A 576,716-nucleotide genomic window follows, 5' to 3' on the forward strand; every position below is an offset into this window, starting at 1 on the left:
CCAGGGTTTTACTTGAGTTTGATGTGTCCAAGACTCCACTCCAGCCACTTTAACCATGGTTGAGGTAAATAAAATGACTGGGTAGGGTCCTTTCCAGGATGTGTCTAGGGATGGGGAATTAGAGGGAAGGGACTTGACTAATACCGTGTCACCAGAGTGGAATAATTCCTTTCCCTCCTCTCAGGGGCAGGTTATCTGTAATATTTTAAGAACTTATTGATATTTGGCTAAGGAGGTGATGTCCGCAACTAAGTTGGCCGTCTCTCGGTCAAGCACAAGGTCATTGGTTAGGAAGGGCCGTCCATACAGCATCTCGTATGGACTAAGTCTCGCTTTTTGGGGAGAGTTTCAGATTCTTAGTAAGGCTATAGGCAACAGAGCAGACCATGCAAGGTGGGTTTCTTGGGTTAGCTTTTTTAGATGTTGTCTGAATGTTTCATTCATTTTCTCAACTTTTCTTGAGGATTGTGGTCTCCAAGCGCAGTGTAAGTGATATTGTATGCCTAATACCTGGGATACTCCCTGGGTTACTGTAGCCTTGAAAGCAGGGCCATTGTCACTCTGTAAGCCTCGGGGAAGTACGAATGTGGGAATTATTTCATGAATTAGTGCCTTCATTACCTCTTGGGCCTTTTTTGCTCTTCAAGGGAAGGCCCCGCCCAACCAGTGAAAGTATCTACCCAAACTAGTAGATAGTGAGATCCCTGAGATTGGGGCATGTGGATAAAATCTAGTTGCCAGTCTTCTCCTGGGTAATGGCCTGTTCTTTGTTCTCCTGAAGGAGCTTGGTGATAAATAAGGCAGGGGATTATTTCTTTGGCATACTTCACAGGCCCTGTCTATCTGCTCGACAGTTTTGAAAAGGCCTGGTCCGGTAAATAATAATTTGGCCATTTGATGGGTGCTATCAATGCCTAAGTGAAAGGTTTGGTGAAGGGTTTTAAATAATTTCCATTGGTTAGCTGCAAGCAAAAGTATTTTTTCTTCTTCGGTGGCTAGCCATCCTAAGGGAGGAAACTATGTCCTCATGAGGTTCCCCATTCTATTTCTCTTGCTGAGTACTGGGGCTTGGTTTCCTGGAGGGGATTTCCCCGTACTAGGGTCCTTCTATAAGCATTTCTAGTGGAGGGCCCCGCCTTGTGGCTCTTTTGGCTTCAATATCTGCTTGGCAGTTTCCTTCTATTTCCCTTTGGTTTCCTTTCTGATGACCCCAGCAGTGTAAGACTGCCACCTCTTTAGGTTTCTGTACAGCCAATGAAATCTCCTAATGGCTTCTGATGTTTGATAGGTGCTCCCTTGGAAGTTAAGGATTCCCTTTCTCTCCATATTGCTGCATGGGCATGGAGGATTAGGTGAGCATACTTAGAGTCTGTATATATACTTACCCTTTTTTCTTCTCCTAATTCTAGTGTATGATGGCCCTTGCTTTTGTTAAGATCTCTCTTCCTAACAAAAGAGTGGGGCTTTCAGTCATAATTAGAAAGGCATGTGAAAAGAGTAAAATTCCCCATTTGCAACTTAGTGGCTGGGAGAAGTATCTAGTGACTACCTGTCTTAGGACCCCTCTGATATTGACAGATCTGGAGGACAGTTGTGTGGGACAGGAGAGTAAGACTGAGAAGTCCGCACCAGTGTCCAGAAGACAGTTAACTCCCTGGCCCTCAATGGTTAAGCACATCTGGGGCTCTGTGAAGGTGATGGCCTGTGCTGGCGCTTGCCCTGGGCACCCTTAGTCCTGCTACTGGATCATCTGGTTAGTGGCTTCTGACTCAGAGAACCTTCATCTCCTGGGGTAGTGGGCCTTCCAGTGATTCCCTTGATATAAGGGGCATGGACGAGGGGGTGGCTTATTTCTATTCAGACAGTCTTTTTTAAAGAGTCCTTATAGACCGCACTGGAAACAAGCCCTATTGGGCATTCGATTTGCCCAGGCTTTTCCTTTTCCAGAGCCTCCAAAGTCCACTTGCCTGAGGGCCATGAGTAAAGTGGTGGCCTTTTATAAATCCAGTTTTGTTCCATTCCACCTGATCCTCCTGATCTCTATTATTTAAAAAACTGAAGTTGCCAAGTTCAATAGGGTTTCTAAGTTTTGCTCCAGGCCTAAGGCAGACCTTTGAAGTTTTTTTCTAATGTCTACAGCTGACTGAGTGATAAACTTGTCCTTTAAGATTAGTTGGCCTTCAATAGAGTTAGATGACAGGGAGGTATGCTTCCTCAGTGCCTCCCTTAGTCTCTCCAGAAAGGCAGTAGGATTTTCTTCCTTTCCCTGTATTATAGTAGACATCACTGAATAATTAATAGGCTTCTTCCTAGTTTTCTTTAGTCCTTCTAGTATGCAAGTTAGCAAATGTCTGCGGCACCAATCTCCATGTTCTGATTCTGTGTTCCAATGAGGGTCTACATTGGGAACTGCCTGCTGGCCTGTGGGGAATTGTTCTTTTCCCTCTGTTGTCATCCTATCACTGACCTGACTGAGATACCAGAGATCGCCAAACTCTTGGGCTGCAGTTATGGTGGCACTCCTCTAATTTGGGGTTAGTGTCTGATCTAGCAGTAACATTATATCTCTCCATGTCAGATCAAAGGATTGTCCTAGCCCTTGTAAAACATCACTATAGCCATCAGGGTTATCTGAGAATTTACCTAGGTCTATTTTAATTTGCTTTAAGTCTGACAGAGAAAAAGGTACATGCACTCTGATTGGGCCCAATTCTCCTCCTCCCACCACTTGGAGGGGGCATAATTGGGGAATATGGCACTCTTGGGTTCATTGTTTACCCCTTTGTCTATCTCTTTTTGACTGTTTGGATTGAAGGGGGGTCCTTATTAATTGGGGAAGGAGCCGGGGGAATACTAGTGCAGGGAGGTAGACTCTGAGGGCTTCCTGTAGGGCATAAATTACACTTTTTACATCATTGCGAGTTGTCTCTTAATGAAAAGAAAGTTTGCACATACAGCACTTCACTCCATTTGCCCTCCTTTCTACAAAAGAGGTCTAGCTGTAAGATGGTGTTATAATTTATACTTCCCTCAGGGGGCCAGGTTTCTGCCCCTTGAAGAGGATATTGTGGCCAGGCAGTACTGCAGAAGAATATAAGTCGCTTCTTTCTTAGCGTCTGAGGGTCAAATTGGTCCCAATTCTTCAGAATACATCTTAGGGGCGTTTTTTTTGCCTTGGGAGGAACATTTCCCATCGCTTTGGAGAAGTTCCATGTGCGTCACCAGATGTTACTGGCGGGTATTTGTTCTTAGAGCTCTCAACATGGTAGTGAGCTGCTCCCAAGATGAGGCGGGCCACTCCCAAGATTGTGGCAAGCCTTTGTTCTCTGACCTGGGGTTATTGGCCTCACAGATTCCAAGGAATGGAACCTTGGGCCATGCGGTGAGTGTTATAGCTCCATTAGAAGCTGTGGGTCACGGACGAGACCCGTGGAACCCAGCAACTAGTGTTCAGCTCAATTAGGACAGATCCAGGCACTTAGCCATGCAGGAACAATGACTAGCCTTTAGCCCAATGGGGAGCAGCAATTTGCACCTTGCTGGATCGGGAACACAGCGGACTCCCTGCCGGATCTGGAGGGGTGGAAGTCAGAGGCAGGTCTGCGACAACGGCAAACAGCAGTGGTGGACGACCAGCGAAAGTTCAGCTCAGGCAGTAATAAACACGGACCAGAAGAGTGTGCAGCTGCAGGATTTAATAGAGTGAAACGGAGCTCCCATACAATGGGAGGGAACCCAAAGTGGGTTGTCCATTTTTATTATTTCTATTTGTTTTAAAATAGTTTGTTTAGCTGAATTTGGTCAGGTTTATAGCATATATATTTTCAAAAAAATTATGTTTTCCCTTTTTTGTCCTTGCTACAAAATGTCCTCAATCTTTATAGTTCCAATGCAAAAATTTGTAAAAGATCATTTTATGCCAGACATACTTGAGGGTTAGTTATTCACACTGAGTCATGTACATATCAGATTAAAGTGTTCAGTGGTCGATGACTAATGGGCCAATATTAAATTGTGCATATGAGAAGTTCTCAAAATACTTCACACAATTGAAAAGGTAACAAGCCGGGCAAATGGAATAGAAAATAATACTTTAGATATCAGATGAGTTTTACAGAACAAGGTTTAATTTTCCTGCCATGCCAAAAAATATGGCTTATATACTTCTAAAATAAAAGTTCATATGCCTGTAGGGAATATAATATTTATTGAGATGAATCTTGACTGATTTTATCATGATTGCTAGAGTAAAAAAATGAATAAAAGAGTTGCTTTTAAATATAAAGAACTTTAAGATATTAATAGCCAATTGAATCTTACATGCAAATTTAAAAATGGATTTGTTCTTATAGAATCTCTTTAAATTTTAATCTCTGCCATCTATCTGGAAAGCTATCAGGTTTTTCATAGATTTTAGATATAAGAACTCTTGATTTTGCAAGCCTGTATAGTTGTAAGCTTTGGGAGTGGATCAAAATTCAGGTCTAAATTAATTTAATAAAAGATGATTAAAATAAATGTATACAAACAATTATTTAAAAAATATAAACGTGTTGTCAGAATAACATATAATAATAATGTAATTATAATTATTAACTTTATTTAACTTTTATTAATGTCTATTATTCCATTTTGTTCAATATAGCTGTAATTGTTTTACTAACTAAAGAAAAACAAATAAAAGAACATTTGAAGGAGACAGGCAAATGTATAAAACACTAAAATCTATATATCATTATTAGTGAGTTGATAGTCATTTCAACTTAAAAATAATGGTGGATACCACATCTACACATTTATTCTTGGATATAATTAGAAGTGTGAACAAATATTTACACGTTAAGAATGTCTGTACAGCATTATTTACAAAAGTCCTTAAAATGAAATACTAGAAACCATAAAAGTCAGATATATTGTGGTATATTTAAAAATGGAATGCAATGTATCCCAAAATCAGAGTTTGCAAATATTTAATGGCACAGAAAATTTTGATAATAAACTGTTAAAAGAAGAAATAATATAATAAAACTATATACATAGTGTAAGTCTTATTTGTTCATTGAAATGTAATCATGTAAACAGAGTATATACTGCATATAGAGACACTGAATGTTCAACAGTAGTTATCCCTGGATGATGGCATGCCAGATCCTTTCAAATGTGTTTATACGTTCTTTTATTTTACACATTTGCTTCAAAAAGTATGTATCACTATAATAATAGAAATACTATTTTTAAAAAAGATTAGAAATTATGCCTATGTATTAAAATTATAAATTGGTTTCTTTTATTGGTATTTAGGCATATCTTAAATAAATTTTATGTTTTCTTCTCAACTCTTCTTAAAATTAAACAAATTTTCTATGCAGCAACTTTTTTTTAGAGAAAAACCTTATGTTTATTAATATATATTCTCAATTAAAATATATTGCTCTCCAATATTTTGGATAATTGAGGCATCATTAGGAAGTTTATTCTTTTGTTAATTTAAAGTTGTTTTTCAAGTGTCTACTAAGTGCTGTAAGTTTTTAGTTGCTGCGGATACAGCAAAAGCTTAGTAGACATAAATCCCTACCTATCTTTATTGAGCTTACATTCAACTGACAAAACAAAAATGTATACTTCTGGTCTACTTTTGTGTAGGTTTACCAATCTGAACTCATAAGTAAATTAAACCTTTTCACTTGCGATAATTTTGTTATGATAAATATCTATGATACTACTTCATGGAATCCAGTAGAGTGTATTAAAATTTAGTAATGGCCACACATCTAGAGGATTACAGCACTGGTTTGAACCTAGATTGTCACTGAACAGGGTTTACTGTTGTATAAGTGCTGGATTGAACTTTTCTCCTCTCTGCTTCAATTTTCTCATCCATGAAAAAGAGTGAAGTAGTCACTCACTACTATCACATTCAATTCATGGAACATTTCTTTCTTCTTAACCATAGAAATGAGCTCTCTTTGCAATATTTATGTTACTGCCTTACTGTATGACCATACGTCTAATTATAAAGACCATTATAATAGTCTCCCTGTGATGTCTGGGCTGATAAACTTTTTTCTCTTCATGGCCTCTGGAAACAGTCATATTTTGTTGAGTGTAATTACATAAGAATGTTTTACATGTACACGACTACTGTGCATTCCTTACTACAGGAAGGAATTTACTATTAAAATCTGGGAAGGGCTTAAATGTTAAGGAATTCTGCTTTTGCTTGTGTTGAGGAAGGGATAGTGTGTGAGACGCCATGGGTTAGATTAAGGATATATTCATAGAGACTATATTGCAAAATTCATTATGATGTCTATTTAGCTTTTACTTTCATATTTGTTATACATCTTATGTATATAAACTTTATAATTCACATAATATATAAGAACATTTATTGATAGAGTCAAATTACTAGTAAATTTAAACCTGTGGCATTAATTACTACGTATACCCCAACTGCTTCTATATCTCCAATAAATACATCTTTTTTCTCTCTCCCAAGAAGCAGCATTTATGTCTAAGTATACTTTGGAATTTTAATCAGGCCCATCAGTTACCTCAGATATAACATGTTAAGAATTAAAACTTACTTTTTTCCTCTCTTATTTTCTGCATGGATGAACAGCACCCAATTCACCAGGTACCACAAGCTAGAAGTCTGAAAATCATTGCATACTATTCCCTCCCTCAATTATTTTCATGTGATTGCTTAAATAATAGCTGAAATTCTTTATTCCTCTCTGCTACCTCAGTTTATCTGTTTTGTGCTCTCCTTCTTTGGACTTTCATCATCCTGTGACTGGTGTTTTTGCCTCAGTTTCACCCTTTTCAAAATTACTCAATGACTCTCCATTATCTACAAAATCAAATTTAAATTCCTTGGAATAAAAAATCCAATACGTTCAAGATCAAGGACCTCCTTCTTACGTGTTTCAGATCTTGTGTCTACAAGTTTGCTGTTTATATTTCAGGAATACTGACTAGTTTTAGCCTTCAGACATGCCACCTGTACCCAGGTCTTTCGATATTTGCTCTTATAATTATTTCTGCTACAGATGTCTTTTTTTCCCTTGCGTTCTTAGCAAAACATCATTCATTTATAAAAAATAAGCTCATACATTGCTTCAAAAACAATTTCTACTCCACTAAGTTGACAGTGTTGCCAGAATTTATACAACTTGTTTATACTCACCCTAAATGTGGATTTTCACTAAATGTTATAAATGGTGGCTCATCTATGTGTTATTTCAACACTAGACTTGGAAGCCATGTGTTTATATCCTCCAGGTATCAGCAGAGTGTGTATGCTAGTCCCTGGCAAAGATGTCAATATATATTTCTTAAAATGGATATTCAAGTCAAACAGGTGTTAGATTCTATAAGAACTGATTACATATATTAGAATGATCTTGTTATACCCAACTCAATTAGAGTTGAGAGAGTAGGTAGCACACTCAGGACACAAAGCTCTTTTTGCGCAGGCATTATATCACAAACCAGCTGCCAAAATGACCTGCCATAACCTTAAGACCAGTTTTACCTAGTAACTGCTGGAACAAACAGCTCTTAGTCTGAGATTTGTTTTACCTACCACTAACACTCACCAGTCAGAGCATGCCAGCTCCCCAAAACTTTGTTCATGCCAATGAGTTTTTTAAGGTAATATGTAACATTATTTTTTTCTGATAAAATCCCCAACCTTCTCTTCATTCTTCAGACATACCCAAAACTACCCAGGTCTATGGATATGCCTTGAATTGTCATTCTGTCTTTACATACACTCCAAAATAAAACATTTTGCATAGAGATTCATTTCTATATATTTTTTTGGCCACAACCAAATGATGAGGTGCCTTTTAAAAGTGGTTTAAGCAAGGTGTTAAGCTTTCTAAATAGTTCCTTGGACAACCTCTGCCAGAACTCCAATGAAACTTACTAAAGAAATCCCTTCTGGCATTGTTATCACTTTCTGGTAAATTGCATATCAGCTTCCCAACCATTATGAAGATTATGATGGCAAACTCAATATGAAAAACTTTTAAAGCCATTTGTATTTACACACATATGCACACATGCAAATATAGATTTACTTATATTGCATATTAGATTTATATATTTTTCATATTAAAATTTGGTTGTAACTCTTGCATATAAAAACAAAAGCCTTAAGAAAATAAGTAGATACAATATTTTGATGGGCTTGTATCTTCCATTTTTTTAATGAAAGTTTCTGACTTGAAGAACATTTGCCAGTGGTAGTGCTGAAAAAACTGCCAGAGCTGACTTTCATTATGGATCCCTTAATCTTGATTCAAGGTCAGGGCTTTCAGCAGTGCAGCTGGGTCAGCTCAGAAGCTTGTGATCAACCAGTTCTCTTGGAAATTGCTGCTTTTCTTGAGATAGAGTTGATGTCCATTCAGGATATAACTATTTTGATTTTTGTTCTTTCATCAGGAAATCTTAATTGCAAGGAAGTGGGAAAATACTTTGGAAATAAAAATTGATAATTTTAAATATTTAAGGTGATGAATATCCTAATTTCCCTGATTTGATCTTTGCACATTGTATTAATGTATTACATTATCACATGTATCCCCCAAACAGGTACACATATTAGGAATCAATAAAAATCAATAATTCTAAATTTTAATGATTATAGACAGTACAGTACAAAGTTGCAAGGTTAATGTAAAAATGTTACTTATGTTGATTAGTGTAATGAAGATGAAATGGACAGAGGAAAGGGTAAGGATGTGTTGAATGAACAATCATACATTAATCATAAAGTTTTATAATTAAACTGAGTTCCTAGTCAACAAATGTTCTAGTTTTGATAGATACATTTAGACCAATAAGTTTTCCCTGTGACTATTTATATTTTTATTTTTTTTTATCTCATGTCAAAACGGCTTTTCACCAGGATCTCTTTGAGTGCAATACTTTTAGTCTTATACTTAAAAGAGGGGACAGATTTTACTTCCGTGTTAATGAAATATGTACATAGTAATCATGTATTACAATTGCTGAAAATTAGACTGACATCCTTCATAAGCAAGTCATTTTAAATTACATAACCCAAATGTAAGTGTAGAATATTTACTTTCAAATTATTGAATTGCTTGTATTTTCTCCTCTTAAAGGATTTGATATACTGAAGCATTTAGGCAATTGTAGAGCACCAAATTAGTTAATGTTCCAGTATTATACAAAAAGGATTTGTTGATTAAATTGAATTCTTGTTAAATGAATAAAAATTACTTTGACAAATTCTGAATTACTTCTTGTATCTCTTGAAAGATTTGGTAGTTTGAAAAGTGCTTATAGTTGAAAATTAAAATAATAGGATTGGGTGCCATTTTTGTCTTCCATTTGATTACAGTAAATGTATTCTCTCTGAGTATAGCTAACAGGTATATTATCTTTCCCTATGTATATGTCATCATCTTTATCATTAACAACAGATATAAATGCAATCCTCTGGAGGGCATTGGGCATAAGAGAATATGTCATATGGTTTATAATTTATATAGAGTTATATTCCTTTTAATATTGAGTATAATAGTGACACCTACTGTGCATAAATTTAGTCATTTAGTAAGCATTTGATAAATATATAGTGCAACATATCCAAAGTCTGATTTCATAAGTGTTCTGTGACAAGATGACAAAACAATATTAGTCTTCCTATTAAAATGCTATGAAGAATGAATCTATCCATCCCAAGCAGTTTACAAGATTAGTGTGATTTTAATGGATTAGTATTAAAGTTAATAACAAATAAAATTAGTAACAAATAAATATAACTGTATTAAATTATTCTAACATGAAGCTATTTCTCTTAGAAGTGATCTGTCAATTCCTCTGATGTTTTTCTTTACTAAATCTTCATTCACCTTGCATCATAATTTCTTACTTTCATAGAATTTGATTCATGGAGGGTCACATTAGTAATAGCTTATCCACTATCCATTTAGTTTTTCTTTAATTGTTTTAACATCGTTAACTTTAAGCAATAATCAAGCACTTCCCACTCTGAGCAACAAAATAAAAAAAAAATAGCCACTTAGAATGCACATTTCTCAGATAATTGGTTAAATTTGTGAAACGAGAGGCCCTTAGACTGAGACAGCTCCAACACCCTGGGTTCCTGCATAAAAATGAAACTTAAGCTCAACCAATCACAGGCTAGGCATTACTTATATTGTTTTAAACTTCTTAGTGGGATGGTTCAAATAGCCCAATTGCTCAAACTTCAAGCAAATTATTTTCCTGCTTAGCTTCCACTTCACCCTATGAGAGCCTTCCCCTTGTGCCCTTTTACCTGAGACCCTGCTCTCTTGCAGTCTAGAGTGGCCTGATTCATGAATCACTATCAGCTCAGTTACATTCTTTAAAATTTTAATTTGCCAAAGTTTATCTCTTAACATTATTTATAAAAATACTTTGATGAATATCTTACCTCTGTGTTTTATAAAGAAAACACATAAATACTTGTTGATGCCTGAATTTATATTATATACTGAAAAGTAATTATTCATTTAATAGGTATACATGTAGGATCTACACAACATATTGTAGGGTGTTGAGATTAGTTTTACTTTTCTTCTTAACAATGCATTTCAGTGGAGAAAATAAAGTTTTTATTCTAGCTTCCTCCTTTAGGAATTTAATTTTCACCAGTGCTGCTATAAACTCTAGAAATAGTACTTTTAGTCAACTTTCCCCTTGCTTAGTCTTCTCTGTTCATCCTTGTAATCCATTTCCTCAGGTCTAAGTGCAAATTTTTATAATAATTAAGAAGATTGTCCTCTGTAATCTACCTCAAGTCTCTCATCTCTTTATATCAATATCAAGAACATGTAGAATGTGATTTTATTGTTAAATTATTATTGTGTTTTTCCTGACTTCCTTTTCCTTTTTTGCCTCCAAATGCTTTAGCCATTATAATTTGTGGTCTGAATGCCAATTTTACTACTGCCACTAACCTGCATTGCACAGAATGTTGATTTGTCAAAGTAGACTCAGGCACATCATAAATCCCTCACACCAAAATTCGCCGATGCTTGTTGTATTTATTTAACAAAGTACCACAAGCTGGGTGACTTAGGATAACAGTAATGTATCTCCTATAATTCTGGAGGGCTGAAGTCTGAAGTCATGTTTCTGTAGGGTCACATGCTAAGTAATATTCTAGGGAAAACATTTTTCCATACCTTTCTCTTAGTTTCTGGTGTAGCTGGCAGTCCTTGATGTTCTTTAGTTGGCAGACGAATAACATCAACTTCTGCCTCCATTGTCAAATGATATTCTCCCCCTACATCTTCATATCATCTTTTAAGAAGGACATCAGTCATACTGAATTAAGGGCCCATTCTAGTCCAGTATGACTTTTTTTAAAAAACTATTTATGTCTGTGAGACCCTTATTTTCAAATAAGTTTGCATTCTGTGGCACTGAGAGATAGGACTCCAACTTTTACTTTTGCTGGATGCGGTTCAACCTATAACACTTACCAAATGGTACAAGCGAAAATCAGACACAGACTCAGTATTCTTTTCTAGAGAGGTCTCCAAACTTATCAGATGCCTTTTTTTAATGACCTCTTTTCCCACAGCATAGCACGTTTAACTTTTGGATTCATAGGTGAACACTAACAATCCCTGTGGCACAGATGTGTAAGTTTAGACTTTCCTAAGTCTTATGCTTGGTGAATCATGCAAGGGTAGGGGGACTATGTGTTACTTTCCACTTTCTAGCCAGGTTCATTTCTCAATCAATAAATTCTGGGATTTTCAATAATCAATTTAATGAGATCAAACATAGCCTGCTAAGAGCAACCATAGGTGGAAACTTTTCTAGTTACTTCTCAGCTAGAAAACTACTCTGAGTATATTTATAGAAGGCTCTGGTTTATGTCCATAGCACCTCAGGTGTCTCCTAGGAAGGAGAAAATGAGTTACAGGCCCTGTGTGTAATCACCAGATTGCGAGAGGGCTCTAATGATCCCTATTTTTAGGTATTCACATTTTTGTGTAGTTTCCTGTCACATGTTAATTGGATTGGTGTTTGACCAACAGAATATAACAGAAGTCATTATATATGACTTCAGAGACGGGATCATAAAAGATACTGTGGATTGGAGCTTGTTTTTTCTCTAATAAGAGGAGGTGTATCTGATGCCATGAGAACACTCAAATAGTCCTATGAGCTCCAAGCCAGGACCTGAGGCCTCCTGTCAACAGCTAGCAAGGAACTGAGACCTTCTGCCAAGAACCATAAGTGAGCTAGAGTATAAGCAGATTTTCTAGTCCCGGTCAAACCTTCTGATGACTTTAGTCCCAGCTGATATCTTGACTGTACCTTGTGAGAGACACTGATCCCGAACCATCCAACTAAGCCACAATTCAATCCCTGACTCACAGAAACTTTGTGATAATAAATGTGCTAATTTTCTAAATTTGGGGATAGTTTTAATGAAGCAGTAGATAACTAATACACACAGTTAACTTTTTCAGTGTCTTGTAATACTTTTCTCTAATTTTACATATGTTGGGAATCTGCTTTTCTCCTCCCAGAGTATATTTTAAAATTTCTAGGAAGGCCAATAACTATCTTTGTATCCATGGTTCTTCAACTTTCTGTCTCCATAATCTGAGCACTGTGATGTCTAGCTACCTACGTCTGAATTTAGCCTGAGTTGCTCTCTGTTTTGTATATGAAAATGCAACAGATAAATTAACTCAAATTTTGCTAATGGAGTAGGGCAGCACAGAATAAATTCTTGATTGGGGGTAAATAAGAGTGAACTGTTTCGTTTAGAAGAAGGATGAACATCATGCCACTTTCTGATTTGTATTATTAAATACATCCCAGGTTTTAGTTGTTCTGAGATATTGTTATTTAACAATTTTATATTCAATATTCATGTCATTTCCATGTTTCTATAGTTTCACTGAAACTGATTTCTTAGCTTTATTCATGGATTTACACATGCAAATAACACTGAAATGATAATTCCTCAGGGGTTTGCTTTCATTTTAGGACTCCTCTTAATTTCTGTGTCCTAGCTTTGGAGTCATTAGGGATGCCAACTTCATTTATGATTAAAATAGTTTTTTTTTTTAATATATAGGAAGATTCTAAATTTTGCAAGATTTCTTAAATTCAGTGTTATTCTAGACAAAGAACTTCTTATTTTTACAGAGATGAAATGTACATTAATTACTTATTCTACAGCTCACATTTCAAGTTTAAAATTCTGCTACAGTTTAACCTGCTCTCATTGGGATTGTTCTTTCCATTATGCAGTTTTCATTATATTTTCCATTAGTGAAAGAAAGCAATGACCCAAGGAATCCATGTGTCTAAGACATATAATTTCAGAAAGCAACAACTACATCATTGATTTTTCCCTCCCAAATGATGTGCTGCAAAAGAGAGAAAGGATGTAGAGATTCAGAATAAAATAAGGACATGTTTCAGCAATATGAAACAATTTCCCCTCAGATTCTCACTGAATACAGATTTTTTTTTATTTTCAAAGACATTTACCCCCAAAAAATACAGTCACAGACTCCCCTTTTTCTCTCTGCTTCTCTCTCTCTCCACTTCCTGTTTGGCAGTAATTTTTTATACATATACTACTTTATTTAAAATGTTCTTAAGAGTCTTTTCATAATTAAATAAAATACAAGCTAGCACAATTTAAAAATAGGTGAAAAACAACTTTTATATAAGCTAGTATAAAGGCATGTTTTTCTTATTAATACTTTATCACTGATTTTATTGAAACGCACCACAAAGTTTCTATGTCTAGAGAAACTCTGGAAGGGTGACACTTACTCTTGAGGAATTCCAGGGAGGAAGAGTAAATGAAGAAAGTTGCCAATGGAAATTCTCTTGTATCTGAGAAAAGTAGAGTGATAAGAAAAAAAGGACAGGAGAATCTCATTGTCAGCTTTAATGTTGAAGAATTAAACTACAGAAAGGAGTGAATGATGAGGCAGGAGGGGAACCAACAGTGCGCTTGCCACTCAACTCCAAAACAGTCTAGTCACTGGACTAAGCAATACATTTCAGAGGCCAGGCGCGGTGGTCACGCCTGTAATCCCAGCACTTTGGGAGGTGGAGGCATATGGATCACCCGAGTTCAGGAGTTCGAGACCAGCCTGGCTAGCCTGGCCAACACAGTGAAACCCCGCCTGTACTAAAATTACAAAAGATTATCCAAGCATGGCAGTGGGTGCCTATAATTCCAGCTACTCAGGAGGCTGAGGCAGGAGAATAGCTTGAACCCAGGAGGCAGAGGTTGCAGTGAGCCAAGATTGTGCCACTATACTCCAGCCTGAGCAAAAAGAGCGAAACCATGTCTCCAGGAAAAAAAAAAAAAGAAAGAAAGAAAAAGAAAAGAAATACATTCTAGGAGGCTCTCTCAAGACAAAGATTTGACAAATTGAAAATCGAAGTCAAAGTAGGGCGCGGTGGTTCACGCCTGTAATCCCAGCACTTTGGGAGGCCGAGGCGAGAGCATCACGGGGTCAGGAGATCGAGACCATCCTGGCTAACCCAGTGAAACCCTGTTTCTACTAAAAATACAAAAAATTAGCCGGGCGTGGTGGCGGGAGCCTGAATTCCCAGCTGCTGGGGAGGCTGCGGCAGGAAAATCACTTGAACCTGGGAGGCGGAGGTTGCAGTGAGCAGAGATCATGCCACTGCCCTTCAGCCTGGGCGACACAGGGAGACTGTCTCAAAAAAAAAAAAAAAAGGAAAAAAGAAAAGAAAATCCAAGTCAATAATAACAATAATGAAGATGATGACAACAGCAAACACACAGTTCTCGTTCATTGAGTGCCTCATTTGATAAATGATACACTAATTAATAGTGGAAGAACAGCACTAAAGGTCAGTGAGGATAATAATGCTGTACAAAAAATATGGAACCCTATAGTGCAAATTCACATATTTCATAACAAATAAAAAGAGAGAGAGGAAAAAACATTATCAGAGAAGTAAATATCCCTATCCTTTCATATAGTTCCAGATATTTCTATCCTACTTCCACTTTGAAGGATTTCTGAACTGCATGCAGTAGTTTATAGAAATCATCAACTCTTACCTTTTGCCATCCTGTCCTGATCCCATATTAAATGCAAGTGCTTAGTAGACTTGGGTTTCTCTCTATAAAATTAAGAAAACGAAGAAATTTCACAATGGTCAAGGAAAGATATTGTCATTTAAAAGGAGAAAAATATTTATAATCCATTTAACAATAGTTATTGCTTGTGTATTATGTGCCAAGAAATGTGCTAGTAACTGGGGAATCAAGAATGAGATCAAAGATGCGTGCAACCCCTTCACTAAATTTACTGGGAGAACAAAAATGAGTGTGTTTTTTAAAAAATTCTGGATTCAGTTCTTAGTAAAACTCAATAACATATTGCAACAGTATCAGTAGATACAAATTGAAGAGGAACAATGCCAAAAGACAAGATTGTGGAAGGAAAAGATTATTGAAGTAAAACCTCTGATGGGACTTGTTTTCTCATCTTAAAATTTGTGTTGACTCCTCATCTCCCTCCAGCAGCTATTTTATACCACTCTACCATCATTTCCCCCCACCAACCCCTGATATTACTCTAAGTATTGGAGATACAGTAGTGAAATAAACACTCAAAATGTCCTGCCCTCCTGAAGTTTGTCATCTAGTGGACTTGGAGGTCCTCATCTTAGTTGATTTCCTACAGGCATCAGTTGGAGTTGATAATTATCCTTGAAGTAATCTCTATTTGTTTTAATGGTGTCCCTCTTCCTCTTTGATACTTCTTGTCACCATCCTTTCCTGGGTCATCGTTGGCCTTTGGGGTTTTTATTTTCTCTATTTGCACTTATTCCTAGGTGATATTCTTCAATTGCCTGACGATCAAATATATGTTTCTCATTCTAACTTCTCCACTGAAATAAAGACTTATATGCACAAGTTTCAACTTGTAATTATCATTTAGAAACCAATCATGCCAAGCAAAATGTGTAAATAAATCCTGCTTTCACCTAATATTTTCTATGCCGTCAAATAGTATCAATGTCTTTCCAGTAACTTGAGCTAGAATCTTAAATTCATTCTCGATCTCTCTCTTAAAATGCACATCCAGATAGTTCTCCCTGTAAAATATACACCAAATGAATCTATCAAGTTCTGCATATCACTGTTGCTGTCTCCCATGTCCAAGCCATTAATGTGTCTTGTATGACTCACAGTGACATTTCTGATTCACCAGTCTTCACTCTAATCAATTCGTTTTCCACATAGCAGCCAGCAAAGTCTTTAATATTCTATATTTTAATCTTCATAAAGTGGGATGGTAATTACTTCATCAACTCCTCTAGTTTCTTCAATTTATTGATTCTTTCTATTCCCCTAATATCCTCCAATTTTCATCTGTGTTCATCTCTTTCTTGTCAAAAGAGGAATCTATACGGTACACATGTTCTATTATCCAATCTCTTTCCTTAGAGTTATAATACAACATCTGCTTCTAAGTTATTTAAAATATTCGTTTACCAAATATTTTGTCTCTCAAGGACATAGAACACTATCTTTCCAGTATTTGACAAAATATTTTTTTACTACCCACCAAGTGGCCATTAAGCCAATTTAATATTTTAACACTGTGTTACATAACATTGTACCAATTTTTAGACTAATGCAACTGAGCTAGATTATGCTGTGACAATAGAACCCTACCATCTCAGTGACATAAAGCACATTCACACACACACACGCACACACACTCACACACACACACACACACACTCATGTACCCAAACACACACAACACTATTTCTTGCTCAGAGCAGGCCAATAGGAAAACTCATTATAGTCACTCTAAGACTGAGAGAAGCTTCTCCTTTCTTGATTCACCAATGTCATTACAGCAATGAGAAGGAAATGTCATGAATCAAACACTGTCCCCTAAAATTTTCTTCCAGAGTGGGGCATTTGATTTCTGCTTACATTTCCTTTGCAATAGCAAGTCACATAGATGTATGTACATATCTGCAGAGGGATTGGGGAAACGCACATCTACCATGTGGCAGAAAGAAGAAAATCAGAAAATACTTGGTGACTAGCACTGTTTTAAAACAATGAACATACACTATTTTATGGAGTTTGGAGTTTGTTCTAAGTTCTAAATGGAGCCACTTAGAGAATGTTAAGCAGGCGAGTGAAACTATCTGATATACATTTTTTAAAGGTTTATTTTCTTATACTGGTATGAAACATAAACTAGCATATCTTTATCTTATTCTAAAATACAGTATGAACACAGTTAACCACGTGTTCCATCTGACTACATATGCATGAGACAGCAACTGTGGGATCATCATCTGTGACATATTCCCTCTGTTTCAACAGGTGACACAGCCTCCTTTATCTGGGGCATCATCACTTGCCCTGGACATGGGAAAAGAGCACAACAAATGGTCTACTAGCTTGAGAAATACAACTACATTGCTTACCCAGTTTGTTCTACTATACCTGTTGCCTATTGATGGATAATAGTATTTGTAGAAGCCAATAAATATTGCTCTGAAATTGAGTTTAGAAACAACTGAGAAATAAGACAGAGGAATCTGATGGCAGACAATGGTTCAACAGGGGTAAAGTCACATTCCCTAATATGTGCTCTGAATTGAATGTCTTCCCCCAAAATTATAGTTCTCCTCATTGAAGCGGCAGTATTCCCTGATAAGCTTGCAATGTGGATTAAAAGAGAAATACAGAGAGTGATAAACATTCTCTCCTATGGGATGGCAAAAGCTGCAGTTGTCGCTGTTTTATGTTTTTGTTGTTAATATTCTTTTTTAGTGGGTGGAGTTCAACATTGGCTCTTTTCAAGCCCTTACAAAAGAAGTTGTGGTTAAGGATATTTTGTTGCACAAGAAAGAGACTGTAATAGTTTAGGGGTCAGAAAGCCTGGATTTAAATATTTCGTGGCACCAAATAATTGCTTAGTGACTACAAATGAGTATGAAGACACCACTGCTGTGTAGTGTGAACTAGCTAGTCTGCCAGCAGAGACTAATTGGTTGCTCTCTAATGTGTCAGCTTTGGTGTGCTGCTAAGGCCTACAATCCTGGATTTAAATTTTCAGTTATGTCACTGATTAATTAGGAAACTTAAGCAAGATATGGTTTTAACTTTCTTTGAAAACAATCAGCTGCCAATTTTGATTGAATATAATATATGGTACACTGTGCTTCATGTCCTCTGCAAATTATCTCATTTAAAGAACCCATGAGAAATATATTGTTACCATGTTTATTTTTGCAGATCAGGAAATTAAGACTTATTGAGGGTAATTTACTAGCCCCAAATCATAATGCTAGTACCTTCCAGAGCTGTGATTTAAACTAAAGCTGATCTGATACCAGTGCCAGTGCCACCATAGTAGAGCCTTGTTTTGTTGTTGCTGTTGTTAAAAAGTGGGACAAATAATTGTAGCAGGAGAAATCAAGGTTATAAAGGAAAAACATTTGAGAAAACTAAGGATAGATGGTAACTACATTGGCTGGAGTAATTGCTTGGCAGTTGAAAATAATGAGAAACTACTTTTAGGTTTGGATAATTCACAAAGAGCAGTTACGTGATCATGAAGCCCTTTCATGCAGTAGCTACGTTGTGTTGCTGGATGAGTCAATCCTACCAAAATAAGCTTTCAGGCTTAAGAGGAGAGATGCTTGACATAAGGTTAGGGCTCCCTCTACATGGGAACTTTGGGTCTGTTTCTAATACTTCCAGTCATCCTTGGAACAAAGCAGCTTTCTGGATCCTCCTATCATTACATGTGAGGCAGTGGATGAAACTGATGACTTGAAGCTTTAGGGAAAGATAACTTAGGTTAATTGAGAGCAAAACTTGCCACATTGGAATCCAAATAACTGCACTGCATTATGACAAAATTATGTGGTTTTCTTGAAGATTGTCCTATACATGAAATTGCCTTGATCCTAAAGAGAAACCCTAATGAAATAAACTCACTAACTCTTGCCTCCTTTAGTCCTCAACTTTCTATTATGAATCCTACACTTAGAATTTTTAAATGGTCTGCTCTAAGTGAAGAAGAGGAAGGTTGATTTTCTGTTAGAGCTATTTAAATGGATGATATATGATCCATAGTCAGGAATGAAATTAGAATATGGAATCCTAATTTAGAGGTAATTTTAATTAATGACTTAAAGGGACATTTTAAATAAATGACACACCTATCTGTCTTTCTAAATTAAGATGTGAAATACATAACTGGAATGCAAAGCTGCCTCCCCAGAATAGTCACTAAAATATTCAAAGCTGTCACTTTACATGGCACTTGTTATAAATTTAAATTCTGAGAGAACTTTCTTGTCTCCAATTTTGTGCCAATTATATTGAAGCAATACAAATGTCTCATGAAAAAAAAAAAAAAAAGTAACAGTTTATAGAGAGGGAGCCCCTCCCTTAAAAAAATTAGGTAAAACTGAACCATATTCTGATCTTAGCCATTTCTGCCTTTTAAAGAGCTGAATGAGGTTAGTGGCTGCATAATTCAGAGGCGTGGAGGAAATTAGAATATGTTTACTCCTTTTATCTTATAGGGTTTCGTTGTCAGAAGGAGATTAAATATCGGACATTTTATTAATAATAATGCTTTTGCCAGTGTGGGGTGCTAACAGTTGGCACCTGGTGTAGGTGGCCCATTGCTTAGTAGAATACATTAGTGAGCCTTTGTTTCTGCAAAGACAGAACCTCAGTAAGCTGTAGGAGATGAAGTCCTAAGTAAGTGTGAGAATTAAGAGTCTGTGCGTGTATAAGGATTGGTGAATAAAACAGGTACAGAAAAGAGGGGAAGTAGATGGTAGAGAGGAGAGTGCTGAACAACAGGGCAAAAGGCTACAACCCTTGCACAAAGTGAGCTAGCAAGAAATCTCTTTGGTGAAGTGGCCAAAATTTTAAGTTTTAAACATCTAATAAATAATATATTTACTTTGTGAAATATCAAACCTATAAAAATAGATGATTTTTTTTTTTTTTTTTTTGAGACAGATTCTAGCTCTGTTGCCCAGGCTGGAGTGCAGTGGTGCGATCTTGGCTCACTGCAAGCTTCGCCTCTCGTGTTCACATCGTTCTCCTGCCTCAGCTTCCCTAGTAGCTGGGACTACAGGCACAAAAATAAACAGAATTTTAAAATAATGCCCCCGTCCCTGTCACCCAGCTTTAGCAGTTACCTGTGGGTGACCATACTTGTTTTCTCTGTGCCCAGCTCCCTTTCCTTTCCACACTCCTCCTGGATCATTTTGAATTAAATCCCAATCATCCTATAATTACTTCCGAAATTTCCAGTTACTTCTAAAATATAATGGTTATTTTTAAAAAATCACCACAGTACCATTATTATGCCCTAAAAAGGAATGATAAATCCTCAACATAATTGCATATCTAACTGGTGGTCACATTCTCCATCTCATAATTTCACTTTTTAACCATTTAAAATCACTTATATATCCCCAATCTTAATTAATTTGTCTTCTTCCCTATTTCTCTTTCCCCCTACTATTTTTTGAAGACACGTAGTCCTTTTTCGTCAGAGTTTGCCACAGTCTCGATTTTGCTGATTGCATATCTGTGGTGGTGTCAAATATGTAATTTTTTTCTCTCTATTTTTTAGAAATTGAAGGTTAGATACAGAGGCTTCATGAGATGCAGATTTAATATTTTTTTGTGAAGAATATAAGTGGTATTGTGTTCTCCCGTCAGGACACAAGGCTTGTGCTACTCTCTCCCTTTTTCTCATGTTATCAACATATTTATTCCTCCATTCAATATTTATGAGAGGGTGCAATTCTATCATTATTTCTTAATTTATTAGCAGGAATATTCCTATAAGGAGTAACTTGAAAAACCTTTAAGAATTGCAGTGTTGGAGCTTCAGTTTTTCTTGCACATTTGGTGAATGTAATGGTATTTAGTGAAATTAGTGTCCATTGGTGAGTGACATTTTTGCATGGGAAAGCACAAAACTGTACAATGTGCTCTCCTTGAACAACAGGACCTAAATAGGAGAGATGGTGAAGTGATAATCACAATTGTTTCAACAGAAGAAGGAGCTAAAATATGAAACTATAATAATTTATTAATTGATTTGTTCATGTGTTAAGTGTTTAACGTAATAACCGGGTAGAGCTTTATTTCTACTTTGCTTGATAAATGTATCAATATTAAAGTTCTCATATGTTGCTTTCTTATAACAGCTATTATTTGCCTTTAGAGAAACACAATTGCACTTGGCCATTGTTATTCTCAGTTATGACTCCAAAGCAGAAAATGAAGAAATAATGCTTCTATTTGGTTGATGCAAATGGAAGACTATAATGAAACATTCTTATAATTGGGATTTTCCATGAGTACACTTATTTTCAACTCATTTTGTAAGATTTTCCTTTTGAAGACATTTATTCTTTTTTTAAAAAATGAGCTTTGTGCCTTTAAGGTCTACTGGTATAAAACTTTCATTATAATCCTGAGAGATCATGTCCCTATTGTAATTCACTTTATGGAGAAAATGAACTGATTATATGGAAAAATGGAGACTCTATAATCCCTTTACAGTTCAGCTTAACACTTTAATTGTAATGGGCGTTACGTGCCAGGGGAAAAATAAACTTCTTTAGTTTATTTTTTTCCTTTCACCACAAATTATTGTCTTCTTCAGTAAAGTTTAAGTTTCCATGGCTGTTAGAAAGGGATAATCAGTATCTATTTTCATATAAGTAGATAATTTCTTATCCAAAATTTTATCACTAGATACCACTATCTACACAGTGCAATTATTAGCTCAGTGTCTTCTTCTCATCATTGATCACAATATATTTTGCAATGTGCTTGCCGAATGGTTCAATACCATCAATGTATGCACTCAGTCAAACATTTAAATATCTACCATGTGACAAACCCTGTGCTAAGCTTGATTTCTTTCTTCAAGGGACTTATACAAGTGCAATCCATTGAGATAAATATCAACAGTTGTGTGTAGATATGTAAAAAATAAAAATAAATATGTAAGAAATAAATTTATCTATGACTTGGGGGATGAAGAAAGGAAGATGAACCAGATTAAGAAAGGAAGCAAGAAGAGGCAAGGCACTCCAAGCAGAGAGAGTAACATGTACACAGTCACCGAAACACAAGTCAGAGGACCTCAGACAGGCCTGATCATGGTCATTTGCCACATGGCATTGCTTCCTCTCTTCAGCAGTACATAGACTTGATCAATTGCACCAGAGAAAATAGGACCACATAGTATGGGCCATTCCATTCTCAAGAGACAATTTATAAAATTTCTAACAGGAGGAAAGATTGGAGGCAGTATATGTAATATGACACTTACACATTTTAGTATATCATGAGAAATATTCGATAGTTTTAAATGTTGGGTAGTTTTCATATCTCTGTGTGAGAAACTAGCATTAAATATTCTTGTATTCTAAATCATTTGGGGTGTAAAAGCGGGACAGAGGTCACCTTGTCAGAGAGTAACATAACGACAAGTTAATGATCATGGACCTTTGTCTGGACAAACCTCTTCCTATCTACCCTCAAAAAAAAGTAGGTGATCTCCTTTTTAGAAATATAAAAGGCCCACCAACAGGTGAGAAAGCAATATACATATCTAATATCTCATAATTACTTAATTACTTGAAGTTATTGTGAGTACAGAATGAAGGAATATTATAAACAAAAAACTTCTAGTCTGTCTCATGCTGTTCTGAACTTCTGATTTATACCTTAAAAAATAAAACAAACCAAAACCTAACGAATTAATCAGTAACCTGAAAAGTTAATGATGACTGCCTTATTTTTGTCCAGAAATTCCTCTAAAATACATTCATGGAATTGCATTAGTTCAGTATTGTTGAAGATGTAGGGTATAAAAAATTTGAGGGAAGAATTGAGGGATGCTGATGCTACACCCCAAGGGAGATGTCCAGAGGAAGTTTTTACTTTATAACTTCTATTACCTATCTGAAGAAAGAATATGGAGAAAGAGAGAGGGTTAATATGGGGCATGAGGGAGTTTAATCATGCAACTTGTAACGACTGGAGTTGGGCCTCCAACTAAGACCTTCTGCCTCCAGAATCTGCTCTCAGTCATTTTACGGTACTCTCAACATGTATAGAAGGTAGCCAGATGGAAAAGTTTGCTGCTGCAGTTAGGGAAACAGATATAATTTGTATTAAGTTGTAAAATACTTGGAAACATAGGCTGTTATATCATTGAATGATAGACTTTTATTTGCAACAAACTTACTTTCTTCTGTTTTTCTTTCTAAAATACACTTCAGCTCCTTGTTTCTTTTGCATTAAAGATACTGACACATACATTCTTGGGTATTTGTTTTTCCTTCCATAAGATTCTGTTTCTTGTATAGTTTGGGCCAAGTGTAGATTTCATTGAGCTTTTTCAAAGAGTAATGCTTCATGTTCTTTTTGTATATTATAGAATGTATTATCATTAAAGAACATCATAAGAATTCCTGAATAATTACATCTAGTACCTTATAAAAGGAGAGAGCTTACAGTACTTTAAAGTTAAGCCTACATATATTACACTTACATTTAGGAAAATGCCAATGGATTGTTTTCAGGTGATAATACTGTATTAGCCTGAATACTATAATGACATTTTTGAAGGAAAGGTTACTTAGTATCATATATTATATTCATTGACAGTATGGGTACCTACTATTAAAGATAACACTATAATAAACATAAATATATTACAAATTAATAAATGCTTGCTTAGTTGGCTTTGCTAATCTGTTGTGATGTACAGGTTTGACCTTTATGGCAGTGGACACAAAACTGAAAATTACCCCACAAGCAGTTAGGGATCCAGAAGATAATTATTAGTGTTAAACAGGTGACTGCATATGTGTGTGTTTTCCTTTTCATTCCAAAAATATTTCCAAACTGACATTTACCAGGTCTTGTTCTAAACATTGGGAATAGAGCAATGAACAATTGGGGAAGAAAGTCTTCGCAGAATGTAGTTAGCACTTGCCTGTAGGAAACAAACAGTAAAGCTTGGACTCACTATAGAAGTTATATTTCTCAAACAAAACAAAATAATTTAAATTTTACCATACACTGTGATAGACCCTGTGTCACAGTGTGACTCCAAATCACCCAATTTATAGGCCAGATAAGATGATGTCCCGTGGAATTTTCTAGTATGAGAGGATTTGTTAAATAAAGATGATTGTGATTGTGATTAACTGGATCAACTCAGTAATTTGAACTTGAGATGCAGAAACAACAGAATTATAAACAGAAAACAACTGAATTATAAGCAAATACTAAGAAACGTAATAGACCACAAACATATTAAATGTTCATAGGAGTATATGGATGGGTTAAAAAAAAATGGCTCTTATCTGAAAATGTTTATAGTTTCATGAGGTCATACAGACATAAAATCAAATAGTTTCAAGAGTTACATAGTAATTTTTAGAAATTTTAGGGGCTACATAACAAGTATATTTATTGTCAACATGAGGTGTTTTGATATAGGCATGCAATGAGAAATAAGCACATCATGAACAATGGGGAGTCCATCCCCTCAAGCGTTTACCCATAGAGTTACAAACAAGTCAATTATACCCTTTATTTTAAAATGTACAGTTATTATTGACAATAGTCACCACATTGTACTATCAAATACTAGGTCTTATTCACTCTCTGTGTTTTTTTTGTTTTTTTTTTTTGATACCTTAACCATCGCCATGTATGCCCCATCCCCCCACTGCTTTTCCCAACCTCTGGTAACCATTCTTCTACTCTCTACGTCCATTAGTTCATTTGTTTTCATTTTTAGATTCCACACATAAGAGAGAACATGCAATGCTTGTCTTTCTGGACCTGGCTTATTTCACTAAACATAATGAACTCTGGTTCCATCCATGTTGTTTGTTGAAAATGAATGGCTCTCATTCTTTTTTCATGGCTGAATAGTACTCCATTGGATATATGTACCACATTTTCTTTATCCATTCATCTGTTGATGGACACTTAGATTGCTTTCAAATGAGGCTATGTCAATAGAAGTATGCCATACTTTTGTATTAAGTAACCAGCAGTTGGCACTTTCAGATTACTTATAATATTGTTCACAAACAAATTAAACTGAACTTTAAGAACATGTGTATATGTAAATATATACATTGACATTTTTCTGTACCTAAAATGAATAGACTAAACCTAAGAATATTTACAGACTCTGAGAGAAACTACCAAATCCACTATTCCTGCAGAATGAGGTGGCCTGGCCTTAGGCGTATGTGTTCATGAACTTTGTCATACGATCCATAATTATGGAAAGAGCTGATTGGATCAGATGAGGATATTTGCCTCCTAAGCATCCAATTTATAGCCTAGGTAAGGTCACATGGAATGTCCTAGTAAGAGGATTTTTTCAATAAAGATGATTGTGATTAACTGGATCAACTCAGTAATTAGAACTTGAGATGCAAAGAGACTCACTAATAGGGGCAGAAACGTAATGAACAATGCCAATTTGCAGATGCCAAAAAGTAAAAATGCACATAAGTAAGCAGAAACTGTGAAGAGTGCCTTTTGAAAGACTTTTATAATACAGAGGAGGTGTGTGGTTTATAAGAATAATAAAAATAACACACATTGGTTGGAACGGAGTCACTATTATGCAGAGATTGCTAGTACACAGATTAACAAACAGTGGCTTCAAATAGACAAGGATAGAAACCAGTCCCCAGAACCATCTTGGTCCTGAGTGATCTTGTTTTTGAACTATATGCCAGTTTCCTCCAATCTCACTATACAGGCTTCTGTTCCTTGCATGATGTCAGGCAGGATAGCTTTTCCTGATTCCAGTGAGTCTAATTTTAGCATTTTATTTTAAGACAAACAAAAACAACAATAACAATTTTTTTGAATTGAAGGAACATGAATGTGTTTCTGTTCCTTGCAATTAAAACTATTGCAAAGGGAGTGATATTCTAGCTCAATATGGCAATGGATGAAAAAAGGATGAAACATAGAAAAAAATCTGCAGTAATTGCGTGGAAGAGGAAAACAGGGGCCTTGATAAAGTCACAATGAAAGGAGCTACTTTTATTGATGGGCAACTCTGTGGCAGGCTCTGTGCAAAAACCTTTTATGTATTATCAAATTGAGTTCTTATAGCAGACTTTCAATAATTAAAAATATGTATTTTATTGATAAGAAATTAGACTAAAATGGGTAAGCAACCACTTAAATGTTAAACAACTTCTATTTAGAAGGTTCATTTGACTCTCACATCATTCTTTACTTCTGAAAAAACTTTCTTTTCTGAAAGAAGAAAGTTTTTCTCCAGGCTAAATTTCACTGTTTTCTTGATGAGGAAGATAATGCAAAGGAATAGATGAAAGCTTTTCTTGCAGCTTCATTCAGTCTTTCTCATGTTTATGCTTCAGTTAGTTTAGTAACCTATTTATTGTTCTCATTCTATATTGTTAGTTGAGTCGTTATTAACTTAATATGTTTATTCTCTTTATAAAATTCCAGAAACCCTAGGCATGAGTTGTTGATCAAACTCAGTAGAAAAATAAAAACACCCAAATTACACAAATGACACACAATAATTGTAAAAGTAAATATATGTCATAAGAAACTGTCCACTTCTCCATTATCTCCATTGCTACCACCCTCCTCAAGGCAACTGCCACTCCTCATCTAGACTATCATCATCACCCCCTACCTGGTCTCCATGATTGTACTCTTCCAATCAATTTGAATAAAACAGTTGGAGCTGCCTTATGGAAATATAATTCAGATTTGTTTTATCCCGTCCAAGTTTGCTTAATGGCTTCCTATAGTTATACTAATGGCTTCCTTTCAGTTATACTAAAAGGATAAATGTTTTAGTTATACTAAATGCAGGCTAGATCCTGCATTAAAGTTCTTTAAGTTTAATGCTTATTAAGTTCTTTAATGCAGGCTGAATCCTGAAGGATCTAGCTGCTCCCAATCTTTTGAAGGAACTAGCTGCTTCCAACAGTTGTCACAGTTGTGATCCCTAGGGCCTGGACACTCTACCTTTCTGTCAGTTGCATGAATTCACTAAATTAAATCCCACCTTAGATCTTTCTCATGTGTTGCTCCCTCTGCCTGGAATGTTCAGTCTCACGTGTTTTCTTCATTCAAGTATCACCTTAAATGTCACTTCCTCAGAGAAACCTTTCTCAACCAACCTACCCCAAGCTGTTAATCATTCATTCTTTCTCATGTACTTCTGTTTGCTTTTCCTCAAAGTGTTTTTCACTAATTGAAAGTATTTTTATATGGTTACTTATTTGTTACCTGTTTCCACAATCCCTTTTTCTTGAGTGGAGATATCTTGACTATTTTGCCCACAACTATATCGCCTGTGCTCAGAGAATTGTTTCTATCACAGTAGAGAGGCAAGCATTAGGTACTTTTGTTGTAAATGGAATTGAAATATTATTTATGTGGGTGCATTGTGGAAGGTTTGACATTGTTAGAGATAAAGCTCATCAGGATTAGAATCTGCAGGAAACGATGGGCTTTATAAAAGAGTGGGCTTGGCCAGGCACGGTGGCTCATGCCTGTAATCCTAGCACTTTGAGAGGCTGAGGCAGGTGGATCACCTGAGGTCAGGAGTTCAAGACATGCCTGGTCAACATGGTGAAATCCAGTCTGTACTAATAATATACAAAAGAAAGAAAAAATTAGCCAGGTGTGGTAGTGGGCACCTGTAGTTCCAGCTACTTGGGAGACTGAGGCAGGAGAATTGCTTGAACCCGGGAGGCAGAGGTTGCAGTGAGCTGAGATCTCACCACTGCACTCTAGCCTGGGCAACAAGAGCGAAACTCCATCTCAAAAAAAAAAAAAAAAAAAAAAAAAGCAAGTGGGGAGTAGGCATTTTCCAAAATCAATGGCTAATTTGCTAAAATGTTTGAATCAGGGGAGTGACATTTTTCCAGCCTGCGTTTTAGAAAGATCAGTAGTTTTGGAAAAAAATAGTAACAACAGAAGTATGGTAATAGTAATAGTAGTAATTAAATAATAATAATTATTATTATAGTAGTAGTTGTAGTAAACAGATATTTGTAGTAAAGACAAGTTATAATAAAAGTAGCAATTCCTTAATGCAACCTTACTATGCACTAAGCTCTAGGACATACACTTTATGTGTATATTATGTATATATTACACATGTAATATACATATAGTATTTAGTAATCAGAATAGTAATTGTTTAATCTTCATAACCACCCTATGTAGTAAGTACTATTATAGTTCTTATTTAATATGTGAGAAATCCAGTAACTCGTTTGGCAAAGAGAATCCCAACTGGGGCCATAGGAGGGTAAAGGCTATGTGGTGATAAAATAGCTGAAATCTGCCAAGTACAGGATTTGTATTGCAGAGCAGGTGGAACTCAGGGGGAACTTCCACAATAATATTAATAGCTTTTATCCAATCACATCTACTTTAATCCAATCACATATCTAAGGCTTGGTATGTTTAAATAGCTTCAAATCAGTAAGCAAGAAAGTGGAATGAATACTTTGACACAGGTTTTTTCACCTCCAAGATTTATGCTTTTAAAATTTTATTTTGGTATGTGTATATGTTTTGGACTACATTGTGTTCTCTCAAAATGTATACAATGAAGCCTGACTCCCAGTACCTCAGACTATGATTGTATTCAGAGATAGGACTTTATAAGAGGTAGTTAAGTTAAAATAAGGTGATTAGGATGGGTCCCAATTCAATGTTATTGGAGATTGGAAAGAAGAGTAGAATAGGATCTACAGAGTGACGCTAGAAAGGTATGCGCACAGAGAAAGCACCTAACATGAGAAAATGGCCATCTGCAAGCCAAGGAGAGAGTCCTTGAGAGAAATCAAACCTACCAGCACCTCGATCTTTGACTTCTGGCCTCCAGAACTACCAGAAAATAAATTTCTGTCTTTAAACCACTCAGTCTGTGGTATTTTGTAATGACAGCCCTAGCAAATGAGTATAGCCTATGTTATTTTTTCTTATCAAACTTATAAAATCAGCTAATTTTTCAAATTTAATTTACTTAATATTTTCTATGGGACAAAATTAATGCTATTTTATTTTAATGAAACATTTCTTTTAGAACCCAAATCCTTTCTAAGTTGAATGGTATTTCTGTCTTTAGGTGTTTGAGGAATCGCCACCACTGTTCACAATGGCTGAACTAATTTGCACCCCCACCAACGGTATATAAGCATTCCCTTTTCTACACAGCCTCTGCAGAATCTGTTATTTTTTGACTTTTCAGTAATAACCATTCTGACTGGTGTTAACATAATATCTGCTTGTGGTTTTGATTTGCATTTCTCTAAAGTTCAGTGATGTTGAGCTTTTTTTCATATGATTGTTGGTTGCATCTATGTCTTCTTTTGAAAAGTGTCTGTTCATGTGGTTTCCCCACTTTTTTATGGAGTTGTTTGTTTGTTTCCTGTAAATTTTGATCCCATTACTGGGTATATACCAAAGGAATAGAAATCATTCTATTATAAAGACACGTGCATGTGCATGTTCATTGTAGCATTATTCCACCTAAATAGTGGAATCGCTATTTGGAATCAACTAAAATGCCCATCAATAATAGACGGGATTAAAAAAATGTGGTACATATACAGCATGGTATGCTATGCAGCCATGAAAATGAATGAGATATTGTTCTTTGCAGGGACATGGATGGAGCTGGGGCATTATCCTTAGCAAACTAACACAGGAATATAAAACCAAATACCATGTGTTCTCACTTATAAGTAGGAGCTAAATTGTGAGAACACATGGACACATAGTGGGGAACAACTCACAATGGGGCCTACTGGAGTGTGGAGGGTGAGAGGAGTGACAGGATCAGGAAAAATAACTAATGGGTACTAGGCTTAATACCTGAGTGATGAAATAATCTGTACAACAAATCCCCATAACACGATCTTACCTATGTATGAAACCTGCACTTGTATCCCTGAACTTAAAATAAAAGTTAAAAAAAGAACCCAAGTACTGTCAAAGGTATATACAAAATATCCTCCTACCCATGCTTCTCAGCCTGGATTTCTATAGATTTGTCATTAGATTACCTTTCTGTAACCTGTAGAATGTTCAACTGCGTATTCTAAGCATCTACAGTAGTGTGACACTCTTATAATAGCTGCTGAATAATAAAATCCACCAAATAAGGGCAAATTAGAATATTTTTCTAAATAAAATAAAATAAAATATTATCTCAGGCACAACTTAGACTTCTGCAAAAGAGTATAGATTAACATATTTTTTAAGAGAAAAGTACTCATAGGTATCGTTTATTTTGCTCCCTTGACTTTGTGGTTATTGGGTTGACTTGAAGTTTTGCTTTGTGAGGCTAAAAATCTCCACTTTATTCAGTGAGGCATAATTGCTTCTTGCAGTTAAGATTAATTACCTATTTAATATCTGGGAAGATGAACTCCTGCTGCTAAGTTTTATGATTTCTTCCTTCTCTGTAACATCATATGCTCCTCTGGGGCTATGGGTAATTAAGCCCTTAACTAACTGCCTTATTATAACTTATTTCAATGAATGCTTTGTTTTTCTTTCCCTTTAAATCAAGGTTTTCTTACTGGTATTTTTTTTCCTAGGAGTGTGTGTGTGTGTGTGTGTGTGTGTGTGTGTGGCCACACCTGCGCATTGGCATCGGAGGGATTGCTATCTTTCCCTTTTGGGCAAAACAAGTCTAGTCCATTATGGACTAGATAGCTGCTTTTTGTTCTCCAGTTGTGCTAGCCAGCTAAAGTAGAATTTCCTCTGACCTTAGAGGTATGTGGCCCACCCTAGGTCCATGATTGAATTTCAAATGCCACCCACCTGATATGCATCTCTCTGTGTCTTTCCATTTAGGAAACTCATAAATTTCTTCAGCCACCATCAAAGAGATAACATAGATTGAGCTCTTCTGTACCAGGCAATATGTTAGGGCTTGGGTATACAAAGATAAATGAGATATGGCTTCTGAGCTTAAGCAGTTCCTAGTAGTGAGCAAAACAGATGAACAAATAAAAAACTATTCCATACAGTCCCTAAATAACTTTAATGAGCTATAACTTTTCAGTTATGAATGTACACGCCTACCCTGCTCCATTTCCTTGTTATTTCCTTAATCTTATTTACTTAGTGTTATTATTCCCTTATTTACTTATTCTTCTTGCACTTTAAATGCAAAGGAAGATGTGAAGATTCTTATAAAGCATATTCCTCAGTCTCCCAGAAGGTTCCGAGGGAGGTTGAATCTCTGAAGTAATCAATTATTTTGATCAGGAGATTGCTTTTCTGAAGTAGCATCAGTTATAACATAATACAGACTCCTGGACTTTGAAAGAAACGTGGTATTACTCAGTCTTTCATTCTACTGATTAGTTTGAGCAGCAGTAATGGAAAGTCTTTGCCTGGAAAAAAAAAGAATGAATAAAGGGTGATTCTTTTTATCACAATCTGTTGAGTAATGACGTAGCTAAGGAAAACCTAAAATATTCTATGATTTGACTTGTATTTTCAAGTCAATTCCGCATTTCTAAAATTCCGCATTTCTAAAATAACTGATTTCTGCTGACCTTGACACATTTTGACTCTCAAGTTCTATTTATATTTTAAAGCATAATAAACTTTTATTTTCTTTTTCTCTACCACCTGCACTCCCCATATGAATAACTCGGTGTAGATTCTTTCATATTTTTCATTTTCATCAAAATCATATACATGAATATGCATAAATTGTATATATGAGTGTGTACAAATTGCATGTGTATACACTTTGAGACAAGGTATACACATACACATATACATATGTACATGTATACAATTTTCATGTGTGTGTATCTATGCATACATATGATTCATGCACACACACATATACATAATGAACATGGTATACACACACACACACACATATAATAGACATATTTTTTTATACATACCCATATATACGTACGGAATTGTAAACCCCTAAAATCTGAGACAGGTCTCAGTCAATTTATGAAGTTTATTTTGCCAAAGTTAAGGACCCATGCCAGTGACACAGCCTCAAGAGGTACTGACGACGTATGACGAAGGTGGTCAGAGCACGGCTTGGTTTTGTACATTTTAGGAAGACATGAGACATCAATCAACATATGTAAGATGAACATGGGTTCGGTCCGGAAAGGTGGGACAACTCAAAGCAAAGTCAGGACAACTCGAAGCAAGGAGGGGGCATCCAGGTAATAGGTAGATTAGAGACACATTTGCATTCTTTTGAGTTTCTGATTAGCCTTTCCATAGGAGGCAATCAGATATGCATTTATCTTAGTGAGCAGAGGGATTACCTTGAATGGAATGGGATGTAGGTTTGCCCTAAGCAGTTCCCTGCTAGACTTTTCCCTCTAGCTTAGTGATCCTGTGGCCCCAAGATTTATTTTCCTTTTACAGAATTTTTTGATCTTTAGTTTTCATATGAAATCATAGTACTTTTATCATATGGAAACTTTTCCAAGCCAACTTGTATTGCTCTAATTTATTCCTTTTAATAGCTTTTTATTTTCCATGTTATTGATATACAATAATTTATTTCACTATTCCTGTATCAATGGATGTCAAAATTGTTTTATTCCTTTTTTCATTTTTTTGTGTGTTTTTCATTGTGTTTTTGTTCCACATCAAATAACTCATAAACTCAACAACAACAAAAATAATCTCATTAAAGAATGAGCAAAGGACATGAATTGAAATTTTTTCAAAAGAAGACATAGAAATGGCCAAAAAGCATATGGTAAAATGCTTAACATCACTAATCATGTGAGAAATGCGAATCAAACCACAGTGTGAAATTGTCTTTACACCAGTCAAAATGGTAAATATTAAAAAGGCAAAAAATAACAAATGATGGCAAAAATGCAGAGAAAAATGGAATATGTATACGCTGTTGGTTGGAATATAAATTAATACAATCTCTATGGAAAATCTCTTATGGAGATTTCTCAAAGAATTAAAAATAAAACTACCATTTGACTCAGCAATTCCACTACTTGATATCTATCCAAGGGAAAAGAAAACATATCAAAAGGACACCTGCACTCCTGTGTTTTGTGCAGCATTATTCACAGTAGCAAAGACTTGGGATCATTTTGGCATCCCAAAATGATGGGATTACAGGCATGAGCCATCACATCTGAACCACTGGCAAAGGTTTTAAAGAGTAATAATAAATCCTATGGATGGATGACATGTTGGGAAGAAGCTAATTGTGGGGCAATGAACAAACCTGTTCAAAAATTATTTTGGGCCCTCACTCTAGTTACTGGTGAGATGATGCCTGCACCCAAACTCTGCTTCCCACAGGACTAGTAGCTACCTTCGACCACCAGCAAAATAAACTTCAGGGTTTCTAGGTTTTTGGCAATTGGCTTTCTCCAAACCAATGTCAATATCTGACAAGAAATATCTGTCTTATCTGGCACAAGCTAGAATATTTATTTCTCCACTGACAAATTTACAACAGTGAATAGGGTGCCTTTCTTGGAATATTTATGCACTGAGTGTGTATCCAATAAGCTGCTCTATCCCTGGCAGGAATTTCTAAGTATCCATCAATGGATGATTGGATTAAAAAAGTTCATCTCATATATATATATATATATATATACACACACACACACACACATATATACGCGCGCACACACACACACACACACATATATATATGATGAACACTATTCAGCCATAAACAAGAATGAAATAATGTATTTTGCAGCAGCACGGATGAAACTGGAGGTCATTATCTTAAGTATAACAACTCAGACACAGAAAGACAAATATCACTTGTTCTCATATATAAGTGGGAGCTAAAAAATGGGTACACATGGGTGTATATTGTGGAGTGACAGTCAATGGAAACTTGGAAGGCTGGTTGGGGTTGGAAGGGAGTGGATGATGAGAAATTACTTAAAGTGTACCATGTATTCATTTGCGTGATAAATACCCTAAAAGCCCTGATATCACCACTACACAATCTAACCATGTAACAAATTTAACTTGTACTCCATAAATTTATACAAATAATTCAAATTAACAATGACCAGCATAGTTTGAGTAAATATTGAGCAAGTTGAGAACTTTTATTTTCACTATCAAGCAAGGTGGGTCCTGTGATGTTTGCCACCAACCACACTCTAGACTTCAGGACACTTTCTGTAATATTACACAAAAACTTTTAGGAAAATTTTTACAACAGAGTTCAACAAGAAGAGGAGCCACAGATCCTCAGTCTTCATTATCACCCACAGAAATTCCTGCCAGGGATAGAGCAGCTTATTGGATACACACTCAGTGCATAAATATTCCAAGAAAGGCACCCTATTCACTGCATAGGTATTATTATTCTTTAAAACCTTTGCCAGTGGTTCAGATGTGATGACTCATGCCTGTAATCCCATCATTTTGGGATGCCAACCTGGGAGCATCACTTGAGCTCAGGAGTCTGAGACTGTCCTGGGCAACATAGCAGGACCTTGTCTCTTCTAATAAAAGTAAAATAAAAAAAAGAAAGAAAAAAATAGCCAGACATGTGGCATGTTGCTGTAGTCACAGCTACTCCAGTGGCTGAAGTGGGAGGATTGTTTAAGCCCAGGATATTGAGGCTGCTGTGAGCTATGATCAGGCCATTGCAGTTTGGCCTGGGCAACAGAGTGAGACCCTGTCTCAACAACAACAATGACAACAACAACAACAAAACCAACAAAACCAAAATAGCGTTTTGCCAGGCAGATGCAGTCAGATGAGTACAAAGATATTCTGTTATCTTTTGCTATATAACAAACTACCCCCAAACTCAGTGGCTTAAAATAATGACAATGTTTGCTAAGGAATGTGCAGTGTGGGTAGGACTCTACTGGAGATAGCTCATTATTCAACTTCAGTTGGGCTTGCTCAAAGGCTGTGGGCTGGACTCATCCAAAGGCTTACTAACTCATTTGTCTGGCAAGTTGACGGTGGTTGTTGGCCGAGATTTCACCCAGGGTAGTGGCTAGAACACATACATCTGAGTTTTTCAAGGGCTCTTTGGCTTCCTCATGATGATGGCTGAGTTCCAAGGGCAAACATTCCAGGAAAGAAATCTCAGAACTCCAGGAGAGTCATCTAGCATCACTTCTACCTCATTATAGTCATTAGAAGTCAGTGAATAAAGCTGGTTTATATTCATGAAGAATTGAACTCCCCCTATAATTGGGGTGAATTTCAACGAATCCATGAAATAAAACCAACACAATAGAAATAACTCATTGTTTCTTCAATTTTTATTTTTTTGAACCACTTATTTTCAGCATCTTGTTTTCTCATATATTAATTTTTTATTGCATCATTACAAATTACCACAAACTTTGCAGCTTAAAACAACACTCATCTCATAGATTCTCTAAATTTGAAGTTCAAGCATGGCTTCTGATTGTGTGTGTGTGTGTGTGTGTGTACATAAATTCTATATATATAGAAGCAATTCTATTGTTTCTATATATTATATATATAGTATAAATATTGTATATATTATATATAAGAATATATAATATGTAGTTATATATAAAAGTTTCTATATATATAGAATTGTTTCTATATATAGAATATATATATAGAGAGAGAGAATTATATATATATTTTTTCTTGTATTGTTGTCTGTCTCCTTCTGGTCAATTTGTAAAAGCTGGTTATATGCTAGAGATATTGCCCTCTGTCTTCTGTGTTTTTTGTTTAATTCTCTATTTTTGTACATTAATATTTTATAGAATTTTTTAATTCATAAAAATGTTTTAAATTTTTACTCAGTTTTAAAAATTGGGCTGGTGAAACATTTATCTACATCTGTTTCATCCAATAGCAATATAAATTTAAATTCATAAAATTATATAAATTTAATTAATGTATTCATGTTAATTAAAATTAAATAAAATTTAAAATTTAGTTCTTCAGTTTCAGTGACCACATTTAAGTGTCAGCCGACATAGGAGCTACAGTATTGGGCAGTAGAGATACAAAATATTTCTATTATCACATAAAGTTCTATTGGACAGTGCTGGTCTAAACTCTTTTAAAACACCATTTAGATGTTTTAACTTTTTCTATATATACTTTGTTATATATTCATTAATTTTATATTTTATCTTTATTGATTATTTCTTCCTGGTGTATTTGGTTTATTTTGTGTCATCTTTCTCACGTGTTTTGTAAGCTAAGATCTACCTTCCTTCCTTGCTCCCTCCTTCTTTGCTTTCTTCTTTCTTTCCTTCCTTCTTTTCTTTTTTTCATTCTGTTATTTATTATTAAAGACATTTAAGGATATACTTTTTGTTTCAGTTTTGCTAATTCTTAAAAGTTTTGACAGGGCATGGTAGCTAACGCCAGAATTCCAGCACGTTGGGAGGCCAAGGCAGGCAGATCATTTGAGGTCAGGAGTTCGAGACCAGCCTGGCCAGCATAGTGAAACCCTGTCTCTACTAAAAATACAAAAATTAGTTGGATGTGGTGGCACACACCTGTAATCATGCTGTGATTTGATCTGTTAAGCAGAAGGGGTTATGTGAGCAGACCCTGAAAAAGACAAACATTGACTAGTAAGACGTCTGTATCATTTGATAGTTCCACATACTCCCGAGCAAGGGGTTATATGTGATTGTTTTACCAGAGGTGTTAGCTGCTTCTCTAGGCCTGGAATCTTCAGGGACATTGAACCCTTAAGGTTTTTCACTTAGTCTATCTAGTGTTCCCATCACAAGGCTCGGGATCCAATTCCTTTCATAACTGGACTCCAAGTTCCTTTTATTATTTATTTATTTATTATTTTATTATTTTTTTGAGAAAGGATATCATTATGTTTTCCAGGCTAGTCTTGAACTCCTGGCTTCAGCCTCTCAAGTAGCTGGGATTGCAGATCACAGTGTGAGCCACTGTATCTGGTTGGACCTCAAATTTCATGTAAGAGATTTGCCAACATGAGTAATCAAACTTCCACATTTTATTGTTCTTTAGATAAAGTTCTATACCTGTTCCTCAATATGGTAAGCCTTCTTGTTACAGAAAATAATGATGTTTTCGAGTTTTGCTAAGGAAGCCTCTCACTCTCACATTTTTATTTGAATTATTGGAATTAATGTTTGATTACCTGAATCTCCCATTTTCTGTTTTCACAGTACCAGTGCTGTCCACGAAGAACTATCTAGTTTCTCAATTAATACACTTAAAATTATATTAAAACATTAAAAGTTAAATTAAAATAAATAAAAAATATAAATATAAATATAAAATATATATAAATATAAAATAAATAAATATAAATATAAAATTATATGAAAAAATTTAAAGTATAGAGCCATACTTGTCAAAGGCCAGAGATATTATACCAAAAATCCAATGCCATGCACCCCTTTCCAACTGTAGTTTAGCCTAATTCATTGTAGGTGAAAGCCTTAACAATTGCAATCTCACAGCCTGCCAGTGACTATCAATTTTCCACCTACCATCAGAGATGAGGCCCTCACTCCAGCTGGCCACCAGATGTGCAAGTCCAGAACCTCATTCTTAAATCTGCTTCTCTGGGGTCCCTCCTTAGGTCAGTTCCCTAGAAGTGAAGCCCTAGACAGGGATTCAGGAATAAGTGATTTATTGAGTGCATTATCTTCAAGAAAATCCTGTAAGGAAATGAGGGAAGCAGACTAGCAGAGAGAAAAAAGCTGAGCAAGAATGTAGGCTATCCTTGCTCTGATACATAGAGGAATGAGGGGTCTTTCTAAAGAGTAAATTACACCCCAGAGTTGTACCAACTCGAGGCTTAGGCACAGTATTTGGTATCTTTTTATGAATCAGCAAATATCGTCGGTAAATGGTATAACCATCCATGTGTTTATGGGCAAGTTGACTTCCTTCCACCGAGGCAGTTGTTTTGAGGTCACAGTTATAAGCTGCTAGCTGCAATACTCACAGCATGGTAATCTGGTAAAGGGGATATGAGTGGAGCACCAAGATTTTCTACCACATGTGTGGAGTGTAGTTAAGAAGCACAAGCGTCCATAATCTGTGACAGCTGAAAAATTAAGACATGAATTATGTCATAAAAGGTCATTAACAAAATTTTGAACATTTTCTTGTAAGACGTTTTATTACCTATTATGACAGTTTTTGACTTTATTATTTTCTTAAGGCCTACTACACGTTATGAACTTACACAGAGCTACAAAAGAAACATAAGCCATAATGCTACTCTGATCAGCTTTATGAGAGGTTGTCAACATTTCAAGACACCATGTAAATTCCGAGATAACTTTTATTATAGTATCTTGAATATATATAGCATACTATTGAATGCCAAGGAACACAAAAATCAACAAAATATTATTTTTTAAGAAAACATCTCAATTACTCAGAAGTAAACACTTAAAAACATTTTTGGATATTTTTAAATCAGTAAAACTGTATAAATATTTCTGTTTTTTAAAGATTCAATTTGAATTCTTTAGTTTAATCTATCATCACAGTAATTACAGAAAGGGAAAAGTGAGACTGGATTTTTTTGGTTATGATCCAGTTATAGATTTGGGAAGGAATGGCAATCTTTGCAGTTTTAGTCTAAACAAATAATGATCACATCACTAATATACAATGTCACTTTCCCTTATTATAGGAGTTAGTGTTGAGTTTTTTTCAGCTAAACTTACTCAGCAGTGGCTAGCCACAAATCTTGAGTGTTGGACAGTATTTTTTTTTTCCATTTAATTGTCTTTGGATGAGGGAGAGGCCAACCAGATTTCACTTAGGAATTTATTTTTGATCAAGAGCTAGACTCATAACAAACATTTTATATATATATATACACACACACACATACACACACACATATATATATAATATATATATTTATTTACTTACTACCAATTTTATTAGTCAGCAAATATATTACTGATTTTTCTTGGAGCACATCATGTGACAAAGCATATCATGTTCTGAAAAGCATTTTTGGGAGAAGCTGTTTTAAGGCAAATTCTATAAACACTTGTAAAAGATTGCTCTAACTTTATAGACAATAGCCTCAAATAACTTGGAGATATAGCTTTGATATACGACGTGTGTCAATCAGAATCTGATCAGGGGACCACACAGTAATCTGAACAGGAAAATTTTTAATTAAACTTTTAAACTATAGTGGGGATTAGAATAATGAGGGATAGGGTGGTGTGTATATATATATGTATATATATGTATAGCAATAAAATGGCCAATATTACACATGGTGAAGATTAGTAGTAGAAAACATGAACTGAAAGCTCTATTTATTCCCTAGCTAGTCATCATTTAGAGATCTATTTATTTTAAATCATACCAAGATTATATACACCCAAAATGAGTAGTAACGCACTTATGTAAAAGTGGGAAACCCTTCCTACAGCCAATTTTCATGGCACTTTCAAAAGAAGAGCCTAAGGAATAGCACAAAATAGCACAAAAACACATTCTCCATGCTCTTCAAATGCTTTTATCCTTTCTTTAAATCAATAGAGCTATTTATTATGCTGATATCCTTAAGAAATCATTTTCCAAAGTTTATTTCTCAACATAACATTTCACAAGTTGCAAGAGTTATTTTTGTTCAGTGAACTGTTTTCAAGGTCAAAAAGGTTCAGGAAATGCTGGCTTAAACAAAATTAAGTGCATTATATTAACCATAGAACCTCTAGGAAAGTTTAATATTATCATAAGCCCTATGAATCTCTAATTGAAAAAAAATAAAATAAGCTATTGGACCATGGAATCGATTTTTTCTTGGAGCACATCAGGTGACAAAGCACATCATGTTCTGAAAAGCATTTTTGAGAGGAGCTGTTTTAAGGCAATTTCTACAAATATTTGTAAAAGATTGGTCTAACTTTATAGACAATAGCCTCAAATAACTTGGAGATATAGCTTTGATATACGACGTGTGTCAAACAGAGTCTGATCAGGGGGACCACACAGTGATTTGAACAGGAACATTTTTAATTAAACTTTTAAACTATAGTGGGGATTAGAATAATGAGGGATAGGGTGGTAAAACATAAAGAGAACTCTGAAAGTCAAGGAAATAGCAGTTACAAGGATCAGCCACTACCCGTACACTGAGAAAGAGCATGTGTGGAAGAAGATCCCCTGCCTTCCATTCTACCAGGACGGAAAGCTATACCTTGTTAGAAAGGGCAAGGCCATTTACCACTGAATGGTAACCAAGTCACTAGATGAGGCATTAGTGGAACTTGCTGGAAATCTTTCCTCTGAAACTTGCTGGAAATTCATTCTCTAGGGTGCAGAAGAAAGCTGATCACAAAAAAGGTGTTTTATGGAAAAGTATTATAAAACAGCCTAAGAGGTTTCTGGGAGACGCTGCTGGCTGCTGAGTACTGCTGGGTGCCATGCACTGCAGGAAATGAACTGAAGAAGTTGTACAAGCACAGAAGGAGCCTGATATTGGAAAAGCTGTCTGTGCTGCAAAAGCTGCACACTGGAGAAACTGACAAGCCATCCACATCATTATTGCTAAGTGCTGGAGAGGCCAAATGTGCTACATTTACCTGCTAAGTAAGCGCAACTGAACCAGGAAGAGAAGCAGAGGCCTTTTCTCCAGCAATGCCTTTCTAGCACCAGCTATTGGCAAAGCTTACTGCCAGCTGACAAAAGAAAAACAAATTTAAAGTGTCAGATCCATTTTTGCAGAGTAGACAAGGAAGAATAGATTTCATGGGGAGAGGCATATTCATAATTGTCACATAACATTATCAATATTTAGAAGAAAATACATTTTTATGTTCTTTTGTTACTATTTTCTATTTACTGTCATTGTACTTCTATAGATACTAGGACTTGACCCTTCCTCACCCAGAGAATTTTTTTTTATGAATAAAAACATTTATTTTTAATAATTAGAAATAAATAAGAATATTTAAAGTGTTGCTTCTAGATCCAAGGTAAACCTGATATGAGTGATTTTGACTTCTAACTTCAGAATATCAATTTGGCTGCCATTAACAGTAAGCTATTAGGTTGATGCAAAAGTAATTGCAGTTTTTGATATGACTTTCAACAGCAAAACCCACGATTAATTTTGCACCAGCCTATTAGTAGCAGTCACATAAACAAATCAATGCTGATTTTTCTCATATGGTAAAATGCCTAAGGTAAGCAACTGGAAGTAATAGTTTGGTGGTTCATCCACATCAGAGCAGCCATATCGGTGATTTCCTTGGCCTTTTAATCAGAACATGGCTCCAGGAATCAATTCTATAAATGAGGTAGAAAGAAGAAATAATGTATTACAGCAGATAGGTCTGACTCTTTTAAAAGGAAAGTAAAAATATTTTGTAGAAGGCCACAGTGGACTCATCAGCCAGAACTATGTCATACAGACACTTGTAGCCAGGATCCTGGCTGGGAAAGCAATTTACAAGCTACATCAGTCTCTACAATGGAGGCTACAGGGAGAAGGGGTTTTGGGATTTTTGTTCAGTGAGTCAGTGAGTTGCATCTTCTTCACAATAACTTCTTGAGGGTTTAAATGTATTGTTGAAACAACTTAGCAGTAATTTACCGGACACAGAAGAAATGCAACAGAGGAGTTTGTTAAGTACACTAATAGCTTCTCTTCCCTTCTCTTCAAGATGCCCATGTCCTAGTCTTTGGAACCTGTGATTATGTTAGGTGGCATGGCAAAGGGGAATAAAAATTGGAGATGAAATTAATTGCTACTCTATCAACTTTAAAATAGAGAGACTATCTTGGATTTTTCTAGCAGGTCCAGTGTAATCACAAGAAAATTCATCAGTAGAAGAGAGAGGCAGAGGAGGAAACTGGACGATGATGACGGATTTATGAAAGGATGTTGTTGGAGATGCAGTGTCACTGGTATTGAAGACGAGAAAGAGGACCATAGCCAAGGAATGCAGTTAGACTTTAGAAACTAGAAAATGCGAGGAAATACACTGTCCCCTAGTGATATTAGAATGAAATACACCTCTGTTGACATCTTGATTTTAGTTCCACGAGAACTATGTTGGACTTCCTCCCTCTAGAACTGTAAGATAACAAGGTCTTGTCATTTTGAAATCATTAAGTATGTGACAATTTGTTACAACAGCAATACAATAACAAAGTATGGAGAAACACAAGGTAGATACAACAATGGGATGGACTGAATGTTTTTAATCTCTCATCTACATATTAGACACTTCTTTGTGATGTTTCCCAGAAAAAAAAATATTATATAGCAGATGTATTCAAAGTTCAGATATAGCCAACTGAAATTCAGGAACTATATTAAGTCCATTAATATTTTTTTATTTTTTATTGGAGAACCAAATTAAAGGTATGAGAATATCACTGAATAAATAAGACATAAAAGTCACATTTAATCCAAAGAAATATAAATATTTATTGTCTTTTTCTTGGTTTTTAAAAAACTCATTGTAACAATCTCCTACTAATTTTTAGCATGGAGATTGCTACATTCCAAGTATTTAAAGAAGAAAGAGGAATAATAATGATAATTTTTATAAGTTTTTTCCAGCTGTTTCAGCTTCTAAAAAACTGAAATTCAGTGGCAGATGTACTTACCATGCAACTGTATACATGATTTTATAAGCAAGTTCTTTTCCAGATGCTGAGTACCTTTAATGTTATAAATAAGAATAATATTTGCAGTCTCTGAGACCTTCTGAACTTTCATTATTAAAATTAATCAACTCACTCTTACTATAACTTCATATTGTGCTTGTTTTTTTCTTACATTGAGTAGGCCTGAAAGTAAATTTGTAAGAAAAATATTTTAAAATAAAAATAAATACAACTCTCCCATTCAGGAGCACTATACATCTTAAGAAAACCTTTTAAAAATAGAGCATTTATCACCATAGACTAGGTTTAACTAGGTTTTGTCATTTTTCCTTTCACAGAATATGTATCTTCTGCTTTCCCAAATTAGTTCATTCTTCATGTAGTATAGATCATTCTTAGACTTTAGATACATTCTAACATTAGTTAAGTTCCCCGCTCTACTTTTTATTTTCAGGTGCATTTTGGCAGGTCATATGCCTCTCCAAATATACGTTTTCTCATTTATAAAATTCGTATTACATCACATAACGTGTAGGATCTGGAGTTTTTGCACAGCAGGACCTTAATTGTAGTACTTATTAAGAATATTTGTGTTTACAGGCAAAACAAAAAAAAAATACAGCCAATTGGTGGTTTAATACATACACATTCTGTAATGAAATATTTATTTCTAACAGAATGCTTTCAATATACAAACAATTAACTTAGGGAATGTATATTTTAATTTATAAGGGTCTCTTTTTATTTAGATGAATGAAGAAATGGTGAAGGGTAAGTATAGACTTTATTGAATTTCCAGATTACCCAACTTAGTGGCTGAAATATATAGTACATACACTTCAGAGTACACAGTTGAAAACTGAATTCAAAGAAAAGTTTTCTTAGCTAACAAGGAAAGATAAAAAGGTAAGGCAAAGATGGAAACAAAGATGCAAATTTAGAATATGTGCTCTTTGGTTTACACACACACACACACACACACACACACACACACACTCTCTGTTACAGAAATGTGTAACCGAACTAAACTAAATCAAACAAAACCACTTTTCTGACTGCATGGTCATTGGCTTTGGACTTCTACATTCTTATCAAGGACACTGGACGATGGGATCAAGTTCAATTCCACATATATTTTTAATATATGGCTATGATTCTTTAAAAAACAGTATACTACTATTACTATTAATAATAATTATAATTATAATAGTGGTTCCCTATATTTTTGCATGATTGCAACATACCTAGCTATGTGGTTTAGATTTATTATTAACTCATTTAAATTTCAAAACAATACCACTTAGGTACATACCTTTTTTGTTTGTTCGTTTGTTTCGAGACAGAGTCTCACTCTGTTGCCCCCTACCCTGGAGTAGAGTGGTGCGATCTCGGCTCACTGCAATCTCAGCGTCCCAGACTCAAGTGATTCTCATGTCTCGGCTTCCTTAGTAGCTGGGACTACAGACATGTGCCACTGCACTGGCTAATTTTTCTATTTTTAGTAGCGTAGGGGTTTCTCCATGTTGGTCAGGCTGGTCTTGAACCCCTGACCTCAAATGATACGCCTGCCTCAGACTCTCAAAGTGCTGGGATGAGCCACTGTGCCTGGCCTGGTGTATACCATTATTATCATCCCCATTACACAGAGGAAGAAAGTGGCTTGATGAGGAAAATAATTTGCTTACCACAACATAGTTAGTATAGTGAGTAGGAGAAGAGTTAAGATATAATAATGTATGTTAGCGCATAATTCATATTTATTATTCAATTATATGAATGGTTGGATTAGGGGACAACGTGAGTGAAGTATTAAGTGCAAAGCGTTTACGCATTTTAGCTCTAATATCTTATATAACCCCTCATGTAATTAATGACATGTGAGCTGAAATTTATATGAACACAGTTTCTAAAAGTCTGGTAATATTTCTATTACAAAAGAAATGTCCTAATCAATTTTATAATTCTGTCACAGAGAACCAGCATAAACTGATTTCCACCACATATGTTTTATAATCATGGAACTATGCCAAGATAATTAAAAATGTTTATTTTCTTAGGTCACTCCTAAAGTCTCTCAAAGAAATATGGGTGGTAAAGGGTTTATGTCCAAGGATGCCCACTGCAGCATTATTTACAGTGGTGAAAACATTCCTGGTACATTTTTAAGAGAAAATGAGAAGTTTTAAAACAATTTATGCGGCACAATCCCAGTGAAGTACAAGAGATCACATCTGTGAATGTTAAAAAAGAAGTGCAAATATATTTACACCAAAACATGTTTTTAAATTATACTTTAAGTTCTAGGGTACATGTGCATAACGTGCAGACTCATTACATAGGTATACATGTACCATGCTGGACGGCTGCACTCTTCAACCCGTCATTTACATTAGGTATTTATCACCGTGCTATCCCTTCCCCCTCCCCCTACCCTACGACAGGCCCCGATGTGTGATGTTCCCCACCCTGTATTTATACCAAAATCTTAATATTGGTTCTTTTAGGTTTCGAGATAGCCTTCATTTTCCCTTGGAAAAAAATGTTATTTTGAAAGTTAATTTTCATGAGTACTTGATTTGTAAAGAAGGCTTTTCATGCATCAACTTTTTCCTTCTATTCTGATTTGCTTGCAGAATTTTCATCTATTTATGATGTTTATAAGATGAGCTTCCTAGAAGAGTTATGTATATGCCAAAATAGAGGTTTACTGCAAATTTTTTCATAGAGTGCGACATTCATGTGAGCCTTACAAATGGTGAAATGAGTTTGCAACAATCAAACTATATTCTTCTTAATATTGTTGTTAATAGTCCATATAACTAAAATTATAGTTTAAGTAAGTAGATGCTTCTCAGAGATATTTGACCATAAAATGTTCCCTCGAAAATTTTTCATGTCATCATTTTCCAGGGAATGTAAAATATGATGTTGCTGAGATCCTTAGTACATGTTTATTAAAGATATGTTGATATTTAAAATTTATTTTTATGTAAGTTTATGGCAATTAGGTGTCATTATTAAAATGTTAGTAATTACCATAGAATTTTTGCTTATCAATGAATGACATTTTAATGATAATTATTAGATGCTTGTATTCTCAAATTTCCTTTTGCTCTCAACTTTTGCTTTGTTTTCTGCAGACATACATATAAATATTTGTGTGATCCCACTTTGTCCTAGAAATAAAGTATTGGAAATATTTTATGGAACCCGCTGAGTAAAATAAATTGTTAAGTAAGTGATTTACTTCACAACATTTTATAATAATCTGTGAAATAAATGGTGTTGTGGGGTGTGTTTTACAACACACCTACTTCATGCATCCACATATGTTTATGAGTGGCTGGCTGATCTTACTCTTATGCTGAGGCTGGTATTGTAATTATTTAAAATGGGCTTTCATTGGAGTGAAAACAAGAATATAAAAGGGAAAAACTATTTCCTGACATGGAATCACCAAATTAAAGCCATAGACTTCTGCTCCATGCATGCCAAATTTTATATCCCGATGTGTTGGGTTAATACTGAGTGATTTTCCTTATGAGGTCAAATCTCTAAGGGAAACTTCCACAATTAAAGAAAAAAGGCTTTCCTGAGTAACACCCATTTAAAAAAGTAAAGTCTTCCATACCCTTCTGATTTGAAACTTTTTTATTTCCAGCATTTGAACTGAATATGTGTAATTCTAAATTGAACGCTATTTGTATTTAGTATCTTTTTAAAAAATCTGTATATACTTGCAGAAAATGATGTGTCATTTACATATAATGAATATTCATTTTTAGTATCTCGCTTCACTTTTACAGAGAAAAAAAAATCTAGTTTTACTATTAACCTAATGTGAACTCTTCTCTACAGAACACCTTTTTATTTGTTTTTACTTGCTTTGAGAAAAATATTCAAATTTGAAATAAAACAGGTGGATGATCTTTCCTTCTTTCAAGTCATAGCTTTTTAGGTTTTAATAGGTTCATTCAAAGCTTATTTCATTATAAAGGAGGAAGCACCTATGCTTGACTTTAGTATTTAATATTTAATTAGAGCCCTGACAACTAAAATATTGACCGTTACATGCAAGCTTTTAGATTTTTGTCTGGCCGAAAAGATAACCCCAAATGTTACAGATTTATGGCCTTTTAGACATTTACCAGGTTGTATCTATTAGCAAATGTATTTCATTCAATTCTGTTGACTGACTACATGAACTCTTGGTTTTCAAATTCTCTTTTTAATTAAACTTTTCATCTTATTGGTTATTTCATGAATTATTAAACTGAACAGAAGCTTTGACAAGTATTCGTTTTAGTCATATAAAATGATATTTTAACTATTATAATGTGTATTTTAACAGCTTTTTACTTATTAATTTTTCAAAAGTTAACCCATTATTGAGTTTTTTCCTAGCTCCTAGCACTCCACGTTTTGATAACACTATCTATCTTTATGAGTGGTGACTATAAAGTAAGACTCTTTATAAAACTGAATCTACCAGGACTGGAGAGCAAAAATTCTGTCAGAACTATTTGTCAATCACTCAGTTCTTAGTTATAATTATAGATTATTTTTAACTCACATCACAACTTGAACATCCCTCTCATTTAATATGTTCATTTGTGAATGATTTTGCTTACTACCAAAAATCAAAACAAAATTTCAAGTATAAAAGAAAGCTTTGTCAAGTAATACATTTCTAACTTTATTTTTTCTCTTACCCAACAAAGCGCCAAAAAAAAATTCAACTAAAATTCAAATTTAAATTACTGAGAATAGACCACTTGTTAACCCTAAGGAAGGTGGCAAAAACTTACACATTTTCCTTAGAAGCACATATGATCTTTGAGTTTTTGAAATTTACTCTGTCAGATGGGTGTGGGAAGGAATCCCTGTCCTTAATAGCATTATTTTCTTCTGTCATTTCCAGTAATAGCTTTATGATTCTTGGCTTCTATTCTGATTTTTTTTTTTTATTGCAATTCCTTGCTAGTTGATGCCCAGGTTGCTGAAGTCCTTTCTAACTTCGTCCTTAGATTTGCCACTACATCATTTTATTTTCCTCAAGCATATTCCTCATTAAAGTGGGCAGATATATTTCACTTCTACTTTTATTAAATTTTTATTAGGCTGCAAAGAAGAGATACACTTTGTAGTGGCTTGGGTAAAAAGATATTTGTATTTTATTCACTTATTGTAGCCCCTTATGAGGTAGCCCATTTGTTTAGGGAAAGTAGGCATAATACTATATTTTCCTTAAAAGCTGGCAAATTTCATGTGGACCCGCCAAAAGAAATAGAGTATAGTAGTTCAGAATTTATTTTTTTATTATTTTTATTTTTGAGATGGAGTCTTGCTCTGTCGCCCAGACTGGAGTGCAGGGTGCGATCTCGGCTCACTGCAACCTCCACCTCCCGTGTTCAAGCGATTCTCCTGCCTCCGCCTCCTGAGTAGCTGGGATTACAGGTACTTGCCACCACGCCAGGCTAATTTTTGTATTTTCAGTAGAGATGGGTTTTCATCATTTTGGTCAGGCTGGTCTCGAACTCCTGCCCTCGTGATCTGTCCATCTCAGCCTCCCAAAGTGCTAGGATTACAGGCATGAGCCACCACGCCCAGCCTATAGTTAAGAATTTTTAAGATGTATGAACTTGAATCAATACTAAGAACTGAAGGTGTGAAAGCACAAGCATGGAACATCCCTGGCTAAGCTTAGACTGAGGAATAAGTTAATTCTTTGTCAAAGAAGGAGATGGCCTTTACAGAGCTCTTGGTTAGCTTGGCCTCATCTCAGCAATGGGGCAACATAGGATGTCAGTTTCAATTCAGTCTCGAAGGAGCAGGTTATAGGAGAATCATTCAAAACTAAGAGTCTCCTTCTTGGGTCTAAGCTCAAACTAAATCCCTTTTCAGACTGCTGGCCTTTAGGTTATTTGATAGTTCTAGAGTAGAATGAAATCAAAAGGAAAATAGATTTTCTTCTAACAAAGCATGTGCAAGCTCAAATGATTAGCTGAAAACAAATTGCACTCTGTAATTCACAAAGATGAACATGTCTAAAATAAAGTCTCATGCTCTGAAGACAACTCTAAGGGTTTAAATTTCTAGTAATAGATATTGCACAATTGGCCAAGGTTTTAAGTGAACAATAGGTACTTTTACACATGACTTCTTCTTTTTTTTGGGGGGGGGGCTAAAACTCAATTAGTATTTTAAGGTCACACTTAATTTTTGTGACTGTATTCATTTTTAAATCTATATTTCATCAAAAATTCTCCTAAAGTTCCCATGTGTATTTTACGTTTATTTTGTGTAGTATGGGGCTTAATATAGTAGGATGAGGAGGGGGAAAAACAAAAAAAAAAAAAAACAAGAGAAAAGGAGAGTTAAAGGGGAGAGAATGTGAGTATAAAGGAAGAAAATTTGGGTATCTTAGGGATCATCTCCTAACCTAGAATTTATTATTTATGTCTCAAGTATTAGTTTTTTCATATTTAGATTTCATATTTTCGTATTTTAAATATTTCACCGTTATTTTCTCTTCTAATTTACTTCTGGTCCTTCCTTTTTTTTTCTCTCCCCCATCTAAATATAATAGTCCAGAACTGTCCAAAATTTAGTATCATAGTCTTAACTGAAAATCACTACTTCAGACTAATCTAAATTCATTTGTAATTAGCATTTAAGTGGGGGAAAGGGGGCTTTCTTTCTTTTTTGTAGAAATACTTTCCTTGAATTTGTGGTGCAATCTAAACGTAAAGAATCTACATGGAAAATTCTTGACTAGTGAGATAATAGAAACAGAGTTTCAAAAGGTTTGAGGAATTATTTATAAGCGGTTGAAGTCTTATATATAATTAAAGATTCAAATAAAATTTTCAGTAGTGAATAGGTGAATAGATTTAGAAACTATGGGCAATGGAAGATTGTGTGATTTTGCAAATTTATTTTAGTTCTTTAAAGCTCAGATTCCTTATCTTCAAAAATGGAAAAAGTAAGGCAAATTTGACGGATTTGGGGGATCAATCAAGACACTCACATATAAAGGAGGATTATTCTGTATGAATTATTTTGCGCAAATCTGGTTTCCTTTAAGATTTCCCCCCCAGGTAGTCTTATCCTTCTTTTGTCTTCTTCTCAGAACAGTGGAACAATGCCTAATCTCAATTTGCAAAGATAGTGTGTAGTGAATAAGTATGTTACCTGATTGGAAGGGGGCAACCAGTTGGAATAAACAATGAAGAAACATTTTATGGGCAAGCTTGGTTTGTAGAGTTCAAGGATCTTGGCTTGAACTCTGCTGAGGGGAATGGCTCTAAGTTTTGGAAGTACTTTATCAGGCATCAACCACTCTGGCTCTGGATTGCCAAAACATGGAGGTTAAAAGGGAAACCAAAGTTAAGATGTGTATATATAAGGAAAAAATCACTCAATTATAACTGGCAACTTGTGTCTCTATAATCTGAACTACTAGAAAAAAGCAGTCTTAAATGCCACTTTCTGAAGGAAGATTTGTTGTGTCACTGTGTCTTTAGATAAGGCATGTGGCTATTTTTCTATGGATGAGTGCCCTTATGTATAGCAGGTGCCTGGCCTAAATAAAAGAATAAGGCTTTATCATGCAGTAAGCATGCAAGTGTGGCTGAAGCAAAGATTCGAAATAAACACACCTTTATATTTCTATCTCTAAGGCCATAAGGAGGCAGAACAGCTATTTGCTGTATTTTATTTTTGTATTTCAATTATATGAGTAGAAAATGCTAGTTGTAGGCCTAAAAGAATGACAGTAGATTGGTTGCTACTAATTTGAAATTCTCTAGACTAAAACTATAGAGAGATCAATCTTGAACTGAGATGGTAGCATAATCAGTCATTTATTTAGTGAGTACTAATTGAGCAATAACTCTGTGCCATGCATTTTTCTAGGCACTTGGATAAATCAGTATGCATTGAAAAGAAGAAAGAAGAAGGAGGAGAAGGAGAAGGAAAAGGAGAAGAAGAAGGAGGCTTCCAGAATTGCAGAGTCAATGAAAAGAACCTTCGGCCTGACTGAGACACATGTCACTTTCACTTACATCTCCTTAGCAAAGCAAGTCATATGATTGTGTTTAAGTTTAATAGGTTAGGGATGTCTAATTCTCTGATCAGGACAATCACCCAATATTTTGATGTTCACATTTCTGGGTTCTCTCATACTTCAATATTGAACTCTGCCATTTCGGAAATACGATCAACATTTTATCATTTTTTCCCCATATATTTTATTGTAGTAGGGAAAACACACCCTATTTCCTTTTGTGTCACTTTTTGACCAAAAATAAATGCACCGTGCTCTGAAACTTGACTATAGATACTTTTAATTTCTGTCACTCTTACTTTTAGGCTTTCTTGTAGAGACTTGACACAAATAACTTTAGAATTTTGTTTTCTGCCATGCAATCTATTTGGGACTGACAATTTAATTTGGAAATTCAAGATTTACAGGAGAAACGTTGTATGATTAGAGTAAACACTCTGGCTTTTATCTCAAGCTAAAATTAACATTTAGAAAATCTATTATCTTCTTTGTAGAATATCTTCCATAGCTTCCTTTTGCACCATTTTTCCTGTTACTAGTTGAAACTAACAGAAGCTAATATTCAATTGTAGCAAAATACTCAACCTGAAACAATCAGAATATATTAGAGTAGCATAATAAATAAAAATTTAGAAAGTATCAACAGCTCTTTGAAGAGAGAAACTCACTTGCATTAGACTGCAGTATGTTTGGAAAACAGTAAAACACATTACGTTTTAACATAATTATTAGAAACAAGTAGGGAAAGTTAGACCCTTATTTCATCTCAATTTTGAAAATTTTTAAATTGCTTTGAAATACAGTTATCTTCACAAAAACTTCAGAATTTATCATGACAGAAAAGAAGTGGAAAATCTCAGAAAATTCATCCCTATATAAGTGACAGCATAGCACCATTTGAAAAGACTCACATGAAGGATTTATTCTGAAGAATATGTGTATCTCTTTTGTGTACTATGATAGTGTCATTCATCCAACACAAAGCTACCAATTTTCTACCATCTTTGTGAAGTAGATAAATGACTGTCTAAGATCAAACAGTTTGAAATTCAAGCCTCTATTTCTAACTCTGAAATGCTAGTATAGGAACTTGCCAGAATGTTTTTTTCTTTTTCTTTTCTTTTACGTATTTATTTATTTTTGAGACAGGGCCTCACTCTGTCGCCAAGACTGGAGTGCAATGGCATGTCATAGCTCACTGCCACCTCTAACTTATGGCCTCAAGTGATCCTTCCGCCTTAGCCTCCCAAAGTGTCTTCTTTACCTTTAAATATGCTTGCAGTGGTATTGCAGAGAGGAAATGTGCCAATATCCCCTCAAGAATATTTTTTGGAGACAGGAAATATGAAACACCACATAAATATCAACTAAATAGAAACAGTTTTGAGGTGTAAATCTAGCAAAAACACAGCATTTGAAGCTTATTTTAAAATGTCACCTGAAGCTTACTTTTAAGCAATGAAGTTTAAAAATATTTTGCTGTTTTCTCCCTGAATTTTCTATGTTTAAAAATCCTCTGTAAATTAAAAAAAAACTTCCACTGTACAAATTGAAGGGATCTTATGTAAATTATTTGCTACATGTATTTTATCATGTATGAAATTGTAAGGAAATGTTTCATCACAGGAAATCTGGATTTTTCTGAAAAATGAAGTTTGAAGCCTTTTAAGTAGAAGATTTTTTTTTATGACACATCTTAGATTTCAATAAAAAGAAATGATAATTTTCATTATCAGTTGCCAAAGGAACCATGAGCAAAGACTGCACAAATCAGGCTTAAATAAATCTGGCTTAAGTAAAGCCCTATAAGATCAGGGATGAATAAAAAACCATTTGTTTAAAATTATTTCTCTGTGTTCGGTATTGTGTTATATCATCCCTTTTGTTATACACGCTTGATGCATTTATCAGAAAAATTATCCACTAGTATTAAGAAAGAAACACTATGATTCATAACACCATTTCAAGGGGAGGCTTCCAATTTAAGGAGTATGAAAGAAAAGAAGACCCTATCTTTAAGAAACTCATTTTCAAATTAAGAAATCATAGATTTTTTACATTGGCCAGAAAAATAAAATTTCCTATTTCTTATTTAAATCTAGAGTAGGCGTCATTATGAGAATTAGTCATATAACTTCTTGAACATTTCCATTAATGCTCAGCTCTATATTTGATGAAGAAGCTTATCTCTCTGCTACACACTCAAATTCCTTGAAAGTGGATGTTTTATATTGAGCCAAAATATGTTTTAGTATTATGATTGCTCTTTTGAACCTAATTTTATCTTCAGGAATAGCATAAAACTAGTCTTTTTGCAATTTTTTAGAACAATAAAAAATTGTTGTTTTTCCATTGTCTACCCCAATAATAGTATAACCCACAACTGGCCAGATGGACTTGTTAGTCATCAATTCCTTCAATCACCATTATTATATTATATTAAGTTTTTTAAAAGAATTATTCTGGATGTCTTTTCATAATCCTTTTTTTAGATATGAGATCCAACATTAGATAAGTTTCTCGAATGCCTGCAGAGCACAGCATATTTATGTATATTTTCATTGTACTCTTATTTCATATTAAGTGACTGAATAAGCACCCAAATATTTTTCATTGAAATCACTGTATCAGTACCATGCTACCCATGCAGTTGATTTTGAAGCCTGATAATGTAATATTTCATGGTTGTACTAAACTTGTTGTTGTTGACTTCATTGAGGTGACTGCACACATTCTCAAACCTATCATTTGTTCTATATCCTGTTCATCTTGATTTTCTTCTTTTTTCTGGACATTTAATACTCTTTTATTCACAAGTTAATAAAATTAAGAGTCTGGACCGTAAAATGAGAACTACTGGTTTATATTAATAATGGTTTAAATAGATCATATTCAGTTTATTTTAAGTATATTATGGTGTTCAAAAGATAAAGGTGGCCCCTTTAACTGTCTCTACTTGTCTTGGACTGGGCTGCTAAAAGCTAACAGCTGTCACAAGGGTAAGTTCTAATATCGATAAGAGACATTAACCAGAGAGTTGATTGCTTCTCTGTTGAGTGAGAGCAGATTGTGTAGAGATGGGTAACACCAAAGACAAGTTGAGCTTAGACAGACTTGATAATCCTATCCAAAGTGATGGCCCACCATGCTGAGGTACTTCTCTGGTGATTCAGAGGGAAATCATGGGGAGGAGGCCAAACAGTTCCATTCCCACTCTGCCCAGAAAGCTGTTCTCCAGATTTAAAAGAGATGCTTTAGCTCTGATGAAGTGACACGCTTGGATGCAGAACAACAGACTCCAAGTTGTAAATGGCTGGCTTGGGGCCCTGTATGGCAAGGCTCTGGCTCCTTTTAAAGTTAAAGATTTTCTACGGAAGCATAAGAAAAGCCAAGTTTTTGTCAAACTGTTATTAAAATTAGAGGTGGTATAAGTCGAAACTAGTTCTTTTAGATCCTGTTTCAAATGGTGTCTTTTTATATGTATATGATGCTAAGCAGCATTTAATTGACATTGTGTATATTTATGAAACCTCTCTAAAAATCCATATTAGGAATTCAGAAAGTATTCTTATTAAAGAAATCTGGAGTGTTATAATGTCTTAAACCGATCAAGTAACACCACTCTCTAGTGTCAATTAAATTGCAGTGAGTAGTAATATGATTTCTCCAAGGGTATAAGTAATTAAGCAATACAGGTTTATAGAGAACCTAAACATTACCTCTGGGATTAGAAAATTGGCCTGGGGAAGTAGTTTAAGTCCTATAAATAATTTTAATACAGTTTTCTACATGAAAAACGTGGAAACCTAATTTTATCCTTCATCTTTCTTCTTTCTCAGGGATAGAGAGTATGTATATTCACCACCTCCAAAAGAAAATTGTCTAAGAAATGTGGCACAAGGAACTGGCTTTTGGAATAATTCTGAACTGAAAGAGAAGAGTGATACAGATCATCTGACCCAATTTTTAATTCAGATGAGTGAAAGTGAAGCTGAGAGAAGTATAGTGCCTTATCCAAGATCTCATAAAACAGATAATTACAAAGAGAGTGTCTAGAATTTCAGTCCAGTAATAGACACAATGAAGAATATGGAAGTTTCTTCAAAATATTTAACAATTCCACAAACGGCTTGCTGAAACTTCTGAAGTGATTGTGATAAAATATTGAAAGTTGAGACATTTAACTATTTAATAAAATACATTATAAGAGTCTCCTGAAATTTGGAGGTCATTATACACTCAAATTGCCTAGAGGTTGAAGATACCATGTGACAAAGTCCATGGTTCCACGAGGATTCAGTCCTAGGATTCAGTCAATTCCAAGCCACATGGTGTAGCCTTTCTTTTAAAAATGTAAACGATATGGTTCTTATTACTTGTTATTTTTACTTGTTAGTTATTTTTCCCAATGTGGTATAGAAGTAATGAAACTTGTCAAAAAAAAAAAAAAAAAAAAAAAGAAGTAATGAAACTTGTCAATCAATGAAGGATAAGCCAAACATCCAATAAAAGTCAGGTGTGGGAGGGTCAGAGTTAAAGTGACAGGAGCCAGGATGAAAGGAGTTGACACTCCTCAGAGGCTGATTCTTTTTTGAGCTTTCTAGTAATTTGCTAGACAAAATGCTCTGATGAGCATGTGCTTGGATGAACCTAGTCTCCCAGCTTCTTGATTAATCCCAAAATTTATCTTTTAAAATAATTGAAAAATGTGATTTCAATATTCAAAGCAAATAAAAAAGAAGGAAACACAAAATCTGTCATTTTTTTGTTACACCTCTATAGAGATGAGGATATGTGGCCAGATTCCCACTACCTAGTTATTCTTTTATTGGAAAATGAAGGAATAAATTCACCTAGAGAGTGCTACTAAAAATGTTTTCCTGGTACTTGAAACATTTCCACTATTACATTATCACAAAAGTAATTGTGGGTTTTTGGCATTATGTTCAGTGGCAAAAACCACAATTACTTTTTCATCAACCAAATAAAATAGCAAATTCTCTAGCTCCGCCCCAGACCTCTTCCATCAGACTTACTTCAGGTGGCAACCAGGAACCTGTGTTTTAACAGGCAGTCCATGAGATTCCTATGCTTGTTCATAATTGAGAAGCACTGGTACAGAGTACCTGACACTTTTCATCCTCTGTAGAACCATATTTAATTGGACAAGGAGATAAAACAGGTATAAAACCATGAGTTCTACTGTCGGAAATGGTAATTTTATGAAATGAAAAAATCAAAACGGTTCTTTTGGGTATATTTCTGATGCCAACACATGGAAATACGAGTTAATATAATTTGAGAAATATTTTTTAAAATGAAGCAGGTAAATTGCAGTATTAATTCATCTTTGAGGGAGTTTTATTTAAAGCGTTGTTTGTTTGGTAGAAGAATTTTTTTTTTTAAAGATTACAGAACATTTAGCGATAAGACAGTTTTTTATTACAATTTTTTCACATTTAAAAAACAGAAAAATATTTATTCATGTTAATAGAATAAATTATTTTGATTTCTAAGTATGATATTGCCTCTGCCTTCTGTTCTAGTTGTATCATTATACCTGGCAATTTAGTTTGATTGTGATTTTTTAATTTAAGCATGGACTTCATATATCCTTCTTTTTCTCTGTAATAGAGTTATAATGTAATTACATTTATGTGAAATAATTTGGAAATGCTTCAAATATACTACCATCTGCTGTGGTATTTTAATTTTGGAAAAAAAACTTGCATCAATATAGAATATTTTACTTTTGGGGTTTCAACATTAGCTACAAATATCTTTTTAAGTACTTGATTAGAATAAACCTTAATGCATATATGAAGTTAATATTCATTTGGTATACAGTGAGAACAAAATGCTGCTTCCATTTATTGGAAAAATTCTAATAAGAGTAACAATGTCCGCATGGCTATCTGAATGCCTCATTTTAAGGCCGAGGGAGGACGAATGCAAAGGTAGGCACAACTTCTGCTTGTTTTGCATAAGGAAAGTCAATTTTTCTATAGTATAAACTTCAGCAGTATAGCTATTGGATAAGAGAATTAACTCAGTGACTCTAAATTTATAAAATGATTATTTCTTTTGGAAGGGAGGTTAGGATCAAGATGAGGTGATAGTACCTTATCTCTCCTCATTATCACTACGCTAAGTTGCTGCCCAATCATGAAATGGCTATTTTAAATCATGTGTACAAGTGATTCATTTAAAAGAATGCTTACAATATAACCCCACAAAAGAGCGGGAGAAGCAGTAAAGGGAAGGGAAAGAAGCCAAGAAGTGGTGAGGTTTTAAAGAAAGTCTTAGCCTGGGCCTGGTCCTGTAGGGCGTCTCTGGAGTATAAATAATGACACAGAACTTGTCACGTCTGAAATCACAAGACTTGGAATTTCATACTTCTACACTAGTCAGTCATTGGCTAAGGGCGGAACAATCAGACCTCAAAGGGTGCTTGGTGAAACTCCCACCCAGCGCTTCCAGTTGTTTGCATGTTTGGGCAGGAAAATCTGTCTCAGTACGCCAAAGGAAACCTCCAAAGAGAGTTGCAAATGCAAGCTCTTAAAAGCAAAGACACAAAAGCTGGAGAAGGGGCCCACAGAAAGAGTTAAGGCGTTCAGGTAATCTGGGCAGGGCATCCACAGTCAGTTACAGTGGCTTTACACCTGAATTCTAAAATATTGTGGCTACTACTTAAATTAGTACAGTGCTAAATATAACAGGGCATGTGCACTTCTAATATATATTGAATCCAGTAAAATAGACTACTAATTTTCACACAGATTTTCTAAATACGAAAGTATTACACTGGAAAATATTTTAATTACATAGCTATAACATTTAGATATTGCTAACTTCTTAGCTTTTTATGCTTTAGCAATAAATTGGCCCATGCATTAATTTAAATTTGACACGTTATGAAAGGAAAATATTTGTATCACATTGGATAATCAAAACTCTATAGTCATACCAGGTATAGTGTCTCTGCCTGTCGTGTCAGCTACTGGGAAGGCTGAGGTGGAAGGATTGCTTGAGTCCAGAAGTTTGAGGCCAGCCAGGGCAACATAGCGAGATCTGGTTCTTAAATACAAGCAAACAAGAATCCCCCAAATGTCTACCGTTGGAAAGGTTGCGTATACAAGTATAAATTGTGGAACTGAAATAATATTCTAATAAATGCTATTTAAAATTTAAAACGTCTGTAACGGCCAAGGTTATGAACTTTCAGAATGGAATATAGCCAAAAGAGAAAAAGCTACTGTGACCCAGAGAGTTCTTTTGTAATCATCAAATAAATGTAGTGATTTAGAATATACTTTGTACTTGGCTTAAATGAAACACCACACACACACACACACACACACACACACATAGAGTAGCAAGTTAACCTGAAGGTATCAATTTAACCTTAAAATTTACTATATATGTATTATGAATATTTATTTCATATTACATTTATAATATTCAATATATATGAATTATATATAAATATAATTATATAAATTATATTATTACTTTGTGTGTGTGTGTGTGTGTGTATATATATATATATATATATATATATATATACACACTCCTTAATGGAAGATGTATCATCTAAGATACTTATCTGTTTATTTCACTTAATTGTCAGGGTCTCAAATAATGTTTCTATCAATGGATAATAGAATTCTATAAATGAATTATATTATTACTGTTATCAATTTCTAGATTGGATCTTAAGAAACTGAGGAGTCAGAGACTTTCCAGTATCATCCAAGTAATAGAATCAAACTAGAATAAAATCTAATAACATCCATATTTTTCAGTTATGGCATACTCTCATCAATGCTTGTTTGTTAATTCACCTTTATAAAGATAGACTTTTAGAAGGTAAACATTTGTTTCCTTTATTTTCAAACCTGCAACAAGAAGTTTAATTCTTAGATTTGTACAATCACTCAGGGAACTCTATTGGCAGGATTTTTTTAAATTAAAAAAAATTATACTTTAAATATATATGTTTTTAAAAAATTTAAATACCTCAAAAAAAGCATAACATAAAAATAAGGCTAGTGTCTCAACATAACTTGGTAATGTTTCCATAGCAGAATATATAATAAATCTGCCTTATTTTAAAAAATTGCTGCATAGTATTCAATTGTATGAATGTACCAAAATTTCCTTACTCTGTCAGTAGGGAGAGTAAAAGGAAACAAGGCAATTATAACAGACTTCTGTTTTTGAGTGGAACGGAATACTTCTTTGAGTGGACAAATGCTCCAAGGGACAATAACTAGAAATAACTAATTTATAAAGTTATCTGATAAATGTATCAGAGAGCTGCAGAAGCAATGAAACTGAAGTGGTTAATACTCCACAGAGGAGAGAACTACAAAGAGGGTAAGCTGATGATAGTAGCTGCTTTTTCCCTGATGTCATTTTCTATTTATGGATACGAACAAGAAACTGAGAATTAGTTTCTTCACAAAGAGAAATCATGCTGGACGGTTGGGGAAACTAGCAGAGATTTTGGCTGTCACATGGGGCTTTCTTCTGTCTCAAAACATTTGCTAGTTTGTGAGGTTGTATGAAAGCGAGGGGGAAAATCTGATACTGAAGTTTACAACAATTTTGTGGAGCTAAGGTGATAAACATAGCAGACAGGAACAATTATGAGGAGGTATCTAAAGCTTTCAGATGAAAGTAAGAAAAATAAGTCACAATAAGACTAAACTTTTCCAAAAGTGCAATCTAACTTTGAGCTAGCTCAGTCTGTGATTAAGGGGAAATTTTCTCAATTTATTTGTCCAGAAGAGAAAATAAAAAGCTTTTTTTTGGGAGAATTTAATATCATCTGGGACCTACAAATTTTGTTTTTAATACACAAAGTATCTGCTTAAGTCTTTTGCCAGCTTTTTAACAAGGTTATTTATTTTTTGCCTATTGCATTGCCTAAGTTCCTTATAGACTCTGAATACTACACTTTTGTTGGAGATTTCTCCCATTCTGCAGGTTGTCTGTTTACTCTGTCGATAGTTTTTTCTTCTGTGTGGAAGCACTTTAGTTTAATTAGGTCCCACTTGCCAGCTTTTGTTTTGTTGCAATTGCTTTAAGGGTTCATCAAAAGTTATTTCCCAAGGCCAATGTCCCAAATGTTTCCTAGGTTTTCTTTTAGGGTTCTTACAATTTGACGTTTTGTATTTAAATCTTTACTCCATCTTGAATTAATTTTTGTAGATGGTGAAAGGTAGGGGTCCAATGTAATTCTTCTGCATATAGCTAGCCAGCTATCCAAGCACCATTTACTGATTAGGGAGTACTTTCCTCATTACTTATTTTTGTCACCTTTGTCAAAGATCAGATGACTACAGATGTGTGGCTTTATTTCTGTGTTCTCTATTCGGTTCTGTTGGTCTATGTGTCTCTTTTTGTACCAGTACCATGCTATTTTGTTTACTGTAGTCTTATAGTACAGTTTGAAATCAGATAATATGATGCCTTCGGCTTTGTTCTTTTTGCTTGAGATTTGCTTTGGCAATTTGGGCACTTTTTTGATGCCATATAAATTTCGGAATAGCTTTTTTTCTGATTCTGTGGAAAATGACATTAGTAGTTTGATAGAAATCTATAAACTGTATTGAACTTGCAAATTCTTTTGTGCAGTATGACCATTTTAACACTATTGATTGTTCCAGTCCATGAGCATAGAATCTTTTTCCATTTGTTTGTGTAATCTGTGATTGACCACAGTGTTTTGTAGTTCTCCTTATGGAGATATTTTACTTTCTTTATTAGTTGTATTCCTGGGTATGTTTATTTGTTTGTTTGTTTATTTTTGTGGTTATTGTAGAAGGGACCGAGGTCTTGATTTGGCTGTCCACTTGAGCTTTATTGGTACATAGACATACTGCTGATTTTTGTACATTAATTTTGTATACTAAAATGTTACTGAAACTGTTGATTAGTTCCAGCAGCCATTTAGCAGAGTCTTCAGGGATTTCTAGTTGTAGAAGCATATTGTCAGTGAAGAGCGATAGTTTGACTTCTTTTTCTATTTGGATACCTTTTATTTCTTTTTTGCCTGATTGTTCTGGCTAAGACTTCCTGTACTATGTTGAACAGGAGTGGAGAAAGTGGGGTTTCCCTTTTATAATAATTTTTTAAAAATAGAGAAAAAATCATTTGTAACTCACAGACCATATGCAAAAACAGGCCATAGTCTTCAACCCCAGGGATAGAAAATTCAATTGTCATGTATTGATACTAGAAAATATTAACAAAGCAGAGGTGTGCAGTTTTCTCTTTAGGGTACAGATAGTAAATACCTCTGTATCATATAGTCTCTGTCACACAATTCTACTGTTGCAGTACAAAAATAGCTATAACTATTGAGTAAAAATAATGAGTAGAATAATTTCTTTTGCTGTGCAGATCTGGTCATTAGAGAAATGCAAGTCAAAACCACAATGAGATACATCTCACACCAGTTAGAATGAAGATCATTAAAAAGCCAGGAATATTTTTAGTGGAGAGGATGTGGAGAAAGAGGATGTGGAGAAATAGGAATGCTTTTACACTGTTGGCGGGAGTGTACATTAGTTCAACTATTGGGTAAGAGAGTGTGCTGATTTCTCAAGAATCTAGAACTAGAAATACTATTTGGTCCAGACATCCCATTACTGGGTATATACCCAAAGGATTATAAATCATTGTACTATAAAGACACATGCACATGTATGTTTATTGCAGCACTGTTCACAATAGCAAAGACTTGGAACCAACCCAAATGTCCATCAATGATAGACTGGATAAAGAAAATGTGGCACATATATACCATGGAATACTATGCAGCCATAAAAAAGATGACATGGATGAAAGGGACATGGATGAAACTGGAAATCATCATTTTCCATTTTGCAGGGACATGGATGAAACTGGAAATCATCATTTTCAGCAAACTAACACAAGAACAGAAAAACCAGACACTACATGTTCTCACTCATAAGTGGGAATTGAATAATGAGAACACATGGACTCAGGGAGAGGAACATCACACACCAGGGCCTGCCGGCGGGTGGGGGACTAGGGGAGGGATGGCATTAGGAGAAATACCTAATGTAGATGATGGGTTGATGGGGGCAGCAAGCCACCATGGCACATGTATACCTATGTAAGAAACCTGCACCTTCTGCACATTTTGCCCCAGAACTTAAAGTAAAATAAAAATAAATAATGAGTAGGAATTTGAGAAATTTATTTGCAAAAATGGACGGTGAGCCAGACCTAACCTGTGAGATGTAGTTTGTAGACCCATGACATAAAAAAGTGTGAAAGAATGGACAAGATGAATAAAAACATTATACATGAATCTCAAAAACATAGCATTGAACAAAATAAACCACAACAAAAAATAATATACAGAATGATCCTATTCATATAAAGGCAAAAAACAAAACTAATCAATTGTGTAGAAATGAAGATAACGGTTTCCTTTGAATGTGAGGGTGGAGGACATGACTGAAAGAAGGCTTAGGCTGACTCCTGAGGTGTTGATACTATTCTCTTTCTTGATATCCTTGCTAATTACTCGGGGATATTCACTTTGTAAAGCTTTTGAACTGTACTCTGAGTTTGTGTATGTTTCCTTATGTATGAAATACCTCAATAAAGTGCTTATTGAAGAAAATAACACCTGTCACTGTAAAAATTTTAGCATCAAGTATCTCTTACTGCGATGCTAATAGCTGCTATAAAATAAAGGTCTTCCTATTGAGAGACTACTGACACTGGCATATATTCAAGAGTGGCTTAGTGTTAAGGAATTTGATTTGGGAATTTGTGAACTCTATTTACACTCTTATGTAAAATTAATATGCCTGAGAATGTTGACCAAGACCTCGTAGTTGTCACTTTCCACAAATGTATATAAATATACATATACATATATATTTTCAAATTCACCTCTCTCTTTCTTTACAAAATATATGCACATCTCTCACTTATTTGAAATGATAACCCCAGTGTATCGGACCAGTGTGTAATATCTCCATGACACCAAACAATTGATGATTGCAAGTATGGATTTATGTTAAAAATAAATGGCTCTATTAACTGGATTACAATGCTGATTAATATCTGGTTGTTTCCAAGTTTTGTATGCAATACATTTGAACAAAAGACCTAATTGTCAGCTGATTAAATATACCTTCTTCAGTTGATCATTGTGAGTTCACTGATAAACAATTAAGAAGGAATTCAAATAATTGAGGGACATAACTGTAAAATTTTTCGGGAGTGGAATTATGATAAATTTATTTGCAGAATAAGCATTTCTCATCTACTTATTTATGGGAAGGTAGTTATCAATGGTAATTTTCAACATTTCTCATCATAAGTAAATAGATGAGAAATGTCATCAATGTCATCAACATTTCTCATCTATTTATGGAATAAATAAATTTATGGGATAAATCTATTTATTTATGGAAACATTTCTCATCTATTTATTTATGGGAAGGTCATCATCAATGCTAATATTCATCTAAAAATAGGACGGAAATCAGTGTTGCATCCAGTCTCAGTCTAGGAATAATTTAGAGTCAACCATGGATACATGAAACAACTGAGAAAAAAAAAAAAAAAAAAAAAAAAACCTTCTTTCATCACACTGATACAAAATTTTTAGTTATCCAACAAAATATGATCTATTTATAATGTTTCAGTCAGTAATATGTCAATATTATTTGTAATAATACTTTAATCCAGAAGAAAATTTGAGCATTTTGGGATCATAGAAAAATGCCAAATTTTAATTTATATTTTTGTGTCAGAGAAGTATGATTGTTAAAATAATTTTAGGTACCAAAACATATTTTAAAATAGCATTCTATCAGAGAAATGGATGGGAAATATGAGTTCAAGAGAAAATAACTAGCTAAGAGTTAGGATGTTAAAAAGAACTTTTTCATGCATTTAAAGAATGTATATTATAATAGGAATTAAATGCCTATGGTATTTAGGATCATTCCACTCATTTTCTATTTATTTCCTAGAAGGATTACAACCAATTTACTTAGAAAATTAAATATTTGTCAAATGCAGAAATCACTTCCTTTGGTAGTATTAAAATTTACAAAATATTTTAAGCTAAAAGTGTGTAGGGAATTATATAGTTTTACAAATTCCTTTAGGAAGTACTTAGCTAATACAAGTTGAAAACACTTCCTCTAATAAATTTGGTATTCTTCAACTAAATAGAATACATTCTTAACATTTCCTCAGGATTTATTTTTTATTTTAGTTAATTGAATTTCATGCAAAATGTGTAACTTGGAGGTTTGCAAATCCATCTTAAATTACTTTGAGTTTGCTTTTCAATGAAGATTTTGTTACGCGGGCAAAATATGTGCCTTTTTAGATAAAATTTGAACCTAATGTAATAATTATGTTAAGCTACTCAATAAAAGATTACTGTCTGTTCTCAAACACAGTTGATTTAGTTGTTTCACTCTTAGTGAGCATCCTGATTTTACTCAGACCAAACAGGCAGTCAAGTGGAATTTGTATCTCTATTGCCAATCTTGCTCAATTCTATTGATTTTATCTATTGGTAGAGATAAAATATACTTAATACATCCTGCTTTTGCTTCAGTTTCTGGACCAGATTTTTAATACGGAAGACAATGGAATCCTGTAGAGTTAAAAAGCTGGTTCAGGCAGTGTTTCAGGCACTTAGCATTGGTAAAGCAAATGCTCAAGAAAGAATATAAATTATTATTAACATTTCATTTTGAGAGTTAAGGGTTCATTTTTCTTTTTTAAAAGTATTATACTTTAAGTTCTAGGGTACATGTGCACAATGTGGAGGTTTGTTACATATGTATACATGTGCCATATTGGTGTGCTGCACCCATTAACTCGTCATTTACATTAGGTATTTCTCCTAATGCTATCCTTTTTCTCTCCCCACCCTATGACAGGCCCTGGTGTGTGATGTTCCCCTTCCTGTGTCCAAGTGTTCTCATTGTTCAATTCTCCCCTGTGAGTGAGAACATATGGTGTTTGGTTTTCTGTCCTTGCGACAGTTTGCTCAGAATGATGGTTTCCAGCTTCATCCATGTCCCTACAAAGGACATGAAGTCATCTTTTTTAATGGCTGCATGGTATTCCACGGTGGAAGACAGTGTGGCGATTCCTCAAGGATCTAGAACTAGAAATACCATTTAATCCAGCCATCCCATTACTGGGTATATACCCATAGGATTATAAATCATTCTGCTATAAAGACACATGCACACGTATGTTTATTGCGGCACTATTCACGATAGCAAAGACTTGGAACCAACATTGATAGACTGGATTAAGAGTTAATTTTTCTAAGACTAATTCTTCCAAGCTGGCCTCCCAGACGGGAGTTGAGCTCTCTTCTATTTGCTTCATGGAAACCAGCAGGGCCTGGTACTTAAGGTAATCAATTTTGGATTACTACAAGGCTTGGGAGCCAGCATCCCCTTCTCATTCATCACCCCAAGGGAGGCTGTTTCTTTTTCAACTCCTAGTTTATAAGACACACAATCCAAATTTAGGGGCTCTCTCCAGTATCTGTCTTTTCGATATGCTAGATCTCTAGGCTTAATGGGGAATCTGGACACCCGTTATTGCTTTTGCCTCTGAGCTTTCTCCTGTAAAGCTGTTCCAGCAGGCTTAGTGTGTCGACGCCCCTTGACTATATGCCTTTGTCCACTCAACACCTATGCACAATTTATATGGTATAAATGTGTGTGCATGTGCATGAAAGAGAAAAAAGCAGAGAAACAAAAATGATTAATATCCAAATTACAATGATGATGCCACCACATTATAATTCTTAATATCACAGCCTCACAAATGCATTGGTGAAAATGTCACTTACTGGATTATTAGGTTTCATAAGATACTGCTTGTAAAGTATGTACAAGAGTGTCCAGTGTTCATTCATTCATTTATGGATATATTGATATATTTATTCATCCACCTGTAATGTTGATGGAGTACCCATAATGAGTCAGATTATATTCCAAATACAGGGCATTAAGAAATTCTCAATAAATATGAGGTATTATTTCAATAGCAGAGTTTTAACTATATACACTACTATTATTAAAATTATTTTATTTTTAAGTTTATTATGTTGGTGCAAAAGTAATTGAAATTTTTAGTATTAAAAATAATGGCGGCCGGGCGCGGTGGCTCAAGCCTGTAATCCCAGCACTTTGGGAGGCCGAGGCGGGCGGATCACAAGGTCAGGAGATCGAGACCACAGTGAAACCCCGTCTCTACTAAAAATACAAAAAATTAGCCGGGCGCGGTGGCGGGCGCCTGTAGTCCCAGCTACTCAGGAGGCTGAGGCAGGAGAATGGCGGGAACCCGGGAGGCGGAGCTTGCAGTGAGCCGAGATCGCGCCACTGCACTCCAGCCTGGGCAACAGCGTGAGACTCCGTCTCAAAAAAAAAAAAAAAAAAAAAAAAGGCAAAATATTATGAATATATTATTTATAACCCATTTAAATCAATTTCTATGAATGGTGTGTGTGGGTATATATGTGTTTGTGTATGTGTGTGTATAAGTGTGTGTTCTGGTTAGTTTTAATCTTCATTTCACTGCCTGGACAGTTGTCTAATATTGAAGTGCCCTAGTTTGCAGCACACTACATGGGCCATTTATATTCATTTGAAATACATACTCAGAACCCCATACTCCAGAGGTCTTATACAAACATGTGAATTCATCCAGCTTATCTAGCATTGTACCTCATAAACAACAGAGGCTGTTTAATTATATGCCTAGCAAATATCACAAAGCATTTTTTTAATGAAATAAGCATTATTTAAATATGGGAATTATAAGGAACACTTGCCTCCATTTAAAGATGGAGTAGAATCTCAAAAGCTGAATAAAATATATCATTATAATAGTGTATTTGATTTATAATTCCTTCCTGACTAGATTTTTGTCACTTTGCACAAGCTAGATTTTTAGCTAAATATTTAGCTGAATCCTGTCACAGAAATATTACTGCATCTACCTTCTGCTGTTGGAACACTGAAAAGGACAGAGACTTAGAAAGTCACCACATGTATATAAAGGACATTTTTCTGTCTTTACATGTATTTGCAGTTGTGATAGCATTTAGCCTAAGGCTTCCTATTAAAATATACTACCTGACATTCGATAGCATCTTACCTGCTTCTTTTACAGGCTCATTTAGCAAATTAAATCTAAGAATTTCAAAGAACAAATTAGCTAATGGTAAATCTATCACGTTGATGCATAAATAAAAATAAAGTGTAGTTTTCACATAGTGCTATACACATTGAAATGTAGTTCCAAAACACTTGAAGAAATATAAAGTGTACTTTATATTTTATTATTATGGCTTTTATTACTATAGTCATGGTATGAGATTTTCTATTTGCTCTTTGTAGAAAGAATGGAAGCTTAATCAGCAATTCTATATTCTGATTTCATAATAGAAAAACTGAATCTTAACCCCAAATTGTTTTTCTTTAAAATGTAAATATAAAATATGATTTTCCTTTTTGTCTTATTTTCTGACATTAATGCAATACACAGTTGCTTTAGAAAACTTAGGATGTATAGAGAAATACAAAGAAATATCTTCAATTACTCTAAATTTTGCAACCCCAAATTTATTAATTTTGAGAGGTATTCTTCTGTTATAATAACATTAACTATTCTTTAGCCTTTTGCAATAGATATATTCTTCTCTTTTATACCGTCTAATCTCTGCAATTTAAAAATAAAGCAATGTTAATTCTACTTTCTGTACCTTTGAGGAAAGAGAAATTGTGTAAAGTATTCTTAACTTGGAGTTCAAGTGATTATATGTATGGTAGTATTGATTTACAAAGTTAAAGGGTAGAGTAGAAATGGATTTAATTTCAGGAGTTCAACAACAACAACAAAAATTAAATATGTGCCCAGGCACTGCCTTAGGTGCTGTGAGACAAGATGCTAATTATACCATGGTCATAATTTTCAAAGACCTGAAAGCCTAAATAAAATAGACAGCAAAGGCATAAATACTAATAAGTAATTCTGTGCAAACTCTGATACAATAAGATGCATACAATAAAATGCACACCTGAGACACAAATGAAAGGAGCAAATTTGAAAGGACATAGATCAGTTCATCAGGCAAATGGGGCTTAGGAAACACAGTAATAGAGAATTCCAGTGTGATTTTGTAGCATGTGTAGAAACACAGACACATAAAAGGGCAGACTGAGGAATTTAGGAATTTAACATGGCTGTTGTGTGGATGTGAAGTAGGGTGTGCCCAGACTTGAGGTATATTTTAGGTAAGGTGGGAAATGTGAACAAGTGAAGACAGCTGAATGAAGACAGTAACAAATGGTTGGAATTGGCAAATTATAAAGCATCCGATACCTCACAAAAGGGTGAACCAATAAACCTTTTTACAGAAATATGTGTGGAAGTGTGGAACAAGCAAGGTCTGTAAGGCAAGTAAAGTGTGAAATGCATGTAAGAGCGGCAAGAATCTCTTGTGGGGTTTAGAAAGTCCTTATGGTAGTTCTTACCTCAGGCATACAAGCATGAGCCAGCTCCCTTTTTCATAATTTTCTGGCTATGCTCTAACTGGGTCTGACAAGAGTGACTTTATCATAGTTTCAGCAACTTTCACATTCAGTACCATGGACTTCAACTTTCAGTGAGTTTTCCTAGCCTCAGCACTACTGCCTTTTTGGGCTTGCCACTTCTCTATTGTGGAGGGCTCTCTTGTGCATCGTAGAATGTTTAGCAGCCTCCTTGGTGTCTACTTATTAGATTCAAATTATACCCTTAGCTGCCTTCTCCATTTGTAGTGTTCAAAAGTATCTTCAGACACTGCCAAATGTTCCCTGGGAGGCAGAAATTGCTTCCCAATTGAGAACCATTACATTTAATAATCACCCAAGTTCCATGTAATGGAGTTATATGATGAGATTTAGACTATAGATGAAATTCTGGTGGCAGTATAATTAAGTGAAGGTGTGGAGAGGACAGAGAGAAACTGGAGGCAGATGATCTAGCTTAGAAACTATTATAATAGCTTTCTCTATTCCTATGAATAAGGATACTTTGACAAACAAAATAGTAATGTCACCAAAATAAATATTTAACCTTCTATAAAACGCCAACTCAAGGAGTATTTGTCTATTGCCTTCTATTCTGAGTACAAATATCTTGCCAATTACATAATATTATTAATTATATGCTATAGCGCTTAATAACCCGCTCTAGTTTAAGCATTTAATATTTTGTATAATGTCTGTGGCTTCTCTTTTTGTAGACGCAGCTATCCTGAATGTGTTGCTTCCTGTTCTCTGTAACTGTAAACACTAAGGTTTAGTTACATTGGAAACAGAATACTGATGTTCATAGAAGCGCATCTAAGCTGAGATTGTGGAAATCATAATGAAAGCATATATTATTGCCATCTTCGAGCATTTAGCTCTTTACACCTATTTTTAGCAGATACATGGGATCAGCTCTGTAAGAAGCACATTAGGCTCTGAAGACACGATAGTGAGCAGTAGTGACCTTCTTGACCTCATGAGCTTGAAGTTCAGTGGAAGAACCAAACATTAGTCAAAGAACCATATAGCACAAGTGAGACTGTACCTACAGAAAGTGCTGTGGAAGACAGAAAGTAGGGAAAACCTTTTAGAATAATTACAGTGATCATATGAAGTTCAGAGTTATAATCACATTTCAGTATTATTGCCTAGAGTGACACCTTTGGGGCTATGGCTGTGGCTCAAGAACATACTTTCATTTTGTGTGAACATGCATGTAGACTACATTTGAACTGATTTATTACTCTATAACAGTTGTATTTATTATTCTACATATTCTTATGAAAAACAAGTCTAATCTGCAGTTAACCCTTGAACAACACAGGTTTCAGCTGTGAAGGGCCACGTACATGTGGATATTTTTTCAGTAAAAGTTACACCAAGTATGCCCGCCTTTCCTGCCTCATCTCCCACCTCCTCCACTTATTCCTCCTCTGCCACCCTGGAGACAGCAAGACCATCCCCTCCTCTCCCTCCTTTTCCTCAGCCTAGTCAACATGAAGATGCCTAGGATGAAGACTTTTATGATGACCCACTTCCACTTAATGAATATAAATGTAGCTTATAAAAATAATTTTCTTAATAACATATATTTCTCTAGTTTACTTTATTAGGAAAATACAGTATATAACATATATAGCATACAAAAAATGTATAACCAGCTGCAAATGTTATTTGTAAGGCTTTGAGTCAATGGGAGGCTATTAGTAAGGATTTGGGGGAGTCAAAATTTATGTGTGGATTTTTGACTGTGTGGAGGTCAGCACACCTAACCTTCATGTTGTTCAAGAGTTAACTGTATATTTGACCTGCTAAAAGGAGTCATTTTGTGTAAATATAATCTGTAAGACATTGGCAATTAGTTAACTAAATAGCTAGAGACAGGGTTGGGTTTTAATGCTGCTATATGAGAAGAATTCTGCATCAAACAAGACTGAATTATTTCTGCAACTAATACCAAAATTCATGATGCAAAGTTCTGTATATAACTATTTATCCTCCAACATTTGGTAAGTAATCACTGATGTTTGCTGAAAAAATGAATAAAAAAACTTGCTTTACGTTAGGCACTGTGAAAGCCAAGGCACTACTTTTAAGAACCTAACAAATGAGAAAAAGAAAGAACCACATTCTTACTAAAATGTATAATACTGCAATGTGTAAGAGTGATTTACAGATCTTTCTAATATCTTGGGTCAGAAAAAGATGGCTTCCTATGGAAGAGAGCAGAAATATCCAAGAGGTTTTGGAAAGGAGTTAGCGTTTGAATGGATCTTTCAGCGTGAGAAAGTTCTTGAAAGGCAGAATTGTGGGAAGGAAAACTACCAGCATAGGAAAAATACAGGGAGATGATGTGGCTAAGAAAACAAGAAAGAAAACCAATGACCTTTAGTGATGTGCAAAAGTGATGGAATTGAAGGCTGTAGGAGAGCCAACCAGCAGTGGCAAGGCAAAAGGACTGCACTTGAGGAACCACCATTAGAAGAGGTCAAGCCAACTGTTTAAAAGGCCATTGAAGTAATTTTCCAAGTTTTTATCTGGAGACCCCTTTGCACTCTTGAAAGTATAAGAGTAAAAAAGGGTTTATTAACCCCAAAGAACTTTTATTTTTATAAGTTATATCTTTTAAGATTAGACATTGAAATAATTCAATTTAAAACTACTAGCAGTGAGTGGTAGCTCACACCTGTAATACCAGCACTTTGAGAGACTGAGGCGGGAAGATTGCTTGAGGCCAGGAGTTCGAGACCAGCCTGGCCAATGTGGCAAAACCCCATCTTTACTAAAAATATAAAATTACCAGGCATGGTGGCGCCTGCCAGCAAGTCGAGGGGCTGAGGCACGAGAATTGCTTGAACCTGGAGGTAGAGGTTGCAGGGAGTCGAGATGGAGCCGTGGCACTCTAGCCTGGGCCACTGAGCAAGACTGTCTCAAAAGAAAAAAAAGAAAAGAAAAGAAAGAAAGAAAGAAAGTGGAAGAAACTTATTAATTCATTTAAGAGTAACTACAATAAACCCTTGACTTTAACATAAATAACATGCTTTACAAAATGTGACCATATTTTTCCAAAACAAAAAACAGTGAGAATATTGGCATTATTTTGCATTTTTGCAAATCTAATGGCTGGCTTAATTGAAGACCCTCTAAATTCACATATATGTTTCTGCATTCAGTCTATTGCTCTATGTTGCTTCGACTAAAGTATATGAAGAAAATCTAGCCTTATATCCATGTATAGTTAGAAAAGGGAAAGGCCTTTCGATGGTCTATTTAGATGATTGTAGACATTCTTCTTTGATTCTAAACCAAAACTTGCAAGTGGTAGTTTCTTAAATGATAATGGCAATGTGGAATCTAAAACTATATCAATCAATGTTTTGCAGTATATTAAAATCCATTGTTCTCTGTTATGCTTTGAATGTATTTTTTACTTCTGCATTATTTTGTAGCACTTACATTAGTCTATGGGAAATACTGGTTCAATTTGTTATGCAGATCTTCCAAATTTTGATACATTTTTAAATACAATATTAAAATATCATATTTGGTAATATTACCACGAATATCCTCAGAAAAGCATGTGTTGGAAAGCTATCAAACATATGGTGGTGGATGCAATTTTTCTAAAATTACGATTTTTGCCTGAAAGCTTAAATTTTATCATTGGCAACAAATCCCATAATTTATTTTTCTGGAAGTGACAGACTCACTTTGTTAATTTGTGAGAAAATATCTGCCAAATATGCAAGCCTGCATAACCATAGTTTGTCAGTTGCTTTTTCAAGTACCAATGTTTTTACATGAAAAGCAAGCTGCTAGTTTAGCTCACCACTCAAACAATGGCAAAAATACTTTCCTTTGAGGCAACCATTGTACTTTCATTATAAGGAAGCAGAATCAGGCTGAATGTTAAAAAGATGCATACTCAAGGGTTAAAGTTAAATATAAATTTCTAATTTTTACTCCATCATAGAGGCCATTCTTAAGTGAACCTCATTTTTTTTTTTTTTTTTTTTTTTTAGCTGTGAGTGCATAGTAAATATTAGAATCCACCATAGTTTGGTGCTACTGCCTTGATTCATGCTCTTCTTATCAGTGTAATCTAAATATGTGAGTAAGATGAAGGCAAAAGAGGTCTTTTTTTGGGGGGGGGACGGAGTCTGGCTCTGTCGCCCCGGCTGGAGTGCAGTGGCCGGATCTCAGCTCACTGCAAGCTCCGCCTTGCGGGTTTACGCCATTCTCCTGCCTCAGCCTCCCGAGTAGCTGAGACTACAGGCGCCCGCCACCTCGCCCGGCTAGTTTTTTGCATTTTGTAGTAGAGACGGGGTTTCACTGTGTTAGCCAGGATGGTCTCCATCTCCTGACCTCGTGATCCGCCCGTCTCGGCCTCCCAAAGTGCTGGGATTACAGGCTTGAGCCACCGCGCCCAGCCGCAAAAGAGGTCTTATAAAAATAATCTTTACCTTCATAACCTCCTAAAAGTGTTTCAGAAACCCTCAAGTTTCCACAGACAATACTATGTGGTCCAGGCCTGTGGTAATTAAATAAAGCAGCTACTTACTTGATTTTGTAAATTTTGGTTTTATAATTGTCTGTGATAAAGCTCAACTTACATTTGTTTTGTTGACTTCAAGTTGGCTTTCCAAATCTGACTTACTTTTTTCTACATATAAATGGCTACAATACAATAAGTTATTACTTGTTTTTTATCTTTCTGACCCCGGATATTGATCTTATATGTTAGCAAATATCTCTAGAATATCCTCTCCACTTCCAGGGCATGACTTTTTAAATGGATTAACCTATCTAAAATAAAAAACATAATATTCAGCATTATAATTTGACAGCAAATGTCACAAAGTCATAAATGAACTCCAGACTTTACACTTTTTTTGCTTATGATATAATGAATCATCATTTCTTAAATAATAAGTAAAATATTGTTACAGAAGTTATTTTAACAAAGTGATACAATAATTAAGGGGGGAGGAGAAAATAAGGTAAGTTCATATTTTAAAAGGTTTTAAGATGGGAGATAACAGTGTGTAAACATAGACATACAGAGTAGAATAATAGATACTGGAGACCTGGAAGAATGGAAAAGTGGGAGGGGAGTGAATGATGAGAAATTACCTATTGAATACCATGCACACTATCTGGGTGATGGTTTCACTAAAAACTCCAACTTTACTACTGCCCAATATATTCACGCAAGAAAACTGAACTAGTACCACCTAAATCTATTTATAAAGAAGGCTTTAAGTCTCATTCTGAGGCAAAGATCAAGATACAGAAGACCTCACATCTGACTACTGTTTAATTGCAACAGTTTCCATTCTTTAATCTACTGGAGGGATATCATAATTTTTCTTATTATAAGTAAGAAATAAACTTACTTCTTATAGACAAATTCTATACTATTTAACGAAATATAGTGTTGTTAAAACAATTTAAAAGAGCTATTTTATCCATGTATAATTTCATCGCCTGGTGATATGGAGCTGTTTTTTTTTTTTTTTTTTTCATTTTGCTTGTTTGATTCTTCTTCATTAAATCAACTCAGATATCTTACTTCAAAATAATATTGTTTTTCTGTAGGACAGAAAAAGTGCAATCTTTTCCTAATCCATGGCAAAGCTCATTGCTATACACTCTTATAACAAAAGGCAGATAAACAAGACAAAAGTTTTACAGATTCATTTAACCAAAGTTTCATGTGACACAGAAGGCTTCAGGAAGGAAGACCCAAAGAGATGGGAAAAACTGTATATTTTTATGCTTGGGTTTGATGAAGAATTGAATAGTTGTATAGAAGTATGATTGGACAAAATTGGTATAATCTAATGGTATCATACTGGGTGTCTTCGTCCATTTTTTGTTGCTATATCAGAACACCACAGACTGGTTAATTTCTAAAGATGATAAATTTATTTCTTCCATTCTGGAGGCTGGGAAGTCCAAGAAAACAGCACTGACAGTCTGGTGAGGGCCTTTGTGCTGCATCACCCAATGGCAGAAAGAAGGGCAAGAGAGGACTCTTGAGAGAGAAAGTGGGGCAAACTCATCCTTTTTATTAGGCGTCCACTCCCACAAGAACTAACCTATTCCCACGATAACAGCGTTAATCCATTCATGGGGGCAGAGCCTTCATAAACTAATCACTGCTTAATGATCCCAACTCTCAACACTGCTGCATGGAATTAAGTTTCCAACACATTCATTTTGGGGGGGCAAATTCAAACCATAGCACAGTGGGTGGGGCAGTAAGGTCTGTCTGTTCAGATTCTTCTTGGCCTCTGGGTATAGGGCAGGCTCCTCTGGAATGAGAGTCTCATTACCTATTACAGGGAGAGATAAGTCAGACAATTATTTTAGTAACAGCTGTCCCACAGAAAGTCAGGGGAAGGTCAGAGTATCCATGCTTCTGCAGTTTTCTCAGTAGCCAAGATGCTTTGTTATGGGGTATCATATTCTGAGCCCCAATACTTCTCACCTAGTTATCAATGCAAAACAGTCCAATCAAGCACAGATAAATTAGAATGCAGTTGCCGACACTGGCAAAAAATGAGTAGTAAAATAGTAAATGTGTATTTCAGGAATAACTGCAAAAGATCATCTACTACTTGATCATTATATGTAAAAAGGTTTGTAATATGTAGCTTTCCTTAACTCACTAAATATAAAGAATAGAATGAAATTTAAAAAATGACAAAGCTTAATCCTTTCTGTTTGACTTCCCCAGAATAAAATATTTATTTTAGAAATGTTTTAATATAATTTCAGGTTCCATTATAATCTATTTTAAGATTATGAAGAATATTGTAACTCTCTATATTTTCAAGAATATTTTAATTTTGTGCAGTTTTTTATACACTATTTTACTTGTTGTGAATTTCAGTTAAAATTATTAAGCATTTAATAAACACCTATTTTGTGTCAGGCTCTTTGTTAAAAATATGGATTTATTGTTTAAAGAAATGTAAAATTAAGAGAAAAAACTGAGAATTACTAAATACACTTATACATTAGGATACAGTCTGTGTAGATTTATACACAGATTATTTGATATTTATAAGCTATCCATCTACAGAAATTCTAGATCAGATATTTAATTTCAGAATCTTAGCAGGAGATACAACAATTTTATGTATGTGTGTGTATATATATGTGTGTGTATGTGTATATACATATATATATATACATGCATTTTTTTTTTCTTTTTTGATGAAACTACATTTCACTTGTGATTTTCAGGAAGGAAAGCTAGATTATGAGCCAGAACTAATTTAGTCTTCACTTAAATTCCTTATTAGCTTTGTGATCTTCGATAACATTGCCCTGTATCCTAAAGTATAATTGTATGTAGTAATTCTCAGTTGTTTGTTTTTCCTCTTAATTTTACGTTTCTTTAGGCCGGGCGCGGTGGCTCAAGCCTGTAATCCCAGCACTTTGGGAGGCCGAGACGGGCGGATCACGAGGTCAGGAGATCGAGACCATCCTGGCTAACACGGTGAAACCCCGTCTCTACTAAAAAATATAAAAAACTAGCCGGGCGCGGTGGCGGGCGCCTGTAGTCCCAACTACTCGGGAGGCTGAGGCAGGAGAATGGCGTGAACCCGGGAGGCGGAGCTTGCAGTGAGCTGAGATCCGGCCACTGCACTCCAGCCTGGGCGGCAGAGCGAGACTCCGTCTTTTACGTTTCTTTAAACAATGAATCCATCTTTTTAACAAAAAGCCTGGCACAAAATAAGTGTTTATTAAATGCTTAATAATTTTAACTGAAATCACAGCAAACAGAATAGTGTATAAAATCTGCACAAAATTGCCCCTTGGATAAGGCTTGTTTTAACATGATGATATTCCTTCCTATCAGAGAGATCTATACAGAGAAGCTTTAGTTATACATATATTATTATATATATAAAATAAAATAAAATATGGCAAAATGCTAGGATGTAACAGCCTTATGGTAGTGGTATGTGTTTATTTATCATTCTATTCTCCAGGCTTTTCTCTGTTTTTGAAATACATCATTATATATTTTCTTGAATATAGATATGTGACTTTTCCCTAATTTATTCAATCCCAGATTTTTCTGTCCCTGAAATATCACATGGTAATAATGTTCTATGGTATGCAACTTGGTAAACACTTTAGCACCAAATGATTTAAAAATTTTAAAGAAAATTGTCAAGCACTATTTTATGTCCAATTTAGGTTAATGGTGATAACTTGTAGTATAACTAATTGCCATAGGTTGCTTTCTTTGCATATTATCAGCAGCCTAGGATTGAGCGCCTTAAAATAATGAAAGGAAGGTTATTGTTGTGCTCTATTACATCAATTACCAAAAGGGACTTTGAACTTCCCCCAAGAAATTGCTAGTCAGTAATAAAAATTTATTTTTCTAGCATTTGCCTTAAATTGAAGCTTGAAGACTTTAAATAAAAAGCAGACTTCAGTAATTTAATTTTAATGAATAGTTTGAATTTGTATCCAATGAGATATTTGTAATGATAGGGTATAATTGACTTGGATTTGGCACACAAAATGTCATGTTCTATGCCATGGCCAAAGGAAGTCAGATGGCTAAATACAACATTGACAGGATGGGAAAGTATACTTTTCCCACAAGAAGTTACTGCTGGACACATGGCAATTGGCAAGAATATTTAATCCTCTTACAGGGAGGAAGAATAAATAGTTAGAAACAAAAAATAGAAACCATGGTAATCTTCTCTCTGGTACAAAAATATTTACTTTTTCTTTGCATGCAAAATTTACTCACTCTTTCCTGAGGAACACACCCCAAAATCTCATCCAATCATGGTATTAGGCTTGATGTGCAGGATGTCATGATAATCTCTACCTGAAATTTGATGTGGCTTCTCTCACGTCAGAGACCAGTGAACTAAGACAAAGTTTTTTTTTTTCTACTTCCACAACATATGAGAAAATGGGAAGCAAGCATGTAATAACTATCTGCAATTCACATACTAGTATCTAGTATGTAAAGAGGAAGAATGGGATGTGAGGCACATAGCAGTCTCTGGTCATAATTGTTCTGAAGTCCTCTAAGTCGAATGTTGTGAAGGATGTTGTCTTTAATGTAGGGAAATATTCCTGAATTAGGCCTCAATTCTGTGAGTAGTTTCTTTATGGGGTTTGGGTTTCCTCTCTGGGAGGACTTTTCTTGCTCATAACTGGAAAGAACACTGGGGAATATACCATTCTTGAGAGTTGAATATAGTGTTCTTAGTCTGCTTCTTCTATCAATATTTGCAGTACTAAAGTTTTTTTCTACCTCTTAATCCATGCACGAACTGATACAAGTCTGAAATTCTTTTTTCCTTTACGTACCAATATTCAGACCTACAGTTTTTTGAAGAAATGTCTTTTTCTCTAGACTGAATATAATAATAAAAATCTATCTCAGCTGCCTCCACTGGGTAAGGAGCATCAGCTCCTCAAGAGACTACCCACAATCTGTAGCAAATTTCCTTCTCTACTATCAGCTGGGATTTCTTCTGCTGTTAGTGAAAGAAGTAATTATTTCCTGTTCCCCTGCTGGAGAATCTTCCTACTTCTTTAGTACAGATTTTCAAACTATAGGAGGCAAGACATTAATGCTTTTTTTTTTTTTTTTTTTTAACTCGACATACACTTGGGTAAATCAATGTTCTTTGTGTAAAGGACCTATCATTTAAGATAAAATTTTGCTTTTGCAACTATAAAATTAGTCTTAAACTATGGTAGAGGAAACGAGTTTGGTTCCAAGGTGGTTATAATAAACAGACACTTTAAGGAGATTAAAGCATGGTCGACATGACTGATGGTAGGGATTCACATTAGATAAGACTGTAAAAAAATACTCAAGAAAAAATAATATATTAGTAAAGTAGGGAAAAGGAAGAGGTTGAACATTTCAGTGAAGATAAAGTCCCATTTCAGTTAGAGTGAGAGAATGGGAGAGACTGGGACAATAGTTGGTGGTAGTTAGAGTGAGAATTGTGGAACGCACACCATTAAACATATCGTATTCTGTAGAAAGTGCAAAAGATTTGGGGCTATATCTTAAGTCTTTTTATTTAATTTTATCCGAAATATAAGCTATCTAAAAGATGATATTTTATGCACATTTTCTCCAGAAATCCTTGGCATGCATAATACCTGTTACATGTAAAAACTGAGAGATTAAAAAAAAAAAACCCTATAAATTTCACATAGAATTCCAGAAATAAAAATTTTTAAAAAGATTTAATGTTTTATGTCATCATAGGAAAAAGGAACTGCTAATAATGCCATTTTCAATACAAAGATTGTCTTCTAAAAGATGTTGTTTCAATTTGAATTAAAGTGACACATAAAAACCTACTGTTAACATTCCTTTCTAAATAAAGCACTTACTGCACCAAAATCAGCACTGGTAGAAACAAGGGGTGAATGATTGACTAAATTCTTAACCAGAGAGAATTACATGTATCAAGAAGTGTGATTTTCCTTGGAATTTGGACTTTAACCTAGTCAAACATTAATTTACATAGTTGAGCATTATTGCGGAAATATATTGTCCACAATTTATTGAGACCACAATTTATTGAGAAGGATTTTCTAAAAACATATCTCATATAATTAAATTCTTACTGTGGAACTTCTAAAGAATTGTAATTGTTTCTACACAACTCAGTGATCAAAAACAGCAATGAGATTGATGGTAAAATAAAATTGACACTCTCTTGGTGAGAAAATCTCTACGCAATGCTTAGTTCTTTTGCAGAATATCACTTGAATGAATGCATTGGAAAATTTGGAAATGTGTGGTCCTAAATGAGCCCTATAATCTGGAGTTTTATGTAGAACATTCCACCTACACTGAGATATTTATTCACTTTTTCAAAAGGTACTGTGATAGGGATTGGGAATACAAAGATAAAACAGCAATGTTCTTGCCTGACCTTTTGAAAACTGAAGCACTGCCTTCATAGCTAAAATTCTCAGGAGTTCTTATGCTCAAATAATTTTTTCTTGTCAGCTTCAAAGCTAGAAAGGCTACCTGACATGGGAGAAGTGGATTTTTATTAATCAAGTGCTTCAACTGTCTTCCTGAAGGTTAAATAAAATATAGAACTTATTGAAATGCATTCAGAAAGCTCACTTTATTGCCTAGTCTACTTTGAAGCCAGTAGATCTGATGTGAACATCTTTCAGAAAAATGTTAATGATTAAAAATTTTAATTGAAAATCTGAAAATACAGACATGTTGTATGGACTCTCTGGTGATTTAAGAGTTATTGATGGCATTTTCTGTTGAATATATGAGAGTATTCTATTGAGTATTGTTGAATATATGATTTTAAAATTACATTCTAAAAGAATATTTTTATAATTTTACTGAATCTAAGATGTCATAAATAATAAATACATCTTTATGTATAATTTAAAAAGATAGGACCAAATAATGACAGAGAGTCACTGGTTAAAAAAATCCTCATTTCCAATATCGTAAAATGGAAAAATTAGTATCGAAATCAATAAAATAGAACATACAAACGCACGTGTATTTTTCTTTCTTTTGAAAAGATAATTGTAGATGCAATTTAGTTATTAGAAATAACATAGACAGGTCTCATGTACCCTTGACCTAGTTTCCCACAATGGTTACTATCTTGTAAAACTGCAGTATGATATCCCATGTGAGAAACTGACATTGATACAATCTACTGATATTATTTAAATTTCTCCAGCTTTACATGCACTCACCAGTATGTATGCATGTAGGTATATTTATATACTATAAAAATGTTTAAGTGCCTATTTGTGCATCCATTACCACACACAAAATTTATAATAATTCATTACAACATGGCTATTTTGTGTTGCCCTGTTACCTGGCTTCCTTCCCACCCTTAAACCCCAGCCCCGAACCCTGGCAACCACTAATTCTTGCTTCATTTCTATAACTTCTTCACTTCAAGAATATTAAATAAATGGAGTTATATATAATCTTTTGGCATTGGCTTTTTGTTTTGTTTTGTTTTAACTAGGCATAATTCCCTGGAGATTCATCCAAGTTATAGCATGTTCCAATAACTGATCAATAGTCAATAGTTGGTTCCCTTTCATTGGTGAGTAGTATCCCATGGTATAATCACCTATTGAATGATATCTGGATTGTTTCCATTTCTGGGCTATGACAATCAAAGCTGCTCTGAAGACTCAAGTACAGATTAATATAACTTTTGGGTAACATAAGTTTTCATGTCTTTGGGATAAATGTCCAAGGTTACAATTTCTTGGTCTTATGGTAATTTGTTTACTTTTTATCTTCTGATTAGTTTTTATCTTACGTTTTGTTTAATCTCACTTTTAGTTTTATAACAAGCTTTTAATTGTTTTTCCAGAGTAGCTTTACCCTTTTGCAACCCACATTCTTGCCAGCATTTTGTGTTACTGCTCTTTTTAAGAAAAATTTTAGTCGTTCTATAGGCATGAGGTGATTCTTGTGTTAATTTGCATTTTCCAAATGACTAATGATGTTGAACATTTTCATGTGCTTACTTGCTATTTGTACATTCTGTTCAGTGAAATATTATGTCTTTTGTCATTTTCTAGTTGTATCATTTGCTTTTTTTACTGTTGGCCTTTGAGAGTTCGTTACATAGTCTAGATACTGGTTCTTTTTTGGGATATGTAGTTTGCAAATATTTTCTTCTGTATAGCTTGCCTTCTCATCCTCTTCACAAGATACTTTACAAAGCAAAACCTTTGTATTTTGATGAAGTCCAGCTTATCAGTTTGTCCTTTGATGGATTATTCTTTTGTTGTTAACTATAAGAGCTCTCTTTCTAGCACTAGATATCAAGGATTTCCTTCTTTTTTTCCCCAAAAACTTTGTGGTTTACATTTTACGTTTATGTCTGTGATCTAAATGGAGTTTGTTTGTTTGTTTGTTTGTTTGTTTGTTTATTTATGTCTAGATGTGGATGGCCAATTGCTCCAGTACCATTTATTGAAAATGGTTTCACTGAATGGCTTTCACAACTCTGCTGAAAATTGTCATTTGAGCATGAGTGTATATTTTTGAACTTCGAAATATCACTATTTTTTTGGTCAGGCCTCAGTGCCATTCCATACTCTTGACAAAAATCTAGCAACTTAATTTGTAAATTACTTAATCTATTTCTGTTTCACTTTCATTTTCTATAAAAATAAAGGCTTAGATTTTATACTTTCTACCGTTTTTAACATTTATACAAGTGAGACTAAAAATTTTGCAAATTTAAATAATGCATACACTCTTGTGACACAAGATTGCATTCCCTATATAAATAAGAAAAATCTCATAACTCTAGCCATGAGAGAAAGCCACACGAAGATTTCAAACTAAGCGTAACTGTAACGAAGGCATTTACTTCTTAGAAATGAGTAAGGTACTGATATCATTTTATACATCCTAAATAAATGTCCATTTTCCCAAGCAATAGCTGTTAATCAGAAGCAATGTGATACCAAAAAAAATAGTCACCCATGGCAAAGTCTCTAGGTTCTTTCAAAGAAAAATTTCAGGTTCAATTTTACATTCCTTTCCCAGAGCTGGCAAACTATAACTTGTGCAATAAATTTGGCCCAATACTTGTCTTATAAAACATGTTTTATTAAAATGTTATCTTGCATATTTGCTTACACATTACCTACAACTCCTTTCATGCTGCTCAGGCAAGAGACCACTAAGCTTGCAAAGCCGAAAACCTTTATTATCTGCATATTTATGTAAAAAGTTTGCCAGCTTTCTGTTTTATTGGAGGAGACATGTTTAGTTTCTGGGAGACATTAAAGTACACTCATTTAGAGAAGAAGGAGGCTACTAAATTTGAAAAGAATATTGATGTAAACTTGTACACATGTTTACTTCTGCAAAGGTGTGGTCCGAGTTTCATTTGAATGCCATTTAGTGAACATATTCAATGACTCATAAAACGACTTCCTCATGTAGTAGGGTAAAATGAGTTTGGGGCCATCAGACCATCTATCCAGCATTTAATATATATATACACACACACATACACACACGTATATATGATGCACATTTTGAAATGAGTTATAGAAGTAAGTTTTGGATAAAGCTCTTTATCCACTCTACCATTAACCTGTTTTTTTGTGTGTAATCAGAAAAAAATATTGTTATTTTAAGCTTTTTAAAAATCCATCCCATCAGGCATTTATCCTTGTGTTAAAAATAATACAATTATACTCTTTTTTTTTTTTTTTGAGACGGAGTCTTGCTCTGTCACCCAGGCTGGAGTGCAGTGGCCGGATCTCAGCTCACAGCAAGCTCCGCCTCCCAGGTTCACGCCATTCTCCTGCCTCAGCTTCCCGAGTTGCTGGGACTACAGGCGCCCGCCACCTCGCCCGGCTAGTTTTTTGTATTTTTTAGTAGAGACGGAATTTCACTGTGTTAGCCAGGATAGTCTCGATCTCCTGACCTCGTGATCTGCCCGCCTCGGCCTCCCAAAGTGCTGGGATCATAGGCTTGAGCCACTGCGCCCGGCCCACATAGTAGGTCTTATTCTTTCTTCTTTTCTTTTTTCTTTTCTTTTTTGGACTCATTAACCAACCCTGCCTACCCACCAGCCACCCACTACCCAACCCAGTCTCTGGTAACCACGCTTCCACTCTGTCCATGAGTTCAATTGTTTTGATTTTTACATCTCACACATAAGTGAGAACATGCTATGTGTGTATGTTAAGTGAGATAAACCAGGTACAGAAAGACAAACATAATCTATCTTTTAATTGGTATATATACATCATTTATATTTAAGGTAATTATAAGTATTATTGAATTATTAATATTGATATTAGGGCTTAAAATCTGCTATTTCATTATTCATTCTGTGTATCTGATTATTCTCATTCCTTTGTTTCTCTTGTCCTATCACTTGGTGGATTATTTGAATACTCTTTTTTTTCTTTTTTATTATTATTATTTTTAATTATACTTTATGTTCTAGGGTACCCCATCTTGATTTATTTATAGTGTGTTTGAGTATATCACTTTGTTTAGTTTTCTCAGCTCTGTTGGTAATATACACAAGTTACCACAGTTAATGCATGTTGACATTCTGCATAGCCTTGAAGTAAAGTACAGAAGACTTGCTTCCATTTTGGTCCCTTTACCCTCCCTCTTTTTAAGTAAGTGTAATTGTCTTCACCTCTTGAGCCCCACATCAGATGTTATAACTTTTCTTCAATCACCAAATATGATTAAGATCATGAGAAGCAAGTAGTCTATATTTTCATACTTTTAAACAATTCAAATATTCTTCATTTCTTTTTGAAGTTATATCATTTCATTTTTCTTTTGAGAACACACTTTACTGTTTTTTGAGGATAGATTTGCTAGCAAGAAATTGAGTATTTTTTCCATCTGAGAATATCTTTATTCTTCCACCTCCATAACACTTATGAAGGACATTTTCACCATTAAAAGTATGGCCCAATAAATATTTCTGATTCTCTTCCTTCCTTAAAGAATGATTTGTATCCTTCATCTCACCTCAACCCTGGATACCATTCTATTTTTCATTGTCTTAATTTTTTAAAATGTGATTGCTTATTAAAATATGTGGGAAAGGATGTAAGAATTTAAGTCAGGAGATTTGGAGGGCAGAGTAGATATTTTAAAGATAAGTATCTTTGACTTTTTTTTAATACTTTTATGTTTATTAAAGTCATCAGAATTACATACATATTCTTATCCATATTATATTTGTATTAACCATACAATGCTGTCAAAGCAAAGCTTGCCCCAGACAAGATTAAACAGGAAAGGAAGACTTTATTCAGGACTATTGAAACAGAAGAGAGACCAGAATGCAGTCTGAGCTCAACTCTGCGGAAACAAAAGGTGGGAGGGTGGCAGACGGTTTAACAGTGAGCTAGTAGAAAAGTACCAGGGGATGACACCAGGATGGAGGTTGGTCGATGGATTGTGTCAACCACACAGAGTTTATTTCTGGGCTTGAACATTTTTTTCTGTGATTAGTCCATCTGTGCTTGCTAATTGAGACCCAGGGAAGTTAGGCTTCTACTCTCTCATAGTGCATAGGGGCATCATCATTCTTGATGATTACATTTCAAAGGGATGGGCCCCAGGTCATTGAGAAAGACATTTCTGTGTTGTAAATCTGGCCAAAATCCTTTAAAAAAATATACATATAGGCCGGGTGCAGTGGCTCACGTTTGTAATCCCAGCATTTTGGTAGGCCGAGGCAGGTAGATTACCTGAAGTCAGTAGTTCGAAAGCAGCCTGGCCAACATGGTAAAACCTCTCCTCTACTAAAAACACAAAAATCAATCAGCTGGGTGTGGTGACACGTGCCTGTAATCCCAGTTACTTGGGAGGCTGAGGCAGGAGAATCACTTGAACCCAGGAGGCAGAGGTTGCAGTGAGCAGAGATCTCGCCACTGAACTCCAGCCTGGGTGACAGAGTGTCTCTGTCACACACACACATACATACACACACACACGCACGCAAACAAGATATGCACAACTCACAAAGTTAGGAGAAATAGTTTATAATGACATTTTTCTAAAGTAAATGATCTAAATCAAGGGAGATTAGGGTCATAGAGTCAAGAAAAAGCCTGTCTGAAGCTTAGTCAAACTGAAAGAAAAGTTAAGACCACCTTGGTAAATACACATATTCACACATACATACACAGATATCTTTATTATATATGTCTAATATATACAATATATCTATACATTCAGTTATATATACATACATATGTATTCATATATATGCATTTACATGCATACATATTCACTTAGGCATATATAAAGACATACAGATAAATCTCACACACACACACACACACACATATATATATTTACATGAGTATTTACTATAAAATTGTTTGCAGTGATCAAAATTGGAAGCAACACCAAAACTATCAGGGTGGATATTGCAAGTTAAATTTTGGTTCTCCAATATTATTTAATACTTTGCAGGCATTAAAATAACGGCTTAGATTTGTATGCAATGATCATGGAAAGATATACTAGATGTATTATTACATTAAAAAATGTGACGATGAAATAATGAGAAATTAGAAAAACAGAAGTTTAAAATAAAAACTAGGTCACAAATCATATGTAGAAAATTAGTATATTTTGTAGAAAAGATAGTTTGTTTGCATACCTGGGTTAAAACCAAACAATTACTTTTCATAGGCTTTTGTATGTCATATTTTCCTATACAGGGTTAGTCAGAGCCATTTTCCTTTCTGTTCTGCATGTTCCATGTGGCATTTAAAAATTAAGTATTACCCTAGAATACTATGCAGCAATAAAAAAAGAAAATATGAGATCATGTCCTTTGCAGGGACATGGATGGAGCTAGGGGCGTTTTCCTTAGGAAATTATTACAGAAACTGAAAACTAAATACCCTGTATTCTCACTTATAAGTAGGAGCTAAATGATGAGAACACATGGACACATAGAGAGGAGCAACACATACTGGGACCTTTGGGAGGGGTGGAGTGGGAAGAAGGAGAGGATCAAGAAAAATAACTAATTGGTCCTAGGCGTAATACCTGGGTGATGAAATGATCTCTACAACAAACCCCCATAACATAAGTCTACCTATATAACAAACATGAGCATGTATCCCTGAACTTAAAATAAAAGTTAAAAAACATTGTTTTTAAAATGGTATCTAAATATTGATATTTACACTAAAGTAAATTATGTGCTTAACTATTCATCGTATCTTATCCACAAAGTTAAGTTTGGAATAACCATGTATTTGACTACTTGTCCTGCATCTATCATATGAACATAAGACCTAGTAATTAGTTTCTTTGACTCTTGTTGATTGATCTTGGCAATTTATATTTAAACAAATTATATTTAGTATTGATAATTAACAGTGCATCTTCAAGTTAAAGCAATTTTCAGAATTGTTTTGATCATGGCTATTTTCAAATTACATTGATATTTTATAGTATTTTAAAGTCAGTATTTCCAAAACTAAGCACCAATTTTAACATAATCATAAGATAAACATAATTATATGAGAAAGAATGTATGTTTAAATATAAAGGAATGTATGAAACTAAAAGGTGATGTAGGACTCGTGATAGAAAACTGATTTATAAGAAATGTGAAAATGTTACCTTGCTCAGAAAGACCTTCTTTCAAGCCAAATATTGAAGAATCATTCAGTCAAATGCATATTCTTCCCTGACTTTAAATACAGCAATTCCCTTCCTAAAGCCTTGAGTAGAAAATAAAGTTTGTAAAGAACCATTCTTTAGTTATGGGAAAGCTAAAGCAATTGTTGAATTTGCTGAATTACTCAATTACTCCAAAAAAAAGTCCTGTAGGGATAGCCAAGGGTGACGGTAATAAATGAAATTGATCTAATCTTGCAATATGAAAAAAAAAATTCTTGGAGTGAAACACTTGTTTCACAGAGGAATCTTCAGGGAAATAACTGGCAAAACCATCCTTTTTTTTCATGGAAAGGAAATTATTAACATGCCATATAAGAGAAAGCATGGACATTTTAAATCCTAAAGCAAAGCTTGTCCATTGGAGCCTCACAATAATACCGGTTTCAAGGGAGTTGGCAAGCATCCCGAAAAATGAAAATGCCACAGCCCTCGGCTCAGTTATATATGTACATTCTTGGCCAGATCCTTTATTTTTTCTTATGTAGTAAGTTAAAATTTAATTTACTTCTGTCAGGTACAGCTGTCAAGACTTTGATCTTTACAGGCTGTCACTAATAAATGGCACTGTGACTTTCATTCATAAGGAAAGCTACTATGTGGAACCTTGCAGTACTGGGCCCAATAATGAAGTATATCTCTACAGTACTTTACAGCTTTCAAAGTTCGTTTATATATATTTGGTTATTTGAATACTTTAGCAACCTCAGCAACTATTACAACAACTGCAATACTTCTTTAATTTATTTTGCCACCTACTCCTCTCTTTCATGGCAGCAGCTGTCTATAGCTATAGAAAAATAGAAAACCATGCTATCCTTCCTTATCTCACTTTAAATTCATGACCATCTCAAGTGGATCCTTAGCACTGCCAGGCAATTTTGCTGTATTTTCCTAGTCAATATACTTTCCTACTTTTTAATGTAACTATTTCACATATTTTCTTCTCCCCACTCGCAGCCTGTGATGCTTCTCATTCACTGAGATGGGAGATGCAAGGAGAATAGAATTTCTAAAAATCCTGCCATTCTACTTGAGTCTGTACTCACATATTTTTTCTTCCCTTCAGTTACAATGAATGAGCCATTCCTGCCCTTAGGCCAACTCTTCCACTTGTCTATCCATTCTATCCCCTCTCACCTCCTCAAAAATATCACTTCTGATTTCTTTTTGTTTTCTCTTGTATCATCGATTTTCCCTTTCTACTGTCTCTTTCCCAGTAGCAAGTATATTATGTTAGCTCTCTTCTTAAAATATTTTTCCTTAACCTCATACTCACTTCATCTAACACCCCAATTCTTTTCACTTACTGAGAGTATTTCAATATTTTCTATTTCCTCTCCTCCTATTCTCATACAATCCATTTCAATATTTTTCTATCACCACATTCCACTGAAACCACTCTCATTGAGCTGACCAGTAATCTGTACGTTGTAAAATCCAAGCATCAATTCTCATTCTACACCTTGTCTGTCTGCTAAGCAGACCTTAACATGGCTAATATCACTACTTAGAACCTTTTTAATCACTTGAATATGGGATAACAATCACAATTGGTTATCTTACATTACTGATTGTTTTTTCTTGTAGATTACTCCTTTTCCTGACTTCTAAATACTGCAATTCTACAGGGTGATGTCCCTGCATTTATCTTCTATGTCTACAATTAACGTATTTTGACATTATACAAGCTGTATATTTAAATACTATATTAATACAGATTATCTTGAATTTACATCTTCAGCTGCATTCACTTTCCTGAACTCTAGATTGAAATATTTCAACTGCTTATTTAACAATGTTTACTTGAAATACTAATAGAAACCCCTAATGTTAATATACATAAAATAAACTTCTGCTCATTTCCTCAGAAAATGCTCATTCCTGCATATGTGGCAAGTTCATTTTTCCATTTTCTTAGGTCACTGTTGATGGCTGCATTTTAAATTTCTTTACATCCCATTTATCAACAAATCCTGCTGACTCTATCTCTGAAATTATCTAGAATGTGACAATGCCACCATCATTTCCTCCCACAATTATTGAATCACATTGAACTTTTATTTTTCTCTTTGTATACTCTTCTCTCTATCTACTTCCAATAAATCAAATCAAATCACTTCCATGCTCAAAACCACCTAGCGTGTCTCCATTTTACTCCATTGATCCAGGAATTGATCATCTAGGTTCTGGGTAATTCTCTGACCTTGGCTCCTCTGACTCTTCCACGCCCATTTGGTTTACTCCAGCCACATTACCCACAGCCTGTAGTCTCTTCTTGATGACAACAAAGATACTCCAATCTTAGATTTATTTTACCATGTGATTTTGACTCCTCGCGTTTTAAGGTTTTTACTCAGATGTCCTCTTCTCTCAGAAAGAGGGCTTTCCTGATGTTGCCATGAAATATGATGACTTTTCCACAAATGGCTTTAGTGACTCTCTAGCCCCATATTCTGCTTTTCTTTTCATCTTAACAATTATTATCCTTAATACAAATCTACAATGCAAGGATTTTTGTCTGTTTTAAATAGTGATTGGCACAAAGTAGTAGTCAATAAACGTTTGTTAAATAAATATTATGGATTTTTGGTACACTTGCTTGATTCTGTCTTCCTAACTATGCATAATCCTCAATAGGCTATATTTTCCATGAAAGAATGGGCTTTTCTCTGCTTTTTGTTTGCTTGTTTGTTTGTTTGTTTTTCAGGTTGTGTCCCAGTGGTTAGACCAGTGCTTGCCTCCTGGTAAGACTTGATCAATACATGTTAAATTAATGAACATGAAAAAAAAAAGTCAAGCAATTAAGCCCAGAAAGTTTAAGTTACATGAATTTACATTGCTACATAAACTAAAACTGACATAAATGCAGATCATTAATTATAATTACTTCAATTTACATTTTCCCATCATCTCTATCATGAACCTCTCAATGTTCATATATAACTTATTGTTCAGTGAAACTAGACCAAGAATTATTTCCTGATTATAACAGGAAACCTTGCACCTATTTTGCATGTTATTGCTCCTAGCTTGGATATGCTGCTCTTTCCGACTGCTTGTGAATATTCCATTTATCTTTCAAGACCCAATTCAAATGTCAACTTCTCTTTGAAACCTTTACAGAATTCTCCATCAGAATTAATTTTCTCTTCCGGGATTTCTTAGCTTATTTATCCACTCATTAAACAACTAGTTACTGATTTTTTCCAAGCAGTCTTCAGAATATTTACTGGGCTTGTCCTAAAGTAGGTTTCCTGGGGCAGTGGAATTGCATATTGCTATTATTGTTTTATATATGTACTACCATAATTTTTATATATGTAGTACCATAATTTTTCTGTGTACTACCATACTACCATAATTTGTCTATGAACACATTCCATGAATTATCCTATTTGTCATTGTTGTGGTTCTGAATACAATATTTCGTATGTAGCAGACTCAGAGTGTATTTGTAAAAATAAAATCTTTGTTAAAATGAAATTAGAATACCTATATTTCAGGGCTATTTCTAAAGGTACCTGCTAAAACTTCCAGGGTTTCTCTGCTATACACATTATTCTTGTTTAGAAAGAATACCCATTCATTCCACACTCAAATAAAATGGAGTACAATTTCAGTAAATTTTACCTTGTTTGTTCCCTAATTCTTATCCCTACTGCTTGTTCCTTTAGCTGATACTTCCACTGTGATTAATTTTTATGCAAATTCCGTGCCTATTAACCAGGAGAGACAAACAAAGCATGTTTTTGATACACAGATTTGGGAGCGTTTCATCTTTGACATATATTTTATTTACTCACTTTTCAAGGTACTCCTTTTATCTCTGCTAGAAGAACCCAATAGTTAAGCAATTTGGGATACATTTTAAAGATTTATTCCCTTTAGAGCTCCAAGAAGCAACTTAAACATGTTGTGTGATCCATAATTTATGAGTTCTAATACTCTTCAGAGACAGGTGTCAAGATTTTCACCCTTGCCTGGAGTGCAATTGGGAAATTTCCAATTGTGTAAACAATACTTTCTTATCTAATTTAGCCGATGAATGAATGTACGCTCATGTTCCCTGCTCTCTGCAAAATTTCTTTTTCCTAGACTGAAAACCAGTTCTCCATAATGACAGGAGTCTTGATCTTTTCCATGATTACTTAATCTTGCTGATAATCCTTGCACACATCTCTCATAGCTCATCCTTTTGTTTGATGTCAAAACAGGTATAAGATTTTCCTGCTATCATAAGTTCATAATGTAGTGAAAAATGGCAGCCATCAGTGCTAGCAGTTGTAGTCAAGATAATCTGAGATCTCTTAAAGTTTCTTTCACTTTTATAATATATTTTAAATATTACTCTTTTGGAAACTATCAGCAACACTACTTCCAGTTTTATGGCTTTTTAAGAAGATACAATTTTAAAAATACACTCAGGAATATAGTAGCTTCTTAACTGTAATTATTTAAAGAAGTTACAAGTAAGCATTCACCCTTAGAGTTCAATAATTTTAAAATACAGGTTTGTTTACTCTGAAAAATAAATAACCATAGTTATAAACATTTTTACCTCTTCAAGTATATTTTTTTGAATTAAATAAGCATCAGCAAATATAATTTCCATTTTAAATTTGTTAAGGTTTTGAAGTATTATAATATTTATATTTGAATTAGCAGATTCAATATGCCATTTGGCATATTTCTTTTGGTTAATAAAATAAACAAGAGTAACTGTGCTGTCTTTAGATAAGGAAACTTAAAAAAAGTTTCATATGAGTTATTCATTGTAAAACCACTCACTGTTCTACCCCCAGATACAATTCAGCTGAAGAAGTGACAGTGGAGGAAGAATTATTACCGTTTTTTGTCAGATGTAGTAAATGTAGAGATATAAATGGGGAAATTGTAGAAAACTTCGGATCAGCTTGATTCACTTTAAAATGTAGATACAAAATCAATACTAGGTAGAGCAACAGAAAGTACTGAGGAAATCTTAACAGGAAGCAGTAAACAGTCAAAGTGACAGTTCTGATGTACACAGGATTCATTTGGCACATCACAATGAAACTGAACCATGCATTTATGGATGTCTTGGTACTGAAGCCATGAATCAGACATAAAATAACTATGAGCCATATCTCAATACTTTGCTTGGCACCATTTTTTTTAACCATTAAATTCTTTTTCTGTTGTAATTTTTTTTGAGCCCTTCTTTCATTGACTAGGACAATTGTAATTTATTTTTTCTTTTTTTTTTTCAAAGTAGGATTGCCAATTGTAGCAAAGAAAAATATTTCATGGAACACACTTATATAAAACATTAAACATTATTTATCTGAAATTCAAATTTGACTGAGCATCCTGTATCTTATCTGACAAGCCTACTTTAAAGAGAAAATAAGAAAAATCTCATTATAATCCAGTTTCAACCTGAAAATATGAAAGGTCAGATTGGGATGCTGAGAAAAGGCCATTTTCTTTCTGGTTTATTTAGAGTTCTAATCCTCTCAGCTGGAGTTGGACATTGACAATGGTGACCAGACTGCTTTAGTTTTGTAGTCTTTTCAGAAGCTTAAAATTCCAGACTCATTAAGTGGGGCATGAGCTCCATTTTCTTTCACTCTTTTCCTCCAAACTCCATATTCACAAAATGAAAAGGAAAAATCAATGTGAAAAATAGGCTGAATAATATTCTCAACCTTTTTCAGACACCAAAATACCATGGTGTGAATTTTTCCAAACATCCTGTGGAGCTTGTGTTTTTGGCAGAAATGAAAGGAGGGTGTTATGGTAGAGAGAATTTTGACTTTGGTCTTGGGAGATTGCTTTATCTTTGCTTGCATCTTTAACTGAAGCAAATAATAATGTCATCTTTTAGAAATTCAGTTTCCTTCTCTTTAAATGAGGGGAAGGTCTTTACTAAGATAAGCCTTTTTCACATGTAAGAAAGTTTAAGTCATATTTCTCCCCATAATTAAAATTTTAATCAAACCATTATTTGTAGAGGTATTTAATTTCTGAAATTCTGTTCTGCATTTTCTTTGCTTCATCACGACACAGATCGCCTATGCCCCTTTCAACATCAATTCTCAGGATTAAGCGCATATCTTGCAATTAGGAGACATAAAATATATGCCCTAATACTGAAGAAAGACTGAGTATAGAATGATGATGTATAATTAATATCTGGCTTTATATTGATTAAGTTATGGCATATTTTTCCCAAAGTGGTCAGTATCATGACTCGAATGAAAGCTCCATGACTGGATTTTTTATGTTGTTCAATGCTTATCTCAGTATTTAGAAGAGGACCTGTCACATGGTAGGCACTCAATAAATACCTCCAGTAGAAATTAAGAAGTCTGTAGAACCTCTTTATAGCACCCAAAATGTGAGGTCTCTTTACTTTAAAACAAAATTCAGTATAAAATGTTGGCTATGGAAAGGAGAAAATATGGTTTTCCTAAATGTGATGAAACAGTTTTAGTCTTATGAAAAATACAAATCAATTCATCAGGAAAGTTAGTATACTATGTAAACAAAATAAAAATCTATTGTTCAATTTTTTTAACCTTTTCAAATTATGAAAGTAATACAACATATTTACAAATGTCTTTTTGAAACTGTACTTAAAAAATCTGTTTTTTATAAATTGTATTTTAATATTGACATAGTCAACAGTTGAAAGTTTAAAAAGAAAAGGCCCAACACTGATTTTCTAATCTTTTTTTTTTAAATCTGGGAACCATTTTTATGGTAATAATTTTAGAAATATTTATAACCTAATACATGTATTATACATACGTACACACACATTTTTATATCTAACATACAATTATACTAAATTTATTTAATCTCCTAAATTTAATTCATTTTGTTAGATATAATTATTGGGTAGCATGTGAGACCCTAGGAAGAGAGACATACCTGAGCAATACAATTTGTGATTTCAAGGACATTCTGGTATACTTTTTTTGAGACAGATTTTTTTCCCCCATAAGTATTTTCTGTAATATTAAGGTATAGACCATCTGAATTTCCCACAACATATCTAGTATGGTGAATTTCAAATTAAATTAAATAATTTATTAATGAAAGACTATTGTGAGACCAGAGAATGCTGTTGGCCAGAATGTATTGATTTGTAAAGTTAGTAATGATGGGCCAGGCGCAGTGGCTCATGCCTATAATCCCAACATTTTGGGAGGCCAAGGCAGGCAAATCAGCTGAGGTCAGGAGTTTGAGACTAGCCTGGCCAATGTGGTGAAATCCCTTCTCTACTAAAAATACAAAAATTAGCCGAGCGTGGTGGCGGGCACCTGTAGTCCTATCTACTCAGGAGGCTGAGACAGGATAATCACTTGAACTCAGGAGGCGGAGGTTGCAGTGAGCCACGTTCGTGCCACTGCACTCCACAGCCTGGACAACAGAGCAGGGCTCCGTCTCAAAAAAAAAAAAAAAAAAAAAAAAAAAAATTAGTAATGATGCTGATTTACTTCAGTAACTCTCCCATTTCAATGGCCTTCCACATTTCTATACCATAATCACAATATCCTCAATAATAAACAATAATTACTGAAGACTTTATCATATAGATTCCCTTCCAAACAGGTTTTCAGACATCTTATTTAATTCTCACAAGAACCTTATGAAGTAGAGACAGTTATCACTGTGCTTAAATTGGAACACTAAGCACACAGCAACTCACACAGTAGATATGTAATAGAGCTAGTATTCAGGAGCAGATAACAATGGGCAATGATGTATTTTTTTCCATAATTAACTTCAATTAAGCTATTATTTCAGAGCTCACACAAACAGCTTTATGAACATCAAGAACCAACTGTCTACCAACAACTCCTAATTGAACTGTCCAGGCCAGAAGTTGTAATTCTTAATTTATTCTGTAAATATTTATCTAGCACCTACTGTTTACTATTCAGTCTTCTGCACTACCAAAACAGACAAGGATTTTGGCCCCATGAAGCTTGTATTTAGGAGGATGAGATGTTGAAAAATAAGTGCACAAGATCATTTTAGAGAAAGTGTTGTATAATAAAGAATTTGGCTGGTCTCTGCCCCATCTCCTGGGAGGTAACTGCTAAATCCTTGGAATTTCCTGGGTAATAGGAAGGCCTGAGCTATTCCTGGTGGGTCCTAATAGTTTATGGGCCCCTAGATAACTTGCACCAGTGGAAAACTCAAGATGGGTCTGCCCATGCCAAAAAGACTAATGAGATTATTAAAGTGTTAGACTTTGAGCCGCATGGTCTCTACTGACCTCTGGGAAGTGAAGAAGGGCTAAAGATTGAATTATCTTATGTGGCCAAAGACACTATTAATGAATCCTCAACAAATATAATAAAACTGGACACCAAACCTGGGTGAGCTTCTTTAACTCACAGTATACACTGATGTGCAGAAAGGGTGACTCATCTTGAGGTCATGGGGAGAGGAAACCAGTAGTTTTGTTTTGGTTTCTCCTTTTAATTTGGGACTCTCTGAGATCTCCTTCAATGCATTTCTTCTTTAGGTTCGTTCTTAGTTGTATCCTTTTTGCTATAATAAAACTGTAATTGTAAATACCGCACTCTTCTGAGATTCTGTAATTGGTTCTAGTGGATTATCAAACGTGGAGTAGTAGTAGGAATCCCTGAATCAGTTGCCAGTTAGTCTGAAATTGCAGGTGGCCTGGGAAGCCCCAAACTTGAGACTGGTGTCTAAAGTGATGGCAGTCTTCTGGAGGCCTGTGCCTTTAACCTGTGAAGTGTAGCCTAACCCTGAGGAGTTAGCCTCAGAAGTCATTGCAGAAAAGTGTTTTTCATGGCAGTGACACAAAGTGATATGAAATGAGATGTCTGGGAGTTTGAATTTAGAAGGAGAATTTGAGAAAATGGCTCCTAGGGTGACATTTGAGCAGAAATTTGCAGGAACAGATGTGGGGAAAAGAGAGATCAGATTGTTACTGTGTCTGTATAGAAAGAAGTAGACATAAGAGACTGCATTTTGTTCTGTATTTGAGATGCTGTTAATCTGTGACCCTACCCCCAACCCTGCCCTTGCAAGAGACATGTGCTATGGTGATTCTAGGTTTAACGGATTTGGGGCTGTGCAGGGTGTGCTTTGTTAAGCAAGTGCCTGAAGGCAGTATGCTTATTAAAAGTCATCACCATTCTCTTAACCTCAAGTACTCAGGCACACATACACTGCAGAAGGTCACAGGGACCTCTGCCTAGGAAAGCTAGGTATTGTCCAAGGTTTCTCCCCATGTAATAGTCTGAAATATGGCCTTATGGGAAGAGAAAGACCTGATCGTCCCCCAGCCCGACACCCGTGAAGGGTCTGTAACTGAGGAGGATTAATATAAGAGGAAAGAAGGCCTCTTGGCAGTTGAGATAGAGAAAAGCATCTGTCTCCTGCCTGTCCCTGGGCAATGGAACATCTTGGTGTAAAACCGAGATTGTATGTTCTATTTATTGAGATGGAAGAAAACCGCCTTAGGGCTGAAGGTGGGGCGTACTAGCAGCAATGTTGCTCCTTATGCACTAAAAAGGTTTATGGAGATGTTTGCATATGCATATCAAGGCACAGCACTTTTCCTTAAACTTATTCATGTCACAGAGATCTTTATTCATATGTCTTACTGCTGACCTTCTCCCTACTATGATCCTATTATCCTGCCACTTCCCCTTTTCCAAGATGGTAAGGATAATGATCAATAAATACTGAGGAAACTCAGAGACCGGTGCAGGCGCGGGTCCTCTGTATGCTGAGCCCTGGTCCCCTGGGCCCACTTTTTCTTTCTCTATTCTTTGTCTCTGTGTCTCATTTCTTTTTTCAAGTCTCTTGTTCCACCTAAGGAGAAACACCCACAGGTGTGGAGGGGCAGGCCACCCTTTCAAACAGAAAGATACAGAAATGAGGAATCTGGAGGTAGAAAATTCCAGGGGAGATGAAGCAGCAAATTCAATGCCATAAAAATGTTTAAGGGAAAGATGGACGCTTATTGAAGCTGCAACAAAAGGAAACTGATAGGTGAGAGATATGAAGAGATGATAGATCATTAAAAATTACATTTAGCCTGGCGCGGTGGCTCACGCCTGTAATCCCAGCACTTTGGGAGGCCGAGGCGGGCGGATCACGAGGTCAGGAGATCGAGACCATCCTGGCTAACATGGTGAAACCCCGTCTCTACTAAAAATGCAAAAAATTAGCCGGGGTTGTTGGTGCACGCCTGTAGTCCTAGCTACTTGGAGGCTGAGGCAGGAGAATGGCGTGAACCTGGGAGGCGGAGCTTGCAGTGAGCCGAGAGCGCCACTGCACTCCAGCCTGGGTGAAAGCAAGACCCCATCTCAAAAAAAAAAAAAAAAAAAAATTAGCTTTAATAGGTGTGGCAGAAGTTGTTTATTATTCACCAAAATCCTTGTTTTTTTTTCTTTATGATCACATTACTAGTTATGTTTCCCAGCAGCTCTTGCAGTAAGGAGGGGCCATACGACTGAGGGAAAGCAAGCAGAAGTGATGTGTGTTCTACCTAGTTTAAGAGTCTCTTTCCTTCTAGCTGTCCTGACACAAATTACAATGAAGACTTAGGGAATATTAGAGTCACAAGATGGAAAAAATCTGCATTCCTGAATCACCACATGGAAGAAAAACATTTATTAATCAAGAAAAGAACAAATTATAATGAACAACAACAACAAAATAAACTTCCATTGTTTAAAGCCATGACAGCAGGGCACCATGGCTCATTCCTGTAACCCCAGCACTTTGGGAGAGTGAGGTGGATGGATCACTTGAGGTCAGTGTTTTGTTTCAATTTAATTTAATGTAACTTAATTTAGGAGAGCTAAGTAATTAAACATGAGGCCAAAGTACGTAAGAAAGTGGCAGTCTTTTATTACAAATATGCATACACTCTCGGACGAGGTTCTCTGGTCCTCAGGTGTGGGGGGCCAGGGAAGTCGCGCCGGCGCTCTCGGGTGATGTTCTCCGGTCCACGAATGTGGGGGGCCGAAGAAGTCACGCTGGCTCCTGCCAGTGGCAGACTTTTATGCATTGGTACTGGAAGGGGGAGGGCAGTGGGCCAGATAAGGGCGTGATAGGGGCGTCTCCGTAGGCGTGGCCGGGTAAGTTTCGATCTCTTCGGATTGACATCACCTGGCGCATGCTCGCTTGATCTGCATCTTCCCGGGGCGGGCTGCATTTTCCCGCGCGTGGGAATGTAGGTGAGGAAGAACCCGGAAGCAACATGGATTGTGCCTTCTTGTTCACCTTCCTCCATCTTGTCCTTTTTCCTTCACCCAAACAGTCCAACCTCTTATTGATTATAAGAATTTAGGGCACCGTGGTCTGTCTGGCTGCTTCCTGCTGTTAAGGGGCATAGTTAGGGTCTGAGGTTGGCAGTTGGGTGTAGGGATGCAGGAGTATTTGGTTGAAGGTGACTCGGGTGATCTCTTGGACCTTGGCTCGGAGAAATTTTATTAGAATGGGAGCAAGACATAACATAAGGCAGAGGATTAGTATGGGAATTAGGAATGGAAGCATCTGCTGTACTACAGGCAGTAGCCATACCGGTGGTCCGGGGGTTAAGGCGGCGTTAAATTGTTGAAGCTAGGGAAACCCCGATAATTAAGGGAAGAAAAACAGCCTGCTTTTGGATGTTATTGCTGGAGCTGAGCTGGGAAGCTAGTTCAGACAATTCTCCTTCGCTCTATAGGGTTAAGCTAGGCACTAAAGATACCGGAACGCAAAGGGACTGGGTGATGGAGGTATGGTTAAGAGTTTTAGATAGAGTTTGGTTACACCAAAAGTAGCCTCCAACAGGGGCTCTCTGGGTCCTGCTGGGAGCTTATGTGCAATTACACCATGAAGAGTTTGGCGTAGAGTAGCAAAAAGGAATCTCTGTCTCACTCTGTCTCTCTTCATCTCTGTCTCTGTTCATCTCTGTATCTCTTCATCTATCTCTCTCTGTCTCGCTTCATCTCTGTCTCTCCTCATCTCTGTTTCTCTCCATCTCTGTCTCACTCTGTCTCTCTTCATCTCTGTCTCTCCCCCTCTCTGTCTCTCTCCACCTCTGTCTCTCTCTCTGTCTCTCTCCATCTCTGTCTCTCCTCATCTCTGTCTTTGTCTCTCTCCACCTCTGTCTCTCTCTCTGTCTCTCTTCATCTCTGTCTTTCCCCATCTCTGTCTTTCCCCGTCTCTGTCTTTCTCCATCTCTATCTCTTCATCTCTGTCTCTGTCCGTCTCTGCCTCTCTCTGTCTCTGTCAGTATCTCTTTGTCTCCATCTCCATCTCCGTCTCCGTCTCTCCACCTCCCGCTCATTAAGGCCGCTCCCCTCACCAACTCCCCTACCTCCTGGCTTCTCCCTATCTCTGACTCAACAGGGACTGAGTGCCGCAGAGGCCCTTGGGGAGGTCTGGGCTTTCTACTGCCTTCTGGTTATAGCCTCTCCTTCCCTGTATCTGTCCTTCATCCTGGCCTAATGAGTCCACATTTTATTTAGGGAGAGGGCAGAGTGACAACCCTGGGTTGGGGGTGGGGGGGGGAACAATCTGCAGTGCCCTGCATGACTGAGTGTATCTGGTTGTCTGTAGACCAGGTTTAGAATCTCCATACAAAGTTAGGATTAGTAGGAGTAACTAGGGGAATTAGAGTGAACCATAATAACGATGACAAAGGTGTAGAGGGTAAGTTCAACATTGCCGAAATCACAAAGGGCACCCTGCCAAGCTAGGTCTTCTATGAGAGTAAAAAGTTGGGAAACCTACTGGTTGGGGGATGGGTCGGGAAGGAGGGTGTCTATGGGGTTTATGAGGGAAAAGTCAGTTAAGTTAAGATGAAGAATGGTGAGGAAGCGGGAAAATTTGAGGAGGGTGTTGATCCTTGAGTAGAACCTGGCCACCTGGAGAAAGGGAAGGGGAATAGATGTTTTGAGTTAGGTTAAGATGTTTCATCCCAAGAGGGGGGTGGGACAAGAGGGCATGATGAGGAAAGAGTGGGCAAAGCATGCATAGTCCAGGCAGTAACTTAGCATTGGGGTCTGGCGAGGGTTAGACGGTTTACCGTCTACCTTAACTACTGAGATAGTGGATGGCTGGCTAGGACCTCCATAGGCTGACAAAACAGAATAGGTAGCCTCCATATTGATGAGAAAAGAAATTGGCTTACCCGCTATCTGTAGAGTTACCCTAGGCTCGGCGAGGGTGATCAGGGTCTCCGAGTGTGGGCACCGTCAGTCGTTGTCCAGGTGTAGGAGCTGGAAGGAGCCTTCCGGCCTTTGAGGAGAGGCACCACGTTAAGGTGCAATGCCTGCCCTGCTGGCGGGGCAATCAGACTTCCAGTGTCCTTCCTGTTGGCAGGTTGGGCATGGCGTGGTAGGCAGGCAAGGATTTGGACACCTTTTTTCCCAATGCCCAGTTGTGCCACACTTAAAGCATGGATGGGACGGAGTGGCCGGCTTGGCCTGGGGACACTGGTTTGCCCAGTGTCCTGGGTCGCCGCATTTATAGCAGGAGCCCTTGAGAGACTTGCCCTGTGTCTTCCCTGCTGGCAGAGTGGGCAACACTGGTTGGAGGGCAGCCACTAGAGCTTGCGCTTGAAGCACAGCCCTTCTTTTCTCCTTGTCTAGCTCTGCAGCCTCAGCTGCTTCTTCTCTGGAGTTAAAAACTTTAAAGGCCAATTTTACTAAGTCCTGTATGGGGGTTTGAGGCCCATCTTCAACATTTTTTAGCTTTTTTCGAATATCTGAGGCTGACTGGGAGATAAAATAGGAGGCTAGGACAGCTGCTCCAGCTGGGGAGGTGGGGTCTAGCCGAGTAAATTGCGCTAGTGCCTCTATAAGGCGATTTAGGAAGGAAGCCGGGTTCTCATCTGGGTGCTGGATGATTTCCTTTAGTTTATCAAAATTGACCACTTTGTTAGAGGCTGCCTGCATACCAGCCAAGAGACATTGAACCATAATGTCTCTCCTATGGCGGCCGGGCTGCTGTGGTTGGTAGTCCCAATCTGGTTCTATGGATGGGATAGCCATCTCTCCTAACTGGACAGTGGCGTTAGTTAAATGCCATTGATCTGCATGTTGCCTGGCGGCTGCAAGAATACACTCTTTCCTCTGGGTTAAGGGAGGAGGACAAAATGACCTGTAAGTCATGCCAGGTTAGATCATATGCCTGACATAGGTATCGAAACTCCTTGGAATATTAGGTGGGGTTGGCTGAGAAGTCGCCAAGTCGTTCTTCAGTTTTGGAAAGGTCAGCCAAGGAAAAGGGGACGTGGACTCTAACCATGCCTTTGGCTCCGGCAACTTCTCGGGGGTGGGGGGGGCCAACAAACTAGCAGGGGAGGTTGGAACAGACTGACCAGTAAGGTAGGTTAAGACAGGCTGACTGGTAGAGGAGGTTAGGGCAGGCTGACTGGTAGAGGTCTGACAAATGGGGGCTGCTACCATGGTCTTGGAGCGAGTGTGGACGGAAATGGGAGAGGTAAGAGGAGTGGCTGAGGGAGGAGTGTCAGGCGGGGCGGTGAGAGCTCCATAGGGAGGGGTGAGAGGAGTGGCTGAAGGAGGAGCATCGAGAGGGGCAGTAGGAAGTCCATAGGGAGGGGAGTTGGAAAGTCGGGAGGGAGGTCGCCTGCCATCAGCCCCATCTGAAATGGAGGTGGAGTCCTCCTCAGTTGCTGAGGTGGGGGCCAAGGGCCGGGTTTAGGGGTTTAGGCTAACAAGACCTGGGCCATTTAACACCAGGCGCACAGGTCTGGATGAGAGCGCAAGTCCTAAAAGCCTTGAACATAGATAATTTCTGACTACTTTCTGTGCCTCTGGCAGAAATTAGAGAGATCTAATAGAATGTTATAGTCAAGTGTGCCGTCTGGTGGCCATTGAGATTGGTTGTCTAATTTATACTGCGGCCATGCCACAGTGGAGAGGTTTCGATTGTGAGGTTCCCATTGTTTAACCACCAGAAATGGAAACCAACCTCACGCAGTGGCAAAGCGTCCTTTGCCGCTGCTAGAGACCGGGGGCTCCTGGAGCCACTAACGGAGAATTGAGGAACTTCAAGACAGACGTCTCCGGGTTGAAGGCCTCACTGTGCCACAGGGTGGCTACGTCCTTGGGCGTACATACGACTCCAGGCCAAGGACACGGAAACGGACGGAGATGGTTAACAAAGGGGAGTACTCACTGAAGGAGAAATTCTCAGAGCGGCACCAGTGGGAGGCTGGAACACTTGTTTGGTGTTCGTGGCTGGTTGGGTTGGGAGCTGGTTCGCTGTGGAGGAGGTTCGTTAGACCCCTAGGGAATGTTGAGGAAGGGTCTCCTCCTGGGTCGGGTTTCGGCACCAACTGTTTCGTTTCAATTTAATTTAATGTAACATACTTTAGGAGAGCTAAGTAATTGAACATGAGGCCAAAATACGTAAGAAAGTGGCAGTCTTTTATTACAAATATGCATACACTCTCGGACGAGGTTCTCTGGTCCTCAGGTGTGGGGGGCCAGGGAAGTCGCGCTGGCTCCTGCCAGTGGCAGACTTTTATGCATTGGTACTGGAAGGGGGAGGGCAGTGGGCAGGATAAGGGCGTGATAGGGGCGTCTCCGTAGGCGTGGCCGGGTAAGTTTCGATCTCTTCGGATTGACATCACCTGGCGCATGCTGGGTTGATCTGCATCTTCCCGGGGCGGGCTGCATTTTCTCGCGCGTGGGAATGGAGGTGAGGAAGAACCCGGAAGCAACATGGATTGTGCCTTCTTGTTCACCTTCCTCCATCTTGTCCTTTTTCCTTCACCCAAACAGTCAGGAGTTTGAGACCAGCCTGGACAACATGGTGAAACCTCCTGTCTACTAAAAATACAAAAATTAGCCAGGTGTGGTGGCGCATACCTGTAATCCCAGCTACTGGGAAGGCTGAAGCAGGAAAGTCACTTGAATCTGGAAGGCAGAGGTCGCAGTGAGCTGAGATCACGCCACTACACTCCAAGCTTGGCCAACAGAGCAAAGCTCCATCTCTCTCTCTCTCTCTCTCTCACACACACACACACACACACACACACACAAAAGCCATTACACATTTGGGAGTCTACTCTCATACAGAATCAGATTACCTAGTGTAAATCAGTGTGATGGATTATTGCAAACCTTTTAGACACTGGAAAGCTTTTAGGTAAAAGGAGACTTAATATTAAGGGTGGAAAGCAGATTATTCTTAACAAGAATACTTAACAGAAATTTCTAAGTCATAAATATTACTAAGTGTTAGAAATTAAGCCAGTAAGAGAAGAATCAGACTCTAAGCGCAATGGGCAATGAGGCAGCAAAAAAGAAGACATAATCTAGGGCCAGGAGTTTTATCAAAGTTAGAATAAAGAAGGAGTAAGGGAGGAGACCACCCCTCATATTGTCTTATGCCCAATATCTGCCTCCAAAGAAAGAAGAAGTAAAAACTAAAAGTCAGAAATTAAATCCACAGGCAGACAGCTCAGTGCCACACCCTGGGCCTGGTAGTTAAAGATTGACCCCTGACCTAATTGGTTCTGTTATCTATAGATTACACACATTGTATAGAAATGCACTGTGAAAATCCCTATCTTGTTTTGTTCCTATCTAATTACCGGTGCATGCAGCCCCCAGTCACGTACTCCCTGCTTGCTCAATCAATCATGACCCTCTCACATGCACCCCCTTAGAGTTGTGAGCCCTTAAAAGGGCCAGGAATTGCTCACTCGGGCGCTCAGCTCTTGAGACAGAAGTCTTGCCGATGCCCCCAGCCGAATAAACCCCTTCCTTCTTTAACTCGGTGTCTGAGGAGTTTTGTCTGCCTCTCGTCCTGCTACAGAGCATGAGCACCAAGTAGGTCATTGGCAATTGTTACCAGGGATGGTCCAATGTCCTTAGCTTCTTACTTCTGGCTTTTAGCTGTAGAGTTCTTTTACATATTAGACATATCAGGTGTAGTTCAGGCATAGGTTTTGGGTAAACAATAATAATCATTATAATTTATTAAATATCACATAAAATTTATCACTGATTTTAAATATATAGTATCCAAAGACAATTTTAATGAAACAAAATACACCGTCTTGAAAGGACTATCTCACGTTAAGATATTGAGATTTGGGAAGGTTGAACTTAAGTAACTTGCTTAATGTTGTTCAGCTATTATACAGTAGATTTTAGAGTAGAGTCTAGTTTGACTGACTCCATCAACTTTGCTTTTTCTGCAAAGTAACTGCTTCTTAACACTGACAGTCATCACCAAGAATCCATTTAGGTGGATTTGATTGATAAGACAAATACATCTATATGGCTAACAGATCTTGTTGTTTTCATTACAGATATCTTAGCACCAGCAAAGCATAATCACAGTTTTCCTTTCTGCATGATTTCTCTTCTCCCTACCTCTCTTTAATTTAATTAAGAACTTCAGGACTGGGCACAATGGATCATACCTGTAATCTCAGCACTTTGTGAGGTTGAGGCAGGAGAGTCAGTAGGATTGCTTGAGCCCAGGAGTTTGGAACCAACCTCAGCAACATAGGGAAAACCCATCCTTACACACAAACACACACACACACACTCTCTCTCTCTCTCTCTCTCTGTCTCTGTATTAGTCAGGGTTTCCTAGAGGGACAGAATTAATTTTATATGTGTATATATAATATGTATATATTATATACATATATTTTATTATAATTGTAACATATATGTACTTATATATCATATATACATATGTATATGTACTTATATATGTACTTATATATATTGTTCATATATAAGTACATATATGTACTTATATATCATATATACACATATATCATCTATACACACATATACATATATACATATATATGCATATATACATATATAAATATACATACATACATATCATATACATACATATACATATATAATACTTTTATTGTATATGTAATATATATGTACTTATATATCTCATATATACATATATATATGTTTATTAAGTATTAACTTAGACGGTCTCACGTCCCACAATAGGCTGCCTGCAAGCCTGAGGAACAAGGAGAACCAGTCTGAGTCTCAAAAGTGAAGAACTTGGGAGTCTGATGTTTGAAGGCAGGAAGCATCCAGAAAGGGAGAAAGATGTAGGCTAGGAGGCTAAGCCAGTCTTGTCATTTCACGTTTTTCTGTCTGCTTTATGTTCACTGGCAGCTGATTTTATTGTGCCCACCAGATTAAATGTGGTCCTGCCTTCCCCAGCCCACTGATTGAAATGTTAATCTCCTTTGGCAATACCATCACAGACACACCCAGGAACAATAATACTTTGTATCCTTCAATCCAATCAAGTTGACAGTCAGTATTAACCATCACACACACACACACACACACACACCCTCTTACACACACACACATTAGCCAGGTGTGATGGCCTGCTTCTCTGGTCCTGACTACTCAGGAGGAGAGGGTGGGAGTATAACTTGGGCCCAGGAGGTCAAGACTGCTGTGAGCCATGATTGTGCCACTGCACTCCAGCCTGGGCTACAGAGATCCTGTCTAAAAACAAAACAGAACAAACAACAACAACAACAAAAACAAAAATCTTCACCAACGAAAAAAAGAAAGTAGAGTGTTATGTGACTCCAGGTTTTTATTGTATACATATTAAGAAAAGTTTTCTGAAAGCTCTCTTCCCACTTTGGTGTAAGAATGGATTCATAATCTCTGACAGTAGGCATAATGCTCTTATTGCTATAATAATGCAAGGCACAAAGTCCAAAGCTAAACTACATCAAATACACAGTGGGCCTATTATTTGCAAGACCACATAAAGAATAGGTTAATTTAAGAGGATGATATTTTATTATTTGGCACAGGGCCTACAAATACATAGTTTTTCACATACTTCAGTGGTATAAGTATTAAAAAAAAGGCACCACAAAGCAATGTAATGTTTCCACTTAGCATTTACTAGTAGTTTAGTTCCTTTTAAGAAATGATTTCCCATAATTTATAAAAGAAAACAAAAATTTTATTTAAGCATCTACTTTTTGTTACATAGTTTTGTAGGTTTCTTATTTTATAAAAAAGGAAATACAAACTCAGAGAAAGTAAACTACTTGCTTGAAGTTACAGAAATTCTGTAATTTGGCAGAAACCAAGATTTATATGCAGATTATTGCCAATATAAAAACCTATTGTCCTTTAAAAGTTTATATTCATAGCAAATTTTTCATGTGGGAACTTGGTTTTTAACATTTTAAAAAATGAAGGCAAACTATTAATTTTTTCTGGAATGATACTTGAGTAGTTTTCATTCACTCACCTAGTCATTCAGTAAATACTTATTGTGTGATAGATACAGACCAGATATGTAGCTACATACAAAGCCTAAAGCAGTGAACACAGACAACATTCTGGAACCTCATGGAGTTTACATTTTAGGTAGAGGAGACAAATAATAAATTAACAAAATTTATATTACATGAGGAAATACTTTAAAGTTCTAATATATAGTAACATTGAATCATTTTATAAAGTTCTATTAAAATTGACTTTTTTGGTGTTATTGAATGAATATAAAGTTATATGACTATGAATAAAGGATGCTGAATTAATTTCTGGTATATTTGTAAGCTTATTTCACCCTTCAGTGGCTTACTGTAGCTGTTATTAGATAATATACAATAACTGTTAAATGACAAAGAAAATAAATCCTGTAATAATGTTTTGAAAAATGAGATGTTTTCAAGATTCCAGTGAATTTGTTTTGATTACTGAAGGAATGCCCTTGATATGCAAAGAATCACAAATAGTAGCAGTTATTTTTCTTTTATCTTTTAGATACCCTTCTACATGTACAGTTCCACTGTTTGGTTAAAGTTCAATATTTTTTAAAAATCCAACTAATGGCACATAAAACTGGGACAATTTTTAACAAGAAGAAAAATGATACTGCACCAAATATCTAAATTGATTCACTAGGAGATGAAGGAAAGCTGCTTGAACATCTGTATAAAATGACCCCGAGAACATGGTTCTTGTTGGATTAAATAAAGATATTTCAGTTTGGAAATTATAGCTTATACATTCTATCGCCCCCATTTCTAACCTGTGCGTGTTTTATAAAGCCCAAACCAGATGCAAACAATTTAATGGCATTTAATGAAAACTGTGTGTGGAAACCCACAGTGGAATAATGCTCACTGGTCATTATTCAGGCTTTCCTGGAATTCCATTTATTTTACATTTGCTCCTAAATATAAAAAATATAGTAACCAATATGCCACAATATCACAGTTGCTCAACACATTGCAATTTCCTCCTTATTTTTTTACCTTGTAGACTAGTTTTATTTTATTTTTTCTTGTTTCTTTTTATTTAGGTGAAAGAAAATGGCTTTATACGATAGGAACATCATCCTTTGGTTCTGTTTTCTCCATTACACAAGACCTAACTGCACATGCAAAATTACTCTGCCCAGGGGATTGTTATTTGAAAGCTCTTTAAATCCGCTGTGAGAAAACAATCAAGAGGACATACAAATGTGATTTTAAAAAATCCCAAATTGCTACCTTTGAAGCTACATTTGCAAGATAAATGTTTCTACATTTCCCTTTATTCTGTTTTTTTTTTTCTTTTTATAAGGCAGTGGTATGTAATAAAAAATATTTTTGTTTCTTTATTAAAACGAAAGTTCAAAAGTATCTGGATTACATTTGATATTTTATGTCACAATGTGCTTATATCCATTTTGTTTTCTAAGAAAACCTTTCAGTGTTTACCTCAGAGAAAGGCAAAACAACACTAGCATAACCTATTTGTTAAGAATCACCACATTGGCCGGGCGCGGTGGCTCAAGCCTGTAATCCCAGCACTTTGGGAGGCCGAGACTGGCGGATCACGAGGTCAGCAGATCGAGACCATCCTGGCTAACACAGTGAAACCCAGTCTCTACTAAAAAATACAAAATAAACTACCCGGGCGTGGTGGCGGGGCCTGTAGTCCCAGCTACTCGGGAGGCTGAGACAGGAGAATGGCCTAAACCCGGGAGGCGGAGCTTGCAGTGAGCTGAGATGCGGTCGCTGCACTCCAGCCTGGGCGGCAGAGCAAGACTCAGTCTCAAAAAAAAAAAAAAAAAAAAAAAAAAAAAAAAGGAATAATCGAATAATCACATTATAGTTACAGAACTCTTTGGCTATATGGAATTTATTATGATTTGGGGAAAAATTGAAATAGATTTTTTTTCCTAATGTACTTTTATTTTCGTATTACATATGGTGATTTTATTTTTCATGGGGCAGGGTTCAGTTAGATCAGAAATATGAAATCGCATTCAGTCCTCTCCAGACAGAGCCAGGAAATGGCAATCATTTCCAACTTCAGTCCAAAGATGAAGAGGACGGAGGGGGTTTATCTTCACTGAGAACGGGAGGGGAAGATCGTATATTTTTAAAATGCTCAATAGTCAGGCAAATCAGATAAAATGGCTCATTAAAAACACATTTTCGGCCGGGCACGGTGGCTCAAGCCTGTAATCCCAGCACTTTGGGAGGCCGAGACGGGTGGATCACGAGGTCTGGAGATCGAGACCATCCTGGCTAACACGGTGAAACCCCGTCTCTACTAAGAAATACAAAAAACTAGCCGGGCGAGGTGGCGGGCGCCTGTAGTCCCAGCTACTTGGGAGGCTGAGGCCGGAGAATGGCGTGAACCCGGGAGGCGGAGCTTGCAGTGAGCTGAGATCCGGCCACTGCACTCCAGCCTGGGCAACAGAGTGAGACTCCGTCTCAAAACAAAACAAAACAAACAAAAAAAAAACCACATTTTCAGCTTTTCAGGAATTTGTTTTTTAATTACTCTTTAGTTTCAGTTCCTGCAGGTTTAGGATAACTCAACATTACTAAGGTCAGTGGTTCTCAAGCAAGGGAGAACCCTCACCCTTCTACCATGTGGATAAGCCTAGACTCATTTTTGATTTTCACTTCTGGAGGTGTGAGTGGCATTTAGTGAGTGGAAGACATGTGTGCTATGCTTCCAGCATACAGGACAGCTCCCACAACAAAAAATCATCTGGCACAAAATGTCAAAAGTGCTAAGGTTGAGAAACCCTGTAAAGGTATAGATAATCTTTTTATTGCCATCACAAACGCCAGTTGAAGAGTTCTATAGAATCTGTCTTCTGCTTAAATATCTAACAGTAGCAATATGCCATATGTGTAATATGGTACATCAATCACTGCAGAAAAATAATTATTCAGGAACAAAACCTGTACAATTAAGCACAGTTTTTCAAAAAGTTTTTAAAAAGACATTTTCATGATTCTCTTATGCATCTTAGCCTTGCGTTAGGTTACTAAGCAAATTCCTATTCTAATAATTTGTATTGGGCTAATTTACCAGAGAAACCCTGATAAAAACTTTTGACATTTCTGATTAGAAGATATAGATAATCCATTGGAATTCCCTCATTCATATTTGAATATAAGCCTTTTCATGTTTTCAGTGTAGTTGAAAAGAACTCACGTAAGAATAAATTCACCCAAAGCTTTTCATGGAGTTTATTTTCTCATAGACTGTCATTTATCCTTTAGAAATCTGGGTACAAAAGAATGATCTATGCGTTCACTCATTGTTGTCTGTTATATATATTGTCAATATGACACTTCTTAGAACACTTCAGTTAAATGGTCAACAAATATTGCAGAAAACTGAGGAATATACATAAAATATTGTGAGTCAGGTATTATAAGTAATATAAAAAACATAAGGTGTAACCCTGTTTTCAGAATCTTATACCATGATTTTATACTCAGCATCATTCAAAATATTTTGAAATTAAAAAAGATAAAGTTCTAATGATTCATCAACTCATTAATTCATCCAACATATGTTATCCCCAAAAATCCTCTATTACATACCCTTTGCTATACAGAGATGTCTATACGCATTCTACATACAAGGACACTGCAATTGAATATAAATATTTCATGCAAGCAGAGAATTATTCTTGATGGTTTGCTCAATGTCGTATTTTTTAAATTACTAGACGAGAGTCTGAATACTCAAGGTTTAATAAATATTTATTGAATTAACAAATAAATTAATGGATGTATGTGGCACGACAGGAGTTCATTAGGTACACTGCCAGTGCAAAGAAGAAAATAGCATACACAGACACATCAGACGGCTTTTCATGGATGAGGTAGCATTTGAACAGGCTCTAATTTAATGAAAAGATTATTGAAAAATAATGACACAATTGGAGAGGGATGAATGATCTCAGAGGAGAAGATGATGGATTTGGTTTTTGTACAAATTAAGCTTTAAAAGATAGGGCATTCATGGTGAAATATTAGGCGGACTATTACAAATGTGATTCTGCAGCTCAAGAAAAAGGCCAGGGCTGGTGATATCAAATGAGGAGGCAGCTACTTAGTGGTAAAAGAGAGGGAGAAAAGTTGGGTAAGAAAAGAGAGCAGGGAAGAGAGATTTAAAAACTGAATGTTTGAAGAAATGAGGGATACACATATGCATCCATCTGTCTCTTCTGTGGCATACTGCCATAAAAGCCAGGAAAGAAATGATTTATAAAAGGATTATTTGCTCACAGTGACAAATAATGAAAAGAAATTAAAGAAGACAAGGCTTCAGAAAGGCCAGTGGATTTTTCATTAGGATACCAATATTTTATATACATATTTCAGGTAATAGAAATAAGCAAGGACAGGAGTTAAGGGGTAGTTTCATGAAAGAGATGTGTAAATTTCACTCCTCTTTCCACCACCACTTTCCAGGTTCACAGCCTCATTATATTTTACTTGGGCTACAGCCATAGCCTCCTAAATGGTCCTTCCTTGGCGCCATGCCTTTTATGCACAGCTGCAATGTGAATCTTGTCAAAGCTCAAATTTGAACAAATTACTCCCTGGCTCAAAAGTCATTACTGACTCATTATTTATAGTCCATTTAGTCCCAATTTTTTATCCTGGCATTCAAAGCCCTTCATTAACAGCTTCCAATCTATCTTTCTTATCTGACTCTTTCGTTTCATCTCAGTTTGAAAATTATATAACAGGTAGTTCACTGTATTTACTCCATTATTTCTTGTCTCAGGGTCTCAAAGTTTTTCCTCATGTTTTCATTTCACTTGTCTTGTAATATCATCATTTCCATTTCTAAAGGTCAATATTCCAGACATCCTTGGCTCATAAAGATTCTCCCCATCTGAAGATGGCTTTCATTTCTCTTGTGAAGGATCTTTGAACCTTCCTCCTGGAACTTCTATGCTTCTTTCTTAATCATATTTATTTATTTCACTTGATATATAGTTTGTTCAGCATCCATTTCACATGCTTCTGTTCATGGTAGACTAGTTTAAATTAGGGACCACTCAGGTTATACAGATTTGACTCCATTCCCACGACCATTGTAAATTGTTTTCTGACACAAGTACGTAAGGCAGAAAAATGGAGCATCAACTCGTGAACTTCTTGAAATGATGAAGAATGATGTATTCCCTTTCTACTGGGGTCCCTAAAGTGACAGAATTAAAGCCTGAAGCTGCTGAGCACATGAAGAGGATCTGCTTGAGAATCAAATAAGTACAAAGAAAAAAGGAGTTGAAAAGACATGGGAGATGAAGAAAGGTCAAATTCTAATGAAAAATTCTTAACACACTGAATTCAAATATATTGTGTCACATGACGTCAGAAAATATTATTCATTTGTATTCTATATAAATGATGCCTCCAGGAATTTTGTGATGCGACAGCCTGACATTTTAGTAGTTTGAGCCAATAAACTCCCATTCTTGTATTACTTCAATTCCATTTGGTTCCTGCCACTGTCATTTACACATAAACAAACTAATACATTTATATATAGCTTTTAGAAATATTGTTCATAAAGAGAAATGTTTTGTTTTGTTTTGTTTTTTGAGATGGAGTCTTGCCTGTTGCCCAGGCTGGAGTGCAGTGGTGTGATCTTGGCTCACTGCAACTTCTGCCTCCCAGGTTTCAAGTGATTCTCCTGTCTCAGTCTCCTGAGTAGCTGTGATTACAGGTGTGTGCCCCCAGGCCCGGCTAGTTTTTTTTATTTTTGTTAGTGATGGGATTTCACCAGGTTGGAGAGGTGGTCTCAAACTCCTGACCTCAAGAGATCCGCCCCTCTCGGCCTCCTAAATTGCTGGGGTTACAGGCATGAGCCACTGCACCTGGCCCGAGAGATTATTTAATACAGTGATTGCTTATGCATTTTAAATTGAAATGGTTCCCAATAGTAAACAATTTTTTTTTTTTTTTTTATGTTTCAGCATACTCTGTTAAAATTGGTGAGTTCTTTTTTTTTTTTTTTTTTTTTTCTGGAGACGGAGTCTCTCTCTGTCGCCCAGGCTGGAATGCAGTGGCCGGATCTCAGCTCACTGCAAGCTCCACCTCCCGGGTTTACGCCATTCTCCTGCCTCAGCCTCCCGAGTAGCTGGGACTACAGGCGCCCGCCACCTCGCCCGGCTAGTTTTTTTTTGTATTTTTTAGTAGAGACGGGGTTTCACCGTGTTTGCCAGGATGGTCTCGATCTCCTGACCTCGTGATCCGCCCGTCTCGGCCTCCTGTGAACAGAGTGAAAATTGAGAAATATAAATCAGTGAGAAATAATTTATGTAGTAAGTATAAAGCTAACAGTTTAAGAAAAATACCAAAGATTTATTTGAGGAAAAGAAATTTGCTTTTGAAAAATTAAATTAAAAATCTAAATACAAATGTAATTTACATTATCCAATTTTCATTACTTCTATTTATAATAATTACCATAGTTCATTTTTATGCTTTTTTAAAATTACTGGATTTTTAATGGTATAACTGAAGAACTGTGGGCAATATGCAACACTTCTGATAGATTTGAATCAAAAAATATGTCTACCTATCTGTAAATCTGTGTATCTACCTCAGTAAGTATATCTTATATGAAATCTGGGCCCATGCTCAGTACTTAAGAAAGTAAAATGGTTTCGTAGACACACACACACACACACACACACACACACACACACACACACGTAAACTCCGGAGCTATAATAGAGCCATAATAGTGAGACATTCTGTCAGTGTTTTATAAGAAATCTAAGGAAAATAACTGTTATGATCTTTCTTTCCTCTTTGACTTGCTTGCCAATTTAAAAATTCTCCAACTCAGTCTATTTTTCCCCCATACATGTTTTAAACACATTAGTAAATGTCTCTATAACAAATTAAGTATGAGATCCTGAAGAGTGTTTTATTGGTTTTAAAATTTGGTGAAAAGAAGCAGAAGGATTTGGGGAACAACAAGCACAAGGCAAAATTATTTTGCTAGTTTTATGTAGTTGAAAAGAGTGATCAGGAGAGTAGGACGTGAAAATTAATGGGTTTGTAAAATGACTAAAGTGTTTAAGTTCAAATGGGTAGAAATGTATTCTTTCAAAGGTTTGGAATGCTAGAGAGAACTATGCTTAGGTGTGGAATCATTTTCGTGATGTTATTAGTGAAAAGTCAAGTCATTCTTTTTCTGGGCTCTTTCCAAGGCAATTATGCTTAGAGATGTGAGGATAGACCAAATGACTTCTTGAAATTCTTCCTTTGATTTATTACTATCAAAATGGGTATATATAGACATAAATACACATGTACTCAATTTGAAAAAGAGCAGTGCTCCAGATATGCGTGGGCGTAGCAGTTGTGTACTCCCTGCAGAAACCAATGGAAAATTCTCTGTAGAGAAATAAGTTTCTTAAGATTCAAAGAAGTTTCTCAAGATTACTTATACCCTTTGCATTGATATGCTACCTAAGACAGTTTAGTGAAAGTTTTATAATCAACCCTTAAAACTTTATCTAGCACTCTTTTCCTATTTAGAGAAGAAAAGCCAATATGTTAAATAATGAGATGCAAATTAGAAACAAACAAGGAATGAGCTTAGTTAACAAGAACAGGAAATAACCCAATATGTCTTTTTAACTACATTTATATGGTTACCAGCCAGACAGAGCAAAACATTTAAATTTCTCTTTCTGTGTAGTTCTGACTCCAGAATATACATTGTTTTTAGAAGCTCCAATATTTTCTTTAAAATGAAAAAATAAAAGACATCATAATATATAAGAAAAAAAAAATCAAGCCATGGGTTCATACTTGGAAAAATTTAGCCTCATTCTTGGATATTTATACTCAGTGGGTTTTAAAGCTCTTATTCACTTCACACCTTACTTATGCAGTAGGAAACAAGTTAGAGGAAAACCAACGTTATTTCTCTGAGCAATTTAAGCTTAGAAAACCCTGAATGTTGATAATGTAAAAAAAATGAGAACAGATGGTGTAATCTTTACGTAAATATAAATAACTTTTCTATGATTTTCAGCAGAGCTTAAGTTTAAGCTAAAAAATATTGCTGAATGATTTTATAAATCATAGCCTTTAAGAATGAAATTAATAGTAATAAAAAAGACTTTCCACAAAGACTGTCCACTAGAAAAAGGCCTGTTTTGTAACTATCTGTAACTTCATAAAACAAACTTTTATAATGAATTTTTGAATCCAAATTCTAAAAAGAGCTTTTCTTAAAATTTTTGATATAATAATTATCCGGGATTCAATGTGATATGTTTCAGAGTGCAGAAGAGAAAACTATATATTCCCGTATGGTGTAGTTTACTTTCCCCATTCCAAATCCAATAATCTAGTTTACAGTGCTCTTGGTTAGGTGATTATTTTCTCTTGCACTTAATGTATTTTCTTCATTAAGTTTGCTTGCAATGTATTCCAAAGCTTTTCAGTGAAGTCTCTCCATTCTCGTAACATTAACAGCACTCCCATTTTATGTCTACCCTGCCATATGCACTAAAGTCTGGAACTCACTACTCAAGTACAAACTATGTCCCAAGAAAGCAATTTCTAACACTTTGCACACTGTATTAGATACCTGCAAAAAGGCCTGCTATTTCTGAGAACTAAGCCACCAAAGTATCTATTCTCAAGGACACTTTAGAACCTCTAAATTTATATAAAACTAGTAGAGGTCTCTGGGTTTAATCTAGTTATTCTAATTCTAGTTTTCTTTTTGTGATTGATTTTTAAATTATGTGCCTTATATTTAGATAATGTGTAGCTTTTTTTCTCCAGTAACATTTATTGCCAAAAATCTTTTGGTCTGATATTAATACAAGAGCTAAAAAGAAATTATTTAGGCAGATAGTAAGGGCAACAGAGTCCTCAGCAACGTTTCCCTTTTAACAAAAAGCAGTCCCCAATTCATTTGTTTCCTAACAAAGAGCAGCCTGAAAAATTGAGCTGCAAACGTAGATAAGCGAGGTGGAAGCTTGCATGGGTGAATGCCAGTAGCTATGCCAACAGAAAAGGGCTACCTGGAAGCCAGGTATGTTCAACTTGGAGGCTCCATCTTCCCTCTTCTTTGCCGCCACTTGTACATTAAAGAGGCGGACAACATGGCGCAGGCCAGGTAGATAACTCATCTGCATAATAAAAGATTAAGGTGGGGCGGCCAGCTTCTTCTTAAGTTATGTAAATAGAACACCTGTTCCAACCAATCTTTCATTTCCTATGTAAATCAGACACCATCTCCTCACGCTCATCTACGAAACCATGCGCATTTCACCAGGGAACTGGTTACCCGTTTTCTCTGGGACCCCTCTCTCTTCAGGAGAAAATTTTCTCTTTCTTTCGCCCATCAAACCTCCACTCTTAACCTCATTTCTGGTGTGTCTGAGTCCTGGATTTCCTTGGCGTGAGACAACGAACCTCAGGTATTACCCTAGACGAACAGCGCCGCTTCATTATACTATAGTTACTCTTAACTTTTCTTTGATTTGTATGTAGCTATATATTTTTCCACACTTTGCTTTCAACCTTTATTTGTGCTCATATTTTGACATGTCTTTGTAAAATAACATAACCGGGGTAGGGTTTTATTTGTATGAGGTTGCTAATACAATTTGGATTGATTTCTACTATTTTATTATGGGGTTTCTTGTTCTACCTTTTTTATCCACCTCCCCAACCTCCTTTACTCCTTTCTGTTGCCTATTTTCCATCTTCTGCCTCAATAATGTAAGGATCTTTAAAGATATTAATTTCAGTGAGAATCCCCTTGATTTTAAGGTTGTTCAGTATCTTAATTGTATCTTGTATAATCCCAGAAATTAAATTTGTTTAGATTTTATCTACATTTCCGATTTTATTTACTCACCATTATTTTTGCATCTTAGACTTTTCTTTTGGATCTATTTCACTATTTTTTTGCTGTATAAACGAAAGAACTCCTTCAGGTTATATCATCTTAGTTTTTAGTTCGGCTAAAAATATTTTTAATGGACTCTTATTGTTAAATAACTGATACATGATTTTACCTTGTCATTTCTTTCCAATTATTTGTGTATATTCTGATTTTCATTGTGGAAGTTGAAAATATCAACTATCTGATTAATTTTTATTTAATTTTAATTTTTGTAAGCATTAAATTTGTATTTTTTAAATGTGGCTTCTTTTGAGATATTCTTTTTACCTTCATTCACCTGAAGATTCGTGATGTTATGTTTTAGTTTCAAATTTCTTCCTATTCATCATAATAAGGCCTTTATTGCTTCCCTAAATCTGATTATTTGTATTTTTGGTCAGTCCTGGAAATCTCCCCAGTAGATCTTTGAATCGTGTCTCTCATCCCTACTTTATTTTCTCTCTGAAACTCTTCATTCTATCTTTCTCATGTCTTAATATTTTGGCATTATGGGAAAAATCTTCAAATACGTTTTCTAGTTCACAAATTCCTTCTTCAGATGTGTTCAATATTTAGTACATAAAAAATTAAGTTACTTAGTTTTAACTGTCACTTTTTTTTTCATATCTTGAGGATCTATTTGGTCCTTTTTAAAAACTCCACAGGATTTTTTTTTTTTCCAAATCTTTTGTTTCTTTGTTATATTTTAATCCTTTCTTTTAATTTTAAACATATTAAATTCTTTATTTCATATTCTATCTTATATAATACTGAAAATTGCACTTTTTATGGATGGATTTCTGTTTGCTATTATTTCTACTGCTCCTGCTGGCTTGTTTCATTATTTATTTTATGACTTTAACTTTGAGCTCAATTTCTGTAGGAATTTACCTATGGTAAGACATTGAGCTCTGGGTTGACGGTGATTTTTTTCGGGGGAAGTTATATTTCCTTCTGCCAGGCATCTGGGACACTACCAATCTGGAACTACTTTAAATTCAATTCTGATTTGTAATTAGAAATTCTTAGGGGAAGATATTTTTCGCCTGTACCTATCCAGAACCAAGGCTGAGACAGTCAATCTTCATAGCATCTCCTTTTGGGTTAAGGTATTACATGAAGGCATCCATCCAAATTCTCTTTTTGCACAGGCTGTAGGCTTTGCTCTCCATCACACACTTATGTGGAGCTGTAGACAGGAATGGCAGATGTCCTGGGGAAAGCTGTTGGCTTTAGTTTTTGATGGCCCCTCTAGAGTCATGTTTCTTATAATTTTTTTTATCTAGGCGTTTTCTTCTCTTTATTGCTAGTTCGGTTATAAATTTAAAGAGAATTCATATATAATATGTGCAGCATTTTTAGTTTTTCAGTTTTGAATGGATTTCTCCAGTCATCATGTCTATTATATTTGCAGAAACAGAAGTGCTTAGACAAACTCTATGTATTTAATATGGACAGAAAAATATGCTTAGTTTTGTAATGAATACATGGGGACCATCCACCTCATAAGCCTAATTATATAGTATTCTGCTTTGAATAGAGCTTCCTCAAAATTCGTATTTACCTGAAACTTGTGAATGTGGCATTATTTGGAAATGAAGTCTTTGCAATGAGGTCCTATAGTTAACTTAAGAGGTCACATAGATTAAGGAGGACCCTATATTTAATATTTCTAGTATTTTTATACAAGTGGAAGAACCACAGAGACAGACACACACATCAAGCATGCAATGTGACAACAAAGACAGAGATTAGAGTCTTGCATCTACAAGCCAAGGAATCCCAAGGATTGCGTGCAACTACTAAAAGTTAAGATGAATATATGGAGTAGATTCTTCCTTGGCACTTCCAGAAGGATCTAACCTTAATTTCAGACTTATAGCTTCCAGAATCATGAGAGAATAAATTTTTGTTATTTTAATTTATTTTTTTAATAAATTTTTGTTAAAACTTTCTGGTAATTTGTTACAATAGCTCTAAGAAACAAACACGTATTTACCATAGGATTCCTGATTTTCTTCTAATGTATTCATCATGTTTCATTTGCATCTGTGGACTTGCATAATAGTCACTCTCTATATAGAAAGTATTTTTTCATGCCTAAATCTCTTAGGCATTATGGTAGAAACTTTACTTCTATGAAATGGTAAGGGAGTAGATTCATATAAAGTTCATAACATGTCTAAAGAGGAAACTGAACATCACTTAATCATTTTGATGTATTAATCACTAGTAGATAATACAAGTAGATTCTAAACAGCTAAAAATCAGAACACGTGTGATAACCTTTTTAGAAATAAAACAAACTAAAGTAGTCTATAATGTATTCATAATAGATAAATTTTCATGTGGAAACTGCTAGAATAATTTTCCAAAAATTTTAATGACTATATAACCTATGACATATACACACTGATATATGATGTTATATTGGCCTCTCGTTTGAAGAAGTATTGTGATACATTGTTGCTTGAGGTAAATATTGACTTTAGAACTTGGATATTCAATATTTACTGCATCCATCAATGTGTATCAAGAGTCCCTGGATCATTCAATATTTCCTTAGTGTTAAACGAAGTAGCAGGAGTAAAAACTGTTTATCTTTTTTTGTGCCTTTAGCAGAATTTATAGACAATGTATTTGGAATCAGAAGCAAACAAATGACTCCAATAACATGATTTATTTTTTCTTCTTTTTTTTCTTTTTTCTTTTTTTTGAGATGGAGTCTTGCTCTCTGGCATCTGGCACCCAGGCTGGAGTGCAGTGGTGGGATCTCCGCTCACTGCAACCTCTGCCTTCCGGGTTCAAGCTATTCTCCTGCCTCAGCCTCCCAAGTAGCTGGGACTACAAGCACATGTAGACACACCCAGATAATTTTTTGTATTTTAGTAGAGACGGAGTTTCACCGTGTTGCCCAGCCTGGTCGCGAACTCCTGAGCTCAGGCAATCTGCCCACCTCTCCCTCCCAAAGTACTGTGATTACAGGCATGAGCCACCGCTCCTGGCCCAACGTGATTTTTTAAAAGCTACCTATTGCTCAAGGGGTGTGTGTGTGTGTGTGTGTGTGTGTGTGTGTGTGTGTTTTCACATGCCTACACTAGTGACACAGAACAGATGGAACTATAATCTAGATTGTACTGAGTTATTACCAGGAGATTTAAGAAGGGATCATGTAGTTATGATGTTGAGATAAATTCCCAGGGACCATTTGTTTTCTTATATTGACTTCTTTTTCATCTTTAACACTGTCAAAATACCTCTTTTTGTTATTCCATAATTACAGTCATGTACTATATAAGAATGTTTCACTCAATGAAAGATGGCACATACAAAAGTGGTATCATATAAAATTATAATAGAGCTAATAGAGTTACTATCACCTAGTGATATCATAGCTGTTCTAACTTCATAGAACCATACATTATCTTTTCTGTGTTTAGATACACAAATACTTACAATTGTGTTACAGTTGCCCACGGTGTTCAGTGCAGTAATATGCTCTATGGGTTTGTAGGTTAGCAACAATAGGCAATATCATATAGCATAGGTATGTAGCAGACTATACCATATAAGTTTAAGTAAGTATACTCTGTGATGGTCATACAAATGAAGAAATCACTTAAGGATTTGCATAACTTATCCTTTTTGTTAAATGATGCATGACTGCATATCCATAATTGCATTCCACATTTTACCTTACACAGATAATGTATATTATACATACACACATCTATATCTACATGTGTATGTTTATATGGATATGTATATGGATGCATATATACACATATATACATATGAATATACACATATATACACACATATAAACATGTATATATATATACACATATGTGTGTGTGTATATATATATATTAAAACCAGAAAGACACTAAACCCTAAAACAGAAAACAAGATTCAAAATCTGGTATGAGCCAATCTTATTTAAGCTATGTATTTACATGCTGTTAGATTCATACATTGACTCTGAAGACTTTAATGCTATTTTTTAAAAGCATAAATATTCTGTTCTGTTGGAGACTGGAGCTCATTTTTCTTCCACTATATTATATCACTAAAATATTTAACTGCTTACCATGTGAATGATGTCAATATCATAACATAGCTATCAATCTGTAATTGCACCTGATAAAGGTCATATAATAAATGCATCCTTGACAATAACCTTAACTTCCTTGACATATTGTTTCTACTGTACCCATTTGATAAAACTCTCCTGAATTCACCCAAATATTCATCACATTTGCACCTGATCCCAAGCACCTGAAAGTTGTTAGAGAAAACACACACCTTAACTGACTGTTATAGCTCAAACGAGTACCGCAAACGTCAGGTGAGTATTCAAGAATTATTTAAAACTATATTTTCATAGTGTATTTGTGAGTGGATATAATTACTTTTCTTCTTGTATTTGAAACTATTTCTCTACCAAAAGAGAATAAATGCCTGAGAGGTCCAAGTTTAATTTCTCATTAGCTCAGGGATGGGGATTTTCACTCAGAAATTAAATTGCATAATAGAACATAAAGAGATGCAAATTTTTTACAAAAGTGAGTTCGTAGGCTATGACTTGTATTTACTAAAGTATTAAATGACTTCTGTTGAAACCACCATATAATTCTGTCATGTTTTTATTTTTACTTCATGACCACATTTCATTTTCATTTAGAAAACTGAATTTTTAAAAAGGGGGACAGTTTTATATTCTATAGTGGACACAAAATATGGTCATATTTTATCTAATGGATGAATTGTTGAAGACATTTTATAACTCAAAGCCTGCATGCTTCAATTCAAGATTCAATTTTCTCTTTGAATGCAAAGTGAGTGTGCACGTGTGTGTGTGCACGTATGTTCATTCTAGGAACAAATAAATTTAAAAGCATTAAGATTTTTTCCCCTTTAATGTTGATTTTTATTTGTACAGCATTATTTTTGATATTCTGCAATGTGCTCTCCTCTAGATTAACCACATGGTGTATAATGATGCCATTTGTCAGTCTTCAATAGCTTTGATCACCTTTAACTTCCTCTCTAATGATATTGCACAGTAAGCACATTTTTAGCACCACCCTCAAAAATTAATGAGTATTCATATGACCTTTTTTTTTTTTTTTTGAGATGGATTCTCGCTCTGTTACTCAGGCTGGAGTGAAGTGGCACTATTTTGACTCACTTCAACTTCCGCCTCCCGAGTTCAGGTGATCCTCCTGCCTCCCAAGTAGCTGGGATTACAGGCACACACCAACATACCCTCCTAATTTTTGCATTTTTAGTAGAGATGGGGTTTCACCATGTTGGCCAGGCAGGTCTCAAACTCCTGACCTCAGGTGACCCACCCACCTCGGCCTCCCAAAGTGCTGGGATTACAGGCATGACCCTCCACACCCGGCCCTCATGACATTGTTATAAGACAACATTTTAAGTTACATAATGATATAGAAGTAATAGCACGAGCATAAACAAATCCTTTACAGAAGTACTGATACATACAAACAACAGCAAGGAAGAGACTGTAATTTCTAGTCTCAGTTAAAGCGATTACACAGTGTGAAAATATAGTACATATAGTTTACAGTTCACCACTTCTTTGAGATTTGAAATGATTAAAATTCTATATTTTCAAAATGATGAATTTGCATAATTTCAGAATGTACACAAAAGAATGATTTATTATTATTATATATTTTTTGAGACAGAATCTTGCTGTATCACACAGGCTGGAGTGCAGTGATTCAATCATGGCTCACTGCAACCTCTGCCTCCTGGGTTCAAGCAATTCTCATCCCTCAGCCTCCCAAGTAGCTGTGACTACACATGCACACCACCACACCTGGTTAACTTTTTTTTTTTTTTTTTTTTTTTGTATTTTTTTAGTAGAGACAGGGTTTCACTGTATTGACTAGGTTGGTCTCAAAATCCTGGCCTCAAGTGATTGGCCCACTCAGCCTGGGTTACAGGCATGAGCCTCTGCACTTGGCCTAATGTTTTTATTGTGTAACAAAATTTGCATCACTCTTATAAAGTTAACTTTAGTTTTATTTTATTTGTTTTAAATTCTTTAAATTTATTATTTTTTCTTTTTTTCTTTCTTTTTTTTTTTTTGAGATGGAAGTTCACTCTGTCACCCTGGAGTGCAGTGGCACGATCTTGGCTCACTGCAAGCTCCACCTCCCAGGTTTAAGCAATTCTCCTGCCTCAGCCTCCCCAGTAACTGGGATTACAGGTGCATGCCACCACATCTGGTTTTTTTATATTTATTTTATTTTTGTTTTTATTTTTAGTAGAGACAGGGTTTCACCATGTTGGCCAGGCTGGTCTTGAACTCCTGACCTCAAGTGATCCGCCCGCCTTGGCCTCCCAAATTGCTAGGATTACACTTTATATTGTTTTTACTCATCAGTAATTATTCACCATTCTTTTTCTTACTGTACTTCAGAGTTTCACTGGCTTTCATAATTACCATCTCAACACTTAGCAATGTAGGTGGATGAGGTTGATCCGTATTTAATTCTAGGGGAAAAACATAATTCACTTAAATCAAGTAGTTTACATTCTACCCTTAAATAAAGACATTCTAGTGAAGAAATGAAAGGAGATCTTTCTGATAGTACCGGGAAAGAGAAGCTTGCACTTTATAAGATGTGATTTGCAGCTGCTGCCATTAATGCAATGCACAAAGAATTAATGCACAGACTGGAGGCAGAGTCAATGGAAAGCAACCAGATATAATTACAACATTGAGTAACCAATTCAAAGACTCCTGAAACTAGTTCTTCTCCTGGACTTTTAACATATGTAATATAACAAATCCTACTCTTACTTAAACATATTGCGTTAGCTGGGGTTCTTTAAAGAAACAGAACCAATAGGATATGTTCTACATGAGTGTGTGACGATAATTGGCTCACAGAATTATGGAAACTGAGAAGTCCCATGGTCTGCCATCTACAATTTGGAGAGCCAGGAATGCAGATGGTGTAACTCCTTTCTGAGACCAAAGGCCTGTGAACCAGGGGAGAACAAGGTGTAAAACCTAGTTCCAGCTTAGGCAGACAGACAGGAAGAAAATGTGTGAGTTTCTTCTGCCTCCATGGTTTATATGATGCCCACCCCAGGAAGGCAATCTACTTTACAGATGCCACTGGATTCATATGCTGTTCTCGTTCAATCCTAATCTCATCCAGAATCACCCTTTCAGCCATGCCCAGAAATAATGTGTAACCAGATATTTGGAAATCCCCTGTTTCAGTCTAGTTGACATGTAAAACTAACTCCCACTCCCATTGAATCATGTTTTCTGTTACTTGTAACTGGAGACACGATATTCCCATTACCAAATCTTAAAATCATTTTCCTGCTTCTATCTTCTCCATCATAACCTCTTTTATAATGCAATTGATGTCCCTTCTGTAAAACAGCATGTCCTTCATTTGTTCCTTGATTCACCTTCTCAGCTTTTCAAGTTCTTCAGTTAGTTCTTCACTCAGCTACATTTTTTTCCTCTCTAGAATTCCTGTTACTAAAATCTCCCAGCTTAAAGTGTCTCTCAGCTTAAAGTGTCTCGTAGCTGAAAGACTAATCACCTAAAACAAAACCTTTCTTTGTCCTCACATCATCCTCTCAAATACTATTACATTCTTCTGCTGGTGTCATAGCGAAAAATAGAGGCATCGTCTATACTGTTAGTAATTACTTGCTCCTTTTTTCAGAACACTAATCTGGTTCTCATCATTATCACCTTACATAGAACTCCACTTTCCAAATCACCACAAATTATCCTCCTTTCTTTTTTCATTCCCATTTCAGTATAATGTTTGTTCTTTCTCTTACCTTACAGGCTTCTCCTTAATTCTGTGTTTTGTTACTAGCTGTCTACATTTTAACACACTTCTGAGATTCCATTCTGGATCTCCTTCCCTTTACTTCTTTTACTATTTCAATTTCTCTTTCCTTTACTTACAATGGTGTTTTAATGCAATTTTATATAATCCTATGACTTCAAATGATGACTAAGTTAGTACTCTCAAAATGTATGTCTCGATTTAACACCTATCCTCTGATGTCTAAGCGTATAAGCCTTACTGCCTATTTGACATTAATTCTTCCAGTCCATATTTATTAAGCACTTATAAAATGCCAGACATAGTTTTGGTGTTTAGGATGCATCATTGAATAAAATAATAGACAGCAAACTTGTTAAAGGGCCTAGCAGTGTGTATTCTAGGTGTTGCAGAATATATGCTCCTGATTGCAACTCTTCTTTTAAGCATGAAAACAGCAAGAGATAAAATGTAAATAAATCGGAGTTTTTGTGTTCGAATGAAACTTTATTTATAAAAACAAGCAGTGGACCATATTTGCTCCATGAGCTATAGTCAACAGACCTTGGTCTATTACAACTCACTGAATTACTCATGGATATATTAACCATAAATTTTCATCACAGTTTGAATTAATTTCGAATGTGTATGATCCAATCCTACTGGCATCCTTTCAGTTTTCTGATTACACGAAGGTCTTTCCTGTCTAATGGAATTTGCATCCACTATTTCTACACCTGGAATATTCTTTCTCCAGTTCTTGGCATGTCTGACACCTTCTATATCCTTGCTAATGTGCTGCCAACTCTCGTCTCCAATGCCAATTTATGTGATATCCCTCTGTTTAATTCTTTGCTAACACTTATCACAACGTAATTATTTGTTCATTAGTTTATTAACTTTTCTCTTCCACTGGTATGAAAGATCCTTGAATAAAGGGTCTGAAAGAATCCCCAAGACCGCCAAGCATAATGTCTAAGAGTCAACAGATACGTAATAAAAGGGGAAATGAACGAATCCATCTCTATTAAATAACTGTAAAGGAAAATAATATTCTAATAGAAACAAAGCTTTTGTTTATTCATGTTCTCTCATCTTGCATTTCTTCCTAATAAAACCTAGTGTGCTCATTAGTTATCTAAATTATTCATTCTATAAGTATTAACATGTCGAGTAGAATTTCTCAATACAGCAGTACTGACATCTTGAACAGTATGCTTCTTTTTGGGGGGGGCTATCCTGTGAAGTATAGGATGCATGGCAGCATCCTTGGTCTTTACCTGCTACATATCAGCATCATTGTCTTCTTCCCTCACTGCCCAGTTGTGATAACCATTAAAATATGTGAAAGGGAAATTTAACCTAAACAAGGGATTGGAAATATGTTTCCCTTGAAGAAGTTATTATAAGCGGAGATTAGTTTTTTAAACAAATAGACTAATTAAGGGAATTGTGTATGGGTACCGGTATGGAAGAAAAGAACAGTCCAGACCGAGGAAGCAGCATGTGGAGGAACAGAGTGTGGTCCGTGTGAGGATATGAAAACAAAATGTCAGTCTATCTACAGTATAGAGGGCAATTCATCATATGAAACCTGGAGAGGCCGGCAGGTGCCAGATCATGTTTATGCAGGTGCACTCCATTAAAGATTTGTGACTTTATTCTACAAAAGACATAAAAAAGAGAAACATGATCAGATGTGGATTCCGAAAATTCACTCTGATTATCTTAATAAGATGGATCAGAGAGGGAAGAAGGAGGGCCTATAAAGTGAATTGAGAGGGCTGGATATAAGTTTCAGATGCCAGGTGATGGTGAAAACTGTGAAGAAGGAAAAAAGTGACTGGATGTGATACATTTTTATATGTGTGAATCAACTGCGCTTAGTGACTAAATGGATGCTAGGGGCTAAAAATAAAAGAATCATGATATAAGCAACAGAACGGATGGTGGTATTTTGTTATTTTTAAGGCTAGGTCCACATATTCAAAGTAATATAGGGAATATCTCAGAAAACGTACCCTGGGCTGCAGAGAAACTCTTAATATTGACAATTCCTGACATTTGAATTTTTGCTCTTTTGTTTTATTCCTGTATTATTCTATGTATTCAGTATCTATTACTGCCTTACAAATTATCACAAATTTAGCAACTTAAAACTATTCATATATATATATTTTCATAATTGGTCAGGAGTCTGGGCATGGCTTAGCATATCCTGTAATTCGGGACCATTCATGAAGCTACAATCCAAGTATCAACCAGGGCTGGGACTTACCTGAAGGCCCAACTTCAGGAGGATCTACTTCTAGCTCTTAGGAGTTGTTGACAGGATTCAGTTTCTGTGGGCTGGGCTGTTGAACTGAGGCCCCCAGTTCCTCACTGCACATTGGCTGGAGTTTTCCCTGAGTTCCTTAACTCATGGGCCTTTCCACATAACATCTTGCTTCCTCACTGCTAGCAAGAGAGATAATCTGCTAGCAAGACAGAAATCACAGAGTTACCTAATCATGGAAGTAACTTCTCAGTGTTGTGATTATCCCTTGGTTAGAACAAGTTACTCAGGAGAGGGGATTACACAATGCTATGAATGCCAGGAGGCTGAGATTTTTTGGTGTCATCATAGAATTCTACCTACCATATTCTAAATATTATGTCAAGCATGAAGTTTAAATAAAATAAACATAATGTGAATGCACTGGCATTTAGAGGTACAGTCTAAAATAAATGCTTTACTTAAAATCAGTTCTTCTTAAGAATAAATTTACACAGATATTGGAAGCTAATATGTAGCAGGACAAGAAAATATATGTTCTATGCAGAACATGCAAGTTGAATGGAAATAATAAAAAACTGGTAAAATGTTTCGTCTAATTACACAAGTATTTATAATGAGTGTGACTAGGCAGGAACTACAGAGGGGAGCACCAAGATAACTGCTAGGGACTATAAATGTAAAAGCATACATTGTTATAATTTTCTTAAAACATTTTCACATTACTTCTTTTAAGACACATCTGATTTTGACTACTCTTAAGGCGTGATGTCCTATATTCTTTTTAAAAGTGGAGACACTCAGCATCACATCTATTTGCCAAGTGTCTTACTTTACATAACTTCCTGCACATTGTTTGAAATTGATCTGGATAGATTTTAATCAGGTTCATGGAACTCTGTAAATTGTCAAGCATAAAATTTAATATTTTGTCTACTCATTTCAGGGGATGCTTAAAATGAATGTAACTCATTTGTGGCAGTAGCAACAAATGTTTTAAAATGGCTTTTTTCTAACTTTCTTTGTTTTTCTAGATAGGACTTTGCAGAGGATAAAACTTCCAGATCTTTTATCTACCTTAATGCGACATCTTATAATTGTGATATTTTCAGTTTATTGATGTTGTAAGCATATAGGATTTTTGTTTTACTATTTGCCTATCTTAATTCAAGCTGCTGTGTGAGTACTCTAAATATTATTTCTATCATTTCATGCACACAATTTTTAGCTTTGAAAGTAACTCAGTTCTATTTCATAATTCATTGTTGTAAGAATTTTTCATGTCAGTACTTCAGGAAAGGGCTATTATTTTTAAATATCAGTTTTCTGTGTTCTCTATTATTCCTAAATGTCAGGTCAGCATTGCCAATTTATGATTTAATTATTTGATCTGTGATGTCAGACACTTATTATAAATAATGAACTGTACTTCCTTTCATCTAGCACAAATGGTATTCATATGGAAATTGGCCAATTTGAAATTTAATGAGAAAGGAAGTAAGATAATTTATTAGATTTCTTTTAACTTTGCTCATGTTCAATAATGTGCAGTGCATACTATTAATATTGTCTGCTGTAAGTGAGGTCAAAGTTATACTGTCATCTGTCAGTAAGATTGAAGTCTCAGGTTAATAGGCTTGGTTTACTCCCTTCTTGAAATTTCTAAGTTCTGAGACTGCCTCTGTTCATTTACATTTCTGTGAATTGAAATATTTACAAATCAAGCCATCTTTTTAAAAACATTTTTGCTAGTGATGAACTGTGTATGTTGTAATAAAACAAGGGGATCTAGGAAAAAAAAAAAAAAACCCAAAACATTTCAGCATTTTTAGTCTGCTGTGTCAAATAATAGGAAAAAGACACCAACATTAAATTCATGCAGGTTCTTTGAAGGAAACTTATAAGACATCCAGAACTTCATTACAAAAGAGAGAGGGTGTACAGGAAATGACTTATAGGAGAGAAGTGGAAACTAGTAACCTGAGAAGAGGAAAATGGAAACATTCTGAAGCTGAGAAGGGTATGTTAGTTAATTTCTTACAGTAGGACCTGAGTTCAGCAGAACAGTGTCACTGTGGGGTGGTAGCAGGACCTCAGAAGGGAATGGATTCAGAGATGATGGAGCACATGGGATGTCTGGGGTGTATAACATAGGCTTCTTGTTATGGCAAGAATTCTCAACATTAAGGCAATGGAGATGCCCACCATCCAGGAACCACCTGAACTTAAATTATGAATTGATCAAACTAGGGGACCTAGTGTCACATGTATTAACAGGAGAAAGAGCTTCAGGACCTTCTCAGAAGATGAGTCAATGACAGAAGCTATCTATTTATTTATTTACCATCTGGTAAGAGACATCTGGGTTGAGAAGTGGGCAGAACCGTATTTAATTTGATTTAGAAAAACAGTCACTAGGAATTTTCTACCTGTTTAAAAATCTTTAACATTGCTTTGAATGGATACTGTTTGCATGTATTTGAGGGATACAAAAAAAGCATGAAAAGATGTTTGCCTAGAACATAATATTAACATATAAAACAAATAGTTCTTTGTAAAATATATTGTATCCTGAGAAACAACTTAATAGTATTGAAAATTAGTGCTGTTGCAGCACTATTCACAATAGCAAAGACATGGAATCAACCTAAATGCCCATCAATGATAGACTGGAGAAAGAAAATGAAGTACATATACACCATGGAATACTATGCAGACATAAAAGGAACAAGATGATCTCCTTTACAGGGATATAGATGGAGCTGAAAGCCATTATCCTCAGCAAACTAATGCAGGAATAGAAAACCAAATACTGCATGTTCTAACTTATAAGTAGGAGCTGAATGATAAGAACACATGGGCACAATGGGGGAACAACACAGACTGAGGACGGTCGGAAAGTGGGAGGTGGGAGAGCATCACGAAGAAAAGCTAATGGCTGCTGGGCTTAGTACTTGGGGGATGGAATGATCTGTGCAGCAAACCACCATGGCACATATTTACCTATGTAACAAACCTGCAAATACTGCACATGTACCTCTGAATTTACAATAAAAGTTGGAAGTAAAAAAAGGAATAAATTTACACTGAGATAGTCGAAGAAAACCTTAGAATTGACGAACAAAGAAAATCACCCAGAGAGTCAAGAAGATACTGCTTTAAATGATATTTAAAAGATGAGTTTAACAATGGACTTTGAGGACTTAGGAGAAAAGGTGGGAGGGGGGTGAGGGAAAAAAGACTACACATTGAGTACAGTGTGCACTGCTTGGGTGATGGATGCACCAAAATCTCAGAAATCACCACTAAAGAACTTATTCATATAACTAAACACCATCTCTTCTCCAAAAACCTATTTGAAATAAAATATAAATTAAAAAATAAAAAATCAATTAAAAATACAAACTAATAAAAGTACAGTATATCATCTAAAATAAAAGAGAATGCAATTCCCAATGGCCCTATAGTCAATATTACCTTTTCTTTTTGAATGCTAATAGATAAAATAACCTTAATCTTTTTGTGATTTTTTGACAACTATATTTGTATTAATTATTTACATAGTTTACGTCTTGGTTATTTTGTTTTACATTTGTTTACCCCTATTTCTCCCCAGCAGTAGACAGTCCTCAGCCAGGTATCTGCTAATATGTTTTGTGTTTTTACTTGAAAAATAAAAATCTTAAGAAGTAATAATAATAACAACAATAATAAAAGTTTCCAGTAATTTAAAAAAATAAAAATAAATAAAAAGGTGAGTCTAGTTTCCTTTAGCGAAGAGGAGTTGTAAAGACATCACTGAGGATTTGGTTTTAAACAATAAACAGTAAGAATCATTTTAACGAATTGTCATCTCAATTAATTCAAACTCAAAAAATATATTATTGATACCTTACCATAAGATTGTTTTAATTTCTGTAATATAGATTCAATTTTAATATATCAGAGCTAAAACAAATCTGAAGCAAAGGAAATCTATTAGATCATCTTATTATTATCAATATATTTTTCACTGCAATACAAAGTTTTTTTGCCTTGATTGTTTAAAAGAATCAAGTCCAATTTATGAGCAGTCTTAAAATAGATTCTCTTTCCTTCCTTTTCTTAAATTCTAAAAGACACTTGGATTAGTTAGTAAGTTTCCAGGAAGAGACTAAGATAAAATATAGAGCAAAGTTAGTACAATGGCCAGCTCAAGCCAAGTTAAAGCCCAGTTAACAGAACGTGTAGAAACTTCCTTCTTTCTTCCTTCCTTCCTTCCTTCCTTCCTTCCTTCCTTCCTTCCTTCCTTCCTTCCTTCCTTCCTTCCTTCCTTCCCTCCTTCCTTCCTTCCTTCCTTCCCTCCTTCCTTCCTTCCTTCCTTCCCTCCTTCCTTCCTTCCTTCCTTCCTTCCTTCCTTCCTTCCTTCCTTCCTTCCTTTTCCAGTTCAAATTCATTTCTCTGTTTTCAAAGTCCAAGTTACCATTACATGGCTTGGTACTCTATAAAGGAAAACTTGTTCAAATAAGGTAATATGTTAGCAGCAGTATTTCCAGGTGACTGCAATCAAGTAGCAATTCCAACACATCCTTGGGAAGCACATCCCTGGGTTTTACACTTTCTCAAGGCCCTGTTCCTCTGGAGTAGATATGCCCAATACATTTAAAATCTGTGTAAGTTCCGGATGACATAGGGGTAGATTTCTTTATCAGGTTCTGTTTTGTCTTTAACAGTCTCTAGGATGAGAACTGCACTAGCAAAATCATTTAACCGTCTACAAGCGGCATCAATAATTTTGGGCTCTGGAACCAGATAGTAGATAATAAATGTGTTCATTTTTTTATGCAATTCCCAGGCCTCTATATCTGGCTTGTTGCAGTATGTCACCCAGCGAGCATCAAACTTCTCATTTATTTCATGAAACCCATGGGAATAGCGGTGAACTGAAGTGGGCCAGGGACTAGATTATGGTGCAGGAGGCCTGGAGGCTCTACCCGTGTGGCTGATTCTACGGTACAGTAGGGGAGAGCTGAGGCCACAGAGAAGCTCGGTGTGCGCTCCTGCCACGTGGATATTTCTTAAATGCGTGTAATCTGTACCCATCACCCAAATAGTGAATAATTTTTCGACTCTCAGCTCCTCCTACCTCCTACCTTCTGTCGTCTCTGAATTCCACTCTGCATGTCCATGTGTACCTTTTTGTTTTGTTTTTTTTTGGGGGGGGGGGGTGGGAGGCGGAGTCTCGCTCTGTCGCCCAGACTGGAGTGCAGTGACATGATCTCGGCTCACTGCAAGCCTTGCCTCTCGGGTTCACGCCATTTTCCTGCCTCAGTCTCCCGAGTGGCTGGGACTACAGGCTCCCACCACCAAGCTCGGCTAATTTTTCGTATTTTTAGTAGAGACGGGGTTTCACTGTGTTAGCCAGGATAGTCTCCATCTCCTGACCTCGTGATCCGCCCACCTCGGCCTCCCAAAGTGCTGGGATTACAGGCGTGAGTCACTGTGCTCCGCCGTGTACTCATTTTTTAGTTCCTACTTTTTAAGTGAGAACATGTAGTACTTGATTTTCTGTTTCTGAATTATTTTCTTTTAAGATAACGGCCTTCAGTTCCATTAGTGTTGCCTCGAAAGACATGATGCCTTTAAAAACAAACTATAATATCCCTAAATGTGGCTTTGTATAATTATATTGAACTTTTCGGATTTTTAAATACTTTGGGATACGGGACAATAGTTCAATGGTCTTTCCTATGCATTTCACCTCATGACACTCAATTATTTTAAGGGAAATGAGTGTGCACACACACAGACACACATAATATTTTTCTATAGGATTTGATATATAGTGCTTGGAATTTAATAGACTACACATTTTTCTTGTAAAAAAAAATGTAGTGGATTTTTATTTATTTATTTATTTTTTGCCAGCAAATCCCAACTCTTCCTCTACGTGACCACTCCTCCCCTCTGCTTATAGCCATGTGTTTATCTGAAGCTGTCTTCCAGGGCACATGTGTTTTGATAAATGATGTTTTCCTCATATATTATCAAATGACTGGGCTAATTAAAATTACAAAATCTTGAAAAACTGACAATACAGATAGTTTCTATGTATTGCTTCTTTACAGTGTTTAGAAAATATGGCTGGCATATTCCTTCTAGTATAAACTCTGAGTTTACTAACTAGAACCAATACAGTTGTACCAGAGTCTCTCATAGTCAGTAATTCAAATCCTCTTTCAGTCTTCAACACTCTTACCCCAAAATCCCCAAGGGAAGTTAAAACTCAGGGGAAAAAAACAAAAATACAGGAAAAACAATGATTCAATGTCTCTTGCTCCAACAATGTCCAGGGAAACTGGTTATCAAATTCTGCTTGTTTCTTCCTGCAGAGAAAGAGGCACAAATGAAAAGCTCTTGTGAAAATGCAGGTAGCTTGTTGAGCTTAGCCACTCTCCCTCTGCTGTTTCTTGTGCTGATATCCTTGTAAATCGTGTAACTGCTTTACTACAGAATTGAACCATGTCAGAAGTGGACATAGACTCTTATTCAAATTCCTCTGAATTCTTAGCTACCTATCACCAGCCAAGCACCTTCAAATGTTCCTTTAAAATAAAATGTTTTTAAAAACAGATGTTCCTTGGACATAACAACAGTGTAAAGATTGTAGGGATCGAAATTGCTTTAACAATGGGAAAGAGCATGAGTTTGTCCTAGTCATTTGTAAACAATACCCATAGAACTTTGATTTTGTTACTTATAGGTAACAGGACACAGTGAGGGGCATAACATGATCCCTAAAGCCAGGGTTGAAAACTTGGAAACTGTCCAAAATCTTCCTCCAACACACCTGTGAAACAGAGAAAGGAAATATATTTTGCCAACTTTCCCCCTCCCCCACATTGGCCTCTATTGTGCTGAAATTTCCACGTCTATGGAGATTATGATAATTATTCATTTTGTATTACTTTACTGTTATTTCAGATAATTTGTAGCTCTGATTAGTCACAAATGCTTAATATTTTTTTATAAATATGTTTTCATTGTTAACTTAAAAATTACAAAATAAAAAGTATTAACAATCAAATGGTCTTAAAATGATGTTTTAATAACTGACCAAAAATGAATTCAAATTAATAGTTTAACAGATTAAAGAGCTTCTTAGTTAATGCTCTGCCCATGGGCAGAATTCCATGAAAATTAGAAATAGCAAATAAAAACATGAAGATATAAAGCTAATACATGAAAGTCATAGAGGGACATTCAAAATAAATTTGTGAATTTGCTGTAACTTTTATAGATAAACTAAATAGAAGATCATGTCAACTGTGAAATGAATAACTCATATTCGGATACATAGCCTGAAATTAAAAAAAGATTAAGGAAGTTGGTGGTAAATATTATTGTGCCTTGCCCAAGCATAATTTAACAAAGGGCTCTTTACATAATTAGGAGGATCCTAATGGTCCCAATATAATCGAGCAAGGAAAAATCTGCATTTTTTTCTATAAGAAGTCATCATACTTGCTTAAAATGTTACCTTCCGTTTATTGAGGAATTACTATATGACACGTGTTGTTATAAATGTGACATGTTTAATATATATATATTGCTAGTGGTAAACTATACTGTGAGCTGAGAAGAAATCCAGAAGTTTGAGGAGGTGATGGAGTATGGCACCGTTTGTTGTCAAATTTGATAAAAAGGGCCCTTTAAAATTCCCTGGTTTAGTTTTTTTGTGCAAATCTCTGTGGCAAATAATGCTTTTAGATACTTATTGATAATTCATCTTTCAGAGATTTGGGGCAAACATTGACTTTTTGGCAATACTTAAATAGCTTTGAAAGTTCTTCATTTGCTTTGGCATAAAGAAATACAGCCAAGAACAAAGACATTATTGCTCAGCTTAGTATTTCCAATTAAACTCCTTTTAAAGCCCATAGGAAAAGTAATAATTCTAAAAACAAAAATTATAGAGTTAGGACTTTTTTGAAAGAGAAATATATGCTGAGTGTCAAGAGACTAAAAATGTTAGAAAACCCAGGGAAATGAATTTAGTTAGTACCACAAATCAGATAGGGAAAAATTAAAAGCAAACAAACACACACAAGACAAAACAAAAAAAACCTTAGCTAGAGAAAAATGTGATAATTTATCCATCCTTTGATTCTATGATTTGCATTTTAAACCAGAACCATGAAAATGCTTTAAACATTCTTGCAGACTTGAACATGAGTTTGCTTTAAGCAAAATCACCCACGGATAGTACCTGGATTAGGAAAAGAACAATTCAGTTATTGATGGTTACCGCCAAGCATCACAGACACCATCACTGGTAACTACGAAGTGGTCGGGAAATCAGAGCATCTGAGAAAATGATAGTTTTGGTATTGTAGACCTCCAGCCTTTCAAAGGAGTATTGTAGAGCTAGTTTGTGAAGAAAGAAAGAGAAGAGAATCTGACAGGATTGCACATGTAATCTTTTCAATCCCCATGAATTAGGTATTTTTTTAAATTTTCTTCATCCAATTGAAGGCGTTGATTCTTAAAGTGTGTAAGTGATTTTCGCAACATTCTACACTTAGTCTGTAGCAGAGCCAGGAATCAGCCACCCTAGGCTTTTCTGATTTCCCAGACTATGTTTTTGTTACCCTGAAATACGAGTTTTGCCACAGCTTAGTGGGTGAAACTCAATTCCACACATGGCAAATAGTAAATGCCACCCACATTGGTGTTCATAGAGGAAAATATATATATATTTTTTATTTTATTTTTATTTTTTTAAGACAGAGTCTCACTCTGTTGCCCAGGCTGGAGTGTGGTGGCACAATCTCAGCTCCCTGCGGCCTCGACCTCCTGGATGCAAAGGATCATCCCACCTCTGCCTCCTTATTAGCTGGGACCTAAGGCACGTTCCATCGTGCCCTGCTTTTTTTTTTTTTTTTTTTTATGTTTTATAGAGATGGGGTTTCCCTATGTTTCCCAGGCTGGTAATATTTTAATTTTAGACGCTGTACTCTGAACATATGTCTGTTTTCTCCACCAATATAAACTTTATCTTTTTTTTTTTTAAGCAAAAACACTTTGCCTATTTGAAGAGGAAATGAGGGATTCACTTTAGGTAATAACTAGGGTGGGAAGCAGAAAAGAGGTCTCACATTAGCTTATCATATCAGGATTTATTATAAACAAAAAAAATTCTCTAGGTCTGCTGATCAGTAAACAATGCTGTCTTTTGACATAGGGAGGAATTATTTTTCTCTTTTTTTCCCCCTTTGGTGAAAACAAGTTTTGGAGTTAGTACATTTCAGGATTTTCTCTTCGTTCAGATGTGTCTCTCTAATATCTGTTTGAACATGCCTTTATGTAATAAAATATGTATTAAATACATATTATTTTCTTGACCTAATGTTAGGCATTGGAGGTAAAAAGTTTAATGAGACACAACTTTTTTCTTATAAAAAAAAATGATAGTTATAAGCTGGGCATGGTAGCTCATGCCTGTAATTCCAGCAATTTGGGAGGCTAAGGCAGACGGATCACTTGAGGCCAGGAGTTCAAGACCAGCCTGGTCAACATGGCAAGACCCCATCTTTACTAAAAATGCAAAAATTAGCCAGGCATGGTTGCAGGCACCTGTAATCTCAGATACTCAGGAGGCTGAGGCAGGAGAATTGCTTGAACCCAGGAGACAAAGGCTGCAGTGAGCCAAGATCCTGCCACTGCACTCCAGCCTGGGTGACAGAGTGACACTGTCTCAAAACAACAAAAAAGACAGTTGCATGTGGAGACAGACATACTCATAACTTTTGTTTAGGATGTGCTATTTAACTCCTCTGTTTCATACTGCAACTATTTATTGCTAATATAATTGATATTAGACATTGCTAGTAGATTTGGTTCCTGTCCTCATATTTACATTTTATGAAGAATAAAGACAAGTAAGTAGCAAATACGGTATGTATGATAAGATCTCAGACAGAGAAAATGAAAACCCTGAGAATATTTGAAGGAAATACGTAACTCATGCTGAGAGTCTTTTCCTACAGGAAGTTGTATCTACACTGAGAGCCAAGGTGTAGGTAGAAATTCCACTGAAAGTACTTGTAGAGTTCCAGGCATCAGGAACATTAAGAACACATGAAAAGCATGGTTTATTTGAGGACTAAAAAGAGACTATCCAGATTTAAAAAATTGAACCTTCATCTACCAATTTCAAAATCTTGACTAACTAAAAACTATGGGAAAAATGTTTTTTATATTAATGTTATAAATTTTATATTAATGTTATAATTTATATAATATAAAACATATTATATAATTGTTATAATTTATAATAATGTTATGTTTTATATTATGCTATTAATTTATATTATTTGTCTTTACTATGTAAATTTGAGCCACAATAGCAAATTTTAAAAGAAGTCAGAAGTTGAATTACTTTCTCTTCTTAACTTGTATGACAATAGTGGCTTCAGCAATGATGACCTATTCTTAGTAGTTTTTGCTCTGGTTTTATAGCAACAATTTACTTTCTAACTGCTTATCACCACAGAGCCCAAAATATAATGTATTCTTATTTAATTTTGCATCATATAATTAAATTTCTTTTTGAAGACAAATTAGTATATAATACCTGCCTTGTAAAAAGAATAATGCTCATGTTTACAATTTAGAAAGTGAAAAGTTGTTGAAAAGATTCTGCAATTTCTTGACATTATTGTTGGCTCACTGTCAAATTTCTTTCTTGCTATTGTATTCTCAAAATTTTCAAAGTTAATTTGTGTCACTATTTGCATTAGCCCACAGTCTGCTAAGGTTTTTCTTTTCCTGAAGTTCAAAGAGCTCGTGTGTCAATTTCATTCCTACTGTCATCAGGGAAGCAATATTAGATATCAGTGAATATGCTTTGCTGAACTTCTATCAATCGTAAACTGCAGAAAATAAACACAGTCACCCTTAAACTCATGCTGTCAATCACAAAATCAGAAAGCAGTATACAAATAACATGCTTGTAGCAATGTAGAATCCACATGTGGCTGACCTGAATGATTCATAAATATATATCTTTACCTTCAGAAAAGAAGGAGAATTGAAATGAACAAGAAGAGGACAAAGTGAATCCTAAACATTCAGGAAATCAGAGAAGGGAAAATAAGTTTTACATTAAGAGAGACAGAGTGAATAAAGTATAAGCAATTTGTTATAAATGGCTTTGCAATAAACTAGGTAAATTTTATATTAAACATGAAATATAAATACTGGGATTCAAAATATTTTATATTTACACATATGTATATAGTATTTATATGTATATTTTATGTATATATGTATATATGTGTATATGAAATATGAGTCTTCATTTCCAAAGGTAGAAATGAACACAATCTAAGAATCAAGACCATCTCTACAAATGCCTACTTTAAGAGTTGGATTTCAGTTTTGGCCTATTTATACATTAGAAATAAACCTTTATTTTAATATTAGTTGCCTATATGCTATATCTCTCTTGTTTTAAAATGAATAGTATGTGTTTTAATTATTTGGTGTGGTTATCTTTGATTCAGATACTAACTTATTGAATGACTATTAGAGATTCATGACAAATTCTTACACCAACACTTAAATGTGATCATTAGGAAGTCAGAGTTTAAAAAATAACTTCAAACACTTTAGATACTGTGCTGATTCATGTTGGGTTAGAGTATTCCTATAAATAGCCAACCCAATTTTAATTTAACTTTAGGTGCTCTGATTAAAATGAAAAACTTTCTTCCGTGGTTGAATTTGTTGTAGTAGTGTCACATGTGCATCTTGGGTGTTTATGTTGAATCTCTGTCAATTTACGATTTCTGGAGTGATGAAAACAGACCATCACTTTTGCAATAGTAAGGCATAGAGATTAATATTTTCTTTTTCCTTTATTAATATACTAAGTACATTATCCTTATGGAAAGAGATTATTTTTGCGAATGGTTTGGTATGTGTTATATGTGGATTCTGAAAGGGTGATCTGTTAATAAGATTAATATCCTGTAGGGCAATTCATGAATTTCTTCGGAAGACAAACTAACAATGGTATTGGTGGTTGGAGCCAGAAATAGTATATCAAAGTGGCTAGGAGGGCTGGCTGTGAAGTCTGTTTCTTCTGTTCAAATTCTTATCCTACCACTTAATAGGTATGTGACCTAGGGAAAGAAACTTAATGTCACCATTCCTTCCTACCTCAGCTTTAAAATGCCCATAAAATAATAAATCCTACCTCAGGGAGTTGCTCTGAAGAGTAAATGAATTAATACATGTAAAATATTTAAATGACACTCAGAATATATATTCAATACATACAATTTATTAATATTATTGAATATAATAATAGCTCATGGAAAGCTAATCCAAAATCAGAAGTCATTCTCTCATGGATGAGAAATCAGAGAAGTCAATAAATATAAAGAACGTTTCCAGATGGGTAGACACACAGAGCAATGAAAAGTTTATTTATTTTTATCAATTGTTTTTTCTGAGCATGGTTTTGCTATAGACAGCAGAAAGCTCATTATTTGAAAGGCCATTTACCTCTGCATTTCTAAATGTATTAGGAGATAAAATAGCTGAAATCATTTACTACAAAGCCTCATACATTAATTTTTTTCTGTTTCAAATAATTTTCTATGCAGATTGGAAATATTCAAAATTCAATAATTAATACTGTCTCCAAGACAATGTTGATGTTCAGTATTCAATTTTTTATCATATACTTGTTGAGGACCCTGTATAACTGTATGCAATACTGAGGGATAAGCCTGTGGCCCTCAAAAATGTGCTGAATGAAAATATAACAATGTGAAAAAAATGGTCTCATACGTTGCTCTGTTGAGCTACTAGAAAAGGATGTCTGTCAGAACAAAGGATGCTTAGAAAAGATAGGTAAAAAGATTTGTTTTTTAAGGTTGAAGAATGTTTAGTTTTTACTGTTAGGCATCTAAAATAAAATACTCAGCCTTTATATTAAAAGGAATTCTTCTAGAAAAACAATCTTAACAGTAGTATGAAATTTATATAAGATTGCACGTTGTATTTTAAAATTCCACCAGTTATATTTTCATTACTCAGTTTGAACAGTACCTGAATCTTTTTGGAGATTTAAAACTAAAAGTGATTTATTTTTTCTTCATTCCTGATAGTGCAGAAAAATTCTGGATTTTCTTTAACACTTCATCATCATCCATTCTGTTAGATTTGTTGTTCTGTTACATTTAATATTTTTATTAGAATAATTTTTAGATGTTGCTCATATTGGTAACTGAGATCACCAGATCATTACAAATATAATTTAAGGATTATACAAGCATACCTCATTTAATGTAGTTTACTCTATTGCAGTTCACAGATACCTTTTTTTTTTTTTTTAACAAGTTGAAGGTTTGTGGCAACCCTGCATTGAACAAGTCTATTGGTGCCATTTTCCAACAGTATGTGCTCACTTCGTGTCCCTGTGTCACATTTTTGCTAACTCCCATAGCATTTCAGACTTTTCTTCTTCTTATACCTGTAATGATTATGTGATCAGTGATCTTTGATTTTACTCTTGTAAGTGTTTTTCCAGAGTTGTGCCCACATAAGAAGGCAAACTTAATCGATAAATGTTGTGTGCTATCTGACTGCTCCACCAATTGGCTGTTCCTTAGTCTCTCTTCCTACTTATTCCCTAAGACACAATATTGAAGTTAGGCCAATTTATATCCCTCCAATGGCCTCTAAGTGTTCAGGTGAAAAGAAAAGCAATACTACTCTCACTCTAAATCAAATGCTACAAATGATTAAACTTACTGTGGAAGGCATGTTGAAAGTTGAGATATGCCAAACCTAGGCCTCTTAAGCCAACAATTAGCCAAGTTGTGGATGCAAAGGAAAAGTTATTGAAAAAAATTGAAAGAACTACACCAGTGAATACATGAAAAAGAAAGTGAGACAGCCTTATTACTAGTACAAAGAAAGTTTTAGTGGTCTCAGCAGATCAGAGTAGCCACAGCATTCCCTTAAGTAAGTCAAAGCTTAATCCAGAACTAGGTCATACCTTTCTTCAACTCTGTGAAGACTGAGATGTGCGAAACCTGCAGAAATAGAATTTGAAGCTAGAAAACTTAACATTTAAGAACTGAAGCCATCTTTATGACATAAGAGTGCAAGGAGAAGCAGCAAGTGCTGATATAGAAGCCACAGCAAGACATCTAGAAGATCTAGCTAAGATTATTAATGAAAGTGGCTATACTAAACAATAGATTTTCAATGTAGACAGAACAGCTTTCTGTTGAAAGAAGATGCTATCTAGAACTTTCATATTGACAGAGGAAATGCCAAAATCTACCTTCAAAGGACAGGCTTACCCTCTTGTTGGGGCTAATGGAGCTAGTGACTTTAAGTTGAAGCCAATGCTCATTTACCATCCGCAAAATCTTAGGGCCCTTAAGATTTATGCTGAATCTGCTCTGCCAGTGCTCTATAAATGGAATTGCAAAGCCTGGATGATAGCACATCTGCTTACAGCATGGTTTACTGAGTATTTTAAGCTCACTGTTGAAAACTACTGCTTTGAAAAAAAGATTCCTTTCAAAAAACTACTGCTCATTGACAATGCAATTAGTCACCCAAGAACTCTGATAAAGATGTACAAAGAGATTAATGTTTTCATGTCTACTAACACAACATCCATTCTGCAGCCCATGGATCAAGGAGGAAGTTCTACTTTCAAGCCTGAGTATTTAAGAAATACATTTCATAAGGCTGACTGTAGCTGCCACAGATAGTGATTCCTCTCATGAATCTGGGGAAAGTAAATTGAAACCTTCTGGAAGGGAGTCACCATTTTAGATACCATTAAAAACACTTGTGATTCATGGGAAAATGTAAAAATAGCAATATTAGCAGAAGTTTGAAAGAAGTTGAATACAACCCTCATGGATGACTTTGAGGGATTAATGTCTTCGGTAGAGGAAGCAACTGCAGATATATTAAAAATAGCAAGATAATTAGAAGTGGATCTTGATGATATGACAGAATTGCTGCAATCTTATGAAAAGATTTGAATGAATGAGGGGTTGCTTTTTATGGATGAGCCAAGAAAGTGGTTCCTTGAGGTGAAATCTATATCAGGTTAAGATGCTGTGAACATTGTTGGAATGACAACAAAGGATTTGGAATGTTACATAAATTCAGCCGACAAAACAACAGCAATATTTAAGAGGACTGACTCCAATTCTGAAGGCAGTTCTAGTGTGGCTAAAATGTTGCCAAACAGCATTGCATGCTACAAAGAAGTCTTTTGTGAAAGGAAGAGTTAATTGATGTGACAAGCTTCATTGTTGTCTTATGTTTAGAAATTGCAACAGCTACCCCAAACTTTAGCAACCACCACTTTGATCAGTCAGCAACATCAGCATGAAGACCCTCTTCTACCTGCAAAAAATTTATGACTCACTGAAGGTCCAGATGACCATTAGCATATTTTGACATACAGTATTTTTAATTAAAGGATGTATTCAATTGAAAGTAATTGTGAAAAGCACAATTACCTTTGAACTAAAGTAATACATTGCTTCTGTGGATATAATGCTATTGCACATGTAATAGATTACAGTGTAGTGTAAATACAACATTTATACGCACTGGGAAACAACAAAAAAAATGTGTCACTTGCTTTTTTGCAGTGGTGTGGAATAAAACCTACAATATCTTCAAGTTTTGCCAGTAAATACTTATGCATCTTGCTTATTTTGCTTTTAATGCATTATTTTTTAACAACTGTCTGTGTATTTAAAAATAAAGTCAAGATATTATATGCCTTCCTGTTATTTTTTCCAGATTTGTCTTTTCAACTCTAATGCATCTCTTGTGCTGTATCAGTCATAACTCTTTTGGACTCTATAATAGGTGATGTAATTACTTTTCATGCTTTTGAATCACATGAGCATGCTACTATGATTACATTTCCTCCTCTGCTCTAAGTTAAATTAAATTATAATACTAATACCAGAAGGGTCCCCAATAGCTCCTTCTCCACACCTTAATAAAGTAATCATTAATGTATAAGAAGCATTTTTTATTGCAAAGAGAATTTAAGAACACTGTTTTGCTAGAGCTGACAGATGACATCTACTATTCTTTAGTGCTTCCCCTTCTGTAATAGCAAAACTGTGAGAAATGTCTTATTAAGAATTGATGTGGGTAAAATTGTTTGGTGACTCCTCACAGCAGCATTTGACTTTTTCTTCTGCAGCTGGCTGCCTCTTGCTTTCTTTTTCAATGAAAATGAATGTAGAGTGAATGTAAACACATTTCTGCTCTACTCTCACTTTCATAGCTACATTGCTCTTGTCAAACAGTTGATTTACACCAGTGCGTACAGAAATTCTAAATTATGCTGAGGTGTATTTCATGCCTCAAATAGTTCCAATTGGGGCTATACCCGAAACTTAAACCAACAGAGCTTCATGGTTACCTTATATAGAAAGATGCTTATGCAGGAATCTAATAAATGTAGTTCAAAGTTGGTGGGCAACTATTTAAGCTATTAAGTCATCAGATCTTAGCATAAATAATATTATGATTAGGTACATTTAAAAATTCAACCAAGTGGAAGTTTGGCATGAAACATAGATCATAAGCATACACAGGAATTAATGTAAACATCTAACAATGGAAAATGATAGTCACATTTTACTACATGGAAAGAATTTCAATATGATTTACCCATGATTTGTTGCAATTACATAGAATTTAGCCTTCCATTTTGTTTTAAAATGGACTCTGGCAATAGGACCTTAAAATAAAATGTACATGATTTTATGGCCTTATATGTTGAAAGTAAAGTGTAATAGAAAAACATAAATTTTATAAGAATTAAAATATGTGTTATGTTGAGGTTTTTTTTGGAATATTTTCTGCTAAATGCACTCTTTAGAAGGTATAAAAATAAAAAAGTTATTGTGTTTGTAATTTTTTGAGTTACTGTGCTGTTAAGAGACCTTTTTAAAAGAAGTTTTTAGGAATTGCACCATAAAACAAAAATTACATTAAAATAGATAATATGGAACTAAAGGAAAAAAATAAAACAGAAGACTAGAAAATAAATGTCTACATTAAAGCTACGATAAATGTCAATGTTTTAAAATATTAAGCAAAATGGTACAATTAAAGATGCTGAAGAAAACATAATGAGTTAGAATATATTTTCTACTTTTTCTGTTTCTTTTGCCGAAGGAGTCTTGATAAAGTATTTTATTTTAATGTTTCAAACACTCAAAAATTTTTTCCTCTTACCAGTTATGCACAGTATCATATTTTCTTTTTCTTTTTGCTAAAAATTCTTTTTATACCTTAAGAATCAAAATGAAAACATGTGGAAGGAGAAGAGCAATGCTTCAGACCTCATTTAAGTACAACTCTTTGTGCTCATGAAATGTTTCTAGGGGAGGAGAGAAGGCTGTTAAGGAAGACAGATATCATATAGGAATGTCAATCACATTTAATAGGCAGTGGTGGAAGGTAATCTCCTTCTCCCCATCAGTCTCTAGCAGACTAGTAGACAGAACTCATTACTGTGCAAATGAACCTGCCAGATGCTTCAGCCATTTGCTTCGCTAGAGGTCACGAAGAGTTGACACCAGTTAAACCTGGTTAGATGTGTTGAGGAAAAAAACAAGGAGACAGAGCAGCTCCATAGGTTGAAATAAACAGCATCATATTGACAATAACCTTATGTGAGTTTAAAAAGTCCTTGTGGAATTTTGAAAAAAAAGGAAGTTTTTATCAAAGTGGTTCATGTGTTTAAAATTAGTTATTCCCATCATTTAACATACATGAAAATGTGCATTTCAGTTATCCAATGTGATGTGAACATAATTTCAGCTCACCATCCTTTAGCATAAATTTCACAAAGGTTAATCTCATTTTCAGCAGGTTGTATCTTACCTGGTCAATTGAATGACTCAGAAGACTCAGAAAGCACCATCTCATTATTTTTAGCTCCATTGACTATTAGTTACTTTCTTTGCAGAGCTCTGCAAAGCATCATCTTATCTTTTTAATTCTCAAAACTGCTCAATAAGATATGTATCATACTTTTTACACTTAAGGGAACTGGGGCTACAAGAAGTTGAAATTTGCATAAAGTCATCAGCTTGAAAGCAGAAAAGTTATGATATAGACTCAAGTGTGTCCTACTCCAAAGTCCAATCTACTATACTCCCATTATTGTTCTCTTATAATCCCTAACTTAATAATATTTTTCTTTAATAGTTTTCCATTTGTATTAGATTTACTTTTTATAACAATTACATGAGATAGATTTCTTTTTCTTTTTATCCTTATCAGAAAATCATTTAATTTACTTGCTCAGTGCTAGAAGGTTAATGAGAATTAGAGATCTGAATCTCTATTAATGTCTGATTTCTTATTCTGTAAACTGAGTCACTCCTGTAGCTGGCCTTTGAGAAATGTTCTAGATACAGCATCTGTAGCAGAAACAACACTTGAGATTGGATTAAATTAAAGTCTATGTAATAGTTTTGCAGGTTTTGTTATGCATTATAAAATATCTCTAATAACAAATGATTTAGAATAAAACTCATTTATTTAAGTGTTAAACACCATCGTGTCATGAGTAAAGCAAAGCTATGGAGAATAAAAGTATTCTGGAGAATAATCAGAAATTCGTTATTATTTCACTGATTTTCCCACTTTTCCTATGATCAAAGATTTTATGACAAAAATAGCTTGTTATGATTTTATGCATCAAAACTATATTGAAATATATTTTTAAAAATTATTTCATTTGCTTATTCATTTAAAATATGTAGTTTAGTTTTTAAAAATAATTAGCAAATGTTAAAAAAATTACTGTTATTACTAAGAAGGGATTTGTTCATATTGACTAGCTTGTGAAACTTGTTTTAGCCAAAAAATTATGGATTGTGCCTTAAAATATTATGTGTTGATCTGTTCCTTATTTCTATTCCTTTGTGTTCTTGGTCCACTCTTGTTTACACCTTTTCTTAGGTAGCAAGGCTATTAGTTTTATTTCTCAAATATAATTTGTGCTGGCTCTCAATTTAATCTAACTTTCATGCAGGTTTTTCTCCCAAATCTCAGACTCTTTGGTAAAATGCTAAGTTAAGTTCATAGTACTTGAGTGTTCCTGGCTTTATTCTCTCTTGTTAGCATGTTTACAGATCAGAGATACTGAAATAAAGCCAATAATGCCTTCAATTTCTTGCTCTAATGAAATACTGTATTTTGAAAATGATGCTTTTAATTATTTCATTTTAAAGAAAAATATTTATACAAGACAATGAATTTAAAACTTCTTAATTACATCCATTATAGAATCAATATCTATAATTGTCTGATAGTGACAAATATTTTGTGTTCAATGCTACCTTAATTGTACAATCCAGACAAATAACTGAGTGTTGAAACTATTGTTTTTAATAAAAGAGAAAAAATCATGAAGTTAACTCACAATCTCTAATATATTTTCCTTGTGGATTGGAAAGTCCACAAGGAATATCTAGCCATGATTCCAAAGTTAACCTTTCAAGAGATGAAAGAGCTGAAAGTAAACAAATAAATGTGAGAGGAACACCGGAATGATGTTATCTTCGGAAGACAAGGGAAGAAAGAGAATGAGGCAGAGACAGAGGGAAAGATCAGAGATATATTAATCATAACAAATATTCTAGCCCAGAAGGGAACACTGGAAATTAAGAACCAGTGATGGGTAAGCCTTTTAAGGTTGAGAGATGAGGTTCAGATAAGAAACTCAGCATTCTTGTGATTACCCTAACCTTTCTCATGAAAGGTTGAAATCAGATTGGAAATACAAGAACAAGCTTTCTTGTAATATATTGCTCCTTCCAGAGTCAGTCCAGCTGGAAATGCATAGAAGCATGAAAATGAAAAAGAAAACAAACAGAAATAAGCTAACCAAATTTTTGAACCATAGAAAAGGTTCATTTGGGTTTGGGTAGGCATAGGTCACTTCTTTTTCATCTGAATTGATTGTTCCCTTGTTTCTTGTAAGAACTCTTTGTTGTTTTTCGTAAATGAGCCTTCATGGAAATAATTCATCATGTCTTCACAAAGAGCTGAGATTATTATTTTTTCCTGAAGAAAGAGTTTAAAACATCACGACAAAAATGTTGAAGAAAAGGACATAGTTTCAGATTAGGGCATAATGGTTGAAATTGAAGGTAATTAATGAGAACATTCTCACAAATGGTGTGGATGGCAAAATGAATGAATTATGCTATATTATAATAGACTCAGGAAACCTTTGAAGGCCAGAAGTCTGACAGAATGATATAAAGGGATCAACACACAAATTGCAGTATTAGTGCTTTGATTCTATTTTTCTAAAGAGAAACAATATAATTACAGAGCCAATTATCTCAATCTGTAATAATGCACTGAATAAGTGTCTACATGTTCATATTAAAATTTATTTTAAGGTTCAGGGAACAAAACTGCAGGTTAGGGAAGCAAAACCTGCTGAGAAATTTAATTTGATAGAAAGAACAAGAGTTTAAGTTGTGCTAGCGGGAAGAACTTTATATATAGCAAGAATCTCAATTAAAAAAAGGCAAAAAATGAAAAACAAATTGTTTTCTTAAAATCCAAATCTTACACAGTAACACACACACACACACACACACACACACACACACACACTCACACACACACACGTTGTCCTTATAAAGTAAAAAACACTTCAATAATGGAAAAGATTCCCTGATTTATGTAGCTAAAAAATCTAGAGATAATTCTGGTGGCAGGCATGGCCCAATCAGGACTCCAGCTAAATTTTTCTGTGACTGTCTCAGCAATGCTGTCTTTCTTATCTGGTTTAGGTCTCAGGGTTTTTTTTACTTAGTGTACCAAATGACTGTCACTAGCAACCAGGTCTACAAGTGCTCTAATTCACATTAAAGACAGAGAACATGAACTCTGACCAAAATCAAATAAACCCCTGAGTTTGATTTTATTTATTGAGGCTACTCCTCATGCCACAACTAATCTTCACCAATATGACAGGATTATGTTGATTAGGTGATGCCACTGAAGTCCTGTCAATGGAACTTGGTGTGGGTTGAATACCATACAAATATATGATAAAATTGGAGGAAGTCTGGTTACCAAAAAGAAAAAGTGGATGCTGTTAGAAAAAGAAAGATAGCTAGTGATATGGTTTAGCTCTGTGTCCCCACTAAAATCTCACCTGGAATTGTAATCCCCACGAGTCAAGGATGGGAACAGGTGGTGGTAACTGAATCATGAAGGTGGTTTCTCCCAAACTGTTCTCCTGCTAATGAATGAGTCTCAGGAGATCTGATGGTTTCATAAGTGTCTGGCATTTTCCTTTCTGGCACTCATTTTCTCTACTGCCACACTGTGAAGAGGTGCCTTCAGGCATGATTGCAAATTTCCTGAGGCCTTCGCAGCCATGTGGACCTGTGAGTCAATTAATCCTCTTATTTTTTTCTCTCTCTCTTTCCCTCCCTCCCTCCCTCCCTCCCTCCCTCCCTCCCTCCCTCCCTCCCTCCCTCCTTCTTTCCTTCCTTCCTTCCTTCCTTCCTTCCTTCCTTCCTTCCTTCCTTCCTTCCTTCCTTCCTTCCTTCCTTCCTTCCTTCCTTCCTTCTTTCTTTTCTTTTTTTCCCTTTTGAGACAAATTTTTGCTCCTGTCACCAAGGCTGGAGTGCAATGGCGAGACCTTGGCTCACTGCAACCTCTGCCTCCCAAGGTCAAACGATTCTCCAGCCTCAGCCTTCTAAGTAGCTGGGATTATAGGTATGTGCCACCACACCTGGCTAATTTTTTTTTGTATTAGAGATGGTGTTTCACTATGTTGATCAGACTGGTCTTGAACTCCTGGCCTCAGGTGATCCACCAGAATTGGCCTCCCAAAATGCTGGGATTTAGAGGTGTGAGCCACTACGCACATCCTGCATAAACCTCTTTTCTTTATAAATTACCCGTTCTTGGGGGTTTCTTCATAGCAGTGTGAGAATGGGTTAGTATATCTGGTTAACATAAAAGCAATGACTACTCAATATAATAATAAATATCATGGGTAGGCCAGGCACGGTGGCTCACGCCTGTAATCCCAGCACTTTGGCAGGCCGAGGTGGGTGGATCACGAGGTCAGGAGTTCAAGACCAGCCTGGCCAATATTCTGAAACCCCGTCTGTACTAAAAATACAAAAAAATTAGCAGGGCGTGGTAGCGGGCGCCTGTAGTCCCAGTCATTCGGGAGGCTGGGGCAGAGAATTGCTTGAACCAGGGAGGCGGAGCTTGCAGTGAGCCGAGATCATGCCACTACACTCCAACCTGGGCGACAGAGCGAGACTCGTCTAAATAATAATAATAATAATAAATATCATGGGTATAGAGTAACTCCAGATATAAGAAAGACTATAAAATGGAACTCTACATAATAAAACTATTTTGTTTTTATATATAATTGTTATTTGCTGGATCATCATAAACTAAAACTTAATGCCTTACACAAGACATTAAGTTACTTTGTCCTCACTCTTACCTTTTTAGTCTGTATTGCCCAAATCAAGTTCCACGCAACTTCCTCAAGCAAAGGACATTCAAAAAGAATAATATGCAATGAATGAGATATTTTTATTTCAAAAATTAAAGTTTATGCCTGTATTTAAAATATTCAGATGAATCCTTTTTCTTGCATCTACTGAGTATAAAGGTTATTTGATGTTATTCTATACATGTTGAAAATACAATGTCTAAATTTTCCCAAATAATAATCAAATTTCATGTAGATTTGGACTTCTATTTCAATAAAGTTATATTTTTGGTAGTTTTATCTTCCATATGTCTATAGCTGTTTTTCTTGTTTATCTCTTTTTTGTTCATTCCTATATTTATTTACAGCCACATATCTTGTATTAAACGTTCACTTTTCTGTCATTGAGGTACAATGAACAAACTAAACAAAATTCCTAGCCTTAATGAGTTTGTAGACTACAGAATATAGTATCTCTGATGATGATAGTAATTATAGAAGAAAATTTTCAAAAAGAAAAGGAAATAAATAAGGAGAGCTGGTTTCAATGTTAAATATTGCCATCAGTAGAAAGTTTAATGGAAAGAAATAACAAATGATTATATTGAAGATATCAATATGGTGAAAGAATTCCAGGCACAGTGTAAGAGCAGGTTAATGTCCTGAGACAGAACATGTCTGTCATTTTTCAGGAACAACAGAAAAACAGTGTTTTGGGGGCAGAGTGGTATCAAGTTAGGGGAGAGTTACTGAGAAATTAGGTCAGAAAGAAAATAGACAGTTTCCCTCTCTCTCTGTTAAACTCTCTTTCTCTTTGTGAGTCATAAATATGAAAGTATTATCTACTTGAATCTTTCCAGGAATCATTGTCTTTAATAATTCTTTAAGTTTTCTCTTAGACTTCTATCTGTATTTTTTGTGTGTGTGTGTGGTGACTTTGTTGTCCTCTTTTTAGATCTTTGAAAGAATAATCTCATTTAGTTTCCATTTTCTTATTTAATGACAATGAGCATAAGGGTTATCTGTTCCTTTGAGGATGACTTTAGCTCTACCTCCAAGCTTTTGATGCACACTATATTCTTAACGTTATGTATTTATGGTAGGTTGCCATTTTAATTTTCTGTTTATTCCACAAGAATTTCATTTTATTGTAGGGCTTATAAATGTACTGTTCTTTAAATATTTTAGCTATTTTTATTATGTCTATTTTTTTTTTTTTAAATTGTAGTCAGGCAAAATGACCTGCATTATCTCTGAATTTTTGTTTTTTTTTTTTTTTTGTCAATATTGTCTTTATGGTCATTTTTGGGGAGTTTCAAGCATAGGTTTGAGAACAATGTATATCCCTTTTTGGACGTTTACAGTTTAATTTTTTTGTTGTAGATAGAATAATAGCCCCTAAATGATGTCCACGCCCTAATTTCCAGAACCTGTGAATATGTTACTTTACATGATAAAAGGGATTATTCAGAAATGATTAAGGTTAAGGGCCATGAAATGATCCCAGCTTTGTTCAGTGAGAGAAATGTGACAAATGAGAAGAGTTTGAGAGAGATCCTATTTTGTTAACCTTGAAGATTGAACAAAGGACTGATGAGCCTAGGTTTGTGAGTTTCCTCCAGCAGGTGAAAAAGGCAAGGAAAAAAGAATAATCCTTTAAAGTCTGCAGAAAGGAAGGGAGCCTCACTGACATCTTGATTTTAACTTGATGAGACGTGTCAAACTCCTGAGCAATAAAGCTGTTTAAAATAATAAATATATATTGATTCAGCCACTAGATTTGTGATAACTTATTGGAGTAGCAATAGAAAATGTATAGAATATCTCCTAATGTAAATGATGAGTTAATGGGTGCAGCACACCAACATGGCACGTGTATACATATGTAACAAACTTGCAGGTTGTGCACATGTACCCTAGAACATAAAGTATGATAATAATAAAAAAGAAAACTGATAGAATATCTTTTAAATCAAGCTTGTTGATTCAGTTATTCACCTCTTCTATATTATTATTTATTGTTTTCACCCCAATCTGTCAATTTCTAAAGCTGATTTGATGAATCGTTTATCACATTTTCCTTCTATTTCTAAAACTTTCCAATTTATGTGTATATATTTCAAAGATACATTGTTAGTTGAATAACACTTTGAGGATGATATATTTTTAATATATCCCATAAAAAATAAGTAAGAATATTATTCCAGCAGTTCTGGAACTATTAAGGAAGATATTTATTAAGGCCGAGATGTTTAGAATACAAATAAGATATTGATGTTGAAATATTTTAAATTGATAAAGCTTGATAATACAGTGAATAAGCGGGACAAGGAGTAAATATTTAAGGCTGAATTCCAGGTTTTTACTTTGAGTGACTAGGAAGATGCTGCTTCACTCAACTAAGATGTGGATGCTATAGCAGTTTTGATAATACAAAAAATATAATAATCCAATGCATGTTTCACTTTTGTAGCTAGAAAGCATCTGAACACTCAGATTGTTTGTAGATAAACCAAGTAAGGTGTAAGTCTCCTGTGGCTTGTCTTTGCAAGATTAAAGGGCCTGGACTAGTCTTGGAACTTCCAGTTAGGAGGGATCAGAGTCCTAGTGGTGACATCATAACCTCAGTGGTAATAGCAGTGGCAATGTTCTCACTGGTTGGTTCCTGTGATGTGCTTCTGGTATTATGTCCTGCTACCTAGTCAAAATAGATTCTGAACATTGCCCAAGTCTTTTCTTGAAGCTTCCTATTTATTCTATCACATATCTAAAATGCTTTGAAAAAAATATTTTTTTTCCAAATTAAGCCAGTCAGTTACTGTTCTTCCATATAGCATACCTATGTGATATAACCTTCTTTTTAAAACTTTAGCAATGCTTTGTTAAGAAAAATGAAAATAATTTACAAATAACATATACTTTAGAATAGCATACATAGAAATAGGACCAAAGACAGACATAGTAAGGTCTTCTAATTACACATACATGTTTCATGTTTTATTACAATTTCTCTTGTATCTGAGCTATTGTTCTGTCGTAAATTAATCATATTTGGAACTTCATTTTTAACAGAAGAAGTTATATTTCTAGGTTACATATCCAGATTGGTGTAAAACGATGGGCTGGGCGCAGTGGCTCATGCCTGTAATCCCAGCACTTCCGGAGGCCGAGGCGGGTGGATCACAAGGTCAGGAGATCGAGACTATCCTGCCTAACACAGTGAAACCCCATCTCTACTAAAAAAAAAAAGTACAAAAAATCAGCCGGGAGTGATGGTGGGCTCCTGTAGTCCCAGCTACTCAGGAGGCTGAGGCAGGAGAATGGCCTGAGCCCGGGAAGCGGAGCTTGCAGTGAGCCGAGATTGTGCCACTGCACTCCAGCCTGGGTGACCGAGCGAGACTCCGTCTCAAAAAGAAATAAAAATAAAAATAAAAAACAAAAATAAATAAAAATTAACAAAGATGATTAATTTTGACTAATTTGCATTCTAAATGCTCACATTTATAGTCATATTTTGAAATTAAAATAAATGCTTTATTATAAAATCATATAAATAAAATGAATGCAGGTATATTATAAAAAATAGAAAACTATTAAGAAAATATGACAAACACTTAGCATACCAGAAAAAATATAACTGTAAGTATGTTTCTGTATTTTCTATTTTTTCCTATGCATATTTTTTGGTTTAATTTTTGGTTGTACAAAATCTTGCTAACTCTTCATACCTGACAATTGTATAATAATCTTTCCATAACTGTTACTCTATAGCAATTATTTACCTTTTTGTCCTCAATTTTGTGTATAGTATTATAAATGATACTGTAATTTTAGATTTTTCATTTATGGCATTTATGGTAGATTACCAAAAGAGAAAATTGCATGTGAAAGTGTATAAGCCTTTGTAGCTTCTTGAAGTGTCTTAGTGGTGGGTTTTGTGATAGGACTGCAACATATGGCAGGAAGATAATAAATGAAAATAGTCACTTCTTTCTGCTCTTAAAAGTTGACTTGGGCCGGGCGCGGTGGCTCAAGCCTGTAATCCAAGCATTTTGGGAGGCCGAGACGTGTGGATCACGAGGTCGGGAGATCGAGACCATCCTGGCTACACGGTGAAACCCCGTCTCTACTAAAAAAAAAATACGAAAAACTAGCCGGGCGAGGTGGCGGGCGCCTGTAGTCCCAGCTACTCGGGAGGCTGAGGCAGGAGAACGGCGTAAACCCGGGAGGCGGAGCTTGCAGTGAGCTGAGATCCGGCCACTGCACTCCAGCCTGGGCGACAGAGCGAGACTCCGTCTCAAAAAAAAAAAAACAAAAAAGGTGACTTGGAGATTTTTTTGGGTGGAAACTCCAAGGTCACTTTAATATAGATCATAAGTAATTATCTCCTGCTCCCAAGGAGAGTCTTAAATAGTTTGATTATGGCTGAAGACTATCAGTTAGTATGTAATCAGCAAAACTTCTTCAGGAAACATTCTACAAACCAACATAGGCAAAGGGAGCAGGGATTGAGAATTACTTTTATATATAAGAAACAATGAAAAAGTTTGATTTCTCTGTATCCAAGTAACAACTAAATCTATTTGTACATTTGATAAATTCATATATTTAAAAGCAGAATATTGTCCCCATTATTAGCAGTATTGTATTAATTTAAATACAATATCTAAGCATAAATTAAGTATATTAAAAATTCATAAACAAGCTAAATTTAATTAAATTTTTCTCTTTATAGTTTACTTTTTTAACTTTTTATTTTAAATTTCTATGGATACATAATACTTATACATATTTATAGGTTACTTGTGGGTACATGTGGGTTACATTTCCATATAAGCATATAACATATAATGATCAAATTAGAATTACTGGAATATTCATCCCCTTAAATATTTATTTTTTGTGTTAGGAACATTCCAATTCCACTTTTCTAGTTCTTTTAAAATATACAAAAATTATTGTTAACTGTAGTCATCTTATTGTGTTATTGAACACTAGACTTTATTCCTTTTATCTAACTGTATTTTTGTACCCATTAACCAACCCTTCTTCAGCCTTCTTCCTACTACTCTTCCCATCCCCTGGTGACCATCATTCCACTCTCTATTTCGAAGGAATCGACCTTTTTAGCTGCCATATATAAATTAGAACATGCACTATTTGTCTTTCTGTGTCTGACTTATGTGGTAAAATACACAATGAAATATTATTGTCATTAGAAAAAGGAAATTCTGTCATTTGTAACATAATGGATGAAACTGGAGGACATTATGTTAAGTGAGATAATCCCTTTATTATTTGTGGTCAGTTCAAAGAGTCCTGATATAATTAATATCTGTGGGGTAACTAAGAATTGCCAAAAGAGATCCATTAAAATGTTACAAGTGTTGGCTAGTGATTAGCAGTGATTATCAATGAAAAACTTTAATAATTACTTGTATCAAGACTACAGAAAAGAAGACTGGAAAGCTTTAATGTCATCAAACAAGATGTGATGCATGACATTTAATAAATCATCTCTCTCTTTAAGCAAGAAAGTATATACATTAGAGCATAGCTTCATTAGCTTTGATAAAATAGTTTCCTAATTCTGAAAATTAGAAAAGCACTTTACACTTATTGGACAGAAATATTTAAAAGTTAGTTTGAAGATCTGGTCATCCGTAAGTTGCTTATAAGAACCTTCCTTTAGAACGAACACTAATGTTCTGTGAATATTCCAAACTTCTTGCCACTGCCAGTTCCTTTCAGCCAAAATCTGCCAGGAACACACTTTTGGTTTAACGAGTTGAGTTTATGCTGGTTTCAGGGAGGCAAAACGTTCACAAAGTTAAGAATAGTGTGACTCAGTAAGAGAGTGTTAGAAAGAACTTCTTATACAATTTGGACACTGGTTGAGTAATTTGAGCAAGAGGAAATTTGCTTTACATTGGATATTATTAGAAATCTGAGCAATTTTGTTACTGGATGTGTGGATAAATTTCATCTATAGAAAGGATAGATTAAAGATAAAGATGTAATGGGTAAATGTGTCAGAGAAATGTTTGCCATTTTGTGGATTGCTCAGTGACCTTGGATGAGGTAGATGTTTTGTTGAGATTGTTTATGTCTAACGGGAGTACAACATCACTTAGCTGCAAGTACCAGATAAATATGTAATAACACTGATGCTTACTTGTGAGTATCAAATTTATTTCCCAGTACAGGGCTGGTTTTTTCCCCTTTCTTTTTCACGATGTTTAGCAGCAAGTACCTTAAAAGAAAGAAGATGGTGTATATTTGTTTCTTTTAACAAAACCTTTTAAGGGGAATAGTGTGGTATTTGGTAGCATTGCATATTTTTGAGAAAAATTTATAGTTGATATACATGTGTCATTCCTAAAATATTAAGCAAAATATATTCTTAAAGCCAATTATAAGTTTTCTTCATTCAAAATTTATAACAAATAATTTTTGTTGTCTTTTATTAACTGTGTGGTTACTTTAAAATTGTATTCCAAGAATTCTTCAGTATCTTATATTATTTCATAAGGACCTAGATAATTTACCCTAAAGACTCATTATGAAATTGGGCCAAACTCCTTAAACTGATTTGTTGGTGTATTGCCCTGCATGCAGAGGATTTATAGCTGCATTAAACAAAGCATGAAGAAAGTAAAGATTCATTGGAATTAAATAAGAGCAAAAAAGTCAGTTCTTCAGCACATTCCTTGGGTGAATTATTATCAACTCTGTTCTGTTGTGAGCCATTATGAAAACCCTAAGAAATATTAAATGAATTTTAAAAGCAAGTCATCTTTGATTTCACAATATAGAGAAAAGCTGTGAAGGGTTTTGTTCCTTCAATACATGTTAGGAGAAGGCAGGATAAGAAATTTTGCTTTATAAGCAAAACGTGAAGCCAAGTAATTCAATTTAATACCCTGCAATATATTTTATGTGTGCTTTTACTTAAAAGCAATGTTTTAGAAATGTTGGTTCTATGAGGCAAGTGTGTCCGGTCATTTTTAATAGAGAAATAAGGTTTACATTGCTTTTTTTTTCTTTTTCAAATTTTGAAACTATAGTTACAATTTTAATTATATAAGAAAGATTTATTATTTGAATTACTAAGATGCAACATAAGTCTGCCCTAAATTAAATGGAATTACACCCAAATCTCCCTACTTTAACCTGACAGGGACAATATGTCTCTTCAAATCAGTTGATTTACATTATAAAAAGAAAACTAGAGGCCAACCTGGAGGATCACAAGGTCAAGAGATCGACACCATCCTGGCCAAATGGTGAAACCCCATCTCTACTACAAAAAAAAAAAAAAAAAAAAAAAAAAAATTTAGCTGTGCATGGTGGTGTGTGCCTGTAGTCCCAGCTACTCAGGAGGCTGAGGCAGGAGAATTGCTTGAACCCAGGTGGCGGAGGTTGCAGTGAGCCGAGATCACGCCACTGCACTCCAGCCTGGCGACAGAGCGAGACTCCGTCTCAAAAAAAAAAAACAAGAAAAAAGAAAAATGGAAACTGACATCTTCAGATTAGTAAGAATTTACTCTTACTAAAGTTTTACTTTGATGTTTCAATCTAAGATAAATTTAATTTTAGTCAAAATCATTGTTCTTACGTTGAATTAGTTCCATTTACAATAGCAATTAAATTTGTAACATTTTGGCCATTTTTCTTCAAAATTAGAAATTTAAAAAACACATGGAGTATTTCAACAACAAAAAAAATAATTTATTAGTAAGGAATGATTCGATGCCCACTTTAACAGATGCCAAATTTATCAGATTATATTCACTATTCAAATATTCATCATAAGAATGAAATTTAACTGTTTTCAAAACTGGCCAATCCCTTTTATGAGATAGATCCTTAACATTCTCCTGGTGTCCTGGTCTGTTTCACCATATCACTTTCTTCAGAGCAGCGCCAGATGGGCTGCACCTTCTTTGCGGCTTGCCCTGTCAGACTGACATACCAAGCTGGCCACTTAATTCTGCAGTTTCTTATTGGTTTAACTGTTCCATTCCGTTGGTTATTATCATTGCTGTCCTTTGAATGCTTGTGGTGGTGGAGCGACTCAAGTAAAACAAAAAAACAAAGCAAGGAATATTTTCCCAGGCTGAGTTCCCCACGAAGCTGACTCTGAGACTGAGATTAGAGTGCAAGAGGTTATCTAGGAAGTTTTACAGAGCAATACCTATGGAAGGGAAGTGACAGAAGCAAGACTGGTTCAAGGAAGAAGTTGAAGTTTGATGAGATCTCAGTGGAGGGTGAGGCTGGGATATTCATTCAGAGTTTTCCCCACTAAAGAAGCAGGCTGTCTGTGATACCTCCACATTGATCAGTCATTGCTTGCAGTCTGCCCTAGTATGGGAATGTGATCTTGTGTAAGGCAGCCCTGAGTTGAGGCAAGCTTCAAAGGTAACAACGCTTTTGGCACTTGGAGAATAAGTCCCTGATTTCTGAAGGGTGTTCTGAGTGGTGCATCATAGATTATATCTTGAATACCATGCATTCATCCTTTATAATTCATTCTGAAAACATTATTATTATTATTTTTTGCTTCTGACTAGAATTGTTTAACTAAAAGAAAAAAATATACTATTCTCCTTTTTAAAAACTAACTTGTTTGTACAGCTCCTTTTATGGTAATAAACAAACATCTATATTTTATTGACTTTCCTGTTATAGGGGTTTAGAGTGTGTATGTGTTTGTGTATGCATTTTTTGCATACTTTTGCATAAAAACTACACTAAAAATAGAATATAATTTCCTCAAAATATGTAAATAAACAAGGTATTTGTGTATTGAGGACATTCTGCTTTCCCACTATATCAAACTGTATACAATTTTTGTGCTCAGGATTATAGAAAACTATAGAATTTTAGAAAGCTAAAAAGTAGTATCTGTGAGCGATAAACAAAAACCCTGGTAATCATCATGAAACATAAGAAGCAGCACTGGAAAATATGAAAAACTTTGAGGAATACATTTTATAGTTAAATTTTTTTGAACTGCTAAACGTTTTAGGATTGTGTAATGAAAAACCATTTCTATTAATATATAATCCTCAAACTGTATATGGCATATTATATAATAATTAGATCTTTTAGTAATCTTACAAATAAATAAAACTCAGATTTTTAAATACTCCCTTAGAAAAAAAATTTAATATAAATAATGTCTATCATTTTTGTGACTGAAAATAGTTGTTCTCTTTTGTGAAATGAGGGCATTAGTAACAGTCTCATAGGGTTATTATGAGATTAAATTACATAATGCATGCAAAATGTAAAGCGCTTAATACCATGCCTAATGCATTGTTACTATTCATTAAGTGCTAATGCTTGTTTTTGTTGTAAATGTGAAATCACCAATTATAAAAATAGCTAAAATGCATCAAATCATTAATTTTTTTATGATATATTCCGGGAAAAACTTGTCAGGCTCACATCCTCCAAAATTAAAGTGTTAGTCCAAAAAGGCATTTAAAAATTCTTGTGTTTACTTATATTGGTGGATATGGAAAAATCTCATAAAATGCATATTTTAGCCATAATAATTCACTAATTACGTTTAGGTGTTGTATTTGCAATATTTTCTGATGTAACTAGATTTATGTTTTTCTTTCTTTTTCTGTCACTTTTTTTGCTAAGACCACTTGAAAAGACCAAGATATCTGTTTGCTTAATTAAGTTATAGCTCATATAAAAACATTTTAGAAGATAGAAATATTATTTTCTAATTATAAGTATCTAAATGAAGAAAATAATTGAACATATTCCTCTTTTGATCATTTCCTTTAGGCAAGAGAGGTATGAACAGAGTCTAAGTAAAATAAATTAATTGTATAATGAAAGATGTTTATTCAGATTAAGGTGAATATAGTTTCCATTATGCCTCCATTGCATCCTGAGATTCCATTGCATCTCAGGATCCGGAGATGCAAAATATCTCTATTTGCTCCCTAAAGTGCACTATTTTATGCAACCTCCCTTTCCTCATAGCCTCAGCCATGCTGTGCCTTTAGCTACCTTATAGAAATATTTTCCATAGGCAATGGTTCTCCTCATCTTTATATTTTTGTATCATATGGTGTGTTATTAGAGTATTTAATTTACATCAGGGTCACTCTGTAGATTAGATATCCAACATGAAATGTGAATAGTCATCAATGTCAGGAAACCAGCTGAGTCAGGTACATTGAAATTTACTTGCAATCAGAATGAAAAGGTCTGGGACAGGCAATAATGCAAATACATAAATAAAGACTCTCTCCTAATGAGACTAAAGTGTAGTTAGATGCTCAATGCATTTCCCTAAGTAAATAAAAAAGGTGCCATGTTATCCATCGGTTCATGAGAAATGACTCTGAGAAGGAAGTAGAGGAAAGTGCTTCTTACACTTTTGTAGAACATAAACAATTTGAGAAGATATTTGATATCTGTTTGTATCTCAGACAAGGAGAGAATTACTTTTTTAGGATTCATTTTATCTGAGTAAAAAATGAATGTTTAGGCAAAGAGGGAGCTTTGACTTTCAAAACATCATCGTGGGTTAGCAATGTAATTCTAATTGTTTGTGATATACACATACCTTCTATGAAAAATGAGATAATAAATATCTGTTAAGAATAGAACTTCTAACTTACTTGATGATGTGTAGGGTCGTTTATCTCAATGTGAATTACTTACTAATGAATTACTGCCTGTTTCATTACTTGCATTGTTTATCCTTTATGTTCCATTCACTAGTCCAATGTTCTGTCTAGTGTGAACTCACGTATAATTAGAGGATTTTGCCTTCCCTCTGAAAATCATCAAATATAATCATACAAAATATAAAATTAACTTGATTGGGAATTGTTTTATGTCAAATCTGTGAATTTGAAAATAGTTGGTAATTGGTCATGGCTACATGAGCTGTTCTTCCGGAAGTGTTTTGTTTGTTTGTTTGTTTCTCTAATTGATTCATCTAAAAAGTTTTACTATTTCTGTGAAACTTATCTATCAGCACTGGTTAGCACTGAATTGACAATGAAACAGATGGCATTTATATACTCCTGAGTTGGTCTGTACAGTGGGGGTGGGGAGGGAGAGTGAGTGATGGTATCAGTCAAATGGAGACAGAAAGAGAGAAGCTGGGGTGGGAGGATTCATGAAAGGAAAGAAAATAAGATATTCTGTTACAAGTTTTCCTCTTAGTCCCATTATTTGCATTTCTCCTAGCACCCAAGATAGCTGTCTTTTAATTATGTTTATATAATCTTATTCTCACCATCTTTCCCTGGCTTGGGAGGAAAATCTAGGGTAGGTGGGTGTGTGTGTATAGAAATAAATTCCACATGAATACACCAAAAGGACATTCTGCCAGAATGAGTCCGTGTATACCTGTCCCTATTCCTCCTGATGACTGAAAAGTATAAATTCGTGTCATATAAAATTTGGTGGTAGGAGGGGTTATAACTTAGCTAGTTGTGTTGTGAAAAGTTGCATTTCTTCTATTTTCCAATATTTCAGAGAACTGTGTGCATATTACTAACGCCATCTTCTCCCAGTGCTGTAGCAATACTTCAGATTTAGTCTTAGGTAATTTTATTGTATGTTATGAAATAATGTACAGGAAACCATTCATAGAAAATAAATAATTTCTAATGCCTAGAGAGTAAGAAAGATTGGCTGCTATAGGATGCATAAAGAAAACACTGTCCTTGGGGAACCAGAAAAATTTGACTTTAGTAAACTAAATTTACTCTCATTATTATCCCTTTGGTTGCTGCCTTTGTTTACATTTCTTTCAATGGTGATCTTAAAATCAAGCCTTAGTCTTTCAATAATGTGTAATTCCTGATTCCCCAAATCCCAATGACCCTATCTCAAAAAGTATACTTGAGTGAAAATTTAAATATTTAATTCATTCTGCAGTTTAAAATAGCTTCTTGCTTTTTAAAAAATACTTTAATGTGGGAAAGACTTCAGTAACATTCCAATTCTTTTGTTTCTATGCTGACATGTTGCTAAGGTACAGAAGATAGAAATCTGCTATGTGAAAATAATTGATCTTGAATGGGATCAAATTTTTGTTCATTCAAATATAAGGCTTAATTGTTAAAATTTTCATGGGACATAAACAAACATCTCAAAAATATTCTGCTTATGTTCACAAATTGATGTATTAATGAATTTTCTTCAACATGGTTTTATCACATAAGTCCCTTAGGGTTTATTATCTGAAGCTCCTAATCTGTTTGAAATTGCTTGGAGGGTGGGGATTATGCTGATTATTGGGTTCCTCAATACTGTTCTTCTTATGCTGGCATTTTTCCTCCAAAGCATAAAGCATTTTAGCTGAAAATGTTCCTAAAGATTATTTTCAGTACAAATACATGCCAAAGACTAAAAAAAAAAAAAAAAGACTGAATATATTTTAGGGTATAAGCAACAAAAAGAGGTCTGACTAATTTAGTGCAAACTATATACAAATTAATACTAGGATTTGTTCCATTAAGTAAACCTGTAACTCTACAAAAATATTTTGATGTTTTTGTTCAAAAAAGAAAAAATAAAAATAAATCAGAAAGAAAACCAACAGTCAGATTTATTTATTGTTTTGGTAATCTACACATTTTGAAAAGCCCTTGTAACTCAACACTTAATATTTAAATTTTTTTTACCAGTATTGAACATCTCTTTATATAAGAGAAAATGTATTCACATTTTCACTAAGATTTCTATTAAGGTTAATACATTCTTTTTCCATGTCAGCATCTCTTGTAGTGTAGCCAAATTTATGCTTAGAGAATTGCTTATTCTCTGCAATAGTTGGACTGAAAAGATGCAGAAAGAGGAAATGTTTAAGACACTGGAATTGATTAGTTGCTCAATACAATGCTGGAAAAGATTATGCAAATCAGAAAATTTAATAAGAGAAATAAAACTATAGGCAAAATGAATCTCCTGGGAACAACTGTAACATGAAAAGGTTTAATATTTCAGCAACTGCTATTGATTTTACTTTGTTGTCTCTCCCTCTTCCTACCAGCTGGTGAACTCCCTTAATGACATCTCTGTATGATCTCATAATTTGTATTCACATTTGGTTATAATAATATCAGATGTTAAAGACTTCTTAGGTGGGGAGGAAGACAGAGCATGGCCTCACTTACTTCCTCTGTCTGTTCTAGCCTGTTCCTGCTACCAATGCTTCTTCAGCCATTGGGTATAAGAGAATGGCAACTTACTTATTTTGCTTTTCTTCTATTTTTCATGGTAAATTTATAAAACATTTCATCCTTTCTTATACTCAGAAGCAGACAAGGTATATTATGCCAAGAAACAGACTTTTAAAAAGCTTGGCCTTGAAGAATTTAGTAACTTTGATCTCAACAGGGTGCTCACTGTCTCCACCATAACCTGCATTCTCTGGCAAGCTCTGAAGACCGGACCGTATGTCAATCAATACCTCATACAGGCTGTACCTTGTAAAATCATTATACTTGGGGAAATTTATAGTGAAGGGAAATGGTTTTTAATAAGTGTAAAACTAATATGACAGCTGAAAAAAGATAATACATTTGGAAGTAATTTAAAAGAGCATTAAGTCAGAAAACCTAGATTCAAAGGCATTCATTGATTAATCCAAACATATCATAATTTATTCATTCAACAAATGTTTTTCAAGCTCCTACTCTATTCAAGGAACTGTGATGGGAGCAAGGCAATTACAACACATAGCTCTTTCGTCAACAAATAATGAGTTCAGAAGTGTACAAAGTTATCTTAGTATCTCAGTATAAACTTAGTATAAAAAAGAGAACAGACTAGAAAAACCACTATATAAGGTGACTTTGTAAAATGATCATTTATCCTGCTACTGAATAATAATATCTTGGGGAATATGAATTTGTCATTATTTATTCTCTTTGGAAGATCTTTCTAAGAACATATACCAAAAACATCTATCTGTCTGTCTATCTATCTATCTATCTATCTATCTATCTATCTATCTACCTACCTGTCTATTCATCTATCTAAAAACAAAGTTAATACAAACAGAGACACTGATTAATATTCTATGAGTAATTTTTTTATTATATCTGTTTATGGAATATTTAAAGAAATGGAAACCCATCAGATTCGATACAATTAAAAATATTTTAATATAACTTGTAAACATATTTATGCTAAAATGATTTGTTTTAATATATCTAAATTTTAAAAATTATAATAATAGGCAAAAACATGAATCAACTGACAAGAATTGAACATTCTATATACATTCTAGATATTTCCATACATGTACAGCATAAGTAAAATGTACAATTTACAATTTGATAAACAGTAAGTTTTTAAACAATGTTAATGGCATTGATTATCATAACTTTTTTTTTTAAAAAAAGCATTCCTTACATAGCAACCAGAGGAGTAAAGGGGCACAATAGTTTCAAAAGAGCAATACTGTGACTTACTATTCAATATTTAAAAGAAACAATGGGACTCAGAAGGCAACGGGATACTACTTTAAAATCTAGAAAGAAAATAACTGCCAACATATAATTCTCTAAGAAATAAAAATAACTTTCAAAAATCAAGTCAGAGTAAAGACATTTTCAGCAAATAAACACATAAGGGTTAATGGGACAACAGAATTTTAATAAAAGATATCATTAACTGGAGTTCTTCAGGTGAAAATATCAAAATTTCAATGAGAAAGACAGAAATGCAAGAAAAAGTGAGGGAAAACAGAAATGACAAATATGTAGATAAATATAAATAAATATTGCCTCTAGAAGTTAGTAATAACATCTTGTGTTCATTAAAATAAGAGTGTAATCAAAATGCATCAAACAATAAAATTAAGGTGTGTATGATATATATATAACTGAAGAGTTCTCTTATTATAACATTATTGAGGTCAAAGATAAACAAAAATTTTTATTTCATTTTAATTAATCAAGTAGTCATTTTAATGTTTAGATAACTAATAATTCCATAAAGAGAAAACAGGATAAGAAAATATGTTTTATTAATTTTAAAAAGGCAAGAAAGCAGATAATAAGTAGTTTATTTTTTCATTCAACAGAAAGTAATTAATATCATATAGACCGAATAGAAAACAAATAAGAAAAATGTTGTTATAGTCCATATGGTTCAGTAATTATAAATCTAAGTTAACTATTCTAGAACTATAGGATTGTAAGACTGGATAAAATGTAAAACCCAAGTGCATGTTGCTTACCAGAGGTAAACTTTAAATCTAAAGATATGGAAAGGTTGAACTGAAATGATGGGAAAATATAAAAGCATCAATCTAATCAATGAAGGATGAGATAAGTATAACAATATCAGAAAGTAGACTCTAAGATAAGACATTTTAAGAGAAGTAGATGACTTTTCACAATGATAAAATGGTCCTCCAGGAAGATATAACAATTTTAAATCTATATGCATTCAATTTCATAGCTTTACCTGTAGGATAGAAAAACCCAGCACAACTAGGAGAAACAAATACATCCACAATCATAATAGAACAGTTTCCATAGTTGATGAAATAAGCAGAAAACACTTAGTCATGATTCAGAGGGTATGACATCACAATTAACAAACCTGACCTATTTGACATTATTTTCCATTCATATCTGTAGCCAACAATGACAGAATACAGAGTCTTTCCATGGAGCTTTTCATAGAGCACCACAGAATATTGAAAATGTAGCATTTGTTGACATTATGATTAAGCTTCGCCAAATTTCACATGGTTGCAATCACTCAGCATCTGTTCTCTGACCACAGTTAAATGAAGTTAATAATAACTAAAAGACAACTAGAAAAAATAAGTTGCACAATTGCAACTTATTGTGCAATTGATTCTATCATATGTAAGATACTGACTCTATCATATGTAATTAAAGGAAGTCAATTTTAAAAATTTCAAATAGACTTCAAATTAAATTTAAATTTGAAAATCTGCTGTATGTAGCATTTTCTAAAATATTTTAGAAATATTTTAAACATGCTTTAAAACATCAACATTTATGAATTAACTTGATTTAATTTGAAGGTGTTCAGTTTCTCATGTTCAGTCATGAAGGAAATATTGCACAGTGATTAAGGAAAGATCTGTAAGCCTGGTTGAGATCCTGTCATGGCCTCTTGCTGGCCATGCAATCTTAGGCAAGTTACTTAACCGCACTAAACTCAGCTAACTCATCTGTAATACGGAGATAATGATGGTACTTACTGCAGTAGTCTCGCCATGAAGGTAAAAAAGGTAATACTGATGAAGTAGTTTGTACAAAGCAGAAAAAAAAAAAAAATTCAGAAAATGTAGTGGCTTGCATCCCACACATAGTATTTTCCTGTCATTTAGTTGCTTCAATTCCACAGGGTGTATTTGACAAGATATTTCTGGAGATCAGGAGACATGCCTTGAGGCAAATATTTTTCACAAGTCTAACAATTCTTTAATCTCCCATCTAAGACGATTGCCTTCAGGAAAAGTTACATTTATAAATCCAGGATAAAATTTAAATACCACAATTTTGAACATAATCCACCTGGTAATAATAACTCATAAATTATTATTGTTTGCTTTTTTTTTTCTTTCTTGTGTCTGAAATAGACACCATGATAGCTACATGGGGCTCAGAGTCCTCTGTTTCCTGGTGAAAGGCTCAAAACTGAAAGTATTAGAGGTTCAAAACAAGCTAAAAATTTTTACATTTGTCTGTCATTACTGTGAAACTGAAGGATAGGTAATATATTAAAAGAAGTGTTATGAAATCATAGATGTGTCTACTATTTCCCTGCTTGAGAAACTCTAACTCTGACATCCGTTAACAATGATGTAGTTTAAGTGTAATACATTCACTATTCAGACAGTTATACTTTATCTGTTGACTAGTACAAAAAGAATAAAATTGGCAAACTTAAAATCTTCAGAATAATTAAAAATGCCCACATGTGAGAAATTTAACATTAAAGAATGTCTGTCTGTATTTTTGTATTAGTTTTCTATTGCTTAATAAGAATGACCTCAACTTCAGCAGCTTGACATGATATCCATTAGCTCATAGTTCTGTGAGAAAGAAGTCCAAACATAGCATGACTGGATACTCTGCTCAGGAATTTCCTGGCTAAAATCAAATTGTTAGATGAGCTGAGTTCAAGGCAAGAGGCTCTGGGGAAGAACCTGCTTCTAACATCGTTCAGAATTTTGGAATAATTGAGTTCCTTGTGGTTGTAGGACAGGCTTTTGTTTCCTCCAGAGCCATCCTGTAGCTCCCAATTAACACCCACATTCCTTGTCACATGACCCCACCAGCTTCAAAGCCAATAATGAATTGCTATTGTATAGACTCTCTCTCATGTTGAATCTTTGATTTCCTGATGTTGATCTTAGGTGATTAGGTCAGATCCACTAGATAATCTCCTATCCAATTTTCATTTGATTTGGGACCTCAGTTATATTTGCAGAATCTCTTCACAGCCATACCTATATGAGTGTTTGATTGAGCAACTGGGAGAAGGTGCACCACCTACTGGGAGTCTTGGGGGCCATGATAGAATTTTGCCTAAGTTTAAATAATATTCTTAATTAACTGCGTTTAGTTTTTCAAATTCATTATTTCCTTTAAAAAGCATCTAAAGTAGCAGAAATGGAGAGATGCTATTTTAGCCATCATCAATTAATTATAATATCCGTAACTTCAATTAATTGCCGAAATAGATTCCAGTAATTTTCTCCTGGTTTTATTCAACTTTTCTTCATTTAAATTGACCATTTTTTGGCCATTTGTGAAATATTCCATTATTTATTTTGCTTTACATGATCTAGCTTAAAGTATTACAAAACCATTTTAAAGGAAGGCCTACTATATGTAAACAAAATTTTACCCATATTGTTCAAAACATGGTCCTTAAATTGAGTTTCTTTTATTATTTTTATTTATCCCGAGTAAGATAATCAATTAAGCAAATGTGAGGGCATTGTATGATTACTGAATTCTTTTCACTTTTTTTCTCAGGTAGACAAATTAAGAGTAACTAAGCATTTATTAAATACAAAATTAAATCTATATATTAATTGCATATAACTCAGCGAGGAGTCAGTTACCTTTCTCTCAATGGCCGGGTGATAAATATTTTAGGCTTTGCAGGCCATGAGGTTTCTACCGCATTTTCTTCTTTGTTTTGTGTTTCTTTTCCTATGGCCCTCTAAAAATGTAAAACCATTCTTGTGTCAAGAGCCATACCAAATGAGGCCATAGACATAATTTGGCCTAAGAGAACAATAGTTTCCAATGTATCTAAAGAAGAAGAAGAAGAAAATAGAAACAAAGTGAAGAATCAACAGCTAATCTTACTGTCATTCTCATTATTATTATTTAAAATAGATTTAGTGTTTATTATGTGCCAGATTCTGGTTTACATGTATTATGCCAGGAAGAAGGACTAATTTTTATGCACAAATTGCAGATGAGAAAAGTTAAAGAAACTGAATTGTCTACGAACACAAAACTCTACTGAATAGGGTTGCCAGTATTTGACAATAAACTATACTTTTAATCCCTATTCTGTAACTGAAATTATAACCTACCTGGAGAGAAACATTATTCTTTAAACAACAAGATAAGTTATAACATAATTTCAAAAAATATGTGATTTGTGTGAACCCTGAAGATGAATTATTAAAATTCTTAAGACTTTTGGTTATTGAAGTTTTCATTTCTGAGGTAGTTGTATTGCTATGAAACAAAAAGAATGTCCTGCTTCAGCTGGGTTCTGTGGCTTACGCCTGTAATCCCAGCACTTTGGGAGGCAGAGGTGGGCAGATCACCTGAGGTCAGGAGTTGGAGACCAGCCTGGCCAACAAAGCAAAACCCTGTCTCTACTAAAAATACAAAAATTGGCTGGGCATGGTGGCACGCACCTGTAATCCCAGTTACTCAGGAGGCTGAGGTAGAAGAATTGCTTGAACCCGGGAGATAGAGGTTGCAGTGAGCTGAGATTGTGCTACAGCACTCAAACATGGGTGACAGAGCGAGACTCTGTCTCAAAAAAAAAATAAAAAAATAAAAAAATAAAAATTTCCTGTTTCAACAGTGAGAAAATATAGGATCCCATAAACTAAATATTTGTCTAATAACTGGGTATTTTCCTTCTATTCTGCTGCCCACCGTCTTTGAAAAATATTAATCAACTCTTTTTTGATGCTTTCAAAAATGACTCTTGCCTATAATTTACTTTCAAAGCAGTACAACTTATTCCTTTACTTACGGATATTGTGAAATAATAGTTTTCTCTTCCTTCAGGATCTTCCAAATAATGTTTCTTAATATACTTTACAAAAATATGTTCTAAATAATAATTTACTTAAAAGATTACTTATATTATTGCTAAAATTAGCATAAAATGATCATATTATTTAGACGTAAATTCTCTACAAGGAAAATTATTAACCATTTATCAAAACTATTGTGAAAATTCCTAGGACAAATTGTTCAGAGAGGCACGAGATGGATATTTGCTGGTGTTCTAAAATAGCATACAAACTCAGGCAATTTTTAAAAATTTCCCTTGAGTGCTTGAGTTTTAAAATTGCAAATCTTGAGTGGGGTTAGATCAGAACACAAATAAATGTGTACATTTTACAACTTATACAGCAATAAGTTATACAACTTTTATCAGATAGATAAATTCCATGAAAGACACACTATCAAAATGAACACAAAAATATGTAGAAAGTACAAAGGCCTAAATAAATTATAATTTTATTTGAAAATCCATCTCGCAAAGAAAAATTTAAGACCCAGCTGCCTTTATTGATGAATTCTCTCAAACATTTAATATTCCAGAATATTGTTCATAAAATAAAGAATATTAGAAGTGTTTCCCAACTCATTTCATGATACTAGTATTACTTGACATTTAAACTTTATAAAGTTCTTACACATTTTTAAAAAGCCTGCGTATCAATATCCTTCAGGTATGTACAAGCAAAAATTATCCAAATATATTATAAAGACGACCCACCTATAAATACAAATAGAACATTATATCCAAATAGAGTTTATGCCAGAAATGAAAAGTTGCTTTAAAATGTATTAAAACAGCTAATAAAATTTATTATAATAACATCACAAAGTAGGAAACAGAAGCCCAAAAAGGAATTTATAAAATACAATTCCATTATGGTGAAAACTTTTAGTAAAAGAGTAATAGAAGATAATTTTTTTCAGACTTTGAAAAGACATTATGAGAAACTTATCAGATAATGATATCCCCCTAAGAAAGCTCAGGAAAACAAGATTTGTCTCACTCTATTTACTATTTAATATTTTATCTGCAAGTCTACTAAGTATAATAAGGCAATAAAAATACACAAAAAGCAGATAAATCAGCAGACAAGATGATTATTCATATGGTTTGGCCGTATCTCCACCCAAATCTTACCTTGAATTGTAACTCCCACAATTCCCGCGTGTTATGGGAGGAACCCGGTGGGAGGTGATTGGGTTATGGGGGCAGGTTTTTCTTGCACTGTGCTCCTGACAGTGAATGAGTCTCCTGAGATCTAATGGTCTTAAAAATAGGAGTTTCCCTGCACAAGTTTCCACTCTTGTCTGCCGCTATATGAGACATGTCTTTCTACTTCCGCCATGATCGTGAGGCTTCCCCAGCCACTTGGAACTGTGAGTCCATTAAATCTCTTTCTTTACGTCTTTATCATGAAGAAAGCGTGTCTTTATCAGCAGCCCTGGGTATGTCTTTATCAGCAGTGTGAAAACTAATTCAATTATATATGTAGAGAATTCTAAAGAACGTCTCAAATAGCTACTAGGTATTGATAAGATGAGAGGATAAAAGATCAATATATAAAATGTAATTTTACATGTACACAACAATTTAAAAATGGAAGATAAATTCATATGGACTATTTACGATAACATTCAAAGCATAAAATACTTAGAGATAAATTTAGCACAAGATTATACAGAAAATCACAAAAGTTAAAGAAGTTAAAGAACCAAATGGATGGAATGATACATCATGTTTATGTATTAAAAGATTCAGTATTGCTCTAATGATTTATTTCAAATTAATCTATAGTTCCAATACATTTCTACTCAAAATCCAATAGGTTTTTTCTGTTTTGGGTTCTTTTTTTTTTTTTTCCTGTTTTTCTATCAGGTTTGGGAGAGGTTTAAGAATCTGTTTCATAGATATAGAAGAATATGCAGAGGCCTATAATAGTCAAAACAATTTTAAAAAAGAACATAGTTGAAGGACTTACATTACTTGATGTTGTGACTTACTATAAAGCTACAGGAATCAAGACAGTATGGTGTAGCATAAAAGACAGATGAATGGACCAATTGAACACAATACTGAGTCCAGAAATAGAATTGCATTGCCTCATTTACTTAAAAATGCCAACACATGTCCTGTAATTGTATATCAACGTTCATAACAGTTTTATTCATATTAGCCAAAGACTGGACACAATACAAATGTCCATCACCAGTGAATGAATAAACAACTTATGATGTAGACATATATTGGAATACTAATCAGCAATAAAAAGGAACAAACGACTGACTCATGCAACAGCCAACTGAATCTGAAAACTATTATGCTGAACAAAAGAAGCCAGATACAAAGAATACTTATTATGGCTCTATTTATATGAAATTCTAGGGAAGGCAAAATTAATATCTAACCACATAAAGCAGATCACTGGCTTCTCAAGGAGAGCAGTGCGTTCAGTTGACAGCAAGGGAGTCACAAGGGACCTTTTTGGTGTGACGCTAATGATCTTTATCTTGATTACGGTGGATATGTCGGTGAATACAAACTTTAAACCTGATCATACTGTACACTTAACATGTGTATATTTTATTGTATGTAAATTGTACCTCAGTAAAGTTCAAATAAAGCAAGTTTCAAAAATAACATATATATTTCCTATGAATTGTTTGCTTCTTTGCACTTCATTTATTTAAAACATTTTTGTTACTGTTTTTACATACTTTCCACGTTTTTGTGCCACTTTTTAATTATGATTATTTTTTAGTGTCAAGATTATCAGGATTTTATTTTTTGATATTAATAATTTGTCTTTATTCTCCACAACAGAGTTTCTAGCTAAGTCTGATGTGCTACATTTAAACCCCGCTTATTTGTGTTTGTATTTTTTGTCTGCTATACGCAGTTAGATTTCTATTAACATGAATATGACAAATTCTAGGGAGCCCAAAAATCAGGGTAGCATGATATCTACCCATGTAGAGTGAAAACTGCATTCAATTTTTTTTATTTTTTAATTTAGCTTACTTAAAGATGATTAAACTAATTGACATTATATCTTCTTCTCTACCAATCCTGAATCTCCAAATTAGGCAAAAATTTATTTTCTCATTTCCTCTCAGACTGTTGAATTTAACAAATACTGTCACAACCACCATTAACACCACTATCATAGCTAATACCACCATCATACTATGCCAGAGATTGTACACACCCTTATTTGTGCATTCTTTAGTACTTTCATACTAGTTTTACATTTAATGAGAATAGTTCAAATTAGTGAGAGTTTATCTCATCTTCTTTCATGCCAGAAGGTCCTTGTTATGGCTACTTCCTATGCAGTGATCATGAGATTAAGAAGAAATTCCTTAGAGTTAATCATCATAAAAATCGATGTTCTGGTTTAAATCCTTATGCCATCTTTGAACATGGTTGAATTCCCCTGCATAAAGCAACAGGGTTTTTGTCAGGGTCTAGGAAACCATTAGGCAAAAAACACTTGTTTGCATATAATTTTAACTTAAAATGAAAGTAAGTTAGGTTCTTTAAGAATGTCTTATGACATGCCTTTCTATAATTTCTCTTAAATTACTCTCCTCTATTGATTTTTAAGACACGTTGGGAAAATGTGGAAAAATTAGTTTTAGGCTTAAAGCAGTGATTTTAATCTATAAGCTCTCACAAAATCATTTGTGTGTGTTTGTGCCTCAGGCTGAAAAACTCATCGAAAAAGCCAAAGTTCTTGTTAGCCAGCAAGTAAAATATAATTTTTGTTTACAGTTATCAGAGTTCTCAATGCCACTGTAGGAGTGGGAGAGTATGTGTCCTAATGTATGTCAAGGGAGCCTAGAGTGACATAGTCACTTTATCATAGGAGACACTGTTTACCCTGTAAAGGTGGCAGCCACACACAGAACGAGAAAATGTTGCACTGCTAGCTCAGAAAAATGGATGACAGTGAGCACGCATCAAAGTTTAAAGATGCAGAAGGGTTCTGACATGTTCTGAAGAAATTCAGGTCTGTTCCTAAAAATGAGGGTACAGGTCTTTACATCTTCAGCCCTTCAAATGGCATAAAAAATTAAATTGAGCTGCTAAAAGCTAACTGATTCTTAATTGAATGTTACTGGGTTTCAAGCAGGGACCTTCTGTAAAATATATTGCATTCAATTTATAATTCAGTGTAAAAATGATAAGATAGTCACTATAGGAGAAACAGACTTGGATTGAAATGTAATTTTCAAATGCTTTATTCAAATTCTCATAGCCTCTGACAGTGGAAGATGCTGAGTTTTATAACAGATCTTGAAAAATCTTGAGTTTGGTCATTATGTATGCAATCCATGTTATTGACTGACTATATTACTACTGTAGTCCCAATCTCAGCTGTGAGTCCAGGAATAAATGAAAACACAAAGGTGGAATTGGCAGAAGGGCATAATGAAGAGAGGCATCAAACTGATAGTTTTCTCAGAAACGGTAAGAGGGTATGAATAGGGTGCAAAAGGGCATATGGACATCCAGAGAAAACCACCTCCTCCAAACGAAAAAGAAATCCATGGCACTTTATGGCACACACATACATGGGAATGAAATTATTAAGGGCAAAACTGTAGGCTGATGAGACTGAGGGAGAGACTGGAAGAGAAGGAATATTTGATATAGGAAGTAACCCTTGAGTACTGTCTGTCAAAGTATTTTCTTTGAAACATATTTCTTAAGAAACGTTCTTTGAACAAGGTTTACACTAGTTAAATTTTGTTCGGTAAACACATTGCATAATATATCCCTTATGTTGATTCAAATTTTCTTTAGAATATGTAACCATTCTAGGCCGGGCGCGGTGGCTCAAGCCTGTAATCCCAGCACTTTGGGAGGCCGAGACGGGCGGATCACGAGGTCAGGAGTTCGAGACCATCCTGGCTAACACGGTGAAACCCCGTCTCTACTAAAAAAATACAAAAAAAAAAACTAGCCGGGCGAGGTGGCGGGCGCCTGTAGTCCCGGCTACTCGGGAGGCTGAGGCAGGAGAATGGCGTAAAAACCCGGGAGGCAGAGCTTGCAGTGAGCTGAGATCCGGCCACTGCACTCCAGCCTGGGCGACACAGCGAGACTCCGTCTCAAAAAAAAAAAAAAAAAAAAAAAGAATATGTAACCATTCTAGAAGTTAGAGTGTAAAGAAATCTGTTTAACAATTCATTTCCTTAACATTACAGAAGGTATTTTGGGACACCATACTATAGAATATTATTTGAATAATGAAGTTGTTCTCCAAGAAAATCTTCATCCCTAGGGTTATAATATTTATGCTAATTATGAACCTTATTGCAGGAGAGTGCATAAATAAGTGCAGTAGTGTTAAAATGGCATGTTATACATCTGTGAAAATAAATTATTGCCGTATACATCAATATGAATATAACTTACAGGCAAAAGTAAGCTAGATATAGGTGCAAAGCTAGTAATTATATTATTTAAGGACATAAATAGATAATAGATATTAAAAAGTGAACTGATTATCCCAAAAGTCAGATAATAGTCACCTGTGGGGGCAAGAGAAAGCGAGATGTGCTTTATTGCAGGCACATGAGGCAGAGGACAGAAGGACTTCTAAAATAATGGCAATGCTCCATTTCTTAACCTGCATAGCAGTTACATAGGTGTTTGTAATTATTCTTTATTTTGTACATACACATTTATATACATCGTTAGTCTAAAAACATGCTCGTGAGTGTGCAAATGTATCCACATGTGCACACACACCCACACACACACACTACCACACGGCCGGAATATGGCATTCCTGAACCGTAAAAGGAGAATTTTCTGAGTATCTAATGGAGAAGAGTGAACTTCCTTAGAAATGTTTTGGTAGGTATGAAGAATAAAAATAGCTGCGGTTACTGAGAGATACAAACGACTGCAATTTAAAGGCTAAATTTGAACAATTGCAGAGGAAGAATTAACTAGCTAGGAGTTATATACAGAATAGTATGGGAGAGTATAAAATACAGATCAGAATGTGACAATAAAATCATAACATGAAATAGGGCCAGCTGAATGACAGAAAAATACTTAAACTGGAGTTAGGGCTGAGATGTGAGCTTAATACTAATTATATATTGAAGAAGAGTTTGGTTTACTACTGAAAACTCCCTATCAATGGATGAATATTATTCATCAGCATATAAGTTGATAAAATTAGTTATAACTTTTTGTAGCAAAAGATAGGAATCCAGTCCAAATTTATACAAAAGGGGGAATGTTTGACTTCTGTGATTAATATGTGGGAATAAAGTGGTGGCACTGACATTAGGGGTTCTTGAATGAGAAACTCAAACATAATGAAGTCTCTCTCTCTCTATTTTCTCTCTCTCTTTCTCTCTCTCTCTCAGTGCTCAGTGTTTTGTTCTTTATTCTTTTTCTCTCTTTGAATATCTGAATTTTTTTATTATTCGGGTAAGAGGGGCAGAGTCAAGAATTTATGATAATGTATATAACATATGTATGTGATATATTATAAATTGTTATCTTTGCCTCTCTTTCCTAACTGACACAAGACAGTTGTAGCTTAGGATGTCCTACAAGAACCTGTAAACTGACTTCTGCGTGCTTCATCTGCTCACATATTCTGCCTTCCACTTTACCACCTAGCAGTCTTTAACTACTTGGAGGAGTCTTATATCCACTGTTTCTATTGTATCTCTGTTTCTTGTTTAGAACACTCATCCCTCCTCCATTTATATTAATTGCTTATTTTGTGCCGTGCTGAAGATTTTACCTTGGTCAATGATAATTAAATTATTGAACTCATTTGCTCAAGCCCAAATACTTGGTGTTGTCCTTTTCTCCTCTCTTTATTTAACACTCTGGTCAATCAGCGAATTCTTTTAGTTCCATCTTCCAATTGTATCTCACCACCCTTCACCATGGTCCAAGCTATGATTTTATTTCACCGGAATTATTTATATTTCAATAGCCTCCTAATTTGACTCCTTTCTTCTGCCACCCTCAGCCTGTGATAAACCAAAGTGATAATTTAAAAATATAAGTCAGATCTTTTCACTCTTCTGCTCAAAACCCTCAAGATCTTTTCAGCTGTCTCCAAGTAAAGTCACAGCCTTTACAAGGCATTAAAAGCCCTGTGAGATAGTAAACCTTGCTCTTTCTCTGAATTCACTGTATGCTTTTCTTCCTGACAGGTCATCTTAGTCTGCCATCCTGACCTGATTGCTGTTATTGGATATTATGAACAAAAGCTTTGCACATGCTGTTCCCTCTGCTTGAGAAGCTTGCTCTTCTCCCAGACACATGTGGACTTTCGCGCTTCATTCAGGCTTTTGCTTAAAAGTCTTCCATGTCTTTGAAGTCTTCCTTGGCTTTTCTATCTACAATTATAAATTCACTCATTCTTTATATTCTTTCCAGCTTTCTTACCCCATTATGAATTATCTTTGGCTAATATGCTACATGCTTATTTTTATTTTCTGTCTCCTCAAAACAAACAAATAAACTAAAAGTTTCATGAGGGCAGGGACTTTTTTGTCTGTTTTGTGTGGTGCTATAGACTGAGCGCCCAGAGTAGTCCTGACTCCTTAATTATTTGGTGAATAATAAGTATTGGATCACTTTTGAATATAGGAAATGGATAAATTGATTTGGTCGCAGCCATCAAAGGAGCATAAGTAATATTGATCTAAATCTAAAATTGAATATATTTTATCTAATTATGAACACCCTTCATATTAAATCCTTAATGAAGCCTATTTTTATCCCTCTTTAAACTTTTTTCTATTTTTTGGTTATAACATATTCAATTGAAGTTAAATATGTAATTAAAATCCTGAACATGTAAAAAATTGAAATGTAGAAGAAAAGTTTCAGTTATTAAGCAATTTATATGTACTATATTTGAAGTGAAATTTCAAATTTGCTAGTGAAAAAATACTTATTTTTCTTAAAATTCTACATGGTTTTTCATTTTTTTCTATTTCATTTTTTAGAAACGATAATCATTAAATATGATATAATTTTCTTGAGCAATCTTGATACTCTCCCCATGTACACACTCCTTTGTGGCAATGATCTTGCAGCAATGTCAAGGAATGATGCTTGAGTTTATTTAAGTGAGATAGCTTTGTCTTTATTCTTTAGATATAATTCAGTTTTATATGAAGAAACCCATCAGGGGAAACCTCTAGGGTCCTTATATATTACTCTGTCTTCAGCTTTGTAAAATTTAGTATTAGAAATAAGGCTTATTTTTTCCCTTTTAATATATCACTTGGTATAACCCCCTAGGTATATCAAGATTGCTCTCAAACTATTTTGATTTGTTGTGATTACTACAGCTAAAATTAATCTCACAATTTAGATGTTCCTGGAGAGTCATTCAAATTCCCTTAAACTATTTGTGTGTGTGTGCGTGTGTGTGTGTGTGTGTGTGTGTGTGATCAAGTCCTATTTATTTTAGAAGCATGAACAGTAGAACTAGGAAGGAGTCATGAAAACAAGGCACCAGTCTTCTTGACAGGGCCAGATATGGCGCAGGCTGTCAGTGCTATCAAGGCTGAATCTGCCTTTTCCTATGAGTAGAGAGTGTGAGGACAACCTGCACACAGGTGGTTGGGGTAAGTTGGCTCTGGCTTAGCAAGAGCTGGCCTTAAAAGACTGAGTTAACTCAGCATGGGAATAAAATGATACCTACCACTTAACTCCAGAGTTATCTTTCCTAAAAAGCCACTTCCTAGATCAGGAAGTTCTTATTGCAATATAGTAGCCTAGATGAAAGCTGTCTTATCTCCTTATAAAAAATGTAGAGCATTATGGAGAAGAATCACTTTTCTAGAGTCCTCTATAATATGTCTACTCTGTTCTGGTTGACATAGTTTTTGTGTTTGTGCCTCAACTGCTCAATACAGCTGCCTCATAAAGTCTTATCTCCTGACTTTGCAGATTCTCTCTCCCTCTCTCTCCTTTATATATATATCTATATACATATATATATAATATCAAAATATATATATATAATATATTAAAATCCTAAATACATATATATGAGGTTATACACTTCCAGATAATCCACCCTCACTTTGGTCCCTGAAGTACTGGTATGTACAACAACCTGTAACAAGCCAACCACAAAAACCTAAAAGATAATTTTAAATACATGAAAGATAAAGACAGTGATTCTTCCTATTTATCCTAATTTTTGCCTTCATAAGAACTACATAGTCTAGCAATCAATATAAGTGAAGGAGGGATGGGTGTTCTGAATAGAAAGCAAAGGTACAATAGAAATAGTGCATATAATAAAACTCCAAGTAGTCGAAGACTGCTAGGTGATAAAGTGGAAGGCAGAACTTGTCAGCAGTTTGATAACTGCTTTGCTTTGCAATGGTTTTCATTGAGCTGTCTCTAGGGAAAAAGAATAGAAAAATTTTGAAGACTAGTATTAAGAAAATGGAAGAAACTAGTATTTAGAAATGGTGGAAAAAAGAAGGGAGATGAAAACAAATAGAAACAAACAACTAGAAAATAAGAAGACTGCCTGGTATACCATTTGTTTAGTTAAACCCAATTCAGCTTTAGTAGTCATGCTTTTATATAAAGCACAGAGAAAACATCTTAAATTTTTTAGTTATATTCTTACTCATGGGAACTATTAGGAAAGTTTTTAGACTATATTTTGAGCATTCCCATAGAGTAAGACAAATTATATAACTTAAAATTCTGAAGGCTGTTATCATCTTGACTTTACCTACTGACAGAAGCAGGCGGCTGTTTGAATATATATATATTTTTTCCTTCTCCAGACCTTTAATTACTCAAAATCACATTATTTTGTTGAAGCACTAAGTGATTAATAATTCCATACAGGTCTATTTTATTTGGGAGATTTTGATACCTTTAACACATAAAATAGTAGGTTCTATCTACACTACTTAAATTGCCAGATTCTGCAGTATTAGCCCATACAGATGAATTTGTGCCATAACTGAGTTAAAGGCAACTATCACCTTTTTACCATAACACATATAAATAGAAGTAGCCAGAATGTCTACAACTTGCATTCTGTTAAATGAAAGCAAAATTCTAGAAGAAAAGGTCATTTATAATTAGGTCACAATTTCCTGAACGATTATCAGAAACATTATAATTTTATTTAGCTGTTGTAAAAGGACATTAACCAGACCCATAGTTGATACACAAAATCAACTGTTTGAGATTATTGGCTTGGCGCGGTGGCTCACGCCTGAAATCCTAGCACTTTGGGAGTCCGAAGAGGGCAGATCACCTGAGGTCAAGAGTTCAAGACCAGCCTGACCAACATGGAGAAACCCTGTCTCTATGAAAAATATAAAAAATTAGCCGGGCATGGTGGCATGCCCCTGTAATCCCACCTACTCAGGAGGCTGAGGCATGAGAATCCCTTGAACCCAGGAGCCGGAGGTTGCAGTGAGCCGAGACCATGTTGTATGCCATTGCATTCTAGCCTGGGCAACAAGAGCAAAACTCCGTCTCAAAGGAAAAAAAAAGATTATTGTTTGTTTGTTTCTTTCATTGTGTTTGATAATTAAAGTTTAGAGTGTTCTGACATGAAGAGAAAATGTTAAGTAACATTGCAGCACATTATGTCCCAGTAGTCTATTTTCTTTACGTCACAGATTATGAGGGATGTGGGTAGTTTTCTCACTAAGAAGATTTGCAAGTTGTAAAAATGAATGTAAAAAACAATAAGCTTAGCCAAAGATACCACTAAATAAAATAGCTTCAAGTGTTTGAAAAACTTTAGCTTGTCTTCTTGATAGCAAAGGATAACCAGAACCTGTTTATGGCTGTCTGATTGTTCTTTTTTCACTATCTTCAGGAATCAAATTTAAGGAGTAATTTCTGCTTTGCTTGGAATGAAGTCTGGGCAGGGTATACTTGAAGTGAGAGATTTTTAGCAAGAACTCTGTGCCAGTTATTTGTTGAAACATTTAACATACTTACTTTTGAGAATTGCTAGCTTTGAGGAAATACATTCTTCCCTTCTGGAGATATGAAAAGCAGAATATGAAATACTTATTTTAAACTGACAATATTTGTCACTACCTCACTTGTATATTGTTTTTATCTCTCATTCTATTAACTTTTATTAGAACTCCTCTGCATGTACAGGCTAACATAAAATGTTAAGATTTTTCTATATGGTAGTTATGATGCAAACATGTAAGAAATAGATACAAATTACATTTTAAAAAGATATGAAAATGTATGTATATTTTTGAAGTGAGAAAAATAAAAACTATAATTGAAGAATATTCTTAAAATCATATAAAAATTAAAAACAGTTATAAGTAATTTGTTTATATATTAGTGTATCAATGTTTTCTCATAGATAAAGTGCTCTCGGATAGGATAAATGTTGATGAACAAAAGAGATATAGCTTTGTCCTCATGGAAACCACAGGTGTTTTAGCAAGGTGACAGTATAGCAGACCTTGTTGATTGATTGATTCATTCAAATAGATAAAACCCTTTAAGCAGACAGTATGTTTAAAAAGGTGAAAAGAACATAGCCCCAAGTCATTTACAGTGTGTTGAAAAAGACAGACCTGTAAATAGATATTACATTACAGCATACAATACAATGAATGTTATCATCAGAGTTTTATATGGTACCTTAAACAGTGCCATTAACTTTTCCTGTTGGGATCAGGCGTTTCCCCTCAAAGTATGTAATATTTGAGCAGAGATGTAAAAATACAAGTCAATCATTTTAAAACAGAGAAGGGAGGATATTTTGGGACAAGAGTTGCACTGGGAACGCGTGTTTAGGGAGTCTTGGGCTACATAGGCCAGATGACAGTCAGAGATCAGGAGTGAAGGGGACAACAGGAGAGAAGCTGCCTCAGGTCCTGATGTTGAAAGACTGTGAGTGCCCTGTTAAAAGGTTAAAATTCACCTCTATCTCAGTTTATGATGCAGATAACATTTGGAAAGAAATAAACCTGGATTTAGTTCAAAATTTTATAAATGTCTTAATAACTTCTTTGCAATGCCAGCACTGAGCAAATCTCACACGATGTACTAGTTGTCTTAGTCCATTCAGACTGCTGCAACAAAATACCATAGCCTGAGTAGCTGATAAACAACAGAAATGTAATTATCATAGTTCTGGAGGCTGGGAGGTTCAACATCAATGCACTGGCAAAGTCCCTGTCTGGTGAGAACCTGTTTCCTGCTTCATGGATAGCCATCATTTTGCCATGTCCTCACATGGCTGAAGTGGATAACAAGTTTCCTGGAGTCTGATACATAAAGGCACTAATTCTATTCATGAGATCTCTACCCCCATGACCTAATTACCTCCCAAAGGCCCCACCTCCCAATAGCATTACTTTAGGTGTTAGAATTCCAACATATAAATTTTGGGGGTTCACAAACTTTCAGACTATAACACTAGTAGTGTTTTATTATTGTGGTTGTTTTTAATAGAAACATGACATCTTTGATAATAAAGGGCTCAGTGTGCAGTTTTGAAATTTTGTGGGCTGAAAATGTGTGCTGAATGTGTGTTGTGTAACATGTTTTTATGTAAAGGCTGAAAAATGAAAGAGAGGTAGCAAGTCACTCTAATTATGTCCCAGTAAGAAGAAAGGAATAAAGGAACCATTTTGATTAGTGTATTCTATGCAAAGTTTGTTTTACACATAGTATTTGAAGTGTAATAGTTGTGAGAAGAGGGAGAAAAATGTGAATTGGGGTTTTTTATGAATTATTATTATTGTTCCTTTTTTAAATTAAGGCTTTATAACTGTTTAACATACTGTACTATGTCCAAGAAGAATTAAAGGCATTTTCTAAAAGCTGGCTACCTCACTTCTTTAGAAGAGAACAGAAAACCAAATATCACCTGTTCTCACTTAAAGGTGGGAGTTAAATGATGAGAATACATGGACACATAGCAGGGAACATCACACACTGGGGCGTTTCAGAGAGTAGAGGGTGGGAAGAGGGAGAGGATTAGGAAAAATAACTAATGGGTACTAGGCTTAATACCTGGATGTTGAAATAATTTGTACAACAAACACCCATGACACAAGTTTACCTATGTAACAAACCTGCACTTGGAACCCTGAACTTAAAATAAAAGTTAAAAAAAAAAAGAAAAAAAGAGAGAGAGCCGGGCGCGGTGGCTCAAGCCTGTAATCCCAGCACTTTGGGAGGCCGAGATGGGCGGATCACAAGGTCAGGAGATCGAGACCATCCTGGCTAATCCGGTGAAACCCCCTCTCTACTAAAAAATACAAAAAACTAGCCGGGCGAGGTGGCGGGCTCCTGTAGTCCCAGCTACTCGGAAGGCTGAGGCAGGAGAATGGCGTAAACCCGGGAGGCGGAGCTTGCAGTGAGCTGAGATCCGGCCACTGCACTCTAGCCTGGGCGACAGAGAGAGACTCCGTCTCAAAAAAAAAAAAAAAAAAAAAAAAGAGAGAGAGAGAGAAACTATCATAGAGGTCTAGGGCAAAATGGTTCCTTCCAGGCTTACGATAAGGATCTCACACATGGTGATTCCAATATAGAGGGGTGATGGTGGAGAGTATCAGACTCTGCTATGGAGCTTGAAAAAATAAAAAATAAAAATATCCTTATACAACTGCAACTCTTTACCATGTGGGTGTTCCATGTGCAAATTGGATGTGCTCCCCAGAGACAGAATAAGACAAAAATTATATGAGTGAAGCAATTATAATTAGCACAGACAATTCAGAGACCATTATCCTCATGAATATTCCCATTGTATTTTGCATCTTGTGTGAGGTATTTTCTCTTTCTTTCACTTCCTAGAGTGCTATAGGGGTCAAAAATTCCTGCCCAGTTTCAAAATTCCTCTAGTTTTACAGATTCTGGAATTGAAGGTTAAGTTTTTAAAAAATTGACTGATGCTTACGTATGTTTATTTCATTATTCTCTCAGAAGTGAGCCATAAGCTGTAGACAACTAAGGCCAGGGTCCCAAAAGAACAGAAAATGAGGACTGCCTCTAGTTTAGAATGAAAACATTTTTCCTGGCTTTAAATTAAAGCCCTAGCTAATAATATAGACAGCAAATTTGCCGAGAGGTGTGTGGTATCAGTTTTTTTGTGTGTTTTTGGCTTTTCACATGGCATATTTTTGGTGGTATAAAAAAGGGATCAATTGTTCCCCCATTATTATGTTACTTACTTATTTCTACTGGAGAAATGTGTCGCCATTCAAGAAATATTATTGCTTCTAACTCTGTCTTTTTATATACAGAATTTTTGCATATTTATTTGGGGAAAATTATTGGTTAAAGAATGAGCGCTCTCTATCTGCTTTCATCATCATTAATTTATTAATAATTTTTATAAAGCAAAAGAATAAAATGTTTGAAATAGCAAAAGACTAGCATTTGTTGGAGAGCAGAGATTTTATTGAAAAATTTGAGAGTAGTTTATTGATTTTATTCCTTTAATTTATTAATATTATTCTAAATAACCTTACATAGTAATTCAGATATTACTCACATGTCTCAGACCTTAACTAGTGAGGTACTTTCCTTGAATTGCTTCAAAACCTGTGCAGAACTAAAGTTTCTTCTCTTTTGTCTTAGGAGAGCAGAAAAACAAAAGGTTTTATCCACAGGCATTGTCTGTGAACATGATTCTGTCCATACTCCCCTAGTAAGGTGATTTGGCTTGCTCTTTCATAGCAGAGAAGATTGACAATACTAAACTTATTTATTTATGACATTTCCTTCTTTAATGGGGACACTAATTTTCAGATAGAAATGCCATAAACTAGTAAGTAGCAAGATAAAAATATATAATGGCTTGAAGCACTGCCTGCTATTGATCCTTCTCTCTTATGTAAGATAAAACTTATGTTTTGAGGGCTGGGTGCAATGGCTTACAGCTGTAATCCCAGCGCTTTGGGAGGCTGAATTGGGAGTATCGCCAGATGTCAGGAGTTGGAGACCAGTTCAAATAACATAGCAAGACTCCTCACCTCTACAAATAAATTTTAAAAAATTAGCTGGGTGTAGTGGCCTGCACCTGTAGTCATGCTACTGAGGATGCCGGGGCAAGAGTACTGCTTGAGCCCAGGAATTCAAGGCTCCAATGAGTTATGATTGCACTACTGTACCCCAGCCTGGTTGACAGAGTGAGACCCTGTCTTTTATTTATTTATTTAAACTTTTACGTACTAGGTACGTGTGTAGGATGTGCAGGTTTGTTACATAGGTAAACGTGTGCCATGGTTGTTCGCCACACAGATCAGTCCATCACCTAAGTATTAAGCCCAGCATCCATTAGCTATTCTTCCTGTTGTTCTCCCTCCTCCCATCTCCCACCCTCCAACAAGCCCCAGTGTGTGTTGTTCCCTACAGTGTGTCCATGTGTTCTCATTGTTTAGCTCCCACTTGTAAGCGAGAACATGTGGTGTTTGACTTTCTGTTCTTGCATTAGTTTGCTGAGGATAATGGCCTCCAGCTCCATCCATGTCTCTGCCACCCTGTCTCTAAAAAAAAAAAAAAAAAAAGATGTTGAGAAAGAAATGCTCCAAACACTGCTCTTCTAGTGACGGTTTATCAAGGCCGTAACTACTTTTCTGTACAAACAAATAATCCATGGCAAATAGTAAAAATTACTCCCAACCTGTGAGGCAGGAATGGAGTAGATTCACCTAGCAGAACGTTCCAATGAACTATTGAGCTTTAGTACTACCTGGCTTGTCGGGAGGCTTTACCATGTTGTGAAACAAGTTTCTTCACATCAGGTTCCATTGCTCTGTAGCTCCTTGGTACATTTTAGAGATAAAGCCATATGTAATGTCTCCTCAGTGTAGCAAGTTAGGAAAACTTGGTTTGTTTGAGTAATGTATTATGAAATATATACTAACATGTGTTATATTTATTATTGATAAGTAGAAGATCGACTGAATACTTATTAATATTTTATCTTAAAATACTGAAAATATCAACTGAATTTTCATTTAGAATCGAAATTGTGTGGCAGTGTTATTTTCTTCGAATGCTGCAATCTCCTAAATTTTATGGCTTCATCTCATAGCTACACACAGGAAACATGTAGGAGATTTGTCAAAACACAGACAAAATAATTCCTTGTAATTTTAACAGATATCATTGTTCATGCAATTTGGATCACAATAAGAATATAGCATTGCCAAATAAAATATCGTTACCTGACATTTGAATGTGTCTTGAATATTCAGCAATGGTTCTTCTTATTAGTGGACCTTTTCTGATATTCAAAACCACCAAACAATTTGGAGTTACTTCATTTTGGTGGTGTTCTCTTTTCAGTAAATACAAGAAAGGTGAAGCAAGTCAGTTTAGAGAGGCATTCACAGATTATCTAATATTAATAGTATTAATTTGCCTATCGTTTCTGTATGACTGCCTCTAATTTGAAAGTCATAGATCCACATAGGAAATTAAAAGAATGCTGGTAGATAGGCTCCATTGTATCTTTTCAATATAGTAGGTCTGTGGTTGATGTTGGCCTTCGATATATAAAGAATAATTACCCTCTTAATGCTATTGATGGATCTATCACTGGATTTAAAGTAAAGTTCAAAAGACCTTCTTTAAAATGATTTTCCAAACCCAGCTTAAACTTGGATTTTGATTCAAATCCATTCTTTTGGTGCCCCACAGACCCTGATTTGTTTTTGAATAGTGGCATCTCTTAAAATCTCATCATTGTTTTAAAAACAATTCCTTTGTTGGAATGGAAGGAGACTTTAGGTTAGGCTCCTTTTACTTGGCACAAACAAACTGCTCTAATCACAGATTAAACGTTTTAGTGTGTTGGAGTTTAGTAGATTTGGAGAAGGCACCCATTTTAGCCAAATGTTTACCCTATTTCATATATGCACACACCAGAAAACATGAAACTCCCAGTGTTTACAGGGGTAAAAGCCACAGTCTACCTTGGCTGAACCTTTGAAATCTAAAGATGGATATATGCAAATGAGAAGTCTTGTCTGGCACTCAATAAGTGGAAAGGAGGCTGTTCAATCTGAGTGGAAGAAAAGAAGCAAAAAAAAGTTACATTTTGTTGTTTTTTTTATTTAGGTTGATCTGACATCTGGCTCTAATTTGCTTTCCATGCTGAATTTTTTTCACTCACTTCATATCGATCCAAAATCTCCATTTAAAAAATCTTGCATTTTTAAAGCAATTACATAAGTTAGAAGATAAAATGCTATTGTAAATATCTGCACACTAGAGGGCACTAAAATATCCTAAGATGAAATGCACTTAATATTTAACCTTAGATGACTTTCAAGGAAATAATTATCATAATTTCAAAATCCTTTGAAAACAACAGGAATAATAATAGGATTAAACATCATTGTAAGTATTAGCTTTGAAAAAATTAGTGTACTATTATTTTTTAAATGAAAATTACATTGGATTTTCCTAGTAAGTAATGCATCACTGAACATCAGTGTCTCGGGATATTTTATAGGAAACTCTCAAACCGTTTCTTATACTTAAACTTCTCTTTTTTGAAGTTATAATTACCAAACTGATTTTAATTGGTTTTCCATTTTGATCCATAATAGTAACTTTTCTAACCTTCTTGGTATAATCACATCGATGTTTATAATGTCATTATATGGTCATTGATCTACCGTTATTAGTTTTGAGAGGCATCAGCTATCTATTGGATGGATGGCTAAGGTTCAGAGCCACCACATTCAAGTTTTTATTTTATAGCTCGGAAAGGTGCTTAAAAGCATAAGGATTTTTCAAATAGCCAATAACATATTTTCAACAGTTTTTTTTTTCCTTTTTTGTGTGTTTTTTTTCTTTATCCATTGTACTTTTTCTTCTCAGTACTTAGACATTCATTCTTAAATAGCTTCTCAGAAAACACAGACTTTTTTTCCCCTTTACCTTCTAGCTTTGTGAATCAACTGCCAATAAGAAAAGGCAATTAGAACATTGTGTGCTAAGGAAACATGTTCTTTGAAGTATGCATATGAAAATGTTAAAGGAAGAGAACTTAATAATAAATGAAAAAACAGCAAGCCGAAAGATGACAAAAATGATAGAAAAACAAAGACATGAAAGCTTTATTTTATATGTATAGGTTTGGAGTAAAAATGTTTGGTTTTGAAAATTGTGAGCAGAAATAATTTCTTTTATCTGGAAAATAATATTTAGGAAGTTTGGCTTGAAACATGCTCATAATAGTCCACACATTCAAATGCATCTGTATTAGTCCATTCTCATGCTGCTATAAAGAACTGCCCAAGACTGGTAATTTAAAAAAGAAAGAATTTTAGGTGACTCATAGTTTTGCATGGCTAGGGAGGCTTCAGGAAACTTAAATCACAGTGGAAGTGGAAGCAAACACGTCCCTCTTCACATGGCACAGGAGAGAGAAGTGTTAAGTAAAGGGGAACAATCCCCTTATAAAACCATCAGATATTGTGAGATCTCATTCACTGTCATGAAAACAGAATGATTCATGATTCAATTACCTCTGATTGGGTTCCTCTCATGACACGTGCGGATTATGGAAACTAGAATTCAGCATGAGATTTGGGTGGGGACACACCCAAACCACATCAGCATTCACTGTTTTTAGTTACACAGAAAACAAACCTGTGAATACACCAGTTGATATAAACTGTTATGTGTCATGAAAAAGATTTTTCTATATATTGCCATATCCATCAAATATATTCTAGTGGTCATTAACACCATATAAAAGAATTATGTTGTACTACTATGTTCTCACACTGCCAATAAAGACATATCTGAGGCTGGGTAATTTACAAAGGAAAGATGTTTAATGGACTCACAGTTCCACATGCCTGGAGAGACTTCACAATCATGATGGAAGGTGAAGGAGGAGCAAAGTCACATCTTATATGGCAGCAGGCAAGAGAGTGTGTGCAGGGGACCTTCCCTTTATAAGACCATCAGATCTCTTGAAACTTATTCAATATCATGAGAAAAACATGGGAAACACCTGCTCACATGATTCAGTTACCTCCCACTGGTTCCCTCCGATGACATGTGGCAATTATGGGAGCTACAATTCAAGATGAGATTTGGGAGGGGACACAGCCAAACCATATCACATGTCTAGTCCTAAAAGGCTATGGTAGGTAACATTAAAAAGATAATCAGTATTAACAAACATATTATGAAAGTAGCTTATAACCCCTATTTTCTATGCTTAGGTATATTCTTAAACATCATAAGGAGCATTCTACGGTGTTTTTTACACTTTGTATTCTGGAGCCAACCTGTCTGGGCTGGAATATTGGCTCTGCCTTTTACTGGTGGCATGAGCTTCAGCAACTTGATTAGCAACCGTATGGACAAATTCCTCACTTGTAAAATGGTAATAATAGTAGAATTGTTTTTTTAAGAATGAAATAAAATTATTCATAGAGTTTAGATCAGTACTTAAATGGTAGTATTTAAGTGTTTGATATTTAAGGAGTAAATTAATCTGAATTAATGAAATGTTGAGTTATTATCTATATTTAGACAAATGGCAATTTATATACTAATAATATATATACCTCCTTTGACAAATCTTGTTTTCCTAATTAGATGGCAGTTAATTGAAGTAAGCATAGCAAAGTAAGATCCTATCACATAGATTTGCTTATATATTTGATTATTAAATGCATTCCAAAAGCACTGAAAAACACTTCATTCTTTAATCATTGGTAATTTTCTGTCTTTACATTTAGTTTACACTCTGGACTTAAAAACTTAATCATTTGATTACAGATCATACAAATATGAATTTCAGTCCATCTATCAGAATCTAACAATAATTCTGAAATCTTCCATTCCTCATAGCTCATTGCTGGCCTCTCTTGCATATAGCACTTAACACAGGTTGCCTAGAGTTAAAATTATTTGCATACATCTATCTATCTATATATATATATATATATAGAGAGAGAGAGAGAGAGAGAGAGCGAGAGAACCTTCAGTAAATCATAATCTTTTTGCAGGATGAAGGTCTTAACCTCAGTGATGGTAGCCCCTGCCTGATCAGGACTGTGGTTGCTGAAGGAGGGACCAGTTACAGCAATTTCAATAAATAAGACAACAGCAATGAAATTTGTCATGTTGATTGACTTTTCCTTTCACAAAGGAATATATATATACACCTGTGTACCCTATGACCTTCAGACATGTATAACTAGAGGTTGAAATAAGTGAGATTTTTACATCGATTTTCAGTATTTGTGTATATTTGTATGTGAGCGATGGTTTTGAATTTTATATTTAATTTTCCTCTAATATCTGGATTCAATAGAAATTAAAAATGTGCATTAATATTAGCATAGCTAGGCTACATGCTATGGAGGACGCAGATGAAGAATATTTACAGGAGGTCATAGGTAGAAAGACCTAAATGAAAATAATTTCAACTTAAGGCAGTGTGTATTCAGTATTACACATAATAGAGGCCAGAATGAGCTATGGAAATTGGAAGATGAGAAAGGTATTTTTAAAGATGATGATGTTGAGACGGCATGTAGATATGGGGAGAAAAATAATTCATGCCAAGACGACCAACTTGGTCAAAGATAAAGAAATGGAAAAATGTAAGACAGACTTCAGTTATAACCATGTCAGTTACACATAACCAATTAAAGGTATAACTTGGAGATATTGCAGGTTTGGTTCAAGACCACCACAATAAAGCAAATATCACAATAAAGTAAGTCACACAATATTTTAGTTTCCTAGTACATGTAAAAGTTATGTTTACACTATAGTCTATAAACTATACAAGAATATTATGTCTAGAAAAGCAATGTATATATCTTAATTTAAAATATGCTAAAACTTCTAATGATATTTTGAGCCTTCAGTAAGTCATAATCGTTTTGCAGGAGGAAGGTCTTGCCTCAATGTTGGTAGCTGCTGCCTGATCAGGGTTGGGTTGCTGAAGGAGAGGCTAGCTATAGCAATTTCCACAAATAAGACAACAATGAAGTTCGCCATATTGATTGACTTTTCCTTTCACAAAAGATGCCTCTGCAGTATATGATGCTGTTTAATTTTACTCATAATCAAACTTTCTTCAAAATTGGATTCAAGTAACTCAAATCTTGCACTGCTGTAGCAACTAAGTTTATGTAATATTCCAAATCCTTTGGTGTCATTCAATAGTGTTCACAGATTCTTCACCAGAAGTAGATTCCATCTTATGAAAACAATTGCTTTGGTTATCCATACAAAGTTACTCCTCATCTTAAAGTTATATTACGAGATTGTTGCAATTCAGTCACATCTTCAGGCTCCACTTTGAATTCTAGTTCTCTTGCTATTTTAAACACAGCTGTAGTTGTTGCCTCCACTGACGTCTTGAAACTCTCAAAGTCACCCATGAGAGTAAGATTTCTTCCGAACTCATGTTAATGTTGATATTTGACCTCTTCCCATGAATCATATATGTTCTTAATGACACCTGGAATAGTGAATCCTTTCCCGAAGGTTTTCAATTTATTTTTTCCAGATTCATCAGAGGAACCACTATCTATGGCAAGTATAGCCTTACAAAATGTATTTCTTAAAGAATAGGACTTGAAAGTCAAAATTACAGCTTGATACTTTGTACTTCGGAATGCCTGTTGTGTTAGCAGGCTCAGCAACATTAATCTCTTTGTACATTTCCATCAGAGCTCTTGAGTCACTTACGTGCATTGTCAATTGGCAATACTATTTCGAAAGGAATCTTTTTTCCTGAGCAGTAGATCTCAACAGTAGGCTTACATATTCAGTAAGCCATGCTACAAACATATGTGCTGTCATCCTGGCTATTTTCTTCCATTTATATAACACTGGCAGAGTAAATTTAGCATAATTCTAAAGTGCCCTAGGATTTTTGAAATGGTTAATGAGCATCAGCTTCCACTTGAAGTCACTAGCTGCCTTAGACCCAACAAGAGTAAGCCCGTTTTTTGAAGCTTTGAAGCCAGGCATTGACTTCTCTCTAGCTATGAAAGTCCTAGATTGCATCTTCTTCCAATGGAAGTCTGTTTCTTTTTTTCTTTTTTCTTTTTTCCTTTTGTTTTTTTGATAGAGTTTTTGCTCTGTTGCCCAGGCTGCAGTGCAATGGCCCAATCATCTCAGCTCACTGCAACCTCTGCCTCCTGGGTTCAAGTGATTCTCCTGCCTTAGTCTCCAGAGTAGCTGGGATTACAGGCACCTGCCACCAGACCTGGATAATTTTTGTATTTTTAGTAGAGATAAGGTTTCACCATGTTGACCAGGCTGGTCTCAAACTCTTGACCTGAGGTAATCAACCCACCTCGACCTCCCAAAGTGTTAGGATTACAAGCGTGAGCCACCATGCCCAGCAAGAAGGCTGTTTCATGTATGTTGAAAATCTGTTGTTCAGTGTAGCTACCTTCATCAATGATTGTACCTAGATCTAGGTATCTTGCTGCAGCTTCTCCATAAGCATTTGCTGCTTCATATTGCACTTGTGTGTTATGGAGCTAACTTCTTTCTTTAAACCTCATGAACCAAGCTCTGCTAGCTTCAAACTTTTGTCATGTAGGTTCCTGCCCTCTCAGACTTCATAGAATTGAAGGAAGTTAGAGTCTTGCTCTGGAATAAACTTTGACTTAAGAGAATATTGTGGCTGACTTGATTTTCTACCCAGATCACTTAAACTTTCTCCACATCAGCAGTAAGCCTCTTCTGCTTTCTTATCTTTCATGTGTTCATTGGAGTAGCACTTTAAATTTCCTTCAAGAAGTTTTCCTTTACATTAACAACTTTGCTAACTGGTGCAACAGGCTTAACTTTGGATCTATCTTGGCTTTCACCATATCTTCTCACTAAGTTTAATCATTACTAGCTTTTAAATTTAGAGTGTGACTCTTCGATTTATTTGAACTCTCAGCAGCCATTGTAGGGTTTTTAATTGACCTTTGAGTCTCAGGGAATAGAAAGGTCTGAGGAGAGGCAGGGATGGAAAATGACCTGCTGATGCAACAGTCAGAACATACAATATGTATGAATTAAGTTTGCTGTCTTATATTGATGAGTGAAGTTTGGAGCATCCCAAAATAATTACAGTAGTAACACCAAAGATCACTGATCATACATCACCATAACATGTCTGATAATAATTATAAAGTGTGAAATATTGGAAAAACTACTGAAATGTGAGACAGAGACATGAAGTTAGCACCTGCTGTTAGAGGAATGGCACTGATGGTCCTGGGGGATACAGGTTTGCCACAAACTTTCAATGTTTAAAAAGCATAATATCTGACAAGCAAAATAAGTCAAAGCATGATAAAAAGGTATGCCTGTATATATCAGGGACTGTCCTAAATAGATTGTATATGTTAACTCAATTAATCCATAGTGATCCGAAGAGGTAGACACTCTCATTTTTTTAAGTATTATATTTAAGAAAATTGAGGTATGTAGAATCTTTTTCATTGTATCGGGTTATCAGATGCTTATAATTCTAAAGGGAGGAAGAGAATGATATGAGAAATAAATGAAAGATAAGTTTTGAAAAGACATACATGGAAAAGCCATATTACAGAGCATTTAAATATCCTTTTGTAACCTATCTTTATTTCTCTGCTGTCAACCCCCACGAATCCCCTTATATTTTACACCATAATCCCGCTATGTTGAATGCCTTTCAATTCCTCAAATAAACCTTTTTTTGCTCTTAATTCTAGGTGTTTGGAACTGCTATTTCTTTAACCTGGAATACTTTCTTCCCACAAGCACCAACATAGTTCCTTCTCATTATTCTGGACAATTTAGATGTTACTTTTTTTTTTTTTTTAAGAAGCTACTTTTGATATTCCCAGTGGCTTTCTGGCCTGTGCTGAATTCTGTCTCTTGGCCTTGAGCTGACATAGCACTCTCTGTTCTCCTTTCATGGAGACTACCACACTTTCGGTGCAATTGCATGCTACATTGTGTCTTTCTCTAGACTTAAACATTCCTGAGGACTGAGATCTGGTCCAGTTTATCCATTATGGTGACTCTGTATTAATACAGTTAAAGTAAGACCTGGATAAATATTTTGGGGGATTTTGGGTTTCTGTATGTAATAATAAAAGTAATTTTTGAGATGATCAGTGATGTGTACATATCTGTATTTTGGAAAAATAATATTTTTGGTGTGAAAAAAGAGAAAGACTAGATAGAAATACAAAGAAGGAGGTGAATGCTGGGACATTTCAAAATTTATACATGTGGTGGAAAAGTGTATGTTTTATTATTAGGTGCTACAGATTTAAAGGCATTTTTATTTGTTGCTTTTGAGCCCAGAATATGCTTATCTTTATTTTGGTTATTGCATTTGATTTTTCTTTTAAGAAACATATTTTTCCATTTTAAACCATAACTCAGGCTTGGGCCAGTAAGTTTCTAGCACAGCGATTGTTTCAGAAATATACATAAAACTAAAGGCCGTGAACATTACCCCTGGGGACTTTTCTACATGCTGCATAAAATGCCTACCCCTTTTTTGTCAGATTAACCAACCTGAGGGAATGTGAGCCTGAATCTACCTATCTGCCAGTAGTCACCATTCTTACTCTGTAATTGGAGTTGGCCTGATGGTATTTCCACAAACAGTACAAAGTAGAATCAAGGGACAGAGAGATTTGATGCCCCTTCTGACATTGTATAATTCCTGGACCCATACATATCAAAGATCATATGGCTTTCCTTGACTTACTCATTACAGGTGTTAGTAAATGCCTTTTTGTTTTTTGCTTAAAATAATGTGAGTTAGCCGGGCGCGGTGGCTCACGCCTGTAATCCCAGCACTTTGGGAGGCCGAGGCGGGCGGATCACAAGGTCAGGAGATCGAGACCACGGTGAAACCCCGTCTCTACTAAAAATACAAAAAATTAGCCGGGCGCGGTTGTGGGCGCCTGTAGTCCCAGCTACTCGGGAGGCTGAGGCAGGAGAATGGCGTGAACCCGGGAGGCGGAGCTTGCAGTGAGCCGAGATCGCCCCACTGCACTCCAGCCTGGGCGACAGAGTGAGACTCCGTCTCAAAAAAAAAAAAAAAAAAAAAAAAAATAATAATAATAATAATGTGAGTTGATTTCTTCTTACTTACAACCAGTAAAGATCTGTCTAAGGTAAGTTAAGGAGTGGTTAAGAATGGAGAAACGCCATTTCTCTGAAATAAGAAGAAAGAAGAAAGACATAAAGGACATTACGAAGCAATTTTTCAGGATTCATGCTTCATTTTTTGTTATAATGTTTTTTCCAGAATAACATTGAAATTACAATATAATTGTAATATACTGCTATCACAATTTTTCTAAATTAATTTCATTTATAAAACATATTGGATGTTAATTTCATACCATTTTTGCCTATAAAGATAAATTTTCTAGATGTCTGAAATGCATTCTTTTTCTATCATTGTTTCACCCAGTTATATTTTTATCCATTTAATGTTATTTTTGTCTCAGTGCTAATTCTACACTTTGTGTATACATCACCTTATTACATTTTGACAACTGAATTAAGTGATATATTGAAGTTTACAGTTGTAAGTTATTGATAACTGTGTGAATTCCTGAGTTTATCTAACACACTAAATACTAATACTATTAACTACTTTTGGTTTTGCTTTTGATGATGCTGTACGTCCACATTTAAAAATGTATAAACACGTACATTTAACCTCATATTTAGAAACAAGGATTGTAATATAATAAATATTTTTTTCTCAAATAAGTGCATTTTTCAAAATTTTAAATTCCCTTAATTTTTAATCATGAAAAACATAAGTGGACATTTTATTTCAATGAAATAAATTCATCACATATCTTTATTGTTTTTCACTTCTGTGGATTGTAGAATATAATTTATTGACTTCACCCAAGTAATATTCAAGCCTTCATTAGATAATATTTAGACATTTCATATACAAAAAATAAGATTTTGTTTCTCATTAGGAAGGAAATATGAAAAATATTGCTCCTCGTGCTTCTAGCAAGTTTTCCGTAGAGTTGATAGCACTTTGGCATAATTGGCATTTATAAATAACTTTAACTATATTTTCTGTCTCTGAAAATGAACTTCATTTAGTAATAGTTTTTGATACTTGCATAATATATAAGGAAAATATATATAAATTATAAAGCACAATACTGTTATGAAGTTAGATTATTATGAACTATCTACTCAATCTAAGAAGTAGAAAATTTACAGTAATTGAGTCTGTCGATTAGTCCCTTCCCTAATCCTTCCTCTACTTCCTCCCATCAGATACTCTACATGATTTTGTAAGTTAAATATGCCCAAGAAAATAGTAAAATTGTATAATTTAGGTAATTATATAACTTCTAATTTAGTGTTTCTTAGAACAACTATTATATGGTGGATAGAAACGACATATTATTGTGAATTTACATTTAATATTTTTTTATTTTTTAAGAGAATACACCATTTTTAAATGATCGGAAATTCAGGGTTTTCATTTCTCTACATATTGAATCACACTATGGAATTTATAGTAACATAATAACAAAACAATGACTTTCTCTTGACTTTAGGATAGCTTGTGAATAGCAAACTTTGAAATATTGGAAAATATATTACTTTTCTAACTTATGTTGTATATTGATATTCTTTGGAAAATTTAACAGGCATGCAGTTCCTGGTTTAACGCAAATCATGTATTTGCCCTCAAATTTTATAAATTCCCGAGTGTATAAAGTGCTTGAAGTTAAACACGGTCTTAGATTTTTAATCTAAGAATATGTTCTGCTTTACCTGCCAAAGTAATTTGAAGGAAACATTTTGATTTGACAATGAAGTGTTCAAACAGCCAGAAATCTAAAAAGAAATCTGCAAAATGTATAAAACTTGAAAATTAAACGGATTCTTTTTAGTTCTGATCTATATCTTGGGATTATTCATGTCACCTTTAAGAAATTTATGAAGGATCTGATGACTTTCTTACAGTATGTCTTTATTATTTTCTAATTATGTGCATTGTGGAAAATTCTCTGTCGATTATTCCCATGTCATCAAGGAACAATGTTACTCAATTACATAACAACATCATTCATTCAGTGAATGGATATTTTATTAAAACCTTATTTATTAAGCTCATACTCTCTATCAGGCTCTATTCCAGGCTCTGGCAATCCAGTGGTGAACAAGACAAATATGTTCCCCTTTGGAGCATATATACTCTTAAATTTGCTAGTATCAGCAAATCTATCCAACTATTTTTTTAAAATTCTGTATTAAAGCAGTAATATAACTTCCAAATATAAAATATCATTTTTAGTTTAAAATTTTATCTGAATTATTCTTAGATTGTAAAGTCTAAATTACCTCTATGTTAGGCCAACAATTACTTTTGGAAACATTACGTCATTTATTGTGTAATGCATTAGAAGAAATCAAAGGTGTTAATGATATTCAAGAAATATGTAGAAACAGTCTCACGCAAAATGTTTGAATTAATATAGGTATGATTCTAAAAAATGTAGATCTTTATTAAGCTAATTTGAGAGAGTAAATAGGAAGTAATAAGAATCAATTAAAATATTAATACTATAACTTAATTTTCTGGTCTATGTGGGAGATTATACTTTCTAGACTCGACATTAAGGATAATTTTATTTCCTAGACACCTTTAAAGAATTCATAGTTATATTCTGAAGAACTGCATTGAAGAGAAGTAGATTTTAATGCTTACTTGCACTTCACATTCCTGCTTTTATAATTTTTATGAATTCTCATTGAGGCATATACATATTCTTAATTATGTCTGTGACTCTATTTCCCTTGGAAAAGTGGCTAAGTAGAAAGATTCTTATTATGATACTGGAAAACTTTTCTGCATTATGTGATATAAGAATCACAAAAGATTCAATAGCTTATGAAAATTTAATTTGTTAATGTTCAACTTGTTTCAGACGTGGTAAAATACGATCAAAGTGATCTAAGTAGAAATTTTTTGTTTGGGAAAAAACAAGTATAATTGCCTCATACTTCAGAAATACAGAGCACATATACACATTAGTTAACTGTTTATAGAATACTTTCTTCATGTAGATAATTTGGTTGGCTTAATGTAAAAGAAAAAGAAATTGATTTAAAAACATGAAAATAATTATAGAGTCTAAAAATGTTGGCAATCCTTTCCTTTCCTCTGGTTCCATACCCTTTGACATGTGACTCTGTGATCCTTGTAACTAAAAAGTCAGAAGTTTTCAGAAACTGTGAAATTAACCTAGCCTTTTAACTTGTTTAGCCAATAAGATGTTGATATGATTGTGCGCTATCCTTGCTCTATGCCTCAAAGACAATGTGTGTTTCTCTTGTGCCTTTGCCCTTGCAGTCGTGAAAGCATGGCCAGGCTGCTCTGGTGCAGGATGAAAGACAAGGAACTGAGCTGACTCAGCCCAGTCACCCCAGTGCATTTTAACAGCCATGGAACATGCAAAAATGTGAGTTGACCCAGGTGAGAACAGCAGTACTGCGTAGCTGATGACTGCAGATGGATGAGCAAACAACTATTACACATTGTAATAGTTATCTGGGGTTTTGTAGCTATTTGTTATGGATGATTACTGTGGCCTTAGCAAATGACTTAAAACTATTTAATATTTTCAACACCTACTTTAAATTTTTAAGGGTCAAAGTGCAAACAAATTAATTACCTGAAGAATGCTCATATAATCAGTCTTTCAGATTTTGTATTCTATGTGGTTGAATCATAGTATTTGTTTCCTTTGCACAATATGTTTCCAGATTTGTTCTTCAACAACTAAGCAATAACTTATCAGTAAAGGGTGAAATGAATTAGTGACATAAGAAAAAAATTAATAAAAATGTATATAAGCCTATGAAAGATTGCAAATGAATACAATCCCTCTTTTGGAATGAAATGAAGTTTGCCTGAAACACAGAACAATTTATTCTTGATTCACATTTCCTTTTTTTTTACTAGATTATTTTCCTATTCTAGACAGAAGTAAATAATAATAGGTTCAAATATGTTTTAATTAGAATACTTACAGTTAGAGAAAACCTGGTTCTGGTATGTCTATCTTTTTAGATTTTATTCAAAAGTCACAAATGCAACTAACATGAAAATTAATTAAATTCATGTTATTTCATTCATATATTAAAAAGATGAAAATGTAATCACAGAGATATTCACATGATGGATTGAAATGGCAAAAAATGCAATTCGAGTTTTAAGAACCAATAATTACGGGGACTTCATGTCCACATTTCTCTTTAACTTTGGATTCAGCTTTCTGAGTGTCATCTCAAATCTGGTAATTAGAAACTACATTTGTAAAATATTTCCATGAAATATTAATAATTAACCCATTGGAGAGCTCTCCTTTAAACCCTAAACTACATGTGAGAGAGTTTATCAGTGTTGACCCCTGTAATTCTATGGTGGTTCAAATAGATACATAATTTTAATTTAGCTCAACTGATTGGAGAAATAACATTATTTTATTCAAAAACAACCAAATAGATAGTTCAAAGTTCAAAGCTATCTGAAGAAACCTGTCCTCTCTCTAAGTCAACATTTCTTTCAGGCTGTTATTTTGGTAAGGAACCTACTGCTCAAGGGTTGACATTAGTTTGGTAGTGAAAATAGTAGATAATAAAAATGGTTTATTTTCAGATATATACCAGTGAAAACTATTTTCTCTCTGTTTTTCAATCTCTTCTCTTTTTCATTTATCTTATTCTTAAAATTTTGGCTATAAAAATGTTTTCACATTTCTTCTTTTTAAAAATAGCCATCTCCTATGTATTTGGTTTTCGGCACCTTTAAAGCGTTTGCCAATTTCTACATTGCTATGTGATTACCCCTTCTGACAATTCCTTGTTTTCCCTTTGGATTGTGCTGGATTTTTATGCTTTGCTTAGCTATCTTAAGCATAATGTAGACTAATTCAAAAACTATGTCATTTTTATTTGTATGTTGGCAAAAAAAAAAAAAAAAGAAACCTATTAGAAATGCTAATGCTTGAAATTTAGAAAAAGAATTATTTTTATTCATAATTTCAAAATTATTAGCTAATTTAAACAATGCTTCTTCAATATCTTGTTATAGTTACAAGTTACAGTCATGTCTCATAGGGCTCTTAGATCTATAATAATAATAATAGTCATCATTTATTATTTCTTTAATCCATTCTAGGAAAAGTGTTAAATCAATTATTTTATAAAGTTGATCTTACAGAGTTATTCTTATTTTAGAAATGTGGCAGATGAGGCTTAGAAAGGAAGAGCGACTTTACAAAATTTATGGCACTGTTAAGTAGTAGAGGTAGGGTGGCTGATTCTAGAACCTATTTATACCTATTATCATCAATCACCACTGAATTTCCATAGTTTTTTTTTTTTTTTTTTCTGTTAAATTTCAGCATCATTTCTATAGCCTTCCAAACAAATGTTGTATTTAGGTTTTTCTAATATATTCATTTTATGAATTGTAAGCCAGGAAGTCTTTATTTTTGTAGCATTTTTCATAGTATATTATAGCAACAGCCTCAATTGCAAGACTCTCAAGTGTCAGCGTGCTATTTCTGGCTGGCAATATTCACTAAAAAAAGGCCAAATGGAAGTTGTAAGATTATGCTAAATTAGGAAAGAATAAGTTTCTGCATATTTTCAAGCTGCAAAATGATGCAGAAGAATGTCTTTAAATGTTGACATTAAAAAAAACCCACCATATGCAATAAACATAACGTCATTCAAATAGACAATGTTTAGTTTTTCAATTAATGATTTTCATGCCAGAGCAGACCCATAGCATTGCTTGACTAATTTTAATAAAATTTACCAGAAATCAAAAAGGTTGCTCTAATCCTAGTTTCATCATGCGCTAGATTTAAAGAAAGTCATTTGATTTTGTTAGAGCCTCAGGGCCTCATCTGTAGAATTGAGGTTGTTATAATCTCTGTACTTAATTATCTGTCACAAGTATATAGTCTATTCAAATCAATTCAGTAACAGGAAGTGATCATCTACCATCAGCAAAATTTAGAAACTACATAAATGAATAAAACTCTATACTTATCTTAAGAATTTCATGGTCTCTGATTTCAGTAGACATTGAAGTACATAAGTGCAATCGCCTCCCAGCTGCCTGTTACAGATCTTGACCTCCCATGTTTTGAAGAGTGATTTGTGCAGCTTCCTCACTGGCTCTAAGAGAAAGTACTGTCTGGGATTTCATCTCATTTTTCTCTTTGTATAGACTAAAATGCAGATGATTCGCAGCTCAGTGTGGACCACGCCAGAGTCCAATGGCCAATGATGGCGTACGACGTCCAACAGCAGAGCAAATGATGGAAGGTATCACTCCCTGAATGACCTCACAAAGCACAGCTGCCTGTTTATCCAAAACTAACTGAACTGTTTCATGAGAGAAATGCACTTACTTGTGTCTTTTTGTTATAGCTATCCTAAATTATCTTTCACCTTAATTAATACAATATTTGAACTAGTACTACCAGATGACAGAGAATGGAGAAGAAGAGAAGTAGGAACTAAGGTTGACGATATAGTAAGAAATCCAGACCTTTAAGAGGCTCGGATGTCATTAAAAATATTACGAAGGCAAATAAAGTCAAAAGTGAAAAACAATTTTAACTATGAAAAAAAGCAACTTTTTTTTTCATTTGTAATTTTCTTCAAATGGCATAAGATGCCTGGTAGAGAGGTCAAATGATAGTTCAGATACAGGATGACACCCTGAAGTATTCACCATGAACTAGGCAGGCAAGAACATTTCATCTTGCCAGTTCCCACAGAAAATACCAATATGTTATGTTGACATGTTCCTGCTGAACTTATAAATCTTGGAAAACTAACTTTTAGCACAGTGAAAGGGACAAGCCATCCATGGATAATATGATAACTAGTATAATTTTGCCCAAACTAATAATTCCAACAGTAATCCAATTTAGAGATTGGGACATTCAGTTCCGAAAGTTATGGCTTTTACCATACAGTGGACTATCATTGTCTGGCTTTTTGCTATGTGAAGAAATCAACTCCAAGTATCAGTCAGGTAGTGATAATTTGCAGATTCACTCAAGTGAAGGCAGAGTTAAAACTTTTCTCCTTGCACATTCTCCTACACAGTTTTCTTTGTGGTCCTCTACAAACAAGGATAGTGGAAAAAACAAGGGGAGTGAACCTACCGTTAAGTGGATGTATAGAGAATCCCAAATTATCACTTCTCTTCTTAAAATAACAAATTAAAGCTAGGAAAGTGTATAGAACTATTTACAGCAAAACTTGTTTTCTGTTTTCCTCCCAATATGACAATTTCCCTCTCCTTATTTAGAAATTTCTAAGATAAGGTGGCCAACCATCCTAATTTGCCCAGGACAAAGGGATTCTCTGGATTTAGGGCTTTCAGTGCTAAAACCAGGCAAGTTCTGGGTAAAAAGTGAGAAGTTGTTTACTCTATTCTAGGGCAGAGAGAGGGAGAGCAATGTGATACATTGAGAGCATTGACAATGTCTACATTTACAATAATCTCATTTTTAAGTGTATTTCAGTCATAAAACCTTTGTTTACCCTTCTATTCTGAGCTTTGTGACACTGAGGCTGGGACTCTGAAGATTGCATTTTTCCTTTGTCACCCAATTCCATCTGTCACTAGCGGGGAACTAGAGAAGAAAGGATATTGGAACAGGAAGAGAGAAGAGATATGCTCCCTCCTATTTATTGGTGCTATTGTCAATATAGCCCAAGCAATGATCTTTCACCTGTGTAACAATAGCTGGTTCCAGGTTTTGAGACTTTTAAAATGAACTTCATTGTGTTCTCTCATGTGTATCCACACATGCTGGACAACACTATCTATCTCATCAATTTTAGCCCCAACCCTCTAGGGCCCTTCCTTGGAGCTCTTAACTTACTAGCATCAAGCAGTGCAGCAACCCTTCCTCAGAGGTTTGAGGGCAAGCTCTTCCTGGCCCCTCCCATAAGCTTCTAGATGCTGATCATTCTACTTTCTACAGCTAGTAGCTGCTTCCTATGGTTTCTGTCTTTACATTACCTCAATGTTCCTTTTAGCTTTATCAGCCCTCCACACATGAAACTAATCACTATATTAAATCCTCTTCTGAAGTATGTAGCATAATTTCTATTTCACTGCCCAAACCTTGACTGATGCAAGCAGTTATTTAAAATTAAAATAAAAATTTTTATAAGAAATATTATTAAAAGATTTCATACCTAAACTGTCAATAAAATATTTAATAGTTACAAAGCAACTGACTTTTAGCTACAATTGTTTATTGTATCAGGTTGCTTCCAAATATGATTATAATTTCCTAATAACTATGAGATCCTAGTGTCAGAAAGTCTAGTTGTAAACTTCAATATCTCATCAGATATATGCAGAAGGAATTGAAGTAAATTTATCCTTTTAGCTGACTAATATAAATGTATTTGGCTTACTTTTAATAAAATATTAGAAAATATCCACTTGTTTTCTGCTGTTTAGTTGTAAAGATGAATAATTTATTTCTAGAGCACATTTAGGTTGTGTAGCTTATTTACTATTTACTGTATAAACATAAATGAAACCAAAATAGAAAATTAAACAAGGCTTTATCCTGAGCTTTGTGACACTGAGGCTGTCAAAAATAGTGTATGATCTTTAGTGTTCTCTATTAAAAATTGTTTGTCTTATATATTCATATGGATATATTTTACCTTTTTCTCATAAGCATCTGTATGGGGTTAATTGCTAACATAGAGGGCCTACTACTCCAGACACAATTATAAACCTTTTTCTTATCAATTAATTTCATTACTCAGCCAAGGTAGAATTATTATTTCCATGCTACAATAGAGGAAATGGTGCACAGAGAGGTTACATTACTTGCCTAAGGTCACAAAGATTGACAGAGCTAGTAGCCAAACCTAAGCAGCCTAGATACGTAATGTATGTTCTAAACTACTGCAATGCTGCTCCTTACCCAAGTGGACTCTATAATTAATGGTTTATATCTGTACATGAGCAAAAACATGAGTCAAAAACACTCATCATTTTACAGAATCATACTTCAAGTAGGCAAGAATGTACACAACAAAATAATGTCATTCATCTTCCATGAGAAGTAAACAAATACCTTTGTTTGAACTTACCGTTATTCTTTATGTAACAAATTCTAAATGTACACAACAAAATAATGTCATTCATCTTCCATGAGAAGTAAACAAATACCTTTGTTTGAACTTACCGTTATTCTTTATGTAACAAATATTTTTGTTTCTGGTTTTCTATTATACTTACATTGTTCTATTGCAGAAGAAAATAAATACCACCAACTGAGATGGATCTCTTTTTTCAAGTTGTGCCTATGAATCTAGTAAATATATATTTTGAAATTAATGGGACAGTTTACATGCAATTTCTTCAAAGAGTGACTTTAGCTTGTTAGGAAAGTGGAAATTTTTTAGAAAATTGCTTTTCAAGGAAAAGAATCTTTCATATATTTTTATTACCAAAGAAGGAACTTATAGCACAAATATACATTACTAAGCTTGATATAGCTATAACCTTAAGATCTATTGTATTATAGAATATATAAACATATTAGATACTAGATTTAAGATTGTAAAACAAAAATAAGAAACTTAATTTTATTCAAAAGAAAAACTATTTACATTTCATTAGAAATTGATACTCATTAACCTTTTATATATTAAGTTTATGATCCATTACAAGTATAGATTAGGATTTTTTTTTTTTCTGGTCTCCCTTTACAAACTATTCATTATTACAAAATTTTCATAGGAAGTTACTCCTAGAAAGCATGCGAATCCTAGGAATGTGAGGCAGTGTGACATCTAGGATAAAAGCAAAGGATTGCATATTTAATTGGTCTGGTTCACATTCCTGGATATTTCACTAAAAAGCATTGTGACTTGTGTGACTCATAGTTTTGTCATCTGCAAGTGATGAATGATTGCAAGAAGCACTTAAGGCCATTATGCCACATGTTCTTCTAAATGATAATAGCTATTTTATTGTTATGGATGTCTGAGGCTAGGGACAGTATAGAAGGCAAGATGGGATTTTTCTCACAATGTCACCTGAGTCCATGGATACTGAATTTAGAAGAAATAACTGATGAGAGATTGTGATTTTGGTCAAAAGTTCCATTCCCCACATTAGATCAGACTTCTGACTTGATGTGCTAGCCTTACATGAATTACGGTATTTCATGGATAATTGTGGAGCACTATCAAATATAACTAACACAACAATGATGGAAATCTGTGCTCTCAGATGTGGCTATTAAGTACTGAAAATGCAGTACTGCAACTTGGCAAATTGAATAGTTTTTATTTGATTTAGTTGTACTAATGGAAATTTAAGTAGCCACCCATGACTAGTGGCTATCACATTGGAGAGAGTAACATTACTGATTTGATTAAAGTTAAACAATGAAAACAGCTAAATGCCAGCGATAATTATGCTACCTAATAGGGGAAGCAACAATGTTATTGGCCTATTTTACAAAAAACTCAGAGAGGTGAGTTCCAAAGTCACAGAGATGGTACATGGGGACTTCACTGGACACCTCAACTTTGAAGAGCTTCTATGTGGATAGAATATACCAGTCGTATTAGGAAAGATAGCGGAAAATGTGGAAGTCTTCTAACCTAAAATGAAACATGGTGACCAAAAAAACAACAACTCCTAAAATCATAATACTCATATTCTAATGATAGGAGAGAGACAATATGCAAAATAAGTTAAACATATAGCATGAAATATCACTTTGCATATAAAATAAGCTTATATATGAGCATAGGTAATACATATTATATATGTACTCTATATATACAACTTCTGTATGAGTGCTGCTTTTATCACACGCTACAACAACAAATGACCCCAGGACTTGGATTAAATTTTCACAGAATCCCAGGAAGTAAGAGGCCTGAAGGATCATTTGTACCAAAGTTTGCATTAAATAATTAAATGTAAATAAAATCCCTAAGCATTAATTAACTTACCTGAGGTCACCTAGGAACAGAATTGGAAAGAGAGACATCACTGATTTGAATAAAAATACAGAAAACTCAAGAGAGATAATTATTGTTCCAAGGTCACAGAGATGGTACGTGAGGATTTCATTAGCAAACTCCAATTTGACCCCGAAGTCTCTTTCTTTGTCTCCATATGAACTGCTTCCCCAGACACTGAATTCCATAGTTTTAGAGACCACTAGGGGTCAACATCAAATTGTCCCTGTGGAACTGTGAGCCCCTTTAGGTACAGCATCAGGGGCAAACCAAGAATCCACTCACAAGGAGAGATTAGTGAGTTGCTGCACAACAGAGGACAGAACTAAATATTTTGAGTTCTGTATCATAACAATGAGTAAAATAATATCAAGCACATTTAACTTAGTACCTAAGTAATTTTAGCTTTTTAGAAATGTTCCTGGATTAAATGAAAACTAGTTATTTTCCAGGCAATCTAGAGGAATTAATATCCCTGGAACCGGTATTCTCAAAGTGATAACGATACTTGTTTTAGTTGTAAGAAAGTCTAGCAGTGACATGCTGAACATGGCATTTACTAGCTTGGCAGACAAGGCTGTTTAATTTTCAGGAATTTTTAAGGCTGGTTGACCCACCTTGGCAGCTTGAAATCAGTGATGGTAGCAGAATTTACACCTTGGAAAAGAACAAATGTTACAGATGATGAGCCTTCCCATTCTTGGCAAAGCCAGTTGTTAAACATTTACCAGTATATTACTGACCTTGAGATTCTGTGATTGGTGAAAATTGCCAAAAGCTATCTAATTATCAATGGTAATTGAATTATGAACTTGCTCCAGTTTATAATTTAATTATTTAATTTTTTCTACGGCTCTGTAAATACACTTTTCCACTTTTCCCCTTCTCTATCGAGAAAAATGCTACTTAATATTTGTGAGGGATTTTATTTAACTTCTTCAATTCATAGTCTCTACTCTCTTCTATTGTTTCTTCTAGTCTTATAGTCTCTTGCAATTTTTCATTTATTCCTTTTCCTTTGTTTTCCTGTATGTTAGTCTTCCTTTCCAAATAAGGGAATAATTATCTTCTAATTTATCTTATTATAATTATCTGATACATAGTAAACACTTAATAAGTGAAGGTTGGAAGAATCATAGAAAAAATGAAATACCTACTAAATCTTGGAAACTGTCCTTGGTACGAGGCACATGGCAGTGAATATCAGACTGAGTTCTTGTGGCAGATTGTTTTATTGTTCCCAATTATTTGCCGCCCTCTCTCTAAGAGGAATATAGTCCTCACATACTGTCATATGCCTTGCAATGTACATCCAAGTGGGAATATATCATTTTCTGTTCAATGGACATCAATATTGGCCATGCCAGTGGCCTGTAAGCATAAGTCATGCATACCATTGTCAAGAAGAAATTTTAAGAGACCATGTAGATTTCTACCATTACTCTTTTCTCTCCACCATGAGAGTAAAATGTCTCAGATAGTGGCTGATTCTTCAGTCTAGATTCCAGAATGAAGATTTGTAGAGCAGAGACTCAGGTGACCCACAGTTGATCCATAATGTTAACAAACATAAACCTTTGTTTTTAAGCCAGTGAAACTATGGGGTTATATGTTTCAACAAAATGACTGAGTGAAAGCTAACACAGTTCCTGACCTTTTGTGTAGTTTATAGACACAAAAGGAAAGGCATCAAATCTACTGAAACATTTCTTATGTTCGACTTAAGTTTAAATCATAAAGGAATCAACTGGACATGGAAACTTTACACACTGCAAATAAAACAGAATTCAGGTGTCTGAAGAATGCTAGGCATCTGGCCCATATTTCTTGTGATATCTCCTCATTCTGGCCAAACTCACAGTTTCTTACATCTGTTTATTTGATGTATTTCTGTTTTTCAGAGACACTTTATGCAGATGCACGTTACTGAGATGAAGAGGAACATGTAAATTTGAACAACTTGTCACAGTTTAATGTAGTTCAGAAAGTTATATTCCTATTACACTGAGCCATTTTATACTTCTAAAATACTCATTTATTTTATAGATTTTGATGTAAGTAGCTTGTTACAGAAAAAAAAAAAATACATTCTACATATGAAAGAGTCATGGTTTGAGCCTATAGCCCAACTGAATTTCTGTGAATAGAGCCTTACAATGAGTCCAGTGTATAAGCAAATATAGGGATAAAACAGCAGGAGGCAATGCATACAACTTCCAGCTAGAAAGAATTTCTATAAGCTTACACCTCATACTCTATCCTCAGAGGCCAATGCACAACTGTTTCCAACAGCATGCTTCTTTGTTCTTTGTTTACCTCTGCATGCCAAGTTTTACATGTAAACTCAAAGCAATTTTTAATATGTTGTGGCCGCACAAAAGAATGCTTGACTTTTATTAAGTTACCTTCCTTATCAGGTAATTTTTTACTGTGTTACTGAGTGTTGAAATTTTTTAAAAAGTATAATTATATCCTTGGGAATAAACAAGGAAATAAAATCTGGGTAAAACCAAGCAATAGGAATAAGTACATGGTGGAGGATGATTACAAAATTCAATTTCAGATGTAAATTGAAAGGAAGAGGGTGGTGCCACATATTTTTATCTTACTTGGTTCTCACACAATTTTTAAAATCTTCTGTAAGCATGGGTTTGTAAAGTATTTCCAGAAAAAAATATTTCTTGAGCTCAAGATTTGTGTTTTTTTAATCTCAAGTGTAAAATATCTCATATATTTTATATATACACACTAGTTAGAAAATATTTAATCAGTAACTTTTCTTTTTTTTTTTTTTTTGATACAGTTGTGCTCTGTCACCCAGGCTGGCATGCAGTGGCATGATCTCAGCTTACTGCAACCTCCGCCTCCCAGGTTCAAGCGATTCTCCTGTCTCAGCCTCATGAGTAGCTAGGATTACAGGTGCACATAGCCACGCCTGGCCTTTTTTTTTTTTTGTATTTTAGTAGAGACGAGGTTTCACTGTGTTGCCCAGGCTGGTCTTGAATGCCTGAACTCAAGCAATCCACACGCCTCGGCCTCCCAAAGTGCTAAGATTACAGGTGTAAGCCTCCACGCCTGGCCAACTTCTACTTTTTTAAAAAAGAATTTTATGTAATATCCGAGACTTAAAAGAGAATGTATGTAAAATATACGTAAGCTATGAAGTAGATTAATCATGCCTGAGGACAGACTACCCAACATGAACTAATCATCCCAAGATAATGCTGTTCCTACCATGCTGCTCCTGTCTTAGCTCACATACCTGTTATCTAAGAAGGTAGTAACGTCCCTGGATTTTGGTCTATAATTTCCCGATCACTAATACTTTACTAAGCACCTCTTACTTATTTTTCAAACCTGTGTTTGAGAGAATGGCATGTGAAAATTTATATATAAAGATTTCATCTTTTTCCATCTTATGCCCTACTTTAATGAAGCAGATTTAACAGATTATTATAATTAAAAATAATACACAGGGCAATGATGATAATGTTGGGGTTCAATGATTGACTATAGAACTGCACTAATTCTCAAAAAACTTTTATGAGCAAAACAAAACTATATATAATTTTATCTTCAATTTAGAATTAACGATATTGATTCTCAAAAATAAGTAACTTTTTCAAGGTCATGCTGATAGTAACATAGACATGTTGACGTCCAAGGTCCCTGAGTAATATTCCGGTTGTGAATGTTAATAAGCTCCCATTATGTGACAGGAACTATGCCTAGGTCTTGTCAACAAGCCACAAAGTACACACAGTTATTACCCCCAATTTTCTGTTGAAGAAATTGGGATGGAGAGAAGTTAAGCAATTCATCTATAACCACGCATCAAGAAAGTGGCAATACAGATTTTTATGGCAAAGTCTGCAGAACTGCAAAACCCATTCTCGTAACCCTTAATGTTGTGACTCTTGAGTGATTTTGTCAAGTAGCTACTTTTATAATGTACTAAACATAAATGTGGTAGGACTTCAATGAAGGACGACTCAATATAGGTTAACGTAATAGAATAATGAAATAGAAAAATTTTCTTCAAGGAGAAAGCATAAGATGTATACATGATGGAAAGATGAGAGGGAACGATAAGTGAAGTAAACAGGTGAAAAGTAGAGCAGCAAAGGTCACAGAAATGAGCAACTTACAGAAGGGAAAACTGTGTAAGTTAGTTATTGGATTTACAATTCAAGAGCCATGGCATCATTAAATGATGAAGTTTGATTAAATTGGAAAATTGTATCCATTACTTACATGTATCACAATCCAAATACTTACTTAGGTAATGTATACATTGGCTTGAAAACTCAACATTAACAACCATGACTTTAGCTTCCCCTTATGTGTGCAGGCTATTTGGATGTAATATGGTGTTTTCTGACCATCTATGTTTGAGTAAATGTTACTGTAAATGTCTTCTTTAGAATTTAGATAACTGGAATGAAGGGGTGTTCTTCAAGCTCATATCTTCCTTAGGAAGTCTCTGATGATAACATGGTCACCATTTCTCAAAATTGTGTTTTATTGATACTCCAAGTTTGAAGATTTAGGCTGGCGGTGATATAAGTTGTACTGTCATAGGGTTAATTAAGCTTAGGGTAGTTACACAAGGCAAAGGATAATACTCTATGCTACGTAATAACATTGGAAATACAGAATAAAAAAGTGAGGGGACATATATTGTGGAGGATGAAGACTGGGAAAAAGAAAGGTTTACAATTATCTGGGAATTATTTGGAAAGTTAGGATAAAGGAATAATTTATTACTTTTAAGTAGAAGTGTGAAATAACCCAATCTTTTCATTAGGTAGGACTTTTATCATTAAGGGATTAATATTATAGAGAGATGGAATGTTAAAATCATAAGTTATATTTGTTTTCAAAATCTACAAATTGTATTTATTAATTAAACAATATTTAATAAGTACCTGGTATATGTCAGATAATTCTATGCCATACTGAAAAAGGTAATTATAATTCCAGCCCTTGAAAAGTTCATTGCATAGTCAGAAAAACAGACATTAATAAAAAAAATCAGTTTTCAGAGTGTTATTAAAGAGGCTTAAGTTTGTATGTGAACATAAGAAAAGATGGTATTTTACTACTGGAAACTCGAAAAACAACCTCAGTATTTAGTATCTCTTGATGCATTGCAGTCATGCTTTTTGAAATTTCTCACAAAATCATTAGTTGTGTTTTTTTCTAAATATTAATTCACTTATGTTATCAAACTAAGTTTGCAAGGGTCAAATATCAAACCTGTGAAACCAATGATGTTTATAATGATACCATTTATAAAAATTATGCTCAAACTCAGAGTTAAATCATTTAGAAATGTTCAACATAAAGCAATAGGGAATAATTAAAAATGGAAAAAAGAGATATTGTCTCACGGGGCAGGGTAGAATATTTGAATAAAAGGAAGCAGAGACACCACAGATGTGTTTGAGCCTCATTCCCTTACTTATGAAGAGGAAGAACTTCTAGGAATGTTATTGACGTAAATGTGAGGATATATTACTTCTGTGAACTCCAGAAAATATTTGCATTTTTTCTGTATATGAAACCTAGGATGGTGTCATGTTACATTATTCTGTGTATTTATCAGCCATTGCCTAATTTATTGGATTGTGACATCAAAAACCAAATTGAACACATGTGAACTTTTAAAACCCACACTCATAAAAACACATCCTAGTTTGAGAGAGTTGGGAATAGAAAACAGGATTCCTTCTCAGAATTTGTGGTCATGAAGCAAACAGACTCCACTCCCAGAGAGAAAATTAGATATCATTATGAAAAAGTAGGATTTGGCAAATGATTTTTGCAATGCTTTAATAAGCAAAATATTCATTAACAAAACTTTTCTGACCTAGTAATTCATCTGTATAAATAACAGGAGAGGTCCATTATTCTTTTAAGTTATAATAATTGACAAAAGTTATATATATTTGGAGCATATGATATGATATTTTGATATATGTATCCATTGTGGAATGCCTAAATGAAGCTAATTGACATAGGCATTGTCTGACATTTTTCTGTGTTTTTTTTTTTGTGGTAATAATACCTTAAATCTACTCAATTAGTGGCAATTTTCAAGTGTACAGTATAATGTTTCAAATATAGTCACCATGTTCTATAACAGATCTCTTGAACTTATTCCTCTTAACTGAAATTATGTATACTTGGATGAACGTTTTCCCAATCCTCCTACCTCCAAGCCTGGTAATCACCATTCTACTCTCTGCTTCTATGAGTTCAAATTTTAAAAATTCCTCATATAAGTGAGGGATGCGTTGTCTTTCTATACCTGATTTATTTCATATTAACATAATACCCTTTAGGTTTACTCACATTGTAAAAATAACCAGATTTCCTTCTTTTTAAAGGCTAAACAGTATTTTATTTTGTATATATACCACATTTTCTTTGTCTATTCATTCATGGATAGACACTGAGATTGATTACAAAGTTTGGGTATTGTATTTAATGCTGCAATAAAAATAGAAACTCAGATATCTCTTCAATATAACGATTTCACTTCCTTTGAATATATATCCAATAGTAGGATTCCCAGATCATATGATAATTCTATTTCTAATTTATTGAAGGACCTCTATACTATTTTACATAATGGCTGTGCTAATTTACATTCCCACCCACAATGTGTAAGAGTTCCTTTTAAATCCACATGCTCACTAACACTTGTTATCTTTCGTCTTTTTTATAACAGCCATTGTATCACATGCGAGGTGATATCTCATTATGGTTTTCATTTGTATTTCCCTGATGATTAGCAACGTTGAACACTTCTTCATATATATGTTGGTCATTTGTATTACTTGTTTTGAGAAATGTTTATTCAGGTCCTTTGCTCATTTTTAACCAGGTTGCGTGCTTCTTACTATTGAGTTGTTTGAGTTCCTTATATATTTTGGATATGAATTCCTTGTCAAATGTATGGTTTGCAAAACTTTCTTGCATTCTGTAGGTTGTCTCTTCACTCTGTTGATTGTATCCTTGGCTGTGCAGAAGTTTTATAGTTTGATGTAATTCCATTTGTCTATTTTTACCTTTGTTTCCCATGCTTTTGGGGCCATATTCAAAAATCATTGTCCACATCAATGCCATGGAGATCTCCTCCTATGTTTTCTTTGAATAGTTTTTACAGTGTCAGGTCTTACATGTAAGTCTTTAACAATTTTGAGTTGAGTTTTGAATATAGTGTGATATGAGGGTTTCATTTCCTTCTTCTGCATGTATATATCCAGTTCTCCCAACACAATTTGTTGAAGAGACTGTCCTTTCCCCATTGTGTAATCTTGGCATCTTTGTCAAAAATCAATAGACTGTGAAAGTGTGAATTTATTTCTGGACTCTCTGTTCTGTTGCATTTTTCTGTGTGTCTATTTTTATGCCAGTACCATGTTGTTTTGATTACTATAGACTTGTGGCAGATTTTGGAATCAGGTATCGTGATGCCTCTGGCTTTGTTTTTTGTTTTTGTTTTCTCAGGATTGCTTTGTCTATTCACGTCTTTTGCGGTTTTATAAAAGTTTTGGATTTTTTTCCTATTTCTATAAAAAATATCATTGAAATTTAAAAAGGAATTGCATTGAATTTGTAGATAGCTTTGGGTGGTATGGAAACTAACAATATTACATATTCGAAACCACAAACAGGATATATCTTTACATTTATGTGTGCTTGTTTTTCAATTTCTTTCATCAATGTTTTGATTTTTAGTGTACAGTTTTTTTCACTTCCTTGATTACATTTGTTCTTAAAGTTTGTTAAAGATATTTCAAATGGTATTTTTTATTTCCTTTTTGGATAGATGGTTGTTAGTGTATAGAAATGCTACTGATTTTGTATGTTGATTTTGTATCCTGAAACCTAATGAAATTATTTGTTGGTTCTGTGAGTTTTTGTGGAGTCTTTAGGATTTTCTAGATATAAAATCATGATGTCTGCAAAGAGAGACAATTTAACTTCTTTATTTCCAGTTTGGATAACTTTAATTTCTTTGTCTTGCCTAATTTCTCTAAAGGGTGCCAGTACTACGTTGAGTAGAAGTGGTAAAAATGGGCATTCTTATCTTGATCTTGATCTTAGAGGAAAATCTTTCAACTTTTTACTGTTAAGTATGGTGTTAGTTGCAGATTTGTCATATACAGCCATTATTGTGTTGAGGTACACTCCTTCTATACTTAATTTGTTGAAAGTTTTTGCTTTTTTAATCATAAAACAATGTTGAAGGTTGTCAAATGCCTTTGTTGCATGTATTGAGATGATCATTTCATTTTTGCCCTTCATTCTGTGTTATATCACTTTTGTTGATTTGTGATATGTTGAGCCATTATTGCATCCCATGGATAAATATCACTTGATTTGATGAATGATCCTTTTAATATACTGTTTAATTGGTTTGCTAGCACTTTGCTGAGGATGTTTGGATCTATGTTTATCAGTGTTGTTGGGGTGTGTGTGTGTATACACACACACACACACACACACACACACACATATATATATTTTTTCTTTCTTGTAGAGTCTTTTTCTGGTTTGTGTATCAGGATACTCCTGGCCTCATAAACTAGGTTTAGAGGTATTCTCTACTCTTCAATTTTTTTGGAAGAGTTCGAGAAGGATTATATTGATTTATATTTTAGTGTTTGGTAGAATTTAGTGGTGAAGCTATCAGGTCCTGGAATTTCCTTTGTTGGAAGATTTTTCATTACTGTTCCAATCTCATTATTCATTATTGTTCCATTCAGGTTTTCTATGTCTTTACAATTAAATCTTGGCAGTGTTCAGAAATGTATCCTTTTTTTTAGGCTTTCCAGTTTGTTAGTGTACAGTTGTTCATAACAATCTCTGATAGTCTTTATATTTCTGTCATATCAGTTTTAATGTACTCTCTTTCATTTTATATTATCAATTTTCATTCTAACAGATTTTTTAAACAGCTTTGAAAAATGTACCCTCAATAAATATTTGTTGATATGTAAACTGAGTTATAATTAATAATGTGAACCTAATCAAAATTATCTCAAGATAGATGAGGTAAAATATTAATAATTCATAAAATAAATTAGTAAATATAGATAAATCAAGTCATACTCTCTTCTATGATACCAGGAGTAACCAGATCAGTTTATTGGTGCTTTCATTTAACATTTTGACTTTTCAAGTATAGACAACTCAAAAGGTATTTGAAAACTTGAACACTGAAAGTCATTAGATAAATAGTTAAGTGAGTAATTTGGGTATTCTTTCTTGCAGTTTTGAAGGTTATTGATGGTCTTAGACTCTAAGAGTAGGCCCTATTGGCAGGTACATTTGAAACTTCTACTTAGAAAAAACAATTCTTGGCAGAATCAAGTAAAATATAGAGAATGTCATTCATGAAAATCAGTCAAGATTTCACTTATGGAATTTTAAAACTTAAATTTTATAGTTTTATCATGTACTTATTTTTGGTCCTAGGTGCCTTTTAGCTGTTTTTTCCTTTTATAGTCATCAGTTTTTCTCCACTTTCTTATAAATTAGTGCTTCATCTTCAAAGCAGAGTAATAACTGATTTAATATTATTGTGTTATATATATTTGTTATCACTATTCGAGAGGTAACTCTTACTATGCCTGTTTCATAGGAGAGAAAACAGATTCCTGAAGAAAATAAATAACTTACCAAAGTCAAATAGAAAGTGGAAGAACAAGGAGCAACTCAAATTATCTCTATCTGTACTCCTAGGAATTCTCTGCCAACTGTGGGCTATTTCTTCTTCTACCAGTTACCTTAGTATTTCAATTAGTGTAAGAATTTAACCTTTGGCGGTTGAATTCTTATCCCATTACCTTCAATGCTTACAGTGTTCTCTCCCCCACTTTCTCTCATGCCTTATCTTTATCTTGTAGACTGGATAACTACATTATCTCAGATAGTTTTTAGCTCACATGGTTCATCATATTTGATATTTTATGGAACATGATATTAATTCTTTGCTAGTTAAAAGAGTATTAATATGAAATATATTTTGATCAAAAGATAACCTAAAACATATCCATTGAGCTTTGAACATACTTTTGTGGATTTTCAAGATAAGAACATATATCCAAAAATTCCATGGTTTGGTTTTAATCTTCAAATCTTTGGAAATAAAGAACATATCTAATAAGGTTGACTAAATGCCCATCAGAGAAATAGCTCGTTAGTTTTCTTTGTATAACACACTTTCTTGTTTACATTACCAAAACAATAAAGGTAGGGGATATAGATATGATCATATATAATTCATTGATGCCCTTCTACTTCTGTAATTGCCAATGAGAGTACGCACACACAATGTGTGTGTGTGCGTGGGGGTGTGTGTGTGTATCTGCCACATATTCTTTATCTGGTAGCCAATATGGTTCTATACATCTTCCTCTGGAGAAAATATTTGTCCAGATGCTTCTTGTGGGATTCTGCTCCTAATATCAGGATTAGAGCAAGTAGGAAGGAGACCCAAATCTGACCAAATGAAATAGAACATTCTCTTGCACTCCATGATGGCTATGTGATGAGTGTCCAAATAAAACTTTGAGATACAATGTGATGCTTTCTGTGGCAACTGAAAGAAAGGCACAAACACGTCTTTGTTACACTTAAATCTGGAAAACTAGGGACTAAGAACAAAGCCAACGTCATATATGTAGAGGCACAACATGCAGAGGAAAATAAGTCCTGTTGACAGCACTGGAGGCTGTAGATCAAGCTGCACCTGAAAACTTACAGTTGGACATTTCAGTTACATGAGGCAATAAACATGTTTTTGTACTGTTGTTTAATCCAGTTTGAATTATATTTCCCGTCATCTGCAAGAAATAATATTAGCCAATCCAAAACAGATGACTTGGATACGGTGACCTAGCACACCCCAGTTTATGTTACTAGCTTTGAAACTCAGAATTTCCAAGAAAAGAAGTTGTGTTTTATATATGGAAACAGATACAAATGGAAAATAGTTTAGAGATGGGGGCATATGGGAAGAAAGGGAGTCAAAAAGAGTATTCATATCTGCGCTAACATTGTTATTGTTATCTACAATAACAATAATATTTGTAAAGCATATTACTATTTAAATGAGAAATCAGATAAGGTCTTGAAATTCAAGGGTATGATTGGAGCAAAAAACAAGTGATTGCAAAAAACAAGTCATTGGATAAATAAGTGTAATGATAATTTAGTTAAGCATTGATTTGATGACTTCTAAAAGAGTTAAATTGTACAGTAAGAACACACAGACGGCTTACTCAAATACACAGTATTCAAACTGCCATCAGAGGATTTGGGGAGTAAACTTAGGTGAATGGGGTTAGGAGTTTATGTGGATTGGACGCTGACCCCAATAAGTATGGGGAAAACTCTGTGCCAGGAATAAAGACCAACTTTAAAGGATTTAGTAGTCCAGTGAAGCAGAGGTGTAGTGGGAAACAGGAGGTGGAAGTTAGCTGTAAAGAAGAAATCAACCTGCTAAGCCAAATAAGCTATACACAGATGTAAGAAAAGAGAAAAAGCTGTATGTGGATAAAGACAAAGGGAAGGAATCAAGACTAGGAGATCCCAATGAAGTTGGAGAACAAGGGATGTAGTAATGGAGAAGTATAGTTAAAAGTGGGAGGTATGAAATTGTGATTCCAGATAAGGAAAGTATGTGGGAATGAGAGAGTTCATAGTGTGACTGAGATTAATTAACAAGATAGACTAGAAGTTGTTTGGAAATAATGAAGTCCAGATCTCAGAAGTGTTAGATGAGTAACCTATAATGTTATTCATATCACCCAGTATAACAGTAGAAATTGGAGTGTCACAGAAAGAAATAAACCGATTGTCAAGTCTTCAAAAAATTAGCAACTTCTCTATATGACATATAGCAAGGCGCAAATAAAATATTGATAGCTACCTACTATTAAAAACATATGAAGTAATTGGCAAATGCTATGTATTTTATTTATATACAGTATTTTAGTTAGGTTATAATAGTCTCTAAACTATTTTCCATTTGTATCTGTTTCCATACATAAACACTTTTATCCCTATCAGGTAATTACTTGATACTTTTGATTTTATAGATAGGGAAATCAAACTCTAAAATGGAGTAATTAGGTCACTTGCCCAAAGTCAGAATTTGAACTTGTGTATTTTGACTTCAGAACACATGTACTTTTAAAACCTATATTCCATGTTAAAGGTAAATTTCATGATGTCAATAGAGTAGAAAAAGAGCCAGTGGGGAAGACAAAATATACTGACCCCAGCAGAATTTTTAGAGCAGAAGTTTGGAGTTCCATATATTAGAAAATAGCATGTGGGGTGAGGAAGAGGAACATTTACTAAACTATGGGGATTCTGATAGGATAAAGGTTGAATAAAAGGAATACACACTTGGGTAACATGAAATATGAAGCATAGTGGAATTAGTCCCATGTCTGTTGAGAGCTGAGGAATACAGAATTTTTATTTAATGTCAATGCATTTTAATTGTAAACCATTGATTTCTGTACTAATTAACCTGGTGACCAATAACACATTTTGTGTATATGAAATATCATAATGAGTCTTATTATATTGTATTTAACTGTAAGAGTACATAACCTTTTAAATTAATATGGTACCTATCAATCACTTTAATATAATTTTTAATGCTTTAGCAAATTGAGCTAAGTAACATAGCCTTAAATGTTTGGAACTTACAATGAGTAGTTTAGTTGAATAAATAGATAAAAAATATGAATATAGTTGAATCACAAAATGTCTGAAAACTATATCTGTAGTATTTAGTAATATGATTTCTCTTTTACTTTCACATTGAAAAAATAACTTGAGTAATTGTAATTGCATGCATTTTGGATTTAGAGAGGACAGCAGTAATGATTTCAGTTTTCCACTTTAATATGGCATGCTGAATGAGGTTCATATTTCTTGTATTTCATGAGATAGAATATCTGTCAAAAAGTCTATATTTGATTACATTCTACATAACATTCATAGGAATAAGCACAGAGATTTTTTAATTACATGAAGCAAGGAAATTTTAGGTCTCGAGATATGTAATCGTTCAAGGAAGACCTTAGTTCCATCTTCCATATTAATCTTGTACCCTGGAATTTATTTGTAGTATTTTTACATTTTTATAAGCCATTTCATCTCAAATTTTCAGAAGAGGAGAAATCTATATGGATAGTTTTCCATCTTGCCCAGCGCTAAGCAGTAGGAAGCAGAAAAGAAGAAAAGTCCTGAAGGGTAGTAAGAATGAATGCTCAATCAAATGTTTCATAAGCTAATAAGCTAGCTTAATCACTGTGCTTTTAAAATATGGAAATGCAAAACATATATTTTAATTACAAAAGTAGTTTTTCCTCTTCCTTAATTCACAAGCATCATTGCAACAGCAATCAGAAGAAAAAGAACAAAGTGGTACCAAGGAAAATAGAATGCACACCAAGATGAATTACAGAAAAATACAAATTATTCTAAAATTGGTTCACTTAATAGACAGAGAAATATACCAACTATGGAAATGGATACTTTTTCATTTTTTGTTTTTCCTTTCCTTTGTATTGCTTTAAAATGGATACTGATGAAGTAAACAAAATAGTCTTACTATGTCTTTATCCTCTGCTTAAAATGGCGAACATAAACAAATAAATATAAAAAACCAAGCATTTTATCGACAAAGAGTAGAGTTTAGTTCAGAGCAATGTTTTATTCACTCCCCAAATTTGTGAGAGTGGCATGACATTGTTCTTACAGTATATACTTTATTCAATATGTGTCCCAGGATGTGCCTCACAATCATAAGTTCCACAGGGAAATGCTTCCGTAGTTGAACGATATTCTTTTTTTTTTTTTTGAGTAGTCACATTTAATTACCTCATTGAAAATACCTAGAAATCTTTTGGTATTGATAAAGAAGCTTATTTTGTTTTGTTACCCCCGTGGCAAATTTATTTATCTTCATATTCTTCTTATATATTACTCTCTTCACAGTTAGTGTTAGTTGGCAGTAAAAAGGTTCTTAGGGTCAGAGTGCTTTGGTTCAAATCCTGGCTCTGCTACATGCTAAGTTCTCTATCTATGACAAGTTATATAACATTGCTTTAAACTATTATTTTTATTTTAAGAGTAGTTTTAGATTTAGAGAAAAATTATTAAGATGGTACAGAGTACCCAATTTTCCCTGTTGTTAGCATTTAACATTAATATGACATATTTGTTATAATTAATGAACTTACATTAATAGATTATTATTAACAAAAATCCTTACTTTATTCAGATATCCTTGGTATTGAACTAATATTCTCTCTCTGTTTGAGAATCCTATCCAGATTACCACATTACATGTACTCATTATGTTTCCTTAGAGTCCTTTTGACTATGATAGTTTCTCAAATTTTCTTTGTTTTTGATGACCTATCTTGATATTTTTAAGAAGGAATGGTCAGGTGTTTTGCTTAATGTCCCTCAACTGGTATATGTCTGATTTTTTTTTAACGATTAGACTGTGGTTATGGGATTTGGGGAAGAAGACCACAGAAATAAGGTGACATTTCTATCACATCATATCAAAGGTGCATACCATTAACATGACTTACTATGGTTGACGACTTCAACATCAACAGTAATAAGTCATGTTATAGCTTGATATTGTGTACCTTAGAAGGAGGTCAGTGTGCAATCCACACTTAAGTGGAGAGTTATGCAAAACTTACTTGAGAGTGGAATACCTGCATAAATTATTTGGAATTATTTTGCAGAGGAGATTTATCTCTTCTCCCCCATTCATTCATTCATTCATTCATTCATTCATTTACTTATGTCATTATCGAGTAATTAACATTTATTTTATACTTTGGATTATAATCCAATATTACTTTATTTTGTTGCTCAAATTGTGTTAGTTTTGGTCATTGAGAGCTCTCTCAGTTGGCTCAATATTGTGTTGACATCCCCATCATAGTGAGATTTTTAAATTTGAGCATTTCCTTACTTTCTCACGCTACAAGATTCTCTAAGCTCATTTCGTATGCTTCATTCATCAGTTATTGAGCTCCAAATAGCTCTGATCCCTCTTATTAGAAACCAAGATTTAGGTTATAGGTGAATAGGTGTACTGCTTGCTACTGAGGTGTCATTGCTTCTAGGTCCTCTCTGTTGGCACAATATGAAAATATATATGTGTATGCTAATCTGTGCATATACAAAGACATATGAATATGTCTATGTTTAACCATCTATATCTATGTTAAAGCAAATGTGATTTCATTCTGATGTCTCTGACCACAATCCATTACCAAATGAATTACTCTAGCCTATTTATCTATAAAGCCCCACTTTAACCATGAGAAAATAGAGTTCCAGCAACTGCCATCCATTTAAACCATTTTTCAATTTCAGTATGCACATAGAGTGATGTCAGAATTGTTAACCTGTACCTTTTAGAAATAAATTGTATAAACTAGAATACAGTATTAATGCATAGTTTCTTTTGCCTGTAGTCTTATTGACTTGACCCTTTTTCCAAATTACTTAGGTAAGTTGTTATTCCTCCTCCATCATTCAATGTCATTGTTTTAGGCACTCTTGATACAGTTGATAGCTTTGTCATCTTCTGCATGCATATTGATATCCTCTGACCTCCTAAACATTAAGGTTCACTCTTTGCAATTTAAAGTAATGTGAGTATTGACAAATGTGTAGTGTCAAGTATGCACCATTATAGTATCATATAGAACAGGTTCACTGCTCTAAAATATTTCCCTCCATTTAATCCTCTTTCCTTCTCTAAACCCTTACCTTCCATTAATATATTTACTGTCTTTGTAGTTTTGCCTTTTCCAGAGTGTCATATTCATCACTGAAATCAAACAATATGTAGTCTTTTCAGACTGGGTTCTTTAAAACAATGTATTTAAGATTGATTCATTTTTATTTTAATGGCTTGATAGCTTATTTCTTTTTTATAATAAAATTACTATATTGTATTGATGGATATAGCAGGTTTGTTTATTATTTGCCTGTTGAAAGATATTTTGGTTAGTTCTTAGTTCCAGTTTTTGGAAATTATAATAAAATTTATATAAACATTTGTGAGCATGTTTTTTGTGTGAACATACATTTTTAAATTAATTGGGAGACAAATAGGAACATGACTTTCATATCATATGGTAAGACTATGTTTATTACATGGTAAGACTTTGAAAAAATGCTGAATTGTGTTCCAAAGTGCTTGTATTATTTTGCATTTCCAAAAGTGATTAATAAGTGTTCATGTTCTGCATCCTAGATAACAATTGATATTCTCAGATTTTTTTTTCATTTTGGCCATTCTAATAGGTATATGAAATCAAAGTAACATTTATTTGCAATTTCCTAGTGACAAATGATATTGAGCATGTTTTGTAGTTTTATTTATTTTTACTTACTTTTTTTGGTGAAAAGACTGCCCAGACTTTTTGCCCATATTTAAAAAAAAGCTTGCTTGTGTATTTATACTTAAATGTTAAGAGCTATTTGTATATTCTGAATACAAGTTTTTTTTTCTTCCAGATATTTGTTTTCCAAGTGTTTTATCTCATTCTGTAGTTTGTCTTCTGATTCTCTTAAAAGTGTCTTCCACAGAAGAGAAGCTTTTCATTTTAATAAAATTTGACTTACAAATTTTCCTTTCATGAATTATGGTTTTGGTGCTGTAACTAAAATCTCTACACCAACCCCAAGATCACCGAGATGTTAACATATACTTTCTTCTAGACTTCTTTTGTGTTTTACACTTAGATATATTATTATCTGGAGTTAAATTTTGTGATCTTTGTCTTGATTCATTTCATTGAACATGGATAATACAATTATTCTAACACCATTCATTGAAAAGATTGTCTTTTTCTCCATTGAATTGCTTTTGCTGTTTTGTCAAATCAGTTGACTATATTTTTAAGGGGTGTAATAATAAATCATACACATGGTAAATAAGAGTATTAAATCTTGAACTAAAGATTTTTAAGTTACAAATACAGTGTATTCTTTCATTCTGTTTCACTAAAAAGGAATAAATCTCATATCTGTTATAATCTTTATGCAAAATCACTATAGGTACATGTGACAGAGTATTTATGAAGACTATAAGAGAAATACATCTGTAAATATGAAGTGTGGTCTCTGATTCCTAATTGGTATCAAACACGTGGAAAAAGAATATAACATTTCTTAAATATTTATTCTGTGTTAGACACTTTAGATATATTTTTAATAATGACATCAGGACAACCTAGTCAGTTATCTAGGATGACTGATGGATAGACCAATACAGTACACCATGAAAGATGTACATCATGAAGAAAGCTACATAGAACAGGAAACAGAGTAGTTTCTCACAGTGCTTCCCAGGTGCCAATGGAAATATCCTAATTTTGACAGAGTCTTTAAGGATCCATGAGTAGCTCTGTTTGCCATCTCAATTAGTTTTTAGTTTTAATATCCTTTTGTATGCTCTTCAGTTCTGGCTACATGCCTACCTAACAGGTACGATTAACTACCATGAGCCCTGCATTAGCCTGCATGATAGTTACAATAACTGGTGAAACAAATGACCATGTTCCAGCCTTGTAGACCTGCAGACCCAGACCAAGGCCCTTCTTCAGACCAAGGCCCTTCTTTATATCTATTCTGGCAAACTTGAAAAGTTTTGGCTATACCCATTAACAGATGTATGAACTGAGTCACAGATGTAACGTTAGTTTCCTAGTAATAGTATAATTGAGTTTTAAACTTAGTTCAGCATGTTTCTGAAGTCACTACACTCTGGAAAATATTAAGTTGTAGTAATCCCATCCTATTTCCATTAACACAGCTGACTCATATGGAATTTAAACTTATTTTTAAAGTTATCTTTATTGGAAGATTGTTTCTTTTTAATAAAACATTTAAAATTGAAAAGCCTTAGGGCAAATAACAAGTTTAAATTTTTTGTAATGTGGAAAAATGAGAAAACTAAAGATGACTGACTCGCTAGATTCCATTGCATGTCAGTAAGCATGTTAGTGATTATTTTGTGTACAAAGTTCTTAAGAAATCTTTGAGACTTGGTTTCTGCTTTCATGCAAATGAAAATAGTTATAGCAATTAAATGAAATAAAATGAGTAATTGGTTTGAACTTAATATAATACAATCTTAACAAGAAAGGAAATAGATTATATATGTGTATATTTTGGGAAAGAATCTTTAAAATGTAAGTTGAATTCTGAAGAAGATTTCAGTCTTCTTGAAAATTCAGACTTTGAAAACATTATGTTAAATAGGAAGCCATAGCCTATTACTATAAAGGTACACTTTATAAAGATTTTACTCTCTTACCAAATATCCCTTAGCATTTCAGAGAGATTTTGAAAAATGTTGGCCTTTGGGACTACTAAGACCCATTTCATATTCTGAAAGTCAATATTAGCCTTAAATTGAACCATTTATTTTGTCCTTGTTAAAATTCACAGTTGTCCTTTCCCTTGATTTATTAGCTTTATCACCTATAAGTTCTTTTCAGGAAAAACTAGTGAATATCACAATGAACCAACATAGAACTAATTTAGTCTAGGTCTGTACAACTCGTAATTGGAGACCAATAAAGTATATTGGTCCCCAAAAGAGCTATTTAAATCTAGGCTTCTGGATGTGCAAAGAACTTGTCCTGTTGAGTCCCTTCAATACATGTGTTACGTTGAAACAAGAACACAGGCATCCTTCATTAAGGGTCTAAAGGCCCGCATGAAATTTTCTAGTGCCACAGTTGTTGACTTGTCTTTTTCCTTTAAAGTTTCACAAAATCAGATTATTCTTCAGGAATGAAAGACTAGTCCCTGAAAACAACATTTTCTGTCTTCAGAGATGGTCATAAAGTACAGTACTGAGGCACTTGGTGTGACCTGTAAGACAGTCCCTCAATCGTGGGGTAAAGGTGTAGTATATTTTTATATCTGCTTTCCTTTGTCTCAAGGTTTGTTGTCTTTGAGTCAAATCTTTTAAATATATTTATTAGATCCTTTTTTTATGGTGGTTTTTTGAGAATAAAGTGAGTAAAATATGTTCAAACTCTAAAGTAGGAAGCGGGAAGGAATGGCACAGGTATGGATAGTCATGAAAAACTCATAGAGAAAAAGCTAAAGAATACAAAATACAGTTTGTCTACACTCTTTATTTTATTTTATTTTTTTTTTAGATTTTAAGTTCCAGGATACATGTGCAGTATGTGCTGGTTTGTTACATAGGTCAACGTGTGTCATGGTAGTTTGCTGCACCTATCAACCCATCGCCAAAGTATTAATCCCAGCATGCATTAGCTATTTATCCTGATGCACTCCCTCTTCCAGCCCCTACCTCTGACAGGCCCCAGTGTGTGTTGTTCCCCTCCCTGTGTCCATGTGTTCTCATTGTTCAGCTCCCACTTATAAATGAGAATAAGCAGTATTTGACTTTCTGTTCCTGCATTAGTTTGCTGAGGATAATAGCTTCCAGCTCCAACCATGTCCCTCCAAAGACATAATCTCATTCCCTTTTATGGCTCCATAGTATTCCCTGGTATGTACTTACCACGTTTTCTTCATCCAGTCTATCACTGATGGGCATTTAGGTTGATTCCATGTCTTTGCTATTGTGAATAGTGCCACAATGAACACATGGATGCACATATCTTTATTAATAGAAAGATTTATGTCCCTTTGGGTATTTACTCAATAATGGGATTGCTGGGTCAAATGATATTTCCCGCTCTAGGTGTTTGAGGAATTCCTACACTGTCTTCCACAATGATTGAACTAATATACATTCCCATCAAGTGTGTAAAAGCGATATTATTTCTTCACAGCCCCACCAGCATCTGTTGTTTCCTGACTTAATAATCACCATTCTGACTGGAGTGAGATCATTGTGGTTTTGATTTGCATTTCTCTAATGATTAGTGATGTTGAGCTTTTTTTGATGCTTGTTTACAACATAAATGTCATCTTTTGAGAAGTCTCTGTTCATATCCTTTGCCTGCTATTTAAAGTTTGCTTTTTCTCTTATAAATTTGTTTAAGTTTCTTGTAGATGCTAGATATGAGACTTTTGTCAGACGAATAGATTGCAAAAATGTTCTCCCATTCTGTAGGTTGTCTTTTACTCTGATGATAGTTCATTTCGCTGTGCAGAAGCCCTTTAGTTTAACTAGATTCCATTTGTCAATTTTTCCCTTTGTTGCAACTGCTTTTGGTGTCTTTGTCATGAAATCATTGCCCGTGCCTATGTCCTGAATGGTATTGCCTAGGTTTTCTTTTAGGGTTTTAATAGTTTTGGGGTTCACATTTAATTCTTTAATTCATTTTGAGGGTTTTTTTTTTATATGTTGTAAGGAAGGGGTCTAGTTTCAATATTCCACATGTCCCTAGCCAGTTCTCCCCACACTATTTATTAAATAGAGAATCCTTTCTCTGTTGCTTGTTTTTGTCAGGTTTGTCAAAGATCAGATGGTTGTAGATGTGTGGACTTATTTCTGAGTTTTCTATTCTGTTCCATTTGTCTATGTGTCTGTTTTTGTACCAGTACCATGCAGTTTTGGTTACTGTAGTCTTGTAGTATAGGTTGAAGTCAGGTATCTGTAATACCTCCATCTTTGTTATTTTTGGTTAGAACCAAATTAGCTATACAGGCTCTTTTTTAGTTTCATATAAATTTTAAAGCAGTTTTTCTAATACAGTGAAGAATGTCAATGGTAGTTTAATGGGAATACCATTGTATCTATATGTTACTTTGGGCAGTATGGCCATTTTCATGATATTGACTCTTCCATGAGCATGGAATGTTTCTCCATTTGTTTGTGTCCTCTCTTATTTTTATTATTATTATTTTTTGAATAGTGGTTTGTAGTTCTCCTTGAAGAGGTCCTTCACTTCCCTTGTTAGCTGTATTCCTAGGTATTTTATTCTCTCTGTAACAATCGTGAATGGGAATTTATTCATGATTTGGCTCTCTGCTTGTCTACTGTTGGTGTATAAGAATACTTGTGATCTTTGCACATTAATTTTGTATCCTGAGACTCTGCTGAAGTTGCTTATCAGCTTAAGAAGCATGTGAATTGACCGGCTGAGTGTGGTGGCTCACTCCTGTAATCCCAGCACTTTGGGAGGCTGAAACAGGTGGATCACCTAAGGTCAGGAGTTCGAGACTAGCCTGGCACACATGGTGAAACCTCACCTCTACTAAAAATACAAAAATTAGCCAGGTGTGGTGGCAGGGACTTATAATCACAGCTACTCGGGAGGCTGAGGCAGGAGTATTGCTTGAACTCAGGAGGCAGAGTTTGCAGTGAGCAGGGATCACACCATTGCATTCCAGCCTGGGCAACAGAGTGCGACTCTGTCAAAAAAAAAAAAAAAAAAAAAAAAAAAAAAAAAAAAAAAAAAAAAAAAAGAGCATATGGGCTGACACAATGGGGTTTTCTAGACACAGGATCATGTCATCTCCAAACAGAGACAGTTTCCTCCCCTCCTATTTGAATGTCTTTTATTGCTTTCTCTTGCCTAATAGATCTGGCCAGAACTTCCAATACTATGTTCAATAGCAGTGGTGAGAGACTGCATCTTTGTCTTGTGCTGGTTGTCAAAGGAAATGCTTCTAGCTCTTGCCATTCAGTTTGATATCAGCTGTGTGCTTGTCATGAATGGCTGTTATTATTTTGAGGTATGTCCCATCAATTCCTAGTTTATTGAGGGTTTTTTAACATGAAGGAATGTTGAATTTTATCAAAGGCAATTTCTTTATCTATTGAGAAAATCATTTGGGTTTTGTCTTTAGTTTGGTTTGTGTGATGAATTACGTTTATTGATTTGCATATGTTGAACCAGACTTGCATCCCAAGGATGAAGTCCACATGATCATTGTGGATAAATTCTTTAATGTGCTGCTGGATTTGGTTTGTCAGTATTTTATAGAGGATTTTTGCATTGATGTTCATCAGAGATATTGGCCTGAAGTGTTCTTTCTTTATTGTGTCTCTGCCAGGTTTTGGTATCAGGATGATACTAGCTTCAATAAATGAGTTAGGGAGGAGTCCCTTCTTTTCAATTGTTTGAAATAGTTTCAGAAGAAATGGTACCAGCTTATCTTTGTACCTCTGGTAGAATTCAGCTGTAAATCTGTCTGGTCCTAGTCTTTTTGTTTGTTTGTTTGTTTGGTTGGCTATTTATTACTGCCACAATTTCAGAACTTGTAATGGGTCTATTCAGGGATTCAACTTTTTCCTGGTTCTTTCTTGGGAGGTTGTATGTGTTCAGTAATTTGTTTATTTCTTCTAGATTTTCTAGTTTATTTGCATAGAAATGTTTCATAGTATTCTCTGGTGGTTGGTTGTATTTCTGTGGGGTCAGTGGTGATATCCCTTTATCATTTTTTATTGTGTCTATTTGATTTTTCTCTCTTTTCTTCTTTATTAGTCTAGGTTAGACTAGTATCTTTGAATTGGGGCATTTTATAATATTGGTTACCTATTACATTTGATACCTATTACACATTAAACTCACTATGTATTATATTAATATTAAGTTTACATTTAATTAATATGTATTAATATTAATGGTAAGTTTAACATTTATATTTATATAATAATGTTATATTAAAAAGGTAACTGATATTACATTTAAGGTTAATATTATTATGTATGAATTTGATCCTGTCATCATGATGCTAGCTGGTTATTTTGCAGACCTGTTGATGTAGTTGCTTCATATGTCATTGGTCTTTGTACTTCAGTGTGCTTTTATAGTGACTCATAATGGCTTTTCTTTTCCATATTTAGTGCTTCCTTTAGGAGCACTTGCAAAGCAGGCCAGGCAGTGACAAATTTCCTCAGCATTTGCTTGCCTGAAAAGAATTTTATTTCTTCTTTGCTTAGGAAGCTTAGTGTGGTCAGATATGGAATTCTGGTTGGAAATTGGCCCCAATCTCTTCTGGCTTGTAGAGTTTAGGCTGAGAGATCTACTGTTAGTCTGATGGGCTTCCCTTTGTAGGTGACCTGGCCTTTCTCTCTGGCTGCCCTTAACATTTTTTCCTTCATGTTGACTTTGGAGAATCTGATGATATGTGTCTCAGGGATGACCTTCTCATGGAGTATCTTACTGTGGTTCTCTGGATTTTCTGAATTTGAATGTTGGCCTGTATTGCTATGTTGAGGAAGTTCTCCTGGGTGATATCCTGAAGCATGTTTTCCAACTTGGTTCCATTCTCCCTGTCTCTTTTAGGTACCCCAATTAATCATAGGTTCAGTCCTTTTACATAATCCCATAGTTCTTGGAGATTTTGTTCAATCCTTTTTATTCTTATTTCTTTAATCTTGTCTGCCTGTCTTATTTATGCTGATGTGCAGAAACCACATCCACCCCCTGTCCACAGGGGCACCATCCCAAGGAAATCAGAGTTCTGTCCATAAACCCCTGGCTGGAGTTGCTGAAATTCCCACAGGGAGCCCCTGCCTGGTGAGGAAGGATGGGTCTGAATATGGCTTAAAGAGGCAGTCAGGCCACAATGCCACAGCTGCTGTGGTGCACTGTGGGAAATTCCTCTTGGGTTCAAACCACCCAGTCCCCCTGGCATCAGCAGGAGAAAACAACAGACTGGAGCTGAAGTGATGGCTGCTCCTCCTCCCCCTGGGAGTTCAGTTGTTGTAGGCAGAAGGCAGCCACAATGATGGTGGACACCCCTCCCCTGGGTAAATTGTTGGTGTTTGTCCCAGATGACAGTGATCCTGCTCTGTCAGATACCTACATTGCAATACAGGATTTACTCACCATTTTCATTCTTCTCGGTGGGAGCCTCTGACTGCACCTCCAATATTTGGCCATCCTGCCTACCCGCTATACTCTTTAGCAGAGAACCCAAAGGAAAATAGTCAGTAGAAGAAAAAGTAAGTAAGTTGATATGGACTGAGACAATTTTGAACTTGAAACCTAAAATAAATAATCAAATTGCATACAAAATGTAGTGAAAGGCCTATATTATTCATGAGATATTACATGGGACAAATTATGTTTTATACAGAGAATATTAGAATCCAAATCTAACCCTGGCGAAGAGTAGCAGGGACTATGTGAGGAGTTCAGAACCCTCAGCTAACCATGCCAGCACACAGAGCAGAGTGAATTTCTGGTAGGGTTCTGGAAAGGGATTATATGCCAGTAATTTATTCAACAAATTGGGTGCATCTATGAGACAGGTAGAGAAGCTGCAATCCAGTGTGTCTGTGGAGCCAGGGAAAGTAAATTTAACACATTTATTATTGAATGCCACCAGATACGCGGGAGTGGAAAGTGAAGACTAGCTCCAAATTCTATTTTACATGAGTGTGAAAGTAATCTCTAATGTAAGCCGAGCTCTGTGTCTCTGACAGTGGTAATGTGAACTGAGGCAAATTATGAATGCTGTTAGTACATATGGTTGGGCAGGTAAAGAAAAGGCAAAGGCTGAAGAAGAAATATCTGAATGTTAATAACCTCTTTCTTTGGTTTGTGAGAAACTACCAATCCTGCCAGGGTTTAGATGACCCTTTGTATTATAAACGTGGTGCAGAAATTTGGATACTTAGCCCAGAGAGCTGGCCTGTGAAAAGAAATGCCTTAAATTTAAATGGAAAATAATCTAAGGATTGTCATCAAATTAGTGATGGAAAACAAAACAATAATAACAGCTCCAGAACATAAATACATTGGAATTTTCAAAACACTTTGGAGAAAACTAGCATTTCATTTACAGATATTATTTTGAATACATAAAGGACAGGTAGTAGACAATTTTCATTTTTCCAAGCACTCACAACAGTATTTTCCTCCGTTCGGGCTGCCAAAATATGTTAAATACTTTTAGCAAAATAATATTTAGGTTATCCACATTTGAGAAAATTCACATTTCCTGAACAAATTATGCTAGTGTTTACTTAGGGTTTTGAATCATAGAAAAAATAAAAAATAAATTGAAAATATGAAAATTAGAATGCTAAATTAAAGATTGTGTGCATTAATATTAGGCAATTGATTGAGCGTTTGTTGAACCTTTATAATTATTTCTGAATGCTCTGCAGACTGGAGTATAACAAAAAGATTCAGAACCTGTGCTTGGGGAGCTCTATGACTATGTTAATGGCTTGTTCTCTTGATCACTCACTTTTTTTAGTGTAAATGAAGAAAATATCTATAAGCATTTTAAGATTAATTGTTTAATTTAATTTTTATTTTTTAATATTAAATGAGATAATGCATATTGTAAATCCCACCTTGACCTATATTTATGAATAAAGCCAAGATGCTCATCTGAGGCCAGTAGGTAGGGCTCACCAGAGGGGCAGCTGCACAAGGATCTTTAGAGGCTACATAGCCTGTAGGTAGAGAAAGGCGTGTAGGTTTGATATATTAATAATGCCTAAGCCAATGATACAAAGGGACACTCATTTAGAATCTCACTTAAAAAAGATTGTATCTCCAAGCCTTGGTCTTCTGTAGATAGTGAAACAACTTCATTAGTGTTACCTAGACTTACTAAAAGTGCATATTCCTGGACCTTTTCTTAAGAAGACATTCTGAATCATAATCTTACTTTTTAAAACATTTCCACATAGTTTCTATTTGAGCTAAAATTTGAGAACCACTGCTTTGTATTAGGTTGGTGCAAAAGTAATTCTGTTTTTGCCATTAGACCACAATTACTTTTGCACTAACCTAATAAAATAATGTATAATTTCTTCAGAGAAAAAGGTTTTGAGTGAAAAGTAAATAAACTGTTTTTACTGAAAATTCTGTAAAGTATTGGCAAACCTTCCAGTAATGCTTAGATTCCAACTTAATTGAGTATAACAAGAATGGGAAACAGGTATTTTTGATGTTTATACCAAGAGTATCTCTCACTAGAAACTGTAGGTAGGAATCACCCTACCTATAGTTTTTTCAAACAAAGTTAAATTTATTTATAGTCATGTTAAAATAAACACCTTTTTCTCTCTCCATATATCAGAGTCTTAAAATACATCTCCTCTTTTGTAGTTTTGCCTAAGGCTGCAACACTAAGAAACATATATTAACAACAGAGCAGCTTTTGAAGAGCAAGCCAAAACATATTCTGATCCAGTTTTTTATTCCAGTAAAATATTTTGTAATTCAGGTCTTCTACTTGGAGAGTTTTAAAAGGAGTGTTTTAAAAGCAGGAGTTAGGAATTCTGCATTACTCTGGGGTCACCTCAAACCAAGTGAGGGAGATTTCAAGAGAAACATTAAAGATTCTGATATGGACCCACAAGATGTTGACTGTTCCTAAAGGAATCTAAAGGTGAGAAAATATGGAGAGATAAATTTCTTCCTGGTCGCAGAGCAACCAGACTGAAGGCTACATTGGAAGTTGGCTGTATCTGTCCCTTAAGTGGAACACTATCTGATTCCTTTGCATATACATGATGCCAGAAAAGAGAATAAGCTTAGAGGCATCCATTAACAGAACACTTTTTTTTTTTTTTTAAGATGGAGTCTCACTCTGTCACCCAGACTGGAGTGCAATGGTGTGATCTTGGCTCACCGCACCCTCCACCTCCAGGGTTCAAGCGATTCTCCTGCCTCAGCCTCCCGAGCAGCCGGGACTGCAGGCATGTGCCACCATGCCCAGCTAATTTTTGTATTTTTAGTAGACGGCGTTTCACCGTGTTGGCCAAGATGGTCTCGATCTCTTGATCTCACGATCTGCCCGCCTGGGCCTCCCAAAGTGCTGGGATTACAGGCATGAGCCACAGTACCCAGCCTAATAAAGTATGTTCTAAAAGGACTCTCAGAAGAGGCATTATAACTTCCACAAAAAAGAGACCTACCAGAAGTCAGAGGAATAAAGAAGACAAAAGGTTACTGGCAGGATGAGGCAAAGCTCACAATTTGCATTAAGCAAACTGCGGTAAAAAATGACAAGAGATGAATCTCTGAGGGCCTTGCAACAGCCCGTGTAATGGAGATGGTGGATCTGCGCTCAGCATCCATTCCATCCTCCTTTTAGTCTGTCTCCTTGTACAGCAGAGAATGAAAAGCTGCATTACGTTTGCTTGTATTTTCCGGATGTATCTGCAGCTTGCTTGTAGATAAAATTTAGATTTGGCCTACTAGGTGTATTTTTGTGGGATAGTGAAGGTGGAAGTAGGGTGGGGTTGAAATTTTTGCTGGTTCTGTGGTTTCTACTGACATGCACAATTGCAGAAGTCCTTGTTTTTCTGTGTTAGGATTCTGAAATGATCAGTCACTAACTTACGCATGTCAAGGGGGAAGACATGCGGCACCTGTTTGCTGATGTCACCCACTTTCAGGAGCCTGAAGTTTTCCGAATGTGACAGGTTTCCGATATCATGATTTTTGATGGAAGCTATGGCAATGCCAATATTCTCTGGAGTAGACAAATCAGCACCTTTTTGGAGTACTGCTTCTGTAATTTATAACTTTGGGAGACATTTCTGAAAGCCACTTTCAAGAGTCACCTGCGTCTGCTCCCCTCATTTCCTAGATAACAATAAAATCTTAACATTTTCTAAATAGTTCTTTTATCTTAAAATAGCTGGCATGGACACTTATGCAGAATGGAATCATAACTGGTGTAATATTTGATGCTTGAAGTAGTTGCAGAATACAGGCACTCAGAGATATAGTAGTCTGAGATTGGTTCTTTCTGGCTGAGTTTGAAGTCACTGGTGTGTACATGAACATTAGAAAACTGAGGCTGATATTTCCATAGAAAATTATGGCAAAACAATTATTTAGAATGAAGTGCTGAAATAAAATACCTATCAAATGTAAGATTTTGGTAGACTGAAATTGTTCTACAATAGCTTACCATGGCAAAAATAAAAATATATAAGGGTACTACAATAAGTTGACAATGTGATGGAGAACTTAAACATAAAAAGAACAAGTCCAGGGAATAGCCAAGTCCAGGACTTGTCAAAAAAACAAGTCAAGGTCTGTGGGAACTCCCTTGACTGCCCTTATTCTTACCTTTGATCATGTGAGTGGCCCAACTAACACAGGTATGCCTTGTCTTTTATGCGAGAAGTAGGGCTTTGTTTGAGAAAGAGAGAATTTGCATGATGGCATTAGGGTATATTTGGATGCCCCAAAACCCCAGTTTCCCCTGAACCTTACAGAATTGAAGCAGTAGTCCTCATCCTTTGTCAATTGGATGGATTCTGCCTGATTTGGAAATACTGTAATGACCACATCTGAGATAGTTACCTATTAGGAAGCTGTCAATCACCTTCATTATCTACCCTGACAATTTCTTAGTGTCAGAAGACATGTAATTCAATCACATCACATCCTGCAACAGAAGGACATATGGGCCATGTACCCAATAGATAAATAGGAAGAGAATGAAGAGAAGAGAATGTAACACATGAAGAGAAGACTTATACATCAAAGAATTGTAAACTTTGCTAACTTTCAGTAACTCAAATCTGAAGAATATATGTAATAAATGGTTCTCAAAATGAGACAGAATTGTAAGAAATTCAGTGTTAGAGAAAGTGACTGATATGGGTAGCTTTATTACGTATAGAGTTTCAAATAGGTATTTCAGTTGAGTATCTGGAAATTGTCTTACCATTTTCTTACCTGGTTGACTGAAATGTGGACTCAAAAAATCCCCACCCTAAATGAGGTTGCTATGCTGAAACAATACTATTCTTTTTGCTCCAGATCAAGAGAGTGGATTGCCTTGATCTAAGCTATGGTGAAGCAACTCTGCCACTTGATCTTTATGGCCCACAGATCCAATGATACTCAAATATCTACATGAAATTTGTGATAAATACTGATAAGAGAACCATTGCAAAGTGCTCTAGTGTTTAGGAAAGTAGCTGAGCATGCTTTCCTTGGTTAACATCTATTTTAATTTTGAGAGATAGCTCTTGGCTTCCTAGCAGCAGTAAACATTGTTATTAAAAGCATTGATTCTGGAGTCAAATTTACTCTTTCAAAAAAAAAAAATGGCTCATTTGCTCATTAGTTTATAACTGTAAGCATGTTATTTAACATTTTTGCACCCCAACTGAGCATCTCTAAACTGAGAGTAATAATAGTAGCTATCCAATAAAGTTTTTGTGAGTACTAGATAAATTAATATAAAACTTCAGGTTTCCCTACAATCTTTTCTGCTGTGCTTTTCCTAATCTCAGATAATGGACAAAAGCATAGGTTTGTTCTTCTTCTTCTTCTTTTTTTTTTTTTCCTTAGTTTTGTTCTTCATGTCACCCTTGGTTTTCTACTCTATGGTAAATCCATGTAAAATTTATGTTTTTATCTGTCTTCATATCTGTAACTTCCTTCTATTTCTATTGATATCAATTCTATAATTATCATCTCCAGCTTGCATTGCTATTTTAGCCTATAAGGGGTCGGGTGTGGTGGCTCACATCTGTAATTCCAGAACTTTTGGAGCCTGAGGCAGGAGGATCATTTTGAGACCAGGAGTTTGAGACCAGCCTGGGAAACATGGCAAGACCCTGTGTTTACAAAATATATTTAAAAAAAACCAAAACATAAGCTGGGCCTGGGAGTGTGTCCATAGTCCCAGCTACTTGGGAGGATAATGTGGGAAGATTGCTTGAGCTCAGGAAGTCACGGCTGTAGTGAGCCATGTTCATACCACTGCACTCCAGTCAGCCTGTGCAACAGAGTGAGACCTTCTCTCAAATAATAATAATAATAATAATAATAATTATAATTATTATTATTATTCCCTGCAAGGAGTTTCTGTTTTATCTTTGATGATCTACAGCATATTGTGATCACAATAATCAGAATAGTCCTGCTAAAATTTAAATCAAATCATGTCAAGCCTCTGCTAAAATCATCTGGTTGTACCCACTCTGTGCACAATTAAAATCAATGTATAACAAGTATCTACAAGACTCCACACAATCTGTTCCTGTGTTACTTGTTGGAACTTATTTTCTTTGCTCAGTTATCATCTTTACAATGAGAGAATAGCACAAGCCATCATACTTAAAATAGGAGCTGCTCTTTTCCCCTGCAACTGACACTCTTTAGCCTTTTTTCTCTGCTCATTTTTTTCAGTCACTTAACACCTTTTAACCTAATGCATAATATTCTTAATAAGTAAATTATTGCATTTTTCAAATCCCACTAAGATGTGTGCCCTATATGAAAAGTTATTTTGTCTACATTGATAAAATTCCAGCTTCTAAATAATGTCTGGTATATAAAATAGACACTCTAAATGATGATAAATCAATGAATAAGTCATCAAACCAGTGAAAATATATTAAGTGCTTAACGCAATGCCTGTAAATAAAACAGTTAGCTATTACTATAATTATTACTACTAATCATCTTTGTCCTTTGTATTAGTCTGTTTTCATACTGCTATAAGGAACTTACCAAGACTCGGTAATTTATAAAGGAAAGAGGTTTAATTGATTCACAGTTCAGCATGCTGGGGAGTCCTCAGGAAACTTACAATCATGGTGGAAAATGAAGTGGAAGCAAGGCACCTTCTTCACAAGGCAGCAGAAAGCAGAAATGCTGAGCGAAGGGGTAAGAGTCCCTTATAAAACCATCAGATCCCGTTAGAACTCCCTCACCATCAAGAGAACATCATGGTGTAAACCGCCCCCATGATTCACTTACCTCCATCTGGTCTTTCCCTTGACACCTGGGGATTATGGGGATTACAATTCAAGATGAGATTTGGGTGGGGACACAAAGCCTAACTACATCAGCGTTGATTAAACTACTAAACATCACACATCATGTAAACATCCAACAAGCATCCTGAGTTGACTATCATTCACTGGGTGTTATTTTATCTATTAAGCCACAGGGGTGGCCTATTCAGTAGCACTGCATAATCAAATAGATGAGGGTATTCATACATTTTATGAGCAGAAGTTTCACATTTGTAGGAAAACTACACCAGCAGCAGTGTTTCAATCCAAAACAATGGTTTCATGGGGAATTCTTGGTGAAAAGATTAAGTAAAGAAATAAATCCAGCCTCCTTTATAGTTTGTGTTTTCTACAAATAAATGCCAGTCAGAAGAGGACTGCTGTAACATTAGGGCTCTACTCAATACTGACTCTGAAGTATAATAGAAAAATAAAATATCTTTAGCAAGAACTTCCGGTATTACATATGGGTGTCCATTTTGCTTGAAAGGTGAGATTTTCAGAGTTATGAATCTGTGCTGATTTATGAACAGTGGCTATCATTTGCCCAGTTAAGAATTTGAGAGGAACAAGATTGCAGAAATGGTGCCTAGTAGAGTGGAGAAAATATAGGAGGATGTGCTTCAAGATGGGATATTTTCCATGATGTGAAAATAGCTGAGACTCATCTGGATATTCACAAAAAGACATTCAGAGGAATAATAGCTTTTAATAATTCGGTGAGAAAGATGAACTAGTCAATAGACTTCAGCCATAACCTTTTCCTAGTTTTTTCAGCACTTGCTGAATGAATTCAAGAAGCAAATGATCATAGTGGCAGAAATGGAATTTCCACATTGTTAAAAAAGGTTGATGATAACTGTATCTTCTGGAAGTAGAGACCAATGCTAAACTACAAGTATCTTGCTGTGGGATGACTAATCATCTGGTGACAAGTTATTTTCAATTTGATTGTGGAAGACAAAAAACAATCATTAGATAGGCTGGTTATATATTCTTAAAGGGTGTCCACCTCATAGTCTTCGTAACCTGTAAGTGTTACCTTTTGTGAAAAAAATATGTACTTTGTAGATGTGATTAAATTAAGGATCTTGAGATGAAGAGATTATCCTAGATTATCCAAGTGGGTCTTCAATTCGATTACATGTATCCTTGTAAGAGAGAGACAGAGGGAGATTTCATATACACAGGGAAGGCAATGTTAAGAGAGATTTAAATATTCTGGCCTTGAAGATTGGAGTGAAGTGGCCACAAGTCAAGGAATCTTAGCAACCATCAGAGGTGAAAGAGACATGAAACAGACTGTCCACTAGGACTTCAACAGGATATACTGCCTTGCTGACATATTTACTTCTGGCCAATAATACTGATTTAGGACATCTGACCTCCACACTGTATCAGAATACATTTCTGTTGTTTTAAGTTTGCAATCATTTGTTACAGCATCTATACAGAACTCATACACCAGAATATACATTTATGCTAGAAAATATTTCTTCCTTACTTGCAATACCACATGCCTTATTCTTATCATAGTATTCTACACAATAATGATGAACTATAAATAAATTTTAAATAAAATGATGTAAGGCAATTGACTATTTCTCATGAGATTCACTGTTCTCTTACTCCTTATTGCACAATCCTGAATCATCTAGCCTTATAAAATAAGTTGTAACATTTATACATTTCTTTATGGCAGATAGTAGGAAATTTTTATTACTATTTTAATTGTTTTGAAGTTTTAACATCAAAAGAATGGATTACAAGTAGACCAGTGCTAGATAGTGATTTTTGTGGTAGATTGACTGGAATAATCCTTTTCATCCTGCTTATATTTTGTGTTTCTGTGATATGAATAATAACAATTTAAATATTTCACTTCTTAGACAACATTGCAGCTGAGATATTATAGATCATGTAGATTTAAGGGGAGAGGGTAGGTAGAAACTGTACTTTCTATGTTGCTTTTGCTATTCCTCCTGAAATAAGGCATTTAAATTTTTGTTTTTCCTCTGAGACACCATGAGCACAGAGGATAATTCATGAGTGGTTGCTGAGAAACAGGGCTCAGGGTATGTATGTTTCCCATAAAGATCACAACAAGCACACACATGACACAGTATTAAGCAGCAGTATAAATAGCTTACTGATTATGGTGGCTTTCAGATGTTTGTGGTTGCCTAATACCGGCAATAGTGGTGGTGGTGGTGGTGTTGTGGATCTGGGGCAGTTGTTATAGCAGCCTACTTCTATGATGCACCTATGAACATTATACCTGGATTATGATTATTGATAAAGTGAAGTCCATCATTCTGTGATTGACTTTTTATATGTTCTATTTTTAAAATCTTTTTTCTCATTTCTACCTTTTTTTGAAATTCCATCTATCCCTTTTGTTGTTATCTATCTATCTATCTATCTATCTATCTATCTATCATCTATCTATTTATCTATCATCTATATCTATCTATCATCTCTCTCTCTATTTATCTATCTATCATCTATTTTGTAGACAAGAGCAGTCTATGCAAAATACAGGGTGTAATGTTGTTAGAGTGGGGCAGAAAATAATGCCTTATAGAAACTTCTTCTTCTTAGCATAATTCCTTCTTATAAATTGTCAAAATTAACAATTCTACCAAGTCAGAAACAGAGGAAACAGAAAAAACACAAAGAAATGTACATGTTGATTATTTTATGCATTGGACTTATAATTTCTTACAATTTGTTTGTGATTTTAATTTTCTGGCTTCTCACAATTTATACTCCATGTTGCAGTATTTCTTTGAAAAAGAAAATGTACTTAAGTAAATAATCCTCTAAATCTAAAAAAAGTAACTGGTTATGAAAGGAAGTTCTTAATGCTTACAGCGGTCACATAAAATAACTTAAAAGGAAAAGAAGAAACATAATATTTAGCTTTGTGTGTTACGAATAAAGTTTTTACCCAGGAGTTTTTAAGGTAAATAAGCATAAAATATTCAATAAGTAGAAATTTTCTCCAATGTACTAGGGACTGCTCGAAAATAATAAAGGATAATAACAGAGGTGTCGATAGAATGTAAAAGACTAGAGAAACATAAATTAAGCTGTGTAATAATAGACTTTGTAGTCTTTTTCACTCCACTGAGGTTAGATCTTAAAGTTCTAACAAGAAATGTCAAATTTAAGCAAAACAGACTCACACTGTTTGTTTTACTTTCCAGTACTGAGGACTGTATCTGAAACCAGATCTCTTTCTTCTTTTCTATTCTGCTTTTAAATGTCGTTTTAAATAGAATAACACACACATTTACCCGCCTTGTTCCCTTTTCCCCTTTTTGATTTTCAGCTTTTATATCACTTTGTGAAAAACATTCTTTATAGATGAAGCTTCCTGAATGGGTCTTTCATTATTTCAAAAAAAGCATGTATTATAGGACTTTGTCTATTATATTTTGACTAAGTCCTATAATTTACAGCTTTATTCTTCTTTGTAAAATAACCTAAAAATGTGGTGACAGATATAACATTTTCCCAATAAATATTTAGGAGCATGTCAAGGAAATCTCATGCTTATTTTACACAAATAATATACATATGATTTCCAAAGAAATGAATTTGATGATTAATTTTACTGGGTGAAAAGAATTTCTGTATCTGAGACTTAAAGTGAGATTTATAATTACAAATGCTATATATATGTTAGATTTATATGCTTTTTCAGAATTAAAAGAAAGTCACAGAGCCTTCATTGCTCTGTTTTCTTTTTGCTGCAGAGCTGTATGTGAATGTGTGTATACTTATTGCATACGCATGTATGTAGGTGACTGTGTAAGGACAGGAGCTCACTCATGTGTATGTATGTATGTGTATGTGTATTCCCTCTATGATAAAATCAACTTGCTCTTTTCTAAAGATGAAGTGATCATTTCTTTGTTCAGTCAGTTTATTTCCTGTACTTGGAAAACTCTTCTCTATCATTCTCCACCCATGGAAACCCATGGCAGCTGGGATCCTGATCTAATAATGCCATGTGGTGGAGCTAGTTTTACCTATTTCATCTTGAGGCTATGTGTTCATTTCTTGAAGCTAAGAACTTGATTTCTTTCATCTTATTCACTGTAGGGTCTCCTAATTGGTTGTTGTTCAAAAACCATTTGCTATACGCATGAGTGATTTTTGTCCACATCATCTAAAGTGTCTTAATTCCTTATCATCTCTGTTTGAAAACAGGTTTGTAGTTTCTTTGATTCAGTGTTCCCACAGATGTTAAGATGCAAGTGCTGTATAAAGTCCCCATGGAAAGAAGATTTATAGCTATTTTTCATTTCTTCTGCTGCTTTAGTGGCCTTGTTAGGAAAGCATACAATATAGCTCAAAGCAGTCTAAGATACTGAAGCATCATAATAAAGAGTTTGGATTTCATCTTTTCTTTTTCTTTTTCCTTTTTTTTACATAGGCAAAATAAAATAATATCTATCTCACATGCTCCTTAAAAGAAAAATGAAGTGATACTTGTAAAATGCACAGCAAAGAGAAAGCACATAATAAGCAGGCAATAATGGCAGATTAATAATAAAAAACTTTGTTTTTAATGAATACAATAATTTTTCCCAGTCAAGAGAATCTTAGAATTACTTCTGTAATATCCTTTATGGCCACTGCTGTGTATGGTTTACACCATTTATTGTTACATAATTAGTAGTAGTTAATAAATAAACCTTTAAGGAGTTTTTTAGTTTGGGAAATAAATTATATGATCATCCTACTCCTAGTCTGTCTGTCTTCATTTCCCCTCTACTATTTAAAAGCATATTGATCCACCTACACATTATGGAACTGGAAAAATCTAATGATTCAAGAAGCAAAATTATCAAACACTGCTTTCTTTTCTCTCCTATTTAGGAAGAACATAAATAAAGTTTTATGTTATGCCATATTAAAATATCTCGCTACGTTATAAGAATAATTGCGTTTTTCATGTTTGAAAAAATGCCATTAAAAAGTGCATACCTCTTTTAGTATTGAAATTGCATAATTTCATATTTTGCTTGATAGAAAAGTACGCATTTTTTGTATAAAAATGACTTCTTACCATGAGACACAATCAAAAGCTATAAAATCCACTGACATAATCCAACCATAGAAACCCTGTCCTCATTGGTTTCCCTTTTGATGCACATAGGGCCCTGTCCTGATCATTGATCCTCAAAGGGATGTTTGCTATTTGTTTTTAGAAGAAAAATTTATTCCCTTATGGAAAGAAGGGTAGAGAAAGGATACAGCTGGCTTTGTTTTGTTTTGTTTTGTTTTTTCCCCATCTTCCCTTTTCATTGTGCAGTGTTGCACGGTAATTGATGCCTAGGTCTGCTGCAATTATCATGTGAATAGTACTCTTATTCTGAAGATGACAGAGCAAAATGATGAGAAAAACCTGTATTCTTAATAACATCATTAAGTCACTGAACTATGAAATGGCCCACCTCCAGTCTTCTTGTTAATTTATGTAATAAATGTCTGAATTGTTTAAGTCAGTATGACAGTGGTATTATTTAACTTATAGTGAAGCATTATAATGGCTACAGATTTAAAGCCAGTTATGCTAGGAGCAAATTTTAAACCATTTCATAATTTTTCTCCTTCCTTACTGTTTGTCTGTTACATTTTCTCTTTTCTTAGATTTAAGATCTTAAGATAATATCTGCATTACTTACATCAATTAACTTCATTATTATTATATAAACTTTCTCCTTTTCAAATATTTTTTCTGGCCTTTAAAAACATTGTGATTAAGATCAGTTACTTCTTCAATTTGATCTCAAGGCTAATACTTAAACAGACTGAATGATGAAGAGATGCTCAGCATCAATAATATTAATTTCCTCAAACCTTGGATATTATTGATCTGTTTAAGTTTTGACTTTCCTTTAAATATTTCTTTCAAAATGTCTTCAAAATACTTTTGCTTTATTTTGTAAAATTACAGATGTTCTAACATATTCCATTTTATTTATTCTTACACTAAACCTTGTAGAAGCATGAGCTATGGCTTAAAAATTATTAATTTCCATGGTAAGTACAGCGAAGGTAGAATTTAATTTTAATGAAGCCTAGTGTAACAATCATTCCACTCCAGTGAAATCTTCCAAAGCACCAGCTGGAAAACAGCTGTGTCCCATGCTCTTTGACTGTTGTGAAATCTTACTACAACCAAATAAAACAGATGCATCCTTGAAGGTTTTGATGAACTTTGTAAATCTTCAGATCAGGTCTTTCGTACTTTATAATAGTTAAAAGGAAAAAAAAGGTTCATTTTATTTGGAAGTTCGTTAGTTGCTCTGTGAGGCTCTGCCAAAAATTCAGTTCTCTGTTAACAGATGGAGGTGATACCACATTTGCCTGTTTGGGTACTAGTGTCATTTTTTCTATATAGATAACCAAAGGCATCAGCATTATTTACATCAAAACACACTCTTTATTACAGTGTATAAGTACAAATATATAATTATACACCATAAAGAAGCACAAATTCAGAAACTAATGTTTTAGTTAATGGAGCTTCCTCTTTGTTAAAAATTCAGATGAGGAATTCAACAGCGTCAAGAGGCAAATAATTTACATAATCATAAAACTCTCAGCAGTAGGCTACAATAGTAAAGTATCATGAGTTATATGACCCAATAAAAATTACAGACATGTTGCTGTGTTCAATATAATGTTTGGAAATTTGAAATTTAAGGCAATAATTTTAATGCCATGGATTTGTACAGGTGTCAGTGTCCCATGAAACTTAGGAAAACCAAACATTACAAAAATATTTGCTTCTAACTAAAGAAGATGTATTCCAAAGTTGTAAGTGGACTCTTTTCCTAGACTTCTCTATAGGTAAAGCATAGTTCTTATTCGTATCTATATTCTTACAGCCTACCAACTCCAGTTTTGGTTAAAAATTAGTAGCTAATTATTTAACATGTGGTTGGTTTACATAATTCTCTATTTAATCTATGTAAAAGGCACATAAGGATACCTACAACCTGAGTCATAAATTTTAGTATAAGAGAATCACAGAGCACAAATAAAATGCAAACAAGGAGCTCTGTCTATAAATCTTGACGAATGTTTTTGAGCAGTTTAAATTTAGTCCCAATAGTTATGATATAGCCTATTTAAATATGGTGTGTGCACACAGAAGATGAAAGTAGGTGCTTTTTAGGCAAAATGATGAGCATGACATAGCCAATTGTTTAACTTGTGAGAATGTTGATATAAATAATGTCAAGATTTGGGATTCAGTCTCTGTAAAGGCAGAATGTTTTGTTTTAGGGACTCAATCATTTGTAAATGAAGCAATAATTTCCAGCATGCTTATTTTGAACCAGGTATTATGATAATATTTTAAAACAAGACAGTTACTGTTTTTACTATTGTTATTATGCTTAAAGTCTTACACAAAGACCTATGCTATAAAAAGTTATCCATTGTTGGGTGAAAACTCCAGATATATTATTAAATACATGAACATCAAGTCTCAGTTTACTTATAATTCAAAATATAATAATAATATTTTAAAAGTTTGATAAAGTGATGTGTATGTGTGTCTATATAATATACATAAGTGCTTAGGTGCTTAATAAAAGATAACATAAACACATACATTTGAGTTCAATAAAGAGTTATATAATGATGTTGTGTCTAGTTAAAACAGTTCTCTCAATAATTAACACAATACCTGCTATACAATGCATATTTTCTGAATGAATAGATAACTATATAAGTGAATTATGGAAAATTAAAAAATATTTTCTACTACATAGCAATACACTAATAAACATAAAATAAAAAGAAGGAAAGACTTCCTGTTTCTGAAATGATGGAATAGCTGATAGACTTGTCTCCCACTGAGACTATAGAAAAACTCTGAAAAAGAAATATACAAATTTAGCAATTTGATGCATTGGAAAGCAACCAAGGGAAATTAGATTTGAGGAGGCAAAAGCCACAAGACAAGAAAATCCATTAAGATGATACCCATGTTAGCCACTTCTCTCCACTTCAGGTGATTTTCTGATTGCCTGCATGAGACATAAGAAGCTGCAGACTTTGTGGTACTCCCAGTCGGTTTTGAGAGGAAAATGGAATTTTAGGGCTAACAATGCAGAAAGAGTCTGAAATAATGGTTAAAATTCTGAGCCATTTGCAACTTGAGAGGGAGTCTCGCTCTGCCGCCCAGACGAGTGCAGTGGCGCCATTTCGGCTCACTGCAAGCTCCGCCTCCCGGGTTCACGCCATTCTCCTGCCTCAGCCTCCCGAGTAGTGGGGACTACAAGATGCCAGCCACCACACCCGGCTAATTTTTTGTATTTTTAGTAGAGAGGAGGTTTCACCATGTTAGCCAGGATGGTCTCGATCTTCTGACCTCGTGATCCGTCTGCCTTGGCCTCCCAAAGTCTTGGGATTACAGGAACTCTTGACTCTTAAAATGGGATGGAGATACTGAGGAGCTAAAAAGCAGAGCTCTTAACAGATGATGAAACTCTGATAACTAGAAAGGGAGCCAAGGGTCCAACAAAAAAGTTAGTCAAGACTATTAAAACAGATTCCCTAGGAGTAAAAGCTCGTTAAGGTAGACTCCATAATTTAACTATCTTCTAGTTCTATACTTAACATTCTTTAAAGAAGATAGAGAATTGAGTCTTTTTAATGTGTTATCCACCATATCTAGTTTATAAAAGGAAAATTCTAGCCATGCAAACACATAATTAAGAGATAAAAATGATCAATAGAATCAGACCTATATATAACTCAGACATTGGAATTACCAAATACTCTTAAATACCTCTTTTGACGTGTTTAGAATTTATAGAAAAAGATGGACATGATAAGTGAAGACTTGGCATATTTGGTAGAAACATGACAATTCTAACAGAAAAAAGTAGAAATTATAGGATGAAAAATAAAACATTTGAAATTAAAATTTTTAGTACCACCAGATGGTACTACATAGCAAAATTAAATATTACAGATGAGAGAGACAGTAAATATGAGATCAAGTAAATTTTTTCCAAGCTGAAACTCAAAGAAAATAAAGATATAAATTTAAAAGAGCCTCAAAGACATGTATGGCAATAGTAAATGCTTTGCCATTTGTGTACCTGGAGATATAGAAGGAAAGGAGTTGCAATAAGATTCAACAGAAACAAATATTCATAAATCAATAACTAAATTTTTCTAAAACTAAAAACATAAGCTCAACATAAAAAATTAAATTTAAGAAAAATCATGTTAGTTAAACCACATTTAGGCACATAATAGCTAAAATGGTAAACCTCAAAGCAAACAAAAGGACAATTATTTAAAAAATACAAAAATGGCAACCTACTTCTCATTAAATGTGCATTCTAGAAGTCCATGAATCAGTATACTGGCAGGAAAAAAGCAAAATGTCAACCAAAATTCCATATTCTTTTAAAATATCTTTCAAAAATAGAGCTGAAGTTATGATTATTATATAAAATATAAATATAAATATAACAAGTATATATGTATTTGTACACCTATATACACAAAGTTACACACACATATATGCATATGTATAAAAAAAAGCTTAGAAAATGTATTACCAACAGATCTAAACTTCCAAAAAATATTAAAAGAAGTTTTTAAGCTGAAGGAAAATTCTCGTAGAAATTTGTATCTACACTGATGAATAAAGAGCACTAGAACTGGTGAATTCGTGGGTCAATATAAAGTTATTTTTACTTTCCTTAATTTATTTAAAACAAGACTGGCTACTTATAAAAAATTACATTTTATTAGGAGAAAATTACAACATACGTAGAGGTGTAATATATGACAAAATGTCACTAGCATGGGAAGGGCTAAATAAACATGCTACTCTGTGATTCTCACATTAAATGTTAGATGATATATAATTAGTCCCAGATAAGGTATGATAAAGTATATACTCTAAATCCTAGAGCAGCTAGTAAAAAAATATGAAGCCATAGCAATAGAGAAAATAAAATGACATATTAAGAAATATATATTGAAATAAATAAAGGTAGAAAAAGAAGAAACAAAAAAGAACATATAAGACAAATTGAAAATAACTAGAAAAATGGTAGACCTAAACCTGCCATATAAATACTTTCATCATGTACAAATGTAAACACCCCAATTAAAATGTAGAGATTTTCAGACTGGATAAGAAAGCATTGTATATAAGAGACAGACTTCAAGTATAAACTCTGAGAGCTAATAGAAGTAAAAGGGTGTTTCACTTTTTCACACAATAATAATGACACACATAAAAGACAAAAAATCAGAGAGAAAAGAAAGCACTAGAACAATTACTTTATTGTAAAAATATATAACTAGATTCAAACTTCCTATACTATACATAGGCTAGATTCTAAGTTAAAAGTATGTGCTGTATTCCTAAAACAACCATTAAAATAACAAAATACGTGATTATGCTAAATAACACTTCCAAGGAGATAAAATGAAATAATAAAATTATCAAATAATAAAACATGCAAAAAGATTAAAAAGCAATAAAGAACACAGGGAACAAACAGAAAACATGATATATTTAGTCATAACCATATAAATAAACACTTAAATGTAAATGGCCTAAATGGCCTAAATAACCTACTTACTAATGATTCGTTTAAGATGAAGAAAAACTTACTAATGATTTATTTAAGATGAAGAAATTAATATATGCTGCTTACAAGAAAGGCACTTCAACAATAAAGTCACACATGAATTAAAATTAAATTAGTAGTAATATATATACCATGATAGCACTAATAAAACAAATTATGGATGGCTATTAATGTCAGACAAAGTATATTTCAGAGTAAAGAATATTGTTAGGCATAAAAATGGAATTTCATAATGACAAAAGAGTCAATTCGTTAAGAGGACTTAACAGATCTAAAATGTTATATACCTAACAACAAAGCTCTCAAGTATAAGACAAACAACCTGATACAACTGTAAAAAGAAACAATCATATCTAAAATTTTAGGCAGATATTTCTATATTTCTCTGCCAATAATAGATTAGAACAAGGAAAATAAAAGCCAATAAGCACATGGGAGATTTGAACAAAACTATAAACCATAAGATAAAATTTAGATTTTTAAACGTTCTGCAGAATAGCAAAATATACATTATTTTCAAGTACACATGGAATATTTGTTTAGATATACTATATTTTGACCAAAAATAAGTCTTATTCAATAAGAAATAGATGATTAGAATAACCTTGTGATATGGTTTGGATAAGGGTTCCCCCTGCCGCCACAAATCTCAGGCTGAATTTTAATTTCCAGTGCTGGAGGTGAGGCCTGGTGGGAGGTGATTGGATAATGGGGATGGGTCCTTTATGAATGGTTTAACACCATCCCCTTGATGCTGTCCAACAAAATGGTTATTTAAGTGTGTGTAGCAACTCTCCACTGCCTCTTGGTTCAGGTTCTGCCACATAAGATGCCTGCTCCAATTTGCCTTCCACCATGAGTAAAAGATCCCTGAAATCTCCCTCATGGAAGCCGATGCTGCTATGATTCCTGTACAGCCTGTGGAACCATGAGCTAATTAAAACTATTTTCCTGATAAATTACAAAGTCTCAGGTATTTCTTTACAGCAACGTAAGATTAATACACTCTATATTTATTAAAGCAATTTAACTTTAGTTATTTCTCTTACTTAAATTTAGTGCCACAAAGAAAACTCTAGGCCTACATGTCCTCTAATGAATCCTATTAAATATTGCAAAAATATTTACTCAAATCTTTACAAAAATTTAAGAGAAGGAAATATATCCCAAATCACTCTATGACTATACCATTATCCTGATTCCAAAATCAGACACACACATAATTTAAAAAAAGAAAACTACAGATTAATATCCTCCTTATATATATAAGTAAAAAGATACGAATAAAATTTTAGCAAATTAAATCCAACAATACATAAAAAAGAGGAATACTTCATGATCAAGTGGGCTTTATCCCACAATTTATCTCACAAATGTAAGACTGATTTAACATTCAAAATCTAGTCCTCTATATTAATAAACTAAAGGATGAAAACCATATAATAATTTCAGTAGATGCAGATAAAAGCAAATGACTGAATTCAGCATCCAGTCATCAGAAAAACTTTAAGAAGGGTAAAAGGAGGATAACTTTATCTAAATATATGTGCCTGGGGAAAAAAATAAAAATAAATAAAAACTATAGCTAACATCGTACTTAAGAGTGAAGGGTTGAATGCTTCTACCACTAAAATACAGGAAAAATACAGAAATGTTCATTTTCACCATTTCTATTCAGTATAATTGTAGAGGTGTTATGCAGTACATTCAGGCAAGAAAAATAAAATACTAGCCAATCTTAAATCTAATAAAGGGCTTATATCCATAATATGTAAAGAAGTCTCACTACCTAATAATAAGGAAGAATGAAAATGGCTGAAAGATTTCTACACTCACTTCCTCAAAGAAGACAAAAAGATTGAAAATAAGCACAGAGAAAATCTTCTTGTTGCTGTTGATGCTCAACATCAGTAGGTATTAGGTCTAAGGCAAATTAAAACTATAATGAGATACTACTATTCTACATCCGTTGGAAAGACAAAAGCCAAATAATAATAATAATAAAACTAATAACATCATTTTTTGCAATGATCTAGAGCAACTGAAATTCTCATAGTAGAAATGTGAAATGGTGCAATCATTTTAGAATTCAGTTGGGAAATTTCTGAAAAGTTTTCTCGATTATCTGTAGTTCCAGCTACTTGGCAGGCTGAGGTGTGAGAATCACACCAGGTCAAGCCCACCCTGGGCAATAGTGAGACCTTTTCTTAATAAATAAATAAGTAAATAAATAAATAAACACAATACAATACAATACCACATAAACCAGCTATTCCACTCTAAGGCATTTACTCCAGAAAAACATATGTACATTCAAACACTTGTATTTGAGTATTCATAGCAACTTTGTTTACAATAGCCTAAAATTGTAAACAATCTACATGTCCATGAAAGAATAAGGGAATAAACAAATTGTGGTATATCTATACAATGGAAGTTTACTCAGCAATAAAAATAATTGAACTGTGAAAACACACAGAAACATGGATAGATATCAAAATAACTATTCTGAGTGAACTAAGATAAAAGATACATATCATATGATTCTATTTATAAATATTCTAGAACCTCAAATGGAAGAACTCAGTTTTGTAGCTGTGTAGGCACTGGGATCGATGTTGCGCAAGGAGGAGAAGGAGGGAGGGAATAAAAAGGGTATGAATAAATTTGGGGGAGGACAATGAATGTGTTTATTATCTTGATCGTGATCATGATTCTATTGTTTCATGTACGTCAAAACTTTCAAGGTGCACATATTAAATAGCAGTTTTTAATGTTTCAATTAAATTTCAATAAAGCTGTAAAATACAAAATAAACTAATATAAAACAAAAATCATAAGCATTCAAATGTCTATTGCAATTGATTATGATTATCCAAATAGAGACACAACATTCAGTATACCAAAACAGCCCTCTAAATGCTGTGTAAACAGAATTTGGAAGTGTTAGAAAGTGTTCCACAACTGACATTTCCAGGTTTTTCCAGATGTTTTATATAATGGAGATAATCAGGACTAGATCATTATGTTGAAATTTGTTAGAATGAAATAACAGGGAGGAAGGTCTTCATAAGTGATGAATGTTGCAGACACCAAGAAGAAGTGAATGTGTGAATTAACTCAAATTTAGTATTATAACTATAAAGAGGTGATGAATAAATAAGTAAAAAAATTACAATGACAACTGAAAATGCCATTTCATCACACAATTTTTTTTTACATTTTTAAACAAACCATTTATTGTTTTGACATGTCATTAATGATTATGTGAACACTCCTTTGAAGTATTCAATACTATTTAAGATATTGTCATTTTTTTCAATTGTGTCAGCAAGATGAACTAGTAATAAATTTTGTTTTCATTTATTTTGTATATTTAATAAATTGCTAAAATGTTCTAATGTTACAAATACTTGAAAAACATTTCTTATATTTACTAAACCAATACTAATCTTTAAATTGCTTTACATATTACTTTATGCAATGAAATTTTTATGACTATAAATGCAACTGTGCTTCCATTCATCTTAACAGGGCATGTAATATTTTATCTTTAAATGACATTGCAAATGAAATGTAAATGGTTACAAAACTTAAAATTGAGGTGACTATACAGTTTAGGCTTCTGATAGTATAATTTTATAATTTGCCTCAATCAGACTAACTGGAGAAATAGATGAACAATGAAATTCTTTTATTAAGTTACGTCTTGGTAGTATTCATTAATATCATTCTACACTTTCATTTCCATTCACCTTAGTGGCAATTCATTATTTATCTTTGAGTGGTATTAAGAATAAATTAAAATATTTTAAAAAGTCCAAATAACCTCACTTGACTGCTGTATTTACATCAAACCTTTCAAGTTACTGTGGTACTTATGAATAATAAAACATATCAAGTTACATAATGTATGCTCAATACTTTTGTTTAAATAAAATTTGATTTAATTATATGTACTAAAATAATATGAACTACATTATAATTTTGCTTGTTTGAACAAATGTTATGATAGAAATTTAGAGAAATTCCATAGGGAATTACTGCTGGTTTACACTCAAAGCAATCAATTATATAAAACGTTACACAAAAAAATGCTAATGCTTGGAGCAGTGTTTGAAGTTTCTCAATTAAGGCTATAAACTTGTACCTTATACTTGATGCCAAAGTTTTATCTTGTTTTTCATCACAAATATAGCCATTTGCTAAAGCTGTCTATCACTTCCAAAATGACATATTGCACGGCAAATAAATGTGAAAAATGTGATGTGTTAGACACAAAGAAAATGAGAAGGGAATGGAAATGAAAGGGAAAAAAGTAAGGCACGTGAACTTGCACCAAACTTTGAAAATGAGTTTTGTATTACACAAATCTATTCTCCAATGGTAGGATATTCAGTAGATAATACAAAGTATTGCTCCTAATAAGCTTTTAGTACTACCTGTTGTAGCAGAAGCTTTTCCGGTTAATATTGAGGCCTTAGAAAAGCAATTTGCTTTGTGGAATAAAAAGGAATCAGCAGAACCCAGACAGAGAAATCCAATTTTATCCTCAGACGCAAAGCTGTGTGCCTTCCATTTTAATGACTGACAGCTTCTATTGCTTTGTACAAGCATCATGTAACAGATGAACACAACCACCAGGAGAGGCACAATCAAGCCCCAAAGCACTAGTGTCATCTTCTGTGTGAGCACACCTTGGATTCAAATCCAGACAAAACTATTATAAGCTCATGAATTTCTATGCTGTGTTTCTATGACAAAATGAGCAATATTATATATAAACCAATGTATCCTTGAAAAATAGCACTGGATTTATGAGGAGGAACTCCTTGATATATTGCATTGAGGAAGACCTCAGATTCCCATAGGCCTACAGGTTAAGTAATTTCTTTCTGTGGGACAAAATAATAAAAATATTGAGAGGGTTGTGCATGGAGAGAAAAAAACGGAGGTAGAATAAAAAGACAGCAGAGTACAATTGCCTGTTTTGTTACTTTCTGAATGTGCAGTTCTTCAGTAAAGTTATTAAGTTCAAGAAATATTTCATGAATGTGTTCATGTGGAAGCCTATGAAAGAACTAAATTTTGTGATCTAAGGTAGCATCTGGACCCGAAAAAGGACAGCAAATGCAGACCAGAGTAGAAAGGCAGAGAGATCAAGACAAGGAAGGCAAGGGCAGATAGAAAGCAATGTGAAGAAATTGAGGGAATGACTCAAAACATAAGAAATTGGAATTGAGGGTTAGGCCAAATTTATACCCCGTGAATCTTTTTTTAGAGCTACCTTAAGTGACCACTGTAAACTAAATTACATTCCTATGTCTAATAATTTAATTTGTGATTTAATTTCATTTGCTGTTATGGTTTTGACTTCCTTAAACTGAAAAATGTAATTGCCAGCTCCTGCACATCTGAAATCAATTTTGTCAGCATAGGCAATTAGTTAATTGAAAACTGGAAAGCAGTTTGGAAAAGCGGAGATACCCTTCAAAAGTATTATTTAATTTAATATTTATATTAATGAGATGAGAGCAATTAAAGTACTATATTACATTTTTGTTTCAAAGTGGCTAGATACACATCTATTGTGGAACTTAAATTTCCTTCTTATTCCAAAGAAAGATGAAGGCTAAGTACATTTGTTTTCAGCTCATGGTATCATTTTTCAGTACATGCCATGCTTAGTTTTCCTCTTTGCAGGGTTGTTAAGCCTTTTCCAGTGAAAGTCCAATTTTTAATATAATTAAAATCTTAAGCCAAAGGAATGAAAATGAAGCCATTACTTTTCAGAGTCCAATGTCAGGTTTACTAATAGGACCTCAGAATTAGTAAATAAAGCCAACAAAAATTGCATCTCTTGGGAGTGTTTCCAAAGCCCATTAACTACTCATGACGCAGTGTTGGTAATGAAGTCAGTGATTATCACTAGGTACTCATAGGCAGAATATTTTTTAAAGAATCTCTTATTACTCTTCTCTCTCTGTATGTGTGTGTGTGCGCGTGCGTGCACACCAGTGTATGTATGTATGTAAAAGTACTTTATGTGCATATGATTAAATATATACTTTCTGAAAATTTAGGGAATATAGTTAATCATAAACAAAATATCTTTATAAAACTTATAATATTATTATTTGTCTTGAATTTAATACAAAGGCACTAGAATATTTTGGTCTAATTAAAGTAGTTAGACTGTTAGTCTGTGGTATCATATCTGAATAATGATATTAGTTATGTTGAATGTATTTATTCCTGTAGTGTTACTAACAAGTTCATTAGCTACACATGTTGTTGAATATTTATAAAGGGAATCGTTTCTATAGTTAGTGTAGTTTTAAGCTGGCATCTTGCATTTATTTAAAGGTGAGGAAATAGTCTCAGTAAAGCAAGCTTGCTGTAAAATTTTAAAACTCTATATTCTAGGTTGTTTTGCCTCCTTTTTATTTATTTTTGGGTTTGGTTATTTCTGACTTGATACTTCCTTTCTCACTCCAGCGTATAACCAGCAGATTTTGGAGTCAAAGTACTGTGCTTGAATACAATCCCTTTTGATCTACCAGATAGGGATCTTAGCAAAATTGCTTAAAATCCCACAGCTTATTTGCTCATTTATTCAAATGAGATGATAGATAAAAATCTCACTAAAAGAAGCAAGGCATGTAGTATGCATATGACCATTGTCATCATCAACATATCACCAGTAACACTGTTATTATTAATTAATAATATCATCATTGGTTTACTCCGATTATAGATTAACATTATGTCTATATGTCTGTTTTAATATTATTCATCATTTGGTTTGTGGCTAAAATCTTTATTATTGTCTTTATTGTTATTGATTTGTACCTACCTACTGAAAGTATATTTCAGGATTATTCAAGAAATACTAGGAATTCTTAAAAGGTACTTTTATTGTGTCAGAAATAATCTTCATATTTTGCTTCAATAAATGTAAATTTATAAGATCAATGTGAGTTTAAACATAACCACGAGTTAGTCAAAGGAAAGTAGGTCATAAATGGTTCAGATAACATGGCTATTGGATATGATTAAGTGTCAATAGAGTTGGGAAGAAAAGGCCAATGGCACAAGCAGAAATGTAGGCCTCTGGTTAACTGAATATTTAAGATAAGGTGATAGGACCAATATATTTGTTCAAGTTTATATTATACACTTACATACCATATCATGACCATTTTAGACCTGCTTGGCTTACTTTATCCTCTGGGCTCTATGGTTATTGAAGGGAGGAATTTTTCTCCAACCATGACAGAATTTGTTCCATTAAGGTTATGCATTAAATCTCAAAGTTTCGTAAGCATTTGTTCTTTGAATCTTTTGATGAATTACTTCTTCTTATTGAAAGTAACTCCAGATAGTTTTCATGAGTTCATGGATCTGTTGCACTAATCACTTTGGCCCCATTTTATTAACATTTTAAAATTTCCTGGCCCTGGACTATAAACTGCACACTCTGGGTTTTCCTTATTTTTTTCTCTTTTGCTTCTAGAAAACGGAATGTTTAGATTACATCTTACGTAAGTAAATGCTATCCACCCAACAAAATTAAAACTGTAGAAAATTGCAAGTATGCAGGAAAAAAACCCCAAAATTTAAAAATCTGAAAAGTATTAAAAATTCAGAAAACTAAAAGTACAAAGATTATAAAATCATAAAGTGATTATAGTGTGATTAATAGACACAATTTAACAAGTCAATTTTGTTGATTTCTAGTATTTAAAGTTTTACAATCCATAACTAATAATGAACAAAGGAAATTCCACTAGAGGGAGTTTCACCAAAGCAACTGAAATCTCAGCTAATAGAAAACTAGAAATAATTGTCACATTTTTACTGAATGTATCATAATGTAATTATTAATATTCTAAAAATATACCATGTTCAAATTTGTAAGAAGCACAGGGTCACCAAAAAATAATTTAAATGTCTATAACAAAGCAAATCTCAAAAGAGAAAATAAGGCATTTGAACATTAAAAGGACACAGTGTCACAGTTAATTTTCGATATTGAAAATTTCTTTGAGTACTATTCAGCCATAAAAGAATTAACATATTTTTGAAATTAACCTGCCATTCAGACATTTTCTTCATCTATAACTATTTGCCCAATGAGCAGGGATGCACTTTTCTACTTTGCTACTAAAAATATGGTTTTATTTACACATCAATGTGCCAGACAAAAGATATAAAGCACAAGTGGTCTAGCCCAATTCTGATTGGACTAGATTTTATAGTCCAATATAGTCCAATTATAGAGAATTATCTTTCTGTGTCAGGTTTATTTCACTTAATGTAGTATCTTCCGGGTTCATCCATGTTATTGCAAATAAAATAATTTCATTTTAAGGCTGAATAGTATTTAATTATTTGTGTGTGTGTGTGTGTGTGTATATATATATATATAAAAAATATAATATTTTCTTTATCCAGTCATTAATTGATGAACACCAGGTGGATTCCATATCTTGGTTATTGTAAATAATGCAGCAATAAACATGAGAGTGAAAATAGCTTTTTAAAATACTAATTTAATTGTTTTGAATATATATCCAATAGTGGGGCTTCCAGACCTTATGCTAGTTCTACATTTGATTTTTTGAGGAATCTCCACACTGTTTTCCATATGACTATACTATATCTCCACAATGTACAAAAATTCTCTCCACATCCTCACCAGCACTTGTTATCATTCACCTTTTTAATAATAGGCATTCTAAGAAATGTGCGGTGATAGCTCATTGTGTTGAATCATAGAAGAGAGTAGAAGTAGAGAGTAGAATGATAATTATGAGGGGCTTGGGATGGGGTTGGGGAAGATATTGGTCAAAAGATGAAAGACGTCAGTTAGGAGAAACACATTCAAGAGATATATTATACAACACAGTTACTATATGAACAACAATGTTGTTATTGAAAATTACCAAGAGACGGGGGCTACAAAATGGTTAATTAGAGACATTGCCTCCTCTGAAAAGAGAATCAAAGTAGCAAGTAGATAATCACACTTAGAATAGATTGTTTAGGAGAGAACACTGGAATTCAACAGAGAAGTGGCAGGAAACCTCTTAAATGTGGAAAGAGAGAGAAGTAAAGCAGCCTAAGGGCCTAGAGAAACTCCCCAAAGTGCGAAAAGCTTAAGAGGGTGACTGCCAGTGGCCCATATTCCCACTACAGACTCCTGCATCTTGGCTACAGAAAAGTCCTTAGACCCTTGGCAGGCCCAAAGACGGACATGGAGATCTATTAGGAGAATGTGGAAAGGCATTGTTCCAGAGTAGGAGCTCGTGCTAGATACCACATATCCCCTGCAAACCTTAAGCAGTTACAGCAGTGATATCATATTGATAACCCAATCCCCATCAGACTGCATCTTGCCTGGGGGCCCAACAGCCTGGCATCTCCACATTCCTGGACCCCATTGGAAATTTGCTGCCCTCAGACACTTGCCACTGCTGGCTGCTGCCACTAGGACTGACCCATGAACTATTATCAAAGATTCCACTACCCTGATCATCAAAGTTGCCACACATTTTCACTTGTCCCAAAGACAAGCCTTTCCCGCTGAAGCCACCACTGGCCAAGGGGCCAAACCACTAGCAAAGTGCATAATCCCCAGCTGCCTGCATACGACTGCTCTCACTAAACAGAACCCCACCCTCTGCAGTACCAGGCTTGCAGCATAGCTGTTGCTAACACTATCCAAGTATTTTACTTTGACCTTTGAGATTACTCCACACTTGCCTACCATGGTCAAAGAATAAGTGTGAGTCTGCCCAACCCAGCTACACCATCTCCTGTAGTGCCTAAGCAGCCATAAGAGTGTGTTGGGACCACCCAATCCAGTCCACCACTGTTGGTACCTCAACACTCCTCCTGTGGCTTGAGGTTGGACCCATGCAATCGGCTGCTACTGTCACAGCTGGCACCTACCTGCACATACCAACCGTGGGCCTGTGAACTAGCCCATTCAGTCTGTCACAGCCATTGTCAACACCAGCATGAACTGCTTGAGAGTCAGAAGTTTGTCTCACTGCTGCTATTGCCATCAACCAGGCCATGCTTCCTGCCCAGAAGCCTGAAAAACTGCCTATCTGCCCAGCTACTACTGATACTACCAGCACTGAGCAAGCTCCCTGAGGCTTAAGAATAGGTCCATCTGGACTTAACACCAGTGACAGCATACGCCACCCTGAATCCCAAGGTTAGGCACATTCAACTCACTGTCACTGGGGCCTGAGTACAAACACACCTTGTGCTCTCATTCCAAGCAAAATTTCACCACAGCCTCCACTAACAACTGTATCATAAACCACTTAGGAAATGACAACTGCGAATGACACTGTTCACAAAGAAATCACACAGACTATACTGTTGCATGCACCAATAATCAAAACCAAAGTGCCCTATCCAAACAACACACCTCTTCAGAAAAAAGTCGTCTTCTATAAAACAAATTCAAAAAATTGGAAGAAGTGACTGTTACACCAGACTGTTACATGAGAAAAACAACTGAGGATATTTACCAAAAGAGGTAAATACAAAGCATAATCAATCAGAAATTCTGGAGCTGGAGAATTCATTAACTAAAATTCAAAATAATTAGTTAACATTATAAATTAATCAATAATATTATTTATTTATTATTAATCAATTTAGTACAATTAAGTAAAATTCAAAAGCTTTAACAATAGATAAGATCAAGCAGAAAAAAATATTTAGAACTAAAAGACAGGTCTCTTGAAATAAACACAGTCAGATAACAATTTTAATATAGAACACAAAATAATAAACTTATATTACATGTGAGACATCATAAAGTGACAAAATATTCAAACTTTTGGCATCCCAGAAGGTAATGGGAAAAGAAAGGGGATAGAAAACCTATTAACAAAATGATAACTAAAAATATCTCAAATCTAGCAAGAGTTGTAGACATCTGGATATGGGAAGCTCAGAGATCCCCTAACAGTTCTAATGCCAAAATGCCTTCTCCATGCCACATTATAGTCAAACTGTCCAAAGTCGGCCAGTCCCAGTGGCTCACGCCTGTAATCCTAGCACTTTGTGAGGCTGAGGCGGGTGGATCAAGAGGTCAGGAAATCAAGACCATCCTAGCGTAACAGGATGAAACTCCATCTCTACTAAACAAAATACAAAAAATTAGTCGGGCGCGGTGGCGGGCGCCTGTAGTCCCAGCTACTAGGGAGGCTGAGGCAGGAGAATGGTGTGAACCCGGGAGGTGGAGCTTGCAGTGAGCCAAGATCACACCACTGTACTCCTGCCTGGGTGACAGAGTGAGACTCCATCTCAAAACAAACAAACAAACAAACAAACAAACAAACAAACACAAAAAAATTGCCCAAAGCCAAAGACTAAGAGAGAATTCTATAAACAGCAAGAGAAAGCCTCTAGTTACTTATAAGGAAACCTACATCAGACTAACAGTAGATGGGTCAGCAGAAATCTTATAGGCCAAGAGAGAATGGAATGATATATTCAAAGTGCTGTAAGAAAAGAAAAGAAAAAAAACCCTGCCAGTCATGGGTACTAATACCAGCAAAGTTATCCTTCATAAATGAAGGAGAAAGCTGAGGGAATTCATCATCACTAGACTGGCACTACAAGAAATACTTCAGCAACTTTTATACCTGGAAGCGAAAAGACATATCTATCATCATAAAAGCACAAAAGTGCAAAACCCATTGGTAGAGTACATACACACAATTAAGGAAAAGAAATACCTCAAATGTTATGGCTACAGAAAACCACCAAACCACAATGATAAACATTAAGGGAGAATAAATGGAAGAAAGGATATTAAAAAAAAACGTAGAAAATAATTCATATAATGATAGAAATAAGCCCTCACATATCAATAGTAATCTTGAATGCAAATGAATTAAACTTTCAAAATATATCGACTATATAGACTGGGCTGAACTGATTTTTAAAAATGGTGCAACTATAAGCTTCCTACAAGAAACTTACCTCACCAGTAAGATACACATGGACTGAAAGTAAAGGGATGGAAAAAGGTATTCCATACAAACACAAACCAAATGCAAACAAGAGTAACTATGTGTACATCATATAAAACAGAATTTAACTTAAAAACAGTATAAAGAGAAAAGAAGCCATTATATATTGACAAAGGGATCAATTCAGCAAGAGGATATAACAATTCTAAACATATATTCACCCAACACCAAAGCGCACACACACACACACACACACACACACATATGTATATTTACATCTAAAAAGAGAGATAGATTCCAGTTCAATAATAGTTGAGATTTCAACACCCCACTCTCAGCATTAGACAGTTGATAGAAAATTCAAAAAGAAATAATGAATTTAAACTTTACATTGGATCAAAAGGACCTAATGGATATTTACAGAACATTTCAAGCAAGAGCTACAGAGCACACATTCTTCTCATAAGCATATGAAACATTCTCCAGAATAGACCATATTTTAGGAAAGAAAACAAGTCTCAACAAATTTTTAAAAATCAAAATCATATAAAGTATTTTCTCAGACCACAAGAGAATAAAACTAGAAATCAATAACAAAGGAAACTTTGGAAACTGTACAAATATGTGGAAATCAAACCACATGCTCCTTAATAACCATTGGATCAAAAACTAAATTAAGGAAAAAATAAAACAATTTCTTGAAACATGAAAATTGCAACACAACATGTTAAAACATAGGGAATACAATGAAAGCAGTGCTAAAGAGGTAGTTCACAGCAGTAAATGACTACATCAAAGAACTATGATTGAGATCTAAATCCACCAAGAAAGGACCCACAAATGCCTTAGATAGGATTTCATGAGTTTTTTGTTTTAAATTTATTGTTTTGTTGAATGTAACGTATGTTCATGTATTTTTTCCATAAATGTTGTGTTTTTCATGCCCATATATGAGTACCTTTATCCTTCCTCCACATATGACAAATAGTTTTGTTGGAATAAAATTATTGAATCCTGATTTTCTTTACTAAAAAAGCAGAAAGATTTCAAATAATCTAATGATGCACATCAAAAAAACTACAAAAGCAGGAAAAAACAAATTTAAAATTAGTTGAATGAAAGAAACAATAAAGATCAGAGCAGACCTAAATGAAGTAGAGACTAAAAAGTAATATAAAGGATCAATGAAACAAAAATTTGGTTTTTCAGAGATAAAGAAAATCAAGAAACTGTTAGACAGACTAGCTAAGGAAAAAAGAGAGAAGATTCAAAGAAACTAAATTCATAATGAAAAAGGAGAAATTACAAATGATGCTACAGAAATGTCAATAACTATCAGAAACTATTATGAACAACTCTATGCGAACAAACAGGAAACCCTAGAGGAAACAGATACATTGCTGGACACATATAACCTACCAAGATTTAATCAGGAAGAAACAGAAAACCTGGAGATACCAATAATGAGTAATAACAGTGAATTGGTAACAAAAAATTTTTTCAATAAAGAAAAGTTCAGGAGCAGATATTTTCACTCCTGGATTCTACCGAACTTTCAAAGAAGAACTAATGTCAACTTTTCTAAAAATATTCTGAAAAGTCGAAGAAGAAAAGAATACTCCCTAACTCATTATGTGAGACTAGGGTTACTCTGATACCAAAGCCAGCAAGGCTGCAACAACAACAACAACAACAACAACAACAACAAAGCTACTGGTCAATATCCATGAAAAAAATAGACACAAAAATCCTCAACAAAATAATGGTTAAACTAATCCAACGACACTACAAAAAAGATAATACACCACAATCAACTAGGATTTATTCCAGGGATGCAAGGATGGTTGGACATATGCAACTAAATAGATTTGATGCATCACATCAACAGAATGAAGGACATAATGTATATGATGATCTCACTAGATGCAGAAAAGCATTCAACAAAATTCTACACCCCTTCATGATAAAAACTATAAAAAATGAGGCATAAAGAGAACATATCTCAACATAATAAAGATCATATATGACAAGTAAACCGATAATATTATACTGAATGGGGAAAAGTTGAAAGCCTTTCTTCTAAGAACTAGAACAAGACAAGAATGCCCATATTCACTACTCCTGTTTAACATGGTACTGGCAGTCCTAGCCCAGCAATCAGTTAATAGGAAAATAAAATAAAATTCATCCAGATTGGAAAAGAGCAAGTCAAACTGTCCCTTTTTGCAAATGATATGATTTTAAATTTAGAAAAACCTACAGCCTCCACCAAAAACTGCTGAGGTCACATAAATAAATTCAGTAAAGTAACAGGATGAAAATCAACATAAAATAGCAGTAGCATTTATATACAGAAATAACAGAGGATCTGAGAAATGAGTCATGAAGACAATCCCAGTTACAATAGTTATGAAAAATGTCAATACCTAGAAATAAATTTAACCAAAGAGGTAAAAGGCTTCTACAATGAAAACTACAAAACACTAATGAAAGAAATTGATGAGGACACCAATGGGAAGACATCCCATGTTCATGAATTGGAAGAATAGACATCATTAAAATGGCCATACTGCCCAAAGTAATCCACAGATTTAATGCAATCCCTATCAAAATACAAATGTAATTTTTCACTGAAGTAGAAGAAACAGTTTGAAATTTCTTTATATACCTAGAAAACCCAATAGTCTCTGCTCAAAGGCTTCTAGAACTGATAAGCAACATCAGCAAAGTTTTTGGGAACAAAATCAATATACAAAAGTCAATAGCATTTCTAATACCACCAATAATGCCCAAGTCAAGAGCCAAGTAAAGAATGCAGTCTCCTTTACAATAGCCCCCAAAAGAATAAAAGTTCTAGGAATATAGCTAATCAGAGAGGTTAATGATCTCTACAGTGAGAAATACAAAACACTGCTGAAAAAAATCAGAAATAACACAAACGAATGGAAAACAATCCATGTTCATGTATTGGAAGAATCAGTATTAAAATGTCCATACTGCCCAAAGCAATTTACAAGTTCAATGCTATTCCTGTCCAACTATCAATGACATTCTAAATAGAATTAGAAAAACCTATTTTATATTCATATGGAACCACAAAAGAGCCCAAATAACCAAAACAATCCTCAGCAAATGTAACCAAGCTATAAGCATCACACTACCTGACTTCAAACTATATTTCAAGATCATAGTAGTAAAAATAACATAATATATATTTGTCTGTATAAAACAGACACACAGACTGATGGAACATAATAGAGCACCCAGAAATAAATTCACATATTTATAGCCAACTGGTTTTGGACAAAGGTGCCAAGAATATTTATTGGGGATAAGATACCTTTTGCAATAAATGGTACAGGAAAAATTGGATATAAATATGCAGAAGAATAAAACTGATATTTATCTCTCACCATATGGAAAAATTCACACAATATTGATTAAAGACTTAAGTATGAGATCTGAAACTATAGAAATACTAGACAAAAAGAGAGAAAACACTCAAGGACATTGGTCTAGGCAAATATTTTATAGTTAAGACCTCAAAAGTACAGGAAACAAAAACAAAACTAGACAGGTGGAACTTAACCTAAATAGCTTCTGCACAGCAAAGGAAAAATCAAAAGTGAAAAGACAACATGTTGAATAACAGAAAATATTTTTAAACTATTCATCCAACAAGGAACTGATATCCAGAATATAAAAGGAACTCAAATAACTCAACAGTAAAAGAAACAAATAAATGAATAGACATTTCTCCAAAGAAGACATACACATGGCCAAGGGGTATATGAAAAATGCTCAATAGCACTAATCATCAGGGAAATGCAAATTAAAACCATAACGAAATACCATGTTACCTCAGTTAGAATGATTGTTATTAAAAAGACAAAAAAAATAACAGATGCTTGCAAGAATGCAGAGAAAAGGGAAATTTTATACACTATTGATGGGAATATTAATTGTTAAAGCCACTATGGAAAAGAGTATGGAAATTTTTCAGTAAGTCAGAAATAGAATATGGTCCGGCATATCATACTGGGTGTTTTACCAAAGGAAAAGATATCAGTATGTCAAAGGTATAACTGTACTCCCATGTTTATTACAGCACTAGTCACAATAGCAAAGCTATGGAATCAACTGAAGTGTCTGTCAACAGACAAATAGGTGAAGAAAACCTGGTACATGTACACAGTATGAAATACTATTTAATCATAACAAAAATGAAATCTGGTGATTTGCAACAACATGGATGAAACTGGAGGTCACTATACTAAGTAAAATAAACCAGTCATAGAAAGATAAACATTTCACATTCTCACTCATATGTGGGAGCTAAAAATGTTAATCTCAAGGAGGTAGAGAGTAGAATGATAGATACCAGAGTCTGGGAAGGACGTTTGGGTGGGAGTAGCAAATGAAGAATGAGATTGGTTAGTAGATACAAGTTAGATAGAAGAAATAAGTTTCAATGTCTGAAAGCAGAGTAGCATGACGAAAGTTAAAAATAACATGTTATATATTTCAAAATATCAAGAAGAGAAGACTTGAAATGTTCCTAATACATAAAAATGATAAGTACTCAAGATGATGGACTCCTAAAACACCCTGATTTGATAATTATACAGTCTATGTGTGTAACCAAATATCATATGTAACCTATAAATGTGTACTAAAATTATATATCAATAAAAAGTAAGAAAATTGCTAAGAGACTTCTAAGTGTTGTCATCCCCCCAAAAAATGCATGTGAAATAATGCATATGTTAACTAGTTTAGCCATTCCATAGTGCATACATATTTTAAAACATTATGTTGTACATGATAAACACAAATGCTTTCTGACAATTTAAAAAATAAAATAAATGTGAGATAGGGAGGGAAATGAAAAGAGAATTGTTGAGAACATAACAGGCCTAACTTTACTAAGTCACTAGGCTGCCTTCCTTTAGATGACTTTTTATATAAGATTATAAAATATTTATACATTTATTGTCTTAAGAATAAAACATACATTATGAAGAGAAGGAAAAACAACCACCTAATTATCCAGCAATATATGCTTTAATAAGTACGACGAATACTATTTTATTAAATCACGTTTTTGAAATAATAGAAATGTGCTCATAATTGTATGTTAACTGAAAAAATACAGGATGTGTAATTTTATGGAAAAATACACTAAGGATACGAAAAACATAGAAAAAAGTCAGAAAGGAAATATGGTTATAGGTAGTGACTTATGGATTACTTTTTCTCAGCTTCTTTCATTCCCCTAATTCACAGTATTTTCTTGATGAGTTTGTGTTATATTCTATAATCAAAAAAATAGAGCAAAGGTCATTGCTATTGGTGTTCTTCATTGTCAAAGCATTTAGCTTTGCATATATGAATGGGAATTTCTAGAATATTTCAATATATTATAATACTTGATAATTGTAATAATGTACTGCAATTGCTAAGAAAAATATCAATCATGTTTGGAATTATTTTTTAAGACAGCAGAAAAAATGTGTTCTTTAATAAAACTATTAAGCCAAGTTGCTATTTAAAATATTTATTAATAGAAATATTAATGTATATGGAAAACTTATTTCATCTATGGTTATTAAATAAAGGATGTTGTTATTTTATAATAAAGCCTCTGGGAAACATGAAGTTAAGAAGTAGGATGAATAGACATACTCTAAATAAATATTATTCAACCTTATAAAAATTATAATTTTACTTTAAATTATAACTGAATTTAGCTGTTTCTATATTTTTTAAACATCATCTGTTATTTTATAAGTGTTTTTATAGATATTTAATGTGTAGTTTATGTTTCCTTCACTTTGTTTCCATAGCACAGTATTATTCATTGTTTAGATCACAGCATAATTTTTGAAGATTTTAGTCACCATTTGGAGGAAAGGCATTAGTGCACTTGATATTTAAAAGTGCACCAACTCTGAAAGCGAGATGCTCTGGGGGAGTATTAAATGTTCTATACTCTACAAGAAGCTGACATCATCTTGGGGATGTTGCCAGCAGATATTTGAAGTGTCAAACACTAAATAATTTTAGTGTCTGCTGACAGTCTCTGATTTCTGTTACTCAGGCAAGGGTATGAAAAGATTAAAAGGAGAACATATTGTTTAGAGTTTCAAAACTGCTTTTTCGATATAGTTAATCTTTAAGATGGCTAATACTATTTTATTTACTAAAGATATCATTCCAGAACACATACGAATGCCTATAAAATTCAGTCTCTAATAGCTTGTAATCTTAACCTTTCATAGGCAAAATTTGAACTGAAACAAATCTTTAGAGCTCATCCAATCTCAAATTCTATTTTACAAGTAAAGACATCGGAACAAATATTCTTATTGATTTGTCAAAAAACTTTATATGTCCTGGTCTAATAATTTTTGTAGTATACCACAATTATAAAGTTTGGTAATATTTTAATATTTTTATTGGAACTTTTTTCCCCCACTTTATTAGAAACCAAAAAAAGAAACCAAAAGCCAATGGCAAAAACTTAATAATATTCACAGTGTAATTGTCTTATTATTCTACCTGTGTGTATCCTTGTTATAGGAAAAGATTACATTTTGACACAATCTCAGCTTATTTTGAAGTTCACTGAATGGAATGGAATTGAATGCTTAGATATTAACTTTCATTTTATTTCACAAGAGTAATTTATCTCTTGTTAACTTAAATATTTTTCCTTTGTTCACATATTTCTGAGTTTGTATATTCAATGTCTTTTAAATATGGAAGACATTAAAACAGAAAAGGAAGACTAGTCACTATCATTTTAGAGAATGGACTTGTTTTCGCTTGTGTATCTTGTCTTATGCAAGGCTGAATTATAACTTTATTTTAATAACTGCAAGGTATTTTAATTGCTTTCAGTAGTATTATATCTTCTTTCAGGTTCTTAATTGATTAGAGGGAACTCTATATAATTTTATGTAAAAGAAGACCCTGAACAGGAAGAAGAAAAATATGCTAGAATAGCAACCACAGTTAAGTATAGTCTTTGAAAATTCTGTAAAGATAAGGATGCATATTTTCTGATTTGTTTCATGAGACATATTAGCAATTCATATCTCAAAACAATATTACATATAATATTAGTCTAGACTTTTTTTAGTCAGGACAATAACACAATATATAATTAATTAGAAAAAGCAAACATTAATTTGTGTCTTGTGGTCAAAAGACATGGTCAAACGACTAGTTTTTCAGACAATATTTTACCATTTATAGATATAACATTATGGTTTGATTTATTTTTATATATGTGAATAAACATTTGAAGTTACTTCTTAAGTCAAAGTTGTTAGAATAGCACTTGGGTCTTGAAATATTCAAGAATTTGACTTTCATGAATATTTATGTAAATGCATTTGTATAATTCTACATTGATTTAAGCTTTGATTCTTTGTCAGACTGACGTTCTCAGATTTCGGTTTTAAAGATTTAAACTAAATTACTATGCTGCATATTTTACAATTTCTAAATCTATTTAAAATGAAACACTAAAGGATTGGTGGACAAATATTTTTCAGAGTAATATTTTGTCACATGAAATATGAGCACAGTATCAAATGGAGCCCCAAATCTCTCATCAGCAAATAAATCTGTCTGTGGTGCATCTATTTCATTACACTGTTATAATTTCAGAAGACTCCTACAGGAGTGGCCCCCAAGGCTATAATACAAATCACATACATACATACAAACACTTGAAAATAAAGTAAATTTTTATTTATATGATGATACAAAGAAGGCTTATTTCTCTGTAGATTAACATAAGACTTTCTATCACATTTTGAAAATAGTTGTTTTTAGAACTTTACTCATTAAATTTCCATTTTTTACTTCCAGCATTCTGTCTACTTTTCATTACTCTTTAATGCCAATGATAAACTTTTATTAGTAAATAATTGCTTTGTGCTTGAATTAATAATGCATTATTTTTCTGTTGCACAATGAGCACAAAATTCAGTTATGATAGAGAAATAAGTTATAGAGATCTGCAACATAATATAATGCCTGGAGTTAACAATATCATATTGTGTACTTCAAAACTGTTAAGAGGGCAGATCTCATGTTAAGTGTTCTTACTATAAAAACAATACAAAAACAAAGGGACACAGAGAAACTTTGGAGAGTTCATCATGCCTATTATCTTGAATACGGTGATGTCATCCTAGGCATTTTTGTCCAAACCTATCAAATTGTATACAGTAAATATGGAGAGTTCTTTTTACATAAATTATACCTAAATATAGCTGTTAGTAAAAGAATTATATCTTTATCCTTCAAATTTTCTTGGCTGATATCTCACTATGCCATTGGAATTATAATTAACAAAGGCTAAAATATGTCTAAAGCCAAGTATTTACTATATGTGAGCTCTTTGGACTTGGCAGGTTTTGCAGCAGTAATAAATAATCCCCCAAAATATTGGCTTAAAAAGAAAATATTTTCACTTGAGGGCAGTAGAAATTTGCCCCCCACTGCTTCTTCAAAATCCAATGCTCCACTATTTAGGTCATTGCCATATGTTGTGTCAGATAGGGGATTGTACGTACATGTGACACATCACATCACTGATGTTTTTCAGCCAAAAAAAATACTTTAGCCAAGATCGAATTCAGAAGCACAGGTATGCATAATCATACGACAGAAGACAATCATCATAATCATATGGCATAAGACAATATCATAATTATATGATGAAAGATAATCATCAGTGCCTTCTATGTATATATTTGTAAAGAAAACAAAGTGATTTTCCCAGGAAAAAATAAGGAATTTAGAGTTAGCATAGTATTTTTAAATCACAGTTTAGCAGAATGTTGAAAAATCTGGACAATCAAAAGCAACAATCAAAAAAGTATAAATACTTATGTCTTTCATTAACTTTGTGAGTCTTTGAGAAATTTATTCAACATCTGTAAAATTCAGTGGCCATCTCTGAAAAATATGCTAGTAATTCATTGTCTTATAGAATGATTATGAAAGTTAAATATGACCATCTATGAAAAATGTACAAAACATAGTAATTTATGGGTTGTAGCAATATATGGCAAGTGCTAAAATGACAATTATTATTATTTAATTACCATTATTATAATAATTAATGAAATTCATCAGAAATTCACCAAGGAATATGTAGTGAATTTAGAGTTAGTTTGTAGGTAGAATTATTCAGGACTGCAGAATGTAAATTGGGTAGTTTAATTCAATCAATTATTTTTTAGCTCTTCTTAAGTGAGTACATTTTGTTAGATAAAGAGAATAAAAACATAAGCAAGATTTGGAGCTATTCATAATCTCAAGTATAATTTTGATGCAACATGGTCAAGTGTTATGCTAAAGACTTATGTAAAAGATAAGATAAGGGCATGATGGTAAAGAATACAACCGGGCAACATCATTAGAGGATTTATAAACTGAGAAAAACTTACAGCAAAACATTAGGCAGAAGATGATGGACAGATGGATGTATATGTGGTTATTTGCGTGCGTGTGTGTGTGTGTGTGTGTGTCTAATTCTTTTTCTTCAAATTTGCAGATAGTGTGACATATTAGTCCATTCTCACTCTGCAATAAAGAAATACCTGGGACTGGGTAATTTATAAAGAAAACCGAGTTTAACTGGCTCATGGTCCTTCAGGCTTTACAGGTAGCATGGCTGGGAGGCCTCAGGAAACTTTCAATTATGGCTGAAGGTAAAGGGGAAGCAAGTATGTCTTACATGGCTGGAGGAGGAGGAAGAGAGAAAACTGGAAGGAGCTACACACTTTTAAACAAGTAGACCTCATCAGAACTCACTCACTATCACAAGAACAGCAAGGAGGAAATCTGCCACCATGTTCCAATCACCTTCCATCAGGCCCCTCCTCCAATGTTGTTTTTTTCGGTGGTGGGGGGGGTTGGGGTGAGGACTCAATTATAAACCATATAATTACATTCCTGGCCCTTCCCAAATCTCATGTCCTTCTCACACTGCAAAATACAGTAGTCCCTTCTTGAGAGTCTCCCAAGTCTTAACTCATCCCTGCATTAACTCAAAAGTCTACAGTCCAAAGTCTTATCTGAGACAAGGCAAGTCCCTCACACCTTATGTGTCTGTAAAATAAAAAATAAAAAAAAATGTTAATTACTTACAAGATAAAATGGAGAAACAGGAATTAGGTAAATATTCCCATTCTAAAAAGGAAAAATCAGCCAATAAAGAGGGTGTACAGACCCTGTGCAAGTCCAAAACCCAGAGGACAGTCAATTTCAAAGCTCCAAAATGATCTCCTTTGACGTCATGTCTCACATCTAGGCCACACTGTTGCAAAGGGTGAGCTCCCAAGGCCTTAGGTAGCTCCACCTCTGTGGCTCTTCGGGGCTCACCTCCCATGACTGCTCTCAATGGCTTGCATTGATTGCCTGCAGCTTTTCCAGGTGCACTGTGCAAGCTGTTGGTGGATCTAGCATTGTGCGGTCTGGAAGACTGTAGACCTATTCTCATAGCTCCACTAGGCAATATCCCAGTGGGGACTCTGTGTGGGGGCTCTAACCTCATATTTCCCCTCCACACTGCCCTAGTAGAGGTTCTCCATGAGGGCTCTGCTGCTGCAGCAGACTTTTGCCTGGAAATCCAAGTGTTTCCATACATCCTCTGAAATCTTGGTGGAGCCTCCCACGCGTTTCTTCTTGCCCTCTCCACAACCACAGGCTTAACACTATGTGGAGGCCACCGATGTTTATGGTTTTCACCCTCTGGAGCAGCAATCTGAGACATATCTAGGGTCTGTTTAGCCACAGCTGGAGCTGGAGCAACTGGGATGCAGGGAGCAGTGTCCTGAGGGGAAGGAAAATGTATGGAAATGGGGCCCTGGGTCTGACCCAGGAAATCATCCTTCCCACCTAGGCCTTCAGGCCTGTGATAGGAAGTGCTGCTATGATGGTCTCTAAAACGGCTTTGAGGCATTTTCCCCATTGACTTGGCTATTACCATTTGACTCCTCTTTACTTATGGAAGTTTCTGTATAGGTTTGAGTTCCTCCCAGAAAACAGTTTTTTCTTTTCTAACACATGATCATGCTGCAAATTTTCCAAAATGTTATGCTCTGCTTCCCTTTTAAATATAAGTTCCAGTTTCAAGTCATCTATTTGCCCATGCGTATGAGCATATGCCATTTATAGCATCCACACCACATCCAGAATTTGTTGCTGCTTAGAAATTTCTTCTTTCAGATACCTAAATTATCTCTCTCAAGTTCAAGGTTCCACAGATCTCTAGAGCAGGAGTACAATGCCACCAGTTTCTTTGCTAAAGCATAGCAAGAGTGACCTTTACTACAGTTCCCAACAAGCTCTTCATTTCCATCTCAGACCACCTCAGTCCGGACTTCAATGTCCATATACCTATCAGCATTTTGGTCACAATTTACCAAGTCTCTAGGAAGTTCCAAACTTTCTCTCATCTTTCTGTCTTTTGAGTCCTCCAAACTGTTCCAACCTCTTCCCATTACCCAGTTCCAAAGTTGCTTCCATATTTTCAGTTATCTTTACAGCAATGTTTCACTCCTAGGTACCAATTTTCTGCATAATTCTAGTCTCACACTGCTATAAAGAAATACCTGAGACTGGGTAATTTTTAAATAAAAGGGATTTAGTTGGCATATGGTTCTGAAGGCTGTACAGGTAGCATGACTGGGAATCTTTCAATCATGGTGAAAGGGGAAGCAGACATAGCTTACATGGCCAGAGCAGGAGGCATAGAGAGAAGGAAGAGGTGTTACACACTTTTAAACAACTAGATCTCCTGAGAACTCACTCACTATCACAAGAACAGTAAGAAGGGAATCTACCTCCATGATCCGATCACCTCCCTCCAGGCCCCTTCTCTAACACTGGGGATTACAATCTGAAATGAGATTTGGGTGGGGACACAAATTCAAACCACATCATGTGGTGTATAAAGGTTGTGGTTATCATCTATGATAGTAGCCTAATTATTAAATCTCCACAAATATAGGCCATATATGGAATCTCATCATCAAAAGCTAGAAAAGGGAAGGTCATGACAATTGTCTTTGCTTATTTTGTAGAAAAGTATTCATTTCATTTGGAAATGAAAGACTAAATATTATAGTATTTTTATTGAAACTGAAATTGATGTCATATTCATTTATTAAAATTGTATGATTTATGCTTTATTTTATGTGGATTTATATTATGCAATATAATGTGAGTACCTCAATCTTCGAAAGAGATTTATTACACAAACTCTAGGTTTTCCTTTAATTGATCACTATTGTGTTGGGAATAGCATTAAGGTTCAATATCAGAGATTGTCATGTATCCAATTCTTATTACCACTTTTGGCTAAGAAAAAAATGTGACAATGATAAAACACAGGAAAAAAATCGATGGAAGAATGGACTTTGAGGTTTAATTTGACAAGACATCAAATTATTTTGAGTGGCTTGGTCTAGGCAAAATATTTTGTCAAGCAGCATTTCTCATTGATTTATCTTGTTAGATAAAATTTAAAACATATGGTAATGATTATACACATCTTAGCAAAATATTGGTAGAAACATTTTGAATTATTTGGACACTTGTGACTCACATTCCTTTCCTAAGTTTTTATAAAATTTTAACTGGGACTTGGGATTCAAATTATGAGAGCACTTAAGCTACTTAGAGTCAACTGAAGTCCAGTAAGATGGAGAATGACATGCTCATCAAATAATTTATCAGTGGATTTGCATCTGTACAATACTTCTGGAGATGATTCACAGTATAAAGAAGACTGAAACAAGAGTAAGGTTTGAATCATGACTTTTAACATTCTAAGCTTCAGTTTTCTCATCTATATAATAGAGATATTGCTCTGTGGTCTACAGGATTGTTCTAAACATTAATTAACATTAATTTAACAAAATAAATTGAAATGCATAAATAATGTCTTCTATGTGGCAAGCATATCTGAAGTTCTCTTTGAATGAAACAGCATAACTGTGGAACTTTTGTGTGTTAAAATTTAATATAACATTTCAGAAGTCTTTTTTTTATTAATTTGATGTCTCTATGTCTCTATTTATGTCTCTATCTATCTATCTATCATGTATCTATGTATCTATATACCTATCTATCTATTTACCTATCTATCTATCCATCCGTCTGTCATCTCTCATTTCTTTTACTAGGATTTTCAGAGCTTGTTCCATTGATTGTTCTCCTTCCTAAGAGACATGGCATCCATACCCAGCCAAATCCTTATATATAAATGGACAGGATGTATGTATATTCAACATTCACCTCCTCTCCCTTTTAATCAGCTTTGCAAAAAAGTTCTTAGTTAAATTTTACTCAAACAAGGATGCAGCATTCATTAATAGGAACCCGAAAGGAAAAAAAAAACACAAAACAGAATTATCACCAAGATGAATAAGATGTATTTTACATGATAAATATGAAGAATTAAGATATTTGTATATGTCTCATTTAAATATTTTTAAATTATTTTTTAAAATTTGATAATTTAACGCACACAAAACTGGAACTCCAACTTAAAAGACAAATAAATCTCTTTTAATTTTAGGAAACATATTTATTTGATAAGGGAGCTAGCCTGAACAAATTTTATCATTCTATGTTATATCTATTTCATGTATGTAAACCCCATCACCATCAATGAACTCCCATTAACTTCAATATGGTCAATTTAATTGAAACTTCTGAATGCCCAACTCCTACTAACATAATCAAAGAACAAAATAATTAGTTTCAGTGGGAGTTATGTGAATGCACAGATTGAAGATTGGAGCCAAAGCAGAGTCATTATTCATTTTCACGGTTTTGATGGTCTCCCAAATTAGAACCCTGGTCTTATTTTTTAAAACAAAGTAAGAAAAATGGGACACCCATTTCTACTCTATGCAGGTTAGCAGTGAGGGGAGGGGCCTGCTTTGTGTCCTCATAGCTTTAACCCATGTGTTTTCAGTATGTCATGAGGAAATAGCATACAACATGGGAAGGTTGATCTTAGTTTTCTTAGAGGAACACCTGGGTAAGATATATTCCTTAAGTGAAATTAGTGGCCTTGTTGAATTCAGCATTTTATTTAGAGAAGACATCACATAAAACCTATTTTATACCATGACATACAAAACTTAATTAAATTAACATTTTTAATATAAATTATTATTGTATTATATTTTAAAGGTATTCTGTTAATGTGTAAATTTTTGAAGCTTGAGCTAACAATTCCAAGTGTTCTTTTTGAGATTTGATAAAACATGGCTTATTTTTTTTGAATGGAGGTCAATATCTTTGTCATAAGTCAGGAGGCCAAATATATATATATAAAAAAATCTACAACAAAATTTTAAAAGTGAAAATCTTATTATTAATGAGTTTTAAAAGCAAAGGCTCTAAGAAAATTTAAGCCATGGTATACTGACACTATTATGATATCTTCATTTGTTAAAATGGTGAATATTAATTATTTCTTTCACTTCAATAATATTTGGCTTAGCCTGTTACTTTGAAATACATGGTTATATGTGAATAATATATATGAAGAAAATTTGTTTAGAAAAAGCAAAACGTGAAATACTATGTTACAGCAAACAAATATGCAACTTTATTAATAAGCAACTCTAAGTATATTTGTAAAATAAAAGATGTTTTATTTGTTTAATGATGAGGAGTTATTTATAAGATATTTGTAAGATAGAAATGGCACAACATTAATTCTGGGGACTAGGTCAACTGAAATAAATAAAGGCATTATTGAGAAGATTATATGATTTTAAAGCAATTAAGCAAAGAAAAAAGTAGAAAAATGATACAAAATTAACAACATAACTGAAAGAGTAACATTAATTTCTTAGATGGATTAGAATTGGAGATATATTCCAATAAAAAATGAAAGGTGCTGCATTCCCTTGAATTTTTTCATATTAAATTATTGTGTTTATGATTGACAAATTTATAGCAACACTGCGTCAAGCCTGTGGGATTATGATTTTCTGTTTTATGACTTTGTTTCAATTTCTAGATGCATTAATTTTATAATAAAATGAGTAGTTTTAATTCTAAATGTACTTTTGAACCTGATACAGTTGTTAAAACCAATTTTATCAGAAAACCAAAATACAAAGTTTTGAGTCATTTTTTCACATATATTAGTCTGTTTCTTAGAAAACATTTTTGTATTTATTTTAAAGTATTAAAGGTAAATTAACTTGTATATTTTACTTTTTTAGTGATTAAGCCAACAACAATATTTTTAATAACTATCCATCCATACATAGTAGTATAAACTATGATAAAATGTATAAACATTTTAAAAACTCTTTTTGGAGGAAGATTACAAACTTTTATCCAGAATGCACATTTTGGCAGGACTAAAATAACTCTAATAATCTTTGAAAATTTAATTTATTTTGCTAATTTTAATATTTAATGTCTTCTGGTATCATTTGATGTTGGAAATATCTCAATTTGAATGAAAATTCCTAACATTCTGTAATACTCAGGGCACAGACAATTCAGCAACAAGGCTATATAATAATTGAAGAATGTATAGAAAGAAGAAAATCAGTGAACAAACCCAGGATAATCTTTGAATAGATTTATAGATTAACTTGTGCTCAAAAGGTAGATCTACAAAAGGAAAAAAAAATGTAAGCAAATAATAATTTATAGATTCAGGCTCAAGAAATATTTAATGAACCAATTCTGAGAACAGAATTTTCTAGATTGCAGACTGTATATTAATCAAACCTTAAAATGGCTATCCTTTCTTTGCCTATAATCCGTGCTATGAAAAACACAGTAATTTTATATCAGCCTGATTCAGATACAAAATAGATACATACTTGGTAAAAATTCAAAATACTAGTTTTTCTTTAATCTTTTGGTCAATCAAGTAATATGTATTATTATAATGATTGAAATATAGAAATATAAAATTTGATCACTTTATATATTTCCATTTTCAAACATTAAAAATTCACAAAATAATGTCATGTATCAAAATATAATTGATTAGTTTAAACAACTTATTTATTTCCCATAATTACATGTTCTTCCTCTAAAAAATAAAAAGTACTAGTACTTTGAAAATTATGTCTTAAAAATTGTTTTCTTTATGTAATATATATGTCTTTCCTCAACATTTTTCTTCACTATAAAGATCAAAATCTATAGGATTTGCCTATAATGCATTATAGAGAATGCTTTATATTTATCTTAAAATTTTATTTCAGCTCTCCTTAACTCTTTTACCTTATTGCATCAATCCTTATTGCTGCAGATCCTTATATTGATATGCCTCTCAGCTATTAATTCTTGAGAATCTGTTCTACTTTAGAAACCAAAGGGTTGGAACCAAGTGTGATGATCTTGTATGTTTAAAAATTTATGGGATATTAATTTCAGGCCAGTATACTTGAAACCCAAAACTAATTCCACATCTGAAATAAAAGTCAGTTAGCACAAGACAAATAATTCCCCCGAGGGCACAATTTCTTCAGAAGATGCAATTTGTCTTAAATATATGCTGATAATTCAAAGAAACTATAACACATCTGTTTAGTTCTTTCCAAAGCAACTAATTACAAACAGAAGTTAGAGCAGAATATTTTGTGGAATGGTGGAAAATAGACCCATAGTTTACAATTTCACAGTATGAGTTCAGGGTATGTGGTCTACTTATAGTTTTCATAAAGACTCAATAAATAGCTGAAATAATTTATGAGACAGTTTATCACATTTTTTTCACATTAAGAAAAAAATACCTCACACAGTACTGCACCTTGAATTGTTGTATAAAGATGAGTTTCTTCATTCAAGAAGCCAAAATTCTGGCCAGCATCTTAATTAGTAGAAATGGGTCTGGATGCAAAGTTTGTTGTAAAAACTTTTCTAAAACAAAGAAAGCTCTCCTCTTTTTAGGTTTTGACTAAATATATGGAAATATTTTTAGTGGAAAGGTAAGGAAAAATATTTTCTTAAGTTCTATAAGGGAATGTATAAATAAATAAATAACTGATTTCTCATTGGCCTAAATAATATTGTTCATAGCACTGATTGTTGCCCATGACACACATTGGGACATCTTCTTCCCAGTGTTTCCTCCCCAGATCATAAACTAATGTGTTCTGGCCCAGTTTCCTAACCCTGGACTAGCTGTAAGTCTCTAGAAACATTGAGACTGATGCACATGCATACACTGGCCACAATGGTTTTAATTCTCCATAGACAGATAAAATAATTTTGCAATAGTATCTTGTTTAGGTTTGAGTGATGAAGTCAATATTCAAGCATGGATTAGTGTTAAATGGGAATCGTATAATGGTAGGATACATTTTCTGAATTGCAGTCTAATATTCAAAATTTCCCGTGATAGCTAAGAACATATAACTGCCAATTGGAACATATAATGGGTGTGGCAGAAGGCTTGGTATTTACGGCATTTCTGTCATTTAGCATTGTCATATCAGGTAATGAGTTTGAATTTGTGCCAGTACCATTAGGACCATCTTTAAGTACTGGCTCATTGGAAAAAAGGCGATGTAGAGAGTTTTGAATTCAGTAAGATTCTGATTAATTCTGGAACACACTATTATCCTAGACTACTGGAATCTAAAAGCATATCAAAGATAATCTAATTTTTCTATTTCCAAGTTTGACTGAGTATCTGAAGAGCTTAGGGAAAAGTTTAGAGATCCTGGGGACATCCTGCAGATAAACTATTTTTGTATTTATGTTATTTGGTGTTGTTGCAAAAAAAAAAAAAAATCCAAATTCAGAGGCTTAAAATAACTTCAAATTTTTAATTTGCAAAATCTTATTGGTTGGCTGGGACTAAGAAAGTTTGTTGTTGTTGTTGTTGTTGTTGGTGGTGGTGGTGGTGGTGGTGTTTCTTTTTGTTCCCCCAGTAGTCGTATTGGCAGTTGGTTTCTCATTGACAATAATGAAGTAGAAGCATAGAAGCATGGCTGGAACTGGACTGTTCAAATGGCCTCTCGTTATCCAGAGCCTCTCTACATATGATCTCTTTAAAACAGAATTACAAAGAGGGACCTGGAAATTTGTGTATTATTTAAAAAGACATTTTCATAAGTGATTCTGATCCACTGAGTCTGGGAATCAGTAAAGAAATCAATGAGGAAATGACAACATGTATCCAGACAGGTTCAATGCCATTTTTGAGACCTTGCATCTGATTAATGAGAGACCCAATCTAAAACTCATATTTTTGGAAATTATAGACCTAGCCAATTTCCCCACATCATTTTATATTTTGACATTGCATGTAGAATAGTGAAGGTTTAATACACTGAGTAATGTCACCGGTCTTTACGGTTAATGTGACAAAATTTTAAATCTGTTATAAAATTGTAGATTTTTCAAAGATAGATACAAATTTTTGAAGCTTGTGACTCCATGTGAGTGTGTGTACGTGTGTGTGTTGTATGTGTGTATACCTAGTCAAGGGATCAAAAAAAGTGTTGTTGTTGTTGTTTTTAATATAGATTAACTTTGGCTAGTCTTTATTGGGGTGTTAGTTTCTCTAGGCCTCCTCCTTTGCAGTGATTCTGATGTAGATGAGCCAATTTTCAGTTGCATCCTTTTCAAGTTTAAGGAAGAAAAGAGTCTTAAGACATCCCAATATGAATACTTTAGGAATCTGAATGCCCAACCCCCGCAAAAAAACCACCCCACCAATTCAGGCCTAGCCTAGTAAGAAGATATTTTCTCCAATCCAAGATGAACGTCACCCTCTGTCAGAATAGTGACCTTTTAACAAGGAGATTTACAATAAGCTTATTCTTTGTGTTTACAGCAAATCATAACACCCATGTCTTCAAATGTGCTGGTTCCCTTAGATCTCTTCTCCCACAAACCAGAGCACAACCATCCAGCATCTAAGCTATTTAAAGTAAGTCAAACAGTTTAGTACAGTTATTTTTCATATATACTCCTTAAGGTCATGATGAAGTCTAAATCTACATGTCCAGTTTATCTGCAAGCCATTCCTTGACAGATAACAGAGAAACAAAGCTACGATGAGAACTAATAAGGTATGATGTAAAGCAACCTAAGTGAAGATTTAGAAAAACAAATAATTCTCAAAAGCAAATATACCATCTCAACCCTGACTACTATAAACAAGGGAAAATATTTTTGTTGCTAAAAATAGTAATTTGGCATGTTGGAGAGAAAAACTAAAACATCTCAGTTAATTACAAAGGTATATTCACTGCTTCTACTCACTCTTAGCTTTTCTTTCCTTGTGGACACACAGGTACATCACAGTTTATCTTTCCTTTACTTAAGAAGGGTCATATGACGGGTTATGGCTAATGTGTCATGGGAAGAAATGGAACCAATGTGATAGTCTCAAGTGATCTCTTCCCTAGCCAGAACAACCACTTTAGCATTTACTGAGATGGAGTGATAGGATTGGCATAGTCTGGACCAATGAGTAACAACATGGAAAATAGTTTACTTGGAGAGTCACCAGGCTTGTAGTATACTTGTTATGAAAATCAAAAGTTTCATTTTTTGAGCCACTGAGATTGATGAGTTTTGTTTGTTTTTACTACAGCATATCTTTGCATACTGCGACCAAGAAAAGTTCACTCTAAAAAAGTGATTTGTTCTACATTTCCAAACATAAATAACAATTACGGTGGTTTCTCCAGTGGTTGCTCTTAAAGGTAAATTAAACCTTTCCACTGGCATCCTATAATATACCCTATGACTGCTGTGGGTGAGAGATGATGTGAAGGGGGTTTCTGGGGTGTTAGTAACAGCAGGTTTGCTGACCTAGCTTTTATTTACACATGGGTGCATAAGTGGTGAAAATTATTCAGTGCTAATTACAAAGGCATATTCACTAATAAAATCTGTCAATCTGTATACTTACAATTTGAATACCTTTCCAGATAAATATTTTACTTTAATAAAAAGTTTATTTGAAAGGAAACTAACTTTAAAGCTCAAAATTATATTGCTGATTGGTTCATATTTGTTTCCAAGGTACTCCTTCTCAAAATTATAAAATCTTTGATACCTGATGATAACAAATTATTTTCTTTAAATCTCCAAAGCTGTAGGTTCAATTTATTCTTGTAAAAATTCATAATATATTTTGGAGTAGCAGAACCAGAATAAATGAATAATACCTTATGTCTTATGTCAACTGAATTAACTGGGTATTTCTTGAGACCCAGATAAAATCAACTCAAACTTCCATTATATTAATTCAGAGATCTGAGTATTCTCTAGAATTTTGCAACGTCGGGGGATGGGGGTAGACTTGTGTCATTTCTATTCTGGACTTCTAATTCCACAGAATATCATCCTATAGCTCCTACAGTTTATGTGACCTATGTGTCATCTCTTCAGAGATGCCTTCACAGAAACATAAAATTCATCCAGTTATTTAACTAGAACAAAACAAAATAACACAACAAACTCTCACAAGATATTTGATGATATGGTTTGGAGGTGTGTCCCTGCCCAAATCTCATGTCAACTTGCAATTCCCAATGTTGGAGGAGGGGCCTAGTGGGAGGTGATTAGATCACGGGGCTGGATTTTCCATGAATGACTTAGTAGCATACCCCTGACCCCTTGGTACTGTCTTCACATCGGTGAGATCTGGTTTTTTAAAAGTACGTAGTTCCTCCTCTATCCTCTCTCTGGCTCCTAACCCTGCCATGTGAGACACCTCACACCTGTTTTGCCTTTTGCCATAATTGTAAGTTTTCTGAGGCCTCCCCAAAAGCTGAGCAGATGCCAGCATCATGCTTCCTGTATTGCCTGCAAAGCCATGAACCCATTAAACCTATTTTCTTTATAAGTCACCCAGCCTCAGGTCTTTCTTTATAGCAATGCGAGAATAGACTAATACACTTGAGTGTGTAATAGATTGATCGAAGATTGAGTGGGGCTAGATAAAGAAGTGCATGTTAAATCAGTGTATATTATTTGAAATTGGTTATTTTTTTTTCTTAAAATAACATTAGTGCATATCTGATTTCAGTTCTGACACAAAGTGAAGAAAGGAGAAATCCTTACTCTCATCTTTATAAGAAAAAGGTAAACAAACTGAACGCCAACTTTTCTTGAGCCCTGCATAGAATATAAATGCTGATTTTGGTTAATTATCCAAGGTGAGTGTGGCCAAACTCAAGAGTGAGAAACTCTTGGCGTCTGCAGTCTTAGAAGGGAATAAGCTTTTGTGGATCTTAGTTCTTCTGCATCTCAGGAAGATCTCCTCTTAACTCTAGCAAAGAGAGAGTAACAATATTTGTTGTGAAATACATCCAGAGTATTATTTCGAACAAAGGACTACTTCCTAGGTGAAGAGAATTTACTAGAATTTTATCCCATTAGGGGAGGGAATTCCTCCCTCTCTAACAACAATTTCCCTTAACCCGCAGCTTTTTTGTCTCACGTAAGGAGAAAACAAGATATATCAATGAAGAAGCTCCTGTGAAGATCCCAGTCTAGAGATACAAGCCTACAAAATGTTTGAGATGTAATCATGAGATTGTAGAGTGCTTCTTTTCTACATCTTACACTACACCAACAGAGCTACAATAAAACAGTGGATTATACATGATAGTGCTGTAAGACACAGATTCTGTCGAAGGAAAAGGAGCTAGGGAAGTCCAAAATAAAGAGAGGATATAAAAAAGGAAACCATAGGCATTTGATGATTGTGGAACTTATAGCTACAGCAAGCATTAAACCTAGCCCAACTCCTAGCCAAATAAACACAAAACCTCACACTAAAGTCATTTTTATCTCAGTTGCCATTATCAACTACATCATATCAGGTGAACAGAAAAAAAAAATATTGCAAGGGATGTCAAAGGCAAGAAAAAATGCAGTCTGAATACACAAAGCAAACATCACCACCAGACTGATACATGAGACAAATGCTGGAATTATAAGACAGGAAATATAAAATAACTATGACTAATATGTGAAGGGCTATGAAGGAAAAATAGGCAACATAAAACAGATATGTATTATCAGAAGAAAAATAATTCTCAAAACAATTTGAAAGGGAAATCTAGAAATCAAAAATACTGTAAGAGGAATGAAGAATCTTTGTGTTATGCTCAACAATAAATAGGACACAATGGAACAACGAGCCAGTGATATTGAAATTAGGTCAACAGCAACTTTCCAAATAAAATGCAAAGAGAAAAGAAATTTAATAAAAGATAATAGAATGTTCTCAATGTGGGATAATTTCAAAGTTTCAAAATATACATAATTGGAATACCAGAAAGAGAGACAGAAGAAAGTAGAAACACTTGAAATATTAATGTCTGAGAAGTCTCCAGATTAACTGCAGACACCAAACCAGAGTTATAAAAAGCTCAGAAAACATCATGCTGGATAAGTATTACATAAATTTTAAAAAAAAGTCCAAAAAAGTATACCTAAGTATATCATGTTTAAAATGTAGAAAATCTAAGGATAAAGAAAAAAAACATGAAAGCAGTCACAGAAGCATAAGCACCTTACCTGTACAAGTGCAAGAAAAATAACTACAATGGCCATCATATTAAAGAGCATGGACATCAAGACAATAGAGTGAGAAATTTAAGTATTCAAAGAACAATAACAGTCAGTAACCTAAAATCCTATATGAAGAGAAATTATCCTTCAAAAGTAAGAGAGAAACAGACATTCTGTGAAAGACAAACCACGGGAATTCATCACTGTGAGGCCTTCCTTGCAGAAACTGTTAAAAGAAGTCCTTAGGCAGAAGACAACACCAGACAGAAGTTCAAGACAACAAAAAGAAAAGAGATGTAATAAATGGAAGTAAAATAAAATCATTTATGTTTTAAATCTTAATTGGTATAAAGGAATAACTGTTTAAATAAATGGTAGTGATGTAACTGGGCAATATTAAGGTAAACACAGAACAATGTATTAGGATATCATAGGATATGGATAAGGGATATGAATGGCAGGAATATCGTAAGAGATGGGAGGGACAGGAAATAATTTTTCATAAAATATTTACACTACGTGTAAAGTCATATAGTGTTTTTTCAAGTTAAGTCAAGAACACTTAGAAATATAGATTGGAAGAAGAGTAATGTAAGGCTAAAGCAATCAGAACAAAAAACCTAATAAATATTTGAATAAATATCTGTGAAAGTGAAAACAGAAAAACAATATAGAAAATAAAAATAAAAGCTGTTTTTTTAGAAAGATCAATAAAGCTTACAAATCTCTAAACAAGCTAACAAAGAAAAAAAGAGAAAAGATGCAAATTACCAATATAAACAATGAAAGGGGGCAGGTAATCACTACTATATATATGGATATTAAGAGAATACTCAATATAAACAAGTCTATACCTATGAATTTGATAACAGATTAAATGGACAAACTCTTTGAAATACACATAGTACCAAACTCATTCAAGGAAAAATAGATATTATGCGTGGGCCTACATATATATATATATGTACATATATATATATTTTGTAACATATATATATATGTACGCACACATAAACTAAATTGGATCAATTATTAATCTTCTTCATAAAAAGGAAACACTAGGCCCAGATTGTTTTTATAGTAAATTCTATCAAACATTTAATGAATAAATAGTATCAATTCTCCACAAATTATTTCAGAAAATAGAAACAGTGATAATCGTTAATTTATTCAATGAGTTCAGAATTACCCTTAAACAAAATAAAGTCATTACAAGAAAGAAATTCTGACATCGCTCATGAACATAGATGCAAAAGTCCTCAACAAAATATTAGCAAATCAAATATAACAATGTTTTAACAAAAGTTATACATTCAGACCTTGCTTAGGTAAGAAAGGATTGTTGATTCAATATCCAAATATGAATCTGTTTGATATAATACATCAAGGGGCTAAAAAATAAAAATCATGTATCATCATGACTCAGAAAAAATTCAACAGTACTCAGCACACATACATGATAAAACTCTCAGCAAACTTAACACGTAAACTTTCTTAACTTGAAAAGAAACATCTACTGAAAAACTTGACATGTAACTTCGGACTTACTAATGAGACATTAGACACTTTCTCTTTGTGATTGAGAACAAGGCAAAGATGTCCTTTCTCATTGAAGCTATTTAATGTGTCGGAAGTCTTAGCAAGTACAGTAAGACAAGAAATTAAAATAAAAGGTAGACTGATTGGAAAGGAGAACATAAAACTGTCTTCAGTAGCACAAGGCATAATTGTCTATGCAGAAAATCTCAAAGAATTGACAAAAACATGAAATAAGTGAGTATAGTAAGGTTGTAGAATACAAGGTTAATATGCAAAAGTTAATTGTTTTTTTAATACATCAACAATAAACAATTGGAACTTGAAATGTAAAAAAGAATGCAAATAACATAATTTAACACAGCTTCAAAAATAAAATAAATAATTAGGATTAAAGTAACAAATATATACACACACACACACACACACATATATATATATGTATATATATGTGGCTATTGGTTTCAAGTTGTATTCCAATGTGGTCAAGATATATATTTGGTGAAATATAAATCCTTTAAAATGTATTTTAATATAGTTTATAAATCCAGTCTATCGCTCAAGTACAAATGAAAATAAAGTATATTTTGAGGTTGTTGCCTATAGGGTTCAATGAATGTCAAATAGGTCAAGGTCATTGATAATATTTATTAATATTCTACATTCTAAATATTTCTTTGTTCCAACAATTACTGTAAGATGGCTATTGACATCTCCATTTGTACTTATGCATTTGTCTATTTCTCCTTTGAGTTCTGTCACCTCTTACTGCACTTATTTTAAAGCTCTGTATTCAAGTGCCTAAACATTTATGGTTATTATGTCTTTCTAATTAATTGACTGTTTATCATTATGAAATATCCTACTTTACATCTTTATAAATTTAAGGTACTAATTAGTCACTCCATATTTCTTTTCCTAGCCCTCTTTTCTCTCCTTTTTTCCTCTTTGCGTTCTGTTTAGTTAATCAACATGTTTTGTATAACAATTAAAGTCCTCTATTGAAATTTAAACTTTTTCTCTTTTGTTTTAGGATTTGATCTATGGATTGCAGGGGCATCCTTAACATATCAAAGTCTCTGTATAGATTTTTCTTACAACTTCACATAAAGAGTATAATTCTATTTTCCACCATGATATTTTGTATTATTTTTGTAACATATATTATATTTACACACTGTATTTAGTCTATTCTCACACTGTTATGAAGATATTACCCAAGACTTGGTAATTTATAAACGAGGGAAGATTAATTGACTCACAGTTTTGCATGGCTGGGGAGGCCTCAGGCAACTTACAATCATGGCAGAAGGGGAAGTAGGCACCTTCTTCACAAGGTGATAGGAGATAGTGTTTGCATGTGAAGGAGGAAATGTGAAACACATAAAAACATCAGATCTTGTGAGAACTCACTCACTATCATAAGAACAGAATGGGGGAAACCACCTCCGTGATCCAATCACCTCACTCCATGGATACATGCGGATTACAGATCCCTCTCTTGACATGTGGGGATTACAATTTGAGATGAGATTTGTATGGGGACACAGAGCCAAACCATATCACACACATTAAATAACTCAGATGACAATGTTTTAATATGTATCATACCACACAATTTTTAAGAAAGAAAAAACACATTTAAAAATGTTAACCATATATTCACAATTTTTCATTTGTTCAACATTTCTTTATTTCATATCTTTTCTTATATTTGGTGTCATTTTTGTTTCATTTAATAACATCATTTCTAGGAGTGCAGGTATACTATTGACACATTTTTATCAATTTTTCTTTATATGAAAATGTCTTTGTTTCTATTTGCTTAATAAATTATTGTAGAATACAGAATAATTATCATTTAATGCATTTTCTTGTCTGCTGACCTCTATTTTTAAATTAAATATCAAATATAATTTACATAATTTTTCATTTTTACTTAATGTGTTATTTTTTTCCATGACTTGCTTCAGAGATTGCCTCTTTACTTTTAGTTTTCATCTATTTGACAATGTTGTTCTTAATTGTAGTTTGCTTTATATTTATTATGCTTATAGTTTGCAGAATTTAGTTATCTGCAAGTCCGTGTTTTTGTAAAGGTGTGCAACATACATTAATTTTATTAAGTATTTTGTGTCCCATTAATTTGTCTCTTTTCTCTTCATCTTTGACTCAGATTATACATGTATAGGGTCATTTAATATGGCAGTAAAACTCACTACAGTGCTGTTAATAATATTCATGTTTTGTTTCTCCCTGTTTTTCATTTAGAATAATTTAATCTATATTCAAGTTCATGTATGCTTTATTTGCCATAAGAAATCTGTTCTTAATTCTATCTCTTGATACATTAATTTCTGATATTGTCCTTTCAAATTCTATAATATCTACTTACATTTTCCTATCAAGAGTGCCTACCTGGTCAATAATTGTGGTAATTTTTTTCATTAAATTTTAAAAAATTACATGTATAAACATTATTTGAAGTCCCAGATTGCTAATTCCAACATGTAGGGTGATTATTTCTTGACTATTTTTGTTTGTTCTTCACTAGGGGTCAAACTTTCACATTTCTTTCATATATATTAATTTTTTACTGTATACTAGACATTCATGGGTGATAAGACTCAGAACTCCTCTATTAATTTTTGAGAGTAGTTTGTTTTATTTTGGCAGAGTTAATTTAGATATTTTCAAATGGCAAACTCTGTATCTGGTTATGATTAGCTGATGAGAAGCCTCTCTCATTGGTTCTTTAGTTCAGCCAGTTTTTATTTTATTTATTTTATTTATTTATTTTTATTCAGGTGCCAATAAAATATTCAGTTGAGTTTATAAGCATATTTTTGGGAACCCTTGTTGGGGGATTTTTTGGCAAACACCTCCCCTCAAATTTTAGCAGTTCCAGCAGCCACAGTACTCTGACATCTAATTTCAGAAATCAAAAGAAACATATTTCTCTGAGTTTGTTTGCAAGGTTCAGTGCATACTAGAGAGTATCCTCATGTGAAAAGTTGTACAAATATGAACATCACTCTGTACATTTACTTTCTTTCTAAGATTGAAATCTCACCAGTTTCTGCTTGCTGTTTTTAAAAACAAATGCATTCAACAGGTTTCTTTTAAAAATTGTTCAGCGTTTATAATTTTTCATAAAATTTGAAGTCTGATAAAAGGTACTCACTCATTACAAGAAGTCTAAATCTCCCACTTAGTCTTTTGCATTTTAAAAAGACAAACAACAGTCATAAATGGTTATATATAATAAACAGTATATATAACTATTGTATATAGAACAGTTTGCTCATTAATTGGTTACCATTTTAATATATATTAAGATAAAGCAAGAAGACGTTAATAAGAGTATGTTTCAAGCTTTTGTGGAGCCCCATGTTTCTTCCTCAAAGGAAAATAGAAAAGAAAAATAACACTTTTCATGTTCAATGTTTAGAAGTTTTACTTTTATGCTGCTTCAGATAGATAATAATATTTCAAATGGAAAATATTATTTAATATTCATATAGCTTTTGTTTTTGCAAATATTTGCTGACCAACTATAAATTAGAAGAAGGTTTTTTGTTTGTTTTTCTCAGACAGAGTCTTACTCTGTCACCCAGCCAGGCTGGAGTGCAGTGACAAGATCTTGGCTGACTGCAATCTCCACCTCCTGGGTTCAAGTCACTGCCTCAGCCTCCCAGTAGCCCCCCAGTTACAGGCATGCACCACCATGCCTGGATAATTTCTGTATTTTTAGTAGAGACGGGTTTCACCATGTTGACCAGGCTGGTCTCGAACCCATGACCTCAGGTGATCCACCAGCCTTGGCCTCCCAAAATGCTGGGATTACAGGCATGAGCCACCATGCCCAGCCAGAAAAAAGTTCTAATGAATTTATTTATCTCTCTCTAGATGATCTGTATTTATTAATCTAACCATATTTTAAAAATTATATGTATTATCCCAATTGGATAATATATGGTAATAGAAAAATTACTATCTTTGTCACAGTTCAAATATAATCAGAAACTTGCAATGAATTGCAGTTATTCTTGTCTAATTGAGAAAGTATGGTTGACACAGTTAAATATTTTATGAACAATCTAACTTGTGGAAAACTATGTATATGCTGGCAAAGATCATTAATATTATGGTTTACTATTTAACCGGTCAACAAACTTGAAATATGTGTCCATTTTTTGTCATATAATATAGTACATGTAGTTAAAACCTGTAAGTGTAGCGCACAGTTAATGCACTCAAAGATTATTAAAACTATAGTGGGGACTCTTGCCTAGAAGATCATTTCAACATAAGTCTAAGTATAAAGCTAGGAAGATAAACGTATTTTTTTCTTTTTATCTAAGTACTCATTGTGAGAAAATTCTCACATTTATTCTTCTTATGAATATACCTCACTAACTCTTCCTCAGTTATTTGACAATGCAAATCTGCTCCTTTCCCCTCAAATCTATATCTCATACATACCAAATTACTATATTTTATTGTTAATTTTTAAAGTATTATCATTAATCAGTGTGTCAATTCAGATGCAGGTTGGGAATTCAGCAGTCTATGTGTGTGTTTGGATGTGTGTGTATATATGTATACATATATACATATTATTAATAATATATATTTACATGTACACTATTATAGACTTGCAGTGGACACAAACTCTGAAATTGAATGTTAAACAGTATCCAGCTACACTTAGTATAAAAGGTATAAATGAAATATTATTATATTAACCATAAAAAAAATAAAAAGTTTTACCAGACCCTTAGCCATCAAAAGATAGCTGGAAAATGATAATAACCACATATACTTGAAGCAAACAGAAAATAATAGGATTAATAAAGATCCCTGTAATTATAAAAGGAATATTCACCAAGAAAAATAAACTTGTGTGTGTCTAATACACCCTCATATATACAATATATAATATATATCATATATCATATTATATTATATGTAATATATCATATATTATATATGACATGATATATTATATATTATATATACAATATTATATAATATATTATATGATACATATATACAATATGACATACATTATATATACTATATACTATATAATATATATGTTATATAATATATGATATATAATATAATATATATTATATAATATGATATATATTATATATACACACACATACACATATGAGGGTCTATTAGGAAAGGATATAGTAAGAAAATGAGATACGATGTTTTATACAGTAGATAATTCTCACATTTTATACAGTAGATAATTCTCACATTTGATAATTTGTATAAAATGAAAACTTTCCTTGGACATGTATAATGATAAAATCTGAATTATAATTTGAAAGTAGTCATAGGTATATGACTCTAAGATAAATTAAATTAGTAATTACAAATCTATGAAGAAAATAAAATTAAGACAAAGAACTAGACCCATATGATTTACCATATATTCATAGAATAATAATTGGAAAGAATTTCAAGAAGACTATTACATTAACATAACATTTTCTACAAAGAAATTGAAAATAATCTGAGAAGCACTACTATACTAACAAGAAAGTTCACATGGTACATACCTAAACATACTGCTTCAAGTATACTACTTCTCCAATGGCAATTAAGAGTTCAAAACTATAATTTAAGGATACACAACTTCTGGTGGCAAGTGAAACTGTAAAGTAATTGAGAATAAACATTTCAAAAGATACAAAATATTCAATGAAGAAATATTAAATTCTAATGAATAATAGACAAAGTAAGAAATAAATATAAAATGGAGATATTTGTAAATGGTAAGACTTAATATACCAAAGATGTTTATTTCTTCAATATAATTTACAATTAAATCAAATTTTTTAATGTTTTCAATTTTGTAGATTCTATAAATATTATAAACTGATAATACATAATTTGATAAATTAAGTCAAATATTCATATAGAGAAGTAAAAAGCCCAAAATAGAAAATTTGAAATAAGAGAAAAAAAAAAGGATAGAATATTAAGACTCATTATAAAATTACACTTACTATAAAATTATTATTAAAAGTAGACACAATAAAATTATATGTAACTTTTGTAGGGCTCAACTGCAGAGTTAGAAGAATTTATGTGTATGCATGTGTGAAAAATGTACTATTTAAGTAATATTGCTAGGAAAATAGCTAGCCACATAAGAGTAATAAACTTAGATTTGTACTTCACACCATAACTAAAAATATAGTCTGGTATTTTAAATATTATTAGTCTTCTAGGGCTACTCGAACAAAGTGTCACAAACTGGGTGGTAAAAAACAGAAATTTATTCTTTCACAGTTCTGGAGACTAGAAGTCCAAATTTAAGATGATAGCAGGCTCATGCTCCTTTGGTGACTCTGGGTAGAATCCTACCTTCCTCTTTGTAGCTTATAATAACCATGAATCCTTGGCACCCTTTGGCTGAAAGGCACCTCACAGCAATCTATGCCTCTTTCATCATATGGCATTATATACATTGGTCTCTGTCTCTGTGACCAAATCTCCTTCCTCTTATAAGGACACCAGTAATATGGGATTAAGGCTCTACACTATTCTAGTAATAACCTGATTTTAACTTAAATAATTAGGCCTACAAGAGACCTATTTTTAAATTAGATCAGATTCTGAAGCAGTGGGGATTAGAACTTCAACACATATTTTTGAATACACAATTCAAACTCTAACAGTCCGTTAGAGCAGGTAGCTAGACATGAGCAGGGCAGGAAAGACAGTCCCTGGGAATGCTGGACGTTTATCAAGTCACAGTCAGGCAATTATAAATTGTCCCTCTGAAATAATGAGCAGGAAAAGGGAGGTACCCTGGGAGGGACTCCTTTCTCTTTTTTCCTTGGTATCTCATTGGGTGAAGGACAGATGGGCATAAAACTATCCCCTTGAGATAATAACTGGCCATGACTGGTACTAGGAATGAGAGGAGTCTTGCAACAGACAGAAAACTGGGAGTTAGCAAGCCATAATTCCTGATAAAGTTTCAAGCATGCCCAGTAAAAGGGTAGACGATGGCAGAATTTGACCAGTATATGACCTTCCTCTGGGGGGTGCTTGACCAGTAAGGGCGAATTCCCACTAATAAGCATGTACAGGACCTCAGTAAACACAATACAATGTGGCCCCTGCCAAGTGCTGGCTGGCCACCTTACATGCAACAGTTAAGCAACAGCCTGCCCAGGGGAAGAAGAAAGGGAGGAGATAGAGAACCTGCGAAACATTATGGGGTATAAAAACTCTAGAGTCTAAACAAAAAAGAGAACGGGGAACTCAATTTTTCAAGTCATCTACTTGGCCCTCTTCCCAGAGTATTCTACTTTCTCTAATAAATTCTCGCTTTGCTTAAAAGAAATTCTCTCTCCTTCTTTAAACCTTGCCTGTGTCTCTTGCTTGAATTATCTCCTTTGAGAAGACAAACGACCAAGTTTGCTGCAGAGTTGCCACTCTGGAGTTTCTTCAGACAGCTCACCAGCTGGTAATGTACTTTCAGTGACATGACTCAGATCTATCATCTAAATGCCTCACCTTCTTCCACTAGAGGCATTCAAACCTTCCTTTGTAGTTTCTGCTCCTTTCTCTTTTTTCCTTTTTGTCTCCCACTTTTTGCTTTCCCTTCCTCTCCCCTTTTTCTTCTTCCTGCCTGTTTAATTCTTTTTATTTTTCACATCCCTTTGCTTTTCTCCTACCTACAAACTGTTCCCCAGAAGCACTCCCGTTGGCCACAGTGATTCTGTTCCCTCTGATTTCTCTGGTCATCCTAACGGGTGACTCGCAGAGGTAGGAGGATTTTACAGTCCTGAGCTACTATGTCCCTCCCAACAGGGAGTGTGCAAGGGTGGTGGATCTAAGCCTGCACTGTGAAATTTCTGGGGAACTTCCCTACTTCTCCTTCAACTAAAATCAGCTCTTTCCCCAAACCTGCACCTGTACCATATATTTTCCTGCTCTTTTCTCTGTACTCTGAAATGGCCTTGTACCCTGGCAGGAATATTGGCCTCAGGGGCAAATCATCCTCCTATCTACTCTCACTTTGTGTGCTTGCAAGTTCTTTTCCTGCTTCAAACATACACTCTCTGTTTGTCATTTGTGTGTTGGCAGCCCTTGTTGTGTCTGCCTGGCAACCAAGAGGTGGGAACCTTTACTGGTGTCCCCAGAGATCTGCACTTGATTTTACTCCCCTAGTCCAGATTATCTCCAGCCCATCTCCTGACTCTTGGCTCACTGTCAAAACAAGCACTGGTTGGGGCCCTGGATTCATCAACTCCTGGTTACTTACTATTTACTCTTTATCCCCATCATGTTCCAGGACTTAGTTTTCTGCTGGTTCTTAAAGAGCTTTATCAACCTTTACAGAACCTCCATTTGTGGTCCAACAACAACACCTCCTACCTCAATATTGAGGCTAGTATTTTTGGGAAAATAAACATTTTTTTTTTTTCTGTGCCTGATAAGAGCTCTTATTCCAAACTCGCTGGTTCTCCAGAGTTTTCTCCTTTATATCAAGAATGCTGACAAGCATTGCTCTCTAGGGACCAGAAGCTGGTGTTTCTGTGAAAGCACAAGAGCCTTCCATGAGCACCCTAGATGCTTCCTTGCCTACCTGACTATTACAGAGGGATTGCTCTGCTTATTTTAAACACTTATTTTGCATGTTGCCTATCAAGGGTAACATTTTCCTATTTTCTTCTGACCCCCTCCATGTCATTCTCAACATACACAAAGATTCCCAAGGCAAGGCTATGTAGAGGAAAGGGAGCCCAGTCTCATTACGGCTCTTGACTGGGAACAGGGTCATCATCTACCTGAAAGGACCTGGGGAACAGGAACACAAGAGGATGGAAAATTATTTCATTGCAGGATTCTCTGGACAAGGGTTAATGCAAGATCCTAGAGTCAAGCATACAGGCCTGCCTGAGGCCGAAGACACAGGAAACCAAATTATCCATAGGACAGAGATGAAGGCTGGTGCGAGGCTACAGGCACAGAACAGATTTCCATTAGAACAGAGATAAAGGTAAGGTTCAGGGTACCCGGTGATACCAGTTCATTCTGGAGGCCCAGGAATGATTAGAGGGCACTTGTTCATTCCCATATCCCCTCTGTTCTCAAGTGGGTAACTGTGCCTCCTTAAAACAAGAGAGGACCAAGGTTAAGGGTATCCGGTAAGACTGATTCATGCTGAAATACCAGGGATGAAAGACAAATGCCCTATTCAGGGATATTAGGGAAATAAAAGCGGGTGCCTTTTTTCCCCTTCTCTCCTCTGTTCTTTCTTTGCAGACGGGTAATTGCATCTCCATACCACAGGACACGCCCCTCAGATGTATCCTCAAGAACTGGAAAAAGTTTGACCCTCGAACTCTAAAGAAGAAAAGGCTAATATTTTTCTGCAGCACAGCATAGGCTCGATACAAGTTCTGCGACCAGAAATCTTGGCTGTAAAACGGAAGCATACATTTTAATATGATGTATCAGTTGGAATTGTTTGGCTGCTAGCAGAGAAAATGGACAGAAATCCCCAGTGTGCAGGCTTTTGTGGACCTAGGAGACAACCCTGACCTTTGTTGGACTTGTAAAATTGATCCAACTATAGTATCAGCCAAACTCAGCAACCTCCTCTGGTCAGTCTAGGAGTCCCTTTACCAGGCGTTCCCAGAGCTCAATCCCCAGAAGAGCAAAAGGCAGAACCTAGCTTAAACCCCACCGCGCCTTCTAGCTCATTATATACAAGTCTTTCATTCTGGGAGCCTTTCCCTCCCTACCCAGAGTTATTTTCAGAACACCTCCCCTTTGGCTTATGTTCCCTTCAGGAGGTTAGCAGTCCCAGTTGGCCCACTAGGGTTCAGGCTCCATTCGCTATGCAAGACCTGAGACAGATTAGTGCAAACCAGGAAAGTGTATGGATGACTCTGACAAATACATTGAAGGGTTCCGTAAACTGGGCCTAACATTTGAACTCACTTGGAAGAACCTCACAGTTATACTGGGCCACTTTCCAAGGGAGAATGTGATTCCATTATGGAGGCAGCCCAGCAGTTTGCAAATGCAATGCAAATGATTAACCCTGGTGGCTACTCTGTGGGGGCCACCACAGTTCCCAGGTTGACCCCAACTGGGATTGCAACACCCAGGGCGGGTATTTGGGCAAGAATCCATGCATTCCTTTGTTTAATTGAGAGACTGAGAGCTAGCAGAAAAAATCCAGTAAACTATAATAAATTGTCCTTAATACATCAAGGTCCTCTTGAAAACCCCACAATTTTCACAGAGAGGCTACCAGATGCCTTCATGAAACCTAAATCCAGAAACACCGGAAGGGCAACTGGTACTAAAGGACTACTTGCTAATGCAAGCAGCCTGAGATATTCAGAGGAAATTCCAAAATCTATCACTGGCCCCAACATTTTTATGCCTGACATCCTCAAAATAGCTTCCTCAGTCTTTTACAACTGGGGCTGGAAGGAAGAGGGACGGGCTCAGGAAAAAAAGAGGCAAAAAGAAAGGTAGCAGCTTTAACTATTGGCTGCCTTACAAGTTCACTAGCTCCACTAGGTTGCCCTCGGAATACCCTCCCAGGTAATTGCTATTGGTGTGGGAAGCCAGACCACTGGAAGGCAAACTGCCCCAATGGGGTAAATGGGAACAAGCCCTGTATGGCTTGCCCCCTCTGCCACAAGCTTGACCATTGGAGACGAGACTGCCCTGAAGGTTGAAGGGCCCCTGGGACAGAATCTCAACCCCCGATGGCCTTGAGCTGAAGGGACCTTATGGTCTAGCTGGCTCCCAGATCAAACATCATTATTGAAGGGTTGCAGCCAAGGCCTTCTTTGGACGTGGCAGGTAGGACAATAACCTTCCTTTTGGATTGGGTGCTGACTACTTGAGGCTTACCTCTTTTCCTGGCAATTATCCCCTATATCCTGAAAGATAATGGGGACAAATGGGATGTTCATAGCCTGGAGATTTACTTCTCCTCTGTGCTGCCTGTTGGGGGAAACTCTTTTCTCATTCATTTTTAGTGATGCCAGAATGCCATACATCTCTTTTGGGCAGAGATATATGGTTCAGACTAGAAGATCAATTACTTTTTTTGCGGGGCCAACTCCTACTTTTCCAAATGCAAAGGCTCAAAGAGACCACACACAGGCTGAACTGCCCACAGACCTTCCTAATAATCCAGAAGTTTGAGACACAAGGCTACCAAGGAAAGGCTATAACGTCAATTCCAGTGGTAATTCCACTCAAGAGCCCTTCTAGCTATCCTTGTAGAAAGCACTTTCCTCTTCTACCAGAGACCAAAAGAAGACTTTGACTCTTGATTGAGAAACTTCTAAAACATGGACTGTGGTGATGCAGCTCACCTTGTAACATTTCAGTCTTACCATTAAAAAGACCAATGGCGAATACAGGCTAGTCCAGGACTTACAAATCATAAATGAAGCAGTAGTCACAATACACCCCATGGTCTCCAATCTAGGAGACCCTAATTCTAGGGAAATTATCTCTAGATGCTCAGTGGTTTTCAGTCCCAGACCTCAGTGATGTCTTCTTTTGTGTCCACCTAGTCCTGCTGTCTTCAATTCTCTTTGCATTTGAATGGGAGAATGAAAAATGTAGGTGTCAACATCTCACCTGGAATCTTACCTGGACAGTGCGTCCATGGGATTTGAGAGATAGTCCCATTTGTTTGGGCAAGCCTTGGTTAAAGATTTGCAGGACCTAACTCTTGTGGGGGAAAGGGGAACATCTCCCACAGTACATAGATGACCTGTTAATCTCCTTCCCAACAAGATGGTTGGGAATCCAACATTTAATACAGACAGGGATTTTCTTGCAGACCGGAAGGGCAAAGTGTCTAAGGCCAAGGCACAACTACTAAGATGGGATCTAATACCTGGGAATAATTCTGAGCCCTGGAGAATGTAAGTTCTCCCGAGAATGGATACAGGTTATTCTTAAGACACCTACCTGGAGCACCCAAAAGCAAATGAAGGCCTTTCTGGGAATCACGGGATATTACAGACTGGATACTGGGTTATGGTGGAATTTTCCATCTGAAAATCATATTTCGATTTGATTGCCCAGGGGTTGATTCTTTAAGTCAGCCCTGCTGGTGTAAATTTGGCTGAGTACTTCACAGCATGAATGTTCCAGGTAATTGTCTCCTGGTAGGGGCAAAATGGTGGCTGGGTTGAGGGTCAAGCACCACTCAACTGTTGCCTATAGGTTTTTAATAACAAAACCTGGTACTTTGACAGTCTGTTGTCAGTGAGCCACTGTGGCCCTTTTATGTCCAACAAGGGGCCAACTTGGTAGAACATTAGGAGCTGGGTTGACTGCCCCATGGTGATTTCGAAGGCCTCCTCAAGTAGGAGGACTGCTACAGCCACTTATATCAGGCTCTAACAGAAGGGACTGATAGGGACACACTTCTCTGGGAGAAGGATCAAGAGCAAACCTTTAGGCAGCTAAAAACTGCCATCTCACGAGCCCCAGCCTTTTGGCTACCCATACTAACCAAACCATTTCAACTTTTTATCACTGACAGGCAAGGTGTAGCCCTAGGAGGTCTGACTCAAACCACTGGGCCAATCAAACATCCAGAAGGTACTTTTCAAAGCACCTAGACCCAGTTGCACAGGGGTGGTCGCATAGTCTCAAGGAAGTGGCTGCAGCAGTCCTCCTACTTGGGGAGGCCTTTGAAATCACCATGGGGCAGCCACCCTTGCCCCTACCAGGAGACAATAACCTGGCACATTCATGCTGTGAAGTACTCAGCCAAATTTACGCCAACAGGGCTGACTTAAAGGACCAAACCCTGGGCAATCCTATCGAAATATGATTTTCAGATGGAAGTAGTTTTGTAAGGAAATGAACTAGATATGCAGGATATGCTTTGGTGTACCTCTACCAGGTGACCAAAGCTAGAGCTTTATCCCCAGGGTCCTCAGTTAACTAGAGCTTAACTTGTTGTGCTAACCAGAGCCCTAAAACTAGGGGAAGGAAAAAGAATAACCATTTATACAGACTCCAAACATGCTTCTTTGATCCTTCCCACCCAGGTAGCTATCTGGAAGGAAAGGGGATATTTCTATTGAGTACAGGCCTCAAATCTTAGAGCTGCTAGAGGCTGTTCATTTGCCCCAGGAGGTGGCAGTGGTGCACTGCAAGGGTCACCAGAGGACCCTGATGAAACCACACAAGAAAATAGCTCGGCTGACCAGAAAACTAAGAAGCAGCTGTTCCAAAGTTTACCTTTCTGGGAGCCTTGCTCCCTTCTCTCCCCACTGAATTACCCCCACTCCAGTACACTCAGGAAGAAATAGATTTGGACCACCCAACAGGAATATCAAAAAGAAACCAATGAATGGTATAGCCTGGGGGCAATTTTCTGTCGGCCAAAGGCCTCTCAGTGGAAGGCCATCCAGAGTCTGCATGACTCCTGCTACTTTGGAAAGGACAGTGTAGGGCAAATTTGTAGGTGAGTGTTTCGCAGGAGGGGACTGAACAAGGCTATTGGAAAGGCTTGTCAGACTTGCTCCTTGTGTGCCATAAATAATCCCCAGAGGGGGAAGCCTCCTCCATTAATAAATCCAATCCAAAGAAGAGGTAAATACCTTGGAGACGGGAAGATGGACTTCACTCAGATCCTCACATGCCATACATATAATTACCTCTTAAACTGTATCGATAGTTTCACATGATGGTAGAGACCTGTCACACAAAGACTGAGAAGGCACAGTTAAGTAGCTAAATTCTCCCTCAAGGAACTCATTCCCCGATTTGGGCTTCCTAGGTCATTGCAAAATGACAATGGCCCATCCATAATTCCCCAAATAACTCAACAGGTTAGTAATGCCCTCAGCATAAAATGACACCTTTAGTCTGCCTGGAGACCACAATCTTCAGGAAAGGTGGAAAGAAATAACCAAGCCTTCAAACACATCCTCAATAAACTCTGTCAGGAAACAGCAAGTCATGGGCAGACCTCTGACCTCTAGCTCTCCTTTGAATCCATGTTATCCCTAAGGCTCCTTTACAATTAAGCCCCTAGTAGGCTCTATATGATGGAGCATTCCTATATTCTGACTTATTGCTAGATGAAGAAACTACCAAAGTCACCCAATATATCTGTTCTATGGCAGGCTTCCAACAGGCCTCCAGGAGTACGTGTTACAAACAAACCCAAAATCGAAAAAGGAAAAAGCTCAGACTTTATTCCCTCCAGGCTCACTAGTTCTCATGAAAAGTTGGAAGGATCGAACCCTGAAATCCCAACTAACTACAGCCTGGAAGTTCCCCTTCACTGTTCTATTATCTACTCCCATAGCCATTAAAGTACCAGAGATTGCCATCCAGATACACTATACCTAAGTGAAGTGAAGCTGAGGTCCAAGACAAAGGAGTGAGATTCCTGCAGAGGTGTCACTCTGGAGTTCTCTGGATAGTTGCAGATTCACCCACCAGTAATAAGTCTACGTCCCGACTCTCCAAAATTTATGTCCTTCCCCTGTGCAAAATATATCCATCAATCCCAGTATCTCCAAGATCCTGAATTAACTCTAACATCTTATCTAAATATCATCAGTTCAAAGTCCAAAGTCTCATCATCTAAATCATTTAAACCAGTATGGGTGAGACTTGAAGTATGATTCATCCTGGGGCAAAAATCTCCTTTTACCTGTGAACTTGTAACATCAGACAAGTTATCTTCCACGTTAAATAGTGAGACAAGCATATAATAAATATCCACATTCCAAAAGGAAGAAATTGAAAGAAATAAAGAGGTTACAGTCCCTGAACAAGTTCAAACACCAGCAGACCAAATTCTATCAGATTTTGAAGGCCTGAAAATCATCCTCTGTGGCCCCATGCTTTGTCTTCTGGGTCCACTGGGTGACCAATGGACTAATGGAACTAATCCTTAGCTGTCCTGGACTCCCAGCTGTATCATACATGGCATTCTCCCTGTCCATCTCTGTCTCTGTTTTCAAATTCCTCCCTTTTTTTTTTTTTTTTTTTTAAATAAAGGACACTAGTGATATTGGACTAAGACCTTACTCTACTCCAGAATGACCTAATTTTAACTTAACTAATTTCATTTATAACGCTATTTTCAAAATAGGTCAGATTCTGAGAGAATAGGAGTTAGAATCCCAACATTTTGTTTTGGAGGGATGAAATTTAACCCACAATAAATATGTGCATTTCAAAGGCAAAATTTCAAAAAAATAGCTTGAAAGAAAATATAAAAATACTTTTAGACATTATGGTACATGAAAATTTCCTTAAAAGACCCAAAATCTAACATAATAAATTATAAACTTGCCTATATTAAAATTATATGCTTCTGCATGAAGCAATTATGTTACCACATGATAACAAAATCTGCATTCTCAGAAAAGCATACAGAATTTGCATTGATCAATAAAGTAATAGTAATTTGATTATGTAAAAATTAAGAATCACAGCAAGACAAAACATGTTAACAAAAAGGTAAATTATTTTAAAATGTGGAAATATGAGAATTGAAATCACAGAAGGTGCTGAAAATCACTAGAAATCTGAAAACTCAGTTTGAACAGGAGCTAACTAATTCATTTGATTGGTATGAAAATAAAAACAAAAATGTGATACTGTTGGCATGTAAGAATGTGAGATACATGATTTTCTCAGTAATGCTAAGAGGAATATAAATTGTTAAAGTCATCTTGAAAAACAATTTAAATATATGTTATAAACATTATAATGTAAATATCTCATCCTTTGATTCATTTGTAAGGTTATATTTGTATCAGCTAGTACCATGACGATGCTATATAAAAAGCACCCCAAAACTGAATGGTTCAAAGCAAAAGTTATTTATTCTCATGGATCTGTGGGTCAGCTGAACCATGCTTTTAAAATAGTGTTAGCAAAGCACATATGCCCAAGCAGTAATCATTTGAGGCCACATAAGGTTATGTGCAGAACTAGCACACTGTCCCTTCCATCCTCATCATTGGCCAAAGCCAACAGAAGTGCACTTAACCTTTTTTTTTTAATGAGAGAAATTACAAAATTGTCTATCAAAGCACATGGAAACAAGGAGGAATAGAGAATGTTAACCAATAATTCGTTTGAAAGAAGTGTGTTCTCCTGGTCACAATTATAATATTTAAAAACAGTAAAATATAGCCATCTCAGGACCCCTAATCTAATCACATCAGCAGGCCTGAAATTTAAGATCCTATAATCTATAACAAGGTTAGATGGGTTCTTCATGACTCAACGATTTATGAATTTAAGAGGAAACATTCTCCCAACATACAATGGTAGGAAACGGAAAGTATATTGTCAATCATAACTCAAATTGAGAAAATTTGAGATACATATTAGTCACTTGTCCATTATTCATAATCGTTGTGAAATCCTGATGGACAAACGATGCTATGTCTTGATATCTGTGGGGTATAAAATGCAGTTTATATGCTGATTCTGTGTCCTGGGTCTACTTCACCATTCCATTATTCTCTGAGGTTCTTTGATCTGCCCTCAGGAACATACTTCTCTTTTCATCATTTTCTTTGACCATTTTTAGAGAATTGTAAAATATGCCTTTTGGAGGATGAACCACTTTCTTCTATCCTTCTTCATGCCTATAGAAAGTTGAAGACCAAGATAACTTTTCTCATCTTGAACCATCTCAGTCAAGGCATGACTTACATTTCCTTTTTTAAAAGAAATGTAAATCTTGTAAACATTTTTTACATTTCTTTTAAAATTTTCATGGGCTTTCTACATATTTTATTACAGTCAACTTTATTTACCACAATCTATACTCACATTTTTAGATCCATTTCTTTCCTTCTAGATATAAATACAAGTAACGTAGGCACAACGGCCTTCAGCAAAACCATGTACTTATTCCTTTTGTAAGTCCTTTTGCCCAAATGAAAAGATTAACTAGATGTCATCTTAATTATTCCACAGATGTTATTAAAATGATTCCCTTGACATTGATTATTTCTGTGTTTTAAGGCTGTATCTTAATTTGAGAATATTTTATGACTGAAGAGATAGGAAATAAGAGACTATTATTTTCCCATCCATAATGTTCTGTGTTCTCTCCATTACCTCTAGTTCTGCTTGCAATCTGTCCAATTCTTTTTGAACTTATCAATTTATTGTGGGTAGTCATGTTATGTAACAGGAAGCTCAAATTTTCAACATTTTGCCTTGAAATCATTTCACCATAAGTTCATTTGGTACTTTCTATTATTAATAGACTAAAAATGAAATAACACATACACATGCACACACACACACACACACACTGTGTGTGTGGATTTGTATCAGATCTTTCTTGCAGCAAAAACATCACGATACTATTATGCAGCATTTTCCAGAATTGTATCATCAGTAAATAATTTTTTTAATTTGGTCTGTATGATATTTTGATTATTCAGCTGTAGATATATCCACTGGTTTTATGACATAAATCAGGATATACATTAAAGATTTTAAGCCACACTGTATTCAGATATATACAGGGAAATATGAAATGCTTGAATGAAGTTTATGAATGCCGTCTTTTACATTTGTATAGGTTCTTTGTATTCAGTATGACAAAAAGCTAATTGTAATCTAATAATAAATATATTGAACCTATGGGAATATAAATGTCATGCACATATTTTTACAGTTATACTTTGAAACAAATGGGTTTTGAATAGTGTAAAGCACAGAGCACTTGTAAATAACTAAACATCACTGGGTATATCCCAATAGAAGAATTTGCCTTTCATAAACATTGGAAAAAAATAAACCTTCAAAATATAGACGCTTTTTGTAATTTATGTGGTTCCATGTGCACTTTGGCTAAATTAAAATTTAAAGATTGAGTATAAATATATGTAATACTATAAAATTAGTTTACTGTAGTACTTTTTAAAAACACATACTAACATAGTAACTAAAAGTTCAACAAATTGCTGAAACATTACAGATCCTTGGATAAGAAGAAATTTCATTTTAAGGTTAAAATATTTCTATAAAAACAAACGGTCTCTTTTTAAACTCCTTTTTTAGCCTTCTTTTCTAAAAATCCCTTCGTTTACATTGCATATGATCATAAAGTAATTTGAAAAATATTTTTGCTATAAAAGTTTATGTATTACCACATCATTGATACTGTTTTACACATTTTTTTTTTAGTTTACCCCACCTGAGTTTAACAAAGAGGTCACCATCTCACCTTGTGGTAGGTATTCTATTTATATCTAGAATTTGCTCCATATTTGAAACATTAAGGTATTATTTATTAGTCACTACTTAAGTTACAAGATAGGGGTCCAAATATTGACTAAGTTAGTCTTTTTTTCCATTCTATAAAGCATAACAAAATATATGAAAGAGTCATATTGTTGTGTGTAGCCTTCTTAGAGTAATGCAATCTCTGTGGCTGGGAAACCTGGTATTGAATCCCGATTGCATGTTGTACTAAATGTACTGGGTAAGAGACTATCTTTCTAAGCTTCTGTATCTTCCACCTTCACTAATGAATAAGTTTGATTATCACTAGTACGTTGTTTAAAAACAAATTTTAAATTATTTCTCCTACATACATTTTAGTGATTCTGAGATTCTGCAAATTTCCAGTCTCCATCATTAGCCAATTCCTGTTGGACTCTGCCAAGAGGGGGCTCTAGTGGGCAATTAGAAGTCAAGAGAAAATACTTGTCCATTTCCTTGCTGTTTCTGGCAAGAAGCTTCAGCAGCAGCCTTTCCATTGGCAACGGCAGTTGCTTCCGGTTTTCAACTTTTGTGTATTATATATTTTTTTACACCACCCACAGAACTAAGCTACTGTGCTGTTCTTTCAAATTTCTTTTTTTTTTTTTTAAATTATACTTTAAGTTCTAGGGTACATGTGCATAATGTGCAGATTTGTTACATATGTATACTCGTGCCATGTTGGTGTGCTGCACCCATCAACTCGTCAGCACCCATCAACTCATCATTTACATCAGGTATAACTCCCAATGCAATCCCTCCCCCTCCCCAATCCCCATAATAGGCCCCAGTGTGTGATGTCCCCCTTTCCGAGTCCAAGTGATCTCATTGTTCAGTTCCCACCTATGAGTGAGAACATGCGGTGTTTGATTTTCTGTTCTTGCGATAGTTTGCTGAGAATGATGGTTTCCAGCTGCATCCATGTCCCTACAAAGGACACAAACTCATCCTTTTTCACAGCTGCATAGTATTCCATGGTGTATATGTGCCACATTTTCTTAATCCAATCTGTCACTGATGGACATTTGGGTTGATTCCAAGTCTTTGCTATTGTGAATAGTGCCACAATAAACATATGTGTGCATGTGTCTTTATTGCAGCATGATTTATAATCCTTTGGGTATATACCCAGTAATGGGATGGCTGGGTCATATGGTATTTCTAGTTCTAGATCCTTGAGGAATCGCCATACTGTTTTCCACAATGGTTGAACTAGTTTACAATCCCACCAACAGTGTAAAAGTATTCTTATTTCTCCACATCCTCTCCAGCACCTGTTGTTTCCTAACTTTTTAAAGATTGCCATTCTAACTGGTGTGAGATGGTATCTCATTGTGGTTTTGATTTGCATTTCTCTGATGGCCAGTGATGATGAGCATTTTTTCATGTGTCTGTTGGCTGTATGTGTGTCTTCTTTTGAGAAATGTCTATTCATATCCTTTGCCCACTTTTTGATGGGGTTGTTTTTTTCTTGTAAATTTGCTTGAGTTCTTTACTTCATGTCTAAAACACCAAAAGCAATGGCAACAAAAGCCAAAATTGACAAATGGGATCTAATTAAACTGAAGAGCTTCTGCACAGCAAAAGAAACTACCATCAGAGTGAACAGGCAACCTGCAGAATGGGAGAAAATTTTTGCAATCTACTCATCTGACAAAGGGTTAATAGCCAGTACTTTTTTTTTTTAATGAAAAAGGAGAATCTTGTTGAGTCTTCTGAAATGACATTTTAACATCTTTCTTTTGATGCACACTTTGATGATTATTTATTGTTTCTTTATTTCATAAATTGACTTTTTTTTACTTGTAAAATATCAAACTACCAAAATTGCAGAGAATACTTCAAACAATTTCTGGATACCTAAGATTTATCTTTATTGTTTATTTAAACTTTTGGGCCAGCCATTTTCTTACTGTTTTAGGGAATCTTTTATTTCTATCCTCCTGCCTTAGCTCCAGATTTAAAAAAAAATTTTACTCTAAAGTATATGAGTAGATTACTGGGGCGAAAAAGGTTACCATAATGCTTAACATCAGATGTCTTTTGCTCTTCTTATTTTAAAGCCTTATAGAAGACTTTTACATCAAAATTAGGATGAAAACATTAAAAAGTGGTTGTACAAATGAATTTTAAATAACCTTTTTTTCTTCTGATTGTGTTTGAAAACTATAAATTCTCTCAGGTAAATAATATTTATCTCAATATAAATGTTTTAGTCATATAGATATTTAAAGATCACTGAATTTAACAGAAATACATCACTTCTGGTTTTGTTATTTTAATTATAATATGATTAATTTATGACATATCAAAAATGGGTTAGAATTAATCTCTATAAAATTTTAAACTAGAAAATTTTAAGCATATAGCTCTTCAAAATTAGATTTGTGTATCCAATATACAAAACTTGGATGAGTGTAATTTATTCATAGGATGATTTCTGACCATCAGTGGGGGCACCCTTCATTTATTAAAGCAATTCATTTAATGAATTCTCAACAAATTCTGCCTTGGGCTGGATATACATAATTCGTATCCAGTGAAAATTAGATATCTTCATCTCAGGAAGCATTTTACCTAAAAATAAAAGACAATGTTGGCTTTATACTACTGTTATTTTTTCTGATTCTTTTCATTATTTTAGATGAATTTCATTATGGTCCTGTTCCAGGTTGTTCACATTAAAACCTATTTCAATCAACATGATTTTTCTTTTTCCTTTTCTTTTTTTTTTTTTTTTTTTTTTTGAAATGGAGTCTTACTGTCGTCCAGACTGGAATGCAATAACACAATCTCTGCTTAGTGTAACCTCCACCTCCTGGGTTCAAGTGATTCTCCTGCCTCAGCCTCCTGAGTAACTGGGATTACAGGCACGTGCCACCACACCCGGCTCATTTTTTCTATTTTTAGTAGAGATAGGTTTTCACCATGTTGACCAGGCTGATCATGAACTCCTGACCTCAGGTGATCCACCCGCTTCACCCTCCCAAAGTGCTGGGATTACAGGTGTGAGCCACCGTGCCCAGCCAATATGATTTTTCTTTTGTACTTCTTGCCACTTTATTGACATGAGCATGTTGCTAAATTCAAATGAAGCTCTAACACTTAATAGTTATGTAAACTTGGGAACAATTTTTTTTTTTTTGTATCAGTTTGGGTAATATTTAGGTATATACCTATGACAAAGACTGCTAACTCTAACCTAATATTTGTTTTTCTCCTGATTTAGAATAAGATAACATTTGAAATAACTCCAGTTTCCTTTGTGATGACCTATGGCTGAGTATAATATGGCTTTTGAGATATAGGAAAAGGGATGTGTATAAAATCCAGGATGATTCTTTTCAGATACAGGTTGTGTCTCTTATTTTTCCCCCTTTTCTTTTTCTGATTGACTAAAATGTAGATGTAAAGTCTGTAGCATCCAAATAAACCTTGAGGGGACTTGGAGAATATAAACTCTGCAGGGTGGAATAAAATAATAGAAAGTTATGTCATGGAAGACTTTGTGGAATACAGCCTCAATACAAGCTCTGAACTAGTTATTCCTCCCTAAAAATAGTAGTAAACTGAAACCATTATATTTTCTTTTCAGATCTCCTTCTTCATTTTTTATAAATTTCTCAATTATCTGTATAAGAATAAATATTTAGAGAGAGAGATTCATGATCCAGGTTCCCATAATCAAATCTTGCTTTTAACACTTAATAATAACTATGTAAAGTTGGGCAAGACGTTTTGCCTATTTGTGTCTTGGTTTTCTCAATGGAAAAATAAAGATAAAAATAATACCTATCTCACCGGGTTTCCATAAATCCTTAAAATGGTACTTTATACAAATTAATTGATACGTGATTATTGTTATTCAGCAGTTGTTTTTCAAATGTATTTGTATAAAAGGTCATGAAATTAAAGTATAAAGACTATGTAGATAACATGTAATTTCTATAATTTATGTTATATGTTTCTTTCCATTTATTTAAGAATTCAAAGTATACTTATTCAATGTTTAATATACAACAAATGTATTAAACCAAGAATTAAATTAGAAAAAATAATTACTTTGTACTACATATTTTCTTGATTATTCTGCAAAAATATTGAATATTTTTGTTTCTTTTTTTTTGCTTATTAGTATGTTCTAAATTTTCTACAGTGAACATATATTGTACATGTAGTACAACATTAAAACATTCTGATTATATTTTAGACAAATGTATAGTCAACTACATGAAAATTAATGCATTAAAATGGTTATTTAATTCTTAGGTTGTTTTTGTCACCACATATTTAGGCCAGGAATAATCTAATTGGTTACATATTACGTTTACAAGTAACATAGAAAACTTTAGGAAATATGAAAAGTGATAATATTCTGTAATTTTTTAAGATAAAGGATTTCCTGTTTTGCTGAATCATGGCCTATTTGGAACTTTTGTTTTGTTAATTCCCAAACACAAGCTGTGTTAGAGATGTGGCCTTTTCACTCCTTCCCCAAGGACATGCTGTGCTTATCACACACCTCATTTCATCCCATTATTCTACCAAGCCATCTTGAGATGTGTCTTTGTTTGTTTGTTTGTTTTGTTTTTTTTTAATTCATTTTACGTCTGTGGTAGAACTTTAACAGAGAGATATATCTATTTTTATTTTTAATAAAGTTGCCTTAAAATATAGATACAATGCAGTATGCTAAAGTAATATATTCCTAACAATATATTAAAATGATGTTGACATTATCAACAATTATCTCTAGGCTTTTAAACTTAGTGTTATGAAACAAGTAGTGCTTCCCATGTTATAGATCCACTGTGATCATATTTACATAAGAACACAAATCATATTTTATTTGAAGTATACATTCCTACTGTAATGCATATGATCACAAATTGAACTACAGGATAAAGAGAAAATAAAGTAGTTTGACAATATGAGTATATTTTTCCCTTATGCTTTAAAAGTGGTCCAAAAATATCTTATTGGCAATCTATGGCAACATTCTTGTAAAAGAAACAAAGAGAAAGGTAATATCAAGTTGGTGTTTCAAGATACAAAAAAAAGCAAACACAGCTGTGTTCTGTACATGTTCATGGGTAAGTTCATTTGCTTTCTCTCTCTTTCTATTTTTCTTTTTCTCTTTATTAAACTAAAGTTTTAAAACATGTTCCTTTCTTGGTGTTCAAAAGTAAAAGGGGAAAAAACAGATGGCACTATGAATACATTAACTAAAGAATGGAATCTTCAAAGGAAAAAAAGAATAAACCTATTCAATATTTACACTGTTAAAAAAAGAAAAAAAGGAAGAGGGTAACTTCCTGGGTTAAAATGGGGTCAGTTTCTTTCTACTTTTGTCCAAAATATTCCCAGAACATGAACACATGAAATTTATTTAAAGTGCAATATCTAAGACCAATAGACACTAATAGAAATTGTGTTAAATATCAATTAATATAAATTACAGTTATAAACACCATGAATAGCAGACTGTCTCACCACCTCATGAGACTTGGTGCCATGAGTGGCTTTTGTTGCTGTTTGTTTGTTTGTTTGTTTGTTTTCCACTCTCTGCTCTTGATAGAAAAATCAGATTTTGTGCCAAACAGAAAACTTGGGAATCATCTTTCTTCTCTCTCCTGCTGCTACCTTTTTAAAGTAAACATCTGTTCTAGGTGACTGTTTCCTAATCTTGCCTCTCCAACATTACCTGACATCTTTTCAAAAACTGCAACTTCTACCAATTAATGTGGCAGGAAATATCAAGTGTTTAGTGATACCATATTGCTTCCTGAAAGGTGTACAATTTAACAGTAAAGTTCTTTAGACAAGTAAGAGGCTGAAAAGTCTAGACAACGTGTGGTCAAGGTTGTATGAACTTTCATTTGCTACCTTTCAGTGCTTGAGACCCAGGCAATGGGGACAGGAGAATAATCATATTTGGTGCAACAGATACTCTGCCAGTTGAACTGAGAAGTTGCATATTACATTGCTTTTCACAAGTAGTTCTGAGAGGGACTTCATCACCACCTAAGTGCACAATGAATTACCCAAAATCAAGCTAGCAAGCGAAAAAAGCTTAATTAACTCTTCTATTTGGCAGATGAACAGATGAGGTTTCTCCTGGATAAAAACTAGTAATAATAAGTAAAGGAAACTTAACAGACTTATGATAAAACATAGAAAATAAGCAGAAAAATATCCAGAGACTCAAGAGAGACTGCTTTACTAGGCTGTAGGTTCAACAGGCATCCCCAGCTCCAAAAGCGCTGGGTATCCAGGACAGAATGAGTGTGCATAAATTATGTAAGGATTTGTAATGATGGTGTGGTGATGGAAAGTATGGGATTAAAGTGGAATATAAAACTTAGCACATGTGGAAAATAAGAAAAAGAGATAAATTGTAGACGAAATGATTCAATCCTGGGTGTCTTAGAGAATGATGCTACCAAAAATACAAATGTGACTAACAAAATAAGATGTGAAGGGAAAATGTGCTTTATAATATAAATACATAGTAGTAGATACTATTTCTTTGCTTAGATGTTGATAAAATTATGTTATCTGATTTAAAAAGAGCAACAAATAATGGCTGTTGGATTGTTTTGTTTGAAAATTTTGGCAATATTTTATTACAGGGAAAAAATTGTTAGACAATGGTTTAGCATCTTCTAAATGATATAAGAAAATGGCCTCTAAGAGTAAGATGCAAAATTTCATACTAAGAGAAAAGGTTGATTTCAACAAAAAATTTAAGAATGAGAAACTTGGTATAAAGGACTGGAAGCTGATCTTTGAGCTTGATTGACCATACATTTCTCTTAAATTGTCACGTTTGCGACTGCAAAATTGAATGCTAATATTCATTCACATTTAAAAAATAATATAAAATAACAATAAATCATTATGAACCTAAAGTGCAAAAATGTGCATGTTCTTTGATTATAATTTATATATTTTTAATTATACATATTTTAATCTTATAACTTATCTCTTCAATCCTATCAAGCAGATTAATCACAAGCAATTATCTTTAAACATAGTGGTATAAAGATCCAGGTTTTAATATCTTCCACAAAAATAGAGAACTTTTATGAAAATGTATTTAAGTTGATCATTACTTCTGAGCAGAAATAATCATTCTTTTATAAAAATTTTCAAAAAGAAACAGAATGGGATACAAGTAACTGTAGGCAATATAGCCCATAAGGATTTCTCATCTGCCACGGGTGAAACTTACAAACTTGTGTCATAGTATAATACACATTTTGAATGTGACTGCGTGACAGAAAACACCACTGTAGGTACCGTAATCTTTCTCTTCTTAAAGAAAAGAAGCCAAACCTCTTTTTTGTGTTCTTTACTGTATGGTTTTAAAAAAATCCCAGTGAAACTGTAACATATAATTCCGTATTTGTCAGTTTTTTATTTCTGCTAGTAGTATGTATAAACTTGGTTTAGGTTTAGTAGGTGTAGATAATATGACATGTTAAATAATACAGTCTATAGAAATGTATGAATTTTGCACATGAGTGTTTATGATCCTAAGAACTCATAGCCTATACACATCCGAAAAATTGCTGCGGCACCCGAAATGCCAGTAGTAGAACTTATGGCTCTATGTTTTTAACTCACAGGTAATTATTGAAATTAGAGACTTTATCTGTTTAATTCACTTCTCTATTCCTATAACCTAAAATAATACAATAATATGACAAGTGTGCATTCAATATTTATTAAGTGAATGATTTTTCTAATCACTAAGTATACTGCCTGGCAAAACTTAGATCCACATAGGTAATAAGTATTATCATTTCAAAAGTTCTGATCACTAAGCAATCCACTGATACAAATCAGAAGTTCTCAGTTCAATGAAAATATAGAATGTTAATCAATATAGAATAAATACTACATCTAGTGGAAAGGAAAATGAATATGTTTTTAGTACCTCTGGTTTAGAATTTCATGTTTATGGAGTTATAAGTCAGATTAAAACTGGGAGAGAGAATTTACATAGAAGTTTGAAAAGGAAATTTTATTTTAAAGAATTATTAACTAAAAGAGGGAACTGGAGTAATGAGCAATTGACCAGTAAGAAGTAAAGAGAACACTAATGAAAATAAAAACTGCAGGTGTAAAGAGCAGCCACTGTCACAAGGAAGCATCCCCAAGTGCTGATACTCAGACTTTGTTAAAAACGCACCCCCTCCTCACCAGTATGGCTCACTGAATGTGGGGGTTTTAGGGAAAATACAGAAGGGTTTTGTTAGGTTTTAGTGATGAGGGAAAGGGATTTCAAGATTGTCATTTGTTTTTCTATTTTAGACAACTAGTTAATTCTAGCGACTAATTGAGGTAGGAAATAGAATGAGATGGAAGGAAATCAGGTGCGTACACTTTGTAACTCTTAATTTTGCGAAGCTATTCTTACTTAATTGGAGGTGTCTCTTCTGTTACAGTGAAGTTACCTTCTTCCTGTTGATTGCTAGTTCCCCAGTTTCTACCTTGGCACACACTCTCTCAACCCTAATTTAGAATTTGGCCTCTAAAATTATTTCTGTGCTTTGCCATGTCACTATATTTTCCACCATTAAGAACATCTTTCATCAGTGAACAAAGTACATAATAGAACCATATGAAAAATGCCTTGGATTCCACATGCCTATCCAACTCAAGCTACCACATGTTTTTTCCATTCCCAGGAAAAGTTTGCACAACTGTTATCCATAAACTTAGACCTACACTTTTCACCACTTTATACTGTTCTCAAACTATTCAAATTGGGCTTTCTTCTTTCCTCTCAACTGAGAGGATCTTGTTGAGGTTTCCTTTCTTCTGTTCTCATCTCTTTTCTTTTCTTGCTACACTCTCAGCTATGGTGGACTTATCCAAGATCACTGTCATTTATTTGCTTATAATCATTTGTCATTTCTTTGCATGAGATTTATTATTACCTAATATTTTATTTCAGAATTACTTGGTTATTTATTAATGCCTATTTTTTTTCTGAGAATGTATTATAAAAGACAAGTAGAAAATCTGTTTTATTCTCCATTGCATCCCAGCACTAAAAGATATGAACTAGCACAGAGCAGGTGTTCAGTACATTTTTCTAAAAATTAAAAAAAATATGTATTGCATAACATTTCCAATTTCTTCCCAGTGATATTAAAAGAAAGAGAAAATTTCATGGCACAGTCTAAAGCCCTGTATTGTATAACATATGCCAGTCTCTTTAGCTCATCTCCATATATTGTTCTACCCCGTTGAGTACTTCCCACTGGCCTTATTTGCGATGCTGAACACACTAAATGAATTCACACTGAATATTTGCTGGGTGTGTTAGTCAGGGTTTTCTAGCAAGATAGGACTAATAGCATAGATGTATATATGAAGCGGAGTTTATTAAGGAGTACTGACTAACAAGATCACAAGGTGAAGGCCCACAATAGGCCATCTGCAAGCTGAGGAGCAAGGAAGCCAGTCTGAGTCCTAAAACCTCAGAAGTAGAGAAGCTGACAGTGCAACCTTCAGTCTGTGGCCAAAGGCCTGAAAGCCCCTAGCAAATCACTGGTGTAAGTCCAAGAGTCCAAAAGATGAAGAACTTGGAGTCTGATGTTCAAGGGCAGGAAGCATCCAGCATGGGAGATAGATGAAGGCTGGAAGACTCAGCAAGTCTCATCTTTCCAACTTCTTCTTGCCTGCTTTATTCTAGTCACTGGCAGCTGATTAGATGATGCCTACCCAGATTGAGGTGGGTTCTGCTTCTCCCAGTACACTAACTCAAATGCTAATCTCTTTTGCCAGCACCCTCACACACACACCCAATAACAATACCCTGTATCCTTCAATCCAATCAAGTTGACACTCAATATTAACCATCACACTGGGATTACTATTCTGTTACATCAATGATGGCTGCCTTCTAATGATCAGTTGAAAAATGCCCTGCATTATTCTCAACAATATCTTAGATCCTCTCAGGCACATTATACAAATTCTACAAATATTATTTGAATGAATTAATTATTAAGTATAAGAATTAATTAGACTCTTAAATAAGCAGATATAGAATAAATAATAAACTTAGAAAGAAAGTTCTGAGAAACCAATTTTGGCGGTCCTGGAAACCAAAAAACAAGTGTTTTTAAATGTGAAGGAAGTCCTTAACTACCGTGATTTAAAATATATCCGGTGCATTGATTGCCTAGACCAACATTCTGAAATGTTTTTTTTTTGTTTGTTTGTTTGTTTTCTTGTGGTAGTTTTATAGCTTGGGGTCTTAAATGTGCATCTTTAATAAATTTTGAATTAATTTTTGTAAATGATGATAAGTAGTGGTCTCGTTTCTTTCTTCTGCATATGATATCTAGCTTTCCCAGCACAATTTATTGAAGAGTGTGATATTTCTCCAGTGTATGTTCTGGACACAACTGTTAAAATCCGTTGGCTGTAAATACATGAATTTATTTCTGGGCTCCATTGCTCTATGCATCTGTTTTATACCAATACCAAGCTATTTTGCTTACTATTGCTTTAAGGTATATTTTGAAATTAGGAAGTATGATGCCTCCAGCTTTGTTCTTTTTGCTCAGCATTGATTTGCTGTTTGGAAACTTTTTTGGTTTTACACTTTTTAAAAAACCCTGCTTTTGTTGTCTCTGATAGGTTTTGGCATGCTGTGTTTCAATTTTCATTTGTTTCTGTAAATTTTAAAATATTTTTCTTAATTTCTTCATTGACTCAATTATTATTCAGGAGCATGTTGTTTGATTCCCACTTATTCGTATGGTTTCAAAAGTTCCTGCTATTATTTGTTTCTAGTTTTCTTCCATTGTAGTCTAAGAAAACACCTGATATGATTTTTATGTTTTATCACATGTTAAATCTTGCTTTGTGACTTAATGAATGGTCTGTCCTGGAGAATATTCCATGTTTTAATGAGAAGAACTTGTAATTCCATATGCTGTCCAGAAGAACTTGTAATTTTAGAATATTTGTAATTCTGCTGTGAATTGCTAACCAATAGATTAGACATTTTATGAGCTTTTTAAAACTCGAATCTACTTACAATCTGTAATTCAATGAAAGAATACAGAGAAACATTTTTTCTCAACTTCCATTTCCAGATGGAAGAACACCCAAAAGTGAAGCTATCTGGCCTTTTTCTGCTTATTCACCCACCCAGCCCCAAATTAGGAGTGAATTATCTGAATGGTAAATGGTGAACAGAAATTAGTAATGTGTTCTGCAAATTCTTCCCTTTCCCCTCTCTCGATGCATACGTGCCTTCAGAGAGCACATTAACTATTTGACTTCCCCCAGTATCCTCTTTCTGAGAGGAAAGTGGTTTTTTTGGTACTGCCTGGATTTGGGTGGTTGCATACTACTGTTTAATTCAAGAATACAGTCACAGTGTTTGGACATCTAGTGTACATAATCCACAAGTTCTATATTTTGGTATTTGATCTCTACTCATGTATCTTTCTCTCAACTGATTTAGAATATAGGAAAGAAACTAAATATGTTGCATATACTGAGCTGTCAATCTGCAACACTTACTAAACTCTGTAACACAGCCATTTTAAAATCTGATTTAAAAAGTGTAATCGGAAGATAAGTAAAATATTGATTCAAGTGAGGCTCTAAACATATATTCCCTCATCCACTCTGAATTCATAAAATGCATAGGACATACATAGACATAGACATAAACACATGTACATATATATGCACACATACACATACATGCATACATTTATCTATTGATTGAGCTATCTACTATATATGTGTGTGTGTATATATATATAAACTTACAGTGTGTGTATATATATGTATATATACACACACATACATATTTTGAGACAGAGTCTTGCTCTGTCACCCAGGCTGAAATGCAGTGGTGTGATCTCGGCTGACTGCGACGTCTGCCTCCTGGGTTTAAATGATTGTCATGCCTCAACCTCTTGAGTACCTGGTGTGTGTCACCACAGCTGGCTAATTTTTGTCTTTTTAGTAGAGATGGAGTTTCACTATATTGGCCAAGCTAGTCTCAAGCTCCTGGCCTCAAGTTATCCACTTGCCTGGCCTCTCAAAGTGCTGGTAATACAGGTGTGAGCCACCGTGCCCAGCCAACAATTTAGAATTGTAAAGTGAACTTTAAGAATTAGACCCTTTATTCAAGCGCTCCTAAGAGAGAAACAGTAGTCAAAAACAATAAATAGTGGGGGATAATGCGCTAGAGAGAAAGAGCAATGGCAAAGTTGGCTGGTGATAAGCAGGTAGGAGATTCCTGTCCCAGAGGATGTGACACCGGCTCAGTCCAGCAGCAGTTGAACTTCCCCTTCTAATTCAATCAATGAATTCATCCTCCCTGAAGTAAAATCTGACAGCATCATATTCCTCTATACACACAAAATAGCTGTGGTAAATATATATAGGATTCAGTTAACATACAGAAAATGAGCAATACAACAGTAAGAATGGAATCAAGAATAACCAAATATTTAAAGGCAAGCAACATTTTAAGAGACAAGAACTAAACACATATCAAACCACTGGCACAAAGGCAAAAGAATGCTCATAAAAAATGTTTGGATTGTTTTATTTTATTTTTATTTTTTTATTTTATTTATTTATTTATTTATTTTTTGAGACGGAGTCTCGCTCTGTCACCCAGGCTGGAGTGCAGTGGCCGGATCTCAGCTCACTGCAAGCTCCGCCTCCCGGGTTCACGCCATTCTCCTGCCTCAGCCTCCTGAGTAGCTGGGACTACAGGCGTCCGCCACCTCGCCCGGCTAGTTTTTTGTATTTTTTAGTAGAGACGGGGTTTCACCATGTTAACCAGGATGGTCTCGATCTCCTGACCTCGTGATCCGCCCGTCTCGGCCTCCCAAAGTGCTGGGATTACAGGCTTGAGCCACCGCGCCCGGCCGGATTGTTTTATTTTAACTAAGAATGACCAAAAGACATTACCAGAAAGTAATTTGCTATAGAGAAACCCAAATCAATTAACTAGAAAAAGAATTGTGTAAATTATTAATAAAAATTCATATTCTTTACAAACTCAAGTTAATCAACAAATTTGTTGCAATTGTGATTACAAAAGAAAGGAGAAAGTATACACTAGTAAGCCTGGGGACAGAAGAGTGTATAACTGAAGCTTTAAGGAAGAGAGATAAAAATAACAAGTCAATATTGCGTTCAACTTAATAGCAATACATTTGACAACATAGACAAAATAGTCACTCTTCTGAGAAAAAAAATGCACTTTTCTAAAACTGACTCAGAAGCAAGCATAGGCCATCAAGAGACCGATAACTATAGGAGATATGTAAAGGTAGTGCATTTTCTACCTATAAAGAGAAAGATAATGCCAAGGCAGTTTTAGAAAAAAAATTAGCAGTCATTCAAGATAGAGATCATTCTCATCTTCATAAAACATTTTGAAGGTGGAGAAATGGAGACTTATCCAGTTTACAAAACTTACTGTCTTGGTTTAAATTTATATTTTAAAAAAAGAGTGTCAGTGAGAAAACTGATAAACCAGCAAACAAATAAATCTATTGGCCAGTTCATCATGATCAGAAATGCGAATATTTGCAAGAATAATTAACATTTGCATGAAGAAATGAATGTTTGCAAAAGTAACAAAATATTAAAATGGAGTAATAATATATTAATAAAATATATCATGATCATGTAGAATTTATTTCAGGATGATAAGGGTAATGTAACAATAATAAATATCAAAATGTAATCTTTGTAAATTTAGTTAATTCTACCAGCAGTGTCCTAAGTTCAAGTTGATGATCAGACTCTGAAAACAGGATAGGAATCAGGCAGTGCTAAGCTTACTTAGCTTTAAAAGGAAATAGTGAAACTTGCAATAGGAGAGCAAAGGTATCACGATTCCCAGCACAGCTGTTCATGTCCCACTGGTCATACATGGGATATTCAAGGTTATGATAGATGAAGTGAGTTTATGTATATAGCTTAAGGAATCCAAATAATTCTGTCCCTTCACCTTTTTTATTTAACTAATCAGGCATATATAACTAACAGTCACATAACCACCTCAGGGATATGTGACAATAAATCATTTTCTGATGCAGCTGCTTAACCTCAAAACCTGTTACTTAACATACAATAAACAATCTTGACAATGAAATTTACGTAACTGGTCTAGGATATATTATTCTATAACTACATTACAATTTATCTTGTATCTGGCATGAATATCCCCTTAAATATTTGACTTAATAATGCAATAAAATTTTAATTAAATCATCGTATGTCACTAAACATACTGTGCTATATCTGGTATTTTTTTCTTAAAAGTAAGTATACTTGGTGTGTGTGAAACCTACTATTTCTGATGAATTATATTATTATTCTGAACTCCAGACCACTATTAGTAGTAAAGCAGAGAAGACATTGTAATGTGACAAATAAATTTCCATTAATAATTTAATAGAATTTAACACACATTCATATTAAAGTCTTACATAATTAGGAACAAACAAACCACAAAATTTAAAAGACAGATATGAGATACACAGAGTAACAGTATACTTTATGGTTAAATATTAAAAGCATCACAAGTAACAGAAGGGTTTGACCAAGCTCTCTTGCTATTCAGTATTAAACTGGAGATTGTAGTTAGTGCAGTTAAATAAAAAGAAGACCTATAAGCAGAAATAACTTTATGGAACAATCAAATATATCATAATAGGGTTTGAGGAGATTCCATGAGTAGAATATGATCATGTAGGTGTTTTTTGCTCAAGGACACTCTTGCAGAACTAATTAGATAAATGGGAATATTTATGCAATGTACGCATGTGGACTAAAATTAATACATAGATTGAGCAGGGTTGTATGACACAAGGTCAATATGCTAATTGCATTTCTATATGAACAATAAACAATTGAAAGACAAATTTTAAAAAATGTTAAATGTATTATTAAATGCATAATTCTTAGGAATGAATTTGATGTGTCATATTTAAATCCTCTACATCAAACACTACAATAATTACATTAAAGAAGATGTATATTAATGAGGAAAGATACTGCAGTCATGAATTGGAAGACTCGTTGTTATGTAAACTTATGCTGTCAAATCAAAATTACTGTACACTTTTTTTCTTGCAGAAATTGATGGACTGATTCTAAAATTTATTTGGAAATGAAAAGTGTTGAAATAGTCTAAATATTATTTAAATAGAAGAGTTGGTAAATACGCATTTTCTGATTTTAAAACAGTAAAAATCTATAAAAATCAAGAAAGCATAATATTGGTATAAAGATAGACAGGTAAAGTGATGGAACAGAATAGAGTCCGGAAGACTCATACATATATGGTCACATTATTTTCTTCAAAGGCTCCAAAGAAGTTCAACTGAGGGAAAGAAATCTCTTTAAAAAATTGTTTTCTGGTAACTATACAAATAGAGAAAAAAGATTGATCCTAGACTTAATTTAAAAAGCTAAAATTATAAAGACTTACAAGATAATATTAGATAAATATTTTGGTATCCTAGTTATATTAGGGTGTTTTGCATTACTATAAATAAATACCTGAGGCTGGGAAATTTACAAAGAAGAGAGGTTTAATTGGCTCACGGTTCTGTAGGCTTTAAAGGAAACATGCTGCTGGTATCTGCTTCTAGTGAGACCTCAGGAAATGTATAATCATAAGTATAATCAATGTATAATTGAATGTATAACCAAAACGGCAACAGGGAGCCATCAAGTTACAGGAGAACAGGAGGAAGAGAGGGAGAAAGGAAAGGTTCCAGACTGTTAAACAGTCAGATTTCTTGTGAACTAACTGAACGAAGACTCAGTTATCATGAAGGGGATAGTGCCAAACCATTCATGAGGGATCTGCCACCAGGATCCAATCACTTACTACCAGGCTGTACTTCAAACATTGGAATCTCATTTCAACATGAGATTTGGTGGAGACAAATTCCAAACAGTATCACTTGTGGTAGAAAATAAATTTTTAGACAGAATAAAAAAAAACACTAATTATAAAGGAATAAAAGTGACATACTGGATTTTAACAATGTAAAACATTTCTTCACATCAAAGAAATAATTTTTACAAGTGAAAAGACAAGACACAGAGAAAATATTTGCTGTGTTTGTATAGAAAATTAACATACTGAATATAAAAATAACCACTACAGATCAATAATTAAAAGACAATGTAATAAAATACTGGTGAAAAATCTGAATATATATTTTATTAAAAAAGATAGTCAAATGGCCTATTAGTCCATAAAAAGGCTGTCAAGGTCATTAGCCATCAAGGAAATGCAACATGAAACCGCAGTGAAATATGATAATTATTCATTAGAATGGCTGAAATTAAATAACTGACAACACAAAATGTTGCTAAAGATATGGGACAATTAGAATATTCATATCTAGCTTGTTGGGATGTAAAACAGCAAAACAACTCTGGAAAACAGTTCAAAAATTTCATACAAATTTCTTTTTAAATTTGGATATATTTATGGAGTAAAAGTATAATTGCGTTGCACGCATAGATTGCATAGTGGTATACTAAGGGCTTTTAGAGTATCCGTCACCTGAATAACATACATTATATTCATAGCAATTTGTCATCATCCACCTTTCCCACTCCTTCACCGTTTTGAATCTCCATTGTCTATCATTTTACACTCTACTTCCATGTGTACACATTATTTAGCTTCCATTTGTGAGAACATGAGATGTTTGTCTTTCTGTGTCTGATTTTTTTCCCGTTCCATCCCTGTTGCTGCAAAATATATGATTTTATTCTTTTTCATGGTTGAATTGTATTCCATTGTGTATATTATTCCATTTTATATATTATAATTTATTTATACAATCATCCATTGACGGACGCTTACCTTGTTTCCATATATTTGCTATTTTGAGTAGTGCTGTAATAAACATACGAATCCAGGTGTATTTTTAATAATACATTTTATTTTCTTTTGGGCAGATTCCCAGTAGTGAGATTGCTAGATTGAACAATAGTTCTGTTTTTAGTTCTTTGAGAAATCTCCATACTCTTTTCCATAGAGGCTTTACTAACTTACATTCCTATCAACAGTGTATAAGAGTTTCCTTTTTTCCACATCATGCCCATATATAAATTTCTTATATGATTTTCCTAAATATTTATCAAACAGAAATAAAAGCATATGTTCAATAAAGACTTGTATAAGAATGTTAAATATTAGCTTAATTTACAATTCCCCAAAGTTGGAAACAACCAACAGGAGAAGGGATAAACTGCTCATGGAATACCACTCAGCCATATAAAGAATGAGCTACTGAAACATGCAGGAACACTGATTAATCTCACAGGTATAATGCTGAACCCAATCAAAAGAGTTATGTAGTATGATTCTATTTATATAAAATTCAAAAAAAATACATATATTACATATGCTATTTATTTTTTTTTTATTTTTTTTTTTTTTTTTGGAGATGGAGTCTCGCTCTGTTGCCCAGGCTGGAGTGCAGTGGCCGGATCTCAGCTCACTGCAAGCTCCGCCTCCCGGGTCTACGCCATTCTCCTGCCTCAGCCTCCCGAGTAGCTGGGACTACAGGCGCCCGCCACCTCGCCCGGCTAGTTTTTTGTATTTTTTAGTAGAGACGGGGTTTCACCGTGTTAACCAGGATGGTCTCGATCTCCTGACCTCGTGATCCGCCCGTCTCGGCCTCCCAAAGTGCTGGGATTACAGGCTTGAGCCACCGCGCCCGGCTACATATGCTATTTAAAGTCAAAATGTAGTTTACCTTGGGGAGCAGACATTGCCTTTAACTAGAAAGAGTCAGGAGGGAACTTTCTGGGATGCTGAAAGTGTTCTTTACTTTGACTGTGGTGGCAATAACTAAGTATACATTCCTCGAGTTTCTTGAAACTGTACAAGTAAGATCTTAACATTTCATTGTATATAAACTATATCTCTCTATTAAAATAAACACCATTAAAGTAATTGAGGATTGAAGACCCAAAATGTATTAGAAAAATAGGCCAAAAACATAGATGGCTATGGTTGATACTAAAATACATGTGAAGTTGCAAACAACCTCACTTATAGTAACATAAATGTAAAATAAAATTACAATATGTGTTTTTCACCTTTTAGATAGTCAAGTTTCAAAAACCTGACCACGCATTTTGCTGACAAGACTGGAAGAGTAAACTTTCATATGTCACTGGTGAGAGTGAACAATGGTATAATTATGGAAAAATTTTGGAAAAATTTTATGAAACTACATTTGCTTTTAGTCATTGGTCTAGCAATTTTACTTCTAGAAATTTATTCTAAAAATAAACTACACTAAGGACAATAACAACAATAAAAACTTATGCACAAATTTATTTATATGAGCCATTTTGCTACAAATATCCTGAAAATCATCTAGCAGGATACATAGGTTATTGACTGGAAAAATAGTTACATCTATGCATTCGAACATTATACAGCTATAAAGAATTAAGAAAAATCTTTGTGAACTGATATAAAAAGCTTTTCAGGCTATAATATTAAGTTAACAAATAAAGTAAGACAGCTTATATGATATGCTTTTTATTAAAAATGAAAATGAAACTATATTTTAAAGTAGTTGTTTATACACAAACAATGGGCTTTGGAAACTAATAAAAATACAAGAGTTGAATTGAAAGTGTTAAATAAGTGGGTACACTTTTTCTGAATATATTTTATCCAATGATTTTGAATTCAGAACCATTTAATTATCTTATACATCAAAACATTAAGCTAAATTTGTTGATTACAGTAAGAAGTAAATAAACGTTAACATTCTTGTGAACAATTGCTCATATGCTGGTGAAAAGAGTTACAAAATGTGGAGTGGGAAAAAGAGCGGAAGAGTGATATTGAATTATGATTTGATTTGGGATTAAAGGCATTGAAGTGAAGTCATTATAAAAAGGCATGAAAACAGACAGCTTATCAACAATGAGAAATATTTGAGCCAAATCTAGATACTAGCTACTATTACCTAGTAAAACTAATAGTGTTTGTAGTAGAAATGATGGTTTCAGGTCTGGGACAGTGGAATTTGAAAGTTAAAATTTGAAAGTGGAACATTTTATAGTCCAAGAAAGTGAGAAAATGCTGCCCTACTAGTGGGGATCTGTCAAAAAGACATTGGAGTCAGATTAAACAGCTCCACCAGACAAATATGATTATCAAAATGAATAATGACTAAAATGAAATCTAAATCTAATATAATGATTTCAAAATAGAAAAAAAAATACAAGTCCATACTTTTACTAAATTAAAATAACAATTAAAAAGTGAGAGAAGAACAAAAGAAAAGCTTTCCTTATAAAAGAATGTTGCTCAGGAAGCTGTGGACTTCATGTCACTAAAAATTCAGGGCCTATTTTATAGAAGACATCTATGGACTTCACACAAATAAATTTAAAAATAAGTATGATGGAATTTTCTTATTTGAAACTTCCTATTTGTTGATGAGCATTCATAACAAGCTATTGTTTGAAATGTTCTTAAAGAATAGTGGCATACGATCCTTTGGAAATTGGTATAATTGCAAGTCACAAAAGCTTTTGCAAATGTAAGTAGGACGATGTGTATATACTTTAAAATTTATGAGCAAAGCTAATTATTTGAAATACGTATAACATCATAAATGATGGATTGTCAAATATATTTTAGAGAATGCAAATATTGAAATGCTAACCTATGCCTCCTTAAAACACACACACACACACACACACACACACACACACATACATACATTGTCTTCCTACTACCATTACAATAAAATTCAAACCTCTTAGCAGATCCTATGAGACCCTGCCTAACTGGCCCTTCCCACTTCTACTTTCTTACTTTGCTCTGTTCACAACAGCCCTCTGTCATATTAAAAAACACATCACGCTCTTACCTTCATCAAAGTCTACTTGCCTTTTTACTCCACCTGTGATGCTTTTTCTCTAGTTCTTCTCATGACCGTTTTTATTCCCGTTAGTTTTGGTTCACAAATTATATTTTCCTGACCACCTCATGCTCTCAGCTCTTTTATTCTCTCTCATTAAACTATTATTTCTTCGGATACATTTTTAAAATCTGTCAGTATTTACTTTTGTTTTGTTCCTTTGTTTTGCGTTTATTTCTTTCATAGACTGTGATCTCTATTCTACTTAGAGAATGTTCTGTTCATCATTATTCCCCCAAGGGCGTTAGTATGGTGTATAGCACGTATTGAGAGTATCAGATACAGAATTTTAAGATACAATAGGCTGAGCGCTGTGGCTCATGCCTCTAATCCCAGCACTGTGGGAGGCCGAGGCAGGCAGATAACCCAAGGTTAGAAGTTCAAGACCAGCCTGACCAACATGGTGAAACCCTGTCTCTACTAAAAGTACAAAAATTAGCAGATGTGGTGGTGGGAGACTCTAATCCCAGATACTCGGGAGGCTGAGGGAGGAGAATCACTTGAACCCAGAAGGTAGAGGTTTCAATGAGCCAAGATCATGGCACTGTACTCCAGCCTGGATGACAGAGCGAGACTTCATCTAAAAAAATAATTTAAAAATAAATAAATAAATAAATAAATAAATAAATAAATTAAAGAGATAAAATAATGACTCAATGTTAGTTACTATTATTAATGACTCATAATTCAGAATAAATAATTGCTTTATTCTTTAAAGATATTTTATTTAATAAACAAAGTGTTAATTATCTGTATATTAAGTTTAGGAATTCGGTTGGTGCTGCAGTAATTACAAGGATTAATGTGCAACAGATGATTACATCTTGAATCTATATTGCATGTCTGGAAGATCACAGTGAACTATCAAAATTTTGTTTGTATAAAGAATGTAGAAACATCTTATGGGAAGAGATGGGATAGTGAAATTGGCATTAAATAAGAAACCAACTGCACATTCCCAGTAAAATACTGCCTTAGTACACAGAAGGAAGGAATTCTGAATAAACTCCCTCAATGGTCAGCTTCCTTTCTTAAGAAGGAGTAAAGCTTCTTGTTTCTCATTAAAACTTGCCCTTAGCTCAATCCTATGAACTTATATCTGAATTCTGGGAAGAGAAGGACAGGTGCAATAAGTTAAAATTGATGCAACTGTTTTTAGACAAACTGTGAGATGTTGGGATCAGAATATAGCATTATCTTGGGAATAACACAGAAAAGAATGGTATCAAGACTGAGTAAGTTATTAATAGACATGATCTTCTTGCTTCAGCCCAATTATGCCTAAGTTAGAGAAGGGATTGACAGGTGGATGGCTCCAAATCAAGTGCCTGTCTGGATAACAGTTATCCTGATCCTCAGAGGAAGATGAGAGCTTGAAGCTGTCCTCTTAGAGTACCCATTAGATAACCCCTGAGTTCTAAAAGGTGAGAAGGAAGACTTCCTGAGGAACTAGTATTTGTAATTGTGGACGAAAAAAGAAAAATTTTGTTTATCAACATGCGACTCAATTTTTACTTCCGGGTCATTAGGACCCAAGGGTGCGCATAGCTTCTTGTTTCACAGAATTCACAAACAAATTCATCTACTAGTATATTGTAAAATATTTTGAGGCCAAAAATGCACGTTTTTGAAGAGCTCTCAAACATTCATACAATAGGTATTAGCCTTACAACTTTCTTTAACTGAGTGTTTATAGCAACTAAATTTAAATAGAAAGCATGACAAATAAGGTATAACTGGAAAAGTTAAAAGATAAACCATTTCCAATAAGGGAGTGGAGATGTACTTTGGAGAAGAAAAATTTTGAAAAGGACTCAAATAAGAGATGTTGTAGAATATTATCATTTGTATAAAAAATAAAAATAAAAATAAAATAGACTGTTGGCTTATTGAAGTCCTAGTAGCTGCCAGAATTTTTACTAGGAAGTAAAAAGAAACATTTTCTTATGTAAGCGCTTCACCAATGAAGGTCAGCAAAGAACACTTAGAAATGTCCTGACTTTTAGTTTGAAAAGAGATTAAAGAAAATAGCACAATTCTGAAAACATGCATTATTTTAAAAATGTGTTATGGCTTTGATAACACCTATTTTATTATTTTGACTTCCACCTGATTGGTAAATTTTCTATCCAACAAAATTCTAAAGTTGCCTCAGTGATTTGTGTTTTAAGAACTTTCAACATGCAGGGCAATTTTAAAGTATAGAATAAATCATCAACATATTTATTAACACTTATGATTATTAAGGTAATAGAATTTCACTTACAAATTGAATGATAAAAAGTGTTTCCAAAATATTTTTTATAAATTGGCACACATACAAGTAAGGTTTGTGGTCTCCAGCATAAGCACTTGTATTCACTCAACAACATTTCTATAATTTCTACACTTCCCAGTGTTATCTAGAAGTTACTTTACGTGGTTTTCTAGGAAAAACCCTAAACATGCTTTCTCTATACCATAATCCTTAAGAACCTACTTCATCCTTTAACCTCCTTCCAAGTAATTTTATTTTATTAATTGCACAAATTTTTGCAATGTTGGGGATTGTTGAACTTACTATTTTGCTTTCTTTTGATCAGGAGTTGTTAGACTTTATTGCCTGAAGTGGTACCATTTGTTCTCTGTGAAATATGGTTAGCATCACCTTACTTTTTTATTAAGTGTATATTTATAACCTTTAGAGGCAAATGTACTCTATCCACATGGCTAGCGTTTATTGTTTTATGTTCTGCACGCAAAGCTGCTTTTCTTAATAATAAGAAACAGCTGTTGTAAGCACAACAATGAAAGCAATGGGTCATACATGCTTAAATTAGATACAAAGGGAGTCCAAAAGGGCTAAACTCTTTAATTCTGTTTCACTCTTCCATAATTGATGCACTCTAAAAAGAACAGTTATACACTGTTGAGATTTAACAGATGCTAAAAAGAACCCATTCCAGTGTACATTTGTTAGGCAGCTGTATTTTACACCAGCAGTGATTACAACGGGGAATCAATGTTTCCATGACAGTAAGACTCACAGAACTAAGGTAAAATAATGGAAAATATTAATGTGATACATCAATGCAATCAATCAATTATATGGTGTGTGTATGTGTATATATATATGTATGACACAAAGTTAGATATCAGTACATTGCTTTGTTTTTACATCAGTTTATGTGGATCACTCATATCATCTAAAGCTTAATTATTTGCACAGTGATAACTGAGTTACTGAACCATGTATAATAGTGGTTACAAGACATGTGGAACTATATATATTTTGGGGAAAACTAGAAATAAACTTAGAATTCATGGTACGTATTAATAGTGTCTGGGAAGGGCAAAAATTTTGTTTCTATTTTAATGTATGTTTTCATGGATTTAAAAGTCATCTTTGATTATGTAGTTCGTATTTTAAACCTAAAATTTTCATATTAAGAAAAATATGACATAAAATCAAGTCATTTCTGATGCATATGCTATCTACTTTGGAGGGAGGCAAAGGGCTATATATAAAATAATGTCTACAAAGGATTTAGAAAACATGGTTTAAAAAAATTCACAGTTAAGAATATAGGTTTGCACATATTTCCATTCACATAGTTAATTGTTAACATACAGTCCTTTCAGTTCTAAAATGTATTTTCCAAATGTGTATTAAAGAAGGTAAAATAGTTTTTTCCATATATGAACTAGAGCTCTGTATATTTGAGTACATGTATAATTCTTCACTTCTGTAATATACAGAAGCACTTTGGGCCCTTTGATGTTAGCTGAAAGTCTTAATGTAACTTTACTTATATTAAGTAGACATTGCTGAGGTTCTGAAAGGAAATTCTTTTTGAATGACTCAAGAGTTACAATAAAGAACTTCTGCATCTATGTCTTATTTTGAAAAGTGCTACCTAAATTAGATAGAAATACCTTTCAACCCAGCAATCCCATTACTGGATATATAACCAAAGGAATATAAAGCATTCTATTATAAAGACACACGCACACACATATGTTCACTGCAGTATTATTCACAATAGCAAAGACATGGAATCAACCTAAATGATCATCAGTGATAAACTGAATAAAGACAACCTGGTACATATACACTATGGAATACTATGCAGCCATAAAAAAGAATCCCTGTCCTTTGCAGGGACAGGGATGGAACTGCAGGCCACAATGCTTAGCAAACTAACACAGGAACAGAAAACCAAACACTGCATGTTCTCACTTATAAGTGGTTGCTAAATGATAAGAACACATGGACACAGAAAGGCAACAACACACATGCAGAACTTTTAGAGGGTGAAGGGTAGAAGAGGGAGGGGATCAGGAAAAATAACTAATGGATACTAGACTGAATACCTGGTGAGAAATACTCTGTACAACAAACCTCCATGACAAAAGTTGACCTATGTAGTAAATCTGGTCATGTACCCCTGAACTTAAAATACAAGTTAAAACAAACAAACAAACAAAAAAAAAAAAACAAAAAGAAAAACAGAAATACTACCTCTTGATAGTACAAAAACAAATGACCCAATTTAAAAATGAGTAAAGGACTTGAAGAGACATTTTAAATGTTCAACAGGTACATTAAAAATTCTCAATATTACTATTCATCAGGAAACAAATCAACTGACGAAGTTTTCACCTTACACCAGTTAGGATAGCTGTTATAAACAAAACAAACACAAAAATAGAACAAGTATTAGGATGTGGAGAAATTATAACCTTCTACACTACTTTCGAGAATGTAAAATTATTCAGTTGCTAATGGAAAATAGTATGGAGATTTCTCAAAAATAATAAAAAGTAGAACCATAATACCATCCAGCAGTCCTACTTCTGAGTATGTACCCAAAGAATTGAAATCTGGATCTGGATGAACTATCTGCACTTCAATGTTTTGTGAAGCATTATTCACAATAGCCACATTATAGAAAGAAACCAAATGTCCATAGACAGATAAATGGATAAATAAAATATGGTATATACACACATTAATATATTATTCAGCTTTTAAAAATAAGGAAATCCTGACACTTGAAACAACACAGATGAAATTAGATGTGATTATGCTGAATGAAATAAACCAATGATAAATGAACAAATACTGCATGATTCCACTTATGCAAGGTACCTGAAGTCCTCCAACTCATAGAAGCAGAGAATAGTGGTTAGCAGGGGTTGGAGGAAAAGGAAATGGGGAGTTCTTGTTCAATTAGTATGACGTTTTGTTTATATAAGATGTATTAATTCTAGAAATCTGCTGTACAGCATAATGCTTATTGTAAACAATACTGTACTATGCACTTAAAGTTTTCTTAAGAGGAGAGATCTCATGTTAAGCATTCTTAACACAGACACACACATACACACACACACACACACACACACACAGAAACAAGGAAATTGGGAGGTGATGGATAGTGTATTACCTTGATTGTGGCGATGGTTTCATGCATGTCTGCATATACCCAAACTCATCAAATTGTAAGCATTAAATATGTTCAGTTTATTGCATGTCAATTATACTTCAATAAAGCTATTAAAAAAAAGAGTTACAGTAAGATCTACAGTTGTACTGCTGGCAATTCTACATCTTTATAATACAACACTAGACACAGTCATGGATCACTTAATGACAGGGATGTATTCTCAGAAATGTGTTATTGGGTGATTTCATGTTGTGAGAATATCACAGAGTGTGCTTACACAAATCTAGATGGTAGAGCCTATTACATGCCTAGGCCGTATGGCATAGCCTGTTGCTCCGAGGCTACAAACCTATACAGCACCTTACTCTATCGGACACTGTAGGCAATTGTAATATAATGGTAAGTATTTGTGTGTCTAAACATAGAAAAGACACAGTAAAAGTACAATGTTATAATGTTCTGAGACCACAGTAGTATAAAAGGTCAGTCATTGAGTAAAAAGTGGCTATGGGGCATGTGACTATAGTATATACTGTATTATAAAAATTTCCCCTTTTACTTAACAATGTGCATATATCATACGTGCTAATGCATACTGAATATAAATTATCTATTACATATTTAAATAATTTAAATAATTAACAATTTTACTAATATATAATATCTCTTTAAAAATCTTAGAGTAACTTAAAATATTAATACAATAAACACATCTAGAATATTGTTTTTCCACAAAGGAAATACATTTACCTACTATTTATTAGAAAAATATTGAGAAGAAATTTTAGAAAAGTTACTTTTTTAGAAGGTAATTGGTAATAATTATAGACAATTTTTTTTTATTGTTTAAAGAATTATCCATGCACTTTTCTAACAAGTGATATGAGGGCGGGGAGTGGTGTCTCACACCTGTAATCCCAACACTTTGGGAGGCTGAGGCCGGCGACTCATGAGGTCAGAAGATAGAGACCATCCTGACACGGTGAAATCCGTCTCTACTAAAAATACAAAAAAGTTAGCCGGGTGTAGTGGCGGGCGCCTGTAGCCCCAGCTACTCGGAAGACTGAGACCGGAGAATGGCGTGAACCCGGGAGGCGGAGCTTGCAGTGAGTCGAGATCCGGCCACTGCACTCCAGCCTAGGCGACAGAGTGAGACTCCATCTCAAAAAAAAAAAAAAAAAAAAAAAAAAAAAAAAAAAAAAAAAAAAAAATGTGGTTTGGAGTCAATACTCACTCTTTCCGAAAGGAAATCACTGTTCCTTTTTCTGTCATCATAAATTAGATATTCTTTTTTTAAAAATTCCTATAAATAGAATAATCCTGTATGAGCCTTGTTGCTGCTGGTATGTTTGATTATCGTAATATTTTAAAAAATTCGTTTATGTTATTGCAGAGTAGTATTTAATCACATGAGTGTACCATTTCACTTGTTAGTGTCCATTTCATTTGGGTTGCAACAAAATACCGGCTTCTATGAATAAAACTGCTAGAAATATTACAGTGCAAGTCATTTTATGATCATATGCTTTAATTTGGCTCAAGTAAGAACGTCGAAATGTAATACATTTTATACGTTAGCTGTGTATTTAACTTTATATCAATATGCTAAAATGGTTTCCAGAATGACTGTGTCATTTTACTCTTCCATCAACAATGTATTAGAGGTCCATTTTCTTCACATCTTCTCCAACATTTTGTTCTGTCGCTTATTTTCAATTAGCTACTCTACTGCACATGAATTCGTGTTATATTGAATTTATGTGATACATAGAATAAATTATGTTGACAACCTATTCATATGCTTATTAGCTCTTCATATATCTGAGTTTTAAAATGCGTGGTGAAATATAAAGCTAAACATAAAAGCTAGAAAAATAAAGCTAGAACAAAAACATAAAAGGAAATCTTTGTGATCTTGGGTTAGACAAAGGTTTTTTTGGGGACTCAAAATAAGTAAGTAATTAAAAATAATTTATTTTCAATTATAAGTAACTTTCTTATTTATTTTTATTGTGTTTACAGCAACAAAGGGCTTTTATAAAACATATGTAAATAACAGTTGCAAAGCAATAACTTTAAAATGCTTTTTTTTTAAAAATTGAAGAGGACTAAAACATTTTCCCAAATAATATATGCAAGTGACCAAGGAGCACAAAAAAAATTTAATATCATTAGACATGCAAAATTAAAGACTAAATTAACACTAGAAGGATTAAAATGTAAAAGACTGATGACACCAAATGTTGGTGAGAACTGGCAGTCTCATACATTTTTGGCTGTGGTATTAACTGATGCAACCATGTGAAAAACAATTTGGCCATTTTGTCATAAAAGTTGAACATCCATTTACACAAGAGTGCAGTAATTACAATCTCATATATGTAACTAAGACAAATGAACAAATATGTTTACAAACACTTTGTATGTTGATTTTCATAATAACATTGCTCATAATATTCAAAACTTAGAAACAAACCAGAGTACCATCAATAAGAATATTAAGTGCTATATACATATATTCATGAAATCTAATACAACACAGCAATTAAAAGGAACAAACTATTGATACATGTAACAACATGGATAGTTCTCAGAAATACTGAGTTGAGTGACAGAAGTCAAATAATGAAAAGAACATATTCTAAAACTCTATTCATATGAAAATGTTTATGGGTCATAGGTTGCTCCCACATTGATAGAGGAGACTATGAAAAGCATTGTTTCCTGGGATTCATCTTAAAATTCTACCTACTGCACTAAAATAGGGTGATAAATATCAGACCAGTGGTTGCCCCTGGAGTCGGGGAGTAACTGAGAAGAGACACAAATACATTTGGGTGATGAAAATGTTTGGGGACTTTATTTATAGTTTTCAAGACAGAATGAAGAGTACCCTTAGAATCTGAGTGTTTCTCTGTATGCAAAAAAAGAATAAAATAAGTTAATAAAATCTATTTTTACATAAGTATGTATATGCTAAACATTGTATTAAGAATAACATAATCCACTGCACTCCAGCCTGGGCGACAGAGCGAGACTCCGTCTCAAAAAAAAAAAAAAAAAAAAAAAAAAAGAATAACATAATCATATATTTTAATCTTCACAATTACCCTATATGGTGAATATGATATTTATTCCCATCTTCCAGATTAGGAAACTGAGACTCATATATCTTAAGTAATATAATTAAGTTCTGATGATTAATATATAAGAAATCAATGTGGAATATTATATTTATATAAATGTAGAGATAAATATCCTATATTGCCTTACTCTAGAAGGCTTGCTATATTAGTGGATATATTTGGATTTTATATTAGTGGATAACTTTCCTTTCAAAGATTCAACTTATTCTAATATATACGATAAATCTGATGATGATTGGGAATGGAATTACATTGGTTGTTTAATAGTAGGTTAATTGACACATAAGAACACAGATGGGGCTATAGGATGGGTGAAGGTATAGAAGGTCCTGAATTGACAGAAGTATATTTTTTCTTACCAGTATGCCAAGTAATGCTTTTCTTGTTTCTGTTGTTCAAGAATTCTAGTTTCTTGCTAAAGCAATTATTTTTATATGGCTAACTTGCCAGTTGTACAGGTTAACTGCATATACATTTATATAATAATTTATTTGCAAAGCACAGCAAGTAAGTTCTGTGAATTTGTTCTGGGTCAAATCTCCAGATCCTGATTACTGTTTATTGGGAGCTCAGAAGAGGGTCCAAGACTTGACAATGGTTTTATTAGTCTTGGTTGCCGGGGTGGCTAATTCTTATCTGGAAGGTTCAGGCAACAGTTACTGAAGTTTAATCAGTAATGCTTTCTAAATGTAATCTTTATAGCTAATCAGCAAGGCTGATTAACACAATCATATGTGTTTATGAGTATTGGACCCAATTCTTGCAAGAAAAGACAATTTTATTGAAGAATACCATCAGCAAGTTAACACCATTAAGACTTACTGGTATTCTCTCCTGCTTTGCAAGGACATCTGTCATGCATACAATGTGGTCCTTTCCATCAACTTAGAACAAGCTTCATTCCAAACACAGGAAAGTCATTACAGTCTCATAAATTTACTGAATAAAAGATAAAATGTTCTTGGTGAAAGTGGAGAAGTGGAAAGTCATTTTGGTAGTCTTATTACTTTGTACTCGTGAGATAATTAATGTGATTATACTACTTCCTGCACAAATCTTGCTATTATGAGGAGAGGGAGGGAAGAATATACTCAGGTTTGGGGATGATGGTTGTTTCAGCTGATGTTCAACTAAGAAAGTACAATCATTATGAGGACTGTGGGATAGATATTTATTACAGGAATTAGAGTTTGCCCAATTGTGGGAGGAAATGGGGAAGCAAGGTCTGAATGGTAATTGAAAGATCAGAGAAAAGATGCTCATTAGCCCTGACACAGAAGAAAAGGGTGTAGCTTTCTGGGAAACCTGAAAATTAGAAATATCTCTATCCAGCTGCTTGATTAAAACTAAACAAAGGGATTGTTAGGGAAATTTGGATTCTGAATGGTTTCTGCCACTATAAGATTACAGCAAAGTTCCTGGTAGGGGACTTGTGTCAGGAAAGATAGCAGCAGGAGAGGAGAGCTAAATAAGTGGGAAAGGTGGAAGACAAATTGGAACTCTTTCTTAAACCTACACCTGACCCTTATCATCTCTGAGAATGACCTTCAGAGAGTGAAAGTCATTCATTTTTTTTTTAATACTTTAAGTTCTAGGGTACATGTGCACAGAGTGCAGGTTTCTTACATATGTATACATGTGCCATGTTGGTGTGCTGCACCCATCAACTCGTCAGCACCCATCAACTCGTCATTTACATCAGGTATAACTCCCAAAGGCATCCCTCCCCCTCCCCTCTTCCCCATCCCCATAATAGGCCCCGCTGTGTGATGTTCCCCTTCCAGAGTCCAGGTGATCTCATTGTTCAATTCCCAACTATGAGTGAGAACATGTGGTGTTTGGTTTTCTGTTCTTGCGATAGTTTGCTGAGAATGATGGTTTCCAGCTGCATCCATGTCCCTATAAAGGACACGAACTCATCATTTTTTATGACTGCATAGAATTCCATGGTATATATGTGCCACGTTTTCTTAATCCAGTCTGTCACCGATGGACATTTGGGTTGATTCCAAATCTTTGCTATTGTGAATAGTGCCACAATAAACATATGTGTGCATGTGTCTTTATAGCAGCATGATTATAGTCCTTTGGGTATATCCCAAGTAGTGGGATGGCTGGGTCAAATGTTATTTCTCATTGTAGATCCTTGAGGAATCGCCACACTGTTTTCCACAATGGTTGAACTTGTTTACAGTCCCACTAACAGTGTAAAAGTGTTCCTATTTCTCCATATCCTCTCCAGCACCTGTTGTTTCCTGATTTTTTAATGATTGCCATTCTAACTGGTGTGAGATGGTATCTCATTGTGGTTTTGATTTGCATTTCTCTGATGGCCAGTGATGATGAGCATTTTTTCATGTGTCTGTTGGCTGTATGAATGTCTTCTTTTGATAAGTGTCTATTCATATCCTTTGCCCACTTTTTGATGGGGTTGTTTGTTTTTTCTTGTAAATTTGATTGAGTTCTTTATAGGTTCTGGATATTAACCCTTTGTCAGATGAGTAGATTGCAAAAAATTTTCTTCCATTCTGTAGGTTGCCTGTTCACTCTGATAGTAGTTTCTTTTGCTGCGCAGAAGCTCTTTAGTTTCATTAGATCCCATTTTTCAATTATGGCTTTTGTTGCCGTTGCTTTTGGTGTTTTAAACATGAAGTCCTTGCCCATGCCTATGTCCCAAATGGTATTACCTAGGTTTTCTTCTAGGGTTTTTATGGTTTTAGGTCTAACATTTAAGTCTCTAATCCATCTTGAATTAATTTTCATATAAGGAGTAAGGAAAGGATCCAGTTTCAGCTTTCTACTTATGGCTAGCCAATTTTCCCAGCACAATTTATTAAATAGGGAATCCTTTCCCCATTTCTTGTTTCTCTCAGGTTTCTCAAAGATCAGATGGCTGTAGATGTGTGGTATTATTTCTGAGGGCTCTGTTCTGTTCCATTGGTCTATATCTCTGTTTTGGTACCAGTATCATGCTGTTTTGGTTACTGTAGCCTTGTAGTATAGTTTGAAGTCAGGTAGCATGATGCCTCCAGCTTTGTTCTTTTGGCTTACGATTGTCTTGGCAATGCGGGGTCTTTTGTGGTTTCATATGAACTTTAAAGCAGTTTTTTTCCAATTCTGTGAAGAAAGTCATTGGTAGCTTAATGGGGATGGCATTGAATCTATAAATTACCTTGGGCAGTATGGCCATTTTCACAATATTAAGGCCATAGAAGACAAATGTTGAAGTGGAGAATAAAAGAGAATGATCTTGGAGACAAACTTAAAATGTGATAAGTTCACATCTGCTTAGAGGAAGAAAGGTGCATCTTTCAGAATGAAAGGTGAGCTTCTTATCCATGAGCATGGTATGTTCTTCCATTTGTTTGTGTCCTCTTTTATTTCACTGAGCGGTGGTTTGTAGTTCTCCTTGAAGAGGTCCTTTACATCCCTTGTAAGTTGGATTCCTAGGTAATTTATTCTCTTTGAAGTTATTGTGAATGGGAGTTCATTCATGATTTGGCTCTCTGTTTGTCTGTTACTTGTGTATAAGAATGCTTGTGATTTTTGCACATTGATTTAATATCCTGAGACTTTGCTGAAGTTGCTTATCAGCTTAAGGAGATTTTAGGCTGAGACAATGGGGTTTTCTAAATATACAGTCATGTCATCTTGACTCTCCAATTTTGTGTACATTTACTTTTGACTAACTCTATGCTGACACTTTAAAAGAAGAGCAATTATAGCCAACATAGTTTTCAGCAAAACCAAATCAACGATAGAATAATCTAGCACATAGGGGAAAGTCAACTTCTGGAAAGAATGCTGAGGTGATGGAAAAGCTTAGTTTAAGTGTACACCAGGTTCTGAGAGTTCAGTCAGAAACTGGGTTAACAACAAGGCATATGAAATTCAAATATGAATGAGCTTAAGAAAAGTGTTCTTGGTAAAATATGACAGTAGAGACAAGACAGATAATCCAATGGTAAAGAATTATGTTTTAATTTGACACAATTTAAGTTCATTTCTTTGAATAGCTCTTTTTTTTATGGTGCAATCTGAAAGATGCACCTTTCTTCCTCTAAGCAGATGTGAAATTATCACATTTTAGGTTTGTCTCCAAGATCATTCTCTTCTATTCTCCGCTTCAACATTTGTGTTCTATGGCCTCATAATTGTGTTCCTTTGTGAAAATTATATATCTGCACACATGCATACATGTCTAAACAATGTTTAATCTGTTTGCAAGTATCTCATTAATATTATTCTACTACAAAATTTCTTCTAAAATGTTCTTTTTTTCCCTTAATATTTGGTTTGAAATTTACGTTGGTAAACATGCTTTAATTTATACATTTTAATTGTTATATTATTTTATTTTATTTATGTTATGTATAAGCCGTATATACTGAATTATTCATTCTAGTATATTCTATTGTAGACACTCAGCAAAATAAAATTATCATTGTACTGTTATTGGGCATTTAGTTTGTTTCCAAGATTTCACTGTTGCATTCAATGCTGCCATAAACATTCTCAAACATTTGACTTTCTGCATGTCTAAAAGCTTTTCTGAGATGTGTAACTACAGTTCAAGATCTAGGAACAATTGATCAAGGATGTGTTGCTGAAGAAGATGACATTGAGTAGGTCTGCAAGGATGGTAGGCTTTGTGGAGTTGGAGATGGCAGAAGGACATCTGGAATGAAAGAAGCAAGAAGGGACAGGTCTTACAGAAAGCAGAGAGGAGTAAACAGAGGGAGGTGCATACTGAGAGAGTCTGTTGTTGCTCAAAGTGTTGCCCTTAGTAAAGACAACCCTAATTGTGTCCAGATGGGATGCAGAGAAGCTAGAAACTGATCGTAAAAACTTTGAGATACAAAAGATAATGCCTATAGAATGTGGAAAGGATAAAAGATTAAGAAAATTTTGAGAATCAACCCAGAATCCCAGAAACATTTACTGTGGACAGAGCTAAATCTGAAGGCGGATTGAATATCTTTAGTGTTCTTTGACCTAGTTGGCCAATAGTATTCATCATAGCTTGGGAATATTTTACATTGGAGATTCCAAAGATGAAGTTCCTGCTTCTGTAGTTAGAGGTAAGCGAACCCGTATGCCACGGGGAAACATTTTCTGATCTTGTTTCTCAAAATAATGTATTTCAGATGTCTGCTTCTATATTCTCTCTTCCCTCAATCTTCAATTCATCCTGAGAACTAAAGATTTATAGTTCAAGTTTTCATAAAGGATCTGTGACCTTTTATAAAAGGTGGGGCATATTGTTACCTATTCCTAAAACCTCACAGCTAACCACTCAAAGACAGATCATTGGAATAATTCCCATTTTAAATATGTAAATATTGGACTGCCAATTAGAGCTAAATAGCATTATTTAGTGGAAGGTAAATAGACAAAAATATTTAGACCTTGGAGTGAACATTGGAGCTTCCATACTCATGGAAGTGAGAACTTTCAATGTGAAACCTTGTAATGTACTCCATTTCAGGTGACTGTTATACACTAATCATAGCCATTCAAGCACCATGGCTATGATTGGCTAGATAATAGACACATGACTCAATTGGGGCCAAAGTTACTTGCTCTAAAGTCTCTGGTAAAAGTTTTTGCACTCCTTAAAAACTCAGGGAAATTATCCCCTCCACTTGTTCTAGTAGTTGTGTCAAAAAGTGATGCTTAGAACATTGACAGACATATTGCATATGATATTTTTTAAGGATGTCAAATTGGAGGTTAGAACAAAACATGAGATATTTATGACGATGTTGAGCAACTAATTAACTTACCTTGGAAAACAGTTTTCTCACAGACTTCCAATGGTCTTTATTCTCTGTACATTTGAATTTCCATCTACTATCATTTCTTTTCAGATTGAAAGATATTTTATCATGTCTTGTAGTGACAAGCTTTTTCAGTTTTCATCTTTTATAAAAAATGTCATTTAAACATTGCTTTACAAAGTTATTTTTACTGCATATACACTTTCTGTCAACAATTTTATCTATTTTTCAGTTTGTTCTTTTTTGTTGTTGTTTTGTTTTGTTTTTTAGTTTCTGCACTTAAAATGTCACTTTAAATGACTTCTGGTTTTGACTATTTCTGATGAAAAGTAAACAGAATCTGTTTTCTTTGTTCTCGAGCAAATCAATTTTTTTTTCTCCTATGAATCTCATTGAGACTTGGTTTTAGACTCTTTTTTGGGGGGATAGATCAAGAGTAAGTCTGACTCCTATCTCTCATCATACACAAAAATCAAATAAAAATGGATTAAAGACAATCTGAGGCTGAAACCATGAAATTACCTAAAGAAAACTCTAAGGTAACTACTAAAATAATTGGAATCCCACTTTGTCTAATATTAATATAACCACTCCAATTTTCTTCCAGTTGGAGCTTGTACCACCTATTTTAATATTCTTTTACTTTTATCTATGTCTTTGTACATAAAGGGTGTTGCATGCGAGGGTGTTGACTTTGTATCAAGCCGGACAATAGTTATCTTTTAATTGGTGTGTTCAGACTATTTACATTTAATGTAATTATTCACATTGCTGGGTTGAAATTTACAATCCTTTGGTAGTTTTGTTCTATGTCGTGGATCTTTTTTGTGTCTTTGTTCCTCATTATTTTTTCTGTCAACTTCTTGTGTTTTTATAAAACCCTTTAGCTTCACTATTGGCTAATTATTTATTAATTATGTCTATTTTCTTACTTTTATTTAGTTACCTTAGAGTTTACAATAAACATCGTTATCATTAATCTTCAAATAATATTATACCACTTCACATATGGCTTCATAATTTTGTAAAGGGATACTTTCAATTCCCTCCTTCTGTCATTTGTGTTACTGCTATAATCAAAGGTTCCAAACAAGTATCCTTATACAAGGGAATTGAAAGAGTTACTCTTGTGGTACTGACAAATATTTGGGGAGTAGAAATATTATTGGATCAAAAGGTTAAAAGGGGCTATGGAAATAGCTATGGAAAAAGAATATAAGCAAAATTCAGTCAGAAAAAAAAATTGGGCAATTACACAATTATAACACAAAAATGAAGATTTAAAAAATCATCTTGAAAACTTAATACAGATATATACATATATATATATACTGGAATGTAAAATGAGCAGAAAATTAATTTCTATAATTCACTATTGGTTTAGGAAGCAAGAGGATTAACCTGTAAAAATATTTAAAAGAATATTTTCAAAAAATTTAAAATTTCCATTGAAAAGGTTTTATTTGGGAATCATTTAGATTTCTTTTCTCACTTTAGACTAAGAAATGCCTGGTTTCCCTGATTAGCCATTGAATTTTATTTTTTGCTGAGTATACTTTTTAACAATATAGACATTCTAGAATTTATTTTACCTTTGAATTAAATTGATAATTATTTTATTCATTTTATAGTTTGCTCCATAAAACATCATACTACACACTATAAATGATAAAATCCAATAACTTTACTTTGAATTAGAATACTTTACTTTGAATTAGAATGTAGTGAGGTGAGTGCTATTATAGACAGAAACATTTTATAGAAATAATGCTGAAATAGTACCTAATATTTCCTACTAAGGTGATATGTTACTATAATCGCATCATCAAATAGATTTAAATCACATCAGTTGCTCCAAATATACCATTTACAGCAAAGTGATCCAGTTGAAGGACTCCAATTGCACATAGGCTTTGTGTCCCTTTTGTCTCTTTCAGTCAAGAACATCTACTTACTCTTTTCTTAATTTGCATGATGTTGAAGTTTTTGAAGATTATAAGGCCAATTATTTCACAACATTTTCCTCAATTTGAGTTTGTCTGATATTTCTTCAGGATGAGATTCATATTATGCATTTTTGCAACAGTAGAGATGTTATGACTTCTTATTGCATTCTGTGAATGGACCCACAATGACAATTTGTCCTATTTCAGGTGAAATTAACAGTAATCACCTGATGAGGGTGGGGTCTCTAGGCTTCTGCACTACAAAGATATTCAGTTTTTTCTCTATGTAAATAAGCATTTCATGGAGAGGTACTTTGAAACTACATAATTATCCCATTCCTCATCGTATGATGCACTTAATTATTTATTTATGTCAGTGTAGATTCATAGGTCTTTATTTTAATCAATGATTTATAATCCACTAATATAATTATTCCTTTGAATGCTCATTGTGTTCCTGTTTTGATCAATGGGAGATTCTTTGAACTAATTTTTGGGTTCTTTTGACATGGCTGTATCATTCTGTCATCACTTTCTTATATTCTGGAATAACAAGATGTTCAATGCTCATTTGTTTTTTCTTTCCCCCAGCCTTGGAATCAACCATTTCTCCAAAGGAGCTCCAATTTCATTTTCAGTAAAAATCGGTATATAAGGCCAAGTTCTGAGGTGTGCTTGTTAACTTTCAGGCCTTTCAGTGGACAAAGCTGGTAAGTAAATACATCTTTTTATATTTATTTCTCTACTTATTTACATTTATCATGTTTTAGGGGTCACACCAATAACCCAAAAGCAAATGAAATAAAAACAAAGATAAATAGCTGGGACCTAATTAAACTAAAGAGTTTTTGCACCACAAAAGGAACAGTCAGCAGAGTAAACAGACAACCCACAGAGTAGCAGAAAATCTTCACAACCTATAAATCTGACAAAGGACTAATATCCAGAATTTACAATGAACTCAAATCAGTAAGAAAAAAACAAACAATCCTGTCAAAAAGTGGGCTAAGGACATGAATAGACAATTCTCAAAAGAAGATATACATATGGCCAACCAGCAAACATATGAAAATATGCTCATCATCACTAATGATCAGGGAGATGCAAATCAAAACCACAATGTGATACTGCCCTACTCCTGCAAGAGTGGACATAATCAAAAAATCAAAAACAGTAGATGTTGCCTTGGGTATGGTGATCAGGGAATAGTAAAGAAGAAGTAAAACTGTCCCCATTTGCTGATGATATGGTCGTTTACTTGAAAACCCTAGACTCCTCCAGAAACCTTCTAGAACTGATAAAATAATTCAGCAAATTTCCAGATACAAGATTCTACACTGCTGGTGGGAATGTAAACTAGTACAGCCACTATGGAAAACAATGTGGAGATTTTTCAAAGAAATAAAAGTAGAGCTACAGTTTGATCCAGCAATCCCACTACTGGGTATCTACCCAGAGCAAAAGAGGTCATTATTTGAAAAAAGTACTTGCACTTGCATGTTTTTAGAAGCACAATTCACAATTGCAAAATTGTGGAACCAACCCAAATGCCCATCAATCAATGAGTGGATAAATAAACTGTGATATATATATATCTCACATGTGAGATATATATATATACACACACATATATATATCTGTGTCACATATATATGTGATATATATATCACATACATATGTGATAGTTGTATATGTGATATATATAAGATATATATATCTTGACATCTGTGATATATATACACATATATATCTGTGTGTACATATATATCTGTGATATCTCTGTATATATATACACAGATACATATGTGTGTGTGTATATATATATGTATCTGTGTATATATATAAAACATCCACAAATAATTGGAATGATCTCCAATGAGTGATTGACTAAATGAACTAGTACACCCATACATGGAATAGTACTCAGAAATAGTAAGAAAAAATCTCTATTAATACACACAGTATCCTGGAGGAATCTTTGGATAATTATGCAGAGTAAGGAAAGCCCATTCCGAAAGGGGCAGACTGTATAATTTCAATTATATAACAATCTTGAAATGACAAAATTATAGAAATGGAAAACAGGTTCATAGTTGTCAGGTATTAGGAATGGTGAGAGTAGAGTTGGGAGTGTGAGAGGAAAGTGAATGCGGCTACAAATGGCAGCCATTAGAGTTCTTTGTGGTGATGAAAATGTTCTATATCTTCACAGTATCAACATCAATTCAATATCCTGATTGTGATATGGTGCTACAGTTTTGCAGGACATTACCACTGGGGAAAACTAAGGTACATTAAATCTGTCTATATTACTTTTGTAAAATCAAATATATGTGATTCTATAATTAATTAAAAATATAGGAAGAGATACAAGGAAACAAAGTGGAAGCCAGCTTTCAAATGGAGCTTCTCAGTTACATATTCAGTCTAATTTTGAGCTGCCATTTTTTAATCCTAAGAGACCAGAGCTCTTGTTCTCTGAATATCAACCCCTATGTTTCTGTGGGCAAGTCTTGTGTGTACTCCCTGCCATGTCTCCATTCCAAACACGCTTCTACAGTGATAACAAGAAATATATCACAGATGATGTTCTCTTCTCAATCTCTGCTGCCTCTGACGTAGCTGACCTTAGTAACATCATGAATAAACTGCTGAAGGAAAAATATGAGTTCTACACACATGTGGAGTTGATTTCCTTACTGAGGGCCAGTTTCTGCTAATTTCCTTGGTCAAACACGTGGACCTGGAGATCATCTCATTAGAAGAGATTCTGGAACTAGAGTATGTGGAGAAGTACACTGCCCACCAGCCAGAGCAATGCGTATTCTATGATGACCGGAGCAGTTCAATTAAAGGGTCAGAGGAATGTAACTTGACTGGTTCTTATGATAAGACTTCTGGGTTCTGATCTTTGGAAGAGAACTCCGTAATGATGGTTGTGAGACATAGAGATGCTGTGAAAAATGTGGCCTGGGTGAAAAAAGACAGTATGTCTTGCTTATTACTGAATTATTCCATTGATTAGAGTATTATCTTATTGGAGTAGAATTTAATGAGAAACAGGGAAAGCCCTACACTGCTGCAGAGATCATGCTGGAAATGTAGATTATATAGCTGTTGATAGCTCAGAAACTATATTTTGCAGTGGTTGATGAGATAAAATATTAAATATCTAGTTTACAGTCCCTATAGATAAAGAAGATGAAATGGGGGAATCCACAAATTGAGAAAGAAACAGAAAACAGAGCAATTGGGACTAACAAGGACTCTTTTGCTAACCCTCTCTGGCCACAAGGAAGCAATTTCCTTGGTTCTGTGGTCAAATGTTGAAAGAATCTGCAGTGCATCTTGGGACCACACAATTAGAGTGTGGGATGTTGAATTCAGCAGTCTTAACCCAACTTTGTCAGGAAATAAAGTATGGTATATTCTATTCTCTACTTTGTAAATGTTTAGCATCTGGAAGCACAGACACACATATAAAACTGGGATCCCTAAACTAAAGATAGTTTTTTTGCTGTTGTTTCCCCCAATTTCACATACTGGGTGACATCCGTAAAATGGTCTTCTATTCAGGAACAGCAGCTGATTTCAGTATATTTAGGTGACATTGTCAAGCTGCAGAATACAAGAAGTTTTAAGGCTCCATTCTATGATCTAGCTGCTCATGAAGACAAAATTCTGAATGTAGACTGGACAAACACAGGGCTACTCCTCAGTGGAAGAGCAGACAATGAATTATATTCCTACATATATTCAGCTATCACTTCCCATGTGGGGCATGAAGGTGAATTATAATTTGATCATAGAGTTTCTTTCTATAAATATTGGTAAAGAATCATGAAATTACATTGATGCAGATTCAGAAAGCAGCCTTTTAGATTAAAGTTTATATAATAGTTTCACCCTTTATAATAGTTAACATACCACTTTTTTATTTTATAATAGAATAGTTGATGTTTAGAAAATATAAAATGTGGCCTGCATTTACTACCCTATACACACTCTTGAAAATAAACTGAGTTTTTATTTCTTTTTAAAGGTATTAATTTGAATTAAGATTTTCTTTTGAAGTTCCATAAAAGGGTACATTACAAAATACAAAATAAAAAACATAAACCTTAATTTTTAAGAAAGTGTGAGGCCAGGCGCGGTGGCTCAAGCCTGTAATCCCAGCACTTTGGGAGGCCGAGACGGGCGGGCGGATCACGAGGTCAGGAGATCGAGAGACCATCCTGGCTAACATGGTGAAACCCCGTCTCTACTAAAAAATACAAAAAACTAGCCGGGCGAGGCGCCTGTAGTCCCAGCTACTTAGGAGGCTGAGGCAGGAGAATGGCGTAAACCTGGGAGGCGGAGCTTGCAGTGAGCTGAGATCCGGCCACTGCACTCCAGCCTGGGCGACAGAGCGAGACTCCGTCTCAAAAAAAAAAAAAAAAAAAAAAAAAAAAAAAAGTGTGAGTGGTAAAGTTGTAGTACCTGTCTCCAGATCCCACATTCTTAACATTGCACTATATAGCTGTTTGCAGTGTTTTGTCCTGGCTGTTTTCAACAGTTTTTTTTGTTTTTGTTTTTTTTAACATTACATTTTGTTTTGCTTTGTTTTTTTATTATCTGATACTATACTGATATTGTCTAGCATTTGTTTTTTCTTCACAGCACTGTAGCTATCTGCAATGTTTTGTCCTGGCTGTTTTCAACAGTTTTGTTTTGTTTTTTAACATAGTATTTTGTTTTGCTTTTTAAATTATTATTATCTGATACTATGCTGATATTGTCTAGCATTTTTTTTTTTTCTAGATGTCCCTTGAAGTTAATTCCAGTACCAGACAACTATACAAAACTTCAGGATTTAATGTGTACGTGCTCTGGGAATGTTGTGGACAAAAGGGTTTCGTTCCAAAGAGTTTATGGATTTTAAATGGGGAAAAGATAAGGAAGTAGCTCCTATGTGAGCCCATGTGAGACTGTTTATGATGGTTCCCTTTCTTCAGACTCATTCATGCCAATGCTACTTCCAAAAGGGAAAATACTCTGGAAGATTGCTTGGTCTTCTAACTCAATTTATCAAAAATATTCTTAGCATTAAAAAAAAAAAAAAACCATGATAAACATTACTAGTTTCATTTGAAAAGAATGGAAAGGTAGAAAGAAACTTATGGATTCTTTCCTTTCCCAAATCAAGAGAATTGGTTGGATAAAATGCCCTTTATTTTGTGAATTTTGTAATGTTCCTATCCAAGTTGGCAGGAAAGAGCAGATGGCCTTTTTCTTCTTCATTGATTTTACTGGGCAGGAGAAAATCCCAAATTACCAAAGATATGAGGGGAAAGTTTGAGAAAAATTAGAGTCAGAAAATGCAAAACCAAGATGTACTAGGTTTATCCAGAGAAACAGAACCAATAGAATGTGTGTTCATATAGAAATATATTTATTCATTCTAAATAATTGGCTCACCCAATTCTAGAGGCAGGCAAGTCCAAAATCTACAAAGTGGCCAGCAGACAAAGACACAGGAAAGAGCTGAGGTTGCAGTTTGAGTCTGAAGACAGTTTATTGCAGAAATCAGCAAGAGCAGATGAAGTTTGATGACAGTCTGCTGGAAAATTTCCTCTTGCTGGAGTTTGGGGTGGTGATAGAATAGGATTTATCAAGCCTTTTTTTCTATTAAGCTTTCAGCTAATTAGATGAAACCAACTCACATTATGTAAGGTAATCTGCTTTACTCAAAGTCCAATAATTTAAATGTAAATCCCATCCAAAAGCACCTCACATAAATATCGAGAATAAAGTTGGACCAAATGTCTGTGTAATGTGACCCAGCCAAGTTGACACATAAAATTAAGCATCACAGGGATAAATTACTTTAAGTTAGAGAAAAGAGCTAAATAATGAGAACACATAGGCACGTAGAGGGAAAAACACACACTGGAGTCTATCAGGGTGGGAGGTGGGAGAAGGGAGAGGATCAGAAAAAATAACTAATGGATACAGGTTTAATACCTGGTGATGAAATAATCTGTATAACAAACCCCCACATTTACCTATGTAACAAGCCTGCACATCCTGCTCATGCACCCCTGAACTTAAAAGCTAAAAAAAAAAAAAAGAGAGAAAAGACATAAATACTGAAAAGGAAAATTGCAGAAAATTCTACTCTACTTAGGATAGTAAATTCTTAGACTGAAGGATTAAGATGAAAAAGGATTGCTAGGAATGCACAATGTCCTGTTTGTAGAAGATGCACAGAAAGATGCTTTATAGTTCTAGGGTTTAATTTTAAGCAGCAACATTATTAGCGAATCTATAAAGCTCTTATTGTGAACCAAACACTCACCTAGATATTTTATACATATTAACTGACTGAATAATTATAATAAATTAGGAAGCAGAATTTATTATCCCATTGTTACAGATGAACTATCTGTAGCATGGAGAAGTTACATAAATTGCCCAAGGTCATAAACTTAATATATCTCAGACCTGGATTTGAACCTAGGACACCTCATGTTGGAGCCTGTGTTCTTAACCACTATCTTCTAATACCTTTGATTGTTGTAGCCGAGATTTTTTCACTTGACTTTGAATTCACTGCTGTAATATTGACAGTACTAGCACAGCATGCCCTAGTTTGCTTGAGGAGAACTTGGGGTGTAAAGTCAGAATCACCATGCCTGATCCTGTTTTCCAATTTGCCAAATCAGGACAATTACTACTTGGAGTTATTAGGAATTAAAGATAAAGTAACCATCACAGTGCCTTGTACTCAATAGAATACAACAGTTTATTTCCTGTCTCTTCTTCCTGCCTTCCTTCCTGGTAACAATTTATTCCGCCTACCTAATGTCTCTATAGATGTTTTAAGTGTTCTGAGAAAGGTGTGCATGCTATGTAAGTCAGAATTTCAAATCAAAGGGCTAGAGAACATTATGACCAGGGAATACCTGACATAGGAGTCATACATTGTTGAATGAATATGACTTAGGTTAAGACAGAATTAAAAACATGAATGGTTTAAGTGGAAAAAAACAAACTCAGTTTCTCCCATTATACTCTCACAGCATGCTTCTGACACCACATGTGTGGGGATTTTTTCCACCAGGAAGCAATTAATTTTGTAGCAGAGACCAGCCAGGTGTCTTCTACTCCAATTCAATTCTGAGACTCTCTAACCTGAGATAGCATCACATCCCACAGATTGAGGACTCAGAGCCACAAGACAGCCCACATGTCAGACACTAGTCACAAATCCAGGCTTCCAGAACTTCAGACCAACTGGCTCAGCTTCAAGTTTGGTTTCCACAACCTCTTTGTCAGGTTCCGTTAATTTGCTATAGTAGCTCACAAAAAGGGAAGCAAAGAAATACGTAGGGTGAGATCTGGAAGGATCTTGAGCACAGGAGCTTCAGTTTCCATGGAGTTGGGGTGTGCCCTGCCGACACATGAATGAATTCCTCTTCACCTTCCTGTAAGCCTCTGTCAGTTCAGCTATCCAGAAGGTCACCGTAGCCCCTCCTCTTGGCCCTTTTCTTGAGACTTCATTGTATAGGCATGATTGAAGCATGGACAACCATGTAGAAATGTGATTGGACAAAAAGGGTGTGATCTAATACTAGTAGACTGAGTGGGAAAACCCAGCAAGGTCTGCCTGTTCAGATTCTTCTTGGTATCTCTGTACAACATTCTTTCCTTCTGAGTATGGAGCAGAACCCCTTCTGAAATTAGTCTATGACTTACAATCAGGCAAGGTGGGTCAGAGAATATCTTGATGGCCAGCTCCAAGACATAAAGGCAAGGGAAGAATATATTTTAAGCTTCTATGGACAGCCTTGGCTAGAAAAAGGAGCAGGTGAAAGGAGGGCAGGAGAAGGTCAGAGAGATTCTGTTTTCTGAGTCTTGTTTCTAAGGCCTAAAGTACCCCAACATTATAACCAGAGACTTTTACCTTTATCGCTAAGAGTCTGTTCCAAAGTTGCTTCAGGAATCAAAGACAAAAGATACTTTAACAAAAGATATCATTTTAGTCACTTAGTAAATAACAAGGACTATGGGGGTTATGAGATGGAAACCATGGAAGAAAATCAATACACACATATATATATTTCGTATGGTATAAGATGAAGAAAAACATTATTTCTTTTTTAACTTGCAGAATCCTTACCTCTTCCTTAAAGTAAGGAATAATGTGATATTATAGGCTTTTGTTTATGGTTAAGTTAACATAAAATTTGCTTTGTAAATACAGCAAAGGATTTAACCCAAAAGGTTAAACCTAATTATGTCAATATATTTTACATTCCAGAGATTGACCCTAATTATGTCATATTTATTTTACATTTCAAAGAATTTTTTAAATTTTATTACACTTAAGCATATATATAAGCTTACATATATATACACTATGTTTAGATAGATATGTAGGTAGGTACATAGATAGATAATTATCTTTAGATTAGTACCCAACAGTGGGATTTTTATTCCTTATCTGTTTGAAAGCAGGTTCTCAAAAAAAAAAAAAAAAAAAAAAAAAAAAATTGGCAAGACTGGAGCCATTTTCACCTAAAAATGCTTCTCAATTTTTTTCTTGACTGTGATTTTTTCTTCTAAATCTAAAGCCAAGCTGATAATTTATTTTTAATAAGAATGCTATTTATTTCAACTAGATTTTTCATAGTACTTAGCATAACTGTATATAATCACGGATTTATAAATTTTTCATTTCTTTTTTTCTAGATGGATTTTTATCTTTGATTATATTAATAAGATAAAAACTGAAATCTAAGATAACATCAATGAAATTATCCTATTTAAAACAAATTACTTTTCTTTACTATGTTATTTGGAAGCAGCCTTTCCTTCTGTTTGATTTAATTTGAACTTGATTTATCGATAAATTTCCTTAAAATTTCTGACATATGGATACACAATCTCTTATTTCATCAATGAGTTAGGATCATCACAGTAGATTTCTGGAAAATAGTTGTGTATATATGCCTAAAGTACCCTATTGTCTACAATTTCTCTTACTGGCTTTTAATTCTTTATGCCTTTAACCCCTGTATATGTCTATCACGGTTAATGCAGACATTCCACAACAATTTATTTTTCTTCTCAGTTAAAAGGAGATTTTTGTTTGGTTTGGATTGTTGTTGTTGTTGTTACAAGAAACAAAAACTTACTCAAATAAGCTCAAGCTAGTGTTTTTTTAATGTGCCACTCTGGTCCCACAGACACCCATAGACAGATCAAGATATATCCAGGCCTCCCATAGAGTGCAAGTGGGAACTTGAAAGCCATTAGGATGGATATTTCTATTTATCATGGACCAGAAGTTCTTTCCATCATTAGATGTCCGTTCCTTTCTGTGTGCCTGAATCATTTTGTTTTTTTAATTTACTGCTGAATCTGAAAAGTTAACAGACTTAGTCTCATGGCTTCCAAATTCTAAATTTCTAAATGGTAAATCTATTGCCCTAACTCATATTTTGATTAGAGCTTCAAAAGTCATAGGAAATGATGCAACCTACATCTTCTCCATACTTAACATCAAAAGAGTTATGTCCTATATATTTTAAATATACATCAATTGTATCTGTTCCTCTCTTGTCATGATTATGGGTGTTTCTCTATTTTAGAACCCCCTTGCCTCTAGCTCAACTTTTATGGTGCCTTCTACCTGATACCATTGCCTACAACTTTTAACTGATTTCATTGCATTTTCCAGGACACCATGAGTGTGCTTTTCCTAACTGTTGGGAATGAGGACTATCTGCCTGTAGGATATTGATGAGAATAATGGAGAATAGTAAGGAAGAATGAAAAATCATGGACTGTGGAATCAGGTAGACCAGATTTGTAATCTTGGCTCTTTCAATGAGTTATTTGTCACTATGAAATTCGCTTAACTTCTAAAAAGCTCTAAGTTCTTAATCTGAAAAATGTGTGGATTTTTGCAGTTAAAATAGAACGTAAAATAGAATTATTCAAGAATAGGACAAGAAACCTGATAAAATGGAATGTTTTTTCATGAATACATGAATACCCGAGAACCCAGAAACTAGTCTGATTCTTGATGTAATAACTAAGAATTATCCTATGTCAGCATACTCCGAATAGTTTCAAAATGTGTCCTTCAGTAATTTTATAGTTGATATTTCACATAATTATTATTTTACAACCTATTCTTCTCACAGTATTATTTGGACATGCAAATGAGACCTAATTACTAAATAGGACAAAATTATTATAGATATTTATATTAAAATACTATATTTAAGGGTGCTGGAATGCTACTGGGGCTAACTTCTGTATCTGCTTATCATTTTCTAAAAAAGTACTTTGAACCTACAATGAAAATACAGCTACATTCCGGGTTTTTCCAGTGTGGATATGTTTTGTGCTATTTGTAGCATCTGAACAGTAATACGTGTGTGGTTAGAGAAAATTCTAGTGGCTGTCACCAGTGGGAAAGGTGGTGTAGAGGAAATTAACTTGAAGCAAGGAAATAATAACAGCCTGAAACATGGATTTTCATTTTTATTTAGACAGTAATGTTCCCAGTCAATAATAGCATTTGAGGTGCCATTTATTTGAGATTTGGTTTCAACAAAGTTCCCAATTGCAGATGTTATTAATTTCCCTCAGAAACCACAGACTACCACATATTGCATAATGTTTGATTTATCTCTTTCAGAATATCGCACAAAATTTTATTTTCACTGGGGAAAAAGCAAAATAGAAAAACCATAAAAAAATGATTACTGTGAAAACTGGGTATTCTTTACTTTGGTTGTAAAACTTTGGTTTTAATATCAAAATTAAATTTTATAGGAACCCAAACCTAAAAACACAAAGCTGAAAAACAAATTATACTTAGCCATTTAAGCTCCCATGTCTTGTGCCCTACATATTACTTACCCAATTTATATTATCAATTTCAAGATATAACATTTAGCAATTAATAGCTGAGAAAGAGTAATGGTACTCAAAGTTTAAAATAAGGCAACTTAAAATGTATACAGTAGAAATATTTAGAATGATTTCTTAAAACTTCATTTTTTAATAGCAAGTTTTTATTTACATGTCCATAAGAATCCATGTTTTTCAGAAAAGCCAGGGTCTCTGTCATTCCTCAATACTAAAGTCACATTTCTGTGTGTTACCATCTCCATTCAACTGTGTCTAGCTGTCCCTGGACCAGGCTTATGTCTAGGCTAGACAACTAAGCAGCTAGCACATTTAAATAATACAAATTGGCCTTCTAGCCCTTAGGTGAAATCAAACTGACCCAAACTGATATGACTGCTATCACCTAAGGAATGGAAAGATACTGAAAAAATAGCCTCAGGTAATCTGCATCACACAATTAGAATTCTGGAATGATGGACTGAGTCTATGAAAAGAGAAATTCCTCCTGTCCTTCAAGGTAGTTCTGTATAATGCAGTGGAAATATATAATGTCCTCATATTAAAAGGGAGATATCACTTAAGAGTTTTTCTATGTAAAGTTGGAGTGACTATATATCCCCCTAAATCAAGCTTCAAATGAAAGAAAATGTCCAGTGGAAAGAGAAGTTGCTTAGCACAAATCCATCAAAGCGAGATCAAAATCCAGAAGGGAAAGGGATTTTTAAATACCATAAATGGTGTAGAAAGAGTTGTCAGACAACTCTTGGGAGGTATTGGGAAGTCCTTACATACCTTTTTGCCATAATTGGAAATGTATGAACTATGAAAAAGGATAGGTTGTGACAGAAGAATTCAGTGAGAAAAAATATATATATAACGGAAATTATAGCAGCAAAAAAGATTGTGAGAAAATCTTACAACAACACCAAAAGAAAGATTCAGTATAATTTCTCCTGGTCTTGGTTTACTTAAACTCTATAGTGAGTGAGCAACTGAGCAAGCGAGAATGGCAACAGATATATAAAAGAAAATTTAAATTTTAAAAATTCCATAATAGGCAAGTGAAAGAGTTAAGAATGCCTAGGGAATTAGAGAAATCTAGATAGTGACTAGCATCTTTTGAGATGTATAACTTAGTCCTTGAAGAACTAAAATATTTTACTTGCACTGTTGAAGTTAACCACCAAGAGAGTATAATCTTTCTGGGATTATGATTTGTCTGAATAATAAACTATTGAAAGAGATGCAAAAGTAAAACATATAATATTGTGTCACTTCATCTATCTCTCCTATGATTTTACTGGGCCCTTATAATTGGTTATAATTCACATTTTTAGTGTATCAACTTGGTCTGAATATATTTATTATATCGGGTTGGCAGTAATGTTAAGTATTTAGACTGGATGGTAAGCCACACCACTATCTCTCATTTCACATAAAATTTTAGATTGTACATACATAAGGGAAAATGTAATTCACATTAATGTAGACTATTCCATGCCTAATTTTCAAGTTTATAGCCAAATGACACTGCTAATAAACCCTTTGTTTACTTCTGTTTAACCAAGTGGTCTTCCATTTATTAATTATATAAATGTTACTTTAGAAGTATTACAGATTTCAAGTCTGCTTTTTGAACTCTGGATTTCTTATTGAAAATAAATATATCTGCTTATTTCCCTTTTTAAGAGTGTGAAAAATAATATCTATATCTATATCTATCTATCTATATATACACACAGACACACAACAGTGCATACAATTGTATAATGCAACATATCGCATAACTGAAATCAATGCCATGTAATCACCATCTAGGTTGGAAAGAAAATTGCACCTCTCCAGAAATCCCTCATGATTTCTTGTCTAAACACATATCCTCTCTCAGGAGTAACAACCCTTCTAACTTTTATGGTAATTGGCTTTTACTTTTCTTTGTATTTTTACCACCAATATGTGTGCCCGAAAGATCTACAAATAACACGTATGATGGCTTTGATGGTAATTACTTTTTTGTTTTTATTCTAGTTTTACTGCCTGTTTGTACGTTTCTGTAACAGGGTTATTTATTTATTTATTTAGAGACAGGGTCTCACTCTATCACTCAGGCTGGAGTGTAGTGGTGCCATTATAGTTCTCTGCAGCCTCAAAATCCTGTGCTCAAGGCATATTCCCACCTCAGCCTCCTGAGTAGCTGGGATTACAAGTATGAGCCAATGCTCCCAGCTATTAATGTATCTTTGACCTTTTTATGAATGTACTCGCATTGAATATTTTATTTTATGTTTTCATCACATGCAATGGTACAAGTTCCTAGGCAATTTCATTCAATAAAAAGAAAATGTTGCAGAAAAGAACACATATCTAGAGTAGCTAGTGCCTCTAGGATTTAAGGAGAAGACAGAAAAAATGAAAGAAGATCAGCGCTTAAAAATAATTGAGTAAAGTTTCTATGATTTCAAGAGACTAAATCTAAGACCAAAAGAGCTTGGAAAATTCAGCATGGATAAATAATAAGGAAACAAAACTAATAAACTCCTCCCCAACCAAACTGCATAAAACAAAACAAGAACTCTAGCATATTCTGGTCAAATCAGTGAAGCATAACTATAAAGAGAAAAAAATAAATTATGTGCTTTCAGGCACAACAAATAACTATTAGTACTTATAAAGTATAAAATATTAGTCTGGCATTACAAACTTGATGATTATTAACTAATATTCACAGATGATGGAAAGGATATGGCCATAACCAAATTATGCAATATCCTTCCAAGGTATCTATACTGAAGGGGAAAGACAAATCTATGCAAATAAACAAAATTTTAGAGACATCAAGCAGGCACTACCCCTGAAGAAGACACTTGAAAAATAATTTCAAGAAAAGTCAGGCTTCAGTGGAATGATAAACTAGCAATAAAGACTATAACAGATCTCCTGCAACAAAGCTTACACACAAGCCTCAAGAAAGTCAAGCTTATTCGCAGATAACTTATGTCTCAGCCATAAGAAAAATCATACAAGACCCAACATAAACTAAAAATTTACTAAAATTAAAAAAAAAAATAGAAAACATAATCTATGACTTAGGACGAAGTTAACAGCAATTTAGAAATGGTACAGGAATGACCAGTGAGTTTGATGATATAGCAATATAAACTATCAAAACTGATGCACAGAGAAACAAAATGCTGAATAATTTATATGGGAGATTCAGGGAGCTGTGGAGCAATATCAAATACTCTAAGAAATGTATTTGGAGACCCAGAAGGAGGGTTACAAATAAATATTTGAAAAAAATAGTTTCGGGAGCGACTTCTGTCTGTCATCCTTTAAAATTTCACTTTCTACCATGTGAATGACAATGTCTTACTCTTTACCTTTATTTATACTAACTTTAGGTTGGGGCTTCAGCTTTACTAACTTGGACAAGAGGAATATTATCATGTTTTCACAGTCAACTTGCCACAGGTTGAGAGCTTTTTTTAGCAAAGTTATTACCTTATCTTTACGCTTTTGAAGAGGTTGCAATTATACCAATTGTATCTCTGTGTTTAGAACATTATTGAACACTTGAAGAAGTAAACAATATGGATATCTGGAATTTTTCTATGTAAATTACATATTATTCATAATAATATAGTTTTCATGAAGACATGGTCTATGCCCCAAAGTGTAACGGCCAGTGTTTATCAAAATATTTTGCAAATGTTTAATAAGGTTCAACTATTTCTAGCCTGGAAGATCTTCAGTGCCTTCTAGTTTACTTCTTACAATGGACCAGTTACCTTATTAGGACCAGTTACTTGCCGTGTCTCAATTTATGATATCTGAGTTTAGATAGAAATGATGAAAATGTGGCAGGATTAAAACATCCATGAAAGGAGTTTTTCAAACAGAAGAAGCATAAAGCAAATGCAAATGTCATTAATACGTGACTAAACCTGAGGAATAGTCACAAAATTAAAAAAGAAGGCAAGTTGGGTTTGAGCATAGGGCACAGGGAGGACAACAGAAAAAGGAGTCGAGAAGAAAGCAACAGCCATATCATCTAGTGCTTTGTAGGGTAGTGAAATTGTTAATTTTAGGTGTCAACTTCACTGGATTAAAGAATGACCAGTTTCCTGATAAAGATTATTTTTTGGTGTGCCTGGGAGGGTGTTTCTAGAAGAGATTAGCATTTGAAACAGTGGACTGAATAAGGAAGATCTGCCCTCACTCGGTGAGGACTGGCACCATCTGAAGTTGCACATAGAACAAAAAGACAGAGAAAAGATGAAATAACTCTCTCTGTTTCCTTCTCTTTTCTGGAGTTGGGACATCCTTCTTCACTTGCTCTTGAACATCAGAAGTAGAGATTCTCTGGCCTTTGGACTCCAAGACTTGCACCAGCAGCCACCCAGTTTCTCAGGTATCAGACTCAGAGTGAGAGTAATGCCATCAGCTTCTCTGGCTCTGAGACCTTAGACTTGCACTGGGCTATGACACTGGTTCTCTGGTTCTCCAGCTTACAGAGAGCCTAGGACTTATTGGCCTTCACAATTGTGTGAGTCTATTCCTGAGATAAATCTATTTAGCTCTATGTCTATGTCTATGTCAAAGTCTCTGCCTGTATCTATATCCTATTGGTTTGTTTATCTGAAGAACCCTGATGAAAGAAGAGATAGCATAAAACTCTTTAACTTGTTAAATTTGTTTGGTGGGACTTTTGCCTCTGATTTTGATGGAATAGCTTACTTAGGCAAAGCTCCCACTGAGGGGGGAAAAAGAAGGCTAGATTTAGAAACAAAAAAGACAAAAGAAACCAAATAATCCCCAAACAGACAGACAACTTTAAAGGCAATGGGGAAGTAATGAAGCAAACAGAACTAGGGAAAACTGTCATTTCACAGCTGCACTGTCACTGAGCATTGCTGCTATTGGAAACTGGGCAGAGGACTGATAATGAGGATTATCACAGGGAGAGGGCAGAGGGATGTTGCTAGGAAATAAAGAATGCCTAGCTATTAACTCTCAATAATAAAAGGAAATAAAACAATAAAAATGGCACAATTTTAAATGGAGAATTCACTAGAAATGATCTCTGAATGATGAAGTATGTAAGTATGTGCCAAAGTTTTCACCATCATTATTCACCCAAAAAATACAAATCCATGTTGGGAGGCCGAGGCAGGTGGATTACCTGAGGTCAGAAGTTCGAAACCAGCCTGGCCAACATGGTGAAACCCCGTGTCTACTAAAAATACAAAAATTAGCCAGGTATGGAGGTGGGTGCTTGTAATCCCAGCTACTTGGGAGGCTGAGGCAGGATAATCGCTTGAACCCAGGAGGCAGAGGTTGCAGTGAGCCGAGATGGCGCCGTTGAATTTGAGCCTGGGCAACAGGAGCAAAACTCCACCAATAATAATAATAATAATAATAATAATAATAATAATAATAATGCAAATCAAATCTATAACAAAGTCAGAAAAGAAAAAATGATGGGAGATTGTGGAGTAACTGGAACTCATATTATTGGCAGTATAAAATGTTACAACCACTTTGGAAAAATCTCTGTAAGTTTCTTATAAAATTAAAGCTATACTACCCTATGATCTTACCATTCCAATCTTAAGTATTTACCCAAGAAAAACGAAAACATGTGTTCACAAAAAAATTGTCAAGAATGTTCATAGCAGCTTTACTCATAATAGCTTCAGACTGGAAACATTCCATGTCTATCAATAGAAGAATGAATAAATATATGTTGGTATATTAATAAAATGGAACCACCACATATAACAAACTACTGATACATGCAACGCCATGGGTTAATCTCTATAAACTTATGCTGAGTGAAAGAATCCTTAAACAAAAGGATAATATTGTTTGATTCAATTTTTGTGATCTTATAGAGTAGAGAAAACTTATCTTTAGTAGAAAAAATTAAGAATTACCATTCCTTCTGTGCACATGGTTCATGGGTTAATTTAAAGGGCATTAGAAAATGGTAATGGTTAGTTTTATGTGTCAACTTGACTAGGCTAAAAGATGCCAGGATAGAACAGGGATAGCTGGCAAAACATTGTTTCTGGGTGTGTCTGTGAGGGTATTTCTGGAAGAGATTAGCATTTGAATTGGTACATTGAGTAAAGAAGATTGCCTTCACCAATGTGGGCAGACATCGTCCAAACCACAAAGGTTCCAAATATAACAGAAAAGCAGAGGACAAACTAATTTTTTTTTTTTTTTTTTTTTTTTTTTTTGCTGAGACATCCAGATTTTTCTGCTCTCCAACAACATCATAACCCCTGCTGAAGGTTCTTGGGCTTTTGGAGTCTAGGACTTACAACAAAATATCCCTACTTCTCAGGCCTTTGGATTCAGATTTAATTACAACATTGGCTTTCCTGGTTCTCCAGCATGGAGAGACAAGATGGCAGGTCTTGAGATTTCTTGGCTTCTATAACCACATGAGCCAATGCTCATAATAAATACCAGTTTCTCTCTCTCTCTTGCTCTCTCTCTTTAATTTATAACAGCTCCCATTGGTTCTGTTTCTTTACAGAACACTGAGTAACAAAAAAATATTCTGGGATGATGTTAATATTCTACGTCTAAGAAGTTTATACAGTATATCACTTAAGACTGTTTCTCTCAACCTTTATAATTAGAGGAATAACTTGACTTATTTTTTTAAAAAACAGATTCCCATGTCTTTTTTTCAGAAGATCCTTGCTTAATAGTTCTGGATTGCCATTCATCATTTTTATAAAATTATTTTAATTTGAAAAATATTGAAAAGTTTGCTTTTAAGAAATGCACAATACTTGCCTCCATGCTGCAAGCCTGGAAATTCTGTGGACTCTATCAATTTTTGCCACAGGAATATATTTTGACCATTTTTTTACTTTATCACTAATATTCAAAGTAATTTTTCACAATAACATTCATGTTTTTAAAATATGTGGCTTTTCATGATCTTCTTTTCAAAGTACTGGTCCTTATCTATAGGAAATTATAGTGTTAGGGAGCAAATAATAAAGTATGATTTTTAGAAATATTTTGAAAATAGTCAAGAAGTCTTATTTTCAAACATTAATCTGCAGTTACAAATACATTTTGAGGTTATACATTTCAGAATTTGGTAACAGCCACTTAATCATGTGGCCTTAATGCATCTAAACATTTTTCCTTAACAGTAAAAAAGAAAAAAAAAATAGTATTTGCCTATTAGTTAAGCATTGAATGATCAATTCTGTAAAAGGGCCATTTTCCAAACTATAAATGAAATATGAGTATCAGTTAGACTGCTCTGGATTTTATTTATAATTTATAACTTTTGAGCATCATGTGCAAGTGTTTAACAGAAAACATTTAGAATATAAACACTGTAAACAGGCCATTGCTTAATAAGGTAGATTTTCTGACAAGCTTGAAAATAAAGGTTTTATTCTATTTCTCTTCCAAAAGTTTATCATTCTGCATTTGCGTGTGTGTGTGTTTATATGTTCTGATGCAGACACACATGCACTAACAAAACAGATATTGTATGGATATTAATTGGTTCTTTCTAGAGTTTGGATATAGTTGACATCTGCTTATTTAAGAAAGCGGGAGAGAAGGGAGTCACTTGGTTAAAGTCGTCCACACTGTAATTTATATGGTCTTCTGTTTTTCACCTTCACACTCAGGATTGCTTCAACATGTTTTGATTGAACTTACCGCAACCTCAAGACTCCAAGTGCCCTGCGACTTTTCATCCAGTCACTTGAAAGCTGGGAGTTGTCAGGATCACCTAGATATATGCATAGCTCTCACAAGCAACATCAAATGTTCAGGCGGGAGCAGGGATTGGCTTATTTAATATTTTCCATCAAATATACATAAAAATAATCTTTGTGGATGAAAGGTGGAATCAACCAGGCTATTACTGTAACTAGAGGGAATTTAGTGCTGGTGTTAGAAAAAAAGATAAGTTTTATAAATACTGATACATTACAACAACCATGACACACAGTGTTTCTGGAGCAAATGGAATGTTTCCTACATGTTTAGTTTCTGAAATTGTGGTCTTGATAAGCATCTCACTCTTACACTGACATAATTTATTTTATTCTATTTGGCTAATAAAATGTTACTAGCAAAAAGGCAAAGCTTTCAATAAAACTACCTTTTGTCATCAAAAATATCAAATAGCCAGCTGGATGATTTTGTTGTTGATTTTTATACCAATTATTCCATTCTCAAAAGCAGTAGTTTTGCAGAAGTTCAGATACACTTGTTTTACTTATTAAAGTAGTTGAAAAGCATTTATTAATGAAGGGAAGATTAAAAAAGGAAATTATTCCTTCTCATTTTTAGTTTGTTTATTCTTTGACCAATGAATAAGTCTGTTGGTCTTCTACATACTTCATAGTTTACATAATTATATTTTCACAAAATTAGAATCACCCACATTCCTTTTGAAGACAGTTGTATACAATGAAATAAGAACTAATTTTGAAGCAAAACAAATCTACTTTAAGAAAGTTTATGAGAATATCAGTTCTCAGTCTCTCAATACCCGATTACTTCTGTGTGAAATAGTTGTAAACATGAAAGATAACTTGAGATTTTTTTAAATGGTGCTTATTTAAAGTATTTAACAGTATAAATTTAGAAAAAAAGCTTTTTCAGAAATTTTAAAGAGGAAGGGAACAATCAAAGGGACAAAATCATATCAATTTTTAGTATTTGTATTTAAATAATCCCTGAATTATTTCTTGAATTATTTGTTGTTTTACCTTTCACCTTACTATTCATGTCTAGAAGTAAAATTAGGCTGGCTGTTCTGTACTTATGTGAGTGATTAATTATTCAACTGTGTTCTTTTCATCATTTTAACTTGCAATACTCACCTTCTTTCAGTTTCCATTAAAACTAATTGGCTAATGTGATATGATAGGGCAGACAACACTTTGAGTATCCTTGAGTATATATTATTGAATCCTGTGGATATGAATATCTTGAAGTTATTTAGGCTTCTTGAATCCCTTTTCAATTGTTTTAGTTCAACTTACACTCTTTCCAACTCTGCTGGAATTTGTTTAGGTCATCTGATTACACACGATTTGTTATTATTATTTTTTGTAAATAAATTCTACTCGACTTTATCTTTATGCTATATTTTGTTGTTAAAATCTATCAAGATAATGAATATGTTGCTATTTCTTTCATTAATGAATTTCAAATATGTTTTAAATATATTTGTAGAATTTTGAGATTTGCTTTTGTTTCTTTTATAAAAAGGCCTATTTTATTTGTCTTTGCATTAGTCTTACTAATTCTTTATTTTATTTTATTTTATTTATTTTTTTAATTTATTTTTTATTATTATACTTTAAGTTGTAGGGTACATGTGCATAACGTGCAGGTTTGTTACATATGTATACTTGTGCCATGTTGGTGTGCTGCACCCATCAACTTGTCATTTACATCAGGTATAACTCCCAATGCAATCCCTCCCCCCTCCCCCCTCCCCATGACAGGCCCCTGTGTGTGATGTTCCCCTTCCTGAGTCCAAGTGATCTCATTGTTCAGTTCCCACCTATGAGTGAGAACATGCGGTGTTTGGTTTTCTGTTCTTGTGATAGATTGCTAAGAATGATGGTTTCCAGCTGCATCCATGTCCCTACAAAGGACACAAACTCATCCTTTTTGATGGCTGCACAGTATTCCATGGTGTATATGTGCCACATTTTCTTAATCCAATCTGTCACTGATGGACATTTGGGTTGATTCCAAGTCTTTGCTATTGTGAATAGTGCTGCAATAAACATACGAGTGCATGTGTCTTTATAGCAGCATAATTTATAATCCTTTGGGTATATACCCAGTAATGGGATGGCTGGGTCATATGGTACATCTAGTTCTAGATCCTTGAGGAATCGCCATACTGTTTTCCATAATGGTTGAACTAGTTTACAATCCCACCAACAGTGTAAAAGTGTTCCTAATTTCTCCACATCCTCTCCAGCACCTTACTAATTCTTTATATGATTTTTTTTTTCTCCTACCTTGAAAACATTCTGGAAAAAATTAACAAGGAATTTATTCTTAAGTTTTTATGAACAAATATTTCCATAAAGATGTATTTAGTTTCCAGTGTGGAAATATTGCCCATTTTCACTCTTTAAAATAACCTTTGGTTATTAAATTCAGTTTCATTGTTTAAACACAATGTACATGACACTTTTATATTTATATCTCAGACATCTCTTCAAAGACTTATAAAAATCTCTACACATGCTTATTTCGGGTAACTTCTAGACATCTAAATCTCAGCATGTCCATAATGAAATCCAATATTTACCCTCTTAATTCTAATATTTACCCTCAATCATTAGTAACTTTAGTTTTTCCGTTTCTAACATCAATAATCTTGGAATTATACTCGACTATTCTCTTTTCTCTCATGCTGCACCACACTCCAATCACTCAGGAAGCCTTCTTGCCTTCATATTTAAAATACATCCAGAACTTGAACACTTCTCACCAATGCACACTGATATTGGCTACCTTTACCTCTCTCTCACTCTCTTAAATTAAATTTATCCTTCTAACAGTTCCTCCTTTTTCTATTATTAGAAGACTAGCCATAGCATTCCTGTCAAATCACAAATTCAATTGTAAAGTCTTTCTCATTTCTTTCAGTTCCCTTATTCTTCCTCAAACACAGTGTATTTTCATCTTAGGGTTTTTGCTCCAGCTGTTGTCTCAACCTTGCATATTCTTCAACACGTCCACTTGGTTAATTGCCTTATATTCTGCAAATCTTCATGTGAATCTCATCTATCCAAGAAAGATTATCCTGATCATCCTATTTAATATTATACTTCAAGTATCTCCACTTTCTACTAATCAGCATTCCTCATTTTCCTCATCTTTTTTCATCTTTATTCCAGTCCTTATCAGTATCTAACATAATATAAAATTTATTCACTTTTAATATTTATTGTTTATCTCTGAGTATTAGCTGTTTATTATCTGTCTTTTCCAGTATGATGAAAATTCTATGCAAATACATTTTAATACACTAATAAACAAAGATGTTTATATTGTTAATAATGTTGCCAAAAGGCAACATGATGTCTTTGTTTACTAATATACTAAAATATAGTCTGGTGATAGTGAATTCTCATAAAATGTTGGTTGAATGAATAAACAAATAAATAAATGAGTAGTTTATTTGTCTGTATTTGAGTATTACTCATGTTTTTAGGAGATTAATTCTTCTTGGACCAGCTACGTTCATGAGGTTTGTACAGAGGTAGAGTCAGGGTCCCCTTCAAAGGAAACAAGAATTCTTTTTATAACAATGTGTATATATGTAAATTAATTTCTAGTTTTCATACCTAAAATATAAGCTCATAATTTAGAGGGATTGTCCTGTATTCTATTTATTGCTCCATCTTACATAAATTGACTTTCTATGTGATTCATAATTTAGTCTTCCACACTCACTTCAAAGGGCATTCAAGGATATTCTCACTTCTGGCTAACTCAATTTTATCCCATTTTTCTGAATTGGATTTTTTTTTTCCTTTCATGTTGTGTGACTCACTTAAGAGAAAAAAATAAAATAAATAATAATAATAATAACAATATTAACTAACATTTAGAAGCAATAACAATAACAGCTCACATTCCAAAAATGCTTATTATGTGCCTTGTATAGTTCTAAGTGATATGTGTAGATATACAGATATATAGTAACTCATTTAATTTTCACAGTTACACTATGAAATAAGTCATACATTAGGATAGATTTTACATTGAGACAATTAAGGCAAACATTTTAGGTCAATTTGTTTAAGTTAAAAAATATTTTAAGTGTTATAGATGAGATTTATAATTTAATGTCTCTGTGCTCTTGAATGTCATGCACAGAAATCCCATCTGTCTCATTTCATTAGATGCACATCTTTGAATACTCCCTATTTTAAAGACAGAAATGGAAAAAGTAAAGAATTTTATTTCATCCAGGCTATGGTAATAGACATAGACCACAGATGTGCAGAACAGAGTATCTTAGCAGGATGCTTTGCCTTACACTTTTATAAGGAGCAGTGGACAAGGTGTAGTTGAAATAACTTAAATTGAGGATCAATTTTGCAACTGAGGAACATCTCTGTGAGTCAGCTAAACAAGAAATGTGTATCTATGTGTCTAGCTTGTTTAGAGAGAAAAAACAGTTCAGCTAATCATTCATCAGACAAAGAATGGGAAGTTAAAGGGTCTTTGTCTGCCTTTGTTAGGTTCAGAAAAAATGAGAAAGATATCTGTTCATCCTTGTCACAGGAAAGCAGGGAGACATCCATATGTGTTATGGAAACCATGCAAAATAATGGGGAGTAAGTCTAAGTAGTCACACGAGGAAGGGTGGTTCTCTGTGGTAAGCCATTTCCATAATAGGAAAGGTTGGGGGGATTTCTTAACCACAGCTGTTTTCAGGGCTCATGTGAAGTTCAAGTCTGTCAACTTTATGGACTTTCCATACCTCTACTTAACCTTCATTGCATTTGTACAGTTTTCTTTTTGTATTATACTTTGGGGTTACAGATATCTCCTAATATTATTTAAACATTCTGAAAGAGAAGGTGAAATTTTTTTCTTGATTGTGCTATTTAAAACTGGAAGGTCTAAAAATAAATATTGTGTCTAACACCAAAGAAACATTTTAAAAAGCAGTGAAAGTATTTCCATAATACATATGTTACTTATTTCTGTTCTTTTATATACTGGTTTCTTTTTTTGGCACTTTTTAAAAATTTCCTGGAGACTTGTTCTCATAATGGCTCATGTAGAAATTTTATAATCATGTTAGTTGTAAGAACTGTGTTTTATTCTCTACAAAAATTCATTCATGAAGATATCCTTACTATTTTGTTAAGCCCTATAGAATCAAAACAAAATTTAAAATTCCAGTTAGTTATATGAAAAAATTATTACTGGAGTATATTTTCTTTAAACAATTACCAAAAATATTTGGTATTTAATTTATTTTTTACAAATTCACAATATAATTTGAGTAAATATAATTATAAGCTATGAAGTAAAATATAGACCTGTATGAATTGGTTGGGATTGTTCATTTGATTATTGTTGTATAATATATTACAAACATATTAAATATGTGTTTTTCCATTCTTTTTTATTATTTCAAAAGAATATTTTTTGTTTGGCTTCCTTATGGAATGGGTTTTTTATTGGAATTCACAACTTGAACACTTAATTCATTATCTATAAGCTTCCAAGTGTGTGAATAAACTTCTATTCAGACAAGAAAAGTCCAAGAAGAACTCAAAAATAATTATAATAACTTTGTAAGGACATCAGGAAGGCCCCACTGACCATGTACCTCCCTTAAAATTGAACTAAAGACTCTGTATTTTGCTAAAACTAATAATCATGGTATTAATTGTTTTTATAAAAACCTTCCTTATTTTCACCAAAAATGTGATTTTATTTCAGCATGTATTTTATGTATTTACTATACCATAAGTGAAAAATAAGTGTGAGGCCTTTTGTAATATTACTGACCATATATTTCCACCTTGAGGGAGCTAAGTTGGGGAGCAAAATTACAAAGTATTTACATGTGTAGTAATGTAAGAAATTGATACCATATCCTTTCATCTCTATGAGGCATATATACATTTTCTCACTTTGTGGGAATAGGTTATAGCGGATGACCGATATTTATTTTCAAAAATAAACGGCTACCAATTAAAGTGATCAACCAAGTATGAGTCTCCAATATTAAAAATTATATTACCCAGAAATTTGGAGAAGTCACAATAATTATGTCATTATTTGAACAGGGTTTCCAAATTCAGCGCCTCAAACTCAATGGAAATAAGAAAAAATAAGAAAAAAAATGAGCAGGGTTTAGTTGAAAGAAAAAGGAGATGATTAAACAGCTGGAAAATCAGGTTAGTGAGTACAAACTAAGGGAATTATATTCCCTTGACTTAGACAAAAGACAGCTAAAGAGACTAAATAATCATATGAAATGAAGTGGTGTGCATAATTTGGTAAAGGTGACCAACTGTTTTGCATTTGCACAAGTGGAGAACCACAGAACTGAAATAAATTGCAACAGAAATGAGTCAGACTATCAATTAGAACCTGTCAGTGATTACTTTAACCATTGTATTCAAGTTTATAAAATATTCTCCATAGAATTTCAAAGAAAGAGGTATACGGACTATTTTAGTCCATTTGGGCTACTCTAACAAAATACCCTAAACTGGGTAACTCATAAAAAACAGAAATGTGTTTTTCACAATTCTGGAGGCTGAAAATTCCAAGATCAAGGTACCACCAAGTCAGTGTTTGGTGAGGGCCCATTTTCCTGGTTTATAGAGGGCATCTTCTCACTGTGTTCTTACACAATGAAAGAGGTAAAGAACCTCCCTTGAGGCCTATTTTATATGGGTAGTAAGCAACCATTCCTGAAGGTTTCACCCTCATGACACACTTACTTTCCAAAAGGTCCCACTTCCTAATACCTAATACCATCACCTTAGCGATTAAGATGTCAATATATGAATTTTGGAAAATACAGACATTCACATCATGGCATTCAAGGCCTTAACCCACCAAATTTATGTCCTTCTCTCATGCAAAATACATTTGTGTCACCTCAATAGCTCCAAAAGTTTTAATTCATTCCAGCATTGATTCAAAAGTCTAAAGTCCAGACTTTCATGTAAATATCATCAAAATCAGACATGGATGACACTCAAGGTCATCTCCCAGAATACCTCACCTCCTAATAAAATTACTTTGAAAATTAAAATTTCAACCTATGAAGTTTGTAGAGACATAATCACTCAGATCACAGCACGAAACTTTGAAAGATGATAGTCTATAATATTGAGTCATTTAGTCTTTCTAAGTTTCCTCATGAATAATAAATATTATATTTTTGTAATGATTCTAAGTTTATGCTGTCATTTCATAATCATTATCTCATTTGAATTACAATAAAATCTATTAATTAGATGTGGCAAGAATCCATATCTCTTTTGCAGGTTAGAAGACAGATGCTCCAACTTCCCAGAATGCTCAGTAGTGTCAGCCTAGTTCCTGGGATTCTTGAAGCACTTGAAATTCTACTACATCACACAAAATTGGATTTGGATTATTCAACTTCCAATTTTATTTTTTATTTTAATTTTATTATTGAATATTGACCAGTGCCTTGGAGAGCAGTATAAATCAGTAAGTTTCTCCTGGCATTTTCCTGATCTCTGCTACATCATCTCAAAACCACAAAATTCAGATGTACACAGTGACAAAACATTACTTGAAGTTGATATTAATAGATAGAAAATAGAAAGTTCACATCACATTGTATCATATTAATGGTGAATAAAATAGAAGTTACTGACCCAAGGACAGATTTAATCTCTTCAAAAAACTCAGTGTAAAATACCTATGTATTGTTTTGCTTAATAAAGCTTAATTTTATCAAGAAATCATCTGATAATTTTATTTTGCAAAACAGTTTAGTAAATTTTGATTTAACAGTCATGGTCTTGCTTCTATTGCACTAGGAGTTTATTAATTAAATCACAGTTACTAATGTTGATGGTAGAAAAAATAGAAAATGTGAAATTGTTTACAGTTAAACTGTTTTACACAAGTGTAAAGTTCATTGTCCATGTAATTAGATGAAAAATAGAAAAAGAAATAATTTAAGGTGATTAATTTATTTAAAGCTTGGAAATCATACACTATTGACATAAAAAATACATACATATATACATATATATATAAATTCATTATATATATCTATGTATGTATATATGTATGCTTTATATATATAACAAATTCACACATATATGTGTGTATATATATTGAATTTATATGTATATAAGAAATTAAGAAAGATTTTTTACCAAGCAATTTGCTGCTGTGAAAAGTCACCTAGTGGCTAATAAATTAATTTATATTTTCCAAGTTTACTTAAGAATGTTCTAAAGTTGTCTTTGATATCATTAGAATATTGAATAAAATACCAAATATTAATAATTATCAACACTAAATGTTAATATGTTTTGAAATTAAGCAAAAATTATGTATCTGGAAAGAAATATCTGCCCCAAGAAGGGCAAGTAGTTGGATTAGTTTGATTCTCTTTTTTGGGAAATCGCACAAAAATATATGTTGAGACTTCATTTGTTGATAAAGGAAAGAGCAAAAGAAATGGATGCAGAAAAACTAGGGTCAAATAGTTTTTTAAAAAATAATAATGATGGCAAAATGTAGAAGAGACTTGCTTGTAAGATGACAGCTATTAGATTTATCAGAAAAATCACCTGACCAACCACACCTGTTGGTTGAACTATATGAGACTTTTTTTGCTGTTCAAAAAAAATCAAATATTAGCAATATCATTTGGTCCAATTAACAGAATTTCTGATGGACCCTACATACATTATCTTCTTTGGATAGCCTGTTGTCCTTATTCCAGGTAATTTTCTTTGTGAATCTGTGATCTTTGCAGGAATAGTGGATGCAAAATTTATGTCTGAAAAAACACTAAGGAACAGCTGTGTATTTTGAAAAGGAAGTAGGAAATTTATTTTGAAGCTTTGTTTGCATAATTAACACACTTATTTCATTTATATTTCATGTTTTTACAATGTGTCCTTGGGAAAGGGGGTGCATTATAAAAAGCACCTCCTTTTCTCCTTGGCGGTCACAGCTGAACTATGAAAGGAGGCCACTTCCCATAGCGTATAGAAAAGACAAGTAGTAGGAATTGCTTAAAGTGTAGACTTTGGAGACAGGCAAACACAACTTCAGTTTCTTTTTCTTTTTTAATCCCATCACTCTACCCTTTCCCATCTTAATAATAGTACCATCCAGGCTTTCCCATCTTAAATAATAGCACCATCAATCATGCTAGATATCTATGGGTCATACTTAGATATCAAGGTAGATATCTGTGGGTCATTCTTCGGTCCTCCCTTTGCCTTATATTGTTTATCTATTTGTTCAAGAATTTCTGGCAAGATTTAACTATAAATTTAACTCTAAATCCATTAACATAATTCTACTGTGGCTACTATACTACTACACAGCACACACACATACACTCATACACATTCACATGGAAATAGCTACAAAAGTAGGGTGCTTCCTAGACCAACCATCATGGATATATGTGTGTGTGTACGTGTATGTGCATGCATGTGTATGTGTGTATATATATGTGTATATATACACACCTATTCATATATATTTAATAATCACTGTAAACAAATAAGGTGCCTTTATGTTTCCTATTTAGAGTTGATGAAAATAATGCCTAGTTTATACATAGTGCTCACCATTACATAGCTAATAAAGAATATAACCAACATTTGAACCTATGCAATTCTGCTCTAGTGTCAGAGAGTTTCTAACCACTAACCATGGAATGTTTCCTTTTCTTGACTAGTCATGTTACCTTCAACATATGTGTGTACATAGGGATTAATCAAAACACTCTACTTAATTCTTCTCTATACTACCACATATCAAATTCTTCATAGAGGCTATGTTAAGAATTTAAAACTTAAATAGGATAATGCCAGCTAATCAACATGCAGATATGCAAGTTGGACCTTTTTAAATAGTCTGGTATAGAAACAGAAGTGTCTAACAACCTACAGAATGACAAATGCAAGTGTTTCCAGTCTGGTAGTTTCTCACTTTGTGTAGGTGGTGACACTCCTATTTTGTCTTTATAAGACAGAGAAGCTATAAAACCCTGTACAATGGGAAGGATACTTCTGTGCCTCCTCCTTCATAATACATGTTTGCATTTACTATAACCTTAAATAAATTATTGTACTTAGCTATGTATCTTGACAATTTTCATTTATCTTCAAAACTGAAATCATGAAATGAGTAGTAAAATGATAACACTGGAATTGAAAAATGTACTCAGAATCTTCTCCCAATTTGGAAGCCACCCACTTTACAGGCAGATATTGGTGAAGTATTAAGGTATAAAATCATAAGTGAGAAATTACTTGACTCAGGATATCCTGTGAAAAGGGAAAAGAGAGAGATATATATGACAATCACAAAAAATTCTTAGATTTAGTTTTAATAATACTGTGTTGTATTACATTAAAAAGCTGACTGCTCTTTGGAAAGTCCTGTCTTTTGTTGATAATGAAAAACCAAACAACACACAAATAAAAAGAAGGTGGTGATTTGTGAACTCCGTGATTTCTGAAAATTAATTTAGCTTAAAAACATTTTGTAATTATATTCACAGAGCTACCAAACATACTCCTCAGAGAACTAGGCCTACAATACAATTTCTCTTTAGATTATTTGCCCCTTAAGTAAAAAAAAAGAAAAAAAAAAGGTTATTTATAGAGCCATAGATCTGTCATTGGTGAAGGTGTACGAACGATTTCCCTTTTCATAATTCTTCCTAAAGGTTGAATGATTTTGTGCACAGTATTTGGTCAATTAAAATATTCTTAGTGACTGGGAAGTTGAAACTTCAGTTTCATAATTTTCAGATGAGCCATGGTCCTTGCAAATACTAGATTGAATTGAACAAGGATCAAGAAAATTACAGTGTCAAAGAACCAACTTTACATTTAACAGATACATTTGCCTCCCTCCACTGGCATAACTGAAATAAAGTGGCAGAAATTAACACTCATTCTTTTTTTATTTTATTCATTTTTATTTTTGTTTACTTTCATTTGTTTTCTCTTTAACACTCATTCTTTATTCATACATTTCTGTAAGTCTTATAAAATAAATGAAGAGTGCAATGTCCCCATTTTAGGTGCTGTAGAACTTAGCTAAAACTCTATGTTTCTAAGCCAAGAAGAAGAAGGCTCTTCACTTCCACTCTGATATTTTGGAGTATCAATAAAATTAACATGAATTTTTAAAAATCTTTTGAAAGTAATTGAACTTGGAAACAATGGCTATGCTTTCTTAGACCCGAGAGATGACAGGTGGGCAGTCTGAAGAATTGTTTAGACTGCGAAATCCTGAAAAGAGAGGGCTGGCTGGACCTTGCCCCCATGTAGGTGGGGTGAGGTCAACCGTCAAACAGAATTTCAAACCATGTTAGTAAAAGCAATCCAGTTGTCAAGACAATAATTGATCCTTACTACTTTTGCTGGAGGGATCTTGTAACACCTATTAAGTATATGCCATTAAAAATACTATATAGCCTTTAAAATATAATCCATGAATTGAAAAGTGGAGTTCACAATGATGACTCTTGTTTTGTCTTGCCCCCTTATCCTCTCTGAATGTTCTTAGATACTGATGATGTGTTAAACAATGTAACTGGTGCAAGAGCTCAGTACAAACCAACCCCCAAACAATTCCCAAGGTTCACCAGGTGTCTGTTTCACAGGTCAATTTCTCAAACATATCATCTCCTCCTGGAAGAGATGACCACTGCCTGAGGTCCAGTTTCTGAAACCCACCCATAGGAAATACCAAACATGATTTTTTCTTTCCTGGGGTGCTTTGTAGTTTTGGATTTTGAATCATTTTTCTAGGTTTTTAAATTTTCTTTCTGACATTTTCTCTATCTATGAGTGCCCTTTGCATTTACTTTTGTCAGTTATTCCTGGGTACTATCAAATTTGAAACTATTTAATGTCATTTCCTCAGCATGAAATTCTTTAACCATATTATCAATGACCAGGTAAATAATTTTCCTTTTCAGGCACCGTTATCGGCCAAGAAGATTTTTGGAAACATTTTTAAATGGAGGAACTTGATAGTCTAGGGTCCGGCATTATAACCCAGTACTTTTAGTTATCACAACTAATAAATGCCCCAAGTGTGACTATAGCTTGTAACGTTTTTATGCAATTTTCTCTCTTTTTTTAGCCTCTGGGGATTTTTCTTATTCTTCTATAAGGATGTCATTGCATTAACAAATGTCTGCTAACATTTTTTTTTTTTCCAGAATTTATAGGTGTTTTGTATCAGAAATTTCCTTAGAGTATCTACTTTGGCATATTAATAGAAAAGTAAGTCCAGGTACTCCTCTGCTTTTTGCTGATATAATAAACAAGAAATGCTGAGCTTTTAACTTCCTGAGAGAGAACATATGGCTCTGAAAGGATATAAGAATACAAAAGTCAAAAACCTTGATAACAAAAATATTCTTTACATTGGCCACAAATGTCATAAATCAACAAAGAGATAAATAAAAATATCACACTGATGAAAAAAATACTTGTCATTTACGTAAGATATGGATTTCTATAGCCAATAAACATATTTTTTAAAATGTGGTGCTATTTTTAACCTTTGAAATCTTTATAATGGCTACATTTCCACTATGTAAATAAGAGTTTCATCATAAAGTAATATAAAGAAAAACTATACATCTCGTTACACCTTTGTTTAGAAGACATTCTACAAAGAAATCGTTTTGTGTAAGACAACTATAAACACAAATTAAAATTATTAGAAAATTTCTATTAAGTTTGTTTAACATAAGTTCTACCTGAACAATTATTGAAATGTTACAACTTATCTACTTCACATTGTCAAATACCTTCTCCAGATACACATTGCTTATTTAAGCACAGGATTAAATTGTCATCATTCTGTTCTGTTTGTGCCAAACTAACTGACATTCTTCACTTGGGTTGTTTAGTCTGTTCTGGGGAGGCCTACCATACTCTTACTAAAAATCTATATTTTTCATATGTATTATCTCACAGGGGATCTTTCTGAGTTATTAGGGCCCTAAATATTTTGTGCCTTAATTGCATTATGATTTATCATTTCTGCTTTACAAATGTGTAATTAAAAATTAAATATATTCACACATCTCATCTTTCCTATTGGACTGTGTATGCCCTGATGATTAATATGAGTAATTTTTTCTTAATATCAATATTTTTTCATTGACTAACAGTTCTAAATTTTATAAATGTTCCAGCTCATAGAAAATCTAGATATTTCATAAAGTAAGCACAATATAACACCAAAGTTGCCAAACATTATAAACATTACACTATAAATTTGTTTATAATATGATATATCAACTCTTATTTTCACCTACTTCATTATCATACTTACTTCTCATCTTCACCGACAAAAGTACAAACTCCAAGAGACTAGTGATTATCTAATTTGTTCACCGATAAAGGCTACATTTATAAATTCCAGTCAATCAAAATACCTTTTTCATACTTAAATTAGCTGCTTAAAATATTCATTTGGAAAGTCACATCTCACTGACTGGTAGTTCATGCTTTAATCAGGAAGGGTTTCAGTTCCTAATTCAAAGATACTGTTTTGAGAGCTAAAACTAGGCAAATGAATGTATCTCATTGACCTGGCCATAAGATTACTTCCAGAGATAGACTCCTGGCTTAAACTGGGCTGACTAGAAGTATTTAGTTTCAGTGTTGTCACTTTATTAAAGCAAATGGCTAAGCATAACTCCTCTTCTGCTGGATTAAAATTATGATAATATGGCACAGAAACTTTTTCAACCACTGTGTCAATATAGCTACATCTTTCTAATAATGGAGAGAACACAGAAAAAAGAAAATTAAAACTTAGAAATATGTAGGTAAAATGTAATTTCAATTGATTATTAAATATAAAGTACATATTTAAACAAGTATATGTTAACTTTCCCTTTAAAAATTTAAATATGTTATTAGAAGTATGTTTACATATGTATAGAGACATAAAGATAGATGGGTCCAGAGAGTGTTCCCAATGCCGGTAGAGCTTGATTAACATCTGCCATCCAGTTAAATAAGGAAATAATACAACCCCTTAATGTATCAAATTGGCTAAATATATCTATACTACTGGAAGTTCTCTTGCTTGTTGACTCTGGAGAACTCTTTTTGCGCAATGGTTTATTCAATGGGAGATAATGTGGCAAATATGTAAGAGCAGGAATTCCAGTAAGACTACTGATTCACATCCTATATTAGTCTATAAAGCTATGTGACATTCAATTATTTATTTGACTGTCCTGTGCCTACTTTCCTCCTAATTAAAATAGAAATAAATGTACCTGCTCCTAAGCCTGTTTTGATTATTGTAAGATAATAAATGGAAGAGATCAACCACATCCTCCAAATACAGAAGATCTCTAGTGTATGCCGGTTTGAATTATGATATTTTGACTTCGATGGTTCTTAAGTGATACATATGCAGTAGAAATCATACTTTAAATTCTAAATTTTGATATTTTCCCTGGCTGGTGATATGCAATTAGATACTCTCTTGTGATGCTTGGTGGTGGCAGCTAGCCATTATGTTTTTCATTTTCAGTATAGCATTTAATAAGTTACATGAGATACTGAACAATTTATTATAAAATAGGTTTTGCGTTATATGATTTTACCTAACTATAGACTAATGTAAGGGTTTTAAACACATTTAAGGTAGGCTAGGTTATACAATGATGCTCCATATGTTAGATGTATTAACTGCATTTTCAACCCCGATAGTTTTAAACCCCTGATTGGCTTGCTGGAACATAATCCCATTGCAGGTCAAGGAGCATCTGCATTAACCATAATTAATAGTATTCCTGTTGACACCTGATATTATACAATCTAACCCTCCACAAATAACAAAAAGATAGGTACATAAAGGTAATAGTATTGTGTGCATTTTAAGTTGATATTTAAATATACTTTTCATAATAGACTAAAATTTATGATAATATTTGTGTTAAACCTGAAGAAAAATTTTGTATAGAAATCATGAGTTTAACTGTAAATATAAATGTAAGTGTAAACATACTTCCTTGGCATCTGAACAAAAAGTAAGTAATAATAATTCATAGCATTTTGGAGTTCCTTTTTTTTTCTTCCTTGATATTCTGTAGTTTCAGTAACTGTATAAGGAGTGAGAGCACAGTCTCTGAAGCTGGCTCCATCACACTAGCTGAGTGACCTTGGGTATATTCCTTAAGCACTGCCTAGCTCAATTTTCTCATCCATAAAATGGTGATGCTAATAGTAGCTACTTTATAGGGGTATTATGGGAATTACCTGAGTTGATACATGAACAAAAATGCTTAGCTTTTATTAAATAATATGCATGTTTTCTTAAATCAAATAGACAAGTAAAGCAATTTGTAGAAATAAATAGAACTAGAAAAAATATTTTAAAATTCATAAGGAAGCAAAAGAGAGCCAGAATTGCCAAGACAATTCTAAGCAAAAAGAACAAAGTTGGAAGCATCACTCTACTCAACTCCAAACTGTACTACAGTGCTACGGTAACCAAAACAGCATGGTACTGGTATAAAAACAGGCACATAGACCAATGGAGCAGAATAGAGAGCCCAGGAATAAGCCTTCACACCTACAACCATCTGATCTTCAACAAAGCTCTCAAAAAAAGCAATGGGGAAAGATGCCCTATTCAATAAATGGTGCTGGGATAACTGTCTAGCCCAGTGCAGAAAATTGAAACTGAACCTCTTCCTTAAACCATATACAAAAATTAACTCAAGATGAATTAAATATTTAAATTTCAAATCCAAAACTATAAAAACCCTAGGAAAAAAATCTAGGTGATACCATTCTGGACATAGGACTTGGCAAAGATTTCATAATGAAGACATCAAAACTAATTTCAACAAAAGCAAAAATTGACAAGTGGGATCTCATTAAAGTAAAGAGTTTCTGTACAGCAAAACAAACTATCAACGGTGAAAACAGACAACCTATAAAATGGGAGAAATTTTTTGCTAACTAGGCATCTAACAAAGTTCTTATATCCAGTATCTTTATGGAACTTAAACAAATTTACAAGAAAAGACAACAAACCACATTAAAAAGTGGGCAAATGATATAACTAGACACTTTTCAAAAGAAGACATACATGCAACCAAAATGCATATGAAAGAAAGGTAGATATCACTGGCCATTAGATAAATGTAAATCAAATTACAATAAGATGCCATCTCACACCAGTCAGAATGGCTATTATTGAAAAGTCAAAAAATAACAGGTGCTGGTGAGGTCACAAAGAAAAAGGAGAACTTATACGCTGTTGGTAGTAGTGTAAATTAGTTCAATCATTGTGGAAAACAGTGTGATGATTCCTCAATGACCTAAAGAGAGAAACATCATTTGACCCAGCAGTCCCATTACTAGGTATATACTCAAAGGAATATAAATCCTTTTATCATAAAGACACTTGCATGAAAATGTTCACTGCAGCACTATTCACAATAGCAAAGACATGAAATCAACCTAAATTCCCATCAATGTTAGACTGGATAAAGAAAAAGTGGCACATATGCACCATGAAATACTAAGCAACCATAAAAAGGAATGATATCATGTCCTTTGCAGGGACATGGATGGAGCTGGAGATCATTTTCATTAGTAAAATTAATGCAGGAACAGAAAACCAAACACTGCATGTTCTCACTTATAAGTGGGAGCTAAATTGTGAGAACACATGGACACAGAGGGAAACAACAGACACTGGGGTCCACTAGAGGGTAAAGGTTGGGAGGAGGGAGAGGAATTGAAAAATAACTAATGGGTACTAGGCTTAATATTTGGGTGAGAAAATAATTTGTACAACAAAGCTCCATGACACAAATTTACCTATATAAGAAACCTGCACATCTACCCCTGAACTTAAAAGTTAACAAATAGAAATTAAAAAACATTCCTGCTCTTTTTTCCAATTAAAATATTTCTACACTATAATTCCAGATTTTATTAATAATCTATCATGTCTTTGTATGAAATCTACTTTTTAATTTTTTGCTAATGCCAAGGATAATTTTTCTTAGGAGAATAAAGAAACATTTAAATTTGAGACAAAACTAAACTTTATTTTAAATTTAGAAATGAGGATATAATGCTGTGAATAAGGATATTTTACGAACACCATATGTCCACAGATGGACATGATATCGTTCAACAGTAAAGTGCTTTTTTCCTCTATAACATGTTAAGAGTTATTAGTATTAATAAATGTAACAAAGTATAAATCATTTTTAAAGTTCTAGTGTGCTGTTTTATATTGTTGTGTAACCTTCTGACCCATTTGAAATGAACATGTAGGGAATCCATTTTAATAGCTTCTTCCTGTAGGCTTGAGGGATTCTATAGCTAGCACAAGTACTAAACCAAAAATGTAGTCGGGTATTTCCACTCATTTAAAGATCTCTATGCCAGAAAGTTTTGTGTTGAGTTGGCATCTCCTAGGAATACAAGTGAATAAACAACACAGAAAGAGGTAAGAGAACAGAAATATTTGTTCAACACTCTGCATGTTGTAACAACGTGCAACATCATTTATGGTATGTTACCTCAGCCAAAAATGACATGATGTTATAAATCACTAATTTCTCAATTTTGAAAAGGAAGTTGGAAATATGGGGTAAGGTCATGTTCAGTTCAGGTCATGAAAACTAAAAATGTGCAGGTTGGACTTTGTATAATGTTTTACCAAATCCCAGAGGCAGTTCAATATCATAGTTATTACTATTATTTTCTTCTTAGAAAAGAAAGGAAATGAAAACATTTTTGCCCGATATTTGAGGCATTATAAAAGGGCCTTGGAAAAGTTTCATTTTTACTTAATACTTATAAAATTCTGGCTTAGTCTTTATTTCATAAGCTAATATTTCAGCAAATAAATATGAATACCTGCTTTTTTTTTAACATTCCCTATTCTTGATAATGCATTTTTTGTACCTATATTGATCATTCTAAATTTCTGCTTCCTGGACTTTATCTTAATCTTAAAGCATACTTCAAAACCATTATTGAAATAGACACACATATGTATGTATATATTTATTTGTGTATATATATGTGTGTGTGCATATGTGTATGTGTATATATAATTTTCAAAGGTAAGACAATATATGTAATAAGATCTGAGGAATCAAATCAAACAGCTGTTTTGACTTGGAAGAACTGTTCTGCTACAAGAATGAGAAATACATGTGTTTGCAAAGGCTGTCTCCTGTCATTGTGCCAATGGAACTTCTTTCACCCTCAGTAAGACTTCTAGTTCTCTCACTTGATCTAAGTAGAAAAAAAAATCACACAGAGAACCACAGGTCATAAGATGAATTATCCAATAGAAGAGACAAAAAATTTATCCCTGTGTGTTTCAGCGGTGTTTAATTGCCTAGAACAGTCTCCCTGATTCTCCTAAGTTCAGCAGGTTAAGGATTGAAGTTGGCTCCCTGTTATGGTCGCTGTTAAAACTAATCTATCACCTTTATGTTTTGTATTCCAGTAAACAGCAGCAAGCCTATTGAATAAGGTCACTGGACCTTTATTTCAAAACTTGTAATATATGTCCAAGATAAAATGTATCATATGGAATTCTTGGGACACTTTTCATCCATTTTCTCCACAAACATTTATTTCCTGTTTCCTATATATAAACTTTTTAAGCAATAAAAATGGGGCAATAGAATTGACATCCCCTACTTACAATGGAACTGATAACTTAAGTGAAAGAGATGGATAAATTAAAAATGTAATAGAATGAAACAAGAGCCATCATGAATATATGCAAAGAGTGTAACAGGAGAAAGTGTGGCCTAGATGCAAGAGTCAGACAGATGGAGATAAATATATCATCTTTATGACAACCACTAGGTTGGAAGACATAGCTTGCTAACACTGCATCAAAGAATTACACTTATCCAGCCAGGTACGCACATAGCTGGAAAACCACAAACTTCCTCTGTTGAGGTTACCCCTGCAAAATCTATATCATGAAGAGACCCCTGAATCTAAAAAAAGCAAAGAGCTAAGCATGTCCAGCTCCTTTTTGTTAAATCTCAAGTCAGAAAATCATTCCTCCACCCACAGAGAGAAATGGATACCTGGTGGGAAAGGAGCTTTGAAGTGTTATTCTAGTAAATTCTTCCACATCAAAACTTGAAGAGCTATAATAAACAGCAGTTTACCAAGCGGTTTGACTGTAAGAAATTAACTGACTGTAAGGTAGACCCTCCATGGGGATGCTGGAGCCTTACCTCCCTTTCACAAGTCTCATTACTCTAAGACCAAAGCAAAATCTAGGGAATTCTGAACTCTGATACCTTACCCTCATCAGATCACTTCCCAAATACAGCATAGGGTTATGGAGAATTTATAATCCTTAAAATGCTCAATATTCTGGGACTTTTAACACATATTAAAAAAATACTGGCCACACAGAGCTTTGGCTAATAATTGAAGATCTGCTATGTAACTTAAACTTAAGAATAAAAGTAATGAACTGGAAAGTAAGTCTTATATAGTTTGCTTGATGAAGGAAATGCTTTATTTCGCTCACACTCCTAAATAAAGTGATTTAACTGTATATTTAATGAAGTCCTTTTGAGGTTTATAAAAGTATATTTGAGCCTAATAAGTATTCTCTTTTTTTGCCTTTCCCTCTCTTTCACCTTCATAGAATTACAACTAAGACAGAATTTTGAATGAGGCATCATAAATGTTACTCTACATTAATGAGCAAATGGGGAACCAATTCAACCCTGTTGTCCCTTAATTTAGTTAACTCTACAGATATCCTGCATTTCTAGTTTTAGAGTACTTGTAAACAGAACTTAGTTTATAATTTCATAGACCTGAATAGCCTTAATGGTTCTATCTAGGAAAATCTCAGAAGAATCTTCCTCTGGCAGAGACAGAGGGTCACAGCTATAGAGAGACGGTTCTCTTCAGCTAAGTGGATGTCTTCTTGATTTTTTAAGAATTACAGACCTAGTTTTGCTGATTATCCTCACTTCTGTCATTGCATCTCCAGTTTGGGAAGCAACTAGTCTTTAATGCCTTGAAAAAACACTCTCCTGGAATATTTAAATTAATAGCATGGTACTTCGTTGTTCTTTAGTTGTTGGTTACCAGAGAGAGAAAGTTTAAATTTCATCTTCTGATAAAGCAATATAAAAGATCAATATGACATTATAGAAACATTAAATTGTTAATATGGGCTATGTGTTAAAGTTTGCAATCTCAAAACCAAATAATTGGTCAGCAAAATGATTGTCTGCATTTTCTTCAAAATTAGAAAATATGAACCAATTACTTAAAGTATTGTTGACACACTGACAACTGTTAACTGCATGTGAGACATTGCCTCAAATGCACCTCTTCATTAAAAAAATACTAAAATAAGCAAATTTGTCTAGGAGTTATTCTTCCTTCTAACTTTACACTATATTTTTAAGTTGTGAGTCATTGAGATTCTTGAACCTGTCAGTTTATATTTTCATCAAATTTTGAGAACTTTTGGCCTGTATTTCCTCAAATATTCTTTATGCTCACTCATTTCTTTTGAGTACTACAATTACATATGTTACATATATTAGTCTGTTTGCTATTTGAAATTGTCATCACTTTTTGGTGCTCTGCTTTTATTTTATTCATTTTTTAATCCTTTCTATGTTTCATTTTGGATGGTTTCTTTTGCTATGTCTGCATATCCGGCGTTGAGGGTATAGTATCTTTTATAATATCTTACTCAAGTGTAGTGAGTGTCTGAAAAAGCAAACATTCTTAAAAACTTGCAAATTTACACTGAATAAATGATTCAATTTTAATACTTGATTTTTCTTGTCAAAATTATTGCTGATAGTGTATATAGTAATATTTATTGAATAACTATAGTATGTCATTTTAACAATATTCAAAAATATTGAATGGTTATTACTGAGTGACTTATATGCCAGTTACTGTCTTTGGTACTTTCAAGTACAGTACTGTGATCAGGTGATTTTCACAGCAAATTTGGAGGATAGTTGCTATTCTCATTTAACAGAAAAAAAATGTTATCCGGGTTATGGCAAGTAAACTATCATAGCATTGGTAAACTGTAAAGCTAAAAGTAGATGCTTATTTATCTAGATATCTAAGTCCATGTTCTTTTTCCCATGAGTCATGACCTCTTCTAAGAATAAATAAAATTTTCTAAGAGTGGAAAGGTGAGGCATTCGTGTTTGAAAACTGACACTAAACATTATAAAATTAATTTATATCTAAGAAATTAAAAATGTATTTTATAGCATAAATTCTAAAAATTAAAGCTTTTCAAATACTCGTCAGTTTTGGGACATGAAACAAAATAACATTAAGAAATATTGTAATAAAAATTCAAATTAATATGAAAATGCCATTTCCAAAGAAATCAATGGTCTCCACCAAATCCTGTGATTATAATATGTGGAAATAAAAAGTTTAATTTTATGTTCTATGATTAATATCAGCAGATACTTCTATGTCTGAATTTATTTAGAGATAAAAAATAAAGGAGTTTTTTTTTTTTTTTTTTAAATCCAGTTTACATTAGCCTACACTCCATCTTTGAAGCACCAACATGATTATGTAGTTAACTGGTAACTAAAAATGTAAAATATTTTGATATTGTGTTGGTGTTACAGAAATTTGTATTTGTGTTCATTCACTAATGGATTAGGCATTTTCTATCAGAATTGCAACAGTTGGGATGAAGAAAGCTAAGCCAACCTCTTTTTTTCTAACTCTAGAAACAACAACTACATTGTGTAATTTTAAGTATTCCTTATGGAGAAAAAGTAGAACGGTATCTTGAAATATGTGTATCACCAGCAGATATATTTCTTACAATAATTATTTGCAGACCTAGGCTTACTTCTCTATTGAAAGAATAGTTTCCTTTATTTTTTTTTTCTTAAATGGCAAGTTTCATGTTTCCTAATTCTTGTGATAACCACTACAAACCAAAGCAGATTTTTGGACAAGCACATAGGGAATACATTCAAATTGGAGTTTCTTTCACATTTATTTCACACTTAATTTTACACAGTTAAAATATTTAGATCTTCCGGTATGCATTATTCACTGAGGATTTCATGGCTTGCATTGCATAAGTGGGAAAAAAACCAAAAATATTTTTTCAGGATTCCATAACTCTTCCTCTCAGTAATGAATTTTTGCAAAGAAGAAAACTCAGCCATTATTCTCTTATTTTCTCTAGGCCTTTTTTTCCAACATCTTTCATCGCATTTCTTGTTTATATTTTGACTTAGTTAGAAAATTAGAAAAAAAGTTCTGAAAGAGGTAAGCAATTTTTGTATTACTTTTGCTTTAAATTGGACACATTTGTTATATAAGATGACCCTTTATCTTAACTCAAATGGCTTACTTGAGTACAAACCATGAATGAGAGACCCTTAGTGTAAGATCTTGTTGAGATTTTGTTAACTCATGTACATAAAAAACAGAAACTAATTCACAATTTATGCTCTAAAATTTGTGTTGAAAAGATATGTTCATTTTTCTCAGAACAATAGTTCACGATTTTTTATTCCCAATATCAAGAAGTGTTTGGAGATGGAGCAAATGTGTAATTGCCTAATTAAAGGATGAGAAACTTTTACTAGAACCTTATTCAGAGTGCTTTTTCCTTCTCTGAGATTGGTTCTGTATTAGTCCATTCTCACACTGCTATAAAGAGCTACCTGAGACTGGGTAATTTATAAAGAAAAAGGGTTTAATTGACTCACATTTCAACAGGCTGTACAAGCATGGCTGGGAAGGCCTCAGGAAACTTACAATCATGGCATCAGAAGGGCGAAGGGAAAACAAGCACATCTTCACGTGGCAGCAGAAAAGAAAGCCAGCCAGAGAGAGAGAGAGAGAGAGAGAGAGAGAGAGAGAGAGAGAGAACACACAGGGGAAGTGTTACACACTTTCAAATTACCAGATCTCTTGAGAACTCTATCATGAGACAGCACTAGTGGGATGGTGCTAAACCATTAGAAACCACCCCCATAATCCAATCACCTATCAACAGACCCTACCTCCAACACTCAGTATCACAATTCAACATGGGATTTTGGTATGGACACAGAGTCAGACTATATCAGGTTCCCATAAATGTTACTGGACCCCAACTGGCTATTTCAGTGCTGAGAGCACCATTGCTTCTTAAATCAACGTGCATCCTTATGTGACCCAAACTAAGCTAATCACATTGGTCATACATCCATGACTGTGATTATGATTCAGAGCTGGTAACCCTAATCAAATTAAGTCAATCATAAACCTTTCTTTGATTTTCCAATCTATAACAGAGAGCAGAGGAGTCCTTTTCTGTTGGTAGTTACTTTGAAACATGAGTTATAGAAGCTATTGATGACCATTGGTGGAGAGAAAGAAGAAAATAAGCAGTTCAGAGGTAAAAAATAAAAAGGATGAGATGGAGGAATGATGCACGGTAGTGTTTCATTTCCTTCCCAGTTTTCATGAAATATTCCAACACTTCCCAATAATTCTCACCTTTACTCAGCTATTGCAATATGACTTTGACTGATTTGATAGTAAATGTGTCCTAACTAATAAACAATTGCAAATTCCCAAGGTCTGGTGAATTTATTTACTTTCTTGAAATAACTACTTCATTCATTCCATAAATATTTATTAAACTCCTTCAAGAATGAGAATCAGAAAATATTTATAGTCATACATATCCTGATGCCTAAAAAAATCTAAGGGCAGTTCACTCTGATCACTAATCTTGAAACATACGTCATGTCAAGTGAAACTACTATTATTATAAATTCAGTGGATAAAACAAAGAGGAAATATACTTGATTTTTAGGAATTTCAAATTTAGATTGGTTGTATCTGGCTTCTTTTTAGAGATTTGATGCTCTGACGATTATAACACCTCCCTGTTATCACTAGGTACCCCTAAACATTAATTTATGTTTATAACCTTTACCAATACCAAACACACAGAAAAAAGTATGACTTATTCTGTGTCATTCATTGAATTGAAGGGCACATTTAAATAAATATATATGTGTATTTTCTCATAAAATTGACCCTATTTGAGAAAACAAAACAAACAATAGCTTTACATGAATTTTTTAAAATTCAGTGATTAATTTGCTTTCTGTACCGACTAAAGTCTTTCATAGAAATTAACTATTATTTAACTATAAAATATTGTTTAAAAAAGCCAAAATTACAGTTATGTATGGCTGTTTTTCTCAGACAATTACTCTGCATTGTAATTACTTCTAATATATTCTTATTACATTAAAAAAGACTAACAATGATTAAATATAGGCAGAAATTATAAATTGGGAACAGAAATTGACAGATTAGAGTCAAGCTCACTGTGCACAAATACTGACAATTTTATCTATTTTTTTGCATTTTATATCAGGAATGCTATATTTAGTAGTAACATTTAATGTTTGAGTTAACAGTGTTTTTTCTGGCTGTGCATTTCTCCCCTGATTAGGACAGGGAAACAAGAACACATCACTCTCATCCACTTCAGACACTTCTCCTGAAGCTGTACTTATGTTGGGATGGATTCAAAATCACTCTCAACATTTTAAGAATTGTGTTTTTCCAGCCTAACTTATGGGTCTAAATTATCATTTCTTTCTTTACTTAGCTTTGTACAAGGTCTGTTCTATAACTTTTTTTTTCCTTTGCAATTTATTTAATATTGATGATATAGTTTATTTTATTCCACTTTAATAAACAAATAAACCATATCTATCTAGGGACATAGCAAGTGGGTGGTATTTATGTAAGTGTTTTCTTCAACTCCCCTATTGTAATGGGGCCTTGACGTCTAGATACAGATTGGCTGGTAAATCAATTCCCAACACACTATTACAAAAAGTAGGAGTGACACAGAAAGATAGGGTGTGACAAAGGAGAGAGAAATAGGCAAATAGAAAGTTTTTCAAATTTGTTTTATTGTGTTTATTGTGTTTATGGCTATAATTAAATTGCTTCAAATTTCCAGTTCTTCCATAAGCCAAGTTAGTATATTAGGGTAGACAGTAAATAGGTCACCAATAGTTCTGCTATTTCTCCTTCCAAAAAAACCTTAATTATATTGAATTTCTCTTACACTTGAATTTAGCAGTCGCCTTATTTTGGTTAAAGAAAAATGTGTGGAAGGGATCTATGTCCCTTCTAAGTGGGAGCTTTAAGAGTGAGTAAATGTTTCATACTCTTTTCCCTCCATTGTGGTTACTGGCAATGGCCCAGATAATGGCCATACCAGCCTGGTTCCTATAGTGAGCATGATAACAACAACAGGAAGAACCCACAACTAACACAAAGAAACACTGAGCACAGAAAAACAAAGAAAATCATAATTCTTTATAATTCCTGCAGTCACTGATATTTGGGAGTTATTTATTACTTCAGAATAACCCAGACTTCCCTGTCAGATATAACTGTCTAAACTTGAATGAAATTAAATTATCTCTATTATTTAATATGAAATGCCTATATTTATAATTAACATACTAACACTAGCCAATATGGTTTTATAACTCTGTTATCTTGTAGTTTTTAATTTATGATACAATATTTACTAAAATAATCAATTGCTTTTTCCTGATAAGGAGTAAATTAGAGTAAAGACATAGCAAAGGCCATGTTTCTTTGACACACGGAATCATGAACTCTTTGTTGTTTTGTTTAACTTTTAATATATTTTTTCTTTCTCTATCACTGTATTCAAAATTCCCTCAGCTAAATCTTTCAGCAATTATCACTTAAAATTTTCACTTTCTTATCTATTTTATTTTTCTTGGAATCTTATCAGTTTCCACCATTTTTTAATCTTTTTACTTCTTGGTAGTTTCTAGCTCTTTATTACTCTCTATTGATTATACTCTTTAAATATATTCTCTAGTTCTTTTTTAAAAAAATAATTATTTTTGTAGAGACAAGATTTCACCACGTTGCACAGGCTGGTTTCAAACACCTGACTTCAAGTGATTCTCCCACTTTGACTCCCAAAGTTCTGGGAATTACAGTCATGAGTCACCATGCTCAACACTGTTTTAGCTTTTTATTTCTATCTTTCACTATATCTGTTTGCATTTCATGTCTGCTGAACTTTCATGTGCAAAGTGACATTTTATTTCTAGAACCTTTTATTTTCAAATTTGTTTGAAAACTCTATGTATATATTTTGATTACTATTTGTACTAGGGTTCTCTAGAGGGAAAGAACTAAGAAAATATATAAACAGGAGTTTAGTAAGTATTAACACAAGGTCCCACAACAGGCCATCTGCAACCTGAGGAGCAAGGAAAGCCAGTCCCAGCACCAAAACTTGAAGAACTTTAGATGGTGCCTAGTCAGTTTAAGAGTAGGTCTGCCTTCCCCAGCCCACTGACTCAAATGTTAATCTCTTTGTCAACACACTTGTAGACACACCCAGGGGATCAGTACTTTGCATTCCTTAATACAATCAAGTTGACACTCAGTATTAACTACCATAAGTCCACCCCTTGTCAACTTGAACCCATATACATCTCCTGAGATCATACATAATCTTCAAATAAAAACAATTATAAAATCATAATTACACCTAACATAATACAACTATCTTTCATTCAACCAGAAATGCACCAATCACCAACCCAATTACTATTACATAAAGTTAACAATACTTACATGCTGATGTGAAGTCAACAAATCTTATATTACATGATAAAGGAGAAAGGAAATAAAATGAAGATATTTTCTTAGTACAAGCACAAACATGTTTTTAATAAAATAAGCAGAAAATACTCCTAAAAATTACAATCCTCATTTCTGTAGTTTGACATGTGCTCTTACCTGGTATTTATAACTACCTTCTTCTACTTCCCATTCTGTATTCCCTTTGCCTGCAGCACGCACCTCAGCAGGTTGTGGTTATTTTCCTGGTGGAGTGATCCAAACGTTGACTCCTGAAGGGTCTGGGCCATTTCTAGTCCTACCTAGACTGAGCTGCTGTAGTTTCCCATTGACCTTAATCACATCATGGTAATACTAAGAGATGTCCTCATGAATCTCCTGTATTCCATGTATACTCTTCCTTAACTCTCTTGTAGAGTATAGACTGATTCCATCTTGATACTCTAGGTCAATCACCACAGCCAACACTGTAACTCCCTTCTTAGCCTGTTGACTTAAGGGTAGGAGGAACCCAAAGTGTCCAGGTGGAAAACTTAACTTCCAGTTTAACAGAATTGTTGTTTCTCCTGGTGGACACATTCCTCCATCTGGAACTAAGACCTGTAAACCAGCAGAACATAATGTCGTGGAAACAAGAGGCAAAAATTTTGCCAATGAATCATTATGAGTGATGGTGAGTAGTGCCACTTCTACTTCAATCCCCTGATTCCTAGACCCATGAATTCTTTCTATGGGAGAAACAGTGCCATATATTGGATGCTGATTCAGAGCATACACGGCCTTCTGGAGAACTTTGCCCAGTCCTGCAAAGTATTGTCACCTAGTTGGCATTGTAATCGTGACTTCAAAAGGCCATTCCACCATTCTATCAATCTATCTGCTTCAAGGTAATGGGAAACATGGTAAGACAAGTTAATTCCATGAACATGAGCCCACTGCCACACTTCTTTAGCAGTAAAGTGAGTGCTTTGGTCAGAGGCAATGCTGTGTGGAATATCATGATGGTGGACAAGGCATTCTGTGAACCCATGGATGGTAGCTTGGGAGAAGCATTGCATGCAGAATAGGCAAACCTACATCCAGAGTAAGTGTCTATGCCAGTGAGGACGACCCTCTGCCCTTTTTACGATGGAAGAAGTCCTGTATAATCAACCTGCCACCAGGTAGTTGGTTGATCACCCTGAGTAATAGTGCCATATCAAGGGCTCAGTGTTGGTTTTTGCTGCTGGAAAATTGGGCACTCAGTAATGGCAGTAGCCAGGTGAGCCTTAGCGAGTGGAAATCCGTGTTGCTGAGCTCATGCATAACCTCCATCCCTGCCACCATGACCACTTTGTTCATGGGCCCACTGGGCAATGACAGGGGTGGCTGGAGAAAGAGGTTGAGTAGTGTCCACAGAACGGGGAATGGGTCATTCTATCCAATTGATTATTAAACTCCTCCTCTGTCGAGGTAACCCATTGGTAGACACTCACATGGGATACAAATATCTTCACAGTCATTGACCAATCAAAGAGGTCCATCCACATATCTCTTCTCCAAATTCTTTTGTCACTAATTTTCCAATCATGCCTCTTCCAAGTCCATGACCATCCAGCCAAATCATTGGCTACAGCCCATGCATCAGTATATAATCACACATCTGGCCATTTCTTTTTCCATGCAAAGTGCACAAACAGGTGTACTGCTTGAAGTTCTGCCCAATGGTAAGATTTCCCTTTACCGCTGTCCTTCATGGATGTCCTAGAAAGGGTCTCTAGTCTTGCAGTTGTCCACTTTTGGGCGGTGCCTTCATATCATGCAGAGCCATCTGTGAACCAAGCCCTAGTCTTCTCTTCTTCTGTCAACTGATCATAGTAAACTCCCCATGAGGCCACTGGTGCAGGCTGGGGAAGAGAAGGTAGGGTAGCAGGAGTGGAGACCATGGGCATTGGAGCCACTTCCTCATGTAACTTAATCGTGCTTTCAGGAACTGCTTGAGCCTGATCACATATATACCACTTCCACTGGATGATGGAATGCTGCTGTGCATGATCCACTTTATGGCTACATAGGTTAGAAAGTACCCAGTTCATGATAGGGATTTCAGGTCTCATGGTGACTAGACAACCCATACTCAAATGTTCAGCTTCCACAAAAGCCCAGTAATAGGCCAAGAGCTGCCTCTCAAAAGGAGAGTAGTCATCTGCAGAAGATGGCAGGGACTTGCTCCAAAATTCTAGAGGCCTCCACTGTGATTCACCTATGGGGGCCTGCCAAAGACACCAAACATCATCCCTATCTGCCATTGACGCCTCAAGCACCATTAGATCTGCTGAGTCATATGACCAAGTGACAGAGTGGCCTGCACAGCTGCCTGGGCTTGTTGCAGAGCCTTCTCCTGTTCTGGACCCCACTCAAAACTGGCAGTCTTTCAGATCACTCAATAAATGGACTGGAGTAACACACCCAGATGAGGAATGTGTAGCCTCCAAAATTCAAATAGGTCCACTAGGCCTCTTTCTTGTGCCTCTTTCTTGGTTGTAGGAAGGGCCAAATGCAGCCACTTATCCTTCACCTTAGAAGGAGTATCTCAACAGGCCCCTTACCACTGGACTCCTAGAAATTTTACAGAGGTAGAAGGTCTCTGAATTTTAGTAGGATTTATTTTTGATACTCTGGCATGCATATGCCTCACCAATAAGTCCAATCTGTTTTCTAATTCTTGCTCACTGGATTCAATCAGCATAATGTTATCAATATAATGGACCAGTGTGATATCTTGTAGAAGTGAAAAGCTATCAAGGTCTCTCTGAATAAGATTATGACACAAAGTTGTAGAGTTGATATACCCCTGAGTTAGGACAGTAAAGATATATTACTGACCTTGCCAGCTGAAGGCAAGTTGCTTCTGGTGGGCCTTATGGACAGGAATGGAGAAAAAGGCGTTTTCCAAGTCAATGGCTGCATACCAGGTAGTAGATGTGTTAATTTACTCAAGCAATGAAACCACATCTGGTACAGCAGCTGCAATTTTGGAGTCACCACTTGGGCTAAGCTTACAACAATTCACTGTCATTCTCCAAGATCCCTCTGTCTTCTGTACAGGCTGAATGGGAGAGTTGAATGGAGATATGGTAGGAATCAGCACCCCTGCATCTTTCAAGTCCTTGATGATGACACTAATCTCCACAATCCCTCCTGGGATGCATATTGTTTTTGATTTAAAATTTTTCTAGGTAGAGGCAGCTCTAATGGCTTCCATTTGGCCTTTCCTACCATAATAGCCCTCACCCTACCAGTCAGGGAGCCAGTGTGAGGGTTGTGCCAGCTACTCCGTATATCTATGTCAAGTGTGTGTTCTGGCACTGGGGAAACGACCACAAGATGAATCCGGGGACCCATTGGACCCACTTCAAGTCCGACCTGAGCTACAACTCCATTAATTACATGACATCTATAAGCCTCTACTTTAACTGGAGATCCACAATGACATTTTGGGTCCCCAGCAGTAAGTGTCAGCTCAGAGTCAGTGTCCAGTAGTCCCTGATATATCTGATCATTTCCCTTTCCCCAGTGCACAGTTACCCTGTTAAAAGTCTGGAGAAGAAAGGGAGAAAGATTAATAGCATAATTTGTCAGCAGTGCAGTGGGGTCCTTCCTCAAGGGGACCCAGCATCCCTTTTATTCAGGGGATTCTGGGACTGTAAACTGGCTCAAGTCTGGAAATTAATTGAGAGGCCGTGATTCTCTATTTTTATAATTCAAATAAGTCTTTAGTCCATTTGACCTAAAAGTTTTCTGCTTATACAAATTAAGCAGGAATGCAGTAGGCTTTCTATCAATTTCACTTCTGGGATCATGATGATTACTTAGCCGATGCCAGAGTGCTACAAGAGTCAAATTATTCTGATTGCTGCTTTGCCCCTGCTGTCCATTATGGTAGTTCGCCCACCTTGCCTTTGATGGTTGAGTGCCAGCACTTGGCCGCTGCCAACTTGGGATCCCATTATTCCCATTGTATTTAAGTTTTGTGGTTGGGTGACTGATTCCTACTGTTAGATCAGACACACAGAGAAGAGTAATTATAGGGTCCCCCAAAGATGCAGGTGCTGCCCTTGCAAATCTATTTTGCAATGCATTGCTAAACAGTGTATCTTCTGGACCCTCTCAGGTGGGATGAGTAGGTCTAAAGTGACTAATCCACTCCACCATCCCAATCTCCCTAATCCTTTGGATCCCTTCCTCTACATTAAACCAAGGAAGATCAGGCATTTCCAGCTCGCTCACAGTGGGCCATCTGGCAATTCCTATTTCAGCTTACCAAGCAAACAAACTACTAGAACCCCTTTTAACTCCGCAAGCTGCAACATTAAATGCAGAGTCCTTACTTGGTGGGACCAAATCATTAAATTCAGCCTGATCCAACTCTATATTACTTCCACCATTATATCACACCCTTAGTATATACTACCATGACTGTTTTCCAAATTTCTGCTTATATAAGTTAGGAAACTAAAGCAGTTCTTTTCAAGTGTACTTCATCTCCTCATGGGTAACACTCTTAACCTCACATCTAGTGGCCTGCCAGGACTTTAGTCTAATTATAGGTCTAGAAGCAAACAGAGGTGTTGGGGGTGGCTCCTGAGGAGAATCAACATTATCCTGCCTGGCAACTGCCTCAGGGGAGGCCATCACTGTCACCTCAGGCAACACAGGGCTTATCTCCTCAGACAAAGGTGGAAAGGCTGATGGCAGCCTGGGTTGGGGAGGAGATGTTGCCACTACTGGGGATGGGGAAGCTGTTTCTTCTGGCAAAAAAAAAAAAAAAAATCATCAGAGTTTACAAACTCAGTGCCCCTAGCTTCATCATGGTTCCCCAACATGTCCCCATTCCAAGTTGCAGGGTCCCCATTCCAAGTTGCAGGGTCTTATTCTTTTCCAATCAATGCCCTCACTTTAACAGTAGACACCTGGCAAAGCTATGCATGCACCTTTCATCGCACATCAGCCACTTGCATGATAAGAGCCTGTGTCTATTTTTCCACAATTTTGGCTCTTTCTCTACAGGAGATAAGGCTCTCACTCAGGGTAACCTTAGCAGATTTGTAGCTCAGTCTCTGCTTCTGAAGCTGGGAGTTAGAATCCTGAGTTCATCATTTTCTTTCATCACTTTGTCCACTGAACTTATGAGCAACCAACCAGTTTCATTATGTTCCTTGGTTCTCCATATGTGATCAAATGTATTATGTATAGGGTCACTAAACTCCTTGCCTCTCATGAATGGTGAATCAGGAGTGTCAAATGCATTTATTTTGGATAACTCTCTAAACAGTTCATGCCAAGGACTATCAGCATTCTCCATACTATTAGAAGTAAAGTCCGTAGCATTTTTTGGTCTAATCATATTAAGCAGCCAACTGCAGAAACCCCAAAATGAATGAAAGAATTCTATCCTTAATATTCTGTTCCTTTGTAACTACTCCTGTTACCAAATCTTTATTAGTCAGGGTTCTCTAGAGGAACAGAATTAATGGGATATGTATGTGAGGAGCAAAGAGAGACAGTCTGAGTCCCCAAACTGAAGAACTTGGAGTGAGAAGTTCAAGGGCAGGAAGAGTCCAACACGGGAGAATGATGTAGACTGGGAGGCTAGGCCAGTCTTGTCTTTTTATGTTTTTCTCCCTGCTTTATATTCTAGCCATGCTGGCAGCTGATTAGATTGTGTCCACCAAGATTAAGGGTGTTTCTGCCTTTCCCATCGCATTGTCTCAGATGTTAATCTCTTTGGCAACATCCTCACAGACACACCCAGGATCAATACTTTGCATCTTTCGATCCAATCAAGTTGACACTCAGTATTAACCATCACACTGTATATTGTGTTTTTGTCATTTTCAATAACCATAGTCCTATAAGATATATATATATACACACACATTAATTTATTATTGTTATTTATTTATGCTGTATGCTTAGGTTTTTTTGTTTTGTTTTGTTTTGTTTGGTGGCCATTGTAAACGGGATTATATTCTGGATTTGGGTCTCAGCTTGAATGCTATTAGTGTATAGAAATGGTACTGATTTTTGCGCATTGACTTTGTATTCTGAAACTTTACTGAAATAAAAATATTACATTTTAGTATGATCACTTTGATATCACTCTATGAAGTAAAGGGAATAGACAGATTGAAAGGAAACAATTGGCTCCAAGTTCAGAGAGAGACATTTGGAAGGCCTGAGCTAAGGTAGTTATGTGGTGAGAAAGAATTACATGATTTAAAATTTAAGAAGCATAATTAGGTGACTTAAGGACTGTTAAGTTGTGAGAGGTCGGAAAATGAAAGTGCTAGATTTGAACCTTTGTTTCTTCTTTAATTTTTGTGAATGCTGGTTACGTTCCCTAAAATAGAGAAGGTAGAAATTTTGATAATTTTTATTGGGGTTAGAGATGGAACAGGAGTACTTTAGATTTGAGGACTCTGAATATCTGAGAATGGTTAGGAGGCAATTTCATATACCAGTTTGGGAGGTAAGATGGAGAAATGAGTTTGTTATATACAGTTTGAAGATATTTATATTGAGAGAGTATTGGAAATGACTAAAATTAATTAGGTGATCCATGAAGATTGCAAAGAAAGGGAAGGAGAAGAGACCAAAAAATGTTGAAGTACAATAGTATTGAAATGGTCATAAAAGCAGAGTTAGTGAATATTGTCATGCTAAATATATATCTAACCACAAAATAAACCATACTAAGACAATATTCTGTAGTAGGTTTTGTTTGTCCAGTTTTAGACAATCTGGAAACTAGTCTCTGTGTCTAGATAATGATTTACAGCAGCATTATCAGCCATTATTGTGTATCATAATAACTTACAGAGCTCCGGAGAGATACACGTTCTTGGACCTCATCTCTGGAAACTTTTAATCAGAAGATTTTTGATGCACAGCCAGTTTGCAAATCACAATTTTATACTTACCAAGGCAATTTCACATGGAGTTAAAAATTACAGCTTTAACTTACAATGACTTAGTTTGTTCTATAAATATATATACTGCCATTTCATTATTTTAATCTTTTTATATGTAATTATTTTAAATTAAGTGTCCCAAGTATTTACCTGTTGTTTCTGAAATCCAGCTCAAGCATTCTATATCTATGATAAATTCAAAAAGAAAATTCTAAGAAATATATTTTATTTTCTTTCTGTTTCAATTTAATACTTTCAAATGTTTAATGCTTTATAGCTCAAGGTAAATACTTTATATTTCAGGGTGAATATTAGAGAAAGAAAAAGAGGGAGAAGGATATGGATATATATATAGGAAAATTGGATTAGCATTCTTTACGCATATGCTTCATATTATACGTTAGTTATACTCAAGGGCATTTTTTATTCAGAAATCCACTAGGTGGCATTATAAACTATAATGTTTTAATAATGCATTGATTAAACACTTAATAAAATTGTGTTATAAAGCACCTGTTCATAATTTCTTTCCAATAATCTCAGCTACATTTTCTACCTTTATGTTAGATAGTAATAATTGAAGGCTTTTGTTAAAATTAGGATTTATCAAAACTTTTATTGAAAGTCTATAAATTTGCTGGAATACGTATACAATACTGAAGAACGTAGTTTAGGGGACATTCTTATAATGTTATATACTTATTCTCCTGCAATACATTTAAATTCTCATAGGCTTTATATTTCAAAATCCTACCTGTTTTTAATGAATATTATCTGAAAAAGGAAATAAAAACAATGAAAATAGCTTAGATAGCAAAATGCTGAGAACATTTATTAATGAAATTTGGCACGTTTAATTTGAGGTTAATCTGATCCAGGAATATTTTTCTCATTTCTACTTAAAATTATTAGGCATTCAGACTCTGTCAACTTAAAACCATAAGATTAAACTTTTAAGTCACCTGAGGAGTCATTTTAATCAGACATCCAATTGAAATAATTTCTTGTGCCTTATCTAACTGAATTTTGGTTTAGAATTTTCATAGAAAAATTAGTTGTGTAATGCCTCTCAATGTGGGGAATGAATGTGAAGCTTGTCGGAAATTATTAGAAAAAGAGAGGAGAGAATCTTTGGAAGAGAGAGTAAATATAAAATGGGCAGAAAAGTGGGAATCTATATTTGTTAACTATGACTTTTCAAAAAATAATGGAAGCTGCAGAAGTATACTTCCGTGCCTTGAAATTGCATTTTTGCATCTCTGAGGGAGGTGGGAATTGAAATGAGAAGGACAAATCTAGTGCCAGCTACATTTGCTGGCAAGAATTTCATGTAAAAAGAGCTGAATTGAAATCAGCTAGTGTATTGGGGAAGTGGTTTTAGAAATGCCACAAGGTATATAGGAAAATGTTTTACTTAGTTATACCAAATTATGTAATTTATGAATACTACTTAATTTTTTCTTGTTTCATATGATCAGGAAAATTTTATGTATTGATTAAAGGAAAGAGTAGAAGGCTGATGTTAATAATATGCTTAAAGCAATGCCTTCATGGAGTAAAATTAATTAACTTACTCCCAGTTTAATAGCACTCTTCTGTACCAAAGCAGAACATGCAAAATTTTAAAAGAACATTGGGATGTGTGGATGAATAATAGATAATAATAATTTGTTTTGCTAAGAAATGTGATAGAAGAGAGAGATAATAATTGATAAACATGGTTGAAAAATAAGTAGTAGTATACTCAGGAGATTTACTTAATGGTATAAAATAGGAAATGCCATGCATTTGTATTTCTCAAGGATGGAGTAAATCCATTTCAATTCAGACAAAATATAAATGTTAATGAAAATATGCTGAAAGGAAGCAAAAGGAAACATAGGGTAAAAACAGAAACTGCAAAGACAATTTGAAGAAAATTAAACATAGAAAAGAAAAATATTGCACTATCAAGTGAACAGAGAGACAAAAATCACTCCCTCAAAAAGAAAAAGAAATCACAAAATAAGAAATGAATGCATTTTCCCGTATGTATTAACTAGAATATAAATCTGGTTTTTAGGTATATATTTAAGACACAGTAGTTTCTGCAACTAAATTTCTTTATGAACTGCCATTGCAGCCACCTGATCTGCTCTTCCATCAGTGCCTCTGTCTCAGCTAACTCATACAGTTCATATGCTCAGCCTAAAACATTTGATTTATTCCTTAACTATTTTTTTTCCACACCACACTTTTAATCTGTCTGTAATGCTACATTTTGTTTTCAAATTATTTTTCTAATTCAGTCACATTGAGAGGTGAAGCCAGCTGAGCTTCTGGGTCGGGTGGGGACTTGGGGAATTTTTGTGTCTGGCTAAAGAATTGTAAATGCACCAATCAGCACTCTGTAAAAATTCACCAATCAGTGCTCTATAAAATGCAGGATTACATCCTGCATTTTATTAGCAGGATGTGGGCGGGGCCAAATGAGGGAAATTAGCAGGATGTGGGTGGGGCCAAATGAGCAGGATGTGGGCGGGGCCAAATAAGGGAAAAAATGCAGTGGCAACCAGCTCGGGTCCCCTTCCATGCTGTGGAAGCTTTATTCTTTCGCTCTTGACAATAAATCTTGCTGCTGCTCACTCTTTGGGTCTGAACCACCTTTAAGAGCTGTAACACTCACCACAAAGGTCCGTGGCTTCATTCTTGAAGTCAGCAAGACCAGGAATCCACTGGAAGGAAGAAACTCCACACACATCTGAACATCTGAAAGAAGAAACTCCAGACACACCATCTTTAAGAGCTGTAACACTCACCGCAAAGGTCCACAGCTTCTTTCTTGAAGTCAGTGAGACCAAGAACCCACCAGAAGGAATAAATTCCAGACATATTTTGGCAACTCAGATGGGACTATCACCAAGTGGTGAGTACCACTGGACCCCTATCATTTGCTATTCTGTCCTATTTTTCCTTAACATTAGGGGGCTAAATACCAGGCACCTGTCAGCCAGTTAAAAGCGACTAGCGCGACAGGCTGGACTAAAGACGCAGGTGTCAGGTTTTCTGGGAAAGGGCTCTCTAACAATCCCTGACTCTTCTGAGCTGGGAATATTGATTTGCCTGGAACCAGCTTCCACTTTCCCTGTACTTCCAGGCTGAACCGAGGGTCCACAGAGAGGAAAGCCATTCAGCTCTGGGGGCCTGACAACAAGTTGGTTGACCCTGTGACCATGAGCAGAACTCTCAAAGTCATGTTGTCCAAGCAAGACTCACCTATCTATCTTATCTATCCACTTCATTTTGGGGGCATGACATCTTTATAGGACAGGGGTAAAGTCCCAATACTAACAGGAGAATGCTTAGGACTCTAACAGGTTTTTGAGAATGCATCAGTAAGGGCCACTAAATCTTATTTGTCTCAGTCCTGTTTGTGGTCTAGGAGGACAGGCAAGGGTGCAGGTTTTCAAGAATGCATCAGTAAGGGCCACTAAATCTGACATTCCTTGGTTATTGTGGTCTAGGAGGAAAACTAATGTTTCTGCTGCTGCATCGGTGAGCACAACTATTCCAATCAGCAGGGTCCAGGGACCAATGAAGATTCTCGTGCGGGGGGGGGGAAACAAACCAAAACTGTGGGTGATTTTGTCTTTCAAATGGGAAACACTCAGGCACCAACAGGCTCACCCTTGAAATGCATCCTAAGCCATTGGGAACAATTTGACCCACAAACCCTGAAAAAGAGGTGGCTCATTTTTCTCTGCACTATGGCTTGGCCCCAATATTCTCTCTGATGGGGAAAAATGGCCACCTGAGGGAAGTACAAATTACAATTCTATCCTGCAGCTTGACCTCTTCTGTAAGAGGGAAGGCAAATGGAGTGAAATACCTTATGTACAAGCTTTCTTTTCATTGAAGGAGAATACACAACTATGCAAAGCTTGCAATTTACATCCCACAGGAGGACCTCTCAGCTTACCCCCATATCCTAGCCTCCCTATAGCTCCCCTGCCTATTAATGACAAGCTTCCTCTAATCTCCCCCACCTAGAAGGAAACGAGTAAAGAAATCTCCAAAGGACCACCAAAACCCCCGGGGCTATCGGTTATGTCCCCTTCAAGCTGTAAGGGGAGGGGAATTTGGCCCAACCCAGGTACATGTCCCCTTCTCTCTCTATGATTTAAAGCAGACCAAGGCAGACCTGTGGAAGTTTTCAGATGATCGTGATAGGTACATACATGTCCTACAGGGTCTAGGGCAAACCTTTGACCTCACTTGGAGAGATGTCATGCTATTAGATCAAACCTTTGTCTTTAATAAAAAGAATGCAGCTTTAGCTGCAGTCCAAGAGTTTGGAGATACCTGCTATCTTAGTCAAATAAATGATAGAATGACAGCTGAAGAAAGTGACAAGTTCTCTACCGGTCAGCAAACCATCCCCAGTATGGATCCCCACTGGGACCTCAACTCAGATCATGGGGACTGGAATAACATCTGTTGACCTGTGAAGAATTAGGAAAAAGCCAATGAATTATTCAATTATGTCCACCATAATTCAGGGAAAGGAGGAAAATCCTTCTGCCTTTCTCGAACGGCTATGGGAAGCCTTAAGAAAATACACTCCCCTGTCACCTGACTCATTCGAGGGTCAATTGATTCTAAAAGATAAGTTTATTACCCAATCAGCCACAGATATCAGGAGAAAGCTCCAAAAGTGAGCCCTGGGCCCTTAAAAAAATCTGGAGGCATTATTAGACCTGGCAACCTCAGTGTTCTATAGTAAGGACCAAGAGGAACAGGCCCAAAACGAAAAGTGAGATCAGAGAAAGGCCACAGCCTTAGTCACGGCCCTCAGACAAACAAACTTTGGTGATTCAGAGAGGACAGAAAATGGAGCAGGCCACTCACCCAGTAGGGCTGGTTATCAGTGTCGTTTACAAGGACACTTTAAAAAAGATTGTCCAACAAGATACCAGCAGTCCCCTTGCCCGTGTCCACTATGCCGAGACAATCATTGGAAGGTGCACTGCCCCAGAGAGCAAAGGATCTCTTGGCCAGAAGCCCCCAACCAGATGACCCAACAACAGGACTGAGGGTGCCTGGGGCAAGCACCAGCTCATGTCATCACCCTTACTGAGCCCCCGGTATGTTTAACCATTGAGGACCAGGAAATTGACTTCCTCCTGGACACTGGCTTGGCTTTCTCAGTGTTAATCTCCTGTCCCAGACAGCTATCCTCAAGGTCCATTACTATTCGAGGAATCCTGGGACAGTCTATAACCAGGAATTTCTCCTACCTCTTCAGTGATAACTGGGAGACTTTGCTACAGATAGTAAGTATGCTTATCTAATCCTACATGCCCATGCTGCAATATAGAAATAAAAAGGGGAGTTCCTAACCTCTGGGGGAGCCCCATTAAATATCACAAGGAAACCATGGAGTTATTACACGCAGTGCAAAAACCCGAGGAGGTGGCAGTCTTACACTGCCAAACCCATCAAAAAGGGGAAGGAGAGGGGAAAACAGCAGCATAAGCAGCTGGTAGAGGCAGGGAAAGACCAGCAGAAAGGAAAGAGAGAAAGAGACAGAAAGAGAGAGAGAGAGAGAGAGAGAGGAAGAAACAGAGATAAAGAAGGAGTCAAAGAGAGAGACAGAAAGAGGAAGAGACAGAGAGGCAGAAAGTCAAAGAGAGAAGGAAAGAGAGGAAGAGACATACAAAGAGGGAGTCAGAGAGAAAGAAAGAGAAAGAGACAAAGTCAAAAACAAAAGGAAAAAGAGAGAGGAAGAGACAGACAAAGAAGGAGTCAAAGAGAGAGAAAGAGAGAGATAGAATTAGTAATGAAAAAACAGTATACCCTATTCCTTTAAAAGTCAGGGTAAATTTAAAACCTGTAATTGATAATTAAAAGTCTTCTCCATAACCCTATAACACTCCAATACCACCTTGTTTTGAGTGTAAACAAGGGCGTAGCCTGAAAGTACTGAGGCCACTGACAACCTTAGCCTTCCTATCAAAAATGCTTAACCCAGCAGGTTTCCTAACAGGGAATCTAAATCTTAATTAATTACCATACAAAGGTCTGCAAGACCTAGGGGGAACTCCCTTCAGGACAGGACAATAGATGGTTGCTCCCAGGCAATTAAGGGAAAAAGACACAATGGGTATTCAGTAAGTGATAAGGAAACTGTTGTAGAAGCAGTTAGGAAAATTGCCTAATAATTGGTCTGCTCAAACGTGCAAGTTGTTTGCACTCAGCCAAACCTTAAAGTACTTACAGAATCAGGAAGGAGTCATCTATACCAATTCTAAGTTAATATGGACTGAACCAGGTTTTATTAATAGAAAAGAAAAAATAAAATCCCAAACATACAAAGTTTTCAACAAAAGTAAAGTTTGCTAAAAGTTAACAGTGTAACATGTATTATCCTACAACCACACACTCTCAAAGGACTTCTCAGACAGTGTGCAAGAAATAACAAAATCTATCCTTACTCTACAATCCCACATAGACTCTTTGGCAGCAGTGACTCTCCAAAACTGCCGAGGCCTAGACCTCCTCACTGCTGAGAAAGGAGGACTCTGCACCTTCTTAGGGGAAGAGTGTTGTTTTTACACTAACCAGTCAGGGATAGTATGAGATGCTGCCCGGCATTTACAGGAAAAACTTCTGAAATCAGACACTTTTCAAACTCTTACACCAACTTCTGGAGTTGGGCAACATGACTTCTCCCTTTTCTGGGTCCTGTGACAGCCATCTTACTATTACTTGCCTTCAGGCCCTGTATTTTTAACCTCCTTGTCAAATTTGTTTCCTAGTGGATCAAGGACATCAAGCCACAGATGGTCTTACAAATGGAACCCCAATGAGCTCATCTAACAACTTCTAACAAGGACTCCTGGACTGGCCCACTGGCCCTTTCACTGGCCTAAAGAGTTCCCCTCTGGAGGATACTACAACTGCAGGGCCCCTTCTTCACCCCTATCCAGCAGGAAGTAGCTAGAGCCCAATTCCCAACAGCAGTTGGGGTGTCCTGTTTAGAAGGGGGATTGAGAGGTGAAGCTAGCTGAGCTTCTGGGTTGGGTGGGGACTTGGAGAACTTTTGTGTCTAGCTAAAGGATTGTAAATGCACCAATCAGCACTCTGTAAAAATTCACCAATCAGCGCTCTGTAAAATGGATCAATCAGTAGGATGTGGGTGAGGCCAAATGAAAGAATAAAAGCTGGCTGCCTGAGCCAGCAGTGGCAACCCACTCGGGTCCCCTTTCACGCTGTGTAAGCTTTGTTCTTTCACTCCTCATGATAAATCTTGCTGCTGCTCACTCTTTGGGTCCACACCACCTTTAAGAGCTGTAACACTCACCACAAAGGTCTGCGGCTTAATTCTTGAAGTCAGCAAGACTAGGAACCCACCAAAAGGAAGAAACTCCACACACATCTAAACATCTGAGGGAACAAACTCCAGACACACCATCTTTAAGAGCTGTAACACTCACTCTGAAGGTCCGCGGCTTCATTCTTCATTCTTGGTCCAGCAAGACCAAGAACCCACAGGAAGGAATAAATTCCAGACACAACATCTTATTAATTCTGATGCAACCACCACGATTTCAGTGGCCAATATGTCTCATGGGATTACAGTTTTATCCTCCTCACAATATTCTTATTCTCAGTGTTGCCACCTCCCCAATATACAAGACAGCAGCTTGATTTAAACTGATAATGCCTCCCCTGAACACTCCACGGTGTTCCTGTCTCTTACAGAATGAAAGACAAAGTCATTTTAATGGCCTTAAAGTTACTCAATCTTCCTCCCTTCACACATTCAAACACATAACCCTCTGACCCTATCTCCTAATATTATGCTTCTCATTTTAATAAAATGAACAAACTTTTGATAACGCTTACCAGAAGAAAAAAAACATAAAATAAATAAAGAAAATGAATGTAATCAGAATACAAACAATATTAAGATTTATTATTGAAGCACATAATCAACTTTATGACAACCAATTTGAAAACTTGAAGGAAATGGATAAATCTCTCATAAAATTAAATGTATTAAAACTAGCTTAAGATTTATGGTTTTGGGACTGACATGTAAGAAACTTGGAAGTCACCACTCCACCCTAAGGATAAGAAATAAGCTAAATAAACTGAAAAATTAGCAATTCTTCTTACATCCTTTAGAAAAGTAAAGTCACATAGCAAACAACTTCCCTCAGAATTAAAGGGACAGAAAGATGGGTACAGAGAATCACGATGTACTGAAACAGAAACCCACAAGCAAACACTTCCCCATGAATTAGTAACAGGAGGAAAACCTGAACTGTAATTGACAAATTGCTTAAAGCTCAGTATAGTTGAGTCTGAGAGTTAAAAACTCTAGGGAGTGGCAGACACCTCTGAGATTTACCTCCTGAATATTTTCAGTGTTCACAGTAAATACATAAGAAAAATTCCCTTAGGATTTCAGTAGGTGGAGGACAAAACAACCATTTTGAAATACTCCATAGCATCTGTTCTTCTTAACAAGACCTGTCCTCTAGAAAAACCACTTTACCAAAGCCTAACTTGTTGGAATTTCATCAGAACCTAACCAACAGAGGGAAAGTTAATATTGAATTTTAGCTTCCTCTAACCTTCTGTGTGGGGAAGAAACACTCAATTTCATCTTTTTCCACCCATCCTGTTTTTCCAAAGGTATTGGGGGAGGACTGAGAGGCAGTTGTAACATTCACATCTCAGGGACACAAGCTCACTAAAACAGAGACCTAATCATAAGGCCATAAAACGCTTCCCTTTACTCCAAACCTTACCACCATGTAACTACAGATCTATTATAGAGTTCTTTTTACCCAGTTTGTCATGACCAATTTTTAACTAAAAATTACAAGGCGTACTAAAAGAAAAAACAATACTTGGTTTGTAAATTTGTTTGAGTTCTTTGTAGGTTCTGGATATTAGCCCTTTGTCAGATGAGTAGATTGCAAAAATTTTCTCCCATTCTGTAGGTTGCCTGTTCACTCTGATGGTAGTTTCTTTTGCTGTGCAGAAGCTCTTTAGTTTAATGAGATCCCATTTGTCAATTTTGGCTTTTGCTGCCGTTGCTTTTGGTGTTTTAGACATGAAGTCTTTGCCCATGCCTATGTCCTGAATGGTACTACCTAGGTTTTCCTCTAGGATTTTTATGGTATTAGGTCTAACATTTAAGTCTCTAATCCATCTTGAATTAATTTTCGTATAAGGAGTAAGGAAAGGATCCAGTTTCAGCTTTCTACTTATGGCTAGCCAATTTTCCCAGCACCATTTATTAAATAGGGAATCCTTTCCCCATTTCTTGTTTTTGTCAGGTTTGTCAAAGATCAGATGGCTGTAGATGTGTGGTATTATTTCTGAGGACTCTGTTCTGTTCCATTGGTCTATATCTCTGTTTTGGTACCAGTCCCATGCTGTTTTGGTTACTGTAGCCTTGTAGTATAGTTTGAAGTCAGGTAGCGTGATGCCTCCAGCTTTGTTCTTTTGACTTAGGATTGTCTTGGAGATGCGGGCTCTTTTTTGGTTCCATATGAACTTTAAAGCAGTTTTTTCCAATTCTGTGAAGAAACTCATTGGTAGCTTGATGGGGATGGCATTGAATCTATAAATTACCTTGGGCAGTATGGCCATTTTCACGATATTGATTCTTCCTATCCATGAGCATGGTATGTTCTTCCATTTGTTTGTGTCCTCTTTGATTTCACTGAGCAGTGGTTTGTAGTTCTCGTTGAAGAGGTCCTTTACATACCTTGTAAGTTGGATTCCTAGGTATTTTATTCTCTTTGAAGCAATTGTGAATGGAAGTTCATTCCTGATTTGGCTCTCTGTTTGTGTGTTACTGGTGTATAAGAATGCTTGTGATTTTTGCACATTATTTTGTATCCTGAGACTTTGCTGAAGTTGCTTATCAGCTTAAGGAGATTTTGGGCTGAGACAATGGGGTTTTCTAAATATACAATCATGTCATCTGCAAACAGGGACAGTTTGACTTCTTCGTTTCCTAACTGAATACCCTTGATTTCTTTCTCTTGCCTAATTGCCCTAGCCAGAACTTCCAACACTATGTTGAATAGGAATGGTGAGAGAGGGCATTCCTGTCTTGTGCCAGTTTTCAAAGGGAATTTTTCCAGTATTTGCCCATTCAGTATGATATTGGCTGTGGGTTTGTCATAAATAGCTCTTATTATTTTGAGGTACGTTCCATCAATACCGAATTTATTGAGCGTTTTTAGCATGAAGGGCTGTTGAATTTTGTCAAAAGCCTTTTCTGCATCTATTGAGATAATCATGTGGTTCTTGTCTTTGGTTCTGTTTATATGCTGGATTATGTTTATTGATTTGCGAATGTTGAACCAGCCTTGCATCCCAGGGATGAAGCCCACTTGATCATGGTGGATAAGCTTTTTGATGTGTTGCTGAATCCGGTTTGCCAGTATTTTATTGAGGATTTTTGCATCGATGTTCATCAGGGATGTTGGTCTAAAATTCTCTTTTTTTGTTGTGTCTCTGCCAGGCTTTGGTATCAGGATGATGTTGGCCTCATAAAATGAGTTAGGGAGGATTCCCTCTTTTTCTATTGATTGGAATAGTTTCAGAAGGAATGGTACCAAGTCCTCCTTGCACCTCTGGTAGAATTCAGCTGTGAATCCATCTGGTCCTGGACTTTTTTTGGTTGGTAGGCTATTAATTATTGCCTCAATTTCAGAGCCTGCTATTGGTCTATTCAGGGATTCAGCATCTTCCTGGTTTAGTCTTGGGAGAGTGTAAGTGTCCAGGAAATTATCCATTGCTTCTAGATTTTCCAGTTTATTTGCGGAGAGGTGTTTATAGTATTCTCTGATGGTAGTTTGTATTTCTGTGGGGTCAGTGGTGATATCCCCTTTATCATTTTTAATTGCGTCGATTTGATTCTTCTCTCTTTTCTTCTTTATTAGTCTTGCTAGTGGTCTGTCAATTTTGTTGATCTTTTCAAAAAACCAACTCCTGGATTCATTGATTTTTTGGAGGGTTTTTTGTGTCTCTATCTCCTTCAGTTCTGCTCTGATCTTACTTATTTCTAGCCTTCTGCTAGCTTTCGAATGTGTTTGCTCTTGCTTCTCTAGTTCTTTTAATTGTGATGTTAGAGTGTCAATTTTAGATCTTTCCTGCTTTCTCTTGTGGGCATTTAGTGCTATAAATTTCCCTCTACACACTGCTTTAAATGTGTCCCAGAGATTCTGGTATGTTGTATCTTTGTTCTCATTGGTTTCAAAGAACATCTTTATTTCTGCCTTCATTTCGTTATGTACCCAGTAGTCATTCAGGAGCAGGTTGTTCAGTTTCCATGTAGTTGAGCGGTTTTGATTGAGTTTCTTAGTCCTGAGTTGTAGTTTGATTGCACTGTGGTCTGAGAGACAGTTTGTTATAATTTCTGTTCTTGTACATTTGCTGAGGAGTGCTTTACTTCCAATTACGTGGTCGATTTTGGAGTAAGTACGATGTGGTGCTGAGAAGAATGTATATTCTGTTGATTTGGGGTGGAGAGTTCTATAGATGTCTATTAGGTCTGCTTGCTGCAGAGATGAGTTCAATTCCTGGATATCCTTGTTAACTTTCTGTCTCGTTGATCTGTCTAATGTTGACAGTGGAGTGTTGAAGTCTCCCATTATTATTGTATGGGAGTCTAAGTCTCTTTGTAAGTCTCTAAGGACTTGCTTTATGAATCTGGGTGCTCCTGTATTGGGTGCATATATATTTAGGATAGTTAGCTCTTCCTGTTGAATTGATCCCTTTACCATTATGTAATGGCCTTCTTTGTCTCTTTTGATCTTTGATGGTTTAAAGTCTGTTTTATCAGAGACTAGTATTGCAACCCTCACTTTTTTTTGTTCTCCATTTGCTTGGTAAATCTTCCTCCATCCCTTTATTTTGAGCCTATGTATGTCTCTGCATGTGAGATGGGTCTCCTGAATACAGCAGACTGATGGGTCTTGACTCTTTATCCAGTTTGCCAGTCTGTGTCTTTTAATTGGAGCATTTAGTCCATTTACATTTAAGGTTAATATTGTTATGTGTGAACTTGATCCTGCCATTATGATATTAACTGGTTATTTTGTTCGTTAGTTGATGCAGTTTCTTCCTAGCCTCGATGGTCTTTACATTTTGGCATGTTTTTGCAATGGCTGGTACCGGTTGTTCCTTTCCATGTTTAGTGCTTTCTTCAGGGTCTCTTGTAAGGCAGGCCTAGTGGTGACAAAATCTCTAAGCATTTGCTTATCTGTAAAGGATTTTATTTCTCCTTCACTTATGAAACTTAGTTTGGCTGGATATGAAATTCTGGGTTTAAAATTCTTTTCTTTAAGAATGTTGACTATTGGCCCCCACTCTCTTCTGGCTTGGAGAGTTTCTGCCGAGAGATCTGCTGTTAGTCTGATGGGCTTCCCTTTGTGGGTAACCCGACCTTTCTCTCTGGCTGCCCTTAAGATTTTTTCCTTCATTTCAACTTTGGTGAATCTGGCAATTATGTGTCTTGGAGTTGCTCTTCTCGAGGAGTATCTTTGTGGCATTCTCTGTATTTCCTGGATTTGAATGTTGGCCTGCCCTACTAGGTTGGGGAAGTTCTCCTGGATGATATCCTGAAGAGTGTTTTCCAACTTGGTTCCATTTTCCCCCTCACTTTCAGGCACCCCAATCAGGCGTAGATTTTGTCTTTTTACATAATCCCATACTTCTTGCAGGCTTTATTCATTTCTTTTTCTTCTTTTTTGTTTTGGTTTCTCTTCTCGCTTCATTTCATTCATTTGATCCTCAATCGCAGATACTCTTTCTTCCAGTTGATCGAGTCGGTTACTGAAGCTTGTGCATTTGTCACGTATTTCTCGTGTCATGGTTTTCATCTCTTTCATTTCGTTTATGACCTTCTCTGCATTAATTACTCTAGCCATCAATTCTTCCACTTTTTTTTCAAGATTTTTAGTTTCTTTGCGCTGGGTACGTAATTCCTCCTTCAGCTCTGAGAAATTTGATGGACTGAAGCCTTCTTCTCTCATCTCGTCAAAGTCATTCTCCGTCCAGCTTTGATCCGTTGCTGGCGATGAGCTGCGCTCCTTTGCCGGGGGAGATGCGCTCTTATTTTTTGAATTTCCAGCTTTTCTGCCCTGCTTTTTCCCCATCTTTGTGGTTTTATCTGCCTCTGGTCTTTGATGATGGTGATGTACTGATGGGGTTTTGGTGTAGGTGTCCTTCCTGTTTGATAGTTTTCCTTCTAACAGTCAGGACCCTCAGCTGTAGGTCTGTTGGAGATTGCTTGAGGTCCACTCCAGACCCTGTTTGCCTGGGTATCAGCAGCAGAGGCTGCAGAAGATAGAATATTTCTGAACAGCGAGTGTACCTGTCTGATTCTTGCTTTGGAAGCTTCCTCTCAGGGGTGTACTCCACCCTGTGAGGTGTGGGGTGTCAGACTGCCCCTAGTGGGGGATGTCTCCCAGTTAGGCTACTCAGGGGTCAGGGACCCACTTGAGCAGGGAGTCTGTCCCTTCTCAGATCTCAACCTCCGTGTTGGGAGATCCACTGCTCTCTTCAAAGCTGTCAGACAGAGTCGTTTGCGTCTGCAGAGGTTTCGGCTGTGTTTGTTATTGCCCTGTCCCCAGAGGTGGAGTCTACAGAGACAGGCAGGTTTCCTTGAGCTGCTGTGAGCTCCACCCAGTTCGAGCTTCCCAGCAGCTTTGTTTACCTACTTAAGCCTCAGCAATGGCGGGCGCCCCTCCCCCAGCCTCACTGCTGCCTTGCCGGTAGATCACAGACTGCTGTGCTAGCAATGAGGGAGGCTCCGTGGGTGTGGGACCCTCCCGGCCAGGTGTGGGATATGATCTCCTGGTGTGCCTGTTTGCTTAAAGCGCAGTATTGGGGTGGGAGTTACCCGATTTTCCAGGTGTTGTGTGTCTCTGTTCCCCTGTCTAGGAAAAGGGATTCCCTTCCCCCTTGCGCTTCCCAGGTGAGGCAATGCCTCGCCCTGCTTCAGCTCTCGCTGGTTGGGCTGCAGCAGCTGACCAGCACTGATCGTCCGGCACTCCCCAGTGAGATGAACCCAGTACCTCAGTTGAAAATGCAGAAATCACCGGTCTTCTCTGTCGCTCGCGCTGGGAGTTGGAGACTGGAGCTGTTCCTATTCGGCCATCTTGCTCCGCCCCCTAAAATATAGCTTTTTAAAAATATCAATGAAATAGATAAACCAGACTAAGAAAAAAGAAAATAGATGCAAATTGCTATCATCAAAAATAAGAGAGGACATCACTACAAATCTCATAGGCATTACAACAAAAGTAAAAGAATATTATGAACTAATCTATGACCACACACTTCATCACCTAAATGAAATAGAAAAATTTCATAAAAGACACGATCTGCCAAAACTCTCAAGAGAAAAAAAAAATTGAATAGGCTATTTCTATTAAAGAAATTGAATAAATAATTAGTAGCCTTCCAAAATAGAAAGCACAAGGGCTAGTTAAGTCTACTAATGAATCTACTCAACATTTAAGGAAGAAATTGTATTAACTTTTTACAATCTCTTTGACAAGACAGACACAGAGGAGCTATTTTCTAACCCCATTTTATGTTGTCAGAATCACTGTAACACCAAATTAGATAAAAGCATTATAAGAGGAGAAAACCACAAATAAATATCTCTCATAAACATAGGACTAATAAGCCTTAATAAAATATTAGCAAATCAAATTCAACAATGTATTAAAATAATCTTACATCATGACCAAATGGGATTTGTGTAAGGTATGAAAGTTGGCTTTGATATTTGAAGTCAATAAATGTAATTAATCACATCAAGAAGCTAAAGCATAGACACCACATAATCATATAAGTAAGTACAGAAAAAAACTTTATGAAAAATTCCATGATAAGTAATCTCTGCAAACGAGGAATATAGGGAAACTTCCTCAATTTTATAAAGAATGTCTACAAAAAAACTGACAGCTATCATCATACTTAATGGTGAGAAAGAAAAAGCTTTTCAAGTACGATAAGGAACAACGCAAATATTTTTTTTGTCATCACGCCTTTTCAACATTGTATTGAAATTCCTAGGGAACTACAAATTAAAACAACAATGAGATGCTACTACACATCTTTTAGAATAGCTGAAATCCAAAACACTGACAAAACTAAGTGCTGTAAAGGATGTGGAGCAAAGGAACTCTCAGTCATTTCTAATTGCAAATGGTAGAGCTACTTCGGGAGACAATTTGGCAGTTTGTTACAAAGCTAAATATTCTCTGACCGTATGATGCAGCAATCAGTCTTCTTGCTGTTTACTAAAACAATTTCAAAATTTTTGTTCACACTATCTGTACAGAGATTTATAGCAGCTTCATTCATGATTGTTCAAACTTCAGAGTAACCAAAATGTCTTTCAGTAGGTGAGTGGACAAATAAACTGCTATACTTACATAATGGAATATTATTCAGTGTCAAAAAAAAAAAAAAATAAGAAGAAATGGAAAAACAGGGAGAAAACTTAAATGCATATTACTAAGTCAATACCAACCTGAAAAGACTGTATGTGTGTTTATACTTATGTATATACAGAATGTCAAATGTATGACATTCTGTAAAAGGCAATTCTATAGTAATAGTAAAAAGATCAGTGATTGCCAAGGTTTTGTGGGGAGGGAGAGAGGGTTAATAGATGGAGTACAGAGAATTTTTAAAGCAGTGAAACTACTCTCTATGGTATCATCTCAGTGGGTACAGGTTATTATATATTTGTCAAAACCCTTAGAGTGTACAACACCAAGAATGAACTCTAAATTAAGCCACAAACTTTAGGTGACAATAATGCCTCAGTGTAGGTACATTGACTGTAACAAATATAATTTTGAAGAAGGTCTTGGGAAAGATTAGGTAAGTACAATTTACACTGAGAAAACAGAGGTTACTGATCCAAATTCTCTATCTATTTTAGGCTAGAGAAACAAATGATAAAATAGTACAAAACATGTAGAATCTGACAGCTTTTCAGAAAAATAAAATGCCATAGTCGGATATAAGTATAAAAAGCTCAGGAAACCAGGGAGAATGTATGCTCCTTTGGACCTTAATGAACATTGTAATTACATGGATTTGAATCAATTAAGAGTGCTTAGATGATTAAATATGATAGGTCAGAGGTAAAAATATTCCAAAGTGTTTTTTTTAAATGAATACATTTATATATTATATTCTGGTCAACAACTTGGAAAAACTAAAATTTTTATGTCATTTGATATTTAAAGTAATTCTTGGTACCATAACGTTTTAGCAATGATAAAAGTACGATAATATTTTGAAATACATTTTTTACAGACGTAATTACACACACACATATACACACATGTCAGTGATCAATCCATCTCTGTGGAATCATTCTCTAATATACTTAGCAAGTCATCTGAAACAGACACTATGAAAAACATATATTTATATATATGAAATTGTATTTATTTTTCAATAACTTATCTTAAATCAAAAATGAATTGTTAATATATACAAAATACATGAAATAAATCTTAATTAGTATTTTATGATTTTTATAATTTATAACATTAAAACTATTTTTAATACAGAAATATAAAAATAGCATTTTGTGAATGATCAGAGAAAAATTCGTAGTTAATTTGCATCACTGTAGACCCAACAAATTATTTTCATGATGCCATTAAGATTTTAGTTTTCATTTATTTTAGTAAATTAAACAAAAATACTTCCTTTCATTTACATGCCCAAATCATAGTATAGCTATTATTTTCTGCTGTCAGTCTAAAATGAGTGACAGTTCTATATCATAATTCATCACTCAGTGTTGAAGAAAAAATACTATGAAGCTCCACAAAATATTTATTTTTAAGAAACTGTTTTATAACTTAAAAAAGAACTAGCTCCTGGATTAATCTTTTGAATGTTTTTTTGTGTCTCAATCTCCTTCAGTTCAGCTTACTTTTGATTATTTCTAGTTTTCTGCTAGCTTTGGGATTTGTTTGCTCTTGGTTTTTCTATACCTTTTAGTTGTGATGTTCAGTTGTTAACTTCAGATTTCTTTTTATTTTATTTTTTGTTTGTTTGTTTTTGTTATCGTTTGTGTGTAGTTGTTTTGTAACAGTCTCAGGCTGTCACCCGGGCTGGAGCGCAGTGGTGTGATCTCAGCTCACTGCAACCTTTGTCTCCTGGATTGAAGCGATTCTCATGCCATAACCACCCAAGTAGCTGTGATTATAGGTGAGCACGAACATTCCCAGCTAATTTTTGTATTTTTAGTAGAGGTGAGGTTTTGCCATGTTGGCCACCCTGGTCTCAAACTCCTGGCCTCAAGTAACCTACTTGCTTTGGCCTCCCAAAGTGCTGGGATAACAGGTATAAGCCACTGCACTTGGGCCCTTTCTAACGTGTTGATGTGGACATTTAGTGATACAAATTTCCCTCTAAAAACTGCCTTAGCTGTGTTCCAGAGATTCTGGTATGTTGTCACTTTGTTCTGTTTAGTTTCAAAGAACTTGATTTCTGCCATAATTTCACGATTTAAACCAAAAGTCATTCAGGATCAGTGTATTCAATTTCCATGTAACTGTGTGGTTTTGAGTGAATTTCTTGGTCTTGATATCTAATTTGATTGTACTGTGGTCCTAGAGATGGTTTGCTATTATTCCATTTTTTTTTTTTTTTTTTAGCATTTGTTGAGGAGTGTTTTAATTCTGATTATGTGAAAAATTTTAGACTATGTGCCATGTGGATAGGCCAAGAAGGGCAATAACAATCACTATAGCCTGACTCTCAAGAAGCCCCATTCCTAGGGGAAGGGGGAGAACACCACATCAAGGGATCACTCCATGGGAAAAATAATCTGAATAGCAGCCCCTGGAAAACTTATTTGAGGAAATAATGGAAGGACACTTCCCTGGCCTTGCTAAAGATCTAGATATCCATATACAAGAAGCCCAAAGAACATCTGAGAAATTCTTCACAAAAAGATAATCACCTAGGCACAAAGTCATCAGTTTATCTAAAGTCAAGATAAAAGAAAGAATCTTAAAAGCTGTAAGGCCAAACCACCAGGTAATCTATATAGGAAAACCTATCAGATTAACAGCAGATTTTTCAGCAGAAATCCTGCAAGCCAGAAAGGATTGGGGTCCTATCTTAGTCTTCTTAAACAAAATAATTATCAGCCAAGATTTTTGTTTTCAGTAAAACTAAGCTTCCTAAATTAAAGAGAGATAAATTCTTTTTCAGACAAATGCTGGGAGAATGTGCCAATACCAAGCCAGGACTACCAGAATTGCTAAAAGGAGTTCTAAGTCTTGAAAGAAAACCTCAAATACATCAAAATAGAACCTCCTTAAGTTCTATTTTGAACTAGAGAAACAAGATCAAACTGAACTAGATCTCACAGAGCCTATGAAACAATAACATAATGAAAAATAAAAATATTTAAACAACTAGCACAATGGAGAGAAAAACAGTACCTCACATCTCAATATTAATGTTGAATGTAAATAACATAAATGCTTCAATTAAAAGATACAGACTGGCAGAATGGATAAAAATCCACCAAACAAGTATCTGCTGTCTTCAAGAGACTCACCTAACACATAAAGACTCATAAACTTAAGGTAAGGGGATGGAAAAAGAAATTCCATGCAAATAGAAACCAAAAGCAAGCAGAAGTAGCTATTCCTATATCAAAAATAAAACAGATTTTAAAGCAGCAGCAGTTAAAAAAAGACAAAGAGGGACACTATATAACAATAAAAGGCCTTATCTAACAGGAAAATATCACAGTTCTAAATATACATGCATGTAACACTGGAGCTCACAAATTTATAAAACAATTACTACCAGACCTAAGAAATGAGATAGGCAGCAGCACAATAACAGTAGGAGACTTCAATACTCTGCTGAGAGCACTAGACAGGTCATCATGACAGAAAGTCAACAAAGAAATGATTGACTTAAACTATACGCTAAAATGAATGGACTTAACAGATATTTACAGAACATTCTAACCAACAACTGCAGAACATACATTCTGTTCATCAGCACATGGAACGTTCTCCAAGATAGACCATATGATAAGCCACAAAATGAGTCTCAATACATTTAAGAAAATCAAAGTTATATCAAGTACTCTTTCAGACCACAATGGAATAAAATTGGAAATTAACTCCAAAATTGGTAATTAATTCCAAGTTTTTTATTCCAAACGGAACCCTGAAAACTATGCTAATATATTGGAAATTAAATAATCTGCTCCTGAGGAATGTGTGAGTCAGCAATAAAATCAAGATGGAAATTAAAAAATTTTTTAAACTGGACCATAATAGTGACAAAACCTATCAAAGCTTCTGGGATACAGTCAAAGTGGTGCTAAGAGGAACATTCATATTATTAAATGACAACATCAAAATGCCTGAAAGAGCACAAATGGACAATCTAAGCTCACACCTCAATGAACTACAGAAACAACATCAAACTAAACTCAAACCCGACAAAATAAAAGAAATAACAAATATCGGAGCAGGACTAAATAAATTAAAACATGCAAACAAAATACAAAAGATAAATGAAATAAAAGCTGGTTCTTTGAAAAGATAAACAAAATCAATAGACAATTAGCAAGTTTTAATGAAGAAAAGAAGATAAAAGATCAAAAAAAGCTCAATTAAAAATGAAACAGGAGCCAGTACAATTGGTACCACAGAAATGCAAAAGATTATTCAAGGCTACTATAAACACCTTCACACACACAAATTAGGTAACCTAGAGGAGATGGATAAGTTTCTGGAAATATACAACTCTCCTAGATTAAAGTAGAAAGAATAGAAACTCTGACCAGACCAATAACAAGCAGTGTGATTGAAATGGTAATAATAATAATAAAAAAAAACCAACAGAAACTTCCAGAATCAGATGGATTCACTGATTAATTCTATCAGACATTCAAAAAAGAATTTGTACCAATCCTACTGAAAGTATTTCAAAAGAGAGAGACAGAGGAAATCTTCCCTTAATCTTTATATGAAGCCAATATTATCCTAATAACAAAACCAGGAAAAGACATTACAAAAAAAGATAACTACAGATAAATATCCTTAATGAACATAGATGCTAAACTCCTCAAGAAAATACTAGCTAATGAAATCTAACATCATATCTAAAATAAAATTCACAATGATCAAGTGGGTTTCATATCTATCCAGGGATGGATTAACATACACAAGTTAATAAATGTGAAACACCACCTAAACAGAATTAAAAATAAAAATTATATATTCATCTCAATAGATGCAGAAAAGCATCTGACAAAATCCAGCATCCCTTTCTTATTAAAACCCTCAGAAAAATCAGCATAGAAGGGACATCCCTTAAGGTAATAAAAACCACCTTTGACAAACCCACAGCCAACATTATACTGAGTGGGGAAATGTTGAAAGTATTCCCACTGAGGTCTGGAACAAGAAAAGGATGCCCACTTTCATCACTTCAACATAGTACTGGAAATTCTAGCCATAGCGATCAAACAAGAGAAAGAAATCAAGGGCATCCAAATCAGTGAAGAGGAAGTCAGACTCTTGCTGTTTGCCAATGATATGATTGTATACCTAGAAAACCCTAAAGAGTCATCAAAAAAGCTTCTATATCTAATAAATAAATTCAGTAAAGTTTCAGGATGCAAATCAATGTACACAAATCAGCTGCACTGCTATAAACCAACATTGACCAAGCTGGGAACTTCACTCCTTTTACAACAGCTGCAAAAACAAAAACAAAAACAAAACAACTTAGGAATATAAAGGAGGTGAACTATTTCCACATGGAAAACTACAAAAAACTGCTGAAAAAAATCATAGGTGACACAAACAAATTGAAACACATTCAGTGCTAATGGATGGGTAGAATTAATATTGTGAAGATGACCATGATGCCAAAATAAAATTTAAAAAATCAACATAATTATAATTGAAATACCATCATCTTTCTTCACAGAACTAGAAAAAAATTCTAAAATTTATATGAAACGATAAAAGGGTCCTCATAGCCAAAGCAAGGCTAACCAAAAAGTACAAATGTGGAAGACAGTGTGGTGATTACTCAAGGATCTAGAGCCAGAAATACTATTTGACCCAGCAATCCCATTACTGGGTATAGACCCAAAGGATTATAAATCATTCTTCTCTAAAGATGATGCACAAGTGTGTTTATTGCAGCACTGTTCACAATAGCAAAGACTGGGAATCAACCCAAATGCCCTTCAATGATAGACTGGATAAAGAAAATGTGGCACATATATATCATGAAATACTATGCAGCCATAAAAAAAGAATGAGTTCATGTCCTTCGCAGGGACATATATCAAACTGGAAACCATCATTCTCAGCAAATGAACACAAGAACAGAAAAACCGAACACTGCATGTTCTCACTCATAGGTGGGAGCTGAACAATGAGAACACATGGACATGGGGAGGGGCACATCACACACTGGGCCTATCTGGGAGTGGGGATAGGGGAGGGATAGCATTAGGAGAAATACCTAATGTAGATAAAAAGTTAATGGATGCAGCAAACCACCATGGCACATATATACTTATGTAACAAACCTGTATGTTCTACCATGTATCCCAGAACTTAAAGTATAATTATATATATATATATATGGAGGCATCACATTATCTGACTTTGAACTATACTACATGGCTATTATAACCAAAACAGCATGATACTGGTATAAAAATAGGCATGTAAACCAATGGAGCAGAATACAGAACCCCGAAATAAATGAAAATAGTTATAGCCAACTGATCTTTGACAAAGCAAACCAAAACATAAGGTGGGGAAAGGACACCCTATTCAACAAATGGTGCTGGGATAATTGATAAGCCACATGTAGAAGAATGAAACAGATCTTTATCTCACCTTATACAAAAATCACCTCAAGATGGATCAAAGACTTAAATCTAATTCCTAAAACCAGAACAATTCTAGAAGATATCATAAAAAACTATTCTAGACATTGGCTCAGGCGTAGAGTTTATGATAAATAACCCAAAAGCAAATGCAGCAAAAACAAAGATAAACATATTGGACTTAATTGAACTGAAAAGCTTCTGCACAGAAAAAAAAAAAAAAAAAAAAATCAGCAGAGTAAACAGACAACCCATAGAGTGAGAGAAAACATTCCCAAACTATGCATCTGACAAAAAACTAATACCCAGAACCTATGAGGAACTCAAACAAGTTAACAAGAAAAAAAAAAACAAATAATTTTCTCAAAAAGTGGGCAAAGGGCATGAATAGGCAATTCTCAAAAGAAGATATATATACAGCAAAAAAACACATGAACAAATGCTCGACATCACTAATTACCAGGGAAATGCAAACCAAAACCAAAATGCAATACCATCTTAATCCTGCAAGAATGACATTAACTTAAAAAAAAAAAGAAAAACAATAGATGTTGGCATGCATGTGGTGGAAAGGGAACACTTTTACACTGCTGATAGGAATGTAAACTAGTACAACCCCTATGAAAAACAGTATGGAGGCTCCTTAAAGAACTAAAAGTAGAATTACCATTTGATCCACCAATCCCACTACTGGGTATCTACCCAGAGGAGAAAAAAAAAAAAGAAAAAATGTCATTATATGAAAAAAGCACTTGTGCACACATACTTATAGTAGCACCATTCATAATTGCAAAAATATGGAACCAGCCAAAATGCCCATCAACCAAGTGAATAAAGAAAACATATATATATATGCGCATATATATGAGACTATATATGGTTGTATTCAACTCAGCCATAAAAAGGAAGGAAACAATAGCATTCGCAGCAACCTGAACGTAGTTGGAGACCATTATAGCAAGTGAAGTAACTCAGGAACGGAACACCAAACATCGTATGTCCTCATTTCCAAGTGGGAGCTAAGCTATGAGGATGCAGAAGCATAAGAATATATAACGAACTCTGGAGATTCATGGGAAAGGGTTGGGGGCGGTGAGGGATAAAAGACTGCACATTGGGTACAGTGTACACTGCTCAGGTGATGGGTGCACCAAAATCTCAGAAATCACCACTAAAGAACTTATCCCTGCAACAAAACACCTCCTGTTCCCACCAAACTATTGAAATAATAATAACAATAATGACTGGATCTATAATTTAAATACATTTATAGATCCAGTCTTTTTTTTCAAAATAATAAAATATTCTGTTATTTATGTAAACCTGTTCCCTTCACATCTACAAAGATTTTCATTATCTTCAGTTGTCATGAAAAATGTCTTGAAAGAGTCTTCTGCCTATTTCCTCTTGGCTTACATTTTGTTACTTATAGACATATATGTTTTAAATCTTTCATAGTACGAATGAAGACGAAAGCACCAATGAAAATATTAATTCCAGGATATGTGGTAAGTGCTTTCTGTGCATCATCGCATAATCTTCACAATAACCACACAAGAGTTGTATTTTGTTTACTTCTCTTTGTATGGATGAAAAAACTTAGTCCTACGGAGCAAGTCCTGGAGTACTTGCTCTAGGCTATATTTGTACATTTATAAATGCATAATGAAATGTATAAATGCACAAAGAAATGTTGCATCACCTTTCTATATATGTGAGAATATAATATGGAAATTTCTCATTTAATAACAAATGGACGCAATAGTCAATGTTCTTCTTGATAATATCAATGTCATTTGATATTTTTAGAAGTAATTCTCATTTTTATTTATATTTTATTAAAAAATTAATAAATCTAACTACACATGTTATAAGGCACAATATTAAATAAACATAATAAAATTAACATTTGTGAACTAATTTTTTAACTTATAAACTGGAATATTTTCAATATTTAGCACCTATTGATGTGCTTTTTTAAAATATTCTCATCCTGCCTCTTCCACTACAGTAAATAACTATGCCAAACTGTATCATATCATTTGTGCACACTTTATCTCATTTGTGTATATTTATCAGTGTATTGTTTAATGTTTGTGTATATTTGAAATTAATGAAATGTGTATATATATATGCATAGAGAAGATTACAGACCTAAGACTTTTCCTCTTCTGTCTGAATAGATGTTCTTCTATTTTTTTACTTCCACATAATATACTTTGTGTGAATAGACAATAGTGTATTTATCCATTCTACTTTTACTAGACTTTATTATGTATTTATTTTATGGTGAAATGATTAATAGAAACATTTTGTTTTTCTTACAGTCAATTGTTTTCTGAGCAGCCAAAATCTACCAATAGATACTGTTTCTTGTCCAGCTTCTTCCCTTTGAGCCACACATCCATTAGCTATATCTTGTGAACTACAAATTATCATATTGCAGTTGACAGTTTTACTCCTTATTTTGTTACTGCATAACAGAGATTATCATTATCTTCACCTACTTTTCTTGTTGCTTTGTGTTTTGCAGAAGGTTCTACTTAACACATTGAGAGGGGACATAAATTCATGGAAGCCTATTACCTAGTATCTGTGCCCACTGGAATGTAAATTTTCTCAAAGTTGCAGGGTATAATAGACACTGAGGGATCTTGCATGAGAGTTTTAATACCTCAGTTCAGTACTTTCACATACATTCATATATTGCTGACCAGAGCTAGTCACATGACCCTGCCTAACTACGTGTAACAGAGCCTGTGGGTGAAGAGATAGAATATTTGCAGATCATTACTTTATCTGCCATAATCTGTACACTGTTTTAGGTTTTCTATGTAGACAATCACATTACCTGCAAGTAATGAGAGATTTATTCCTTTTTTTTTCAATCCTTACACAATTTATTTATTTTTCTTGTCTCACTCTATATAGGCTATGCTCTTATATTACTTAAATGAGAGAGTTGTGGAACAATGGAATATGGACAGGCACACAAGCCCTGCTAGAAAAGTGTTTATTGGGAGAAATCTCATGGTAACAGATACAAAGCTTTATTTGCCTGTTTCACTATGGTCCCAATACCCAGCAATCTGTCAGAGTAATGTCAGACTGAAAAAGGAGGAGAGGGACTGTGGTCCTTGAACTGTGAGTCTTCAAGAGTACATACTTAGAGAAGCAGGAGTTAATTCTCTAGTGTTATCAGAGACTAGGACAAAGTAGAAATATGATGTGTTTCACCCTTAGATTTAGTCCTGTTCTGTCAGCTCGGTATCTGTAGCTGGAGGATCACCAGTCCCTCCCCTTGTAATAGGGAATGGGGCTAAGATCAAGTCTTATATATAAAGTGGCATGCTAGGAGGTTTTGCCACACCTATGTTTTTCCTACATAGAAAGCACTGATTTACCTTCTAGCATGATAACTGGCCACAAATTCTCTGGGCCAGTTAATCCTAGATAAGTTTACTCTTCCTGTTCCAGTGTGCTAGAGAGTATTTTGCTATTTTTTCAGATGTTAAAAAAAGGAATAGCATTTGCTGTAGAGTTTTGACAAATCATTTGATTTGAATACAAGCATTTCTTTTAGATCTTTATTATCTGTTGCTTTTTAAAAAATATTGTGAAGTAGTATTAAATCTGATACAATGTTTTATGGCATTTAACAATTATTATGGCTTTCAATTGTTAAATGTAGAAACACAGTCATTTATTTTATAAAATCAACCATCTTTGCATTCTTTGGATAAAATCAATTCTATCTTCTCATTTTTACACATTTCTGAGTTTAGTTTTTCAAATTCTCCATTATGTTTTACTACACTGTTTCTGAGCAGTGTGCGTGTGTGTGAGTGTGTGTGTGTGTGCCTGTGTTTGGGAGAGTGATCAGTTAAAACACAAAGATGTTTCTAATAAAATAATTCAAAGGAGAATTTATGAGACAAGATATAAGCATAAAAAATCTGAAGACAGGGTAAAGTATTGTACCACTATCCCAATTTCCACTTTTAATTTTTCTGCTGCAATACAGGGGACTTTTTTTACCTTTTTAAAATTGAAATTTTCTCTCTACACTTTATGGATTATCTCAAATATATTTTTGTCATGGTTAGAAAACAATTTGCTGTAAACTATTTCATAAAAATAAATAATGTATATATTATTAAAGGAGATATTTTCGTGTAGCATCTGCTAGTTGAAAATGAAGGAATCCTTTAAATTGTACAATAAGCATGAAATTAAAATAGAGACGCTCTTGAAAATAGTTTTTTTGGGGAAAAATCAAATACCATTTTACTCTTTCATCCAGAATATATAACTTTCTACCAGCCAAAGAGTTTGTTTTTCAAAGGTGTTAGTTAACAGACACACACATGGACACACACACACATGCACACACACAGATGAGGAATATGTTTCAGTAGACAAAGGTAGTATTTGTCATATATAATTTTCTATGCTCCCTGCCTTAAATAAGTCAAAAATGCCTTTTTTAAAAACTGTCATTTTAAGTTCAGGGGTAAATTTGCAGCATAGGTAAATTTGTGTCATGAAGGTAAATTTGTGTCATGAAGTTTTGTTGTACAGATTTTTTCATCACTTAGGTATTAAGCCTAGTACCGATTAATTATTTTTCTTGAGCCTCTCCTTCCTCCCATTCTCCACCCTCTGATGGGCCCCAGTGTGTGTTGATCCATGTGTTTATACATCATGAAAAACATTTAAATTACTCCACAAAGGTTAAGAAGCATAAGAAAGATTTCAACTTGTTCAATATTATGAAATCTAACTTTTAGAAACATAATTCTAAAATCCCTTTCTTACCCTTATCTTTTTCACTTTCTTCCTCATTTTGTGTTTTGGCAATTAAGGAGATGGCTAGTATAAGGGAGAATATGCTAGAATGATATTGTAGTTCTGGTTTAATTGGCTAAGTGCTAGTTATGAGATTGTTTTCAAAGATATGGTTATGTATAGAACATATTTTTGAAGACATAAGTTTTTCAAGAAATCTATTTGAGAAAAATTATTAAAAATAGAAGTCAGAGCTGGTGATTGATTACAGTTAATGTAAATTATATTTCTTGCTTTCTGTCCCTGAAGTACAGATCACAAAAGACAGGGGGAGGTTTTGACTAGATATTAAATTACCTGTAGGAAAAAAAATAGGGAAAAGCATCTAGAAAGGATCACTTGCCTCTCCATAGGTGGTTACTTGATCCAAAATCGAAAGTAAAAGACTGCGAGGGAGAATGCATTTATTTCCCTTCTTAATAGTGGTTTCTATTGTGTTTCAAGAGAAAAGGATGTTGCATTTACAAACTAATCCCTGTCTTTTTTATTTGCTATAAATTGGCAGCTTTGTCTGTAGTTTCAAGAGCATAAAAACATGGAGATAAGGTACAAAACTTGATAAAACCCGGCACCACCTAAGTGATAAAAAGACCTAAGGAAGAACTGTTGAATCAAAATAAGATGACTGAGGTAGAATGGAAGGACATAGTTTGGTAGAACTATAGATTTTACCAGGACTATACATGCAGTTGTGAGTGAGACAAACATCAACTGGGCTTGGCAGTTTTCTTTTATAATTCTATTTCATTCTTTAAAACATTGTGATACAATTTTCTTATTGTATATTTATCAAGGAACAAAACCTCCCATCTCCCAGCTCACTGTACCTAATGGAGTCTAGATATCTTGCGCACTATAGTCCTTTGTGGATTACTAAAGCTAATTTCCATTGAGTTAGAAAGCAGATAGCTTATATGGTTATATAGTTCATGGAAAATGATGGCCATTAAAAGCTTTTAAAAAAATCTAGTAGAGGATTTGTCAAAATTTCTCTCTGGAGTCTCATACATAAAATTTTAGCATGTCAGGTGTTCTTGTCTAAAATATATATTCTTGTTTCTACTCTGCATTTGCTGAGTCAGGTTAAGCTTAAAATAGTTAAGTTCCTCAAGTTATTATTATGCACATTAAAATTGAAAACCTGTGACCCAAGAAATACAATGCTTTTGCACAAGATTTCGTAAAACTTTTGATTGAACTTTTTAAGTTAGCATGGAATCCCAAACAGTTGAGGGTAACAGAAGTCCAAACTCACATATCAAATATATTATTTAATACTTTGCATTTCCATTCTACAGATATGCATTTAGAACTTACTGTGTACTGATTGAGAATCTGTATGTGGTACTGCAGATATAATGATTGCCAGAATACTATTGCTTTTAAGTAAAATACAAACTACTTGAAGCTATAGGCTTGCAAGTCATTACTTAAAAACATCCTCTTCTTAATTTGAACTCATGTTTTAGCCAAGCGTAATTCTTTGTCAAAAATAATATTTAGATAAACATTATTGGCCTTCAATTGATATACGAATGTATAAGGTCTTATTTTATATTTTATTTGTTATAAATAAGATATTCCTGTAACCAAAGTGTTTAAAAGCATATTAAAATAAAGAAAACTTTTTTGTAAGAACATGAATCTGTCCTGGTATGTGATTTTATTTGTACATACTTTATTACTTTAATTGTATAGTATGCTTAAACATATAAAATATATCTGTGTTTATGTTGTCTCTGATTTCTTTTTTTTTTTTTTTTTTTTTTTTTTTTTTGAGACAGAGTCTGGCTCTGCCGCCCAGGCTGGAGTGCAGTGGCCGGATCTCAGCTCACTGCAAGCTCCGCCTCCCGGGTTCACGCCATTCTCCTGCCTCAGCCTCCCGAGTAGTTGGGACTACAGGCGCCCGCCACCGCGCCCGGCTAGTTTTTTGTATTTTTTAGCAGAGACGGGGTTTCACCGTGTTAGCCAGGATGGTCTTGATCTCCTGACCTCGTGATCCGCCCGTCTCGGCCTCCCAAAGTGCTGGGATTACAGGCTTGAGCCACCGCGCCCGGCCAATTGTCTCTGATTTCTTTCCAGTGTTTTGTAATTCTCCTTTTGTAATTATCCTACAGATCACAAAAGGCAGAGGGAAGTTTTGAGTAGATACCAAATTACCTGTAGGAAAAAAATATGGAGAAGCATCTAGAAAGGATCATTTTACCTCTCCATAGCTGGTTACTTGCTACAAAATCAAAGGTAAAAGACTGCAAGAGAGAATGCATTTATTTTCTTCCTTAATAGTGGTTTCCATTGTTTTCAGAGAAAAGAATGTTGCAATTACAAATTAATTCCTGTCTTTTTTATTTGCCATAAATTGGCAGCTTTGTCTGTACAGTTGCAAGAGCATAAAAGCATGGAGATACAGTACAAAACTTGATAAAACCCAGAGCCATCTAAGTGATATTCTCCTTGTAGAGATCTTTCACCTTTCTGGTTAGATGTATTACTATGTATGTATGTATGTATTGTGTGTATCTGTGTGTGTGTGTGTGTGTGTGTGTGTGTGTGTGTGTGTGTGTGTGTGGCTGTATGAATGGGACGCATTCTCGAGTTGGCTCTCAGCTTGGACATTGCTGAGTATAGAAATGCTGTTGATTTTGAACATTGATTTTGTATCCTGAAACCTTGCTGAAGCTGTTTTTCAGCTCTGGGAGTTTTTGGACAGAGACTACAGAAATTTCTAGGTATAAAATTATATTGTCTGAAAAGAGATAGTTTGACTTCCTCTCTTCCAATTTGGATGCGTTTGATTTCTTTATCTTGCCTAACTGCTCTGCCTAGGACTTCCAGTATAATGTAGAACAGAAGTGGTGAGAGTGGGTGTCCTTGTCTTGGATAGGAAGAATAACTGTTACAATGGCCATTCTACCCAAAGCAATCTACAGATTCAATGCTAACAAATGATATTTTTCGCAGAATTAAAAAAAAATTCTAAAAAGTATCTGGAACTGAAAAAGAGCCTGAATAACCAAAGCAATCCCAAGCAAAAAGAACAAACCCAGAGGCATTATGCTACCTGACTTCAAACTACACTAAAAGGCTACAGTAAACAAAACAGTTTGGAGACACAGAGACCAGTGGAACAGAATCCAGAATCCAGAAAGAAAGCTGCACAACTACAGCCATCTGATCTTCAGTGAAGTCAATAGAAACAAGCAATGGGGAAAGGATTTCCTATTCAAAAAACAGTGCTAGGATAACTGTCTAGCCATACGCAGAAGATTGAAATGGTACACCTTCTTTCACCATATATAAAAATTAACTCAAGATAAATTAAAGACTTAAATATAAAACCTAAATCTATACAAATCCTACAAGAAAACCAAGGAAATGCAATTCTGGACATAGATCATGGCAATGGTTTCATGAGAAAGACTCTAAAAACAATTGCAAGAAAAGTAATACTTGACAAATGGAACCTAATTAAGCTTAAGAGCTTCTGCACAGCAAAAGAAACTATCAACAGAGTAAACAGATAGTCTACAGAAGGACAGAAAACATTTGCAAACTATGCTCCAACAAATGTCTAACATTCACGATCTATAAGAAACTGAAACAAATCAACAAACAGCCCAACTGAACAATGGGCCAAGGACCTGAACAGACACTACTCAATAAAGCCATACACATGATCAACAAGCATATAAAAAAATGCTCAACCTCAATAATTAGAGAAGTGTAAATCAAACTCATAATGAGATACCATCTGACACACAGTCAGATGGCTGTAAGTGGTATCAGAATGGCTATTTATAAGTGGGAGCTAAGCTGTGAGGATGCAAAGGCATAAGAATGATATAATGGACTTTAGGTACTATGGGCAAGTTGAGGAGAGAGAGAGGATAAAAGAAATCGTACTGGGTACAGTGTACACTCCTATGGCGACAGGTGCACCAAAATCTCAGAACCAAGTGGTTCTTGAGGTGGTAACCAAGAACCACCTGTTCCCTATAGAGCTATTTAAATTTAAATTTAATTTAAATTTAAATTTTAAAATTTCTGAAAAAAGTAAACAAAAACGAACTGATGCTGGTGAGGTTGCAAAGAATAGGGAACATACACTCTTGGTGGGAATGTTAATTAGTTCAGCCACTCTGGTAAGCAGTTTGGAAATTTCTCAAAGAACTTAATACAGAATTACCGTTCAACACAGCAATCCCATTACTTGGTATATAACTAAAGGAATATAAATGGTTCTAACAAGAAGACACATGCAGCAATATGTTCATTTTATGTTCTTTGCAGCATTATTCACAAAAGCAAATACATGGAATTAACCAAAATGCCCATCGACAGTGGACTGCATAAAGAAAATGTGGTACAAATACACCATGGAATACCATGCAGCCATAAAAAAATATGTCATGTCCTTTGTAGCAACACAGATGGAACCAGAGGCCATTATCCTAAGTGAACTGATGCTGGAACAGAAAACTAAATACCACATATTCTCACTTATAAGTGGGCCACAAAGAAGAAAACAATAGACACTGGTGCCTACTTGAGGGTGGAAAGTGGGAAGAGGATGATTGAAATTCTAGTTATCAGGTACTATACTTATTACCTGGGTGGCAAAATAATCTGTACACCAAACCCCTGAGATGTGCAATTTACTCATATCACAAACCTGCACATGTACCTCTTAAAATAAATGTTGGAGGGAATATATATAAACACACACACACATATATATGCTATCCAGTCAAAGACTTTAACTACACAGATAAAAGTTCCCTTCAAATAACATTTTTTTTTAGCTTTTCACATTGTGAAAATTCTAATTATTTGATGTTAGCTGTCTAGTTATTTGTTTCTCATTTTTGGATCAAAATCAAACAAGATAAGCCAGGATAATTATATCTTGATCAATGGGAAAGTGAACATCTTACACTGAAAGTATGAATTGCTCCTATTGACATATTCTTTATTTACTTGACTGCTCTGCTCTCTACGAAGATTAAAACTGTCAATAAATATATTTGTATATTATGTTTTTTCTTCAACAAACATCTATTGAGTAATTTATGTTACAGGCACTCTTGTAGCTGCTATTGATGCTCTCATGCAATGTGCATTCTGGGAATAGAGGCAATAAATCTCCCACTATTTTATGTGGGAGTCTAAGTCTCTTTGTAGGTCTCTAAGAACTTGTTCTATAAATCTGGGTGCTACTGTATTAAGTGCATACATATTTAGGATAGTTAGCTCTCCTTGTTGCATTGATCCCTTTACCATTATGTAATGCCCATCTTTATCTTTTTTTAATCTTTGTTGGTTTAAAGTCTGTTTTATCAGAGACTAGGATGGCAACCCCTGCTTTTTTTTTTTTTTTATTTCCATTTGCTTGGTAAATATTCCTCCATCCCCTTATTTTGAGTCTATGTGTGTCTTTGCACGTGAGATGGATCTCCTGAATACAGCATACTGATGGGTCTTGACTCTATCCAATTTTCCAGTCTGTGTCTTTTAATTGGGGCATTTAGCCCATTTACATTTAAGGTTAATATTGTTATGCAATGTAGGGTAGTAATAAGTATCTAAAGAAAAAATCAAGTCAAATAAAAGAATAAAAATCATGAGATTATGAAAATGGTGGTTATCAGAATGTGGCGGGGCTGGGGAGATGGGCATAGAAATGGGGAGTAATAGGTCAAAGGATACAAACTTCCAGTTATATGATGAATAAGTTCTGGGGATGTAATGCACAGCATGGATAGTGGTAGCTTAATTTGATTTTAACAATCATTACACAAGATATTCATATATCATATAATCATGTATATCTTGAATATATGAAATATTTGACAATTCAAAATATTTACACATTTTTAAAAAATAAAGGAATAATTGAGAAATAGTAATTGTTTTTTAAAATCATTATTTAACTAAGCTTTACAGGAAAACTGATACTAAGTTCATTATTTTATTTTTTATAAAACTAACACATATTTATATATTTACATGTATCACTCAATGCCAGAATGTTGATCCTGTTGTTATTAGCAACATTTTATTAATGGTGAAAAATAAAGAAACCCAACTAGGACAATTTCACAAGCATAACAACAAAGCCATAATGGGGAATAATAATTTTATTTAACATGGTTAGAAAATGGCTTGACACTATGAAATTTTATACAGTCATCTCTTGATCTCCCAGGAAATTAGTTCTAGGCACCTTCACCACCACATACTAAAATGTCCAAAATTTGATGTGGTTCTCATACCAAAATATCCCTGATATAAAGTGTTGCAGCATTTGCATATAATCTACACTCATTCTCCCTTATACTTTAAATCATCTGTAGAGGAATTGTAATGTGTAATATAAGTGCTATGTAAGTAGTTATTATGCTGTATTTTATAATTTTAATATTTGTAGTGTTGTGCTATTATTTATTTTCTGAATATTTTTGATTTAGCTCATTGGTTGAATTTGCAGATTCAGACCCTGCAAATTTGGAGGACAGCCTGGTAATTTTACCTTGGTTGAAGACATTCCTTTGGCAAGGGAAGATTGGATTTTTTATTTTAAGCTGAATGATTATTTGAGAGCCATCTTGTTCTTTTTGTATCCAATACTAAAACACAACCTGTTTTTATCTAGAGCAAACATAAAATAACATTTATTTTTACATGTTTAGAACTTATTTAAAAACTTAAAATTCACGTTAAGGACAAAACTATGTCTTTTAACCTTAGTTTTCAGCATGCATGGGGGGAAAAAGCAGTTATGTAAAAATTGCTAATCTTCAGAATTTAATCAATAAATATTACAAACATTAGCTAATAAGGATTTTTACATTTAATTTCAAAACTAATATGTTATTATGTTATTTGCAAATATATTTTCACTATTTGTATTAATCAATTCTAAAATGATGGATCAAATGGTTTTTGTCACTATCACTAAGCTCCACTGGATATTCAAAGCATATTAGTAGCAATGTATAGCCACAATAATTTGTTATTTCAACTACGACCACAGGTAGGAAATTTTACCATCTTCTCTGTCATTATTTTAGTGACAAGTGGTAAATGCTAATGATGAGTTCTTCACAATGTTTGGTCAACAGATGATAGTTAAATCATAGGAAGCAGTTGAATAAGCATACCCTAACTTTACATCTGAGATTAGAAACTAATCATTTGCAAGTTACCTGAAGGAAGAGAAGAAATCTCAATTTCTTACTTCCAGTTTTATTAATAAGAATTCAGTTGCACTGTTTATAATTATTAATTTTCTAACCTTACCAAGAAGGAAACTAAGCAAATTATAGAACACTTTTTTCTTGATAAGTTTGATTGTAAAAAGAAATGCAATCATTTCCATTGGTAAAAATTTCAGAAATTATCCTTTCTAGGGTATGTCTCTTCAAAATTATAAAATCAAAAGAGATGAAGCTCTAATTATGTAATCTTATGATATAAAGCCCATTTTGTAAGCATAAATAGCTAGATATGTTTCAGAGCCTACAATCAATCCACAGAAGAACTAAAATATTTCATATACTTATAAAATCATTCTTAACATTTTTTAACCTTTGTGTTATCTCCCAAATCTCCCTCCTGAAGTTTTATTGATATTCATCCCCATCCCCAACTATAGTCAATCATCTGCTTCCTGGCACTGAAAATTAATTCAGTTATTTTAAAAACCTCACATAAGTAGCATTATGCAGTATGTACTTTTTTGTATCTGGCTTTTCTCAGCAGAATATTTTTGAAATCATCCAATTTGTTGCATGTTTTATTAGCTAGTTTCTCTTAAGTACTGAAGAGTATCCCATTGTATACATATATCATTCTGCCATATCAGTTTAGCAGGTTCCTATTGATGGGCACATGACTTATTTTCAGTTTTTTACTCTTATGAAATGTGCTATAATAAGCTTGCATGTACAAGTTTTTGTTTGAAGATATGTTTTCATTTCTATTGGATACCTACTTAGGTATAGAATAGTTGAGTAATGTCATTCTTGTCCACATTTTGTACTGGCAGTTTTTTTGTTTGTTTGTTTGTACTTAATGATATTTTATATACTAGCTATTCCAGTGGGTGTGCAATGGTATCTTTGTGGTTTTAATTTGCATTTCCCTAATAGCTAAAACCATTTTATTATTTTTTCATGCTAATCAATTATCTAGGTTTCCATTTTAGATGATTCAAGTTGCTGATGAAATATACAGCATCTCACATATCACCAGAGGATATGTGAGATCTGGTGATCTATAGAAATACAGAGGATGGATTAGACCTTATGTCTAGAACAGTGAATACTGGAAATACTTTGCAAAAGTGCTCATGATTTTCACAGTCACTTACTAGTTGTCACTAGCACAGCAGTTTTCTAAAAATTTTACCTTTATAAATATTACTAAATCTTTTTAAAAATGATATTTGCCAGTTTTAGGCCTCAATCATTAAAAAGACCTTCATGTGAGATCCTATAGACTCTTTTTCCTTCTGCCAACTGAATGAAATTACCCCTAGCAATCTTGGAGATGTGTTTTGAAGATGTCATAGTCTTCGTAAGTTGGAGTCCCTGATTAATGATAGTCCCTCATAGTACTACTTCATATATACACCTTGCATGGTTTATATGAATGAATAAAATACATTTCTACATTTTGGAGTCTCTATGGTACCTCACTCAACTTACTCTAATAGTATTTAGTGTAATTTTCTGTAGAAAAGAATACATAAATATCTACTTTTAAACAAATTTTATCTATAATCAACAAATAGTATTTGTTTATGGCATAGTGTGTGATATTTTGATATATGTATACATTTTGAAATAATTAAGCTAATATATGTATCACCTAACCTACTTATCATTTTTTGCGGTGAGTACATTTAAACTCTACTCTTTTCGCAATTTTGAAATATACACTACGTATTTATTAACTATAGTCACCATTCTGTGCAATAGACTGCTAAAATTTGTTCCTCTGTCTAATTGAAACTTTGTGCCCTTTGACCAACATCTTCACATCACTCCTCCAACCGTACCACTAAACCTCTGGTAACCACCATTCTGCTCTCTACATCTATGAGTGTGGCTTTTTATTAGATACAATGTATAAGTGATATTTTGCAAAACTTGTCTTTTGTGTCTGGCCTATTTTACTTAGCATTATGTCCTCCAGGTTTATCTATGTTGGCAAAAGTGGCAGAATTTGCTTACTTTTATGACTGAATAATATTCCATTGTGTATTTGTACCACAATTTCTTTCTAAATTCATCTGTTGATGGACACTTAGGTTGTTTTCATATTTTGGCTATGGTGAATAAGGCTGCAATGAACATGGAAGTGCAGACATCTCTCTGACACATTGATTTTATTTTCTTTGGATATATATCTAACATTACGATTGCTGGATCAAATTATAGCTCTATCTTGAAATTTTTGACGAACTTCTATAATTTTCCATAATGACTGTAGTAATTTACATTTCTACCAAGAGTGTACAAGAGTTCTTTATTCTCTACAAACTTACCAACAATTGTTATCATTTTGATAATAACTATTCTAGAAGATAGGAAGTAATATTTCATTGCGGTTTTGATTTGTATTTCCTTGATGATTTGTGATGTTGACTACCTTTTAAATACCTCTGGATCATTTGTAATTTTTATTTGAAAAAAATATGCTTTCATTTCCTTTGCCTATTTTTTAAAATTTGGTAGGTTTTTGTTCTTTGCCATTGAGTTGTGTGAGTTCCTCATATATTTTCGATATTAAATCTTTATCAGAGAAATAGTTTCCAAATTTTTTGCTCATTTCATAGGTGCCTTTTAATTTTATTGGTTGTTTCCTTTGTTGTGCATGAGCTTTCTCTTTTGACATAGTTCCACTTATTGGTATTTGCTTTTATTGCCTGTGCTGTCTGTGTCTTAAAATAATTATAGCAAAAGCCAATGCCAAGCAGAGATTTCCCTATGTTCTTGTCTATGAGTTTTACAGTTCCAACTTTTAAACTTAAATCTTTAATCCATTTCAAGTTAATTTTGTATATGAGGTAAAGTAAGAGTCCAGTATCATTCTTTTGCATGTGAATACCCACTTTTCTCAGAACCATTTATTGAAGAGACTTTTGTTTTCATTGAATATTTGTGGTGTCCTTGTCCAAGATTAGTTGGCCATATATGAGTGGATTTATTTCTGAGCCCTCTATTCTGTCCCTTTGGTGTATATATCTGCTTATATTCTGGTGCCACACTGTTTTTAACTACTATAGCTATGTAATATACTTTGAAATCAGTCAGCGTGATTCCTCCAGTTTTGTTCTTTTAGCTCAAAATTGCTTTGGTTATTCAGGGCCTTTCATGATTCCATAAAAATTTTAGGATTTTTTTTCTATTTCTGTGAAAAATGCCACTGGAATTTTTATAGGGATTTAAAAAGGTTATTATACGATGAGAAAAGAATCAATTCATCAAGTAGATATAACAATTATAAATATATATGCAGATAACATTGGATCACCTAAGTACATAAAGCAAATATTAGCAGAACTGAAGGGAGAAATAGAAAGCAATATAATAATAGTAGGGGACAATATCCCACTTTGAACAATAGATATATCATACAAAGAAAATTAATTAGAAAACAGAGGACTTTAATAACAGTATAAACCAAATGAACCTAGCAGATATACACAGAACATTCCATCCAATAGTGGCAGAATATACATTCTTAAGCATATAGAAAACATTATTTTAGTTTTAAGACAATAAGTTACATGCAAGAAATTTTAGAACAAAATTTTAGAACATATTCCTTAGAACAATAACATAATTCTGTTATATTAAAAATACAATATCTTTATTATAAATATGTAGACTTAATATAATATTTTGTATATTATATAAAGTATAATAATGTCTTTAGTAATTATTAGAAAGTGATTTAACTGTGTGAGTTTGGGCATGTTAGAAATAGACGGTCACAATTCCAGTAATCAGTCCTACCCATAGAAGAAATTGTCAAGACGGCTTCATCTTGAGTTTCTATGTTTATTTTACAAAAATGTTCATTATCATTAAGTTGTATAAATGTAAAGAAAATATCCATGCTGTGACTATAATAAAAGTTCTTTTAATGAGAACAGAAGAAAGTAATTATTTCTCTGCTCTCAATACTAATTGCTGGTTGGCCTAAGGAAGAATGAATGAGTATGGTGCTACATAGACAAAAAGCTTTGTAGTGTTATCATTTCACCTTTTAAGAAGAAAAGTAGATCAATGGGTGTGTGTGTTCCTCTTACCTCACCTTTCTTTTTGACTTCCTGATAAACCCTTTGAAAAAAAAAAACAAAAAAACTTGAGATATGCATGAGTTTCATGCTAGCCTAAGCATAGGAAAGACAAACCTGATTGAGGCTATTAATAATGAAATATTGGGGGGAAAAATAGTGTACTCATTGAAAGTGGTCTATGCAGCAAAATATGCCTGAAAGGGTGAGAAGTATATATATTCAAGCTAATTTCTTTAACTCTGGATCTCATCATTTGAAAAGAGATTTAAGCAACATTTTTAGGCAAAATTCATGTGATGAGCATGGAAATTTAAACAAAAGAATCAATTCCCAGATCATCTATAGGAATCACATTATGGTTGATAATAGTTAAGGAAAAGTTGTCAAATAATCAAACGTCACTGCCATATATAAAGTTTTCTGGAATTCTGTCTTGATAATATTAATTTAGGTTGTGGCTGCAAAATCAATTCACCAGAAATCCTCCTTGTATAACTATCCTTAGGATATTGGCAAATGGTGAAATAATCCTCTCTCTACCCTTAGTCTCAGGAACAGAGTCTGTAATGCCATCTCCAGTCTGACTGTTTAAATCTTCAGAAATAATTCTGTCAATCATTGTGAACTTAGAAGAGGCAGAGGACATAATGCTGTTAAACTTAGACTAGATATATGAATAATCTAAGTGCATTTTTGTGAAAAGATATAAACACAACGGCATAATGTGTTATTATTATTATTGGAAGTTAAGTTAAATAAGTAAGCTTTATCACAGGAGTTTCATTCCTTAACTGAGCAAAAGAGGTCTACTTTGCTCCTACTCATTTTCTTTCCTCTCCATCCTTTATAATATGAGAACAGAATCAACCATAAAAGTAAAGTTTTTCTTTTTATAAATATGTATTTATTGAAAGTAGGCCAGGCACAGTGGCCATGCCTGTATTCCCAGCACTTTGGCAGGCCAAGGTAGGAGTATGACTTGAGCCCAGGAGTTCAAAAACAGCTTGAGCAACAGAGTGAGACGCTGTCTCTACCAAAAAAATAAAAAAAAAAATTAAAGGAAAAAAAAAACAAATTTATTGCAAGTAGAGAATATAATTATCAAAAGTATCTTAAATAGAGATCACCATTCTAATATATTTTGGAAGACAAGACTTCGTTCCTGGAAATTTGATTCCATGGAAAATGTCTTAGACCAATGCAAACCAGAGAAAGTGGTGCAAAATGCAAAATGCAAATGTGTTATGATTCAGCACAGGTTGCCAAATCCCAGTGTGCCAGTCTAAGTTCCTCTGACCATCACTTTAAGAGCATCCACCTTAAGAGCTCAATGGGAGAGAATGAAGTACCAGGTAAAAAATGTAAGTCAGACACAAGGTACAGTCTTTATCTGACCACACAAGAGACTTTAGATCTATTGAGAATGCCCTTACTTAGTTATGAGAATTCATTGTGACTTCAGAGGACAAATACGATTTAATATATAGTCCATCAGTCATCAACTATTCAATATAGAACCACTTATAAGCCACAATCAGCAACCATGAAGGTTATTCTTATGCTCTTACTACATGCCTAAAACGATAAAATTATATATACTTTGATTGATTATTTATATGTATATAATGCTATAAGCTTAATCTCTAGTGACTGAAATTGACACTTTTCTCTCTCTCACTCTCTCTCTCTCTTTGTTTTCTCTTAAATTTCCATCATCCTTTGATTGAAAAACTCTCTACCTCCTGCCTTTAACTGCCAGTAGGATCTCCTTTGAGGCTATTCATTTCCTATGTGTTTAATTTCATCATAATAACCTTAGACCTAAGTGCTGTCTCTTAGTTCTCATTATCAAGGATAAAAGATAATTAAAACTCCTCCTCCTGAATATTATAAAGAAAAGGTAACTATAGGGAAGGTTGATAGATTCAGGCTTTTACATGAATACTGAGAGTTCGATAACATGTTTTCTTAAAATTCATCAGTTTTTTGTAGATAAGAATTTTTAGGTTTTCATTTTTTTTTTGTTTTCAGTGAAAATTAAGTTGATAATTTACATTATATTTTCCCCTCTCTTCTTCCCCCTCACACACCGCACAATATCTTCCTTTGTACAAATTTTATTTTGAACTGGCTCATTAGAATCAATCATTGATATAGCCCTGCTTGCACAGGTATTCTAATATACCTAGGCTATACATAGCCCTGGTGCACTGGTATTCTCATACAGGAACTATATAATGTGATTTGCTATGAAATAACATCCTGGGTATTTCTCTGATTACCATTGAAGTATATTTAATATCCAGAGAAATTTTCTATCTGTGAAACCACTAATATATAACTGAATTCCTCATTGAAGATATCTTGAAGTTAATGGCATTATACTTTTCTGAAGGGTGGTAATACTGGAAAAGCTAATTCATGACCAATAGTTAAGACATATATGAACATTTTCACTTGATTAATGCATAAATAAATTCATCATTCTTCTCTAAAATGAATATTCTCTTCAATAAAATTTAAAATAAACTGGGCAGAAAACAAAATGAGAACAATAAAAAGTATAAAAATCAACTTAAACCAACTAGAAATTATAAAAATATGGTCAAAATTAGATTTTAATAACTATTATTTAATAATTATACTACTACACATTATGTAAATGAATAAAAAACGCAAGACAAATAATAGTGGCAATAAATTATCATATATAGTAAAAAAGATTAATTTTGTATGTAATAAAAGCATTAAAATATTTTGTAAATACCTTAAAATTATTTTTAAAAGTACTAATACACTTTTAAAATGTAAAGTATTTTGACATAACCTAGAAGAAACATGAAAAATTTAATTAAGCAGATATATAACAAAAACAAAACTTAGTTAAAAGAAAGACTCTAAAGATAGGATGGTAATCTACAATTCTATGATTAGAGTGAAGTTTGGTACTCTATACTGAATCTTAACAAGAGGTCTCCTCCAGGTGTTTCTGTAACAATCTAAAAGAAATAGCATTGGACAAGCAGAAGGTCATTAAGTTAACAGGCTCAAGTCTGTAATGAATTAAGATAGTCCAGAGGCGATAGAGTACATAAAAGTGATTTTAGTTATTTTGAAGGAGTTTTTAACAAATAATACATACAATATTGAAGAGACAATTAATGCTTGCTAATTAGAGGACAATGATCAAGTTTAATAGCCCTTACATTTAAGTAACTCTAAATTAAAGAAAGCAATCATGATTAAGAAAAAACTAACAACAACAAAAACAGACTCTCCATGTGCTAATACCAAAAAACTTGTGAGAAAGATAAGAAAGCAAGATGACAAAGTAAAAAGAAACCAGCTTAACAAAACTATGTGGTCCAAAAAGCCCTATGAATACTCTAAATGCCAGTTAATAAGTCACAATACCCAAGGCAATCCAAGAACAGCCATGGTAAAACAGGGAAAAACAGTCATTTCACTTCAATAATGAAAGTGTTTCCTCAAAGTAGGTTCAAGTTGGAGTAATTGGGGGCGGCGGGGGGCGGTGGAAGAGAGAGAAACCAACTCCCAACTTTTCAGTTGGAAGGAAAAGAGAAAAGTGGAAAGTAAATCCAATATTCTGGCATGGATGGTGATCACTGTACATGTAACTGGTTTCCGTCTCATCTGATTTTGATTACTAAAGGGGAACTCTCTTACTTTGGTTGCCAGGGGACTTAGAAAAGGAAAGGGAGCTTAGTGGCTAGTTGCAGCACTGGAGAAGTGGCGGTGCTGAGATGGAAGTCTGCACATCCTAGCATGAATGCAGCCAGCTAACGGATTCCCTTGAGAGAGAAAAAGAAGAGCGCAACGTACATTACTTGATCCAGATTTTTGGGGGTTCCCTATGAGGGACTATTTTTGTCTTGTCTGGCTTGGAGCAATGATAGAATAGGCATACATTGGATGTTTGGAGGCGGCCACACAAAATGAAAGAGACCGCAGTGTCTTGTTTCAGTGTCACAGAGCCCACAGTACTAGACACCAAAGTGAGAATGACATGACAAGTTCCTGGAAAATAAACAGACAAACCAATTTAATTGGGAGATTACATGTCCAATCACATAGAAGTTGTTACCAAAGCATTAGGACCTTACCTGCTCTTAGCCACACAGGAAACCAATCACTAGGAGAACAAGTACTGCCAGGGAGGAAGACATTAGTACGGTGCTGCAGCCCAGAAGATGGGAGCTTAGACTCAAATCCATTGCCCTGAATGACTAAAACTAACTAGCAGTTAATATAGCAAGGAAGAAATGTAACAATGTCTAAGAAAACAATAACCAGGGAGGGGCTAGAAGACATGTGGTGCCCTAATGTGTTGAGTTTCAGTTCTTTGATACTGTTTTTGAGATACCTGAGGGTCCTTTCCTAAGGAAGAAACTCTGATGAAATAAATACAAGTTTCAAGCTTTAACAGCAGATGGGGCAATTTCTATGTTTATCTAAAAGAACAGTCTATGGGAGTATTGAGCCAGTTTCACAGTTGCGTCCCCAGAAAAGGTTGATGAGGCTACCAGAATCTCTGTATTTCTGAAAGGTCTACTAGCTGGGTGGATTTGTGAAGGTCTTCCCCGGTACAAAGGCACTCCTTAAAGATTGGAAGAAGTGGTTGTTTTTTGAAATTCATAATCAGCAAAAATAACAAGGCACATGAAGGAGAGAAAAATATGGCTCATCAAATTAACAAAACAAATCTCTAGAATTTTATCCTAAAACACCAGAGATCTATATATTGTGTAATAAAATGTCAAAATTATTAAAGAAAGTAATTGTTCTAAAAAATAGAACGGAGATAGACAACTTGATATAATTATACAACAATGTGTGAACAAAATAAAAATATCAACAGAGTAAAGGAAGCTATAACAAGACAACAAATTATGGAGCTGAAAAACAAATAATTCAAAAATTCACTAGAGGGTTTCAATGGAAAACTTGATCAAATAGAATAAAACATTAGTAAACTCAAAGACTAATCACTTGAAATAATTATATCAGAAAAATAAAAAGAAAAAATAAAGAAAAGTGAAAATAAAAGCAATTAAGGACTTACAGAAGGCATCAATAGACCAATGTTGACCTTATGAGAGGTCCAGAGAAGAAGAGAGACAGAATGGGATAGAGAGTTCATATGAAGAAACAATGGCCGAAAAACTTTCCAAATCTTATTAAGAAAATGAACCTCCAAATTTGAAAACCTCAAAAGTCTCCAAATAGAATAAGCCCAAAGTGACCCACGTTGAGATACATTTTAATAAACAATGAAAACACAATGTAAAGAAAAAAAAATCTTAAAAACCACAAGAGGAAAGAAACTCACCACATATGAGTAACTGACACAAAATTTCCCATGGCTTTCTCAGCAGAACTACTATGATATATTCCAAGTACTGAAAGTAAAAGAAAAGTGCCAACCCAGAATCTGGCAAAATGTTATTCAAAAATAAAGGAGAAATAAAGCCTTTCCTAGAAAAAACAAAAGCTGACAGCATTCATCACACTAGAACTGCTTTACAAGAATTCCTAGAGGGATTCTTGCAAGTTGAAATGAAAGGACACTAGCCACCAACGCAAAAGCATAGGAAAATGTAAATCTCTCTGGTACAAGTAAACATCCAGCAACACAGAATTCTGTATTATTGTAATGGTAATGGTTACACCATTTTAAATTCTGGTATAGAGTTTAACATATATAAGTGTAAAAATAAACATAACTATAAAAATGTTAATATATACAAAATATTAAAATATGTAACTTGTGGCATTGATTATGCAAAGTGAGGGAAGCAATATAAAAGAGTAGTTTTTTTGTATGTTGGAAGTTAAGTTGTTTTCAGATTAAAATAGATTATTATAACAATTGAATGTTTGATGTAATCCCTAGGGTAACTGCAAAGAAAATACATATTAAAAATATACAAAAGAAAGTGAGAAAGTAGCCAAAGCATATCACTACCAAAAAGTGAAATACACAGGAGGGCCGTAAGAAAGGAAAAAAGAAACAGAATAACTGCAAGACGTACAGAAAACAACAAAATGGCAATAGCAAGTCATCATCCATCAATAATTACTTCAATTATAAATAATTAAACTCTTCAATTAAAAGACACTGGATGGCTATGATTTTTTTTTTTTTAATTCAGGATCTAACTATATACTGCCTACAAGAGACTAGCTTTAGATATAAGGGCATATGTAAGCTGAAAATAAAAGGATAATAAGATACTCCATGTAACCAAAAGAGAGCAGGTAGGATTGGCCATACATAGACTTTAAGTAAAAAACTACCACGAGAGTAGAAAAAGGACATTATAAAGGAAAGATGGTCAGTTTTCTTAGATTATATAATTATAAATATATGTGCACCTAACAGCAGAGTGCTTAAATATATAAAGCAAAAATTAATAGAGTTGAAGGGAGTAATAGTACCAAAATATTAGAAGACCTAAAGATGTCATTTTCAAAAATGAATATATCAACCAGGCATAAAATGAATAGGAAAACAGAGGACTTGAACAGTGATATGGAAAAATTTGATCTAACAGACATATATAATATTCTTATCAACAATCTCAGAATCATATTCTTCTAAAGTACACACAGAACACTCTCCAAGATAGACAACATGTTATACCACAAAACAAACCTTAAAAATTTCAAAAGATAGAAATCATACCAAGTATCTTTTCAAATTACAGTGGAATGAAACTAGAAATCAATAGTAAAGAAGAAGTGAAAAAAGTACAAATGCGAGGAAATTAACACACTTTTCCACAACCAATAAAAAATTACATAAGAAATTAGAAAATATTGTGATACAAAGGAAAACTAAAACACAACATATCAAAATGTATTAGGCACAGCAAAGCAGGAGTAAAAGGAAAAAAAGATTTGAAACAAATAGCCTAACTATACCTTAAGGAGCTATAGAGGGAGAAAATTAAATCCAAGTTAGCAGAAGAAAGGAAACAATTAATATTAGAACAGAAATAAATAAAACAGAGAGTAGAAAAATAATTTAAAGATCAACAGAAATCAAAACTGTTTTTTTAAGATCAACAAAATTCACAAGCCCTTAATTAGATAATGAGACATAAGAATTATATAAATAAAATCAGAAATGAAAAAGGTGAGACTACAACTGATACCACAGAAATTAAAAGGTCATGAGATTACTAAGAAAAACTATATGCCAACTAATTGGAAAACACTGAAAAAATGGACACTTTTTAGAAATATACACTTACTAAGATTGAATCAAGAAGAAACAGACAATCTGAAGAGACCAATAATGGATAAGCAGATTGAATAAGTAATCAAAAACTAAACCACCACCACAACAACAAAAATCTTATGACCAAATGTCTGTAATCCAGAGTTCTACTGAACATTTAAAAAAAAAATGCACCAATACTTCTCAAATTCTTCCGAAAAAATAAAAAATAGAGAATACTTGAAAATTAATATTATTTTTCCAGCATATTTCTTGACACCAGAATCAAAGATAATACAAGAAAAAAACACAAATCATGATGATTGTTTGATATACAAATTCTCCAAAAAATACTAGCAAAACAAAATGAACACATTAACAGATTATACACCCTGACACAGTGGATTCATTCCTAGAATGTCAGGATGGTTCAACAAATAAAAATTCATCAATGTCATATATCAATTCAATATAATGAAAGATAAATAACCATATAATCATCTCAATTCATGCAGAAAAGCATTTGCCAAAATTCAATACACATTATGATAAAAACAGTAAAAAAAGAGTAAAATGAAATTAGCAAAACATAGTACAGATAATGTATGAAAACCATAACATACTCAGTAGTGAAAAACAAAAGCTTTTCCTCTAAGATCAGGAAAAATACAAGGATTTTCTCTCTTACCACTTCTATTCGACATAATACTGTAAGTCCTATGTACTGGATGTACTAAGTACTACAAGACCAATTAGGAAAGAAAAAAAAATGTATCTAAAATGAAAAAAGTATAAATTATTTGCTGATTTTATGGTGTTAATACTCACAACATGACCACTTTCAAGATATAAATGTGTTGTTACTAAATATGAAGGTGAGGTGAAACAAAATTTCTCTCAAACAAAATAGGATTTGACTTCAGCACACTACTGTGAGACATAAAATATGCAAATGTTCTTTAGTCCAAATTAAAACTACTTTCTATCCATTAATCTAACTAATATCTAGGACAGGTAGCTATCCCTATATATGATAACAGAAGACAGTTTCAAACTTGTAAACCACACACAGTTAACCCTTGAACAATGTAGGTGTTAAGTTCACTGACGCCCTGTACAGACAAAAATCTATGTATAACTTTTGATTCCTCCAAAACTTAACAATGAATGGCCTACTGTTGACCAGAAGCCTTACCAAAAAGAGTAATAGTTGACTAATACATATTTTATATTCTCTATGTATTATATTCTGTATTCTCACAATAAAGTAAGGTAGATTAAAAAATCTTATTAAAATTTTTTTAAAAAGGAAATATACTTACAGTACTTCATTACATTTATCAATACCATAAGTTTATGGTGTTTTTTACAAGATAGATCATCTGTCTGAAATAGCGGGTGACTCCAGCTGCAAACTTCAATCCGTGGTACATATTAAGCAATACAACTTTTTCTTGTAATGCCATACTGTTTTTCTGCTTCTTAGGAGAATTTCTAGTGCCACTTTGTATAGGCTTTATGGTATTATTTAAGATTTACCTTTGGGAGGCCGAGACGGGCGGATCACGAGGTCAGGAGATCGAGACCATCCTGGCTGACACTGTGAAACCCCGTCTCTACTAAAAACTACAAAAAACTAGCCGGGCGAGGTGGCAGGCACCTGTAGTCCCAGCTACTCGGGAGGCTGAGGCAGGAGAATGGCGTGAACCCGGGAGGCGGAGCTTGCAGTGAGCTGAGATCTGGCCACTGCACTCCAGCCTGGGTGGCAGAGCGAGACTCCATCTCAAAAAAAAAAAAAAAAAAAAAAAAAAAAGATTTACAATATTGCATTAAATATGATGAAAAATGTGTGAGAACGATGACAGATCACTTTTTACTGCAATATGCAATTTACTAGAGAAATGTGCTGCTCACATGGAGAGTATTAGCATCACCCTACATATTAAGTGGATACTTGAAACACTTGAGCTCACTGCAATAGCAACAGGAGGTAGCTAAGAAATCGGTAAGGTAGTGCAGTATGTACCAGATTTAATTTTACACAGTTATAACTTAATATTGTATCTTTACATTTGTTCACATTTCTCTCACTCACAAACAGCACCATGTATGGTATACCTTTGTATGTGTACGTTTTGATGAATTTTAACTTTTTATAAGGGATTTGCATATTTTAGGGTAGTAAATAATAAAATAGACTAGCAACTAAATATGTTTTATGCATTCATAACATTTCTTTTTCTTAATTTTTTCTATATTTCTAAGTTACACAATTTGCACATTTTGCAAATTATCACAAACCTCTAAAAATTTTCCAGGTATATTTAATTTTTTAAATCCATGCATAAAGGGGTATGCACAATTCAAACCAGTTGTTCAAAGGTTAATTATATTTGGGTACACCACATTTATTTATTTTCTATTCTGTTAAGTATATCTTACTTTATGGAATGTTTTTAAAAGGTCGCATTGCTGCCATTGACATGTTGAAATCTACTGAAACAAGATCTTGTTACTTCGGGTATTTCCAAATGCATGATATAGTTACTTAATATCACCTGAGCTCAGAATTGGATAATTATCATTGTTAAATACATGTTTCTATTTTGATGTTTTTAGCTTGTTAACATAAAATCTGTTGATTCTATTAATTTTTAATATGTGATTACTTACTAGTGGATTCAGTGATCAAAATGTATATACATTTTAGCTCAGTATGGTGGCTCACACCTGTAATCTCAGCAGGTTAGGAGGCTGAGGAAAGAGGTTGGCTTGGAGCCTAGGCAGCAAAATGAGACCCCATCTGTACAAAAAGTAAAAATTAGCAGAGCATGGTAGCACCCATCTGTAGTCCCAGCTACTCAGGAGGCTGAGACAAGAGGATTGCTTGAGCCCAGAAGTTCAAGGCTGCGGTGAGCTATGATCACACCACTGCACTACAGCCTGGGTGAGAAAATAAGACCTTGTCTTAAGAAAAAATAATAATAAAAATATAAGTACGTGGTATTTAGCAAAAGCTTCCGGCAGAGAAAGAGTGTGTCAACATTTGTGATTTTTGTAGAGCTGTTTTTTAAAAACTGATAAGTTATATGTTTTCATTGTTTTTCAGATTTTATTTTGTTTTTCTATCCAAAATTCTATTCCCTTTTATCCTTTTGACAGAATTCTCCATTCATTCTTAGGGTTTTCCAAAACTTTGTAAGAGTATATTTGATATGTCTATGTGTATATGTCTTCCCTCTTGTTTATAGATCTTGGACTAGTCACATTTTTCCTTTTATGGACAGGCACATTCTTGGTTTTACAAAACAAGAAGATGCAATATCTAAATAATGAGATAAAAAATTTTAATGATTATAAGGTAGAGAAAAATAGATGCAAAAAGTAGTTATCTTAGTGAAACTAGAAGTCATTTTCTTATGTCAATGGTGACTATAAGAAACTGTTTTCAGTTGCTTTATGTGTGTTGGAGTTTTGTTGCGATTGCAGCCCAATTACAGTGTACTAGAGAGATCCACTTAACCATTTTAAAAGAAAATGTTATTTCTTACACCAAAGATATTTTAATGTTCATATCATGAATTTCCTGTAACAAAAATTTTTATACTTGGAATACATGTTGCAATATATCATTTTCTGTAAAACTATGTACTGGATGTACTAAGTACTACAAGACCAATTAGGAAAGAAAAAAGAAATAAAATGCATCTAAAAATTTTTATACTTGGATATTAATCTCTTATCTGACAGTTTGCAAGTATTTTCTCTAAGTCTATAGGTACAAATTATTCACCTCTTTGGTTAAATTTATTCCTAAGTATTTTATTATTTTTATGATATTGTTACGGCATTATTTTCTAAACTTTCTTTTCAGGCAGTTTTTTGTTAGTGTACAGAAAAAATTATGTACATTTACTTGATTTCTTAGATCAAGTAAATGATCTAACAAATTTTGTTAGAAAATATTCTATTATTTTGTTAGAAAATATAATACAGTCCAATGTAGTGTTAATTTTGTTAGAAAATAGTCATAATTCTAAATAAAAATATCTAATATGACTGATATTTTAAATATTTTCTAATATTTTTGAAACGCTCCATTTTAAAATCATATAGGCTTTCTATGCTAGATACTATTCTAAATGTTATTCTCTGTGCGTGTGTGTGTGTGTGTGCGCGTGTGTGTGTGTGTTTGGAATAGGTACTCATTCATCACTGAATTTTGTCCCGAATTAATGTCTACCGTAAGATGAAGAAACTGAGGCAAAAAGAGATGAAGTCATCCATGCAAATTCACATATCTGATAAGTGATGAAGCTGAGATTCAAGCACAAGCACCCTGGATCTCAACCTAGGTTTTTAAGAGTTACTCTGTCTTTCATTCTTATCTCTATTGGCAAATTATCAGACAGGATACTGAAAGTATATGGTGGGCTGAAAATTGGTTTTTAAAAAGGATTTGACTCAATAATTCTCAAACCATAAACTTTTTCCAATTATTTTATTTTTTTAATCTTTCAGTTCTGTGTGTTTGTGCTTATTCATTGTTTGCTATAATTGTCTTTTCTTAAAAGAAACTGTGAAGAATATACTTTATTGTAAAAGTTGCAAACATTTTTGATAGCTTGACATTTGATACTTATTTGTGTCTATTAGGAAATGGGCATACAGTTCTTACATGTTTTTATGATGGTGCAATTATCAATATCATTTTAAATCTATTCATTTTCTACCAAATTTTGAAATATTTTAAATAAAGCATTTGACAAAACTCTATCCCTTTGTACATTAAAAAGAATCAACAAAGTAGAGAAGGAATTTTTGTCAGCATGATAAAGGTCTATGTGACAAGCCCACAGCTAAGGTCACCTTTAATAATAAAAAACTAAAAGCCTTTTTTTCTAAGATCAGGAACAAGACCAGAAACACTGACTCCTGACACTTCTTTTCAACATAGTACTAGAAATTCTATCCAGAACAATTAGGCAAGAAGGAAATGAAAGGCATTCAAAGTGGAAAGAAAGAAGTAAAATTATCCCTGTTTGCACAGGACATGATCTTATATGTAAAAAGAAAGAAAATAAAAAAACAAGATTTCCATTAAAAATCTTTTTATGCTAACCAACAAATCAAGTAAATGTACATGATTTTTTCTGTACACTATCAATAAACTGCCTGAAAAGAAAGTTTAGAAAATAATGCCATAACAATATCATAAAAATAATAAATAATTAGGAATAAATTTAACCAAAGATGTGAATGATTTGTACCTATAGATTTAGAGAAAATATTTGCAAACTGTCTGATAAGAGATTAATATCCAAAAATCTATAAAGAACTTTTATAACTCAATAACAAAGAAAGTAACCCGATTAAAAATTGGATAAAGAACTTGAATAGACATTTCTCCAAAGAAGATATATGAATGACCAAAAATCATATAAAAAGACATTCAACATCACTAATCATCAGGTAAATGTAATTCAAATTCAATGAGATATCTCTCACCTGTTAGGATTACTACTATCAAAAGAAAATTAAGAAATAACAAATGTTGGTCTGGATGTGGATAAATTAGAATCTTTTGGAATTGTTGAGAATGTAAAATAGTGCAGCTGCATTTGAAAACAATATCAATGTTTCTCAAAAAATTAAAAATATAATTATCGTATGGCCCAGCAATAACCCTTCTGGCTACCTACCCAAAATAAATGAAAGCAGTGTCCTGAAGAAATATTTGTACACCTATGGTCACAGTATCATTATTCCCAGCTACTAAAATATGAGGAAAAAAAAAGTATTCAATGTCCAGTGAATGGCTATGCAAAATATTATATATAATACAGTGAAGTATTATTCAACCTTAAAAAGAAGGGAATTTCTGTCATATTTTATATCATGGATGAAACTTGAGAACATTATGCTAAATGAAATGAACCAGTCATGAATACTGCATGATTCCAGTTATATGAGCTATCTAAAATTATAAACATCTTAGAAACAGAAAGCATAATGGTGGTTTCCAGGGTGAGGGTAGCGTGAAAAGGGATGTTGTTGTTTATTGGGCATAGAATTTCAGTATTGCAAAATACAAAAATTATAGAACACTGCTGCACAAGATTCATATAGTTGACACTACAGTGATGAATACTTCAAAATGGTTAAGATGGTAGATTGTATGCTATGTATTTTTCATCATAATAGTAGTAATAATAAAGGAATGAAGCTCTGAGACATGCTAAAACACAGATGAACCATGAAAATTTGAAACTACATGAAGGAAGCCAACCACAGAAGACCATAGTATGTATAACTCCATTTATGTGAGATGTCCAGCATATGCCAATATATAGAGACAGAAAGTAGGCTACTGATTGTTGGCTTGTGGAGGTATAGTGGTACAGGGTTCTGGGGAAAACAGAAAATAGACAGTGACTCATGGGTACAGTGATTCTTTTCTGGGAATAATAAAGTGTAAACTTTCTTGTGGTGATGGTTGTACAGCTGTATTAGTCCATTCATACATTGATACAAAGAGCTACCTAAGACAGGGTAATTTATGAAGAAAAGTGGTTTAGTTGACACAGTTCCATAGGCAGTAGTGTCCAAAGTCTCATCTGTGGAAAGACAAGTTCCTTCTGCCTATGAGCCTATAAGATTAAAACATGTTAGTTACTTCCAAGATAGAATTAGGGAAGGCATTGGGTGTATTCCCCCCACTCTAAATGGGAGAAATTGGCCAAAACAAAGGTACTAAAGGTCTCATGCAAGTCTGAAAAACAAAGGGCACTCAATAATCATAAAGTTACATAATAATCTCTTTTGACTCCATGTCTCACATCTAGGCCATATTAATGCAAGGGATGGGTGCTGAAGGCCTTAGGCATCTTTCACCCCTGTGACTCTTCAAGGTACAGCCTCAGTGGCTGCTTTCATGGGCTGGTATTGTGTGCCTACAACTTTTCCAGGTGCCTGGCACAAGCTGTTGGTGGATCTACCATTCTGGAGACTGGAGGACAGTAGTCCTCTTCTCACAGCTCCACTAGGCAGTGCCCCAGTGGGAACTCTGTGTAGGGGCTCCAGCCCCATATTTTCCATCTGTGCTGTGCTAAAAGAGGTGCCACATGAGGGCTCCATCCCTGCAGCAGACTTCTGCCTGGATATCCGGGCATTTTCATACATCCTCTGATACCTAGGTGGAGGCTTGAAAGCCTCAACTCTTGCCCTCTGTGCACCTGCAGGCCCAAAACTGTGTGAAAGCCTTGAAGGTTTTGGGCTTGCACCCTCTGCAGCAATGGCCCAAGATGTACCTTGGCCCTTCTAGCCATGGCTGGAACTGGAGTGACTGGGATGCTGGGATTCATGTCCTGAAGCTGCAGAGAAATAGGGCCCTAGGCCTAGCCTATGAATCCATTTTTTTCCTCTGAGGCCTTCAGGCTTGTGATGGGTAGGGCTGCCTCAAAGTTCTCTGAAATGTCTTCGAGGGATTTTATTCATCGCTTTGGCTGTTAACATTGGACTCTTCTTATTTATGCAAATTTCTGCAGCCCTCTTGAATTTCTCCCCAGAAAATAGGTTTTTCTTTTCTGCAATATGGCTGGGCTGCAGATTTTCCAAACATTTATGCTCACTTCATTTTTAAATATAAGTTCCAATTTCAGATCATTTATTTGTTTATGCAAGTGAGGCTTTTAGATAGGCTTTTAGAAGCAGATCACACCTTGAATGTTTTGCTGCTTAGAAATTTCTTCTACCAGATACCTTAAATCATCACTCTTAAGTTCAAAGTGTCACAGACCTCTTGACCTACACGTTCTTTGTTAAAGCACAGCAAGAGTGACCTTTACTCCAGTTCCCAATGAGTTCCTCATCTCCAGCTCAGACCACCTCAGCCTGGACTTCACTCTTCAAATTACTGCCAACATTTTGGTCACTACCATTCAACAAGTCTCTATGAAGTTCTAAATTTACCATCATCTTTATGTCTTCTTTTGATCCCTCCAAACTGTTCCAACCTCTGCCTTTTATCCTGTTCTAAAGTCACTTCCACATTTTCAACTATTTTTATAGCAATACTCCTATTCTCTGGTACCAATTTTATGTATTAGTCCATTATCACACTGCTATGAAGAGCTACCTGAGACTGGATAATTTGTAAAAGAATGAGGTTTAATCTACTAACAGTTCTGTAGGCTGTATAAGAAGCATGACTATGAGGCTTCAGGAAACTTACAATATTGGTGGGAGGTGAAGGGAAAGCAGGCACATCTTACCACGGCAGAGCAGGGAAGAGAGAAAGAGAGAGAAATAACACCAAAATTGAAATATCACGGTTTTATAATCACAAATTATATATTGGATATTGTTAATGATTATCAGTGGTTGCTTACACTGGTAGGTAAAAGATTAAATAAAAAAGTGATGGTGGATTTATCAAATGTACAAGATATTAATCTAAAATCCATTTTTTAATATTATGAGCTCCTAATATTGTGGAATAAGAAGTACTCAGTATAACCTATTAAGTATCTTAATCGGACTAGTAAACAAAAACAATCAGTATATATATAAATTATTGGCACTAGAAGAGCATGTTAAGCAAATGCATAAGTAAAGATAGATGGAACATAATGGAATTTTAGAGCAATGTTGATGATACTGTAATGCGGATGTATATCATCGTACATTTGTCAAAACCCATGGAATGCACAAGGCTAAGAATGAAGCTTAAACCATGCACTTTACTTAATAAAAGTGTATCAATATTAGCTCATCAAGAATAACAAATGTACTACACGAATGCAAGAGTTAACAACAGAATCAACTGTTTAGAGCTACTAGGAGACGAGGTATATGGGAACTCAATAATTTTCACTCAATTTATCTATAACCCTACAGCTACTCTGAAAAATAATCTGATAATTTTAAAAATATCAATAAAATTCAGTGTGAAAGCATTAGTTTTTATTTCTTTAAAGAACAAATGGCATAAAATGAAAAGGATCATCTCTTAGAGTTTAATAGTGATAAAAAAATCAAAATGTTAATTCACCTTAATTTTATTTATGGCACATATTTGTGCACAAACACTGGAAGATAAATTATGCAGTCAAATCTAACCATCAAATTACTTTACAGTGCATGCCTTTGGTTCCATGTTCAGGAATACCTTTTCTAATCCAAGATTATATAAATATTTATGTACAAGTCTTAGTATTACATATATATAAGTGTGTGTGTGTATGTATGTATTGTGTATGCATGTTTCTTAGCTTTACTGTTTGTTATTTCAAAACACCAACTTGTAATTATACAGTGATTGTGATTACATCAATAGCTTAATATTGTATTATTTAGAGCTTATAATGCTGTTTTTACATTTTACTTGACTTTTAAAATTGTTATTCAAGATTATATGTCTCTTTCTCACTAATTCTTTTATACTATTTTGATAATTACTTTGTCCTTAAAAAAAAAAAAACTTACCTATTCATTGTGAGTTCTTTCTTTTATCTGTTTGGTTGAAAGTTGTGGTCAGACTGACAACTAATTTTTAAAATCCTTTTATGCTGTTGATGTGAGAAATTATTTTTTTCTAAATTATACTAACCAGTTAATTAGAGGATGTAGCAAAATATAATTGTATATTTATTGTATAATTGACTACTTAATGTACCTTAATCAAATTTCTTTCTTTATGTAATCACATGGTTTTCACTTTCAAACTATCATATTTCCACATGAAATGAAAATTTCAGGTATCTATTTAAATATGTGTATTTGTTATTTTGTTTTATTGTTTCTTTTGGTAGAGCATTTGAAACAATGATGATTGAAAATATTTTCTTAAAAACTGGACTCCATTTTTAATATGTCATGTTTGAAAGTAGAGTTTCAAAACACATGCAAATATTTTAAAAATTGTATTTTATACTGGAACCATTTTATAATTCTGTGAAATTTTCCATTCTTTTCTATTCTCAATAATAGTTATGCAACTTATTTACCCTTCTAAATCTGACACCTGAAAGAGTATATGTTCTGTGAAATAATAAATCAATGAATGAATGAAGTGCACAATTATCAACTATCATGCTTCTCAATACTCTGTGCTTATGTGTTCATAGAATCTTTTCTAATACTACATATGGCATTTGGAAACTTGAAGAAGCTTAATTTTACCTACAGTGATTATATAATGTAAATTCATGTTGTCAAACAACATTTATCATTCTTACTATTAGGACATTATTGTTTAGTGTTTTTATGGAATGTACATATACATAATAAAAATATTTTCATTTTTCAGTAAATATGCCATTTTTCTTTGACACTGAATTGATGTTACAGAATGTGTTTAGCTTTTAATTTTTTTTTTTTTTTTTGAGACAGAGTCTTGCTCTGTCACCCAGGCTGGAGTGCAATGGCCGGATCTCGGCTCACTGCAAGCTCTGCCTCCTGGGTTCATGCCATTCTCCTGCCTCAGCCTCCCGAGTAGCTGGGACTACAGGTGCCCGCCACCTCGCCCAGCTAGTTTTTTGTATTTTTTAGTAGAGATGGGGTTTCACCGTGTTAGCTAGGATGTTCTCGATCTCCTGACCTCGTGATCCACCCGTCTCGGCCTCCCAAAGTGCTGGGATTACAGGCTTGAGCCACCGCGCCCAGCCTAGCTTTTAATTTAAAGTAAGTTTTATCCAAGTCTATATTGCTCATACTAGTTCAAAGTTTATTCTCACACATATCACAGTAAACTATGCATCATCAATTGTACATTGACTAAAATTGGCTCTATATCTGTGAAAAACTTTTAGACATACTAACAGAATATCTTTGCATTTTTAAGTTGATGACTAATTATTAACTGACTACCAGCAGAGGGGAAATATACAACTTTTATTGGGAATGTAATGGCCATGTGAAAATAAAATAAAATGTCTGAGATGAGGGAGCTATTTTCTTTTTATAAAATAATTGCTATACAATCAGCAAGATGGCAGAATAGGAGGACCTAGGTTTTATAACTACCTACAGGAAGTTCAAATAGCACCTATTCACAGAAAAGAACACCTTACTGAAAATCCACCAACTGGGAATAAGCCTGAGTCACCTTTGTGGTCCACAAAACAAAATAAAAGGCACGTAAAAAGTGAAAGATAAATAGTCTCACTTTGACTGCATTACTCCTCTCCTTTCTTCAAGTCAGCACAGGGCCACAAAATTCCCAAAATAACATAAACAGTGTCACACAGTTCACAAAACAATGTGAACTACAAGAATATACAGATAAAAAAAATTGCATAAAAATTGGAAAACACAGGAGAAGTTTGAAAAAAATTGGAAAAGGAATCTTGAAAATAATGAGTACAACTACGGAAAAGTGCAATAGAAAGCTTTAATAGTAGGTCCATAAACCTGAAGAATTAGTCAACATGAAGACACAACATTTGAAATTATCAAATTGGATGCATAAAAATTAAAAAAAAATTAAAAACCTTAAGGGAGTTGTAGGACATGATTAACATATCTAATCTGTACATAATAGTAATTAAAGAAGGAGAAGAAAGCACATTTAAATAAATAATGCCTAAACTTTTTCTGAATCAGGAGAATAATACCAACATTCAGGCATAGGAAGCACAGAAGTCTCCAAACAAATTCATTCCAAAGAGGAGTTCAGCAAGACACATAATACTCAAACAATCAAAAAACAAATACAAACAATTCTGAGAACAGCAAAAGATTTTTAAAAATCGTATGAAAAGTGGTAGCATTGTGACTATTAATAGATTTCTCAGAAGAAGACCTACAGGCTAGAAGAGAGTGAGATTATATAGTCAAAGCACTGAAGGAAAATATCTGTCAACCAAGAACAGTTTACCAAGAAATGCTGCCTTTTCAAAGTGAGGAAGAAATAAAAACTTTCACAGACAAACAAAAGCTAAAGGCATTCGTCACCACTCTCTGCCTTACATGAACTGCTAAAGAGAGTTATTTAAAATGAAACAAAAAGTCACCAAATTGTATGATTTCACTGTTTCCCCTCCCCCCTAATCTAATCTTGAATTGCAACTCCCATAATTCCCATGTGTTGTGGGAGGGACCTGGTGGGAGATAATCAAATCATGGGGGCAGTTTCCCCCATACTGTTCTTTTGGTGGTAAATAAATCTCATGACATCTGATGGTTTTATGAGGGGTTTCTCTCTTCACTTGGTCCTCATTCTCTCTTGCCTGCCACCATGTAAAAAGTCCCTTTTCTCTTTCTTCATCTTGCTCCATGATTCTAAGGCCTCCCCAGCCATGTGAAACTGTGAGTTTATTAAACATCTTTATTCTTTTACCAAGTCTTGGGTATGTCTTTATTAGCAGTGTGAGGATAAACTAATACAGTAAATTGGTACCAGTAGAGTGAGGCCCTGCTGTAAAGATACTCAAAGATGTGGAAGGGATTTTGGAACTGGGTAACAGGCAAATGTTGGAACAGTTTAGAGGACTCAGAAGTGGACAGGAAAATGTGAGAAAGTTTGGAACTTCCTAGAGACTTGTTGAATGGCTTTGACCAAATTCTAATAATTACATGAACAATGAAATCCAGGCTGAGGTGGTCTCAGATGGAAATAAGAAACTTGTGGGGAACTGGAGTAAAGGTAATTCTTGCTATGTCTTTACGAAGAGAGTCATGGAATTTTGCCCCTAACTTAGAGAGTTGTGGAACTTTGAAACTGAGAGAGATAATTTAGGGTATCTGTCAGAGAAAAATGTCTAAGCAGCAAAGCATTCAAGGGGTGACTTGAGTGTCTTAAAAGCTCTCAGTTTTTAAAATAAAACAGCATAAAAGTTCCGAAAATTTGCAGCCTGATGATGCAGTAGAAAAGAAAAACCCATTTTCTGAGAAATTCATTCCAGCTTTAGAAATTTGCACAGTGACCAGGTGCCAAAAATTAATCACCAAGACAATGGGGAAAATGTCTCCAGGGCATGCCAAAGACCTCTGCAGCAGGCCCTCTCATCACAGACCTGGAGGCGTAGGAGGAAAAAAATGGTTTTGTGGGCTGGGCCCAGGGGCCCACCTGCTGTGTGCAGCATAGAGACTTGGTGCCCTGTGGCTCGGTCACTCTAGTCATAGCTAAAAGAAGCCAAGTTACAACTTGGATGGGGTGTTGAGCCTGTGGGTGCACAGAAGTTAAGAATTGAGGGTTCAGAATCTCTGCCTAGATTTCAGAGGATGTATAGAAGCACCCCTGCATCCAGGAAGTTTGCTGCAGGGGCAGGAGACTCATGGAGAACCTCTGCTAGGGTAGTGCAGAAGGAAAATGTGAGGCTGAAGCCCCCACACATATCCCTACTGGAGCACTGCCTAGTGGAGCTGTCAGATGAGGCCCACTGTCCTCCAGACCCAAGAGTGGTAGATTCACTGACAGCTTGCACTGTGCACCTGGAAAAGTCACAGACACTCAACACCAACGCATGAAAGCAGCCAGGAGTGGGGCTGCATACTACACAACCACAGGGGTGAAACTGCCCAAGACTATGGGAACCCATCTCTTGCATCAGCATTACCTGGATTTGAGATATGGAGTCACAAGAGATCATTTTGGAGAGATCATTTAAAATTTGACTGCCTTGCTGGATTTTGGACTTTCATGGGGCCTATAGTCCCTTTGTTTTTGCCAATTTTTTCCCATTTAGAATGACTGTATTTACTCAAATGCTTCTACCCCCATTGTATCTAGGAAGTAACAAATTTGCTTTTGATTTTACAGGCCCATAGACTTGCCTTGTCTCAGGTGAGACTTTGGACTGTGGAAATTTGAGTTAATGCTGAAATGAGTTAAGACTTTGGGGGACTGTTGGGAAGGCATAATTGGTTTTGAAATGTGAATACATGAGATGTTGGAGGGGCCAGGGGCAGAATAATATGGTTTGGATGTGTCCCCATCCAGATCTCATCTTGAATTATAGCTCCCATAATTCCCATGTGTTGTGGGAGACAGCTGGTGGGAGATAATTGAATCATGGGGGAAGTTTCTCTCACACAATTCTCATGGTAGTGTTTAAGTCTCACAAGATCTGATGGTTTTATAAGGGGTTTTCCTTTTCACTTAATTCTCATTCTCTTTTGCCTATCACCATGTAAGAAGTCCCTTTGCTCTTCCTTCATCTTCCACCATAATTGTGAAGCCTCCCCATTCATGTGGAACTTTGAGTCCATTACATATTTTTTTGTTGTTTATAAAATACTCAGTCTCAGGTACTTCTTTATAAGCAGGATGAGAACAGACTAATACACCAAATAATGATTTAATGTTTATAAAAGCTAAAAGCTTAATGATATAAGTAATACAAAGCCATATTAAGAATATTCAGTACTGTAATGGCAATTTGTAAAGCAAATTTATCACTAATATTAGTGTTAAAAGATAAAACTATTAATAACTGTGGCAAAATAAATTGTCAAGAGATACATATTACAAAATAATGTAAATTTTGAATTAGTAAACAAAATTTACATGGTGGGGGGAGTTTAGATTTGCTTCATGCAAATTTAAATTATTAACAACTTGAATTAGGCTGTTATAAGATGTTCTATGCAAGCCTCATTGGTAACCAGAAGGCAAACATCTATGCTAGATGAACAAAAACAAAACAAAAAAGAAATAAAGAAAAGAAAAAATTAAAAGCATACCACTAAAGAAAACTATCAAACCACAAAGCAAGATAGCAGGAGAGGGAAAATGAAACAAAGTACCTGCAAAACATCCAGAAATAATTAACAAAATGTCAGTAATAAGTCCTTATCAATAATTACCTTGAATGCAAAAAGATTCCCCAAGATAGATCATATGTTAGCCATAAGGCCATAAGACAAGTTTTATAAGATTGAAGTCATATCAAGTGCCTTTTCCAACCACAGTGGTATAAAGCTAGAAATCAATAACTGAAGAAACACAGGAAAATTTACAAAGACATGTAAATTAAAGAAAATGCTTGTGAACAACCAATGGGTCAATAAATTAAATCAGAAATTTAAAAATCTCTGAGATAAAAATGGAAACACAACATACCAAAGCTAATGGGATATAACAGAAGCAGTTTTAAAAGAAATTTTATAGTAATAAATGTCTGTATCATAAAATAAGAAAGAACTCAAATTAGAAATAAAATGCTATGCCTCTACAAAATACAGAAAAAGAACAAGCTAAGACAAAATTTAGCATAAAGAAAGAGATAATAAGATCAGAACATAAATAAATAAATTATAGGCTAGAAAAGCAAAACAAAAGATCAGCAAAACTAAGACTTGCTTTTCTGGAAATATAAACAAAATCAACAAACCTTTAGATAGACTAAGACAAAAAGAGAGAAGAAATAAAAGAGGTGGCATTACAACTGATACCACAGAAAGACAAATGATAATAAAAGGCTATTATACATAAGCATATGCCAAAAAGTTAGATAACCAAGAAGAAAGGATAAATTCATACACACATGCAACTTACTAATATAAAATCATTTAGAAACAGAACATCTGAATAGACCAATAAAAATAATGAAATTGAATCAGTACTAAAAAGCCTTCCATCAAAGAAAAGCACAGGATTTGGTGGATTCACTGCTGAATTTTATGAAATATTAAAGAGGAACTAATACCAATCCTTCACCTACTATTTCAAAAAATAGAAGAGGATGAAATACTTCCAAAGTCTTTTTACAAGGCCAACATGCCCTGATACCAAAAACTGGAAAGAACATCAGAAGGAAACAAAACAAAACAAAACTGCAAGTCAATACTCTTGATAAACATAAGTGTAAATTTAGTCAACAAAATACCAGCAAAACAAATTCAACAACTCATTAAAAAAAATTCACCATGATCGCATGGGATTTATCCCTGTGATGCAAAGATGGTTTGACATAACCCAACTGATCAATGTGATGTATAACAAAAACAAAATGAATGGCAAAAACTGAACAATTATTTCATGAGATGCATAAAAAGCATTTGACAAAATTAACCATTACTTTATGGTAAAAATTCCCCATAAATTAGTTCTAGAAAATGTACCTCAACACAGGCCATTTATGTTAAGCCCACAGCTAACATTATATCAATGTTGAAAGTTGAATCCCTTTTCTGTAAGATTCCAAACTAAACAAAAAAGCTTATTCACTTCTATTCAACATAGCATTGGATCCTTGCTAGAGTAATAAGGCAGGAAAAATAAACAAAAGCTATCCAAATAGAAAAGAAATAAATAAGGCTTGGTGTGGTGGTTCACACCTGTAATCCTAGCACTTTGGGAGGCCAAGGCAGGCAGATCACTTGAAGTCAGGAGTTCAAAACCAGCCTGGCCAACATGGTGAAACCCCGTCTCTACTAAAAGTATAAAAAACTTAGCCAGGTGTGGTGGTGGGCACTTGTAATCCCAGCTACTTGGGAGACTGAGGCAGGAGAATTACTTGAACATGGGAGGCAGAGACTGAAGTGAGCAGAGATCGTGCCATTGCACTCCAGCCTGGGAGACAGAGTGAGACTCAAAAAATAAAAAAATAAAATAAATAAGTAAAATACTTGCTTCTTGCTGAAAACATAATCTTAAACATAGGAAATCTTAAATAGTTCACCAAAAAACTTGTTAGAACTAACAAAATACAGTGAACTTGCAGGATAAAAAATTAATGGACAAAAAATAGTAGCATCTCTATACATCATGATCAATTTTCTGAAAAAGAACTGAAGAAAACAATCTCATTTACAAAAGTTATCCAAAAAAATGCTTAGAAATAAATTTAACCAAGGAGAGGAAAGACCAGTATACCAGCAAACTATGAAATGTTAATGAAATAAATGAAGAATAAATAAATAATGAAATAAATTGAAGAAGACAAAAATAATGGGAATATATTTTGTTCTATGGTTTAAATGTTTTCTCTATAACTCATGTTAAAACTTAATCCCCATTGTAACGGCATTAAGAGGTGGGGATTTTGGGAGGACTTTATGATTAGATAAGGTCATCAGGTGGGCCTCCATATTAAGACAGCCTATGGATTGGGAAAATATATTTGTAAGCCGTATATCTGATGATGAGACAATATCCAAAATTTGTAAGAAACTCAAACAACTCTACCGAGGGAACACAAGTAATATAATTTTTAAAATGGACAAGATACAGAAATGGACATTTCTCTAAACAAGACATATCAATGCACAACAGATATATGAAAAAATGCTCAACATCACAAATTATTAGGGAAATGCACATTAAAACAACAATGATTTAATTGTTACACCTGTTATACAACAGAAAAAGTTTTGGCAAGGACATACAGAAAAGAAAACCCTTGGCCATTGTTGGTTGGAATATAAATTAGGAAAACCTTTATGGAAAACTGTATGGAGGTTCTCAAACACTGAATATAGAATTACCATATAATCCAGAATTTCAATTAGGAATTTACCCAACATATTATAAATAAGTATGTTGAAGAGATACCTGTACGGCTGTGTTTATTGCTGCACTATTCACAATAGATAAGTTACACAACCAACCTAAGTGTTCAACTATCATTTTCTTTATGAATGGACAAAAAATGGTATATATACACAATAAAATGCTATTTAAACTTAAGAACAAAAATACATTTTGTCATTTGTGAAAACATAGATAGAATAGGAGAACAATTTGCGAGTGAAATAAGCCAGACACAGAAAGACAAATACCTTGTGTTCACACTTAAATATGAAATCTTGAACAATCGAACTCAAAGAAACAGAGAGTAGAATGGTGGTTACCAGAAGCCAGGGCGTTAGGGGGTAATGTAGCAATGATGGTTAAAGTATACAAGCCTCAGTTAGTCAGGAGGGATACACTTTCCTGTTCTTTGATTTATACTGCACAGCATGATGAATATAGTAAATAATAATGTATTGTACATTTCAAAATTGCAGAGTAAATTTCAAATGTTCTCTCCACAAAAATGATGTTTGAGGTGACATAGGTTAATTAACTTGATGTATTTTTAAAATATAATACTTTGTATTCCATAAGCATATGTATACACTTATAATTTTGACTACTTAGAGTTAAAATAGTGAAAATTTAAAGCAATGAGCAAAAATTTCAATCAACATATAATTGATATTTTTTGGCATCTCTCTTTCTCTCTGTCTCTCTCTCTCTCTGTGTGTGTCTGTATGTGTGTGTTTGAGAGTTTCTCAATTAAAAAGTAGTTTAGTATAAAATAATAGTAGGACAATTTTTAGAAGATCTGCATCTCAAATTCTTGCATGAGAAGCAATATTTCTGAACTGCAGCAGAACTTAATTCCTTCCAAGGCAGAATGAGACAATTGCACTGATACTCATTCAAGTATATTTCTATATTCTCTATGATACAATTAAACACTTCCTTACAAAATGAAAAGAAAGTATTCTGAGACTTTGGAAAACAGTTTAGTGTTAGCAATTCTGGCAGTTTTAATGGGTAAGAATCTGAAACTAAAACTAGAGTGGACCTTAAGAGTCTGCTAACTAACAGCAAAATTACATACTTTATTATCCTACAATTTTTGTCATGCTTGTGTTTTATAAGTGAAAAAAATTTTATTTAGTGTAAATTATACATATGATATGTATTTAAAACTGATAAATCAAATCTGAATAGCAAATTATTTATACTATCCCTTATTCAAGAAAGTATATTTTACCTAGGCAACTGTAAAAAAATAATAAATCTCTAAAAATGTATCTTCCCTAAATTGTACCACATAAATGATATCTAAAGTATCTCAGTTACTAAACTGAGTTCATCACTGTCACTGGAAAAAATATTTATTTCTCATATTTCTGGTAATAGAATCATTATAACCTAATTCTCTTGTTCCAAATCTTTAAGCTATATTTCATTTGACTTCACCATTCTAATCTTTAATCTGACTTCTGGTCATTTTTTGTTGTTGTTGTTGCCAGCAAAGTTCCTCTCTGATATGAGCATTGATGAAAGGTGAACAATGATATCTTGTGTCTTCCATGATATCTTTTTCTAGAGCTTCATCCCATCAATTTAATATTATTTTCTAATATGCCCCCAAAAGACCTTTTTCCCCTTGTTATCTTTATGCTTTCTAAAATCTCACCTCATTTGCCTATTCACTTTTTAATTGTCCTTCAGCATCTAACTTATGACCAAATGTTCAAATGTCTTTTTCTTCCCAAGTAGATTGTAATTCAGCTTTCCTTCATTTTGAAATCTTGTAATTTTGTGAAATTTATTTTGTATTGAACATGTACAACGTTGTTTTTAACATCTACCTACTATACTAATTTGCATTTTATTTTATAGGTTAACCCTTTCTGATTAACTGGTTCTGTGGTAGCTATTATGTTTATGTTTAATTCCCTAATCAATGGAACAAAGTTGATGATCAGTATTTATTGATCTTTAATATTAAAAACTGAATTATAATGCATTGGGGTACATCATTTATATATATTTTAGGTTCTGGCTTTAATATGTTTTTTCTTAAGAACGGGTTCTTAGTGATCAATTTCAAGATCTACATTAAATTCTTTTTCATTCTTATCTCAAAGGTATTGATAAGAATATATTTCTGGCTACATGAAGTCAACTCGAAATATCAACAATTTAAAATTTGAAATTTGATTTTATCTTATATAGGTATCCAAGGTGATATGTCATCTTTGATTTGTGAACTTCTCAGTGTCTCTTTTGTTTTTCTGATATTCCAGGGTGTTGTGCTATGATGTTAGTAGTAAGACTCTCAGTAATACAACCAACACTGAATCTGCATCTAAATAACCATTCTACATTTAAAGGTAAAAGTTCCTTCATTTGAAGAACATTACCCCAAAATTTTATGTAATACCTTTGTTTACATGCTGTTGGCCATAAGTTAATCACATGACTTCTACAGCTACAAAGGATGTTGTGAATTGTTTCTGAGTTACAATGTGCCTATCTAAAATTGTTCTTACTGTGGAACGTGTGTAGAAAAACTAGAGAATAGAAATAAGCTGCTTCTCTCTCACATGAGGAAACTCTCTCATTAAGACTAATTTTAGGCAACATTTCAACTCAGAAAACTTATTTTCATTCTTAGGTTATGTAAAGAATCATTGTATGTTTCCATAGTAACTTAGAGAGAAGTTATCATATCATAATAAATCACTAATATACCTTTTTTTTCTTTTTTAGTAGACTATTAGCACATTCAAGGAAATAACGTGTTACTTAATTTTTCCACAATGTAGCTATTGTGGTACTTGAACCATAATAGATCAGCAATAAATAATTAAAGAATGCAGTGCAGTAATAGGTGCCCAAGATAGGAAGAGAAATTTCTCAAATTAATGTGTTCTCATTTGAATTGACTGCACCTTTCCTAACAATTAATAAATGGTTAACTCTAATTTCTTTCCACCTCTTCTAATATACTTTTTTCATTTTTACTCCTGTCGGCATTTTCGTATAATGTTAAGTTTTATTCCGCTCTCATTTTATTGCATTTCAATTGCTATTATGACTACTGTTTTAATTATATTACTAAAAAGAAACATTAAGTGACCACAACATAATTTTAAGTTAACCTCCTGAACCAATGTCATCATGTTAGTGTCACTCTTGGTTGATTTAAAACTTGATTCATGAAAAAAGATGTGGATTATCTCAAAATTCCAACATCTTTGGATCCTCTGTCAGGACTTTGAACAAGAGATAAAAGAGTATATTTTCAGTAACAGAGCACATATGGAATGGGTACAACATAGTAAGGAGAGGTCATGATACAGGTCTTTATGATTTGATGCCTCTGTAACAAATGTAGACTCTTCAGCCTCTATTTCTTCTGGTTGGGTGACAGACTTTGAGTGTTATCTACTGAAAAATAAGTAGGCAGTTTTAAGTCTTATTCTCCATAGATATTTGGCCTTGCAGTGTATACTGAAGGTTGCGAGGTCTTATTCCGCAAACAAGAGACAATTTTATATTGACAGGTTAAAACATCTCTGCATAGGTTTCAGCATGAGGACCCTAGCAATTGAAAATCTTGCTACAGAAGGCTTATAAAACAAAAGGATACCAAATGTCGGACTTAAGATCCTTGACTTAAATAAAAATGTCAATAAAATAAAGAATAACAATTATATGATTTAATGTTATTGCCTGTGTTATCCTTCTATAAAAACTGAATATTTCCACAAATAAATAGACATATTTGCAAGCTAAATGGCCCTCTATGACAAACTTGTATTTACATATATCTCCTTTATATTTGAAAACATTTGCTTAATATAGGGTAAACTTCTCTTACCTAGACTGTTAAAGATTGTCAAATTTACAATCTAAATTATTAATTTTAAACAATAATAAAATAAGTTTGTGTCAAATAAGAAATTATTTGATGATAGGAAAACTTTCGAATCAAGGTAGATAGCAAAGACATATTTCTATATGAACTGCTCAAAAAATCCACTTTGCATTTTCTGGCAATCAGAGGTTGACTGTACTTGAATCTACATTCGAAGAACTCCACCCGTGGTTGAACTGCACATGTGTTTATATTTGGTAATAAACAGAGATTTCTGTAAACCTGAATTGATTAAATGGTTATAAAAGTAATTTCCCATAAAATCAGTCATTTCATTTTAATCACTGTCTGTAAGCTCACTCTGGAGAAAAGATTTTAATATATATCATCATTTCTTAGCCATTACTTAGAAAATAAATGTAACTCATGTATTTAAGTATTTTCAGAAAATGCAATTTCAAAGCAAATAAAAAGCTCCTGGCTTCAGAAAAACAAAAGGGTTTGTATGACTATTTACCAAAAAATAGAAACCATTACTTTGTAAAATTAAATAACATCTATGATTTTGTGTCCTCCACTCCAATTTTTTAAAAAATTCTCTTAAAATATTATAGCATATTTTGGCTGATATAAAATCTCAAAGGTATACTCTATTCACGTTACATTTTGTTTGTTCAGTCACCATGGCTACTCACATTCAACTCTTAACACCTGCAAGTGAATCAAAGCCAACTTTTAAGATGTTTTGGCATCTTACATCTTCATAGGGGAAAAGAGAAAGTAAAACTCTTTTTTTCCTGACCTTAAATTACAATTTACATGAATAATAGTATCAGACAGCCAAACTATAATTTTTTCCTGGTCTATTTCAATTTCAATGATTCTTATCTTCATGAGACTCTACTTATGAAGATAAGTTGAATGTGCACATAAAGGCAAATAATTTTGCTAGTGCTTCAGGAATCATTTGTTGATTGAACTATAATAAACTGTGGCATATCTTTTATGATTACTTATACTAGATGACTGAGTAATGCCTCATCATATATTCCTGAACTGTTTAAGTAATCATGTCTGCTATTGTAAGCTTTATCTGAGACTAATAGACTGCAATGTGAGTTATGAGTCCTCAATTGAAGGTTTTGCTATAATATGAGACTTAACTTTCTTGCCACAAAGGTTACATGATATGTGAACATTATAAAAATATGTGTGTATGAACACATGACTATTGGCTAATAACCTTGGCTTCTTTTCTGATTGAGTAAAGAAAAAAGAAATTCCTTCATATAGTAATAAAAAAGTTTATAAGTTTTACTTGTCAATAACAGAAAACATCTTTTTTTTTTTTTTTGGAAAATAAATGAGTTTAGTTGATTACCTAAAATCAAAAGCTTGAGATATTTGGCATTATTTTTAAATTGTATAAATGTTTATTTACACAAGTCCAGAAATATTAATCATTCATATTTTTGCATCCCTGGTTTTTAGTGCCTAAAAACTGAGAATTTTGTAAAAATTTCTATACTATTCAAAAACACATTTATTCAAGTGTACCCCTACAGCATCTTAGGAGACTTGAATATTTTCCTAACAACTGTTAAAACCAAACTAGTGTATGTGATCAAAGGCATCCGATTCTAGTAACTATATACAAAACGAAGTAAAAAATGAATAAAGAATTTTACTCTCATTAGACAGCCATTTTGATGTCTGTAGTGTTTATCAAGTCTGATTGCTTTAATGACTTTAAGACAAAGGTTTCCACAGTGTACTGTAATTGACTAACACACATAATAGCAGAAGAGCAAAGCAAGGGGTAGAAGTAGCATTCAAAATGTCTAAATATAATATTTTGTTACCCTAAAAACAACATACTTCTTACATGGTGGGCTGCAGTTAAAGAGGATTTAGGGATATTCTGTTTTTTGAAATAAAATTGGAAAAAAAATTAGAGTTATCATTGAAAAGTTCTGGATAATGGCTTTCTTGAATTGTATATATTTTAGAAAGTGGAAAGACAGGAAGACATTAATAGTGATACAATAAATTTGTTTTTGAGAATGGCCTTCTACATAAAATTTATAAACATGAAAAATAGCATTTTTTTTTTCTTTAGAGACAGAGTCTCGCTCTGTCGCCCAGGCTGGAGTGCAGTGGCGTGATCTCTGCTCACTGCAAGCTCTGCCTCCTGAGTTCATGCCATTCTCCTGCCTCAGCCTCCTGAGTAGCTGGGACTACAGGTGGCTGCCACCACACCTGGCTAATTTTTTTGTATTTTTATTAAAGACAGTGTTTCACCGTGTTAGCCAGGATGGACTTGATCTCCTGACCTCGTAATCCTCCCATCTCGGCCTCCCAGAGTGCTGGGATTACAGGCATGAGCCACCGCCCTTGGCCTAAATACTTTGAACATTGAACACCCACCCAATACTCATCAAAATAATTGTGGAGTTTTTGCTAATATGGTTGTTATGGTGCCGTTTGGGAGATTAGCCCAATATTTACTCACACAATGCTATGACTACCACTGGACTTGTGTAAAGCAGTAGCTAAGTGAAACATGCCCACAAAACTTAGGAGACATGTTCTTAAGCTCTATATAGAACACACTAAAAAGAAAAAGTGCTTCTACTTTTTACCTATAATGAAGTTAATAATCAATTGAGGAAATGAATGAATTTAAGATTTTAAAAATTCATTTACTAATTAGAAAACTCATAGGAAAATATACGTCACATCAAATATATTAGCAAAAGCATATATATTTAGCCATAGAATTCTACACAGAAACAGAAAGAGCTCTGTGTGTGTGCGTGTGTGTGTGTGTGTGTGCGCGCGTGTGTGTGTGTATGTAGAAAGAGAAAGATACTGAGATTGAGATTGGGATTTATTTAACAAAACTGGCTGAAATAATTATGGGCTAGCAAGTTTGCAATGTGTATGTCTAGCCCACGAGGCTAAAAATACATGCAGAAATTGATACTGTCAACTTGAGGCAAGTTTTTCTTCCTCAGGAAAACCTCAGTTTTGCCAAGTTGACACAGAAAACTAACCATCACAAAAACTAAATTGATTCATTGTAACAACTCAGTTGCAATGACTATGGAACAAAATAGACTTTATATATTAGATCCCTACCAACACTCAACATGGCCATTTCTTCAAAGTAACTTTGTGGCTCCAGAGCCGGGTAACTGAAGATACTGGTCATGAAGGGAATTGGGGTCCTTTCACTTCTTCTGTGAGTCTACTAATTACTTGATTTCCTTTATTAATTGAAGAGACATGTGAGGTACAGAATGGAAATCACTTCACACTCTTGCTGTCTCTGAATTTACCCAACGGGATGAATTTCTAATAGGAATGATCAAGTGACCATATTATTCCAAGATTTTGAATCCTCCATCCAGTTGATTGACTGACTTTAACCTTATTTCTCCCTTTCTGACTTTTATATTTTATTGTTATATGTTTTAGTTCTGCAATTATGTCAAATTACAAATGTCTTTTTAAATTCAGTTTTGAATGGATACTATTTATTTATGTTCACCCATAGGTTTCCCTTTGCAGTGTTCTTCTGTAGACTCTAGTATCTATTACTGAATCTTTATGTCTGTCAGTATCCAATGTTTAGCTTTTCTACATTTTCATGTTCATCTCTTGGTTCTTTTTCCTTCTGACTGAAGAAATCAATTTTATATTATTTTTAGTACAGGACTCTATATTGACAAACTTCCCATTTTTGTTATCACCTTAAATCATTTTTATGAGTATAGAATTCTTGAGTAGTATAGAATTTTATGAGTCTTGAATATAGAGTAATGTTCCCTCAGCACTGTAAAGATTAATGTACTGTCTATATTTGCAACAGTTTTGTTGAGAAATCAGATATATTAGTATTATTTATTATTGCTCCTTTGATATTAATATTTTTTAACTAGCTATCTTAAAGACTGCATTTGCCTTTAGTTTCACTTATAATACATCTAGGTATTGTTTCCTTTATGTATGTCTTGCTTTTAGTTAATCTACATATGTGAGTTGAGGCAGGGCATTACCTTTGAAAAGTTATTGGCAATTATTTCTTCAACTATTGATTCAGCTTCACTCTTTCCTCTCTCTTTCTCTTTCTCTCTGGGGTTTGAGGAATATGCACATCTGACCTTTCCAGTAAATCCCATATGTCTTTGATGCCCTATTTTTCTCCTCCCATTCTTAATTATATAACATTATTAGTACTATTAGCACAGCCACTCAGTCTCTTTGGATTTGTATGATTTACTTTGGTCATATTTTAAAAGTCTATATGTTGTTTGTATATTTGTTTCAAGTATTTATTTGACTTGTTAATGGCACATCCTTAGAATTGTTTTGATTTAATTCAAAATATTTCTATTTTAGTATGTTTAAACTATATGCATTAATTATAATAAATTATGTGAGACCTTATCTCTCTAATTCATTCAGGGCATTTTTAATATATTTTTTATTAGTGACAATAATGTATACTTATTGTTTATAATGTGTTTTGAAATATATAATCATTGTGTGATGGCTAAACAAAGCAAATTGACATGCACATTACTTCACATACTTATTTTTTCATGATAAAACACGTATGATCTACTCTCTTAACAATTTTTATGAATAAAATACATTGCTATTAAGTATAGTCACCATGTTGTACAACAGATCTCTTGAACTTATTCCTTGTGTTTAGTGAGATTTTGTATTCTTTGACAAATAGTGTTCCAACTCCCCCCACCACTCCATCTTTAGAAACCACCATTTAACTCTCTACTTCTGTGAGTTCAACATTTTTAGATAAAACATATTAAGTGAGATCATGTAATAATTGTCCTTCTATTTCTGATTTATTTTACTTATGCTAATGTCCTCTAGGTTCCTTTATGTTTTCACAAATAACAGGATTTCCTTCTCTGTAAAGGTTGAATAATATTCCATTGTGTATATACAAAACATTTTTTAAAATTTTCAGCTTTAAGATTCATGGGGTACCCGTGCAGTTTTCTTATGTGGATATATTGCATGATGCTGAGGGTTGGGTTACAAATGATTCCATAACCCAAGTACTGAGCCATAGTACCAAATTAGTTTTTCAAATCTTACCCTACCCTTTTCCCCCTGTAGACTCTAGTATCTATTACTGCATCTTTATGTCTGTCAGTATCCAATGTTTAGCTCCCACTTGAAAGTGGGAACATGCAGTATTTGATTTTCTCTTCCTGTTAATTTGCTTAGGATCATGGCCTCCGGTTGCATCCATGTGACTGCAAAGGGAATTATTTTTTCTTTTTATGACTGCATAGTATTTTATGGTGGATGTGTATCACATTCTCTTTATTGAATCTATCGTCAGTGGGCACCTGGACTATTCCATGTTTTTGTTATTGAGAATAGCACAGCAATGAATATATAAGTGCATATTTTTGGAGGGTAGAATGGTTTATTTTCTTTTCGGCATACACCAAGTAATACTGGGTTGAACCCAGATTGCTGGGTTGAATGGTAGTTCTGTTTTAAGCTCTTTGAGAAATTTCCACACTGCTTATCACAGTGCTAAAACTAATTTACCTTCCCATCAGCATGCATACATGTTCCCTTTTCTCCACAGTCTCACCAGCATTTTTTTTTTTTGGATTTATAGTAATAGCCATTCTGACTGGTGTGAGATGGTATCTCACTGTGCTTTTGTTTTGTATTTCTCTGATAATTAGTGATGTGCAGCATTTTTTCATATGTTTTTATGTTTTCATTGAGAAGTGATCTTTTCATGTCTTTTGCACATTTTTCATGGGGATGTTTTTTGCTTGTTGGAATACGTAAAGATTCTGAATATTAGACCTTTGTCAGATGTGTAGTTTGCAAACATTTTCTCCCTTTCTGTAAAGAGTCGGTTTCCTCTATTCATAGTTTATTTTGCTGTTCAGAAGCTTTTTAGTTTATTTAGGTCTCCCTTCAATTTTTGTTTATGTCATGATTGCTTTTGGGGACTTAGTCAAAAGTTCTGTGCTAAGGCCAATTTCAAGAAGAGTATTCTAAGGTTGTCTTCAAGAACTTTTATAGTTTGAAGTCTTATGTGTAACTTTTCTAGACAACATTATACCGAATGTGCAATAGCTGAATGCATTTTCCTTGAGAACTAGAACAAGACAAAGATGACCACTCAACACTTCTCAACATAGTACTGGAAGTCCTAACCAGAGCAATCAGGCAAAAGAAATAAATAAAAGGAACACAAAAGAAAAATAAGTAATCAGACTATCTGCCTTGGCTGAATATACAGTCCTATACCTAGAAGATCCTAAAGATTCTGCCAAAAGAATTCTAGAACTGATAAATGACTTTAATAAAGTCTCAGAATACACACTAAATGTACAAAAATCAGTAGCATTTCTATACACAAAAATGTTTAAGCTGAGAGTAAACTCTAGAACATGATCCCACTTACAGTAGCCCAAAAGAAAATGAAATACTTATGAATACAGCTAACCAAGTTGATGGAAATCTCATGGAGAACTTCAAAACACAGTTGAAAGAAAGCAAAGGCAACACAAATAAATGGGAAAACATTCCATGCTTATGGATTGTAAGAATCAATATAACAAAAATGGCCATACTACCTAAAATCAATTTACAGATTCAATGCTATTGTTATGAAACTACTAAGAACATTTTTCACAGAATTATAAAAAAAAATTCCTCAATTTATATGAAACCAAAAAAGAGCCCAAACAGCCAAAGCAACCCTAAACAGAAAGAACAGAGCTGGAGGCATCACACCACCCGACATCAAACTATACTATATAACCACAGTAACCCAAACAGCAAGGTGCTAGTACAATAACAGACACATGGACCAACGGAACAAAATAGAAAACTTAGAAATAAAGTCACATGCTTACAACCACCTGATCTTTCACAAAGCTGACAAGCAGCAGCAATGGGGAAAGACTTTGTATTTTTATATTTATATATTTTTATATTTAATAAATAGTGCTGAGATAACTAGCTATCTATAAACAGAAGATTAAAGCTAGACCCCTATCTGTCACCATATATAAAAATTAACTCTAAATAGACCAAAGATTTGCTTTATGGTTGATCATGTGGTTAATCTTGAATTGTGTTCCATTGCAGATAGAAAATTGATGGAGTATTCTATAGACAACAATTAGGTTCAACAGGTTAAGTGTCAACAGTAAGTCCAGAATTTCTTTGTTAGTTTTCTGTCTCGATGATCTGTATAATCCTGTCGATGGGGTGTTGAAGTCTCTCACTATTACTGTATGGCTGTCTCCATCTTTTTGTGGGTCTAGATACACTAGTTTTATGAATCTAGGTGCTCCAATCTTGGACACACTTATATTTAGAATAGTTAAGTCTTCTTGTTGAATTGAACACTTTATCATTATTTAATGTCCTTCTTGATACTTTTTTACTGTTGGTGGTTTAAAGTCTGTCATATATGATGTGAGAATAGTGACCTGCACTCTCTTGTTTTCTGCTTGGGTGGTAGTTCTTTCTCTAACCCTTTACTTTGAGTCTGTGGATCTTGTTACACAATGGACTGAAAGACACCATAACACCTTTGGGGCTCCATGGTTGCTGGTGTCTCCAAGTTTTTCAGGCACCACCATGTTCCCCTCATCAAGATGTGTGTACCTGAGGCAGAAGCTATTTGCAGTATGCCTGGAACTGCCTGTCACACCTCGGCAGCTGGCATGACTGGCTTGCCCTCTGTGGGCACATTATCCAGATTGGTAGTGGAAAGTGAGCACAGCCCACTGGGCCAAGTGCACAGAGTGAGCCAAGAGGTAAACCTGGAGCCAAGCAAGGCATGAGAAGAAGCACTGCTGGCAGCAGAGGTTTCTGGCTGATGGGGAATGACACCCAAAGGATTGTGTGACATTTCTGGGATATACAGAGGAGTAGGAGTACGCCTCTTACATTTTCATTTTTGAGGCTTCTTGTCCTCAGATTCTTTTCTGAAAACAGATGAAGCACCAGGTCTCTCTCAGCCAGTTAAGAGTGAATGGCCCTGTAATCCCAGCACTTTGAGAGGCTGAAGGGGGCAGATCCCCTGAGGTCAGGAGGTTAAGACCAGCCTGGCCAACATGGCGAAGCACCATCTTTACTATAAAAATACAAAAAATTATCCAGATATGGTGGCAGGCACCTGTAATCCCAGCTATCTGGGAGACTGAGACAGGAGAATCACTAGAACCTGAGAGGCAGAGGTTGCAGTGAGCCGAGATTGCGCCACTGCACTGCAGTCTGGGTGACAGAGTAAGACTCCGTCTCAAAAATAAATAAATAAATGAATGAATGAATAAATAAATAAAATGAGCAAATGGCATGGCTGTAGAGGACAGGCTTGCTGGGAAGGACTTTGTTACCACCACTCCATTGTCCCTGGGTGTTGAGACTGTTGGCTTTGTTTCAATACAGTCTCCCTTCATGAAGGTCTAGCTGGCACATGGGAGTGGAATGAGATCCTGAGAAAACTGAGGGTATCTGGCTGAGGTCACACCTCAGTGTTATCCCAAGGCCCCTGGACTGACTCCAATTCCTGAATGCCCCTTTTGGTGTCAGCCAGGACCCCCAGTCTTTCCTGTCATTTTCCTTCTGTGTTTCCTGACTGTCATGGTTCCTATCTCTTTTTTATATACAGTGTTAAAGGTATTGTTGCAAACCACAGAGAGAGTATTACTGGGTAGAATGAGCATTTTGCTTAGTCATCAAGAGGGGAATTCAGAACAATGCAGTATCTGTCTATTCTTAGAAGCAAAAAGGATGTAAGCATTGAGAGGTTTTTCTTTCCCCTGTTGAAGGAAGCCATTTGCACAGGGCAAGAGGCTTTTTTCCCCAGGCATCTTCCCCTTCTCTGCATTTAAGTTGTTGTTGTTTGCACCATGTCAGGAGTCCTGTGAACACAGGGAGCTTTTCTATGCAAAAGATTGACTTTTTTCCTCTTGGGAAGCATCTTATTAGGCTAGGTTTTCAATTATCAAGACTCCCTTTCTCTCTTTTGCTTGAGAAGGACCTAATTCCACGCTTCACCTTAGCATTTTGCTTATGATAGGAAAGCAACAGAGGACCTGCCCCGTGGTTGCTGGCTGCAGTTTGATGAGAATCATCTAGGACTAATTTAATGGGTCCATACATCCTCTTGAGGCAACTTTTTGTCCCAAATTTAATTTAAAGCTTTTAGTTGAAGCCCTAAAAAGGAAACTAGATCTGAGGGACCCAGAGGCAGTTACAGTAGAAGGTTAGAACACAGTGCTGGTGAGCCTGACAATCTCTGCTGATTAGGCCTTCCCAGTTCATGGGTGGAGAACTTGCTCGCATCCATAGCATAGATCAGTTCTAGGGAATCCAAAGATTACTGACAGTGGGAGGATAGGGCAGCATAGGTAAGTGCAAATACCCCTACCCACCAAGTCTCCTTGTTACATGGATAAAAGTTGCACTCATATCCATGGTGGGGACCCTTGTGGCCTCCATGACTTGGGGAAGGAAAGGAGGGAAGAAAGAAAGGTATACCTTCTTTTCTCTCCCTAACATACCCCAGGTTTTCACTGGAAAGAAAAAAAAAAAAAAGGGACCCCTCTTCCCTTCTTTGGAAATGCATTCCTCTTCCTGAATCACTGGGACTCCTTTAACCCTCACACTCTGGAGCAAAAAAAAAAAAAAAAAAAAAAATGCAAAAGGGAATCCCAAGAGAACAGGGAAGCAAACCCCAGAGGTACCTCCAGCCCTGCTCCTCCTGGTCCACTCCACCCTCCCTATCCAGGCTCTCTCTCAAGCTTGCCCTATCCTAGAAATTCTCATTTTGGGCAAGTCTCAGTCTCACTCCTGCCCCTACAAAACATGCCTGGTGAATATGGCTCCTCCTAGTGGAGACCATTATTAACCCAGAAGTTTGGGCAACTCAAGGGAAAACTGGCTGAGTCACAACCTCCATACTTGTCAGGATCCACCTTAAGGATCCCACCTCCTTCCCTAACTAGAGACAATATCCCCTAAAACCAGAATTTAGGAAAAGACTAGAACCATCACTGATAACTTGAGAATGCAGCGCCTGCTCAAACTCTGCAACAGCCCTTGTAATACCCTAACATTGGGGGTACAAAAACCCAGTGGAAAATGGAGACTGGTCTAGGACCTCTGCCTAGTTAATGAGGCTGTGATTTCAATTCATCTGGTGGTTTCCAATCCCTATACCTGCTAACTCAGATACCTGAGGGAACTAAATCATTCACAGTCCTAGACCTACAGGATGCCTTTTTCTGAATAATATTACACTGTGACTCCAGGGTTTATTTACTTTCAATGATTCCTCCAACCAGACCACCCAGCTAACCTGGACCGTGTTGACATACGGATTCTGAGGCAGCCCCTACCTGTTTGGGCAAGCGTTGTCAAAAGATCTCTCTGAGTTCCTTTATCCTCAGATTAAATTATTACAGTATGTATATGACATTTTCCTTTGTGCCCCAACAGAGGAAATCTCTCTGGAGGGCAGTAAGGCTCTTCTTAATTTTTTGGCTAACAGAAGATATAAGGTCTCAAAATCTAAGGCTCAGTCCTGTCAGACTTTAGTGAAGTACCTAGGTCTAGACTTGACAGAGGGGACCAGGGCACTAGGCAAAGAAAGGATTAAGCCTATCTCCTTCTTTCCCCTCCCCCAAACCCTCTAATCAACTGAGGAGATTCTTGGGCATCATAGGATTCTGCAGACTATAGATACCTGGGTACACTGAAATAGCTTATCCCTTATGTCATCTAATAAAGGAGACTTAGGCAGCTAAGACTTACTACCTAATTTGGGAACCAGAGGATAGAAGTGCATTTGACCAACGAAAACAAGCCTTTCTTGAGGCACCAGCTCTTAGTCTTCCCGTAGGAAAGATGTTAAATCTTTATGTATCAGAAGGGAATGGGCCTGGGGTTCTAACCCAGGTCGAGGTACAGTCCAGAAACCCAGAGGCTACCTAAGCAAGGAGCTTGATTTTGTAGTCAAAGGATGAACAGTCTGCCTCCAGGCAGTTGCAGTGATAAGTCTTGCTAGTACCAGAGGCTACTAAGCTAACCGTGGGGAATAACTTGTCTGGACCACTGTCTTCTAAGGGGGATCTCTGGCAAATACACAACAGCCTCCTCAAATAGTAAGCTCTGCTGTTAGAGGGATCTGCATTCCAATTAAGAATGTGGCCCTCGGCCGGGCGCGGTGGCTCAAGCCTGTAATCCCAGCACTTTGGGAGGCCGAGACGGGCGGATCACGAGGTCAGGAGATCGAGACCATCCTGGCTAACACGGTGAAACCCCGTCTCTACTACAAAAATACAAAAAAAAAACTAGCCGGGCGAGGTGGCAGGCGCCTGTAGTCCCAGCTACTCGGGAGGCTGAGGCAGGAGAATGGCATAAACCTGGGAGACAGAGCTTGCAGTGAGCTGAGATCCAGCCACTGTACTCCAGCCTGGGTGACAGAGCGAAACTCCGTCTCAAAAAAAAAATAATAATAATAAAAAAAAATAAATAAAAATAAAAATAAAGAATGTGGCCCTCTATATACCCAGCCACCTTCCTCACAGAGGAACATGACTACCAGAGAAGTGGGGTATTGCTATAAAGATACCTAAAAATATGAAAGCAACATTTGAACTGGGTAATAGACAGAGGTTAAAACAGTTTGAAGGGATCAGAAAAAGACAGAAAGATGATGGAAAGTTTGGAACTTCCTAGAGATTTGTTAAATTGTTGTGATCAAAATGCTGGTAGTGATATGAACAATAAAGTCCAGGCTGAGGTGGACTTGGATGGAGATGAGGGACTTATTGGGAACTGGAGTAAAGGTCACTCTTGCTAGGCTTTAGCAAGAGACTGGTGGTATTATGCCCCTGCTCCAGGGATCTGTGGAACTTTGAATTTGAGGGAGATGATTTAGGATGTCTGGTGGAAGAAATTTATGAGGAGTAAAGCTTTCAAGTAGTGGCCTGGCTGTTTCTAATAGTATACACTCATGTATGTTCACAAAGAGATGGTCTGAAATTAGAACTTATATTTAAAAGGGAAGCAGAGCATAAAAATTTGGAAAATTTGCAACCTGACCATGAAGTAGAGAAGAAAAGTTCATTTGCTGGAGAGGAATTCAAGGCAGCAGAAATTTGCATAAGTAAAGAAGACCCAAATATTAACAGAAAAGACAATGGGGGAATTGCCTCCAGGCCATTTTAGAGAGTTTTGTGGCAACCTTTCCCATTATAGGCCTTGAAGCCCTAAGAGAAAAAAAAATGGTTTCATGAACTGGGTCTAGGGCCCTTCTGTACCGTGCACCATCAGGACATGGCAACCTAAGTCCCAGCCACTCCAGCTCCAGCTGTGACATAAAGAAGCCAAGATACAGCTCAAGTCTTTGTTTCAGAAGGTGCCACCTTCACGCTGTGGTTGCTTACGTGTGGTATTCATCCTTTGAGTGCACAAAAGGCAAGATCTGATGTTTGGGAGCTTCCAAGTATATTTCTGATGTATGAAAATGCCTGGATATCCAGGCAAAATTCTGCTGCAGGGGTTGAGCCCTCATGAAAAACCTACTAAAGCAGTGTAGAGATACCAGTCCATGAAAGCAGCCATTGGGGGCTGTACTTTGGAAAGCGACAGGGGCTGAGATACCCAAGGCCTTGGGAAGCCACTCCTTGCATTAGTGTGGCCTGGATGTGAGACATGGAGTCAAAGCAGATTATTTGGAGCTTTAAGAGTTAATGACTGACCTATTGGGTTTTTGACTTGCATTCAGGTTATAGTTCCTTTGTTTTGGCCAGTTTCTCTCTTTTGCAATTTATCTCCATTTTAAAGACACACACACACACACACACACAGACACACGCATGCACACACATTTCTGACATATTGTTAAGGCAGTATTGTGGTGCATTTACTTTCTTCCCTTTATCTCATCAATTTATTCAAGTGTTGTGAATAAAAGATATAATTTCAGATACTTATCATTATTAATTTTAGTTTATACATATTTTCTTTTTAAAATGACCATGTCATTATATAGATATTCATTACTATAATACTAGTATTTACTCCCAAACATAAATTTTATCATCTCACTGCTATTTTCTTTCACTTATCTTTTTCACTGTTGATGTCTTTAAAAATAAGATGAAGAATTTCTTGGTAGATTGTTTTGAGTAATTTTTCAAGTGATTTTATGGATATTTTATTTTTTCCATCCCTACATATGTGATGTTTTGCCTCTTTTGCTTTTGCACAGGGGTAAGATTATACTTGATGAAGATTTTTAAATTGAAGTAATTTTTTTCCTAAAGCTCTGTTACTTCAATAGTTATTTGTATTATTTAGAACAAATATTAAGCCTCTGCTCTATTATAGAAGTCTCTTTTGTTTTCTCCATGTAAGTCTTAGTCACAATTTTTTCTTAAAATACCCTAATAATATTAATACATGTCTTGAAAGATGACACATTTTATAGGTTTTACTTGTTACTTACACAACAATATATTAATGGAAATTTTTGTCTATCTCTTCCTAGATTATTATATATGTCATCATATGCTGTTCTCTAACTTTAGAACATTTACATGTTCATATTGTTTCTTAATTTATTCTGTTTTCATGACTTTTTTTTAGCTGAGTCATCATTTTCTTCTCAACTAAAGAATATAATTATTCTAATATCATTTGAAGTGACAGGATGTTATTGTAATGACACATATGTACAAAAAAAAAAGCATTTGGCCACATAAAAAGAGTTGAGAGAAAACTTTAAACAATTCTTTAGAGTGGATAACAATGAAACCAGGCATTGTTATCAGTCAACATTGTTGTCTCAGGCAATCTAGGAACCCATGTCACCCTTTATGAAATATGTGACCTCACACAATTACTTAAGATTTCTTACCACAGTTTTTTCAACTATAAATGGAAACATTAGAACCCCTGCCAAATGGATAAATCTAGCCCAGATTAATATTTGCAGAATAAATATAAAGATGAGTATATAAGTTTTCCCATTAGGAAAGACACAAATTTTTTATTATCTTTTAAAATATTGCTAGATTTTTTTCTTAATAAAATTTCCAACCAAATTACATTTATAATATACTTGTTTTTCTACATCTAAAAATGCCAATACTCAAAGAAGGTAAACCTCCACCTTATTTAATCCAAGAATAAATTAATTTTAATTTACAATTTAATAATTAAATTCACAATAAAATTTATTTCAAGGTATTATAAAATAATTACATAAGCCATAAAAAATAATGGTGACTCCAATATTTTTCAGATAACATGAGTAAGAAAGTAGCAAACTTTGGTTTCTCCTTCAGAATATCATTTTTTAGCAAACATTGAATATTTTGTTAGAATATTTCTATCCCTATTAGTTCATATTACATGGGTTTACACATATGCAAATATAAAAGACAAATGTAACCATGTTTCTTATAGATTTACCATAAGCTGTGCATGTTTTTATTTTTTAGTGAATGGAATTTCTTCCCAGAGAAACATTTTTGTAGGTCAACATTTGGAATACTAACGTCCTCTTTAAATTCTATACTTTTATTACTGTTATTATGTCAAACATAATAGAAAAAGTCATTGATGCCACACACAAGCATAATATAAATTTAAACCCACAAATATTTCTGCCTTCCTTCTTTACATTAAAAATTATTTCCCAGAAAATGTTTTTTATAAGTTTATTTAGAATTTTTCATCTCAATTTGATGATTATTATCACTTTACAAAACATTTTGCATTAATAAAAATATGATATATAATAGCTATAACTATCAAAAACTTGGAGTTTATCAAGTGCAAAAAAATCATTGGCACAGAGCCATAGAAATGTGAATTTTTGTTCTTATAATGAACTAATTTAAGCTCCATATCCTTAGTTGGATTCCTGCAGATTTTCTTTGGCACTCATGTTTTCAAATGCAGTGAAGTAGTTTTAAAATAAATGTCTATGGAAGCTGCTGAATGTCAAAAGGCCGGCAATTGAAACTGACAAAGATCCTTTTGAAAGGGTCAAGAGTTAAAATTTCATAATGCACCTTAAAATAAAAGAGACGGACAGAAACTGATCCATCCAAATAGAAAAATACCACACATAAAGGCCAGACAGTCAAGTCCAAAATGGACCTAAAATAATAGTCCAAAAGATAAAATGAAAAACAATTAGATTACCTTCCAGTAAGCAAATTTTAAGATTATTAAGAGAATGCATGTTTGGAAAGACTTTAACTAGTGAGATCTAGATTTTTCAAATTGCAGATTTCTAAGGGGAAGAGAATGATGAACATAAGGGAGATATAGTTCAAGAGGTAGCAAGTAAGAAAAGGAGCCTCTCTGATAGCTTTCTTATTAGTACTTTTCTTTAGTGGAAAAGTTTTGTCAGTGGATGGGCTAGTGTAGGGTAAATTCTGTGTTGCTTTTTCATTTTATATTTTTCTCCTTTTAGAAAATAGTTGAATTTTTTTCCTCATATTTTCTCCTTTGGTATTCTACTAATTTTAGAGTCTACATAGAATGTTTCTAGATTAAGTTGGACATTTTATTTTAGAATCAGTTTAAAAAATTGGTTAATTGGTTAAGGCAATAATTCTCAGTTTAATGTATTAGATAAATTTACATTAAATGCTAGCCAAATTACATAATTTACCGGGAAGCCACATCATCAATATTAAATGGATAATACATTAAGTATAAAATAATAGTTTTATTATACTGTTTAATATTTTCATAGTTTTCTACAAAATTGTGTAGATTTTGAGATTAGATAGCAGGTATTATGCAAGTAATATAGTCTAAATTTGTGGGATTACTTATATATACTAAACATACAAAATGTGATATATTGATATATGTGTACATTTTGAAATGACTACCACAATCAAGCTAATTAACATGTCCATCACCACACATACTAACCTTTTTTGTTTAGTGAGCATACTTGAGATCTACTCTCCTTACAAATTTCAAGTATGTAATACATTTGGATGATTTAAATGTTTTATTTTCTCTTTAAATAACAGCTCCTCTTCTAGATGAAACTTATATGTTGCCTTGAATATAAGTTATTATATTATAAAAGCTTAATACAATTGTTAACTTTAATGAAAATAATGATATCATTAAAATAGACAATATCTTTTATATAATTTTTCTCTTATTTAATGCTTAATTGAAAATAAAATAAAACAACATGCATGGATAGAGTTTGATGATGATTCAACAGTCTATTTATTAAGTCATTTATTATTTCATCATGTTATTTCAATCCTAATTGTCATATTGCTTTCCTGAATAATCTGAAGTCTCACCACTTCTAAAGATTAGTAAAGACAAATTTCATCATCACTTAAATGCCCATAAAAGTTAACTTTTTTTTTAGTAGAATTACTTATATTCCTTTGGGTATTATTGCAGCACTATTTACAATAGCAAAGACATGGAACCAATCCAAATGGCCATTGATGATACCCTGGATAAAGATAATGTAGTACATGTACACCGTGGAATACTATGCAGCAATGAAAAAATGAGATCATGTCCTTTGCAGGGACATGGATGAAGCTGAAAGCCATCATCCACAGCAAACCAACACCGGAATGGAAAACCATATACCACATGTTCTCACTCATAAGTGGGAGTTGAGCAATTAGAACACATGGACACAGCGAGGGGAACAACACGCACCAGGTCGTGTCAGGGGTTTGGGGGCAAGGGTAGGGAAAGCATTAGGACGAACACCTAATGCATGTGGAGTGTACAACCTATGTGACACGTTGATAGGTACAGCAAATCACTACGGCACATGTATACCTATGTAACAAACCTACACATTCTGCACATGCATCCCAGAACTTAAAGTAGAAAAAAACAAAAAAGAAAATATGAAATTACAAAAGAAAGTTAACTGTTTCAGAATTGAAGTTTTAAGATGTCATCTAGTTTTTAAACACAGACTTATTTAACAATTATAACTAACTTCTTGTTTTTAATTCTGATTTATAAATTTTTGTTGAAATATTCCAATATATTTTTTTACTATGAAGATCTGTCATAAAATTAGCCTGTCTAAAAACGTTTTTAAAATTTTGAAAAACATAGTTTTAAATAAAAATTAAAGTGAAATTGAGGCTAAAATTCAATTGCTTCTTTATAAACTTTGTCCCTCGAGTTATATCATATTATCTTTCCACTCTTCTTCTTAACAGTACGATCCTTCCTTCATTTTTCTATCACTATATTTTATTTATTGTATTATGTGGTCACTGACTATCTGAAATTAAATGTAAGTAGAATAAAGCCTCATATTCTTTTGTTCATTAATAAGTATCTAATCTGTGTTTTATTTAAATTACCCCATGACGAAGAAATTCCTATTAGAGTTTGATCTGCCAATTCAAAATATACCGTAACCACCACTCTTTTTTTGTTGTTGTTTACTTTAAGTTCTGGGATACCTGGCAGAACTTGCAGGTTTTTTACATTGGTAAACAAGTGCCATGGTGGTTTGTTGCACCTACCAACCCGTCATCTGGGTTTTAAGTCCCACATGCATTAGGTATTTGTCCTAATGCTCTCCCTCTCTTTGGCCCCCAGCTCCCGACAGGCCCCAGTGTGTGATGTTCCCCTCCCTGTGTCCATGTGTTCTCATTGTTCAACTCCCACTTATGAGTCAGAACATGCGATGTTTGGTTTTCTGTTCGTGTCGTAACCAACACTCTTAAGCCATTGTGTTACACAAGAAGAAATTCGTGGAGTATGCTGATTGCACATTTCTATAGGAAAACCGCAATGTGTGTACACAGCAAGACAAATGAGAGAACTCTTCAAATTGTAAGCATTATCTTGAAAGGTATGGATGAAAACATATAAAATGGTTTTGCTGTTGCCCACATAAAAATGACAAAATAATGTATTAAATTGTAAATATTCATAGAAAATTATTCTTTAAAACTTACCTAAACTTTTTCCTGTTTATTTTTTATACTTACCTATTCTGAGCATAGACGTTATGATCATTTCACAATAGTTACTCTAATTTTATTCTCAGGATAAAAACAAGATTGATATGGATAAATTATTAAATATTTTCCTCCATTGGTTTACCAGCTTTGAAAAAGTTTCTAAAATACGGTTCATTTTCTAATGAAAGTAATAAAGTTATACATACTAATTGATGAAACTTTACAAACTACTAAAATGCAAAAGCAAATAATAATAGTAGTAATAGTAATAATAATTTGACAACACAGAAACAATAATCAGTAACAGGGTTGCATACTTTGTTCTCTTGTAATGACTTTAGATATAGTGGAGATAATATTGTGTATGCCATTTTTATGCTACTTTTGTTCATTAAAGATTCTTCCTATTCATTTCATTTTTTATCTTGTCTTGCATCAGAGGGGAATTATTTTGTTATTTGTATTTGCTTTAAATTGTTAGTTGTAATGCCATAAACTATAACAAATTCTCAGTTAAGTGGTTAACAACAAGGGTTCTGAAAATAGATTTTGGCAATTTGAAACTGAACAATATCTTTTACTAGCTATTTTCTGTTGAGCAACTAATCTAACATTATATATGGTTTTTCATCTATTAAGATATGGAAAATAACATCTATAGAAATTGTTTCGAGGATTAAAGTAATCCTTTCAAAACCCTTAGCATGCAGGAAATGCTTAATAAGTTTTAACTATGTCTCTTTCTTTATTTTTTTTGTCTCCTTTGTCAACTACTACCACTGCTATAACAATTACTTCTTTGAGATCAACTACTATTACCAAACCTAAAACTTTATTCTAATAAGCAGCAAGAGTCAAATTTGAGGGTCAGACAAGCTTAGATAAAATCTTTGCCAAGCTTTTACTAACTATGTGGATCAGGAAAATAACCAAATCTCTCTGAATCCCAGACTTCTCATTTGTAAGAATGGGGATAATGATACAGCTACAAAGCTGTCATTTTTGATTTGTATTAATATGGCTTGCAAAACCCCTGGGACATATTAGGTACCAAATCAACATGTCTCTGTTTCTTCTCCCAATTTTTATTAGTTTAATTCAATTACTGAAGTCTAATTTTGTTCCAATTTTATATAACGATTATTAATACATACCATAATTTATGTTTACATTTTAATGAGGAAAAATAGGAATTTCTGAAGGTCCAAATGTTTATAACAGGAAGAGAAAGAAAAATAAGAAACACTGTGGAAAGTTTTCTGATGTTGCACAATTATTTTTAATGATTCCATTTCTAAATAGTTGTTCTAATATTCAGAACAAAGCAATTTGAATTTTTAAAAGAATGTTTATGTCTAACTTAGTTTATTATAGTTTTTGTCCATATTATTTAGAAATGCATTTATGAGATAGTAGTGTTTAAGTTGCATGAGAATGACCTTTATTCAGAGTTGCAATCAATACAGTACTTTTATTTCAAAAGAAATTTCTAAGGTCATGTTAGTAAAAAAACAGTGCAGCCCTTTCACAGGGGATTAAAGATGTCTTCATCGAGAGGTATAAAATATTTTTAAAAATATTACGATACTAAGCACGATTACTTATTTTGTCTCTGTAACACTTAAAAACAGCTTTCATGTTTGAAGAGTGTGCTTTCAAAATGAACATGTTTATAATGACACTGAAGGTGTTGGAAATGATGTAGGTAAAAGCAAAAATCTGGAGGCAAAGGTGGCAAGAAAAACTTTGAACACCTGTTCAAATAAAAACTATTGGCTTTGTCTGAAAAGCAGTTCTTGCACAGGATCTATATAGAACTTTCCTTTCTGAAATGTTTTCATTTTTGACAGTCACAAAACCAATGCAATGAAATTCAATACGTGTAAGTAAAGAAAAATGGGCCAGGCGCGGTGGCACACGCCTGTAATCCCAGCACTTTGAGAGGCCGAAGTGGGCAGATCACGAGGTCAGGAGTTCAAGACCTCCATGAGCAACATGGTGAAACCCCGTCTCTACTGAAAATACAAAAATTAGCCAGACATGGCGGCTGGCACCTGTAATCCCAGCACTTTGGGAGGCCAAGGCAGCCTGTCTAACATGGTGAAACCCCGTGTCTACTAAAAATACAAAAAATTAGCTGGGCGTGGTGGAGGGCACCTGTAGTCCCAGCTACTTTGGAGGCTGAGGTGGGAGAATGGTGTGAACCTGGGAGGTGGAGCTTGCAGTGAGACAAGATCTAACCACTGCACTCCAGCCTGGGTGACAGAGCGAGACTCTGTCTCAAAAAAATAAAAATAAAAATAAAAAAAGATCTAGAGATTATGAACTCACTAGTTCATGACAAAATGAATTATTTTAAAAATATGAATAATTTTCATGAAGGATTATCAACTATCATTTTGTTTCAACATCATTATAAAATTTCTATACACTGAAATAGGTGTTTCGTCTATTGACTTTACATTTCAAACATTTTGGAAGTTTTTTTTTTTTTTTTTTTTTTAACAGAATAAGCTCATTATTTTCTTCTGTAAAGCATTCAGTGTAGGTTGTTACCACAGTACAACTCTGACTAGTCCTTGTATTTCAGCACTTTAGATGTTAAAATGGTTTTGCTCTGTGTCCCCACCCAAATCTCATCTAGAATTGTAATCCTCACGTGTCAAGGGAAGGACCTGGTGGGAGGTTATTGGATCATGGGGGTGGTTCCCCCATACTGTTCTCATGAGAGTGAGTGTGTCCTCACAAGATCTGATGATTTAAAAGGGTTTGGCAGTTCCACCTGTGCTTTCTCTCTCCTGCCAACATGTAAGACGTTCCTTGCTTACCCTTCACCTATTGTCATAATTGTAAATTTCCTGAGGGCTCCCCAGCCATGCAGAACTGTGAGTCTATTAAAACTCTTTTGTTTATAAATTACCCAGTCTCAGGTAATTGTTTATAGCAGTGTAAAAAGGGACTAATACAAATGTCAATTATATAAATATAAGATATTTTTTTCCAATCTTGGCATGAGAAACAGTACGCCAATAAAGAACAAAAAAATGGGCCAGGCGCCGTGGCTCACACCTGTAATCCCAGCACTTTGGAAGGCTGAGGTGGGTGGATCACGAGGTAAGTAGATCGAGACCATCCTGGCTAACATGGTGAAACACCGTCTCTACTAAAAATACAAAAGACGAGCCTGGCGTGGTGGTGGGCGCCTATAGTCCTAGCTACTCGGGAGGCCCAGGCAGAAGAATGGCGTGAACCCGGGAGGCGGATCTTGCAGTGAGCCATGATCGCGCCACCGCTCTCCAGCATGGGCGACGAGGGAGTCTCCATCTAAAAAAAAAAAAAAAAAAAAAAAAAAAAGAACAAAAAAATGTAGATAATGGAAAATTATTTACAACTGAAAAGACAAAGATGGAAAGTAATGTAATTAAGGTCTCAGCTAACAAGATGGAACATTGATTTTTCTTTGTTATTTAATATGGTGCACATAATTATCAATACATATTTGCTCATTTGAAATAAAAGTATCAAAAATGCTTCTGCTTGAAATTTAGTTACAATAAGACTAGTTTTATAATGAGATAAGATGAGCAAAGTGTTTGGGGGTCAGAGATGTGTTTTATTTTAATTTAAGAAGAAAATGTATTTTCACAAGAAAGGGAAATCTGTCATTTATAGACGAAGCTATTTAAGAAAATTAAAATCCTTTAAGAATTAAATACACTAAATATCTGTGTTTCTGAGAAAGTCTGGTATTCAGATTCCTAGAGTCCTTACTGAATAGAGTTTCTCAGCCTCTGCATTATTAATATTTTGCACTGAACAATTCTTTCTAATAAAGGAATGTTTTAAATATGTTTTTTCAGAGAAACAGAACCAATGGAATAGATAGGTAGGTAGATAGATGATAGAGAGAGAGAGACAGAGAGAGAAAGAGGAGATTCATTATGGTACTTGGCTCACACAATTAGAGAGTCTAAGTCCTAGAATTTGTCCTCTGCAAGCTGGAGAACCAGGAAAGCCTGCGTTGTAACTCCCTCTCTGAGGTCTGAGAATGAGAGGAGGGAGCACTACTGTAAGTCTTCGAATCTGAAAGCTAGAGAACAATTAGCTATAATGTAATATTGTTATGGGATTCCTGGGGTGTCACTTTTCTGGCCGGAAACCTGTGGCTGGTGGTGCCTTTGCTTGAGTTTTGCCAAGGCCCACTGTATTCATTCTGCCCACTTGGCCTGGAAGACTGCTCAGCTGGAGCACTACCAACCTGGAACCCACGCCTCCAAGGGAGACAAGGAGTCAGGCATGGAGTGGCGAGGGGTGTGTGAGTGAACATAGGGTCTGGTCATTGTGCTGTCAGACATACCAGCTGCTGCCACAGGGCAGGCAGCTCCAGGTGACGACATGGGTGCCTGCTCTCTGCAAGGCTACAGCTGGACCAGGTGTACTGCAAGCAGTTTCCCCTACTAGCACCAGGGCATGTGTTGGTGCCCAGAAACTTAGAGATGCCAGGAACACAGGGGCCCAAAGAGGGATTTACAGCCTTGGCTTGGGGGGCTCCCAGATCTGCGCTCCCCGAAGGGCTGCAGCTTTTATCTCCTTCTCTTTGCCCACAATGTGGTGAGCAAGGGACATGTTTCAGCCCTGTTTGTGTTACAGTTCTTTTAGCCTCGCCCTTTGGCAGGTCCCCTTCCTTGTCCTGAGACCAGTAAGAATAAGGTATGTAGACAAGTGGAGGGTAAACAAGATGAAGAGGAGCTTTATTCAGTTGATAGAACAGCTCAGTCTCCCACAGGGGTAGCTCCTTTCCACAGCCAAGGTGTCCCATCAAGTATTCAGCTCCTAGCAGAGAGAGTAGGTCCTCTCTACAGGTAGGTTGTCCCAAGTGTTCACTCCCACCAGAGAGGCCAGCTCCTCTCTGTAGCTGGACATCAGTTGTCTTCAGCTATTGGCAGAGAGAGTAGCTCTTTTCTGCAGCTAGTCATTCCATCATCTTCAGCTATTAGCAGAGAGGGTGGCTCTGCTCTGCATCTAGTCTTCCCGCCATCCCTCCTTCCTCTGCTCTGGCTGAGCCGGACCTTTTATAGGCTCCACAGGGGAGAAAGTAGCTGTTGATGGGTCCATGGGTGGCCATGGGCAGGCTGAGAAAAGGAATTGCAAGTCCCAACTCCAGTTGGCGGGACTGGCAGCCCAGCCCCCAGCCTTCAATCCCTCCCTGGCCTGAAGGTGGGTCCTCACTGGGGACCCGCCCTTTCTGCGCAGGAGCCCGTCTGACTCCTGCCAGCATCCATGGGGCCTAAGCTGCTTGAGCCAAGGGATACCTGCAGGCCAGCACCGAGATTCCCTCAGCCACCCCCTTGGATTCACCACATGGTAGTTAGCACCTAGTCCAGAGGGGGCTGAGGTGGCAGGTCTCTGGCGTGTCAGCACTGCCAGGAGCATGCGCACATCCAGCGGGCTGTGACATAGCCCAGACTTGGCCCTGGTCCTGTTCCAAGATTGGAGCTGATGCCAGGAGCAGGAAGAGACCAGGCAGCGAGAGCAAACACCTCTGGGCCTGCAAAAAAAGGTGGGGGGGCCTTCCCAGGAAGGCGGGGGGGGGGGTCTTCCCAGGCAGGCAGGGGTGCTGAGAAGCTCAGGTTCACAGCATTGACTTGAGTGGCTACAGCTGTGCCCAGGGCAGGGCTGGTGGCAGGGCTTCTGCCTGCTCCTGACCCCCAAGAGCACAGGGAGGCCCAGTTACACAGCATTGACTTGGGCAGCTGCAGCTGCGCCTGGGGCTGCTGTCTGCTTCTGTCTCCCGCTGTCTCCTTGGAATATGCAGCCCTGGCTACACCCCCTTGCAGCCTGGGGCAAGGGCTCCGGGTCCTTTCTGGGCTTGAATTGTCATCCAGGGCAGGGGCAACATTGCGGTGAGCTCCCCTTGTCCCTGGTACTCATGGGCTGCCCAAGCCCACCCCTAGCCTGGCTCACGGCCCTCCGGGGAGCACCCGGGAGCAGATCGCAAACCGCAGGCCCTGGGCCTGGCCATTTGGAGTGTCAGGTTCAGCGGTCACCCCAGTGCAGGGCGGCGCCACGCAAAGCTTCCTTCCAAGGTGCAGGAACCCAGCGCCCTCAGCAGGGTGGGTGAAGTGGCTGTACCACTGGCCAGGTCCCCAAAGCGGGCACCACTCCCACTTCCTGCCCTGGGCCCCCAAAGTACGGCTCCAACACTGTGCCCCAGGACAAGGCTTTCTGCCTGATGGCACTGCTCCCGCACTGGCAGATGACCTTGTCCAGCCTCCTCACCGTGCCCCCCGGGCAGCAGGCTGTGGGGGTGCTGTCTGCCTTCTCCCCAGGCCCTCCCCGCAGTGGTGGCTTGATGGCAGCTACGCTCCAGTCGGCCCACCGCTGCCATCAATATCTGAGGCTGAGAGACCATGGATGACCCAGATCAAGGAAAGAGAGTGAAATCACACACCCTTCTGCTTTTTGCTTATACCAGGGCATTCAAAGAAATAGATGATGCTGGCCCACATTGATGAGGGCAGATCTTTGCTCAGTCTACTGATTCAAATGCTAATCTCTTCTGGAAATACCCACACAGAAACATCCAGAAATAGTGTTTTACCACTTATCTGGGCATCCCTTAACTCGGTCAAGTTGACCCATAAAATTGACCATCACAAGGAGTGTCCTGCTCATTGTAGAATGTTTAACAGCATCTCTGCCCTCTACTCATAGATGCTAATAGCACTACTCACCACAATCATGACAGCCAAAAATGTCTCCAGATATTACTGACATTTCCCATGGGGGACAGTATCACCCTAGTTGACAACTTTTTAATACACAATAACGGATACATGTTAAGATTATATGTAAGATTGTAAGATTATATGTACACATTATTTTAGTGTTTTTTTTTTTTTTTTTTTTCCCCATTTGGGGCTATTACAAGTAAAGCTGCTTTGAACATCTGTTCACAAGTCTCCCTGTGAATATAGTTCTTTATTTATCTTAAGTAATGCCTAGTGAATTTACAGGAGAATACTTTGTGTGGAACATCATCTTTCCAGGCTGGTATCTGCTGAATGGTCCTCATTCTGATGTAGTCTGCATGCTTCATTGCTAAATTATCTCTTATTTTCAACCTTAGAACCTCTTTGAATTTACCTCTCTCACAATTGCTTGTAAGTTTATCTTATGAATGGGGGTCTTTTTGTTACAGCTCATTCATACCTGATTGAGGGAAGTTCACTGGATTTTCTCAGATCTCTTCACGTCACACTCAGGCAAATAGAATATTCATGTTCCTCCTTTGCAAGGTTGAGACATAATAAACTTTACTTGACCCACTAGGCCCTTTCTATCTACATGTGCTTTTTGTGTGTATTAGAGATACTTTTATTTTCATAATGCTTTTTTAACATAATTTCAACTTTATTTTAGATTCAGGTGATACAAATGCAGGTTTGTTGCGTAGGTATATTGCATCATGCTGGCGTTTGGAATATAAAGGATCCTGTCAGTCACCCAGGCAGTCATTATCATAACAATGGTTAGCTTTTCAATTCTTACCTGCCTCCCTCTCTCCTCCATCTAGTAGTCTCCAGTGACTATGGTTTCTGTCTTTATGTCCATGAGTTCTCAGTATTAAGCTCCCACTTATAAGTAAAAACATGTGGTATTTTGTTTTCTGTTCCTGCATTAATTTACTTAAGACAAATGACCTCCAGATGCATCCAATTTGCTGCAAAAGGCATGATTTTATTATTTCTTATGGGTGCATAGTATTTCATTGCCTATATGCACCACATTTGCTTTATCCAACTGACCACTGATGGACACTTAAATTGATTCCATGTTTTTGCCATTGTGAGTAGTGCTGCAATGGACATGCAAGTGCATGTATGTGTCTTTTTGGTAGAATAGTTTGTTTTCTTTTGGATAGATATCCAATAATGGGATTGCTGGGCCCAATGGTAGTTCTGTTTTAATTTCTCTGAGATCTGTACATAAAAAGAGAAAAACAAACTCTTTAGACTCACATCCAAAAAAATATGTCTGAAGTTCTATTACACTGGATCCATTTTCAGACTTTCCTTTTTGTTTTTATTCTAGAACCAGTTTTTATATATCAATGATAGCCCTTCTCTCACCCACACATTGACTTCCTTTCTTCACCAGAAAGCTGAAGAACCAACGTATGAATCTGTGGTCCAGGGGTTGAGTCAGATCACAAGCCCAATTTGTGAGCACTGGCCATCATCACCCTTAAAATTAAAAAGTGGGCATTGGAAAGCAATGCAGAAGAGCCTTACATTACTGTGAACTTAATTGCCACAGGCAACAGCCAAAGGCCTTGGGGAAATTACCTACCTGCTACTTTCCTCTTCTGTGTCTTGCATAAGTGCATCTAATGTCAGAAAATATATATATATATAATATATATAAATATAAAATATAAATATAAAAATATATTTTTTTCAGGGTCTTGGCTTGAAGGGAGTCTCAATACATTTTTATAGATTTCCAATTTCTCCAAAGATGAGAAGGGAATTATGTTAGAATCAATCCAGATACCATCCCAATTTACCATTTGTGTATTGAAAGGAAGCCTCAGAACCTCATTTGTACAGATTTCAATTAATGCTGAAGTATTTAGCGGTTGTAGAATGTTTTAAGTGAAAAGGGAAAGTCAGATTTTACATAGGAATACCTAAACTATGTTACAAAAAAGTGGTGTGACTCTACAACACATGTGGAAAAAATTTACTTTCATGCTTAATTTTTGTCAGGTTCTAACTGAGGTCTGAGGGGAGTTGGTGGGTGAGTGGCGAGTGGCTAGAAAAACACTCGAGGAACTGCAGGCAGTTTTGACATGGCTTTACTCTCTCCCTTCTGCTCCACCCACTAGGCCGAGTGTGCCCTCTGGGAAGGCACACATGCCTATAGGGTGGAGTCCTGAATCCATAACCTACAACAACAATACAGAGAGCAACAACTCCTACTAGGATCCCAGCTATGCTACTTATGACTATTAGGACCCAGAATAGGCCAGAGCCTAGGGATGCCCACCATCTCTGTAGGAGGTCGATAGCCTCTAAGAAGGCCTTTGTCTTTTTTTCTTCCTTTTTTTTTCTTTTTAAATTATACTTTATGTTCTAGGGTACATGTGGTGCACCAGGTGCAGGTTTGTTACATACATATACATGTGCCATGCTGGTGTGCTGCACCCATTAACTCGTCATTTACATTAGCTATATCTCCTAGTGCTATCCTGGACTGGATAACTGCCAAGAATTTGGAAGATAATCCAGGTCCTTGGACCTTGGATTCATTGACAGCCCTATTGTATGATTCCAAGTGTTGCCTCAAGAGGGGCGTCACTGCTTCTAAATCTGCAAGATAATCCGAGGTTAACATAATATCATCAATATAATGGAATAGGCAGACCCCTTCTGGACATTGCCAGGTAGCTAAATCATAGCAAACAGACCATGGCATATGGTGGGACTATGCACATAGTCCCATGGTAACACTGTGAAAGTCCATTGTCGCCCATCTCGTGTGAAGGCGAACTGTTCCTGGCTCTCTGGAGCAATATCTATGGAGAAAAATGCTTTGGCCAAGTCCACTACATAGTGGTACTGCCCCAGTTTTGTTGTCAAATGGTCCATCAAATTCATGATTGACGGTACAGCTGCATGCCAAGGGGGTGTTACTTTATTCAGTTTCCGATAGTCCACCGTCATCTGCAAAGTTCCATCAGGCTTTCTAACTAGCCACGCTGGAGAATAGTAGGAGCTGTGGGTGTCATGCACTATCTGCACCTCCTCCAGCTTTTTAATTGTTTCAGTTATCTTCGTATGCCCACCTGGCACATGGTATTGGTAGGTGGAAGTGACCCATCAGGGTTCTGGCAGGACGTGGGGCTGGTGATGTGTATGTCCATGCAGCATCAGCTTAACCATATACACTGGCAGTCTGAATTCCCTGGCCATGGTTTGTAATGCCAGGACATGTAAAATGTCCACCGCCAGAAGGTATTCTGGAATAGGAGAGGCATACACAGTATATAAACAGGGAGCCAAACAGCCAAAGCCAAGGTGCAGAGATACAGGTTTCACTTTTACTGACTGGCCTCCATAATCATCAATGTAATCAGGTTTGCCTGGAAACTTACCCAGGTTCCCATAAACAGGGCTGCAATCTGTGCCAGTATCCACCAGTGCCAGCACCTGCTGTACATTGGTGGGGGACCAGTGGATCGCTAATTCCACATGTGGTCTCCGGTCATCTGGTATCCCTCCAAGCTGGGCATCTTGGCCAGTTCTCTAATCAAACAGAGAAGGCTCTACATTTCCACCAGGCTGCAGCAAATAGTCTTTGAGCTGAAGCACCCAGGCGAGACTGGGTCATGCAGCAATGTCCTTCTCCCACTTGGACATTTTCTGAAATTGCTGCTCTGAAGACAACTGTCTCCACAAAGGTAAGAGCCCTTCATTGGGCTAGTTATTGAGTTTCTCTAGGTCAACCCTGGCCAAAATCAAATATATCCACATCTGTGAGTGTGTCACTTGTTTCAGCCCCCTTTTCTCCCATGGAAGGGCCCCCAGCAGATGGGGCATCTTCCCCTTCTTTACAGCATGGACCCCTCAGTCCCATCAATGATCTTCTGCTTCCCCGAGGGCCACCAGCCATAGCAGTTGTCACTTCATTTATGCAACACCCTACATATGGGGTAAGGACAGCAGCCAGGGAGCCTAAGGCACTTAGGGATACAGAACCCAACACGAGATCCCTCATGTGGGAAGTGAAATGTTCATCATCTGGCCCCCCGGTATCCAGGTCAAACGTAGCTGACCACACACCTATCTCCTGGATGACTTGCACCAAATCAGCATACGACTGCCATTTACTCATGGTTTCAAGTATTTCACAGGTGTCATTCCACACAGTCCGTATGGCTGCCCATAGTCACTCAATCAGTGTGTGGTCAGCTTGTGCCAACTGTCTGCTCACCTGCAACTGCTGACAGAGGGAAGAGTGAGTCATAATAGAGGCCACCTTTTTTTTTTTAATCTCAGAGGTGGAACAGGATATACTATCTGCTCCCTTGTCCCAGAAACGAAGCACCCAGGTGGGCAGAGGTTTCCCTGGATGCTGGCATCACTGCTGTCTAATTCACGCAACTTAGTTGGGGTATAGGCATTATATGAAATGTGTTGCCTTATGATGGGGGAGGGGGGTCCCTGAGCCTGCCCTTGGGGCCCCGATGGCCATTCATAAACTACCTTCTGATGAACCACTGGGCGAGCCTGCAGTGGGGTTCTTCCTCCTCAGTATCAGAACAAGTGGGGGTCTCTGGCCGAGATGATGGACCCAGGTCTGCATTCAGAACAGTCTCTAATTCTTTTTTCAAGCTCTGAAGCCGGGCCTCCAGGAGCCCCACCTGTGCTTGGAGGTCCCCATTCATAGCAGCTTCTAACTCTTTTTCTGAGCTGTGTAGCCTGGCCTCCAGGTGCCCTGCCTGCGACTACAGGGCGGTTACCTGCATCCCTCAGGAATTGGGTGTGTACTTCTTGTAGTGCAGTTAAAAACACCCGTCCAATTCTTCCAGCAAAAGCTCACTCCTTCTTGGTGGTGCTCTGCGCTTCCAGCTGCTTCAGTGCCTTCTCCATGCTCACAGGGGACCCATCTACTGCCAACCAGGTTTCCACCAGAGCCCATCCAAGCAGCACAGCTGTCACCAGGTACCACAACCCATGCTGTGGCAACAAGGCTGACTCAGAATCAGTAGGGACTGAAGGCTCATTCACCTTGGGATCCTGGTTGTGACGCCAATTGTCACATTCTAACTGAGGTCCAAGGGGAATCTGTGGGTGAGTAGTGGGTAGCTGGAAAAACACTCGAGGAATCATAGACAGTTTTGACATGGCTTTACTCTCTCTCTCTGGGTGCTAGTGAGCCATATGTACAGTGTTAGCAGGGTAATTATACCTTTTACAGACAACAGTGGCTCCAAGCCAAGCACGAGCTCATGTGGGTGATCACCTAATGCATCTCATGTGGTGTGGTTACATAATGTGCATGGCTGTGCAACTGTACTCCAAACCTGCTGAGTCATGCCAAGCTGGAAGGCTGCTTCAACCTACTCCTGACCTTATAATTTTGTATTTATAATTTTATATTATTTTCTCTTTTTTTTCTTCCAGATGGAGTCTTGCTCTGTTGCCCAGGCTGGAGTGCAATGGCATGATCTTGACTCACTGCAACCTCCACCTCCCAGGTTCAAGCAATTCTCCTGCCTCAGCCTCCCAAGTAACTGAGATTACAGGCTCACGCCACCACATCCAGCTAACTTTTTTGTATTTTAGTAGAGACGGGGTTTCACCATGTTGCCCAGGCTGGCCTTGAATTCCTGTGCTCAGGCAATCCACCCACCTCAGACTCCCAAAGTGCTAGGATTACAGGCATGAGCCACTGTACCCGGCCTATTTTCTTTTCTTAAGGTCCCTCAAATCATACAAATTTTAGTTCTCACAAAAAAACCTGTTTTTGCTTCTCCTTTCTACAAATTCAAATATGGATGTTGAGAGCAAGTAATTGCCAAGAGTTTTTAGAAAACATGTCTGGATGGGTGATGTATATTAGAGAGTTGTCAGTATGTAGAGGAAGTTTAACACCATAAGCATGTACGATATCACCAAATGAGTAAGTCTAGATAGAAAAAAAGCCCAGTGAATGACCCCTGAGACACATCAAAAATTTAGAGGCCCTGGAGAATCTGGTGTTACAGTTACTGCAACAAGATGAGAAAGGACTGGTAAAAGATACTGGAAAGAAAAAAACAAATAAAGTAGGAGAATCAGGAAGTGTGATAGTTTAGATTCTAAATGAAAATATACATTTCTAAGAGGAAGTGATCAGCTATGTCACATGTTGGCTAATATCATTAAAATCACTGATGAGGATAAAAATAACAAAAATAACAAAACAACAGAAAACATATGCCAAGTTTACTTAATTCCAAACAGTGTTCTAAGTATGTCAGATCTTTAAAAATTCATTTAATCCTCACAACAATTTCATGAATTAACTGTTGGTATATTTCTCATTTTGCAAATGAGAACTCTGAGACCCTTAGTGATTAAGAGACATGCTCAAGATCACACAACTAGTAAGTAGAGGGGTTGGGATGTACACAAACTCTAAGTCAATATGATTAACTATTCTTTTATATGACTATTTCTTTGTCAGTGTTTGAGAACAAGTAAAAACCTTCTTTTATGCTCTTTCTATGAGTTTTGTCAATGACTATTTTAGGCTTGAATGTGTTTATCATCTATAGGATTCTGTTTATTTGGTATAATTGTGGGTAATTTATTTATTTTATAAATTAATAACCTACATGAATTCATAAAGGGATTCCAACATATGTGAAATGTTTTAATCCAAGGCTAGAAACCATTATTCCTCCCACTTCACCCTCTCTTTCATTATAATCATATTATCCAAATTTTAAGTTTAATGTCAAACACTGAGAAACCACTAAAATGTGAAGAAGGACAGTAACTGAGCCGTTGGTGCAAGTCTGGGCACACCTGTTTCTAATTGGGAGATGGCAGTGGCTGCAAAAACCATCCTCTGAATATCTGGACAGAGGCTCTTGAGACCATGTGGTATATTTATCCTCTGAGTTACTCCAAAACCATTCCCATAGAAGTGGTCTTCAGCCCTGTTACAAGAGATTCTCCCAGCAGGAATCACACCCTCCAGCAGAGTCCAAACCACAACTGAGATTTCCTGGCAAATTCCTTGTGTGAAGAATCAAACCTTGAGAAACTGCAGGAGAGACTTTCCATTGATTTCAGCTGTTCCTAATTCGCCATAAAAGTTTAGAGAAGTTAGTGAATTGGTTAGTGTTAGTGTTTTGAGATATTCTCTTACCGTAGAGGGGAAAAAAAAAAAAAAAAAAAAAAAACAGGAGAAGGGGAAGAGAGGAGTAGATACAGTAATTTCTCTTTGGAAAATCTCAGTCCTTTATGCCACTTCAGATACCTATGACTAAACAAAGATGAGCATGGGTGGTGGGGAAAATATATGTTTTGCTGTAAGTTTTGGGTTAGTATAACAAAACCAATCATATTCAGCTTATAAAAACAGGCATCGAAAGACTGAGAATCAGACACCCTAAAATTGCTCAGTGGAAACTCTGTGATGTGATGTGACAGAGTGTCACTAATACCTGCGGTGCAATCTGTATTTATAAACAGAGTTTGCCACTTGTCACAAATCCAGTAAACAAATACATTTGTTATATTGTGATGCCCTTAGAAAGAATTGCATTTGATCATCTACCTTGGTCTTCTCTGAACAATTTCAACTGAAATAAAAGCACTACAGTAATATTTGAGCTAAAAATCCTGCTGGATTGATAAAAGATAGTGTCAAAAACCTGTTTCTTTGAAATATTGAGAAGATTCCCAGTGGGGTTGGAGGTTTCTGGAAATCCTACCTTTAACAAAATCAAAATGATGGAGAAATCACAAGTTTACCAGAAACAATAAAACAGAGGAGAAATTCTCACTTATTTGAAATGATGTACAGAGCATATTAAAAATTTTTAAAACCCATTATATTAATTGTGCCACTGGCTCACCCACTAAGCAGCCAGTGGAGAGGCTCATTTGAAGAAGAACTAATACTCCTGGTCAAAGCCCTGACTGAGCTTTCAATTGACAGCCAGCACCAACTTAATAGCCACATGAATGAGAATCTTCAAAGTGGATATTTCAGCCTCCAGTCAAGCACAACTGCTGATGCCCCATGGAATAGTGATGAACTTTTATATTATCCAGTTTCTTTTCATTAATTTACTTGACATTATTTTAAATCTATTCTTTAGAACAGATCTGCCAAAATAAATACAATGCAAACCTTATATATAATTTTACATTTTCTAGTAGCCACATTACAAAGAATAAAAACAAAGAGGGGAAATCAGTTTGACAGAGAAATTTGATTATCTTAATATATCAGAATTATTATAATTTTAAGGTGGAATAAAGATAATAAGAGTAATAAACCCTTTGTGGCCAAGTGCTGTTGCTCACGCCTGTAATCCCAGCACTTTGGGAGGCCAAGGTGGGCAGATCACCTTAGGTTAGGAGTTCGAGACCAGCCTGACCAACATGGTGAAACCCTGTCTCTGCTATTAAAACAAACAAACAAAAAAAAAACAAAACAAAATAAAACGAAAATTAGCCGGGCTGGTGCCTGTAATCCCAGCTACTTGGGAGGCTAAGGCAGGAGAATCACCTGATCCTGGTAGGCGGAGGTTGCAGTGAGCCGACATAGCCCCACTGCACTCCAGCCTAGGGGACAAGAGCGAGACTTCATCTCAAAAACAATTTTAAAAAAGTATATGGTTAGTTTTATTTTAAAATACCCTCTACTCACACCAGTTCCCACCTTATATTCATGAGTGCTGTTTCTTGATTCATAGTGTTGAATATAGGAGTAGTGAAACATTTCAAATTACAAAAATGATCCTGAAAAGAGAACAATTAATAGGAGTGGATATAAAATAATTATTGTGTTTGCTTGCTTTTCTTCGCTGGGTTAAAGATGGGGATCTTTTAGCAAGAATGCATATTATAAGATAAAAGCTATATAGAGAGGCAGAAAGAGACTCTTTTATGTCTCTATTCCCTGGCTGTGGAGTCAGGCCTATCCACTTTTGAAGGGCTCTCTTCCTTACCAGTTGTGTGACTTTGAACTTGCTAATCAAATACATGTAGCCCCGAGCACCTTTATATGTGTAATTGGATTACTAATATTTACTTATTATGGGGGTAATTGGACAAATTTATTTTATTTTTTTATATATATATAAATCCTATTTTTATTTACACGTGTGTGTCTGTGTGTATAGATAGATAAATAGATAGATATACATACAACATCGATATAAAGAGAGAGAGAGGAAAATGCCTGCTTCATAAGTATTCAATGTATGGGAGCTATTTTTCTCCTTTTCCTTCACCTCCCACTTATCCTCCTTCTTTGTTAAATGATATAGGTTAATATTATAAAGATAATAAATGTTCTGATATGCATAAAATATAGAAGTTTATTACATTTCTTTATAGCAGCATGATTTATAATCCCTTGGGTATATACCCAGTAATGGGGATGGCTGGGTCATATGGTATTTCTAGTTCTAGATCCTTGAGGAATCGCCATACTGTTTTCCATAATGGTTGAACTAGTTTACAATCCCACCAACAGTGTAAAAGTGTTCCTATTTCTCCACATCCTCTCCAGCACCTGTTGTTTCCTGACTTTTTAATGATTGCCATTCTAACTGGTGTTCATTGCGGCACTATTCACAATAGCAAAGACTTGGAATCAACCCAAATGTCCATCAGTGACAGACTGGATTAAGAAAATGTGGCACATATACACCATGGAATACTATGCAGTCATAAAAAGAGATGAGTTTGTGTCCTTTGTAGGGACATGGATGCAGCTGGAAACCATCATTCTCAGCAAACTATCACAAGAACAGAAAACTAAACACCGCATGTTCTCACTCATAGGTGGGAATTGAACAATGAGATCACTTGGACTCGGGAAGGGGAACATCACACACCGGGGCCTATTATAGGGAGGGGGGAGGGAGGAGGGATTGCATTGGCAGTTATACCGGATGTAAAGGATGAGTTGATGGGTGCAGCACACCAACATGGCACAAGTATACATATGTAACAAACCTGCACATTATGCACATGTACCCTAGAACTTAAAGTATAATAATAATAATTAAAAAAAGAAGTTTATTACATTTCAAAAGCAGATAATGAAGATTTAGACTTTGTTAACCATTTTTATTTTCATATTATTTTATTACATACTTCTAAAGTTTTAACTTAGTTGAATAATCTTAGTAATTGAATGACTAGGTCATCTAGGGTCTACAGAACTAATAATAATTATCAAAGACAATTGTTCCTAAAATGAGACCAACTTTTAGGAAGGCCTTTTCAAAAGGCAATTATTGGATTGATAGTATTTAGTTGACTTCAAAATTCATATTATTATCATTTGTTAATTTTTACTATAAATATCTGTGTTTCATTTAAGTATAGAATAGCATTTAATATTAAAAGCTTTTATGTAATTAATGGTTCTCCACAAAATTTCTTTTCAAGTAACCAGTCAATATATAACCTATGTGCTTTTCTTAAAAATACCTAATTTAACTTGTATTATTGGTTCATTAACATTGAACTCATGATTAATAGCACTGTAACTCACACCTAAATGGAGCTTAGCTAACACATGTATTTTTTCACAAAGTATTTTGGCCTTATGAATGGGAGACTTACTTCATCACTGTACTTGAGCACCATTTTAAAAAACAAAAATACTAAAAAAAGCAAACAAAAAATGAAAGAAGAAAGAAAGAGAGAAAAGAAAGAAAGCAAGAGAGAAAGCAAGAGAGAAAGAAAGAAAGAAAGAAAAAGAAAGAAAGAAAGAAAGAAAGAAAGAAAGAAAGAAAGAAAGAAAGAAAGAAAGAAAGAAAGAAAGGAAGAAAGAAAGAGAGAGAGAGAAAGAAAGAAAGAGGAAAATGAAAAATGTGAAAATGTGGCACTAAGTAGACCAAGAAAAGAAAGCTACTTTACAATATGAGAGCTGAAACAGGAAAGCAAAGAGTCACTTTGTTCAACCTCAGTTGAAAACACATCAGGCAATTCAAAATGTTTGCTTTTCCTCTGAAATCTGTGAATGACCACAAAACTGCCATTACTGATATTGGGGTTGTAAATAAATTTTAGCAAGTAGAAACATTTGCAAATATGAAACAGGTGAGTAAAGAGGGGTGACTATATTACAATGAAATTCTCTCTCCAATGGATAAATCTTTCAAAATTCACTGAAACTTGATTCTATTTTCCAAGTCTTTATATAATAAAACTATAAACTGCATGTCCTAGAAAGAATGTAAATCGCAAATACAAAAAGAAACTATCACCTTTTTTTGGCATTCACTGTGAGAATTAGTGCAAATTTGATTAATAATAAATACAGACCAATTTTGATTTACCTCAAAAGACATCTAGTTTAGAAAATGTGTTCTCTACCATAAAAAAAGACTTTCCTTGTACCACAATGTCCTGCAGTTCTGAACAACAGCAACTAAAGAATAGCTTTTCTTTTTTAATTTTCTTGTTTCAGAAATGCAAGTTACTACCCTAGAAGTTTATGTACATTCTCAAAATAAATATAATTAGATATATCTTTGTATTTTGACTAAATCATGATCTAGTTTCAAGCTTCATTCCAGGAAATAATGATGCATGTGATACCACATTTTGTATTCCTTTCAGTCGTAGACTAAAATAACACAGATGTTTGCAGACTCAAAAATAAAGTAAAGACAGAAGATACTCTGACTCTGTGATGAGAGAATACCTCCCAAGAGAGGAAATATTAACTTGCTGAACACTTTTTTTCTGCCTATTAACTTAAATTTTTCCTTTGTGGTCTAAGATAGGCATCTCAATCACCTTGCAATTCATTCATGAGTTTCATCCCATTTTGTTCTATCTTCCTAAAGTCATCTGAAATGGATAAATTGATCAAGCAGATCTATTCTGACATTTTCTAAATTCAGTGAAAGATGATGGACAGTGCCTGGAGAATTTCTGAAGAGCACTTTCACTTTCATAAAAATAATGTTCTCCGAAATATTAATTCAAACTTGAATATTCCAACAGTAAAATAGATATTAAAGTTATGGCTCATTATTTCTTTCACACTATAAAGTCAAACAAAAGTATTTCTCTAACAGTAATCACATTTTTAAATTAATGGCTGTACTATATCTTCAAAAAATATATATTTAAACAAAAAATATAAAATAAGACTGTGATTTCACTGAAATAGGGGGAAAAATGATTACTATATTGCTAAATGTGAAAAGTTTACATGAGATTCCATGATGTGCTGGATAATTTTTAACAATTTGTTCTATACACACACATACACACACAATCTCTTAATTTGTAGTATTTGTTAATTTTCATTGTGTAAGTACTCCCAGCAATACTAATTTTAAGAAACCAATATGTCAGTAAATGAAGCATAGAGAAAGGAAGAGAGAGGAACATTCAGCTCTCACAAGCTGTTAAAATCTAATTCCAGAACACTATTGGTTATAACTCTAAGCAATTTTTTATGAATATAAATTCTCAAACCAATAATAAAAGTATGTTCTTAAGTAATACGGTTTATCTTGTATTACATATAGCTCTTGGGGAAAAAAAGCCAATTTTTTTGAAACATAATTGACCTCAATCTTTATTTATTCGGAATATTTTGTCCATTATTGAAATACCTTAATTCTCTTTAACGTTTAAAGATACAAACAATAATATATAAATATCTACTTTTATAGATAAATAATTACTGTTTGCGAGCATAAAGTTGTACATCAGCTCACTTTCACTCAGGACATCTGAAATCCTAGCTACAAGACTGCCTATATGACCTAGCTACATGACTGCCTCTCCCACCATAGACATTAAATAGGGAGATTGGCCCAGAGAGTAGACAGAGACAGAGCTCCAGCTCGCATGGGGCCCAGGGTTGTTGTGCATGGGGCAGCTGCAGTGGAACACGATCATAGGTGCTTATATCCCAAAGCTCTCCATCTAACCCCATCTAACTGCCAGGCCAAGAGAGAGCAGGGCTGTCTTACCCACAGGACTGAGGCGCACCTTTACTGCAGGCCCTTCTTCCAAATAACTGCACCCTAACGCCCTATTTGTTGTTCCTGCAAGAGCAGGTGCACAGCACAGCCTCTGCCACCCACCCTGGTTGCTTTGCTGGCAGCTCTGCCTGAGTGCTTTCCTGGTGGCCTGGAAACATTTTGCATTCCCCAGCACAGCCAGTGCCTGATCCTAAGGACCAGAAGACAGAGCTCTGGACCCAGTCCCAAAGCACCAGGGCTGCAGTACATAGCTCAGGAGTGCCAAAATGAGATCTATGGCCAGCACTCAAGCTAGGGAGGAGCCTTTACTCTCAGAACACTGTAAGGGGTGAGGCTTGGGTTCCTGGGCTGGCATGGGAGCAAGGTATGCCTCGCTCTGTAGGGCTGCTTTAGGAAAGGTGTGGCCAGTCTGCCAGCCACAGCCTCTGTCTGAGGGAGCCCTGAAGCCTGGAACACCTAAGAAAAGAAATGCAGGCAGGGTCAATGATGGGAGTAGGCTCCCTAAAGCCTGGTAGCAGACCTGGCCATGAGGTTACCTCTCTTCCCCATCACCAAAATGGAGCACTGCTGCGATTTCACTTAAATTCAAAATACCTGGCTGAGTAAAAGCCTATCTGCCAACCATTACTCTTAAGTGTCTTCTACATTACTCTTAAAGAGCGAAAATTACAACACCAAAAATATTCTGCCATTATACATTGCCTGTGAAACCCAGGGCAATAATCTAGCCACAAATAAAGATCATATACAGAGCCTTGGCCCTCTGAAAGCACACAGAAATGAAGCTAATTGACTATACTCAACTTACACCACAGCTAAAACCTCAAAGTAAATAAAGAATATAAATACAAAAAACATGCAACCAATGACAGCAAAGCCAAAAGGACAAAGGAACACCAGAAAGAATCAGTGCAAAAACTCTGGCAATCCAAAAACTCAGTGTCCTCTTACCTCTAAATAAGCATACTAGCTCCCCAGCAATGATTCTTGAAATAATAGACTTGGAATTCAGAATGAATGGCAAGGAAGTTCATTGAGATTCTGCAGAAAGTTGTAGCCCAATCCAAGGGATGCAAGAGTCCAATAAAATGATCCAAGAGTTAAAAGACAAATTAGTCATTTTAAGAAAAAAAAACTAAATTTCTGGAATTGAAAAATTTGCTACAACAATTTTTTAAATAATGTTGGTAGCATTAACAGCAAACTAGACGAAGCTAGGGAAATAATCTCACAACTTGAAGATCAGTTCTTCAAATCAACTCAGACAAAAACAAATACTAATTTTACGAAATAAACAAAACCTCTAAGAAAGTATTTTGAAAAGAGATCAAATAAACAACTACTTGGCATTTCTCAGAGAGAAGGAGAAAGAATAAGCAACTTTGAAAACGAATTTGAGAATATGGGGCACAAATAATTCCCCAGTCTTGCTAGAGATATATACACGCAAATTCAAGAAATATAGAAACCTCCATGAACTGTGGTACAAGGCGACTATCCCCAAGGCAAACAGTCATCATATTTATTAAGGTCAATGCAAAATAAATCACATCAAAGGCAGCTAAAGAGAAGGGTCAGGTCACTTACAAAGGAAACACCACCAGGTTAGTAGTAAATGCCTCAACAAAAACCTCAGAAGCCGGAAGAGATGGGGACCTATTTTCAGTGACCTTAAAGAAAAGAAAATTCCAACCAAGCATTTCATAACCTACCAAATAAAACCTCAGAAGCAAAGGAGATATAAAATCCCTTTTAGACAAGCAATCACTAAGGGAATGTATTTCCACTAACCTGCCTTAAAAGAGGTCCTTAAGAGAGTGATAAGCATGGAAATGAAAGAAAGATACCTGCCACCACAAACACATTTAAGTACACAGCCTACTGACACCATAAGATAACCTCATAATCCAGTGAACAAAATATACAGTTAACAACATGAGGAAAAGTTCAAAATCTAGGATATCAATATTAACCTTGAATATAATGGTCTAAATGTCCATCTTAAAAAGTTATAAAGTGGTAACTTGAAAACAACAACAAAGCCTAACTCTGTGCTGGCTTCAAGAGACCCATCTCACAAGTAATGACACTCACAGGCTCAATGTAAAGAGAAGGGGAAAGATTTATTATGCAAACAGAACACAAAAAAAAGAGCAGGAGTCACTATTCTTATACCAGATAAAACAGACTTTAAACCAACAACAATCAAGAAAGACAAAGAAGAGCGTTACATAATTGTAAATGGTTGATAAATAATATATATATATATATATCTAAACTATAGCATTCACACACTTGGACTACAGTGCAATAAAAATGGAAATCAACACCAAGATGATCTCTCAAGGCTACACAATTACATAGAAATGAAAAAACTTGCTCCTGGCCCGGTGCGGTGGCTCAAACCTGTAATCCCAGCACTTTGGGAGGCCGAGACGGGTGGATCACGAGGTCAGGAGATCAAGACCATTCTGGCTAACACGGTGAAACTCCATCTCTACTAAAAAATACAAAAAAACTAGCGGGCGAGGTGGTGGGCGCCTGTAGTCCCAGCTACTCGGAAGGCTGAGGCAGGAGAATGGTGTGAACCCGGGAGGTGGAGCATGCAGTGAGCCGAGATCCGGCCACTGCACTCCAGCCTGGGTGACAGAGTGAGACTCCGTCTCAAAAACAAACAAACAAACAACAAAAACAAAAACAAAACACCACTTGCTCCTGAAAGACACTTGGGTGAACAATGAACTTAAGGCAGAAATATAAAGAAAATATTTGAAACTATTGAAAACAAAGATACAACATACCAAAATATTTTGGATGCAGCTAAAGCATTGTTAAGAGGAAAGTTTATAGTGTTAAATGCCTACATCAAAAAGTAAGAAAGTTTTCCAATTAGCAATATAGAATTTCACCTAGAGGAACAAAAAATAAGTAAAATCAGAGAAGGACTGAATAAAATTGAGACGCAAAAGTCTATAGAAAAAAAATCAATGAAACCAAAAGTTGGTTCATTGGAAGAATAAACAAAATGAACATAAGGCTAGTTAGATTAAGGAAGAATAAAAGAAAGAAGATCCAAATACACAATTAGAATTGACAAAGATGAGATTACAACTAAATCCCACAGAAATATAAAAATCCTGAGACTATTGAAAACACCTCTATGCACACAAACTAGAAAATCTAGAGAAAATGGAGAAATTTCTGGAAACAGATTACCGTCCAAAATTGAACTAGGAAGAAAGGAACAGACCAATAAAAAAGCAGCACACCAACATGGCACAAGTATACATATGTAACAAACCTGCACGTTATGCACATGTACCCTACAACTTAAAGTATAATAAATAAATTAAATAAATTAAAAAAAAATTATGAAACAGAATCAGTAATAAAAACCCTACTAGCCATAAAAAGCCATGGAACAGATGGATTCACAGCCAAATTCTACCAGACGTACAAATAAGAAGTAGTACCAAACCTACTAAAATTATTACAAAAAATCAAGAAGCAAGGAGTCTTCTCTAATTTATTCTATGAAGCCAACATTATTCTCCTACAAAAATGTGGCAGAAACACTATGAAAACATAAAACTTTGGGTTAATATCAGTGATAAACATAGACCCCCAAATCCTCAACAAAATGCTAGCAAACTGAGCCCAGCAGCAAATCAAAAAGTTAATTCACCATGATCAAGTAGGCGTTATTCCTGGAGTGCAACGTTGGTTCTACATTTTCAAATCAGTAATTGTGATTTACCACATATAAAGAATTACAAACAAAACCGTATAATCATGTTAATAAACACATTAAAAGTTTCTGATAAAATTAAACAATCCTTCATGATAAAAACAAAACAAAACAAAAAAACCCTCAAGAAACTAGGAATTGAAGGAACACACTTCAAAATAATAAGAGGTATTTATGTCAAACCCACAGCCAACATCACACACATTCTAACAAAACCTGGAAACATTCCCCTTGAGAACTGGAACAAGACAAGGGTATCCACTCTCATCACTCCTATTCAACATAATAATGGATGTTCTAGTCAGAGAAATCAAATAAGAAAAAAAATTGCATCCAATAGGAAAATGACATGTCAAACTATCTCTTTTCACCAATGATATGATTCTAAAAGTAGAAAACCTTAAAGGCCCTGCCAAAGGGCTCCCAGAGCTGATAAACAATTTCAGTAAAGTTTGAGGATACAAAATCAACGTACAAAAATAAGTAGCATTTCTATGTACCAATAAATTTCTAGATGACAGCCAAATAAAGACCACAATCCCATTTACAATAGCTGCTAAAAAAGCGAAATACCTGGAAATACATCTAACCAAGGAGTTAAAATAGCTCCACAAGGAGAAATATAAAACACTGCTGACAGAAATGAGAAATTACACAAATAAATAGAGAAATATTTCATTTTTATGGATTGGAAGAATCAATATTGTTAAAATGGCCATAGTGCTCAAAGCTTTTACAAATTGAACACTATTCCTAGTAAACTATGAATGTCATTTTTCACAACAATAGAAAAAAAAATCCCAAAATTCATATGGAACCAATAAAGATGCCAAATAGGCCCAGTAACCCTAAGCCAAAAGATGATGCCTGTAAGCATCATATTACCTGATTTGAAACTATACTACAAGTCTACACTAACCAGAACAGCATGGTACTGGTACAACAACGCACACACAGACCAATGGAAAAGAACAGAGAACCAAAAATAAAGCTACACACAGAGAATGCAGAACCAGAAATAAAGCTACAAAGTCATCTGATCTTTGATGAAGTCAATAATAACATGCAATGGGGAAAGGACTCTCTATTCAATAAATGGTGCTGATATAACTGGCTATTCATATGCAGAAGAATGATACTGGACCTCTACCTCTTGCCATATACAAAAATGTACTCAAGAATTATTAATGAATTAAATGTAAGATGTCAAAGTATAAAAGTCCCAGAAAAAAAGAAAAACCTAGGAAATACTCTTTTCAATATAGTTCTTGGCAAATAATATATGGCTAAATCCAAATAATATATGGATAAGTCCCCAACAGCAAATTCAACTAAAATCAAAATGGATAAGTATGACCAATTAACTACAGATCTTCTGCACAGTAAGATAAACTATCAAAGACATCCACAAGCAACTCACAGAATGGGAAAAAACATTCACTAACTGCATCCATCAAGGGTCTAGTATCCAGAATCTATAAGAAACTTAATTCAACAACCCAAAAATTACTCCATTACAAAGTGGATAAAGTACATGAATAGATAATTCTCAAAACAGAACATATGCAGTCAAGAAATGTAAGAAAAAATGTTTATCATTATTAATCATCAAAGAAATGCAAATCAAAACCACAATGAGATACCATCACACACCTGTCACAATGACTTTTCTTAAAAAGTCAAAAATTAACAGACGTTCATGAGGCTGGAGAGAAGGGGAACACATACACTATTGGTGGAAATGTGAATTAATTTAACCACTGTGGAAAGAAGTTTGGAAATTTATCAAAGGACTGAGCTGAACTACCATTCAACCCAGAAATCCCATTATTGAGTATATATTAAAAGGAAAATAAACAGCTCTGCCAAAAAGATGCATGCAGTTGTATGTTCATCACAGCATTATTTGTAACAGCAACAAAAAATAGAATCAATGAAGGTGCTCATCAATGGTGGACTAGATCAATAAAATTTAGTACATGTATACCATCTAACACTATGCAGTGATTAAAAAAAGAACAATGTCATGCTGCTTGTAGCAACACAGATGCAGCAGAAGGCCATTATTTTAAGCAAATTAATGCAGGAACAGAAATAATACATGTTCTCAATTATAAGCAAGAGTTAAACATTGAGTACACATGGACATAAAGATGGGAACAATAGACACTCGGGAATACAAGAGGGGAGAAGGAGGGGGCAACAGCTAAACAACTACCTATTGTATCACTACCAGGGTGATAGGTACAGTCAGACCCCAAACATCATCATGACACATACACGTTTGTAACAAACCTGCCCAAGTTCCTCCTAATTCTAAAATGAAAGTTGAAAAAGAGGGAAAAAATGTAAAAACATTAACAACAACAAAACAAAAATAAAAGAGCATATTATGACCTCATATTTACACACAATTTAATGAAAGGGGGTTATGTTTTGATTGCTGTGTTTGATACTAAATTGACTATGTCTTACAGGACAATAGCAATAAACTTACATTGAAGAGAAATTATTTGAACCTTTACATACCATTATCTATACAATAACATGTGAATCCACTAAATTTGGGGTCCTTACTTGATAGTCATAGTGCAGATAACTGCTTGTCTTTGGAATTTTATAATGCTATGAAGGGAATTGATCTAAATTATAGGCATTTTTCAAAATTTAAACACAATTTGATATATTTAACTTTTCATGAGGTGAATTCAAATATGCATTTAGAGTATGCAAACTCTATTACAAGTATCAATAAATTGTTATCAAATATAATTACTAAGTCTGTACCAGGTATTTATCTGTGTGCTAGATATACAATAGTGGCCACAGCAGAAATCTGTATCCCTATTAAACTTAAATTGTAGAAATAGGAGGAAACAGACAGAATATACAAGCAAATTCAATAGTATGTTAAAAGATGATGCGTGCTATGAAAAAAAAAAGATGCTACTAAAAGATAATGGAAATTTGAAATGGGGAATGGGGGAGGAGCAGATTTCAGAGACAAATAGAACAGTCAGGGTAGTCTCCTTAAATTGGAGAGGTTTAGTGCGGTAGAACTAAGCACAGCTAGACCAACAACTTAGTTTCCAATACCATTCTTCAATGAAAGAATAAGGAATCCTTATAAAAGCGGCTAATTCTAGGACTGATGCAGTGAAAATACAAGATACTACTGAAGCATCTTGTAGTAGGGAGCAAACAAAAACAAAATACTAAGATCATGTCAAAGAGACACAGGTGTCAACGTTTAAGAGATGTCAATAGACAAAGCTGAAACAATTTGACCAATAAAACATAGAATGTAACATTGGATTATAACCCAAAGTATCAGACAAATATGCATAAGTCTATATTGATATCAATAAATGACTGAATAAGTAAATAGATAAGGGAGAACGAACAAAGAATTCTAAAATTTATATGTAGGTATCACTTTTCTAGCACATGGAGCTTAATTTCTGGCTCCCTTGAGGGTGGATTGAATTTAATAATTTGTTTCCAAAGGATAGCATATGAAATAGAAAGTTCTGTAACTTTATAATAGAGGAAACTGACATACCCTATCTTAACCATGCATTGACGGGTGACAGCCTCAATCATATCATATGGATATAATTTATCCCCTAATACGATGTAATGATAATAGCACTTCGCCTATGTGGTATTTTTTCCCCAAACACATAATACAGTTTATATTTGAGAAAAATACTTTAAAATCTCAAATTAAGAAACATTTTATGTAATATCTAGAGCACTCTTCAAATTGTTAAGGTGATGAGAAACAAAGAAAATTTGAGAAATAGACATAAAAGAGGAAAAGAAGGTGGCATGACAAATAAATGAAACCTGGATCCTCTTTTGAATTGAATGCCCAGAAAATAAAAGGACTTTAGTGCGAGTACAAATAATGCCTGGAAATTAGTTAACAACAATGTACAGATAGTGATGTCATAATTTGACAAATATATCAGATTATTTGAGATGATAACATCTGGAAAACTAAAACTGGATGAGGAGAACACGGGAACACATTACGTTATCTTTGAAAACTTTCCATACAACTAAAATTATTCTAAAAAAAGTATTTATTTTTTAAAGGTGGTGTTTGAGTGAAATAAAGGAGTGACCCTTGGGAGTATTGAAGGTGGGGGTGTGGGTGGAAGTATCATAGCTAAAGAAAACAATCAAAGGCTGAAAGAGAAGCGATGCTATTTCTCAAAGGGCGTAAGTCTTGGTGTGTTTGCCTGAGTATGCACACACATGCACATTGTGTTTGTAGAAACTTCTGTGTATATTTGCAAGATTGTGGATGTGCGTTTTTCTTTCACAGTTTATGTCAGATACTATTTTTATTTGCCCTTCTCTTAACTAAAAATACACTTATGACTTTATATCTTGAGAGAAGACTTGTTCTTTAGTGGAATCAAGGACAATGGAAGAAAGAATATGGTATGAGTATTTCCATACTCATTTTTACAAGGAAACTTTATGTCATTGTTTCTATCACATATAAAATAAAAATATTTTACTACTTTCTAAAATGTCCCAGATCTGTTTTTAATACATGAACATTTTTCAAGGAAATTTTTTCATTATGATTCCAGTTCCCAAATATGAATCTTTACTTTCAAGTTGTTATAATTTGCTTTATTTTTATTTGCCATGCATATAATTAAATCTTCACATCTTGGTCATTTTCTAAGTATCAAAAAATTTAAATATCTTCCATTAAAAATGACAACTGTGATATATTTCAGTGATTTTAGTGATTTCTTAGGCACCTAATGTCTCCTAGTCATCTCAAACTCAAGTTATACTTTCTGTTGAGGCTCATCTTTATCACAGGTTGTGTTCCTTAGGAAGTAAATTCTGAGATGGAGACTTGTATATGGAAATGTTATTACAGAATGCTTTTAGAAACTAGAACTCTGAAGGGTTTGAGAAGCAGAGTTGAACAAGGAAAGATACTGAACAATGATGCTTTGCAACAAAGGCTCCAGTCTGTTTTTTTGGAGAGCTCTGGAACTGAAATGATCTTTCAGAACTGAGGGTTGAAAATAGAATGTGAAACATTCATACGTTCATTGATATGTCATTTTTTCCATCTTCTATTTCTGATAAGAAACTTCTGTCTGCTTTTACTTTCTTGAAGTCTAGGTGTACAATGATAAAGATGGGGCACTGTAGTCAGGTACAAATTCTAACTACCATTAACTACCTGTATGACATCCTGAATTAGTTTATATCTCTTGGATCAATTTTGCGACTTTAAAAAGTAAATAATAATTTCATTTTTAGATTATGGAATCTAAAATTGTCTGAATGTACCTAAATAATCATGGATGAAGTAAAATAAAGACATTGACTCTTGACAATGTAAAATTCAATTGAGAGAAGAAAAGTAAGTAGATATGTAAATAAAATAAGACTTAAGGTAGGTGCTGGATTCATGGTGCTCAGTTGTTAAATTCCTTCTGTCTGAAACCTTCCCAATAAAATGTACATAAAAATGACATGGTTCTAAATGCATATTTTCAACTTTTTTTTTTCTTTTTACAAAACTCTTGGGCAAAGGGATGATATAAAACTAAAAAATACAGAACCAACTTCTTAGCCTACTTTATGAACCACTCCTGTATTTCTTTGTCATGTGAGCTCATACTTACACACAGTCACACCTCATGTCAGGAATTTGATGTCTTCCTAAAGCTCAAAGTTGAAGGTTTTTATTTTTTTTCTCATCTTTAAAATGTATTGTGCCATTTTTTCACCTCCCAAAAAATAGTACTATGGGTTTCTCCTCACAAGTGAGAGACTTTATCCAGTTCATTAAGCTTTTATTGACTTCCATATCTATTCTAGTAATTTATGATATCTTAAACCTGAGCTTTATCTTTATAAGTGTGATGATATGTTTAAAAACAAATTAAAAGGAAAAGTCACACGTTAATTTTTGTATTTTTTAAGGACATCCCTGCAGTCTTTTACTATAGGATCTACTGCATAAAATACCTTTTATATTATTAATATTATTTTCATTATTATTACCATGTTCTACTACATTATTTTTTTGAGGATAAGGATTATAACATAGTTATTTATTTATTTATTTTTGGCAATTAACACAGCATCTGGTACAGAACAGATACACAATAAATTTGGGCTGAAACATATTTAATTGTACTTTGCTTCTTTTTTTTTCCTTTCCTGTTTCTACTTTATCTTTCTGCTCCCACCTTTTTCTTTGACCACTTTTCTTCTTTCATAGGAGAAATAGCAATGTGTTATTTTGCCATCTACTAAAAAATAATAGCACATCATGGCTTTGTAAATACTGGATTCAGAATTCTTTCCAGGGCATTGAGCGTTTATTGACTTTTAGGTCTAAATTAGTAAGTTATGATGGCCTTAAACCATTTTCTTTCTCCTGTGTTCATCCCTATTGTTTATCTTTCTTTGGTTTTTCTTTTCCTTTTCAAGGAGGTCTTTTATCATCACCTGACAACAAGCTTCAATATATAGTAGAGAGCAATTCCTTTGGTACCTACGTAACAGGGAGTCTAATGATGACTATAAAAGAAAAGAGTTAACACCTTTTAAAACATACACAAGTTAGTCAAGTAAGAAACAAAAACAAATATAACTTCAATGAGATATTCTTATACACAAATATCACCTAATGTATTGAAAACTAAAATTGATTATCTTCTGCCCATATATGGGATGAGCATACAATTTAGTCTGTCTTGTGACTTATCCAGATCATATGTTAATTTCTCAAAGTATTGTACAGATTGTTGTAGAATTCTTTGATTTAACTTGCAAATCATTTTTCATCTCACTTATAATCTATTATTTGAATTACTCAGTGAAACCGTAGCATCTCAGAAAAATATAAAATGATCTGTGAAATGAAAAGGATGTTAGGAATAAATGGCGCTGGTAGCATAACAGACAGCATTGTGTCCCATTTGTGTTTTTGGAAAATACTTTGGTAAATACAAGCAGGCTACGTATGTTCTTACCCATGAGAAATTATTAAATCAATTGAGATGTGAATGAATTTGAGCAGGAGACTGTATTGATGACTTTTTATATGTATCTTTTTAATTTTTATAGGATGATCCTGAATGTTGCTTTAAAAACAGAAAACCCACAAAAAACAAACAAACAAAAACAAAACAAAACAAAACAAAAACCATAACTCCCTACCCAACTCAGCCCAGTGTAATACTTTGGCCATTATCTTTGATTAAAAATCTAGCTTTCGGCTGGGCAGGTGGGTCACACTTGTAATCCCAGCATTTTGGGAGGCCAAGGCAGGTGGATCACGAAGTCAAGATATCGAGACCATCCTGGCCAACATGGTGAAACCCTGTCTCTACTAAAAATGTAAAAATTAACTGGGCATGATGGCACATGCCTGTAGTCCCAACTACTCGGAAGGTTGAGGCAGGAGAATCGCTTGAACCCAGGAGGAGAAGGAGGTTACAGTGAGCCGAGATCATGCCACTGCCCTCCAGCCTGCTGACAGAGCGAGACTCCGCCTCAAAAAAAAAAAAAAAAGCTTTCTTCCTGCCACACTCCTCTTTCTCTCTTTCTCTACTTTTTAAACTTGGTATTCTTTTCCAATAATTGGAATGCAAATGTTACTTCCTATAGTAAAAGGCCTTGAGTGCATCATGGTATTCAGACTTACGATGAATGAGGGCGGAGGGTTGATTTATTTAGATTTGCATACTTGTGGATCAAATATACTAAGAACAGTAATCTAACCTCACACTTAGGTTTTTAAAAAATAAGATGTTTTCTAGTACATTTATATTTGAGAATTATCAGTGCATGTTCTTTTGTGAAAGTAACACATTTCTTCACTGAAAGTGCCATCTCTCTAGGAAATGGAAATGTTTTTGAGGCTTTATCATTTAAGCCTTGCTTTGAGAGAAAACTCATTTTGGCAACGACTCAAACACCAACTCCTGTATGCAGTACACACGTCTTATTTTGTTGTTGTTTAATCCACTTAATGCATGTGAAGCCTGAGGCCGGAAGTAGGACATATAAATATACACAAAAACGTGCACTTCCTCTGCTCTTGAAGAGTAGGGAAATTAAAAATATGGAAGAGGATGTGGAGAAACACGAGCACTTTTACACTGTTGGTGGTACTGTAAACTAGTTCAAGCATTGTGGAAAACAGTGTGGCGATTCCTCAAGGATCTAGAACTAGAAATACCATTTGACCCAGCCATCCCATTACTGGGGATATACCCAAAGGATTATAAGTCATGCTGTTATAAAGACACATGCATATGTATGTTTATTGCAGCACTATTCACAACAGCAAAGACTTGGAATCAACCCAAATGTCCATCAGTGACAGACTGGATTAAGAAAATGTGGCACATATACACCATGGAATACTATGCAGCCATAAAAAGAGATGAGTTTGTGTCCTTTGTAGGGACATGGATGCAGCTGGAAACCATCATTCTCAGCAAACTATCACAAGAACAGAAAACTAAACACCGCATGTTCTCACTCATAGGTGGGAATTGAACAATGAGATCACTTGGACTCGGGAAGGGGAACATCACACACCGGGGCCTATTATAGGGAGGGGGGAAGGGGGAAGGATTGCATTGGCAGTTATACCGGATGTAAAGGATGAGTTGATGGGTGCTGATGAGTTGATGGGTGCAGCACACCAAAATGGCACAAGTATACATATGTAACAAACCTGCACATTATGCACATGTACCCTAGAACTTAAAGTATAATAATAATAATTAAAAAAAAGAAGTTTATTACATTTCAAAAGCAGATAATGAAGATTTAGACTTTGTTAACCATTTTTATTTTCATATTATTTTATTACATACTTCTAAAGTTTTAACTTAGTTGAATAATCTTAGTAATTGAATGACTAGGTCATCTAGGGTCTACAGAACTAATAATAATTATCAAAGACAATTGTTCCTAAAATGAGACCAACTTTTAGGAAAGCCTTTTCAAAAGGCAATTATTGGATTGATAGTATTTAGTTGACTTTAAAATTCATATCATTATCATTTGTTAATTTTTACTATAAATATCTGTGTTTTATTTAAGTATAGAGTAGCATTTAATATTAAAAGCTTTTATGTAATTAATGGTTCTCCACAAAGTTTCTTTTCAAGTAACCAGTCAATATATAACAGGTCCTATTGTGGGGGTGGGGGGAGGGATAGCATTAGGAGATATACCTAATGTAAATGACGAGTTAATAGGTGCAGCACACCAACATGGCACTTGTATACATACATAACAAACTTGCACGTTGTGCACATGTACCCTAGAACTTAAAGTATAATAATAATAAAAAAAAGAAAAATCATTGTGACTGCTATGGGGGAAAATGGACATCAATATGTGGTATGTAGTGTCGAATAAATGCTAGTAGTTAATATACTAAAAAAAAATGGGCATACTTAACACAAGACTCACAAATAATACAGAACAATACATAGCAATACACAGATACTGATTTAAAGAGTTATGAGAATTTAGAAGAGGACTAGATGAATTCTGGCTGAAGGAAAATATTACATGGTGGCAGAGGGATTTTAGATGTTATGAGTAGAGAAGATCTTATTGGAAAGTATGGATTTAAGGAGGATTAACATACTGGGGGAAAGGTCTTATGTAGGCTCCAAACACTGAATAGAGAGATGAAATGTGTATGCGAGGGATTTTGTTCAGTTTGATTAAAACTAAAATTCAGTGAGAAGATTTATAGCTATGGTTGTGTAGAGAGAGCTATGGAAAGGTTTTATAAGGTATGATATGAATTTATGGTACAGCCATTGAAATAGGAAGTGTTACTAATTATGAAGGTAAATGACTGTAGTTAAATAGATATTTCTTTGATGTATAAAGATTGAGAAAGAGACTTTGTGACAAATACTTACAAATATTGTAAGATTTTTGACTTTATATATGCAATGCTAAGTTTTAACTCTTACCTCATATTACAATTCAGTTAATTTGCTGCGGATTTGGGTTTATTGGCAAAGGTACTAAAAATATTTGATTAGTTACTGTATTTTATTTGGCTTTATCATTTTGTTTGCATTTAAAACAAACCTCAAGAGCACTGAGATGTGTGCCTACAGAAGGAAAAGAAGCATTCTCTCTTAGAACGTTTCAAAGTCCAATTGTATCAATGTCTTCAGCATTTAGTTCAGGAGGGGTTAGGATAAATTCCTGGGAACATTATCTTCCTACCTACTTCGGAAAAGCTTGGTTGAGTTATCTAAAAAAAGCACGTGGGTGTAACTCTAGAAATTGTTCTTGTCTAATCTCACTGATTTTGTTGTGGTCATCTTAGTCATCCACTGATTTATCTCTCTTAGTTGTTACCAAGCTATTTTTAAAAGGAATTTCTGTAAGTTTTGCCTTATTGCTTCCAAACTCTTTTTAGGTTTTATAGCATGATGATCTCAGAAAAAGAATACACATATTTTGTTTCTAAAAAAATACCAGTAATCTGTATATATGCTATAAAATATTTTTAGCCAAAATTTTACATCTCATGACCTTGGGAAAGCTATAGCCTAAAAACGTGTCTCTAGGCCCTGTTATTTCTTATGGTGCCATAAATAGGAAACTGCAATAAAAGTTTTAATAAAGCAATGTGTGCTTTCCAGACATCCTAGATCTACTGAATTTATTTTCAAGGTAAACATGAGCAAAAAAAGTAAAAATATTTGTAATATATTCTTTAGCATTTCAAAAATGCATTCATCAAATACATAATAATGTATGAGGGATAATACATCTTTTAGCATGTATTTATTTGACAATTCAGTTGAAAGAAATAAAGGAAACACCGTATACATTAGTTTAAAATGTTAAATAGTCAATAGTATTCAGGAAAATATAATATTATCACTATTCACTTATATTAGCTTTCTCTTAATTAGCATTATCTTGAAACAAGGTTATTACCAACCTAGGGTAGCACTCTTATTTCCCCCTAGCTTCCAACCCCACATGCCTACTTTGTTGTTGTTGTTGTTGTTTTGAATTGGACTGATTTTTTAAGACTTTATTTTTTAAAGCAATTTTAGGTTCACAGCAAACTGAGAAAACGGTACAAAGACTACCCCATCCCATATTTCCCCAACCCCACACAAGCATAACCTCCTCAATTATTGATATTCCCCACTTGAGTAGTACATCTGTTATAACTGGTAAACTTACATTGACACATGATCACTCAAAATTTATAGTTTACATTAGTGTTTACTCGTGGTGTAGTACATTCTATCATTTTGGAGATATTTATAATGAAAAGTATTCACAATTATAGATTTATACAGAATATTTTCACTGCTTTAGAAACCTCTGGGCACTACCTATTCATTATTTACACCCCTGACTCTTGGAAATCACTAATATTTTTACTGTCTTTATACTTTTGCCTTTTACAGGATGACACATAGTTGGAATCTTACAGTATGTAGCCTTTACAGGTTGACTTATTTCAGTTAGTAATATGCATTTAATTTTCCTCTATGTATTTTCATGGCTTGATAGTTCAGTTTTTAGCACTGAATAATATTCCATTATCTCTATGTATAGTTTATCCATTAACCTATTGTGTGAGTCCATTTTCATGTTGCTATTAAGAACTGCCTGAGGCTGAATAATTTATAAAGGAAAGAGGTTTAATTGACTCTGGAGTGGCCTCAGGAAACTTACAAACATGGAAGAAAGCAAAGGAGAAGAAAGCCATCTTCTTCACAAGGAAGCAGGAAGGATAAGTGCCTAGCGAAGGGGGAAGAGCCCCTTGTAAAACCATCAGATCTTGTGAAAACTCACTCACTATCATGAGGCAGGGAAACCACCCCCATAAATTACCTCTACTTGGTCTCTTCCTTGACACATGGCAATTACAGGGATTACAATTGAAGATGAGATCTGAGTGAGGACACACAGCCTAACCATTTCACCTACTAAAGTACATCTTGGTTGTTTCCAACCTTGGGCGATTATGAATAAAGCTACCGTTAACAGGACTGTGAAGGTTTCTGTGTAGAGATAAATTTTCAATTGTTGGGGGGTGAAATACAAAAGAGAATAATTCTTGGATTGTATCATAAAAGTATGTTTACTTTTTAAGAAATCACCAAACTATCTTCCAAGGTGGCTGTACCATTTTGCTATTAAAATGAGTTCTTGTTGCTCCACGTTTTTACCAGCATTTGCCATTGTCAGTGTTTTGAATTTTAGCAATTCTAATAGGTATGTAATGGTATCCTATTGTTTTAATTTGCATTAACCTGATGACAAATGATATGAGACATCCATTCAAGTGCTTGTGTGCCATCTATGTATCTTCATTGGTGAAGTGTCTGTTAACGTCTTTTGACCATTTAAAAAATTGAATTGTTTTCTTCCTTTTGATTTTTAAGAGTTCTTTGTATATTTTAGACAGCAGTCATTTATCAGATATGTCTTTTGCAAATATTTTTCCCAGTCTGTGGCTTGTTTTCTTATTCTATTGGCAATGTCTTTTGCAAAGTAAAACATTTTATATTTAATTAAGTCTAGTTTATCAATTCTTGTTTTCATGGATTGTGCCTTTGGTATAATATTTGAAAAGTCATTGCCAAATCCAAGGTAATCTAGATTTTCTCCTTTGTTGTTTTCTAAGAATTTTATAGTTCTTAACTTCAATTTAGGTTTGTGATTCATTTCTAGTTAATTTTTGTGAGGGTTGTAAAATCTGTGTCTAGTTTCTTTTTTTGTGTGTGTGTATGGATGTCCAGTTACTCCATTTGTTAAAAAACAAACAAACAAACAAACAAGCCAAAACCTGTATTTGTTCCCATTGTATTGCTTCTGTTACTTTGTCAAAGATCAACTGATGATATTTGCATGAGTGGATTTCTGGGCTTGATATTCTGTTCCATTGGTCTATTTGTTCATTCTTTCACCAAAATCACACTTCCTGGATTACTGTAGCTTTATATTAAATCTTGAATTAGGTAGTGTGTGTCCTCCAACATGTTCACCTCCTTCAATATTATATTGGGTATTCTGGTCTTTTAGACTCTACATAAGCTTTACAATCAATTTGTGGCTATCTACAAAATAACTTGCTGAGATTTTGATTGAGATTGGATTGGATATGTAGATCAAACAACAAAGAACTTAGACTTTGGCAATATTGAATCTTCCTGGCTGTGAACATGGAATATCTCTCCATTTATTTAGTTTTGTAGTTTCTCTCATACAGATGTCATACATATTTGATAGATTCAGACATAAGTATTTCATTTTTATAAGAGTTTATTTAAGTGATATTGTGTTTTTAACTTCAAATTTCACCTGTTCATTGCTGGTATACAGAAAAAAATGATTGCCTTTTATATATTAACTCTTGTATCCTGCAACCTTGATTTAACTGCTTATTGATTCCAGATTCTCTACAAAGATGATCATGCAATTTTCCAACAAAGAGTTTTATTTCTATCTTTCCAATTAGTATACCCTATTTTCCCTTTACTTGTACTTTGCATTATTTGGACTTACAGTATGATGTCAAAAAGGAGTGGTTAAAGGGGATGTCCTTGCTTTATTCCTGATCTTAGTAGGAAATCTTCTAGTTCATCTTAGCTTTAGGTTTTTGGTAGATATTTTTATCATGTTGAGGAATTTCCCCTCTCCTCCTATTTAACTGAGAGTTTTTATCATGAATAGGTTTTGAATTATGTAAAATCTTTTTCTATATTTATTAATATGATCATGTGAATTTTCTTCTTTAGCCTATTCATGTGATAAATTATTTCAACTGCTTTTTGAATGATGAATCATATCTGAATAAATTCTACTTGGTTATAATGTATAATTGTTTTTACACATTATTATATTTTATTTGTTAATATTTTGTTAAGTATTTTTGCATGTATGCTTGTGAGAAACATTAGTTCATAGTTTTCCTTTCTTTTCATGTCTGTGAAGTTTTGGAATAAGGGTAATACAGCCATCATAGAATGAGTTAGGAAGTATTCTCGCAGTTTCTATTTTCTGGAAGAGATTGTAGATAAAAATTGATGCCATATCTTCCTTAAATTTTTGGTAGAATTCACCAGTGAACCCATCTGTGTCTGTTGCATTCTGTTTTGGAAGGCTATTAATTGTCTATTTAATTTCTTAAATATGTATAGGCCTATTCAGAATGTATATTTCTTTTTGTGTGAGTTTGACAGTTTTATTTTTTTCTTTCAAGGTATTGGTCCATTTTACCTAGGTTGCCAAATTAGTGGGCATAAGAGTTGTTCATAATATTTCTTTATTATCTTTATAATATTTATGAGATCTCTAGTGATGTCCACTTTTGTTGCAGATATTAGCAATTCATGTCTTTTTTTTTTTTTTTCTTAGCTATTTTGGCTAGAGCCTTACCTACTCATGAATTGTACTGTATTCATGAATTACCTCTTGTATGAACTGTTCATCTAGGTGTTTGTATGTTGACAAATTAGCAATTTCAAGATGAATAAAAAAATACTATAATTTGTGATCTAACATGATACATGCACATACACAAACAGAAAATAAACCAAAGACAAGAAGAAAAGAGAAGGAAAGGAGGAAATAAATCAATGAAAATTGTTTTTGAGTAGCCTCATCTTAGGATAAAAGGTTTTAAAGACAAAAACTAGGTTCTCTGATTTAAGCATGGTATTTTGATACAATGCTAGCCTTCCTTCTTTTTTAAAAATTATCTTCTTATTAATCTGCCGTCTGGTACAGTATTGGGATTCCTCTCAAGTACTAAAATAATTAATATGAAGATGTCTCAAAATATTTACTAACTGTAATTCTACACAATTGTATTAATTAGTACAGTTTATTTAAAATATCTCCTTCACTTCAATGGGACTAACAATATTGAAATCAATTCTTTCAACGTGGTTGTTGCAGTAATCATAATTAGACATGGCAGGTCTCAGTTTAATCATGTGCTTCTTTGGGGACAGACTGGCTTTCAGTCTTTCTTGATAAGCACTGTATAATTAATAGAAGTGGTTTATTGCCAACACTCCTTGGGAATTATTCACAAACATTCTAATGAGGAGACTCTTACTAAAGGATGAAATTAAATTAGACAATTACATTGTTTTACTAATTGTTTTCTCAACTCTCAGAAAAGGCATTTTAGTAAGTCTTTTCATATCAATTTAACCAACTTTTTTTGACCAACTACGGTTTGTGTAAAAAGATTTTGGAGGGCATGATAAGACAGAATGATTTTTCCGTCCTAAATTCTTTAAGTATTTTGAGCAGATGGCAGGCAAACAGAGCTGTGAAGAACTCCCTCAAGACTTAGAAAGCAAATGTCCATTATGCCCTTTTGAAATCTGAGAAGGGGGAAAAAGGCTCAGGGGCATCAGAAAAGACAAATGTAAGTTGTGAGTGGATTCACAGCGATTATCCTTCAAAGGTACAAGATGTAATTATATTTGTTGACTAAGTACTGAATGAGAAGAACATGGCACCTTCTATTTGGAAAACTAAAATATGAATCTAGCTGTCTGAACAAATTTGATAATATTTTTTATTAAGCTTTACGGAGAAAGTTGCTATGTAATTACTCTAACTTATGAATGTCATTGTTAACTGACACTTAGGACATTTTTCCCTTATGTGGCTAAAGGCTTTGCATTTCGAATACTATGAAATAAATATTAACTATAAGCCTAATTACTATAACAATAGTTGGATTAACTTATGAATTGGCATGGATAAGCAACACTTATCAATCTGACTGAGTCAGAAAGGTATTTTAGCACAGAAGTATAAGGGCCACTTAAAATCTGCAATGTCCTAACTGACTTAAATGACATTGACTTTCACAATATTTAATAAAAGTTTTTCTATAATGACCTTTCACATGAAAATGGCTGTGCCTTTCTGTAAATGATGGAATTAGACTGTGCATTTAAAGAATGGTTCAAATTTCTTTGCTTATAGAGATATAAGGGTAATGCCATTAATCGTTTAAAATAATTTCCCATATTGAATACACTTCAATGTACTTGTAGTAGTCGTAATATCAGCTGTGCTAACAAATACTTTAATTCATAATAAAATGACCTACTTAAAAACATTCTGCATCAGTTCCAAAAATTGCATGGAAATACAAAAAGTACAAATTTTTTAAATGGATGGATCAAACTTAAAGAGAAATGGACTGTATAGTAATTACTAGTATATTCATGGATAAAACTTCAAAAGCAGAATTTAATAAATATTAACTTTAAATAATTTTTTAATAACAGTTTTTATACTCTGTTTTCTTTATGGCCCCTGCTTTTTCTTAACTCAAAACATCCAAGTACTAGGAAACTGAAAGTTCCGTTAATTACGTGTAATTGCAAATACAAATGGCTAACATCCCCAGGAGTCAAACTATCTGGTTGTCTCTTGAAGATAGAAACAATCTTCTCCATCTGAATTATTTGACTGATTTTACAACCATTCATTTCAAAGAAGGAAGATAATGGGGCTATTCCCTGTGAGTGACTTGATCACTTCACTCACGTTAAGCTATTTTATAGCTGGCAATAGTCCAGAAACCTAGCTGGAGGAATATTGACACAACTTCTGGTGCATGTAGAACTCCCTGGGTGCATTCAAGCCTTTAAAACACAAGAAGAGAGTGTGTCAAGCATGTGGGAAAAAATGTTTTGGGGTTATCCAGCCACTCACTATTGCTGTACTTCCCTGTGGTTGTGTGAGTGTAGTCATTTCAATTATATATCTAAAATGTGCTGTCACTTGTGGCAGTAAAACCTGCAAGCTAAGGTTAAAAGACTATAGTTGGTTTTGAAAGCCTTATTGTAATTACCACTGTTCTCAAAAATTAATTAAAATAATGATAAATGTGTATCTTAGAAACAAGTGTTAAAATGACAGTGGTCTGCTTCAGGAGATGTGAAAAAAATCACCTACATCCTAAAAGAATAATTTCCAGAAATACGAAATTATACAACCCTTAAAAATTGTTAGGACTCAAATAATATGTCAGCTTCTTTAAGACTGATGTAGAGGTGATATCTGGAATTATACAAAAAGATCAAATTTTACATACTGATGAGGGCACAAAAAATATTCTAATCTTTTAAATAACTGTTACATTCTAGCATGAGAACAATTGTATATTAACTGTACCTTTTCTAGAATTCTTAGAATTGATTACATTTATACAAATGTCTATACTAGTGTTAAACATAATATGGAGGTTCTGAAGAATAAACTATAAATTATTTTACTTGGATTCAGAATTTAAGAATCATATTCTAATTTTTTTATATCCTGTCTATAGAATTTGGGACAAATCATTGAATTTCTTTGAATATAATTTCTTTTATCAAATAACAGGAATAACGAATACAAATATATCTAAATACTAACATCTGCCATTTGGTCCACATCAATTAGAAAAATAAAATGAACAGAATTGATTAAAAAAAAAACTTGATCCAACTGTATGAATTTGAGAAACGCACCTTATATTCAACAACATGGATGGTTCAAAGTAAAAGCATGGAAACAGATATACCATGGAAACACTAAATTTAAGAAGTTCCTGTATTAATAGCTGATGGACTTTAGGGTAAAGAAAATTGCTAGAGGAAAAGGGAGACATTTCATAATGATAAAATGGATAAATCTATTAGTAAGACATAATCTTATTTTCTTCCTATCTTCTTATCTTAAAGTACAGGGTTAAGAATTCTAAGCTGAGCAGGTTTTTTGTTTTTTTTTTTTTTTCTTTTTTTTTTTTAATACCACTTTACAATGCCTTAGCATTTCTTCCAGTTTGCATTATTTGTGACAAGAATTCTGGTGTCATTCTTATCATTGTTGAATTCATGTTATGTGTCTTTTAACTCTGGCAGCCTTCAGGATTTTCCTGTTTATATTTGATTTAGGTGTCATTTTATTATATTTATTCTGCTTGAAATTTTCTGATATCCTGGGATATAGAGATTCATTTCTTTTATGGCAAATTTCTACCATTTTTTCTTCATACATATTTTTTATGCTCTATTTTCTCTTTTCTACTTGTTCTACAATTTAACATATATTATACTTTATGTTGTTGATAACTAAGTTTATAAATCCTTAGTCTAGAATTATTCAGTCCCAGGATTTCAATTTGATTGATTTTTATAGTCTCCAGATCTCTTCAGATATTCCTTATCTGTTCATTTATCATTTCCATCTTTTTCTTTGGGTTATGATTTTCTAATTCCAATACCTGGATCATCAGTGTGTTGGAATGTATTTGTTTTGACTGTGAGTTTTATTTTCTTGCTTTCTATTACCTCTTTTAAGTTTGTAATGTATGGCAGAAAAGATAAATAGAGTAAAAGTGGAAATTAATATGTACTGCTGTTGTGCTCTCTTTGTTTTTTTGCTGTTGCAGAAAAGGCATGTTCCCTCTTATATCTGCTGGTTAAAGTGAGGAGGTGATTATTCACATTTCACCAGGTATGAATTAATTTGAGAGTGGGTCATAGTTTTAGGCAACTGAGCTCACCTGTTATGCTGTTGCTCAGGATGGTAGCACCAGCATTTTTGTTCTTTTTTACTATTGAGTCTTGAACCAGGAAGGAATAGGGCTTCTACTTACCTTCAGATTCATTAGTAGCATGGCCTCTAGTTTTGAAGATGGTTAAAATACACAAATGCCATGGTAATTGATTCTTTTAGTCCCAATTTCCTTAATTTAACATTCAAAAAATGGAAAAATAGATAATATTGAGAGATCGCATAACAATTTAGCTGGTGAAAACTAAAACAATGAAAAGCAAAACCCAAAGTAATTCTTATCTGTGGCAGTGTCTCTGTATATGTGTGTGTATATATACACATACACACACAGTATACATATATATACACACATATATATACACATATACATATATACACACACAGTATACATATATACACACACATATACAGAGATACTGTATATGTATATACACAGTAAATATATATACACACACTATATATATGCTGTTTCACACATAGTACTTTCCAAAGTTAAGTGGAAGCCTCCAATAGAAATTATAGAGCGTTAAATAAATATAAATTATAAATAAATATTCCCCTAATATAATAAAATATTATAGTATGAAATGGCATTTGAACACAATTGCTTGTATTTATAAGGTATAGTAATTACATTTCTCCTGAAAAATTGTTCATATTTTTAATGCTAAGCAAACAATCTTTGGGGTCTCTTTTTGTTTGATTTTTCTTCTTGTAAGAACTTGCACATTTTTATCTGAAATCCAGCTCAGATGTAATATTTTGTTTCTGCCAGCAAGCTCACCCCCATTTTTTGCCTTGAACATAAAATAATGAAACTTAGAGATTTACGAGCCCTAAGATTCTTTTTAAAGAAAAAACTTGCTTGTAAAACTAATAAAGCTAGGTCATGAAGATAGTATTATTCTCATTGATTCAATTACTAACTCTTGAACCTTAACTATAATTTTTTTTTTTATAATTTACAAACATTATTTCTAAAATATTCCCATTTCTCACAATGCATGCTGAAGAACTATGTGAGCTAGACACCTGTTGTGAAAATGGTTTGATTATGATACAGAAATATAGAGCAGGTGCATATCTCCTCAGTGAAGGACAGAAATAGCACTAAATATATATATATATATATATATTTTTTGTTGTTGTTGTTGTTGTTTTTTTTTTTTTTTTTTTTTTTTTTTTTTTTTTTTTTTTTTTTTTTGAGACGGAGTCTCGCTCTGTCGCCCAGGCTGGAATGTAGTGGCGCGATCTCGGCTCACTACAAGCTCCGCCTCCCGGGTTTATGCCATTCTCCTGCCTCAGCCTCCCGAGTAGCTGGGACTACAGGCGCCCACCCCCACGCCCGGCTAATTTTTTGTATTTTTAGTAGAGACGGGATTTCTAAGAGGATGAGGATGAGACGAGACCTAAGGATGGTCTCGATCTGGATATCTTGACCTCGTGATCCGCCCACCTTGGCCTCCCAAAGTCCTGGGATTACAGATGTGAGCCACCGCGCTGCATCTCCACGTCCTTCTATTTCTACTATGCAAAAAAAAAAAGTAGCATAAATGTATATATGTATAAGTTATTCCACTATGGAAAATGTATTGAGTTAAATTGTAAAAGTGTTATCAAGCATTTATGCTTTGATATACTATATATAATACACATGCACAGAAACATGCTTTTGCAATATACGACAAACTGCATTTAGTATTTTAGAAAGAACCTGAAACTGTAGTTTAAGAGTTCAAAATCCTACTCTACACTGGCTAAGTGACTTAACTTCTATTCATTTAAAATATCAATTTGTGTTTTATTTGTTTTATTTTAGGAAGAAAGCATGAGATGTATGTGCAGTGTGACTTGCATATAAATTATATTTATGAATATAAATAATTATGTTAGGAAAATCAGAGTAATTTTTCTGTACACATTCATAAATACAAAACCAAAAAGGTATAATTTTGCTCTGGCATTGATTTTTTGTCTGCCTCAGCTTCTTCATGACAACTCTAGAAATATTTAACCATCCCACAGTGTTTTCATGTGGGTTAGCCAGTAGGTGGTTTTGTGCTACTCTATTAAGTGTATTCAAGTGGTGAGTCCTCTATCTTACTCAAAAATGATGTGATGTTCATTTATGAGCATGCAATATGAGTAGTCACCACAGGCATTCGGAAGTTCCTATCTGAAATGATAATTTATGTATTCTGTTTCACCTACATACCTGATGCCTCTTGTACTCAGCAATACTTATATCTGGGAATATGCTTTCAATAAGTAAATACAGAACATAAAACAAAAGAAAGGGTTTACAGTTTTTCTTATGAGTCAAGCAATTTGACAACTTCTCTCTCTTTTTTTTTTTTTTTAATAGGGGATTTTCCTTATATTAATCCTGCTTATATCATGAGCACACATCTTATTGAAACAGGTTGAAGTATTCATGAATGCATGTATTAGGTTAAAATTTGTTTTTGTTTTGGTCTATTTGCACTGGGGAAAACTGAGTGAGGTTAAAGATTTATTATACAAAAGAATTATGGAAAGGTCACTATATTAGATGTGTGAGGCTGCTTACAACAGACTTATGGAAAAATGGAAACTATTTTAATGAATTAGCCAAAAGAAAAATTAATACATTGTGATGCTGCAAAACCAGACATAGGATGAATTAAAAAATCAAAGTTACATGTTTCTTCTCTACTATTGTGTCATAAATCCAGAAAACTTTCATCGGTGTGGTCAAAGGCAAGAAGTATCAATAATCTACGTTTACTTGCCAAAGCAAACCTCACTCTTTGGGTTGTTTCTCATTAGCTGGATTTCACCGAAGGACATTGAAAGTCCAGTTTTTCTTAACCACTCCTTTAATCACATCTTGGAGCAATTCATCTTGCTTGAGTGTTTCCTTAGTGGGCAGCTCATTAATTTTCATGACATCGTCTATTGCCGAATAGCTCTCATTATTTACAACAGAACAAAACTATCAATGTTTTAAAAATTTTCCAAAATATATTTCCCTGTCACCTCTTCACTTCTTTTCAAATATCTATCTACCTAAATATCTGTCTAAAAAGAGATATTTTGATCTATATTTATAATGTCTGTATATATAAATTACTACATCTATCTATCTGTCTATCTGATGGTGAGACTGTCAAATTAACTAAAAGGAAAATTTATACACAGAAGACAAATAAGCTATAGTCAATAAGTAAATATTTGACTGAATGAGTGACATTTGAGAGTATTAATAAATTGGATATTGACCGCTTTAATAGCTACTTAGTAATTCCCCATTGTTTAACTGTGGTAGATCATAGAACTTGTTGAAAACAACATTGACAAGAAAACTATTAATAGTACTTATGATATTATATATCTAAGAACACAGTAATAAATCAACGATTTCTGTTAAGAAACTTTCTATGTGTGGTACGGTCTCAGAGATTCTGAGCTGATTCTACACGTTAACAGAGTCAGTGTTTCCATATTGTCTGGGTGTCTTCCAGATTAAATTTCCTGAGCCTGGACCATATTAGTGATTCTATAGTAGCAGAATTGCATCTGGAGAACATACGTATACTTTCTTTCTTTGCAATTTTCACTTGGTTGTATTTATTGAACTTATAGAAGTGCTGAGTGAGTCATGGCAAGCAATCTGACAAGTAAAAGGTGCCATCAGCTTGGCTGAAGTCAGCAAAGAGACTCAACATCTTTATAAGCAAGTGGCTGGTAGGCAACAACTTTGCTTCACAATTGTGTAAGGAAGAAATGAAATAAATGCTATTAGATGCATGAAGTTAGAGTTGTTACAGATTTTTACTCTTTTTATCTGATGTGGAAATGCCTTTTAGAACATTTCATTGAGATGTCCATTCAGACAGTCTGTATGTTCCCAAAACAAGGCTAAGTTAAACATTTCCATTGTTTAGTGATTCCAATTGTTTCCTATAACTTATCTTTTAAATTGTAAATTTTCAAAAAAAATAGGTAAAATCCAGCCCATCTGCCTAATTTTTCAAAAGAAGAAACTAAGAATTTAGCATCTCAGATAACATCTGTGGTCTCCAGGCATACGTGGCTTCACTATTAAATTAGAAGTTGTACTGACTATTCATAACAAATTACAACTCTCTGATTCTGTCATTCTAAAATACTATGCTTGTCAGTTTCTAAAAAAAAAGAAATTTTTCAAATTTTTTCACCTGACATGTGTCTTTTGCATTTCCCTGACATTGATGTCAGCACTGTACAATAACAAAGTGACTCTCAGTGGAGAAATGGGGGCAATTTTGCCCCTTCGGGTACAGTTTGCACTGTCTGGAGACACTTTTGGTTGTCACAACTGGGAAGGTTTGGTGCTACTAGCACCTAGCAGGTAGAGGCCACAATTACCTGAGGCAAATTGCCAATTGTTCCTAGATTGGGAAACTTATGTAAGCCTACACAGATTAAATCTAATTATTTTAACATATACCATACTTTTAAGTAGAAGTCATATTGTTTTCTACATTTGTATAAGAGTAGGTAAGAAACTGAGAAAAGGGGCTTGAGCAGTGTCATAGAGATAGAAATGCTTGAACGAGTTGAACCCAGATCTACCTAAATTCATAGCCAATGCTTGATCTAATCTATGCACTGGTACTTAAGACAATGCTGACTTTGTATGGCAAAGTTACCAAGCAGTCAGCGGTAAATCATTCCTCACCTTGTACCAAGACCGTTAACCAACACCAGAGGAACTGTAGAATGCCCTTCAGCATGTTGTTTTCCTTTTAGGTATAGGGCATTCGGCTACCTGTTCTTTAATCTATCATGGCATAACCAAATGTGATTCAATGATTTCTCTCCTCTTCACTTTATATTAGGTCTGCCAGTGACTTCTCTCACATTTCTTTCCTTTTGACTGGGTGAGAGGAAAGAAATGAGGTGTGAAAAGTATAAATCTTCTACAGTTTACATCAGTCTGTGGGTAGCAGGTGTTCACACTTTGTCTTGAGTATCGATGCACTATTCTTCCTATTCATGAATTGTATGGATTATTTGTGACAAATTTGCACAAAGAATATGGCATGGTTTGAGGGGTCCATGGTCAACTAATAGTCATAACTCTTAAATTTTTCAAATTTATGGAGTAAATAACCTTTTATATAATAAACAAAATTTTAAAAACTTTTTCTGCTCATTTTTTAACTAGTAGTGTACAAATTTGTTGAAACATTTGCTTACTCTTTTAACAGCTACATCAGTGTTATTTAATCATTCTCTTTTTTTTCTTTTACTTATTATAGAACCTGTTTTAAATGTAGCTTTGCAAATCTCCATATACATTTTTAATTGTTAACATGGTTAGTTGCTTAAGAAATATTTTTCTATTTAAAAATATTTTTAAATGCTTCATTTATTTTAAAATTAACATCTATTATTTGAGTAGTTTCTGGAAAAAACACTACTTGCTATCAAAAACACAAAGGGCACCTACATGTCACCCTAAATTTGCTTTGAAAATAGTTGGCCAAACAACGATTTATTAAGTATTCACAAAGTGCCTGTGAATGTGGTAAGGGCAGAAGATAAATAGACAAACAGTACAATTCATCTTTCCTAGAGAGATTACAGTTAGTGGGAAAGACCAAAAGTGACATTTACAACAAACTGTTTATACAGCATACACACACACACACACACACACACACACACACACACACACACATTCTGTAATTAGAAAATTGGTATATTTAATTTTTGCTGGGTATAAAAGAGAAGGATCTATAAAATGCAACATGAACTATTTTATCAGAATCCTTCATCATACTAGAATTCACAATCTTAATTTTCTTGGCTTAATTCCAACTTTAATATTACTAAGTAGATTGTTTGACTAAAATAATACAGTCTTTTTTAAACTTTTATTTTAGGTTTAGGAGTACATGTGCAGGTTTATTATATAGATACACTGATGTAACAGGGAGTATGTTGTACAGATTATTTCGCCACCCAGGTATTAAGCCTAGTACCCAGTAGGTTTTTTTTGTTTTTGTTTTTTTTCTGCTTCTCTCCTTCCTTTCTCCCTCCACCATCCGGTAGGCACCCATATCTGTTGTTCCTTTCTTTGTGTCTATGAGTTCTCATCATTTAGCTTCCACTTAAAAATGAGAACATGTGGTATTTGGTTTTCTGTTGCTGTGTTAATTTGCTAAGGGTAATGGCCTCCAGTTCCATTCTGCAAAGGACATTATCTCATTCTTTTTATGGCTGCATAGTATTCCATGGTGTATATGTACCACACTTTCTTTACACAGTCTATAATTGATGAATATTTAAATTGATGTTATGTGAATAGTTCTGTAATGAACATATGTGTGCATGTGTCTTCATAATGGAATGATTTATATTCTTTTAGGTACATACCCAGTAATGGAATTTCCTGGTCAAATGGTAGTTCTGTCTTTAGCTCTTTTAGAAATCACCACACTGCTTTCCACAATGGTTGAACTAATTTATACTCCCACTAATAGTGTATAAGTGTTTCATTTTCTCCACAACCTTACTTTTTAAGTTTTAATAATAACTATTCTGACTGGTGTGAGACAGTATCTCATTGTGGTTTTGATTTGGATTTCTTTAAAGATCAGTGATGTTGAGTCTTTTCTCATATGTTTGTTGGCTGAATGTATGTCTTCTTTTGAAAAGCGTTGATATCAAAAGCAATTGCAACAAATGCAAAAATTGACGAATGAGATCTAATTAAACTACAGAGTTTCTGATCAGTAAAAGAAACTATAAACAGAACAAACAGACGACCTACAGAATGAGAGAAAATTTTTACAAACAACCTATGCAAAAAAGGTCTAATATCCATCATCTATAAGGAACTTAAAGAAAATTACCAGGAAAAATAAACAACTCCATTAAAAAGTGAGCAAATGAGATGAAAAGGCACTTTTCAAAAGAACACATACATGCGACCAACAATAATATGAAAAAAAGGCTCAACATCACTGATCATTAGATACCATCTCACACCAGTAAGAATGGCTACTATTAAACAGTCAAAAAATAACAGATGCTGGCAAGGTTGCAAAGAAAAAGGAAGGTTTATTACAGTGTTGGTGGGAGTGCAAATTAGTTAAACCATTGTGGAAAGCAGTGTGATGGTTTTCAATGACCTACAGACAGAAATACCATTTGAACCAGCCATCTCATTACTGGATATATACCCAAAGGAAGATAAATCATTCTGTAATAAAGACATACGCACACATATGTTCATTGTAGCACTATTCTCAATAGTAAAGACGTGAAATCAGTCTAAATGTCCATCAATGACAAACTGGAAAAAGAAAAATTGGCACATATACACTATGTAATACTATGCAGCCATAAAAAGAGAACAAGAACTTGTCCTTTGCAAGGACAGGGATGGAGCTGGAGGTCATTATCCTTAGCAAATTAACGCAGGAACAGAAAACAGATACTGCATGTTCTCACTTATAAGTGAGAGCTCAATGATCAGAATGTAAGGACACATACCGAGGAACAACACCTATTGGTCCTATTGAAGAGTGGAGGTTGGAAGGAGGAAGAGAATCAGGAAGAACAACTAATGGGTACTAGGCTTAATACCTGGGTGATGAAATAATCTGTACAACAAAGCCCCACAACACAAGTTTACCTGTGTAATAAACCTGCACTTGTACCCCTGAACTTGAAAGTTAAAAAAATACAAACTAAATATTATAGCAAAGAGAACATTGTTAGGTAAAATGCTTTCAAAACTTCATCAATTATATGATTCAATGTATATTCATTGTTTAGTCTTTATTTTTTAATATAGCTACTTTATCCCAGTAGGTGCTGAATAAATTATGTCACTTGACAAAAACAAACTGTCCATGTAATTCACCAACTTTTTAAAGGAGTTGTTTGATTTTTTCTTTTTCTTTTTTTTTTTTGTTATACATTTGTTTAAGTTTCTTACAGATGCTGGATATCAGACTTTTCTCAGATGCATAGTTTGCAAAATTTTTCTCATTCTGTAGGTTGTCTGCTTACTATGTTGATAGTTTCTTTGCTGGGCAGAAGCTCTTAAGTTTAATTAGATATCATTTGTCAAATTTACTTTTGTTGCAATTGCTTTTGGTGCCTTCATCATAAAATCTTTGCTCATTCATATGTTCAGAATGCTATTGTCTAGATTGTCTTTCAGGGTTTTTATAGTTTTGGGTTTTATATTTAAGTCTTTAATTATCTTGACTTCTTCATTTTTATATATAGTATAAGGAAGGGGTCAAGTTTCAGTCTTCTGCATATGGCTAGTCAGCAATGCCAGCGCCATTTATTGAGTAGGGGGTCCTTTACCCATTGCTTGTTTTGTTTTTCAGTTTTGTCAAAGGTCATATGGTTGTAGGTGTGTGGCCTTTGGGTAGGTAATGTATTATCGTGTGTATTTCAAAAACAAATTTTAAAGACCACTAAACAAATAGAAAAGCTGTTGTTTTGAATATTTTTATGATAAATTCAATGAAAAGCACATCAATATGAGCAAGATCTTACCTCATATGTATGAGGTTAGTATATCAGAAACTCTTCATAATATTAAGATAGAACTCACTATCTCTCATTTTCCTGTACAGATTATTATCTCTCAAAGCACCCCATTCTATTTGGAGGTAGCAGTTTCATTTAGACGAGAAATTTTTGCAATTTTATTACATTGCAGTTAAATGGACCCAAATAAATTGACTTACGTGTTACTTATTTTTAATTAGATTTTAATAGATCTGAAACCAAATTTAAAATCATGTAATTTTTCTATGGTCTCTTATATAATAGCTAGTTTACATTTGTATTTATTCAGATGTAATACAGTACCTAGCAAAAATAAGCATTAGATGTATGGTAATTTATACCTATATATTTTCTGAAAAAAATATAATTAAACCTTTCAAGTAATCTACATTTACAATAGAAATTGTAATGATGGTCATATTCACGCATATAATTTTAAATGTAAAATGCATTTAAAAACATGTAAGAATTTTCTTAAAAGAGAGCACAGCATAGATGCAAAAACTTCAGAAATGCCATATAATTTGTTCAAACTGTATCTTCAATTTTTTGCAGAAACTAAGCAGACTTCATCTATTTCACCAATGTGTTTATTGACTTTACAGATAAACCACAAGTTTTTAAAGCACAGTGATTAATTAAAATAAATGGACTCTCTTGCCCTGTGTAAATCTGGAATTAACTTGGTAATGTACAAACAGTGAATGAAATATAAAATATTTCAACAAAATTTGAAAGCAAATATGTTTATTCCAGTTATAATTATTATTGTTACTGACCTAGTTATCTTCATAATAAGTCATTATTTCAAAGAGAAGAAATAGTTTATTTCTTGTGAAGTTTAAAATGAAAAAAATGTAAAAACTTCCAGAATTTTCTATAAATAATTAATGTTGTGAAATGCAATCTAAGCTCAATTTATTTTTTTTATTTTATACTCATTGTTATGGATAAACATTTATATGAAGTTGAGTTTTAAGAAATGTTCTTGAATTGTTTTTGATACTGTCTTCTGAATGTTCAGTTTTCTCTGTTCTCTTTTTTATTGCAAATGTTTTAGTTGCAGTTTGGGGATCCTGGATTGCATAAACATCTGTTAACTTATCTTCTCTAGTCTGTTTTGGTTGTAATTTTTAGGCTTTCTTTTTAATTTGCATTTTCTTCAGTTCCCTGAATATTGTATAGTTTCTCTATTGTCAGTTTTGTTTTATTTATTTGATATTTCATTTTCATTTTACAGCTTTTTTGTCAAGTTTTTCAGAAATTGTTAATTGTTTTATATTTAAGAATCAAGCTTGGCCAGGCATAGTGGCTCACACCTGTAATCCCAGTACTTTGGGAGGCCGGGACGGGTGAATCATGAGGTCAGGGGTTCAAGACCAACCTGGCCAATAGAGTGAAACCCCGTATCGACTAACAATACAAAAATTAGCCAGGCACGGTGGCACGTGCCTATAGTCCCAGCTACTCGGGAGGCTGAGGCAGGATGATCACTGGAACCCAGAAGGTGGAGGTTGCATTAAGCCGAGATTGTCCCACTGTACTCCAGCTTGGGCAACAGGGTGAGACTTCTTCAAAAAAAAAAAAAAAAATTGGGGATGGCGGTATATGCCTGTAATCCCAGCTACTTGGGAGGCTGAGGCAGGACAATCACTTGAACCCAGGAGGCAGAGGTTGCAGTGAGCAGAGATTGCGCCATCGCACTCCAGCACTCCAGCCTGGACAACAGAGTGAGACTCCGTCAAACAACAACAAAAAAAGCAAAACAGAGAAACTACTCTGTGTTCTTCATTCTTGAGTGGACATTGCCAACTGTTACACTTCATTCTAGAATGAGTTGGTGAAGAGTCTTTCATCATATTGAACTTTCTCAAATACCAAAATTCAGATGCTTCATCCTGGGGTATAATTCCACCCTAGTCCTTCCCAATCATGTAATCCCAACTGTTTGTGTGTATTTATCTAAGAGGTAGAAGCTTGCCTTCTATTCTTCCTGTGAGGTAGAAGCTTGCTTTCTATTCTTCCTGTGTACATAAATGTTGGGGTGGTGCTGACAGGTGTTCTGCCTTTTATATCATGGCCTCTATCTCTTATTCAAGAAATCCTGTGAAATTCAGAACTGATAAATAACCTATTTTATCTTGCATCAACCCTTTCAGAGCATGTCCTAGTCTATGGCTTCCAGTGACCTGTATTATCAGCCTACACAATTGGTTCTTTTTCTTCCAGATTTTGCTACAACCATCTTTCTACTAATGGTCCCCCACTGCTGTTGTGTTTATTGATTTGAGTTTATATGTCTTTCACAATAATTTTAATTAGGAAAGCAGATAAATTCAGTTCAAAATATTGAACTGGGATCCCTAATTACCTACTTAACATTTGTTATTTTGATTAGTCTGAATCCTTGGCAGGAGATGCTATCTTACTCATCTTTTCTTTCTTATTATAGCACTTGGCACAGTGTTCAACTGAGTTGGCAGTAGTGATGTTCACTTGATGAATTAATGTTTCTCTGCAAAATGACCCTCAATTGACACTTACCGTCTTTCAGATAGTGAAAGGAAGAAATTCTCTATTTATAGCTGTGTTTTATGCATTCTTGTTCTTTATTCTCCAAGAGGAGGCCTAAGAAAATGCCACTGTACTTCTACCAGTTAATCTGAATTTTGGTAAAGCAAATATCCCACTATGGACTTTGGAAAGACAGTAAATTATAAACATGAAAATGAACGTATTTGTAATGTCATTGACTTAGTAAATGTTTCCAAATTGAATACATCATTGATCGATAATTCTATTAACTTGGATATCCAAACATACTTTTAAGAGATTTAGAAGGAATTAGGTAACTGTGGATAAAAATAAGCAGGTCAAATTTAAATTTGAGGCAAATACTATCATTTGATCCAACTTCTATTTTTGATTTAATAACTATACTAGTGTGTTTTGTTTATCCTAAATTCAAAAAATAAAAAAGTAGTGATTTAATTAAGCTATTTTCTTTTAAATCTTTTTGAAGAAAATTTTATTGAGCATGAATTATGGTGATCAAATATTTCAGGAGGAGACATGAGTGTATTAATATTAAAAAGAAAATTAATATCCGGTTACAACAAGAACAACCCAGCATCTGCTATTAAGAAGAAGTAATTCTTGCAAGTCTAAAACGGTCACAGAAACATGCACTCATAAAGCCTTTACTATGATTAAACTGGATTTCTGAACTGGAAAGTTGGGCAACATACCCTGAGTAAAATTTGAAATTATTAAAAATAAGATTGATAAGCAAGTTTGAAATAAAATAAACCTTAAGAACTGTTTTTATGCAACATTTTTATGTCATAAAAATGATGATTTTGTTTTTATTTCTAAATAGCATTTTTTTCACTTGTAAACTCTTAATTGGCCATGTTCTTATGGAAGCTATCTACACACTGTGCTCAAATGATACCTGTCTTAAAATTTGTTGCTCACTTCACTGCTCTCTCCTATCATAACGCTTAATACATCCTCTATTAAACTCCTTTCAATTTACTAGAAAGTCAAAACTCTTTATCGGTGTTGCCTGAGAGGGATCAACTAGGTCAACTATTTCAGCAGCATCAGAGATTTGTGACCAAACTAAACAATAGCATTTAATATGAAATATCCAACACTGTTCATATCCAAGAAGGTTTTAGAATAAACCTTTCCAATGATTTTCTTTCAAGTATATTGTTATATTCAGCATCATTGGTTAATAAAAGGAACATTATTTTTGGAAATAGATGGTCCTAGGGTTCAACTCTGGCTCCACAATTTCTGTCATCTTGAAAAATTTACTTAACATCTTTATAATTCAGTTTCTACATTTGTAAAGAGCTTGTGTGGGGATGAAATATAATATAAGAGTAGCACAGTGATTGGCATAGTAGATTCATAATATATGTTAGTTTTTTCTATCCTATCTAAGGACCACATCATGAAAAAACAAACCAGAATGCCATGTCTAAAAAGTCATCATCTCAGCTCATGTAAGAAGTGTTTCTTGGGGGCAAGGGGAGGGAGAGCATTAGGACAAATACCTAATGCATACGGGACTTAAAACATAGATGACAGGTTGATGGGTTTAGCAAACCACCATGGCAAATGTATACCTGCACATGTATCCCAGAACATAAAGTAAAATTTTTAAAAAAATAAATAAATAGAAATTAAAAAGAAGTGTTACTTGTCAAAAGGACTTTTGTAAGGCAAACAATTCATAACACTCTTTTATACTTCATTTACCATAACTAAAGTATGTTTTGTCTCAAGACAGACTGAATTTCATTGGTGTTGGCCTATGGGAAAATAATACTGAACATGACTAAACATGGAGATATCTAGATTGTTGAATTAGCTCTCAAGAAATTAGTTATTTAGATTTTTCTAAGAACTTTGTTTAGTCTAGCGTTATAATCAATAATATGTGAGAAATAAAAGTTGCTTTATATTAAAGAGAATTAAATTTCAATAAATGGGGAAACTGGCCAAATTACTTAACATTTCTAAAGCATAGTTATGGGAGAAAATCCATATACTGTATATATTTGTTTTGAGAGAAGTAAGAGAGGAAGAAGGATACATATAAGAGTGGACCATTATGTCACCACTCAATAATTTATAAATAATAAAAATATCAGTAACTAGTGAAGTTCTAAGAACAAGCAAAACATGAAGTCAAGAAAAATAGCAGGTTTAAGGTTATGAAAGATTAAGACATTGAGAATGAGGACTTAAACCAATTCTCTGAGTTGCTGAATGCATGATCCTTGCTTCAATTCCTGATTAAAAAAACAAACTTTTCATGAGGAAATAAAGTGAAATGTCCAATCTCATGGAATAAACTAACAAATGCAAGAAATGGGAAGTCTGTAGCTCAGCAGATAATAATCTTGCTTAGGCTATTTCGCAATATCTCTCATCTCAACATATTGGACCTGTGGTTGACTTAGAAACTGGGTAAAACCAGATTTACAGTGAAAAAACTCACAGGTAAGGCTAGAAAAAGTAGAAAGTAATAATAGGTGACTTTCAGTAAAATAATTGTAATACGACATTACTAGTTGTGATATTAGTCTGCTATCATCTTTGAAGATGATAACAATTATTTTACTGAAAGTAACCTACTATTACTTTCTACTTTTTAATTTAATAATCTCATGTATTAATTTAAATTATTATTAGTTATTGAACTCAAGATACTGGGAAGTTGGAAATTAAAGCAGGTGAATAAAATATAATTTCAATGTAATGGCATTGTTTTTATCTGCAAGAGCTATGTATTTTTATTTTTGAAATTTGAAATTTATAGAAGTTTGAACAATAGTGTAAAAGGGCACAAAGAAGAAAATAAACATTCCATATAATGTCATGTTGTCAAAAATTTATTAAAATGTCAGTATTTTAAATAATTATATGTATGTGTATGTATGTATATTCACATACATATATAATTTTCTTTAAAAATTGAGAAATTGATTACATAATAAATTGTAATCTTTTTCACTTTATACATTGTGATCATTACCTCAATTAAAACACCATTTATAATTCTATAGTATTTAATCATTCACTTGATAATTACTTAATTTCTATCTTTGCCTCTAAATTATTCTATTGGAGGGAAATTGTTGTCTATTAGGTTATTCTCAAATTTTTACTCTCTCCTTATAATATTAATAAATAATATGTAAAAGCTTATAGCCATGTGACTTTGCAGTGCCTCCCAGTAAAGAGTTGAATATAGGCCGGATGAGGTGGCTCATGCCTGTAATCCTAGCACTTTGGGAGGCCGAGGTGGTGGATAACGAGGTCAGGAGATCGAGGAGATCGACACCATCCTGGTTAACACGGTGAAACCCTGTCTCTACCAAAAACACACGTATGTTTACTGCGGCACTATTCACAATAGCAAAGACTTGGAATCAACCCAAATGTCCATCAGTGACAGACTGGATTAAGAAAATGTGGCACATATACACCATGGAATACTATGCAGCCATCAAAAAGGATGAGTTTGTGTCCTTTGTAGGGACATGGATGCAGCTGGAAACCATCATTCTTAGCAAACTATCACAAGAACAGAAAACCAAACACCACATGTTCTCACTCATAGGTGGGAACTGAACAATGAGATCACTTGGACTCGGGAAGGGGAACATCACACACCGGGGCCTATCATGGGGAGGGGGGAGGGGGGAGGGATTGCACTGGGAGTTATACCTGATGTAAATGACGAGTTGATGAGTGCTGACGAGTTGATGGGTGCAGCACACCAACATGGCACAAGTATACCTATGTAACAAACCTGCACGTTATGCACATGTACCCTAGAACTTAAAGTATAATAAAAATAAATAAATAAATAAATAAATAAATAAATAAATAAATAATTAGCCGGGTGTGGTGGCGGGCGCCTGTAATCCCAGCTACTCAGGAGGCTGAGGCAGGAGAATGGCGAGAACCCGGGAGGCAGAGCTTGCGGTGAGCAGAGATCCCGCCACTGCACTCCAGCCTGGGCGACAGACACTCCATCTTAAATAAAGAAAAAGGGTTGAATATAATCCCTTTCCTCCTCATTTCCTTTGACTTGTGCCTTGGTTTTGTGGCTTGCTTTGAACAATGAAATATAAGCAAAAGTATAATAATGTAGCTCCCATAATCCCCTCCTATTGTGGGAGGGACCCAGTGGGAGATAATCAAATCATGGGGGCGGTGTCCCCCACACTGTTCTCGTGTTGGTGAATAAGTCACACAAGATCTGATGGTTTTATAAGCTCCTTTCTCTTAGCTCTCATTCTTCTCTTGTCTGCCACCATGTGAGAGGTGCCTTTCACCTTCTACCATGATTGTGAGGCCTCCCCAGCCACGTGGAACTATGAGTACATTAAACCTATTTCTTCTGTAAATTACCTAGTCTTGGGTATGTCTTTGTCAGCAGCGTGAGAACGAACTAATACAGCCCAGTAGAGTCAGGTACAGTCAGAGCTGTCCTGCAGCATCATATGCATGAAATAAATGCTTAATTTTATAAATAGGAGTTTGGAGTGGTTTATTACCAAACAAAGTTTGACCAGTGCAATTATTATATAGAGTATTGTATCAACAATATCTGTAGACTTATCTTTCTGCAGATTAATTATTCCATTCTAAAAAATATTGGAATATTCATGGCATACAGCTACATTCAAATAATGGGAATTGGCATTTTAAAAGGTACTCATATTTTAAGAATATTTAATTTGAATTTCTAAATTCTATTCTGAAATATACTTAACCTGTTACTCCATATATATATGGAGCAAGATAAATGTGTGAGTATATAGATACATATATGTACATATATACATATATGGAAAAGAGGGTAAGTATATACTCTCTTACTCTATATCTATACCTATATGGGGTAAGAGGATATATACTTAACCTCTTATTGATATATATGTGTGTGTGTATATATGTATATGTGTGTATATATGTGTTTGTGTGTGTGTATTATATATACATAGTCATTCTTCTGGATCATGTCAGAAAAAGAGTGGGATATTAAAATGCATGTATATAACATGATCTACCTGGTTATGATGGCATATTAAATGAAAGTTACAATATATTATCTGTAATATTTTATAAAGAGCTTTTTACTTTTTTTTTTCTAAATAGGAATTTAAATATTTATTTTGAAAACCCAGTACACTGCATAGTTTGGAATACTCCTTGGAAAAAATATATTTGACACAGATGGCAAATTTTATTGTCCCAATGCTATGATTCATTCTCAGATTGATGGACCCCAAAATCTTTAGAGAGTATCAAAATATCCTTGTTATCCTTGCATGAAATAATTTAAACACGTCTCTCATTCTTAGCAAAAAGGAATATAACTGCATACTCTGTTCATCAAAGGACCTATTATTTGTTAGATATTTCATGAATATCAGTAGACTGTTAATTAGGAGTACCAGAGTACTATACCACTAGCAGGCTTTATTATGTCTTTACCTGTGTAAACTTTACATTTAGGTAATTCTCTTTTAAATATACCTAAAGTACTATGTATAGTGTAAACAGAACGAGAAGTTATTCAACCATAGAAAATCATAGCAAAGCTGCTAAGTCAGGTCTAGGTGGTCTTTTACTTGATGTCAATCCAAATTATTAAGGAACAGGACAGGAAACAATAAAAGAGACATTAAATAACCATTATTTGTCAGCTACTGTGCCAGGTGCTTTACAAATAATTTTATAACAGTTATTAATTCTTTCCCTCTATAGATTCTTTCTCTCTCCTTTTAGAAAGGATGTTTTCCTTACCCTGAAGGGTTTAATTATAGATGAAAACTCATCACTTTGCTAATAAATATATTTATTACAGCTGGATATGAACATGTTGGTAAGCGATGCTCACAATTTCCATATCATTTTTATTTTTATTATTTTTGCACAAGAAAACCACTCTCCCTATACTTCTCTTCCATTCTTTCCAAGTGCTTAAACTATATCATGGTGTTGTAAGATCAATGACCACATAAGTGACAACAAGAGAGGATGACAAAAAAAAAAAAAAAGAGATAGAGAGAGAGAGAAAGAAGCTGGATCCCTGAATGGTTCTATAGAACAGACTACAGATTCTCTCAATCCCTTACTTATTTCTGCACAGCTGAGACAAAAATAAATCTTAACTTAGCTTAAATCACTTTATCTTCAGACTTCCTATTTTCAGTGATATATATGCTGAACACACTGAGGAATCTTAGTCACCATTAACACACACACACACACACACACATACACACACACCTCTGAACTATGTGGTGCTGACTTAAAACTTCAGAGGCAGATAGTCTGGCAGGCTGAAAAGCTGGTGATCCTCATTATGCAATTGCAAAACATTTGGTTAAATTATTGTGTGATAACCTTAAAGGCAGAGCACATGCTTACCAGGCCTATAGCGACAGGAAAAATGGATGAGAATCCAATAATTTGAGGTCTCTCAGAGGTTTGGAAAAGCTGCTCGATTATAAATAGCAGGAGATATCATTCTTATTCAGATTTTCTCTGAGGCCTCTCCTTAAGCATTTCAGCCAGATCTTGTGATTTAGACTCATGGCAAAAATTCATTAAAGAGAGGTGTTTTAGGTGGCTTGTTGCTTTGTGTGACTTCATTAAACCCAGTGGGCAACAGACGACTCACACACAGAAGACAGTAAACAAAAAAGAATCCACAAGCTTAACTATGATGTCAAGAAGAGATCTTTAGATTTGGTTACCCAAAAGTGGAATTTTCTGGAAGCAATTATACTAGAAACCCACTACATAATTTTCTTGCCAGGGAAACAAGTCTAAATTACAAAAATACCTGTGATTGTTTCATTTCTATAAAAGCTCCTGGACTCTCAAACCTGCTGTAGCAGGAAGTAGATTCCAAAAGCTCATCACCCCCTGGAAAAGGCACATGTTCCAATAAGCATTTCAATGTGGTTGTTAAGAAAAATTATGTATCAGTCAATGTAGACTGTGTTTTGCTACATTATCAAAATCTCTGTGGCATAAGACTTTAGAAAGTTTTATTTCTCGAGCCTACAATGTCTGATGTGAGTTCAAGCCTCCCTCTTGTGCTGATGGCGTCTATAATTTAGCATTATATTTTTGTACCCCCATATTAACATATGTTTACCCCGTAACAAAGGTGCTTCTATATATTTTATTGGCCAATGCAAGTCATATGGCCATAGTTATCTTTACGATGGCATGTGAGACCAATTCATTCCTATGCTTGTAAGTGGGGAGCAACTTGCTGGTATTGAACACTAACACTGTCTACCCTAATCACTAAGAAACTACATCTCCAAGAGCAAAACCAAGAGACATAGAGAACAAGGTACAGAAAAGTAACTTCCAGGTACAATCAGGTGGGCTAACCAAATAACTTTACAGACAAAATAGTATTCTCCTTGATTCCTGCCTATTCAAAATTGATCATTGAATATGCCCAAATTCTTCCTCTTTCCAAATGGTAGTGTTTATTGAATTTAATGAGGTCCAATTCCACCATTGTATAGTCAATGTGAGAAGGTAATTTTTTTTTATGTGTACATAGGTTTTTCAGGATCATATACTAATTAAATGGAAGATAAATTGCATTACTAGAGATACTGAATTTTGAACTGGATGAAGCAATTGCTTAGAAATGTGGATTTTCTTCAGTGTAGAGAAAACCAATGTGTTTTATGTAAGGGAAGACTGATCTGCATGGATACTTGTTGGAACAGAATTGCAGGTGATTACAGGGACAGTTAACTGTCTCTGAAATCTACTATAAGTGTCCTCTTTTTTGACAGAGCCCCTAAAGTTTTAATCGGACTTATGATCATCTATGTCCTTTTGGATCCTCTGGAAAGCAAATGCCAGGGCAGAATTTGATGTAAAAGATATTTAACTTCCAGGGTAAGTGGAAAAGTGTTAAAAGTTGGCAAGGAGCATTTGCTGACCACAGTCAGTGTAATATGCGAAAGGAGAAATGGAAATAAGTTGATTGGTTAATAAGAGTCTTGGAATTTAGTATAACTTTGAGAAAGTATAAGCCAAACCAATAAGTGGTTCCAGAAAAAAAAAGAAAGAGAAAGGAAGGAAGAAAGAAAGAAGAAAGAAAGAAGGAAGGAAGGAAGGAAGGAAGGAAGGAAGGAAGGAAGGAAGGAAGGAAAGAAAGAAAGAAAGAAAGAAAGAAAGAAAGAAAGAAAGAAAGAAAGAAAGAAAGAAAGAAAGAAAGAAAGAAAGAAGAAAGGGAGAGAAGGAAGGAAGGATGGAAGGAAGGAAGGAAGGAGGGAGGGAGGGAGGGAGGGAGGGAGGGAGGGAGGGAAGGAAGGAAAGAGAAAGAAAGAAAGAAAGAAAGAAAGAAAGAAAGAAAGAAAGAAAGAAAGAAAGAAAGAAAGGAAGGAAGGAAGGAAGGAAGGAAGGAAGGAAGGAAGGAAGGAAGGAAGGAAGGAAGGAAGGAAGGAAGGAAGGAAGGAAGGAAGGGAAAGAAAAGAAAGAAAAAGAAAGAGAAAGGAAGGAAGGAAGGAAGGAAGGAAGGAAGGAAGGAAGGAAGGAAGGAAGGAAAGAAGGAAGGAAGGAAGGAAGGAAGGAAGGAAGGAAGGAAGGAAGGAAGGAAGGAAGGAAGGAAGGAAGGAAGGAGCCTGCTAGTGAACTTGCAAGTTGGGCAGAAATGGTTTAGCATGCTAACAAACTCGGTGAATAGTTCGGTACAGGCCGAAGAGAGCATGACCTTGACCGAAATGCTACAGTGAATTAACCGAATAAAGTCAGACAACTACACCTGTTGTACTATCTTCTCTTAAGGGAGATCTGAATGGCATATTTCCATGGCTGCCCTAACAACCTGTCTAAAACTACCTTTTTATCAGTTTCTCTTACAGCTAGGTGAGGCTGTATATCTTATTTCTCTCAATGGAGTAAAAGAATTAATTTGCAGCCAGTCTCGGTGGCTCGCGCCTCTAACACCAGCACTTTGGGAGGCCAAGGTGGGTGGATGACTTGAGGTCAGGAGTTCGAGACCAACCAGGCCAAAATGGAGAAACCCCATCTCTACTAAATATACAAAAAAAAAAAAAAAAAGTTGGCCTGGAGTGGCGGCAGGAGCCTGTATTCCCAGCTACTCAAGAGGCTGAGGCAGGAGAATCGCTTGAACCCAGAAGGCAGAGATCATAGTGAGCCAAGATCATCCACTATACTCCAGCCTGGTCGACAGAGCCAGATGCCGACTCAACAATAACAAAAAGTATTAATTTGTTCCACTGAAGTACTTAAGGATAGCATTTTATAAGGCAATTGCTTGCTTTTCATTTTCTCTTTTTTTCTCCATTGTATAGGCTAGAATTTGGATGTGTTTATGTGAAATAAAGATTCTAGGTGATAATCAGTCAAAAGAAATCTGAGTCTCTATGATTCTCTAGTGTTCTACTTCCATGTTGGATCAGCTTTCCCACTCCTGAACCAACTGCCCATCTCTAGGCCATCACACAAGGCGTACTTAACCCTGTATCTTGTTTGGGTAGAGATCTTGGAGCCTCTTTGTAGTAGCAGTTAAACTTACTCAATACAAAAAAAAATCTCCAATACTGAATACAAAAAAGATTATCCCAAAATAAGAGCAGAGGTAACCGTAATTCAGAAATACATTCCCCAAGTTTCTATCAATAGATCTAGTCATCAGTGGAATTAGTAATCAACAGAATGAGTACTAAAATCAAAATTGTAGAACAAGCTCTGGCCAGAAATAGGTTTAATGTTTACAGATCTTTCCTACATTCAGAAAAGCAGAATTCAAATATTAGCTCCAGTATTTACTAGCTGTGTGATTTGTGGCAAATCTCTAAAACTCAAGATTTTTTCTACTTTAACATGGTTATTATAATTGTACCTGTTTTGTAGGGTTATGAAGATTAACCAAATAAGTAAAGAACATAGTATTTTCAATAAATATAGAACTTAAATGTTAATCATAATTATTGCTGTACTCTCTTTCTATATTCCTTCCATTATTCTCCTTGTTCCCCAGCTATTGGAACCCATGTTTATTTGTGTCCCATTTTTTGTAGGTACAAGTTGAAATCACAAATACAGCAAGTAACATTTTTAAGCAATACCATTGTAATATTAAAAAAAAACTGTCTTTTATCTGTTTACTTATATATTTTAGTTTAATAAAGTACAAAAAACATGGAACAGACTGTGATAACTTAGTGTATATTCTAAGATCATATTTTAATAATTTAAAATGCATAGCAATGAAAGAAAAGTTGAAGGATTATGTAGAGATGCCAAGAAGAAACTCAAAAGTGTTGAGGAGACAAATAAAAATGGTACTAAACATAAATGAATTATCAACAAGCATAAGGATATTTGTAAATAAAATATGACCAGAAACTCAGATAAGCCACCAAGAAACTTAAAGGATATAAACTGTATTTGTCAGAGTAGAAAAGGTGCAGTCCATGAGGAAAAAACATAGTTAAATATTTATAAGGTTACGAACAGTAATGATCTTTTTTAAGTGAGCGGTTGTTCAAACGTTTCCAGTAATGTAGGAATGAGATGGGAAATCATAAGTAAATGCTGTTTGAGACAAATTAAACAGTCAAATCTATCAGAATCAATGTGATTTAACTATATCTATTTAGGTAAAAAACTGGACTCTAAGGGTACTGATATAGGGAAAGGAGAAAATAAAACACATGCACATTTTATGCCAATCATTTTTGGAAGAAGGTATTTGAAAAAACAGTAATTTTAATGAAGGAGTTGGGCTGAAAGTGCATTTGGCTTCTAAGGAAGAGGACTGGAACTGACTTGAGGTGTTTCTATTTAGAAACAGCATGTTCTGGCCCTAATTTGTATACACCATCTGTGATTAAACATGCAAATACCTATTAGCTTTGGGAGGTTAACTAGATTCTCTTGATCGAAGTTGTTTTCCACTAAATTGCTGCTCTGTATGCCTTATACCATCTGAACATTTACACATTTCCTTTTTTATTTTCTTGTCCTCCATTAAAGACAGATCTTAAGTTCTATTTCTGTTCTAATTTGTACATAATGCAGTTATCATTATTAAAAATATATATTACTTTTATTTTGGTTATGTGAGGCATTACAAAGTAAGCTAAATTGACTCACCATCTTTGTCTCTGTCTCTCTGGGGGAAAACTATTTCTCACATGTGCAAGGCTAATCTCACCATCTCTGCCTCGTATCTGATCACCTCCTCCTTATTCCCTCCACTAAGACTTCCTTATCATTTAACTATGCTTTAGTTTTTGAATTAACAACCAAACAAACAAACAAACAAAAAATAGAGAAAAAAAAAAACACCCTTAAATCCATATTCGCTTTGACCGTAATAATCTCTTTCCTTTACACCCAAGAATTGAATTAACTCTTTGATTCACACTAATGATTGTTTCACATTTTTCTTCTATTCATTTCTCAAACACTTGAAACCTGGTTTTTACACTGAAGTGTGTGCTGAAACAAGTCTGGTGTTAAAGTTGTGAATGGTCACTCTGTAGGAATATTGACTTTCAGTTATTTTGCCTGGTTCCTTTTCAACTTTATACTGCTGACCACTTTTATCCTTCACTTGCTCTTTTGTCTTGAAATCCTGGATAACACACTTTCTCCTCCATATACTCTATGGCATCTGCATCATGGCCTTTCCTGTCTGCTCAGTTCTTATCTCTTGGTGTTCCCCAGTTTTCATTATCTACCACCATGACTTCTAAAGACTCTTTTTTTTTTTTTTCTTTTTTTGGTGAAAACACACATGTCAATGATTTTACTCATTATTCATATGCCCATGAGTGTCAATTTTTCTATCTGCCTTGAGTTCTGTCCTGAGCTCATATTCACCTATTAAATTCTATAATAAAAATTGTGATCTATATACACTATAAGACACCCTTAACTCAATGTGTCCTCAAATAAATTTATGAGACTCATGTGCAGCTTATTGCAGTAAGGAGTCAGGTCCCAAACTGATTTTTTATCTCCCTTCTACCACAAAATCTGCTCCTTTTCTGATGGTAGCAATGAAGAATATGGTAAACTAGCAGTGTCTTAAGCCAGAAATCTGGATTTAAGTGCTGGTTAGTCTTCTCTTTCATCCTCGCATTGAAACAATGACTGAAGTCATCCCCATTTTCCCTGTCTCCTTCAATACTACTTATTTCACATGACAGTCACTGCTCACAAGATTAATTCCAGCCCCTTCTAACTGCACTTTTTTTCTTTGCCTTTTTCCCACTCTTTTTTGTCTTCCATGTTGTTGTCAGAACATTTTTCCTATCACTATGATTTTTTATTTTGCAATCTTTCCCCTATATCCTCTCTCACATTGTTTCAGTATCCCTACCACTCACGTTCCTGTTTTTTAAATGTCTTAAATATCCACAATCTCAACATACTTTCCATCATATCAGAACCACTGCATAGGCTCTCTCTTTTGCCTAGAACTCCCTTCCCATATAGTTGTCCTAACTTGCCTAATTCTTAATTTTCCTCAAAAGTCAGTTTAGCTCTATCATCTGGAATATTCTCTTTAACCCTCCATAGCAAGTCTAAATCTTTTTAGATACAATAGCACTGCTATGGTTTAAATATTCATTCCCTCCAAAACTCATTTTGAAATTTTATTCCCATCATAACAGTATTAAGAGGTGGGTCCTCTAAGACATATAGATTAAGAGAATAGAATAGATTAATTCCATATTGCTGGAGTGAGTTTGTTATAAAAGGGCAAGTTTAGCCCCTGACCCCTTTTTCTCTCTCTCTTCTCTCTTGGCCTTCTACCCTTTGCTATGGGATAATGAAAAAAGATGGCCCTAAACAGATGCCAGTCCCTTGATCTTAGACTTCCCAGCCTCCAGAAACGTAACAAATAAATTTCTGTTCTTTAAAAGTTATCCAGTCCGGGATATTCTGTTACAGCAGTACAAAACAGACAAAGACACTCACCATCTCAAACATAGTATTACACTGTGTTGTAAATGCTCATTTACTTTCCTGTCTGTCCCACTAGGAAAACATTCTTTGTAAGTTATATTTTGTTACTGGCAGCTAATTTAGTACTTCCTATTATAAATGATTAATTCAGAACACTGATATTAGTGTCAGATGTCCTGGAATCAATATTGTCACAAAATATATAATATTCAACACATTGATAAGCTCTCATCTACCTCATTTATATTATTTTTAAAATAAGAAGCAGAATGGTACCTACAAATAGTTATTAGAAAGAACAAATGACCCACTGCATAACATAGGCCTAGACATAGCCTGACAGTAAATGCTTAACTTTGTACATGTTATGCAGTAGCTGTAGTAGATTAATACAGAAAATAATTCTATAAATTAAAGTGGGAAATTTTAGGAACAGCATATTATCATAGATGTTAGATAAATAACCATTTTTAATTAATAGAATATGTAATTATTTTGCAAGAAAACCTGCCAAGTAGCTGGAAATCAAATTTCCCATATAGACTTAGAAGACTGTATCTTGTCTCACACCAACAAATTCTACCAAAATTGTAGACGAATAGTTTCAGAGCAATGCAATGGGACTGGATTGAGAATACAAAGAATAGAGTGGAAGTTGTAATCATATTTCTGTTTCATAAGTTTGCTATAAGTATTGAGTATGATAAGGAAAACGTATTTTGCACTCTATATGATAGGTTTCATATATAAGTATCTGCTGTGTTTTTCTCTAATTTGTTCTTGAAGTGTCTAAGTGGCCATAAACTGTAGCCTTGTCCTGAGGGAGCTCCAGAGGATGTAGCTGTGGCTGTTTACAGTGATGTGCGTTTAATAAGACACCTCTTTATCCTGTCAGATGGCCTAATGTGAAAGCATCTGGCCTGTGGTCAAGTGTCTCTCTCAAAGGAACCTTGTTTATATTGTCAAATACCCTGCGGCTTTTGCCTGACCTGTGTTCAGTTTATTCCTACCAGGGTAGCTACTTTCTAGAAGAGCCCTGACTGAAAGGAGAGTTCAGTTTGAGTTTACTGGTCAGATGAAATATGGAGGAGGCAGTGAAACAAAACACATAAATAGCAGAATCAGTACATTACTTACAGTTCCCAGGAAGAAAACGGGCTTATGACCTCATGCTCACAGAGCCAATGGGGATGGGGAAGCCACCCAGGACATGCATGTTTAACCAGAGGGTAGGGAACGCTCGCGAGAGAGAGCGAGAGAGAGGTCCTGTAGAACGAAGGCTTTCGATGGGATACAGGGCGTTACCGAATCACGTTTCCTATGGAACTTCCTTTCTTTTTTCTTTTCTTTTCTTTTTTTTTTTTTTTTTTTTTTTTTGACGAAGTTTCGCTCTGTCGTCCAGGCTGAAGCGCAGTGGCGAGATCTCGGCTCACTGCAAGCTCCGCCTCCCGGGTTCACGCCATTCTCCTGCCTCAGCCTCCCAAGTAGCTGGGACTACAGGCGCCCGTCACCTCGCCCGGCTAATTTTTTTTGTATTTTTAGTAGAGATGGGGTTTCTCCATGTTAGTCAGGATGGTCTCGATCTCCTGACCTCGTCATCCGCCCACCTTGGCCTCCCAAAGTGCTGGGATTACAGGCGTGAGCCACTGCACCCGGCCCCTGTGGAACTTCTAATTGGTGGATTTAATGCAAGCAGGCATGAGTTCCAGAAGGTCGCTTTGTGACTGAGAAGCTTATCTGCTGCACAGCCCATGCAGGGCGTGGGTGGCAGTGGGGTGAATCAGGTAGGTTTTATCTAGCTGTCTGATACAAGTGTGGTCAATAGAAGGTGTTTGAACAGGGCAGACATCTGCATCAACCCCCTTGAGAAAGTGGGCATGGTGCAAAACTGCAAATTTTGGTAAGGGTGTCTTAGCTCTGCTTCTGGTGTGAGAAAGTACAACTTATTTTCAAAATGGATGCTGAAGCAACATAAAATTATAAGAATTTACTACAATATGATTTTTACTTATATTACTGTTCTCTATCTTTTACTAATTTATGCTGGTTATGTTTTTCTGTATGTCTTCTTTCACTAACTTATTTTGGTATATTTTTCTATACACTTGTGTTTACTTTTTGCTATAACTAAAACCTGATTATTTCCATAAGCCTTCAAATAATCTTTCTTTTAAAAAAAAATAACTGTTTACAATTATTTAAGACTTCCTAGAATATAACACAGCTGTTTCACATTTTCTTCCTGTCTATCCCTTGCTATTGTATTAGTAACGTAAAAACACATTCTTCTAACATTTCAGAATCTTTGACCGTAAGGTTATTCATTGACTATGCAGACCCCTTCGATCTTGCCATATTAGAGAGCGATATTATATATCAAACTTCAACAAAAGACCTTTAACTCATGTATAATGTCTGCCTCTCTTGAGCCATTATTCATTCTACATTTTCTCAGACTTAGTATCTACTCTAGAATCAATTGTCATATTTTATGACACCAAATATACGTTATTGAATGAAGTAAAATCAAGATATGCATTAAGTCATTGCTGTGTGCACTGCTCATGAAACAGTTAAGAGAGTTTGGGATATAGAGTTAACATAGCAATATAGGGAATATCATTATTTTAAGGATACTAGCACTTGGATAAAATTGGATGTAAGGTAGGGAGGGGCTGATGATAGCAGAAATTGAAATAACAGATTATATTCAACAGAATATAAAAGCAGGAGGAAATTATATTTGTCTACTTTGTTCATTGCTCTTTTTGTCTTTGCATTCATTCCTTTATCCTCAGTGTTTAGCAGAGTGTCTGGCACGTAATGGGCATGGAATAAATATTTTTTAATTAGCTTGTTTCTCTTAAAGAGTATAGGTCAAAGAGGATCAGAAGCTTTATATGGCCCTTGAAAAAAACAGATTTTAATGATCAGATATACAAAATTAGAAAATTCTAGGTTCCTAAAAAGCTAATAATTATGCACCTTCTCTTACCAAACTCTCATCCCACTGTGGAAGAAAAACAACAAAGGATAATACCCCACTCCTTTTGTTTTTTTCTGTTATCATGGATTCTGAATGGCAAGAAAGTGAGAAATACAATTTGGGTACATATTACAAGTGATTTTGAATGCAGATTGTAGACTCTTTACCTATTTATACAGCAATGGAAAAATAGTAATGTTTACTTTAAGCAAAGTAAGAGCATTATTTGAATTATGCTTTGGCAGGAAAATTATGGTAGGAATCTACAGGCTCATTTGAAGGAGAAAAATATAGGGCATGAGATCATTAGAGAAGCATGTCAAAATGTGATTGTTCCTACCTCAAGGGTAGGAAGAATCCCAAGAATCCCAAGGTCAAGACTTAAATATAGACTCAAATACCACCAGATTCTAAATCAAGTTACAGAACCATCTATTCACCATATGCTAAGAGAGTATGAAAGTGGTTCTACTAGCAATAATCTGTCATCTTCCATTAGACAATGTAAGAAAAGCAGAGCATTTACTAAGAATTTAATGAAAGTGAAGAGTGAGTCTTTCTTACTTCATGTAAGAGATATTAGCATATTATATGTCAGTCATTCTCATCAACTCCAGTCCAGTGAAAGGGATTCAATTGAACAAATTTGGAAATCTTTTAAATAAAGCTTTACAGATAGAGTTGAAGTAATGTTTTTAATTTCCTCCACAATCTCACTTTTTTCTTTCCTTTTCAAAGTTAAGTACAATTGCATATGTTTTTATCATATTGCTTATGCATATGACTATATAGGCATGTATTTACAAACATACTAATACATAATACATATAGAAACAGTAAAAGTAGGTTGTTCCAAATATACAAAAATAAACTTGCTGTCATAATATATGTTTTCAAACATGTTTTAAACAAAATTATTTTTAAGATGTATCCATCCTGGTAAATATAAATCGAGTTCATTTATTTTGCCTTCCACTTGACATGCCATAGTGTGAATGTTTTATAATTTATTTGTACTTTCCAGTATTGAAATCCACTTTATGGGGTTTCTTTACTTTTGTAAGTGATATGACAATGAGTAACACTATACTCCTCTTTCTAAACAAGTATAAGTAAGTTTCTCTAGGATGTATTGGTAGCAGGGATTTTGCTGGGTCCTATATGGGCATCTTCTAGGACTTTCTTTGCCTTTTAGACTCATAGGGATATCTATAGCATGCTTGTATTTTTTATAATGTTGAAGTTCTACTTCTGGATTTTCTATTTCATTTTATTAATTCATTTGCCTATGCTTAGCCCATATACCATAATCCCTGAATTTTATAACTTAATATTGTCCCTTAAATCTTTATGTCATATATTCATTCTTCATGTTGCCATATTATGTTGTGTTGACTATCCTTGGCCTTTAAAATGTCATACAAATTTAAAGAAGATTTTTCAGTTTTCATGAAAAAAATCCTTAGTGGGTTTGATTTTATTGCTTCAAATTTTTAGGTTAATTTATAGATAATTGAAATCTCTTGAATATTAGACATTTTTATTTATAAATATAATATGTCTTTACACATTTTAGTCTTATTTTAAAACATTCATTAAAACGTATAATTATATCCATAAATATTTTTCATATTTTACTGTTTCGAAGTAATAAAAAAAAACTCCTACCACTGTGTTATTTTAAAATTATATTTTCCAATTAGTTTTCAGTAGCATATAAAATTGTTTTTTATATGCATATATATCCATGAGACTGCTGTGTTTACGTATAATTTTAATAAGTAATCAAAAATTTTGTTAGATTGTCCATTGCAAATAGTATATTACCTTCTGATGAAGAAAAATATTTCTCACCCCCAGTTCTTGTATATGTTATTATTATAAATACAAAACCACCCATGTAATATGAAAAGCAGTAAAAACAATTATGATATTTTTACTTTTACTGACACTAAAGGAAATATTTCTAATAGTTCTCTATTTACTAAAATATATGCATTTTTTGTGGTTTTGTTTAATTTTGATCTTGTGAAGGATATTTGCTTCTATTCCTTCTTTGCTAACATGTGTGAATTTTGATAATAAATAAATGTTGAATATCAATTTCTGCACCTGTTGAAATCATTATCAAATTTTTATATTTTTATTTAAAAATAAGGTACATCTTACTGCTAGATATAATACTCTGGTTTCAAACATCCATTCCATTCCATTCCAAGCACCCATTCTATTCCATGATTCTCCACAATATATGTAACTTATTCATGAGTGAGGCTGTCTACATTATTTTCATTCATACATCTGTGCTTCCACCATTGCAGGAAATTTATTTTTTGCTCTCTTAAAAATATGGGGGACTAGATCAAGTCATCTCTCTTCTAAAATTTCACCTTGCTCTTTAGAATCCATACTGATGTCAGTTTCTTTTTTAAATTTCTAATTGAAACAAAATTGTTGTACATGTTTTGGGGGTGCATGTGATATTTTGATACATGTATATAATGTATAATAATCAAATCAGAGTAATTAGAATATCTAACACCTCAAACATTTATCCTCATGTGGAACATTTCAATTCTCTTTTGGCTATTTTGAAACATACAATAAATTATTAACAATAGTCATGCTACTGTACTATCAAATCAGGTTTTCTTAATTTTTGTTGCCTTTGTAGACAATTATAACTTAATGTTATAATTCTTTAATAGAATGTAGGCCGGGAGCAGTGGCTCAAACCTGCAATCCCAGCACTTTCGGAGGCTGAGAGGGGCGTATCTCTAGAGTCTAGGAGTTCGAGCCTAGCTTGGGCAATGTGGTGAAACTCTGTCTCTAAACACTTGTAATCCCAACACTTTGGGAAGCCAAGGCGGGCAGATCATGAGGTCAAGAGATTGAGACCATCCTGGCCAACATGGTAGAAACCCCATCTCTACTAAAAATACAAAAATCAGCTGGGCGTGGTGGCATATGCCTGTAGTGGCAGCTACTTGGGAGGCTAAGGCAGGAGAATCTCTTGAATCCGGGAGGTAGAGGTTGCAGTGACCCGAGATCCGCCACTGCACTCCAGACTGGTGACAGAGACTCCATCACAAAAAAGATAAAATAAAATTAGCCAGGCATGGTGTACAGCGCCTGTGGCCCCAGCGACTCTGGAGGATGGGGTGAGTGGATTGCTTGAGCCCAGCAGGCGGAGGTTGCAGTGAGCCAATACTGCACCATTGCACTCCAGCCTAGGTGACAGAACAAGACCCTCCCACTGCTCCCAAAGAAGAATGTAACATTTCAACTTAAATAAGCCAATTGTCTTTTTACCACTGCTAGAAATAACTAACTTTGCCTAAAGTTGTTATCTCATTGGTGTCTAGCACACTGTGGCATAAGATTGATAATCACAATATGATGTTTGATTGATTGAATGGATAATTGATTAAAGAAGAACACATGGAGATAGAAATATAATATGTAAACAGGGAGAAGACATACACACACATACACGTACACACACACAAATAGAGAAAGCAAGGTACATATTGAGAAGAATGGATGAAAAGTGGCAAGAAATGTTTTTAAAAAGCTTGATATTGACAAAGGCAAAAGGCAAAGTGTAGATGAGTATTTTAACAGATATTACATATTGTTTGAATGCAGCCGTTTTGGGAAAATTTGATGTTCTATTAAATTTGTTCTCTTAAATTATCACAATTTGTCCACCTTTTAAAACCAGAGGTCATAACTCAACAACTCTACTCTGAATGCAGTGGTGTTATAAAACAGTGATACCGAATCACTGTTTTATAGGGTACCGAATAGATGACAGAAGATCTATATTTCCATCAGATCTGTATTTCTAGAATCTATATTTAAAACCAAGTTCCACAATTAATTATTTGTTTGATCCTGAGCAAAACATCAAACAATTATCTCTTCATTCTTTTTACATTTCTGTGAGATGAAAATTTTGCCCATAACAACATTTATTAAAACACACTTATGTATCTGTCTATCAATCTATCTATAATCTGTCTTTCTATTTATCTATCTAGTGTATCTATCTATGTATCTATCTAGTGTAGATACACTAGTGTAGATAGATACATAGATAGGTATGCATGTATATATACATGTATATATGTATACACACATTGATATATATGTACATGTCGAGATGTATATATACATACACACCTACCTGTCTACATATATGCATATTTATATACATACATATATACACATACATACACAACTATACATAGATATATACATATATATACACATACAGAGCTATCTATCTATACACACATTTTTTGTGTGTATATATATGCACACACATCACATACACATATATTCACATTTCCAAATCTCTTTTTCTAGACATGTTTATAAATACAAACACACACACACACAGATTCTGAAATATACATATACAGGTATATATAAACACACATATATAGCTTCAAAAATATTGCCTACTGTATTATCCCTTGTAAATTTATAATGTATGTGAAGTTATAATTCCTATGAACGTATTTATATAAGTTCTGAGAATTTCTGCTGTAGAGAAACTTGTTGCACCATTCAGTCTTGCATTTTGCAGAGGTACTTGTGAAAGACTAAATAGAAAATATGATATTTTCAAGGTAACTTCCTTAGTGTGATTGTTATTTGGTAATTCTAACCCTAGTGATCTATTTAAAAAGAGAATAATTGTAGAACTGCCAGAATAATATCCCACAGAAAATAATCTCATTGATTGCAGCAATTTAAGCTGATAATTCATCTTATGCCAAGAGTTTTCATGTTGAAGATCAACAGTAAAATAAAATACTAGAATATCGAAAGTTGCCATGGGTGAGATAATCTAAAATTCTTGGACATGAATATTGCGTGGAGAAAAAGCCAAAAGTTTATTCATGTACATACCTTAAGAAACAGCACAAGAGGTCGGGATCGGTGGCTCATGCTTGTAATCCCAGCACTTTGGGAGGCCGAGGCGGGCGGGGGGATCACGAGGTCAGGAGATCGAGACCATACTGGCTAACAAGGTGAAATCCCGTCTCTACTAAAATTACAAAAAAAATTAGCTGGGCGTGATGGCGGCCACCTGTAGTCCCAGCTACTCGGGGGCCGGGGGCGGGGGGGAGCTGAGGCAGGAGAAAGGCGTGAACCTGGGAGGCGGAGCTTGCAGTGAGCTTAGATCCCGCCACTGAACTCCATCCTGGGTGACAGAGTGAGACTCCGTCTCAAAAAATATATATAAAAGGAAGAAAGAAACAGCACAAGAAATATTCAGTAGGTACAAATCATGTTCAGTGATGTTTTTGCCTTTGTTCTTCGGAAACGTGCAGACATTTTTCTATTTGTGCATAAATAATTATTTGATTTTTAGCATACACCAGAAAGCTTTTTAAAATATGATGTTAAAATATATGCAGGCATATGTTATTCTTTTTTATTATTATTATTATACTTTAAGTTCTAGGGTACATGTGCATAATGTGCAGGTTTGTTACATATGTATACTTGTGCCATGTTGCTGTGCTGCACCCATCAACTCGTCAGCACTCATCAACTCGTCATTTACATCAGGTATAACTCCCAGTGCAATCCCTCCCCCCTCCCCCCTCCCCATGATAGGCCCCGGTGTGTGATGTTCCCCTTCCCTAGTCCAAGTGATCTCATTGTTCAGTTCCCACCTATGAGTGAGAACATGCAGTGTTTGGTTTTCTGTTCTTGTGATAGTTTGCTGAGAATGATGGTTTCCAGCTGCATCCATGTCCCTACAAAGGACACAAACTCATCCCTTTTTATGTCTGCATAGTATTCCATGGTGTATATGTGCCACATTTTCTTAATCCAGTCTGTCACTGATGGACTTTTGGGTTGATTCCAAGTCTTCGCTATTGTGAATAGTGCTGCAATAAACATACGTGTGCATGTGTCTTTATAGCAGCATGATTTATAATCCTTTGGGTATATACCCAGTAATGAGATGGCTGGGTCATATGGTACTTCTAGTTCTAGATCCTTGAGGAATCGCCATACTGTTTTCCATAATGGTTGAACTAAATTAAATCAGTTCAGCAAAAGTAGAAAAACTTTAAGTAACGTGATTTTTATGAAATATCTTGAGTTTTAATATTTCAGATAAAATGAACAACAACAACAACAAAACTGAGTATAGAATGTAAACTTGACTTCAAATTCCCAAAGAGATTTTATGGCCACTTTTGGAATTAGTGAAGCAATGTTAATATTTTTAAAGAAAAGACTTTTTATTTGTTAAAAACATATTACTAGTACTGATTTTTAGCATTTTGTATATTCTTTTTTGTTATCATATGTAAGATATGAAAACTCTCTTATGAAAGCCAGAATTAAAGAAAGCAAAAACATGCATGGCAAACCTACAGACAGCAGCATACTTAACAGGCAAAAGCTAAAAGACTTCTCCTTGGAAACTGCAACAAGACTACTCATAGCACTCCTATTCAATATAGTACTGGACATTCTGGCCACAGTAATCAGACAAGAAAAGAAATGAAAGGCATAAAATTCGAAGAGAAAAAGTCAAATAATTTCTCCTTACAGATGATATGATTCTATACCTAGAAAAACCCACAGACTATCCCCAAAGGCTCCTAGAACTGTAAGTAACTTCATTAAAACTTCAGGATACAAAATCAACATACAAAATCAGTAGCATTTCTATACACCAACGATATCCAAGCTCAGAGACAAAACAAGAATGCAATCTCATTTACAATTGCCACCAAAATAATAAAAAATAAAAAGAAACTAGGAATACAATTTACCCAGGAAGTGAAAAATCTCTACAATGAGAATTACAAAACACTGGTAGATGACACAAACAAATGGGAAAACACTCCATGCTCATAGGTAGGATAAATTAATGTTGTTAAAATGGCCACACTGTCCAAAGCAATTTTAAATTCAATGCTATTCCTATCAAACTGTTAACATAATTTTTTTTCACAGTATTAGAAAGAAACGATTCTAAAATTTATATGGAAGCCAAAACAGAACCTGAATCACCAAAGCAATTCTAAGGGAAAAAAAAAAAAAAAAAGTCAGAGTCATCACCTTACCTGACTTTGAACTATACTGCAAGGCTACAATAACCAAATAAGCATGGTACTGGTATAAAAACAGACACATAGACCCATGGAACAAGATAGAGAATCCAGAAGAAAGCTACACATCTACAACTACCTGATCAACAAAGTTGGCAATAACAAACAATGGGGAAAGGACTCCCTTTCAACAAATGGTGCTGAGATAACTAGGCTGGCCATATGCAGAAGATTGGACCCCTTCCTTTCACCAAATAAAAAAAAAAAAAAAACTTAAGATAGATTAAAGACTTAAATGTAAAGTCTAAAACCATAAAAGTTCTAAGACTAAGGAAATACCATTCTGGACATGAGCCTTGGCAAGAATTTGTGACTGAGTCCCCAAAAGCAAGTACAACAAAAACGAGAATTGACAAGTGGGACCCAATTAAACTAAAAGACTTCTGCACAGCAAGAGAAACTATCAAAGAAGTAGGAGTTAAGCATTGAATACCCATGGACACAAAGACAGGACCCATAGACACTGGGGACTGCGTGACAATGGAGGGTGACAGGGAGTCATGGATTGAAAAGCTACCTATTGGATACTATGCTGACTATCTTGTTGATGGGATAATTGGTAGAACAATTCTCAGTGACACACAATTTACCCATGTAACTAACCTGCACATGTGTTCCCTGAATCCAAAATAAAAGTAGGAAAAAAAAAAGGAAAATAAATCAGAAAAAAAATGATGAAAACAGAACAAGCGATATTTTCATAATTTTACTGAGTAAATAAAATACTAGTGAAATTAATGAATAATGATGAAACAACAACAGATGAAAAGTAAGATAATAGACTTGACATTCTTAGGTTCATAATTGGTGATGAACAAAAGGAATTTAGAGAATTTGAAGACCTTACATCTCCTCAATAGAAAACACAGAATATGCTCTGTTTCAACAATAGTACTTCCTACACTCAATTTTTATCATGTAACTACTAGTTTCCTATCCCAGTAGATTGTAAGCTTTTTGAAGATAAAGAATGAGTACAGTAGTTTCCTACATTAGCCAACAAAGGTAATAATGAATTAAACAAATACTGACCATTTGGATTTGATATCTCTGGGATGTCCTGTGGATTCTCTATCTCCTTGAATCTACCATATTAACTAGTACTTGTATTATTTAATGGAATCTTGGCTTGTAATTATTAAATGTGTTAGAATGGTTGGTTCAAATTTAATCTTAGTTTTAAGAATTATACTTTAGAAACTATATTCAAATTGAAATGTAGGCAAGGGAAATAAACAGTTATAAAATATATAAACCATAATTGTTGGAAGGTGATTCAGCTGTCCTGAAAATGGCAATGAGTCAAAATAGGAGGAGTGGTAGAATAAAATGGTTGCCTTCAAATATCTGGAAAGCAGACTAACATGAGTGGTATCAGACACCACAGATATTGTTTGAGCTCATTATCTAGAGAGTTAATAAATTCCATGAAAGACAAGGATATACTTTTCAATTGTCTGCCTCAGAAAGTAGAGAACTTCTATCATTGGTGGTCTCAAAGCATAGCCTGACAAAAGCAGACATTTGCAGAGGAATTAAACATCAGAAAGTTAAGGTTTTTTCGTATTTCATCTAACCCTTATATACTATAAATCTTCATTTGTGGTTAACCTCGGCAAATTTGCTCTTGGCATCTAAGAGAAAGTGATAGTTGTACTAGATAAATGTTCCTTTCATTCATTGGTGTCAACCTATGAAATCAGCTTGTTCTTTATTTGTATTATCTGTAAATAAAATTTCTCTGGGTTGAAGTCATTAATCTTTCAGCTGTGCTGTAAATCTGACATCTCAAAAGGGTTCTTTCATTTTGGTAGAAATTTCATTTCATCTAGCACGTTGAAAAATGAATTCTCTATCACATGGTGAAATATGTAGTTTAATAATGCATCAAATTGTGTGTCAGCCAATAGATCTTTTGAACCCTCCGTTTGCCTCTACTTGAATGATTTTGGCCTTTGTTCTGTGTCATATAAAGGGTCTTAACATGTGGAAGAAATCATCATAAACTTGAACAAGATTTTATTCTTATACACATAAACTTGAAGAAATTCTTCACAACGACAGGGCTATCAAAGGAGTTTGGCATCAATCTGGGAAGGTTCTCCTGAAGTCCCCCTTGCCTCACCCCATTTGACTGATTCCCAGTCAAGTTGATTGGTGCCAACTTAAGTAAGGAGTATCTGACCAGTAACTTCCCATAATGCTGTCAATCAAGGATCCAGATGCTGCCACCGCTGCTGTTACTCTTGCTGGGGAAAAACAAAACAAACGTGTCAACTAAGTTACTCAGAACTGCAGCTGTACTATTCCCTATACATCTATTGTACCTTTATTTTACACCTAAAAAAGTAAAAAGAATCAGAGTTTCAAAATCATGTGTAAAACATGGGGCAGTCAAAAGTGCATATACTTACCAATTACATCTCTTAGCTTAAAACAATATTTTGAGCCCTTGCTAGTGCTCAGTATATTTGACCAGCATGTACTCTTTTATTGTTGTGAAGGTCATGTTTCTTCTCTTGTGGTCTTAACAGCATTGCCCAACTTCATATTTAGTGAAATGCAAAGCCAGGCCTAATGCATCCTCAGGCTTTGTATGATGTTAATACACTCAAGGTTCCATCTTTATATGAAAGTAAAATAATATAATCAGTGAGATTGGAGAAGCGATTTATTGTAATACCTTAGTAGAATGTTTTCCAACTATTTTGAGCTGATTAACAGACCCTGATGGTAAGCTTTCAAATGATTATATACAGCATAATTTACCTGGCAATGTATCCCAAAGTACTGTCTTGCTAAGTCACATTAAGGAAGGTAAGCGATGAACCTGTTCTAAGATATGCTTTAATGGGGGTGGATAATTAATCCTCATTTTGGGAAAATGGGTTGCAAACTAAATGAATCGTCAAATTTTATGTGTAGATATCAATTTATATACATACTGAATTTACGGGTAAACCTCCAAACATTCTACCTTTACATCAACAAATTTTAGTCCAGGCATAGTGGTTCACATCTATAATCTGAGCAATTTGGGAGGCAGAGGCTGGAGAATGACTTGAGCCCAGGGATTCAAGACCTGGGCAATATAGTGTGACCTTGTCTCCACAAAATAAAAACATTAGCGGGGTATGGTGGCACATGCCTATATTCTCAGCTATTTGGGAGGATGAGGTGGGAGGAACACTTGAGTCTGCGAGGTCAAGGCTGCTGTGAGTTCTTGCAGTGCCACTGCACTCCAGTCTGGGTAGCAAAGAGAGACACTGTCTCAAAAATAGTAATTATTATGTTTAATGTTCCTTAAAATAATTGGATTTATCACAGGAATTATGATTTGATAATTTAATTCCTATTGCATTATGTTGATCTATCTTTCAATAGTTTTGTGAATATTTTAAAATGTGATTAGCTGGAAGATGATTCAGAGAAAATCAATAATATATCCAATACTGTTTTTTCTTTCTATTTTATTTTAGTTACACTTGGCAAGTCTATTATATTATTAGCATTCACATTGCATACCTATTATGTAGTGGAAGAAGAACAAATGATTTATTCCTTCTTCTTGAAAAGCTAACATTAAATTGTATTAATTTTTTAAAATCTCAGTTTTTTTTATTTTAACTTTTTTATTTCAAATACAGATTCTCTGTTCATTTTTTGATGGCCAATAATTTCTCCAATAAGAAAACCCAAAACTCTTTGAAACATCTTACTTGATATGCAAAAGGCCTAAGGGCCTATTTTATATAATCAGTCCCATCACTACACCCTTCCCGTTTTAATCTGTTCTCTACCCTGACATTTCCCAAGAGTATATCCTGTGTCAAAATATATTCAGTTTAAAAAATTAAAGCAAACACCTAATTCATTAATGTAATATGGTGAAATTTCCTAAGTAGGAGAGGATATAATATGCAGTTTTTCTTAACCTTATTTGACCACAGAAACCTTTCAGTGATGAACATATTTCTGTTACAATACTTTAAGAAACACATTGTTCAAAATGCTTCAACAACCTTTATGGCGATTTTGTTTGTGTTAGACACCATGCAATGTCATGCTTCTGTGTCTGTTATAGGGAAAACCTTTGCTTTTCTCCTACAGATAAAAATCTGTGTGTCTTCCTTCAAGGATCAGTTCCATAGTCAGTTCTTTTTCAAATATTCCCTTTACTTCCACAGGCTATGCTAATTTACTACTCTCATTGGATCTTGCGTAGCTCAGTGTTTTTCTCTATCTTAGTTTTCATATTATATCACAATGGCAAAATTTTATCAAATCTAAGGCATCATTGGCTGTGTCCGGTTCTAAAATTTCTAATCCTCAAAGGAAACAAAAATCACTGTTGATATCGTTAATATGATATATAATATTTCATTCTATTTAGAATTATCTTATACTAGTATAAATATCCCTTTCGGCTTAAACATACATTTAATGATGTAGCACTTTTGTGTGTACATAAAAGGAAAACATAAGTGAAATAAACTTCTGGAACTATTTCAAATTCTGACTCAACTTTTACTGAATTATGTTTCAGTTTGAATTGTCAATGTTTGATATTCAGAATCATTCTGTCATCAAGAGGATTTGGTAATTTGTTTCTTAAGAGTGTGCTCCAGTATGGCCTCTGAGATTTTCTTCCAAGCCACAGCCTCCCATTTTGTACGTTTTGATGCTAATATCTTCTTAATCACACAACCAAGTTTCATGCATATTGAAACAATGATAAAAATGTGACATTGATAGATGGACAAACTTTGATTTTAATGCACTGTTTATTGTAACATGCATCCTAAATTTAAATGTTACAATATGAAAAATATGTACCTTATAATTGATGACTTATAGGATTTTTCTATTTCCCAAGAGCTTCATAAGCAAAGAAGCTCTTGGGAGCAGAACCTTATTATTTTCAGAAATATCTACCAGTACTCTCAATCCCTGTACCTTTGACACATGCAAACATTGTTAACATAGTTTTGAGAATCAATATGTTTTGTTGATTGTCTTTGTAAAAATATCCACTACTGAGTCCTATGACATTTATTTATTAAATAGTTTTGATGTTCTAAACCAGAAGCTAAATGATGAATAGGTGTGTGTAGGTTTGGACTAGTTGAACAATTTCTCAATGAGTAATTTCTCAACTCTCTAAGAGTTACTCTTAGTAGCAGGTAAGTTTGTAAGTATTGAGCCAATGTACTTTTTAAAATTAAAGAGTCCTGTCCAAGCTCTATTTGAAGCAAAGAAGTCTGAGTGTTTACCATTATTCATTAATTATGTTATATATACATAGTGATGAAACAATAGCATGATGTACTTCCTGGTGATTTTTATTCACACTGACAGAAAAATTTCTGTATAAATTCAACTCAGAAAACAGTTCGACCCATTTATCAGAACATCCTCCCCATATATATGTTAAAAGCAAACAGTATTTGTTTCCTAAGGTGTAAGTCTGTTTGTGTGGAAAGATGGAGAATTGACTGAAGTAGCTGAGCAGTCTTTATTGCTAACAGAAAATACTGACTTAAAAAAATGTTAACCTCATTTAAATAATATAGTTCAGCAATCTCCTAACTTGATTTATTTAATGATAATTTGACATGCTATGAAAATCTGTCTGGGGTTATTTCTAAATTCAAAACAGAAAGTAAAGTCTGTTAAATCTACCTTCTAGGCAGGTTTTTTTTTTGTTTGTTTGTTTGTTTGTTTTTTCTTAAAGCCCTCATTTCTTACCAGAAAGTCACAGCATCTATTATGGGCCAAAGTATCATAATCCAGAAGTTTGGGATATTTTGGTTCTTGGGTTAAAACGCTATTTATAATTGGTTGCCATTTTTTGTTGTGGAATATTTAAGATAACTTTTTAAATGTTGATGAAATCTTTCAAATATAATTTAGGAAACACTCAGTTTGAGACAAGAAGTATTTACTCGTACGTCTGCCTTCATTTATTGTTCATGAACAAGTGTGTTGCTGGATTTATTTACTGAATTTATTATGAACAAAATATGGCTGGGCATCAACATTTTATATAGGGATTAAAATAAGGGAGTTATATTTAGAAAGCTGTGTGAGGGAGGATGAACTTTTATTTTCTCTTTAGCAAACATTAACGTTTTAAGTGAAATAAAAATGAATAAAAATAATAAGTTAAATATTGCAATCTATTGAGTCATATAAAATAAGTCCAGGCCGGGCGCGGTGGCTCACGCCTGTAATCCCAGCACTTTGGAAGGCCGAGGCAGGCGGATCACAAGGTCAGGAGATCGAGACCATGGTGAAACCCCGTCTCTACTAAAAATAGAAAAAAATTAGCCGGGCGCAGTGGCGGGCGCCTGTAGTCCCAGCTACTCGGGAGGCTGAGGCCGGAGAATGGCGTGAACCCGGGAGGCGGAGCTTGCAGTGAGCCGAGATCGCGCCACTGCACTCCAGCCTGGGTGACAGAGCGAGACTCCGTCTCAAAAAAAAAAAAAAAAAAAAAAATAAGTCCATTCAAGGGTATAAATATAGCAATGAGAATATTGTTTGGAATCTAAATAAAAATAGCTTTGATGATGTTTTACACATAATGACATTGTTTTTCAATTCTGTTTCCAGAACAGAATAATAAAAAATCAGTTTACTATAATTTGAGCATTGTTATAATAGACAGTCTACATGTGTGTTTGCACATGTATGTTTGTAAGTTTGAACCTAGCAGAACTAAGTAAAGCCCAAAAGAACATTATCCTCATACATTTTGAATATAAAAATACAGGAATGTAAGCTAGTATTAGAATTTCCAAAATACATAGCATCATTCTTTTTTATTTAATGAAATACATAATACTTCACAATTTTGCAAAGTGTTTTTTCCTTCTCTTGTAGTAAGCACTAAAATTATTTAATTTGATTTTATAATTCGTTATTGACTAGTTGGTAGAGCAATACATAGTGCTCCAATTCCTTTGATGAGTTTTGACAATAGCCTCAATTATTTTGTGAGGCAAAGTTGATAATTACTACACTGCAGAAACCTTAATCTCAATTATTTCATATTATAGCTAGCACACATATCACATACTAATCACTAGAACATAATTGATTAATTTTAAGTTCTGTATCATTCTTAGCAGCTAAAATGTTGAGTAACTGCATCAAATATTTTAACCAAAAATTTTATTCTAAAAATGCCAGCATTTTTTTCCTACAAACACATCATGATTTTCTGTATGAAGTCACAATAAAGTAATTTAATTTAAATATTCGTCATTTAATTAAAATATATAACTTCATAAAAATATCAAAATGTTCAAAGAGAATACAAATCTTGATTTTTTTCTGTATTTCCATTTTTATGCCATTGGGGGAGGAAACCTGAAAGTATAGTCTATATCTATCTATCTATCTATCTATCTATCTATATATATATATATAAAAACACACGCACATTTTTTTTAGTTGAAGAAGCCATTATTTTTTAATGGAGCAGAGCTGCCACATTGCACAAATCCAATGCTCCTATTCAAAAGGGGATTCATCTAAAACTTGATTTATTTATTGCTCATTCCAATCTCTTTAAGTGTACCTTCTTAGTTATAAAGCTAAAAATAAACTAAGAAAAAATAGCAACAATTAATATAATACACATGCACACACACAAAAAGTATACGTTTCTAAATTCCCTTGTAGGTAGGTTGTTTCAGGATCATTTCAATTCTACACTCTGATGCACATTTGTAATTTTTGATTCAGAATCGAAATATGCTAGGGCGGAGAGAAGCATGGTGTAAGGCATTCATTCATTGATACAAATTTTAGCAAGGCTTCCTGAGATGCTGGCTTCCAGAGGCCTCAGCAGCACCTTGGTCAGTCAAAGCAGTAACAGCATGACCCTGAAGTCTGAGGATTGTTGTAGGAAGCCTCATCTAAAACCTACCACTTTAGGACTACAAAAACTTTGTAAGCCACCTTTGACTTAGTTATACTCATTCTTGCAAGAATTGTTTTCTTTTGTCTGCAACTGACCTGTTAGGAATAGTTTTAGCTGTCATTCTCAAAAAGAAATAAGTCTCTGTGACTGGTAGTCTGACACTTCTTTAGAAACAAAGGTAGTGAGTACTCATTTAGTATTAGAGAATGGGAATTGATCTAAATTATATTTTTAACTGGATCACCCTTTCTGCTATACCAAACAAAAGGCCAAATGTATCAAGGAAGAAGTAGAGATACAAGTTAAATGGCAATTACAGAAGAGATTATATTTCAAAAGTCATTCTGTGATGCTAATGCCAACATTATTTTAATACTAAAAGCAATTAAAATAAATCCACAGAACTATATCCTCATCAACACAGTTGCAAACATTCTTAATATAGTATTAGCAAATCTAATCCAACAATGTGTACAAAGTAGAATGCATTACAGCCAAGTTAGATTTATTCCAGTATGCAAGATAAATGTAACTTTTGAAAAATTCAGTGTGCAAGGTATGTGTGCAAGGTGGATGTGACTATTAAGAGAGTAAAACAGAAAAAAAGATCATCTCAATAGATGCCACATAGCTATTTGTCAAAATTCAACAATACTGTATATTTTTAAAATCTCAGGATATTCTGAAAAGAGGGGAAATATGTCAATATTTTAAAGGCCAAATATGAAAAGATTTCATTTTAATGCTAGCTACTTGAAATCATGGGAATGGAGTGGGTTGCCCAAAGATACTATGTAAAATGAGAAGTGAGGACCTAAGGGCACTTCATCTGTCAAATATAAAATCAAGTAAAATGTGGGAAACTGTGAAAAGGAATTTAATAGTAAACAGATTTATTGAAAGAGAGCAAAAGCAATGTTATCTTTGATGCTCAGGTAATAATGATGATGATGATGTGTGTGTGTGTGTGTGTGTGTTTCTGTGTGTGTGTGTGTGTAGTTTTCTACATGGTTAGAAAGAGATGGTTAGAAGAGATGGTTACATGCTAGCAAACATCTCATTGAAAGATGACGGAATTGCGATATGGCAATTAGGTCATTACCTGTCTTTGGAAAAAGTAATTTAGGTAGCAGTATAGGGTTAGTATGCCCGGTGAGTGGTGTAGGTGAGGAATTTGAGCCAATATACATCAACTGTTCTACCAGCATGAAGAATTTTGGTGGCAAATAGTAGGCTCAATTGTGGTGGCTTCAGAAGAGCCTCTGACTCCTTTGAAACTCTTACTTAATATAAAAAAGAGAGGCAAATGTTTATTTCCTGAGAATAATGTGTCAATGGAAAGTAAGAGTTTATGAATACACAAGAGAGAAAGGCAATTATAAAGACACAATCTTGAAAGAGTAAGAATGGCAAGAGATCAGATGGTGGTTATAATAGTGTTGGTGATGAAGATTTAAAATTCTTTTGTCTTTAAAAATATTAAGTAAAATAACTTTACTTGTTGTTTTAGTTTTAGCATGGTTTTTAGAGAGTTGTATGTTTTAAAACTACTTAAAATACAGTAAAAAACCGTACAGATAAATCATTGCTCAGACAGTGATGGGCATTTTATAAACTTCAAATTAACAAACAAGAATGGAATGTAACATAAAACAATAATCGAGAATAGATTCATTGTTTCATCAGAGACACTGCTCTCTTGGGTTTTCTGGTTTGTTCTGCAGTCTTTTTCTAGGTCACAGAGCACATCAATAATTGTATTATTTTAGAATCAGGAAATGTGTTTCAGAATTATGGGAGATATTAGACCTGTGACCATTTTTTAAGCCGACAAAGACTACTCTTCCATTTTATTCTAAAATGTGCTTCTAAAAGCCATCATTTTTTATGAATGTTAACGTGCTAACAGGCACTGCCCTTTACTGAAAAAGTCTTGATTGAATCAGCATTATGGGTACTTTGGCAGTTATTTAAGAATGAAGAATATATTCTGTGGCCTAAGTATATTAAATTTGCTAGATGGGATTTTTTGATTCAAAGAAGCTTTCTAAACCACTATTATATCCCCTAGCATTTTGAATACTAATGCCTTTGGTTTGGAGATGGTTCGTTTAATAATTCAACATAAGAAACAGAAACTATTAAAGAGAAAGATCACTTTTCTACCTACAGATCTTTTAGGTCTGATATGCTTTGCTCTGTTAAGAACATGAATGTTATTTTTCTATTTACATTTACTTGCACCATTTTTACATTCACTATTCAAAGATAAATAGAATAATTTATTTACTGTCATATTATTTAAAGTCCAGAGGGTTGTTTACATTTAAGACAGTCATTTTAATTTAAAAATTTCTTGCTGTTTTAATAAATTCTGAACCAATAAATGAGCTCAAATTAATTTATAAGCATGTTTTTAATTATTCCAATTGAAAAGATGCGAGAATATTATGAATTTAAGGAGGGAATACCTCTCTGAGGTAACTTGATTTCTCCCATACCACAGGTGGAGAGTTGGAGGCATAGTAGGTATTTCATGACTACATATCCCAAAATAAATCCTAGGATAAAACATTCAAAGGAGGATGACAGATAGTTAGAAAGAGGGAGGAAGATGGAGAGAGGGGACAGTAGAAAGGAAGAAGAATGGAATGGGAGAGAAATAGGCCATTGAGTGAATGGGATTCTTAATATAAATTATCTTCTCTCTGGCTACCCTGAGCAAAAAAACATAATGACAGCAAGTTATAAGGATACATAGCTGTCTCCAAAAATCCAATGATATGGACACAGCTGTGCCTCAGGAACAAATGGGAACAAGGGACCACAATACCTGCCAGGTTCATGAGTTTGTGACCAATCTGGAGACTTTCACCCAGGAAGCCTGTGTTTAAGATATAACGTTCTATAATTGCTCCCTGAAAATTCTTAGCCTGGTGCAGTGACCTGTGCTTGTAATCCTAACTACTCAAGAAGCTGAAGCAGGAGGATCCCTTGAGGCTAGGAGCTTGAGGCCAGTCTTAGCAACACAGTGATACCCTGTCTCTATACAAAATAAAATAAAATAAATTATTAAGGATTTTATCTTTGAAATTGCACAGTATAAGTGAATTTTGATAGGACACTAGAACATGTCAGGGCTTGAAGCCTACGTGCTTGTGTGGTCCCACCTTCCACTTTCTCCTCTCCCTCAGCTACACTCTCCCTGTTCTCTGGCACCCTGGCCTGCTCGTATCACCCCTCAACTGCCCAGTAACCCCTGCTACTCCTGCCCCCTGGAAGCCTTGGTCCCTGCCCTGCCACTTATTCTGCAGCTTGAGGTTGTCCTGTACCATTGCGTCAGTACACCCACTAAGTGCATTCCAGTGCAGAGGTCACCATCCCCTGGGGGGGGGGGGGGCTTCCGTCACTGTAGATTGGGGCTATTGGCTTGTAGGAAAGAAACATTGCTTTTTTTCCCCTCTCTGGGTCACAGCATCTCTGTCCAGTGACTGCCAAAAAGAACAACCAAGAATTTCTGCCTCAGGAGGTACTTCTGAGGGTCCTTATTTGCCTTGCAAGTGTCATTTGTTTACAAGGGAGCAAAACATTAATTAAGATAATTTTTAAAACGCAATGACGTTAAAAGAGAGACTACCAAGAAAAGGTTGAAAAGTTTATATCTCAGTGCCTTTTAACAGCACTTTTTTTCCTCCTTTTTGAACTAGAGTGCTCATGTTTTCATTTTGCACTGAGCCCACAAATTATGTAGCCAGTCCGGATACTAGCAATACTTTTCCTATTCATCTCATCATGGTTACTTTCTAAATATCTGGTTCATTCTTCAACTTCTGGAGGTCAACTTATCCGCTGATATTCTGGCCCATAAGGCAAACATGCATGTGCACTCAAAAACACACACAAATATGGTTTCTGGGGGTATTTTAGTTGTCATATGAGTCACTAAGAAGTAACTTATTTCTTAGCAATAAATTCCCAGAGAAGAGACTTTTAATTGTCTTTGGTCAAGCTTAAAAATGTCTGCTTCTACTCTAAACACATGAAATTTGCAGGTGGAAGAAAAGTTCCCAGAAAAACAGTAGAAAAATTATGTCAACTGTATACATCATAAAGGAAAATGCAGGCAGATAGGGTACTCATTTGAATAGGGATTTTCAAAGCATCCATGTAAAATTGCATCCTATAAATTAAAATGGCGATACACTAGACAAAATTCAAAATGAAACTAATATCTTCTAAAAGATATCAAAAACTTAATAATAAGAAACTTGGCACACGTATAGGAAAATTATACCTCAAAACTATAAGTATAGATTAGTATCATACCCTTGCTCCCCAAATATACACTAAAACCAAGACCACCTGTGTAAACCTAACTTATCTGTTTACTGTAGGAAATATAAAAGTACAAACAAATACAGACCTTCACTGTTTGCTTTTAGAATATTTGTATAAACCAGTTTAACCAAGCAACCAATTTTCTCTCTAGGCAAACAGCTTTCTTATTTGGATAACAGTTTTCTCACCTGGAAAAAAATAACTTTTTTTTATCAAAATTTATCTCAGACCCTTATTCTACTACAGTATATGTCCTTTTATCCTAAAGTATAATTGTGTGAATTAGAAATTCAATTTGAAAGCGAATTACCTTGAAATTCTTATGTTGAATAATTTGTATCCAGAAACCCAAACCTGTAAATAACCTTCTCTAATTTCTTTTTTGAGATACTACTAAGACTTTTCAAGATAATGATCTTACTAGAGAAAATTTATATTTAACTCAGTTTTGCTTGAGCAATAGATGTCTTAGGATATCTCCACGGGTTAGGTAAGCCAACAATCTTGAAAGTTGCATTTCCATCAAGCCAAAACCTCTCCACTGCCGCAGCTCAAAACCCTTGAATTGGAATGAGCAAGGTTCCCTGAGGCTTCTAGGGCTTTCTGCTTGGGGACCTCCACATTGTGATGACAAGGTAGGTCCCTCACTATGTCTTAGCTCAAGTTTATTTCTGTTGAGCTCACAGATGTCTTCATCCCTTTGCATTGGAAAACTTTAAAAGAATGTTAGTAGGACAGAAACAGACATACATCTAATAGTTTCATCTCTCAAACCAGCTCTGATGAAAAATAAAAAAAATATTTTCATTAGACTGGCTTCTTAAAAAAAAAAGATTTTGCCTTTGAAACTTATCAAAACAGTATAAAAACTTTCTATGTGCTGCCTTCTTTTGTTTAAACAATTCTGGAATTAGAAAACATTTCATTTTAAACATTTTATTATTTGAAGACTATGGCTTTATGGCTTTACAAGTTCTGCAATTAGAGGTGGCCACATTAGTTTGGGGGTCTGAGATACAAAGTACAAAAGCAATATAGTTAATTAATTTTTACCAAATTCTCAAGGGATCATTTTAAGTCCACTCTTCCCCCAAGTTAGACTTAATTCTTACATGTGTTCACTCTATAACTACAATTTATGTGTTGATATTTCTAAATGGCCTAATTTTACCAAGTATAATTTAAAATTTTAGTACCTTCTTTGGAGAACTGCCAATGTAAGCCAAATTATTTTCTTAATAGAAACATTCAAACTAAATGGAAGCGAAGATTTGAACATGTAATGATTTGTGTTTTTTATTGTCCTGAGGAAGCTTATACGCATCTGATTGAATCCTATCACTGTAATTACTTTTCTCTGATTTATTATGTTACCTCTCTCTCCTCCTGACTCCCAATCATGACACTTCCTGTAGGTCAGAAATTATTGAGGCTATATTACATCTCAAAGATTAAACTCCCTTCAGAAAGGAATAAGCCCGTTATGGTTGAATTTAAGTTCCAGTCTCAGTCCGAACTGAGATTCAGTGTTAAAGACGTTCTAAATCCTCGACAGGATACTGAGATATTATTTGTTTTAGTAACAAAAATCCCAGACCTGTAGCAACTGGTTTAGAAGTTAGTTTGTAGAACTTCATATGAAAAATATTTAAAAGTGAGTCTGGGAAAATTCTGAGACTCGCCTGAAAGTTCCCAAATTGCCCAGGACATAGAGGGTTTAAGAAAATATGCAGATGAATTCCAGAAGATTGTTTTCTACTTTGTTTCCTCAGATATTTTGTAGTCTTTATTTATTCTAACAAAAAAAGTCCTACTCCCACTAGAGTTAATTTTGAGATGCAATCCATTCTATGAGCAGAAAAAGGATAAATTGACAAAAGATGGGTAAAGTTATGTCCATAAAATGATTTTTCTAATTTAATTTAAAATTATAATCATTGATGTGCATATTAACAGTTGTTGGGTCTTTGATAGTTTTAACTTCCATGATCTCAGAATTTCTACCCTAGATAAAATTTATCCAGATGAAATTATGTTAGTCATTGAGGAAAGAATTAAATGTATTTTTTTAAATTAATGTAGTAAAAACTCAAATTGTAACTTAGTTAAGAACAAAAAGATTATGAAAATGCACTTATCTTTTTCTTTTCTTCTTCTTCTTCTTCTTCTTCTTCTTCTTCTTCTTCTTCATTATTATTAATATTATTACTTTAGAAATGGAGTCTTACTATGTTACCCAGGATTGAGTACAATGGTGCTATCATATGTCGCTGTGAGCTCAAACTCCTGGGCTCAAGAAATTTTCCCACCTCAGCCTCCCAAGTAGCTGAGATTTCAGACACAAGCCACCACACCAGGCCAGTATCTTCCAAATATGTAACAAAGTGTGTATAAAACATATGGGTCATGCAAATTTTTGGATAATTAAGCCATTCCAGAACTTTAGAAACCAGAGTTTAAGTGTTTTGTTATTATAAAATATCTAAGAAAACATACTTCACGGTGACAACAAGAGCATCCACTATTCACCTAACAAAATCTAGACAGCTGTGTTTTGTCAGCATTCAATTTTCTATTTTCATAAATTGTCATATTCAAAGATATCAGGTATTTTCCATTTTACTTATTTTTAAGAAATATATATGTTCTGTGGTATAATGTAATATTGGACACATGTTGGTATTCTGATTAAGACTTTTGTTTACTGAAAGATAAGCATTGCCCATACCTTAGAATACCCTGGAATATATATTTTTTTCCTAAAAAATGAAATGCATATAAGTATATAGACATTAAGAGGATAGGTTCTGAAGTCACACAGTTGGAGTTAAAGTTCTGACACTTAATACTTCTATTATGTTGGACCTTAACCTCTCTGAGTCACAATATCCTAATTAGTTAAATAGGGTTAAAACATATAGGATTGTTAGGAGCCTTAATTAAGCTAATATAATGCAAACTTATAATAGAACTTGAGTGAATATGTAATATGTATTTTGTTATTGTTGTTGTTATTTATTACACATTTTATGTAAGAATAGTTGTTAAATGAAATTCAAATATTTCACCCCCTACAAAAGACCACAAATTTTCTCTTGATGATATAGAAATAACTCAGGATCTTTTAGAACTATAATTAACGTTTTAGGATCTATTGTTTTGTTATAACTATACAGATGATATTTGTAGGAAAACAAGTTCTGGGAAATTAAAGTCAAAGTATGAAAGAAAAATATGACCTTTCTCAGAAGAATTGTTTTTCTGGCAGCCATAGAGAATATTCGCTGAAGATCATGCCCTGAAGAAGAAGCTCTTCAGTTTATTAATATATAATACCCCTACAATTGCCTTACATCTTAGATGTATTGTTAGGGTATCAGATTTTGTATTAGATAGCATTTACTAAATTCCTCTTCAGTACTGTAAACTCGATATCTCAGTAGCTTACCATCGCCAGTGTTAATTTTTGATTCTCATTGTATAGGACTGTAAGTCACTGTAGATTGTCTTTAGCTTACCTCTGTGTCTTCTTTGATCTAAGATCCAAACTGAAGGAGCTTCTTTTAACTGTTAAACCTATGTTCTATTGTGGTGGGAAGGAATGGGCATAAAAGAGCTGAAGAATAATGTGATACCCCTTAAAGTTTCTGCTCATCATAGGTACAGTATATATTACAGCTGTTCACATTCAATTGGCCAAAGCTATTCATATAGCCAAGGGATGTCACTGGGATGGGGAAGTAAACTCCGTACCTCAAGGAAGCCGCTTTAAGTCACAAGGCAATTCATTGAGATGTGTAATATGGGAAAGAACAGCAAATAATTTTAGAAAAAATTTACAATTTGCCACACTTAAATCATTATTTTTACTGTATATCTCTTATATATGCAGTAATATTTTGCTTTGTTATATAATTTGAAAATCACTTTGTTGAATTGCTAATAAAACTTGAAAATCTATGAAATGCTAATGGTTAATTGTAATGTTATTCTAATATTTAAATTAAGCAATTATTTCAACACTGCTTTAATTGTTAAATGTCAAAATATGAAATATGTTGGTTTTATAATCTGCTTCTCTTTGTCAGTAATTTGAAAAGTTCATATTTCATTTTAAGTTCTAGTGGTTACATTTATAAGTATTATTTTGTTCATTAGAACTGCTGATTGACTTCCCAGAATGAACTGTAAAGAAATTATTATAATGGCACTTCCTCAACCACCCATCCTGCTTTCTATTACCAGAATTTGATATGGATTATTATATGGTTTGGCTCTGTGTCCCCACTCAAATCTTATCACATATTGTAATCCTCAGATGTCAGGGAGGAGTCTGGTGGGAGGTGATTGAGTTATGGATGGGGGGACTTCCCCTTTGCAGTTCTTGTAATAGTGAGTGAGTTCTCATAAGATCCGGTTGTTTGAAAGTGTGTGGCACTTCCCCTCCTTGCTCTCTCTCTTTCTCTCCTGCTTCACCATGGTAAGATATGCCTTGTTTCCCATTCACCTTCTGTCACAAGTGTAAGTTTCCTGAGGCATCCCCAGCCGCATAGAAATGTGAGTCAATTAAACCTTTTGACTTTATAAATTATGCAGTCTCTCGTAGTTCTTTATAGCAGTGTAAAAATTGAATAAAACAGAAAATTGGTACTGGGAGAGTGGGACACTGCATAAAAATAACTGAAAATGTGGGAGAAACTTTGGAACTGGGTAACAGACAGAGGTTGGAACAGTTTGAAGGACTCAGAAGAAGACAGGAAATTGTGAGAACTATTGGGGGAACCAGCCCCTGATATTTCAACGTAGGTTCCTTTCTATTTTCCCTAAGTGTTGGCCAGTCTGAGAAATAAAGAGAAAGAGTACAAAGAGAGAAATTTTACAGCTGGGCCTCCAGGGGTGACATCACATATTGGCAGGTTCTGTGATGCCCACCTGATCCAAAAAACCAGCAAGTTTTTATTAGGAATTTCAAAAGGGGAGGGGGCCATGAATAGGGAGTGGGTCACAGAGATCACATGCTTCCTAGGGCAATAAAAGATCACAAGGCAAATGGCAGAACAAGATCACAAGGCCAGGGTGAAATTAGAATTACTGATGAGGTTCCACATCCCACTGGGAACGCATTGTCATTGATAAACATCTTAACAGGAAACCGGGTTTGAGAGCAGACAACAAGTCTGACTAGAGTTTCCCAGGCTGGAATTTCCTAATCCTAGCAAACCTGAGGGCACTGCAGGAGACCAGGGTGTATTTCATCCCTTATCTTCAACTGTATAAGACAGACACTCCCAGAGCGGCCATTTTAGAGACCTCCTCCTGAGGAATGCATTCCCTTCCCAGGGTTATTGCTTGCTGGGAAAAGAATTCAGTGATATTTCTCCTATTCACTTTCTGCAAGAAGTGAAATATGACTCTGTTCTGCCCAGCCCTGCAGGCAGTCAGACCTTATGGCTATCTCCCTTGCTCCCTGAAAATCGCTGTTATCCTGTTCTTTTCCAAGGTGCCCAGATTTCATATTGTTCAACCACATATGTTTTACAAACAATTTGTGCAGATAACGCAATCATCACAGGGTCCTGAGGCAGCATACATCCTCAGCTTACAAAGATGGTGGGATTAAGAGATTAAAGTAAAGATATGCATAGGAAATTATAAGAATATTGATTGGGGAAGTGATAAATGTCTATGAAATCTTCACAATTTATGTCCAGAGATTGCAGTAAAGACAGGCATAAGAAACTATAAAAGTATTGATTTGGGGAACTAATAAATGTCCATGAAATCTTCACAATTTATGCTCTTTTGCCCTGGCTTCAGCCAGTCCCTCTGTTTGGGGTCCCTGATGTCCCGCAACGAGAACATTTGGAACTTCCTAGAAACTTGTTGAATTGGTTTTGTCCATTGTAATATGGACAATGAAATCCAGACTGAGCAGGTCTCAGATGGAGATGATTAACTTATTGGGAACTGGAGCAAAGGTGATTCTTGCTATGCTTTAGCAAAGAGACTGGTTGCATTGTGCCCTGCTCTAGGGATCCGTGGATTGTTGAACGTGAGAGAGATGATTTAGGGTATTTGGCAGAAGAAATTTCTAAGCAGAAAATCATTCAAGAAGAGGCCTGGCTGCTCCTAACAGTGGAAAATCATATGCATTTACAAAGATATGGTCTGAAATTGGAAACTATGTTTAAAAGGGAAGCAGAGCACAAAAGCTTTAAAAATGTGCAGCCTGACCATGTGGTAAAAAAGAAAACTTATTTTCTGGAGAGAAATTCAAGCTGCCTGCTGCACAAATTTGCATGAATAAAGAGGATTCTAATGTTAATAGCCAAGATAATGGGGAAATTGTCTCCAGGGCATGTCACAGACCTTTGTGACAGCACCTCCCATCACTGACTGGAGGGAAAAATGGTACTGTGTGCTGAGCACAGTACTCTGCTACCCTGTGCAGCCTTGGGACATGGAACCCTGTGTCCCAGCCATTCCAGCACCAGCTGTGGCTAAAAGGGGCCAAGTTACAGCTCAGGCTGTTGCTTCAGAGGGTGCAAGCCCCAAGTCTTGGTGGCTTCCACGTGGTTTTGGGAATGCCAGTGAACAGAAGGCAAGAGTTAAGACTTGGAAGCCTCTGCCTAGGTTTGAGAGGATGTATGAAAATGCCTGAATGTCCAGGCAGAAGTCTGCTGCAGGGACTGGAGCTCTCTTTGAGAACCTCTGTTAGGGCAGTACAGAAGGAAAATGTGGAGCTGGAGCCCCTGTACAGAGTCCCCGCTGGTGCACTGCTTAGTGGAGCTGTGAGAAGGGGGCCACTGTTCTCCAGACCCTAGAATGGTAGATCTACCTACAGCTTGCACTGTGCCCCTAGAAAAGCCACAAGCATTCAATGTCAGCCAATGAAAGCAGCCACAGGGGATGTACCCAGCAGAACCACAGGATTGGAGATGCTCAAGATTTTAAGGGCTCAACCCTTGCATCAGCCTGTCCTGGGTATGAGATATAGAGTCAAAAGAGATCATTTTGGAGTTTTAAGACTTAATGACTGCCCTGCTGGGTTTCAGACTTGCATGGGACCTGTAGCTGCTTTGTTTTAGACAATTTATCCCATCTGGAATGGGAGCATTTACCCAATGCCTGTACCCCCATTGTATTTTGAAAGTAACTAACTTGTTTTTTGTTTTTACAGGCTCATAGGCAGAAAGGACTTGCCTTGTCTCAGATGAGACTTTGGACTTGGACTTTTGAGTTAACACTGTAATGAATTATGACTTTGCAGGACTCTTAGGAAGGCACAATTAGTTTTGAAATGTGAGTTGTACATAAGATTTGGGAGGGACTGAGGGGAGGAATTATATGGTTTGGCTCTGCATCCCCACCTAAATCTTATTTCCAATTACAATCCCACATGTCAAGGGAGAGGTCTGGTGGAGGTGATTGAATCGTGGGGCAAACTTTCCCCATAATGTTCTCATGATAGTCAGTGAGTTCTCATGAGATCGGGTTGTTTGAGAGTGTATGGCACTTCCCTTTTCTATCTCTCCCCTGCCACCATGTGTGAAGCTTCCCACTTCCCCTTTGTCTTCTGCCATGATTGTGAGTTTCCTGAGGCCTGCAGTCATGGTTCCTGTAAATCATGTGGAACTGTGAGTAAACTAAACCTCTTTTCTTTATAAATTACCCAGTCTCAGGTAGTTCTTTATAGCAGGGTGAGAGCCGACTAATATGATATGTTTATGTTACTGTACTGTCAAATGCCCTTAAATATACTTCCTTTTACTTGATACATAATTTTAAAATAAGACCTTCATAGTTTAAATATTACTAAATGTGAAAAGACAGCATATTATATTACTTCCTACCAAGTTTATGTTATGTTGGGTCTCTTTCTGTTGCAAGAAACAGAAAATTTGAATTAGAAAGAAGATTTATTTGGCTTAGGAGCCCTTCTGTTACTAAATTCTGGAGCTCAATTAATGTGTTTAAGGTTCTTTCTCAATTTTTCCTTTTTGATTTTACAATGTTGAGTTTTTCACAATTCCCTTCTGTGATTGCAAAATGGCTGCAATGACTGGGAAACTTACATATAATCTAATTAAAAAGAAAAAAAAATATTCCTGCAATCAAAAAAAGTTGTCCTCTGTGTCTTAATCAGTTATTTTTCAACCAGGGGCAATTTTATACCCATGAAGATATTTGGCTAAATTTAAAGACATTTGTCTGTGTCACAATAGACATGGATTGGGTAGATGCTACTTGAATCTAGTGAGCAGAGACCAAGAATGCTGCTGAACATCCTACAGTATGCAGGATAGCCCCCACTACAGCAAATAATTATTTGGCTGAAAAATCTCAATAGTGCCAAGTTTGAGAAACCCTGGTCTAAAGTAAATGATGTGCTTATACCTTGCCAATAATTGCAAGTAGGAGAAAGATATGGTTATAAATATAAACTCTCTTATGTCATGAGAAAGAGGGAGATATGGCCACAAAAATACCCAGTTCACTTTTGCCAGAAATGATTATGGTTCAATAGGCATCTACTATAACACCTTTCCATCTTTACTTTTTGAGTATATATAATTTTTCTATGTTTTTGTGGTTTAAAATATGTATACTCTATTCTGTAGTCATTTCCATAGTTGTTTTTGGCAGTAGTTCTGCTTTTACTAAGTCAATAATTCTGTATATTCTCTATTTATCACATGCTAATAATAAAGTTTATCCACTAGTTCTTTGTTCAATATACAATCATGGGGTAAAATCTCTGAATTCTTTGGATTTGAAAATAGCATTTTTACCCAAACAGTAGTACATTAGTTATCTCTTGCTGTACAATTAGCCACAAAAAATATATTAACTTAAAATGCCATCCATTATTATTGCTCATGAGTTTACAAACCACATGCTTCTACTGATCAAGATCAAGTTTCAGCTTAATCTCAGCTTCAAACCCATTCTTACATCCACTAATCTCTGATGTGAGGGCAGGGACTCTGCAAACCACATTTTGTTCTGCCAGTTGGCTCCCTGTTAGGCTCTGCCAAATGGGATGCTGGAGGGCGTCTGGAAGTCTGGAAGAAGAAAAGATTGCTCCCACCTGTTTGCTTCCCATTCTGGACAGTGTCCTGACAGCAACGCTTCTTCATCCTGGGAGCAGCGATTTATTTTAACCTGCAAAACCATCTTTGTCTTGCCCCTTCAGATAACCTTGATGAATCAGCATGAGTTGGGCACTGCACATCTATCAGAGGTCAAAATTTCAGGGCTGCCTGGCATCTGCTCCAAGCTTCTAAGTGGTGATAACCCCAACCTCTGCCCTAAGGGTGGAAGCCAGTCTTTTTACTATTCTGATTTCATTTTGCTGAGAATTGTTTTCAAAGGAATACAACATTTTTTTTAACTAAATATTCTCTACTAAAATAATTGGTGTCATACTGTCTTCTGACCGGATCCTAGTTGCTACAGTTACTCCTTACCATTCTGAACTGTTGTTGAGATCTTCTTCCCACAATTGCTCCCTTTTCAAAAATCACAATTGCAGTACTTTGTAAAGGGAGGTGAAGGAAAAAAGTACGAGTTCACTTCCCTTCAAGGGACAAGACTTAACAGAATGTTTTCACAACACTGATAAAATTCCTCACTAGTGTTCAGTTTATTGAATCAATCCCATTAGTAACAGATTACTGATCAAATATTCCATTTGATGTCCCTCTTTCACTTTCCACAAATTTATGCAGCCTCCTGTCAACTATTTATTTCAGAGCCAAACACCAAGTAACTCGGCCTGCAAAAGGAAATTGATATGCCATTTACCAGTTTTACTGCTACAAGTGATACCTCTTACCTTGTATTTCATGTAAGAAATAAATTTCATTATCTTTCTGATATTTAACATATGACATGACTAGAAAATGCCTTCACTCAGAAACTTGCCAGAGTCTCTTCTTCACACTGTTTTTGATAGCTTGTTTTTCTCTGGGTGTCACACAGTTTAAAACTGAGATACAGAGTTCCAATATTTTATTGTGTGGAGAGTTGATAAATATTCACAATGATGTTTCAGGACTACTGGCATATATAGGCAAAGTGAAGAACCACACCAAAGTGCAACACTCTTTAAACAGGTCCTGGATGCAGTCTGGAATTGTCTAATCACTTTCTTAAGCCACCACTTTAAAATTGTTCTTGCTTTCAGCATATTTATATTTTCTGAAAAATAGAATTCTTATTGTCTCTGAATTTGGTTAGGAAAGTTTGGTTACCTGTATTAGTCAGGGTTTTCTAGAGAATTAGAACTAATAGGAATAGATATTATATATGATATCTATGGAAGCATGGAAGCACAGTACTGATAGCTTTTGTCTTTTCAGGTTATTTTTGTTGTTGGTTTTGGTTGGACTGTTTAATAGCATCCACATATATATGGTACTGTAGTCATATCTCCAGTATTGGAGTCACTGTTCCTATACTTCAAATCATCCATATTTTTGAGAGAAAAGAGTCAATTTCCTGAATTTTCTCAATTAAGTGAGGCCATTTTTCTACCCTAAAGGAGATAGCAGTGATAAGCTGGTAAATATTTAACAACTTACTTTCTAGAGGGAAAAAAATAGACGAATAAACCCTCATTTGTAGTATTTGTTGATTTTTATGGTGTTAAAACTCGTAGCATGTTCTACTTGAAACAATCAGTGTATTGTCACTGAACACGGAATTGGGACAAAGTCGCTCTCAAAGGGAAATAGAAGTTGACTCCAGCACACCACTGTCATATATAAAACAGTCTAGTTTTATATATGACTAGTTTGACTCTAGTCAAACTTCAAGACACTTCCCTATCCATTAACACAAATTAATTCCAGGATCGGTAGCTCTCCCTGTTTTGGGAATCAAATGACAGTCTTCAACCTTGTGAACTGTACATTTGATTAAGCCATACTTATTGATTAATCTGTTAGGGACATTTTGTTCTAAAAAAACATTTCTAAGGAGTCACATTAATACCACTAGCATGCTTAAACCTTCTGAAAGAGTATCATGTTACTTTGGGTATTTCCAAATACAGTATTTGATTACTTAATGTCACATATTGCTCAGAAACAGATAGCAATTATTGTAAAAAACACATTTACATCTGAATGTTTTAAACATGACATCATAATTATTGATATTGTTTCTTAAATTTATTTCTTTGCAATAACTCACCAACAGATTCAGTGATTAAAATGCACACACATGATATTCAGCAAACGCTTCTGATAGAGACTCTAACAAGTTGAGTATTTGATGCTGATTGTTGAAGGAATCAATGGAATGAACAAATTAAACATTTTAGACTGTTTTTCTCTGATTTCTTTTTGGTTTTCTATCCAAAATTCTATTCTCTTCCACCCTTCCATTAAACTCTCCACCCAGTCTCATGGTTTTCCAAAGCTTTTGTAAGCATATGTGTCTATGAGTATGTGTCTCCACTCATGTTTATAGACCTTGAAATAGTTCCCTTTCTCCTTTTACAGAGAGGAACATCATTGGTTTTTTTTAGAGCATAAGGATGTAATTTCTGAAAAATGAAATGAAAATTTTCAAAGATTATAAGGTAGAGAAAATAGATGCAAAAAATAGATGTCCTAGTGAAAATAGAAGACATTTTCTATTCTAAATAATAGTGATTATAGAAAACAGCTTTCAATTGTTCTATGATTGTTAGTGTTTTGTTATGATTGCAGCCTAATTATAATGTAGTATAGTAGTCTACCTAATCATTAAAAAAATGTTTTTTATAATAAAGACAATTTTAATATTCATAAAAATTCCCTGTGAACAAACCATTTTTTAATATTTGGAATGTAGTTGGAAGTGTTTGATCGTTTTTTATATAAAACATTAAATTTTGTTAGAAAATAGTTGTGATTCTGAATACACATAATATCTAATATGACTAATTATGTTAACAACATTTAATTTTCAAATGCTTCCTATGTGCCAGATACTGCTTTAAGTTTTATTTGTATGTGTGTGTACACTATATGTGTGTGCGTGTATGTGTATTCTTGTTTAATCCGTGAATTAAATTCTGAATTAAAGCCTGCTTTCAGATGAAGACATTGAAGCATGAAGAAATTAAGTCACCATGCAAGTCACATACTGGTAAGTAATGAAGCTGAAATTCAAGGTCAAGCAACCTAGATCTTAGCCTGAGTTCTTCAGAGTAGCACTACACTGCACCTCTATCTCTGTTAACAAGTGATCAGCTGGGATGGCGAAAATATAAAACATGACGCACTAAGAATTAAATAGATTTTAGAAACAGACTATATACCATAAACTTTAGTTCTTTTCTTTTTTCTTTCCTATTCTTTTTTTTTTTTTTTTTTTTTTTTTTTTTTTAAGACGGAGTCTTGCTCTTGTTGCCCAGGATGGAGTGCAATCAGTGGTGTGATCTCTGCTTCTCTGCTCACTCCAACCTCTGCCTCCCGGGTTCAAGTGATTCTCCTACCCCAGCCTCCCAAGTAGCTGGGATTACAGGTGCCCACCACCATGCCTTGCTAATTTTATGTATTTTTAGTAGACACGGAATTTCGCTATGTTGGTCAGGCTGGACTCGAACTCCTGACCTCAGGTGATCCACCCACCTTGGCCTATCCACGTATTTCTTTTTTATAACTGCCTCTTTCAAATAAATATGATTAAATATTATAGGAATTAAGAATTTTTTACAAAACTCATATTAACATAAACATAAATTCTGTAGACTAATGTAAAAGTATTGTTTAATTTGTGTTTTAATTACAGAATTGCTGAGGTATTGTTACCCTTTCCTTCAATTAATAACATTCCATTTTACAGCATATATACATGTTCTTATATGTTATGGCATATTAATATACTATATAGTTAATATAATTATATTACACTACATATCATTACTACTTCTGCATTAATTTCTATTCCATCACTTATTATTATTAGTGCAGTTATTATACTAGTCATTGCAATAGTTTTCCACGTGGCAAGACTGATTACCACCTCCAGCTTACATCATTACAATTCACATGTTCAGTGATCAATTCATTTTCTTCATATGCAGAATTCTTTCACACATATTAAAGTACACCCTGATTTTCATGTGGGGGCCACTTTTCCACTACTCACCTAATGTAAATGCTGGAGACTCCCACATGCATGAGAAACAGAAGGAGAGCACTGGCTGCCTGTGGAAGAGCAAGAGAGAAAGAGAAACCCATAGTGAAGAAGATTTCAGTCATATGTTTGAGGGGTTCGCTCAGTATCATGTTTGAGCTAGCATAGGAAGAAGCTGCAGACACCGTGGTTTCTACTCTCTGGGATCTTCTCTACAGACCTTTTTGGATCTGTAGAGGACTACGTGCTCGCAAACAGGGTGTTCCTGATAAGTCCTGCTCTTGCAAACGAAGCAGGGCGTTGGGGGCTTGTTTATGTGTAAACATCTTGAAAATCCAGAAAGTCAGGGAAAGGTCAGAAAAACAACAATGTGTCTTGTGACTTGGCAACATTCCACAAATGACTGTATAAAATAAAGCAGAGTGCGCCATTCGAGGGGGCCGCCATGTTTGTCTTGTCTTGTGTTGTCTTGTGTGTTCATTCCTTTGTTTAGGAAACACGCGGACCCCAACAGGATCCAGTGAGAAAGACTGTGAAAAAAGATTGCTTCTCTTAGAAGGAAAGGCCTGGGGAGAGAGGCTTTTCCTGTCAGAAGGACAGGACGTTTTTCCCATAACCTTGTTCCCCACAGAATAAAGGCAAATGACCTGCTGTGGCAAAGAAGAAGGATAAAAAATGTACCCTACTACCCCTGAAGGGGATCAAGGCATTCTCTACCTTCTAGACTTGAGATAGAAGGCAGAGTCTGGCTGCCTACCAAGGGTACTCACTATAAGCAGAATGGGCAACATTACAAAACAGGCTCCATTTCCAACACCCAAGGATTTAGGGCTACCTAAAACTGACACTGCGTTGGGATAAGGAAAACAATTCTGACCCGGAAAACATTAACATTTCTCCCAGTTTGCCTCACTTTAGACAGGTTTCTTCATGTGTCTAGGTGCCTGACCTTTCACTTTAGAAATCTTGTAATTGCCCATTCTTTTTCTACCCACTTTGATGTGTAAATCTTTTTTAAAAGCCTCTTAACAACTTTAATTCCTATGAATGTCTTTCTCAAGCACCTGAGAGTTATCTCTTTGATAATGTCTTTGAAATGTAATCATTAAAGAAGAGAGTGCCTCAGTCTTCCTGCTTCGGTGGGACTAACTCTGGTTAGAACATACTTCTTCAAGTTGTAAACTACCTTGTATCATGAATATAAAAGAAAGTTTGCTTCTCCTTTGTGTAAAGCCATTTAACAAGTATAGATGACTTATTATTCCGCCCCCAACTCAAGTTCTCAGTAACTCTTGCATCCCCCTTTCCAGTGGAGTTGAGGTCAGAATATTTTCTGATCTCTCTCTCTTATTGAAACAGCCTTGAATGAAGTTTTCCTTACCTGTATAACATTGTCCAGTGTAACATTTACTTTGACAATCCGTGTTTGAATGGAAAATGGGTTATAGAAGAGGGGGCCAAAAGAGAATACATTTTAAAGTATCACAACATGTTGAATGCCACTCACTGAACAGAATAATAACACTCCCTATGTTTCAGTCTCTGACTTACAAATTTGGAATGAAAATGCACAATGAAATCTGTTTCAAATATTAAAGGAATATAAATTGTGAAGCTAATTAGAGTATGTTAATCAATATATAAATTTCCTTTGTTTTTAATATTTTACATTGGGAATGCTATGTGAATGTTTCTGAACAATTTACACATTAACTTGTTTCCTTCATATCCTAGTCTTTAAGATGAGGGCCAACCTAAATCCAAACTCTATTACAACTACAACTATATACTAAATCAAATGTTATCT

At 34.6% G+C, this 576,716-nt stretch overlaps 1 long non-coding RNA gene and 2 pseudogenes across 5 annotated transcripts; 2 read left to right on the top strand and 1 right to left on the bottom strand.

Moving 5' to 3' along the window:
- Positions 1 to 2,047: 2,047 nt before the first annotated feature.
- Positions 2,048 to 3,194, bottom strand: LOC139356476 (uncharacterized; annotated as a pseudogene).
- A 112,049-nt stretch (positions 3,195 to 115,243) lies between these two features.
- LOC105473272 (uncharacterized) lies at positions 115,244 to 355,753 on the top strand. Of its 5 annotated transcripts, XR_011609007.1 has the most exons (6): positions 115,244 to 115,430; positions 196,273 to 196,395; positions 336,678 to 336,796; positions 338,299 to 338,375; positions 345,811 to 345,928; positions 354,668 to 355,753. It is a non-coding gene; the product is annotated as an uncharacterized lncRNA (long non-coding RNA). The 5 variants fall into 5 exon arrangements; XR_011609009.1 differs by lacking the exon at positions 338,299 to 338,375; XR_011609008.1 differs by lacking the exons at positions 345,811 to 345,928; positions 354,668 to 355,753 and adding an exon at positions 340,887 to 342,161.
- LOC105473472 (ribosome biogenesis protein WDR12 pseudogene) lies at positions 338,386 to 339,884 on the top strand (annotated as a pseudogene).
- Positions 355,754 to 576,716: the final 220,963 nt, after the last annotated feature.

This window comes from Macaca nemestrina, chromosome 10, assembly GCF_043159975.1.
Source record: "Macaca nemestrina isolate mMacNem1 chromosome 10, mMacNem.hap1, whole genome shotgun sequence".
In the NCBI taxonomy this organism is placed as follows: Eukaryota; Metazoa; Chordata; class Mammalia; order Primates; family Cercopithecidae; genus Macaca; species Macaca nemestrina.